Source organism: Odocoileus virginianus, chromosome 26, assembly GCF_023699985.2.
Source record: "Odocoileus virginianus isolate 20LAN1187 ecotype Illinois chromosome 26, Ovbor_1.2, whole genome shotgun sequence".
In the NCBI taxonomy this organism is placed as follows: domain Eukaryota; kingdom Metazoa; phylum Chordata; class Mammalia; order Artiodactyla; family Cervidae; genus Odocoileus; species Odocoileus virginianus.
In genome coordinates, this window is record NC_069699.1 from 13,958,957 (window position 1) to 14,497,395 (window position 538,439).

Below are 538,439 nucleotides of genomic sequence, written 5' to 3' on the forward strand. Positions count from 1 at the left end.
GGCCAGGTCCAGAGGGCTACATAAGAATACGGCAACAGAGTACAGCCCTCTCCAGATGACAGTCCCGGTCACTCTGGTGTAGAGTGAGTGACTCACTCACTTTTAAAGACCTGGAAAAATGAGCCACCTGGCGACCAGCTACTCCCAAAATGGAAGAGTCCTCACCAAGTTTTGCTGAGCACCCTTATAGCAGTTGAACTCCAGGGAATCACCAGCTGGGTTCATCTGTCCAGGATTAAACCTGTCTCCACTGATATGTTACAGGAACCTGAAGACCCACTTTCTAGCCATCTCTGTGAGTTTGCCCTCCCTTTGAGTCTGCCTGGGATCTGGAGGACACAGGACAGCCTGAAAATTCCAGGTGGGATGAGTGAACCTCGCCAAGAACTGAAGCTCTTCTTCAGAAAGAACAAAAAGACTTCTTAGACCCTAAGCTAAGTACCCATAGCCACTTGTCTTCCTTTCTGCCTCCCAGTACTTCAATCCACTTACAGAATAACTGATATGCTCTGGTAAATTTAGATAACTATTGTCTTCTTTGCTCTCACCTTTGCTCTCAGAATTTACGAAACTTCTCTGCCCATGCTGAGTGATTCAAATATGACCCTACTGTGAAGTTACTAATTGCCTAGCTTTTCTACACTTCTTTCCCTTATCCACAGTCTGGATAGATAACTCCCTGGTTCACATTGCCCGAACTCCTGTGTCCTCCACTCAGAATGCTGAATCCATCATAGACCATAGTGACCCACTTGTCCATTCTGTAAGGAATTTTAGCCAAGTTCCTGAGGGAAAATGGTCTTCTACCAGAGACTCAAGATTCAGAATGGTATTGTACGGAGTCAGAATTTTTTATTTTCCTATTGAAGAAAATTCTAATGTCTCTTGCCTAACCCTCCCCTTAGCAACAGAAGAATATTAAGTCAAACTGGGAGGATGAAGAACTGGCATTAACATACCCCAGCACTTTATAATGGCACCTCCCCTCTCCTGCAAACCAGAACTTCAGTTACCTATTTGTGCTCAAACTCAAGCTCACTACCTGATGGAAGAAGGATCCACATAGGAGAAGCAGATACCGAGACGGAAGCGAATGGAAGGACTTGAGCTTGTAGCTGGAGAATATTTCCATAACAACAGAATTGGTTGGCTAGGCTTTAAGCCAACAAGTTAGTCAACTGTGTCAAGTCAACTGGGCAAGTTAGTCAATTGTGCCCCATCAGGTTATATTGGTGTGTGTCAGGTAGATAAAAAACCATGAGCCACTAATTGCCTACCCAAAAACTCCATGCCCACACAGTGCATGCTGGGAACCCTGATTTCTCCTTTCTCAATCCACTCCTTAAATGAATCCAAGCACTGAGCAAGTTCATTAAAACTGTCCACTCAATTAACTCAAGATTTACCTGGTGGCATCCCAGACAGAGATTTCTTTGGGTACGCCCTGTTACCATGGTGGGGAGTAGCTACCCACCAACATGTCTATGAAACTTGTCTGGGATGCCACCAGTACTGCTAACTCTCTTACTAATTTACCGAAGTCTCTAGATTCACTGGCCAAGTTGGGTATGTGACAACCAACTGGCCCTGGATTATCTGTTGGTAAAACAAAGAGGGGTATGTGCAGTTACCAATACGTTTTTTTATTTGGCTGCACTGGGTCTTAGTTGCAGCATTAAAGATCTTTGTTGACTGCTCTGGGTCTTAGTTGTGGCACATGGTATCCTTAGTTGCAACATGTAGGGTCTAGTTCCCTGACCAGGGATCAAGCCCAGGCCCCATGCATTGGGAGCACAGAGTCTTCACCACCGGACCACCAGGGAAGTCCCACCTTGTTGCATGTACATTACCACCTCTTGCCAGGTAGACAGTGAGAAAACTTGACAACAAGCCACCTTGCATTCAGACAATTAACCACCAATCCTTGATATTCAGTATGGGCAGGGAAATTGAAAACAGGTTCTCTAACTTGTTCTCCTGGATCCCACAAGGTATTAAAAACTTTCTGACAGGAGGTTTCCATTTTCTTACAACCATCTTCATTTCAGCCATACTGATTTATGTTATATTTCACCTAATGCTTTGTTGTCTTCCATATTGTTGCAAATCTAAGACCTTTCAGTCCAAGGAGGAGGCCTGGGACCAACAGATTCAAACTCCATTTTAGGAAAAGAGAAATATACTTAATTTTAAGCCTGAGATTAACAAAAATGTACTGACCTTGTATAACCAGATTTCCACCCTTGTTTAAGTCTCTGATTATAATCGTCTTTTACTAGTCTCTAGTCCCCACTTCTCTAATCTAATTATTTAGTTTGTTTTCTCCAGGGCAATGGTGACACAGGAACTCCTGCCACTCTCCACAGCAGATCCTGCAGAATAACGAGAGAAGTTACCCAGGGGCCCCTTAATGAGACAGGACAAGAGCTCTGTGACCCCAACAAGACAGAATCTACGAGCCCCTTGCTAACCTGGAGAAGCTGCCAAAGACATACCATCGCACTTCATCTTCCCAATAAAGATTTCTAGGGTCTACATGTCTCAGAAGGAATTTGAGGCAGGAGATAGATGGGCAACCCCTCCCCTCCCCAGGGTAAGCAATTTGAGCTCGTTACCTGCACACAGAAATTCCAAAATATCAACATCAGGACAATTGACAGAGGAGACTGGGCCCTGCCCAGATAAAAGACCATATTTTCCTCATTTATTGATATCAAAGAGACCTTCCAGACTAGAAAGCTCCTCAGAGGTCAAAAGGGGAGTGATGCTAAGCCACCCATAGTTCTCTTTGGTGGAATGCATCTTGGCTAAGAGGGTGTGTACACACTTTGGAGGATCTTGAGATATATTAAATACAGACTCAGAATGAGGCAAATCAAAATGAAAACCCAGAAGAAATGCATCATATAAGTGATTTAAACTATCACCAGGGCATAAGTCTCACTGAGTCTGCCCATGTGTCTGTACACACGTACTACACACTTCCCCCTAATAAACACTTCATTTGTATCACTACTTTTATCTTTGTGAGAATTTTTTCTCTGCAAAGTCAAAGGGCCAGGGCCTTGTCACTGGCCACTGGTCTAGTAACTAGGATTCAGCACTCTTGCTGCCATGACCTGACTTCAATCTCTGGCTGAGAACTGAAACACTGCTTCAAGCTGCTGCAGGCCGAGGCCACTTAAGATCAGTTGGGAGTGATGGGTTGCATGCTTAGTCCATCTTACTCAGAAACTAAAAACCAGGTTTAGGAAATTATCCTAGGGAAATAATAAAAGATAAATGCTAAGAATGTATACTCAAGGATTTTTATCACAGCAGTGCTTACAATAGTTATATACTCTTTGTTGATCTTTGCATGCAACAGAATCTGATTGTTTTAACTTAAATCTGACTGATTTAATCAGAAAACACATTTTTAAAGGGATATTTAGTGACTTTAAAAAATGCCAAGGAGGACAAGAAACTAGTCTGAGAAGGTATGGAGACCAGAACAATAACCAAATTCAAGCCAGTGATGACTGACTCCTAGCACTATTGTACACTGATCCTAATCACTACCAATCATATTGCTTCCATCAATAGTCCCAGAAACCTGATCTTTCTGCCTCTGCCACAATCACCAAGGGCAATTTGATAGGGACAGAATGAAGGGAAAAAATAGGTGATTAAATAATCTCACTAGGGCGTTGTAAGTAAAAAAAAAAATATGGGAGACCCTCTGTAAGTTAATGATTACTCAAGAAAGCAGGTTTGCTTAACCACAAAAACATGTAACAGAAGCACAAGACATGCCCCAAAACAACAAAACAATGGTAGTGTGAGACTCACATCCCGCCCAGTGAGCTTAGTAAGTTAGTGATCCCTAGGACATACTCTCTGCACACATAAAAAACAGTAATTTGTGGACCTTGCTTGACCATGCAGGGACAAGAAAACTCCCCTGCTCAACCTAGAGGAAAACATGACATCTACTCAAGAAAGACAAAGAAGGTCCTCTCCCCCTCCCCACTTTTCCTTTGATTGAAAAACTGTAGCCCGCTAAGTTCCAGGGCACAGTATTTCCCACCTACCTTCCTGTAGCCTCACAAGCATCCTATTCTAATGAATCACTTCTTATCTCCCACTTTGCTGTCATTGAATTCTTACTTGTACTGAGACATAAAGAACTATAGTCCTGGAACTCTTCAGAGGCCCCCCGAAATGATACCAGTTGGTTTCAAATTCTCTGCTATGGCTGCTTGTTTGCATCCCTCTGACCCATTCATAGTGTCCCTTCACTATAAAATTCCCACAAGGCCACTGAGGCTTTGTGCTTTTCAGTTTCTTTTTACTAATACAAGATAGTTGGGCACTAAAGTATGTAACAAAGGTGATAGAAGCAGTAGGAAGTTAGAGGAGAGGACACTCCAGAGAACATGAGTTGTAGGAGAGAGGCTTTTTATAGAAGGTATGGGCAGAGCTGGGTCTTCAAGTAAGACCTCAGAAAGAGGGCTATATCAGTCAACTACTGCTATGCAACTCAACTGAGCATCAACAAAGCATCCTTGAATAATATTTCTCTCTCATAGACTTATAGGGCTTCCCAGGTGTCTCGGTGGTAAACAATCTGCCTGCCAATGTAGGAGCCACAGGAGACAGGGTTCAATCCCTGGGTCAGAAAGATTCCCTAGAGGAGGAAGTGGCAACTCACTCCCATGCTCCTGCCAGCATAATCCTATGGACAGAGGAGCCTGGCGGGCTACAGACCACTGGGTCACAAAGAGTCGGACACCACGGAGCAAGTGAGTGCACAAAGTCATGGACCTATAGCCAAGTGGGGGAGCTCTGCTTCTGATTTTAATTTCACCCTCTCCACAATTTCTTTAAATTCCTGTGGTTTACATCCTCACCTTTCTGAAAGTTTTCAACCTGGCAGCATACATTGCTCCAAGTTTGCAATTACATCAACCTGGCTTCACTGGTTCACAAAATAAATCTACTCATGTCAAGTATTTGGGGATTAAGCTGCACTTCACCAAGGATTTGAAAGACAGTGTGACAGGGTCACATCTTGGAATACATGGCCTTCAGCCACCCTGCTAGCTATTCCCTCTTTCTCACTCTCTACCATTCATCTCCACTTCTTCCAAACCCAAATCAACTCACAAATCCTTTCTCTTTCATAGACTGTTCTATTCTCACCCAGGCCCTGCAGGGTCTCACCTGCTTCCCAATGACTTTAAAAAACAATTCTTTCAAACACATCCAGGGCTTTCTGCAGAAGAACATCTGGCAAATCATGGGTCCTTTCAAAGCAACCATAAATTATGGTTCATCTTATCCTTCCAATCAATTATTCTTTTCCAGTTGTTCTTACTTGAGAATAACTAGACATGCAACAAGCAAATGATCTGTGGAAAATTTAACCTACTTAAAAGGGGAAGAAATAAGAAGTGGCTACCTATGTGTTATCCCTTGAAGAAGCCTATAAAAGTATAGCCCCAGTAGCCAGGATGCTCTGAGGAGAACCCCATTGGGGAGAACAATGGCTAAAAATAGTACCTGACCTTGGGTATCTGAAAGGAAAAGGATAAAAAATGTTGACCAAAGAGTTTAAAGTGTCTTTGAAGAAAAAAGAAAAGCACACCCACTTTTTAAAACTGCACGGAAGTCACCTTCTGCACTTTCTGGACAGGAAAAGCTATTCAACCAGTGTACACTGACAGATAGGCACGACCTTCAAAATAGGCGAGGGGCAGGACTCCATATACCAAGTTGATGGCAGAGGTAACAGGGCAGCAAGAGAGAATCTCAGATAGCCCAAACACTGGAGAGATCACAAAGTCAATGAACAGATCAGGAGGCAGAGATATCATCATGGGATCAAGTCTAAAATGGTCAGCATTAACCATCAGCAAAGAAAGAGATGTCAGATGGGCTGCAGGTTCTGGAGTGGAGGACATCTGTGGGAACTAAATGTTCCCAGAAGGGAATGATGGAGGAAGAACCCCATTACAACACCTTAGTACAGTGTGTTCACCCATACCAGCACTCGAGCCACCTTGTGATGAAGAGTCTTCTTTAGTGAGAGGAAACGGAAGACTCTGAGGGAGGTTCCTCCTTGGCTGTCACACTCCCCAACTGCTGTCTTCCTCTGATCATTACCTTGGGCTTCTCCCCTTGCTCTGAATGAGTTAAGGGTTCTCCAAATGCTAGGAACTGTGAAGAGCTCAGAAAGGAATGAGACCATAACTATCCAAGAAATCCAGAACCTAGTCAGGAAACGGGCTAATAAAACATACGTTGGGAGGAACAAGATGGCGGAGGAGTAGGTGGACGTGGAGTATATCTCTCTCCATGGATACATCAGGAATACACCTTCAGACACAGAAGTGCACACAGAACACCAGCTGAAAGGGCGAACAGGAGTACCTGACCAGTGGAAAAGAATATACAGAACCATGGGAAATTCAGTAGGACAAAGGAACTAGGGGGTAAAACAAGAGTATTAGCAGGACTGGACCTGCCCTCGGCGGGTGGGGGAATGGAAGCAGGGGTCTGATCCCGATACCAGGGCAATTGTCTGAGTCAGAGGAGAAACATTGAAGGCTGAGAGTGAAACAGCTGATCTGTGGCAGCCTAAATGGAATGAGAATGAGACATTCCTTGCCACAGCCATACAGACCCCGGACAGGGTCACAGGTCCCCTGGAAGGCACAGCACTGGGAGCTGGACTTGAGAGATTGTGGAGCAATCCCAGGGCGAGGGCTGCGGTTGACTGCAGAGAGACAGACCGAGGGGATGTGATGAAGGAGACTGTGGTGGGAAATGCCTGTGGGGGAAAGCCAGGCAGCCAAGGAAGCAAGGCGATACTGCTGAGTCATGTGTAGGGGGTAAAGCCCTCACCACAGCCTATTTCTCCCCACACACCAGCATCGGCAGCTGGACAATAGAGAGGCTGGCCCATCAAATGCCCGACTCACTGAACTACAGAGTGGGACGCCACCCAGGGTGCCCCTTTAAGTGCCTGATACAGAGTAGTACCCCAGCCAGGGGGGGGCCCTCTATGTGCCTGAACCACCAAACAACAGAGAAGGACCCCAGGCAAGGGAACCCTCTAAGTGCCTGAACGGGCAGAGCTAGAGAGGAAAAGTGGCCAAAGAGGCCCTCTGATTGCCAGCGACAAGAGGCTCAAAAAAAAGACTCTGATAGGGCCATAACTCCTGCAGCGGAGGCAGTCCATGTCCCTACACACTTCACGCCGCCAAGGGTCCCACAAGCCAAGCAGCTGCGCTACCTTCACGCTCAACGGTCACTGGGTCACAGCTGCCACAACCTTCCCACTAGCTATACAAGCTGCAGATTAAATCCACACAATCAACTATGCAGATTCTGTGTCTGTGGAATATATTAAAGGACATTGAGAGCTCCCGCAAAAGAAAATGCACCAGCTCTGATAGCTGTGGACGTTGGAGGCAAGAACACACAGGAGTAGAACCAGATTAGAATCTGAGCTGCCCACACAGCAGGTCCAGAGATCAGCAGTTTGGAGGGCATCCTAGCAAGGTGAAGTGGATTGCGACTCCTAGAGAGGGAAAGGACTCTGACAGCCGTGACTCAAGAGAAACACTTATTATTCTTATGGTTTGACTTGTTCTAGATTCTTTTGGATTTTTTTTTCTTTTTTCTCCCCCCACCCCCGCTTGTAGCTGCCAATTTTATTGGCACTATGAAATCTAATTAAGCTTTTGAGCTTTTTTTCCCCCACAGTCACATTTTTATTGTTGTTATAAACCTCTGTCTCTACGTTCAGCTTTTGCAATTCTGTGGAGTTTTCCTTTTTTTTTTTTAATTCTTTTTTTAATTCTAATTTTCAATTTTTAAACCTATAATTTTTTATACATTTATTCCTTTGTTTGCTTTTCCTACTGCTCTTTTCCCCTTGCAGTTAATCTTCAATGTACATAAATCTTTATATACCTCTATTTAACTTTGCATATCTATTCATTCTTTTTTTTTTCTCCTCCAAACACATGTGTTAGTTTTGTTTTCATTGCTCTATTCCCCAGTTGGCACCTTGCTTTAGTTTTGTTTTCCAGTTGGTGCTTTAGTTAGTTTTGCTCTTAACTGGTAGATATAATTTTGGTTTCCTTTGATTGCTGGGTCAATCTGTTGTACTTTATTTTTGTTGGACTGTTTTGATTTTGCTTAACAGTGTATATGTATATGTGTATATTCAGTCACACTTTTTATTTTTGTTATAAACCTCTGCCTCTATGTTGGGCTTTTGCAGTTCTATGGAGTTTTCCTTTTTTCTTTCTTCTTCCTTTTTTCCCCCCTCTTTTTTAATAATTTTAATTTTTAATTTTTTAAACCTATTATTTTTTTTCCTACATTTATTCCTTTGTTTGCCTTTCCTACTGCTCTTTTCCCCTTTCAGTTAATCTCTAATGTATATAAATCTTCTTCATCTACCTCTGTTTAACCTTGCATGTCTATTCTTTTTTCCTTTTCTTTCTTTCCTTTCCTCTCAACATAAGTGTTAGTTTTGTTTTCATTGCTTTATTCACCACTTGACACCTTGTTTTAGTTTTGTCTTCCAGTTTGTGCTTTAGTTTTGTTAACTGGTAAATATAATTTTTTATTTCCTTTGTTCACTGGGTCAATCTATTGTACTTCATTTTTGTTGGACTATTTTGACTTTGCTCACGTGTGTACATGTATATGTGTATATTCCATTATTGTAATTACCGTTTGCCTGCTTTTGTAACTTCCATTTGTCTGGGATTCCTCTTTGGTTTATTATTTTTGAGTATTTGTTTTAATCTCACTTAATGCCATAACAAACCGCTTGTGGGCTCTTTGTTCCTGACCAGGGATTAAGCCCTGAGCCTTGAGAGTGGGAGCACTGACTCTACACCCCCAGACTATCAAAGAACTAACCCCAGGGAGGATCAGATAGTGAGAACTTACACAAAGGAAGGGACTGGGGGCAGGAGGAGAAGGGGGCGACAGAGGATGAGATGGCTGGATGGCATTACCGACTTGATGGATATGAGTTTGAGTAAACTCCGGGAGTTGGTGATGGACAGGGAGGCCTGGAGTGCTGCAATTCATGGGGTCGCAAAGAGTCAGACACGACTGAGTGACTGAAATGAACTGAACACAAAGGAAACCACTTGAATCCAAGATCCAGCATCACCCAACCACCAGTAGCACCCTGTGCAGGACACCTCATCTAAACAACAAACAAAACAAAAATACAAACCCAACCATCAGCAGACAGGATTACCACCTCACTCAGCCTTGCCCATCAAAGGAAAAGCAAACAAACAACAACAACAACACAAAAAACTTAGCACAAATCTCACCCTATACGAAGCTTACACAAACCACTTGACCAGCCTTAGGAGGGCAGAAACCAAAGGGAAGAAATAATTCAACCCTGAAGCCTGGGAAAAGGAGGCCTCAAACACATAAGTTTAAAAAAAAAAAATGAAAAGGCAGAGAAATACTACACAAGTGAAGGAATAAACTAGAAACACAGAAGTCCAAATAAATGAAGAGGAAATAGGCAAATTACCTGAAAAAGGATTCAGAATAATGATAGTAAAGATGATCAAAAACCTTGAAAACAAAATGGAGAAAATACAAGAATCGATTAACAAAGACCTAGAAGAATTAAAGAATAAACACACAAACAACACAATTACTGAAATTAAAAATACTCTAGAATGAATCATAGCAAAATATCTGAAGCAGAAGAACAAATCAGTGAGCTGGAAGACACAATAGTGGAAATAACTTCTGAAGAGCAGAATAAAGTAAAAAGAATGAAAAGAACTAAGGATAGTCTCAGAGACCTCTGGGACAATATCAAACACACCAATATTTGAATTATAGGGGCCCCAGAAGAAGAAGAGAAAAAGAAAGGGTATAAGAAAATTTTTGAAGAGATTATACTTGAAAATTTCCCCAACATGGAAAAGGAAATAGTCATTCAAGTCCAAGAGGCACAAAGAGTCCCATACAGGATAAACCCAAGGAGAAACATGCCAAAACACATGCTAATCAAACAAAGACTAAACACAAGGAAAGAATATTAAAAGCCACAAGGGAGAAGCAAGTAACATACAAGGGAAACCCCATACGCTTAACAGCTGTTTTTTAACAGAAATTCTGCAGGCCAGAAGGGAATGGCAGGATATATTTAAAGTACTGAAAGGGAAACATCTACAATCAAGATTACTGTTCCCGGCAAGGAGCTCATTCAAAATTGATGGAGAATAAAAAAGTTTATCAAACAAGCAAAAGTTAAGAGAATTCAGCACCACCAAACCAGCTTTACAGCAAATGTTAAAGGGACTTACACAGTCAAGAAATACAAGAGAAGAAAAAAGATCTACAAAATCAACCCCAAATAATTAAGAAAATGGCAACAGTAACATACATATGAATAATTACTTTAAATGTAAATGGACTAAATGCTCCAACTAAAAGACACAAACTGGCTGAATTGATACAAAAACAAGACCCATATATATGCTGTCTTCAAGAAACCCACTTCAGATCTAAAGACACATATAGACTGAAAGTGAGAGGATGGGAAAATATTTTCCACGCAAATGGGAAGCAAAAGAAAGCTGGAGTAGCGATCCTCATATAAGACAAAATAGACCTTAAAATAAGAAGATTACAAGAGATAAGGAAGGACACTACATAATGATCAAGGGATCAATTCAAGAGGAAGACACAACAATTGTAAATAACTATGCATGCAACATAGGAGCACCTCAATGCATAAACCACTAACAGACATAAAAGGAGAAATTGACAGTAACACAATAATAGTAGGAGACTTTAACACCTCACTCATACCAATGGACAGATCATCAAATCAGAAAATTAAAAAGAAAACACAAGTCATTAGGTGAGATGGATCTCATTGATATCTTCAGGGCATTCCATACAAATGCAGAAGAATACACCTTCTTCTCAAGTGCACACGGAACATTCTCCAGGAAAGACCACATCTTGGGTCACAAATCAAAGCTCGGTAAATTTAAGAAAATTGAAATCATATCAAGCATCTTCTCTGACCACAAATGCTATGAGACTAGATATCAATTACAAGAAAAAAAAAAACATAAGAAACACAAACATGTGGAGATTAAACAACACACTTGTACATAACCCACAGATTACTGAAGAAATCAAAAGGGAAATCAAAAAATTTCTAGAAACAAATGACAATGAGAACATGACAACTCAAAACCTATGGGATGCAGCAAAAGCAGTTCTAAGAGGGAAGTTTATAGGAATACAATCCTACTTCAATAAACAAGAAAAACATCGAATAGACAACCTAACTTTACACCTAAAACAACTGGAAAAAGAAGAACAAAAAACCCCAAAGTTAATAGAAGGAAAGAAGTCATAATATCTGAGCAGAGATAAATGAAAAAGAAATGAAAGAAACAACAGTAAAGATTAATAAAACTGAAAGCTGGTTCTTTGAGAAGATAAACAAAATTGACAATCCTTTAGCCAGACTCATCAAGGGAAAAAGAGAGAAGACTCAAATCAACAAAATTAGAAATGAAAAAGGAGAGGTTACGACAGACAACGCAGAAACACAAAGGGTTATAAGAGACTGTTATGAACAACTATATGGCAATAAAATGATAAGCTGGGAGAAATGGACAGATTCTTAGAAAAGTTCAATCTTCCAAGATTGAACCAGGAAGAAATAGAAATTATGAACAACCCAATTACAGGCACTGAAATTGAAGCTGTGGTCAAAAATCTCCCAAAAGACAAAAGCCCAGGACCAGGTGGCTTTACAGGAGAATTCTATCAAACATTTAGAGAAGAGCTAATGCTTATCCTTCTAAAACTCTTTCAAAAAATTGCAGAGGAAGGAACACTTCCAAACTCATTCTATGAGGCCACCATCACCCTGATACCAAAACCAGACAAAGACAACACAGAAAAAGAAAACTACAGGCAAATATCACTGATAAACATAGGTGCAAAACTCCTCAGCAAAATTTTAGCAAACAGAATTCAGCAACACATAAAAAAAGCTTATCCATCATGATCAAGTTGGTTTTATTCCAGGGATGCAAGGATTCTACAATATTCACAAATCAATCAATGTGATACACCATATTAAGAAATTGAAAGATAAAAACCATATGATAATCTCAATAGATGCAGAAAAAGCCTTTGACAAAATTCAGCACCCATTTATGATTAAAACTCTTCCAAAAAATGGGCATAGAAGAAACCTATCTCAACATAGTAAAGGCTATATATGATAAGCCTACAGCAAGCATTATTCTCAAGACAATGGTGAAAAACTGAAAGCATTCCCCCTAAGATCAGGAACAAGACAAGTGTGTCTACTTTTACCACTACTACTGAACATAGTTCTGGAAGTCCTAGCTACAGCAGTCAGAGAAGAAAAAGAAATAAAAGGAATCCAGATTGAAAAAGAAGAAGTAAAGCTCTCACTGTTTGCAGATGACATGATACTGTACATAGAAAACCCTAAAGATAGTATCAGAAAATTGCTAGAGCTAATCAGTGAATTTAGCAAAGTTGCAGGATACAAAATCAATACACAGAAATCACTTGCATTTCTATATACTAACAATGAAAATTCAGAAAGAGCAATCCCATTCACCATCGCAACAAAAAGAATTAAATATCTAGGAATAAACTTACCTAAGGAGACAAAAGAACTGTACACAGAAAATTATAAGACACTAATGAAAGAAATCAAAGATAACATAAACAGATGGAGAGAGATTCCATGTTCCTGGGTAGGAAGAATCAATATTGTGAAAATGACTATACTTCCAAATGCAATCTATAGATTCAATGTGATCCCTATCAAATTACCAATGGCATTTTTCACAGAACTGGAACAAAAAATTTCACAATTCATATGGAAACATAAGACCCAGAATAGCCAAAGCAGTCTTGAGAAAGAAGAGTGGAGCTGGAGGAATCACCCTTCCTGACTCCAGATTACACTACAAAGCTACAGTCATCAGGACAGTATGGCACTGGCACAAAAACAGACACATAGACCAATGGAACAAGATAGAAAGCCCAGAAATAAACCCATGCACCTGTGGGTACCTTATTTTTGACAAAGGAGGCAAGAATATACAATGGGGCAAAGACAGCCTCTTCAATAAATGGTGCTGGGAAAACTGGACAGCTACCTGTAAAAGAATGAAATTAGAACACTTCCTAACACCATACACAAAGGAAAAACTCAAAATGGGTTAAAGACATAAACGTAAGATCAAAAACTATAAAACTGTTAGAGGAAAACATAGGCAGAACACTCAATGACATAAATCAAAGCAAGATCCTCTATGACCCACCTCCTAGAGTAACAGAAATAAAAACAAAAGTAATCAAGTGGGACCTGATTAAACTTAAAAGCTTTTGCACAGCAAAGGAAACTATAAGCAAGGTGAAAAGAAAACCCTCAGAATGGGAGAAAATAATAGAAAATGAAACAACTGACAAAGGATAAATTTCCAAAATATACAAGCAACTCACACAACTCAATACCAGAAAAACAACCAACCCAATCAAAAAGCGGGGAAAAGACCTAAACAGACATTTCTCCAAAGAAGACATATACATGACTAACAAACACATGAAAAGATGCTCAACATTGCTCATTATTAGAGAAATGCAAACCAAAACTACAATGAGATATCACTTCACATGGGTCAGAATGGCCATCATCAAAAAACCTAAAAGCAATAAATGCTGGAGAGGGTGTGGAGAAAAGGGAACGCTCTTGCACGGTTGGTGGGAATGTGAATTGATACAGCCACTATGGAAGACGATATGATTCCTTAAAAAAAACTAGAAATAAAACCACTATATGACCCAGCAATCCCACTCCTAGACATATACCCTGAGGAAACCAAAATTGAAAACCACACATGTATCCCATTGTTCATTTCAGCACTATTTACAATAGCTAGGACATGGAAGCAACCTAGATGTCCATCAACAGATGAGTGGGTAAAGAAGTTGTGGTACATATACACAATGGAATATTACTCAGCCATAAAAAGGAATGCATTTGAGTCAGTTCTAATGAGGTGTGGATGAACCTAGAGCCTATTATACAGAGTGAAGTAAGTCAGAAAGAGAAAGATAAATATTGTATTCTAATGCATATATATGGAATCTAGAAAAATGGTACCAGAAGAATTTAAATACAGGGCAGCAATGGAGAAACAGACATAGAGAATAGACTTACTGACATGAGGAGAGGGGAGGAGAGGGTGAGATACATGGAGAGAGTAACATGGAAACTTACATTACCACATGTAAAATAGAGAGCCAATGGGAATTTGCTGTATGGCTCAGGAAACTCAAACAGGGGCTCTGTATCAACCTAGAGGGGTAGGAAGGGGAGGGAGATGGGAGGGAGGTTCAGAAGGGAGGGGATATATGCATACCTAAAGCTGATTCCTTGGAAACGAACAGAGATCATTCTGTCATTTTTGAGATTGCATCCAAGTATTGCATTTTGGACTCTTTTGTTGACCATGATGGCTACTCCATTTCTTCTAAGGGATTCCTGCCCACAGTAGTAGATATAATGGTCATCTGAGTTAAATTCACCCATTCCAGTCCATTTTAGTTCGCTGATTCCTAGAATGTTGACATTCACTCCTGCCATCTCCTGTTTGACCACTTCCAATTTGCCTCGATTCATGGACCTAACATTCCAGGTTCCTATGCAATATTGCTCTTTACAGCATCAGACCTTGCTTCTATCACCAGTCACATCCACAACTGGGTATTGTTTTTGCTTTGGCTCCATCCCTTCATTCTTCCTGGAGTTATTTCTCCACTGATCTCTAGTAGCATACTGGGCACCTACCGACCTGGGGAGTTCCTCTTTCAGTATCCTATCATTTTGCCTTTTCATACTGTTCATGGGGTTCCCAAGGCAAGAATACTGAAGTGGTTTGCCATTCCCTTCTCCAGTGGACCACGTTCTGTCAGTTACTTCACCAGTAACACTGAAGAAGCTGAAGTTGAACAGTTCTATGAAGAACTACAAGACCTTTTAGAACTAACACCCAAAAAAGATGTCCTTTTCATTATAGGGGACTGGAATGCAAAAGCAGGAAGTCAAGAAACACCTGCAGTAACAGGCAAATTTGGCCTTGGAGTACAGAATGAAGCAGGGCAAAGGCTAATAGAGTTTTGCCAAGAGAACGCACTGGTTATAGCAAACACCCTCTTCCAATAATACAAGAGAAGACTCTACACATGGACATCACCAGATGGTCAACACCGAAATCAGATTGATTATATTCTCTGCAGCCAAAGACGGAGAAGCTCTACACAGTCAGCAAAAACAAGACCTGGAGCTGACTGTGGCTCAGATCATGAACTCCTTATTGCCAGATTTAGACTTAAACTGAAGAGAGTAGGGAAAACCACTAGACCATTCAGGTATGACCTAAATCAAATCCCTTATAACTATACAGTGGAAGTGAGAAATAGATTTAAGGGACTATATCTGATAGAGTGCCTGATGAACTATGGACAGAGATTTGTGATATTGTACAGGAGACAAGGATCAAGACCATCCCCAAGGAAAAGAAATGCAAAAAGGCAAGATGGTTGTCTGAGGAGGTCTTACAAATAGCTGTGAAAAGAAGAGAAGCAAAGAGCAAAGGAGAAAAGGAAACAAATTCCCCTTTGAATGCAGAGTTCCAAAGAATAGCAAGGAGAGATTAGAAAGCCTTCCTCGGTGATCAGTGCAAAGAAATAGAGGAAAACAACAGAATGGGAAAGACTAGAGATCTCTTCAAGAAAATCAGAGATACCAAGGGAACATTTCATGCAAAGATGGGCTCAATAAAGGACAGAAATGGTATGGACCTAACCAAAGCAGAAGATATTAAGAGATGGCAAGAATACACAGAACTGTACAAAAAAGATCTTCACGACTCAGATAATCACGATGGTGTGATCACTCACCTAGAGCCAGACATCCTGGAATGTGAAGTCAGGTGGGCCTTAGAAAGCATCACTATGAACAAAACTAGTAGAGGTGATGGAATTTAATTTCAGTTGAGCTATTTCAAATCCTGAAAGATGATGCTGTGAAAGTGCTACACTCAATATACCAGCAAATTTGGAAAACTCAGCAGTGGCCACAGGACTGGAAAAGGTCAGTTTTCATTCCAATCCCAAAGAAAGGCAATCCCAAAGAATGCTCAAACTACTGCACAATTGCACTCATCTCACATGCTAGTAGGATAATGCTCAAAATTCTCCAAGCCAGGCTTCAGCAATATATATGAACCACAAACTTCCAGATGTTCGAGCTGGTTTTAGAAAAGGCAGAGGAACCAGAGATCAAATTGCCAACATCTGCTAGATCATCGAAAAAGTAAGAGAGTTCCAGAAGAACATCTATTTTTGCTTTATTGACTATGCCAGAGCCTTTGACTGTGTGTATCACAATAAACTGTGGAAAATTCTGGAAAAGATGGGAATACCAGACCACCTCACCTGCCTCTTGAGAAACCTGTATGCAGATCAAGAAGCAACACTTAGAACTGGACATGGAACAACAGACTGGTTCCAAATAGGAAAAGGAGTACATCAAAACTGTATATTGTCACCCTGCTTATTTAACTTATATGCAGAGTATATCATGAGAAACCCTGGGCTGGAAGAAGCACAAGCGGGAATCAAGATTGCCGGGAGAAATATCAATAACCTCACATATGCAGATGACACCACCCTTATGGCAGAAAGTGAAGAGGAACTAAAGAGCCTCTTGATGAAAGTGAAAGAGGAGAGTGAACAAGTTGGCTTAAAGCTCAACATTCAGAAAACTAAGATCATGGCATCTGGTCCCATCACTTCATGGCAAATAGATGCGAAAACAGGGAAACAGTGTCAGACATTATTTTGGGGGGCTCCAAAATCACTGCAGATGGTGATTGCAGCCATGAAATTAAAAGACGCTTACTCCTTGGAAGGAAAGTTATGACCAACCTATATAGCATATTAAAAAGCAGAGACAATACTTTGCCAACAAAGGTCCATCTGGTCAAGGCTATGGTTTTTTCAGTGGTCATGTATGGGTGTGAGAGTTGGACTGTGAAGAAAGCTGAGTGCCAAAAAATTGATGTTTTTGAACTGTGGTGTTGGAGAAGACTCTTGAGAGTCTCTGGGACTGCAAAGAGATCAGTCCTGGGTGTTCATTGGAAGGACTGATGCTGAAGCTGAAACTCTAGTACTTTGGCCACCTCATGTGAAGAGTTGACTCATTGGAAAAGACCCTGATGCTAGGAGGGACTGGGGGCAGGAGGAGAAGGGGATGACAGAGGATGAGATGGCTGGATGGCATCACCGACTCAATGGGCATAAATTTGAGTAATCTCCAGGAGTTGGTGATGGACAGGGAGGCCTGGAGTGTTGTGATTTACGGGGTCACAAAGAATCAGACAACTGAGAGACTGAACTGACTAAAGCCGATTCATGTTGAGATTTGACAGAGAACAATAAAATGCTGTAAAGCAATTATCCTTCAACAAAAAAATTAATTAATTATGAAAAAACATTATGTCGACCCATAATTCTGCCCACAGAATGAGGAAGACTTTGCTTCACACTTAGTGGAAGCTTCATGTTAAGAAGTGACTTTGTGCAAAACCTTGAAGAATGTACCAACTTAGTTGGGTGGAGTTGAGCTGGGAAGAAACGCCTTTAATAGGTAAGAGTGTCTGCCTCATGCTAGATACTGATGCTGCCTTTGGGCTATTTTAGTTAAGTGTGTTTCAACAATTCATTGAGTGATACCAGACACCAGACCCTGGAGATCCAACTATGAACAGAGGAGTCACTTTCTTTATGGAAGTTGAAGTCTTGAGGTTTGATAGAAATAATAGCCTTCCCCTGTGTCTACATCCTCATCCACAGAACCTGTGAATATGTTATGTGGCAAAGAGGAATTAAGGGAGCAGAAGGATGACCTTAAAATAGGGAATGTATCCTGGACCAATGTAATCACAAGGCTCCCTAAATGTGGAAGAGCGAGGCAAAAGAATGAGTATCCATGTGATTGAGGTGAGAAAGACTTGACCAGTCATTGCTGACTTGGAGGATACCAGGAGCCATGAGTAAGTAATGCAGGCAGCCTCTAGAAGCTGAAAAAGATGATAACATGGATTCTCCCCTAGAGCCTTGAGGAAGGAACACAGCCATGCTGATACCTTGGTTTTAGCCCAGTGACATTCACTTGGGATTGCTGACCTCAACAACCATGAAATAATAAATTTGTGTTGTTTTAAGTCACTAAGTTTACAGGAATTGCTGCCGATGTTTCTAACTGGGGAAGAGTCAGGTAGAGGGGACTACAGAAGATGTGTAGTAGTAAGAGATAGCAGACCAGCATGTTTGTGCCAACTCTGCAATTAATTCATGGATCTACTTATTCATTCAGCTGGAACTATGTGGGGGGCAGACTGTCACATACTGACATGTAACAGAGAATAAGACAAAGAAGTTTCCAGGTCTTGGGGAACTTGCAGTCTAATTAGAAAGCCAATAAAAAGTCAATAAAAAATAGATAATCCAAATTCTTTGGAATGAAATTAACATGGTGTGGTAAGAAACATAATGGTCAGGGAAGGGGTCTCTGAGAAGATAATATTTAAGTTGCAACCTACAAAAAGAGAAAACCATGTGAAGGATATACGCAAAGTGGACAGAAAAAACAAGGTCATGTACCTGGAAAAAGTGGTTGGCATGGTCTAGGATTTGACAAATGATTTGCATGACGAGATAGGGGGGTAAGCAACAGGGAGGGGGTAGTCCTGGGCTAGATTATAAAGGCATTACAAGTCACAGGTGAGAAATTTTTCTTGGGGGTAATGTATAAACACTAGGAGTTATAAACAAAAGTATGTCATGGCCATCTGTAGTATTTCACATTACTGTTTACCTTTTTATTTTGAAACAGAGATTCCTAGAAAATTGCAGAAAAACATATCAGAAGTCCCATGTACCCTTCATCCAGTTTCTTCCAATAGAAAAATAGAACATAACCATAGCGCAATTTGAAAACTAGGATGTTGATATTAGTACAAGCTACAGAATTTATTCAGATATCACCAGCTTACATGTATTTATTTGTGTGTGTGTGTACCATTTTATAAGTTTTTGCCACATGGATAAATTCTTGTAACCACAACCACAATCAACAGACAAAACTCCTCCGTTGCCACAGGGCTCCATTATACTCTCCTTATAACTACATATAACTATATCTTCCTTTCCCACCTAACCTCTGGCAACCTATAATCAATCTCTTTTCCATCTTTATATTAGTATTATTTCAAAAATATTCTATATACAATGAGGTACCACCTCCCACTGGTCAGAATAGCCATCATTTAAAAAAATCTACAATTAACAAATGCTGGAGAGGGTATCTAAAAAAGGGAACACTCCTACAAAGTTGGTGGGAATATGCAGCTACTATGGAGAACAGTATGGAGGTTCCACAAAAAACTAAAAATAGTGTTGCCATATGATCTAGCAGTCCCACTCCTGGGTATATATCCAGTCAAAACTATAATTCAAAAAGACACATGCACCCCTATGTTCCTTGCAGCACTATGTACAATAGCCAAGAAATGGAAACAGCCTAAATGTCCATCGATAGATGAATGGATAAAGAGGTGGTACATATATACAATGGAATACTACTCAGCCATAAAACAGAATGACAGTGCCATCTGCTGCAACATGGATGGACCTAGAGATTATCATACTCAGTGAAGTAAGTCAGAAAGAGGACAAATAGCATATGATATCATTTCTATGTGGAACCTAAAATATGACACAAATGAACCTATCTGTGAAACAGAAAGACTCACAGACATAGGGAACAGACTTTTGTAGTTGCCAAGAGGGAAGTGTAGGGAAGGATGGATTGGGAGTTTGAGATTACCAGATGCAAAATGCAAACTAGTATATATAGAATGGATAAGTAACAAGTCCTATTGTTTAGCACAGGGAACTATATTCAGTTTCCTAAGATAAACCATTATGGGAAAGAATATGAAAAAGAATTCATATACATGTATTACTGAATTATGCTGTAGAGCAGAAATTAACACATTGTAAATCAATTATACTTCAATAAAATTAAATTTTTAAAAAGAACATTATATAAATGGAAACATACAGTAAGCAACTTTTGAGACTGACTTTTTTCACTTAGTATAACACCATTAAAAGCCATCCAAGTTGTTGCTGGTATCAATAGTATGTTCCCTTTTATTGCCAAATAGTATCCCATGGTACAATTTTATTAACCACTCACTTATTTAATGACATCTAGGTCATTTCTAGTTTTTAGCTCTTACAAATAAAGCTACTATGAACATATGCAAACAAGTTAGTATATGAATCAGTCAGTTCAGTTCAGTCGCTCAGCTGTGTCCGACTCTTTGCGACCCCATGAATTGCAGCACGCCAGACCTCCCTGTCCATCACCAACTCCCGGAGTTTACTCAAACTCATGCCCATCGAGTCAGTAATGCCATCCAGCCATCTCATCCTCTGTCGTCCCCTCCTCCTCCTGCCCCCAATCCCTCCCAGCATCAGGGTCTTTTCAAATGAGTCAACTCTTCGCATAAGGTGGCCAAAGTACTGGAGTTTCAGCTTCAGCGTCCTTCCAATGAACACCCAGGACTGATCTCCTTTAGGATGGACTGGTTGGATCTCCTTGCAGTCCAAGGGACTCCCAAGAGTCTTCTCCAACACCACAGTTCAAAAGCATCAATTTTTCGGTGCTCAGCTTTCTTCACAGTCCAACTATCACATCCATACATGACCACTGGAAAAACCATAGCTTTGGCTAGACGGACCTTTGTTGGCAAAGTAATGTCTCTGCTTTTTAGTATATGAATATAAGTCTTCATTTCTCTGGGATAAACAATCAAAAGTCCAACTGCTGGGCTGTAGTGTAGCCGTTTGTTTCATTTTAAAGTGGTAGTTTTATAACAAACTGTTTCCAGAGTGGCTGTACCATTTTATATTCCCACCAGCAATGTATAAATGGATCCAGTGTCTCCATATCTTTGCCAGCATTTAGTATTATGACAATTTTTATTTTAGTTATTCTGATAGGTGGATCATTGTGGATTTAATTTGCATTTCCCTGAAGGGCTACCTAGACAGCAGGTACATTACTTTGCCAACAAGGTCTGTCTAGTCAAGGATATGGTTTTTCCAGTAGTCAGGTATGGATATGAGTTGGACCATAAAGAAAACTGAGCACTGAAGAATTGATGCTTTTGAACTGTGGTGTTGGAGAAGACTCTTGTGAGTTCTTTGGACAGCAAGGAGATCCAACCAGTCCATCCTAAAGGAAATCAGTCCTCATCATTGGAAGGACTGACGCTGAAGCTGAAGCTCCAATATTTGGCCACCTGTTGTAAAGAACTGACTCATGGAAAAGACCCTGATGCTAGGAAAGATTTAAGGAAGGAAGAGAAGAGGACAACAGAGGATGAGATGGTTGGATGGCATCACCAACTCAAGGGACATGAGTTTGAGCAAGCTCTGGGAGTCAGCAACGTACAGGGAAGCCTGGCGTGCTGCAGTCCATGGGGTCACAAAGAGTCAGACACGACTGAGTGACTGAACCGAACTGAAGGGCTAATGATGAACAACTCTCATGGGTTTATCGGCCACTCACTTACCCTCTTTGGTGAAATGTCTGTTCCTGTCATTAAAGTCCATTCTCTAATTGGATTATTTCCTTTAAGATTTTTTTTAATGTGGACCATTTTTAAAGTCTTAATTTGTTACAATATTGTTTGTTTCTTCAGTTTTGGTTTTTTAGCCACAAGAGGTGGCATCTTACCTCCTTGACCAGAGATCTAACCCACACCCCCTGCATTGGAAAGCAATTGGAAAGTGAAATCTTAACACCACGGAAGTCCCTGGATTGTTTTCTTATGCAACTTTTGAAAGTGCTTTACATAGTCCATCAACAAACCTTTCATTAACTTTATGCTTTGAAAATGTTTTCTTCTACTCTGTGGTTTGTATTTTCACCCTCTTAAAATCTTTCACAAAGCAAAAGTTTTTAATTTTTATGAAGTCTGATTTATCAGTGTTTTATAAGTTGAGTTTCTGGTGTGAAATCAACTCTTTAGCCCTTGGTGGTCTATTTTTTCTAAAAGATATTCTATTTTTTCTAAAAGTTTTCTAATTTTATGTTTTACATTTATGTTTGTGATACATTTTGAATAATTTTTCAAGTAAGCTGACAGATCAAGGTTGATTTAGGGTTTGAGGATTTTTTTTTTCTTTTTGCTTTAAGAGGTTCACTTGTTTCAGCACCATCTGTTGGTGCTCACTCCACCCCTGCACTAAATTGCTCTTGCACCTTTGTCAAAAATCAGTTACGCATAATTTTGTGGTTCTCTGTGTTCAATATTCTGTTTCATTGACCCGTCTGTCCTTCACTCTGCAATACAATGGATTATATAATTACTATAGCTATATAATGTCTTTAAGTCTTTATGATTCTTCCCCCTTTACTCTTCTTTTTCATAACTGTTCTAGCTATCTTAGTTCCTTTGTCTTTCCATGTAAATTTTTAAAATAAGCTAATGCATACATGACTACAGTGGAACTGACAAATAGATTCAAGGGATTATATCTGTCAGACAGAGTATATGAAGAACTATGGACGGAGGTTTGTATGTTGCACAGGAGGTGGTGATCAAAACCATCCTCCAGAAAAATAAAAGAAACGCAAAAAGGCAAAATGGTTGTCTGAGGAGGCCTTACAAATAGCTGAGGAAAGAAGAGAAGTGAAAGGCAAAGGAAAAAATGAAAGATATGCCCAACTGAATGCAGAGTTCTAAAGAATAGCAAGGAGAAATAAGGAAGCCTTCTTAAGTGAATAATGCAAAGAAATAGAAGAAAACAATAGAATGGGAAAGACTAGAGATCCCTTCAAGAAAATTAGACATACCAAGGGAATATTTCATGCAAAGAAGGGCACAATAAAGGACAGAAAAGGTAAGGACCTAACAGAAGCAGAAGATATTAAGAAGAGGTGGCAAGAATACAAGGAAGAATTATACAAAAAAGTCCAACTGACCCAGATTTCCATGATGGTGTGATCACTCATCTAGAGCCAGACATCCTAGAGTGTGAAGTCAAGTGGGCCTTTGGAAGCATCACTACAAACAAAGCTAGTGGAGGTGATGGAATTCCAGTCGAGCTATTTCAAATCCTGAAAGATGATGCTGTGAAAGGGCTCTGCTCAGTATGCCAGCAAATTTGGAAAACACTGCAGTGGCCACAGGAATGGGAAAGTTTATTCCAGATCCAAAGAAAGGCAATGCCAAAGAATTTTCAAGCTACCACACAATTGCACTCATTTCACATGCTAGAAAAGTAATGCTCAAAATTCTCCAAGTGAGGCTTCAACAGTATGTGAACCAAAAACTTCCAGATGTTCAAGCTCGATTTAGAAAAGGCAGAGGAACCAGAGATCAAATTGCCAACATCCACTGGATCATAGAAAAAGCAGGAGAATTCCAGAAAAACCTATACTTCTGCTTCATTGACTAAGCCAAAGCCTTTGACTGTGTGGATCACAACAAACTGTGGAAAATTCTTCAAGACGTGGGAATGCCAGACCACCTCACCTGACCCCTGTGAAACTTGTATGCAGGTCAAGAAGAAACAGTTAGAACAGGAGATGGAACAGCAAACTGGATGTCAAGGCTGTATATTGTCACCCTACTTATTTAACTTATATGCAGAGTACATCACGAGAAACTCTGGGCTGGAAGAAGCACAAGGTGGGATCAAGATTGCCAGGAGAAATATCAATAACCTCAGATATGCAGATGACACCACTCTTAAGGCAGAAAGCAAAGAGGAACTAAAGAGCCTCTTGATGAAAAGGAGAGTGAAAAAGCTGGCTTAAAACTCAACATTCAAAAAGCTAAGATCATGGTATCTGGTTCCATCACTTCATGGCAAACAGATGAGGAAACAATGGAAACAGTGACAGACTTAATTTTCTTAGGCTCCAAAATCACTGCAGATGGTGACTGCAGCCATGAAATTAAAAGATTCCTGCTCCTTGGAAGAAAAACTATGACAAATTTAGACAGCATATTAAAAAGTTAGAGACATTACTTTGCTGACAATGGTCCATACAGTCAAAGCTATGGTTTTTCCAGTAGTCATGTACAGATGAGAGAGTTGGATCATAAAGAAGAATGAGTGCCAAAGAATTGATGCTTTTGAACTGTGGTGTTGGAGAAGACTCTTGAGAGCCCCTTGGACTGCAAAGAAGTCAAACCAGTCAATCCTGAAGAAAATCAATCCTGACTATTCATTGGAAGGACTGAAGCTCCAATACTTTGGTCACCTAATGCGAAGAGGTGACTTATTAGAAAAGACCCTGATGCTGGGAAAGATTGAAGGCAGGAGGAGAAGAGGATAATAGAGGATTAGATGGTTGGATGGCATCACCAACTCAATGGACATGAGTTTGAGCAGGCTCCAGGAGATGGTGAAGGACAGGGAGGCCTGGTGTGCTGCAGTCCATGCATTCACAGTCAGACATGACTGAGCAACTGAGCAACAAATGCGTGACTACAGGCTTCCCTGATGCCTCACTGGGCAAGAATCCACCTGCAATGTAGGAGACAAAGGGGATGTGGGTTCGATCCCCGTGTTGGCAAGGTCCCCTGGAGGAGGAAATGGCAATCCACACCAATATTCTTGCCTGAAAAATCCCATAGACAGAGGAGCCTCAGGCTACAGTGCAAAGGGTCACAGAGAGTCAAACATGACTGAGCACACACGCTACCACTACTACACTATGTATGACTGCAAGTATTAACAAGAAAACCTTGCTGGGATTTTGATTGGAATTGCATTAAACCTGTAGATCAATTTGGGCAGAACTGATATCTTTATGTTGAGTCCTTTAATCCAAAAACACAGTGTCTCTCCATTTATTTACATCTACTGATTCCTTGCTTTAGCATTTTATAATTTTCAGCATACAGATGCTGTGCTGTGTGTTTTGTCAGACTAATACCAAAGTATTTCATTTTCTTTGGAGTGATTATAAATGGTATTGTTTTAAATTTTAGTTGGCACATATTTGTGGTCAGCAAATAAAATTGTAATTGATTTTTGTATGTTTCTCTTGTACCATGAAGCTTTGCTGAAATAACCTATATCTTGAGATTATTTTTAAAACATAGTAAAGCATTTCATCTGCAAACAGGGACAGTTTTATTTCTTCATTTTCAATCTGTGTGCCTTTTAAATCTTTTTTAAAATTTTCCACTTCTTAATAATTGGATTATATGGGACAACGGATTTTTGGATATAGGAAGTGGGTGGAGAGTGGAGCCATTTGTTGAAATTGGAAAGACTACAGGAGAAGACTAAGGCAGGAGGGGCTCTGCCTGCTGCTGAGTGGGTGATTAGAGATTTCAGGACACAGCTTGAGGAGAAGTCAAAGGTAGAGGTACTGGGAACAGCCTGCAATTAGACTGCATTGAAATCCAGGGAAGAGAGCAGACGGAGGCCAGAAGAGGACCCATCCTAAGGGCTGAGCCCTTGAGACTGCAGTTATTGATAGACTGTGTGTAGAAGGAAGAACCCCCCAAAGAAGACCAGGAAGGGTATCCAGCGACTTCAGACAAGTCATTGCATTTCTTCATACTTTAGTTAACTCACTGGAAAAAAAAGGTGGGGGGGTGGTTTTGATGAGAGCGCTAGTATACCTCTTCTTTAGCAAAGTGCTAGATGGGAGAAGGTCAGAGAATGAAGCCATTTCCTCATTTACTCACATGGTGAGATTTGGTGTGTTGGGAGTGATGAAGCATAGTATTTCCTGGGACAGGCAGCACTAATCCCAGCTAAGGAGACACGAAGAAAGCTGAGAACCAAAAAAGTGATGCTTTTGAACTGTAGTGTTGGAGAAGACTCTTGAGAGTCCCTTGGACTGCAAGGAGATTCAACCAGTCCATCCTAAAGGAGATCAGTCCTGGGTGTTCATTGGAAGGACTGATGCTGAAGCTGAAACTCCGATCCTTTGGCCACCTCATGCAAAGAGTTGACTCATTTGAAAAGACCCTGATGCTGGGAGGGATTGGGGGCAGGAGGAGAAGGGGATGACAGAGGATGAGATGGCTGGATGGCATCACTGACTCGATGGACATGAGTTTGAGTAAACTCCGGGAGTTGGTGATGGACAGGGAGGCTTGGCATGTTGCGATTCATGGGGTCACAAAGAGTCGCACATGACTGAGTGACTGAACTGAAGGAGATATCATTTGAGTATCTCCTGCCAGACTCTGACCAACCACTACGATAAGTTAATCCTCATAAGTCAATGGCTTCATCAGTCATAAAGAAAAGCATTTTGCTGATAGGAAAGACTAAGTAGGTTCTCAATGGTCTGTAAAGCCAGAGACTCATGACCACACCACTGCTTAGACTCTGGCAATTTTGATCTCACCTGCCCTGTGCAAGGTTTTTCTTTTTCCTCTTGCCTATTACCATACCTTTTAATGTAATAAACATGATAATAGGTAAATATTAAGATATTTATTTTTTGTCTCCCACTATAAAGTCAACTCCTATCCAACCCCAAAGCCTAGACAGGTGGCCAGATCACAATAAGTGTTCCAACATTTGTTGATGTCTTCGGAAATAATGTAAATGACCTTCAGATTTTAAGTGCTTCAGGAATCATGGTCCAAAGCTAAATGTCAGTGGTGTTTGTTATTAATACATGGAGAAACTGCTTGAGTATTCCTATTTATGAAAAAGAGTCCTGAATTATGCAGAGTCTAAATTATGTAAGACTGTCATGAATGCATCCTTCATGTAAAGTATAACCAGTTTATAATTTATTACATATTCATGCAATAAATTAATGTGTACTCATTAAGCAAGGTCTAAAATACATTTAATGATGTATGAAAAATAACCTCATGAACAGTTTTGAGTTGGGATGTAAAACTATATACATAATATAATGAGCACATTTTTGAAAGGGGGAAAAAATGAATCAAAAACACACACACATACCCAACATATAGGTCAAATAGTTAAATACTAAGATTACAAGTGATTTTTGTTTGCATCCTTTTTGTTGTTTTCTACCATTAACACCTAAAACTTGTGCAATCAGAAAACACAAACTACCAATAAATGGAGAGTGCTTGGAAGATAGTGTTCTCTCAGAATTGAAAGCACTTTTAGAAACAAAAAAGATAGCACAACTGAGCTGATCTGAGAGGTCCCAAGGCCTCTTGGAAATCAGTTGTGAAATAAAGGAGGAGCCACCAGCTATGGAAATGCGTCAGTTTTGTCCAGGAGTGTTTCTCAATTAGACTAGGCATTTTAAACCTATGAGGTTGCCCAAAAGCCCTTCTAAAAGACCAGAGATTCACTTTCAGCCATACTCCCAAGTAGAATATCTAAGCTATTGGTAACAGAAAACCAGCTCTGGCTGCAACTACAAGAAAATTATTTCACATAAAAAAATTTAAAATGGGCAGGGGAGCTCCTGGATAGGTTCAAAATGATGGGATCATAGTCTACCCTTTTGATGACTCCAGCTCATTCAATTTAACTCTAATTCTCATCCTGCAGTTGCTATCACCATTCCAGAGATCACAAGCTGGTAAACAGCCAGAGTCAGAAGAGGTTTTGTCTCTTTCCTGTAACTGAAGAATGAGCCTTTCGCTACGCACAATAGCCAAGACAAGGAAACAATCTAAATGTCCTTCAAGTGATGAATGGATAAAGAAGATGTGGTCCAGATATATAACATTACTCAGTCATAAAAAAAAAAAATGAAATAATACCATTTGAAGCAATCTGGATACAACTAGAGATGATCATAGTAAGTGAAATAAGTCAGAAAGAGATAGATAAATACCATATAATCACTTCTATGTGGAATTTAAAATATGACAAATGAACCAATCTATGAAATAGAGTTGTTGCAGTGAAAAGGAAAAAAGAGGAATAAGTTTCTCTTTTTTCCCCCCTTTCCTGAGAATAAAAAAAAAAAATAAAGAGAACAGTGAATAGGCCAGAGAAGAAACACGAATGGGTCTTAAAGAGCTAATCATTCTTAGTTTTACTTTAACTGTTCTTAATCTATAGTCTCTAAATTTTCTTTCCCCAAAACTAACCTGACACTACGTCATTTACATCCTGTACCTATCACTCCCTTACTCTGTGTGAGCTCTATCCTGCTATTACACTTTAACTCTATGCTAATTACACCCTGTACATGGTGCTTACCTTCACCACACACCCTTTCCAGACCACTCCTGTAGCTTTTCCCATTTCAGGAAGAAGGCCATGGTACAATAAACCAGAAAGAAACAGACCCAATTACTGGACTATCAGACTGTAAAACCCAATCACCGAATCACCTGACCCCAGATATGGATGTTTTGAAACATTGCAAGAAATAGAAGAATGTAAGGTTCTTTTTTCTTATTACATACCCCAGACTGTGAACCCCACCTATCAAATCTCTCGGTTCCCCACGCAAGAGGAGGGCACAGTTCTTGGGGCACTAGTCTGCAGCGTTCTCCTCTCAGCTGTCTGAGGATTAAAGTTATCTTTCTATCTCCTCCAAACTCTATCTCCATATTTTTTTATTTGGCTTCAGTGTGCAAAGAAAGCCAAGATTTTGGTGGTAAGAGAACCATGGATATAGACTGGTTGCCAAGGGGAAGGGTGTTGGGGATGGGAAGATAGGAGGTTGGGTTAGCATAGGTAAGCTATATAAAGAAAGAAAGAATGGATAAACAACAAGGTCCTACTGTATAGCACAGAGAACTATACTCAATATTCTATGATAAATCATAATGTAAAAGAACATAAAAAAGAATGTGTGTATATATATTGTATAACTGAGTCACTTTGTTGTACAGCAGAAATTAACACAACATTGTAAGTCAACTGTACTTCTATACAAAAGAAAGAAAGAAGGAACTTTTAAGAAAGACTCCAGCCTCCAATTTCTCACCTTCACTGTGTCGCTCTACCTTTGCCTAATCCTATTACCTTCAAGGAAAAAGAAGTTTTCTGATTATACCAATCAAACCCATCCCTGGGGACAAGTGGGCTAGCCTCCTCTGAAATCCAGAATGTATGAACATTAGGAGGTACATATTTGGGAACACCAGAAGAGTGTGTGGGAGATGCTGGGGGTGGATGTCAGGCTGGCAGCCGACAGCATCTGCTGTAGCTACTGGATTCTCCCTACCAGTCAACAGGCTGTGTTATTCCAAACCGAAGGAAGCAATGTGCAGTTCTCTTTGGAACAGCCTTGCCTCAAACACGAGACCTTCCCAGGAATTGATATGGAGCAGGACCTTGCAGGGCTAATGGGCACAAAAGCTTTTCTGTGTCCCCCACTTCTTGGCATCATTCAGCCTTCATGACTTTCCCTGAGTTCAAATGAGTAGGCTGAAACAATTGCTAATCAGGGAAGAGAGGGGATGGGGAGACAATGGAGGAACAGTCCAAAGAAACAATAGTGCAACTTTAGGGCAAGGTCTTGTTTTCCCCTCAAGTGATACAAACAACCATCTTTGAGCTGTTTTGAAGATACTGAAACCCTCACCAGGCTGAAGGTAACAGTATAGTGCCCTCAAGTAGATCACAGATGGGATCTGATGCTGACTCCCACTTGCCTCATCACCAACCAATCAGAAGAATGTCCATACACTGAACACACCCTCTTTGAACCATTTCTATAAAACTCCTCACAATCCCCTCCAGGTAGAGACACACAGTTTTGAGGGCATAAGCCCACTGTGGCCCCCTTTGCCTGGCAAAACAATAAAGCTATTCTTCTCTACTTCACCCAGAAGTGTCTTGAAAAATTAATTTGGTGTCAGACTACAGAAGCTAGTCAGTCAGTTTAGTCACTCAGTCGTGTCCGACTCTTTGTAACCCCATAGACTGCAGCACGCCAGGCTTCCCTGACCATCACCAATTCCCGGAACTTACTCAAACTCATGTCCATTGAGTCACTGATGCCATCCAACAATCTAACCCTCTGTTGTCCCCTTCTCCTCCTGCCTTAAATCTTTCCCAGCAACAGGGTCTTTTCCAGTGACTCAATTCTTCACAACAGGTGGCCAGAGTATTGGAGTTTCAGCTTCAGCATCAGTCCTTCCAATGAACACCCAGGACTGATCTCCTTTAGGATGGACTGGTTGGATCTCTTTGCCATCGAAGGGACTTTCAAAAGTGTTGGAGAAGAACACAGTTCAAAAGCATCAATTCTTTGGCACTCAGCTTTATGATCCAACTGTCACATCCATACGTGACTACTGGAAAAACCATAGCCTTGACTAGACAGACCTTTGTTGGCAAAGTAATGTCTCTGCTTTTTAATATGCTGTCTAGGTTGGTCATAGTTTTTCTTCCAAGGAGCAAGCATCTTTTAATTTCATGGCTGCAGTCACCATCTGCAGTGATTTTGGAGCCCAAAAAAGTCTCTTACTGGTTCCCCATCTATTTCCCATGAAGTGATGGGACCAGATGCCATGATCTTAGTTTTCTGAATATTGAGCTTTAAGCCAACTTGTTCACTCTCCTCTTTCACTTTCATCAAGAGGCTCTTTAGTTCCTCTTTGCTTTCTGCCATAGGGTGGTGTAATCTGCATATCTGAGGTTATTGATATTTCTCCCAGCAATCTTGATTCCAGCTTGTGCTTCATCCAGCCCAGCATTTCACATGATATATTCTGCATATAAGTTAAATAAGCAGGGTGACAATATACACTCTTGACGTACTCCTTTCCCGACTTGGAACCAGTCTGTTGTTCCATGTCCAGTTCTAACTGTTGCTTCTTGACCTGCATGCAGATTTCTCAGGAAGCAGGTAAAGTGGTCTGGTATTCCCATCTCTTTAAGAATTTTTCACAGTTTGTTGTGATCCACACAGGCCAAGGCTTTGGCATAGTCAATGAAGCAGAAATAGATGTTTTTCTGGAATTCTCTTGTTTTCTCGATGATCCAACAGATGTTGGCAATTTGATCTCTGGTTCCTCTGCCTTTTCTAAATCCAGCTTGAATATCTTGAAGTTCATGGTTCATGTATTGTTGAAGCCTCATTTGGAGAATTTCGAGCATTACTTTGCTGCATGTGAGATGAGTGCAATTGTGCAGTAGTTTGAGTATTCTTTGGCATTGCCTTTCTTTAGGATTGGAATGAAAAATGACCTTTTCCAGTCCTGTGGCCACTGCTGTTTTCCAGATTTGCTGGCATATTGAGTGCAGCACTTTCACAGCATCATCTTTTAGGATTTGAAATAGCTCAGCTGGAATTCCATCACCTCCATTAGCTTTGTTCATAGTGATGTTTCCTAAGGCCCACTTGACTTTGCGTTCCAGGATGTATGGCTCTAGGTGAGTGATCACACCATTGTGATTATGTGGGTCCTGAAGATCTTTCTGTACAGTTCTTCTGTATATTCTTGCCACCTCTTCTTAATACCTTCTGCTTCTGTTGGGTCCATACCATTTCTGTCCTTTATTGAGCCCATCTCTGCATGAAATGTTCCCTTGCTATCTCTGATTTTCTCGAAGAGATCTCTAGTCTTTCCCATTGTATTGTTTTCCTCTATTTCTTTACATTGATCACTGAGGAAGGCTTTCTAATCTCTCCTTGCTATTCTTTGGAACTCTACATTCAAATGGGTTTATCTTTCCTTTTCTCCTTTGCCTTTCATGTCTTCTTTTCTCAGCTATTTGTAAGGCCTCCTCAGACAACCATTTTGCCTTTTTGCATTTCTTTTCCTTCTTCAATCCAGATCAATTTACAGGAGCCACCTCTGAGTCATCCCAAAGTGTGCCTTCCACGTTGCAGGGAATCTCAAAAGGTGAGTCACTCAGCTGGTTCTGAGAGCCTCTTTTCAGAACCTCTTTCCTGCCCTAGCTGCCAGGTACATTTTCAACAGGGTTTGTGCCCAGGCTTGTGCCAAGTTGCACAGTTTATGCCACTCTCTGTCACATAGCAGGGATCACCATTCACTGTCAGATGCGATTGTTAGGACAGTTGGACATTTGTGCTAATAGCCACATAGTGCTTCAGCTGCACTCAGAGAGTTCACTGGGGTGGTTGGAACGCCTTCTGAGGTTGGTGAACTCTCAGGACGTCCGTTCTATGGCCCTTTGCCTAAGAATGGGTTTGGGTCCATCTCAAGACACTCCCTCAGACTCAACTCTAGGCTATATTCTCAGGAACTGGAAAAAAATTTGACCCTGAAAATCTTAAAAAGAAGAGACTGAGATTCTTTTACAACAAAACGTGGAGCTGGTACAAGTTAGGGAACCAAGAAAAATGGCCTCTTAACGGCACACTAAATTATAACACAATCCTCCAACTTGATCTATTTTGCAGTTTCTTCTGCTCAAACCTTTATGGCAGTCAGTCAGAATCTGGATCTAAGGTACTCATACCACATATATCTTTCTGTTTCCACTATCCCCCCCATCCCCCTTGTCTCCCTCTCCATCAAATCTCCTAGCCCAGGACTTTCTCCTATAATCAAAATCCTTGGGGGGGGTGGGCAGGGGAAGTAAACAACTCTCCTAACATTCTAAAGAATCCCCTTCTAATTCCTCCTTCTCTCAGTATGGGGGGCTGGAAGGGGTAGAGGGATGGAGGGAAGAAAATGAAGCTTCTCCAACTCCTGCGAAGTTTCTTACTCCTTCAAGTTCTTCCGATCAAACTAAGACCCTATGTCTCCAGAAGAACAATCCTCGCTGGGACAACCTTATCAGCCCCTGTCATCAGAGCCAATTTGGGCACTATTTGGTCTATATTTTAGCTATGAAACTATGAACACATAAAAGAGAGAGGACTTTTTGACACAGGATGGCCATGATATTCTTTAGACTCCAGAGAAAGCTGATTAAAACGAAATCTTTTTGAAATTATGAAACTAGTTCTTTTTGCATGTACCATTAGAAAAAGCTGGCTTCTTAAACTACTTTTTTTTTTTTTTTTTTGGAGCACCAACCCTGAGAAAACAGAAACATGCCTAGGAAAACAGCCTGAAGTTAACTCTTATCATGTCCTTGAAATCTCCCACACTGCCTAAGACTTCAGCCTTGGGCAAATTAACAGAACTTCAAGCCAAGGAAAAAAGGGGGACAAAGAGACATTTTAAATCTCAAGTGGAAAACTATAAGATCTTTGTCTGTCTGGCTTTATGTGTGTCCTAATGTGTGTCTTTGTATTTGGATAATATTGCTGGAGTTACTTTGTAAATAAGCTCTTATTTAATTGGCCTAAATAAAAGTAAGAGCTTAGAAACCAAACAATTCTAAATACAAGAGAAATTAAATGAATTTCAGGTTCACATGAATTGGGAAATATTCAATATTAAATTAATGCCTTGTATTAATGTTTATTTGTTAATCTAACTAATATAGATATATCTTAAGGTTCATCAACATTAAGTGTAATACTTTTACTGTGCCTAGGTTTAATAAGATATTATTATATCTATTGCAAATCTATCAGCAATGTGAAGAAACTTCTAAGGAAAGAAAATGCAAATGAAGTAAGAGTTTTGTGTGATGTATGTTTACCAGTCTAGAGAGCGCTGATATAAAGGACAGTTCATGATTGCTTAAGGAAAGTAGGATGTATGTTTTTAATAAAAAGGTATGAGGAATGGAATTACATTTTATTAAGGGGAAAGGAAATAAATATGACTTACAGTTGGCTATTCTCTGAATGGACAAACAGAGTGATGAATACAGAAAGTTTGGGGGGGAAAAAAGAGGTTTGTGGAAAACAAACTCCGAGAAAAGAGTTTTATATATAAGACAAGCTTTCTTAAGATATTGAGCTGCCTTTGAAGTCTTTTACTTTTACTTTGGCTAAATGATTAGTGTTTCACAACAAATATAAAAAGGTACCACATTGGAATTTGATTTCCTCTCTCGATTAACAGAATAAAATTTTCTTGAAATGTTGCTTTTGATAATACACTGTATGAATTTCTTTGCCTTTAAGTGATTTAAGTTTTAAAATCATCTGTTACTTTGATAAGATGACTAAGCATTATTTCACAATGATCTATGAAATTTATGGCACACACAGATAAAGCTCTTTCTGCTTCTACAAAAATTAACCCCTTATCTACTTCTAAATCCGGGAATTTAAAATAGATAAGCAGTGACTGTAAATCATACAGTCAGGGCTATGGGAAATCCAAGACTGTCACTTGACTTTTCCCGGCTCCCTGAAAAAAACCTCATTTTTATTTGATGGAATAAAGCCTTCTCTAGTTGCAGGGTTAATGTCCTCACAGTGGGGAAAAAAAGGGTTAAAAATGTATACCCCACCTGGGGTATACTTTCTACAATCTCCAGTGATCAAGGTACCCACTTCACTTGACAAATCATACCAGCCTTAACCACAACTTATCAAACATCTTAAAACTAACACTGTCACTATCATCCTCAATTATTAGACAAGGTCAAACAAAGAACAAAGATTAATTACACTGGATTAAATAAACTGTTAAACATGATTATAATTTTCATGACTTTTTATCTGACATATTACTGGTTTCTAATCTTTGTTCTGAGATATAAAGAAACTTTTCTCAAACTACTTATGGTTTAAAGCAATTTGGTAACTTAAACAAGTAGATAAAATTAAAACATTTTTCTTTTCTCTCTGCCTTGTCCCTCCAGAAATTTGAGACATTTTGGTTCTGAACAGCCTTCACAGGTAAATAAAAGACTGTCTCCTGACATATACAAGAATCTCAAAATATTTTGAGGACCTCTAGAAGAAAAATCCATCTAGGCAAAATCAGATGGCAGGCCTTTGGCGTGGCTTTCTTGGCCTTGAGAGGCCTTTGGGAATTCAGACCAAGACTACTTCTAAGGAAATACACCAGTCAATGTAAAAGCTTACATAGATAATGGGCTAAACTTATTCTCAAAACAAATTAGTCTTGGCTGTTTTTTTTTTTTTTAAGTGGAGGTAACTTTAGAAAAAAATTATGTTTCACTAAATATTAAATTCTAATTTTGTCAATTAATGTCTGTGTCTACTAAGACTCACTTGCCAGATAATTCCTTGTTATTATGCCATAGTGTTACAAAATTTAAAGTATTAAAAGGATATCCTAAGTTTGTTTCTGAAGCCTAACTTCATAATCAATCTTTGGATAAATATCAGATGCTTCATGATCTACAACCAGGAGATTAACACCAGGCTACAGTCATTTAATGGACTAAGTCAGATGACATGGGATATACTGGGCTATACCTCAAGAAAGTTCTTAAATTCTTACTTATGACTTTGCTAATCAGTCAGTTCAGTCACTCAGTCCTGTCTGACTCTGCGACCCCATGGACTGCAGCACTTCCTGGTCCATCACCAAATCTGGAGCTTGCTCAAACTCATCTTCATCGAGTCAGTGATGCCATCCAACCATCTCATCCACTGCAAACAGTGACAGTTTACTTCTTTTCAATGTGGATTCTTTTTCTTCTCTGATTGCCATGGCTAGGACTTCCAAAACTACGTAGAATAAACGTGGCAGGAGTGGACATCCTTGTCTTGTTCTTGATCTCAGAGGAAATACTTTCAGTTTTGCACCCTTGAGAATGATGATTACTGTGGGTTTGTCATATATGACCTTTATTATGTTGAAGTAGGCTCCCTCTGTGCCAACTTTCTGGAGAGATTTTATCATAAAATGCTGTTCAATTTTGTCAAAAGCTTACTCTGCATCCATTGAAATTATCATGATTTTTATTCTTCAGTTTGTTAATATGGTGTATCAGTTCAGTCGCTCAGTTGTGTCCGACTCTTTGCGACCCCATGAACTGCAGCACGCCAGGCCTTCCTGTCCATCACCAACACCCAGAGATTCCTCAAACTCATGTCCATTGAGTTGGTGATGCCATCCAACCATCTCATCCTCTGTCACTCCCTTCTTCTGCCCTCAATCTTTCTCAGCATCATGTGAGTTGACTCTTTTCCAGTGAGTCAGTTCTTCCCATCAGGTGGCAAAGGTATTGGAATTTCAGCTTCAGAATCAGTCCTTCCAATGAACATTCAGGGTTGATTTCATTTAGGATTGACTGATTTGATCTCCTTGCAGTCCAAGGGACTCTCAAGAGTCTTCTCCAACACCACAGTTCAAAAGCATCAATTCTTCACTGCTCAGCTCTCTTTATGGTCCAACTTTCACATCCATACATGACTACTGACTACTACATAGCTTTGACTAGATGGACCTTTGTCAGCAAAGTTAACGTCTCTGCTTTTTAATATGATGTCTAGGTTGGTCATATGGTAATATGGTCTAGGTTGGTAATATGCTCCTTTTCTTCCAAGGAGCAGGTGTCTTTTAATTTCATGGCTGCAGACACCATCTTCAGTGATTTTGGAGGCCAAGAAAATTAAGTCTGTCACTGTTTCCATTGTTCCAACTATTTACCATGAAGTTATGGGACTGGATGCCATGATCTTCATTTTTTGAATGTTGAGTTTTAAGCCAGCTTTTTCACTATCCTCTTTCACTTTCATCAAGAGGCTCTTTAGTTCCTCTTTGCTTTCTGCCATAAGGGTGGTATCATCTGCATATCTGAGGTTATTGATATTTCTCCTGGCAATCTTAATTCTAGCTTGTGCCTCATCCAGCCCAGCATTTTGCATGATGTACCCTGCATATAAATTAAATAAGGAGGGTGACAATATACAGCCTTGACATACTCGTTTCCCAATTTGGAACCAGTCCATTGTTCCATGTCCGATTCAAACTGTTGCTTCTTGACCTGCAAACATGTTTTCATGATGCAGGTCATGTGGTCTGATATTCCCATCTCTTTAAGAATTTTCCAGTTTGTTGTGATCCACACAGTCCAAGGCTTTAGCATAGTCAATGAAGCAGAAGTAGACTTTTTCGGGAATTCCCTTGCTTTTTCTGTGATCCAGTGGATGTTGGCAATTTGATCTCTGGTTCCTCTGCCTTTTCTAAATCCAGCTTGTACATCTGGAAGTTCTTGTTTCACATACTTCTGAAGCCTAGCTTGGACGATTTTGAGCATTACCTTTCTAGCATGTGAAATGAGAAAAAATGTGCAGTAGTCTGTACATTCTTTGGCATTGCCCTTCATTGGGATTGGAATGAAAACTGATCTTTTCCAGTTCTGTGACCACTGCTGAGTTTTCCAAATTTGCTGGAATACTGAGTGCAGCACTTTAGCAGCATATTGTTTTAGGATTTGAAGTAGCTAAGCTGGAATTCCATCACCTTCACTAGCTTTATTCATAGTGATGCTGCCTAAGGCCCACTTAACTTCGCATTCCAGGATGTCTGGCTTTAGGTGAATGATCACACCATCGTGATTGTCTGGGTCATTAACATCTTTTTTGTATAGTTCTTCTGTGTATTCTTGCTACCTCTTCTTGATATCTTCTGCTTCTGTTAGATCCATACTATTTCTGTCCTTTATTGTGCCCATCTTTGCATGAAATATTCCCTCGGTATCTCTAATTTCCCGAGGAGATCTCTAGTCTTTCCCATTCTATTATTTTCCTCTATTTCTTTGCATTGACCACTTAGGAAGGCTTTGTTATCTCTCCTTGCTATTCTTTGGAACTCTGCATTCAGATGGATATATCTACTAATACTGCTAGCTATATTATTTTTTTATTGCCTATTTTACAAAACTGTTGTCTCTTACATTACCAAACATGTGATTGGGCCTCTAATAAAATGATCATATGTAGTTCCATATGAAATCAATGATTGTAATAATATAACTCTAGATACAGGAAGATGCAACAATAGGAAATATTTTCCTGGACTACTAGTAAGGCAGATACAGTCCAGAACATTTGCTACTATCATAGCCTAGTTCAAGAATAGCATATTGAGTGGTCTATCAGAAAAAAAAAAAAAAAAAATCTTTGCCAAGCCTGAGAATGAGCATTCCTAGCACTGTGGGGCAAAATGGTCATGAAATGCCCCCCTAAACCTGGTCAAAATATAGCCATGAAGGTGCTGTGCCACTGGAGCTGCTGACCCTCAACAGCCCTAAAAGCAGTTCAGGGTGGAAGCCAGAAAAAAGGCACTCCCTGCTCTGGGAAAACTGGCAGAACAGGCCTTCAGATAATGAGATGTTTTCAGGTAAAGATTTTCATGAGCCCCAATTCTTACACCTTCTCATACCTAAATAAACACTAACATCACAGACCAGTGCCTGCTCCTGGTTCTCCTGGGTAGCCCCTCTTCTAGGCCCCTTGGCAGACTTTCTACTTCTATTCATCTTTGGGCCATGTCTCTTTAACCTTCTTGTTAAGTTTGCTTCTTCTAGAACACAACAAATAAATCTCCAGATAGTACTATAACAAGGATACCAGCCAGGCAACACCCAGACAATGCTGGAACAAGCCACCTTGTCATTCTGTGGACTCTCATCTCCCTTTATAAATGCACCCTGACAGAGAGCAGGCATTAGGACCCAGGACCTCATGACATCCCTATCCAGCCTGAAGAAGCCAGAGAGGTCTTCACCCCCTTCCCCAAGAAATGAGCAGAGTGTTAAGGGACCAAAGATTTGACCCATAGAGAAAAAGAAAGAGGAATATGGGGTCCTGCCCCAAGGCCACAAGTGCAAGGCCTTGCACCAAGGCCACAGAAATGGAACCTAGAAACAAGGTCACCTCCAAAGCTGACTGAGCCCCTTTGTAGCCAAAACCTCCCACTGATCAGCATCACAAGCAGCCTTCCTGACCTCAAATTAGGCAAAAATGCTCACCCCAGTAATCATCCTATAGTGACCTAACCAATCACCTAATGCCAACCTTCCAGCAGACATTTTCTTTGTTTTGAGGGTATAAAAATTGGCTTCTAACCCATGAAAAGCATCAATTCTCCCTGGTTTGTCAGGAGGCTGACCTGCGGCATTTGCAATGCCTGCATTATCTCTGCTCCCTGCTTTTAATAAACACTCCCTTCTGAAATGCTCTGTGTCAAAATTCTTTTCCAACCCGCGCTCAGACTGCCTCAACACTTTTTAGTTCACTGAATGAGGGTATAGATTGCCAAGTTTGTCATTTCCTCAGTTAAACCACAGCAATATCTCCCAGGAAATAAAAACCTACATCCTGGCTTTGAAGAGCAGAAGAGTTCATACAACTGGACTTGGATTACAGTGAGACAGCACAGGGGTGGGATGAAAAAATCATGGATTTTTGTCTGAAATACCTAGGTTTGATTCCTGACTTTGTTAGTTAATTGCTGAGTGGTTCTAGGCAAGATAGCGAACCTGTCAGAAACTACTTTCCCATAATAAAATAAAAATACTGCTACCCACCCAGAGGCCTGTTGGCCTGATTAAATGACTACTGATATTTTCTCTCTTCATTTTCCTAGGGAAGTTTGCACAAGGAGTATTTAGACCACACAAGTGGTTAACCAATACACAGGCTGATCTTCTCCTTTGTAATTTTCAACACTTGGCTTAAATGCCCTTTGAATTGAACCAGAATAACACAAAATAAGTTGATTGGCTTTTAGAAATTATACTGTAGAGAGTGGGGCTTCATTGCACACATGGCTAGAGTCAGAAGACAATCCGTAATTCAGGGAAGCAATGAAATGCTTGCCTGGCATTTTGATTTTCCTGTAGATGAGGAGTCATGACATTTTCCAATATATCTGGAGGCATTTACAAAATGCAAAGTAGTATGAGCAGCAACACTGAGCACCATCAAGACTGAACATTGTCAATGGTGTGGATAATTTGTGTTATTGCTACTTAAATTATTGCAGCCAAACACAGGGTATGATGCAAACTAAGCTATCTAAAGATATGTAGGAGGAGAATAAATGTTTCCATCAATATTCCAAGAGCATTAATTTCCAGCCAACTTGTCTTTGTCTACATTGAAATCCCAATTGGGAGTTTCTGTCCATAATATATTAAAATAAATCTCTCCATCAAAAATAAATAAATAAATAAATAAAAACACTGTTTTCAAAAGCTTTTCAAATTGGTTGTATATTTGATTTTATTTTACAATTCTTATTTGACATCAGCTATGCTATCCTGCCTGTGGAATCTAGTGGTTTGCATTATCGGTGGTACTGAGGATTTTTCTGACCTTCATTGTGCACAAACCCTAATTGTGTCCAGGAAAAAAAGTGAAATTCCCTCAAGTTGTCCTCCTTCATCGTGCCTGTTAGCAAATATCCATCCAGAGCCAAGCAAGTCACTGCTCTATTGGTCTCACCCCGTGGATCTTGGCTCACTTGCTGCGAGGATGAATCAGGTCAATTCCATAGGGAGGAAAACTTAATACAGCTATGAAATAACTCATAGCTGAGAATATGGGGAAGAATGAAATCACAGCTTCCAATTTCTTAAATAAACACTGTTTTAGAAACAGACTCACAGGCTTAGAAAATTTATGGTTACCAAAGGGGAAGTGGGGGGTGGCAGGGATAAATTAGGAGTTTGGGATTAACATATACACATTAATACACATAAAATAGGTAATCAACAAGGACCTACTATATAGTACAGGGATCACTACTCAATGTTTTGTAATAACCTATATTGGAAAAGAATCTGAAAAAGAACAAATATATGTATAACTGAATCACTTTGCTATATACCTGAAACTAACACATTGTAAATCAACTACCCCCTAATATAAAATAAAAATTAAATCTAAAAAATCACCCCACAATGAAATAAATGCTGTTTTCTCTTCTTCAAGAGGCAGTGTCAAAACATCTTTTAAAATCTGAAATTCACCTACTGAAATGATTTCAGACCGCGACCATTCATTATGTTGTGGCGCAGAGATGTTCATCTCTCTGGGAGGTAAACACGGATAGCCCTTCCTGTGCCTGAGGAAGGTGGCCCTATACTCTTCTGCCTGCCAGTTTCACACGGATACAAGCAGGCATGGAAGCATCCAGGTAGGTAAACCTGATGTAAATGCTGGTCACGTCACTCTCCCCAGGGTATTTTCATTTTCCGGGTCCATTTCTTTTCACTGATCACATGGCCTCTATTTTCAACAAAGGCTCTATGACCTTTCACATATATTTATCAGTCATGGAAATGGCAGGGCAGAAAGCAGTTGGAAAGGACTGAATCTGATGGGAAACCCTTTAACTGACAGAAGAACTGCCCAGATTCAAGGGCAGGGTTTCTCAGAGGTCGTATCGGTACCATGTCCCGTTTGCCATGTGTACAGGCAGGAATGACAAGGAATGGAGAGCAGAGCGTACCTAGAGTCCCAACATCTGCTCTGGAGATCTCACTCTAAAAAAGAATTTAGAAGTTCCAAGAGCTGATTTATGTAGTGTGCTCTATACACTATTATTATTAGTTAATAGCAATTAATTATTAATATGTATTATGCATGTATGCACATATATATTTGGTATGTATTATATCATTGTGAACTATTTCACCAAACAGTCTTATGAGCTTGTTCTGTTTTAGAAGTGGGAAAGCTGTTGAGTATCTTGCTCAATGTTTCAAACTCAGGTCATAGAAATCTATCATGGCATCCCATGAGGCAATGAAGAAGTGTGTTGTGAAAAGCTTTCCACTCAATGAACAGGCTTGTAGCAGGAGCTATCGGTGCCTCACCTAGTCTCTGTGGGCAGCTTTCCAAGCTCATGGGCCAGATTTCTCACTGCCAGTACCTGCTTCGCTTAAGGGCTTTCTTTGGCCACCAGAGCCCCTCTGTCCATGTGTGTACAAGCCTGGAAGTGCTGAGAAATTAGTGTCCAGTGACTGACCAGGGCACCTCTGACATGTTTGTAATAGTCAGGGTCCCTCAGAGAAATAGAACTCATGAGGTGTATGTATGCATACACACACATACATATATATATCATATATATATACTGAGAGAGAGAGAGAGAGATTTTTTAAAAGTCGAGGCTGAAAGTTCCACCATCTGTGGAAAAGTCTGGTAGGCTGAAGACCCAGAGAGATGTTGATGCTATAGTCCAAGTCCAAAGGCAGACTGCTGGCAAAATCCCTGAGGGAAGGTCACTCTTTCTAGTCAGGCCCTCACCATTAAGGAGAGGAATCTGCCTGATGCAAAATCTGCTGACATACATGTTAGTCTCATCTACTGATGAGAAACATCAGAATAATACTGACAGAAACATCTTGAATAATACTTGATCCAGGATCTAGGTACGGTGGCCTAGCCGAGCTGACACATACTCAGCCATCACAGTGTTCTGCACTGTTCCCCAGGCTCCCAGGTACCCACAGTGACCACTGGCTTGATGACACGCCCTGCACTGACTCCCTCCCCTACTCTCTCACTTCCCGAGGTCCCCTCCCTAGTGCATTCTCGACCCCGTTCTTTGTATCAGGGGCTGCTCTGGGGGAATCTAAACTGAAATGATATGCTTTGTGCGTGGCCCATTTTGCTCCTAGAAGACCAGACCAGACTAGATGTGAATCCTGCTGCAAGGAATTGAGTGACATCAAGGAGCCCGCGCGGACTGAACATCTACAACCTGGACGCCAAAGCGCCATGATTAAGAACCAGCCCTGGGACTTGCCTGATGGCAGCCCAGTGGTTAAGACTCAGTGCGCCCAACACAGGGATGCAAGTTCAATCCCTGGTCAGAGAACTAGCATCCCACATGCTGCACAGTGCTGCCAAAAAGATAAAGCTTTAAAAAAAAAAAAAAAAAAAAACCAGAAAGAAGAACCATCCCTGATGAAAGTAGACAGCTCTGCTGGTGGAGCTAGCCGCAGAGGAGGAGGTGGGGCTAGTACCCAACCAAAGGAAACAGGCCCAGGCAGAGATCCAGAAGCAGGAAAGAATTTGATGTGTTCCAGAAACTTCTAAGAATGGGCAACTCTCCTGGCTCTGCAGAGGAGGGTTGAAAGGGAGCAAACAAGTTTGGGTGCGGGAGGCTGAATAGGAAACTTTTATTCTAGTCTAGGGGAGCAAGGTGAGGTCCTGACCTGAGGTGGGAAACACACAGGAAGCAAGTCTGCACAGGCTGAAGTGGAGATGTGCTTGTGGAAAGCCTGTGATTCCTACAGTCATGACATAAATAGAGATGTGTATGTTTCTTTTTTTTTTTTTGGCTGAGCCACATGGCATACAGGATCTTAATTCCCATTAGGGATCGAACCTGCACCCCATACAGTGGAAATGTGGAGTCTTAACCAAAGGACCACCAGGGAAGTCCCAAATTTGTATGTTTCCATGCTTCCCATCCAGGCTGGGGAGGCACAACATGTGCCCCTCAGTATATCTTAGGAGAGCCATGCCATCTGTGAGAGAAGGGGCCGCTAACTCAGACCACACCCTGAGGATAACCAGCCGCTCCCTAGAGAAGTCTGAGCTGAAATCTACCTGCCTTGGTCCAGGTTCAGAGAGCAGGGACATGTCTCTTCTAGGAAATAACCCAGATAAAGCCTATCTGGACTTCCCTGGTGGTCCAGAGGTTAAGAATCCGCCTGTCAACACAGGAGACAAAGGTTCGATCCCTGGTCCAGGAAGATGCCACAGGTCACAGAGCAACTTAGGCTGTGTGCCCCAACTACTGAGTCCTCGAGCGCTAGAGCCTGTCCTCTGCAATAAGAGGAGACACTGAAATGAGAAGCCTGAGCCCAACAACTAGAGAAAGCCCACGCACAGCAACAAAAACCCAGCCCAACCAAAAATACATACATACATAAAACATAAGAGAGGCTTCCCTGGTGACTCAGATGTTAAAGTGTCTGCCTGCAATGCGGGAGACCTTGGTTTGATCCCTGAGTTGGGAAGATCCCCTGGAGAAGGAAATGGCAACCCACTCCAGTACTCTTGCCTGGAAAATTTCATGCATGGAGGAGCCTGGTAGGCTACAGTCCACGGGATCACAAAGAATCGGACACGACTGGGCAACTTCATTTAAAATGTTAATACCAAAATAGCCTATTTGGGCTATTCAAATAGCTGGAGATAACAATGCTCTCTGTTTTCAGCAGATGCTCCCCTATGTCACACTCAATTTGGTTACTCATTTGCTGTCTTCCTTTGGGGAAGCTCTGTGAGGACGCACATCTTGTCCACCATGGTCACTGCTGTACACGGAGCCCCAGATCTATATTCGGCACCTAGGACACACTCACTTGTTGTTGTTCCATCATTAAGTCATGCTCAACTCTGCGACCCCATGGACTGCAGCACACCAGTCTTCCCTGTCCTTCACTATCTCTCAGAGTATGCTCAAACTCAAGTCCATTGAGTCAGTGACCCTATCTAACCATCTCATCCTGTCTTCCTCTTCTCCTGCCCTCGCTCTTTCCCAGCATCAGGTTCTTTTCCAAGGAGTCAGGTCTTTGCATCAGGTGACCAAAATATAGGAGCTTCAGCTTCAGCACCAGTCCTTCCAATGAATATTCAGGATTGATTTCCTTTAGGATATACTGGTTTGATCTCCTTCCTATCCAATGGACTTTCAAGAGTTTTCTCAAAACCCACAGTTCAAAAGCATCCGTTCTTCGGTGCTCAGCCTGCTTTATGAGGACACATTTATACGTGATAAATAAAGGGATGCTAGACCCTTAGAGCAGTAACCCCTGGCTCCCACGAGTCTATGAAGGAACTTGTCACCCACCCTTTTCTGAACATGTCCCTCTACACCACTTCACCTCTGCTACAGTGAGGCTGGGTGGAGGGACTCTGACGTCCTGTGGTTAGATGACTGGATGCCCAGAGGCATTGGCAATGGCAAATTCCACTGAGGAGTCTTCCAGCCCAGTCCAAGGCAAAAGGAATAGGACTGGAGGATATTTTGTCATCTTGGATGCTGAGGAAACAGCATCTACTTACACCACTTTTAACTGGGAAAAAAATCAGGCACTTCTGCACTCCTTGATTTAGAGATGAGAAGACACACACCACCAGGAATAAAGCAATGAGCTGACGGCTTCTCCTCCAGCCCGTGAATAGTTTAGATTTATCTCAGCACCACAGTGTCAGTGCCAAGTGGGTCCTCAACAAGTCTAGGTTGAATGCAGCATGAGGGATGGCCATCGGACACAGAAGACTCCACGTGCTGCACAGTCCATGTGTGGTGTGAGAGTGAGGACATGCACACTGGAAATGGAGTCTCAGAGGGGGAAGAGCTGGGTCCTATTCCCCTTGCTCCCAAGAGATCTTTGTCTCTTTAAAAATGGACACACCCTCCCCCTAATACCCAACTCAAGAATCCAAAAAGAACGTATATATATATATATATATATGTGTGTGTGTGTGTGTGTGTGTGTGTGCATGTGTAACAGAATAACTGTTGTACACCTGAAACTAACACAACATTGTAAACAACTACACTCCAATAAAATCTTAAAAAACAAATACACGTATAATAGCAGCAACAATAATAACACCTGACTCAGATACCAAGAGAGGCAACCAATAATCAAGAGGCAAATTTCCAGGTTTTGCCTGACCATATGCGTACATAGCACAGAGCTGCCCTGCAGGCCACAGTTAGTTGGGTTGCCTCCGCAATGTCTCAGCATGATGATTGTGATGTGTGTGTAAGCAAGTTCATCCTCATATGTATCAATACTAGGATATTAGCATTGGAAGAGGTTTGAATCAGGAGCATTAATGATGCTTAAAGCTGGATGGATTAGGAGGCATCCAAGAGAAGCTTTCACCTTCTATGAAAATAGCACATGAAGAATTGGAAAGCCCAGCGGCCTGTGCCACCAGCACCCCCACAGTGTAGAGAAGCCTTTCCTCTTGGGGTTGGTCTGTTTTAAGAAGGTCTTGCTATCTCCCTCCCAACTTAAGATGTCCCATCTGCTTGGGAGGGTTCCTTCCAAGCAAGTGCTTGGAGAACTGCCAGATGAGAACTAGAGTGACAGTGACCTCTTCCTGCTCCAGACAGGCTGGGAGACCTCTGTTAGCAGAGCCTGTACACTTGGTCTAACTTGGTCTGAGACTGAAGCAGCAGTGAGGCTGCCAGCAGTGACACTGTCTCACACACACATTCCACACCCTTGACCTTCAGCAATCAACCAGACTGGTTCAGGCTGGTAGGTTGGTGAATGACACCCACTTACTCGTTTCAACTCCTTTTCTCCCCACTCCTTATGGCTTTGCCATGGGCTTGTCATAGTCCCTGTTCAGTGTGACAGCATTCTCTCACCTCTTTCTTCTACTGTCCACCTTGGCCTCTGCTAACTCCACATTCCCCAAAGGGGAATCTGATTGGTTCTACTGATGCTTTTAAATCAGGCCACTTGGGTCATTGAATAGTGTAATGTTGGACTTTCCTTGGATCACTTCACTCAATGTCCAGGCAGCCATCGCCAGAGAGGTGGGGCCAGATGGAAAAAATATGGCAAATGCCCAATTGCCCCTCAGTGGGTTATGGTCAGAGCTTCCCATCAATAGAAAGAGGGGCAGGAACACCCAAATTCAAAGTGGACACAAGTCTGTATAAATACTTGGTGAAGTGAAAGTGCTCAGTCATGTCCGACTCTTTGCAACCCCATGGACTGCAGCCTACCAGGCTCCTCCCTCCATGGGATTCTCCAGGCAAGAATACTGGAGTGGGTTGCCATTTCCTTCTCCAAATACTTGGTAGACTTCCTTAAAAAAGAGTTGCTTGGCTAGGATTCATTTTCATGGTTAGGTTATAAACTCTCAGCTGGGGTGATGAAAAATAGTCTATAATGTTTTCATCTAAAATGCTGTTTTACATTTTCCTTTTTGAAGGGATGCTGACTTGATATGAAAGGTATCAAAAACTGATACAGCTTTCAGCATCCAGGAGTGATTAAGTCACCTTTGCAAAGTCTCAGTAATTAAATCAGAGACCAAGTCAGGACTGCGCCTACACACAGCTAAATTCATATTTAAAGGCAGAAATCCAACTATACCAAATGTATACATTTTATACCTTAAACTAAATATGTTACTTGTCAATAATCACTCAAAGCTGGAAAAATAAATAAAGAGCAATGCAGTTAAAAAAAAAGTATACATATATATATATCACAGGTTGGTCAAGCATAGCTCTAATCAAACTCAAAAACTCACCAGCTTTGCCTCTTCACTGACTATGCTGCAGATTTTGCTTTTAAGCATTTTGCAATTAATTGTGAGGATGCCTGTATCTCAAGGAGCATGAAACAAAAGATAGGAAGTACACTGCAGCATTTCCAAAGATGATAAAGATAATTAATTCCGTTGCACCAACACTGAATGCATAATTAAAATGGCAGCCTGGTTTTCCCTCTGCTCAAGGTCATTCCCCGTACCTTGCTCATGGGAAGTTCTTTCTAATTTAGCATGTTTCACCAGGGTTTTTAGTGGGTGAACACTTCCCAAAAGTGACCATGACCATCCCGTGCTTTGGGAAGTCAGGCCTGGGTGCATGAAATTCACTGTGGCATCATCAATGCCCATCAATACTTGATAGATGAATTAGAAAAATAGGCAAGATTATAAAAACTCTCTGAAATATGCAGGGAAACTTACCACACCTGACAGCCAGAGAGCTCAAGGAGGGACGCTGGCAATCTAGTGGCTGAGACTGTGCTCTCAATGCTGGGGCCTGGGTTCCATCCCTGATCCAGGAACTAGATTCTGCATATGCCACAACTAAAGACCAAGATCCCACTTGCCACAACTAAGACCCAGCGTAACCAAGTAAGTAACTTCTTTTTCAAAAGAGAGAGAGTGCTCATGGAGAAATGAACCATTCTGTTACTATTTTGTGTCTTTCAATTTCTCTAGGTACTTCTACCATTTAGCTATCATCCCCACTTCATCCTCATTGTTCCCTACCATGAAACCTCTCATCTACTTTCTGTATCTACAGATTTGTCTCTTCTGAACATTTTATTCAAATGGAATCACGTAATATGTGGTCCTTGATGACTGCCTTCTTTCACTTACCACAATGCTTTCAAGGCTCATCCATGATATAGCATGTACAAGCACCATTCATTTCTGTGGCTGAATAGTATTCCACTATACGGATTTGGTTTATTCATTCATCTGATGATGGACATTTGTTTCCACTGTTTGACTGTTACAAATAATACTGCTACAGCCTTTTGTGCACAACTTGGTGGGGACATATGTTTTCATTTCTCAAGTGAACAGCCAGGAGTAGAACTGCTGGGTCAAATGGTAACTCCATATTTAACAGATTCCTGCTACCTAATTTCTTTTTCTTTTTTTTAAAGCTCTTTCTTCCATCAGTACTACCTACCACCCACACAACTTTTTCTTGTCTTTGGTTGAATTAAGTCTCTTTAGTTCCAATTTCTTTCTTTCACTAGTTGGAAAGTTATATATTCTATAGTTATTCCTTTAGTGATTTAGCTTTACACTTCAAACCTTTAATTTTAAGCTGTAAATGTTTAATTCACATACTTTTCTAATGAGGTCCCTCTTTATATCTTCCCCCCAAGACAAAGCAAGAAGCAGAATGTTGGACAAACAACCAGGCCCTACTGTATAGCACAGGGAACTATATTCAACATCCTGTCATAAACCATAATGGAAAGAATATGAAAAAGAATGTATATATGCATAACTATTGCTGTATAGTAGAAACTAATGCAACATTGTAAATCAACTATACTTAAATTAAAAAAGAGGCATAACGGGTTTTTATACTGCGCTACCCTTCTCCACCACCTGCTGCCCTACTTCAGATGCTGAAATCATCTAGAATTCTAATTCCAGATCACTCTCCTAAAACATTTCCTCAATTAGCACTTATTGAGAGAGCTCTAGATTTTACTCACCACTGCATCTCTCCACTTCCTCCCAAACTAATTTTTCTTTTTTCTGAAATACAGCCTCTAGTAGTTTCAGAAACAGTCCTGGGGGTTGGAGGGGCCAGTAGGATTTAAAATCCACATGCTTAGTGAAAAGTGTTAGTCACTCAGTTGTGTCCAACTCTTTGCAACCCCATGGACTATAGCCCACCAGGTTGTTCCTCTGTCTGTGGAACTCTCCAAGCAAGAATACTGGAGTGATTTGCCATTCCTTTTCCAGGGGATCTTCTTGACCCAGGGATCGAACCCAGGTCTCCTGCATTGCAGGCAGATTCTTTACCATCTGAGCATTCAGAATGTCCCAGCTGAGCCACTGGGACATTTGAGTGGCTGATGAAAGCCATGCAATGGCTTCTGGTTTTACTCACAGTAAAAGTCACACTTCCTAAGTGCCCACATCACCTGGCTCCCATTCCTCTCAGCCACATCTTTGGTCCCTGACACTGAATTTGTCCTGTGCTAGCCACCTTCCTCACAGTTTCTCCAGTAGAACTAGAAAGCTGACATCTCACCTGTGCCTTGGTTCTAACTCTTTCCTCACTGTAATACTGCCTTCTTCCCCCAAACAATCATTCAGCCAACTCCCTCATCTCAATTCTTTGCTTCAAGGTCACCCTCTTGGTGCAGTCTTCTTTATCACTGCCTCCCTTCCACTTTAAAATCCCTGGTTCCCTTTATTTTGCTCTATAATTTCCCCCCCCCCAAATTAAAACCCCTTAAATTTACCACCTTCTAAACACACTATGCTGGGGACTTCCTCTGGTGATCCAGTGGTTAAGACTCTGTGTTTCCAATGCAGAGGGCATGGATTCAATTCCTAATCAAGGAGCTAAGATCCCACATGCTGCATGGTGTGGTCAAAAGTTAAAAAAAATTTAAATACATTAAAATGAATAAGTAAATAAAATAAACACACCCCGCTGTTCAATGGCAGTTAGTTCTCAGCCCAGCCCCTGCCATTCTCCTGGCCTTTTCTGTTTCAGAGGGATCTCAGTTCCCCAGTTTCAGTTGTCCCCTGGCTTCTGGGAGATTCAGCCAAAGGGAGGTACTGGCAAGATATTGAAGGATTGGAAAGAAGAAAAAGATGAAGGCCTTCTCCTGTTCTCTGTTCCCAGGGCACCTCCGACAGCATCTCTGCCCTATCCATGCTTCCATCTCCTTCCATCTGACGCCTGCCTTCCTCTGTGATCCAGTGCCATCCAGCCTCCAGCCCCCACCGATAACCTCAACTCCTAGGTTCCGGTAAAAGTGCCCCTTCCTTCTGGCCCCAGGGCTACAGCAGATCCCATTTGGCTTGCCCATTATTACACTTATATTAATCCTCTGTATAATCCTTTCATATGAAAATCACAGAGTGGTCTGGTTTTCTTGACTGGACACTGATAGATAGCCAACTATATAACCTCCCTGTTTCTAACTTTTATAATTTGCCTGCTCATAAACTCCACGAGGGTGGGGATATTCTTTCTTTTTCTTACCGATATAGAAAAAGTACCTAGAATGGTGCCTGTTACATAGTAGGTGCTGAATAAACATGTGTTGAATAAACGTTCATCTCTGTGCTTGACACTTGGATGTGACCCCCAGATCCCTCCCTCAAACAGAAGAACTTATCCCTCCTCCAGCAGCTAACAGTGCTTTTCTGTTGGCAGACATATTTTAGCTTTTAGCCTTCTCCAGAAATGACTCTTAGCTAGCAAGAGCTGCTTCATCCAATGTTACACCCCGTTCCTGGGAGCACCCTGAACCCAGTATTGGTCCATAGTGTGCTAGTGGCTTAGTGGTGTCCGACTCTATGTGAATCTATGGACTGTAGCCCACCGGGTTCCTCTGTCCATGGAATTCTCCAGGCAAGAATACTGGAATGGGTTACCATTCCCTTCTCCAGGGGATCTTCCCAATCCAGGGATCAACTCTAAGTCTCCTGCATTACAGGCAGATTCTTAACCATCTGAGCCAACAGGAATTGGTCCATATGGGAGTAGAAAGACCCCATGCAATACTGGACAACTCTGAAGGCCTTCCCATCTCAGAGTTCCCCTGTGGGTCTGCTGTAGTCTCTGCCAGGGCTCTTTTGCAGTCCACCTTTCCTTTTTGCTCGACCTTGCCTCCCTCCCTACCAGTACAAGTGTTAATTCCTTATACAACTCCCCTGTGCTAATCTCCATCTCAGCCTCTGCTTCCTTTTGAGCCCAACCTGGAGCAGTTTCACTGGATATAAAGCTCTAGTTCAAAGTTCTTTTCCTTCACCACTTTAAAGCAGTAGTCCTACTGTCTTTCTAGAGCTACTGACTTGAATTTTAATTTCTGTTGCCCCCTGCTTTTCCTTCTCATGGAGGCAGAGTGTTGTTCAGGTTGCTGACAGCCAGTGTGCATGATCGTCTGTCTAGCCCTGGGGGTAAAGGTCAATTACTCTTAACCCGTTGCTTCCCATCCTTTTAGATATCAAGGCCCACACAGAATATGCTTTTTATGTGACATCATTTAAGTGCTTCCATTTATCCTGGGAAAAGACTAGGCTGGGAGGCTCTGGGTACACCAGGTGTCACCCAGGCAACCCTAAGAAATTCAAAGATCAAAGTCTCAGCACTGTCACCCACTTTCAGCACTGCCTACCAGCCAAGCAGTCCATCATGCCATTCCCCCCTGCCATGATTGTATTTTGTATGGAAGACAGAGTAGTCTTTTCTAGCCTTTGGTCATTGTGGTATGGATAAGTGATCCAAGTGTTAACAGCTGTACCATCTTGTAACCATCAGGTAACAGCCTAGGAGCAAAAAGCAAATAGTCTAGGGGAGGCAAAGTCCCAAAATGGAAAAAATCTGGGTATCTGGTAACACTGAGCCACTGAAGCAATGCTGGAATTTCCTGCCTCAGAACTTGTATGTAGAGAATTTTCCTCATTTAAAGATTTTTTCCTTTTCAATGGGGTTTTCTGTTGATTGCACCAAAAAGCATCCCATCTGATACAGTAAGTAACTTTGTTTCTAGTAGATTTTTGGATAGGGTAAAGAGAGAAGTCATTAGCTAGAGCCAATGACAAAATGCTTTTGGCCCTTTTCCTGCCATCTTTTTCCTGAGACAAGGAATATGTGTACCTTGTCTGAAGTTCTGGAAGTCATTTACTATGAGAGAATGGTCAAGTAAATGAACGCACTTCAGCCCTGAACCAGGACCAGTCATCTTCTCCCTCTGGACCTATTACAAAAATAAACAAATTCTCCAGTCTTGAAGCCACTACAGGAGGGTCTCTGTCACAAGCAATCAAAGAAAAGTCCTTAAGTGATGCAATATCCTTTGCATATTTGTCTAGCAGGCTGTCTATTTCTTGTCAACTTTATGAATTCTTTATATATTGGAGAGGTTTACTCTTATCTGCACTACACTTTCTCAAGCTGTCTCTTGTCTATTCACTTTTACACTATTTTTCCATGCAAATGTTCCATATTTTCATATAATCAGATTTTTTTGGTCACTTATTTTCCTCTTGGTTACTGTGCTGGTGTCAGAGATGTGCCCACAAATTCAGTGATACTCCTCTCATCAAGAGGTAGAGTTTCATTGCCTTTCCGTTGAGTGTTGGCTGAACTTCATGATCTATTTCTAGTGCATAGAATATGGCAGAATTGATGAGAAGTCACTTCTAAAATTAGGTTAGAAAAAGACTGAGGCTTCCACCTTAGGTGCATTCATTCTGATTCTCATTCTATCTTGGATCTCTCACTCTGGGGGAAGCAAGCTGCCAAGATGTGAGCAGTCCTATGGAGAGGTTCACATAGGGGAGAAACAGAGACCTCCTGCCAACGACCAGTGAGGAACCAAAACCTGCCAAGAACCACATGAGGGCGCTTGGAAGCTGATTCTCCAGCCCCAGTTGAGCCTTCAGATGACTGAAGCCCTTGCTGACTGACTGCAACCTTATAGGAGACCCTGAGCCAGAACCATCCAGCCAAGCCTCTCTGATATTCCCGATCCTTAGAAAGTCTGTGAGATAATAAATGCTTGCTGTTTTAAGCTTTCAAGTGTTGGGGCATTTCATTACACAGAAACAGATAAGTAATACAATGGCAAACCATATCCAAGATCCTAAATTATTTCTGAACTCTCCTATAATTTCTTCCGCAAAGGGTTTTCATTCTTAACTTAGAGTATAATTGCTTTACAATGTTTTACTAGTTTCTGTTGTAGAGCAATGTGAATCAGCCTTATGTATACGAATATCCCTGCCCACTTGTACCCGCCCCCCATCTCCTATCCCACCCCACTAGGTCATCACACCGAGCTGAGCTCCCTATGCTAGGTAGCAGCTTGCCACTAGCTATTTAAAAGAGATCAAACCAGTCAATCCTAAAGGAAATTAGCCCTGAATATTCATTGGGAGGACTTGTGCTAAAGCTGAAGCTCCAATACTTTGGCCATCTGATGTGAAAAGCTGACTCACTGGAAAAGACCATGATGCTGGGAAAGATTGAGGTCAAGAGAAGAAGGGGACGACAGAGAATGAGATGATTGGATGACATCACTGACTCAATAGACACGAGTTTGAACAGACTCAGGAAGATAGTGAAGGATAGGAAAGCCTGGCATGCTGCAATTCATGAAGTCACATAGAGTTGGACACAACTTAGTGACTGTACAACAACAACAACAAAGTGTATATATGTCAATCCTAATCTCTCAATTCATCCCATCCTCTCCTTCCCCCACTGTGTCCACAAGTCCATTCTCTATGCCTGCATCTCTATTCCTGCCCTGCAAGTAGGTTCATTGGTACCTCTCTTCTAGATTACATATATACACATTAATATATGATCTTTTTCTCTTTCTGACTTAACTTCACCCTGCATGACAGACTCTAGGTTCATCCACATCACTACAAATGACTCAATTTCAATCCTTTACATGGTTGAGCAATATTCCATTGTATATGTGTACTCCATCATCTTTATCTGTTCATCTGTCAATCTTGCAAGGTATTAGTACATTTTAAGTCTTGAATCTACTGGATTTATTTTTTTAATGTGGGGTAAAGTAAGTCCACACACTTTTTCCAATATAGCATTTTTATGTAATCTATTAAAAGTCTATTAGCTCCTTGAAATATTAAATTTTTAGAAATTAAAAACTCTTAAATTTTCTCCATAACTAGTATTTTTCCATCCCTAAACCAATAGTAATTGTTTGCTTGAAGTAGTAATTGAATGGGGTTAGAGGTTCAGTGAGAGCAGCCAAGAGGGGACTGGACCGCAGCAGGAAGAGATATATTATATGGAGGGAGATGGAGACATGAAAACACAAACAAATGTTGCTGGAGGTATCACAGGAAGCAGAAGTATGAAGGAGAAAGACCCTTGCCCTCTCCTTCCTCCAATTCTCCCAATTTTTTTCAATGTTTCCTATTGCTGGAATTCCCAGAAGGAAAGAAAAAGGAAGGAGAACTGGGGAGAAAGAGTCTACGACTGCAGTGTACTTTCAAGAAAGTTTCAACCCAGCCAATAGGAAGTCTTCAAGCAAAAGCTTAGAGGACTCCTCAGTAAGAGGATTCCTATACACACAAAAACAAGAGGAGTCCCACACGCAACTAGGATGCCTACCATTCTTGGTCAATGGCTGGGAGTAGGCTAGGGGAAGCATGATTTTAGTGCAAACACAAAGTTAAATCCAGAGGAGCAGCATCTGGAGCTGCCAGTCAACCACATTCCCCAACCCCTTGGCAAGAGATGAGCAACATGTTTCCACAGTCACCACCTTTGGTTTTAAAACTCAATTTATATTAAAATCACTAGAATGGCATCACTGGTGGTCTCTAACTGCAAAGTATGGTATATATTCTCTGACTAGGTAAGTACTTGGCATCATGCATTTGTCAAGTTACTATGTTACAGGAAAAATGCACACCATACTCCATTTATGTGAACTGTTTTAAAATAATTACATTTTATACCTGAAATCAAAATATACTTGATATGTTCAAACTGAACATTTATCATGTTCCAGGCAATGTTCTTAGGCATTGGGAGGACACAGTGATAAAATAAGACAGATTGTTTCCACCTGAGTTTACATTCTAGAGGGGAAAGTGGCAGGGTATGAAATAGGGTGCTAAGATGAAGAACCGTGATTTGTCACATGAAAAGTAGCCAAATGGAAGGAGCCAGGGAAAGATGTTAGGTCAGTGGTCCTTTTTCGGTGCCTCTTTGGCACCATGGACAGGTTTCATGGACGATCAATTTTCCACAGTGTGGGATGGGGGAATGGTTTGGGGATGATCCAATTATGTTACATTATTGTACACTTGATTTCTATTATTATTACATCAGCCCCACCTCAGATCATCAGGCATTAGATCCTGGAGACTGGGAACCTCCGTATTAGGTAGAACAGTTCAGGCAGGCCCATGAAGAGGTGACAGTTGAGCTGGGACTTGGATGAAATTACTTCAGCTGTCTCAAAATGTTTCATACCTTATCCTCAATCCTTCAAGTGCTTTTGGATAGTCTTGCTTAGTGACAAACAGAAGTCAATATATTAGAGGTATAGACTTCTTTTGAGAGAAAAATCAACTAGCTTCTTTTCATAACCATCATGATTTTTAAAAATGACTCATTTAGAAAGAAAGTTTGAGGCTGCTATTTGCAAGCGCTGCTCTACAAATAACACATTACAGATGTCAGTAGTATTTATTCCCAATAAATAGAAAGTTAAATTGGAGTAATTTTCACCATATTTTCCCTTTAGCACTGGTTTCTTGAGTAAGAGAGATGTATTGCTCTGCTATGTAAAGACCTTTATGAGATAAATATGCAACTTACAGATCTGGGAAGACCATATTAAGACAAATCTGAGGAACTATCATTTATCTGCTTAAACATGTATTTCTTCTTTTTTGCATTTATTTTTTATTTTTAATTGGAGGATAATTGCTTTATAATAGTGTCAGTTTCTGTCATATATCAACATGACTTCACCATAGGTATATAAACATGTATTTCAACATCAGTGTTTCTCAAGTTTCCTGCCTTCCATTAAGTGTTTATCATGGTTGTGAAATAAACATTATGGAGGAGGAGTCAAGATGGCAGAATTCGCTATCTCCTCACGACTAGGGCACCTACAAGGAGCTGATGGGGCACCTCAGACACCTAAATGGACAGTACAAATCCCTGCAAGAACAAGCAGGATGTGGAGGGAAGGTGGGGAGGAAAAGTGGAGGTGGGACAGGACCACCCCCCATGAGACATGGCTGAGGGAGGGGAAGGGTTCCCATGATCAGAGGGGGCCACTCACAGCGTGGGAGTCAGTGGGGACAGGAAGAGACTTTCAGAGAATCAGATGGGAATGTGGCTAGCATCTCTCCCACATACGTGGGCCCTAGTGAGCCTGCTGGAGTCCGAAGCCTGACCACAGTCCTCTGGGGGGCCCCCTCTGGCCGCAGGGACCATGGGAGTGAGGGAACGGGGGAGGAAACGTGGACACGAGATGGGACTGGCACCCCTGAGGGGTGTTGGGGGAAGGAGAGGGGTTCCCATGTTCAGAGGGGCCCATTCATGGAGCAGGGCTTAGCAGGGATGGGGAGAAACCTTTGAGGGATTGGAAAGGAACAGAGCTAGTGACTCCCCCGCCTGCTCAGGCCCCAGCGAGCCTGCTTGCTACATCATTTTCATTTTTTCTTGTATATTTTATTTTTCTAACTTTATTTTTTTATTCTTCATTATTGTTCTCTTTCTTCTTTGTTGCCTTTTTTTCTTTGTTGGTAACACGGCTTGCAGGGTCTTAGATCCCAGGCAGGGGGTTGGACCTGAGCTCCTGTGGTAGGAGCGCCAAGTCCAAACTACTGGACTAACAGAAAACCTCAGACCACAGGGGTCATCAGTGTGAGCGCTCCCAGAGGTCCTCATCTCTGCACGAAGACCCATTTCCACCCAACTTCTTACTAATTCCTGTGCTTGATGCCTCAGGCCAAACAACCAGCAAGAAAGTAATGCAATTCCACCCATCAAAAAAAAAAAAAAAGTGAAGGAGATAACCAAAAAATATGGTACAAAGGAACAAGGTAAAAACCTTTAAGACTAAAGAAATGAAGAGGAAATAGGCAACCTATCTGAAAAAGAATTCAGAGTAGTGATAATAAAGTGAAGTGAAATGTTAGTCACTGAGTCGTATCCAACTCTTTGTGACCCCATGAATGGCAGCCCACCAGGCTCCTCTGTCCATAGGATTTTTCAGGCAAGAATATTGAAGTGGGTTGCCATTCCCTTCTCCAGGGGATCTTCGCAATCCAGGGATCAAAGCTGGGTTTCCTACATTGCAGACAGATTCTTTACCATCTGAGCCACCAGGAAAGCCTGATAGTAAATGATAGTAAAGACGATCCTAAATCTTGTAAAGGGAATGGAGGTAAAGATCAAGAAAATATAAGAAATTTTAACAAGAATCTAGAGGAACTAAAGAACAAGCAGTGATAAGCAGCACAATAACTGAAAATCAAAAATACACTAAAAGGAATCAACAGCAGAAAAACTGGAGCAGAAGAATAAGTAAGTGAGCTGGAAGATAGATGGTGGAACTAACTGCAGAGGAGCCGAATAACGAAAAGAAACGAGGACAGTCTCAGAGACTTCTTGGACAAATTAAATGCACCAACATTCTAATATAATATAATGTAATATAATTTGACCCCTATAAGGGATCAAAAGACTCTGATTCCAGGAAAGATTAAACGCAGGAGGAGAAGGGGGAGACAGAGAATGAGATGGTTGGATGGCATCACCAACTCAATGGACGTGAGTTTGAGCAAGCTCCGGGAGATAGTGAAAGACAAGGAGGCCTGGCGTGCTGTAGTCCATGGGTTGCAAAGAGCTGGATGTGACTTAGTGACTGAACAACAACAACAGAAGAAGAAGAAGAGAAACAGAAAGGGTCTGAGAAAATATTTGAAGAGATTACAGTTGAAAACTTCCCAAACAACGGAAAGGAAATAACCACCCAAGTCCAGGAAGCACAAGGCGTCCTATACAGGATAAAGCCAAGGAGAAACATGTTGAGGTATATGCTAATCAAACTAATGAAAATTAAAATCAAAGATAATTACTAAAAGCAGCAAGGGAAAAGCAACAAATAATATATAAGGGAATCCCCATAAGGTTATCCCCATAAGTTGAGTTTTCAGCAGAAACTCTACATCCCAGAAGGGAGTGGCAGGATTTATTTCAAGTGATGAAAGGGGAAAACCTACAACCAAGATTACTCTATGCAGCCAATAATATAATTCAGATTCAACGGAGAAATCAAAAGCTTTACAGATAAGCAAAAGCTAAAATAATTGAGCACCTCCCAACCAGCTTTAGGGCTTCCCAGGTGGCACTAGTGGTAAAGAACTTGCCTACCAATGCAGGAGATTTAAGAGATGCTGGCTCAGTCCTTGGGTTGGGACAATCCCCTGGAGGAGGGCATGGCAACCCACACCAGTATTCTTACCTGGAGAATCCCATGGACAGAGAACCCTGGAGGGCTGTGATCCATAGGGTTGCAAAGAGTAGGATATGACTGAAGCAACTTAGCACACATGCATGCAAACCAGCTTTACAACAAATGCTAAAGGAACTTCTCTATTTGGAAAACACAAGGAAGAAAAAGACCCAAAACAATTTAAAAAATTGTAATAGGAACATACATATTGATAATTACCTTGAATATAAATGGATTAAATGCTCCAACCGAAAGACACAGACCGGATGAATGGATACAAAAATAAGACTTGTATATATGCTGTCCACAGGAGAGCCACTACAGACCCAGGGACACAAGCAGACTGAAAGTGAGGGGACAGACAAAGATATTTCACACAAATGGAAATCCAAAGAAAACTAGAGTAGCAATACTCATATCAGATAAAATAGACTTTAAAATAAAAACTGTTACAAGAGACAAGGAAGGTCAATACATAATGATTAAGAGATCAATCTAAAAAGAAAATATAACAATTACAAATATCTATGCACCCAATATAAGAGTGCCTCAATACATAAGGCAAATGATAAGAGTCAGAAAAGGAGAAATATAACAGTAGGGATTTTAACACCCCACTTACACCAATGAACAGATAATCCAGAGAGGAAATAAATAAGGAAACACAAGCTTTAAATGATACAATTGACCAGACAGGCTTAATTGATACTTATAGGACATTCCACCCAAAAGCAGCAGAATACACTTTCTTCTCAAGTGCACACAGAACATTCTCCAGGATAGATCACATCCTGGGTCACAAATCAAGTTTCAGTAAATTTAAGAAAAGTGAAATCACATTGAGTATCTTTTCTGACCACAATGCTGTTAGATTAGAAATCAGAGAGAAAAAAATATAAAAAACACAAACCCATGGAGGCTAAACAATATGCTACTAAATAATCAAGAGATTACTAAAGAAAATCAAAGAGGAAACCAGAAAATACATAGAAACAAATGACAACAAAAACATACTGACCCAAAACCTATAGGATGCAGAAGAAGCAGTTCTAAGAGTGAAGTTTTTAGCAATTCAATCTCACCTTAAGAAACAAGAAAAGTCTCAAATAAACAATCTAACTTTACACCTTAAGCAACTAGAGAAAGAAGAAGAAAAAAAACAAACTTAGTGGAAGGAAAAAATCATAAACATCAGAGCAGAAATAGATGAAGAAAAAATAGCAAAGATGAATTAAACTAAAAGCTGGTTGTTTGAGAAGATAAATAAAATTGATAAACCTTTAGCCAGACTCATCAAGGAAAAACGGGGGAGAAGATTCAAATCAATAAAATTAGAAATGAAAAAAGAGAAATTACAACTGACACCACTGAAATACAAAGGATCGTAAGAGATTACGGCAAGCAACTACATATGCCAATAAAATGGACCACCTGGGAGAAATGTTCAAATTCTTAGAAAAGTACCATCTTCCAAGACTGAACCAGGAAGAAATAGAAAATATGAACAGATCGGTCACAAGTAATTAACAATTTTCCAACAGGGATGTGACTGGGGGTCCAATGGTTAAGAGTCTGCCTTGCCATGCAGGAGATGTGGGTTCAATCCCTGGCTGGGGAACTAAGATCCCACATGCTGCAGAGCAGCTAAGCCCACGTTGCAGAGCAACATGTGCCACAACTACTGAGCTTGTGCACGCCAGGGCTCACGCGCCACAATTAGAGAGCTTCCATGCAACAACTACTGAAGCCCACAAGCTCTGGAGCCCAGGTACCGCAACTACTGAGGCCACGCACCACAACTAGAGAATACATGTGCTGCAATAAAAAGATCCCACATGATGCAACACAGACCCCACATGCTGCAACGAAGACCTGATGCAGCCAAATAAAGAAATAAATGCTTTTTAAAAATCTTGAAACGAAAGTCCAAGACAATATGGCATCACAGGTGAATTCTGTTAAACATTTGGAGATGCAGAAAAAGCTTTCAACAAAATTCAACATACATTCTTGATAAAAAACTCTCCAGAAAGTGGTAATTGAGGGAACCTACCTCAAAATAAGAAAGGCCACACATGACAAACGCACAGCAAATATTATTCTCAATGGTGAAAAACTGAAAGTATTTCCCTTTAAGATTAGGAAAAAAAAAAAAATATGTCCATTCTCACCACTATTATTCAACATAGTTTTGAAAGTCCTAGCCACAGCAATCAGAAAAGAAATAAAGTGAATTCAAATTGGAAAAGAAGGAGTAAAACCGTCACTGTTTGCAAATAACATGATACCATACAGAGAAAAACCTACAGAAAACTACTATAAAACTACTACAAAAAACCTACAGATGCCACCAGAAAACTACTGATGCTAATTAATGAATTTACTAAAGTTGTAGGAAGCAAAATTAATGCACAGAAATCTCTTGCATTCCTATACACTAGCAACAAAAGATCAATAAGAGAAATCAAGGAAATACCATTTGCCATTGCAGCAAAAAGAATAAAACACCTAGAAATAAATCTTCCTAAAGAAACAAAAGACGTGTTCTCAGAAAACTATAAAACACTGATGAAAGAAATAAAAAATGACACAAACAGATGGAGAGGTATACCATTTATTTGACTGGAAGAATCCATATTGTGAAAATTGATCCAAAGCAGTCTACAGACTCAATGCAATCCCTATCAAACTACCAATGGCATTTTTCACAGAATGAGAACAAAAAAATTACAATTTGTATGGAAACATAAAAGACCCTAAATACTCAAAGCAATCTTGAAAGAAAAACAGAGTTGAAAGAATCAGGATTCTGACTTCAGACTTTATTACAAAGCTACAGTCATCAAGACAGTATGATACTGGCACAAAGACAGAAATACAGGTCAATGGTACAGGATAGAAAGTCCAGAGATATACCCATGCACCTATGGTCACTTATTCTATAACAAAGGAGGCAAGAATATACAATGGAGAAAAGAGAATTTCTTCAATACATGATGCTGGGAAAATTGGACAGCTACATGTAAAAGAATGAAACTAGAACACTCCCTAACATCACACACAAAAATAAAGTCAAAATGGATTAAAGACCTAAATGTAAGTCCAGACAATATAAGACTCTTACAGGAAAATATAGGCAGCACACTCTTCAGCATAAATCACAGCAAGATCTTTTTTGACCCACCTCCTAGAGTGATGAATTAAAAACAAAGATAAACAAATGGGACATAACTAAACTTAAAAGTTTTTGCACAGCAAGGGAAACCATAACCAAGACAAAAAGAAAACCTTCACAATTGAAGAAAATACTTGAAAAGAAGCAATTGACAACATATTAAACTCTAAAGTATACAAACAGCTCACGTAACTCAATATCAAAAACACAATCCAATCAAAAAATGGGCAGAAGACCTAAACAGACATTTCTCCAAAAAAGACATACAGATGGTCAAGAGGCACAAGAAAAGATGCTCAACATCACTAATTATTAGAAAATGCAAGTCAAAACTACAATGAGGTTTCACCTTCACACTGGTCCGAATGGCCATCACCAAAAATATTACAAACTATAAGTGCTGGAGAGGGTGTGTTGAAAAGGAACCCCTTTTGCAACCCTGGTCAGGTTATAAATTGATACAGCCACTATAGAGAACAATACACGGAGGTTCCTAAAAACTACTAAAAACAGAACTACTATATGACTCAGCAATCCCACTCCTAGGCATAAACCCTGAGAAAGTTCAGTTCAGTCACTCAGTCATGTCTGACTCTTTGTGACCCCATGGACGGCAGCACGCCAGGCCTCCCTGTCCATCACCAACTCCTGGAGTTTACTCAAACTCAAGTCCATTGAGTCACTGATGCCATTCAACCATCTCATCCTCTGTCATCCCCTTCTCCTCCTGCCTTCAATCTTTCCCAGCATCAGGGTCTTTTCCAATGAGTCAGTTCTTTGCATCAGGTGGCCAAAGTGTTGGAGTTTGAGCTTCAACATCAGCCCTACCAATGAACACTCAGGACTGATCTCCTTTAGGATGAACTGGTTGGATCTCCTTGCAGTCCAAGGGACTATCAAGAGTCTTCTCCAACATCACAGTTCAAAAGCATGAATTCTTCAGTGCTCAGCTTTCTTTATAGTCCAACTCTCACATCCATATATGACTACTGGAAAAACCATAGCCTCGACTAGACGGACCTTTGTTGGCAAAGTAATGTCTCTGCTTTTGAATATGCCATCTAGGTTGGTCAAAACCCTGAGAAAACCATACTGCAAAGACACATGTACCCCAGTGTTCATTTCAATACTATTTACTCTAGCCAGGACATGCAAGCAACCTAAATATGTCCATCAACAGAGGAATAGATAAAGATGTGGTACATATAGGAAATGGAGTATTACTTGGTCATAAAAAAGGAACAAAATTTTAGAAACGTGGATGGATCTAGAGTCTGTCATATACAGTGAGGTAGTCAGAGAAAAACAAATATTGTATATTAACACATATGTGTAGAATGTAGGAAAATGGTACAGATGAACCCATTTGCAGGGCAGCAATAGAGATGCAGATGTAGAGAACTCATGTGGACACAGTGGGGGAAAGGAAAGGTAGGATGAATTGAGAAAGAAGCACTGACATATATACACTACCATGTGCAAAATAGATAGCTAGTGGGAATCTGCTGTATAACACAACTCTATGCTCTGTGATGATGTAGATGGGTAGGATGAGGGGGTGAGGGTGATACAAAAAGGAGGGGGCATATGTATACATATAGCTGATTCACCTCCTTGTATAGCAGAAACTAACATAACACTGTAAAACAATTATACTCCAAAAAAATTAAATAAAACACAAAATGGTTAAGGTAACTGCATCATCCACTCTGCTCTACCAGCCACAATGGACTTGGGTTCAGACAGACAAATTCACAAGACCCAACAGACCTCACACACCACCAAGTTTACTTAGCTTTACTAAAGGATACAGGCCATGCTATATTGTGGTATGCACAGCAACAACACAGCAGATGTCCCGTGGCTCCCAGGCACAGTCATTCTGAGCCTGGGACACGTGTTCCCACAAGAGACAAGACAGTGCACGTGATCTCAGTTCAGAGAAGCCATCAGTTTTGAGCCCCTCTCAGCTTTATGCCAGCTGGTTGTGTAGCCCCTCAGGCATGTGACCGTCCCTTGCCCATTCTTCAAGGCAGCTGCATCTCATCACTGTCAATTACTCATTACTCAATAACCAGTTTTGACAATGTGCATGTACAGAGTATAATTCTTAACCAGACTATTTAATCAGTAGCCTACCATCCCAACAATTCCTTGAGTTGATATTCCAAAGAGAAAATTCCTAGAGTCAAATCCTCAGATACCCCAAGGCTAGAGAAAAGATCACAGAAGCAGCTGTTAGCCCCTTTTTCTAGTTCACCTGAACTCTGTGAAAACCTCCTTGATCCTTGATACATATTTGAGGCATTTTCTTATTCTTTGCATTCAACTTCTACAGTATTTGGTATACACACAAAAAATAAATCTACTAAAATATAGACAACCACCAAGACCTGTATCCTCCACGGAGGAGATGGAATTCACTCCTTGAAAGAGGTTTACAAGACTCTGTTCTAGTTTCACTTACCAGTTTTCTGATACACAATATGCCTTTCCCAGATTCTTCCTCCCTCCATCTCCCATTCCCCTCTCCCCTCCACTGTTTGCCCTTTTTAATAGATGTTTATAGAAACATTCATTCAACTCCATAATGTCCTCTAGCAAGTTTCCATGGAAACTACATTAACTGGGTGTCTTAAGTCAAGGTTCCCAAAACATCTCTTCATCCTGGAGATCATCTTCTCCATTGACTTGATTTTCCTTTAGTTCTTTATGTAAAGCTAAAAATCTTTTATTATGCCCTGCAATGATGGCAGAGATTAAAGTCATGCTTAACTTCATTATACACCAGTTAATACTATGGTGATATTTTTCTAACTTTCCAAGCAAAAACACCCTTTTTCTCATATACCACTCATTTCTCCTAGAGGCCACTGCTCAGTGAACTCTGGGTCCCATCTGGTCTGGGACACGATCATATCCCAGCCCCAAGGAAACAAGTTTTCACTAACCCAAATTTCTAGATTTCACTGTGCAGCCCCACCCACCTGCCTTTCCAAAGTTCCAGGCCATTTGATGGGGTGTGTATGCCATACCACACAGATATTCATCCTCTTGGACACTATTCTGATTCCATGAAGGCTTTCCATAGTTTTTATCCACATTCACAATTATGTAGTCAAAAGGCAAAGCAGATTCCAAGATACTACATAAAAAGCAAGATGTGGCTCTTCTTATACCCTTAACATGATGTCATTCTGGCTCACAGCAATACAGGGTGTCAGCTGCCAGGCATGATGAGACAATGTGTCCATCCCAGTGCAAAGACAGGATTTCTCTCAAGGCCTAAAAAGCACCTATATCACAAATGTAACCAAAACAAAACAAAAACCACTCCAAGCTAGCTCATTGTTATTCAGGGGATACTGAGTGATGTCATGTCTCTAAATCAACCAAGTAGAATTCTAAAGTATATCTTGTATTCTGACTTCAGTCCAAATCTCCTTCTCAAGGGAAAGAAAATCCAGAGGTGTCTCCCAGAATCTGCCATGGTTTGGTACCACAAACATATACTCTTTCTATCAAATGCAATCTTGGCAAAATATGACATTATCCTTTTCAAGTATCATTATCCATTTGTGGTCTCTATTTCCATCTGCCACAATTTTCCCTTTGTCCATTCATTATCTATCTCAAATCAGATCATGAACCTACTCTGATTTAGCCATACTGTCCAACCAGAGGACAGAAAGCAGGACTGAACTCACCATAACTTCCCCTTTTATTCATTCCAAGGAAGGAGGGGGAATAGGGTTAGAAAAGCAAAGGATGATGGGACTTCCCTAGTGGTCCAGTGGTTAAGATTCTGTGCTTCCAATGCAGGGGGCGCAGGTTTGATGCCTGGCCAGGGAACTAACATCCCACAAGCCTTGAGGTGCAGCCCCCGCCACCTCCCCCCAAAAAAGAAAGAAAAGTAAAGGATAATGGAACTGTACTAACAGGCAGCTGGGCAGTATTTAGAGTCATCCTAGTTTAGACATATGAGATGTCATCAGCTGGCCCTGTTGCCTTTGGGAGAAAAAAAAAATTCCAAGAAATTGAAACTTAGTGTCCTAAAGCAGCACTGTTTTTCATCTCTTTGGTCTTGATCCAAGTTATTCCAAAGATTTGAACTGATAGGCCCCAATGTTTTATCCAAGTGAATTAACCATCTTTTAGCAAGCTATTGGTACTATCCAAATTCTCCAATATTCCCTCACTGCTTCTTCTGAAAGGAGAACATCACAACATCACCAGTGTGAAAAACAACTTACTTTTGATGGCAATCAAATCTAAATCTCGGGACTACCATGGCAGGCCAAAGGTTAAAATTTGTTCTTCCACTGCAGAGGGCATGGGTCCCATCCCTGGTCAGAGGGCCAAGATCCCACATGCCGTGCAGTCAAAAAAATTTTTTTTTTTTTCATTAAAAAACCTAAAATCTAAATCTGAATATTCACTGGGAGGACTGATGCTAAAGCTCCAATACTTTGGCCACCTGATGCAAGAGCCAACTCATTGCAAAAGACCTTGATGCTGGGAAAGATTGAGGGTAGGAGGAGAAGGGGACAACAGAGGATGAGATGGTTGGATGGCATCACTGACTCAATTGACATGAGTTTGAGCAAACTCTGGGAGAGAGTGAAGGACAAGGAAGCCTGGCATGCTACAGTCCATGGGGATGCAAAGAGTCGGACATGACTTGGTGACTGAACAACAACATCAAATCTCTTCTTAGCAAGTTGTGACCACATACTGGAGACGTCAGACACCCTTGCAGGAAGACAGTGAATGGATCCTGCATTCCTTCCATAAGAAAATGAGTTGTGCCTGGCTTCCTTCCAAAATCCATATAGAAAAACAAGCATTAGTTAAATCTGTCTAATTTTAGCCTGCTGGACTTTCTAACAGTTTTCACTGTGTCTAATTTGGTGAAAAGCCATGATAGCCAATATTTAGTCTTCCAGAGCCACTTGCTTTACTCTTAAGCCAAACAGGACTATTACAAGGATGGATAGATGATCACTCCTGCTTCTTCCACTTATTAAAGCTGAAATTTGGGGAGACTTCCCTGGTGGTCCAATGGTGAAGACTCTGCACTTCTAAAGCAAGAGATGCCAGTTCAATCTCTGGTCAGGGAATCAGGATCCCACCTTCCTCCCCTCCAAAAGATTTTTTTAAAAAGCTGAAATTTATTTTTTTAAATTTATTTTAATTGGAGGCTAATTACTTTACAATATTGTGGTGGTTTTTGCCACACATTGACATGAATCAGCCACAGGTGGTATTATTTAATATTCAGTCACTACACTTAAAGTGTGTGTGATGGGAAGGGGAAGAAGAAACTATAGTATATGGGAAGTGAACTGCATACATATGATCTCCCCCAGGGTAGGTTTTCTTCCCAAGGATGCTGGAATGGTAAGTATTAATACATGAAGGGCCTGAGAGTTTACCCTACTTGCAAGCTAACAAATTAGTCTACTATAGTTTCATGGTAAAAGATAGGAGACTCTTAGATCACAGGACTTTATTTCTCATTAAACAAAAGCATAAGCTGCATGTCTATATAGTTCTTCTCAACACCAGGTGGATGCTGCGCTGCAGGTATAAAAGTCTCAAGAAGGGTAAGGCATTAGCACATTTAAGAAGAGAAATAATGCAAGTGTGCCTGGAGCCTGGTCATCAGGTGAAGAAGTAGAAGGAAAAGATTAGCAAGGTCAATAAGAGCCATTTTTGCAGGTTCTGTGGATCATGGTAACAAATCCTGAATTTGATTATGGAAGATAGGGAGCCATGTAACTCATCAAGGTAGGAAATGCCATCATCTGATTCATGCTGAAGGGAGATCATTTTGGCTGCCATGTGGAGAAAAGATAGGAGAGGATCAAGAGTCAAAAGTTCAGTCCAAATGAATGGTGAAGATGGTTTGATTAGGAGGTGCTAGTGAGATGGAAAAGTAGAGGTCGATTCAAAACAACATGGAGGGACTTCCCTGGTGGTCCAGTGGCTAAGACTCCATGCTTCCAATGCAGGAGGCCCAGGTTCCATCCTGGGTCAGGGAACTAGATCCCACATGCCACAACTAAGAGTTCACATGCTTCAACTGAGGATTCTGCATGTCACAGCTTAAAAAAAAAAAAAAAAAAGATTCAGCATGCTGCAACTAAAAAATCCATATGCCACAAAGATTGAAGATCTCGCATGCTGGAATTAATACCTGGCACAGCCAAATAGATAAATACTTTTTTTTAAAGACAAGACAATATGGAGCTTGAATTAACACTACTTGTGTGTGGATTAGTGGGGAGAGGTTGTGTGCTGGGAGTACAGGAAGAACTGAGGGTGATGTCTAGGTCTTTGACTTAAAGAAAGAACGTACTAGGGGTAAGTATATAGGAAACAAGATTTGGGGAACTCGAGGGGCATCATTAGAGCTTCTTCTGAACAAAAATGACTTGAAATCCACATAATTTTTTAATGTTCATACCAGCTTTTATTTACAAAAACACAAATTTTGGAGTGTTAGTGTCTAGGGTATAATTAAAAGCATGAGACTAGACACAACAACCCAGTGAATGAAAATAGAGAAAAATCAGACTGATACCATGGATGAGGGCAAAGATTTGCCTACAAGAGTGGCCATCATGGTGTTTATCATAAGAGAAAACAGTAGCCTCAAACCCTTTATGAGGAGACTAGTTAAATAATAGCATGCCATCAACAGAAAGTGTGTTCTAGAATGTATTAGCTTACATGATAAGAGGTTCATGATATTAAGAGAAAAGAGTTATGAGGCTATAAGTAGTGTAACACGGCTTTTATTCAGGAAATTATCTGTACTTGTGCATAAAACTACTAGTAAAAAAATATCTACCAAAATACATAAAATACATACATTTATGGTGGTACTAAATATTTTTTTCTCTCTATTTTCTAAATCCTCTTCAATGAACATGTATCATTTGTATAACAAGAGAACTGCTATGAAAACTTAATCTAATTCTTCGCAGCTATCTCTGGGACTAAATCCTGCTTCTAGAAACTCCAGTGTGGGCCTTAAGCTAGCCTGAGTGGATCAGGATAATCAAATCTGTCTTATTTCTTAGCATCATTACCGTGGCCAGCAATTCTGATTCTTGGCTGTATGCTAGAATCAGCTGAGGAATTTCCACGTCTATGCCAGGGTCCCACACTGAGAGAGATTCTGATATCAGTGGTTTGGAAAAGTGACCCAAGTTTAACTATTGGGCTATAAAAAGTTAGCTTGTGTTTTTCCAAAACATCATATGGAAAAACCGCCAAATGAATTTTTTTGGTCAACCCAATATTTGGGGTCCCAGGTGATCCTGATGTGAAGGTGGGGCTGGAAATGAGCAGTAAACCCTGGCTCGGTCTCCCATGCAGAGGTTGCGAACGTTTAGAGAGAAGAGCACAGTAGAAGCTGGGTAAAAAAGGAGGAAATGTGGAAGAAAGGAGACTCGGAAATAAAGGATTTGAGAGAAATTAATCAGGACACAAAATGCATTGAGGAAAAGGTTGAGAACTCCTCCCACCTCAAAATAGCTTTTATTTCACACCAGGCACTAGTGAGCTGCAAAAATCTGATCCCTGCACAGAAGCTGATAATCAGAGGCCATTTCCAAAGCTGCTGGAGCAGGTGTTTCCTCCCGAAAGAGGGCGGGCCAGAGCTATAAATCTCATTTTGGAAGTTTTAAGCCCAGGGATACTATTCTGTGTCACCACCACTCTTGCTGCCATCTGTACTGCATCTCAGCTCCCGTTTCTGGGGCAGCCCTCCAGCCCACTTGCAGCCCCACGGTTCACATTCTTGCACAGCGTGTGAATGGAGTGGGAGAGCCTTTGGCAAGGCAACCCTGGGGCCTCCTCCCCTCAAAAGATTTGCCAGTGCTCCTTGCCCTGCTGGCTTCCTCTTTAATTGGCCCACGCTGTGGGGAGCGATTGAGATTAAATGGCCACTTGCTGGGTGGCTGTGTGACACTGGGCGTGCATGGCCCGATTTGGAGCATTTGTTGTCTCCCAGGGTTGAATGAGGCAACCGCTGCGGCGGAAACTCACGGTGTGTTCCTTAAAGCCATGTCAAAGCAGCCTCTTAATTTTGCAAAACAGCCTCTAAACTCAAACCGCTTCTTCACTGGAGCCATTTGAGTCAGAAAGATGTCACAAGCAGAAGCCAGAAGGCTCAGAAAGAACCAGGCAGAAGGAATAAAAAAAATGGGTTATTGTATAATTGCTAGCTCGCTGGCAATTACACAATGAGAGGTAAAGAATCCGCCTGCAATGCAGGAGCCAAAGGAAATGCAAACTCAATCCCTGGATCAGGAAATGGCTACCCACTCCAGCATTCTTGTCTGGAGAATTCCATGGACTGAGGAACCTGGCAGGCTACAGTCCACAGGGTCACAATGAGTCAGACACAACTGAAGAGACTTTGCACGTATGACAGCTCGCTTCCAAAAGCCAGCAAAGGAAAGGGAAGAACCACCTTTACTCCCAGAGGTCTCATATTTCTCTAACAACGCTCTGGGGCAAATTGCGGGGCAAAGATCATCCCAAGAGAGTCCAAAAGTTCTGCATCTTTTAAGAAGAATTTATTTGGCTTATGAAAAGAAAGGTCCTATCCTAGAATGTGTGCAAAAAGGGCCTTTTGCATTTATTATTATTATTATTATTATTTTTGCCATGACACACAGCACGCTGGATCTTAGTTCCCCCACTGGACAACCAGGGAAGTCCCAGAAGTTCTGCATTTTAGATGCTAAGGGTCAGAGTGGGCCCTGGCTGGCTATGACCTTGGGCAAGGTGCTGAGCTTCCCGAAGCCTTAGATCCCAGGCTCTGCACAAGGGTGACAGGAAATCAAAGATTGTTTTTCATCTCCTGGGAGTGTTCTCAAAGGTGAGCTTTGAGCCTTGTTCAGCCCCAACATGGAGGATGGATTGGGGACTTCATTGAAATGGAATCAAATGCAAACACCAGTTCTTTGGCAAACCCAGAACCTGACCATCTGCTGCCACCTGTGGCCACACACCCTCCTTGTATTAAATTTGTGGCCTCTTCTCCTACTACTCCCCTCCTTCGCTTACTTCGCTCCACTCCCACACTCTTGCCCTAGGTAGGGCCTTTGCACTGACTTCCCAAAATTAAATCCAGAGTAAACTGAACTTCTGGTAGAAAGAATAAACATTTCCATCTACTAAAGATCTCTTCAGATCTACTGCAAACAAATTACAAAATGTATATATCAACACAAGGAGATATATCAATAAGGGAATTGCCGCCTGGGATTATTAGTTATAAATCAATTATAAATTTGGAATTGTTTACCACCCAGAACACTTTGCTTATTCAGCAACCCTTGGATTCTGGGTGAAATTAGCTGACAGTGCCTATTCCACAGCAAAATGCAAGTGTTGGTCACTCAGTTGTGTCCAATTCTTTGCAACCCCACAGACTGCAGCCTGCCAAGCTCCTTTGCCCATGGAGTTCTCCAGACAAGAATAACTGGAATGGGTAGCCATTCCCTTCTCCAGGGATTCTTCCTGACCGAGGGATCGAACCCAGGTCTCCTGCATTGCAGGCGGATCCTTTACCATCTGAGCCACCAGGAAAACCCATTCCATAGCAAGGCTCTTCCAAATTTTCAGTTCATAGATGACATGGTTTGAACTTTCTTCCACTGATACTCAGCTCAGCCCGATGTGCTGGGCAATCATTAAATGCAAAAAAGGAGCATCCAGAACAATCAGCCTGTGAGAGGTGAGGTAACTACATCAGAAACCTAAGCAGGAATCACAAACAGAGGTCTAGCAGGTGATGAGCAAAAGGGAAGAGGGCAGAAGCCGACAGGAGGAAGTTGTCCCACCTAAATGGACAGCTGATACACAGCACCAATTATTAACCCATGGGAAAGTGAGTCGGGGGCTAACCTATGGGAAAGTCGATGTGACTTTTCAATGTAAGACAGAAGTCAAATTTCTGTGAAATCCTTTCTCTTTTTTTTAGGCCATGCTGTGTGGCATGCGGGATCCTAGTTCTCCAACCAGGGATTGAACCCATGCCCGCTGCACTGGGAGCATGCAGTCTTAACCATGGACCACCAGGGAAATCCCCTCCATTTTTAAATAGTGGTAACTCATTCAAATTAAAAACAAAATGTGACATGGGTCAAACTACATCTTTAGGACAGAATCAGCCAAAAGACTGCCCATGTGTGGTCTCTGAATTGACACAGAGAAGGTTACAATGAATAATGAAAGAGATGAAGGCAGCTCTACAAATGCAAAATGAAGAGGGATGACTCCCAAGCCTGAGATCAGGAAAGGTATGAGAAAGGAGACAAGTCTTAGACTGGAGAACATGGTGCAGGAGGAGTGGCAGGCAGGTGTGCATTATATAATAAATCTGCCAAACTTCAGCACAGCAAGCAAAATTAATGTTGCTGGCTGGAGGTGAGATGGACAATGCAGTCTGGCCAACTAAAAGCCCAGAGAGGGTGCTGGGGCACCAGGGTATTCCATCTTTCCTTTTCCTTCCTGTGTTTCCACCTTTCAAAAATACAGGCAGCCCAGACCTCCCTGGTGGTCAAGTGGTTGGGACTCTGCATTTCCACTTCAGGGGGCCCTGTTTTGATTCCTGGTTGGGGAACTGGGATCCTGCATGCTGAGTGGTGCAGCCAAAAATATTTTTAAAAGTATAGGCAGCCCTGAATTCCTTGTCTCAAGGCAGAAGTTACAAGCAACTTGAGACTCCAAGAGTCCCATTTCCAAAGTTTGAACATCTCGGATATAGGATATAGTTCCCAAGAAAGGTATTTGGACCAAAAGAGAATAACCTAGAATGAGCTCTCCCTGGGCTGTGGGGTGATAAAAGGCAGAGGTGTCCAGGGGTTCCCTGGCAGAGGCTACTTGCAATACAGTTGGAAGGACCATTTGGGAAGCAGCAGACTCTAGAAAGGAAAGGAATGTAGTATATCAGGGGCTTCCCAGGTGGCGCTAGTGGTAAAGAACCCACCTGCCAGTGCAGGAGATGTAAGAGACACAGGTTCAATCCCTGAGTCAGGAAGATCCCCTGGAGGAGGGCATGGCACCCCATTCCAGTATTCTTGCCTGGACAACTCCATGGACAGAGGAGCCTGGCGGGCTATAGTTCCCAGGGTCGCAAAGACTCAGACAGGACGAAGCGATTTAGCGTGCACACATGCAGTACATCAGAGCACATGAGACTCTACGTGCCTGCCAAGGAGTCTCTGCCACAGTATGGCAGCAGCAGAGAGCTCCAGGAAGACGCTTCATAACCAGGGAGAACTCCTTCCAACACTTTGACTCTACTGAGAAAATGTGAGGCTAACGTTTCCTAAAACTCAGTAAAATGGAGGCTCAAAATAAAAGTTTATTTTCACGCACCTGGATTTGTGGATAGAGTCATACCAATCTCCTTACAGAGGGGCTAAAGGTAAAGGTGGAGAGGTCTGAAGCAGTTTCTGAACTTGAGTCCAAGCTCCTCTGCCGATGTTCATGGGTAGGCAGTCTCTTAGGATGGCTCCTAATGATCCTCACCCTGCCCGCCACCCCCCTCCACCTGTGGTATTCACAGCCAGAGTGGTCCCCTCACGACTCTACCAGCACGGGTCTCCATGAGACCAAGAGCATACGGCAGGGGAGATGATGTACCACTGCTGGGATCAGGTTATAAAAAGACTGTGGCTCTGTCTTGGAATCCCTCCCTCCTCTCTCTCTCTCCCCCCTCCCCCTGGGATCACTCTGCATGGGAGAAGGAAGCTGCCACATTGTGAACAGTTCTAGGAGAGGCCCAAATTGTAAAGAGTAGAAGCCCCTGGACAATAGTGAGTAAAGAACTGAGGCCCTCAATCCAAAAGACTGCAAGTAACTGGGGCTGCCCCTGACCATGTGAGAGAACTTGGAGGCAGATTCTCCAGCCTTGGTCAATCCCCAAGATGACTGCAGCCCCAGGGGCATCTTGACAGCAAAGAAAAAGACTCTGAACCAGAATCCCCTAGCTAAGCTGCTCCCAGATTACTGACCCTTAAAAACTGTGAGATAGGGACTTCCCTGGTGGTCCAGAGGTTAAGAATTCACCTTTCAATGCAGGCGACATGGGTTCAATCTCTGGTCAGGGAACTAAGATCCCACATGCCTCAGGGCAACTAAGCCACAACTAGAGAGCCTGTACCACAAGTAGGAGAGAAGCCCAGGAAGCCTGTGCAGCGACAAACAGTGAAAGACTCCAAGTGTCGCAAAGGAGTTCCCGTGTGCCCCAACTAACATCCGACACATATAAATAAATATATATATATATTTTTGACAACTGTGAGATAATAAATGTTTGCAATTTTAACTTGTTAAGTCTGGGGGTGATTTGTAACATGAGAGTAGATAACAGATTTAGCCCAACCTCAGTCAATAAACTGGGTGCTGAACCTAGTGAATTAGATGATTGGCCCACAACAAGGCACAGAAGTGTTGCTTTTTTTCTGCCCAGAAGGTGCCATAGACCCTCTGCCGGAGAAGCTGATTCAGCAGAGAGAAGTGGATGCGGCAGATAGGCAGAGTGGGATGCTGAGCCACGCTCTGGGCTGGGTGCTCCAGGGTGTACAGTCTCTGACGGGATTTGGTCATTGTGTCAGAAGAAGGAAGTGTGCCCTCGTGGCTTACACCAGTTGAGGAACCAAGAGTTCACAGGCTTTCAGCCAAAGAAAGCCCCACAAGCTGGGCAGCACAGGAACTCACACCACACTGGGTGATTTAAGGTAAAGACTGATTTCCAAGAGCAGCATATCTTTGCTAGTCACTTCTTTCCTCCCACTCTTTTTTTTTTTTTTTTAACACAGAAGGGGAACATTTGCTGTTTTTTTCCCCCAATTGCCTAGAGCCTTAGCATCTGCCCTCATGTCATTGGCAATTGAGAATTATGGCACTCGATGATTTTTAAAGTAGCCATTAATCCCTTAGCTCTATACTTACTTCAATGACACATCAGAAATGATCATCAGCTGTGATCACTGAAGGGTTAACTCAATACTTCATCTCCTGACAAGCCTAACATTTTTTCTCCACAGTCTACGAAGCTCCTAGGACCTAAAAGAGAGGTTGAGGTGGGAAACCTGGAACCCAACCCTCTCTGGAGAGATCTCCCATGCCTCCCTTCCAGTACCTTCCAGTGCCCAGGGATACCCTTCTGTCTTGGGAGACTTCTCACAGGCGGGTACTTCCAGAACACTGCCAGTGACCTCCCTAAATCAAGGGATGTGGGCAACACCACCACAGCTGTTTCCACTAGAAAAGCATACAAACCTCAACAAACTCACTTTGGACCCCGAAACTTAAAGGGACTCCTCCAAATTAACACAGGGCTTCCTCTCCCCTTCATCTTCACTCTGATGGTTCTTTGTAACCTTGTGATGAGGCATCCACTCACAAAGGACTGAGTATTAAGCCCTTATCTGGAAGCTGGCAAGCTGAGAAATACCGAAGATGAGCTTGTGGAATCAGTGCAAAGGCAATTCATGATGAGTTATCTTTGTCAAGTGTTAAGAAAGATCAAAGTCAATGACCTTTTATCACTGGGTGTTTACATGGGCTGAGTTGAGCTGACAGCCAACGCAAACTTCTTTATTAGCATCAATCTGTTTGTGTCCACTGGCATGTCGGAGCTTTTGCTTCTCGACTATAGGAAGCGGAAGACGTTTGGGTGGGCCAAGGAGGGTATGAGAGAAAGCCAACCAACATACACACCAAGGAAACCAGATCTGAAAGAGCCACATGCACCCCAATGTTCATCGCAGCACTGTTTATAATAGCCAGGACATGGAAGCAACCCAGATGCCCATCAGCAGACGAATGGATGAGGAAGCTGTGGTACATATACACCATGGAATATTACTCAGCCATTAAAAAGAATTCATTTGAATCACTTCTAATGAGATGGATGAAACTGGAGCCCATTATACAGAGTGAAGTAAGCCAGAAAGATAAAGACCACTACAGTATACTAACACATATATATGGACTTTAGAAAGATGGTAACGATAACCCTATATGCAAAACAGAAAAAGAGACTCAGATGTATGGAACAGACTTGTGGACTCTGGGAGAAGGCAAGGGTGGGATGTTTCAGGAGAACAGCATTGAAACATGTGTATTATCTAGGGTGAAACGGATAACCAGCTCAGGTTGGGTACATGAGACAAGTGCTCGGGCCTGGTGCACTGGGAAGACCCAGAGGGATCGGGTGGAGAGGGAGGTGGGAGGGGGGACTGGGATGGGGAATACATGTAAATCCATGGCTAATTCATATCAATGTATAACAAAAACTACTGTAATGATGTAAAGTAATCAGCCTCCAACTAATAAAAATTTAAAAAAAAAAAAAAAAAAGAGAGAAAGCCAACCAAGACAGGAACCAGGGGTGGTGTGAAGACAGGTCTTCTCCTGGCCCCCAATGGATCTGAACACCTGTGGGTAGGGACACGGGGCCATCATCTTCCCATTGCATCTGATCTGTGACATATACACTGGCCTTGTCAGAACCTTATTCCACTTTTTCCCCTAAAGTCTGCAAAAAAATTAATTTCTGGCTTGTGCTTGAGAACAAATAGATTTCATGTCCCTAGAGTAAGCCTAAGGTTGGGAGGCTTTGGAATTTTGATTCTCTGTAACAGCTCATCTATTTCCTTCAGTCCCCTAATGTGGTGCCTGTAGCCTATTCAAAGTTGCAAGCACTTCAGAGAGTGGGAGCGGGCACTTGGTTGGCACAAGGCTTAGTCATGCTGCCACAGCCTCATTTTCAGTAATAATATATCAGGAGCTTTTTCCAGAGGTTCCTCTCCCTCCCTTCATGGTCAGAATACACACCTTGCAAGACAATTTTAGGAGCCTCTTGTAGGTTATCAACCCAAGGCCTCTTGACATTGAAGATGCATATTCCCACAGGATAGTGGTTTCTAAGCTGATTCTCAAGCCATAATTATAACAATCCCAATGTATAAGAATAGCTGCAAGTAGAAATTTTGATTAAATGAGGGGCCATGGCATCCAGAGTCCCACCAAACCGAGTTAGAAACCACCCAGTGACATTGGATGGTATCTTTAAATGTGGCCAAATGGGTCCCCTTTGTTCTGTTGCCCACGCTGATGTCTATTTTGTTTTTTTAGAATAATATTCACTTACAGGGAGTGCTATAGCTCTAAGACAAGTACAGTCTCCAGGTCCAGTGAAAGCACCATGGGAGATGACCAGGGGGACCCAGTCAAATATGCTCTGGAGCCTGTGATGGCAACAGGGCAGTGGTTTAAGCAGCTGCAAGTTTCAGGGCTGGTGCAGTACTGCCTACGCTGCCACTTGTGAGTCCTTCAGTTCTGTGATGCTATTTGGGGGTATTGCTTCTGGCTGTGAAGCCTCCAAATTTGACTTTTCCTCTTTCCTGCAAATTACTTTATTTTCTGCTGAGGTTAGCCAGAATCAGTACGTGCAACCCGAAGAACCCAAACCCTGCCTTTCAACAACCTCCAAGAGAAAGACAAAGGAAGAGAAGTTACTACAGAAGAAAAAGACTCCAATGTCTCCCCAGACAGAAATTTGCTTGAGGCACCCTTTCCCCCTGAAGGGAACCCTCCATTTCCAGTGGCTTGGGGTCCCTGCATGGTGCATGGTTCTTTCAGCTTGAGCCGTGACCACTGTCTCAAGGGCGGGGCACATGCCTAGAGGGGGTGCTCTGGCAGAGAGAGAAGAGCCATGGTCCTGAGGGGCTAGCTGAAAGGTGGAGGGAGAGGCCCTACCGCTAATTAATAAAAGATAAAGAATGGCCCACAAGAGCCATTTTCCCACCACGTGAAGCACTTTCTGCTTCAGGTGCCTCGGCTGCTCCCCCGCCTGAGTGCGGCTCCCTGAAGCAGAGCGGAGATGGAGCTTGCCTGCTGGTTGTGCAACTGACAGGCCTCCTAGGGACGGGTAGTGAGGGGAAGGGAGGCGGAAAAGCCATCCCCAGATGTGCCCTCATCAGTGACTGGACCCAGCCCCTACACAGTGGATTGCACATACGGCCACCGGAGGTGGGCTCCCACAGGCCCCCCAGGCTGCAGGAGCAGCCCCAGTGTAGGCACAGCCCCAGTAGAAGGCGCTGATTCCTGGGATCTGAAAACACCAGCACTGGCTGGAATCAGAGGCCGGGCCAGCGGGATGTGAGGTGAGTAAGATATCCAGTCTCCCTCCACCGCTTCTCTCATGGCACTCCACGCATTTCAGAAGGTTATACCATGTGCATGTCCGTTAAGAAGGATAGCTGCCTGGCACTTCCCTGGAAGTCCAGTAGCTGAGACTCCATGCTAATATTCCACTGATAACTTGAAGCTCTGTGTTATGTTTCAAATTTTCCCAATTATCAGAACTGTTTGCCTAAAGATTTTTCCGGCTAGATTTGAAAGTTGTCTCATCTTCTCCTAGGGAAAGCCCTTTATCAAAATTGCCAGCATGAAAGTAATAATAAAACAAAGTCTGGGGGGCAAGGTCGGGGGGGCAATTGTAACCTTGGACCATACTTACATAATAACATCTCTGAATTTATTACCCTTAGCAAAGTATAGAAGTAAATTATGAAAGAAAGAAAGAGCTTGAGGCTTGTACATTTCTTCTCTTATAAACAAGTATATATTAATTCCATTCTTCATTCCTAGTGATATTATAATACTGACACAGTCACTAAACACTTTTTTTGTGTCAGCAAAAAACCTCTCTGTACATCTAAAACAAGCCTCACTCAGTTAACCAGTTTTGCTCATGTCCATTAAGTGAAGGTGAGCTGTTACAATTTTCTTCCTACAAGGAGAGTGATTAAAATAGCACACACAGATCTGGACATTAAATATGGTAGCTAGTAGACTATCGCGTCTGTGTCATAGACCTACCCCCCCACCAAAGAAGTTACAAGGTGGTCTCAATACAGGCTGAACTGTCACTCACAAGTAGTGGTGCTGACTCAGGGAAGAAGCAGCCTAATCTAGTGCCTGGCTTGCTGCAGTCCGTGGGGTCACAGAGTCGGACACAACTGAGTGACTGAACTGACTGAATCTAGCGCTTAAGTCAGAAACTGCCCATAGTGGTTACCCTGAACTCACCTGACCATTCTCTGCCCTTCCAATTATTCTTTTGTCCAGAGACAGCTCTCCATGAAGTCACACTAAACACATCAAAGAATCTTGCATCGGACTTCAGCATTGATGTGTTAACAAAGCTCCAAGTTCACACTTGTGCCAGTATATACTGGTGTCTAAACACTTATAACTTTGTTTTCTCAGAGTGGCCGAAGAATTGATGCTTTTGAATCATGGTAGTGGAGAAGACTCTTCAGAGTCCCTTGGGCAACAAGGAGATCAAACCAGTCCATCCAAAAGGAAATCAACCCTGAATATTCATTGGAAGGACTGATGTTGAAGCTCAAGCTCCAATACTTTGGCCACCTGATGTGAAGAACTAACTCATTAGAAAAGACCCTGATGCTGGGAAAGATTGAAGGCAGGAGGAGAAGGGGACAACAGAGGATGAGATGGTTGGATAGCATCACTGACTCAATGAACATGAGTTTGAGCAAGCTCCAGGAGTTGGTGATGAGCAGGGAAGCCTGGTGTGCTGCAGCCCATGGGGTCACAAAGAGTCAGACATGACTGAACAACTGAACAACAATAATAATTTGGGAGAAATAAGGTTATCCCATGTCTGACTTTAAAGAACATGAGCATGCTGTGTGTAACAGACCAACATATGATAGATATAAAAGAGTGCTATGTGGAATCTAGAAAAATGGTACAGATGAACCAATTTGCAGGGCAGCACAGAAACACAGATGAGGAGAACAGACATATATGGACACAGGGTTTGGAAGAAAAGGGGGTGGAATGAATTGGGAGATTGGGGTTGACATGTATACACCACTGTGTGTAGAACCGATAGCTAGTGGGAAGCTGCAGGGAGCTCAGATTGGTACTCTGTGGTGACCTAGATGGGTAGGATGGGGAGGGCAGGGGAAGGATATGTGTACATATAGCTGATTCACTTTGCTATATAGTAGAAACAATATAACACTGTAAAGCAACTATACCCCCTCCCCCTAAAAAAAAAAAAAAAAAAAGAGTGCTATGGGAAACAGGTCAGTGGGCATAGCAGTTGCCAGGGAAGGAACAATGAATGTGTACTGATGTTTTGTCATGGAGAGTAACACCTCTCTCCTCTCCTTTTAGAAGATTGCTTCCCCACACCCCTCCAGACACATGATTCAGTCGGCCTGCCAATCCTAGACTGAGCTGATCAGTGATTTGTCGCATGTCCCTGCCCTGTCTCAATTCAGGCCAATCTGAGTCCATTCCTGGGATTCTACTTACTAAATCTGTCAAGGAAACGCTCTTTTTCCTCTCTGATCAGATGGCTATGAAAAATCTGTTTGGAGCTGCCTAAAGCTTTGGTTCCATTTTCCTAAGCACAGGAAGCCTGGGAGAAAAAAATCAGCATGCAAAAAGAGGTGGATACAAAAGCAGGGGAATACCAATGACATCCAAGTCTCTCAGTCTAGTTACCCTTAGATCAGCATCACCTGCACCCCACCTCTTCTTGGGAAAAGGCTGGAACTTGGAACTGACAGAGTCCTAGTACAGAATGCTTCATAAATGGATATATTAATACAAGTTGGGTGTGGAGGGCAGGTTAAGGCCCTGGATGCATATTAAGAAAAAGGAGCATGAGGGGACATGAAGAGGAACAATGATAAGACCAAAGAGGTAGGTGTGTAAAGCAACTATGCTCTATTAAAAATTATTTTTAAAATAAATAAATGAATAAATAAAAAGAGGCAGGTGTGCTATCCAGGAATGGGAGAAATAATTGATCACAAACTGTATACCAGATGGTATATTTTATGGTATTATTGGAATAAATACATTCTAAATTAATTCAAATTTTTACAGTAAAGCCTGAAAAGTTCCCCTCTCACACCTGTTTCACAACCACTCAGTTCCCATTCCTAGAGGAAATCATAATTATCAGTCTCATATCACAGAGCGATTTTTTGCATACATAAGCAATATACAAAACTATTCTAGAAAGCTTTGAATGCTAAGACAACATACTTCGTCCGCATTTAGTTGGCAATAGGGAAACAGTGTAGTACTACTTTCATGAGGTATAATTTACATATAAAATGCATAGTGTAGTTTTTAAAAGACTGACACAGCAAAAATCATGTTTGCAGATGATCTGGCTATCAGAAGGATTTAGAATTTTACTGGGTGGGCTTAATAGCATATTTGAAATGACCCAGAAAAAAAGAATATGGCCTGTGGTAAAAATCAAAATGTCTCAGTTCAGTTTAGTTCAGTCCCTCAGTCGTGTCCAACTCTTTGCAACCCCATGGACTGCAGCACACCAGGCCTCCCTGTCCATCACTAACTCAAAATGTCTAACATGGGTGTAATTAGAGTCCCGGAAAGATAGAAGACAGAGGACACAAAATATTTGAAGAAATAAAAGTCCAAATTTCCAACTTGATAAGAAATGTGAATTTACAGATTGAATAAGTTTAGTTAGTTCTAAGTGGGATAAGTACAAACAAACCACACTACACACATAGCACTAGGCACTGCTAAAAACCAAAGAATAAGCAAATTTTGAAATAAGCCTGACAAAAAGGATATTTTACACACAGAAAAGCAAAATTAAAAACTATGGTTTATGTCTCATCAAAAATAATGGAGGCCAAAAGTCAAAGAAAATGGTCAAACCCAGAATTCTATATCCAGTCAAAATAAATCCTTCAAGAATAAAGGCAAAATAAAGACATTTTTAAATAAAGAAAACCAAAAAATTTTCAAATTCATCACCAGCAGACCTGTTCCACAGGAAATATTAAATAATGTTCTTCATACTGAAGAAAAATAATACCAGATGGAAACACGGATCTTCAAGAAGAAATAAAGAACACCAAAAATAGAAAATATATGGGCAAACATGAAACAGTATTTTGTCTTACTTTTAAAAAATACATACGACAATATGTATAAAGCAGCAGTGTTACACTCAAATAGGGCTTATAAAACATGTGGATGTGACATATGTACATGTATGTGTGTACATACATACACACATAAGTATACACACATATATAGGCATACATACATGTGTATGTATACACACACAACTATCATATAAAAGATAAGGTAGGTAAATGGAAATAAATGACTACAAGGCACAGTTTAGGTGAGATGGTATGATATTAACTCAAATTAGATTGTGAAAGGGCTTCCCTGTGTAGCTCAGCTGGTAAAGAATCTGCCCGCAATGCAAGAGACCCCAGTTCAATTCCTGGGTCAGAAAGATCTGCTGGAGAAGGGATAGGCTACCCACTCCAATATTCTTGGGCTTCCTTGGTGGCTCAGCTGGTAAAGAATCCACCTATAGTTAAGAATATCTATTAATATGCAATCCCTAGAGCAACCACTAAAAAATAAAGACCAGTGTATAAAAATAGAATTCAAAAAATTATTTAAACACAGATGATAAGAAGGGAAGGACATAGGAATAAAATACAACTAAGACAAGCAGAATACAAATAGCAAAATGGCAAACCTCAATCTAACCCTATCAATAATTGGACTAAACACTAAGTAAGTGGACTAAACACTCTAATTAAAAGGCAGAAATTGTCTGAGAAAAGTAAGATATATCTAACATACTATCTGTAGGAGACATTTCATATATATATACATACACACACACACACACACACACACATGCATGCAGGTTTAAAGTCAACCTATAGAAGAGCATATACCCTGGAAACAGTGAGGGTAACAAAATTAGAATGATTACACATCAGATAAGGTACTCTTTATGAAACAGAGAAATGCCTTTAATATGAGGAGAAATGCCATCAGTAAAGAAGAATATTTCAAATTATAAACAGGTCAACTTGGGGGAAAAAATGTCATAACCATGCATAAACCAAGAATTTGAAAATACAGCATATCTCACTTTATTGCACTTTGCAGAGACCATGGTTTATTTTGTTTTTACACAAATTGAAGGTTTGTGCCAACCCTGCGTTGAGCAAGTCTATCAGTACCATTTTTCCAACACCATTATTTTTTTCTACCTGGTAGAAAAAAAATTTATTAGAGCTTTTTTTTTTTTTTAGAAAAGTTTTAGGTTCACAGCAAAAGAAAAGAAAAAAGAAGAAGATATTTCCCATACATCTCCCACCAAAGTATATTTTCCCCCATTATCAACTTCTCCCAACACAGTGGTACATGTGAGCCTGAGCTTGTGTTGACACATTATCAACCCAAAGTCCATAACTAACATTAGTGTTCACTCTTGGAGTTGTATATTCTATGCTTTTGAATTTTTTAATTAAAGTGTGTACATTTTTTAGCTATAATACTATTGTATTCTAATAGTATTGTATTATATTCTTTGGCAATGCCAAAGAATGGTCAAACTACCTCACAATTGCACTCATTTCACATGCTAGCAAAGGAATGCTCAAAATTCTCCAAGCCAGGCTTCAACAGTACATGAACTTACAGATGTTCAAGCTGGATTTAGAAAAGGCAGAGGAACCAAAGATCAGATTGCCAACATCTGTTGGATCATCAAAAAAGCAAGGGAGTTCCAGAAAAACATCTACTTCTGCTTTATTGACTACAACAAAGCCTTGGCCTGTGTGGATCACAACAAACTGTGGGAAATTCTTAAAGAGATGGGAATACCAGACCACCTGACCTGCCTCCTGAGAAATCTGCATGCAGGTCAAGAAGCAACAGTTAGAACTGGACATAGAACAACAAACTGGTTCCAAATCGGGAAAGGTTTACATCAAGGCTGTATACTGTCACCCTGCTTATTTAACTTATATGCAGAGTACATCATGAGAAATGCCAGGCTGAATGAAGCACAATCTGGAATCAAGATTGCAGAAATATCAATAACTTCAGATATGCAGATGACACCACACTTATGGCAGAAGCGAAGAACAAAAGAGCCTCTTGATGAAAGTGAAAGGAGAGTGAAAAGGTTGGCTTAAAACTCAACATTCAGAAAACGAAAATCATGGCATCTGGTCCCATCACTTCATGGGAAATAGATGGGGAAACAGTGACAGACTTTATTTTGGGGGGCTCCAAAATCACACTTCATGGTAACTGCAGCCATGAAATTAAAAGACTCTTGCTCCTTGGAAGAAAAGTTATGACCAACCTAGACAGCATATTAAAAACCAAAGACATAAAAAAAAAAAAGCAAAGACATTACTTTGCCAACAAAGGTCTGTCTAGTCAAAGCTATGGTTTTTCCAGTAGTCATGTATGGATGTGAGAGCTGGACTATAAAAAAAGCTGAGTGCCAAAGAATTGATGCTTTTGAACTGTGGTGTTGGAGAAGACTCTTGAGAGTCCTTTGGACAGCAAGGAGATCCAACCAGTCCATCCTAAAGGAAATCGGTCCTGAATATTCATTGGAGGGACTGATGATGAAGTTGAAGCTCCAATACTTTGGCCACCTGATGCAAAGAACTGACTCATTTGAAAAGACCCTGTTGCTGGGAAAGATTGAAAATGGGAGGAGAAGGGGATGACAGAGGATGAGATGGTTGAATGGCATCAGCGACTCAACGGACATGAGTTTGAGTAAACTCTGGGAGTTGGTAATGGACAGGAAGGCCTGGTGTGCTGCAGTCCATGGGGTCACAAAGAGTCGGACATACTGAGTGACTGAACTATTGTATACTTAACAGACTACAATATAGTACAAACATAACTTTTATATCCACTGGGAAACCAAAATATTCATGTGACTCACTTTATTGCAGTGTTCTGGACCAAACCTGCAGTATCTCCAAGGTATGCCTGTACATGAAGCTAGAGTAGATAAAACTATAACAGAGAAAAATAATTCCATAATCAGAGTTGGTTTTTATTTCTTCCAATACTCCATCAGTTAGTGATAGGAAAACTAGACAAAAGACAAAAGTGTGTAATGACAGAGATTTGAAAAATTCTATTGGCTAATTTGACCAAAGTGACATGTGTGGAACAGTTCACCAACAATTGCAGAACACATGAGATACAGTGATCAACATTCATCATGTGCTGGACCATAAACTGAGCCTCAGTAAATTCAAAAGATGAAAATCATACATATATCCTATGTCTCTGCCCACATGGAATTAAAAATACCTAGAAGGAAAAAAATCTGACGCTCAATAGCATACGTCTAAAAGAGTCAAAGAAGAAATCAAGGAAATTATGAAGTATTTTGAAGTGAATAAAATAAAGCAGATTAGGTGTCAAGGCCCCCCATTTTCTGAATAAAACTCACTCGAGGCTGGGTTTTTACTCAAAATATCAATATTGAATCTTTTAGTTAATGACTTTTGAGAGTGTGAAACACTTATGTGATTCTTAAATCTCTGAAGGAGGTTATGAGAAGACATGAACTCTGACCCCTGAGCTGGACCCAGGCACACAGCAGCCTTCAACCCACTCCCTGTCCTTGGACTTTACACTCCACTTGCATTCCCCAAGCTAGAAGCTGCCCAAGCAAGACACAGCCTTGAGGAAGTAATGTGTTGTTTGGATCATCTGAACAGTCCACATGACTGAACCGAGTTAAATCTTCTATGTAAACTTTTAAGACTCTGTAAGGCAGATGTGAAGGTCTATGCATTTTGCAGCTGCCCAAGGTAAGACTCATAAGTAAGTCCCCTTGCTTATGAAACCTGCTACCAGTCAATAAATTTTCTTGTTGGTATTTAGTCACTAAGTCATGTCCAGCTCCTTGAGACCCATGGACTGTAGCCCACCAGGCTCGCCTGCCCCTGGGATTTTCCACACAAGAATACTGGAGTGGGTTGCCATTTCCTTCTCCAGGGAATCCTTCTGACCCAGGGATCAAACCTACATCCTTGCATTGCAGGTGAATTCTTTACCACTGAACTACCAGGGAGGCCAATTAATCAATCAAGCATATTAAAACATGTATGATGCACCTAAAACAGGGTTTAGCAGCTCAAAGGCAAATTATAGCTATAAATGTTTATCTTAAAAAGGAGGAAAACTCTTAAATCAATACTGTAAAGTTCCACTTAAATAGCTATTAAAGAACAAAGTCAACCCACTCCAGTATTCTTGCCTGGAAAATCCCATGGACAGAGGAGCCTACAGTCCACGGGGCCACAAAGAGTCGGACACGACTGAATGACTTCACTAGATCCTGCATGCAGCCAAATAAATGAACACTTTAAATAAAAAAAAAAAAGAACAAAGTCAACCCAAAGCAAGTAGACTATAAGAGAATAATTCTATGAAATTGAGGAAATCAATAAATACTAATAGAGAAAATATAAAAACAGAAAATGAAGATGAAAACTTGGTTCTAATAAAGGATTTAAAAATTGATAAACTCCTAGTTATACTAATCAAGAAAATAAAAACACAAATTACCAATATCAGGAATGAAAAACACTAAAAGGATAAGCAAATACTATGAACTTTATGATAAATTAAATAATTTAGATATAATGAATCAAGTCTATAAATAACATAAACTTTATGATAAATTAAACAATTTAGATATAATGAACCAAGTCTATAAATAATATAACTTATTAAAGCTGATATAAGAAGAAAGATGAAATGTGAATGCCAAAGCTATAAAAGAAATTAACTATCAAAGTTTCTCAAAAACAAGTCTCCAGGTCCAGATTGTTTTATTAGCATATTCTATCAAACATTTAAGGAAAAAAAAAAACAGCAGTCTTACACAATCTCTTTCAGAAAATGGAGTAGAAATATTTCAACTTATTTTATGGAGCCAACATTTCTCCAATACCAACACTAAACAAAGATAATACAGGGAAAGGGTACTATAGACCAGTAACTTTAATGAACATACATGCAAATATCCTTAGCAAAATATTAAGAAATCAATATATTGTGAATAAATGGAGTTTGTGCCCAGAATGCAAAGCTGGTTTAAGACTGAAAACCATTCAATAAAATATACCATATTTACATAATGAAGGGAAAATCACATTATTTAAATATACATTAAAAAATTTAATAAAATCCTACATCAACTCATGAAGAAGCAAACACTCAGCATACTAGGAGTAGAAGGGAATTTCCTCTGTCTGAAAATGCATCAATGTAACACCTATAGCCAACATCACACTCAGGAATGAAATGCTGAATGTTTCCTCCCTATAGTCAGTGACAGAGCAAGGATATCCACTCTCACCATTTCTATTCAACATTGTACTCAAAACACAAAGAAAAGCCATCATGATCATAAGAAAAAGATAAAATATTTTCTTTTCAAAGAAGACTATGTAGAAAATTTTCAATGGTCTACAATCAGTTACTAGAACAAGTAAATTTAGTTAGGTCACAAAATATAAAGTCAACATTGAAACAGATTAATTGTATATCTCCATATCAAATGAAGAACTAAAATGTAAACAATGGTACCATTTACAACAGCTTTCCAGCCTCCTTGGCATTAGGTGTGGTCTTTGACCAAGCTTGGCCAATAAGACTTAACAGAGGTGACTGCACTGCTCTAGGCATGACCCAGGTAATCCTCCCAGCGGAATCCTTAGTCCTCTCTCCCCCTCCTCATTACCAGAAACCTTGGCAGCCTTGGTAACCTTGTTCTGAAGATAACAGAGCTACAAAGATCATTGCCTGGATCCTCAGAGCCCTGCCTCAGGAGAGAGGTGCCTGCTCTCAGGAGTAACTGTTTCGTTACTAATAATAAACCATCGTGTTTGGTCCGTTAACTCATATTACCTTAACTGATATAGTGAGAATCACTTGGGGATCGGATAAGAAAATGCCCTAGAACAGCAGGCTGCAGTTATATGCCGGGAATAAGATATATCCACGCAGCTGCGCATACATCTTAAACAAGCCCTGAGTGGAGAGACTGAGATCCACAATGTGGCACCACTTACATAATTTGGAATACATTCCACTGTATGTTGAAAGAGTCACGCATATATAGAAACATATTATTAAATGCACTAGAAAGGCTAGGGTGGAATGGGGGTGGATTTTAGGAATGAGGGGGAGAACAAGTAACCATGAAACGATACTCAACTCAGCCACTGCAGGAGACAACACAAAAAGACAACAGGTTGGAGATGGGGAGTGTGAAAGAACATGCTTATATTAAGAGGCGATGTGAACAGGGAACTACATTCAATACCTAACAATAACCTGTAATGGAAAAGGATCTGAAAACAAACACTAACACACATACATATAACTCAATTGCTTTGCTGTATATCAAACATTGTAAATCAAGTATACTTCAATACAAAAATTAATAAAATAAAAATTTTAAAAAGAGGTTGTATATGGTGAGCATACAAAGTCATGGATTGTTTAAAAATGTTAAGGATTGTTTAACAGCGGTCTGTTTAATAGTGTTTATATTATTAAACAATAATAGTGATTGTTTAATAATGGCACAGTCTGTTTTTGCGGAAACAACAAATAAAATATACTGAGTTAAGGAAAGCACTTTGATATTCATTGTCACATTTACAAAACGTGTGTATTTTCTGGTAGATGCAAAAACTCATACGTCATAATAGTGCTTGTCTATGTTTTTCCAAAAAAAGTTTGCTAGCAACAGTAATATGATAACCCAGGTTCCATTAAGGGGCGCCTCAAAACAGTTTTGTTAAGATTGAGACCATCTTCCACTTAACCAAAACCTCTGCTCTGGATCTGTAAAGGAACTGCAGAGAACCCTGAACACACATCACATGCAGTGCTTCACAGCTGGCCTTTAATCCTCTTCTGGAAACAAACCGCTCAAGACTGAGGACATTTTCAAGTGGCGTATGTGAGAAGATCTAACCCCTTAATAATCCTCCTGTTTTAAGTTCCCATGTAAGAGAAAAGAGGCACAGGACCAGTTTGGCCATTTAGTCCATGAATTATATATGATTTTAGATGAGGCTTTTAGACTAGAGACTCATCTCCGTGTCTAACTGCTGGAAAGGGTGCTGTAAAATACACTTAAGACCCCATGGAAAAAGCAACAGCCATTAAAGTTGTACGACTACTTAAAGGAAAACTGCTAACTGAATGAGACTGCAGTGCTCACACCAGGATTTCATGTAAGAGGACAAAATGAATGATCCAGGAAAAGATAGTCATAATGTTTTTGGATCATTACCGACTTTGGCAATAAAATGTTTCAACACACACTTGCTGGCTCTGCACTACAGTGAATCTCAGGACTTCAATGCACCAGCATCTGTGCACCATGGGAACTCTGTAAAGATGTGAAGATAAAATGCCTTACCTGTGAAACCCTTGCGACTTGCTGAGGACACAGTGGTTGATCAACACCCATGGCAAGTGCTCTGCAGATGAAAACCCAGAATTAGGCCACGGGGCAGAGGCAGGCAGGGAGCACTATTTAAGCCGAACTGTGAAATCTTCCCTTTGAATCGTTCTGGGACAAAGTGGGTGGGGAGGGGGAACAGGTTAGGAAAGATTCCTAGCTCCCTCCTAAAACTCTTTTTTCAAACTGTTGGACTTGTGAACGTCAGAGCAAAACTGGTGCCTAGCATCCTGGTAGGAAATAGCCTTTGGCACAGCACCATCTAGTGGTGTCCAGAAGAACTCAAAGCTCTTTATTTCTTATTTCTTCAAGCTCGTTGGAGGGAGGAAGGCACGTTTATGCATCCCGGGAACCTATTTTCTTTGCATTTTAGCCCCTTCCTGAAGGGGGGGACCCTCCACTGGACTCCCATGATGGCAGTGCAGACTGCCCTCATTTGAATGAACCTTCCCACTTTTCATCATCTCAGGTGAGGATAATAGCATTTATCCCCGTTTGTTGTGAAGCTAAAAGGGCCTATGCATGCAGTGCTCATGTCCATGTCTGGTGTAGAACAAGCACTCAGATGTCTCTGCCGGCAACCAGTGTTAGAGCCAACGATGTTCCTACAGTGAGAAACGCAACTCGCCATGCATTAGAGCTCAACCAAGCAATCTAGGCTTGTCAGGTGGCCCTCCCACAACTATCCGCAAATGCAGGTGGCTAAGAACACTGTTGGAGGCAGCAGTACTTCCACGGAGCAAGAGCAAAAAGTAGATGAAAAAAGCTTACACTCTTTCCTTGATTTTCAGGATCATTACAGGTTTCTTTTGTTTTTGGCTGTGCCAGGTCTTAGTTGCAGCATGCAGGATCTTTTTAGTTACAGTATGTGGGATCTTGTTCCCTGACTAGGCATCGAACCCAGACCCCCTGCATTAGGAGCATGGAGCCTCAGCCACTGGACCACCAGGGGAATCCCAGGACTGTTACTCTTTCCAGCATCCCCAAACAAAGGATGATTTTAGCCATTTTTGGTTTTAAAAACACCTCTGGGAATCCAGTGTTTCTGGCTCACCAAAAAAAAAAAAAAAAAAATGCACACAACATCTTACAGTTGACTTTGTGGATTAGTGGGTAGTTCACGGACCCCCAAAGCTTATTTCTGTGAACCCCAAGTTTAACACTGCCTCATTATAGAGACTGTAGGGTCATCTGGAAATAGATGAGGGGGCATTTTCCCCCCTCCAGCTCCCTTTTGAGCTCATTGCTGGAAGCAAGGGGGTCACAAAGGGATTGGAGGGGGAAAATGTCCCCTCTCCTTCCTCCCAACCAGGAAAATGTGCTTCAAGACTGCCCTTGGGCAGCATGATAGCTCTAAGCAGAGGATGAAATGTTTATGAAATACACTGACGTTAAGACCCCAGTCATCTGTCAGGTAATTTAGAATTTCAAACAATAAAATGAACAGCTGCCCAGGCTTGCCAGCAGGCCTGGCCACCCATATCTGCCTGAAAAACCACACCTTCTACTAAACAACTGAGTAAGATGACCAGAGCTGTAGCCCATTGGCAACCACAGGGCTTTCCCCACTCATCTCCAATCACTCCTGGGCCATGGTTGCTTGTTGGACCATACAGTACTTTGTCCAAATTCAAAAGTTGTGCATGGCTCACTGTGATTTTAGGGATGTCACTTAATGTAGTTTACAAAGTTCAGTAATTTTGGAGATATATGAGCTGGTCTGTTTTGTAAGTTCCTAGATACTCTTCTTTCTTAGTCCTCTAGGGTGGATTTATCTTGAAAGCCCAACTGCCCTCTTGGTTTACATTTGGATTTCACAGGAATCATCTACTTATTCTTGTTTTTAAAATATTTATGTATGCATGCATGTATTTGTCTATGCTGGGACTTAGTTGTGGCATGTTGGATCTAGCACCCTGACAAGGGATCAAACTGGGCCCCCTGCACTAGGAGTGTGGAGTCCTAGCCAGAGGATCAAGAAGTGATCCTGTGCTCCACTTACCTGTTCTGAGGGCAAGTCTCCTTCCCACATTTGTCATGTGTTTAACTCTTATAGACTTTGCTCTAGATGACTAAGCAGTACCTTGAATAAAAGGTTTTAGCAAGAACTGAGGAAAAATAAGCACCACTGTTTCCTAAAGGTAGTGAAAATATGATTTTTACTCTAGAGAAATGGTATCTTCACCATCCCACCATGACCCCAGGGTTCTTCTCCTAGAATTTTAAATAGAATTAAACAGAGAAAGGTGATAAGATACAAGCAAGGCTATTGTAATAGCCTTAGGTTAGTCTCTATATTTTTGGAGAAGCTAAAGGCCTACATGGTCAGAATGCAGGAAATAAGTATCTACACACATCCTATTTGCTGAAGAAGTGACTTGCATTTTAAGAACATTAAGATGATCCCCAAATCCCAAGTACATAGGAACAATCTGATGAAGTGTAAAATTTCAGTCACTGATATATTCCCAAATATCTTTTGGATTCTCCAAAAATGGAGTTTCATTTTCTAAAACATCTGATAAGATTTAAGGAAGTCATAGGCAAACTGCTGAAAAGGTGACGGGATGGCTGGCTAGCTGTAACTCTCAGCCTGTCCACTGCCTGGGTAGAAGAAATGTGACTTCCTGTGTCCTGGCAACAGCTTTCTGATTCCACTGACTGTTTCCTCCAAGATGCAGTGACTGCCAGTATGTGACTACTTCCACACAGCAAGTTTCTTTATGCTGGGCATTTGCCAGGGTACCAAATAAATGGTGTGGATGCTATTGGCAGAAGACGAAGAAACAGTAAGGAGGGAGGATGCAGAACAAAGGAAGGGAAGAGGTGAACATAAAAACTGGTGCGCTTGGTTACAAATGCATCTCCCATCAGGCTTTGAGAGCCTCAGGGCCAAGACACTCTCCATTTTAAGCTCCAAACTCTCCTGCAAAATATATGTTCAGTATGTGCTTGAATATAGGAGCCAACCAGTGCCTCATGAATTACATCAGCAGCTCAATAGTTGGCTACAAATCCTAGCTAACTGCCTAGACAGAGGATTCTAGTCTTCACCAGTTGAGAAGACTCAAAGTTTACTCCATTTACAATCTGATCTTCATCAAACAGAGATCCTGAAACTCCATTTCAAGATGAACATAAGCTATAACAAAATGTTCCAAGTCCAGCTCTTAGTGGACTGGTCTCTAGTAAATACAACTTTAAAACCAGCAACCCTAACAGCATACTTCTTGAATAAAGAGAAAGGAAATAAATGATTTGGTTTCTACTTTATGTGGTATTATAATAATATGACACTTTCCCATAACCAGTTCTAGAAATGTAATAACTGCGTGTAGACTATATATACATGTGTGTGTATATATAAATATATAAACATACATACATACATATATATATATATATATAAAGCCATTTCCAAAACACTGTTCCCAGAGGGATGCATGAAAAGACTCAGGATGATTTCAACCTTCATTAGCCTTAAGTGAGAAGACATTTCAGGCAGAGTTGTAATAGGTTTAAAAAAACATATCTAGTCTAGCAGTTCTGAAAGAGAACAAAACAAGGACCTCCCTTCCACACTGCATCAGTCTTCTTATCCTGCTATTCAGAATGGCCTTCAAATGTCTAGAAAAAAATACCAGGAAATTAAACCAATAATAAAATGAAGAGTAATGACCCTGCCATTAGCTATTCTGTTACAGAGAACTCAGTGGAGAAAACCTGTACATCTCACACATAGCATTTGCAATCTCCATGGATGCATTATTCATAAGATTATAATTAAAAGGTGATGGAGGTGGGTTGAAGCTCCCCACAGAGGTGCCACTCAAAGCTCTGGCTGTAAGTGTGCCCACTGGCCCTTAGGGACCAGTGCCAAGAATGCAGTCAAATGCTTTCTGTCAAAAGCAATGATAATTCAATCAACAGGGAAGAGCAAACCAAGCTGGACTCCTCAACCAACTCAGCCTTTAGGATCACGAAGGATTCTTTTAGGGTTTTCTGAACCTGTGCCAGGTAGAGACGAGCGAGAGATGGAGCCACAGCTGAAGGGCGGCCAAGGAAAGGACTCTCTCTGGAAGGGAAGCTGACCATGTGGAAAATAAGTCAATCAGCTGTGCCCCCTACCAGCTCTCTGTGACTGTTAATGAGCCGAGGAGCACACACACTAACTGGAAATAAAATCCAAAAAGAAATGTTCCTCCAGTGCAAGCTGGCAACCTTCTTCAGAAGGAAGGCATCACATAAATAAGCCCAACAATGTGATGAACTCACCGTCTCTCTCTGCCAAAGGAAAGTGGATGAGAAGGGTTGGACAATAATGGTCAGTATCAGGCCAGATCCCCAGTACTACCCTACCACTGACTACTTATGGAAAAGTCTGACATCTGGGTTTCAACGGTTGAGTCTGGAAGGGGAAAAGGTGTTCTTGTCATTTTGTGAAAGCTTAAGAGTGGCAGATAGACTAGATCATCACCAAACCCCTTTCAGCTCAATTTCCCCCAAGCACCTGGTCCCTTAGGTCTATCTTTAGCTACCTTTCAGCCAGTATCATGCATGGTGGTGCTGCAGTACTCATCAGTAATTAGGGTCCTCTCACAAGCCTACCTGGAATTTTCTGAAGACCTTCAAGTGCCAGAGAACCTGTACCTCATGTTAACCAACACTTTAAGTAGCTGTTTCACTCTAAGCACAGAGTTATTTCAGTGCAAGTCATGGAAATGTATGACCTGTTCCCTACCGTCAATGTGCTTGGCCATCTGAAGGCAAGGAATTAGCTGTGGCTTAAACACTAGAAAAAAAGAATTTCCTTTATCAAAAATCAAACAGCATTGAACACTTTTGATCCATATCCCAAACAGACATTAGAAAAGCCAAGTTCCCTGGCTTCAATCCCCACCCCCCACCCACCCCCACATGCCTCCACTTTTTTCTAATTTGGGTATAGCCTCCTAAGCCAACCCAAAGCTGGGGAAGAAAGACGAGAATATCTTTGGGTTCCAAGTCTCACTGAACATTTCCTTCAGAGCAGCAGTGGCCTACCACGGAAAGGAACGAGAAACGACACATGAGGTCTTGACAAGCAGACAGAGCTGTGAGGCAGGGCTTTCGCAAGGCACGGTGTGATTCTGGTTTGGGTGCTGGGGCAGGCTGCGTTGCTGACCCAGGCTGGGTGGCCAAGGAGAGAGGTATTCTAGGTTAATAGGTGACTTGAATAAGGGCTAACGAACCAGTGCAGATACCCAAGGAATCATTATCTTTTACTTAATAGCGCTCAGTCTTGACAGGATTCAACCCTGGCTTATCTCCAGATACATTACAGCCGTGAAATAGAATCAAGACCCAACACCTGAACTGAGTTGAAAACAAACTCAGGGATTTACTATCAACCAAAATAGCATCCATCTGGCCTCTTCATAGCCACAACCAAAATTAAAGCAACTGGGTGGTGTTTCCATGGTGATTCAGTTGCCACCAGCGCAGACTGGCCTGTCCCTTGGGTAGACCAACTAGGTCTCCATGAGCCCCACATGGTCCTGCACTTGACTTCTTTTTTTTTGACCACTGCAATTCAACTTCAAACTTCTGTTTCTAACCAAAACCTTGAAAGCCCATAATAGCACAGCCTCCCTTCAGGTGCCATTATTCTGGGCGGAGGCTGCACGGCTTAAATAACTTCAAGTCCTACACCCTTCTAGGGAAGACCCTAATGTTGGATGCAGGCTTTCCCTCTACTTAGGACTTAAAAAGAAAGCTACAATTCAACCTCTTAGTAATTTTAGAAAAGCCCTGAATCTAAAATAGAAAAAAAAAAAAAACAGCTTGAAATCAAAACTTACTCTCCTGAAGCAATTGTAAATTACCAGTCCCTCAGGTGGGGCTCTTCAGACACCCCCAAAAAACAACAATAACTGGCTTAGGACCCTGCTGTTCCCCTTTCCAACTGCATGAAAAAAAAAAAAATGTTGCTTCAGAGCAAGTTTAGATAGATGGGGCTGTGGTTGGAGGCCATACTCCAGGGAGCAGAGACACAGCTTTTGCTACAAACCCATTTGTTCATCCCATACTTACCTTCTGAAGGCCATAAAGCTCGCATCAACAGCAATTTTCAAAATGGACTGTAGGCCGCAGGCTGGATTCCCCCACCACCCGTGAAGGCAGAGGCTGCAGCTGCCCAGAGAGAAGCTTATATAACCCATGGCTGGATTTGCTGCTCGGGAAAACCTTAGAGGGAGGGGCACCCATAGTTCCACTCCCCTGCCCCTCACCACACGAGGGAGGCTTCATTTGAGCAACGATGCACTGTTTTACTTCTTTGACTGCAAAAAATATGCTAGGTGGGTTCTTAAGAAAACTTGGGGTGGCTATGCTTTTCATGAAATACAAGGCCATTACCTAGAGTCTTACATATCATGGGGAGAAACTACTGCTCAATAGCACTTGCAAGCAGGGGTTAAGTAGGCGGTTCTCAGGCCACGTCCTTCATGGGTCACACCTGGAGCTTATTACACAAGGTTATCTTTGCGGAGCCTGTGACTCTAGAATCCAGAGTGAGATTCTAAGCTAATTGAGGACAATGACTGTGTGCTACTTCTCTTAGTTGCCCCGGGAGAGCCTTCCATGCACTAGGTGCTCAATAACTAGTTGGTTAAATTAATGGCTGTACCTTCACATATCCCATAAATCTTGCCCTGATGCCTAGAGCCAAGTGCAGTGCCTTGAACATTAGAAAGCACACCCCAAATATTTACAGATCTGATTTAATACTTCAGTTCAGTTCAGTTGCTCAGTTCTGTCTGACTCTGCAATCCCATGGACCGCAGCATGGCCAGGCCTCCCTGTCCATCACCAACTCTCAGAGTTTACCCAAACTCATGTCCATTGAGTCAGTGATGCCATCCAACCATCTTCTCCTCTGTCACCCCTTTCTCCTGCCTTCAATCTTTCCCAGCATCAGGGTCTTTTCAAATGAGTCAGCTCTTTGCATCAGGGGGCCAAAGTATTGGAGTTTCAGCTTCAACATCAGTCCTTCCAATGAATACCCAGGACTGATCTCCTCTAGGATGGACTGGTTGGATCTCCTTGCAGTCCAAGGGACTATCAAGAGTCTTCTCCAACACCACAGTTCAAAAGTGTCAATTCTTCGGTGCTCAGCTTTCTTTGTAGTCCAACTCTCATATCCATACCTGACTACTGGAAAAACCATAGCCTTGACTAGACAGACCTTTGTTGGCAAAGTAGTGTCTCTGCTTTTTAATACACTGTCTAGGTTGGTCATAACTTGCCTTCCAAGAAGCAAGCCTCTTAATTTCATGGCTTCTGTCACCATCTGCAGTGATTTGGGAGCCCAAAAAAATAAAGTCAACCACTGTTTCCACTGTTTCCTCATCTATTTGCCATTAAGTGATGGCACTGGATACCATGCTGCTGCTGCTACTAAGTCACTTCAGTCGTGTCCAACTCTGTGCGACCCCATAGAAGGCAGCCCACCAGGCTCCACCATCCCTGGGATTCTCCAGGCAAGAGCACTGGAGTGGGTTGCCATTTCCTTCTCCGGATGCCATGCTAGGTCCCCCTAAGTCAGAGCTGCCACACAAGGGTGTGCACAGCAAAGAGATACCACACGTAAGAGGCTCCCATTTACACTGAAGCCATTAAAGTACTAGGCTGGCTAAAACGTTCGTTCAGTTTTTTCTGTAAGATGTTATGGAAAACCTGAACATTTTGGTCAAACCAATATCTGAACAGAAAAGGGAAAAGTATCTGACAGACAGACATTTATCCAAAGAAGATATGCAGGGACTTCCCCGGGTGGTTGCCTTCCAATGCAGGGGGTATGGGTTTGATCCCTGGTTGGAGAGCTAAGATCCCATATGCCTCACAGCACCCCCCACCCCAAAAAATATATATAAAACAAAAACAATATTGTAACAAATTCAATAAAGACTTTTAAATGGTCCACATCAAAAAAAATCCTTTAAAAATATGCAAATGGACAATAGTCACATGAATAAATGTTCAGCGTGATCAGTCATTAGGGAAAGGAAATCAAAATCACAATGAGATATTACTTCACACCCTCAGTATGATTAGAATCAAAAAGGCAGAGAAACGATGGCAAGGGTGTGGAAAAACTGGAGCCCCCACACACTGCTGGTGGAAATGCAAAATGGTTTAGCTGCCTTGTAAAACAGTCTGGCAGTTCCTCAAAAGGTTAAATATAAGGTTGCCATATAACCCATCAACCCCACTCCTAGCTATATACCCTGGTGACATGAAAACATATGTCTACACAGAAACTTGTGCACAAATGTTCAAAGCAGCATTATGGATCATAGCCGAGAAGTGGACCCAACCCAAATGTCTATCAACAAACAAAATGTGGTCTAGTCATACAATAGAGTACTATTCAGCAATAAAAAGGAATAAAGTACTAATATACTGTATGACATGGATGAATCTTGAAGACATGCTAAATGAAAGAAGCCAGACACAAAAGATCACATATTGTACAATTCTGTTTTTATGAAAGTCCAAAATAGGCATATCTGTAGAGACAGAAAGTAGATTGGTGGTTGCCAAGGGCTGCGGTGGTTGGAAGAAATGAGGAATAACTCCTAATGACATTGGGGCTTCTTTGGGGCATAATGAAATGTTCTAAAATCAATTGTGGTGATGGTGCAGAAGTCTGAATATATTAAAAAACAACTCTGTATTTTTAATGGGTTAATTGTGTGGTGTGAGAATTAACATCATTAACATTAAAATACAGCGGTTATTTTTTAAAACCCATTACAATAAAACTAAAAAGCCTAAGGGAACAAAGTTGTTCTATATTTCAAAAATCTTTTTGGGTGAATTTGTTGACCATTAGATCTATACAATAAGATATTCTTCCAAGTGCATTTCATACAAACAGGGCCACTAGGAATGGTTGGCCAGGTTGTACACTTAACAAAGTATTAATATTAATACTTAGCAGTATGTAACAATCATGCCCAAGGGGAACTCCATCTCAGACTGTGTGCTTTCTAGCATAGGAGAGTACAGTTGACCTGTGCCTTTGACCCTTCTTCATGTCAACAATCAAATAGTAATTATTCTTCATTTTCACTCATTATTCCTTATTTCACATGGCCCAACTCACCTAAATCCTCCAAACAATTCCCTTGAAATGCATGGCACACAAAAGAAGGCCAGAGCCAGGAACAGAATGGGTGCGAAAACTCAGGCTTCCGGCTGGTTGGATTTGAAACTTTTCTATCTACTTCCTGAGTCTGTAGTGACCATCTGAGGGCTCCATCTGTCTCCTCCTAGACCCTGCAACCCTGGATTATGATTCTTGCTAACAACTAATTGGAAAAGACCCTGATGCTGGGAGGGATTGGGGGCAGGAGGAGAAGGGACGACAGAGGATGAGATGGCTGGATGGCATCACTGACTCGATGGACATGAGTTTGAGTAAACTCCGGGAGTTGGTGATAGACAGGGAGGCCTGGCGTGCTGCGATTCATGGGGTCGCAAAGAGTTGGACACAACTGAGCGACTGAACCGAACTGAACTGAACAATTGATTGCCATGATTCCATTTCAACAACAATGATCTGGAGTTTTACTTTGAGTGTTTAAGAATCCTTCATTATCTACTAATGACATAACAGAAAACACACTTTAACCACTAAAGAAAAGTGAATGGCTTGGTATTATTTTGAGAATAAAATGAGTTGACACATTTGAAAAAATCTTGAAGGCTTATAGAGAACCAATGATTTGATAGAAATAATTAGGAAGTCTATAGTAAAACAGTTGAAGTTATGTGTCATCAGGTAATTATTTTACTTCCCTGGGCCTCAGTTTATCCATTTGTAAAGTTGGCAAAATGGTAGTAACCTTCCCATAAAGTTGTTGTGAGTACCAAATGAATTAATACATATAAAGAACTTTAGAAAAATATGTAGTCCCTACTTTGCTCTTATATAGTGTTTGCTGTTTCATTGTACATTCCCAATTTCCCTTTGAACAAATTTTGATGGGATTTGCTCCAATGTATTGACCACCAATTTATGGGTTTCTTCTTATCCTGGCTCTAATTTTTCTACATAAATAAGTTAAGCAACATAATTCAGTGGTTAAGAAGTTGATTCTGGAGCTGATCATCTGCATTTTAAACCTGGTTCTGTCATTTCCCTATAATTTCTCTGACCCTCAGTCTCACCATCTGCTAAATGGAGATAACAGTAGTATCAACTCGATAGAGTTGTGAGGATTAAATGAACAGAGACTGGTAAATAATAAGCACTGTGTAAATGTTTGCTATTATTATTATTATTAGGTTCAAAATATAAAAATATTACTGATGGTCTTATGATCAGTATTCCTCACTCCTCCAGGCTGCTGATAAAGTGAAAAAAAAAAAAAAAAAGATCTCCAATAATAATCAGGAACAAACTAGACCCACCCTCTCAGGCCAAGGTAAGACAGACCTCACTACTGGAGAAGAATCCCAGGATATCCCTCCTGAGTTTAAAGCCCAGAATTTACATCAATTTAAACAATTAATCGAGTTAAACACAAAGGAAAACAACTAGTAGGAACCATTCAAGGTGATTATTTCTTCATCCAAATTCAGATTTCAGAAACACACAAATGCTGCATGCCTTCAAAGGAGAGCAAATACAATTTGTACCCATCACAATAGGGCAGTAAGTTTGTTAGCAATATGGAAGGAGTGCTACAGTTGTGACAAAACAATTCATCACACTTTAGAATTGCTCAATGACTGTCATTTTTCCCATTTGCACTTTCCAAGGTCCCAATCTCACAGTGGTTAAGATGAACATCACCTTGATGCAAGGCCGTAAGATCTAGAACTGTAAGAGCAAGTACCACTGGACTGGTTCTGACCTGGTGTACCACCAGGGAGAAAGCTGAAAACATATACTTGAAAGCAATACTATTTTTTTTAATCTTCATGATATTATTCTGATTTTGTTTGCTCTGTTGCTAAGTCATGTCCCACTCTGCAACCCCATGAACTGCAGCATGCCAGGCTTCCCTGTCCTTCTCTATTTCCTGGACTTTGCTCAAGCTCATATTCTTTGAGTCGGTGATGCCATCCAACCATCTCATCCTCTGTCGTCCCCTTCTCCTCCTGCCCTCAATCTTTCTCACCACCAGAGTCTTTCCCAATGAGTCCTGGGAATAATGACTTCTGACTGTTCTAAAAAAAAAAAAAAAGTAACAATAGTCCATACTAAAGCCCAAGTCAGTGTTGGACCCCAGTCCTACCAGAGTATGGTCATGAATCCTGGACTTTAGATCCTAAAAACAGACAATATTTTCCTGTAAATACTGATTAGCTTTGGTTAGATTAGAAGTCAAAGGATCAGAGGGAATTCGACACAATAGGTACGCTCAAGGGGTTGCTTTTGAAGAATTTCTTACTGATTCACACAGAAATTATTTAACCATTTAAAACATTCAGTGAATCAAAAAACCAAGTGATGAATACTAATGTCAGCTAATGATGAAGAAAATGAAGGAAATATAAAAAATATTAATCCTGACATACTATTATGTGTCTATAGCATGCATATGAGAATTTGGACCCCCAAAATTGAATATATGGGAAGATTCATCACCATCCTACTTAAAAATCTCTTCATTAGCCATAAAATAAATATTCCTCAGAAAGGGGGCCTCTACCTCCACATTTCTCTTCTTATTAAAACCAGTTGCAGAAAGGAAAACATTATAGATTGAAACATAAAAAATCCAAACACTTTGTTTAACAAAATATATTGCAGACAGAATTAAAAGACAAGCCACCCATGAGAGAAAAATACTGGTAATATACATAACCAGGAAAGTAATCATATCTATAATTCAGAGACTCCATAAATCCATAGCAAAAAAAAATAATAAAACTCCCAAACTGGCAAAGGATAGGAACACAAATTCACAGGAGAAACAATAGTAATAAATGCATGAAATATGTTGAACCTCAGTAATACTCAACAAAGTTCAAGTTAGAAATTGAATATGCCTTTTTTGCTAATCACAAGGTAAAAAATATTGACAATAATACTATGAATAGAATTTTCTATTGTAATTTCCATCTTCATTAAAATAAAGAGACTTTTAAAATCTGTTTATGACTAACTTCATTTATTCTATCAGTATTGACTGGATGCTTCTAAAGCCGGTGACAGTGCTAGATGATGCAGTAGTTACTAAAACAAATGAAAAGAAACCTACAAGGAAACTACAGTGTAGGGAGGGAGAGAGAGATCAACATCCAAGCAACCAACAAAATATAAGACAGAGTGAAGGAGCTACCTACATGAGAGATTTGGAAGGTCAGAAAATTCCCAGTGGGAGATGTCCTCAAGAAAGGTTGGTATTTGAGCAGAACCTGTAATGTTGAGCTGAAATAATATAGGCAGAAGGAGGAGGGAGAATACTCAGCCAACGTTTTTTAAAAAAAGAATAAGAAAGAGAAAAGTGAAATCACAGGAGGAAGGTCACCTGGAAGTCTGTGAACATTGAGACTGGTGCGAACATGGCAGCAAAGTGACTTAACAGTGAGACTGTCAGGGAGAAGATGGCCTATTCAGATAAAGCTGAAAAAGAGCCAAAATTTTACTAGCATCATTTAAGAACAGAGGCTTAGGTGAAAACATGGAATAGACCTGAGGTTGCCAAGGTGGCAGGGAGAGAAAGGGATAGTCTGGGAGTTTGAGGTTGGTGGATGCAAACTATCACATTTAGAATGGATGAACAAGGTCTTGCTGTCTAGCACAGGGAACTACACCCAGTATCCTGTGATAAACCATGGAGGAAAAAAATGTTTTTTAAAAAACAATGTACATATGTACATAACTGAGTCACTTCTGTTCAGCCGAGATCGGCACAACATTGTAAATCAACTAAGCGTCAATAAAATAAAGTTTTTTATAAAGTAAATTTTTAAAAAACAATTTTTGAAAAAGACTATGTCTTAATCTCTGAAATCATAAATCAACTATACTTTTTTAAAAAAAGAACAGGTACGTAGGGATTAAAACTATAACAGAAACAAGAAATGGTTACCACAAGAGGCATGAAAGAATTAGAGCAGAGGTAGCTTCCCATAATTGGGAAATGTTCCCTTTGTTGGCCCCAAATGGTGATCACACGGGTGTGTGCTTTACAATTATGAGTTAAAATATTCATTGATGAATGCTATAGTTCACAATTAAAAGCATAATTTTAACACTCTTTTAAAATACAGATTTGGATCTCCTTTCTGTCCTGAACTATTTGGTAAGATTTGTTTTTAAGTATTTACACAAAATAGTTTGTAACAAGTAGAAATCAGTCCTACTACCTTTATGAGAATTTCAGTATTAAACTACTGAACACAATTCAATTTTATGGGTCTCAACACTAAAGGAAGGAGAAAGCGGAAGAATGAGCTCAGAATTCACACAGCACCAGATCAGGAACAGGCTGCAAGCAGCCACACACTCAGAAGTGATACAGAATGAGGTCGGGAAGGAGTTATGGGAACTCTAAAGCCTCATCAAACTTTTGGAGGCAAGACTTGCCACATTTATAAAAAACCATAGCATCTGATACTGAAAACTAGATTTATTTCCAGAAAGTTGTCCTTCATAAATTCCTGCTCAAAAAGAATCAGAGGCCAGAGCTCTTTTTATCCCTCCTTTTTCTGAGAGAGAAAAGGAGATTCTTAAGAGATGCCTATCTTGGTTTGGGATTTCCACAAGGAAGGAAACAAAGGACTGTCTGAAATATCCAACTGTCTGAGCCATGCTGAATTGGAGGTTAACTTAAGAATCTAGCTGTTTGGGACCTGGGGTGGCAGGGTGGAATAGTAGGGAGGGGAGGAGTCAATTGCCAGGTGGAGACAGTAAACTAAGACTCCTCCCTTGAGCCAGCTGTTCCCTGTTAACTCTAAGTCTGCTAGGCAGCAAAATCCATCCAGAAAAGACACACCTCTCAGGCTTTCTAAGGTGAAGGGGAGATACAAACAATTGAGCATCTCAAAGTTATTCCAGTTTGTACCCCAACTCCTCACTCCTTTAAAGGTTCTAATAAAGAACTGAGTGGCTAGGAGAAGGCAGAACTCTGAGCAAAGGACAAAGAGCAGGGATAGGCAGGAAGGTTGGGACATAGAAGCTGATGTTGACTCAGGAACATGTGCTTAAAGCCTGGTATGTTCATGTCACTACTTCCCAACTGCCTGTGTCTCTGCCTCTCCCAAATTCCTACCATTCTCTCATTAGGAAGATACACAGGACTACAAAAGTAACTTCAGGGGATAACCACATAGGAATTGCTGGAGACAGGAAGGATGCATTTTACGACAGCCCTTTGGAGTTGCTTTCCTGTTGGCTCTGCTTCCCACTTAAAGGGACCCAAAAGAAAAACTGGTCAGGAAGAAGGCAGCCCTGGCGAGCTCATGGGCAGTAGTATCTAATGCAGCTTACTGAATGGGGCTTGAAGAGCATTAAAGCCTAGTGCCCCTTTTTTCCTGCTCCACTGGCCTCTCGCAATAATTGAGGCAGCCAAGATTCCCCCCCAAATTGAGTTCAAGGTAAATCAAAGGGCAAGTAGGCAGCAGTAACTGGGTGACCAAACCAAGCTCAGGGAAAAACCCATAAAATGTGAACGTGGCTTACCACAGTGACAGGCAGAATTTTTAACGTCTGAATTCTACTTGGGGGGAAAAAAACACTTCTGGAACATATTTAAGCCAACCATCCTATAGAATCTTACCTCATGTAGTCTCATAAGGCATGTAGGAAGTGACTTCTCACCCAAATCTTAGATGGCAGTTCTCATACGTGCACGTGCAGGAGAACCCCCTGTAGGGTTTGTTAAAGCACACATTGCAGGGTCCCAGGCTAGAGTTTCTGACTCAGGCAGTCCAGGGGAGGTCCCAGGAACCTGTATTTCTAGCAAGTCCCCAGGTGAAGCTGTTGGTTGAGGATATTTCTCACTGACGGAAATATTGTGCATAGGAATGGGCAGTAGTTTAAATAGTGACTTAAGTAGAACAGCAAGCAAACAGTGTCTTCCTAAATTTTAGTACATACAAAGGTGGTTACACTGGCTGACGCCACTGATTTCATGAAGAGCAAAGGATTTCAGTTTCAACAAAGACCTGGCTCTCTGAGATAAACTGTGTGTCTTGCATTGTGAATACACTAAATGAAAGTTGGGGTTGTATCTTCCTGAAGTCAGAAGTTTGCTATTAACTTTCAACCGGAAGTGCCAACCTTTTGGGTAAATGGTTTTTGAGAAAGTCACAGCAGGTATCAAAGGCTCTGGAAAGTGTGTACAAATGGGAATCACTGAGCTGCTGTTTACTTTGTCTGATGGGATAATGATAGGAGTGAAGTGCACATGTCAGCACCACAGAGCTAAAAACAACTTAGATAAAATAGGGGAGTTATGCGTGATTAATTGATTTCATTTCCTGAAACTGATTGCCTGTTTTCCCGTCACTTACACCTGCATCACTAAGTATATTGTTGCAGGTATTAAATTGCTACTTTGCTTTTCTACAGGTAGAGCTTGCACTTGATGACCACATTGTCCAACTTACAATACACCAGTAATATCCCGACAGCTTCCACTTATGGAACTGTACTACTATCTTTATCAAGACATCTGAGTTGCATTTTCATGATTCCAAGTATAGCTTGTTTGTTTCTTCTCTTTATCTGAAGTGACTTTGAGAATGTTGGAAGTTCTGGTGGAAGTTATGAGAAAAAGTAACAGAATCCGAACTGAAGTTTTAATTGACAATATGGAATTCCAACTTTAGGAGTCCCTCTGGGTGATGTGAGTTTGAATAATTTTCTAAAAATATATTTCTATATTGTTGGAATGCTTAACAAAAGGCATGTGGGGTTTTTTTTTCCCCCAAAGGAGACACAGATACAAACTTTGATAATAAAACTTTGAGTACTTCCTCTAAGAATTGCCCTTCCTTTTGTAATCCTCCAAACTCTAAAAGTTTTCTGTTATTTCTTTGCTTAAGAACCTGGAAGTAGCCATGACTGTGACCTTACTTTTACATCCTTTATGCTAACACACCATCTGGTGAGATTATTAGAATTGCATAACCCAAGATGTCAGGTGAAGGGAGGGAAGAGTGTACATGTTCACAAAGATGAAAATACCTCTGTAAACATAAGACTTTGGTCAAGTGCACCTCCTTTTTCTTTGAAATCTGCTCTTTTAAATACATAAAGTTATTGTACATAGGAGATGCTGAAGCGTCAGTTTTAGCCTAAATATTCCTGGGTAAGCTCCTGCTTATGGGGAATTAGGGTTATAAGGGAGAGAATATAAAATGTAATACCTATTTGCTCTGGGAGTATAGATGGAGCAAACCATTAAAAGCAGAGAGAATGGAGAAATCACAAGGAAAATTTAGCCGTCTTCAGCATTCACTTTGATGGTGGTAGCAGCATTGGTTTTGTAGCTCTGAGAGTTATAACATGTGCAGTCTAGGAGAGAAAATGTGTACTTCTGAAATATTCTAATCTATCATCTTCTGTGCCTTTGAGAACCAGGATTCTCTATGTGGAAGAAAGGAGATGACAGAGATAATATGAAGGAAGTTAAGAAAAAATCCCATAGTCACACATTTCTCCAAAGAAGACATACAGATGGCCAATAGGCACATGAAAAGATGTTCGACATCGCTAATTACTAGACAAATGCAAATCAAATCTACAATGAAATATCACCTCACACCAGTCAAAATGGCTATCATCAAAAATCCACAAACAATGAATGCTGGAAAGGGTGTGAAGAGAAGGGAACCCTTTCTACACTTTGGTGAGACTGTAAATTGGTATAGCCACTATGGAGAACAGCATGGAGGTTCCTTTAAAAGCTAAAACCAGAGCTATCATATGATCAACAGCCAAGACATGGAAGCAACCTTTTAAACATCAACCAGGAATGGATGAAGAAGATGTGGTACACAAATATACTGGAATATTACTCAACCATTAAAAAGAATAAAAGAATGCTGTTACAGCGACATGCATGGACCTAGAGATTGTAATACTGAGTGAAGTCAGAGAAAGAGAATATCATGATATCACTTATATGCATAATCTAAAAAGAAATGATACTTATTTATAAAACAGAAACAGATTCACAGACTTTGAGAAGGAGCTTACGGTTACCAGGGGGTAAGGGTGGGAAGAAGGGATAGTTAGGAAGTTTGGGATCGACACGTATACACTGCTATATTAAAAATGGATAACTAAGAAGGACCTTCTGTATAGCACAGAGAAAGCTGCTGAAAATTCTGTAACAAAGTAAATGAGAAAAGAATTTGAAAAAGAATAGGTACATGTATATGTATAACTGAATCACTTTGCTGTCCATCTGAAACTATCACAACATTGTTAATCAATAACAAATATAAATATAAAATAATATAAAATTAAAAGTTTTTTTTAATCCCATAGTCATGCATTTGAAATAAAAGTATTAGCATGAACTCAGGGTATTTTGATTTAGCTTCTTAATTCTGCTGAGGAGATCTAGAAATCATGACCAACCTGATAGCAAGGAACACCCCTAACACTTAGACTAAGGCCTGAAACACACCATTTTCTGTTCAAAGAAACCAGGGCTTCTTAAAGAAATGGATGATTCCAGGGACAGTATAGAAAATGCACTAGACGAACCTGGAAGATCTTGCCATGAGGAAGCTATCAAAGCTATCAAAATTTAACAGAACTGTGTTTCTAAGGATGAGGCAAAAGCCAGACACGAGAGAATTTACATGGTAATAAAAAATAGAATGGTAATAAAAATATTCAAATATGTAAGTTATCAGTAAATCCACTATGAAATTTTACTAAAGGGAAAAAAGTCACCTCTGGAGCATGATAGAGAACAAACTCTTTTTAAAAAGTAATCAATTGAACCAAATACTTTCCTGCTTTTTCTATATAGACAGAATCACTACGTAACCAACAAACTGATGAGAAGAATTTTCTCTCTATAGAAGTAGCTACCCAGATAATACATAAAAGAATAATATATTTAGAACGTTACCATTTTACACTCTCCAGTAAATTAATGCAAGTAGCACTGAAGGCTAATAATGCCATAGAAGGAGAAATGACCAGATATTATGTGCTTCCCAGTGCAAAAACACACTGCCACCTATGAAATTATCTTGGAAAAAAAGAAATCTGAATAGGATCAAGTCTCAAAATTCAAAGGACAGAAGAAAGTGACAAGTTACATTACAAGGATGCAACCACCAAAATCCAGTCTATGGGTAAGTTTAGAAGACAAATAATTCAATTTCTTCAAACTATTATTCAAAAGGAAAAAGGGAGGTGAGGGAAACCTGTAGATTAAAATATTTCAAAGACATTTACTTTTTTAGAAACAAAGCTAAATTATTGCATATAAGGATGCACATTTGGGGGTTAAAACTATAAAGAAGGGACTTCCTTGGGGGGTCCAATGTTTGGGACACTGTGCTCCCAGAGCAGGAGACACGGGTACAATCTCTAGTCAGGGAACTAAGATTCTGCATGCTGCTCTGTGTGGCCAAAGAAAATTTTAAAATTTTTTTTTAAAAAAATGTAAAGAAAAGCAAGGAAGAGCTATGATTGCACAGGCTACAAAGGTACTGTCAAAATAGATGGCAAAGTTCTATTTCTTGACCTGGGTAATGATTGCAAGGTTATTTGTTTTATAATTTACGAAGTTGTATTTTATGTGGGTTTTCTGCTTCTGTTTTACAAAAAAAAAAAAAAAAAAAAAACGAGTGGGAGAAAGAGATACATGTTACCAATGGGGTTCATATCACTTGTTGGAGAAAAAGTCTTCTAGTAAGAAAAAGGCAGTCAACATAATAGAAAAATCAGTAGAAGACTTGAAGAAGCACTTCACAGAAGGAGAAAATCCAAACAGCCAATGAGCAAAAGTGCTAAAATGAAATACAAATTACAACAATTAGATACCACTGCATGCCCACCAGAATATATTTTAAGTGCTGGCAGAGATGTACAGGGACTCTGAAATTGCTGATGGGAGTATAAATTGGTACAACTACTTTGAAAATAATTTGGAATTATTTGATAAGTTTGAGGACATACATCCAGTGAGGGCTGCTAAATGTTTAACAGTTAGCTCTTTGGAATGAAAACACTGATTTGTAATGTCTGCTGATTTCCATGTGTGTAAAAACTAGCAATGAGTCTTTTTGAGAAATATCATTAATTGCAAGTTTATATAATTTAAATTTTCTTTAAATTTTGGCCACACCCCATGGCATGTAGGACCTTAGTTTCTCAATTAGGAATCAAATCTATGTCCCCTGCTTTGAAAGGCAGAGTCTTAACCACTGGACCATCAAGACAGTTTCATATGTTGCATTTCTAAATATTTTTCTGTATGTGTGCTGCATTTCCTAATTTTAAAAAAAAAAATCAAGTGAATATAAAATTGTCTTGAAGCCTAACTTTGAAGGTACAGCAAAGTTAGTCTCTGAGAGTTATACTTGAGAGAGGCAGAAGGCCTAGCAGAGAGCAAGAATCCACAACCTGGCCATGGAGCAAGACTGATTCTCTCCAAATTATTTCCCTACTGTGAAACTGGACCTGTCACTACCTACTGACCCACCTCATGGCATGACCATAAAGATAAAATGCTGCTGTTGGTTTAAGCCCCAGGAAGCACTAGAGAAATACATTCAAGGGAGGCTTTATGGTTCAATGATAAATTTACTGGGCAATGCAGGTGTGAAGCTCTGCCTTGCTCCTACCCACTGAGAGGACACACCTCTGAGCCTCCATGCCTGATCAAGGATCCTGCAGTGGCAACCAGCCCTTCCTTGAGGGTTGGTTAGGGGGCTCTTAAATGCCATGTCCCACATAGTTCAGTTCAATTCGTCACTCAGTTCTGTCTGACTCTCTGTGACTCCAAGGACTGCAGCACACCAGGCTTCCCTGTCCATCATCAGCTCCCAGAGTTTGCTCAAACTCATGTCCATCAGGTCAGTGATGCCATTGAACCATTTATCCTCTGTCATCCCCTTCTCCTCCTGCCTTCAATCTTTCCCAGCATCATGGTCTTTTCTAATGAGTCAGTTCTTGCATCAGGTGGCCAAAGTATTGGGGTTTCAGCTTCAGCATCAGTCTTTGCAAAGAATATTCAGGACTAATTCCCCTTAGGATTGACTGGTTGGATCTCCTTGCAGTCCAAGGGACTCTCAAGAGTCTTCTCCAACACCACAGTTCAAAAGCATCAATTCTTCGGTGTTCAGCTTTCTTTATAGTCCAACTCTCACGTCCATACAAGACTACTGGAAAAACCATAGCTTTGATTAGATGGACCTTTGTTGGCAAAGTAGTGTCTCTGCTTTTTAATATGCTGTCTAGATTAGTCATAACTTTCCTTCTAAGGAGAAAGTGTCTTTTAATTTCACGGCTGCAGTCATCATCTGCAGTGATTTTGGAGCCCAAGAAAATACAGTCTGTCACTGTTTCATTTCCCCATCTATCTGCCATGAAGTGATGGGACTAGATGCCATGATTTTCGTTTTTTAAACGTTGAGTTTTAAGCCAACTTTTCCACTCTCCTCTTTCACTATCATCAAGAGGCTCTTTAGTTCTTCTTTGCTTTCTGCCATAAGGGTGGTGTCATCTGCATAAATGAGGTTATTGATATTTCCCCCAGCAATCTTGATTCCAGCTTGTGCTTAATCCAGCCTGGCATTTTGCATGATGTACTCTGCATATAAGTTAAATAAGCAGAGTGGCAATGATGTACTCTCCTTTCCCAATTTGAAATCAGTCCATTATTTCATGTCCAGTTCTAACTGTTGCTTCTTGACCTATGTACAGATTTCTCAGGAGGCAGGTAAGGTGGTCTGGTAATTCCCATCTCTTGAAGAATTTTCCACAGTTTGTTGTGATCCACACAGTCAAAGGCTTTGGTGTAGTCAATAAAGCAGAAGTAGATGTTTTTCTGGAACTCTCTTGCACCGTTAGCAAATTCTCACACTGTTAAGAAAGTTCTAGGACCCACAACAGATTTCCCAACCTGGGGATCTGGCAAACGGACATAGAACTCCCAGGGAATTTGACTTTGGAAGCCAGTGGGATTTGATTGCAGAACTTACACAGGTCTGGGGAAACAGACTCTGGGAAGGCACAAGACTTGTGCGCATCAGGAGCCAGGAGAAAGGAGCAGTGTCCCCACAAGACACTGAGCCAGACTTGCCTGTGAGTGTCCAGGAGTCTCCGGCAGAGGTGTGGGTCGACCGTGGCCTGCTGCAGGGTCAGGGGCACTGAATACAACAGTGCGAGCATAAGGCCTTTTGAAGGAGCTCACCATTACCAGCATTATCCCTACAATAAGTCTGGCCTCAGGGAATACAGCCCTGCCCATCAACAGAAAATTGGACTAAAGATTTAATGAGCATGCCCTGCCCATCAGGACAAGACCCAGATTCTGGCACAGTCAGTCTCTCCCAATAGGAAGCTTCCACAAGCCTCTTATCCTTATCTATCAGAGGGCAGACAGAAGGAAAACCACAGTCACAGAAAACTAACCAAACTGATCACATGGATCACATTCTTGTCTAACTCAATGAAACTAAGAGTCATGCCAGGTAGGGCTGTCCAAGACAGATGGATCATGGTGGAGATTTCTGACAAAACGTGGTCCACTGGAAAAGGGAATGGCATATCACTTCAGTATTTTTGCTTTGAGAACTCCATGAACTTCAAATCATGATTCTTTATTCTCTTCAGTCTGTGCTTAGTTGCAGCACACAGGATCTAGTTCCCCAACTAGGGATCGAATCTCAGCCCCTGCATTGAGGACATGGCATCTCAGCCACTGGATCACCAGGAAAGTCCCCAAACTGTGCTTCCCTGGTGGCTCAGCTGGTAAAGAATCCACTTGCAATGAGGGAGACCTGGGTTCGATCCCTGGGTTGGGAAGATCCCCTGGAAAAGGGAATGGCTACCCACTCCAGTATTCTGGCCTGGAGAATTCCATGAACTGCATAGTCCATGGGGTCAAAAAGAGTTGGACATGATTGAGTGACTTTCACTTTCACTTTTTTTTTTTTTTCAACAAACCTATGACCTGTACATTGAACAAGCATTTAGTTGTGAAATCACAACTAAACTTTTGTCTTCCTCTATCCCTTCACTTTCTACAGTGAGTAATAAATAATATTCTCCTGAGCCTGGATGACATGGGCAGGATGAGAATTTTCTGATCACCCACAGAGAGTCCTCCATTGCCTTTAGCCACAGATAGTCTCAGTAACAGAAATTCAAGTGTCTAGCCCCATGCAGTGGTCTTGGTTGACAACTGTGATTATCGGTTGGCTTGGCAATGTCTCCCCTTTCAGCTGACTCCTGCTCCCACAGGGAAGCCCCCAATGGGAATAGGGGTCTCTTTTCTTCTTGCCCCTCTTTCCAGCTCACTGCTTTTCCTGTCCCTTACTTTGTTGTCCTCCCTTACTCAGAGAGAAACAGTAGTCAAAGTTTTCTCTCATGGGCTCACAGAGACTCCTCTCATCCCTTAACCTGAGCAGGTGCATCCATTTTCCAGGTGGTCCTTCAAACTCTTAGCCTCTGGGCACCCAGCCTCCTCCTTCTAATGACATCCCACCCCACGAGCCTGCCCTACTGGACGTGACCAAGCCTCCTTCAGGTCAGTTCTCCCCTGTATGGTCTACCTTTGGTGCATGGTGGATGCTGTCCAATCTCCTGCCCAGATGAGTCCAGGAGTGCAGCCCCATCCCCAACTGGCCAGCCTGCTGGTTCCACTAACAAGGCAGAGTCAGCTCTTGCACATTCTGCATTTTCTGGGGTAGCAGGGCATCAGGCTCCATTTGTAGTTCACTTTAGGTTTGTGAGACTTGGGTCAGGTCGCAGTTCTGGGGTTCACAACTAGATGGAATCCAGATCAAACTCTCCAAGTGGTTTCCTGGAAGCCACCCTTGCTAGGCTTTTGTCAGAAAACATCTGCTTCTCACAAAGGGAAAGGATTGAGCAGGGTGGCAGCTCTCTCCCTTGGATATCCAAGGATCTACCATGAATGTTAACTGTTACTTCTAAGGATTGACCCATGATCAGGCATAATACTGGGTGCCAGGAGAAGAGAGATGAATAAGATACTGTCTTGGTTCTCAAAGGGGAATTATTCCTTGGAGTCTCTTAAACTTGCCAACTGCTTTTCTAGTGTTTCACTCTGACAAAAGGCCATGGAGAGGATCCTCCAGTTGGCTGCCTTCTTCCTTCATGCTCAGTCCTTCCCAATCAGCCTTCCTGAGCCTCGACTCTGACAGTCCCAAGATTCTATCAACTGCTCAAAAAGATTTCAGGCTCCACGCACCCAACAGATGTGTACGCTGGGTCAGGCACTGTTCTCAGAAGGAGGGATACATCAAGGCATAGAGAAAGACTCTGCTCCAGCTGGTGGTTGAGGCAGACTCACAGGGAACAAGCACACCATATGGCACATGGTGGAAGCACCAGGAGGAAAATGAGACTGTTGCAGAAAGAGGGACCCCTTCCAGGGCCCAAAAGTGGGCTGTTGTCTAACACTCGGAAATGAATTGTCTGAGGAGACACATGTGCTGACAAAGCAAGAGATTTTATTGGGAAAGGGCACCCGGGTGGAGAGCAGGAGGGTAAGGGAACCCAGAACTGCTCTGCCATGTGGCTCGCAGTCTCGGGGTTTTATGGTGATGGGATTCATTTCCAGATTGTCTTTAGCCAATCGTTTTGACTCAGAGTCCTTCCTGGTGGTGCACGCCTTGTTCAGCCAAGATGAATGCCAGCGAGAAGGATTCTGGGAGGTGGTTGGACATGTGGTGTATCCTTTTGACCTTTCCCGAATTCTTCAGATTGGTGGTGGCTTATTAGTTCCCTGTTCCTTACCAGGACCTCCTGTCGTAAAACAACTCATGCAAATGGTTACTATGGTGCCTGGCCAAGGTGGGTGGTTTCAGTCAGTGTGCTTCCCGTAACAAGACCAGGAAAGTGCAGTAGAGGATTATCCCATCTTCCAGTGGTGTCCATGTTAAAGCTACCTGGGCCCAGCAATCCTGCAAAACAGGGAAGGTTAAGGAATGCCCCACCCCCTACCCGTCCCCCACCCGCTATCCTTTGTGCTCTAGACAACTGCTACTGCAAAGAGCTACCTTATCTCCCATAACTCAGATAAGACTCTTATCTACCCTCAAAATTCCCTTTCTTTGCCTTGTAAATGATTAGCTGAAGCTTGTTCCCACGGATCAAATGGAAAAAAATGCTTGTTTATCAGACTTCGGTTAAGCTTCTCTCCTCCCTCCAGGTTCCTGAACTTTGGCCTACCTTCAAATCACCCTGAGCTAGCATACCACACTCCCACCTCCAGAAAACAGACTGGCCTCAGGGTCACACATCCTTTGATCTACTATCTGATCATGCCACCCTGTCAATTCCAATACTCAAAACCTAGTTCCTTCTAGCTTTATTTACTCTTCTCTATAAATAAACTCTCTGAATCAACCCTTTGACACCAACTAGATGTGTATAGGTGAAAAGATGTACTTTCCCAGTTTGTGAACTACACTCCTACTTTATTCTACACAAAGGTTAAAGTGAGATGGTGTCCTACAAAGACAGTTTCCAGTTTTAAAATTTAAATTATATTAATGAAGATAATATGAAACTAAAAGTTCAAAATAGACCCATAGATATAGGTTTATATAGATATATAGACCTATAGATATATAGGCAACATAAGGCTGCCAAAGGGGAAAGAGAGGAGGGGTAAGTTAGGAGTTTGGGATAAACATATACACACTAATATATATAAACTAGATAATCAACAATGTCATAATACATGGCACAGGGAACTATACTCAATATTTTGTAATAATCTATAATGGAAAAAGAACCTGAAAAATAATATAGATATAGATAAATATATAACTGAATCACTTAGCTGTTTACCTAAAACTGACACAACACTGTAAACCAACTATACTTCAATTAAAAAAATAGTACACTATAATTAAATAAAATTAAAAGTTCATTTTTCTCAGTTGTACACCTTACCTTTCAACTGTTCAAGAGTTACATGTGGCCAGAAGTATATTTTTAAGTCACGAGCATTTTTTAGAAAAACTGAACTTTATTCCTTTAAATATTGAATGAGAGTTCATTTAGATTGAAATATTTAAATATACTGCATAGCATCTGCCCATATTAAGCATTTTTGGTGATTCAGATAATTCATCTTTGAACTGTGTATATAAACCATGGTACTGTGCCTATACATTGTACACACTATGGTCTCCTCTCCCTTTGATATTCACTGTGTTCTGGCATTCATCTGCTTTTATTTATTTATTTTTTTAAGGGCATATATGTATATATTTTTTTTTTCTTTTTTTTTTTCCATTTATTTTTATTAGTTGGAGGCTAATTACTTTACATCATTGCAGTGGTTTTTGTCATACATTGAAATGAATTAGCCATGGATTTACATGTATTCCCCATCCTGGTCCCCCCTCCCACATTCATCTGCTTTTAGTATTATTTTCTCATCTGTGAAAAGGAGACATCAACTAAAAAAGATGCACAACTTGAGAGCTGCGAGTTAAGTTTTATTTGGGGCAAGATGAGGACTGCAGCTCGGAAGGCAGCATCTCAGATAGCTCTGATAGACTGATCCAAAGTGGCAGTGGGGGACATCAATATAGAAGGTTTTGGTGAAGGGGGAGTTCAATACCATTAAACACTCATTTTACAAAAGCTTTTTTGTTAGCCATGAGGACCTGAGGTCACCATGAAGGGATTTACTGCTTCTCTAGATATGAGGAGATACAAGGATTGAGATCATAAAATCTGTTCCTAAAAACATCCAACTATGTAAAGACCTGTCCCACCAAGAATCCCGGGAGCATAGAGTGCTCATTCCACCCTGAACTCCCTCAGGAGCTGCTGAAGGTCAACAGTTACAGCAGCACAAGGTTCAGTCTCTGTAGCGGCAGATGGCAAATGCCTTTGTTGTTCACTCATTGGCATTGCTCTTCATAAGTGCCAATTTGTAGTTGACAGAAATAACAGTACTATTAACTATCTCACAGAGTTAAATGATGTAGAGAATATAAACCACTGAGGACAGTACTTGACATAAAGAAAACACTCAATAAATATTATATATGTTCAAATTACGGTATCAACTATTCAGTTCAGTTCCGTTCAGTTGCTCAGTCCTGTCTGACTCTTTGTGACCCCATGGACTGCAGTACATGAGGCCACCCTGTCCATCAGCAACTCCCGGTGTTTACCAAAACGCATGTCCATTGAGTCGGTGATGCCATCCAACCATCTCATCCTCTGTCATCCCCTTCTCCTCCTGCCTTCAATCTTTCCCAGCATCAGGGTCTTTTCAAATGAGTCAGTTCTTTGCATCAGGTAGCCAAAGTATTGGAGCTTCAACTTCAGCATCAGTCCTTCCAATGAACACCCAGGACTGATCTCCTTTAGGATGGACTGGTTGGATCTCCTTGCAGTCCAAGGGACTTTCAGGAGTCTTCTCCAATACCAAGTTCAAAAGCATCAATTCTTAAGTGTTCAGCTTTCTTTGTAGTCCAACTCTCACATTAATACATGACTACTGGGAAAACCATAGCCTTGACTAGACGGACCGTTGTTGGCAAAGTAATGTCTCTGCTTTTTAATATGCTGTCTAGGTTGGTCATAACTTTCCTTCCAAGGAGTAAGTGTCTTTTAATTTCATAGCTGCAGTCACCATCTGCAATGATATTGGAGCCAAAAAAAATAAAGTCAGACACTGTTTCCACTGTTTCCCCATTTATTTCCCATGAAGTGATGAGACCAGATGCCATGATCTTAGTTTTCTGAATGTTGAGCTTTAAGCCAACTTGTTCACTCTCCTCTTTCACTTTCATCAAGAGGCTTTTTAGTTCCTCTTCACTTTCTTCCATAAGGGTGGTGTCATCTGCATATGTGAGGTTATTGATATTTCTCCCGGCAATCGTGATTCCAGCTTGTGCTTCTTCCAGCCTAGCGTTTCTCATGATGTACTCTGCCTATAAGTTAAATAAGCAGGGTGACAGTATACAGGCTTGACGTACTCCTTTTCCTATTTGGAACCAGTCTGTTGTTCCATGTCAAGTTCTAACTGCTGCTTCCTGACCTGCATACAGGTTTCTCAAGAGGCAGGTCAGATGGTCTAGTATTCCCGTCTCTTTCAGAATTTTCCACAGTTTATTGTGATCCACACAGTCAAAGGCTTTGGTATAGTCAATAAAGTAGAAATAGATGTTTTTCTGGAACTCTCTTGCTTTTTCAATGATCCAGCGGATGTTGACAATTTGATCTCTGGTTTTTCTAAATCCAGCTTGAACATCTGGAAGTCTACAGTTCATGTACTGTTGAAGCCAGGCTTTGAGAATTTTGAACATTACTTTACTCGCATGTGAGATGAGTGCAATTGTGCAGTAGTCTGAGCATTCTTTGGCATTGCCTTTCTTTGGGATTGGAATAAAAACTGACCTTTTCCAGTCCTGTGGCCACTGCTGAGTTTTCCAAATTTGCTGGCATATTAAGTGTAGCACTTCCACTGCATCATCTTTTAGGATTTGAAATAGCTCAACTGGAATTCCATCACCTCCACTAGCTTTGTTCATAGTGATGCTTCCTAAAGCCCACTTGACTTCACATTCCAGGATGTCTGGCTCTAGGTGAGTGATCACACCATCATGATTATCTGGGTTGTGAAGATCTCTTTTGTACAGTTCTTCTGTGTATTCTTGCCACTTCCTCTTAATATCTTCTGCTTCTGTTAGGTCCATACCATTTCTGTCCTTTACTGAGCCCATCTTTGCATGAAATGTTCCCTTGGTATTGCTAATTTTCTTGGAGATCTCTAGTCTTTCCCATTCTGTTGTTTTCCTCTATTTCTTTGCGCTGATCACTGAGGCAGGCTTTCTTATCTCTCCTTGCTATTCTGGAACTCTACATTCAAATGGGTTTATCTTTCCTTTTCTCCTTTGCTTTTGGCTTCTCTTCTTTTCACAGCTATCTGTAAGGCCTCCTCAGACAGCCATTTTGCTTTTCTGCATTTCTTTTTCTTGTCTCCTGTACAATGTCACAAACCTCCGTCCATAGTTCATCAGGCTCTCTGTCTATCAGATCTAGTCCCTGAATCTATTTCCCACTTCCACTGTATAATCTTAAGGGATTTGATTTAAGTCATGCCTGAATGGTCAGTGGTTTTCCCTACTTTCTTCAGTTAAAGTCTGATTTTGGCAATAAGGAGTTTATGATCTGAGCCACAGTCATGGCTCCCTGTCTTATTTTTGCTGACTGTACAGAGCTTCTCCATCTTTGGCTGCAGAGAATATAATCAATCTGATTTTGGTACTGACCATCTGGTGATGTCCATGTGTAGAGTCTTCTCTCATGTTGTTGGAAGAGGGTGTTTGCTGTGATCAGTGTGTTCTCTTGGCAAAACTCTATAAGCCTTTGCCGTGCTATACTTCAATCTTAAAAAATAAACTTAAAAAAAAACTTTTTGCCTAAATCTAGAGGCACTTGTAGATCTTATGGTCAATATTTTCTCCCCTGCAGTTGTCTTTTTCCCCCCTTGCAATAATCCTTTTGAACAGAAGTCTCCCCTTGCTAAGTCCAGACTTGTTTTTTCTTTGGCTTGATCAGGGAGAGTCTTTTTCTACAGGAACATTTCAGTTAAGACCTTAAGGAAGTCAGGACACGAGCATATATTAACAGATTCTGATGAGAAGAGACATTCTAGACAGGGGAGGAGCAAAGGCAAAAGCCCCAAGAAGAGAACACATTTAGCATATTCAAGTGATAATGAGAAGACTACTGGGTTAAAGCATCACAAGCAAGAAGAAGGTGACCAAATCAGGGCAAAGGGTTGCCAGAGACATCATTATGTAGAGCCCGTGAAACATCAGAAGGCCTTGGGATTTTATTTTAAATAGGGTGGGTACCCACTGGAGGGTTCAGAGATAGAGACAACTTGGATTTTACTGAACCAACTTGACTATCAGGTGAAGAATAGTGGGACAAAATTAGAAATAGAGGAATGAGTAGTTTGATAAGAAAGATTGTAGCCTGACTAGTGGACATAAGTGGTGGAGATAATAAGAAATTAGGAGACTTGGGATGTTTATAAGGAAAGCAAGCCTAGTTCACTGATGATTGGATGGGGTCAGAGATGTGGGCTAGTGAGAGAGAGGATTCTAGAATGAATCTAAGTAACTAGAATTATAGAGTTATGTTTACTGAGCTGAGCTGATGAAGCTATGGGAGAAATGGGGGAATCAACAGTCATATTTGGGGCATGGGAATTTAAAATGTCAAATAGATACTATCTCAGCTGGGACAGAGCCCAAGGCAAGCACCAATGTGTAAATCACTTAGAGGGGCCAGTGGTAAGGATGGGGCCAGTGAGACCAGTGAAAAGGTATGCTATCCACTACTATACATAAAATAGATAACAGATAAGAATCTACTGTAGAGCACAAGAACACTGCTCAATACCCTGTAATGACCTATATGGGAAAAGAATCTGAAACAGAGTGGATACATGTATATGTATAATTGATTCACTTTGCTATACATCAGACACTAACACAACATTGTAAGTCAACTACACGCCAACAAAAATTAATCTAAAAAAAAAAAAACCCGTGATATTAAGGTTGCTGCCATGAGCAATGAGGGCTCAAATCTTCAGAGACGCCTAAGAAAATATACCAAAGGCCTTCAGCATTGTCTATCTGAAAGGCAGGAGGCAGGAGGATTTATCCACTAGCTCCCTACCCCTGCTGGTTGAGGGTTTCTCCAGGCATGCTAACAACACTATACTATCTAGCTGCCCACTCCCTGGATGAAGCCAGATTTCTTCTTGGGGCACTGGAGGAATCCCTGAAGCAGGAAAGCAAAACTCTTGGTGACTGCTCTCTGCTAAATGAGTCAAAGTCTTCAAGGAACTGTTTATCCCAGCCATTTGGATCAAAGGCATGGACAAGGGACTACAAAGCAGGACACGGGGCTGGAGATACAAAGTCATCAGTGTATATACAAACATAACATGTTCTCGTGAGTGGGTAAAAAGATTAAACAGGAGGAAATTTTCCCTCTCACACTTCAAATCAAACCATTGAGACAACCACCCACTCTATTCATTGGTAAACTTGATCTTGACACCATAGCATGGGCATAGCCCCCTCCTCTCTGAGGTTTTCCCACATTGGAAAGTGAAAAGGGAACTCCCTCCTCCACCAAGGATATAATAGACTACAATGCTCGTGCTAATTCAACTGGAAAATTTGAGAGGCATAAATACAAGATCCTATACAGAGATGCTAGAACATGGGTATATGCACCACAGACATCCTTAGACAGGTGTGCAGCCACATGCAGAAGCAGGAGAATAAATCTGTGCTTGCTTCACTCTCTCTCTCAGACCAGAGGTGACTGTCTCCTGAAGAATGTCTACTTGGAAGTGTGGGCAACTCAGCAAACGGAGGAAACACTTAGGAAATGACTTATTCACAGCACTTATAAATTACTTAGCTTCTTGTGCCTCACAGTAGTAAAATGAAGAGGTTAAACTGGATGATTTCTGAGGTCCTGTTCTACTGACAAATTCCCATTGTGCTTCATTTTGAACTTATTACATTGAGTAATAGACTTCATCTGATTCAATGACACAATCAAAGACTCTTAGGTTAAAAGAGCAGAGTTCCTGAAGCCAGATAAAAGAATGGTGCCTCATCCTTGGCTGCTCTGGATCTGGGGCCCCCTAGTGGATAAAAAGTTAATCGAGTTTCGAATTGAAAGAGACACATGTACCCCAATGTTCATTACAGCACTGTTTACAATAGCTAGGACATGGAAGCAACCTAGATGTCCATAAGCAGACGAATGGATAAGAAAGTTATGGTACATATACACAATGGAACAATACTCAGCTATTAAAAAGAATGCATTTGAATCAGTTCTAATGAGGGGGATGAAACTAAAGCCTATTATACGGAGCGAAGTAAGTCAGAAAGAAAAATATCAATAAGTATATTAACACATATATATGGAATTTAGAAAGATGGTAATGATGACCCTATATGTGAGACAGCAAAAGAGACACAGATGTAAAGAACAGACTTTTGGACTCTGTGGGAGAAGGTGACGGTACGATGATTTGAGAGAATAGCATTAAAACATGTATATTACCATATGTGAAACAGATCGCCAGTCCAGGTTCAATGCATGAGACAGGGCACTCAGGGCCGGTGCACTGGGATGACCCTCAGGGATGGGATGGGGAGGGAGGTGGGAGGGGGGTTCAGGATGGGGGCACATGTACACCCATGGCTGATTGATGTCAATGTATGGCAAAAACCACTACAATATGTAAAGTAATTAGCCTCCAATTAAAATAAATTAATTAATTTAAAATTTTTTTTAAACTTAATTGAGTTTCCAAGTCTGGACTTTAATATTGGAAGCAGAATATTTGGGACCACAGGCCAATTTTGAAATCTTTGATTTTTTTTTCTCCCTAGAGATATAATAGGTTCATTGACTTTTTTTTTTTAAAACATTTAAAGGATTAGACCATGTTTCTATAGGGCCAGCTTCATGGGCACACAATCTGTGTAGTTACACAGGGCTCCACACTTGTCTTAATGCTCTGCTGTGTCTCAAAATCCATAATCTTCATCAAAAGGTCTCCAAAAAGTACATTTTCATTTTGTACTGAGCCCCACAAATTGTGTAGCCAGTCCTGTGCATAAGTCATCTACAACTTTAGTTGGAGAATACAGAGAATGTGACTCTGCTGTCATCTTTCCAGCGTAAACCTAGGACTTGCCATGCACATAGGACATGTGTGAAGCAGTGACCCCAAAGTTGACTTCAGGGCTAAGCAGTAGTGTCTATCAGGATTCAGAGACAAGGGGGAAAGTGTAGAAAATAAAAAGTGGGGAGGAGAACTGTTGAGGCCAGTGTGAGGAAAGCAGGAGAGACTCCATCTTGAAGCCTGTCATCCATCTTAAAGATAGAATGTGAACTGGGCCTGAACCCTGCTCAAGAGTGAGGAAACCGTTGCTAGTGAAAACCAGGTCTCCTGGAGACTTCCCTCCCTACAGATGACAAACGGAGATTGTAGTTGAGGTCAGGCTGCCCCTGTTAGATTAACCATGGAGACATCCCCCCTTGATGTATAATCATTGTTCCCCACCTTTAACCTTATTTGTTTATTCTCCTAGCACCTACTTGTTGTAAAACTCAATCATATACAACAAAGAGGTTGCTGACATGTAACCAGTCACGTTCAGTTCAGTTGCTCAGTGGTGTCCGACTCTTTGCGACCCCATGAAATGCAGCACGCCAGGCCTCCCTGTCCATCACCAACTCCTGGAGTTTACTCAAACTCAGGTCCATCGAGATGCCATCCAGCCCTCTCATCCTCTGTCGACCCTTTCTCCTCCTGCCCCCAATCCCTCCCAGCATTAGGGTCTTTTCCAATGAGTCACGTAGTGGGGGGTATAAAACTGGGCCTCTCAGAAACATCAGGGTTCCTGTTAGGAACTGATTCCCCTTGGACCCGCTGGCATAATAAACTGTACTCCACTGTCTTAAGGGTCCTCCAAGGTATGTTTTGCAACTCCGGATTCCACAAAAAAACTAGAGGAGAAGAGCCCCCTAGGTACGAGTCTATGGACCGAGATATGGCTCAATAGGTAAGGGTAAATATTGGGTAAACATTCTGCTCAATCTTCTGAACTATCAAATATGTGAGATCTGCCACCAGGAAAATTGAGTTCTCTGGGAAACAACTGTGCCTGCCCTTTCCAGATACTGCAAAGCACAATAGTAGGATTATGATAATCATTTCACAGCAGAGAACAGAAGAAAAGTATAAACACACCTCATCTCCTCAAGTTTTCCATAAAAGCAGTTTGGTATGAGGAATTTAAAACCTGTAATAAAGATTATAATTTTTTTTAATGTAGAACATTCAGTGAGCTTGATTTTTGCAATTTCCTATGCTACTAAGCTCTTCCCATTTCTCTTTCATGCATTTCAACAGTTATGAGCATACGTCTTTAAATTCCTGGGCCTATAGCTGAGTTTAAGACCATCTGTTTTTATTCAGACCAAGGAAGCTGGATTCTTGAATTTTTATCTTTATTTTACTAAGAACGTGGTAGCAATGTTTATTTTGAAGGTAGTAAATACTAGAATTATATAGGATTTATCTTTCAATATAGAGGTTTTTATTTAACAAACCTTTGTGTTCACAATCTGCTAGGCATTGTTCTAAATGCTTTACAAATATGAGCAAATTTCATTCTCACAAGAACTTTAGAAGTCACTTTCTCTAGCATCTTCAACAAGGAACAACAAACCCACATAGAAATTACAGGACAAGGGAAAGTATCTTTAGGTTTCTAAGAGTGGCAAACTGCAGGAAGGTAAATATATGGGAAGACACGAATCGAGGAAATTTTGTTTGCAGATTCCTCTAGTACCATTTCTAGACTGCAGAGAGTTGAGAGTCATCTCCAGTAAAGGAGAATTTATATCTTGCCTCCAGGCAGAAATGGGGTAGGGTAGAGAGTTTTTCCTGCATTTCCTGCTGTTTAATTGCCTTCAGCTCAAACAAATGTTTATGTCAAAGAGACATATTTTGGGATGACAGATTCTGGTTTCCTTCAGGATGGTCTCTTATTTCATTTCACAGATAAGGAAACTGGTGCACAAAGTGAACTTGGAATAAGCATGTAGCCTGAAATCCCTAAAATTACTTTTTCTAAATTCTGCTATTCTTCAACTTGGTTTTCCTTTTACTGAGGATATTTCCAAGCAGGGGGCGGGGGGGGGGGGGGGGAATTTTCTAGGTCCTTTACACCTCCTTTACCTAAATTCTATTTTCTAGAAGCTCTTAAGGATATTTCACTCATCCAAACTGCCACAGTACTCTAAACCAAACCTACTATTTTTTAATGCGTAATATACATTGTGTTCAAAATCATCAATCTCCTCTTTTAAAATACAAAGATTAAGCAAACATGCAAACATTAAAAGAAGGTACCTGGAAAAGAATCTAAACAAGAGTGGATACATGCCAATGTATAGCTGATTCACTTTGTTGTACAGCATAAACACAACATTGAAAATCAACTATACTCCAATAAAAATTAATATTAAAAAAAGAAAGTACCTGCCCTGAGGGGAACATACAGTAAGTCCCCTATATATAAATGAGTTCCATTCTGAGAGCATATTCATAAGCCCAGTTTGTTTATAAGTCCAACAAAGTTAGCCTAGGTACCCAACTAACACAATCAGCTACATAATATGTAGCTGATTAGTACATAGCTCTATATAGGTTTATAATACTTTTCACACAAATAATACATAAAGTACAAACACAAAAAATAGTGCTGTATGCAAAGTACACAAAAGCACAACCACCTGTAGAGGATGCACACACGTGACAATGTACACCAGACATGTGAACTAACTTATGAAAATGGACAGGCAAACACATAGTCTTATCTTTGAAAGTTCACAACTTGAAGGTTTGTATGTAGGGTACTTACTGTACAAGTAAACAGTTGAAAATGATGTGTGAACAGGCAGGAACATCTCACTCCTCCAAGTATAAGGAGAAAGGTAGCTGGGAAGCATCCTTGAGGGGTGATCTTTACTGAATCTTGAAGGGAAATTTGTACTTCATCAACCAAACAAGCAAAAGAATTTCCAGGACCAGTATATATTGAACCAGCATAGGTATTGAACAACTCTTCTCAGGAATTAATGAAGCTCAGGTTCTTTTTGTCTCAGCACAGAAGTAATTAACTGAAGGACAAAGTGTAAGTAAAAAGTGGGTTTATTAGTATAGCATGCTTGTGAAGGTTATAAGAGGGCAGGCAAGGTAGCTCTTCCCTGAGAACTAAGAGGGCTTCATTTTTGTAGAGAATGGAAAAGTGGGGGGGAGAAGACCACCTTCCTCCTCATTTTTTGAGTGGAGAGTAGGCTTATATCATTAGCTCCTCCTTCATGGCAGGTTATTGACCCCATATGGTTAAACCAGGAATGTCATAGTGCTATTCAAATCAGCAGAGAAGTGGTAACATACACTATGTTAAATCATCTCAGATTTCAGTTTGAGGACCTTCTACTTTGAAATGTCATCTTTGCCCTATATCCTGTCCTTGGCATGCAGAGATCCTTGTCCTAAGGACCATTATCTTGCTGACCTCAACCAGCATGAGGCATGCAGGTCTCATTTTTTCACCTAATGACCCGGAGCATATCTTGTGCTTTTATTGCATGGGTACCTTGTTAAGCAGGCCTGTTTTGTTTCATGATGTTCTAATTCCTTTCTTGAGCAATCATTAATGTACAATGGTCTCCCAAAGTTAATTCTCTATACATAATCCCCTAGTGGGATTTCTAAAATCATCTGTGTTAACTGCCCTACTCTATTTCTATCAGCATTCTGGATCATATGGAATCTAGGGAACTTCAGTAGTAGTCCAACGTGAGGTAAATGCAGGCAAGGGTATGTGTGGTGTTAACAAACAGCCACCCTCCACCACGCAAAAAAGATAAAATTCTTACCCAACTGAACTTGAGTCCTTTTGCCTGCAGCACAAGAAAGCCAATTTACTATCATGAGTTGTGAAGGAAGGCACAGTAATTATCTGCAGGGCACCAAGCAAGGAGTATTGGCAGTTCATGCTCAAAAGACCCAAACTCTCTGAGTACTGCTCAGTTTCAAAATTATGACTGTCATATAGATATAAAAATGAACATGTTAAAGATTTTGTTTCTCATATCAGGCAGATTTTATAACCATCTGCTCAAAGGACAAGACCAAAGAATAGACACATTTATAGACCAGAAATATTGAAATAAATGGAGTCAGAACCATCTTCTTTCACAGGGAGTGCAAATGTTTCACAGGGAGTGCAAATCTTCACAGGGAGTGCAAATGATTGAACTTCAGTAGGAGAGAATTTGCATTTCCATAGACCATCATTTTCCACTGCTACCACTCATTTACAACTTACACAATTGTAAAATAGCTTCCATAGAATTAGAATCAGGTAATGCAGAAAGGTCAGTTTTCATCTCAATCCCAAAGAAAGGCAATCCTAAAGAATGCTCAGTTCAGTTCAGTCGCTCAGTCATGTCCGACTCTTTGCGACCCCATGAATTGCAGCACGCCAGACCTTCCTGTCCATCACCAACTCCCGGAGTTTACTCAAACCCATGTCCATCGAGTCGGTGATGCCATCCAACCATCTCATCCTCTGTCGTCCCCTTCTCCTCCTACCCCCAATCCCTCCCAGCATCAGGGTTTTCTCCAATGAGTCAAAGAATGCTCAAACTACTGTACAGTTGCACTCATCTCACACGCTCGTAAAGTAATGCTCAAAATTCTCCAAGCCAGGCTTCAGCAACACATGAACCGTGAACTACCAGATGTTCAAGCTGGTTTTAGAAAAGGCAGAGGAACCAGAGATCAAATTGCCAACATCCACTGGATCATCAAAAAAGCAAGAGAGTTCCAGAAAAACATCTATTTCTGCTTTATTGACTATGCCAAAGCCTTTGACTGTGTGAATCACAATAAACTGTGAAGAGATGGGAATACCAGAACACCTGACCTGCCTCTTGAGAAACCTGTATGCAGGTCAGGAAGCAACAGTTAGAACTGGACATGGAACAACAGACTGGTTCCAAATAGGAAAAGGAGTACGTCAAGCCTGTATACTGTCACCCTGCTTATTTAACTTATAGGTAGAGTACATCATGAGAAATGCTGGGCTGGAAGAAGCACAAGCTGGAATCACAATTGCTGGGAGAAATATCAATAACCTCAGATATGCAGATGACACCACCCTTATGGCAGAAAGTGAAGAGGAACTAAAAAGCCTCTTGATGAAAGTTAAAGAGGAGAGTGAAAAAGTTGGCTTAAAGCTCAACATTCAGAAAACTAAGATCATGGCATCTGGTCCCATCACTTCATGGAAAATAGATGGGGAAACAGTGGAAACAGTGGCTGACCTTATTTTTGGGGGCTCCAATATCACTGCAGATGGTGACTGCAGCCATGAAATTAAAAGACGCTTACTCCTTGGAAGGAAAGTTATGACCAACCTAGACAGCATATTAAAAAGCAGAGACATTACTTTGCCAACAAAGGTCCGTCTAGTCAAGGCTATGGTTTTTCCAGTGGTCATGTATGGATGTGAGAGTTGGACTGTGAAGAAAGCTGAGCGCTGAAGAATTGATGTTTTTGAACTGTGGTGTTGGAAAAGACTCTTGAGAGTCCCTTGGATTGCAAAGAGACCCAACCAGTCCATCCTAAAGGAGATAACTCCTGGATGTTCATTGGAAGGACTGATGTTGAAGCTGAAACTCCAATACTTTGGCCACCTCATGCGAGCAGCTGACACATTGGAAAAGACCCTGACGCTGGAAGGGACTGGGGGCAGGAGAAGAAGGGGACGACAGAGGATGAGATGGCTGGATGGCATCACCAACTCGATGGACATGAGTTTGAGTAAACTCCAGGAGTTGGTGATGGACAGGGAGGCCTGGGTGCTGCGATTCATGGGGTCACAAAGAGTCGGACACGACTGAGCGACTGAACTGAACTGAATGCAGAAAGGTAACTCCTGTGCATAGATTTCCAATGAAGCACACCTTCTCCCCCACAGTGGCAGTTAGAGATAAAAATAAAATATTCAGGGGCCATACCTGAAACAGCAAATAACACACTTTCTGTTAGTTTCAGTCTCTGAGCAAAGGAGGTTCAAGAAAGGCCAAGGTGGGAAATGCCAAGATACCCTTTCACTGGAAGGGCATGGCCTGGTGGCAGGTGGAAGCCAACTGAAAAAGCACAAGGATGGAAGCACGAGTAACATCCAGTTGGCTGATGCAGTAGGTCAGTCAGAGTCTGCAAGCTGGAGCCAAGGTGAGTGGCTGACAAACACAGAAAGTCGAATCCAGCAGATGTCCTGAATGCGGATGTGAGGGATCAAGTTGAAAGGATATATCTGACAGCTTCCAGGTTTCTTACTCAGACAGCTGGGTAGACAGTGGCGCATCCACCAGGACAAAAGGAGCAACTCTTGTGAGGAAAAATAAGTTCAGTTTTGCATAACCGGAGGCTGAGGTGCCTACACAACGTCGGGAAGGCAGATGGAACGGGACCCCAAGAGGCCAGGGGTAGAGTTAGAAGCCACTCGGTCTTTCAAAGCAACCAGGCATGAGAGGAGGCAGGTTTGAGAGGGGCCCCGAATGGTCCCAGGAGAGTCCAGCCTAGTGGAAGGTTCGACCCGGCAGACGTGGAGGCTTCACGGTCGCGCAGCGAACTCCAGAGGCAAAAGCCACAGAGCCTCGCGGTCCTTCCGCCCGTTGAGCCTCGTCGCATTTCCCACAGCTAGGCCGCACGGGCCCCACTTCCGCTTCCGGTCCGGGGTCTTGGCGGCGAGCGGCGTGGGGCGGGGCCTCGGGTACTTGGCGGAAGGAGCAACCTTCCCTCGGCTGGTGGGCTCCTGCGAGCCGGCGTGGCCTGCCTCGGTGGAGAGAGTGGCAGCCCCGGGCGGATGCGGCGGCTTCCACCCTCGGGCCCCACTACGGCCCCAGGGCGTGAAGGCGACTCTCGAGGACTGAGGAAGAGAAGCCGGCGGCCAGGGCCAGGCGAGTCAGGAGGCTGCGGCCCTGAGGCGGCGGGGCGCGAGGAGAGCAGGCAAAAGAGGAGGATGGTGGCCCGGGTGTCTGGGAGAGAAGAGGTGGAAAGTGACAAGTCAGGTGAGACGTCCGGGACTGGGAAGGCCTTAGCGAGGCGGCGAGTGGAGGGGCTGGGGTGGGGACATGGGGGCTTTTCAGACCCATCTGACAGGGCCAGCTTAGAAGCAGCGAAGGAGGCGGAGCTCCCATTGCAAGTGGGAGGACGCCGTAAGATAGCACTTAGGGGTCACTCCCTTTCTAGCGTTTGCATCCATTCTCCTTCACCCGTGTTTTATCAGTAGCTTTTCACTTGAATCTGCATGGGCTTTACTGATGCGCTCAGTTGACCAGGAAGGGGGAAACACAGGAATTCACTTAAAAGATATTTGTCCCGTTAGGGTGCCTTGGTCAGAAGTACTATAAGAGGAGGACTTCCCTGGTAGCTCCCCTGGTAAAGAATGCTCCTGCAATACACGAGACCCGGGTTCCATTTCTGGGTGGGGAAGATCCCCTGGAGAAGGGATAGGCTACCCACTCCAGTGTTGTTGGGTTTCCCTGGTGCCTCAGACAGTAAAGAATCCGCCTGCAATACAGGAGACCTGGGTTTGATCCCTGGATTGGGAGGATCCACTGGAGAAGGGCATGGCAACCCACTCCAATATTCTTGCCTGGAGAATCCCCATGGACAGAGGAGCCTGGCGGGCTACAGTCCATAGGGTCACAAAGAGTCGGATACAGCTGAGCAACTAAACACAGCACAGCACTATAAAAGGGACTCCTACTAGTGAGCCACTTTGGCTAGTGCAGAATAATGACACTAGAGGCTATTCAGCTGCCTTAGAATTCATACAGGTTTGTATGTAGTTCCTTAATAGAAATTAGGTCTTTGATTTTAAAAACAAACCTATGTTTTCCTACAGCTATTCAGGGAAATAAAAATGGATGACTTCACTTTTTTTTAAATTTGTATTGCTTTTCCTCCCTCAATATAAAATCTTCTCTGATATGTTTTGTTGTTTTCATCAGCCAAGGAAAAAAGAAAAGTTACTGAAGCCTCAAGTGATGATCCACAGCCAGGGATTGACCTGGTAAGAAAGGAATCATTAACCAGTTCGGAATCTTTCCCAACAGTGGAATGCAGTGAATTTCAAAGTATGGCTTTCTTGCAGTCTTTGGGTAAGGAAAGGTTGATAGAAGGTATTAAAAGAAGAATTCGAATTAAAAAAGTTAAAAGCTTAGAAAGCCCACCTCTCAAAATGACTGAAAATAAGGCTACACAAAATAGTAAGGTTGAATTCCAAGATGAACTGTACAAGAATACTCAGAAATATTCTTGTAACAGCTTGTCACCTGGAGTAGAAAATAATTCCATTTTAAAATTACATGATTGCGGTTGTCTCTCCCATTCCAAGGATTGTAATGATGAAAATAATCTTGCATATAAACCTGATGGAGGATGTTTGCATGTACGAGAAAATTCCTCAAAGAAAGAAAACCCTAGGAGTCTTATAGATAAAACTAATCCAAGCAATATTCCTCAGCTTTTACAAACTGAAGAAAACTTAATGCAAGTAAGTCAGTTATTGCTTGAAGAAGATGATTCAAACCTAAGTAAAAATAATGGCATGTTTTCCTGCCTTCAAAGTGAAAACAATAAACATTCAGTAGAGGAGAGCAGTATTGGGAGAAAATACAGAAAAAAGATGAAAGTGTCTGAAAAAGGAAATGGAATGGTTATTGAGATGAAGTTTTCTAATATGTGTAACAAATCTGAGCTGATGTTACAAGGAAACCAAACAGGTGCTGAAGGTAAAGAAACAGAGACTTTAGAAGCTAAAAAAAGTTCTTTGAAAGTTTTGAGAAAAGTAAATAATAATACGCTGTCACCGATGGATCCCTTATTAAGTCTTCCAGAAACAGGGAAAAAAACAAGTCCTAAACATTATGTAAATGCTGTGTTTCAGAAAGCCCTTGAGCAACTTTCAGAAGAAGAAACAAAGAATGTTTCACAGCCTTTAGGATGTACCAGCATGGATCCACCAGGAGATTATTTTAAGTCAATGAAAAACTCATTAGTGAAGTCACTTAGTGATTGCTTTCCTGTTGAAAAGAGATCTTCTAGGGAAGGCTTGAAGAATGAAGCTGAAGAATCTAAATATAGCTGTCGCAGAACAATACCAATGACTGGCAAGAGAACTTGGCCTTGTTATTCATGTGCTAGAATATCTGCCCAGTGTTGGAAAAAAGCTTCCTTGCCACAAAGTTCTAGGCAAGATGATTTTCTTAAACATCAAACGAATCAAACTTACTTAACGGACTCCAAATTAATGCTACAAAGTTCTGTAACAGAAACAAACAGTGCATCTTCAAGTATAGAAAAATTGGGTTCTAATTTAAATTGTTTACCTTCAGTCTCTACAGTGGAACCTACTTCAGTGGTTATAAAGGAACCTATAGTCAATGATGACGAAAAAATGAAGTCAGAGAAACTAAGTAGAAGTGCATCAGAGGTAGTTTCTAATACTACTGAAGATACTCCATTGACTAATGTGACCCACAACTTAACAGGAAGTAAAAAAAAAGGTAGAGGGAATTTAACAAAACTGAATTTGATGGTGGCTTCCCAGGATGGCCAGGAAGCAAGTAACTCTACAGGCAAAACTATTCATCAAAAAGCATGCATTACTAAGCAAGCATTGGTTGTTCCAGACCTAGTTAAGATACTGAACACAGGACGGCTGACTAATTTTAAAATTCCTTTACTTAAGAACAAAACAGAAAAAAGAAAAGAAATTAATGCCAAGTCATCAGAGAGAGAAGTATATAGTCCCCTAGAACTTCTTGACAATTTATCTGGAGCAGAGGTAAGGCAGAGTAGGACTAAAGAAAATGCTGTCACAGTAACTTCAGGACCTCAATCTCTGAGTATACAACATAGTGTAATTCCACTGCAAGCTAGTTCTGACTCATTCTGCAGTAAGAATTCCTGTATTATTGCTCCGAGCTTTTTAAAGCAAGGTAATAATAATAAACCATCTAACCACATCTCTGCATCAGGCCATATCATTTCTAATAAGGCAGCTGGTTCTCTCACAGTTGAAAATAATACATTTTCTTGTGATCCTGGATGTATAGAGAAAAATCCCACCTTCTATTCCAATGAGCAAGAACCATTCAAAGCAGGTTCCTCTGAAGTTAGTGGTAGAAAAATGACTAAGAACTTTTCAGAAGTCAAAGTGGGGTTTCCAGATATTCTGAAAGCATATGAAGATGATGTCCTCTTAATTGATGTAATTCAAGATGACCCAGACCTGTTTGGAGTCTCCAATGAAGGGGAACTCTCATTTCCTTCAGCGGTTCCCATGATAAGCCAGGAGCCCAATGTTGCTGAAGAGCATCAATCGACAGACTCCAAGCACATGGAACTTCCAGAAAAAAAAGAACCAAGCGATGACTTGAGGTATGCATGTTCAAGTATGCCTTTTGGTGCAGATCATTGTTGCAGGTTTCAAAAGCACTTTCTGGTCTTAGGTGTCACTATTCGGTGATCATATTGATGCTCCATTATTTTTTCAACCCAGTTATTTATTAAATGTAATATAGTGTATTATTGCTGAGACCTGGAAGTGTCATTATCCTGAAACTTAGAATTGAAATAAAATTATTATATTTGAAATTATAATGGAGCAGATCAGCTGTTTGGAATTTTAAATGGTGGTTTATAAAGTGGCTTTTTAAATTAATGAGATTGCTTCTTTCAGAAGTCACTTAAATTGATCTCCATGTTTTTTAATCATTGTAAATATACAGATATACTTTCATTTCAATCAAGTTACTTATTAAGAAAAGTGCTGTATATGTATTTTAACCCATTTTCTGTGGCTTCCTTGTTAGATAAAAAATTTATTTTTCAGTTGTCACAGAAGCCTTGAAAAAGTTTATTTGAATTAAAACTTAAAAGTAAATCAAAAGTTAAACTAAATTTCAGAGGGAAAAAGCTTACAATTTTTTTTCATGGTTTTATTTTTAGGGAGATGGTTTTAAATGATATCTTAGTCCCCAAAGAGGGTGAGTTTGCCTGAACCAATTTTAAACAGAGCCAAGTAATAACCTTCATGTTCAGGAATTTGCTATATCTGATGAGCCCAAATTTTATTTAATATTATGTTATATTTTACTAAGTTTCATAACTTTGAAACTCTAATTTGTTTTTGTATGTTACAATACTTGAATATTGGAATGTTTTGTGAACAGAGTCAAAATAAGAAAACACATTCCACTAAGATTCAATGGTACATGACTTCAATTTATCTGGTATTTATAAATTTAGTGATACTACATTCTTCTTGATGTTCTTAGTGTTATAAGAACTTGTAACCTATCACCCAACAGAGTACTTTCTATATCCCAAAGGAAGAACCAAGAGTTCTCTTATCTATAGATAATAATAATTATCTATTATTTTTAAAGCCATGTAATGAGGATGGTAATCTGCCCATTTTGAAGTGGAAAAAATGAGGGTGACAAGTTGTCACTTGTCCAGGTTGATACTACTAGTAACAGAATCTGAACTTGAACTATCTTACTTTAAAATTAATGGTCAAGGACTTAACCTTTGTAGCCTAACCTAGGTTTCTGAGTCTTCTTGCCTTAATAGCTCCGTGACCTTTTAGGCAAATTATTTTACTTTATCTGTTAGAAGGGGAGGTACTTGCCTCAGGGTTGTAAGAATTAAATCAGTGAATGGATGGAACAGGTTTTGATTTGACACTGTGTGAATAGTGAGAGCTCAATAAAGGGTAATTGTTAAAGGTGTTTTTAACTCTTCCTCTACCACGCTTCCTTTGAGGAATGCCAAGAGAAATCAGTGCAAATCTGGCATTCAAAAACAAACATCTGTTAGTTAACAGGATGTTGACAATGAACTGCAATTGAAGGGAGAAAGAAAAAAGTGTTATGAAGTGGGCATAAAGTTTGTTTTTTATACTTTTTTTTTTTCCTTTCTTAGAATAATGGCTGATTGCATTAAAATGACACATGTTCATTACAATAGAAGTGTAAAAGGGAGGGAATCCCACCACCCAAAATAACAAATTAATTACTCAAAATTTGTGTGCATCATTCCAGACTTATGTCTAGGCATGTATGTGGATATAATTTCAGAAAAATTGGTTCATGCCACTTTTTAGTAAAAACATTTAATTTTACTTACACTTAACTTGGGGAAGGAGAGACTGAAGTGAAACTAAAGGAATTGCTGAATCAAAAACCTCTTTACCACAAGAAATTAGTTCCCAAAAGTCTCTCCCAAGCTAATAAGAAAGATTATTTTAAAGCTTGAGTTTTGTTATCATGACTTTTAAAAATTGTGTTCTAACTTCAGACAGTACCATTTGCTTTCCTGATAAAAGACAGACATATCAGTACATATTCGCTTTTTCTCCCAATCTTGCCTCTTACATTTTTCTTAAAATTTTTTGTTTTTTCTTGTTAAGGCTTGTGCCGTTTACATTCTCATCAATAATCTGAATTTCCAAAGACTCTTCGTTCTTTATTTAAGTTGATTCAGTCTTTACCATCAATTCTTTTTACTCTCCTTTAATCTTGACTATTTTGATTCATTTCTTAGTTGACTAGATTGCAGAGCAATTTTTTTTCAATGGTTCTTGATTGCTGTGTTTCCTGAGACCTTGGGCACATAAGAATGCCTATTGTCTGCAAACAAATTGGGTATAAAATTCTTAGTACATATTTTTTCTTCTCACAACTATATAGTTATTTGTCCCAGCTTTCTGGCTTTGAGTGTTATAGTGGAAAAGTCTGAGGCCAAACTAATTCACCATTGCCAGTCTCTAAGCTGCCTTCTTTTTTTTTTTTTTTTCACTTCTTGCTTTCTGTTTTAGGATTATGTACTGTATCAAATTATGTATCAGATTTTCCTGGCCAAGCTGAACCATTTTGGTTTGCAGTATCAAATTTACTTCAGATAGTTATTCTATTATTTTAACTTCATTTTCCTTCATGGCAGAAGCACCAATGATACTTGTATTAGCTCTTCTTTTTCTTTCATTTTTGCTTCTGAAGTTTGGGTTTTTAAATAAGCTTGAAAATTTCCTTAGTAGTTATTTTAGTATTTTCCTTTTCCTACATTGGAAATACCAGTTTTAGTTATCCACAGTGCTAGAATAAACCTTAACAGGAAAAAACGGAGGCCTGATCACCAGAGGGTCTGCTAACAGCTGTACAGAAAATTGTTAATGAATGGTTCTAGAACTAGATGAAGCTTAAAATGTAATTTCTAATGTCAGCTCTCTCCCTTTTACCAACTAGTTGCTAACTAATACATTCTTTTTTCATCACTCTGTGACACTAAGAGTTTGAAACCTTTAGAATGAGTTTCTGTTTTGTCGTCGTTCAGTTTCCCAGTCCTGTCTGATTCTTTGTGACCCCATGTGCTAAAGCATGTCAGGCCTCATTGTCCCTCACCATCTCCTGAAGTTTGTCCAAGTTCATGTCCATTGCATCAGTGATGCCATCCAGCCATCTTATTCTCTGTCTCTCCCCACTCCTCCTGCCTTCAGTCTTTCCCAGCATCAGGGTCTTTTCTAATGAGTCAGCTCTTCGCATCAGGTGGCCAAAGCGTTGGAGCTTCAGCTTCAGCATCAGTCCTTCCAACAAGTATTCAGGGTTGATTTCCCTTAAGATTGACTGGTTGGATCTCCTTGCTGTCCACAGGACTCTCAGGAGTCTTCTCCAGCACCATAGTTTGAAGGCATCAATTCTTCCGCACTCTGTCTTTTTTACGGTCCAGATCTCACAGCCATATATGACCACTGGGAGGACCATAGCTTTGACTATACAAACCTTTGTCGGCAGAGTAATGTCTCTGCTTTTCAGCACATTGTCTAGGTTTGTCATAGCTTTCCTGCCAAGAAGCAAATGTCTTTGGATTTCATGGCTTCAGTCACCATCTGCAGTGATTTTAGAGCCCAAGAAGAGGAACTCTGTCACTACTTCCACCTTTTCCCCCTCTATTTGCCATGAAGTAATGAGGCACTGACTCAATGGACATGTGTTTGAGTAAACTCCTGGAGCTGGTGATGGACAGGGAGGCCTGGGGTGCTGCAGTCCACGGGGTCACAAAAAGTCAGACATGACTGAGCGACTGAACTGAATGGGGCCAGATGCCATGATCTTAGTCTTTTTAATATTTTAGTTTTAAACAGCTCTTTCACTCTCCTCCTTTACCCTCATCAAAAGGCTCTTTTAATTCCTCTTCACTTTCTGCCATTAGAGTGGTGGGACAAACATCAACAACTTCAGATATGTGGATGATACCACTCTAATGGCAGAAAGTGAAGAGTTCCTGCTTTACAGAAATAGAAATTGAAAATGGCTAAGCCCGGAAATTTTCAGAAGCTCTACACTATCTCTTCTTGGTAAAATAGGTAGACAAACCTGAGTTAATTTAATGGTTGGGGGAAGTAGTCTCAGACCTTGTTAAGGAGAATTTGTAAGGTATTTCAGTTATGTTAGACATATTCATTGTCAGTCTCCACAGTGTTGGAAGTCCGTATTAAATTTTAAAGCATTAGCATGTTAGAACTAATTCCTGAAGACTTGAACTGATGAACTTAGAAATGGATAATGAGTAAAATTGGTAAAACTTCTGAGTTAGCCTGTGACTATAGTTAGAGATCTGAAAATGTCTGTAATAGTCAATGCTATTAATCTGTATTAGGACACAGCATTATCTTCAGTCACAATTTAATTATATACTAAAATTTCAGTTGAGTGATATTATACAGGGGATCATTGAGATTTAAAAAAACTGCCAAATATTCAAGGGAATTACTATTAATATATAGCTGGGGCTTCCCTGGTGGCTCAGTAATGAAGAATCCGCCTGTCAATGCAGGAGACACAAGTTCGATCCCAGGGTCAGGAAGATCCACTGGAGAAGGAAATGGCAAGTTACTCCAGTATTCTTACCTGGGCAATCCCATGAAGAGAGGATCCTGGCGGGCTGCAGTCCATCAGATCACAAGGGGTCAGATGTGAATTAGTGACTACACAACAACTATATAACTAGGGAATTGGGAACTAATGTGTTTGAAATGAAAATATGTAAACTGAGGTACAAGAACACACAGTTCAGTTCAGTCGCTCAGTCGTGTCCGACTCTTTGTGACCCCATGAGCTGCAGCGCACCAGGCCTCCCTGTCCAACACCAGCTCCCGGAGCCTACCCAAACTCATGTCCATTGAGTCGGTGATGCCATCCAGCCATCTCATCCTCTGTCATCCCTTTCTCCTCCTGCCCTCAATCTTTCCCAGCATCAGGGTCTTTTCAAATGAGTCAGCTCTTCGCATCAGGTGGCCAAAGTATTGAAGTTTGAGCTTCAACATCAGTCCTTCCAATGAATATTCAGGACTTATTTCCTTCAGAACTGACTGGTTGGATCTCCTTACAGTCCAAGAGACTCTCAAGAGTCTTCTCCAACACCACAGTTCAAAAGCATCAATTCTTCGGCACTCAGCTTTCTTTATAGTTCAACTCTCATATCCATACATGACTACTGGAAAAACCATAGCTTTGACTAGGTGGACCTTTGTCAGCATAGTAATGTCTCTGCTTTTTAATATGCTGTCTAGGTTGGTCATAACTTACCTTCCAAGGAGTAAGCATCTTTTAATTAGTTTAGAAAAGAGTGTTGTATGTACTCTTGTATGTTTGATGCTCAGTTGAACCCACATCTCTTACATCTCCTGCATTGGCAGGTGGATTCTTTACCACCTGGGAAGCCCAGATAAGAGGGTTGAGAAAAACCAAAATTTGTACTGCTCCTTAGTGATTGGATCGATTTAGATTAACAAAGGGAAAAAAGTTTGAGTTTGAGTCCCATTAGACGCATGCCTAGCATGAGTGTACCCTGGGTAAACTATATCATCTCAAGAAACCCACCCCAGTTACTTCCCCAGAATCTTAGAAAATTAGTTTTTTTCCCCCCAAGAGATTTGCCTTCTGTCACCAGGTTTACCATGCCAAATTCCCAAAAAAACAACCAAAAGAAAAACCAGTTTCCAGCAGAAGTAAAGGTCATTCTCTTTCTTTCCCTCATGTATTGTATTTAGACTCCTTGGCCTGTCTTTCAAGAAGTTCACCTTGGTCCATTCTCCCTTTTCACTGAGTGTCTAAGACGCTCTAATTCTAATACACAATTTTATACTTAATTGTAAGAACTGACATTTCATGTCTGTCCTGTGCTAGCTACATTTATTATTTCAGCAAGTGGAACCATTCAGAGATTGAAACTGGCCCTATCTTTAAAACTGAGTCAAAGTCACTAACTTTCCAAAGAACACTCAGCTCAGTCAGTATCAGAGCTGAGATCTGGACCCAGGCCCACCTGCTCCAAAATCTGTCTCCCCTCCCCAAAACAGCGTGCTGGAAGAGTGGCATTTTGGCTCTCTCTGTGGCTTCAAATCCATTATTCTATAGACTGCCAGCAAACATTGTTTTCTTTTGGTCCCTTTCCTCTCTCATCTCATCTTCCTCTTTAAAGTATCAGGTATAAAGAAGCATCATTCTGATTTTTACTTTTTTGTCTATTGGACCACATAAACCATTGTTTGTTTTTGCTAAAATAAATAGTATTGTACTTGATGGAGTTATTATTTATAATGTCAGGAAACCGAGCACTGCGCATCATGGCATCAGGCTTGGGAACTTTTGGCCCAGTGAATTGGATACTGTAATATTTATCTGCTTTTGGCCACTACTCTCTACAGAATAATTGCCCCAGTAAGTTTAGGGTAGTCTTTTCCACAATCAGTCTGTGAATATATAAATAAGTGAACATCGATTCTATTCAGCTAGTTAGCATCTCAAAAGGAAGCAGTAACATTATGAATTTTTCTTGGGCAATAGTTTTTAAGTTTTTTTCTGTTAATAATTATTCTAGAGCTGTCATCTTCAAACCTTTTTGTCAGTTACCCATACTAAAGATACATTTTACATTACAATCTGGTACATACTTATGAATATGTAAGACACTAGATTTATAAAAATAATATTTTCCTTACTACAACTGGTGTAGTATCATATTTTTATTTTACTTTGTTTTACTTAAAAATCCTGGTTGGAACCCATTAAATTTCATCACCCCCTTGAAAAATGCTCTGTTAGAGGATAAGCTTCATGTAATCTGTGTTGTTCTTCAGAAGCTTCCCTAAGTCTCCTCTCCTTTTTACTCAGATCTTCTCTTTTGCTTCCCTGTATTCTGTAGCCTCAACCAAGTCTGCTTCTCTCCTTTCCTCCTCCTGCCTTTCATTTCTCTCCCTTTCTGCTCCACTGACATAAAGTTGTAATATATTTATGGGAGTTACAGTTTTATTTTTTCTACTCTAGGTAAATTTAAAAATTTTATGTCTCTTTGTGTCTCACAAATTTGAAACAAAATTACTTCTAACAAGACTGGCATGTGCAATTTTACCTTCCTTGTAAGTTAGTTATGCACCGTGAAAAGTTTCTCACCCTTATGAACTATACCAGCAGTGTTAAAAGTACTCTTGTAATACTTTGATATTAAAGCAGTACACTTGCTATACCTATTTACTTTTTTTTGGTTTGGATTTTTTTTAAGGAGTAATCTCTTATGTGTCTGGATCCATACCTCTTTGTGAATATAACTTTCAGGATAATTTGAAACATCCCTCAATTCTCTTATTTATTGAGTCAGTTCATCTTTTTCATGCTATTACCTTAAGTATCTCTCATAGTTTTTCCTTTCTCTCAATTCTCACTGCTATTATCTTATTCATATTTTTTCTATATTATTACAATGAGCTTCTAGTAAATCTTCCTGAGCTCTTGGTATATCCTCCTCTTCGGTAATTTTCGGGAATAGAAATTGGTCTCCCAGTGACTGCTGGCAATGCTGCAGTGGCTTTCAGCCACCTGAGGTCAGAGTCTAAATTGCTTGGCACGGCTTTTTATGGCCCTTTGGTGGATCTGCATGTGTTCTCCCTTTGGCAGCTATGGGGCTGAGGGGGAAAGTGCAAGGAGAGTCTAGTAAAAGATGAGCAGAGCAGGCAGCTCACTGTTTCCACAATGTCAGATACTTGAATCCTTTTACACGTGTTTCTTTATCTGCCAATTCCTTTCTTTTCATTCAGTTGTCCTTTAAATCACATCTGAGATGTTCTAGGGATTTGTTCCAGTAGTTCTCTTGGCCTGTATCTCAGGATATTGTGTATGTGTGCCTCCTCCTATATGGGAAGTTCCTAAAAAGGAATCTTCATTTGAGTCTCCCTCATGTCTGGCCAGGAAGATGTTAAGGACTGAGTGTACAGAGAGCAACTAGATGCCTATGGACCTTATTCTCACAGAGCGTTTAGTCTATCAAGGGCTGCAAATGATTAAACAAACACAATAAAATACGATAGGAAAAATACAAGATGTTGAAGGCTTCCTGGTCCTCATGACATTTAAGATGAACACTAATGAATAAGTAGGAACTAGGCAATAGGAAAAGAAAAGTGAGTAGAAAAGTGAGAGAAAAGGAAGAGTCTATATACAGGCCTGCAGGGAAGAGCATGTTACAACTGAGAGGCAGAAATAACATGCCATGGCTTAGTGTTCAGGTGGTAGGAAATGAAGCTACAGAATATGCAGAAAGCTCAGCTGTGTGGGGCTTTACAAATAGGAGGACAGTAGAACTGACCTTTTGAATTGCAAAAGTTTTGAGAGGGACATGGGGAGGTATTAATAATTAATACGCCAGGTTAAGAGGCATACACAAATCATCCTCGGTAAACTAGAATCCATGGTGAGCTTGAACTTTATCCTGAGAACATACCAGGATTCACTGAAGGACTTTTTAAGTAGAAAATTTACAGTTTAAAAATCATGATAACTTTGCTGTGGAGAATAAATTGGCAAGGAGCTGTTGTAATAACTAGATCAAAGCACATGGTGACTTCAGCCAGAAGTGGATTTCAGAGAGGTTTTAGGAAGTGCAGATCTATTCATCAGATGGTGGCAAGGTCCGAGGTAGGAGTTAAGGATGATAACCTGGTTTCTCTTGTTTAAAGAAGGGCATTACAATTCCCTGATCAGAACAGTCAGGACTGCGGAACAATGCTGGTTATGAGCTCAAATTTAGACATGTTGAGTTGAAGAGACCTTTGGAATACTGAAATGGAGATACTCTAGTAGATAGACATGAGTCCATATGGGGTGGGGGAGATTTGTCTATGTTTCTGTCTTGTTTGTAATTTTATTTTTCCTTTCTTTAAACTGTATACTTATAATTTTCAGCCTCATGAGTTTTCTAGGTGTAATCTGAAACTGTCCCCACAAACACACACACACACACACACAGCAGAGAGAAACAGAGAAAGAAGCAAATCACTCCAGATTGGTAGGGGTTTAATAAGCAAAGGAACTTAGCTTCAAGGCTTGTCTTGGGCAGCTGCATGACGAGCAGATCTCCACTCCAGTCCACCAGAACCTTTTTGCTTTGGACTGTGCTGGGGTTTGTTGCTGTGCGGGCTTTTCTCTAGTTGCAGTGAGCAAGGGCTACTCACTAGCCGTGGTGCGTGGGCTTCTTGTAGCAGTGGCTTCTCTTGTTGCAGAGCACAGGCTCTAAAGCACACCGGCTTCAGTAGCTGTGGCTCGTGGGCTCATTCGTTGCAGTTCTCGGGCTCTAGAGCGCAGACTCAATAGTTTTGGTTCATGGGCTTAATTGCTCCTCGACATGTGGGATCTTCCTGGATCGGGGATCAAACCCCTGTCTCCTGCATTGGCAGGAGGTTCTTTACCACTGAGCCACCAGGGAAGACCCTCCAGAATATTTTAAGATTACATAGAAACCTTAACTGAGTTCAGTCACATATAGCATCCAGATGGTCTCAACACCACCTCCCATCTCAAGGCAGTGTCCTTGGGCACCTTCCAGTGTGGGGAAGGCAAGCAGAACACACATTCCAAGGACACATGAAGAAACGAGGAGTACCAGATTGCCTGGGTCCAGCTCACAGGTCAGCCAGCAGTTAGCTCCTCTTAGTTAACCTCCTCTGACAACTTCTTACTGTTTTCCGGTATTTACGTTGGGGGAAAATTACTTCATGTTTTCCAATGCCTTCAAAGAATGGTGTATATAAAATGTTGTGTTTTCTTCTTTCTTGGTTAGGAAGTATCCCTGAACCAGTGGGCAGTCATAGAACTGTAGGATAAGTTTAATAAAACTCATTTATTAAAGGAATAAATAGTGAGGTCATGGGTGTTTATTATATTGTATTTGGTGTACTTTTATTTATTTTTTGTCTTAAGTTTTTTAAAGTGGAATAATATTAAGCCATTTTTTTTAGTGGCTCCTGTAGATGTAGTTTTCATTTGTTGAGCCTGTGCCATTGGCTTTAAGAACATTTTATCTCATTTGATCCTCACAGTAACCTCATGGGTGGGTAGTATTCTCATTTTACAGATGTGGTTAGACTCAAAGTAGTTTAATAATTTAATTTTACCACAATTGACATAGTAAGTGGCAGAACAATATTTGAACCTAGGTTGCCTTAATTCTCATGTCCATAGCTGTTACTATTAGTCCATAGGTTATCTTCAGAGACTACTAAAAAAAAAGACTCAAACCGCTCTCAAACTCATCCTTTTACATTGACAGTAAGACATATATATATGCATGCTTGAGAGTAGGAGTTAATCATTATCTTGCATTGGTGTAATACTTAAAAAAATGTTTCAAATGCTTGGTGTATGTTCTCAGTTCTCTCTGAGTAACAAAGTTTGAATGGCAGCACTTCCTAACTATTGTGGCGAATGTGATTAAAAAATCAAATTCAAAAAAAAAAAAAAATCAAATTCGGAATTGACTTAGGTGTGTGTCCCCGTATAGTGCTCTGACTTTGGAGGACTTGAGCTGATGTTCACCAGCTGCTAAAGCTAGTGTTATTTAATGTTTAGAGAAGTGGATAGTTCTGCAAGAATATGTGATAATGTTTAAGCTCTGTTTGCTTTGTATTAGAGAACTGCCTGTACCGGATCCTGGATCAGTGAAGTCAGAGATCTGTGCTTCCTTGTCAGCAGGTAAAACTTGACATTTTCATAATGTATAACATTGAAGTGTTTTTGTATCTCTGTTTAGGCACAGTCAGAATGAATTCATTTAAAAAGGAAGCTTTCCATTTCAGAGTCTGTCAACCCTGTTGTACACACTTTGTCAGTTTTTCTCAGTTTTAACTGCCTTGTTAGCAGATCAGATTTTGAGAAATCTTCCATTTGATTTTTTAATAAATAACTTTGTTAGGCTTTATCTACAAAAGATAATTGACTTCAGCAATTTTTGTAGTCTTATTTTGAAACCAAAATATGTATTAAAGCTTAACCATATTTTAAATGAGTCCTTTTTAATATTTTTTATAATTAGCAGTTAATCATAAGTTTAAATAACCAAATCTTTGCAGGAAATAATTTAATTGGAAAGTTAATTTCAGAAACCTTCAAGTTTTAAAAATACATTGAAAATAACTGGACATGATCAAGAAAGATTCTAAAATTTATCTTTATGTCTTAATTTTGTATTACTGCCATATCTTTTTATACCATGTAATGGAGTTATTTTGATAGAGAGGGAGGAATAAATGTATAATTTGCTGAAAATGCTACTTCATATTTGTCACATTGGACTTTAAAAGAGTCTCTGAATTCTAACTCACTTTTAGAACAATCTCTAAATGACTTGGTTATTTTGCCATTTAAAGTTTCTACAGTTGAATATTATTTCTTTTCAGCAAGTGAGATAAAACATGATTCCAAAGATGCAAACATTTCCTTAGGAGAAGTTACTCATGAAACTTCTTCAAATGAAAAACCAGGAGACCTAAGTGAACAGACAAAAAGTTCAGACTTGGACGAAAAGGTACTAGAGAATCTTTTGCATTTCCTTATTTCTTGGTCCAGATGGTGGTAAATATAGAAGTTCATCTTAGCTGTGCACTCACGCAACAAGGATAATGCCTTTTTGTTGAATAAAAGTCACATCATTCTGGCCATGGAATATATAGTTTGGTACTTGGCATAAGCACAGTATTAACAGAGTCTCACTTGCCTGAAAAAATGGGGTGTACTGTTTAATTACATATTTAGCTTTTAAGGTTCTTCTCAAACCTATATGAACCTTTCAAAATTGTTACATATCTTCCTGCCTCATTAAACACAAAGTACTGAATGTCATTTGATATTCTTTGAAATTTTATTTTATTTTTTTCCCATTTATTTTTATTAGTTGGAGGCTAATTACTTTACAATATTGGTGGTTTTTGCCATACAATGACATGAATCGGCCATGGATTTACATGTATTCCCCATCCCGATCCCCCCTCCCGCCTCCCTCTCCACCTGATCCCTCTGGGTCTTCCCAGTGCACCAGCCCTGAGCACTTGTCTCATACATCCAACCTGGGCTGGTGATCTGTTTCACCCTTGATAGTATACTTGTTTCAATGCTATTCTCTCAGAACATCCCACCCTTGCCTTCTTCTTTGAAATTTTAGAATATCACAGTGCCTGAGTGCTATGAATGCAAGCATCAGTTATTCAACCCCAGATGCAGAAGCCCTAGGAACTGAATATAAACCTAATTTGATGTTGAAACACACCACTGGTTTATGATATGGGGAAAACAGGGTATGCGTTATCTGCCAGATGAAGTGTATGATTGTCTTAACCTGTTGAATAATTTAATTGACACCTCAACAACTATTTCATGGTTTCTTCTTTCTCCTTATTCCTCCTGATTTGTCCTCAATAGCTAGCAACTTTGTTTCCTGCTTCACTAACAAAATTGAAATAATTGGAAAGGAACTTAAGTTCCCACCAATGCGTTAGCCCACCTACCTGCGTCTGTTCCCAAAATTACGGTTTTTCCTGTTACAGTGGATGAACAGGCCAAGGCTATCCCTTCCACCTGTGTGCTAAAGTCCACCTCTTCTCTCTCTTAAAATACAACTGCAGCAATTCTCCTTTCATTACTGGATCAATTCTGTTCTACATAAGCATTCTTTTCTCCCATCTTCAAACAAAACCACAAAAAAAGCACTTTCATGGTTCCATTTTCCTTTTCAGCAGTCATCCTGTTTCTCCAAAGGCTTGTCTAGACCCACCATCTCCAGTCTTTTTCCTCCAGCTCCAAAGATACTCGCCTTTACCTCCACCGAAACTACCCTTCTTAACACTCCCCAGCCATCTCCTTGTTGCTAAATCTAATGGACATAGTTCAGTCTTAATCTTACTGAAACTGTCACTAGTATTTAGCAGTTAATTACACTTTTGTTGAAACCTTTTTTTTACATGACTTTCAGGATAAATATAACCTTCCTGGTGTCATTTCTGTCTGCAACTTCCCAGTTGGTTTTGCTGGTTTCTCCTGATCTCCCTGACCTCTGTGTTGGAGCAACCCAGCACCTAGACCAGGAATCTGTTCTTTTTTTCTGTCTAGATTTGCTCCTTAGATGATCTCATGCAGCCTCATTGCCCTGAATGCCACCTGTGTACTAAGACTCTCAAATTCACATCTCCAGCTTGAACTTCTCTGAGCTGCAGAACTTTGTATCTAGTTGCCTGCTTGACTTTTCCTCTGGGATGTCCAATTGGGCTTCTCAAACTTAACACGTTCCAAACTGAACTCCTGTTATATGTCCCCTCCCCTGCCACACACCAGCCTTTCCTGTCATTTTCCCCTTTTCTGTTAGTGGCATTCCCATCCTTGATAAATCACTTAGGCTCGAAACCTTGGATTTCCTTCCTTTCTTTTTCTCTCACTCCAAATGCAGACTGTAAGGAAATCCTGCTGGCCTCAGTTTCAGATGATGTCTGGAAATTGTCCTCTTTTCTTCACTCCCACCCACACCACATCACACACAATACATGCCCAGCCATGTATCATCTCCTGCCTGAATTACTGTAGGGGCCTCTTAACATTTCTCCAGCTTCTAATATTGTTATCTTATAGTTTATTGTCAACACAGCATAGGTTAGATCATGCTATTCTTCCACTTCAAATTCTCCAGTGGCTTTTAGTAGTCAGACTCGAAGCCACAGTCCTTACTATCACCTACTTGACTGTGTATCTGTACCCCGTCCTCCTAGCCAACCTTGGTACCTCTCTGACCTGACTACTCTCCTTAGCTCTTGCACTCTAACCACCTTAGCCTCCTGCTGTTCTTGGAACAAACCAGGCTTTCTTCCACTTTAGGGCCTTTGATTTTGGCATTTTATTTCCTTAAAAAAATAAAAATTATATAGCTGACTTTCTTATTTCCTTCACATCTTTACTCAGATTTCATGTTCTCAGAGAGACCTCCCTGGCCATCCAATCTAAAATTCCAATATTCTCCTTGCTGTCAACATTTCATATCCCACTTTCTTGTACTTTACATTTACTTATGTTTATCTCTGTCTGCTCCTGCTAGAATGAAACTCCATGAAGGCAAAGATTTTTGTCCATTTTGCTCACAAATGAATCTTTTACACCTAGAGCAGTGGCTGATAGAGAATAATAATACAAATGATTGTTGGGTTTTGTTTTTCATATGTGTTTTTGTTTGTTTTAGCCACCTTGCATGGCAGGTCATGGGCCAAGCCTTTAACAGATAACATATGGACAACCCAGATTTACTGAGTTAATACCTTACTGTACCTGACATGTGTACTGTTATTTCCCTTCACAGATGAAAACACTGAGACTTATTATCTTATCCAGGGTCACACAGTAGAGTCCCTTGACTCTATAGCAGGGGTCAGCGAACCTTTACTTTAAAAGACTAGATAGTAACACTTCTCTGTCTTTGTGATCCCTGTGGATGCTGTCACAGCTGCTTAACTCTGTCGCTATAACATAACGAGAAAGAAACCATAGACAGTATGAAAACAAATGTCAATTGCTGCATTCAAATAAACCTTTATTTACAAAAACAGGCAGCCTGCAGGCCATTGCTTGCCAACCTTTGCTCTAAAACATTAAAAAATAAACAGTTTGTATCCTGTTCTACTTAAAGCAGAGAGAAGACTTAATGCATTCTCTTCTGCAAGGATAGATTTTAAGAGATGTTTGCCAGAAATCACTGAGTTCTTAACGCTAAATATTTTAAGGATGTAGACTGTTTTCAATATTAGCTCTTTTAAAAATAATCCACAAAATCATTTAGCTGCTTCCTAAAGTGATGCTATTTTTTGGATTTGTTTAAGAGAAGAGAAATGATGCTTTTATCCTTGTACTACCATGGTAAGCTTCAAAGAATCAACTCTTTAGAAAATACATGACCCTGTTAATAATATTTGTCTTTAAGATATCTGGCCCCCAGATTTGGGAATTAACAAACTTTAACTATCTCTCACCTTACATTTTAGGAATTTTAGAGGGTAAATAAGTTGATTTATAGGACATAGGTCTAGACTGCCATTTTTTCTGCTTTCATGTATGGTTTTCTGTGAATTTTTAGAAATGTTTCCTTATTGATCTTATATATGATCAATATATATATATTTCTGTCTTTTCCGCCCATAGGCCTTGTTTTTTCTTACTTTTACGTATCAGTTATACTCAGAATCCATATACAACAATTTTTAGCTTTACCATGGTGGTAATTGCTTAGTGATTCTAGGTTTGAGGCCCAGATAGTCAAAATGCTAGTGTCCTTAATTTTTCTTTGGAAACAATTGTAAATTCACAAGTTGCAGAAGTAGTTTTTCCCCCATGATTTCATCTCAACGCCCAGTATTAGAAGCAGAAATTTGGTATTAGTATAATGAGGGTATACAGTTCTGTGTATTTTATCAAGTGTGCAGATTTTTGTAGCCTCTAGTGCAATTAAGATGATAATTACATCATTACAAAGACCCTCCTTATACTACTTCCTTGTCACACCTCCCTCCCTACCCCTAACATCTATAACCTTAGCAACCATTAATATGTTTTCCATCTCTATAATTTGGTATTTTGAAAGACGTGCCCAGGTTTGCGGTTGCTGGGCTATCTGGTAATGGCATGCTTAGGCTTCCTCAATAACTTGGGTGGACTCATCCTCCAGGTTATTCTCCGGTGGTAGTAGGCAGTTGAAATGTTTGTTCAAAAAAAAAAAAGAAATGTTTGTTCAGTTCTTTTAGTGTCACATGGGTTGTTTGGAGTCTGCCTTACAAAGGTATAGCTCAAGGGTCAGCTGGAGATTTGGACCAAATTGAAAGCACATTTAGGGACTTCCTCTCTTAGGCTCTCTCGTTTCCAGGGTCCCCAACCTCACATCCCAATTTCTGACTTTGCCCTCAACTCTGTCTTCTGGTTCTTTGTTTCATTCAGTAGGGCAAATTTTTAGCCTTCCCAAGTGGTTACAACTGACTTAAGTTCTCCCTTTAAAAATAAATTCATAAAAACAAGACTGTTTCCCAGTGTCATAAAAACAGGACTGTTACCTGGTATCATTCCCTCTCTCCCTCCAGACTGCCTGCTTTTCGTATCTCTCCTGTGTCTTCAGGCAGTTTGTTTGTTTGTTTTTGTATTTTGTCTAGGGTTCATAGTTGTTACTTAAAGAAGGATTAGCCCAATAAGAGATACTTACTTGCCATTTCTTAAACTGGACCTATTGTGTATTCTTTTTATTTTTTGTGTCAAACTTTAAACTTTTTATTTTATTTTGGGGTATACCCCATTAACAATGTTGTGGTAGTTTCAGGTGAACAGCTAAGGGACTCAGCCATACATATACATATATCCATTCTCCCCCAATCCCATCCAGGCTGCACCCAGTTATTTTTAATATCTTGTCTAGGGTTTATAGTTGTTACCTGAAGAAGGATTAGCCCAGTAACAGATACTTGCCATTTCTCAAACTGGACCTGTTGTCTATTCTTTTTAATTTTGTACAAATGATAACATACCATTCTTTATCTTTTTAAAACTTACTATATAATAGGGAGTGTTTCCTTTCCATATATGTAAGGATGCTTTCTTTTACAATTATATAATTATCCACTATATGGATGTACTCTGTTCAACAAGCTCCACTATTGATGGGCACTTGGTTTGTTCCCATTTTTTTGCTATTTTAACATTGTTGCATTATGCATCCTTGAGCATAAGGCATTTTGCATATGTGCAAGCATTTTTGGATTGATTCTTAGAAGTAGAATTTTCAGATTGCCCTACATAAAGATTGCTTTGATTTATGCTTCCATCAACATTGTATGGGAATGACAGTTTTCTCCTCCATACACTCACCAACTCAGTATTAAAATTTTTTTTATTTTTGTCCATCTGTGTATTTTTACAAATGACTTTTCTTTTGCTTTCCTCTTATGAGTCTAGTTAAGCATCTTTTAGTATGTGTAAAAGCCATTTACATTTTCTTCTGTGAACTTCTTTTTTATGTCCTTTGCCCATTTTTCTTTTGGGATTTTGATCTTTTTTTATTTGTAAGAACTTTTCATATATTAAACATATTGGTTCTCTGTCATATGTTGCCCTACTTTTTCCTATTTTTCATTTGTATTCGACTTGGTGTAGGAACTTTTTACCTTGAAAGAGCTTTTTATTTTTATTTTGTCCAATGTATCAGTTTTATTTTATGATATTTGAGTTATGAGTTGTATTTAGAGAAAGACTTGCCCATTTTGGAGTTAAAAATTTTCAGCTGTATCTTTTTCTAGTATTTTTTGGTGTTACTTATTATATTTAAATATATCAATATAAATCTAAATTTTATCTTGGAAGAAAGAATGTAGAAACAATGTAACCTTTCTATTCTTATTTTGACAGTTGATTTTTGTCATCTTAGCATATGAAAATACTTTAAATGTTTGTATTCACACCTATTGATCCATAATTCATGGTTTCTGCCTTTGGTGTTATCTTAGGCTTTCTCTACCCTCCAAATTACATAACTACTCATATTTTATTTTTGATACTTCAGTATTTTTTATATTTAAATATTTATTGAATGTATTTTGGAATATAGTGAATTAGAGCCAAGCTTATTTTCCATCCAACTAACTACCTGTTAGTTGCTCCATTACTATTTATTGAATCATTTCCTCCCAAATTTCAAGTGCCATCTTTAATATTTTCAGCTTTTATGTATAGAATGATTCCTTCTCTTTTAATTAATGAAAATTAATTGCTCAGATCCTATACCAATTCCATACTGTCAATTACTTGAAAAATAAAAATAGTAAGGAAGGCTTGCTTTACAAGATACCAAAATGTTTTATAAATCTAAAATATTTTTGGTTGTTCTTATATTCTTTTTTTCTAAGAAAGAAATATATATTTTTTTCTTTTAAACTCCTGTTATAATTTTTTAAATGTATAAATTAATTTGGAGGGAATTAGCATTTTTATGTTTAACATTCTCATCCAGGAACATGTTATATCCTAATATTTCATGTTTCTCAGTTGATTTTTATAGTGTTCTTTCTAAAGGTTATAATAGTATATATAATGTTCACTGTTATTATAAAATATTCTTGTATAATTTTAGAAAGACTAGAAAGATATAAAGTAAGATATTAAATGGTTAACTCTGGCTACCCAAATGATGGGTGATTCGGGGGGTTTATTTTGGTGCCTGTTTTTCAAAAGCCTAGTATTTGAGCATGTATAACTTTCTTGTAATCAGAGAATCACAATTCCCGAAACAGTTATTGTAAAGAGCTTTAAGTATAGCAACATTTTAAATAGATACAACTATTTCTAATGAAAAATACGTTTATGTTCATAAATACCACCTATAAATAAAAATCACTCAAAGCTGTTCTTTCTGAATAAAAGTAAACATGTTCAAAATAATGTTCAAAATTGTTCAAAATAATTTGACATGGTAGTTTGCATAATTAAAGGTGATATCAGAAGCTAGGGAAAATGTGTTGATTTATATTTTTCTGAACACTGGAGATTTTGAAGTCAGTGTTCAGTGTTTTAAATAATATAGAGTAGAATTGCTTCCTGGCTTGGCCATAAGCTAGTTGTTTAGTTAATATCTAATACATTCTGATCTGGTAAGCCTCATAGCCTAATATGGGATGTAGAGATACTCACTTGCATTTTTTAACCATAATCTCTCCACAGTGTAGATTTTCAGACAAAGTAGCTACTCAAGAAGAACAAGAAACTATTTCTGAAGTTTGCAGAAGGTCTGTAACATAATTTTTAATTACCTAATGTTAAAATAGTCATTCATGTAATTTGTGTCTTGAGCATGTTTTTCAGTCTCTCCTGTATGCAGTTGGGCTCCTATGTCATAAACAGTATGCGGGTATTATTTAATGTCACATATATACAGAGTCAAGGATATTATAAGTTACTTTAAAACTGTCACTAACTGTTCTCAGCCATAAATTATTTTTTGAGAAAGGAATGAGTAATGGTAATATAATAAAAGAAAAAAAAAAGATGTGGATGTGATTGTTACGAAAGTAAGAATAGCTGAAATCAGATGAGTATTGCAGTTTGCGGGTATCTTCCATGTCAGCAATGATAAGTACTGAGAGGTGCAGTACATTCACTGGGACATGTTACAATTAGCAAATTTAGGTTTGAAGGGTACCTGGGAGATCATTTGATTCACCTTCCACACCCACTTTGCTGTGAGTCAAGGCACAGTCAGGTCAGGTGACAAATCTGTTCAAGTTCTTTTATGTTAACACAGTGTTTTTCCAAATGTGAGCCTTAGAGTAGCAGCATTGTGTGGGAACTTGTCAGAATTGTAAATTATTTGTTCCCATCCCTGACCTACTGAATCAGAAACTCCAGAAATAGGGCCCATCAATCTGTGTTTCAACAAGATCACCAGCTAATCCTGATACATGGTCAATTTGAGAACCTTTATGTTAAAGAAAAGCCTAGTTAAGAATTAGATTGACACAGTATGATTCATTACCGCTTGAAGATCTTAAAAAGAAAATGTGACAAGGTTAACTTTTTTTTCCTATTAAAAAATTGTTTTCAAGCTAAATAGTTGTAACCTGCAGAGTTTTGTCATCACCTTGGCTCTGCCATAATGACCAAGAGCGTGATATTGGGGAAGTCACCCCCTTACCCTGGATTTCATCATCTAATCAAAATAAAAGAAGTTTACTGGAAAATCTTTTCCATCTATAAAATTCCATAATTCATATTTCTTTGTTTTACGTTACCTGGTTTACTTTGTTTTATTTGGAGGAGAGTTATGATGATGGCTGGATGGCATCACCAACTCTATGGACATGAGTTTGAATAAACTCCGGGAGTTGGTGATGGACAGGGAGGCCTGGTGTGCTGCGATTCATGGGGTCACAAAGAGTCGGACACGACTGAGCGACTGAACTGAACTGAACTGAACTATGATGATGGCACATATCAGGGATATCCCTAGTTGGGGAGAGAAACAGAAATTTTTATTTTGTGTGAAATGATTAAACTCCATCAGTGCTACTAGGTTTCAACTGTTATAAGCATTGTCCCCTCTTCTTACTATTTTTACTCTCCTCTGGCTTATTAGAATTGTATTTAAGGTAAAATGTTTTAGTATCTGAATAAGGACATGAATCTCTCTCTGAGAAAGTAAATTCATTTATATCTGTTAGCTCTGAGGTAGTTCTCACCCTTCCACCTGCTTAAGTTACTTATTTTTCTAGGTAAGTGACCTCAAGATTAAAGTGTTTTTTTTAATTGGCTATATAGGATCTCACTAATTAGAATATAATCAAAGCTATTTAAATCAGAAGCCTCAAACTATACATTTCTTATACCTTCTTCTCAAAGGAAGATCTCAAGTACATGTATAAATTTATTATATATACTTGTCCTAAAGAATAACTTTTAAGTCATTTGTTTCATTGCACTATCAGTAGAATTGTTGAATGGTCTTTTCTGGATCTGGACATTGATCTAGTTCCTCCTCTAACCTTTTGGCTGGCATGATCAAAAGTATTTTGCTCTAGTTTCAACCCCACCACCCCGCTTCTTCCCACACCCTAGCCATTTAACAAGTATTGGTTTTCTAGTTAAGGCAAGAACAACCTATTGAAAATACTGAAGAATCATACTATATAATAGTAGTATATAGCATAGTATGTAGAACATATATATCATTAGGATGTGTTTCTACTTATTTGATTCTCATTACTTTAATGTTTTTAGAATAAATTTAAATTCTGATTTTGGTTTTTCTGCTCACACAACAGCGATTCTAAAAATACAGAGATTGTGGTTGGTGAATGTCACTTAGCAGCACTGGTCTCCAAACCTCTGTGCTTACCAGTGCCATTGCCGCCTTTGAATCTAAGTGCTCATCAGGAAGACACATTACTGAATCCCTGGATAAATGGTACAATTTTCTTAATAAAGTTCTATTGACTTTTGACAGTATAGAAATGATACAGGTGATTTTTCCACCCAAAACAGAAAAGTTAAGGAAAATAATTGAGGGAACTCCCTAATGGTCCAATGGTTAGGACTTTATGCTTCCACTGCAGGGGGCACAGGTTCGATCCCTGATCAGGAAAGTAAGATCCTGCAAGCCGCAAGGTGGGGCCAAAAAAAGGAAGAAAAAGAAAATGGAAACAAGCATAGGATATGTTAAGATTAGAAGGTTTGTGTACCTTTAGTTACTGTTTTTGATTAAATAACTTCTGGGATATCTGTATTTACACAATAGTGACAGTACAGGAAGATTACAGTTTATACCTACAATATTCATAATTTAATTGAGTGTTTTAGAAATTTAGAATGTACTTTATAATTTGTGTCATTTTAAATAATTTATAGTGATGTGTGTGAACAAAATAAGCTAGATTGAATAATTAATTTAGAAATAATAAAATCCTTTTGTGTATGTAGCTCACACCTAACTCTTCCATACCTCCCATCTCTGCCCTCATGCTGCCCGCTTTTGTGTGCGATAGCAGCAATCCCATGATTATCACGTGTTTATAAAAGCTTTACAGGTGTCACAGTAAAACATACTGCAAAGCTATGCAGCAAAAACTTCAACTTGTCCCAAATTATATCTGGATGCAGCCAAAGTAAAAACTGAAATGACTTAAGATAAAAAACATTTCTATGTTATCTTTAGAAAAAATAATTTCTAAATGTCATAATTCTCATTTTAAAAGACTAAGGAATAATGATGCCTGGTATAGTAGTCAGCCTGGGCTGCCGTAACAAAATTCCTCAGACTGGGTGGCTTAAGCAACAGATACTCATTTCACACACTTCTGGAGGCTAGAAGTCCAAGATCAAGTTTCTGGTAGGGTTCAGTTTCTGGCTGTCTTCCTGGCTTACAGACGGCAGCCTTTTCACTGAGTCCTCACATGGCCTTTCCTTGGTGCATGTGCTTGGAAAGAGAGAGGGAAAGCTCACTCTTGATGTGTCTGTAAGGACACTGATTCTGTCAGATCACAGCCTCATTTTTATAACCCCATTTAATTTTAATTACTTCCACAAAGGCACACTGGGGGTTAAGGCGTCAACATATGAATTGGAAGAGATAGAATTTAGTCCATAACACCTAGGTTTGTCAGTAGTTTTTATCCCTACAAAAAGTTTATTGTGTGTAATTTGTTTAACTTATCGATCTTTTGAATATAGTACTCAATGCTGCTATGTGAGACTTTTAAGAAAGTATCTTTAGCTTATAATGAATTTAAAATGTTAAATTCAGATCTAGACACCCTTAAGGAACACCTAAGGTGTTAATTACTGTGCATTTCACAGAACTGTACCACTGGCAAACAGCCTGTGAACTGAACACAAGAAGTCCAAAGTGAAATATTAAAACAGATGGCAGTAGTCTATTCCATTGTTATGAAAGGCATAAGTTATAACATATTGGAATGCAATGTCATTCTTAATCATTTCTAGATTTCAGATTTCCAGGGAAACATTCTCTCCTAAAGCTACAGAATCCTGAAATTTGTGAAATATTTAAGAGGGAAAAAAATGTAGGGGTAAGTGCGTTATTTAAAAGATAATGATAATCTTATAAGCATATACTTTGGGGCTTTCTGGTTTTATTTCCTTATTATCATTTAAGCATTTCTGGACATTTTATTGATTTTAAATGGGATTGGTGAAAGGGACAGAAAATGTGTAGCAATTCGAAGGATTTTCATAAACAATATAAGATGTTTAAGGCTGGGGGAGCGGGGGAGGGATGGGCTATCCAAAACAGAAAATAATAGGATGAATAGTTTTCTATGGTGGAGGAGAAAGCTAGTAATAAAAAGCAGTTGATAGGAAAAGCTTGTTGTAAATAGCTTCCACTCATACCTTTTTCCTGTTAATTAGAAAAGCTGAGGAAATTTTCAGTTCTAACAAATGCATCTGAAATAAGCATTTATAAAAGTAGAAGTAACTTTTTATAAAACTAAAAAGGGCAGTCACATGACGAGGAGGGAAAGTATAAACATTTAAAGCCATGTGCAGTGAAACAGTAGTAACTGGTGGACTGTAAGTTTTATACTAAATGAAATTGCATAAATTCAGACAAATAACTTTAATTGTATCATAATTTTTTAAAATATAAATTGTTTGGAGTTTTTTTTTTTAAGATACTTTTTTGGACATATTTCTGATTGTTTCAGATGCTTTCTCACTTGATTGCTATAAGTGTTTTACAGTTAACACAGAAAGGGAATTTGCCTAATTTTCTATGTGTTCCAGAAGCCACTAGGGTTGATGATACCCCACAGATACTGCAGATTTCATTTTAATACGTTACATGGCTGTGAGCGACCACAATGCAAGTTTGCCCATGTGCCTGAGCAAGGGGATGAAAAGGTAAAATATGTTAAGGCTTTGAAGTAGAGATTATTTTAATAACAATTTCAGTCATATGGTTTTAATTCAGATTTGCATCAAATCCTGATATAAGAGCTTTGCCTGATTTTGAGCTTTATATAAATGGAATCATACACTGTGTGCTTTTGTTTCTAGCTTCTTTTGCTCAACATGTTTGAGATTCATCTCTATCTTTTTACTTAATTGTAAATGTTTCTTTCTCATTGCTATATAATGTTGACTATTCCATTGTAGAGTATAGAAAAATTTATTTTGTTGATAAATACTACTTTTGATGGATGACTTCTAAATTTGGTAAATACAGTGGTAATGCCATCAGTGTTGTGCATGTCTTTTGGTGAACATATATAGCCATTCTTATGGGTTATACTTGAAACTGGAATTATTGTGTCAAAGGGTTTGCATATGTTCAACTTTAGTTAGATACTGCCAGATAAATTTCTAAAGTGGTTTACCAAATTACGTGTTTAATTTGGTCTGAGAGTTCTGGTTGCTTTACATTTTCACCAGCTCTTGGTGTTATCAACCATTTTAAGCCATTCTAGTGGGTGGCCAGTGATGCTTTCCCTCATAGTTGATGAAGTTGAGCATTTTTCAGAATGTTTGTTGGGTATTTGAATGTCCACTTCCTGTAAATATCTAAATATTTCATCTGTATTCTAGAGGATGTCTTTTTCTTATCCATCTCAAGAATTCTTTATATACTCTGGATACACACTCTTTGTTGAATATGTGTATTGCAAAAAATTTTTTCTACTTTGCAAGTTGCCTTTTCACACTTTTACTTTTTAGTTTTAAAATTTTTATTGGAATATAGCTGATTTGCAATGTTGTGTTAGTTTCAGGTGTATAGCAAAGTAAATCAGTAATATATATTTATAACCACTCTTTTTTAGATTCTACTCACCTATAGGTCATTACAGAGTACTGAGTAGAGTTCCCTGTGCTGTACAGGACGTCCTTGTTAGTTAGTGAATACATGTCAGTCCCAATCTCCTCCCCTTCCTGTTTCTCCTCTTATAACCACAAATTTGTATTCTACATCTGGGAGCCTCTTTCTGTTTTGTAAATAAATTCACTGGTACCATTTTTTCAGATCCCACATATAAGCGCTATAATATTTGTCATTCTGTGTCTGAATTTCTTCACTTAGTATGATCACCATCTCTAGTACATCCATCCTGCTGCAGATGGCATTATTTCATTCTTTTTATGGCTGCGTAATATTCCATTGTATGTATGTACCACATCTTCTTTATCCAGTCCTCTGGCAGGACATGTAGGTTGTTTCCATGTCTTAGCTATTGTAAATAAAGCTGCAGTGAATGCTGGGATTCACGCATCTTTTACAATGATAGTTTTCTCTAGATATATGCCCAGGAGTGGGTTGCTGGAGCATATGGTAGTTCTGGGTTTAGTTTTTTAAGGAACCTCCATATTCTCCATAATGATTGTACCAATTTACACTCCCACCAACAAGCCTTTTTACCCTTTTAAAAATGTCTTTTGGTAAATAAAATTATTAATCTTTATATAGTCCAATCTTATCCATTTTTTTTTCTTTTATGTTGTTGACGTTTTACATCAGTTCAGTCCAGTCACTCAGCCATGTCGTGACTCTTTGTGACCCCATGTACTACAGCACACCAGACTTCCCCATCCATCACCAACTCCCAGAGCTTGCTCAAACTCAAGACTTTTTACACACTATTGAAGAAAATTTTTCTAAGATCATGAAGGGGCTTCCCTGGTGGCTCAGTAGTGAAGAATCTGCGTGCAATGCAGGATACACAGGTTCTGTCCCTGGGTTGGGAAGATCCCCTGGAAAAGGAAATGGTAACCCACTCCATTATTTTTGCTTGGGAAATCCAGTGGACACAAGCGTGGCAGGCTACAGTTCATGGGGTCACAAAAGAGTCAGACACAACAAATAAACAACAACATGAACATGAAGATGATCTTTTATGTTTTTCCTTTAAAAATTTTGCTGTCTTATCTTTCGCATTTAGAAATCTAAGCTATCTAGGACTAATTTTTGTTTAGGATGTGAGAAGAGGGTCTAGATACATATTTTTTCCCATATGGATCTCCAGCTGACCCAACACCATCCTTTCCCCCACTGTGTTACAGTATCACTGTGTCATAAATCTGCTAATTGTGTATAAGTGAGACTCTTTATAGGATCTATTGTCTAATCCTTGGTCAATGTGTTTTTCCTTATACCAGTGAAAGAATCCCTCCCTTCTCCAATTGATTGCTGACCTTGACTTTGTTTCCTTGACTCTTTCTCTGAACAGCTTCTCTGAATAAGGGTTTTATAATAAATTCAGTATGCATTTCCTATCTTAGTTAACCTAACATCAGCTTCTTTATTCCATTGCCTTAAATTGACTTTAAAAAAAAATAGAATAAGCAAAAAGATAGGACTGAAATTTGTATAGTTTTTGTGAAATATGAAAAGGTGATTTTACATTTTTCATGACTTTTACAGGTTTGTATGGATGTGTTTAAGAAATATATAAGTATCAATGAGCTGTGTTTGCTACAACGTGCAGGTATGAGATAGTAGAATGATTACTATAAAATCATTAATGCAGGTGTTTCAAACAATGCTTTTGTCCTCATGGTTTAAATGTAAATTCAATACTTTTGAGTATGAAAACTGAGTGTCTTAGATTAGTTGTGTTGGTCTTAGAAAGGATTAACAATAAGTGTGGCATTTTGGTTAATAAATTTTAATCCATGTAACATTGTAATTCACTTACGTACTAATATTTTCATGATGTAGAAATTTTATTTACAGGTATAAGAGAGAAAAGGATGTCGTTAATTAGCTTAAAATCTTTCTGAAGGGATCTGTCAGAAACTGAATCTTCCCTGCATCTTCATCCTTTTACACATGTCCCTTGTAGCTGAGGAGAAGGAAATGGCAACCCACTCCAGTTTTCTGGCCTAGAGAATCCTGTAGACAGAAGAACCTGGTGGGCTGCTGTCCGTAGGGTCTTACAGAGTCGGACATGACTGAAGCAACTCAGAAGCAGCAGCAGCTTGTAGCTGATACATATCAATCATTCTGTGCAGTTCCCTAAACAGGCCAAAGTGAAAGTCGCTCAGTCGTGTCTGACTCTTTGTGATCCCATGGACTATGCAGTCCATGGAATTCTCCAGGCCAGAATACTGGAGTGGGTAGCCTTTCCCTTCTCTAGGGGATCTTCCCAACCCAGGGATCGAACCCAGGTCTCCTGCATTGCAGGCAGATCCTTTACCAACTGAGCTATCAGGGAAGCTTCCCTGGTGGCTCAGATGGTAAACAGGCCAAGCTCTGCTATAATAAAGGCACTGCTCTTCTACCCAGGATGCCTTTCTTTTATCCCACTTCCCCATAGCAAAGACCTGTTCATCTTTCAAAGCCTAGTCATAGAAAATAGGATTATCTCCATTACACCCTTATCTGACTCCACAGCCTCATCCCATTCTCTGCTCCCATCTCCCCCTACTACATTGTGAGTCCCAAAAAGAAGGGACCAAGCTTTAATATTTGTCAAGTTGACGAGTTCACAAGGGGGAAGTACTGAGAAGGTGGGACTCCCCATTACCCTATTTAACCATAGGTTCATTTTTATCTGTTTGATATTTGAATTTCCACATAAAATCCTTTTTCCAAAAGTTGTCTGATTAAAACCATTATGTAAAACTACTGCTGCTTGGCATATACCAGAAGGAAATCTGCACTGTTGAGTTGTACCAAACATTTAAAGAACTACTATCAATTCTCAGACTTTTCCCAGCAATTGAAGAGGAGGGAACACATTGATATAAAATTCCTCAACAAAAATTAGCAACCTGAATTGGAAGGATCATAGACCATGACCAAGTGGAATTTGTTCTTAGAATACAGTGTAGTTCAGCATACAAAAATCAATCCAAGTAACCACATTAACATAATTAATGGAAAAAAACACATGATCATCTCAGTTGATGCAGAAAAGGCATTTGACAAAATTCAATACCCTTTCATTGATTAAAAAAAAAAGAAACACTCAAAAGACAAGAATAAAAGGAAACTACCTCAACATTTAAAAGCCATATCTGAAAACCTCACAGTAAACACCATATTTGGTGGCAAAAAAAGTGAAAACTTTTTTTTCCTCCTTGCCTGCTTTCACCACTTCAGTTCAACAGAGATGGAAGTTCTTGCCAGAGCAATTAGACAAGGCATCCATTTCAGAAAGGAAGAAGTCAGTGGCCTGTGTGCAGATGATATGACCTTATATGTAGAAAATAATTAAGATTCTGAGGGGAAAAAAGCTGTTAGGGTTAATAAGTGACCAAGTCAACATGCAAAAATCATTTGCATTTCTATACACTGAAATTGAGCACCCTGAAAAGGGAATTACAAAAACAAGTCCATTTACAGTAACTCGAAAGAATAAAATACTTAAAAACTAATTTAACCAAAAAAGTGAAAGACTTGTACAATGAAATCTACACAACATTGCTGAAAGAGAAATTAAAGACACATCCCATGTTCACAGATTGGAAGACTCTGTAGTATTAAAGTGTTATTACTAAGATCATGGCATCCAGTCCCATCACTTTATGGTATATAGATGGGGAAACTGGAAACACTGACAGGCTGTATTTTCTTGGATTCCCAAATCACTGCAGATGGTGACTGCAGCCATGAAATTAAAAGACACTTGCTCCTTGGAAGAAAAACTATGACAAAACCTAGGTGGAGTATTAAAAAGCAGAAGCATTACTTTGCCAGCAAAGGTCTGTATAGTCAAAACTATGGTTGTTTTTTTTTTTTAAACTATGGTGTTTCCAGTAGTTATGTATGGATGTGAGAGTTGGACCATAAAGAAGGCTGAATGTCAAAGAATTGATGCTTTTGAACTGTGGTGTTGGGAGAAGACTCTTGAGAGTCCCTTGGACTGCAAGGAGATCAAACCAGTCAATCCTAAAGGAAATCAACCCGGAATATTCATTGAAAGGACTGATGCTGAAGCTGAAAGGCCAGTACTTTGGCCACCTGATGCGAAGAGCCAGCTCATTGGAAAAGACCCTGATGCTGGCAAAAATAGAAGGCAGGAGGAGAAGGGGATGACACAGGATGAGATTGTTGAATGGCATCACCAATCAGTGGACATGAGTTTGAGCAAACTCCAGGAAGAAGTGAAGGACAGGGAAGCCTGGCGTGCTGCATCCATGGGCTCACAAAGAGTCAGACATGACTGAGCAACTGAACAACCACCACCCATGTTAATAGATTGGGAGACTCAATATTATTAGAATGTCATTACTTCCCAAGAGATCTGCAGATTCAATGCAATCTCTATCAAAATGCCAGTAACTCAGTAGAAATAGAAAAACCCATCCTAAAACTCATATGGTATCTCAAGAAGTCCTGAAGTAATCTTGAAAAAGAAAAAACTGGAGGACTCATACTTCCTAACTTGAGAACTTACTCCAGAGCTATAGTAATCAGAAGTGTGGTGCTAGCATAAAGGGAGACATATAAATCAATGGAATAGAATAGAGAGCCTAGACATAAACCCTCATATATATGGTTTTTGAAAAGGATGCTAGACCATTCACCAGCAATAGTTAGTTTTTTTCAGCAAATAATGCTGGAAAACTAAATATCCAAATGCAAAACAGTAAAATTGAACCCTTATCTAACACTGGATACAAAAGTTAGTTCAAAATGGATTGAAAACCTTAATGTAAGGTAATACAACAATAAAACTCTGAAAAGAAAGCATGAGGAGAAAAACATCACAATGTTGGATTTGGCAATGATTTCTTGGATATGAAACCAAAGTCAGAGGCAACAAAGAAAAAAAATAGATAAATTGAACTTCATGAAAATTTGAAAATTTTGTGCGTTATGAGACAATATCAACAAGATGAAACAGCAGCCCACAGAATGGGAGAAAATATTTGTAAATCATATATCTGATAAGGGATTAGTATCTAGAAATATAGAGAACCCTTAAAACTCAACAACAACAAAACCTGATTCAAAAATAGGCAAAGTATTTGAAGATATGTTTCTCCAAAGAAGATACACAAATGGCCAATAAGCATGTACAGTGATGCTCAACATCACCAGACCTAAGGGAAATGCATATCAAAACTACATTGAGATACCACCTCATATCCATTAGAATGACTGCTATCAAAAAAAAAGTGTTAGGATGTGGAGAAATTGAAACCCTCATGCACTATGGGAAGGAATGTAAAATTGTACAGCACTGTGGAAAAGTATGACAGTTGCCAAAAAAATTAAAAATAGAGTTACCATATGATCCAGCAATTCTTCTCCTGATATATACATGAAAGAATTGACAGCAGGGTCTTGAAAGATACTTGCACACCCATATTTATAGCAGCATTATTCACAGTAGCTAAAATGTGAGGCAATGCAAGAGTCCATTAAGAAATGACTTGTCAGAGCTTCCCTGGTGACCCAGTTATAAAGAATCCACTTGCCAATGCAGGAGACACAGGTTGGATCCGTGGTCTGGGAAGATCCCACACGCTGCAGAGTAGCTAAGCGCATGAGCCGAACTATTGAGTCTGTGTTCTCAAGCCCAGGACAACTTCTGAGCCCATGTGCCACAACTACTAAAACCTCCGTGTGTAGAGCCTGTGCTCCACAATAAGAGAAGGCACTGCAGTGAGAAACACACATACCACAACTAGACAGTAACCTCCACTTGCCATAACTAGAGAAAAGCCCATGCAGCAACAGACACCCAGCCCCAATAAATAATTTCTTAAAAATAAATTTTAAAGAAACACTTTTTCAGTGGAAACTAATCAGTGTTGTAATTTTTAGGAGAAGGCTCATGTCATAAACTAGAATAAAAATATCCCTAGGGTCAACATGTTGATCAGGTTAAAACAGAAGGAAGGGGTATATGTCAAAATAGACTGCTTCCACTCTTAAACAGGCCACTGCCTAAAGTCCCCCTGAGAGTGTCGCTCCCTCAGAGTTCATGTTGAAACCATGATGTTTTAGGTAATTTGGTCCTATTTTTTGTGGCTAGCACGTGAGTTAGATCCTAATCTAATACTTAACATCCTGGTTGACATGTTGTTGCCATTTAATTTTTGCTTTAATGTATTTTCATCAAATATTTCTGATACTGGAAGTGTATCTTTTAAGAAATTGAGTTAATGCTGCCGCTGCTAAGTCACATCAGTCGTGCCCAACTCTGTGCAACCCCATAGACGGCAGCCCACCAGGCTCCCGTCCCTGGGATTCTCCAGGCAAGAATACTGGAGTGGGCTGCCATTTCCTTCTCCAGTGCATGAAAGTGAAAAGTGAAAGTGAAGTCGCTCAGTCGTGTCCGACTCTTCGCGACCCCGTGGACTGTAGCCTACCAGGCTCCTCCGTCCATGGGATTTTCCAGGCAAGAGTACTGGAGTGGGGTGGAGTTAATACTACTTGATCTTTAAATATAGAAAAATTGTCTAATTTAGAAAAGGTGACTATCTTAAAAGCAGCAAATGACTTTACTGTGTATTTCATCATTTTCAGCAAACATGTTTATGGAGTACTACAGAAAGTTTCTTCCAGGTATACACTTTGATTTACAAGTATTAAATGACCTTCTAAATTCTTTACTCAAACACTGTTTATTGAAAGAAGTATTACAGGTCATGAACCTCTGCACAATGATTAAGATGCTGGTAAGTAACCTGAAAATACATTTTTCTAATATTTTAAGTTAATTTCTCTGATACATTTCTTATATGTATAATTTAGCAGTTAAATTTCTGTTTGTTAAATACTTCCTAGAGAACACTTATGTTTTTCAGCATAAACAAATTTGAGAAACTTAAAGTATACTGAAATAAGACATGAAAATGAGTGTAATTTTTTTGTTTTATCCAGCCTGCTCTGAGAATATTACTAAAAATATTTGAGTATGTGGCAACTATGAAATTAAGGAATGCTGTACCTGCTTTAATTGGTATCTTTTGCAAGGTATGATTTTTTGTTTATCTATTTTATTCTTTAATAGTGAATAACCAAGAAGATAGTGATTTCTGCTTACTCTTAAATTGTCTTTTACTCACATTTTTTATACCAAAGAATTATATTTTGAGAAATGTTCTTTTTCTCCTGAAGTAGGGTTTATAAACAGACTCCAGTGACTAACAGGCCTTGTCCTTAATTAAATAGTTCTAAGGATGCCAGGTGACTTCTTACAAATTCATGAACCATCCTCATCTCTACTTCTTAAGAATGATTGAAGAAAATTTTCTTTTTCAAAAAGATTTGAGGTCATATATAACAAAAATAAATACACAAATCAATGTATAAATAAGACATTGTTACCAAACAAGGTAGATAGATAATATGGTGGTGGTGGTGGTTTAGTCACTAAGTCGTGTCCAACTCTTTGTGACCCCATGGACTGTAGCCCACCAGGCTCCTCTGTCCTTGGAATTCTCAAGGCAAGAATACTGGAGAGGGTGGCCATTTCCTGCTTCAGGGGATCTGCCCAACCCAGGGATCAAACCCACATCTCCTGCGTTGCAGGAGGATTTTTTAACCACTGAGCCACCAGGGAAGCCAAAGAATATGGTGGCAAGGAGTTAACTTTATATTTGGCATATAGCAAAAAGAAAAAGATTTTTACATTTTTAAAAGTATATTAAAATTTTTACTGTTGTTGAATATTTCTTAGTATTTGGTGCTACTCACCATTTCATTTCAGAGTAGGCCTATAGCAGGAAAACACCCCACTTCCCGCCCATTCTCTTTAGGAAGCAGCATTTGAACCAGTTTAGCAGATGAACAAATATTTCGGTGAATACCTCTAGTTTCACATTACAAAACTTGACAAAATTACTTGCCTGGAAACTTTTTTAATCAGGAATTACTCAAACTTCCAGTTACATAAGAGTTGAGTAACAGGGATGAAGTGTATGGCATGGTATAGTTAGTAATAATGTAATATGTTTGTATGGTGACAGAAGGTAACTAAACTTATCATGGTTATCATTTTGTAATGTATAGAAATGTCAGATCACCATGTTGTGCACGAGTAACTAACATAGTGTTATAGGTTAATTATACTTCAAAAAACAAACTTGCAAAAAAGGAAATAAGATTTCTGGTTACCAGAAGCAGAGGGTAAGGGAATTGGAAATTGGATGAAGGTGGTAAAAGGTACAAACTTCCGGTTACAAGAGAAATAAGAACTGTGTGTGTGTCACTCAGTCGTGTCTGACCCTTTGTGACCCCATGGACTTTAACCCACTTGGTTCCTCTGTCTATGGAATTCTCAAGGCACAAATTTTGGAGAGGGTTCCCATTCCCTTCTCCAGGGGATCTTCCCAACCCAGGGATCAAATCGGGGTCTCCTGCATGACGAGCAGATTCTTTACTGACTGAGCCACCAGGGAATCCCTATGTATTATACAACGTGATGAATATAATTAACACTGCTATATGTTATATATGAAAGTTGATAAGAGAGTAAATCCTGAGAGTTTTTAACACAAGGAAAAATTTTTTCCTTTTTCTTTTATTTTGTGTTTATATTAGGTGATAGATGTTCACTCAAATTATTGTAATCTTTTCATGATATATGTAAGTCAAATCATTATGCTGTATACCTTAAACTTATACAGTTGCTGCATGTCAGTTATTCATATAGCTCAATAAAATTGAAGATAGATAAATTAAAAAAAAAAGAAATTATTGATCACTTAGAGTCATTGTAGAAAACCTCAACTTGATATATCTCAGGGATTTTATCATCTGGCATACAGTATAACCACAGTGCTATACTTACTAAAAGACAGAATTAGTACCAAGCAAGAGGTTCAATTGATAAAGTAGTAGACATAACTTGGAGAAAAGGACTAATGTTCAAGTTTAAATTCAAAAGTATTATTTTCATTTTTGCTTTAAATTCTTGATGTAAGGTGTCCTATGGTAGTTCTCAAATATTTGAAGAAAAATATGCTTCAGATTTTTTAATGAATTTTAATTCTGTCTCCATGTTTCACTTCTTCCATCAGTCTCTTAGTTTTTCCCACACACATTGGTTTCACATTTTTAAAAGAATGACTATTCTTTACCCTCTTCCACAGCTCGTTGAAGCTGGGATGGTACTTGACCCAGAACACTTTAACTATATCGTTAAGCTTTTATACCAAATACAGGCTTCCAAACCAGAAATAACTGCAGTTCTGGAAATGAAATCCAGGTAAGAAAATCATTATAATTAGGACTAAAATATATGTATTTTGGTGGGGACTTAAAAAGGATGAAGACAAAGCACTTCTCATTCTTCATATGCCCACCATAGCCCTTGTCCCCCTCTTGTCTATGGCCTGGTCACATTGTCATCAGCTGCCTCTAGCTAGCGCTCCTGGCCAGCCTCACCACATCTTTTTCATCACCTGATTTCATCTCACTACCTGGCAGATCAATGTAAAGACTCTTTTGCTCTGTTTCACAACCTACTTAATTCTACTTAATGCACTCTCTTGTGTGTATTCAAATTACTTTAATCCTTCTTTCTCTTTCACTCACTTCTTGTCATGTTAACTAGATAAAATATTTTAAGATCTCTCCTTCATTCTTTCTCTGACTTGTTTGCTTTCTCTGTTTAGCTTATGAGCCTCAAAAGGCCTTAAAAAAAAAAAACAGATCTATAATAATTACAAGAGTAGTACCATAAATACCTGTATTGAGAAAAAGGAAAGCCATGACTTTGAGAAAAATTTTATTAAACTGTCACATACATAGAGAAAAGTATACAAATTTTAGGTGTTTAAATGAACCATAACTTTTTAACAAAGTCAGATTTGATAAAGTGCAAATGATGCCAACCAGAAAAGTCCTTGAGAAAGCCCAGTAAGCTCCTTCAGAGGCACTTCCACACTTATTTCATGTCTCATGATCCTCTGATACAGAGATGTCCACACTAGTATCCCGAGGCCAAAAGAAATACATTAACAGTAGCATTTATTAAGAGGTTAGATCCAAACAAATTAATAGTAGTTTGATAGTGTCTGACAGATGTCGTGAAAATATTAAAATTACCTGAGGAGCCCCTGTGAATTTGCTCTAGTGCCTTTTTATTAGTTCCCTTTTTTTCCCATACCCATTTGGTGTGATTATTCATTTATAGATCATTTAAATTTATTTGTTACTGTTTGTATTATATTTTCAGTTATCCCACATCATAGTCTGTTTGATTTGGGAAAGTATGTGAAATACTACTGTTGGTTGTAACCATCAGTATAAACAGATGCAATGAGAAATGTTGCTCCCCCTTACCCCTACTCTGCCATTTCTGTTTCCTCCTCCTTTTCACCCCTTTTCCACCTACATACTAGAGGTAACCAATCTTTCAGTTTCTGAGGTTATCCTCTTATAATGAGCAGATGTTTATATATTTTCCTATACCAACTTCTTTGTTACACACAGTGTAGCATATAATGAATTTCAAATTTGCTTTTTTCACTCAAACCGTGTATCCTGGAGACCAGTCTAAATCAGTTTAGAGGGAAATCTGTCAGTTTTTAATAAAGGCAAAGTACTCCATTGTTTGAATGTACTTCAGGTTATTCAATCAATGTGTGGGTTTTTAAGTTGTCCCCAATATTTTGCAGTTTAAAACAATGCTACTAATATTGGACTGGAAAAATTAATATTGTTAAAATAGCCATACTACCCAAAAGCAATCTAGATTTAATGCATTCCCAATCAAATTAACCATGACGTTTTTCACAGAACTAGAACAAATAATCCTAAAATTTATATAGAATCACAAAGTCAAGAATATTCAATGGAGAAAAGACAGTCTCTTCAGCAAGTGGTGTTGGGAAAGTTGAACAGCTTCATGTAAATCAGTGAAGTTAGAACATTACCTCACAAAATGTACAAAAATAAAATGATTCAAAAACCTAAATATAAGACATGACACTGTAAAAATCCTAGAGAACATAGGCAAAATATTTTCTGATGTAAAATGCGGCAATATTTTCTTAGACCAGTCTCCCAAGGCCAAAGAAATAAAAGCAAAAATAAGCAAATGAGACCTAATCAAACTTAAAAACTTTTGTACAACAAAGGAAACCATGAACAAAATGAAACAACTTACAGACTGGGGGAAAATATTTGTAGAATGAGGCATCCAACAAGGGTTTAATTTCCAAAATACATAAACAGGTCATACAACTCAGTATCCAAAAAACACCAAAAAAAAGAAAAACCCCACCCAGTCAATAAATGACAGAAGACCTAATTAGCCATTTCTCCAAAGAAGATATGTAGATGGCCCACATGAAAAGATGTCCGACGTTGCTGATTATTAGAGAAATGCAAATCTACGGTGAGGTACCACCTCACACCAGTCACAATGGCCATCAAAAAGTCTACAAACAGTAAATGCTGGAGAGGGTGTGAAGAAGAGGGTGCCCTCCTACACTGTTGGAGAGAATGGAAATTGTCGCAGCCACTGTGGAGTACAGTATAGAGATTCCTTAAGAAGCCAAAAATAGAGTTGCCATATGATCCCAGCAGTCCCATCCCTGGGAGTTAGTCCAGAAAAGATGAAGCCTCTAATTTGAAAAGATACGTGCACCACAGTATTCATAGCAACACCATTGATAATAGCCAAGACAGCGAAAACAACCTAAGTGACCATCCACAGATGAATGGATAAAAATTAGGAACTTATCCTTCCTTTTTAATGCTCTGGAATAATTTATAAAACATTGGGACTAATTACCAAAATTGACCCCATAGTTGGCTCTTCTACAGTATTAACACTTTATTGGCTCCTTCCTCTCTGCATGCACCTTTTCTTTTCCTCTTCCCAGTTGCCAAAGCATACTTCTCCTTTCATTTTTGTTTTTTGGTTTTTTTTCCTGTCCCTGAAGCTATCCATGCATTTCACATTTGCTTTGTTCAAATCATACAAACTTCTAAATTCCTTCTGTGTGGTTTATGTTCTCATCTACCCATTTGTTTTCCTTAGCATTTTCAAACTTTGTGTGGACTTTGTAATGGTAATTTTTAGTCACTGTTAGGTCCTTCTGCTAATTTCCTTGTATGGTTCTCCCCTTACAGATACTTTTTGTTTGCTTGATTTGGTTTGTTGTGGTTAGTGTTTGCTTGCCTCATGTCCTTATGGAGCAATAAGGGTGGCATGAGAGCAGCAGAGGGCAAGTGCTAGGATTTCTTTTGTGTGTGTGTTTTTTTCTCTTTGTATTCACAATTATTTTGAACCTTTGACATTCTCTGTCTTCAAGTTGGGATGAAAATATGGTTTCACATGGAATTGTTTTTCTTCCTCATTGCCTGTGGTTCAGGAGGAAATAGTTTAAGTAAGGTAACTGTGCAATTACCATTTTATTCAGCACTAAAGAATTTTTATAGCATATTACTCTTTCTCTAGTCTTTTAGGTAAAAGTTAACAAATGAATTAGAAGCAATATTGACTTTGGAGGGAGTGAACGTAATTAACCCTTTTCTGTTGTTAAAGGTTACACATGAGGCAATTTAAAAAGAACTGGAAATGTGACTTAGAGGCAGCCTTGAATGAAATAGAGGTATGATGCTTATCTTTTAAATATGTATCTGGGAACTCTGAAAACCAGTAACAACAAAGAAGCTGAATAGTAACCCAATTTTAGAAAAAGGTTTACAAATGCAGCTGTTACATAGAGAAAAGAAGGAAAAGAAGTTTAATTTTTTACAAGTTAATGCCTTCAAATGGAAACATAATTTCTAGAGTTTGAACTATTCTAAAAATCATTCTAGACATAGTTGTTCAGTTTAAAATTAAGGTATGTTAAGCTATAGTAATCTATAGCTTGGCTTTTACTTCTTGTAACTAGGTGGACTCCTTCAGTGCATGAGTGAGTTGGCTTTCTTGTCATGATCCATGGGTGATCATATTGAATGGACAGGATGTCACCTGACAGGGTAAAGCCGTGGTCACTGTGTGCTCTCCAAGCACTTAGAGTCTGAATAAGAAATAGAGGACTTTCAGGATGACTTGACTTTTTAATTTAAGATCATTTTTATACTCATTATAATAATTGTTGATCTAGTCTAAATTAATATGTATATCCTTGAAACAGTATATTTTGTTGGTATAGAAAACTTTTACTTTAGAATAGAAAATAATAGAAAGAGAGTAAGTTTAGTGAAATTTACTTTTTAGGTCCTTTTGTAGAAGAAATGTAATGCCCAAAGTTGTGTGTGGGCCCCACATCACAGATGGCCAAATAATTGTAAAATGCAACCTCTAACAGTAATAAAATAATGTATTACTGTGAAGGCAGCTCAAGTCATGCTGCCAGTCATCTCTTCTCCGAAAATCTATCTCCACTGTGTATTCTAGGTTTGGGGATGAAGTCATTAAGGACATTAGGAACTAAATAATTAAGACAGGTGTACGTTGACATCTGGACCTTATATAGGCTTTGCCATGGTCAGAAAAGCAAATTATACAGTAACTTGTTACTGCTGTTATAACACTTGCCAGGAAGCTTATATAAGATTTGCAGAGATCACGTCTTATTAATTTCTGTAATGCCGACATGTGCCTACCCCATAATATGTTTGCATAAATGACAGCTTACATTTTTTGTTTTGTTTTTAATAATTCTCATAGCATTGTAAAGAAAAAGGTGACTGGACCAAATTGGGAAATGTATACATTAACATAAAAATGAGCTGCGAAAAACTTGCAGATTTCCAGAGATTTTGTGCTTGTATTGCTGAAACACTAACAAAAGACAATAAAGAAGAGCGACCAGGTGTTCCATTTTGTGAATTTGCTGAAACAGGTAAATGTTTTGGTCAGAGTACTGCATGTTAGGGTGATACGGTGTTCTTTCTTACTGATTGATTGACTGGCACGGTGTTCATAACATAAAGCTCCTAATAGTCTCCAAGTTGAAGATAAATTAATAATGCAGGTTTTAGATACGATTTCTTCTCTTTATAAATTTTTTCTATCTATTTATTATTAACTTAAATTATAATGATAAAAAAGTGATAAAAGGTCAGTATATCAGATGTTTCATGTTCTTATTTTTCTTTTCATTCAGATTGGTAAAACTGTTGCTAGCAAATTATAGTGAAGAATCTGAATTTTGGGATCACTGTTACTATCTTCACTGTTGCAAGTCAATAAAATTCATGTGTTTTTGAGACCTTTCTGTGTGTGTGTGTGTGTGTGTGTGTGTGTGTGTGTGTGTGTGTGAGCCCTTCACTGCTATATTCTCTATCAGGGTTGACGAACCCTGTAAAGGAGCAGATAGTAAATATTTTAGGTGTTGCACACACAGCATATGATCTGTGTCACATAGTTTTCTTTTCAAACAACTCTTTAAAAATAAAAACCATTCTTAGAAGCTCACAGGCTATACAGAAACAGGCCACAGGCCAGATGCAGTCCATGGGCTGTAGTTGGCCGACACCTGGTCTCTGTGGTAGTATCACTAATTCCACATTAAATTTGCCTTTTCCGTCATTCAAAGTGACTGTTTCATTTTCTTCCGTGTATCTACTTTGTGTTTCAGTTAGCAAAGATCCGCAGAATAGTGAAGTAGATAAAACTTTGCTGGGAAGAATCGGAATCAGTGCTATGTACTTCTATCACAAGCTGTTGCAGTGGTCCAAGGTACTTCACTAAATTTTTGTTTTGGCTTGATCTGTAGAGTGTTTGTTCATTTTACATTTTTGTATAGAATATAAGTTAACCCTGAAAGTTAAAATTTTGCTGATTATCGCTACAGGGGCAAATTGAGCCTCAGACAGTAAGTGAATTATTAGGTGGTATATTTGGGCTTTCCTGATAGCTTAGTTGGTAGAGTCCACCATCAATACAGGAGACCCCAGTTCGACTCCTGGGTCAGGAAGATCCCCTGGAACAGGGATAGGCTACCCACTCCAGTATTCTTGGGCTTCCCTTGTGGCTCAGCTGGTAAAGAATCCGCCTGCAATGCAGGAGACCTGGGTTCGATCCCTGGGTTGGGAAGATCCCCTGGAGAAGGGAAAGGCTACCCACTCCAGTATTCTGGCCTGGAGAATTCCATGGACTGTATAGTCCATGGGGTCGCAAAGAGTCGGACACGACTAAGCGACTTACACTTCACTTCACTTAGGTGGTGTTATTAGGAACATGTGGACAGGAGGAGGCATGAGACTGACTACCATGAAGAATCTCAGTGTGGGGAATACTTGGGAAGCTGGGCTAAATGTCATTTTTACTTGAAGCACCTGTCAATTCAGTATATTTTGCCAACTCCTGAGTGTTGGCAGTATTACAGTTTTGGAAGACCTCTCAAGATGAGCCCAAGATACAATTAATAGAACTTTGAAATGACTTCTTAGGATTCCCTGGAACACTGTTACTATCTTCATGTCTACCTTTGAGATTTAGCTCATCGTAGAAGCAGTGTAGCAACTCTAGACCATATTTTACTACCTGAGGTTTACTTCCCTGAGGTGCAGGTAGAGTGATAGATTCAATAAAGTTAAGTAAAGGGCAGGAAAATCCAAAATAGGGAGAGAAGTGCTGAGATATGGAGGTAGAATAGTTGAGAGTGAGGTTGCTATTGAATCAGCTATTAAAATATAACTTTTATTCCTTCCTCCTCCTTTTTTCTAAAAGTTCGTGTACTGGTTTATTTCTATGCAGTCAAATGCAGGTGTTTCCTCCCTCTCAGTTCTCTAGTTTTTACATTTCTTTTTTTTTTTAATTTGTTTTTTTTTTCTTGAAGGATGATTGCTTTACAGAATTTTGTTATTTTCTGTCAAATCTCAACATGAATCAGCCATAGGTATGCATATGTCCCCTCCCTTTTGAACCTCCCTCCTATCTCCCTCCCCACTTCCTTCTTTTTTATAAAGAGGTTGTTTTACAATTGAAATAATATTTAAGGACATTAAATGTGTACATGGTCACTCATGTACACATACAAAATTCAAAATTTTTTTTAAAGAAAAACATTTTCAAATAATCATTGTACAGAAGATCTCCAGTTTCCAAGCTCTTCAAGAGCACTTATTATCTGATAGACCTGGACTGGACAAAATGTACTTTGTCCCCCTTCTCACAATCTAGCTTAAGGTCTATCATAGCATTAACTTCTTGGGTATTTAATGCTTGAGAATTTGAGGACTACCTAGTAGGAAAGTTCTTTTTAAAACTCAGACTGATATTTCAGAGTATATTTTAATTGTTTTTGGCTGTTTTTATTTAAGATATAAGTGGTTGGTGAATTTGTGCCTATATTTTAATTTTAAATGTTCACTATATTATTCAGAATGAGTATTTTATTTGTTATCTTACTTAGCTGAATTTTTAATGAAATGTAAATGAAAATTTTTAATAAAACTTCCTTTTTGAACATAAAAGTAAAACCGTTGGGATTAAACTTAAGGTATCCCTTGAAAAATGCACTCATTTAATACAGTCAGATTGAAAGTACTTTGACGACATAATATGCATCTGACTCAAAATAGCGTATAATATAATATGAAACAAGAGTCTGTAAACTAAAAGCCGGATCTGGCCCACAGCCTATTTTTATACTACTCATGAGCTAAGAATGTTTCTTACATTTTTAAAGACTTATAAATTTAAAAACAACCAAAAAGAATATGCAGCTGACCAAATGTAACTTGCAAAGCCCAAAGCATCTACTATCTGACTTTTTATAGAAAAGTTTTGCTGACCCTAATAGAAATAATAACACAGGTCCAGTTTCTAATGTCTACCCTAGAGACAGTCCTTATGTAGATTATGTGAAACTATTAGCCTATTGACTCAGAAAAACAATTTTTAGCCAACAATTTCATCCCTTTTCCCCCACTATCATTCTTTATCTCAATTTTATATTAAATTATCTTCTTTTCATTGGCTCTCTCTCTTGGGTCTCAGGGTGATCAACATAAGAAGAGCAAGAACATATAATGGGTAGTTTTCCACTTTAAGGCATGAAATCTTTTTGCCAAATGAGGCCTTTAGAAAGGAAGCTCACTGACTAAAACAGATGAAGGGAGATCCACTGAGAGGAGGCCCAGTGGTTAATGAGGCAAAGCCCTGCTTGCTCCCCTTCCCTTTCTGTTTTCATGGCTGCGCTGGAAAGGGCTTAAGAAGAGCATCTTGAAGCAGTTTGATAGCCATCAGTCTCGAATGATGATTCAGATTGCATAATTGCCTTCTATATAATCTTCAGTGACTTTGTATCTCTATAATATTCTAAATGATTAACAATCTGTTTTCCTTTTTTTTTTTTTTAACTCTAGGGAAGGAAGGTCTTAGATAAACTATATGAATTGAAAATACATTTTACAAGTTTAAAAGGACTTATAGGGCCTGAGAAGTTAGCACCAAGATGTCAAATTGTGAATATTGCAGCAGAAATTTTTCTAAAAAGTGGAAGCCTAGATGGTGCCATTTGGGTGTTAAGGGGTAAGTTCTGATACATACCAGCATGAAATATTTTGTAAGCTTATTATAAATTCTTGGATTTGTAATTACCTCAAGTTGATATTAAATGGTGGGTGATAATTTGGCTTAAGCCTCTAGTGTTCATGTGGGTAGGAAAGGTTGTTGTGTAAAATGAAAGGAGAATGTTAACCTAGCTTTAAAGAGAAACTGTATGAACCTTTGTTGAAAAGTTAGTTGTTACTTTGGCCTCAGCAGCATAGAAATGCTTTACCTGATTATCTCACTTAATCTTCATGGAAACCCTATTGAGTTTGAAATTATTACAATCCCCATGTTACTGATAAGAAAATCTTGTTAGAGACAATAAGCAGCTTGCCCAAAATGACATAACAAGTAAGATGTGGAGGCCAGATTTAATCCCAGACAGCCCAGCTTCAGAGCCCAAGCTTAAGCTGCTAAGACAGGGAAATCCTGATTGCAATCTGTATAAACCCTTTCTTTGCATGTGCCGACAAGCTGGCTCCAAACCAAAACAATAAAGCTTGTTTTCCCTAGTAAGTCAATTCATCTAACAGAAATTACAATGCAGTTAAGCCAACAGAAGCAACTAAGGTCAGTTGGGCATGAGGTAAATATAATTTAGAGAGCAAAGTAGCAGCGCAGCATCTAATGTAGCCTTGGCTACTTAGACCATCAAGCAGATTTTATTTGATAAAATGGAATAAATAAGAATGAAGATGGAGAAGGAAATGACAACCCGCTGCAGTATTCGTGCCTGGAAAATTCCATGGACAGAGGAGCCTGGTGGGCTTACACAGTCCATGGGGTCGCAAAGAGTCAGACACGACTGAGCGAGCGACCACCTGAAGGAAAGTGAGAGCGGCTGGTGTGCGATTCAGTGACAACATGGGACCAGTGAGTGATGACGTCCAGCCTGACGATGACAAGGACCCATGACTGCCACGCACGGCTACTCTTGGCCCAGGAACGTGGAAGCCACCATTCACAAGTCTATAACAAGATGACTGACAGCTGGAGGTAATTTCCAATTCTTCGCAGCCCACTGGCTCCCAGAGTGATATCCCTGGCTCTTGTTCATAGGACTTTCCATGTATTATAGATATTAACCCTGCATCTATGATGTATTTTCCCCAGTGTTAGGGGTTGCTGTATATGTAAATGGGGCCAGTAAGGCTCTGAATAGTTAAGAAAAGGAAAGAAGCCCATTTGGTGACCAGGAACAGCAACATCGAATGGAAACACTTACTACAAAGAAGCTGGTGCTTCGGAAGGAAGAGCAGCTGGGATGAGTGTCACAAGCAAGCGTGTTTACAAGGCTCTAATGAGATGAAGCAGATGAAGTCCTTGATGAACCACTCAGTGCTGTGCACACCAGAGGTGATGCCAGCTTTTGGACTTCTTATACACGAGAGAGAAACAAACCCTCTTGTTTTAAAAAAAAAAAAAAAGAAGAAACCTCAAGAGTCTCAGAGTTTAGATGGAAGACAGGATCAACACATAAGTAAATAAAATTGGATGCTTTTGCATTAACACACAAAACTGGCATACGTACATATTTATCTATATATAAAACACGTGCATTTATCCAGTGCTGAGAGTTTATGGAATATAGAGGTTGTGATTAGACTTCATGATCAAAAGCTTGTTGGAAAAGGTTTTCTTCTAACAAATGTAGCCAGTGAAGTTTCCTGGGAGAAAGATTAACCGAAATAGAAAGGTACAACACAAAATAAAAATATACAAATACAAAATAGAATGTTTATAAAAAGAGGAAGTAGCAAAATGCAAGCCAGAGTTCACAAGCTCCATGAGAAAGAAAAAATGTGGCAAGAAACGGAAAGGTAAAATAGTTGGAAAAGAAGCGTATAGGTGATCATCTGCCTAAAAGTTTCTGTCAAAACCAGTCTTTCTCTAACTGGAGATTCTGGGGGAGTTTGCAGGAGGGGTATGCAGTGGGTTATGGAGATTTACAATTTTTACAAATTTGATGTTTCAGTTTTGAGATTATCTTTTTAAATTCTGTCAATTATCAACACAAGATTTTCTTTTGCAGTGACCTTTTCAGTTGAAAGTCATTTTCATAAGTAAGATTTTATTTCTTTTAAAAAAGGATAATTTTGTGTTAAGTTGTCACCAGAACTTTTTTGTTCTTCAGAGGGTTCTGCAGTGAACAGGCCATTGTCAAGAAAGGAAATACAAGTGGCTTGATCTCACTTGTAATAACTGAGAAATAAACATTAAAATCCTAAGCACTTGTCAGACCAGCAAACATTCAAGTTCAGTGATATGCTTTTTGTGAGGGTATAGAGGAATGAACCTCCACATGGATTGTCTTTAGGGGCTTTCTGACAAAAATATCTGTCAAAATTTAGTAATGCGTATTTCCTTTAATCTGTTAACTCCATTTCTAGGAATTTGTCCTACAAATACATTTATTTCTATATTCGAAGGTATGCACTGTAAGTTATATGAAATCTTTTTTTTTTACCATCAACAATGATAAAGAATTCCAGATAACTTGTGTCCATTGAGGATGTAATAGTTAGTGAAGCTGTGTAACAGCCGTATGATGGAGTAGAATGAGTTAGAGCCACAGATACTCATTGGAATGATCTCCAGGATTCACTACCGAATCAAAAAAGCAATATCCTGAATGGTGTACACAGTATGCTACCATTTGTGTAAAAAGAAATTTTTAATGGGTACATACATATTTGCTTTATACCCTTAAAATAGTTGCAGAAGGATACATAAGAAACAATTGATGATGGTTGCTTCTGGGAAGAGGAATTGAGTGTTTGCAGGACAGGGGTGAGAGGCAGATTAGCTTACATATTTTTCCTATATTTTTTCCTTTTAAAAACATGTGCGATTATTACCTATTAAACTTTTTAAAGAAGGGGTTTACATACACTTATGTTTGAGAACTGTAGAATATTTTACACATTTTTATTTAATGTGCAGCAGACATTTTGGTGAGAAGTACTCCATTGTTTTGACTTTTCATGTGTTCACTCTCCCATTTTAAACTCTTGCTCAGCACCTTGTTTTCTGGCAAATGATCAACAAACTCCTACCTTGCTTTATACCCTTACCAGCATTTTATAAAGGGGGAAAAAGCCTTAAAACCACAATTTGATAATCAAGGTTTGAAGCCTGAAAAATAAGTATCTTAACATTCTAGAGTACAAATTTTTGTTTTGAAAAAAGTTATGCTATTTGTTGAGAAACTGCTCTTAAATTTTAAAGTAACTTTTATTGTCTTTATGTAAGTAATACTTAGTCGTTTAGAGAAATAATAAGGGATGGATAAGCAAAACTGATGATCAAATAAATTCTTATTCAGCCACCCATCTGATGTTATAAATAACACCATAGTGTTGCTATACAGACTCTTTTATACCTTGCATTTTGTTTAAGGCAGCAGTCTTTCCTTGGACATTTTTCTGTGAAAGGAAATGTTCCTCTTCAGCATGACTTAATGGACTGTGTAGTTTTCCATCTTATGAACAAATATAGATAAACACAGATACATAGATGGGTCCACACATCCACTTTTCTTGAACTAGCTGGTTTTTAAATTGCCATGATAAAGAATCATAGGGCAGATACACTGAAACCATAATCACAGAAAACTAACCAATCTGATCACACGGACCACAGTCTTGTGCTGTGTGGGGCCACCCAAGACAGACGGGTCATGGAGGAGAGGTCTGACAGAATGTGGTCCACTGGAGAAGGGAATGGCAAACCACTTCAGTATTCTTGCCTTGAGAACCCCATGAACAGTATGAAAAGGCAAAATGATAGGATACTGAAAGAGGAACGCCCCAGGTCGGTAGGTGCCCAATGTGCTACTGGAGATCAGTGGAGAGATAACTCCAGAAAGAAGGAAGGGATGGAGACAAAGCAAAAACAATACCCAGTTGTTGATGGGACTGGTGATAGAAGCAAGGTCCAATGCTGTAAAGAGCAATATTGCATAGAAACCTGGAATGTTAGGTCCATGAATCACGGCAAATTAGAAGTGGTCAAACAGGAGATGGCAAGAGTGAATGTTGACATTCTAGTAATCAGCTAACTAAAATAGACAGGAATAGGTGAATTTAACTCAGATGACCATTATATCTACTACTGTGGGCAGAAATCCCTTAGAAGAAATAGAGTAGCCATCATGGTCAACAAAAGAGTCCAAAATGCAGTATTTGGATGCAATCTCAAAAATGACAGTATGATCTCTGTTTGTTTCCAAGGCAAACCATTCAATATCACGGTAATCCAAGCCTATGCCCCAAACAGTAACACTGAAGAAGCTGAAGTTGAATGGTTCTATGAAGACTTACAAGACCTTTTAGAACTAACACCCAAAAAAGATGTCCTTTTCATTATAGGGGACTGGAATGCAAAAGCAGGAAGTCAAGAAACACCTAGAGTAACAGGTAAATTTGGCCTCGGAGTACAGAATGAAGCAGGGCAAAGGCTAATAAGAGTTTTGCCAAGAGAACGCACTGGTCATAGCAAACACCCTCTTCCAACAACACAAGAGAAGACTCTACACATGGACATCACCAGATGGTCAACACCAAAATCAGATTGATTATACTCTTTGCAGCCAAAGATGGAGAAGCTCTATACAGTCAGCAAAAACAAGACCAGGAGCTGACTGTGGCTCAGATCATGAACTCCTTATTGCCAAATTCAGACTTAAATTGAAGAGAGTAGGGAAAACCACTAGACCATTCAGGTATGACCTAACAAATCCCTTATGACTATACAGTGGAAGTGAGAAATAGATTTAAGGGACTGGATCTGATAGACAGAGAGCCTGATGAACTATGGATGGAGGTTCATGACATTGTACAGGAGACGGGGGTCAAGACCATCCCTATGGAAAAGAAATGCAAAAAGGCAAAATGGTTGTCTGAGGAGGCCTTACAAATAGCTGTGAAAAGAAGAGAAGAGAAAAACAAAGGAGAAAAGGAAAGATATTGCCATCTGAATGCAGAGTTCCAAAGAATAGCAAGGAGATAAGAAAGCCTTCCTCAGCGATCAGTGCAAAGAAATAGAGGAAAACAACAGAATGGGAAAGACTAGAGATCTCTTCAAGAAAATTAAGATACCAAGGGAACATTTCATGCAAAGATGGGTTCAATAAAGGACAGAAATGGTATGGACCTAACAGAAGCAGAAGATATTAAGAAGAGGTAGCAAGAATACACAGAAGAACTGTACAGAAAAGATCTTCACGACCCAGATAATCACACTGGTATGATCACTCACTTAGAGCCAGACCTCCTGGAATGTGAAGTCAAGTGGGCCTTAGAAAGCATCACTATGAACAAAGCTAATGGAGGTGATGGAATTCCAGTTGAGCTATTTTAGATCTTGAAAGATGATGCTGTGAAAGTGCTGCAATCAATATGCCAGTAAATTTGGAAAACTCAACAATGGCCACAAGACTGGAAAAGGTCAGTTTTCATTCCACTCCCAAAGAATGCTCAAACTACTGCACAATTGCACTCATCTCACACACTAATAAAGTAATGCTCAAAATTCTCCAAGCCAGGCTTCAGCAATACGTGAACCATAAACTTCCAGATGTTCAAGTTGGTTTTAGAAAAGGCAGAGGAACCAGAGATCAAATTGCCAACATCCACTGGATCATCAAAAAAGCAAGAGAGTTCCAGAAAAACATCTATTTCTGCTTTATTGACTGTACCAAAGCCTTCGACTGTGTGGATCATGATAAACTGTGGAAAATTCTGAAAGAGATGGGAATACCAGACCACCTGACCTGCCTCTTGAGAAACCTGTATGCAGGTCAGGAAGCAACAGTTAGAACTGGACATGGAACAACATACTGGTTCCAAATAGGAAAAGGAATACATCAAGGCTGTATATTGTCACACTGCTTATTTAACTTATATGCAGAGTACATCATGAGAAAGGCTGGGCTGGAAAAAGCACAAACTGGAATCAAGATTGCCGGGAGAAATATCAGTAACCTCAGGTATGCAGATGACAGCACCTTTATGGCAGAAAGTGATGAGGAACTAAAAAGCCTCTTGATGAAAGTGAAAGAGGAGAGTGAAAAAGTTAGCTTAAAGCTCAACATTCAGAAAACTAAGATCATGGCATCCAGTCCCATCACTTCATGGAAAATAGATGGGGAAACAGTGTCGGACTTTATTTTGGGGGGCTCCAAAATCACTGCATATGGTGATTGCAGCCATGAAATTAAAAGACGCTTACTCCTTGGAAGGAAAGTTATGACCAACCTAGATAGCATATTGAAAAGCAGAGACATTACTTTGCCAACAAAGGTCAGTCTAGTCAAGGCTGTGGTTTTTCCAGTGGTCATGTATGGATGTGAGAGTTGGACTGTGAAGAAAGCTGATCGCTGAAAAATTGATGCTTTTGAACTGTGGTGTTGGAAAAGACTCTTGAGAGTTCCTTGGTCTGCAAGGAGATCCAGCTAGTCCATCCTAAAGGAGATCAGTCCTGGGTATTCATTGGAAGGACTGATGCTGAAGCTGAAACTCCAGTACTTTGGCCACCTCATGCAAAGAGTTGACTCATTGGAAAAGACCCTGATGCTGGGAGGGACTGGGGACAGGAGGAGAAGGGGACGACAGAGGATGAGATGGCTGGATGGCATCACCAACTCGATGGACATGAGTTTGAGTAGACTCTGGGAGATGGTGATGGACAGGGAGGCCTGGCATGCTGCGATTCATGGGGTTGCAAAGAGTAGGACACAACTGAACTGATGATAAACAATAATCCCTTCTAAACATCCCTGCTAAATCTTTATTATGCCCTTAGGATAAATTCTGATGGAATTGCTGGGCAAAGGTAAGGGTAGTTTAAAGCTTTTTGGTAAATGTTGGCATATTTGCCCTTGGTGCCATCAGATTTGCAATAAATTATTTTGAGTTTATTAGAAAGCTTCCCCTTGTAGAAAATCCCTGGAGAACTATTGCGTAGGTACCATCTATACAGCCTGTCCTGTCAGGGCCATGGGTATATATTAACAATACAGATGTTACTGCCCAATTCCATGGTTTTTAGTTATTAGACAAACTGGTGCACTTTAGTTTAGGTAAACCCTAATCTGGAAATTCCAGTCTAGGTTTTAAATCTGTGAGTAGAATTCAGAAGCACTCTAGACCTTTACAAATGTGCTAATTATAGTCATCTTACCAGCATTTGAAGTTGTTTATTATGAAACAACCTTGCCACCTTTGAATATTATTATTTTTCCTATCTCTTTGCTAGTTTGATAGAATAAGAGTGATATTCACTGCTTTGTTTTGCATTTAATTGCTTATTACAGAATTTAACTATTTTTCTTTTTGTTTCCATTTGTACTTACTCTTTTGTGAATTACTAGTTCATGTTCTTAGTCCCTCAGTATTTCTCTTCATTATTGATTTAATCACTTTAGGAGTAGGTTAATGAAGATATCTGTGTAAATGAGTTAGTAATTGAGAGCACTGATATTTGTAAAATGTTGCCTCATAGGTAGTATAAATCAAGTCTGCCAGTCAAGTGGGCTCTAGTAATTTTAAAACAAGCACCTGTTTTAAAGTTTTCTTCTCCATACTTAAGGCTTTATTTCGGCATTGTATACTTGAATTACCAAATCTTTCTGTAATACTTTCTGTATTTACCGTGCTGGCCACAAAAGCATAACTCCTGCTGTTAGTCCAGTTGAAAAAGAAAGCAGAAATGTGATTTGAATGTTACATAACAGCATTTCATTATGTGTCCCATCGTGTGTATAGTGATTGAGGGAAATAGGTAAATAGTAAAATTCTGACATTTCTACCGTGTTAGCACCTTGGTGTTCTGTACTACAGTCTGCTATTGTTTTTCTCAATGTGAAAATTGGCAGAAATTAATTAACTTCAGTGTAGGTAATACTCTTTCTTTTTTTTTAAGCTATGTGTTGGGTACCTAAGTGTTCTTTTTATTATTATGCTTTTATTATCTATATATGTTAGATGTTAACTTGTACATAGCAAATATTTTATTTAAAAAATTTTAAATAGGCAGATATTGTGGGGAAAAGCTGTTCCTCAGGAATACCAAAACTAATTATGTATTCTTTACTGTAAAATTGTTCAATTTGTCCACACAAATAATATTTTACAGTATAACATATATACATTATAATCTGAAACATCATATAAAAATAATCATTAACTTCAGAATCAATAACTGATTAGTACATTTAGAAAAATGAAGAATTAGTAAGTTTTGCCACTTTCTCCAAAAGATATTTAAAAACATTAGTTGTGATTATACTGTTAAGTAGTTTTCATGGTGTAAAGTACTTATACTTTTCCTTCTTGTAAGAGTCCGAGTGGATCATCAGTACACCAGTATGGCCTTGTGATCGACTGGATGTGCTCAATCGGCATAATCTGCTCTGCACGATTGCACATGAAATCTTAGCAAAGAGTCTTTACAGACAGACATTTGAAGTTTTGCAAAATCTACCAGGTTTTCAAAATTCTCAAGGTATGTTTTTTCAAAGTCTAGCTTAATTATCTCTGGCCCATCTGGTATTTAATAAGAAACAGTTCTCCACCTGTCTTGGTTGAATTTTATATTCCAGCATGTATTTTTAATGATGTTGGTTTTTGTAAAATGTGTTCTCTGCAAATTGAATATGCTTTCCTGATGGTTTTAAAAAAAAAAAAAACAGAAATGCTTATCTTTGGGTTGTCTGTCAGCAGTTCCTGAAAGCAGCATTTCATCATTCCCCTTTTTCTTCCTCTGTCAAGTCATCAGCAAACAAGTAAATTAATCACGTAACAAAGATGGAACTTAGTCTGCATTGGAACATAGAAAAACATGGAATAAATGGAGGAAGTTAAGCAGATGACAAGTTCAAAGAGAGAGATGCCCATGTGGGCAGTGGCAGGTAGTGCTGAATGCTTGCAGGTCATAGGTCAGTAGCAGGAGAGAGTCTATGTGAAGGGAAACTGCAGAAGCTTTGGGTCAGGAATGAGCAGAGCAGTGGGTTCAGGGCATAGTTCATGTTTAATGAAAACATTGACTTGAAGGCCTCCCCTCAGTGCTTTGTCAGTCTCCATTTTCCCATGTATTCCACTGAGATTCTATATTGTCATTAACATTCTTATCCTTTTCTCCCTGTAGATAGTAAACTTCTTAAAGTCAATGAGGTTTTCTTTATTTTAGTATCTCTGGTACAATGGTTGCTGTAGAACTAGCTTTTGATATACAATTATCTTAATAATGAGACAAAGTAATAATAGTGAGATTGATCAGATAGTTGTGCCAGATTTTGGAAGACCCTGAATGGCAGGCTAAAAGAATTTACTTTTCTATATGTAGTTGGGGATCACCTGCGTTTTGGGGTCAGGGAGTGACATAATGAAGTTGGTATTTTAGGAAAGTTCCTCTGCTGTAAGGTAAGAAGATAAATTTCCTGATAAGTCCTGGACCACTGAAAAATCCTGAAGTGATAAAGACCTAGAAAGTGAAAGTCGCTCAGTCATGTCCAACTCTTTGTGACCCAATGCACTATACAGTCCATGGAATTCTCTAGGCCAAAATACTGGAGTGGGTAGCCTTACCCTTCTCCAGGGGTCTTCCAACCCAAGGACTGAACCCAGGTCTCCTGCATTGCAGGGGGATTCTTTACCAGCTAAGCCACAAGAGAAGCCCATTAAAGACCTAGAGTCTAGGTCATAGACCCACCTAATTGAATATAGCAAATAAAAGAGTTGGAAGTCTCCAAGGTGACTTCACTTTTCTTCTGAATGAAAGGCAGAAAGGAGTAGGCATACCCAAGAAAGAAGGGTTTTGGTTTTTTTAATTTGAGAGTGAATATTTGTGAGTGGTTTTATTTTTAGTAACAGGAGATATAAGTCTGAGGTCCACTCTTTAGATAGAATGCAGACAGAACCGTGCAGATGCAGTCACATGGGAAACCATGGACAGGGTTGTTAATGTAGCCTCTACGGTCACATTTCTTTCACATTCTCCATTACAAAGTGGACACACCATTTTGCTTTTGTTGAATGCTTTTTTTTGGTTAATTTAGTGTATAAGATGATTGCATTTTGGTGACTGTGTCTCCTACAGTGGGTAGAAATGGGCCAAAGAGAATAGAGGGGAAATGGAAGGAGTAAAACAGAAGTTTGAGAGATGAAACTAGATCAGTTTCATTTTATCAACTATTTTTTCTTTTCAGAAACTGTGGAGGTCTCACAGTATAGCCTACTTTTTAATAAACTTCTAGATGCCTGTATAGAAAGCAACAGCCTTGGTATGTCATCCTCTGTAGCAGAATTCATGATTTCAAAGAGAATCCCTGTTGATTTTTCCTTTCTTAGAAGATTAATTACTTCTTTAGGAAGGAGTTGTTTATGGCTCAAAGCCAGAACCCACTACAAAAGTAAGTTACATTTTAAACTTTAATTTTGATATATTGGTTTTGAATTTGATTTTCTAACCTGACATCTATGTATAATATTCACAATGTGACATTAAATATATAAAAAGATCAGTTTATACATGTTTAAAAACAGTGGTCTACACAGATTTGTGCTTTTTTGAAACCTGTTATGTCTCTTATTTCTAATTACTATATTTTTATTTCTTTGCATATTGGCATGTCCACTGGAGGATATGAAAAGGAAATAAATGATAGAATTTGAACCAGTTTGGCATATTTTATAAATATATAGGAGTAAAACACTTCATAAAATGAAGTTTCAGAAATGTGTGCTTATCTCTGACATTTTTGGTTAGAATATTTTATAACAGGCACACAGGAAGTACAGAGGCAATCATTACTGTGCAATATGATATGTAATGGGTTTTCACATGGCTCTCAGTAATAGAACTTTGTTCATCTGTTACCAGTTGTTCTTTTTTAACAAGTAAGCCTAGAAAAGGAATACTTCCTCTAGTCCCAACCTCCTCACAGGTATTTTAATTAGAAAACAGTTGTGTGATCTACAAAAGAATTCTTTTCTGCCTTCATGCAGTGATTTGTCATAAATTTTAATTCTACCACTACCATCTGGATAACAATCAGTTGAGTACCTACTCTGTCACCATTGTGCCATATGTGGCAAACATCCCAGCCACCCCATCAGTGCCAACAGAAACCTCTCAGAACCGGAGGTGTTTCTCAAGTTGCCAGCTGGGATCAGCTTAGCAAGTGGTAACTTTTATTTCCCCAGTGAGATGTGCAAGAAAATATTAGTATGCATTGCAGATAGTAAGATTATGTATTATTTAATATTCTTATATGTGTGGTAGGTCATTATGTAAGATGTATTTCTTATTGCCAGTTACAATAAAAAGTTTTCAAAACTGAATTTTTTTAAAAGGATGATCAGAAATCTAGAGGCAAGGTGGAACTGTTTGTTCATAACACCTCATTTCAGTTTTGTGGTTGTTTCAACTCCTCATACTCTCTGCAGACTGCTAGAAATCACACCACAAAGTATATAAGTAACTATTTGCTATAACTGCTTGATTTTAGTTTTTAGAATTGATGTTAATGAGATTACTTGTTTTCCAAATAACTGTTTGATTTGGGGAAAATGCCATCAGAAGGCATTTATATATGCCACAGAAACAAATTATTAACTTGGAAATATTTAACTGAGATTTCTATGATCTTTATGTTTTTTAGCTGAAGATGAAATTTTGTATTATAACAGATAAACTTAACCATTAAAAAATTTTAATTTATAGCTTTATTAAGATAAAATTCAAATATCACACAGTTCACTCATTTAAACATGTACAATTCAGTGATTTTAGTGTATTTACAGATTTGTGCAACCATCACCACAATTTTAGAACATTTTTATCAAGCCAAAAAGAAGCCCCATATGCATTGATTCACCCCCCACCCCCCCAGATTCTTTCAACCCTGGTAATAATTTATTTTTAAAGACATTTTTTTAAGCAATGTGTTAAAGCAATTAATGCCTGAGTACAATTCAGTACCTTTCTTATTAGTACTTTTCCTCTTATGTAAACACATCTGTGCCTGATTTTCATATGCAGTGAAGCTTTAGGGATTTATACAAGTGAGGTTATAAAGAGTGTTTTTGTTGTTTTTTTTTCTAATGTACCTGAGTTAGAAAATGAAATTAGTAATTTATAGTCACTGATCAATCTTCAGAGCATCAAATTTCCCAACACTGTTGACATTTAAAATATCAATGGAACTGTCTTTGAATTTATCTTCACACACAGGTTAGCAAACACTTGAAAAGACTTTCAGTGCCTTATAATCACATCTAGTGGAAATATTTTATGTTGTATTGACTATGGCTTAAAGTAAGTGGGCAGTTTTGAAAATTTCTCTCTTCATACTTAATGTTTCAAAAACATTTTACAAAGAATGATCTCAAATGTACTAGGCTAAGCTCACTACCATATAATTTAATGCAATAAATCTGCCTCTAATGTGAAGAATTATTCTGAAATAAAAATAATTATCACCTATAGATATTTTGGAAGCCTATGTTTTCATCTGTTGGAGTTTTAGTAAGTTTGATCTATTACTTTTCAGGTGCTCTTTCACTGGGTTGCTACCCACCATTGGAGGGAAATTTGTACCGAAAACTTCTACTGATTCCATCCTATTTGTCTGAAATTGAAATGCTTTTAGCTATTGAAATCTTCCTGGTATCTAATGCTAGTAGTATTCAGAGTCCTGGAACTTCTACACAAATACTGCAGATAGTTTTAAAAAGGTTGGTTGAAATATTTCTAGTTGCATCCTGACAGTAAGTCATGACTCCCTACACCTGCCCTAGAATGTAAATGTTTTATCTATTTGTGTAGTATATATGTAAAGCATTTGCATAGATATATATATTTATATACTTGTGCTTGTGTGTATTGGCAAACTTTGGTAACACGTTGAGAAAGGATTTGACCTATTTGAGATTTAAAACTAAACAAGTTAGTACCTTTCAATAAACACTTTGACAGTTTCAAAGATCTTATTAGATATCCAAAGAGATGGGTCTTCTTTAGATACGGACCTTTCTCATTTACTGGTGGTTTTCAGGTAGGTACCTGAAAGTTTTATTTATTTTTTTTTTTTTGGTCAACACAAAAGATGTAACAACCAGGTCTAAAAGGGAAATACATGATCATTTATTAGATTCAGTGAAGAATCCTGTTGAAAATAAAGCCATCAGCCTAGTTTCGATATTTTAAAATGTGGTAAGAAGTGCATGTTGTTACTGTGTGGCTGTTGGGCCAGTGTGGCATCCTTTCCGATCATTTTGTTCAAAGTCCCAGCATGTAGTTGTGTACCATTCCAATTTCTTGTCAGCTTTATCCAGGAAACTTGTAAGATAAGGGTCTCACAGGGCTCCTGTTTGAGAGTATCTTAACAAGAATTTTACTTCAGTTTACTGGTATTAGAAACCAGATCTTCAGACTGAATGTTCTGTTAGCTATCTCTTAACAGTGCATGTTATCCCAAAACTTAGTGGCTTAAAACGGCAAAAATTATCTTAGTTCCTGTGGGTCAGGAATGTTGGGGGACCTTAGCCAGATGTTTCTGGCTCAGAGTCTCTCACATCCTGGAGTCGGGATGTGGTCAGGACCTGCAGTCTCCCACCTGACGGCTTCACTGGGGCAGGAGGATCCTTCTCCAAGCTGGCTAACTCATGCCTGTCAGCAGGAAGCCTCAGCTCCTCACCACACGGCCCCGCCATAAGTTCCTCAAGTGTCTTCATGGCCCGACAGCCAACTTCTCTCAGAGTGAGTGGTCCAGAAGAAAACAAGGAGGAAGCTATAGTGCCCCTTTTGACCTTTGTGACCGGATCTGTGAAGGCTCTGACATTTCACCTATTTGCAGGCCATCAGTGAGCCTGCCGCAGTTCACGGGTCCTGGCATAAGACTCAAGACTTGTGGGTTGGAGACAGGACTTGGTCACTCATGGCACAGCAAGCAGCAGGATTATCTGCATATTTGCATCTCTTCCTCTTGCTCCCAAGTCCCACACTCAAATCCTGGTGGATACCTGTACATGAAGTGAGTTCCATTACAGGAGAGGAATTCTGAACTTAGGATCCCAGGTCTTTTATAATGGATTATCAGCATGCCTGCCTCTTTGCTCTTCAGGTAGAAAGGCTGTCTCCACCTTGTAAGGCTGTAAGCAAACCTGTCTTTGGCTCTCGAAAGAGAAGCTATCTTTGTCTTTCAAAGTTGTTCACTGTAGTAAACATCTTTAAAATCTGGAACAAGGGAATAATCAGTCTCTGCTGTCAAAATGTCCGGAAATGCAGGAGGCCTGAAACATTTTAAATTCACTAAACTTAGTTTTTTTGCTAGAGCTTTTTTCTGAGGGCCTTGTATTTATGACTGTGCACTACAGTAGCATGAGTTATTTGCATTCCCCATTATCCTAATGAGGGTTTGGTTTTCTCATAACTTTCCATTCCCCACACATATGCAGTCTCTATTCATTATTGAATGTAGGGGAAGCAGTATTTGTGACACCAGTTCATAACTCGTTACATGCCTAGAGCCTCTATTTTGTCCAAACCAATATTGTTTTCTCTATTATTATTATCATACTGAGCCCTGCTTTGTTACATTAACCTCTAAGAGAGAATTTAATTCATTTTCAGACTGTCAAAAACTGCATGTAGTTGGCATGTGCCCATATTTGAGACACTAATCCTAAGCTAGAATGTACTAGAGGCGGCCTGACCAATCTTTGCTCCCTGTGATCACTGATTCCTGTTCCAAGTGGAAGTGCTCACTCCCCCCACTCTGTGAATCACACTTGGTGCTAATGCAGGTACACTTACGCTTGGGCTTTGCTGCTGGACCTTCTTTGTGCCCAGGGCAGGATTCAGTGAACACAGAGGAAAAAGTGATGCCTAATAACAGCTACATCTCTATTCTGTATACTGCTTACTCCCTATCCCACAGGACAAATAGCTATAATGTATGAGTTTTTTGAAATTTGGAGACTGGTAGAAAAGTTAGTTTAAAAGTAAATTCAAAAAAAAAAAGTAAATTATAGCACTTTAGTGAAATACCTTAAATCAGGATTGAAGAAAATAACTGGAAATTGAGTAAAGGCATACAGCAACTGTTTCTGTTACCAGATGTGAGCTTCATATTAAGTATATACTTACAATTAAAAATAGTTGTATCAAGGTAAAACATGGAATGTTAGTATCTCCAAACTTGATTAAATTTAATATTACTTTATGCATTATAATAGTTAATTATACAGTTATTAATGACAGAGAGGTAATAAGTTGTGTTTTAGATCATTGTTTCCAGACTGCGGGTTGTAGCCTGTTTGGGTAGTGAAATCAATTTAGGGGGTTGCAACTATTTTATTTTGAAAAATAAACCAGAATAGAATATAATGTCATAAGGGTAAGTCTCGTTCTGTGAAACTTTTACTTCAGTTTTTATGTAGCAGGTATATACTGGGTCACAATATAAAGTGTCTTAATTACCGTGCCTCATAGTCAAACAAGTATGAAAGCCACTGATAGAATATAGTAAAAGACTGCCATAGCTTAGAATTAATACATGTAAATTACTATCTTTTAAAGAAACTATATAGCTTCCTTTTAGAGTTTCTGACTTTGTGAGGTGTTCACTTTGTAGATGTGAAGAAAACAAATCTCGGAGCAAGGATGATTATCAAGCTGCAGTGGAAAGATTAATTATGGCTGCTCGTATATCAGATCCAAAGCTTTTCATTAAGCACATGACCGTCAATGTTAATAAGGAACAGGTTTATAGTTTGGAACACTGTTCTGCCCTGAAATGGTTGAAAGAGAATATGAAGTGGGCCGGAAAGGTTTGGCTTTTCAATAACCGTTAGTTATAAAGGCTTTTTTTTATAAGTTCAAGTAATCATTGTTGAAAATAAAAGGCAATAAAAATATATAGTTTTCACTATATTCAGCTTTTGCTCTTTATTGACGTATAGTATGTCAGTAGTTTTCAAACATTAAAAATTTTGATTGATGTATGCAATTTAGAAGTTTTCCCATAATGCAAATGATTTTTGAAATTACTTCTTGACTCTTTAGGTAAACTCAAGAATGGTGAATCTCAATTTGTTCTAAAATCTAAGAAATGAAAAATTACAAAATGAGTATTGTGCAGCATTTAATAAGAGGGAGACATAAAGGAGAAAGTATGCAAGCAGGTTTCTGGAGCTTTCAGAACAACCATTAGGGGTCTGAAGTAAATTTGATGAACGCTCAGTCCAGTGTCTAAAGCCTGTTCTACACTCTAGAGTAGTAAAATAATGCTGGAAAATGACTCAAACACGAAAATTCAGGAATACCTTCTGAGTTATACCAAAAATGTTATTCTCTTAAATTTTCCTTCAGTGTATCTTAAAATACTGTTTCTTGAAGATTTGTAATTCATGTACATTAGGTATGACTAAAGACAACAGTATTTTAAACAAATATGCCAGAACTTAAATATCCAAACAAGAACTGAAACTTTCAAACTACCTTAGGAAGTTTAAACTCCTTTTCTGAAGCCATCTGCAGAATCTGCAGCAGTCCTTCTCCAAGGTAGTCATCCTCAGTCCTTGGTTTGATACTTCAGACCATAATTTAAATCATTTAGAGAAATGTCTGAGTAAGGGGACTGATTTAAAAAGAATAAGTGGTGACTAGGGGGACTGAATGTATTTCTTAAAGGAGTTCCCAGAATACGTAATGGCAACATTACTGGAATAAGCCTATAACCTCACAAGACTAAAAAAGCTAAAACCTAGCACTTAGCAAAATGCCTTACTATGATAAAATGTAGAAGGAATACCCTCCTGAATGGTATATGGGAAGTGAGGCAGAAGATGTCCAGAAAGAGGCCCAGTTTTCCAATATGAACAAACTGGGTGACTGATTGTCATCACTGAAATTCAGCACCTAGGAAATAAATTGGGTTTGGAGATTACTACCATCAGTTTGAAGTGCTTTTGAGGACAAGTGAAGAACAGTAAATGGACAGTTAGAAACTTGTTTTTTCTATAGCTGGTAACTAAAACCCAAAGAAAAGAAAGAAATATAAAGCCATTTCGATGCTGGTGGCAGGGTTGGATTTGAAAGGATGAAGATGCAGAAGATGGTAAATTAAGCTTTTAGGGAAAATGGGATTGGATGGAATGGACCACAAGTTGACCAGATTGTTTCTAACGAATGAGTAGTCAGGAACCCTTAGGGCTGAAACAAAGGGAGGTCTTGGGTTTTTGTTTTTTCCCCCACGTCGGTCAACAGTACCAAAGATAGGAGAAAGAGGAGAACGGTTATAGTATTTGCTTTATTTCATCTGTGGCAGTTTATGGGAATAACCAAAGCCATAGAAGCGAAATACAGCTAACAGTAAAAACCCCAAACTGATGGTGGAGAATGCTCAAGGTTTCAAAACATCTAGATACCGAAGGGGCCAAAGTCAAAATGCAAATCGGAGACAATAAATCGTTTTCATTGGTATTTGTGTAAAGGAAGTCAAAGGACACTCAGTAAGACCTTTAAATCCGGAGCTGTCAAGTGAGAGCCGTCCTAAGGCGACAGACCCGCGCACTCTGCAGGCTGATCCGCTAAGCCAGCCTCCTCCCCCCGAAGGTGGAGGGGACCCGGGCCGGGGCGGAGAGCAGAGCCGGCGCATGCGCGCGCTCGGTCGCCCGTCCCTCCTTGCCCTCTCCGGCGACCCTCGGGCCAAGCCTGGCTACCTGCCGCCCAGTCACCTTCCAGCTCCCTACCACCTAGTCCTTCATATCCGTTAGCGCTCATTCGCGCCTCCTAAAGCTTTCCGTTGAGTGCGCAGGGCCCCCTCCAGGCCAGGAGGTAAGAAAACGGAGGAACGGGGGGCTTCTACGCTGCGGGCAGGCAAGCGATCACCGGGTCGCCGACGTCACCACGGGGCTGAGAACCGCTAGGGTTTTAACCCGCGTCCCGGGCTGCGCGCAGGCGCCCCAGAGAGGAAGGCCTGGCGCGCTTCAGCCAATGAGAGCGCGACCAGCGGCCTGTCCCGGAGCCCCGGCTCCTCTCGAGCGAGCCTCGGCGCCGGGGCTGACGGACTGGCAGAGCAGTACGCGCCCAGATGAGATTTTAGGGCTGGGGGTTCACAGAGCCCCGGGGGTAGGATCCTGTCAGCGCCAGTCGTCAGGTGCGGCGAGAGCAGGCGGGAGCGGCGCGAGCTCGTTGGCCGGGCTAGCGCGCATGCGCCCCCGCGTGGCCCAGCGCGTCCCACACAGTCCTGCGGGAGCAGCGCCCGTCCTTGCACCGGGTACCTCGTGGGAAGTGGAGCAGGTCAGAGCAAGCCCCCGCGGAGGAGACTTGGCGGAGCTGTAAGCTGCAGGACCGAAGGGACTCCGTGTGTACCTTCGGGCTGCTCCGGGCAGAAGCGGGGCGGGGGGTGCGGCGGAGGGGGAGTGCGGGCAGAGCAGCAGTCACAGTCACCTTAGCCCGGCGTGCTAAAACTCGGGCGGTGCCAGCGGCCCGCGTACTCGCGTCGCGTCTCTTTTAACTTGTTTGAAATGAGAAACTTGAGACGATTTAGATGTTGTTTCCGCTATCGTATTTCCCCGGTCTTTGACTTATCATAGAAAAATGTTATGATTCAAATCTCAGAACATAAGATATACGAAAGGAAAGCTTTAAAAACCTAGATATTTTGCTACAATTTATTAATTTATCTAAAAGGCTTCCTGCTTTTGCCTTTTCTTTGCTTTTTCCCTTCCCTAAGAAGTATTAAACTGAAGAGCAATGAAAAATTGCCTGCTTTTATCTCTCCTTGATAGAACATACTACTTTTTAAAACTGTAGAAGATAGTTACTAAGGAAAGCCACAGTTTAAATGAGAGTAAACCTAAGGATATTAACCCTGTTAAAGTAAATGACTTTCAAAAAAAATTATGCCACCTGACTAAAGATCGGTACTAGGACCTCTGTGTGGCAAACATTGTTTCTGTCAAAAGTAATTTAAACAAAAGTTTTAAGCTACCCGTAATTTGGCTTTTCCACCTATTTAGATATCTATTTCTACCCAATTTGATTTGAAACTGCCCAGATTTAGTGCCTCACTTTATTTATTTATTTATTTTTAGTGCGTCACTTTAAAGAGCACAGAATTTGGGTTAAAGTCAAAACTTTTCGTTTTATAAAATAGAAGCTAATGTTGTCACTATTAAGTGTATTAGGGCAGCCATTTACTATGGTTTGTGATTGAACTGCATCTTTCCTGGTCTTCCTCCCGCCATGCAGAGGAAACAGGCTCCGTGGAAAAGCCTTCCGAGTCCCGCCATTCTAAGTGTAGCCCCTGGTAGCTGCCCATGGTACTTTGCGCATTGCTAAGTTATTTCATTTACCGCAGTGTTTTATAATCATCTGCTTGTGTCCAATTCCTCCCTCTCTCCTAGACTAAATTTTTGGAATGGTGGAATTATCTTGGTATTTTTCTATTCCCAGTGTTTAGATAGAGCCTGGTACATAAGTGTTTGGGTAAATACCTGTTGATGAGCTAGGTAATTAAGGCCCTGAGTTTCTCCTAAGTATGGTAAGACAGAGGAATGTTTTAGTCATTTTGTAGCATGCCTGAGGCCTTTTCCAAATGGAGGACTAGTGGGCCAGGCGAAATGCGGACAAGATCGGCCCAGGTATGAATTTGAAGACCAGAATCCTGCCGCTGACCTGGGTGCCTCCGCCTTTTGGACTTATTTCTCACTTGGAAACGGGAGCACCTAGCTCTGCCCTTCAGTCAGCTGATAGTGATTTGATTTTCTGTGTAGCTGGTCCTGTAGATCTGAATCTTCTAGTCTTCTTAGCAATTATATTTCTCATAATAAATTTAAAAGTTGTCATAGGAGTTGTCAGCCCCTTATGTTTCATTTTCCCAGGGCCTCTTTATTTCTGGCTGAAGTGATAAAATTGGGTGCTTGGTCTTGAAAAGATGAGAACTGACCCAAGATCTATGCCACCGTGAAAAGGCAAGCAGCGTGTGTACCAACCTGCTGGCCTATAACCTTATTTCCACTTAGTTGTTTGTTTTTTTTATCTCAAGAAGTAGGTTAACCATACAGGAAACAAAGAACAGGTCAAGCGAAACTTAGAATCTCCATTTGAATTTTAGCATACAATTGACTATGTAAAAATCTTTCCCTCAAATTGTACTGAACAGGTATATTTAAAGAATTATTTCTTAATTTCTCTCTGTTTTCTCATTGTTAGTGTATAGGAAAGCTTAAAAGTTTCCTAACAGACCCCTCAATCCTGTAAGATGATAGAATGCCTGAAGGCAGTGATTCTCGAACCTGAATTTGGAGAACCACTGCCCTAAAGGATATTCCCTGTTTTTTTTTTTTTTCCTTCTCTTTCTTGCCTTGTGTGTGTTAGCCACTCAGTCGCGTCCGATTATTTGAGACCCCATGAACTTCTCTATCCATGGGATTTTCCAAGCAAGAGTGCTGGAGTGGGTTGCCGTTTTCTTCTCCAGGGGATCTTCCTGACCCACGGATAGAACAAGGTCTCCTGCATGGCGGGCAGATGCTTTGCCATCTGAGCCACCAGGAAAGCCTCTTCTTCCCTTCTTATCCCTCCTGTTTTTTCAAAAAATGGGTCCTGGTCTGATCACGCCTTCCCTATCACTTAGCTGTCAGAGCCTGCTCTTAAAGGAGGGCTAATGGGAAATAAATTTTTCCAGCAATTTAAATACGAAATGAACATCTTAGAATTGTAGTTTGGTTGAGTGTCTATCAGAATTATTAAGTAAAAATCTTTCTTATGTGCATGGGCATTTTCTCGTAGAAATATGAATGGCCACCTTTGGGGAAGGGAAGGATTGTTGGCAAAAGGAAAAGTAGTCACGTTCTCTCTCATAATGCCTCTCCACCTCCCAGTTGTGAAACACTGTCTTTAAAAAGCCATGTTCATGGCTAATTCATATCAATGTATAACAAAAACTACTGTAATGATGTAAAGTAATTAGCCTCCAACTAATAAAAATTAAAAAAAAAAAAAAAAGCCATGTTCATTTATTGAAAAGGCAGTTGCCACAGCACAATACACTTGATTTTACCCATTTTGGTTCCTTTGCATTTTGAAGAGAGAAATGCTACTAACATGAAAACTTACATTTTTATACTAAGCATGTGCTTACCAGCATTTTAAATGTCTTTCAACATTTTTTCTGAAATTCACAGCACAGATAACTTCGCCTGCTGAGCATCAGATAAAGCTCAGTAGTGTTACATATATTTGTCGTTGTTTCATTTGTGTTAAACTTGTTATTATTGGTAGTATTAGAATTGTAATTTATTACAATTATTTTTTTATTTATTAGTATTAGAATTGTAATTTTCCTCTTTATTTTATAAAAGGGAGACATTTCAGTAAAATATTTAGTCGTTGATAGACTTTTTTTAATTGAGCTATAGTTGATTTATAGTGTTGTGTTTCAGATGTACAGAAAAGTGATTATTTTTCAGATTCTCTTCATTTATAAGTTGTTAAAAAATACTAAGTATGGTTCCCTGTGCCATACAGTAGGTCCTTGTTGTTTATCTGTTTTATTTATGGTAGTGTGTATATGTTAATACCAAACTCCTAATTTATCTCTACCCCCCTTATCCCTTGTTAACTGTAAGTTTGTTTTCTATGTCTGTGGGTATGTTTCTGTTTTGTAAGTAAGTTCATTTGTCTTTTTTTTTAGATTCTACATATAAGTGATACTATATGGTATTTGTCTTTCTCTGTGAATTGACATTTTCTACAATGAAGATAAAGTTTCTGACTTAACTACTCCTGCCTAGCAGACTATAGTATTGTGTTGGCTTACAGTATTCTCTCAGTTAATAAAACATTTTTCTATTTCAGTTTGACATGACAGTGTATTTTATGCAGGTGTTTTTGCTATGACATATACGCATTCCTGGAAACCTAGACATTCTGTAAGATAATATACTAATCAAGGTTCATCTAAAAAAATATACACCTCTCAAAACAAGACATGTGGGAATCTCTAGCTGTTTCATTTGTGCTATTGCAGCTCCCCAGGTTGCTTGATGAAGTGGAAAATGCAAAGATACTTGAAGCGACTAACCATCTGCTGCTTAAACCAAAGGAACTACTGGAGGATTTTCAGGGTTGTTTTTTTTTTTTTCAGGATTTTGTTTATAGCTAAAACTTCCTTTGTAATAGTAGAAAGCCCACCACTGATGATCTCAAATCATTAACATGGTGGGGGAAATGCATGTGATATAATATCTCTCCCCTGCTGACCAGATGCACATAAGCTATGTTAATTCACATTAAAGAAACATTTTTCTTTGGTAGCAGAACAGACTGCTCTTGGATCATCTCTGTCATTTATTAAATGAGGAGCAGACTCAGGGGAAGTGAAACAACTTGTCCGTTCTCACACAGCTAGTCAGTGATGCAGTCAGGATTTGAATGTGGATTTCAGAGACTCCGGGCTTCCCAGGTGGCACTAGTGGTTAAGAATCCACTGCCAGTGCAGGAATTGCAAGAGACACAGGTTCGATCCCTAGGTCGGCACCCCACTCCAGTATTCTTGCCTGGAAAATTCCATGGACAGAACCTGGCAGGCTGCAGTCCATGGGGCTGAAAAGAGAGAGACACGACTGAGCATGCGTGCTCGGAAACTCCAGCCTACCTAACCATCGGGCAGACTGCCTTCCCCAGCAGCATCATGTTCACTTAAATTTTCCTTGAGTTGGCCTAAATCCGCGCCATCCAATAAAAATACAGTATGAGCCCCAGATGTAATTTAAATTTTTCCAGTGATAAATCAAAACACAGTTAAAACCAGATTGTGTTTTGCTTTTAAAATAGAAACAAGTGAAATCAATAAATTATCGTTTCAACAGCTCATCAGAATCTAAAATGTGATACTTGGCATTTTCTCTCTGTGCCCCCTGCCTTCCCCCAGAAGTCATATTCATAACCACTGGACCCCAGGGAAGTCCCTGTTGTGTTTGATTTGATGTCTTGCTTTGGAAAGTGGGCTGCGGAACATAACTTGGATCTCCTATGTTGCACATCAGATGGAGGCATTGTGATTTCTTAAACTTCTAAGATACTGCTGCCACAGACCGTTAAAACAGGCACGTTGTTGTTGCAATGGGAGGCCTATATGCTTTCCATTGTTCAGTACGTAGGACTTTTCAAGGCTTCTTTTAGAAGCCTGAGAGAAAAACCATAGTGGTTAGAGCATGGCTGCTTATTATTTTCATCTGTTTTCCATTCGTGTTCTTGGGTAACCATATGCCTCTAGAGTATTATTCCTCATTTCTTATCCAGTTTTAGCTCATTTTATCATCTTTGCAGTTAAGTGGCATAAATGTTCTTAATATGAAAACTGAAATATCATCATGTGTGAATGTGAAGGACTCTTTTCTTCTTGAACTCCACTGGGACCACAGTCCAGGGCTGTCACTGGACAGGTTTCCCAGGGCCGGGGGCCTGTCTTAAATACTCAGTGAACAACATGCATGTCATTTTTGTTGAATTTTGTATGCCAGCAGCACTGTTTTTTTGTTTTTAATTTTAAGAACATATTTTGCATGTTCATGGTAAATAAACTAGGAAATATAAAAAGTAAAGGACTTCCTAGCTGACACTTAGAGAGAGCCAGTTTTGGGTTGGATATGTATATTCTTCTGGTCTCTTCTTTGCAAACTTTAAGCCTTGTACCTGTTCTCTCTTAACTAAGTCGAGATTGTTCAGTTACTTTGATTGATTGATTGAGTTTTGGTTGCACTGGGTCGTCATTGCTGCGCTCGGGCTCTTTCTAGTTGCGGTGAGCGGGAGCTCCTCGCCTGTGCACAGGCTTCTGATTGCAGCGGCTTCTCTCGTCGTGGAGTATGAACTGTAGCTGTGTGGACTTCCGTAGTTACAGCACAGGCTCAGTAGTTGTGGCACACAGGCTTAGTTGCTCCAAGGCTTGTAGCATCTTCCCAGGCCAGGCATTGAGCCTATGTCCCCTGCATTGGCAGGCAGATTCTTATCCACTGTACCACCAGGAAAGTCCTGTTCGGTTAATTTTGTGACGACGTTTGGTAAGAATTCAGTCCATCATGGACAGCACCAAAATTTTAGTAAAAATGTTCTTCTTCCCTCATTATGTCTCCATTTAATCTCAGAAATCTTGCAAATGGTAGGAATATTTCTAGTATCTGAATTTATTACAAACAAAATAGCAAGGTGAATGGTTAATAAAACCTTTTTAAACATTTAAATGAATGCCTATAAACACATTCTGTATCCAAGAGGGTCTTGCCACACCAGTCGACCAGAAAATAAATGGAAGCATCCACTGTTGTTTGCAAATGCACTTTTTAAGTGGGTAATTCTTGACTTTTCTTTAAAATACATCTTCTGTTAGTGGCAGTTATGCTTCATTACATTGCCTTGGTTCAGATATATTAACTGCATTACGAAAGCATTTTTTATTTTAAATTAATTTATTATTTTTTAATTGAAGGATAATTGCTTTACAGAATTGTGTTGGTTTCTACCAAACATCAACTGAAAATTTTTAAACCATTTTTAGTGCTTAAGATTTTGACAGAATAGGACTTGAGCCATGTGGTGGTTTGTTTTGAGGGAATATGTTGCTCCACATGGCTATTAAGAGTGGAATAGTGTAGAAAGCTCCAAGCTTCGTAAGCCAGGGGAAGAAAGGAGAAAGGATTTTTTTAAACCTGGTGATTATCGTGTAAATAATAAGTCACTTCAAGACTTTAATAAGAGATTGCTCAGAGTTTTTAAAGTCACTCGATCAGTTGACATGGGTTGCTGAAGCTCTGAATTATTGGAAAAGTTCATGTGATTAAAATCATGTTTCCCCTTTATCTGCTTAAACTTTTAAAACATAAAAAACCTTTGTTTTTTAGAGCAATATTAGGTTCACAACAAAAGTGAGCAAAGTATAGATTCCCACTTCCTCCCTACACACACATAGCCTCCCATACCTGAGTTGTACATTTGTTACAATCGATGAACCTATATTGACACGTGATTATCACCCAAAGTCCATAGTTTACATTAGGGTTCACTCTTAGTGTTGTACATTTCATAGGTTTGGGCAAATGTATAATGATATCTATCTACCATTATAGTAGTATTATATGGAGTACTTCCACTGCCCAAAAATCCTGTGTGGTCCACCAATTCATCCCTCCCTCCCTGCCAACCACTGATCTCTTTACTATCAGCATAGTTTTGCCTTTTCCAAAATGCCATATAGTTGGAATCATACAGTATATAATCTTCCCAGGTTGCTTTTTTCACTTAGTTATATGCATTTAAATTTCTTCATGTCTCCTCATAGCTTGAGAGCTCATTTGTTTTAGTACTGAGTAATATTTAATTAGCTGGATGTACTACAGTTTATCAGCTCACCTACTGAAGGAAATCTTGGTTGCTTCTAGGATCTGGCAATTACAAATAAAACCACAATAAACGTTAGTGTGCAGGTTTGTGTGTAGACATGTTTTCAGTTCATTTGAATAAATACTAAGGAGTGTGGTTACTAGATCATATGGTAAGAGTCTGTTTAGTTTTGTAAGAAGTTTCCAAACTGCCTTCCAAAGTGGCTGTATCATTTTGCATTCCTGCTAGCAATGAATGAGAGTTTCTGTTGCTCCACATCCTCACCAGCATTTGTTGTCAGCGTTTTGGATTTGGCCATTCTAATAGGTGTGCTGTAGTATATCATTGTTTTAATTTGCATTTCCCTGAAGACCTATGATGTGAAACATATTTTTATATGCTTATTTGCCATCTGTATATCTTCTTCCATGAGGTATCTGTTCAAATCTTTGGCCCATGTTTTAATTAGGTTGTCCATTTTCCTGTTGTTGAGTTTTAAAGATATTTTTGGTGTATGTTGGATAGCAATCCTTTGTCAGATATGTATATCCTTTGCAAATATTTTCTCCCAGTCTGTGGTTTGTTCTTTCTTTCACTCTACATTGTCTTTCACAGAGCAAATTTTTTTTTAATTTTTAATTTTAATGAAATTCAGCATATCAGTTCTTTCCTTCACAGACTGAACCTTTGGTGTTGTATCTGAAAAGTCACTAACATACCTAAGGTCATCTAGGTTTTCTCCTAGGTACCTGTCTATGAATTCTGTAGTCTTGTGTTTTATATTTAGGTCTTTGATCCAGTTTGAGTTAATTTTTGTGAAGTGTGTAAATTGTATGACTGGATTAATATTTTTGCATGTAGATGTCCAGTTGTTCCAGTACCATTTGTTGAAAAGATTATCATTGCTCCATAGTAGCACCTTTGTCAAAGATCAGTTGGCTATATTTTTGATATCTCTTCCTGGATGCTCTTACTGTCCCATTAATCTATTTGTGTATTCTTTTACCAGTTACTGTAACTTTACAGTAAGTCTTGAAGTCCACTAGTGTCAGTCTTCCAACTTTATTCTTCTTCAGTGTTGAGTTGGCTGTTCTATTTATTCTTCATATAAACTATTATATGTTGTTTCCAAATAATAATTTGCTGAGATTTTGGTTGGGATTGCATTGAATCTGTAAATCAAATTGGAAAGAACTGACATCTTGACAAAATTGAGTCTTGCTATCCATGAACATGGAATATCTCTCCATTTCATTCTTCTTTGATTTTTTTTAATCCAAGTCTTAGTTTTCCTCATAGATCTTCAACATATTTTGTTAGATTTATAATTTAAGTATTTCATTTTGGGGGTTGCTAATGTAAATTGTAATGTGCTTTTAATTTCAAATTCTATTTGTTCATTACTGGTATCTGCTTAACTTTTTAAGTGATTAATGGATGCCTGGAACTTGACCTACATATATATTCAGAAATGTTTTGCCACCTGAGACCTGTGAGGAGGTAAGCTTTGTGCTTCAATCTGTTATTAGTATTTGGGAGGTGGAGGGAGGATGTGGAAGCTGTTAGGTATTTAATTTCAATTTATTATAATTTATCAAATTCCAACTATTTTGTCTGTATTATGGTGGAGGGCAGGAGTAAGAAAAAGAAAATTTATGTAAACATCCGTGTCTTTCTCCCAAGTATCTATTCAGAGTAAAAGGTGAAAAGAATAAATACCATCTTTCAAAATAGTTCGGTGTGAAGAGTTTAAGAGGAAAAGAAAATAGTTTGTCCTTAGCACAGATCTTACCATGTTGCCGTCAGGTCTGTTGCTGTCATATAGAAAACCACTTTGCATTGAAATTGTATAATAAGATCAGTCAAATGTTATATTTGCTATTTATATATATATTATATAGTCTAAATGCTTCCTAGTTCAGGAAAGGATTTGAGAAGCTCAATAAAATTTAATTGGCATAGTAATAGGCACATATGCAGTTAATCAAAATGAAAACCAGATGCCCTCTAGAGAAAAAAGATCATTTGTTTAAAAAGTAGAACTGATTATAGACAATCATTCAAATATCAGGTTTCTGGCTTCTTGGTAGCCAAGTCAAAAAAGGTAAATTTATTTGGCTCAAAGTATATAACCAAAATAAAATTTGATCTGTTCCATAAAAATAATGTCTCCGTTATGTCTCCATAATGACTCCACACTTCAAATGCAGGAGACACGGGTTCAATCCCTGGTCAGGGAACTAAGATCCCACATGCCTCAGGGCACAATCTCACCCCAAAAAATGACATGTCAAGTTTTAGATTACTAAAACACATTTGACACTGATTAGTACTTTTAAATAATTATGCGTTGATACGTGACTCTCTCAGTAAATGGTCACTGTTAAAAGGAGTGTCTTTAGGGGGTACAGGCTGTTTCCACCAATTCAGTTTATGATGAGGATTATCCAATAAAGGGAGACTTTCTCTCACTGAATTTATGACATAAATTGTTTAAAAGAAGAAGAAAAGTGAAACAAAAGAGGCTGTGAGATACTGGATAGCATCCCAAAAAGTTGTTGGGCAGATGTTGAGACATTCTATATGTTGTGGTATCTGATGATAGTGTTCAGCTGTAGGAAACCAGGCTAAAGTGTTGTGTCCTCTTGCTCTGATGCAAAGAGAGGCTGTAGGAGCTTGGAAGGATGGGATTTATAACACTTCCTGGGCTGTTTCCTTCAGTGATACCTGCTCCTTCACCCCCATGCCACTGATGGCAGTAAGTACTAGTTGTTGTGGATAGAGACACCGTTTTCTAGCTTTTTTGATCTCAGTCTTTAGAAAACTATATTTTAACTCTAACCTATAAAAATAAAAGTTTCATAACAGTAGTTAACCTTGCCACACATAATATCCTAGAATATCTTCTTTTCTGAGATATATTTTCTGGGTTGGTTTTTTTTTTTTTGGTGTGTTTTTTATGTTGGTCATGGATTGCTAAACTGATTTCACAACTAAGTTGACTGCACAGTCTGTGTGTGTAAATGAAGCTTCATTCGCCCCCAGCCACCTCCTTCCTTTATCTCTTGCCTGTGGCTCCTTTCCCACTACAGCAGTGGAGTTGCACAGTTGCATCACAAACCAGATGGCCCTGAAAGCCTAAAATATTTCCTCTCTGGCCCTTTACAAAAGAAGTTTCATGTGCCAGTTTTGCTCAATCTAAAGCAACACACACACACAAAATAAAGCAACACAATATTGATTTCAGTTCAGTTCAGTCACTCAGTTGTGTCCCACTCTTTGCAACCCCATGAATCGTGGCACGCCAGGCCTCCCTGTCCACCACCAACTCCTGGAGTCCACCCAAACTCATGTCCATTGAATCGGTGATGCCATCCAACCATCTCATCCTCTGTCATCCCCTTCTCCTCCTGCCCTCAATCTTTCCCAGCATCAGGGTCTTTTCAAATGAGTCAGCTCTTCACATCAGGTGGCCAAAGTATTGGAGTTTCAGCTTCAACATCAGTCCTTCCAATGAACATTCAGGACTGATTGCCTTTAGGATGGACTGGCTGGATCTCCTTGCAGACCAAGGAACTCTCAAGAGTCTTTTCCAACACCACAGTTCAAAAGCATCAATTCTTCAGCACTCAGCTTTCTTTATAGTTCAACTCTCACACACATACATGACTACTGGAAAAACCATACTAAACAGACCTTTGTTGGTAAAGTAAGGTCTCTGGTTTTTAATATGCTGTCTAGATTGGTCATAACTTTCCTTCCAAGGAGTAAGTGTCTTTTAATTTCATGGCTGCAGTCACCATCTGCAGTGATTTGGGAGCCCAGAAAAATAAAGTCAGGCACTGTTTCCACTGTTTCCCCACCTATTTGACATGAAGTGATGGGACCAGATGCCATGATCTTAGTTTTCTGAATGTTGAGCTTTAAGCCAACTTTTTCACTCTACTCTTTCACTTTCATCAAGAGGCTCTTTAGTTCTTCTTCACTTTCTGCCATAAGGGTGGTGTCATCTGCATATCTGAGGTTATTGATATTTCTCCCGGCAGTCTTGATTCCAGCTTGTGCTTCAGCCAGCCCAGCGTTTCTCTGGTTTTTCTTACTCTTATTTCCTTGCATTAAATATCTGCTGCACAGTCATTTACTATACGTTAGCCAGACCCTGTGGTGGGAGCCTCTGAGCTCTCCTGCCCCTCTGGGTCTACCTCAGGGTTTGCCCTGAGGCCATCAGTGGCCGAGGGGAAGAGGAATACCAAGTCAGGCTCACTCCAGCAGGACACAGGTTGCCCCCAATGGGTGACTAGCTGGAAGACTTCCCGCTGGCAGGACCGAACCCTTCTTGGGACCAGACAGCAGCCCCAGACATCCTCCCCAAGGCTCCTCCCTTCCCTTTCGCCTTCTGTAGGTGTCTGGCCTGAACCGTGGTCTGAAAAGTCTCCCTACTTCCTCTCTTTCCCAGTCATTCTGTCTTGCACAGAATGCACATCTACTTCTGTCTTGACTTCTGCTTTTCAGCAGACCCAAACTAGCATAATGAACAACAGTAAATACCTGTGAAATGTTTTTCCTGCCCTCAAGGATGCCATGGTAGTTGAGGAGGATGAATACTTATCATTTCTACATTATGGTATTCTGTTCCACGTACGTGGGGCACACAGGTTGTTTTATTAAAGCTTAGAAAAGGGAAAGACTGTTTATAATGAGGATACAAGAGGGAAGGTTCTGGGGGACTGGGCACATTGCCTCCTGGCACATCGCTAGGACTGCGGTAATTAGTGAATGAGTAAGTACAATTTGAACAGACGGAAGTGGGGAACAGAAAGGATGTCTGAGAGCTTAGAAATCATGAGAAGAAATGGAAGGACAAGGCAGATGGCCAGCAGGGCTGAAGCTGAGGGTTTCTGTCAGGAGTGCTTGAAGATCAAGTTGGAAAGATAGATTGGAAGTCATAAATACCAGACTAAGAAATGGATTTTACTCTGCAAGAGTTGAAACACCATCAAAGGTGTTTCAGTAAGGAATCCAAGGATAGTGGGATTTTAGGAAAATTAACCTGTATACAGCATGGTTAAGGAAAAGAAACAGGAGAATACTGATTAGGAGGCAGTTCAGTCCAATTTTGTGGTGGTCATTGCTGGGAAGAAGGAATAATTTCAAAGGATGCGGTAAAGTGACAAGAAGTAAGACTTCAGGACTGACAATGAGGTGGGGCTGGTAAGCTAATTGAGGCAACAGTGGGTTTAAGGGGTTCTGCACTGGCAACAGGCAGAAAAGAGGTACCTCAGTAACAGAAATAAAGAATGTAATCCTGGACGGCACTGTCCAACTGCTTCCTTGCCTTTTGTACCCAAGCTGAGTTTAGAAGAAAAGTAATAACCTCGGCTCCTTTTTTTTAAGACATTTAAAATTTGAGAGGCTAGCAGGATAGCTAAAGTGTCCATCACGCATTTGGAAATGGGGACTTAAACTCAGATAGAGAGGAAATGGAGCTGTCACTAACATTTACTTATCCTGCCTCCTACTGAGGACTTTCGGCATCTCCTTTACTGTCCAAACTCCTGTTATATAATCCTTAATACACAGCCTGTATGTTGATTTTATAGAAGGTTCAAGTATAGGTTGAAAAAAAGAAAAGTAATCTGAAAATATGATGGTGGTGCTCAGATTGTTTTGTTTTGTTTTTTAATCTCCAGAAATGATTCTATAATACCGTTTTATTTTTGAAAATACATATTTATTTGGCTGTGCCAGGTCTTCCTTGCTGCACACGGAATCTTTTAGTTGTGCATGTGGGATCTACTTCCCTGATCAGGGAACAAAACCAGACCCCTTGCATTGGGGTCTGCACTAAGTCCTAGCCACTGGACCACCAGGGAAGCCCCTCAATCACTGTAAAAGTAGAAAACTTCCCCAAAGATTCAGTGCACCTAATGTAGGAGACCAAAGTGGACACAGTATTTAGAGACTTCCTCACAGCCCAGTGGGACTTCCCTAGTGACTCAGATGGTAAAGAATCCGTCTGCAATGTGGGAGACCTGAGTTCAATCCCTGGGTTGGGAAGATCCCCTGGAGAAGAGCATGGCCACCCACTCCAGTGTTCTTGCCTGGAGAATCCTGTGGACAGAGGAGGCCGGCAGGCTACAGTCCCTGGGGTCACAAAGAGTCGGACACAACTGGACGACTTTCAGTTCACTTCACTTCACAGCCCATCATACAGTGAAAAAGGTAAATTATTACATTCAAAAATAGAAGTCATGAAAGTGCTTCCCAGAAACTGCAAATAATTTCATTTGGATTTAAAACTACTTTTAAAAAAAACACTCCCCAGTGATTTATGTCAAAATTTGAGAATGAGATGTCAGGGTATCTAACTGGAAAATTTAGCATGCTGGTAATGATGAAATGAACTAGAAGACATTTTATATCTCTTATGAAGCATTACAATTCTCAAACAATTTTTCACTTTAAAGATTATTCTTTTGGATATCAGGGTTTTTTTTTTAAATCTGGAAAAGAAAAATGATATACAAAATTGTCATCATTTGCAGTGAAGCCAGTTTACATTTCAAGGTAGGCTTTTGAGAGGAAGTTTTATTATTATTATTAAATATTATCTTATGATGTTACATCAGAGGAATTTATAACCACTGTTTATAGAAATCATATAGCTGTCACTGAAATCTACTCTTCTGTAGATTTCAGAAAACCACAAAGTTTTACACTCTGGTTTATACATTGTTTCTGTGATGTTTCCCACAGTAATCTTAATGTTACTGTTACTTTATTCATGGGGGGATTTGTGTCTGTGTCAGTGATCCAGTGAGTAATAAATCCATATCTTTTAAAAAGGTTATGTCCAGGAAAGATATTTCCATACTGCTTTCTGTTATCAAGAGCTTTGTCAGGAGCTGAAGCCGTCAATGCCTTGAGGCCGTTTTACTTTGCTGTACATCCAGATTTCTTTGGACAGCACCCCAGGGAAAGGGTAAATATTTATTTTTCTTTATATTTAACGTTCAGTCTATGTTTGTTTATTTACCTTTGCTACAGTGTAATACAGAGAGTTCTATAAATTGTGTTTGTTTTGTCCTAGCAGTATAATCAATGCTTTGAACTAAAGACACTGGAAATTGAAACTAACTATTGTTTTTTTATGAAAGCGGTCATATTTCTGGCAGGCAATAAAGATACCAGTTTAGGAACTTCCCTGGTGGTCCAGTGGTTAAGACTTCACCTTCCAGTGCAGAGGGTGTGGGTTTGATCCCTGATGGGGGAATCTTAGATCCCACATGCCTCACAGCCAAGAAACCAAAACATAAAATAGAAACAATACTGTAACAGATTGAATAAAGACTTTAAAAATGGTCCATATTAAAAAAAATCTAAAAAAAAAAGATACCGTGTAAACTCTGTATGTGAGTAATCATGTTTTCTGTACCAAAATTGAGGCTCAGAAAGACCACTTCTGGCCTCTGTTAGTATAATTAGTTCCTTTTTAAAGATTGATATAAGGAAGGTTTTTCAGTGCCTGAATAGTTACCTGCTGTTTGTCCATTTCCCCACACCATCAGTTCATGTGTGTTCAAGGAATACAAACTGATGTGAAAAATAACTCATGATAAACTTTTTTTTTATGATAAACTTAATTAGGAACACCAGTATTTTTTAACATTAGATAATATATTACAAAACCAAATGCTTTGAAATTATCTCATTGGTTCCTTTTATCTTCCTTGATACTGATAACCTGTTTAACATGAAAAGGAATTTAAAACTCTTGAAAATTAGAACATTACTGTATTGCCTTTTTCTACTTACCATGGAAAATAAATCAGTTTTACTTCTTTGCTTTAGGAAAATACTCTGCTTATGATGGTGGTTATATTGGTTGTTAGAAATTAGATCCTTTTTAACTAATTAGTAAATTGAATCAACAGCAAAATATCCACTACCTTGGAGATGTAATAAATTAATACAAATTATTGGGAATGTCAAACATGAATACAGTTTAATGTTTCACAATTTACAGTTTTTAAATCCAACATGTATGGAAAAATTAAGCTTAGTGCTAGGTGATGATTTCCCTCCTCTACCAATATACCTTTTTTTTTCTTTTAACTAAAACTTTTATGTGCCGTAAAATGTGAACTCAGCAGGCTTGGGTTGCTTTGTTAGAAAGAAATGCCTGGCTTCAATCCTGGCTCTTCACTGCCTCCTGGGAGATGAGCTCTGAGCCTGCCTGATAAGAATGTTTCTGTGTGCCCAAAGCCTTGGGCCACACCAGACAGTTTACCCTAACAATGTGAGTTATGGTAAAATGCCTAATTTCTCATGTCTGAGACCCTCTGGGGAGGCTGGAGACAAATACCTAAGGTCAGTCACGTGGGCACATAGTGCCCCAGTAAAAGCCCCGGCTCCCAAGGCTTGAATGAGCTTTTGTGGTTGGCAGCGCTTCTGATGTTGTCACATGTCCTTGCTGGGATCTTAGGCACTGCCTGTAGAACGTCCCTGGGAGAGGACAGCTGGAATCTTGCACTTGGCCCCTCCTGGACTGCACCCCACACACATTTTCCCTTTGCTGATTTTAATCTGTATGCTTTTGCTGTAATAAAGTATAACCATGAGTGTAATAGCTTTTCTGAGTTCTGTAAATCCTTCTAGGTAGTAAATCATCAAACCCCCAACACAATATAGCTGAGAGTCAGTTTTTGTCTAAAGAATGTGTGTGTGTGTGTGTGTGTGTGTGGTTTTTTATGCGTTGTTTCTTTAAGCTTGTTTTAAAATTGAAGTATAGTTGATTTACAGTGTGTTGATTTCTGCTATATAGCACAATGATTCAGTTATACATATGTATGTATTTTATATTCTTTTTCATTATGGTTTATCACAAGATACTGAATATAGTTCCTTGTACTATACTGTTTTTATTATATAACTAGATTTATCAATCATTTATTACTTGAGATATTTAGTCATAGTTAGGCTTTTTCTACATCTCATTTATAAAGGAACTCAGCCATGTTTTCTTCTAATACTTTCGTAGCTACATTTTTTTTTTAATATCTCTTCTCTGTGGAGTTACATGTTGTGAGGTATGGATTCAATTTTATCCTGTACCGAGGACCTATGAAATCCCAACTTTTTTTAGTACTAAATTCTTTAATACACTCAATAGTGTGTTTAAAAGGTTGGGATATAATTTCTGATGTTTCCTTGTTCTATTTTGTACATAAATGTCTTAATATTTTTTTCCAGGAAGTCAATGAAAATTCCCTTAAGAGATTAAGTGCCTACTTAGAAAACCTTCAGAAACCAGGCTTCAAGTCTTTGAAACCAACCCAGCTTGTGTTTTATGTAAGAGAAACAGATCAGCATCCCTCTGATGGCCAGGAACACTTCAGCACTTCTGGTACATGTCTTATTTCTCATATGTCCCTTGCACTCTTGCAGGCTTCGTTTGGTATGAGTTCAATCTGCCTAAAAATTGCTAGAAGACCTCTGGAGTGAAGCCTTGTCATAGAAAGTAATATCATTTAATCAAGAGTTTTCCTGGAGTTAGATTTTATTCCTGGCTACTTCTGTTCGATGAGCCTCCTTTTTTTTTTTTTTTCCTTAAGGATAGTTGCTTTACAATGCTGTGTCAGTTTCTGCTGTATGACAGAGTGAATAAGTTATATGTACACATACATCCCCTCCCCCTGAGCACCCCCGTCCCAGCCCTCTAGGTCATCACGGAGAACAGAGCTGAGCACCCCATGTGGTACGCACCTTCCCAGTAGCTGTTTTATGTATGGCAGTGTGTATATGGATGAGCCACTTTTTATGTTTAAACTTTTTTGACTAGAATACTAAAATGTTTCTGTTTGTCCCCTTCCTGTTTCAGTACTGTTTTATTAAATGTGTATATGACAATTTTTTTTTTAATATAGCTTACCTTTTCTTATCTAGTCCTCAAAGTACCCTGTGAGGTACCTAGTATTTGCCCAATTGTAACTTAATAATTTTCCAGGACCATGGAGACAGAATAAGGGTCTCTGAACTCTCTAACCCCAGCCTCATACTATTTCTAAAATCTGATCAGTCTAAATATACAGCTTTCTGTTTGGTCCTTTGTCACCGCTTTGCATGTCCAACTCTTTGGGACCCCATGGACTGTAGCCCACCAGGCTCCTCTGTCCATGGAATTCTCCAGGAAAGAATACTGGAGTGGTTTGCCATTTCCTGCTCCAGGGGATCTTCCCTACCCAGGGATTGAACCCGGGTCTCCTGCACTACAATGTAGGCAGAATCTTTACCTTCTGAACCACCAGGGAAGTCCCAGTAATACTTAAAACTAAGGGTAAATGTAGGTCCGTTATTCTCTAAACATCCATCCTTTTTGTCATTCTTGAGGAAATAACTCTTTTAGAATAAACTTTAAAACAATTTAAAGATTTACTAAGAGTTTTCTGTGAATTAATGCTAAAACAAAGAGCTGTAGTCAGCTTTGGCTGAGTAAAGAGAAAAATCCTCTACTTTCAGTTAATGGTTAACTTTGAACCATTTGCTAAATAAAAGTAGATTGTGAAAAATAATTAAGAGATGAGAGAAGACGTAGCATAAGTGAGAAAAAGATAATGTTAGTATATAAGGAGTTTTTAGGTGTCAGAAAAAAAAAGAGCAGCTCAGTTACAAAGACAGGCAAACAGTGTCCCAGCACTTCAAGAAATAATACCCATACATAGCCACTGGATCTCCCCAGGTGGCTCAGGGGCAAAGAATCCACCTGCCAAGCAGGAGATGAGGGCTCCATCCCTGGGTGGGGAAGATCCCCTGGAGAAGGAAATGGCAACCCACGCCAGTATGCTTGCCTGGGAAATCCCATGGACAGAGGAGCCTGGTGGGCTACAGTCAATGGGGTTGCAAAGAGTCGGACACAACTAAGTGACTAAACAACAAGTAGCCAATACGCACATAAAAATGTTTAGCTTTAGTAATCAATGCAAACTAAGTTAATTAGATAATATTCCCAATAAAGGAGGCGTGCAATCTGGCACAGGCATTCCAAACTATGTAGCAGCTCTTACATTGAATTAAGTGATTAATGGAGTTGGTAAATTAAGAGAGAAATTGAGATTTACTCCTTGACTCATCTCTTCTGAGGATAAACTATTTCTTCCGAACCTCAACTGCAGGAACTTGGATTTTCCTTTCCTCTTTCACTGCCTAGAATAATTCTACAAAAATTTTTCTCACATTACATCAGTGATTTGACTAAAAACTCTTTCTTAGTTTGCATGTTCTAGACTCTGTAAATCTGTGTGGCAGGCAGAATAGGTATCTCTGAGAACAATCTAGACTGTGATGACTGTCATCAGTGGCAAAGACACGAAAAAAAACACATTTCAGCCTTGAATGGAACGGTGAAAAATTAAGAACAATTTTTATGCCCATCAGTTTCAGAAGTGTAAAATAAATTATGCTCCATTCATTATGTGGATTAGCATAGCACTACTGAAACAAAAGAGGTTGACATACACATACAGATATGGAGGAGTCCCCCAGGTTAAATAACAAGAGCAAATTCGAAGTAATACCTGCAGAATGGTGTAGTTGATATGGGGCTTCCCTGGTAGATTAGACAGTAAAGAATCTGCCTGCAATTCAGGAGACCTGGGTTCAATCCCTGGGTCAGGAAGATCTCCTGGAGAAGGGAATGGCAACGCACTGCAGTATTCTTGCCTAGAGAATTCCATGGACAGAGGAACCTCCAAGCTACCATCTATGGAGTCACAAAGAGTCAGACACAGCTGAGTTTATATGTTTAAATGGAGCGGTTCACACCATAGGGGTGTGTGTGTGCAAAGACATAAGTGTGTATGTCATGCGTAACATGCATACGAAGCACATAGGAAAGGTCGAGAGCAGCGCTATTTCAGAGAACCTTCTGCAGTGATGTCACACGTATGTGTGTATGCATGTCTGGTACAGCCGGCACTGGCCCAATATGGCTCCTGAGCACTTGAAGTGGAGCTAGTATGACCAGGAACTGAATTTTAAATTTAACTTAATTTTAATCAATTTAATTTTAAATAGCCACATATGCCTAGTAGCTACCATATAAGGTAGTGTGTACTTGAATGTTAATAAGATTGTATCTAGTGAAATTGTGTGCCTGTCAACAGACTTTTACTTTATACGTATCATTTTACAATAAGGATGTACTTATATAATACTTATGTAATTTTTAAAACCAATTTTTAAAAAATTTTGAAGAAAAAGGGGTCAGCATGTTATTTATAGTGGGGAAAATGCTTGGCGTGGTGTCAGCTCAGATGTAAACCCTCACTCACTATTCTTAACCCCTTGAGCCTATGCTTCTTCACATTTCAAAGGAGATAATAATGGCACCCGATGTGAACGTTGATTGAAAAGTGATACACATTCAACTACTGCCAAGTTTAATAACCAATAAGTGGTGAGGGAACCCAGTAGATTTCCTGTTGTTGACTTAACAAGTTAGATTACTAGTCTGAGCACAGTGACTACCTGTATTAAAATCAGATTGTGAAGTGCTGACTTTTAAAAAACTAGGGAATTTTGAGTCACTTCTGAAAATACTGAGTCACAAGATGGGGATAGGGGAGTATAAGCACAGTCACTTTTAATCATAGAGAAAATTTGAGGTGAGTTTCTGTGACCCCCTCCACGAACCACTGTCCCCGTCAGCCTCCCCTGCCTCTACCCTTCCCCTGGGCCTTAAGCCCTGGAGACTCTTTTTGGTGGACACTTGCTTATAGGAGAACTTTCCCATTCCTTAGACTGTAGAGATACAATTTATGAACAGCATTGAAAAATATTCTCAATCCTCTTTTTGGGCCGGGATCACTGGTGCCAAACTAGAAAATGGAGCTGACAGAGAACTTCATAAATCAAGAGAGTATGGTACAGTTCTGGAGAGGGGACATCATTTTCCATTTACAGATGATTTTTCAATAGGATGAATTTTAATTGGTAATGGAGTGTTTTAAAAGATTTTGATTCTATAAATGTTGTATGAAAAAAATGTTTTTAAAGTAAAGCAAATAATCATCTGTATTAACTGTTTGGGGGAATTATATTCTCTAGGATTTCGAGCAGTCAAATTTACTTTGCACACCAGAGATCTGCTAAGCACAGTATTATATATTCTCAACTCCTGCAGTTTATCTATTGAACATGTCCAAAGCTTGAATACTAATGTGCATTCCCAGCCTCTCAAAGAGGCCAAAAGGACATCTGACAGGCCCATCAAATGGGACAAGTCTTACTACTCCTTTACTGGATTCAAGGACCCTGATGAAGACCTCGAGCAAGTCTGGAGAACGGAAACAACCCTAACGTATGTAAAAGTTTTTACTTACCTGATGTTTATGTTTAAAATTATAGTCTAAGATCCTGGTGATCCAGTAGTTAAGGCTCTGAGCTTTCACTGCAGGGGGCAGAGATTCAATCCCTGGTTGGGGAACTAAGATCCTGCATGCTGTGCGGTACATGCAAAAGAAAATAATTTTAATTGAAAAAATAAAACTAAAAGTTTAATTTTCCAGGAAAAGTAATGCTATCAATGTAGTTAACCCAGTAATCATTACAAAAAGAGATATTTCATGCTTCCTACTCAAAGTGACCAGAATACCTCTAATGGTATTTGATTTTTTTTTTTTTTTTTGCCTTTTCATACCAAATGCAGAAAATTGTTTTGTTTTGAGTATGAGCTAGAAGAGAGTGTCTCAGCCTTACATGCACTGGATTCCAGCCCATGAGGCTTCTGCTTACACCTTTAGGAGGGTATTGCTCTGCTTACACCCTTAAGAGGATATTCCTCACAGTATGCCCAGATAAACCAAAGCTTGGGAATGTGTTACCTATACCTTTTCAGTGTAGAAAAAAGTGGGATTGGATAAGTCAGAGCAAAAGAACAAGAATAAGATTTGTTGCACCATTAAGTCAACAGGCTTAAGAATAACCTATTAAAAAAATTCAGAGAAGCAATTAGCCTGCAGTTCAGTTGAGTGTTTCATGGGGTACAGTTTTGGTCTGGTGCTAAATGTGTAACCATTTTGAAAAGACTGTTCCAGAGACCTTGAACTTGGAGTTCGTCAGCTGGCGAACTAATGAAAAAAGATTGGAACTGGGAAAAGCCAGTTCCCCGAGATAACTGCTATTTCACTGGTTTCTTGTACAAGCCAAGTATAATTTCCTTACTTGAATGTAGTTCATCTAGTAAAATTCTTGAGTCTTTAATAAAAGACTTTCTTACATTATATTATATTATACTATTAATAGATAATGAGTTTTTAAGAGTAGGGACTGTGTTTTAATCATCTCTCTTTCTAATACTAATCTGCTTCACAGATTCATAAAACCTTTCCAGCATTTTTATTAACACTGAATTAAAGAACCGTTAAATAAGTGTGACTGTGAAGTGCTGTAGGCTCAGTATGGGGAACTCAAGGTTTAATATGGAAATGTAAAGTAGCTTAATACAGATGATAGCAGTGGAGTGACTCAGCAATGGATGCAGAGGGCCCATTTGGGGGGGTGGGGGGTGGAACAGTGCCTCTGTTAATTTCACTAGTGTTGACTTAGTAAAAGTATCTGCTGTTTTAGTAAGAGATACATTATCTTAAGGAAAATTCCTGAGTGTAAATGAGTTGTGTTACTATGAATTCTTGTTACTATGAATTTTCTCCATAGGTGTTTTTAATTGATGCTCTCATGGATTCTTTGCCATTTGAACCACCAGGAAAGCCCAATAATAACCAGCGCTAGCTCAAATCATGTCATTTTGACTTGTCTCCTCTCAAAGAAGATAACATAAATTGAGTAAACCATTGTTTCAGAAATTGAAGTCAGTGGAAATTTAACATTCTAATTTATTGACAAAATGCAATATCCATTGGTATGTATCTTGTCAATGAAGTAAACCCCATTATTAGCTATATAGCTTTTCTTAGTTTTGGCAAGTGAAATTAATGATACAGCATTACATGTTTTAACATGTTTTAGCCTTGTTTATAACAGATCTTGCAGTCCCCTTGAAACTGATTTAATGGGGAAGAATGAGTATGGCTGAGTCCCTTCACTGCTCACCTGAAACTATCACATAGATAGATCTAATATCTACATAGATAGATAGATAAATGCCAACTGTAGAACCTTCATTTTTTGTCTCAGGGTTTAGAAGCAAAACACAAAAATTGTTAAACTAGGCCACTTAAATTTTATACATTAAATGTAAGAATTCAAATAATCAGGTCATGAATATATAGTCATAAGATTCTATTTCAGTCCACATTTTAAGACATTTGGTCCCAGAAGGAAACATGGTATTTGCTTGATAATTCATTTGTCTACAAATCATCCTTTTTCTTGCCTAATTTAAGTTAAATTAATATGTATTATTTAATAAATGAGGGAAAATGGAAAAATTGTAATAGCAAATATTCATGACATAAAGTAAGATATTTTACTTTTCTTATTTCTCACACACCATGCAGAAGTGACAAAGTCTTTACCAATATTCTTAAAGGGAGAGTAGGAAGAATTATTAACAGCTGCACACAATTAGTGAATCAAAAAAATGTGGAATGTAGGGACTCCCCTGGCGGTCCAGTGATGAGGACTCTGCACTTCCACTGCAGGGGGCCGAGTTCACCTCTGTCCAGGAGCTAAGATGACTGCAACGGCCAAAAAAAAGACGTAGGACACCTTTACTTAAGAGTGCAAGGTCCCAGTTCCTCATCACAATGTGCAAGACATTTTATGATCTCCCTCTTTGTCACACACATGCGCGCGTGCGCGCGCACACACACACACACACACCTCTCCAGTCTCATCTCACACCCCACCCCACCCCCAGGCATTGTGTGATCTGGTTCATCTCACAGTTCCCTATGTAGTAGCCTCGTGGGCATGCCCTTTGCTCTCACTAATCCGCTTGGGAACACCTGATCCATCTCTCAGGTTCCAGGTCACTTATCACCTGCTCTGTAGAACTTTCCAGGCAGAAGTAATTCATTCTTCCTTTGTTCTCATAGAAGCTCATATATTCTCTTCCAGTTGCTTATCTCTCTACTCCTTGCTAGATGTGTCTTCCTTATACTGTTAGGCCTTCAGGATAAATATTTGAGTGGTTCTGAGAGTTTCAACTTGATTTTCTTTTTTTGGCCACACCACATGTCTTTCAGGATCTTAGTTCCCCAACTAGGAATCAAACCCATGCCCTGTGTGGAGTCCTAACCACTGGACCACCAGGGAATTCCCTCAACTTGATTAGTGTTTAAATATTGTAGATTACAACATCTAAAACCTTTAAAGTGACTATTAAAAAGAACCCTAAGAAGGTTTACTTGACAGGCATTTTTGAGATGGACAAATGAGCCTTTCTGCACCATTATCATAACACCTGACTGTCACTGACAGGTGTCCAGTGGGGTGTCAGATGTCCTGGGGGGGCGCTTTAGACCATCTTCCCCCAGCCTCCCTGGAGCTTTCTCTTCCTCAGCTGTACCCAGGGCCCACTCCACCTCCACCCAGAATGTTCCTCTGGTCCTGGAGTCTGCTTGCTATTCTACCACGGCCACTCCGGCAGCAGCCTTTCGGCCTCCCAGGCACGACCCAGGCCTCGTCTGTGCAGACTCCCCTCGGGAAAGAGAGGCCGGGCGCCAGAGCCAGCATGCCCGTGCCGTGCCCGCGATGACGCCGAGGTAGAGGCCGCCTCGGAGGGGGAGCGGGAGGAGCGCGCTGTTGTACAAGGCCGCCTCGGCTGCCTTCAGCTCTGCTCAGAGAGCTGCCCCTCCTAACCCCTAGGCAGACTCTGACGTTCGTTTTCTCTTTTAAGACTTCACTAAGGTAAACAGTCTCAGAAATGCAGATTTAAGAGAACATCTTTCTGCTGAGCCCGTGATGTAGTTGTAGGAGAACGATAAAGGTGGGGAGAGGTGAGACTGGAGCGGCCTCTCAGTTGGGTGGAAAGAAACCAAGGGGCAAACAGACCCACTTGGGAGGAGGAGGTGGGCTGACTGGTCAGGTCTGAGCAGTGGGAGCCTTTGGACGGAGAGGTGGGGCGGGAGGCAGGGTTTGCAGTGAGCTGAGAACTCAGGGTGCGAATAGACAAGGTGAAGACCAAGGAAGAAACTGGATCTACCCAGTTAGAATCCATAGTTACCTTCGCAAGTTCCTTCATCAGGAAATAGTGCCTCTTAAATGACACCAGTACCATTTGGTACGTCTTCTGACTTGACTTTTTCACCACCTGGCTACACAACCATATCATTTGCTCTAGTTGAGGAAGGGGTAGCCCTGCCCTCGCATGGAGATGACTGATGTAAGTGAAGGCCTAGTAGAACCTTCTGAAAAGGCAATAAACATAATGGAGGTTTAATTTTTTTTAACTTATTTATTTTTTAATGCTTTTATTTTTTTTTTTACTATTCTTCATTTTTTGGCCACACTGCAGGGCATGCAGTATCCTAATCCCCAAACCCAGGGTCAAACCTATGATCCCTGCAGCAAAAGCACAGAGTCCTAACCACTGGATCACCAGGAAATTCCTAAATATTCAGCCTTTTGGGGGCAAGGAGGCTGGGACATGCAGAATCTTGATTCCCCAGCAAGGGGTCAAACCTGCACCCCCTGCTTTGGAAGCATGGAGTCTTAACCCCTGGACCACCAGAGATGTCCTTGAAGCATCTTTGATTTTTAAAAAATCACTCCATCTCTGGAAGTCTAGTAAAAAGCTTGGTGTAATGCAAGTTTAATTTTTTTGATAGGCTAAGGAAGTTCTCATAACTAAAATATGATTAACAGGTACTGGCAGTTCTCCAAGAAGCCTGTTTTAGAAGTAGGAGTTTACTCTAAAAGTAGACTTGGCAGGACTACTTATAACTTGGTAAAGGTTTGATAGGAAACTCGGTTTAACATTGGGGCTGCTTTAAGGTAATGAATACGTGTTTCAATAGTAGAAATGTTTGCATTATAGTTAGTATTGCAAAGTGTACATCTGTGTTTTTTTTTCTTTCTAGTTCCTGGTTAGATAACAATGGGAAAAGTGCTATTAAAAAGCTGAAGAATAGTTTGCCACTTAGAAAAGAACTAGATCGTTTAAAAGATGAACTGTCTCATCAGTTGCAGCTGTCAGATATCAGGTAATGAAGAAGAGAAAACCTGATTTATAGATTAAAATAAGTGTGTGTTACCTATTGGTAAAGGTTTCTAACAGTTAAATATTTGCATCTTTAATTATTCTTTTCACTAAATACTCAATTATCTTTATGAAACTCATCAAATGTTTATCTAAGAAAACCATTATGAATTTCTAATTGAAAAAGTGGAGTAAGGTTTAGATACTGACATTTTTAGCATAATAACATACTGGATTTATAAGAAAAATACACTTTTCCATATGCATATAATAAATAAAAATCAGTATTTCTCCCTCATATAAGATTGGTATTTGAGTTTAAAAAGAGAAAAGGAGGACTTCCTTGATGGCTCAGTAGGTAAGGAATCCACCTGCAATGCAGGAGACACAGGAGATGCAGGTTCGATCCCTGGGGAGGGGAGATCCCCTGGAGAAGGAAATGGCAACCCACTTCAGTATTTTCGCCTGGAGAATTCCATGGACAGAGGGGCCTGGCGGGCTACAGTGTATAGGGTCACAAAGAGTTGGACACACCTGACTAAACAACTAAAGAAAAAAGAGAAAGGGAAAGAAAAAAAAAGTTGTATTCTTTGGTTCTATGTTATATAGCATGACTTTTAAAAATTTTTTTAATTGAGATATAGTTGATATATAGCGTTATACTAGTTCCATGTGTTTTACCTAATAATTCATTACTCATATTCGTTATTGACATCTGTCATCATACATAGCTAGGAAAATTTTTTTCTTGTGATGAGAACTTTTAAGATCTACTCTTTAAGCAACTTTCAAAATACAATACAGTATTATTATTAACTGTAATCACCATATGACTTTTTTAAAAGTTTTCATAAACTTAGAAATCATTTGCTGAAGTTTATGATAAAATAGATTTAACAGCTGCAGCCCTAAGGAGTGGGTGATGTGATTCATTCATGGGCCTCCCTGAGGTATTGTCATCTGGCCTGGTGCTTAAACTTCTGTGACCGTTTTGCTGCAGCCTGTTTTGCTTTCAACTGTCATCATGAGGACTGTTTTCTTATACTGAACCACATGACTATTTGGATACAGTGAAAGTGAAGTCGCTCAGTCATGTCCAACTCTTTGCGACCCCGTGGACTGTAGCCTACCAGGCTCCTCCGTCCGTGGGATTCTCCAGGCAAGGATACTGGAGTGGGTTGCCATAGCACCTTTATGCTGTGCTTGCAGAATCACATAGTACTTATACATTCTGTATTTGAATCATAATTGTTGAAGATAATTCAGATTTATAAGGAAAGTGTTTACACTTGGAGCTTTCCAGGAGTCAGGCAGGTGGGGGTGAGTATGCGCCTCCCTCTGGGGGGACACGGGTGGTAACGGGCCTGTGTGCTCTGTTGGACCAGGTGGCAGAGGAGCTGGGGTGTCGCCCACCGCTGCAGCCAGCTACACAGTTTAGGCCGCTTAGCCCAGCAGAACTTGGAAACCCTTAAAAATGCAAAAGGTAAACACTTTCCATTCACTTCTGAAATCCATATCCCTTAACAGCTATACAAATCTGTAAATTCTAGAGGAAAACTGTTGAAAGTCTTTGTAGATGTGACTTGATCTCAGCTGAATTGTTAAGTCTGTTCCTTTGAATGAAACAATAACTTCTACCAAGTTTACTCCTGAATTGATACATGAAATGTAAGTAATTATTTGCACAGTGCTAAAAAAATGAAGCCTCTCTGGACAGTGACCAAAGGGTTTGTGTTTTATCATCAGGATGTACAATAATATTTACAGACCGGTCCGGGATGAGTGCAGTGGGCCATGTGATGCTAGGAACAATGGATGTCCATCACCACTGGACAAAAGTAAGAAAAAGCTTAAAAGCAAAACAAAAAAAAAAGATTTGTCTTCCACATACTTTTGTTTCAGAAAACTGCTAATATCAGCAAACTAAAAAAAACTTTAAATCATAGTTTCAGCTGTTTGCAGAGCAGATGCTTTATATTTAGTAGTTTAAATTCTTAGATGACTGATTTTTAAGTCCATTTTTATTTGGAAAATTTTACAGTCTTTTCTAAAGCACAGCCTAAAGGCCTGCATTCTATTGGGTTTTTTGGTTTTCTTTTTAATGGATGTACTGTGTGTAATTGACACAATAGACTGTGCATATTTGGTGGGTATAGTTTGATGAGATATGACATATGTAAATACCTGTGAAACCGTTACTATAATCAAGAGAGTGAACACATCCATTACCCACAAAATTATGTGCATGTCCCTGTGTAAACCCTCTTGTCCATCCCACCACCCCCTCCCAAAGCAGCCACTGGTCTGCTTTCTGTCACTGTAGATTAGTTTATATTTCTAGCCTTGTATCTGAGTAGAATCACAGTATGTTGGGAAGGATCTGATTTCTTTCAGTCGGCATAATTATTTTGAAATTCATTCATGCTATTGCATGTATCAAGAATTATTTATTTTATTTCCCCGAAGTATTCTGTCCTGTGGATATATACCAATTTTTTTTTCCATTCACTTATTGATGGATATTGGGTTATGTCAGCTTTTGATCACTTAAAAATAAAGCTGCTATAAACATTTACCTACAAAGTTTAAATGAACATATACTTCCTTCTGGGTAAATACCTGAAAGTGGAATGGCCAGATGTGTTAGGGTATTTTAACTTTTCAAGTAACTGCCAATACTTCCTTTGGTGACCGTTTTATTTATTTATTTAAATCTCACTGCGTGACATGTAGGATCTTAGTTCTCTGACCAGGGATCGAACCCATGCCCCCTACATTAGAAGCATGGAGTCCCAGTAACTGGACCACCAGGGAAGTCCCTGCTATGGTCATCTTTTTATTTTTAGCCATTCTAAGAGGTGTGTGGTTTTATTTCATTGTGGGTTTTTACATTTCTCTAATGATGAATGGCAGTGAGCACCTTTTCATGTATGTATTTGCCATCCATATGTCTTCTGTGAAATATCTGTTCATATCAAATATCTGATAGAAGATATTTACAAACCACCTATCTGACAAAGTCTAACCCTAACCCTTTGTATCTAAATATATAAAGAACTCTCAAAACTCAATAGATTAAAAAAAAAAATAGTTCAGTTAGAAAATGGGCTGAAGACATGAACACACATGTCACAGAAGAGGACATACAGATGACAAATAAGCTCATAAAAAACCATAGAGAAAAGCAAATTAAAACTACAATGAGATACCACTGCACACCTGTCAGAATGGCCAAAATGAAAAATAATGACCACCACATGCTGGCAAGGATGCAGAGAAACCGGACCCCTCGTCCATTCCTGTTGAGCATGTGAAATGGCACGGGCACTCTGGAAACGAGTCTGGCAGTTTCTTAAAATACTAATAAACACATGCTTACCATGTGGTTTGGCAGCTGCCCTCTTCCTCTTAGGCATTTATACTAGAGAAATGAAAAGGTATATTCACACAAAAACTGTACATAAATGTTTATGATAGCAAACACAAACTGCAGCACATCCATGCAACAGAATGTCATTCAGCAATAAGGAATGAACTGCTGATACAGTCAAGATCTTGGGTGGATCTCAGGGGCATTGTGCGATATGAAAAAAGTCCATCTCACAAGATTACATGCTATATGATACCATTTATATAACATTGTTCAAATAGTAAAATTAAAGAACAGATCAGTGGTGGCCAGGGATCAGGAGTTGGGGGGCACAGAGGTGTTGGTGGCTATGGAAGTGTAGCAGAGGGGATCCTTGTGATGCTTCTGAGTTTGCACGTGCCTTTTTCTCCTGAAAGTGTCTCACATGCAACTGACCTTCTCTGCTCTTTTTTTTTTTAATTGAAATACAGTTGATTTACAACATTGTGTTAGTTTCTGGCTTACAGGAAAGTGGTTCAGTTATATATACATATATGTATTCTTTTTCATATTCTTTCTCATTGTGGTTTATTACAGGATACTGAATATAGTTCCCTGTGCCAAACAGGACTTTGTTGATATTTTACGTAGCAGTTTATCATACTAACGCCAAACTGCTAATGTATCCTCCCGTACCTCCTTTTCCTTAGACAAACTCTTGTTTGTCTTCTATGTCTGAGTCTGTTTCTACTTCATAAATAAGTTTATTTCCATCATATTATTGATCCCACATATAAGTGATACCATATGGTATTTGTCCGACTTACTTCACTTAGCATAATCATCTCTAGCTCCATCCCTGTTGCTGCCAATGGCATTATTTCATTCTTTACTGTGGCCAAATAATATCCCAGTGTGTGTGTGTGTGTGTGTGTGTGTGTGTGTGTGTGTGTATACACCACATCTTCTTCATTCATTCATCTGTCAGTATAGACATTTAGGTTGTTTCTATATCTCGTCTGTCATAAGTAGTGCTGCTATGAACACTGGGGTACATGTATCTTTTTTATAGTTTTTGAAGGAATTTCCATAATGTTTTCCATAGTGGCTGCACCAAGTTACATTCCCACCAACAGTGTAGGAGGGTTCCCTTTTCTGCACACCCTCTCCAGCACTTGTTATTTGTAGACTTTCTGATGGCGGCCATTCTGGCCGGTGTGAGGTGGTGTCTCATTCTAATAGTGAGGATTTGCATTTCTCCAGTAATTAGCAACACATCTAACCTTCTCTAAATCCTCTTTATCTTTTATTGGTCACATCAGATGTCCTTAGGAACCTTTTCTTGACTCTCCCTGTCCCTTCACCCTAATGTGGCATTTGTTATGCTGAATTCTGGTTCCTGTTTTGTTTCCCTGCACCCTGACCATGAGCCCCTGGCAAACAGGGGCACAAACTCTTAATCTGTACACTCCAAGGGCCCATTTTGGTGCTTTAGTTCACTTACAGATGCTTCATAAGTGAATTTAGTTGAACTAAAGTAAATTCTGAAGAAACAGACTTGGAGTTGAAATACATAGAATTTATTTCATTATACATTCATTATACCATTTAATTTGTCTAAACTAAGATTTCTACTTGAATATTTGCATATTAGTACTTAGGATTTATTTTTATTTGAAACATATTTCTTTTCTTTTGCAGTCCCTTCAGTTCCTATCTAAAAGTCTCTAAGATTTACAGTGGTTTGTTTTGAATATTAATATTTCCAGCATTCCATAGTCTTTTTCTTATCACTTACTTGAACTTTCCCTAGAGGAAAAAGATTTTCTTGTTAGAATTTCTCATACCATTGATTGGAGTCCTAAATTTGGACTCTTAAAGTAACAAAACTAAATATTCCTTCCTTTTCCTTTTTTAAATACTGTAGCTTTTTGAAAGATTACCAAGTTATTTTGACCTGCAGAGGAGGCTGACACATTTGGAGGACCAAATAAGCTATCTTCTCGGTGGCATCCAAGTTGTTTATATTGAAGAATTACAGCCAGTGTTGACACTTGAAGAATATTACTCTCTTCTTGACGTGTTCTATAATAGACTCTTGAAAAGTCGAATACCTTTTCACCCTCGAAGTCTGCGTGGGTTACAAATGATCCTTAACAGGTTTGTATCTAAAACAATTACTTTGATTCATTTACTCACACCAGTTGTATATGTATTGCATGAAATTGTTTTGTATTTCCCTGTGTGATTCTTAGAAGTTAAAGAAAGGAATGTTACTGCCTCCATTGGCAACACTTTTTACACATGAGAGAAGTCAACATGAGAGGATTAGAAAGATTGAGTTTCTCAAACATTCTGGAAATTCATTGCCACTTACAGGGCAAATCAGTCCTGTGGAAAACTCTATAGGATTAAACTAATGTGAAATCAACAGTGTGCATTTCAGGCACTGTGCTTGGAACTTAAATGCATTCTCTCTAGCTCTCAGAACCTCACCATAGAGTAGGTTTCTGCCCCCATCTTACAGATGAGGAAGGTCACAGGAAGGATATGGTCATCCTGATAAAATGTGTCTCTTTGGGGTGCTGTACCTTTAAAGTGGATTTTCTTAATGAATTCCTTTTCCATTAATCAGACTAATAAAACCATTCCTTCAGGGATGGAACAGGGAATGGAGAGATGGCTGATTTTTCCTTTTATGTATACTTTATTACAGTGACAGATATGCCCCAAGCTTGCATGAACTCGGGCATTTTAACATCCCAATCCTTTGTGATCCAGCAAACCTCCAGTGGTTTATTCTCACCAAAGCCCAACAGGCAAGAGAGAACACAAAGAGAAAAGAAGAGTGAGTACTCTTAGCCCTCTTCCTGTCTTACCATTCTAATCTAGTCAAATATTTAAAAATATTCAGGTATTCAGAAAGGTGGGGTGGAGGGATAAGTTAGGAGGCTGGAGTTAACGTATACATTAGTATACATATAAAACAGATCATTAACACACACCTACTGTGCAGCCCTGGGAACTCTGCTCAACACTCAGTAACAACCTGTATGGGAAAAGAACCCAAAAAAGAATAAGGTGTATGTGTGTGTAAAACCTTGTGTGACAGAAAAGAAACACATAGTGTATAGTGTAAATAAACTATACCCCAGTAGAAAATATGAATTCCATGATAAGAGAAAACACAAATGCCTATTCTCAACCCCTCTATCCTGATGGGCTATGCTGGTGTCACATCTGAGGGGCCTGAGCAGGCACGGGTCCCAAGGGTGGACTGTCTCCTGGCTGAGGGAGGTGGGAGGATGTGTAAGTAAATAAGCCCTTCCCAGGATCTGGAGGGCCTAGTCTTCTGTGCGTGGGACCTCAATCTTCAGATCCAGGCTGGCCCTCCTCCACCCACACGAAGCCTCCTGTCACCCACAAATGCTGGACGGCTCTGTGCTGGAGGAGCTTTGCAAAGTCACCCTGTCTCCATGTCGCCTGGTGCTGGGGTTTCCACTTCCAAGCTCCTTCCTTAGAGTTGCTCCACCTACATGACAGCAGCCTCAGCATCAGCGATTTGCTGGGGTTAAGATTTGTTTGGAGGGTGATAGGTAAGGGGAAAAATGTAATGGGACACAAGCCCTTCCGTGTTGGTTCAGGCACTTTCCACTCCAATTTAGAACCTAGGAACACAACTTCTAGGGCTCTGGTTGCCCAGGGAAGCAGAATTGGGCATGAAAAAATGCTGCTTCCTTGTATGGCCACTTCTCGTAACAACAGCTCCCAACCAGAGCTGATGGGCACTTAATATTCACAAGGCCTGCAGGGCTGTAAATGACACCTGCCTTCAAGAAATGTCCTTGCACTAGGTAGTTGAAAGAGATGTCAAAACAGGGCAGACTTTCAAGAAGCCAATCTCAAACTGTTTAAGAAAAAAAGTACATGAAAAGATGCTGAACATCATGAAATACTAGAGAAAAGCAACTCAAAACTACAATAAGGTATCTCCTTGCACCTGTCAGAATGGCCATCATCAAAAAATCTACAAACCATAAATGCTGGAGAGAATGTGGAGTAAAAGGAAACCTCCACCATGGGTGGGAATGGAAATTGTTAACAACTGCTGTGGAGAACAGTATGGAGGTTCTTTGAAAAGTAAAACTAGAGCTAGCATATGATCCAGCAATGCCACTCCTGGAATCACCCAGAAGAAACCTATGTATCCAGAGAAAACCGTCCTTCGAAAAGGAAGGAATGCACCCCAGCGTTCATTGCAGCACTGTCTACAATAGCCAAAACATGGGAAGCCACCAAAATGTCCCATCAATAGAGGAATGGGTAAAGATGCAGTACATGTAGCAGTGGAATATTACTCAGGCATAAAAGACAATGAAATAATGCCATCTGCAGCAACATGGATGACCTAGAGATGATCAGAGAAAGTGAAGTAAGTCAGACAAAGACAAGTATCATAGGCTGTCACTTACAGGTGGAATCTAAAAATTGATAATAAAAACTAATTTACAAAACAGACTCATAGACCTAGAATATTAAGTTATGGTAAAAGGGGAAAGGTAAGGGAGAGGATAAATTAGGTGGTTAGGATTAAGATATACACACTAATTTATATAATCAACAAGGACCTAATGTGGAGCAAAATACTCAACACTCTTTGTCATAAGCTATATGGGGAAATAATCCAAAAAAGAGTAGATACAAGTGTATGTACAACTCAGTTTAGTTGCCCTATAGCTACTGCAAACACAACGTTGTAAATCAAGTATACTCCAAAAATTTTTTCTAAGAAATGGGAATTTCCTGGTGGCCCACTGGCTGAGACTGTGTGCCCTCAATGCAGGGGGCCCAGGTTCGATCCCTGGGTTGGGGAACAAGATCCCACATGCTACAGCTGAGACCCAGTGCAGTCAAATAAGTAAATATTTAAAAAAACAAAAGTGGGAGGACCATTTTCAGTGTTGAGAGTAGAAACTAACAGCCCAATATACAAAAAATGGTTTTTACATTTTATTGTTGTTTTATTTGGTTATAGCTTGTAGCAATCATATGTTTTGTTTTTGACATAACAGGTTGAAGGTCATTGAAAACAATTTGATGCAGGCTTCCACGAAGAAATTCTCTCTGGGAAAGTTTTACAAGGAGCCCAGCGTTTCCAGTATACAGATGGTGGGCTGCTGTAAGAGACTTCTGGAGCAATCGCTGCCTTACCTACAAGGGATGCACCTCTGTGTCTCACATTTCTACTCTGTCATGCAGGATGGAGACCTTTGTATTCCTTGGAACTGGAAGAATGGGGAAGCCATTAAGTAACACAGAAATCTATATTATTTTTTAAAGAGGAAAGAAACTGTTATACTTATTTAAAATCCACAACTTGATATAACAGTATTATTTACATGTTACAGGAACAGAGTTTCTAATTGCTGCTTTGGAAGTAGACTTTTTAAATTAATTTCTATTAGGAAACTTGTTTTTAAAAGGTTTTACCTGCCAATGCTTTCTTATTCGCCCCCCGCCCCCCCCCCCCCCCCCGCCAGATAGTGTTTATCTGATTGGCAGGACTGGCAGAAAAGATGATAGAAAGAACATATTTGTAGTGGTATTAAAATGGAGGATTCTACTGGGTGAAAGAGATATATTTTTTCTTTTTTTTTTTTTTATGTGAGTGAAAACTGGTAAGTATAAACCGGCCTCATTCAGTATAGCTCTGAAGTCTGGGAACTCATTTCCACATGCAGCAATTCAACATGCAACTTTATGGTTATATCACATGGTATCAGTACACATACCTGTACTTTGCAGCCAATTATGCACCGTCTGAGTCCAAAACAGGTGACATGGGTAGCACAAATTCATGAACCAAATTTTGCCTAAAGACAGAGTAGATGGGAAAAAGCCATTGAATGAATATATGATATTGACGTTATCACAAGCCATCTGCAGCCATTTGTGAAAGCACATCCAATGACAGAGGATTTAAAGTTTTCAATAGGTACATGTATATGTATGACTGAGTCCCTTCACCGTTCACCTGAAACTATCACAACATTGTTTGTTAATCAGCTATACCCCAATACAAAATACAAAGTTTGTTAAAAGTTTTCCTACCCGTTAAGATACTCTGTCAGTGGCCTGTAACTAAGAGACAGTGAAATTTTTTGAATTATTGAATGAGGTGATAGATTTGTTTTCATGGACAAACACTATCCAGAAAAATCCTTGTTTCTCAAAGAGTACCACCAAGTAGGGTCCAGTTTAAAATGATTCAGACCACTCAGGATCTGTCACCCCTCTCAACCCCGGTCTTCCAGTGATTAGAACACGGATTAAAACACCGAGTCACCTCCTGTCCACAGTTGTGTGGACTTCGCTGAACCCATAACCCAGCCCCGAGCTCTGTAGACACAGGGCTCCTCTGCAGATATTTCCCTCAGGATAATATTTTTTTACCAGATCCCAAACCTCTTCCACTTATTTCTCAAAAGGACAAGGTGAATCCAGGTCTGTAACACCCATTTTTGAGGCTCTTACTGCTGAAGAAATAAAGGAAATTTTCCATAGAGTATTAGAAAGGCAAAGAGATGTTAAAATTGATTCTAGAAGCATGTTTTAAATTTATCTAAAATTGATTATTTGAACGGTTAAAGTACAAATGTGTGTTTGAATAAGTATTGATTTGTATTTAGTATAGTTCGTGCATACCACCCCTTTTAACCTGTGCCTAACAACTGTACTTTTTTTTTTCTAATGTAAAAATGTTGCTGCCTGTGTAAGGTTTCCAGAACCAAATAATGGGAGTGAAACATTCTTCAGAGGTTACGCAAGATTTACTGGAGGGACTTCAGTGGTGGTACAGTGGTTCGGACTGCTTTCACCACTGAGGGTGCAGGTTTGATCCCTGGTTGGGGAGCCAAAATCTAGCAAACTGCATGGCCAAAAAAAAAAAAATTGGAAAAATAAGTTTGGATTATGCCATTTCTAAGATCAACTAATACAGAATCCTCAGTAATATGTTTTGAATTGCACTTTGTCTCAGAACTGTTACATAATAAATAATACATTAACCAGACCATCACTTTCTCATTATTCATTAATGGTTTACAACTATTTCAACATAAATGAACTTACCAAAAAATTGTTGCCTGTTTATGCCTGTTTGACTTCTTCTCCCAATCTAACAAAGTTCTGGAAAATTCAATCCCACCACAGAAAGCTAGGACAGGATCAGACCCCTCTAACCTTGAATCCTCAGCTCTCCAGAGGGACCTGAGCCCTGAGCTCGCCCAGGGGTGCACCCTTTTCCCGGGCCGCCCATCAGGGAAGTGTTCATTCAGAGGCATGACTGTCCACAGGACAGGTCTCCCGAGGCCCTAGTTCTTCCTCTCCTCAAATCCTCCTCCTCCAGGCAGCCTCCCTGAGTCACGAGGGGGCTGTGGGCCTTGAGGCGTGGACAGTTGGGCAAGAGGAACCATGTCTGCCTCAGGAGCCAGCTCACCTTTGGAAACTGCTAACCCTTGGCATCAGGCTCCCCATCTGTGAAAGGAGGCCCGGGGCATGTTCTTGGAGCTCCTCCTCACCCTGAGTGATCCTGACCCTGGAAAAGAGCCCGCCCTTGGATGGTTCTTGGCCACCAGCCCAGGTGCCTCTTGCTCCTTAGCAGTTGGAAGAGGAGGAGGAAGTGGGGCTGCCAGTGGCCAGACAGAGCAGACCTGAGTTGACACCAGGGGACCCTCTTCCCCCCTCCATCCCAGCTACTGCAACCTGGTTCTACTGGTCACTCCAAACCCTTCCCCGTTACAGAGCACTTTAAGGACTTTTTTCTCTAAGCTGACATGTTTCATACGGGAAAACTACAAGGTGAAGACATGGCGCCAGGCCCTTCGGTCTACAGCAGGCAGGAGAGGTGGAATTAGAACCCAGGCACCCCAAGGGCTGTGAGGCGTCCGCGCGGGCGGGAGCACCCCCAGCTCTGGAAGCGTCCACCCCCAGGTCAGCACCAGGCGTTGGCAGGACCCCCACACGTCCAGCAATACGCTGCTCCTGTGAGGGTGGACAGCCTTGGCGTCAGTCGTGTCTTGCCTGGCCACAACGGTGCACACAGGTCAGCGGGGGCCAGGGCTGACTTTACCCGGCCCTGGTCCCCACCAGTGGGTACAAGTGTCGTTCTGGAAGCAACATCTGTTTATACACCTCTGCCCCAAAGTCCCGCACGGCGGCCCATGCCGGGAAACCGGCTCAGCACAGGGCGTGGCCACGCAGGAGGCCGCCATTGGATTTCACCCTCAGGTTTCAGGAGGAGGTCAGTTTTTCTTTCTGTCACTACCTCAGGCACTGGCCTAGACCAAGTGTCAGCTGGCACAAGGCAGGGTTTCCGGGTGAGCAGGACAAACAGCAGGAAGGCGTCAGAAGGTGTGACAGAGGGGCGCGATACCATCCATGTAGACGGCGACCCTGGGAACTCACTTTATCTGCACCTCAAAGGGCAAGTAGGATGAACGAAGGGGAAGCAAGGACAGGACTTGCACCCCTGGGAGCAAGTGTGGGAGAGGAAAGGTTCCCTCACTCTGGGAAGCCCCTTCACTGGCAGGGAGATCAGCTGGGACTGCGAAGGAGTCTCAGAGGAGGGCAGAACAGCCGGCTTGTGGCAGGCAGGACAGAGAGACCCATCAGCAGGCGGTCCTGGCCACCGCGCTGCACTCCCCAACCCAAGCCACGCATCTACTGGTGCACATGGGGGTTGAAGTGCAGGAACTCTGGCATCAGCAGACAGATGGGGTTTGCTGCCTGCTGACACTAGAATGTGGTCTGGGTCACAGTTCGGGGTGCACAGGACAGAGCCCGAGTCTGCCACAGAAGCCTCACTGTTAACACACGAGCGAAGAGAGGGGCGCCTCACGCTGTGTGCGCACAGTGGACTCCGCTGTGCTGCCAGCAGCACTCGAGCCGGCAGGCTGCCCACAGGTGCAGGCGGGCCTGAAACCTGAGCCAGTTCCCAGGGGCTGTTTGTCAGCGCGGCGGCTGTGGGACATCTGAGTGCATTCCTGGTGCTCCCATGCTGGGGCGCGTCCCACACTAGCAACAGCGGGCTTTTCATGGGGGGGAAACCAAGGGGCGGGCAGGGTCTGGGCTTGTTCCATTGCTCCCACAGCAGGTCCGGTACCAGACTTGAGCGGTTCTGCACCTGCAGCTTGGCGAGCTCAGTGCCTGAGAAACACCTGGGCCGACTGTCAGCGTTGCCATGAGTGAGAACAGGCAGTCCCACGAATGAGGCAGGGCTGAGGGCAGTGCCAACAACAGTGTAGTTTGTGAGCGCGCACAACGCGTGATGGGCGACACTGTGGAGACCCTTCCCAGGGGACACATCCCGCAGAGGAATATTCCGAAGCTCCTCTCTCAGTAGGCTCAGATGGTTTAAGAGTCTGCCTGCACTGCAGGAGACAGGGGTTCAATCCCTGGGTCAGGAAGACAGATCCTTGGAGAAGGGAATGGCAACCCACTCCAGTATTCTTGCCTGGGAAATTCCATGGTCAGAGGAGCCTGGTGGGCTATAGTCCATGGGGTTGCAAAGAGTCTGACTCACTCACTGACTCCCAGCCCCACCTCCCTCACACCACAGCTTAGAACCAGACCTGGAGGCTTCTATCCTAACAAGTGAGAGGCAGATCCTGCTCCCAAACAGGGCCATGACAACCACAGAGCAAAAAGGAGGCTCCACTCTACACCCAGGGCAGGCTCCGGTCATTGTACCACCAACCACAACTACACCTCCTATCCGGGGGATAAAGGCTAGCACACACTGAGGAAAGATGCGACCCGCAGACATGCTAAAAAAAGCACTCACACCAAAAATATTAGACTCATGCAGGCTACGCACGGACAGGCCCACATAAAAACAGCCCTTCAAGACCAGAGTAGATAATTGTTGCTCCTAAATTAAGAGAGACAAGAAGTAAGGAAAAGGAAGAAATTAAGAACCAAACTGATTAAAAGAACAAGAGAATTTCCCTGAAAGAACAAATGATGAAAGAGACCTCTCTGATCTCAGAGACCCTGAGATGAAAAAGGAGGTCATAGAGGTCCTCCTCTATGGAATTAAGGAATTAAGAAAAGCCATCAGTAGAAATGCAGATCACTGTAACAAGGAAATAGAAACTAGAAGCCCCTGCCTTCACAGCTGTGTGATTGTCACTCCACTCTGACTTGAGAACCACCCACAGATCTTTTTTTTTTTTTTAATCATGTTGCTGAATCTCAGTTTCCTGACCAGAGATCGAACATGTACCCCCTGCTGTGGAAGTGTGGAGTCCTAACCACTGGACCACCAGTGAACTGCTCCACCCACAGATCTCTATTTCTCCTTCCCCCATTTCATGTCCCCTAACGAACGTGTGTGTGCATGTGCCGCACACACACTAGCCTATAGTGCAGACCTTGGGTGAAGTATGTGGTCTTGTTAACTGCAGGGCCCTTGCAGTTAGCCACTTGCTTGGAGAGGTGTGGGGATAAGTGTTACACTCACTGCTGGCTAACTTTCCAGATTGGAGACCCTATGGACAGTCAGGCCAACCTGGACAGGAAATTTCTGTCAAGCTTTTGTCACATGAACACGGTCAGCAGAAGAGGCCCTGCCAGGTCATGAGGCAAAAGACCAAGCCATGCTATGCTCCAAGGGCTGTGGGTGGTTTGTCCACAGGATGTGTAACAGTTACTGTTCCCCTGGGGACTCTGCTGGTGTAGATGGAGCCCTGGTCCCTGCCCCAGGCTGAGCTTGAACTTCTCTGGGCTCCCTGGGACACTTGCTGGGACTCTTGGGGGCTAGATAGAGCGAGGCTAAGGAGCTCCTGCAAAGTCAGGACTAGGGGCCTGGCCACAACTCTGCCTGAGAGGCCAGCACCCCTAACCATGACAACGAGGTCTTTGTCAGGGCCATCCATCAGGGACCCTGGAGAGTGTACACTGGTCATCCCCCCTGCAACCCTGTGGAGCTCATGGCCCCTGCCCTCTGCCACGCTCGGCCATGCCCTTGGCACCAGCTGACCCCACCTGAGGCCTGACCTCCAGGCCCTCCGTGCCCTGGGGGCTTCACCCAGTCCTGGCTTCTGGGGACACAGTCACAGACTGTGCAGTTGAGCAGACCTGCAGACGTCACGCAAGGAGGGAAACTGAGGGCAAGAGAGGTGGGGTTCTGGCAGTGTCAGAGGGACATTGGCCAAAGGATCAAGGCTGGGTTCCAGGCCTTTATTCTCCAGCCCAGAGAACTGGGGTTTCCTGGAGTCCTCAGGCTGGGATAAGGTGTTTCAGAGCCTCCACTTGCCACCTCCTGCCCAGCATGATCACATCAGGAGGCAGGAGTCACTCCACTCCTGGGAGGGCCAAGAGGCTGCCCAGTGTCCCACCAGAGCATTGTCCAGCCCCTATTCCAACTAGGGAGGCTCTCTGCCCAAAGTATCCCTGGCCCCAGGCTGCCCCCCACCTCCACCTAGATCCAGTTCTAACCCCTTCCTGATCAGAGCCCAGACTGGTCCTCAATGCAGCCCTGAAGCTGGGGTGGCCCTAGATTGTGCCCAAAGACACCAGGCCTTCGAGTCCCACTCAGCCCGGCCTGCTCCTATCTCAGCCAAGGCCAGGATCCTTCAGGCTCTGGCTGGGAACTAGGCATATTACCCTGCTGCTGACAGCAGAACCAAATTCTTGAATCCCAAAGAGTTAAAAATACCAAGATGTCTTGAGAGGTAAAGGGAGTTCTTAAAAAAAAAAAAAATTAAGTGTCAAAATCTAAGTTAAATTTATATGGGGTCTGAAAGCACCGGGCATATTCTTGTAAGAACTCTGCCAAGGGTCCTGAGTGCTTCTAGGGGAGGCAGGCCGGTCTGGGCGTACTGGTGCCAGGCGACAATGGTTCAGCAAGGTGCTTAGAGGGCGTGGGCAGGCGTATTTGCTCAGGCTCAAAAGGAAAATCGGTTATTTCCAGAAAGGATGTTTTTCAGCTTGCAGGTGAAGCCCCAGGGGGCAGAAGGGCTGGGAGGGAAGGCAGAGGCCTGAGGCAGAAGGGCTGGCCCAAGGGGGCTGAATGGTGGCAGAGCGCCTCCTGGCGGTGAGATGGTGACAGGAACTGCAGAGAACGGCAAAGGGCTCGGGGCTCCATCTTTGGCCGGGAGATAGGGCGGCGGAGCTGGGAAGGAGTTTCGGGAGCCAACGTCTTTCAGGGCAGCTTTAGGAGCGGGTGGAGGGGAGGCGTTCTGCGCCAGTGTGCTGGCCACGTCCTGGGTGCTGGGAGGAGCACCCTGCAGGGCCCCGCGCTGAGATCTGGGTCCCTCTTCCGGCTTCTGGAGAGGAGCTGGCGACGTTAAGCGTGCGTCTGTCTTCTGGGGGTAGGTGATTTCTCCAGTTACCTCGTTTATCCAGAAAAATGTATCAAGGGTTTTCTTCCCGTGTCCAAATCGACTCTTTGACATAGCTACAAGGGAGAAAATGGAGACAACACAGGAGCGTCCTCAGTGTTCCACACTGAGGACGGAGGATTCCACCTACTGCATCAAAGGGAACCATCGGCCACTGCGCTTCTATGAACAACCTGTGCTAGCCCTCTGTCATCCAAGATGCTCCAGAAATCTTCCCAGGACCAAGAAGAGACCTACCCGGCGGCTCCAATGAATTCTAGAAACTTTTTTTTTTTTCTTGGTAGTACCCGTGGGTCTTATGGGATCTTAATCCCCAGACCAAGGATTGAACTCCTGCCTAGCAATGAAAGCACAGAGCCCTAACCACTGGACCACAGGGGCTTTCCTAGGTTCTTTTGTTTCTTAATTATCTTTTCAAATTTTAACATTTTAACGGAGTATACTAGAAAGTATACTTTAGGGGCTTTCCTGGTCCAGTGGTTAAGAATCCACCTGCCAATTCAGGGGACACAGTTTGAATCCTTGGTCCTGGAAGATCCCATATGCTGCGGGGCAACTAAACCTGCAAGTCACAACTACCGAGCTTGTGCTCTGCACCAAGAGAAGTCACAGCAATGAGACATGCACTGCAATGAAGAGTAGCCCCCAGTCACCACAACTAGAGAAAGCCCACAGCAACGAAGACCCAGTGCAGTCAAAAATAAATAAGTAAAAATAAATCTTTTTTTTTAAGTATACTTTACATCTTAATCTAGTTCAGATACACTTGTGTGTGTGTGTGTGTGTGAATGCATGTGCTTGTGTGTGAATGAATACTAACAGTTTCCTGAAATGTCAGTGGTTGTGTGCCATGGTCTCTGATATTTTCTATGCAACTGAGTTCCCCCATAATCTTTAAGAAAATGCTCGTTGCCATTCCTGAAACTCATTTTATAAAGGAAGCAACAATGATTAAAGAATGACAGCTTCAAAAACGCTCTTAGATTAACAGGAAAATGGAGAATGCTGGACCTTCTACAAAGACGCCAAAAAATATCACACTTACAAATTTTACAAACACATGACCATGTGTAGTCAATGGAAAGGCCCCCTAAAGATGTCCTTGCCCTAATCTTCGGAACCTCTGAATATGTTTTATTATCTGGCCAAGGGAACTTTGCAGATGTAATTAAAATTATGGACCTAACTCTAGGGCATACTATCCTGTATCACCTGGGTGCCCCAACCAAATCACTTGGGCTCTGAAACATAGAGAACTTTTTCTCACTGGGGTCAGAGAGATAGAACAGAAGAAGTAGAAGACTAAGTGTGAGAAGGATTCTACTGCCATCGCTGGCTTGATGACGGCAGGACCGAGTGAAGACCATGAGAAGGAAATCAACTCTGTCAACAAAATGAATGAGCCTAGAAGTGGATTTTCCTCAGAGTCTCCAGGTAAGAGCCAAGGATAGACAAAAACCTTGATGGCAGTCTTGTGAGACCTTAAGCAGAGAAACAAGCAACACTTGCCAGTCTCAGGCTCTGTGAGATAGTAAATGGCTCTTGTTCGAAGCAGCTAAATTTGTGGTCATTTGTTACTGCGACAACAAACACACACCATGGGAACACTTTTCCGGGAACACTGCAAGAGGGAGGCTTCAAAGCTGATTCTTTCTGAGCTCAGGGTAAGCCTGCCTTGGTGTGGGCCTCTTGGCCAGTCTGGGGATTCCTCTTTCCTTCTCTCAAGATTGATAATTGCTTCACTTTCATTAGAATGGACAGGGACTGTCACCCCTGAGAAACATCAAGTTACACTACCTAGAACGTCTTGAACGAGCTTTCAAGATTCTGACACCTACATCCTATGTGAAGCTTTGATTTGCCCTCAGGCAGAGAGGGTTTCTCCACCTTCCCCAGTGGTCCACAAGGCCATGGAGAAGTCAGCACACTCGGCAGGATTCCCAGAATCAGGGTTGTTTGTATCAAGGGCACAATGGTTTGAACCGGTAGGGGCTGGCCAGGGGCTAGAGGACTAAAAAGGTGTGAAGGATTTGAAGCTCACCTGTCAGAAGGTGCTGGAGGATGGGGTCTATGAAGGGAGCTTCAGAGAGAATGGGCTGTAGAAGACTGAGGGCTCCTAGCAACCTTATTATTGTGTAAAGTGCTTCCCACCCTATCCCAGCCCAGATTCTACCTAGTAACCTCAACTCTTTCCAGCAAAGCCATGCACACAACCTCAGCCCTCCTCCGGTCCCCTCTGTCACAGCACCTGAGATCCCAACCTAGAGGTGTCCCTGACACCCACCCTTCCCTTTCCCCGAGTTGCCAACTTGCGCCAGCTCCTCTGCATGGCTCCACAAAGCAGCATCTGGTTTCTCCAGGATACAAGCCTACAGACAAGGGGGCGTGTCCTCCCCTGGCAGGGTTAGTTCATGTTGAGCATAGTGGATGCCAGGCTCGAAATTTCTCACAGATCTACTCCCTACTCAGCTTGGCGTGGCTCGCCCTTGGACCCAAACTCTCTCTGCGGCCTCAGCTCCCTGAGAACTAGACCTGACCCCCATGGTGGCTTGTTTGCCGGAGCAACACATCATTTTGTTTCAAGCAGGACGCATCGCTTCCTTCCTTTCCATACATCAGGAATTAATAAGTGCCGGCTTCAGATATCTTTGGGCTAATTTAATTTTCAAGGACCAGGGACTTCCTGGCAGTCCAGTGGTTAAGATGCTGCGTTCCCAATATCTGGGGCATGGGTTTGATCCCTGGTCAGGAAATGAAGATCCCACATGCCCTATGAAGGAGGGAAAAAAATTTCAAGGACCAAATTATGTCAGAAGCAGACTTTTTTGTGTATGTGCATGTCTAAATTTTTCCTCTTTCCTTACAGAGAAGAATAATTAGCTATCTGTCTAAAGTCAATTCCCTCTTATTTCTTCCTGTCACACTTTATCTCTTTTCCCTCTCCTGAATACGTGAAGGATTTACTTATAAAAAAATGCATTCGGATGTTATATATATACTCTATGAACATTTAGGTTGGATGAAGCCAAAATTGTCTAAATAAGAAAAAGGAAAGAAATGTTACTAAAGTATTTCTATTTATGGACATTGGAAAGTATACTTGAGAGTTTCCGGGCTGGGGGACACATGGAAATGCTGGCACGTTGGTCACTCAGACGGGGCATGGATGCTACCCCATGAGTCTCTTCCATCTGGCTGTTTCTGGGTTATATCCTATAATAAACCAGTAATCTAGGGAGAAAAAAAAAGTATATTTTACCTAATAGCCTTTGTAACTATTATGAGATAATCAGAAATCAATTTAAAAGAAAATCTGCTATGATTCAGTCTTCATTAATTTATCATTTAAAAACATGTTAACACAATATTTTGGTTTGTCTAAGACCAAAATTAAATTTCTCATGATTCAAACTTCCTATATTTCTTATACTGGTTTCATTAGTTAAATATGTTTCCATTATAGTCCATTCTATAACTTGGTGGAAAGTAGGCCTCATCCAATCCATTGAAGGCCTGAAGGGAAAAAAAAAGCTCTCACCACTGTCTTCAGCCTGTAACATCAGTCTTCTTGTGCGTTTGGCCTGCAACTTAGGCTGGAACTACAGTAGCAGCTCTCCTGGGTCTGGACTCCTCAGCTTTCATAATAATGTAAGCCAGTTCCTTATAATAACACACACTCTCTACACACACACACACACACACACACACACACACACACACACACACGTCGGCTCCGTTTCTCTGCACAACCCTAATACAGTCTTTTTAAATGACTACATTAGTAGAGGTTCCTTTTTTGTCACCAAAGTATTCTGCTAATTCTCAGTCCTTTCAGCATACACTTAAATCCTGTTGTTAACAATTTCCTTGCATAGATCTAGTTTTCTTTTTTTTTCTCTTTTTTTTTTCAAAAAGACATATTTACAAAATGTTCATATTTTTAAAGATTGCAGAAATAAATTAACCCTTACAAATAAAGACCGCTCCTCAAAATTAAATTTCCCAGAAATTATAAGTTCACAGGACTAAAACAATTGCCCTTGCCCAGGCACATTAACCAGCAAAAGCAGAGAGGTACATTTACACTGGTAGCAAAGGGGCTTTCCTCCACAAACTGCCTTGGCGGGTCCACGAGACAGCACAGGGTGAGCCCTATGACTGACTGAAGACCTTGATGTCATAAACGCCAGGTGCTGTGCCAGAGAATAAAAGGAGATGGCCGTGGGGCAGGGAGGGGATGACCAGACTTCAGCAACTCTTCCTCCTGGTTCTCTCCTTTCAAGTCCTCCTCCCCTCAAGCCCACTGAACATGGCCTTGGAACTCACGTAGCATTCTAGTCCCAGGCCCAAAGTCTTCTCATTGCCCCTCAATTGGACCCACCTTTTTCACCCAGCGTCTAACAGCTGAATAGCTGCTCAGATCTTGAAACCTACTCCAACCTAGAAGGTAAGGGCTTTCAGTGACCAGGGAGGATGGTCACTTCATACCTCCTAAAAGAAATAGAACTCACAAATGCATAGGAAACAGCCTTTGGCAAACAAGGGTGTCACTTATTTAGACCAGGAGTGGACTTGGATACATTGGACTGAAGGTCTGATCAAACCTAAAAATGAACTTTGGACAGTTTAGGAGACCTTTCTTGTTCCTGGAAAAGCTTCTTAAAAGTTGTACTCCCACAGGGTATGGGGTTAGTTCATTGAAGCCCAGGGATCATGGGGTTCCTTGCCGAGTGAGGGGTGGATCCCTCCATTGCCCACTGATGGAGAACTCACCGAGGTTTTCTCTCCCCTCCTGTAGATGTCTAGAAGTCATGTGGGGTCAAAGAACAGGCCTCTACCCACATTTATGTGGGTAAATGAAGTCACAGCACAAGTCACCTACCCCACGTGGAAGACAGACCCTCCGGCACTGTCTCCTGCTTGTCTGCTGAAACTGACATGTGAACCCCCATCCGGATGTGGGGCTGGGGATGTGGTTGCCCCCTGTCCCAGAGGCCCACCTATTGTCCCTACACAGACATGGGGTCCAGCGTCAGCCCCTGCTGCTGCCTCCCCAAGAAAAAGTGGCCCAAAGAGCCCTGGCTACTCTCCAGGTGCTGACCAGGGGCCTGTTGCTCTCAACAGACCTCCATCGCTGCCAGATACAGGGCCTCCTCCGCTCTGCAAGCCATCCACACCACCTCCTCAGCCACTGCCCGCTACGTTCCCCTCCCCACAAGGCACTCTCCCAGAGCAGGGGCTTTCCTACCTCCATGATTTGTCCCTGAAGCTGACATCCTTCAGCCCCGAGAAAGTCATCTTCCAGGTTGTTAGCCTTACTCACAGGATGCTACACAGGATCCTCAGAGGCCTCCAGCCTGACACAAATCATGACCTGGTTTGATCTTTAAAATTTTCTCAAAATCTAATTTTGGAGGCTTTCTTCAATTCTTTTAATCGTTATATATACATGTAATTATTTTAGGTAATTAAAAAAATAACACCCAGTGTGTCAGTCTTTGTGCTCCTATGTATTTTCTGTCTCAAAAAAAAAAAAGATATGATTAGGAAAATGATGAAGATATACACTGAAAAAAAAAAGGCTGGGACCTAGAGTCTTTCATTTCAGTGGTCCTATAAAGAGCAAAGCCTTCTACTATTGAAAAGGAAAGGAATCCAAAACACAGGGAACATTTAGTGGTCTCTGCCACACCAATGGCATATGGAATCTTTGAGAGAGTTGGAAACAGAAACACAAGGGAGAAGAAACAACAGAAATATAAAGCAACCAAAAAACAAAAGATAAAATGGCAGTCATCAGTCTTCATATATCAGTAATTATCCTAAATTTTAGGTGAATTAAATTCACCAACCAAAAGACAGGGTGGCTAGACGGATTGAAAAACAAGATCCCATTATATGGTGCTCCCAAGAAACTCAGCTCTAGAGATAAATGTAGGCTCAATGTGAAAGGATTGCATACTCCAAGCAAATGGCAGCCGAAGTTAAAAGTGTGGCCGTACTCACATCAGAGAAAATAGACTTCAAACCATACAAGGTTAAGGAGAAGCAAATATAATGATCAAAGGCATGATTCATCAAAAAGGCACAACATGTATTAATATATAGGCACATAACATGGAAACACCAAAAATTATGAAACAATAGTATAATTGTTTTAAGGCAGGAAAGGAGAAATTGACAGCAATACAGTAATTGTAAGGGACTTATACACCTCACTTACATCAATGGATAGATACTTCAGACAGAAAATCAACAAGGAAACATTGGCCTTAAGTGAAACATGGAACCAAATAGACCTAAAACTATATATAAAACATTCCATCTAATAGCTGCAGAATACATTCTTCTCAAGTGCACATGGAACATTCTCAAGAATAGACCATGTGTTAGGACACAAAAAGTTAGGACACAAAAAGTTATTCAGTAAACTTAAGAAAACTAAAATCACATCAAATATCAAATATCATATTCAATGGTGAAAAACTGAGAATTATCCCTCTAAGATCAGGAATAAGACAAGGACCTACTCTCACCATGATTTTGTATATAGAAAACGCTAAAGACTCCATTACACATGAAAAAAACACTAAAAAAAATAAACAAATACAAGGCCTTCCCTGGTAGTCCAGTGGTTAAGAATCCACCTGCCAATGCAAGAGACACGGGTTCAATCCCTGGTCTGGGAAGACTCCACATGCCGAGGGGCAACGAAGCCCACGCGCCACAACTACTGAAGCCTGCTAGCTCTAGAGACCCTGATCTGCAACAAGGGAAGCCACCACACTGCAAAGCCCACATACCACAATAGAACCCCCACTCGCCACAACTAGACAAAGGCTATGTGCAGCAATAGAGACCCAGTGCAGCCATAAGTAAATAAATAAAGCAGTTTTTAAAAATACAGTAAAGTTGCAAGGTACAAATTAATATGTAAAAACCTGCTGCATTTTTGTACAGTAACAATGAGCCAGCAAAAAGACACATTAAGAAAGCAATTTCATTTACAATCACAAAAAAAAACAATAAAATATCCCTAGAAATAAATTTAACCAAGGAGTAAAAAACTGAAAACTATAAGATACTGTTGAAAGAAATTGAAGACACAAAGAAATGGGAAAATATGCATGCTTATTGCTTGGAAGAAGTAACATTGTTAAAATGTCCATATTACCTAAGGAAATCTACAGATTCAGTGCAATCCCTATCAAAATCCCAATATTTTTCACAGAGGTAGAATTTAAAAAATTCTAAAATCTGTATGAAACCACAGAAGATCCAGATAGCCAAAGCAGTCCTGAGAAAAGAGAACAAAGATGCAGGTGTCACAGTTGCTGATGTCAGATTTTACTAGAAGGCTAGTAATCAAAACAGCATGGTATTGGCAGAAAAATAGATGCTTAAAACTCTTTGCTTCTATTGCAAGGAGTGCAGGTTTGATCTCTGGTCAGGAAGTTCTGCACACTGTGAGGTGCAGTCAAAAAGAAAAAGAAATGTGTTGGAGAGAATGTAGGAAAGAAACAATCATATATTGTTCATGGGAAAGTAAGTTGGTGCAGCCACTATGGAAAACAATATGGCAATTCCTCAGTATATTATTAGAATTACCATATGATCCAGTTCTTCTGCTTCTGAGCAGAAAAGTATGGAAAAGAATATGGAAATATAATTTTGAAAAGATAAAATGCACCCTATGTTCATTGCCACAGCATATACAATAAGCAAGATGCGGAAACAACTGAAGTACCCATCACCACAAGGATGTGCTATATATATATATATATAAAGATATGGATAAAGGATAAAGATGTGGTATATATATACAATGGAAATATTATTCAGTCATAAAAAGATGAAATCTTGTCATCTGTGACAGAATGGACTTTAAGGGTATTACACTAAGTGAAATAAGTCAGATGGAGAAAAACAAAATACAATTTTATTCATACACAAAATATAAAAAACAAGAGTAAAAACAGATACAAAGAACAAGCTGGTGGTTATCAGAGGGTAAGGGTGAAAAGGGTAAAAGGGATCAACTGTATGGTGGATCAAAACTAGACTTTTGGTGGTGAGCACGCTGCAGTGTATATAAAAGTAGAATTACAGTGCTGAACACATGACATGCTATAAACCAATGTTGACTCCATTTTTAAAAAATGTTCCCATGAATGAATGAATGAACAAATGAATGATTACTCCAACTACTGTGACCAACGATAAGTGAAAAGTCATCCCAGGACTGAAGCTTCGTAGTGTGTGAACAAGACATCTGAAGACAGGAAAACACCAATTGTTATTGGACACTGGATTACTATAGCACTGGCGACCAAGGCTTACCACTTGGAACATTCGTCTACAATCCAACTCATACAGGTAAAGTCATAGTAATAAGACTTTCTACTTACCTGAGATAGCTCCTTCTGATGATATTGCAGCCACCGAGCTTGCTCTCAGGACTCCAATTAGACTTTCTTCTTTTTTTTTTGAAGAAAATTAAGTCTTATTTATTTTTAAAGCCAAACCACTAGGAAAATATATCACAGTCTTGAAACAGCAAACAGACAATATTATTAAGTAATAAGTCAGTAAAAAGATAAGGCCCTTATCAAAATAAGGTGCCAGAACTGGGGCAAGAATGACGCATGTAGCAAAGGCCCTGGCAGAAGTGGTATTTGGTAATGGAGGGCAGTTCCTTTGCTCTAAAAGAGCTAAAGCTCACCCTTAAATTGCTTACTTTTCCTCCCTTGACTTGCCAGGGAAGTGTCTCAGTAAAGCTCTGTTATTTCAGAGGGCAAAGTAAGCAACACTGGGTTTTGGCTTTCGTTCTGTTTCATGAAAACCAGATTTTTTTCCAAAGCCTGTACTTCACAACCCTCTTAATTAAGCAGCCAACAGTTCCTGTTTCACTGTTCATTCCTGAATATGAGCATATGACACTGTCAAAATCCGGTTTCCCTTCAAGGGTGAGTGTCACTGTAGGTTTGTCTTGTCGCTTGGCTGACTTTGCTGCAGGCTGCCCCAGGGCTCACCATGGCTGCCAATGAAAGGGAACACTTGCTTCCCTTACCAGTATGATAACACTTCTTATATTTTTGCAGGGTCTCCAGGCTGAAAGATGCAGTGTGAAAATTTTAAGAAATACACAACCACATCTTGGTCAGAAATGAGTATCTGCAGGCTCTTTCAAAGTTTTTATCCAAACTTCCCCTCCCAACTTTACATCTTAAATTAACATCATGCCCTTGTCTATAAAACAAAACCAAGCAAAACAAAATCCCTAGAAGCCCCTTGTCCCTTTCTAAATTAGTGACTGCATGGGTTTTATTTATTTGTGGGAAAAGGTGTAGTGATCCTTCTGGTAAACAGCAGGTGGACAACAAATAGAAACACCTCTTCTTATACTCCACTAGACCATAAGCAGGTTAGATGAACCTGCCAGCCTCTTGGTATCTGTGCAGTAAGAGAATCTGGTACCTTGAAGGGCCCTGATTTGGTACAAGGGAGCCTCCCTGTTGCCAAGAGAAGCACTTGCCACATGAAATTCAGGCTCACAAAAAACCTCCTGAGCTATCAGTGACCCAAATTTTAGCACCGTTTTTTTCCATTTCACTTTGTAGGATTGAAACACAAAGGAACCAGCGTTCAGAGTAAAGAAACACAGGCCTTAGACTTGCTGCCATCCTTAATTTCCTCATTCATCAACTTTCCTTAAAAGACCCAAATCCCCATTCCTCTTTTTAAATCGATTCCTGCCCTTACCCCTGGATGGCCACTAGCAGACAGCTATTTCCCAATGGATGAGAGAGACTCCTTCATCTTCCTGGTCAAGGTTGGGATGAGGTTCACGTGGTCATCCACACACTTGGTCACGCAGGTCTCCAGCCGCCGCTCCACCTGAAGCTCCTTACTCCCCACATCTATTGAATCTTTGGCTTCGTCACTGCAATACATCGAGTGCACAGGGCCAGGCGATCCTGGAACTTCTCCAACTCGCTGGTCACCAGGGCCTGGGCTTGAGCCAGAGATGCATGGAAGTGCTCAATGAACTGGTACACTTGCTACATGGACGCCTGGCTGTCTTTGCAACAGCCGGCGCTGCACCGGAACATGAGGCCCTGCATCTTTTGGGTATTTTCCCTCTCTAGACACTTCACCATGGAATCCACTGCCTCCTGCACCCAGCGCCGCTGCAGCTCCACCCTGGCAGCCCGCGTGGTTCCTGGCTGCACCGGCGCCCACATGGACTCCCGCGCACAGGCTAGACCTTCTTATATGTAACTTCTATTTCTTTTTTTTTCCTCACATGACTTTTTTTAAAACATTTAATTGGAGGCTAATTACTTTACAATATTGTGGTGGTTTTTGCCATACATTCACATGAATCAGCCTTAAGACATAAAAGTTCCTGCTTATGTTCACATTAAACTGCACCTTGACAGAACAAGCTTCTCAGCTGTGGATCTGATGATAGAAAATTTAAACGTATACACATAATTAATTGTAAATGGACCAAGAAGAAGGAAAACCTGTGGATTTTCCCAACAACTTTATACTTCTATATGAATAAGATTCATGTGTCCAACTATTACATGGAAATGTCCGCATGAATCTAAAAGCATATTTCTCTTGGGTTGCTGAGGTCAGTATTCAGTATTGTTCTATATACATAATGACTCCTTGGACTGACTCTCACCAAGGGAGAATCTTCCATAGCCATTTCAAATAAGCCACAATGATGTATCTGAAGGCAGTCTGTTTTCTGCTCTCATTCAAATCTTAAGTTGAAAAGGGAAACATCTTAGACCAATTTTTTCTACCTCTATTCAATATATTTATCAGATTCTTTAATTCACACCAATAGGAACCGCCTATTGAAACCACATTAATATCCTATGAATCTTAACCAGTACACCTAGATGCACACATTCTCCTTAACTTAGCTATCTTATACAGATTTAATGGTGAAGGGCATGAACTGATGTGCTCCCAGGTCATTTGGGCAACAAAGATAGCTCAACCATGAATGTAAATGGAGGCATCCTTGCCTCTTTAATTGGCTCTAGGACTCCACTGCCTGGTTTCCCCTGTGCTCTGTTGGGGTCTTATCCAGGTCACTGCTCCATTTGAGGCAAATCTGGATTCTGTGCTGTTTTGTTAGTCACTGCTGCTGCCGCTGCTGCTAAGTCGCTTCAATCGTGTCCAACTCTGTGCGACCCCATAGACGGCAGCCCACCAGGCTCCCCCATCCCTGGGATTCTCCAGGCAGGAACACTGGAGTGGGTTGCCATTTCCTTCTCCAATGCATGGAAGTGAAAAGTGAAAGGGAAGTCCCTCTGTCATGTCCAACTCTTAGCAACCCCATGGACTGCAGCCCACCAGGCTCCGCCGTCCATGGGATTTTCCAGGCAAGAGGGCTGGAGTGGGGGTGCCATTGCTTTCTCCAGTTAAAGTCACAGATTTGCCTTATTAAATTTATTAATTTATTGAACCTTGTAAAGTAAATGTTCATGAAGAATACTCTTAACTATATTCTTAATTTTGAGAAACTCTTCTTGAGACTTTTACTGAGTTCATTACAACAAGATAAGGTCAGTCAACAGCTATTACAAGGTCAATGGGTAAAACCAACTGATGACATAATTCACTCCTTTAAGTGACCAATTGTCTACAATTTAACACAAAATTTCCTCAACAAGTATTATCCATCTCAAAATTTTAAGTCAAATATCCTAGGAACTTAAAAAATAATTCAGGAAAGTTGCGCCATTTATTAGATTATCTTTCTGCTTCAAACCTGACCTTCTAGAGATACTTTGTGATGATGGGATTGGAATTCTGCAATCCACATCTCTGCTTTGCCTGCTGGTTTCATTAGGTTCTGCAATCAATGAGTATGAGAGAGAAGCTGCAATACTGGACGATGTGATGATTAATTTTGTGTGCCAGCTTGTCTGGGCCACAAACATTTGGTCAGATGTTATTACGTTAGGGTGTTTTTGGGATGCAATTAACATTTAAATCAGTGGGCTATGTGAGTAAAGCAGATTACTCTCCATAATGTGGACAGGCCTGTTCTTAATCAGTTGAATGCTGGAATAAAATAGACTGGCCTTCCCAGGCAACAGAGAATACTCTAGCAGTCTGTCTACCAACTTCACCCGCAACATCAGCTCTTTCAGGTTCTACCGCAAACAGCCTTTGGGCGGAACTGGAATATGCGCTCTCCTGGATCTCCAACCTGCTGGCACACTCAGCGAATTTTGGACCACGTGAGCCAATTTTATTCTACTTACACACACACACACACACACACACACACACACACACATCCTATTGATTCTGATTCTCTGGAGAATCCTAACATAGGAGGAAGAGGAGACTTGTTCCTTCTTGCCTTTTGTGGGCACTGCTTTCTGTTCCCAATGCTTCTTCCTTCTGGGGCAGTTCCTTCTGGTAGCAGCAGTAGAGTCCGGCTGTGCTCTCCTTCTCATAGGTCTGAACTCAGTTCCACAGGGGTCCACTTGCAATGTCTACCTAATGTTTTAACAATTCAAACCACTCCTCTTGGTTCCTGCTTTGTAGCTTGCCCTGTGGAGGTAGAATCAATATGATACCACCATCTCAACCTGGTTCAATGTTGAAACTAATGACATCACAGTATATCAAAAGGTTATGAAAAAGTTTATTATTCACATAATGAGGGTCTGTGGGGACAACAGGACAGGTACCAAAGCCAGCTGGTTTGCCTTGGTAAAAGGAGGGGTGAGTGGCTCTGGTTTTTATTGTGGTTAGGGCTAAGGATTCCAGTACAACTAAAAAGGTCAGGGTTTGCATAAACGTCATCTTGAAAGCTGAGAGGGTGTGCTTGGGATTTCTTTTCAGCTTGTCCAGATGTGAGGCAAAATGTGGGCAGGGCTTGAAATCCGTCAGTGGTCAAACATCCACAATGAGGCCAGATTCCATCTCAGCTCCTCCAGTCGTGGGTGGTAGCTCCTCCTCACAGTTACTACCTCCATGATACCTTAGCTCTCTCTTTTTGCCTTTTTACTTAGATAGATCTAGCGAAAAATTCTCTGCAAATTTTTTGTTAAAGTAACTGACATGGTTTCTGGCTCCTGACTAGAACCTGGCTGATATAAAACCTCTTTGCTCTTCTTAGCTGGCTTAGCATTAACTTAAAAAGAAGGCTGGTTGGTGTATAAACCTACTCACTACCCTAAAACAGAGCAATGGTTGACGAACCATCTTCCATCCACCGGATCCCAGGCTACAGCTTCTGACATCATTTGTTGTTTTTAGCAAGGAGGAATTAAAGGAGAAATAGCTTATAATATCCTTTTAAACTGCAGGTCTTGAAGATTACATGTCAATACATGGAGAACATCCCCATTCTTTCCAGCGGCTGCCTGGTTTACCACTGTGGATGTTTCAGACCTGCTGAACCACTCCTGGACTAACAGCCATTTGTGCTGCTCTCCATTTCTGCAGGCAAGGAACCTGAAGCCTTGAGAGAAGGAAGGGCCTGCTCTAGGAAACACCACATAAATGGCAGAGCCAGGATTTCTGAAAAATCATGAAATAGCAGAGCCCATGCTTAAAAATACTTTTATTTTGAGATATTTTAAACACACAGTTAGAAAAGAACCCATCACATATCCCATTAAATCAACATGCTGACCCAACTACATCAACATTTTAAAAGAAATAAAACACAACTGAAACCTCCATGTACCCTCCCTGATTCCATCAGCAACTCCTGCTCTGGAAAGGCAGAGCATGGCTTTCACACATCATTCTAACACAGGATTTGACACTCTTCATTTCATATAACTTGAATCACAAGAAATATATTATTGTGTGAAACAGTAACACTGGTTACCTTATGCCAACAATGCTTACATGCCTGCCACTATTCTAAGCAGTTTACATGCATTAATTCATTAACTGTCCCCCTCCCCCATCACCCTGTGAGGTTGGCACTACTATCTCATTTTACAGAAAAAGTGAAACATGAGTAAGTTTAAATAATGTGCCCACAGATAACACAGTATGTTTAACTTTACATAAATGGTATATGTAGCTTCTGCAACTTTCTCTGCTTCATTTTTGATTCATCTATGTTGAAAGATGTAACTCTAGTTCTTTCACATTCACTTATCAAAAAAACCTGTTCTGCTGATGGAAATTTAGGCTTCTCCTAATCTTGCTATCTACACAGTACTGCAATGAATAGTCATAGACACATTTCCTTCTTCAAATGGAGTTACTTTAGGGTTTATCCAGGAGTAGAATTCTGGGTGGCAGAATATACACAATTTTACCAGATTTTACATATTGCTTGGCACAGAAGTTGTCACAATTTTCATTTCCACGGCAGTGAGTTCCCATGGACCACACACTTACCCACACCAGGGCTTCTAAAGTTTAGCCAACTTCATGAGTATAAGATGATCCACATCCATTTACATTTCCTGCATGTTCTTCTCTACACTCACCTCTGTCTGGACTGACAGGTTCTTTCAGCAAGGGTGAGACCAACCACACTGAACACTTGCCTGAAACATCTCCTGATATCCACCCCTCTGTGGAGTCCCAGCCCATCTGGCTCCCACAAGCCCTAATTTCAGTTCCTCCAAGGGAGTGGGAGAATACGTGGCAGGTTTGGAAGAAGGGGTATGTTCTCCAGACCAGGACAGGGTGTGAGGTGAGCACAGTTGGCCACGGCAGTCAACTGGGTCCCCTCTGGCTCGGAGACACCAGCGGCTGGGCTCCCAAGTAGCAGGCGCACTTGTGGGCAGTCTCCAGTCAACATTTCACTCTCAAACACCTTCAAAAAGATCCAATCCTGACTTAGCTAAAACAATGAATTCAGTTCTACATTCCTTAAAAGAGGCAACTTTGTGCAAAATCTACTCTGCCCAGAAAAAAACACCCAAACCTGGCTTCTGGAGTACTCAATCTGGCTGCAATAATGGGAATAACTTGGAAACCCAGACAACACCCAACAAAGCAACATGCAGGCACGAGGAGACGTGGGACCAGGGTCAGGGAAGGCTGGGACTGAAAGAGTGAAGACCTGGGCCAGATCAGACAGGAGCGTGGCACTCCACATGAAAGGAAACAGCACGAGTCAGGTCAGCCCAGGGGCGTTCAGAGAAGAGTAATGAAGTTAAATCCAACACTGACTACGCCAAAATGTTTAGTAGTTAGCTCCAAGTAGTCAGACTTTTCCTTTTAGTGAATCTGTACATACTAATATTTCTATCATAATCATATACTACTTACATAATTATTTTAAAACTCAGGTTACCAAACAGACTGCATCAGTACAATCCCAAAATATTAAAGGTTTACCTCAGTACAGAGGGATTTCTGTTCGCTTTTACTTCACTCTTTACATTTTTAAAAATCTGACTTGAATGTTTAAAAATAAATATTTATCATTTTATAAAAATGGCAGTAGAAACACCCCTACTGGGGCAGGAATTCTATGAGGTACCAGGCGGCACAAGGAGTAGGGAGATGAAAAGATGGACAGAAAAGGGGTATTTCTGTGTTTGTAGAGTCAACTGACATGGGATCTGCAGCTCAGAGAAGCTCTGGTCTAGAGATCAGACTCCTAACCCAGAATCTTAGTAAGTCAAGCCTCCTTTTCACCAATCTCAAGAGTTGAGTAGCAGAGTTGGCCACTCTAATTTTAGATGCCAATGTTCAGTGATTCACCCAAGATCATCCTGCCAAGAAAAGGTACAGCAAGCCAGGAACACATACCTGATGACTTTGAGGTCCTTCCCATGACCTTGGGCCCTCAACACGTGAGACTCTGAATCTGAACTACATTCTGTAATGGTTCAGATTCAGACCATAATCCTCAACTCAAAACTGTCCAAAAGTTCCCTCTGAGGAAGCCAAGGCCCAGCAAGGATCCATGATGCTCACATGGCTTGGCCATCTACCTTTCTGGGCTTCTCACTTCCAGATGGCTCACTTCACTTTGGTTCAGGGGCCTATGGGCCATTCCCTAAGGAGACTACCTCCTGTGAAGGCTCCTGAGTAGGAACAAGGGACCTACGTGGCTTCCTCCATAATCTCTTTCGGGTCCTTGTTCAAATCTGACCTTCTCAGTTGACACCCTCCCTGACCAGCCTATTTAAAATCCCAATCCACCTTCCAACCCAGCATTCCCTCTCACTCTGCTGATTCATTCTGTCCACAACATGTATCATCACCCAAAACATTACATATATCTCATTTGCTTATTGTCTGTAAAGATCCAGTCCCCTGCTGGTCTATGGCCCACACAACAGGGCCTGATATGGAAGATGCCTGACGCATTTGTTTAGCAGATGGACTGCTGCTGTCCATTCAAACGTGGGGGATGGAGCTGGCGATGAGAGAGCTTCATTCTCCAGATGATCAAGCCCAGGACCCTGTTCTCTTCCACTTGCAGCTGAGACAACTGTTATGCCCACAGCAAATACCCAAAGTCAGCTGTGAAGATTGAAGGCACAGCCGGAACTCCCCTGGAGGTATCTGGAGACACTAGTTCTTGCTGCTGCTGGTGCTTTTCAGGTCAAATAGACTAGACACCATTATAAGTCACACTCAAAGGCAAACTAAGGATCCAACTGGACCGTTCCCAGCAGCCACAGCCTACCATGCCACAGACATCCTGTTGAACCACCACAAAGTGCAATGGTCTCTCCCTTCAGAGTTACAGAAGAAAATCTGGCTGGGGGGAAATTCCAGGCCACAGTGCGAAGACCACTTCGAGGGGCCCAAACCTCCTTCTGAAACCCACTGAGGCTCTTCCCCAGCATCTCATTTTCCAGCAGGATGGAGGTGCCCTACATTTTTTAATCCTCAGGATTCTCTGCCACAAGCTTCTAAAAAAGGATTGGGCCCTCTGTGAGGTCTGCCCCACATCCCCTACCATCAGGGGTTCTCCAGTAGGGAAACCAGGACCTCCTCTCCCCAACTGTTAGACCCCAAGTTAATCTCTAATATGATTTTTCATATGCCGAGCCAAGTTTGAAGACCACCTAAAGGTCTTCCCACACTCTCTGCATTTGAAGGGCCTCTCCCGAGTATGAAATCTCTTGTGGCTGATGAGTTGTGAGCTCTTGCTAAAAGTTTTCCCACATGTGCTACATTTGTGGCACTTTCCCCGAGTGGGTATGTCCTGGAGTCCAGGGAGTTCAGATCTCTGATCACAAGTTTTCTCACCATCTCCAAGAGGATTCTCCTCACCTGATTTTAATTCATGTAACTTCACCCCTGTCTCCTGGCGAGAAGACAGCCCAGCCACACCACTTTCACACTGGGCCGCTCTGATGTGTTTTCTCTGATGAATGGAGAGGGTATGTTTTCCAATGAAATCTTTCCCACAGCACTGACATTTAAACGGTCTCTCTTTAGTGTGGATTCTCTGATGATTAACGAGGCGATAATTTCTGTCATAAGATTTCCCACACAGGTTGCATTTATAGCGCTTCTCTCCACTGTGTATTCCCTCATGATCTAAAAGACTTCTTTTACGTGTAAAGTTTTTCCCACATTCTTGGCACCGAAAAGGTTTTGCACCAGTGAGGACTTGTGACTGAAGATTTAGAGCGTCTTCACTTTCACAGTACTCATCCAGTTTTCCCAAAGAGTGAGTCCTCTGATGTCGGGAGAGGTTAGAACTCCATCTGAAAGATTTCCCACACTCTTTGCACTTATAAGGCTTCTCTCTGGTGTGAACTCTCTGATGGATGAGGAGGAACGAATGATTGCGGAAGACTTTGCCACACTGGCTGCATTTGTAGGGTTCCTCTGTGGTGGGATTGGTCTGAGGAACTTGGACTGCTCTGTCATGACTAAACGAGGGTGTGTCCTCAGGTTTTCTTTCAGCGGCATGCTGCCTCTTATGAACAATGTAGGCTGACCTGTGAGGAAACTCTTCTGCGCATTCATGGCATCGGTATGGCTTCTCGCCTGTGTGAATTCTCTGATGATTGATGAGAGTCTTCTTTCGAATGAAAGTTTTCCCACACTGCTGACACACAAGAGCTTTTTCCATGGTGGGGGCACTCTGGGGCTGGCTGGAGTTGGAGGTCTGCCTCAACTCTTCTCTACATTTGTCCAGGTCATAGAACTTCTCTTCCTGGTGCAGTCTCATGTGACGAGTGAAGTTGGACCTCCACCTGAATGTTTTCCTGCATTTGGGACACTTGTACGGTTTCTCCTGGGTGTGAATCCTTTGATGTTCAAGAATGTACGATTTACAGTGGAAGGATTTCCTACATTGGCTGCAGTCAAAGAGTCTCTCCCCACTTTGGTCTCTCAAATGATGATCAAAATCTGAGTCACAGGTCAGAGCTTCTTCATCCTGAGTAGATTCAAGATATTTCTGCTTAGCATGGGTTTCTTGGTGCAGGCGGTAGACAGACATACGACGGAAGGCTTTGTCACATAAACTGCACTTATACGGTTTCAGTCTGGTGTGAATTTTTTCATGTCGCACCCGGTTCGAGCTCCACCTGAAGGCTTTCCCACATGCCCTGCATTTAAACGGCTTCTCTTGAGTGTGCAGTCTCTGATGACATACAAGGTGGGAGCTACGACTGAAGGTCCTCCCACAGTCGCTGCACTTATACAGTGTCCCCACCACGTGAAGATTCTGCCCGTGTTGGTGATGGGAACTAAGGCTGAAGTCCTTCCCATGTGCATCCTTGGCCTTGCCTTTCAGTCCAGCATGAATTCTCTGATGTAGGCTGAACCCACCCATCATGCGTCTGAGCCCTTTCCCGTACTCCTTATAGTCATAGTGGTAGGAACTTCCCCTGAAGTGTTTGCCATAGCTGTGTTTAAGGGACTGCTTTCTTCTGGGTCCTCTCAAATACGTAATATGTCTTAGATGAAGACTATTACTTCTTCCCAAATCTTCGCAGTCTTTCCCTGCCCCGTGGCTGGAATCAGTCTCTTCCTTCTTAACTCTCACTTGTGTGGGGTTTCCACATCGTTCCTTTAACCTGCTCTTCTGTACAACGGATTCTCTGAGCCCTGGTCCCTCATAAACAGTTGCTGCACCATGACATCCTGATGGCATGGCTAAGGTTACTGCTTCTTCCAAAGGTTCAGGCTTTAAGATGAACTTGTCTGTTTTCACAAGGAGCTCATCTCCTGACACAAATAAAACATAAGAGAATGTACTACTCTTGGGAGCGCCCTGGTTGCCTAGTGGTTAGAATTCCAGGCTTTCACTGCCATGGCCCACGTTCAATCCCTGGTAAGGAGACTGAGATCCCATAAGCCACTAGGTGTGGTTTAAAAAAAGGGGGGAGGGGGGAGGTGGGAGTAAAGAATGTTCTCTCTTCCCATACTTGGAAATACCGAAAGGATCAACGGACCAAAAAATGTCATGAACTTAGGTGGTGAGGCTTTTGCCTGACTGCCAATAGCTGTACAAAAACAGTCAGAGATAAGGAAAAATATGGAGGGGTATTCCAGATGACATAAAGGGGAAAGCAGAAAGAAGCAAGATGGGTATACCAGCTGGCCACATGCAGGGATCAAATCCAGGGGAAAACCCAAAGGGTTCAGAAGGGAATGTTAAACAGCAAGAGAGGGGAGAGGAAGCACAACACGCACACATGACATGAAGGTCTTCAAGAGCTGAGAGGAAGGGCTTGAGGAGGGCTGGCTGCAAGGGCTGCAAGCTGACCACAGGGGAAGGACCAAGCAAAGAACAGCAGCAGAAGTGGGATGAGGGTTGCCAGGATCAGGAAGGGCAGAGCAGTACAGGGCTGAGGAGGAGCATCAGTGAATGGACAAGAGGACAGTGGTGCTGTCCCGTGGGCAAGAGCTGCTCCTGAGAGGGCTGCTGCACGAGGGGTAAGGCCGAAAACCAACATCTAAGAGGCCACTCTAGAAGGGAGAAGCCCAAGCACTCAACATTTATTAGCAACACTGCTAAGGCTCTTCCTTCTAGCAACCAACAGAGTTTCCCATAATTTTTATAGTGTAAAAGACCTTAAGAAACAGAAGAGCAGATGTGAAAGGAGCAAGAGCTGGTCATTTCTCTGTAACTCACCTGCAGGGGCAGCACCTGGATTCCCCTTAAACTGAACTCCCTGGACATTCAGGCCCCATGGCTCCCTTGCCTCCAACCAGGAGATGAGAGCAGGTTTGGTGAATGGCCCCACTGCAGAAGAGAAAAGAAGGTGATGTGACTGGACAGTAGATGAATCAGGCAGAACTACTCTCCAGGACCCTCTCAGGCCTGAGCTCCTGATGGGGAGAGGAAGCCCAGGAGGCCAGTGGAGGAAGTCAGGGCAGGATGCCCAGACAGGGATTTCTTTCTGACAGTTCTGAACAGAGACAAGAGAGTTCAGTTCAGTTAACTCAGTCGTGTCTGACTCTTTGCGAACCCATGAATGGCAGCACGCCAGGCCTCCCTGTCCATCACCAATTCCTGGAGTTTATCCAAACTCATGTCTATTGAGTCAGTGATGCCATCCAACCATCTCATCCTCTGTCATCCCCTTCCCTTCCCACCTTCAATCTTTCCCAGCATCAGGGTGTTTTCAAATGAGTCAGCTCTTCACATCAGGTGGCCAAAGTACTGGAGTTTTAGCTTCAACATCGGTCCTTCCAATGAACACCCAGGACTGATCTCCTTTAGGATGGACTGGCTGGATCTCCTTGCAGTTCAAGGGACTCTCAAGAGTCTTCTCCAACACCACAGTTCAAAAGCATCAATTCTTCGGCACTCAGCTTTCTTATAGTCCAACTCTCACATCCATACATGATTACCAGAAAAACCAAAGCCTTGACTAGATGGACCTTTGTTGACAAAGTAATGTCTCTGCTTTTTAATATGTTGTCTAGGTTGGTCATAACTTTCCTTCCAAGGAGCAAGCATCTTTTAATTTCATGGCTGCAATCACCATCCACAGTGACTTTGGAGCCCAAGAAAATAAGTCAGCCACTGTTTCCACTGTTTACCCATCTATTTGCCATGAAGTGATGGGACTGGATGCCATGATGTTAGTTTTCTGAATGCTGAGCTTTAAGCCAACTTTTTCACTCTCCTCTTTCACTTTCATCAAGAGGCTCTTTAGTTCTTATTCACTTTCTGCCATAAGGGTGATGTCATCTGCATATCTGAGGTTATTGATATTTCTCCCAGCAATCTTGATTCCAGCTTGTGCTTCCTCCAGTCCAGCATTTCTCATGATGTACCCTGCATGTAAGTTAAATAAGCAGGGTGACAATGTACAGTCTTGACATATTCCTTTTCCTATTTGGAACCAGTCTGTTGTTCCATGTCCACTTCTAACTGTTGCTTCTTGACCTGCATATAGGTTTCTCTAGAGGCAGGTCAGGTGGTCTGGTATTCCCACCTCTTCCAGAATTTTCCACAGTTTATTGTGATCCACACAGTCAGAGGCTTTGGCATAGTCAAGAAAGCAAAAATAGATGTTTTTCTGGAACTCTCTTGTTTTTTCACTGATCCAGCAGATGTTGGCAATTTGATCTGTGGTTCCTCTGCCTTTTCCAAAACCAGCTTGAGACGAGTTAAGCCACAGACAAAAGGACTGCTAGGATTCTCCAGAACCAAGTGACAACTCAATCAGTTAATTCAGCTAACTTTTTTTTGATGCCTGAATAAACCGGGAACTTGACATATATGACTCTTAATTTTTATAGTATCTCAGCAGGACAAGCATTATATCCCCATTGTTAAGAAAGAAGACTGAAGTAATGGATTAAGTGATCTGGTTAGTAGTGAGACAGACAGGACACAGACCCAGGTCAGGACCCCCTCCTGGCACCACAATAAGAACTAAGGAGGCAGAAGTAAAGGCAGGTGGAAGATGGCGACAGTGACACCTTACCCACAGAAGCCATGTTTCCATAATTCTCTAGCATCACATCCCTGTACAGGTTCCTCTGAGAAGCGTCCAGCAATCCCCACTCATCCTGGGAGAAGGTCACCTCCACATCCTTGAAAGTCATAGTCCCCTGGAAAAAACACAGTCCGATGCCTGAGAATCACTCCACAGCTCCCAGCTTTTAGGGTGGGGAAGTGGGGCTGACTCTGAGTACAGGATGGATCTGGTCAAGGTGAAAGGGAAGGTAATCACCCAGCACAAGAGCTCTGGGCTCCAGGGGGACAATTTGGTCTCTGGGATGTGGGGTCACTGGACAGAAAGAGCCAGGACAAGGAAGAGCTGCAGCTACCCCATTAGGTAGCAACGGTGGGATAGCAGGAAGGCTCAAAGGTCCTGTGGCTCACCTGAGGCTGGGCTGTCACCTGGTTGCCTGGGCATCCCTCCTTCAGGCAAAGGGCAGGCACCTGTGCAGCAGGAGGATCTGAAGAAGAAAGAGCTGTGAGAAAGGACAGCCTGGTTCCAGCATCCCAGTGAGAAGCCCACTCTTCCCCCCACATAGAGGACTCCTGGGCCCCGCAAGCAGGTATGGGCTGTTTTAAACACCCATTTCAAATTTCCCCCATGTCTGCTGGGGTCAGGGAAGCAGGGGGTGCAATGGGAGGAGAAGTCAGGGACACGTGGGTCACAGAAGGATAAAAAGGACATGGAGCTCAAGGCCAGGACAGAAGGGATTCTAGTGAGAGGACAGAGGGTGGAAAGACGATATCATAGGAGGTTCGGGAAGTGTGGCACAGGCTGGGATCTCAGAGCCGGGCAGCAAGTACCGGGTTGCCCAGCCAGGAAGTCACGCACTCCTATTTCATAGGGAGGCTGCAGGTGGTCCCCCAGAGCCGAGCCGCTCCTGAGAGGTGAAGCAGGGGGCCATATCTGTGCGGCTCGCAGGGCTCCTGTGCCCATCCAATGCACATCTGGGCTCTGGGCAGGGGCTGGGTCCTGGCAAGAAGAAAATGTTGTGAGAGGATCCCTGTAGGAATCAGAAAGCACCCACAGAGAACAGGCCACCCGGCTGATCTCTAAAAGGCAGAGGCCCAGGAAACGGTGAGCCGGGCCCTTTATAACCTACAGGCAGAACAGAAAGGAGGACCAGAAAACCCAGGGAGGATCCCCCTCACCCCTCCACCTCCCTGGGCTCTAATAAGGGCCATGCAGACATAGGTAGAGCCAGATTCTCGCTCGACATAGGAAAGCGCCTGGCCAGTCAGTGACAATACTGCTGTTCCAGCCTCAGGTGCTAGTGATACCTGCCCCCTAGCCCTCAGCCCCCACCCCCGGCCTGGAACTTGGAAATGAGAGAAGAGATTTCTCCCTGAGAGGTAAACTGATAATGGTTCACAGCAGAGATGCAGCCGGATAATATCTACCAAGTGTCAGACACTGGTCTAGGTAACACTATGCCAAGTGACCTCAAAAAGGCAGCAAGACTCCCAGACTGTAAACCTAACTGAAGGAATAATACCACTGGAGCAGCAATGCTAACTGTGAGTGCCAGCTACAGAAGCACAGAAGAGAAGGTCTCAGGAGCAAAAAAAAAAGGGCAGTGCCCAAGCAAGCTGAGACCTGGAGACAGAGCCTTTGTGCTGGGACTTCAAAAGTCCTGGTCTCTGGAGGTAAGGCTACTCCTGACACTAAAGTGCGCACAGGAAGCTGCAGTCAGTGAACTTCAGGTTTTTCTGGTCTCTGTACTGATTTGGATGGATCTTAGCCTGAGGCTATTAAATATCTAAGACACAGCTACAGACTGAAGATGATACAGCCACCACAGCAGCTTATCTCCTGTTCCTCCCAAACCCCACCAAAGGGAGAATAAAGCAACAACAGGGAAGCACAGAAAAACGACTTTAAGGACAAACTTTCTCAGGCACCAGTTTCTCACATTTTGGTAAGTCTGATAAACTACAGGGGGGTTCTGTAATTTTATATGCATCTTGAGTATCTCTGCTCATTTTTTAGAATTTGGTAGGCTTTTTACCAGCCTGTTTTCTGTTTTCTAATTCCTAACTAACTTTCAACCAGATAGCCCCTTTCTGCTCATTTGGCTATGTTTTCATGTATTTTTAAACCACATACCTTGTCGTAACTGATTTGAATATACTCAAGCCACAATTTTGTACCTACTGTGTACCTTATTTGCTTTAAAAGATATCTTTAGGTCATTTTGAACATCTCATTGTTTTTGGTAAAAATTATAAATGTTCTTTTAGATTTTAAAAAATAGTACCCAATATTGAGCAAAGAGGTTTTTCTCTTTTAACATGTTACCATTTACTGCTGGTAGACCATGTTCAGAGACCACGTTCAGATGATTTATTGATCTAACTTTTATTTTACATTTAGGGGAAAAGTGTCTTAAACTTTTGTTTCAGAAATCTTAAACATAACTTTCATTTATGCATGAATCATATATGAAGAATTACACACTTTATATAAAAATTTTTAAAAGCCTACAAAAATGGTAAAATACTCTTTTAAAACACAAAAACCTCAAAGGTAGGAGAAGCACCGAGAGGCCGGCCTGAGTGGAGCAGAGGAGCACTCGGGGTGCACTTGATCCGACCTGCTGCTCCACCGCCGGCCCCGGGACTGTCAGCTCTGGCTCCCAGCACCAAGCCCAGGACCGGCCCAGGGCAGGCCCTCAAGGATGTTCCCAGCCCCAGGCTGCCCCTCACCACTCATCTAGCCCATCTCCCCCGCACAGAACAAGTCTTCAAAAGTTTACCGAGAAACAGATAACATGACACGTGTAGACGGCTCTTCTAGGTCTCATCAATATGTATTTAGAAACCAAGGATCCTGATGCTAATTTTCCTACTTCTGAGCAAGAGATAACCTCCACTTTACACATGGGTAGTCAGGTTAGGTATGTGGAGATACACTTTGTGTAGTCAATGTGTCCAAAACCTCATTACTGCTATTTTTGGATATTTGCAGACCCTCTTCTTCCTGGAGCTTACATTCCCCTGCAAAGAAAGGAAGAACTGCCTGCTAAATGGTCCTTGGCTTAGGGTCTAGTTCTTTTCTGTTCATGTGCCATGGAATGAGAAGGGAAGGCTTCCTGTGAACTCCTCCATCGTGAGGGTTCAGAGGTCCACCCCCTTCCCCCACAAGTGGACTCACTGGCAGACAAAATTCACTGGGCACCGCACACTGTCTCACACTCACCCTCCATGGTGTCTCATCAAAGTCCCTGTGAAGTTCTTCCAGCAAGGCCACAGCCTCCCCACCACTCTCAGGGTGATGCAGCTGCACCCAGGTCCGGAGCTCCTCTGGCAGGATGCTCAGGAACTGCTCCAGCACCAGCAGCTCTAGGATCTGGGCCTTTGAGAGAACATCTGGCCTCAGCCACCAGCGGCACAGCTCCCGGAGCCGGCTCAGGGTCTCCAGAGGCCCAGAAGACTCGTGGTAGCGAAGCTGCCTGAAGAGCTGACGGAACAGCTCCTGGCCAGGACGGTTGAGTGTCTGTGGTCTGGCAGCCGGCACTGAAGTGTAGCTTTCATCCTCTTCTTCCTTCTTTACCATCTGAAGGCGTCCCCGCTCCCTGGAAGCCTTGGCCTGAGCTGGATGGACAGCGTACCACCTGCCTGGAGGCATCACTCCTGTTCAAGGTCTTCCCAGCAGAGTGCTACCAAGTCTGCGTTAGTTGTGGCTATCACTGCTGGGCCCTTGGGAGTATCTTTCCAGCACCACTGGAGATAATGCCATTTGCTGGGACATCAGAAGTCACTGGCGAGAGACTGAAATAATCGATGTTACCATTCAGGAAGGATGTGAGAAGGAAGGCTCAAGCAGATGCTGTTAGATCATCTTTGGATTTATGAGAAAAGGGCCTATGAACATTTGCATAGTGGAGCCTGTCAAGATCACGCACACCAGGAAAAGGGATATTTATGGTTACCAGCGGCAGGGGTGGGGACAACGGGATGAAGGCAATCAAAGGTACAAACTTTCACTTATGAGATAAATAAGTACTAGGGGTATAATGTACAACATGATAAATATAATTAACCCTGTTGTACATTATATATAAAAATTGCTAGGAAGATGAAAATCCTAAGAATTTTTATCACAAGAAAAAAACTTTTCTATTTCTTTAATTTTGTATCTAAATGAGATTATGAATGTGCACTAAACTTATTGTAATAATCATTTCATGATGTACCTCTATCAAATCATTATGTTGCCCACATTAAACTTATACAGTGCTGTATGTCAATTATGTTCCAATAAAACTGGAAGAAAAAAAAATTTTACGTAATAGAAATGAACAAACCAAATACAAAATTAAGAAAACAATTCCATTTACAATCACATGAAAAAGAATAAAATACTTAGGAATAAATTTAATAAGAGAATAAAACTTATACTCTGAAAACAATGAAACATTGTTAGAAGAAATTAAAGGTTGAAATAAATGGAAAGACATTCTGTGTTCATGGATCAGAACACAAAACACTATTAAGATGACAGGATCACCGACTCAATGGACTCGAGTTTGCGTAAGCTCCGTGAGTTGGTGATGGACAAGCAAGCCTGCAGTCCATGGGGTCTCAAAGAGTCGGACACGGCTGGGCGACTGAACTGAACTGTCCAAATTAATCTATAGATTCCAAAACATCCCTATCAAAATCCCAGCTGGCTTCTTTATAGAAACTGAAAAGCTGATCCTAACATATGGAAACTCAAGAGAGCCACACAATACACAACACAGTCTTGAAAAAGATTAAGTTGGGAACTTCCTTGGCAGTCCAGTGGTTAAGAACTGCCCTGCCGATGCAGAGGAGACGGATTCCATCTCTGGTCTGGGAAGATCCCAAATGCCTCAGGGCAACTAAGCCCATGTACCACAACTACCGAGCCCATGTATTATAACTACTGAAGCCAGCACAGCCTAGAGCCCACGTTCTGCAACAACAGAAGCCACTGCAAATGAGAAATCTGAGCACTGCAACCAGAAAGCAGACCCCACTCACCACAACTAGAGAAAGCCTGTGTGTAGCAATGAAGACCCAACGCAGCCATAAATAAATAAAAATTTAAAAAGAAAACAAAAACACTAATGTTAAAAGATAAATACACGCCAATCCTCATAACAGCATTATAAAAATAGCCAAGGCATGGAAGCAATCTAAGTGTCTATTAACAGATGAATGGATAAAGAAGATGTAGACTATTATTCAACCATAAAAAATAATGAAATTTTGCTGTTTGCAACATGGTTGGACCTGGAGGGCATTATGCTTAGAGAAATAAATTAGAAAAAAAATTCTGTATGTTATCACTTAAATATGGAATCTAAAAAATGTGGGCTCTAGAAAATGACAATATAATATAGAATCTAAAAAATGAAATAAATGAATGTAACAAAACAGAAACAGAACAAACTAGTGGTTATCAACTGGGAGAGGGAGGGGTGGAGGGCCAAGATAAAGGTAGAGGATTAAGAGATATATAAAATAAGCTACAAGGATATATTGCCCAGCACAGGGACTACAGCAATATTTTATAATAACTTTGAGTGAGAATAATCTATTTAAAAAATCAAATCACTAAAAATAAAGAGAGTAAGTTGGAAGATTCACATGACAAATTTCATTACCTTCTTTATAAAAAAAGGCTTCCCAAGTGGTTCAGTGGTGAAGAATCCGCCTGACAAAGCAAGAGACGTAGGAGACATGGGTTTGATCCCCGGGTTGGGAAGATCCCCTGCAGGAGGAAATAGCAACTTACTCCAGTATTCTTGCCTCGAAAACCCCATGAACAGTGGAACTTGGCAGGCTACAGTCCATGAGGGTCACAGAGATGGACACAACTTAGCAACTGAGCACGTACTTTATAAAAAAGCATCAAGACACTGTGGTACTGGCATAATGACAGACATATAGATCAATGAAAAAGAATTAAGAGTCCAAAACTAACCCATACATCTATGGTCTCTTTACTTTTAACAAGTGTACCAAGACCACTCAAATGGGGTAAGAACAGTCTTCTCAATAAATGGTACTTGGACAACTATATATCTACATGAATGGAATAAAGTTGGATAAGATGGTATACCAAAGTTAACTCAAAATAGATCAAAGACCTAAACATCAGATGCTAAAACTATAATATTCTTATCATAAACTCTAAGTGCAATATTCTGTGACAACGGATTAGTCAATAGATTCTACCAAATGCATACCACATGCAAAAAAAGAAAAAATAGATAAATTGGACTTCATCTAAATTTAAAATTCTTGTGCTTCAAAGGGCACATGAAGAAAGTGAAAGGCCAATCCACAGAGAGGGAAAAAAATCTGCAAACCATTATCTCATAAGGGACTTGTCACTAGAAAATATAAATAACTTACAACCCAATTAATAAAAAGACAACACAATTAAAACTGGACAAAGCATCTTAGCAGACATTTCCCCAAAGAAAATATAAAGATGGCTGAAAAACACAAAGGATACTCAACAACAATAGTCATCAGAGAAAAACAAATCAACACCACAATAAAACACCACCTCACATCCACTAGGCTGGCTAGAATCAAAAAGTCAGAAAACAATATATGCTGGTAAGGATATGAAGACAGATACTGAAACACTCATACACTGCCGGTGGGAATATAAACTGTGCAACGTGTAGGTACACTGGAAAAGTCTCATCATTAAGCTAAACATCCAGTTACTATTAATACTTGCAACTCCATTCCTAAATAGATAGATACAGCTGTCCTTCAGTATTCACAGGGGATTCACACAAAAAGACAAAATTATAACTAAAGACTTAACTTCAAAAACAAATTTAAAAAAGTAATAAGAATCCTAGGGTAACCAAGGACTTCTTGAGAAAATCAAAGGAAATAGGTGACATATGACTAGGTATCTGTATTTTAACTCCTCTTGCTCAAAAAAAAGAAAAAAGAACAAAAGCACAAACCGATGCACAGACGTGTAAAGGTAAACTGCCACCAGGAACGGTAGTTTGAAAGTCTGCAGTAGACCTAAAATGTCATGTTACTTATGCCCCTGAAACTTCACTTCTAGGAAGCTAACTGGAAAAGCACCTGTACAGGTATTCAGGCATTTACACATGTGTTTACTAAAGTACTCTTTGTAATAAATAATATTGGAAATGACCTGTTTGTCCATCAATACAACTAAATAAAAGTGTAGCAATTTATGGACTGAAACACCATACAACAACTTAAAAGACTGTGAAAGTGAAAGTGAAGTCGCTCAGTTGTGTCCGACTCTTTGCGACCCAGTGGACTGTAGCCTATCAGGCTCCAATGGGATTCTCCAGGCAAGAATACTGGAGTGGGTTGCCATTTCCTTCTCACTAGACCCTTAAGCAACAATATAATTGTTTCACTGTTGACTGTCAGGCTGTGCAGCAGAGGTAAAAAAGCAGATAAGTGCCAAACACAGGAGAGACCAGAACATAACTTCAAGTTGCTGAGAACAGACAAAACACACAGTAGGCTCCAGTGACACAGTTTACTCACACCAAGAGAAGAAAATATGGGCTTCCCTGAAAGCTCAGTTGGTAAAGAATCCGCCTGCAATGCAGGCGACCCCAGTTCAATTCCTGGATCAGGAAGATCCCCTAGAGAAACGATAGGCTACCCACTCAAGTACTCTTGGGTTTCCTGTGTGGCTCACCTGGTAAAAACTCCGCCTGCAATATGGGACACCTGGGTTTGATCCCTGGGTTGGGAAGATCCCCTGGAGAAGGGAAAGGCTACCCACTCCAGTATTCTGGCCTGGAGAATTCCATGACAGTCCATGGGGTCGCAAAGAGTTGGCCACGACTGAGCGACTTCACTTTCACTTTTCACTTTCATGCACTGGAGAAGGAAATGGCAACCCACTCCAGTGTTCTTGCTTGGAGAATTCCAGGGACGGTGGAGCCTGGTGGGCTGCTGTCTATGGGGTCGCACAGAGTCAGACACGACTGAAGCGACTCAGCAGCAGCAGCAACAGAGTGACTTTCACTTCACTTCACTTCATAATAGAGTAGGACCTCGGCCCCCTTTCTGAAATACAGAAAGTGGGATGGGCATGGGGGGCCACTGACACATGCACTTAAGAAGAAAAAAGGGGTATAAACACTGAACCAGGAAAGATAGTCCCTCAAAAGGCTGGAAGTACAGTGCAGGCAGTGGGGATTCAATTTCTTTGCAAGAAAATATCCTCAACCAGAGGCTAGTATTACAGTGCTATGCAAGAAAGAAGTTGCACCTAAATTTGCTGTTTTTCCCAACAAACATAGAAAACATAAGCTAAGTTAAAAAGAACACCCTAGATATAGCTGGAGGAAAAAACTTAAAATTCTATTTACATGTAAGTATGTCTAGGTATGATGTACATAAAAGCACTCAAAAGATTTTTAAACAGCCAAAAAAGGATTTACAAAAACTCTTACTGACAGTGGAGGTGGAGAGGTTGGGAATAACAGTTAAAGGAGACTTTATTTGCAGTGATTTGACTTTTTAAATTTATGTACAAGGTCTCTAAGACTGTACATCAAAAATGATGAATGCAAATATCCCAAAATGTAAGAAGAGATTTACTCCTGTGTACTGCATGTCAGTTATTTTCTTCTTTATACTTTTTAACTTTTCCAAATTTTCCCAAATAAATTAAGTTTTAGAAATTATAGTTATGAACTCTTTTATGTCTTAAAAATAAAATACAACTTGCTTACACACACAAAAAGTTCCCAAGCCTTGGCCACCAAAGTGTTTTCCACAGTTATCCCCTCTGGCAAGTAATGACTAGAGGGTTTTCCCTTCCTATTTTTCTATATTTCCTAAACTATTCAACATTATTTCTATAATCAGCAAGGTGATCAATAATTCTGTTTAAAAAACAAAGCAACTGGAATCCCCTGGCAGTCCAGTGGTTAGGATGCAGTGCTTTCACTGCTAGGCCCAGGTTCAATCCCTGGTCAGCAAACTAAGATCTCACAAGGAGTGCAGCCAAAACAAAAAGAAAGAAAGCAACCGAATATTAGCACCCTGGACTGAAAGGTGGCCACTGAGCAGAAGAGGCTGCACATCCTTGAAGGGGACGTGTAAGCAGATCTCAAGTAACTGTAAAAGGAAAAAGAAACCTAGTTGACCCTAGTTTATTTAAGCCACTCAGCCAACAACCAAACCAAAGAAGGCAAGCTGAACTGAGAACACATCGGACAAAAATTGACAACTGAGGCACAGAACAGAAGAGAGTAAAATGCTGCCCAAAACCACAACATGCAAAAGAAAACAAGAGCGAGCGTGTTAAAACTAAACAAAGCCAAAAAAAGTCTATAAAGAGGTATTCATGATGTACCCCATGTCCAAAGCAGCACTGCTCATAACAGCCAAAACATGCAAACAACCTAAATGTCCATTGACAGATGAATGGATAAAGAAGATGTGGTACATACTACTCGGCCATTAAAAAAACAATGAATTAATGCCATTTGCAGCAACATGGATACAACCAGACATGATCATACTAACTAAGTCAGACAGACAAAAGCAAATACCACATGGAATCACTTATATGTGGAATCTATAGTATGACCCAACGGACTTCCCAGGTGGCTCAGTGGTAAAGAATCCACCTGCCAATGCAGGGAACAGGCTTGATTCCTTGTCCGGGAAGATTCCGCATGCCGCAGAGCAACTAAGCTTGAACCCCACAACTGCGGAGCCTGTGCTCTGGAGCCTGGGAGCCACAACCACTGAAGATCTCGATCCTCAGAACCCACTACATGCGAAGCCCAAACACCACAGCTGGAGAGTAGCCCCTGCTCTCCACAACTAGAGGAAAGCCCGTGCTGCCACAAAGACCCGGAACAGTCCCAAATAAACAATAAAATAACACAGACACAAATGAGTCTACCCACACAACAGAAACTGACCCACACAGAGAAAAGACCACTTGGGGCTGCCAAGGGGGAAGGAGGGAGGGAGAGGGATGGACCAGGAGTCTGGGGTTGGCAGACGCAAACCATTACATTTAGAAGGGATAAACAAGGTCCTAGTATACAGCACAAAGAACGATATTCAATATCCTTAATAAACCATTAATGAAAAGGAATATAAAAATAAGAAGAAAAGAAGTATGCATGGCTACTAGCATAACTGACACTATCACAGGCCCATTCAATCCCTCCTGTCCTTCCACTGACCCTACCTATGACTGTTCTGTCATCAAGGGCTTTGAAGTTAACAGAAACTTTTTTTTGGATCATTAGTTCCAGTTGGCCGCAATGCTCTGCTGGTCTCCAAACAATGATGAAGACCTTCACTGACATACTTCCATTGCCTTCGAGACTAGTTGGCCATTCATAAAACCTAATTCAGCCATGCACTTCCTGTTTCCAAGCACACGCTCCCACACCCTCGGTTAACTGTGAAACTGTCCCAGCGGCCCCTCATCAGCACAAAGTGCAGCTGCCACTGCTTCCAGTCCATCCACCTGATCTCACCATGTGAGCTAACAACCCTCTAATAAACTGATCCATGATTACATGGAGTTACCTGACTAGGTTTTCAGTCTCAAGATACGTTCTCAGTTCAATGGGCATTTTTCATTCCCTCCATCCTCCAGTGGAAGTCAGAGGCAGTCAGCAGGCCTTAGTGCCTGTTGTAAAGTGGCCCCATTACTCAGGGCACAAGTCACAAATGATGGTCATCTTCCCCAGAAAGGGTGGCACCCTCCACTTCTCACCAAGCTAAGAAAATTTAAAGAAATCATTACTTCAACCAAAGGCCAAACACAGCCTCAGCATGTATTTCTAGGACTGTCAAAAAAGAAGACCAGTGACAGAGACTGGACAAAGAAAGCATGCCATCTATGTGGCTGGACCACACTGACTTCATTTTGTCAGCTCCATCTTAGACCCGCGGCAGCTCCCTTTCTGAGCTTCAACCCAACTCATAAGAAATGCACCCAAGCCAGATAACTTCCTATCAGCTCTTACTCTTGCCTTCATCTGATATGAAAACTGGAAGAATGTATTGTGCTGTGCCAGACAGTTAACGTCCATGAGGAATAATGTTCGTGAGACCTCAGAGGGGAAGAGAAACCCAATTTCCACTTGCGCAAATGTGCTTCTCATTTAGTAGTCAGATTCTATCTTTACCCTGGTCCCTTTAAATTCCCCCGTGCCTCTTCTGGCCACAATGAGTTCAGCTTCCAATGCCTCTTGATGGTTGTGCACCCACAGCTACTGCCTGATGTAAGTACCTAGAGTAAACATCATAATTACATTTCAAGGAGTTGCCAGCTTCATTTTTCAGTCTCAAAATTCCTTCTCAGTGTGAGACTGTCAAGACTAGCACTATGACAGGTGCCCTGAACTAAGAGTAGGCCTAAGTTTCAGTTTCTCCCGAGGGTAGGGTAATTATCTGCCTTCAACAGGCCACCAGAGACCAGCTAATCGAGAAGGTCCCCTGGAAACTCCCGCGCGCGCGAAAGTTTGTACCAATAAAATTGCCTTGCAAACATGTAACCAATCCGCTTGCGCCTACTGCCCACTGCTTATGTTTGAAATCGAGCACCCTATAAATGTGCGTGGAAACTGGGGCTCGGGGCTCTCTGACTTTGCACCACTGCGTTGGTTGCAGCAGGGGCCCTGGCTCGAGTCAGCAATAAATTTCCCTTCCTTTGCGTGTTGCATTGTCATGGAGGTCTTCTCTTTTCCTGCTGGGGGATTCAGACAGCAGGCATAACATTTGGGGGCTCGTCCAGGATCCCTTGACCGGGGAAAGATAACACTTCCAGGACAGAGGGGAAGGATAGATACAGAACCGGTGCTCAGGCAGGACAGGAAAGTCCAGTGTAAATCCGGGACCCTGCTGAGAAGCAGGAATGTATCTGACGCAGGAGAAAGCTTTCTATAAAGGGGGAACGGACTGGACGTTCCAGCCGGCACAGGACCGAGGCCAGCGAGTGCACAGGAAGGCAGCTGGCTCTGCGGGAAGGAGAGTTCCTCTCCTGATCCCGAGTCTGGTGAGCAGTGGACGCCATCCGGTAAGGTGAACCTTGTACCAGGAGGCAAGAGGACTCAGGGGGCCCAAAAACCCAGCGCTGTGTTGTCGGCCGACATATGTCTGTCCGTGTGTTTGTCTACGCCCCTCCGTGTTTGTGTGTGTGCCGGCACTGTCTCTGGTCTCGTTGTCTTCTGGTGTATCATTCTCTACTCTCTCTTCTGACTTATTCTCCTTCTCCCTTTCTTCTCTGATCTGCCTTCGACTCCTACTCTCTTCAAGAGTTTCAGTGAACAAGGGAACAGTTGTGGGAGCAACTGATGAGTCCCGGCCAGGGCTACACTCTGGTGGACTCTGAAGGCCTTACAATAAGTGAGCCTCAGTAATGGGAGCCCGATCGGGTGAAACTCTTTTTCAACATCCCTAACTGAAGACGTGGCCTAAAATTCCTTGTGTGGGCACGGGACAGGCACTTAAAGGCCATTAGGGCACCTGCCACTTGAAGACTCCTGTGAGAGGATAAGGGGGTCACGGAATGGGCTAGAAACCTCTAGGGTGCCCGCCCCCAGCAAGAAAACTTCTGTGCAACGACGCAGGCACATAAACAGTACCAAAAGCATACCATAAGCCCAACCTCTTGGCCGCCACCACTCCCAGTAGGATTTTTGGTGGCTATTCTCAGTGACATCTTCTCTCTCTCTTCCCTACCATTTACACTCTAGCCATGGGTCAGGGGGAATCTATCGCACTCTCTCTCATGACTGACCATTTCTCAGATGTCAGGGCCAGGGCACATAACTTGTCTTTGCTAGTCAAGAAAAGTAAATTAATAACCTTTTGCTCTGCAGAGTGGCCTGCCTTCCAAGTTGGATGGCCTCCGGAAGGGATCTTTCAACCGTCCACTATACAGGCTGTAAAAAAAGGATTATTGCTCCTGATCCCTGGGGCCATCCGGATCAGGTTCCTTATGTCATGGTCTGGCAGGATCTGGTGGAAAATCCGCCCAAATGGTTAAAACCTTTCGTTCACAAACTTCCTAGTTCTTCTAATTCACAGGTCCTGGTGATGGAGACCCCCCCCAGAAGAAACTAAAAAGAAAGAGGACCCAAAACCAGTCCTTCAGGAATCATCTTATCCGAACCTGATAGATTTAGAAACAGAGATAAGGCCTCCGCCGTATGATCCCATTGCAATTCCCTCCGAGGGGAGGAACTCACCCGGGCGAATCAAGAGGGTTGGGAGGGCCCGCGGGAATTGACCATGAGGGGGGACCCGCATTGGGGACCCGGAGGAGAATTAGGGGTAATAGGGTGATAGGGGTGGACAAGACCCTGGGGACCCAGAGTTACCTTCATCCACTGTTCAGGCGCTCCCTGTCCAAGTGGGACCAGCTAACCCGGGCGGAGAGCGAACCTATCAGTACTGGCCCTTTTCCACGAGTGACCTGTACAACTGGAAAACCCAAAACCCTCCTTTCTCAGAGAAGCCCCAAGGCCTCATTGACCTCTTAGATTCCATTTTGTTCACTCACAACCCCACCTGGGACGATTGTCAGCAGCTGTTGCAGGTGCTCTTCACCACAGAAGAACGGAAGCGAATTCTGGCAGAGGCGCGGAAACGGGTCCCGGGGGCTGACGGGAGGCCAACCGCCCAGCCTCATCTCGTGGATGAGGGGTTTCCTCTGTTGCGGCCTAACTGGGATTTTGAGCGAACGGAAGGTAGGGAGCGTCTCCGAGTGTACCGCCAGACTCTGATGGCAGGCCTGCGGGCTGCAGCTAGGAAGCCAACAAATCTGGCGAAGGTAAATTTAGTAAGGCAAGAGCCCACTGAGAGCCCGGCAGCCTTCCTAGAGAGGCTGATGGAAGCTTTCAGGCAATGTACACCTATGGACCCCCAGGCTGAGGAGTCACGTGCTGCAGCTCTGTTAGCGTTTGTGAATCAGGCAGCCCCAGATATTAGGAGGAAATTACAAAAGATAGAAGAGTTGGGAGAACAGACAATACAAGACTTACTGAAAGCAGCTGAAAAGGTATTTAATAATAGAGAGACCCCAGAAAAAAGGGAAGAGCGAATTCGACAGGAGGAAGGGGAATTAGCTGAGAAGATCAAGAAGGAAGATAGGGAACATAGGGCTAAGGAAAACAGGAAGAACCAGAGGGAGCTACCCCAGATTCTTTTTTGCGGGGTTGAAGGCCGGAACAGAATTGAGGGAGCCTCAAGACCCCCAGACGGGAGAAAAAGAGAGACCAAAAAGGCAGGCCCTAAAGAAGGATCAGTGCACTTACTGCAAAGAACGGGGGCACTGGAAAAACGAGTGCCCTAAGAGGGACCCGAGGAGAGGAATGACCCAGAGAGAGAAAACCCCCCCTGGAACTCGAGTTCTATATGCGGGGGGAGACAGTGACTAGGGGAGTCAAGGCTCGGCACCCCTCCCCGAGTCCTGGGTAACCATACATGTGGAGGGGAAACCCGTTGGCTTCATGGTAGATACTGGCGCCCAACACTCTGTTTTAAATAAAAAGCTGGGACCAATGTCTAAGAAAACCAGCATAGTGCAAGGAGCCACGGGGACAAAAAGATATTGTTGGACCACAGACGGAAAGTAAATCTGGGGACCCATCAGGTGTTCCATTCGTTTTTGGTGATACCAGAATGCCCAGCCCCTCTACTCGGAAGAGACTTGTTGACTAAAGTTAATGCTCAGATCCATTTTGACCCTGGGGGAATGTCCGTCACGGACGGACTTGGACAGCCGATACATGTCTTATCCCTAGCCTTAAGAGATGAATACAGACTTTTTGCGCCTAAGCCCTCAGAGGTTATAGCACCAGATGTACAACCGTGGGTCCACAAATACCCACTGGCCTGGGCAGAAACGGCAGGAATGGGACTGGCCAAACAGAGACATCCGGTCGTCATCGAGCTAAAGGCCGAGGCAATTCCTGTGAGGGTGAGACAGTACCCTATGAGCCAGGAGGCTCGGCGGGGGATCACTCCCCACATTCGACGGCTCATGGATGCCAGAATTCTCAAGCGGTGGCAATCCCCTTGGAACACCCCCTTACTGCCGGTGAAGAAGACGGGGGGACAGATTACAGACCTGTCCAAGACCTACGAGAAGTCAACAAACGGGTGAGTGACATACACCCCACTGTCCCTAACCCGTATACCCTCCTGAGCAGCTTACTGCCTGAGTACACTTGGTACTCTGTGCTGGACTTGAAAGATGCCTTTTTCAGCCTACCCCGGGCGGCCCAGAGCCAGGAGATATTTGCCTTTGAGTGGACCAAGGGGGAGGGCCAACCGGTAGTACAATTAACTTGGACCCACCTCCCACAGGGGTTTAAGAACTCCCCTACCTTGTTTAATGAGGCTCTGAGTGAGGACCTCTACGAATATCGGACTCGCCACCCAGAGGTCATCCTGCTGCAATATGTAGATGACCTTGTGTTGGCTGGAACTACAGAGAAGGCATGCAGCCGTGCCACCGGTGACCTCTTACAGACTCTAGGCACCTTGGGGTATTGCGCTAGCGCAAAGAAGGCGCAAATAGCCCGGCAAGAGGTCACCTATTTGGGGTATAAGACCAGGCAGGGAAAAAGGTGGCTAACTCAGGCCATGAAGGAAACGATATTGCAGATACCAGAGCCCAAGACCCCCCGCCAGGTGAGAGAGTTTCTGGGGACTGTTGGATATTGCAGACTGTGGATCATGGGGTTTGCTGAGAAGGCCTGGCCCTTGTATGAGGGAAGTAAAGAGACCCCAAACTGGACTTGGACTGAGCCAATGAGACAGGCTTTCCAGACACTCAGACGGGCCCTACTAGAAGCCCCAGCCCTTGCTCTGCCTAACCCAAATAAGCCATTCCAGCTGTTTGCAGATGAAAAGCAAGGAATAGGAAAGGGGGTCATGATGCAACAATGGGGACCGTGGAAGCGGCAGGTGGCGTACCTTTCGAAGTGATTAGACCCGGTGGCCTCTGGGTGGCCCCCTTGCCTTCGCATCATCGCAGCCACTGCCCTCCTCGTCCGCGATGCTGACAAGTTTTATAGACAGCAACTTTTGGTTTACGCCCCCCACGCCATTGAGGGGGTTTTAAAGCAGCCGCCGGGTAAGTGGATCTCCAATGCCCGCTTGACACATTACCAGGCCTTGCTGCTTGATGCCCCACTGGTGCGTTTTCAGACCCCTTGCTTCCTGAATCCAGCCACGCTCCTACCTAACCCAGAGAAAGACCGCCCTCTCCATAACTGCAGTGAGATACTGGCTGAGGCCCTGGCGGCACGAAAAGACTTTGATGTACCCCTAAACAACAGTGAGCTAGTATGGTTCACCGATGGGAGCAGTTATGTAAAAGATGGGCAAAGGAAGGCGGGAGCTGCCCTAGTTGATGATTCAGGACAGACGATATGGGCTAAGACACTTCCCCCAAACACTTCTGTGCAAAAAGCAGAATTGGTTGCCCTAATACAGGGCTCTGGAGCAAGCCAAAGGGAAGAGAGTCACCGTTTTCACTGACAGCCGATGTGCTTTCAGCACTGCCCATATTCAAGGTCCAATATACCAAGAAAGGGGATTTCGGACAGCTGAGGGAAAAGAAGTAAAAAATCTGCCTGAGATTCGCAGGCTCCTGGAAGCTGTCCAACTGCCCCGGGCAGTAGCAATAGTACATGTCCCCGGTCACCAAAAAGGAGAAGACCCTAAGGCGCGGGGCAATCGTGCCGCTGATGCGGCTGCTCGAGAAGCGGCTAGCCGGGACTATGCCGCCCCCATGTTAGCCGTGGGACTTCCACCTCCTGGTATGGGGGCCTTGCCACCAGTTCCCAAATATTCCCTCCCTGATCTCGCCTGGATCAACAAGGATACCACCCTCCAGAAGGATGACAAAGATGGATGGTACCGAGATCAAAACAACAACCTGATATTGCCTGCCATCCTGGGTCGTCACCTGTGTGAACACCTGCACACAACTACACACCTGGGAGAGAAAAAGACCTTAACACTTCCCCAGACAGCCTGCCTGAGGTTCCCTCGACAAAATGCAACTGTACGAGAGATAATCCAGGCTGCAAAGCGTGCCAGCTGATGAGGACAGAAAAAAAGCAGCACACGGGAACGAGGTACCAAGGGGAAGAGCCAGGGCAACACTGGGAGATAGATTTCACTGAGGTAAGGCCAGGCAAGTATGGGTATCGCTATATGTTGGTTCTGGCAGATACCTTCTCGGGGTGGGTAGAAGCTTTCCCCACTAAGGGAGAGACAGCAATAGTGGTTGCTAAAAAGATCTTAGAAGAGATAGTGCCTAGGTATGGGCTGCCAGTGACTATGGGCTCTGATAATGGACCTGCTTTTGTGAGCCAGATTGTACAAGGGCTGGCCCAAGCTCTAGGGACAAAATGGAAGTTACATTGCGAATATAATCCCCAGAGCTCAGGACAGGTTGAGAGAATGAATCGGACCCTAAAAGAAACTTTGACAAAGTTGGCAATAGAGACTGGCGGGGACTGGGTGACCCTCCTTCCCTTGGCACTCTTTCGGGCGCGAAACACCCCTTATAAGCTGAATCTTACCCCTTTTGAAATTCTGTATGGAAGACCCCCTCCTGTGTGTCCTATTTTCGAGGGAAAGTGCCTGCCACCCCCTACTCTGGGACAATTCCAGCAAACTCTGATGGCATTAAGTAAGGTGCATAACCATGTTTGGAAACTGACTCGAGAGATACACGAGGGTCACAGCAAGGGGGCCCTCCCCGCAGGTAACATTGGCCCAGGTGACTGGGTGTGGGTAAAACGGCACTGATCTAAAGTATTAGAACCCAGATGGAAAGGCCCTTGTGTTGTTCTCCTTACCACCCCTACCGCCCTTAAGGCTGATGGGATCGGACCCTGGGTTCACTGCAATCACGTGCGGCAAGCTACTCCGGAGGAACAGGAAAGAGCGCGAGCAGAATGGAAGGCAAGTCCTCACCCGTCAAATCCTTTGAAACTGAAACTCGTCTGACGAGAGGCCTCCTGAGTCTCCTACTGGTGGCAATTCTCATCAACCCAGAAATATCCAATCCACACCAACCATTCAAGATCACCTGGAAGCTCAGCGACGGACAGACCCACGAGGTGATCAATGAAACCTCAGGAATCCACCCTCTCAACACCTGGTGGCCAGACCTGTACTTTAACCTCAGGAGACTCTTTGTACGCCGGGTCGGGCTACACACTCCGCTATATGGAAGCCTGGGTGGACATATGGGGGACGCATACGCCCACACTTACGGAGTGGGGGACCTTCCTGGGTTTTTCGCTTGCCCAGGCAACATTAGAGGTAATTGGAAAACTTGTGGGGGTATGGAAAGCTATCACTGTGCAAGCTGGAGCTGTGTAACCTCGTGTGATGGGCCCCGGAGGTGGGATGTCGGGAACAGAGATCTAGTTAGATTCATCTTTAATGATTCCAAACACCAAGGGCCTTTTGTACAGGTACAGTTCAACCAGGACCGAGGAAAAAAGGAAAGCCGCTGGACCGCAGGGCTAACTTGGGGCTTACAGCTTCATGTGGCTTCTTACCCAGGAGAGTTCTTGACCATTAAACAGGTGATTGAGCCGGTACAGGTACATAGTCTGGGTCCCAACCTGGTCAAAACGGCACCGGGGCACAAGACGACCCTTAAGACGACCACCTCCGGGCCAGACTCGCCGAGGTCAAACAGCACCTCCTCTACCCCAGGCACCGGAGGTAATCTGACAAACACCCCGGGCCATCTAACTGTAACTGCTAGCTCAGTGACTCAAGACCCCCTATGGGCCATAGTAAATGCCGCTTTTATGGCTCTAAACCATACTGACCCAAATGTGACCCAATCCTGCTGGCTTTGTTATAACCTCCGCCCCCCCTTCTATGAGGCCATAGGCCTCAATGTCTCCTACAGCTTGTCTTCAGACCCCAATCCCCCTCAATGCCGGTGGGAAGAGCGTGAGATAGGCCTCACGATGGAAGAGGTATGGGGACAGGGGGTCTGTTTGGGCACAGTACCAAGGGATAAGACCTCTCTTTGTGCTCAGACTATTGGTAATATCAGCTTACCTGGCAAAAATTGGCTAGTGCCGGAAGTTGGGGGATGGTGGGTTTGTTCACACACGGGGCTAACACCATGTTTAAATATGAAGGTTTTTAACCCGAGCCAAGAATTCTGTGTTCTCATCACTGTGATGCCAAAGAGCCTATACCATTCTGAAGAGGTAATGTACTCACATTGGGACCAGGAAGTACTAAGACAGAAACGAGAGCCCATTAGTGCAATCACTGTGGCAGCCCTGTTCAGCCTTGGACTGGCAGGAGCAGGGACAGGAATAGCTTCATTATCTGCAGGGCCAAGGGCTCTCCTCCCTGCGGGCCGCCATAGATGAAGACATAGTCCGCATAGAAGAATCAATTAGTCACCTAGGAAAGTCTTTGACATCCTCATCTGAAGTGGTTTTGCAAAATAGGAGACGGTTAGACTTAATCTTTCTCCAACAGGGTGGGGTCTGCGTGGCTCTGGGAGAAGAATGTCATTTCTATGCGGACCACACAGGAGTGGTGAGAGAATCTAGGGCGAAAAAGAGAGGGACTTGCACAGCGAAAGAGGGAACGAGAGCCCCAACAGGGCTGGTTTGAATCTTGGTTTCAACACTCCCCCTGGCTGACCACCTTGGTCTCCACCCTCCCGGGCCCACTCATAGTGTTGATATTGATACTGACATTTGGCCCTTGTATCTTAAACCGGCTAGTGTCATTTATTAAAGAACGTACAAACACCATTCAGATTATGGTGTTGAGACAGCAATATCAGCCAGTGGCCCAAGACGGTAAAGAGAAAGATTCTTCTACAGGAACAACAAGACGGGGGGGAATGTGAGACTGTCAAGACTAGCACCATGACAGGCGCCCTGAACTAAGAGTAGGCCTAAGTTTCAGTTTCTCCCGAGGGCAGGGTAATTATCTGCCCTCAACCGGCCACCAGAGACCAGCTAATCAGTACGTGCCCAGTAAACCTCCGAGAAGGTCCCCTGGAAAGTCCCACGCGCGCGAAAGTTTGTACCAATAAAATTGCCTTGCAGACATGTAACCAATCCGCTTGCGCCCACTGCTTATGTTTGAAATCGAGCACCCTATAAATGTGCGTGGAAACTGGGGCTCGGGGCTCTCTGACTTTGCACCACTGCGTTGGTTGCAGCAGGGGCCCTGGCTCGAGTCAGCAATAAATTTCCCTTCCTTTGCGTGTTGCATTGTCATGGAGGTCTTCTCTTTTCCTGCTGGGGGATTCGGACAGCGGGCACAGCACTCAGTCCAGAGACTATTATTTAATATTCCCTCTGTCCAACACCATCATCCAGATAAAAGAAACGCAGTGCTGCTACAAAGACATGGACAGTCAAATGAAGAACTACCTTGGGATCACGCATGATGAGGAAGCTGACTAAAGCGCTAGCAGAGAGACGAAGCTTTGCAGTGAAAGGAGGGGGCAAGATAAGGAAAATAAATATACAGAGGAAACAAAAGCAAAGGCAAACTGAGAAGTGATAAGGTACAGAACTACAGGCCTACAAAAAGGGACCTGAAGACACAACAAGAGGAGGCTGAAGAGGAAAGGTGCTTCCGGAGAGGCAGGGGCAGGGGCAGGCTCCAGGCTTGCAGAGCCCCAGCAGCACCAACAAGAATAGAAACAACTGCTCAGGAGGAAGCTGAGAGAGAAAGAGGCAGAGACTTTCCCAGGCAAATGTGCAGAACAGACTGGAGAAGAGAATGACGCTCAGATGAAGAGAAATCCAGCAGTGAGACTCAAGAGAATGAACTGGAGGCTAGACAGAAAGATTCTGAAGAAATGCACCCAGTGGGAAATATAAAGAATTGACCTATCTCTGGAAACTGGGGCCTACAGTCAAATTAGCACCAAGCATAAGCCTCCAAGCTGACTTGTCACGAAGCAGCTGCTGCAGAAATGTCCAAAGAGGTCAGTGAAGTATTTGTAAAGAGACGATGAGAAGGGCCAGCAGAAAAATGAGGACAACTGGCTGTGAATATGGCAAAAGAAGACAGTCCTTTGAGCCCAGCCTCTGCAATCATGAAGGTGGATAAAAGCTAATGACGTCCTGGGCCTTTCAAAGTCTGAATGAAAGACCCACACACAGTAAGTAAAGATGGAGGCCAGTGAGCTGAAACTGCCCAATTAAATCCAGGTATTCTAATGCCTCAGGGTTCCTCGCAGGTCCCAAGCAGCTTTTGAGGACAGAAGAAAAGCTTCATTCATTGACTTAAGATGACACCACAAATGTGAGCCCCCAGGCTGGGGAGGAGCCTGAGATGGATGAGGCCTCTTCTCCCGGAGAGCTTCACCCCTTCATTCAGTTTCACTCCCAAGAGAAAATGGCCTGGAAAAGAACCCGGGAAACCCCAAGCAATCACACGGGCATTTTTCAGGGACATTTTCTTCTGTCATTTTGTTTTAATACAAAGTAATTTTTATTTCCTCTTAAAATCCCCATTGCGTGGTCTCTTATTCTCATATTTTTCCTGCCAGTGAGAGGGTACAGAACGCTTATTTTACACACTGGTAAGCAAGTTTCTAAGACAATCAAAAACTAAAGAAAGACTGCTTCTGGTACACATTTAAAACGCTAAAACAAGGACTGCCCTGGTGATCCAGTGGTTAAGAAACCACGCTTCCAATGTAAGGGGCAGATGTTTGATCCTTGATCAGGGAACCCCACATACAACACAGCCTGGTGTGGCCAGAAAAGAAAATAATAAAAGTATTTTTTAAAAAAACATTTCAGTGTTAAAATGATATTTACACCAATTTGCTAGTTAAGAAATGAGCTCAACCTAGTGCCCAAAATTTGATTTCTCAATACCATTCAATAATGAATGAAACCAGGAATCCTTGCAGAAATGGTTGATTCCAGGGTTGGGGGAAATGAAAATACAAGATGTATCTTGTGATGCCTTAAAAAATCAGAGAAAGGCACAAAAAAGGATGGGAACGTCTAAGGGGAAACAGGTGCTTTGACTTGAAAGAGCTCCCAATAGACAAAGCTAGAATAATTTAAGCCACAAAATAAATAATATACTTCAATAAACCCCCAAAATAAATACCCAACATCACACACTGATGTAACTGATACAATTAAGTAAATAAACAAATGGGAGAGAAGGCACAACTCTTCTTCACAAAGAATTCCAGTTCATAGGTGTAGAAGGAACAGAAATGAAAGGCACCTAGAAGAACATCACAATAGTAACTGCCTCAGGCAAGATCCACCAAGAAATGCTAATTAGTAGGTGAAAGTTGAGAAGAAAGAATATTTCTATGCAGTCTCAAGGTGTCTTATCTCAAAATAATTGCCAATTACAAAGGAAAGACAGTAACTTTACAGGGTTGATGCTTGGCGAAAATACTGGATCAAGAGTAATATCAGTGAATGGACATGTGGAAACAGCAGAGGAAGGGGACGGACAGGATGACTTGAGTAGCATTGACATAGACACACTCCATGGGTAAAACAGCTAGTGGGAAGCGACTGTATACCACAAGGGTGGGAGGGAGGCTCAAGAGGAAGGGGAAGTATGTATACATAGACCTGATCCACTTTGCTGCACGGTAGAAACTAGAACATTGTAAAGCAATTATACTTCAATAATATTTTTTAAGAGTAATATCACCAGTTAAAAGACATATCGACATCATCCTCAATCTAAGGAGAGCAGCGGACAAAACCAAACTGAGAGGATCATTCTAAAATTACAAATACAAAATACTTCAAAACGGTCAAGATTGTGAAAAACAAAACTGAGGAGCTGTCACAGACTGAATGGGAGCTAGAAGACATGACAATTAAATGGAATGAGAGATTCTAGACTGGATCCTAGAACAGAAAAAGAACATCAGCAAGACAGTGAGGAGCTCTTGAGAAATCAGAACTGTAATTACTAGTACTGGACCACTGTAAATGTCTCAAGTTTGGTGACTGCACTATGTTTATGCAAGATTCTACCTTTAGGCAAACCAGGTAAAGATATAAGGGAACTCTATAGAGTTCTGACACCCTCTGTGAGTCTACAATTACTCAAAATGAAAAGGTTTTTTAAATTGAAGATGAGTTGTTTCTCTTTTTCTTACTTTTTTTCTATCTTAGATACTAAGGATTAACTTGGTGATCAGGGATACTGAATACTGTCAATTGTTATCTAAAATTTGAACTCACTCTTTCATTAATTCAACAAACATTTACTAAGCACCTATTACGTCCCAGACACTATGGTCTCTGTAGTGAATAAAGCAGACAAAACATACTGCTTTGAGCAGCTTATAAGATAGACAATGAGACAGAAACAGTACCAGGTGCTATGTAGTAAAATAAAATAAGGAAGGACGGTAAGAAAGCTAAGATCAGGGAAAGAAAAGTATAAGCTCAAAAATTCAATCTTGGGAAGCACAGGATGACTCACCAGAGGAACCTCCTTTCAGGTGTTAAAAATACTGAAGACTACAAAGTAACAGAGTTACATTTTACCACATTTCCAGTGTTTCTGCTTCAGAGCATGACATCAGACTGCCCATGCATTAATAATTCCAGATACCAGAAGCCACAGAAAAAGTAACAGTGGCACAGCTACTATTTTTCATGATTTTATCAGTTTCCCTTCCTTGTAAGTATACACAGGAGTTTATCATTCCCATCTTTTTGGCTTTTCTCATCAAAAATTGTCAGTCTTTCCTCAATCTTAAGAACATGTAAAGCAGCCTCATTCATCGGCCCCTGAAAACACACACAACTACACACACATGTATAATAGATGGAAAGATCCCTGAAATCAAATTACAGCTTAAACTGCTCTCTGACACTTCGGTGCATAATAACCCACCTAATATTAATGAGTTTTCAGTTCTGAAATGCAATTAGTTTGAAACAGAATGGGGGTCTTTTCTGGCACTACTTTTACTTAGGAAGGTGAACATTCTCTGATTTTTTAGGCCAAGACAAGTGAGAAGACAGAAAAGTGGCTTTAGGTTACAGCTGTACCTTGTGTTTAAAAACTGTATTTTATATCTTACTCTTTCATTTGGAAACCAGAAACAATCGACCTAATACATATCACTTGTTAAGCATTTACAGCATCATGTAACACATACTATGGAAAATAAACTGCAAACGAAAATGTTTTAATTATACTTGCAAAATTATGTCTCAGTGGTGTCATAATGCTGGCTTCAATTTTAACCAATTTATGAACAAATGCATTCCACAAGTTGAAGACATCAGTTTTCAAAAATGTACTTAATGATGATGTACTTAATGCCACTGAATTACACACTTTAAAATGACTTAAATGATCAATGATTACATACAGTAAATGTCATCTGTATTTTATCACAATAATGCTAAAAAAACCTTTTTAGAAGTAGCATTATAAAAATAAGGAAACATATTGTACCCCTAAAACCAACATGATGTTCTCTGTGGATTACACGTCAAATTTTTTAAATTAATTAAAAATAAAATATGTGGACTATATATTTCTAAAAAGCAGTAAAACAACCCCACCTTTAAAAATATATATTTGTACATGTATAAGCGTCTGCATAATTATGCACACATTTAAAAGGTCAAGAAGCCTCCAGACGAAAACATGAACGAATTGCGGGTACTTCTACTTTTCTTAACAATCACCCAAGTCATCTAATTACATGTAATCAGTACGCTTTGTTTGCAAAAATGGGAGAAGTGATAGAACACCGAAACCACTGCTCCAAATTCGCGCCCCAGGCGACGAAGAGCAGGCAGATACTCACTCACCGCGGCGGGTCAGGCTCCCAGGCCAGACCCCCTCGGGTCGCGCCTCCAGGCCGAGCCTCACTCGCTGGCCCCAACCCGGGCACCCCGCTCCCGCACCGCAGCGCCCAACGCCCGCGCAGTCACCCGACTCACCGACTCGCGCGGCCGCGAAACGCTCAGTCCCCTGACCGCACGCCCCGGCCCGCACCAGTCGCCCCCACGCCGACTTCCTCGCTGGCCCGTATCGCGCACGCGCGTCACCGCCCCAGGCCTCTCGGCCTCTCTAGGAAGCTGGGAGGGCCAGCGTCTCGCTTTCTCCCGGGCCCCAGTGCCTTGTTGGGAGGCCCCTGAGCGCCCAAGGGGCTTGGCCCCACACACCCCCACCTAAAGCACTGGACGCCTGTCTTCTGTTCATGCCACAGAGCTCCATCAGTTTGTCCCGTTTTCCTACCCCCACTCCCAATGTGTGTGCAGGGCTTCCCTCCAGGGCTCCCTCCCCCCAGGAAAGAACGGGATCAAAACCGGGGGTCCAATCAGGGACCAGCAAGATTTAGTTGACCAGGCTGGCCAGGAGGATCTGTAAAGGAGCCCCTCATTACTCTCTGGTGCCCCAGTCAAGGTGAGGAATCAAAACCTAAGGGAGTTCACAGCAGTCCCTTTCCTCATCACCACCAGAGCCAGTTGCTCATTCCCAGTCCACAGGCACACAAACTTCCTGACCACAGCTTCCAGTTTTTCCTCCTGTTAACGAAATTTAAGTAAATTTTAAAGATCTTTGGGCTTTAATCAGTAATTCATAAGTCAAACTGCATTCCATTTAGCAGATAGAGAACAGTTCTGAAGGGTATGAAAAGCAAGAGGATTTATCCTGAGAAGGCAGTAGAAATGAGGGACCATAAGGACAATTTTTTAATATATATTTATCACTTATTTATTTATTGGCCATCCTGCACTGACTGCAGGATCCCAGTTTCCTGAACAGGGATTGAACCTTGGCCCTCAGCAGTGAGAACCCAAAGTCCCAACCACTGGACTGCCAGGGACTTCCTGGGACAATTTATTATAGTTAACCTACAATATGAAGGTAGATGCATTCATAGGTTAAGATTTATGGATGTGTAACTAGTCTTGTGAGACTGGGACTACACCAGGGAATGCTTTCATCATTGTTTGGGGACTAATAGAGCATAGAACCTGGACCTGATGATTATTAAAGGAAAGGAAAGTGAAGTTGCTCAGTCATGTCCGACTCTTTGTGACCCCATGAACCACAGCACGCCAGGCCTCCCTGTCCATCACCAACTCCCGGAGTTTACCCAAAGTCATGTTCATTGAGTTGGTGATGCCATCCAACCATCTCATCCTCTGTCATCCCCTTCTCCTCCTGCCCTCAGTCTTTCCCAGCATCAGGGTCTTTTCAAATGAGTCAGCTCTTCACATCAGGTGGCCAAAGTACTGGAGTTTCAGCTTCAACATCAGTCCTTCCAATGAACACCTAGGACTGACCTCTTTTAGGATGAACTGGTTGGATCTCCTTGCAATCCAAGGGACTCTCAAGAGTCTTCTCCAACACCACAGTTCAAAAGCATCTATTCTTCTGTGCTCAGCTTTCTTTATAGTCCAACTCTCACATCCATACATGACTATTGGAAAAACCATAGCCTTGACTAGATGGACCTTTGTTGACAAAGTAATGTCTCTGCTTTTTAATATGCTGTCTAGGTTGGTCATAACTTTCCTTCCAAGGAGTAAGAGTCTTTTAATTTCATGGCTGCAATCACCATCTGCAGTGACTTTGGAGCCCAAAAAATAAAGTCAGCCACTGTTTCCACTGTTTCCCCATCTATTTGCCATGAAGTGATAGGAGAAGGAAATGGCAACCCACTCCAGTACTCTTGCCTGGAAAATCCCATGGACGGAGGAACCTGGTAGGCTGAAGTCCTTGGGGTTGCTAAGAGTCAGACACGACTGAGCGACTTCAGTTTCACTTTTTACTTTCATGCATTGGAGAAGGAAATGGCAACCCACTCCAGTATTCTTGCCTGGAGAATCCCGGGGATGGAGGAGCCTGGTGGGCTGCCGTCTATGGGGTTGCACAGAGTTGGACACGACTGAAGCGACTTAGCAGCAGCAGCAGCAGCAGATGGGACCAAATGCCATGATCTTAGTTTTCTGAATGTTGAGCTTTAAGCCAACTTTTTTACTCTCCTCTTTCACTTTCATAAAGAGGCTCTTTAGTTCTTCTCACTTTCTCCCATAAGGGTGGTGTCATCTGCATATCCGAGGTTATTGATATTTCTCCCGGCAATCTTGATTCCAGCTTGCGCTTCTTCCAGCCCAGCATTTCTCATGATGCATATAAGTTAAATAAGCAGGGTGACAATATACAGCCTTGACGTATTCCTTTTCCTATTTGGAACCAGTCTGTTGTTCCATGTCCAGTTCTAACTGTTGCTTCCTGACCTGCATACAGATTTCTCAAGAGGCAGGTCAGGTGGTCTGGTATGCCCATCTCTTTCAGAATTTTTCACAGTTTATTGTGATCCACACAGTCAAAGGCTTTGGCATAGTCAATAAAGCAGAAATAGATGTTTTTTTCTGGAACTCTCTTGCTTTTTTGATGATCCAGCGGATGTTGGCAATTTGATCTCTGGTTCCTCTGCCTTTTCTAAATCAGCTTGAACATCTGGAAGTTCACGGTTCATGTATTGCTGAAGCCTGGCTTGGAGAATTTTGAGCATTACTTTACTAGCGTTTGTGTAATTGTGTGGTAGTTTGAGCATTCTTTGGCATTGCCTTTCTTTGGGATTGGAATGAAAACTGACCTTTTTCAGTCCTGCGGCCACTGCTGAGTTTTCGAACTTTGCTAACATTGAGTGCAGCACTTTCACAGCATCATCTTTTAGGATTTGAAATAGCTCAACTGGAATTCCATCACCTCCACTAGCTTCGTTCGTAATGATGCTTCCTAAAACCCACTTGACTTCACATTCCAGGATGTCTGGCTCTAGGTGAGTGATCACACCATCGTGATTATCTGGGTCATGAAGATCTTTTTTGTACAGTTCTTCTGTGTATTCTTTTGACATTTTACTTAAAAAAAAAATAAGACTTAACTTAGAGAAAAGAAAGTCAGTCATTATCATTACAACCCTAAAGAGGTGGACAGAGTGTATCAGCTTCTTCCTATAGTACCCTCATATGGTTTGATTCTTGTATGTTGGTGTTTCGTGTTCTTTCTGTACCTATAGGTAAAATCTCCAGGGACAAAATGTTAAGTGTCACCATTGGGGCTCCTGAAACCCTTCACCCTACTCAGAGGAACAGTGTGAAAAAGATCTGTTAATGAGATTTAGGATATCTCCTTTTTTGCTTATTTTAGAGCACAGACTTACTTTGAAATTCTGTTAAAGGAAATCAACAAAAATAAAATTTACTATAAATAAAAAATAAAATAAAAAGTAATTGTTTAATAGTCTCTTCAGAGTGGAAAGGTGATTCCACTCATCCATAGAGGATTAGTAGACTGTGAGTACTCAAGTAAAGGAAGATAGATGGGAGTGGTAGGAGTCATGTCAGTTTTATAGTCTTTGGTTTTGGGTATCTCTTGTGCCTTTAACTTTTCATTAGCTTTTTGCAATGAATCTTTCTGTGAAGCTATTTTGGAATCTTCAAGCCTTTTGGAGGCTTCTGCATATCAACTAAAGTAATAAGTATCTCATTTGGTTGATTTGATTTGGAAACCCTTGACTTCAGCTGTACTTTTAAAAAAAATAATTTTAATTGAATTCTTACTCCCTTTTTATTTTAATGTTTTCTTTTTTGACCTCACTATGTGGCGTGTGAGATCTTAGTTCCCCAACCAGGGATCAAACCCACAGCCCTTATATTGGAAGTGTAGAGTTTTAACCATTGGATTGCCAGGAAGTCCCTCAATTGTACTTCTTGAATGAATGACCTTGTCTAACTATGGAATGTTCTCCATAATGGCCATTGTAAATCGAGTTGTCTTTAGTAAGATTTTGACATTTTTGTATGTATCTATAGCTTCTAGGACCACGGTTTAGACATAAAATAAGCAGGTGTGTCAGAAGGTAGAACACTCAGTTCTTTTGAACTTGAGGAGTCTATTTCCACCTAACAGAAATGTACCACTGGGCTGGAGATTTTGTAGTGTTTTATGTTTTACTGGGCGTCTCACTGCACAAAAATTTTCTGTAGGTCGGAGGGTAACCTAGTATTGATCTAACCCACTCCTTAACCAATCTATCCTAGCATGGGGGTCTTTGGCTAGATGGCAAACTCTGACAGCTTTTAGGTGCTCAGTGTAAACCCATATTTTGCATCTTGGCCTTCCAAGATTCCCATTAACGATAAATCTATTTTTCTTTTAACTTATGTGTATGTATATCAGAAGAAACCAACAATAACTAAAGAAGAAACAGACCTGTGGATGCCAGCAGTAACCAAAGAAATGGTACTGTGGACTGACCAAGAGCTAAGGACTGGTGCTCTGTTAGAGACTCCTGTTAGCCCAGGCTGCCCTGTTAAGCCTGGCCTGGAAAATCGATGAGTGCAGCAAGCTCAGATGCTAAGGGAGAACTCAGATTCAAGAGAAGCTTACCCATGGACTTCAGAAGCAGCAAGAGGGAATTCCCTGGTAGTCCAGTGACTGGAATTTTGACTTGCGCTGCAGGGGGCACAGGTTCAATCCCTGGTCCAGGAAATAAGACCCTGCATGCAGTTTCAGTGGTGCCAGTGCCTGTTTTTTTCGTTGTCCTTGAGGATGTTAGTAGACTCCCTTGGATCCTGTTCTCATCACTAAAACTGTTAAAGAACAAATTCAATGAAGAAAATTTTAAAGATCTTATTGGCCTTAAATGGGCAACTCATGAGTCAGACAGCATACAATCTAGGAGACAGAAATGAGCTCCAAACAGTTATGCAAGGCAAGAGAGTTTATAGACCGAAGGGAGAAGGAACAAGGAAATTATACTAGGCAAAAAGATATGGGTTGTTGCAAGGTTGATTTCCTTATGAAGGATGACAGGGGGTTATCAGGTAGATTACTGAACTAGTGCTGATCAGGAAATTCCTAATAGACTGGGACTGTTTTAAAATTCCACTTCTGGCACAACCAAAACTTTAAGTTTTATTTTGGAGCTTAGCATGAGTTACTCATTTTGGGCCTGCTGTCTGGTCTTTAAAAACCCCATCGGTGAGCTTTAACAAGGCTCACCTAGTGGTTGAGCAAGTGATGTTATTTGCCAATCTGTGGAATCCTGGAGGAGTAGGTTTGGGGGTACAGAGGCTGCTTGAAGAAGGACTGAAGCCACATCAGGAGACTGCCCAGAGCCTGGAGGGCCCAGAGGGCTCTGTAGGAGCTCCTCTCATAGAAGAGCAAATGTCCTCTATCAACAGCACCAGAGAACCTGGAGGGGGTGGAGCCAATACTACAAAGACTGCCTGCTCCCATTGGAGCATACGTGCAAGCTGCTGTGCCAAGGGGCCAGGGAGCTGTCCTGGTTGTCTTCTGGTAGATGCATCCTAGTGCCAGGCCTCAGCATGTTCCCAACTGATTTTTCAGTAGGAGGGATGTTCCATCTGTGAGCTGAGGCTCTGCTCCACCTGTCTGAACCACCCTAGGTTCTTTTTCAATGTCCCAGCCACCAAGGATGGAAATAGAGAGTGGATCCTGGCACCAGAGAGCTATTGATGAAATGGAAGAGAAATCAAGGGCACAGTATAACTAAGGAGGATTCAAGGGGTGATATATAAAACGTGTAACTGTTAAGGACATGATAAAAAAAACCTCAAGGCTAGCGATATTTGAAATGGTAAAAACAAAGCAACAGGCCCCAAACGGAGTAGCTCATGCTAAGTGCCAAGCCATCAAAATAAAACTTAACTAAAAGTTTTGACTCTGCCACAATTGAGATGTTAAAACTAGTCCCAGTCCATCTGGAATTTCCTGATCAGCATTAGTTAGGTAATCTGCCTGACGGACCCCTGCCATTCCCTTATAAAGGAAAGTAACCTTATAATCAACCCACTTTTTTTGCCTTCTATAACTTCCTCATTCCTGCTCCCTTCTGCCTATAAAAGTCTTTTGTTTTGTAAAGCTCCTCAGGGCTCTTTTCTATCTGCTAGGCTGGCTGATTCATGAATTGTTGAAGAAAGCCAACAAGCTCTTTAAAATGTACTCCATTGAATTTTGTTTTTAACAGGAAGCTATTACCACCTCTAGAAGCAGACTCCCTGACAGAAGCTGTAGCCTTCAGCTTAGGGACATTCATAGTCCAGCATACAGTGATCTGGGGGAGCAAGTTCCTAAACTTGAGCTTCCTTCTGATCTGTCAGGGCCTGCCACTGGCATAACCCAACTGGAAGCTGGAGGGCAGTCCAAGAAGGTCAGCTTCCCAAGTCTTAAGGCAGGGTTGAGAAGAACCAAGAGTGAATATGGTGGTTGTGGGCAGCAGTGGGGGACAGGATGCAACTGGAAATATCCAACACACCCAAAAGGAAGATAGGAACTGTTTGTCTCTGCCTAATATGTCCATTAATTTCCTTTTGAAATATGTGAAAGAAAAATAAAAATGAAGTCAGTATTGCTAAGAGCACTCACTCACATGGAGATAAGAGGGCATTGAGGAAGAAAGACTTATACACAGCTCAGCCAGAATGGAATCTGAACTTTTGACTGCTTTTTGACTTAAAGCAGGCACATAGAACGTCTACACAATATTCCAGAAACCCAAGATACTTATCAGAAACTTTCCCTAAATAACTTATGACAATCTATCCCTTAAGGGCAAATATTCTCTTTTTACATTAGACCCAATCATAATTCTTACAAGACAACTTTAACAATCTCGTGGTTTCTGCCTTTATAAGCCCCTGATTCTGTCTCTTCCTTGGAACATTCTTTTGGTTTTACCCAAGACTGTGTCTCCCAAATTGCAATTCCCCAGATCCCAAATAAAGCTCTTTGTTCTGTGGACACAGAAAAATGAGGATCGCTAAGCCAAAGAGCATTGCTCACCACCCAATTCTGCAAGGGTTAATTGTAACCCACTGCAGTTGCTGACCTGACAGTTAAAAACAGGCAGACCCCATAGATAGCGAAAGTCGCTCAGTCGTGTCCGACTCTTTGCGACCCCATGGACCATGCAGTCCATGGAATTCTCCAGGCCAGAATACTGGAATGGATAGCCTTTCCCTTCTCCAGGGGATCTTCCCAACCCACGGATCGAACCCAGGTCTCCTGCATTGCAGGCAGATTCTTTACCAGCTGAGCCACAAGGGAAGCCTGACCCTATAGATAGTTAGATGTATATCTCAGGAAGAATTTTAATGGCCCTGGATTTTTTTTTAAAAATCTTCCCATACATAGAAATGCACTAAAACCATTAACTTGAGATATCTGTTCTGTATGACCTGCAATATTTTCTTCTTTTGATGTATGCGTTTGAAATTATGTAGCAAGACATATGGGCTTCCCAGGTGGCTCAGATAGGAAAGAATCCTCCGCAATGCAGGAGACCCAGGTTCAACCCCTAGGTCAGGAAGATCTGCTGGACAAGGGAATGGCTACCCACTCCAGTATTCTTGCCTGGAGAGTTCCATGGACAGAAGTGGGCTACAGTTCACAGGGTTGCAAAGAGTCACAGGGTTGCAAAGGTTGAGAGACTAAGACACACCCACCGAGACATATGCTTGACTACATGTATTTCCTTGCCAAAATCATACATAAACTGGTTTCTCCCCTCTTTCTTCAGAGCAGTTCCTCAGAGCCAACTGAGAAACTCTTTCCTGGGCTTTAGTCTTCAGAAAGACCCCCAAATAAAACTCCAACTCACAACTCTTTCATCGTGTGTCTTTCTATCAGTCAACAGTTCTTTGCAAACTTGGTACTGATTACTGTGGGACAAATAATGTTCCTGATAACTGGTCTCTCAGGGGTGGAACTGAAGGTGGCTGGGACAGCTGGAGTAGGGCTGGGAGTGCTGAACATTCATAACCATCCACAGAAAAGAGCTTTTTATTTTGTCCGAGAACAAAATGTTCCCATGAAAGAGGAGCTTGAGCAGGTCCTATGTTTGGGGTGGACTTCCCAGGTGGTGCTAGTGGTAAAGAACCAATGCTGGAGATTCAGGTTCAATTCCTGGGTTGGGAAGATCCCCTGGAGCAGGAAACAGCAACCCACTCCAGTATTCTTGCCTGGAGAAATCCCATGGATGGAGGAGCCTGGTGGGCTACAGTCCATAGGGTTGCAAAGAGTTGGACATGACTGAAGCGACTTAGCACTACTCAGCAGGACAGCAGCTAACATGGACAGCACCCAGATTGCTGTGGTCCACCAGGTCCGGGAGATCAGCCCTCCAGCGTTTGCAGAGCTCCGGAACAGTCTCCTCCTTCTGCTCTGTTCAGACAGCAGCTCTGTTCTGAAGTCCTGCCCGGCTTCCTGAAGCTCAGCCCACCCCTGCTGCTACCTGACTTCTCTGAGAGTCCCAGCACAGAGCCTGCAGCAAGGCCATCTCTCCCCTCCTCTGCTGGGAGCCTGTCCTTGGAACTCTGGTTCCTGAGAGCTTTAGTTCCCTTCATATTGGGCCGCTTGACTTGGCAGGGGCCAGGGCAGAGCTTCTCCAACTTGAATGTGCATATGAATACAAATCACTTGGGGTTACCCTGGTTTAACCAGTTGTTAAAGTGCAGATTCTACTTTGGGAGCTCTCTGGAAGCTGGTAAAGACTGAAGAGGGAAATTTAAAACTTACACTCAGCTAGAAATAACTTTATGCTCATTCTGCTTCTGTAAGATGCTTGCTGCACAGAGATAGGAACAAGATGACCTAGTGTCTTATAGTTATAAGATGTTCTGATAAGTATGGAATGTTCTGTTTCTGCTTCTAAGAGTTTCTGTTTGGAAATTCCCTGCACATAACCCATAATATCTCCCACACTCTGTAACTGCCCATATCCCATAGCAACCAGGTAACCAATCAACAAGTTGCCAACTGTAATTGTGTGTACTGACACTATACCAATAAAGCTCACCCTGAACTTGGAAGCCCCCAGAACTAGAAGGTGTTAGCTCATCTGGGACCGCCAGCTTAATAAACCTGAGTTCTCCAACCCTCCGAGTGTGGTGCTTAGTTTCTCGACGGTCCGACTTCTGCAATAAGACTATTTCTTGAGAAACTCACAAGTGTGCCCATGTTGTGTTCCTAAACCAGGCTTTGAGTAGGAAAGAACTGTTACTGTAAATCACTGATGTTTAATTTTTGCTGCTCAGTATAATCTTCTGGCTTGGAAAAGGTCAGTTTGCATTCCAATCCCAAAGAAAGGCAAAGCCAAAGAATGTTTAAACTACCATATAATTGCACTCATTTCACACACTAGCAAAGTAATGCTCAAAGTTCTCCAAGCCAGGCTTCAAGAGTATGTGAACCAAGAACTTCCAGATGTTCAAGCTGGATTTAGAAAAGGCAGAGGAACCAGAGATCAAATTGCCAACATCCATTGGATCATAGAAAAAGCAAGAGAATTTCAGAAAAACATTCTACTTCTGCTTCATTGACTATGCCAAAGCCTTTGACTATGTGGATCACAACAAATTGTGGCAAATTCTTGAAGAGACGGTAATACCAGACCACCTTATCTGCCTCCTGAGAAATCTGTGTACAGGTCAAGAAGCAAAGTTAGAACTGGACATGGAACAATGGACTGTTTCCAAATTGGGAAAGGAGTTCAAGGCTGTATACTGTCACCTTGCTTATTTAACTCCTATGCAGAGTACATCATGCGAAATGCTAGGCCAGATGAAGTATAAGCTGAAATCAAGACTGCCAGGAGAAATATTAATAACCTCAGATACACAGATGACACCACCCTTATGGCAAAAAGCGAGAACTAAAGAGCCTCTTGATGAAAGTGAAAGAAGAGAGTGAAAAAACTGGCTTAAAACTCAACTTCAAAAAACAAAGGTCATGGAATCCAGTCCCATCACTTCATGGCAAATAGATGGGGAAATAATGGAAACAGTGAGAGACTTTATCTTCTTGGGCTCCAGAATCACTGCAGATGGTGACTGCAGCCATGAAATTAAAAGACGCTTGCTCCTTAGAAGAAAAGCTATGACCAACCTAGACAGCATATTAAAAAGTAGAGACATTACTTTGCCAACAAAGGTCCTTCTAGTCAAAGCTATGGCTTTTCCAGTAGTTGTGTATGGATGTGAGAGTTGGACTATAAAGAAACCTGAGCACTGAAGAATTGATATTTTTTTAACTGTGGTGTTGGAGAAGACTCTTGAGAGTCCCTTGGGTTGCAAGGAGATCCAACCAATCCTAAAGGATATCAGTCCTGAATATTCATTGGAAGGACTGATGTTGAAGCTGAAACTCCAATACTTTGGCCACCTGCTGTGAAGAGCTGACTAATTTGAAAAGATCCTGATGCTGGGAAAGATTAAAGGCAGGAGGAGAAGAGGACGACAGAGGATGAGATGGCTGGATGGCATCGCCGACTTGATGGACATGAGTTTGATCAAGCTCTGGGAGTTGGTGATGGATAGGGAAGCCTGGTGTGCTGCAGTCCATGGGGTGGCAAAGAGTCAAATAGGACTGAGCTACTGAATTGAACTGATAATCCCCTGTGGTGGCTTCCCAGATGGTAAAGAATCCATCTGCTAATGCAGGAGACTCAGGAGACATAGGTTTGATCCCTGGATCAGGAAGATCCCCTGGAGGAGAAAATGGCAACCCACTGCAGTATTCTGTGAAGGACAGGGAAGCCAGGCAGGCTACAGTCAATGGGGCCGCCAAGAGTTGGACACGGCTGAGTGACAGTGCATGCATGCATAATCCCCTGGGGGAGTTTCTCAATTAAGTGCAAAACTGTGGGTGGGACCTAGGTGTTCCTACTTCTTTAACTACCCAGATGGTCACAAAGTGTAGCCAGGGTTGATAACCTGAGGATGAAGGATCCTTCCTTTTACACAGATTCCCTGCAGTGTTGCTGAAAGGTTTTAATCATTTGCTTGTTTTCAAATTTAGAACACTTTAGCTTTTGACTTTGAAAAAGGAGGAAAGTTTTACCTTCCCTGTTTTTTACCTCCTATTTTGTTTGATTTTGGCCTTGCCACAGGGCTTTTGGAACTCTTAGTTCTCTGACCAGGGACAGAACCCAGGCCCCAGCAGTGGAAGTGTGGAGTCCTAACCACTGGACCACCAGGGAATTTCTTTTACCTCCTATTTTGAAACGTGAAGAGATAAGTCTTGGTAAATTGAGGCGGGGGTGGGAGTTGCAGGGGCGCTCTGGACTGCGGCCAAAGAAAGATCAGAGTGTACAACTGAGAATCAGCTGTGGCCAAGTGACAGAAAGAAAACTGTCCTCACCAGTGAAGGAAAGTTACAGAGCTCAAAATAGCTTGAAGTTAATACTCCCCTCCAGGTCCTCCCCACCATTCTATGCAAAACAAAGGACTCTCTCGCCCGAGGAAAAAAAAAAAAAAGGACATTAAGGCTGATTACGCCCAGCTCCCAGCCAGTCCAGCCTCTGGCTGATCTCCAAAATTCCTTGCCCCAGCTGTTTAAGAGATAACTACACCGAACAACCTTGGAGAACAGGCCCCCTTAATACAGTAGCTTTCCACATATATGCCTATATATGCTTACTCTTTTCTTGGGTTAGTGTAGCAGCTCACTCATCTGACTGCTGCCCATTCTCGCCTCATTAAAGTGTTCTGTTCCTTTAAAGTGCCGGTTGTTTTTTTGAACCTGGCCTTCTCTAACTCCCTTACCCTAGAATGGGATTTTCCACTCCTGGTCACAAACTCAGCCCCGCTTCATGGGGGAAAACAAGGAATCAAAAAATGTGTTCTCTTTTACAAAGATGATGTTTGAAATTTTAAAGTACTTTCTAACATAGCAAAGAAATACTGATACTTTAAGTAATACTTAAAAAGATTTTAAAGTGGAATTCAGTTTCTCCTCCCTTGCCAGGAATTCATACACATCCTTCCTCCGTCCCTAGCCCTCTAAAAGCCCTCCTCTGTCTTCCTCCAAAAAGATGGAATCCAGGGATAAAGACAGGACCAGGAAGGCTCTCCGGGAGAGCTGAATCTCTATTGGTAATGGGTAGCGGATCCATCTTTGGGTCAGGTCATAGGAATGGGAAAGAGATTATGGAATATTTATTGCTGTATCCCAAGTGTTGTTGGATGGCAGGGATACTGAATGATAACTGTCGATGGGGTGTGGTGATGGGCCAGCAACTCGGTGGTAAAAGGATTTACTGAGTCAGAAGTGAGGGTACCGAATGAGATTTATTGAGTACACTGCAAGGGAGCAGCAGGAGAGACCCATAAGTGTCTGCCTCCGGTGGGGGAGAGAAACTGGGCTTCTTTTATGGTCCATTCTGGTCACCCTTGGGTTAATGTTCCACCCATATGGTGGTTAGGCCTGGGTGTGTCATTGCTCAATCTTCCTGGACCACTAACTACTCGTGACTGCTGGTGACTTTTCCTTGGGGGAGGGTATGACTGTCTTATCTTGAAATGACTTCCCGAGCCTAAGATGACTGTTTTATTGTTAAATTCCACAATAACCTCTGGACTGAGAAGGAAGTTTGAGACCCAAAAAATGAAGCAGGCAACTCCATAGAGAGCAATTATGAAATGTGTTGTGGGTAATTTGCCTACAGGAAGGATCAGGCAGGCGACCACCAGAGGCATTAGCAGCAATACTCAGCGTTGCTGAAAGAGGTAAGGAGGGTTCACACTGAATTGGTTGATTGAACCCAGGACACTTTGTCTCAAAAGGTGTAAATACCAAAGAAAAGGTGCAAACACAAACCATACCACCAACTGGAACATCTCTTAAGCTGTGCGCTGCACTTCACTAAGGGAGTGGTGAGAGCGCTCTCTGCAGGCTGTTCAGCCCTTTCTGGCAGGGCAGCTGCTTCACGGAGTTGGCCCACCCCTGGAATCCCACTGAGGCTTGATATTGGATGTAATATTAATGATAGCACTTTGTTAAGCCTGTCCTATTTTATTAGTAAGATAAGTGAGTACTCATGTGAGGATGGGCAGCTCGGGTCTTAAGGTCACACACAGGGCTTTGGTAGTCAGGAGCTGTTTTCCTTAAGGCCAATAGCCAGCTAGGAGTTGCCATTTGAAGGTAGTGTTTCTGGCAGCTACCTTTGGTATTCATATGTCCCAAACTCAAGGGGCCTATATATCCAAATAGCAGTCTCTTGTTGCTGTAGGCTCCAATTATCACAGTAAGTCTCTACGATACATAGCTCCAGAGTTGGCAAGCATCATTGGTCCCAATGGCGGCCCATGCCAACGCATCTAGCACAACCTCCAGAGTCTGCACAACCTTTAGGAGCCCCATTCATAGATGGCTGTCTTACAGGTAACCTTGCTATAAAGGACACTTGATACCTGTTGCCTCCGATAGCCAAACAGGCCTAACAGTTAGCTTCTTTCTTGTTGGTGGAAGCTGCCAAGGACAGTGGCTTTTTGTTGACTTTATCAGGGATACTCCTCTGATGACTTGCCCAGGTGGCTCATAGAAGCTGCACTTTTGAGCAGGTCCCGCATCTCATCAGGGTTGTCAACCCTCCTGGCATGTCGTAAGATTTGTGACATCATGTAGAGACTGGTAAAGGCCAGCTTGTTGGTCAGGTCAGTAATGAGGATGTCAACACAGTGGATGAAAAGTAATTCTTGAGAGGGACTTCCCTGCTGGTCCAGTGGTTGGGAGTCCTCCTTACAATGCAGGGGATGCAAGTTCAAGCCCCGGTCGGAGAACTAGGATCCCACATGCTGAGGGGCAACTAAGCTCACACGCTGCATCTACTAAGCCTGCACGACAGAACTATTGAGCTCTCAAAATATTTGTTTAAAACAAGCAATTTTGAGGATAACTGGGTTGTTGCAGATTGAGACCTACCACTGGTGGCATATTGCAGAATGGAGATATTGCTGGACTGAATTGTGTCCCCCCTAAATTAACAGGTTGAACTCCTAACTTCCAATATGACTGCATCTGAAGTTGTAAAATGAGAAATGAAGACAGTGTGAAAGTATCCTTCTTCTTCAAGACAAAGGAAGAATAACCCTAAAAATGACTGAGATCATCAGGGTTACTACTTGTTTCAGATAGACCAGACAACTCCCACAGAATCCACGGGGGCAGAGCCACTCTTAGGTTTGGGAGGAAGACTCCCCTAGAGCTCTATATGAGCCAGTGGATCCAGAAGGTGGACTGTCACCCCTAATCCTGGAGAGCAGAGAACTGAACCAAAAAGAATTATTCTCGAGCCTTAAGATCTCTTAACCAAGTTTTGAACTTGCTCAGGACCGAGCACACTTTTTCCCTTCGGATTTCTCCTTTTTGGAATTAAAATGTGAGATAATATACATTGGTCTCTGCCCCTAGTTCCTAGCACAGAGCCCCTTAAATCCTTGTAATTTTCTAAGTGGTAAGAGCACCAGGAGCACCTTTTGTTCTAATATTTGGCCTTTGACCCTGGTTCCTGACTCAGGGTTCCTGAAATCTTTGTAATTTACTAAGTGATAGTAACATTGCTTTACTTTTTTTGGTCACACTGTGTGGCTTGTAGGATCTTAGTTCCCCAGTCGAGGATTGAACCTGACCCATGCCTCCTGCACTTGGGAGCACAGTCTTAACCGCTGGACCACCAAGGAAGTCTCATCTTTCATTCTAATAAAGCAACTCTGCATAGGTTCCTGGATGAGGGCTGGTCACAGGAAAGAAAACCATGATTCAACCTTGACATTTTCAGCTCCCCCTGCCCCCACCCAGTTCTCTTGATAATGGAGATGCCTGCATGATGAAGCCTCCATAAAAAACCAATAATACCAGGTTCAGAGAGCTCCTCAGAGGGTGACACATCCTAACTCCAGAGACAGCAGCTTTTGTGCTCAGGACCCTCTCAGATCTTACTCTATGTATCCATCCTCATACCCTTTTATAAAAAAACAGTAAATATAAGTAAACTGTTTACCCGAGTTCTGTGAACCACTCTAGCAAATTAAACCCAAAAGGGGGTTGTTGGAACCTCTGATCTACAGCTGGTTGGTCAATAGAGCAGGTGATAACCTGGGCTTGGAAATACTGTCTAACGTTTGTATGTGTGTGTATCTTGTGAGACCAATCCCTTAACCTGTGCAGTTTGACACTGTCTCCACAGTGTCAGAACTGGGGTAAATTGTGGGACATCCAGCTGGTGTTGCACAGAATTAGTGTGGGGGAAATTACTCACATTTGGTGACCCCAAATGTCAGAAGGGAAATGTTCTGTGAAAATGTTCTGTGTTGCTAGAGTGGTTCACAGAACTCGGGTAAACAGAAACGCAGGAGGGAAGGACTGTGGGTTTTTATCGACATCCAATGTCTACCCTATGAACACCCAGAATTGTATTTGAGAAGCATATAACCTGTCTGGTTTTACAGGTTCACAGCTGGAGGAATTGCCTCAGCTTGAGTTTGACCCATATCTGACTTAGACAATGTTTAGATGAGACTTTGGACTTCAGACTTTAAAGCTAATGCTGAATTAAGACTTTGGGGCTGCTCAGGATGGAATTAATTTATTTTGCAGATGAAAAGGACCTGAATTTCGGGAAGCCAGAGGCAGAATGTATGGACTGAATGTCTGTGTTTTTGAAATTCATGTGTCAAAGCCCTAATCACCATAATCCACCTAAAGGTGATTCTATGTAGAGTTGGGCTTTGGGGAACCCAAAGTTTATGTGGGTAGAGCACTCATGATGGAGTTAATGTTCTTATTGGAAGAGGAAAGGACTTCACTGATGGTCCAGTGGCTAAGACTCTATGCTCCCAATGCACAGGGCCCAGGTTCGTTCCATCCTGGGTCAGGGAACTGTATCTTACATGCTGCAACTAAAGATCCTGAACACTACAACAAAGATCAAAGATCCCATATGCTGCAACTAAGACCCACGAAAGCCAAATAAATAAAAACAAATACGGCAAAGAAAAAAAAGAAGAGGAAGAGACAGCTGCTCTCTTTCTCTGCAACATGAGGATATAGCAAGAAAGCAGCTGGCTGCAGCCAGGACTCAAAAGGATTTGTACCAGAACCCGACTGTGCTGGCAACTTGATCTTGGATTTCCCAGCCTCTGAGGAATGTTTGTTAAGCCACCACTCTATGGCATTGTATTAAGTAATTCCAACTAAGACAGCTGCTAAAGGTATGTCCCTCCCAATACCCTTCCTCCCAAAAAGGGATCAGGCCCAGTTATCTTTACTCTTCAAAGAGTATCTCCCTTATTATGCCAACTCTTCCAGGTAATAAAAGAGAAACAAAACTCCCAAATTAATTCAAGCAAATTGAATCTAGTTCTGTACTTCAAAAATAAGATACAATCACCAGGAGAAAACAGATTTTATTCCAGGAACGCAAGACAATTTCAATTATTTGGAAACCCGCCAACAAAATCGATACAAAAAGAGTAAAGGATAAGACCTATGAAATTTTACCAACAGATTTTTAAAGTTTTTGATAGAACTTAGCATCCATTCCTAATAACTTAAGTATGATAACTGCCTACAGTATGTGTACTCTACATGTCAAGTACTGTTTCAAGTGCCTTACACTTATAAATGAATTTTATCCTCAAGGACCTATGAGGTAGCTCCATTTGACACATGGAAGACAAAAGGAAGAGCACTCATGGTGGAGTTTATGTTCTTAGTAGAAGGGACTTCCCTGGTGGTCCAGTGGCTTGCCCAAGATTACAGACCTAAGGAAAGTGATGTAGACAGGATTTCAACCTAGGTTTCCAGGCAAAAAATCTGTGCTCTTTACCACTGTAACATATTGCTGCGTCTAAAAATAGGAATAGAACAAAACTTCCTTAACACAGTATTTATCAGAAACAATGAGGGTGAGCCACATATACAACTGTGACATGCTGGAAAAAAAAAAAAAAAAACCTTTCTGAAAATTAGGAACAAGACATGGAATATTATGCCTTTTATTCACTGTTCAATTTTTTTTTTTTTTAATATTTGTGCTGATGTTCAACATAAGTGGCATACAGATTAGAAATTAAGAGAACACTAATCATTACTGTTTTATTGTATACCTACAAAAGCTAGGAAATGAAACTAAAAAATTCTTCAAGCCAAAATTAATTAAACGAGGTAACTGGATCCAAGTAAAAATTTTTTTTTAATCAGTTAACTTTTAAAATACTAGCAATAGCCAATAGAAATTGAGATGTAGCTTTCAAATGTAGCTCCTATTCCTCCAACCAAGAGCCTGAGTGCTTTCCTAGGAAGTGAGGACATTCATTTCTATTGAGAACCTACTGGTGCTGCTGGTGATCAGCTCACAGAGTTAGGAGCAGTGCTGAATCTGTCCTCACAGAGACCCAGTGTGGTAGGGTATGAGCAGAACCAGAAGATAATAAATTAAAACATTCAACAGACAAAGAGTTTCTACTTAAGATATGACCAGCCACATTCAAATTAGAGTTGAGGGCTGGACCTGTGTGCTCATATGAGGTCTCCCCTGGAACCTGGGAGTTTCCAAAGTAAAACACTTAAAAAAAAGAAAGTTCTGGATCTTAAAGGTTCAAGGGACACAGACTAGCAAACAGGAAGAAAAGCTTTTCTTAGTAGAGAACACAAGTGGTGAGGGTCTAGATTAAAGCAAGCTTTAAAAGGGGCACACTCAAGAGGTAGGAAGAATGACTCAGTCTTAGAGGATCACTTATATAAATGGTAAAATGGAGGAGGTGGAATAGAATAAGGAAATATCTCTATCCTTGAGAATGTGATTGTGGCATGCATAACTGAGTCAGATGTTAATTATTTTAAGAAGTGAAAGGGAATTCCCTGGCGGTCCAGTGGTTCAAGCAGTCCAGGACTTCATGCCTTCATTTCTGAGGGCACAGGTTCTATCCCTGGTTGGGGAACCAAGATCCTGCAAGCTGCCTGATGAGGCCAAAAAAAGAAAAAGAAAAAGGAAACCTATAAGCACATGAAACATGTAGTCCTTATTTCCCCAAGAGGAGGTGGAGGATTGCACTGTAACTCTAACTCTCCCACCTTTGTGACCAGCAGCGAGCATTTGGAGATGGTCCATACTTTTTTTCTAATTTTTTTTCTTTATGGTAGCCACGCTGTGTGGCAAGTGGAATCTTCATTCCCAAACCAGGAATCAAAATTCATACTCCCCATTTTGGGAGCTCAGAGCATTAACCACTGGACCACCAGGGAAGTCCTGGGATGGTACACATGGAACAGGTGGTTCCAAGCAGAGATCAGGATGAACATATTTATATAGAAACCTTAACCTAAAGTTTCTTGCTGTCTTAGAGAATCATGTCTTAAGAAACAGACCGAGCCAGACCTGAGTGCTTCTTTCCAGTGTGAGTTCGCTGGTGGTGATTGAAAGTAGAACGCTGACTAAAGGCTTTCCCACACTCGATACATTCATAGGGTTTCTCTCCAGTGTGAACTCTTTGGTGCACGGTGAGTTGTGAGCTATCACGAAAGGCTTTCTCACAATCTTTGCATTTATAGGGCTTCTCCCCAGTATGGGTTCTCTGATGTACCATAAGGCTAGAATTATGAGTGAAGACCTTTCCACATTCATTACACTCATAAGGTTTCTCACCAGTGTGAATTCGCTGATGAATAATGAGGTACGAGTTTTGATTGAAGGATTTTCCACAATCATTGCATTTATAGGGCTTTTCACCAGTGTGAAGTCGCTGATGTCGAGTTAGACATTTACTCAGACTGAATGCCTTACCACACACATTACATTCAAAAGGTTTTTCTCCAGTATGAATTCGCTCATGGTCAGCAAGTTGAGAGATCTGATTGAAGGCTTTCACACATTTGCTACACTTGTATGGTTTTTTCCCAGTGTGGAGACTCTGATGTCGAGTAAGACATTTACTCCGACTGAAGGCCTTGCCACATTCATTACACTCATAAGGCTTCTCCCCAGTGTGGATTCTCTGATGGTCAATAAGATTTCTGTTAGAACAGAAAGCTTTCCCACACTCATCACACTTGTAAGGTTTCTTACCAGTGTGAAGTACCTGATGGCGGATAAGGCTTTTACTCCGACTAAAGAGTGCTCCACACTCATTGCATCCATATGGTTTCTCCCCAGTATGAGTTCTCTGGTGGTCAAAGAGTTTGGAACTTTCATTGAAAGCTTTTCCGCATTCATTGCATTTATATGGTTTCTCCCCAGTATGAAGTCTCTGGTGTTGAATGAGATGGGAGCTGTGGCGATAGGTCTTTCCACAATCACTGCATTCATAAGGTTTTTCCCCTGTATGGATTCTGAGGTGGACAATGAGTTGAGAGGTCTGCCTAAAGGCCTTGCCACACTCAGTACACTCATATGGTTTCTCTCCAGTGTGGATTCTCTGATGCCCAATGAGGTGTGAACTCCAATTAAAAACTTTGCCACATTCATCACATCGATATAATTTCTGTCCCTTCAGAACTCCCTGATGTTCTGAGAGACTGGAGGACAGATCTAGATGTTCCCCAAGTTCCTTATACTCATCACATTGGTCCTTTGTAGATTTCTTTTTATCCTCCTGTGTTATCTCTAAGAAATCACTTTCCAGTCTGGTTCCTTCTTCATCTGAGGGTTGAACTTTTAGTTTCTCTAAAGCTTCTTCACAGGCAGCCCCAGCTTCTGGTCCTCCAAGAATAAGTCCACAAAGTATGCCTGAGGTCCTGTCAGCTGACTTCGACTCTTCAGAAATGTCCTGCTTCTGAGACAACTGTGAACTTGCCATCCTGTTTTCACCTGCTGCCAAAAGACAGAAGAAAATAACTGTCACTCACTTCTTGTCCTATTGAGGAAATGAACTGTCAGAAGTCTATGTAGCTTAAAAAAAAAAAATTCACATTGAGGGTAAGGAATAAGGAGACATATTGAGAACAGGAGGGAAAAAGCAGAGCTATCAGGACAGAAGGATGTGGAGCCAGCACAGCCAGGTGAGCAGGCCAGTTGAAAGGCAAGAGACCAGACTGTAAAGCACAGTGTGATCTCCCAGAAGTCACTTAGATGTGGCGTCTCCTTAGTAAAATGATGAACTCTCAGGTCCACTCCAACCATGACACTGTATGGCTCCACAGTTCACAGCAAAGATGTCGAGGAGAGTGATGCCAAATACTTTAAATACAAGAAACATGTAGGCAAACATGAGAGTTGAAGGGAAATGTGTATTACGAGGGCATGATCAAGAAAAAGTGCACAAAAAGGAGTGATTCTGGTATGAAAGAATAGCAATGATATTTGGAGAAGCCATGGGTTCAAAAAGGCTGGGAAAAAGTACTGAAGGAGAGAGTAGAGCTCTAAAATTGGTGACATCCTAGTCTCTGGAGCACTGGACTAGGAGGTGCCAGTAGGCACTCCTATGAAAATTAACAAAGGCAATAATTTGAAATACAAACCAAAGTACATGTTTTGTAGCTTGATAACCTGGAATCATAATGAGACTGAACAGCTGAGTATTTGCTTTTGAATTCTGGAATTTAATAAAGAAGCTGGGAAAGGCAGAGCATCCATGGTCATAGGTAAATACAAAAATATTGGTCCCTTTCAATCACATCTTACCCAGGCCACAAGCTATCATACCATCTCAGCATATGGAAAATGAAAAGTATCTGGTCCTTTAATTCTAAGCCTACCCTCTCCGGAGTAGGCTACTGTCCTAGACCAGTTAACCCCAGAACCTCCTCTGACAACAGCCCCTTTCAGGAAGCAGCCCTGCCCGAGTCTTTCTGAAGGGGAAGCTGAGAAAACCATGTTTTGTGCAAAGCAACCCAGATCATCCCAGGATGGACGAGGACCAGGACTAGGTGACCGGACCAGGGCCAAGCACCAGACCCAAGTGCAGCTTATAGAGTAGTCATCAGTTCTGGGTGACCTGGAACAAAGTTCTGCCCAAAGAAATATGATATTTAATAGCTGAACCACCAATGGGGTCCCTTTCTACATAAATTCTGAACTGAAAGTAGGACAAAATGAAGGAAATTACACGTAGTAGCTCAAGTTGATACGATGCATGGAGAGAAGAAATCCATCAGGAACCAGAGCAAACAGAACATATGAGGAAATAGGAGGTCTAATTAAGAAAGAGCTTGGAGGGGGACAAAAGATTCAGAGTAAAGAGAACGGCCATCAGTGGGAACAGAAAAACAGATACACAGGACACAGCTGTCTTACAACACTGCTGTAAAAATCCTTTCACTTCTGCTGCTGGGTTGGAAAGATCGCTTGGAGCAGGGAAAGGCTACCCACTCCAGTATTCTGGCCTAGAGAAATCCATGGACTGTATAGTCCATGGGGTCACAAAGAATTGGACACTGAGCGACTTTCACTGTCACTTTTCTGCTGCTGAGGCTCCCAGGTCCCCACAAAGCTTTGTTTCCCAAAGCCTGGTCTAGCTGGTGAGTCTGTGCAGGGTTTCCAATCCTTCAGCCTTATTCTAAGTAACTTAGCTCATGACTTAGAGTAACTGAATGGCTCTCTATTCCTTCCAACTACAAACTCTTAACTAAACCAGCTCAGTTCAATTAATAAGGAAGTACAGAGATTGTTAATAACTATCAAAGTGAGTGATGATGTAGAGAGATTCATTATACTATTCTTTCCATTCTCTTTATATTTTCATAATTAAAATAATAAGAACATAGCAAAGAAAATGTAAAGAAGGCAGACTCTAAGTTACTAGGGAGCAGAGTCTTACCCAATGGGGCCAGGCTGCAGCAGTTTTCCAGCATGATGTTCCAGTACAGGCTCTCTAGCTGAGTGCTGTACCTTTCCACTTCTTCAGAGTATAGTTCACAGACAGAAACTCCAACTCTGCAGCCTCCTGTAATGACAAGCTTCTACCGCTCAGGGACATTTGCAGCCTGAGGAGCAGAGTCAACAGCGTACCAAGACAGGGTTGAGACCCTGGTGGCCAAAGGGGTGGGGGGACAGAAAGAAGCTGGGAGGACACATTAATAAAAGGACAAGTTCAGGGTAAGATAACAGTCCGTGAACTCAGTGGATGGGACCAAGTCCAGGGGAGGCAGTTAGGAAGAGAAGTCACAGGTGCAGACTCTGAATGGGCCAGAGCCCTGGAGATGAGGTCGTGCTATTCCTGGGCCACAGACTTGGAACCCAGGAAGCTCACCTGGAGCCTGACCATCTGGAAAATTCACTGGAAATTCAAGGATTTCAGCACAATGAAGAAAAAAAAAAACCTTGAAAAAGAAAATTAAGTTGAAGAACTCACACTTCACAATTTCAAAACTTACTTGACAAAACAGCACTGATCAATACTGTGTGATACACACTTAGATCAGTGAAATAGGTAAAGAGTCCAGAAGTAAACATCTACAGTTAACTTTTTTTTTGCTGGCTGCACTGCGTAGCATATGGTATCTTAGTTCCCAAACAGGGATTGAACCTGTGTCCTCTGCATTGGAAGGACAGAGTCTTAACCACTAGACCACTAGTGAAGTCTCCTAAGGTCAACTTACTTTTTAAATATATTTTAAATTTATGTATGTATTTTATTTGGCTGCACTGGGTCTTAGTTGCGGCATGTAGGATCCAGTTCTCTGACTAGGGATCAAACCCGGGCCCCCTGTATTGGGGGCATGGAGTCCCAGACACTGAACCACCAGCAAAATCCCTGTCAACTTATTTTTTATGGAAGTCCCAAGACCACTCAAAGGGGAAAGAAGACACTTTTCAACAAATGATGCTGGAACAACTGGATATATACATACAAAAAAATGAGGTTACATCTCTACCTCAGTCCATATATGAAAATTATATGGACAGTAGGCTTTGGCACGTGTTGCAAATTGGCCCCACTGCTTTGGGTACCAAATCATACATGATAGCTAGATTCCCCTGAGAGCATGGAACCCTCCAACTCCCATCACTTTTATTTTTTTTTTTCTTCTCCCATCACTTTTAAGCAAATTTTAAAAAAATCGCTATCCTCATCCATGATTAAAACAGAGACCATCACCTACATTTGCTACAAACAAACACCTAGTCCATGTCTCCTGGACTCAGTGCGCGCTGGGAGGACTGACAAGACATGACCGCCAACTGAAATGGGAAGAAGGCTCACACCAGAATGCTTGTCACCACCCAGATAAAAGAAACTGCAGTACTGTTACAGGGTCATGGACAGTCAAGTGAAGAACTACTTTAGGATCGCGCATGATGAGTAAGTTGAAGTTTGGGCAGAGAAATGAAGCTTTGCTGTGAAAGAAAAAGGCAGGGCCTTTGCCAGATAAATTTGCAGAACAGACGGGGGAAGAGAAAGATGCTCAGGTGAAGAGAAATACAGGAGTAAGACTCAAGAGGATGAACTGGAGACCAGAGAGAAGTATTTTGAAGAAACGTACCCAGGAGGAAATATAAAGCACTGACACATCTTAATGAAATAAGCGCCAAACGTAAGCTTCCAAGCTGACCTGTTGTGTAGCAGTTGCTGCATAAATGTCCAAAGAGGTCAGTGAGATATTTGTAAAGAAATGATGCGAAGGATCAGTAGAAAAATGACGGCAACTGCCTGTGAATATGGCAAAACACAGTCCTTTGAGCCCAGCCTCTGCAATCATGAACATGTATAATGACCGCTAGTGACTGCTTCTGCCATGAGAGGACAAAGCAAGAAGGCCATCTATGAACCAGGAAGCAGGTTCTCACCAGACACCTAATCTGCCAGCACCCTGACAGTGGACTTTCCAGTCTCTAGAACTATGAGAAATAAATTTCTGTTGTTCATAAGACATCCAGCCTATGGCATTCTGTTACAGCAGCCCAACCAGATTAAGACTTTGAGAAAGAGCTTTCTTTAAATTTCTATTTATCAAAGTCCCAGAGTTAAGCCTGGCCTGGCTAACACATCTCTTTATGAACCAATCACTGTGACGAGGTGATAAAATGCTCTGATGGGGCACATCTGAGTCACTATCTGCCACTGGAATATCCTGGAAGGGGAATTGAATGCATCAAAACCTCAGGAGCACATGGACTGAGAGTGGGGACAGTAGTTCTCCCCAAGTTGAGATGATATAATCAACAGAAAGGGGCCTGTGTGCCAGACAGACAGAGAGAAAACAGACACTGCTACCAAACCAACTTGGGTCCACTCGCTCTGATGCAGTAAAGCCAACGTACTGACACTAGGTTGTGGTGAAGGAAAGAGCAGCATTAAAAAAAAAAAGCTAATGACCTCCTGGGCCTTTCAAAGTCTGAATGAAAGCCACACAGCACAGTATACAAAGATGGAGGCCAGTGAGCTGAAACTGCCCAATTAAATTCAGGTATCCTAATGCCTCTGGGTTCCTCCCAGGTCCCAACCAGCTTTTGAGGACAGAAGAAAACATCAACTTTTTAAGATGACACCATAAATATGAGCCCCCAGGCTGGGGAGCAACCTGAGATAGATCAGGCCTCTTCTTCCCAGCTTCATCCCTTCACTCAGTTTCATTCCCAAATGAAAATGGCCTGGAAAAGAACCAAGGAAATCCCCGGGCAGTTTTCAGGAATATTTTCTTCTTTCTGTCACTTGCTTTAATACAAAGTAATTCTGACTTCCTTTTAAAAGCCTCTTAAATAAGTAGTCTCTCATTCTTGTGTTTTTCCTGCTAGTGAGAGGGTGTGTGCTGTGCTTAGTCGCTCAGTCGTGTCCAACTCTTTGCGATCCCATGGACTGCAGGCTGCCAGATTCCTCTGTCCCTGGGCATTCTCCAGGCAAGAACAGTGGAGTGGGTTGCCATTCCCTTCTCCAGGGGCTCTTCCCAACCCAAGGAGCAAACTCAGGTCTCCTGCATTGTAGGCATATTCTTTACCAACTGAGCCACCAGGGAAGCCCCCAGTGACAGGGTACATAAGGTTTATTTTATACAGTGATAATACGCAAACTAGTTTCTAAGATAATTAGAAACTAAAGCAAGACTGCTTCTGCTGCTGCTGCTGCTAAGTCACGTCAGTTGTGTCCAACTCTGTGTGACCCCAAAGACGGCAGCCCAAGAGGCTCCTCTGTCCCTGGGATTCTCCAAGCAAGAATACTGGAGTGGGTTGCCATTTCCTTCTCCAATGCATGAAAGTGAAAAGTGAAAGTGAAGTCGCTCAGTCGTGTCTGACTCTTCGCGACCCCGTGGACTGCAGCCCACCAGGCTCCTCCGTCCATGGGATTCTCCAGGCAAGAGGACTGGAGTGGGTTGCCGTTGCCTACTCCGAAGACTGCTTCTAGTACACATTTAAATGTTATAATTTTATTTATACCAATTTGAAAATGAACTCAATCTAGTGCCCAAAATTTGATTTCTCAATACCACTTCTACAAAAAACAAAACCAAGAATCCTTGCAGAAATGATTGATTCCAGGGCTGGGGAGGTGAAAACATGACTTGTAACTTGTGGTGCCTGAAAATCAGAGAAAGACACAAAAAAGGATGGGAACATGTAAGGGGAAAAAGGAGCCAACCTGAAAGATGCCAACAGCTAAAGCTAGAATAATTTATGCCACAAAATAAATAATAACACACCTCAATATACTCCCCAAATAATCACCCAACATCACACACTGATATAACTGATATAATTAAGTAAATAAACAAGTTGGAGAGAAGGCACAACGCTTCCTCACAAAGGATTCCAGTTAATAAATGTAGAAGAAAAACAAAAAATGAAAAGCTCCTAGAACATCACAATATCAACTGCTGTAGGAAAGATCCACCAAGAATGCTAATTAGTAGGAAAAGCATATTTCTATGTAAAGTCTCAAAGTGTCTACCTCAAAATAATTGCTAATTACAAAGGAAAGACAGTAACTTTACAATCATCAATCCTTGGCAGAAATACTGGATCAAGAGTAGTATCACCAGTAAGAAGATATGTGGATGTCAACCTCAATCTAAGCAGGAGAACATCTGACAAAACCAAATCAAGGGTCAGTCTAAAATTACAAATATAAAATACTTCAAAAGTATCAAGATTGTGAAAAACAAGTAAAACTGAGGCATTGTCACAGACTGAAAGGAAGACATGATAATTAAATGGAATGAGGGATTCTAGATTGGATTCTGAAACAGGAAAAGAACATTAACTAGCCAGTTAGGAGCTCTAGTAAATCAGTAGTTTAATTACTAGTTCTGGACCACTGAAAATGTCTCGAGTTTGATGACTGTTCTATGGTTATGCATGACATTGCCTTTAGGTATACCAGGAAAAGATACAAGGGAACTCTACAAAATTTTGAAAGTCTCTGTGAGTCTACAATTATTCAAAATAAAAAAGTTTTAAGTTTGAGTTGTTACTGTGTTTATTTCTATCTAGAAATAGTAATGTCTATATACTAAGGATTAACTTGGCAATAAGGGTATTGAATAGGGCTACCCAGGTGGCCCAGGGATAAAGAATCCACCTACCAATGCAGTAGATGTGGGTGATTCCTGGGTTGGGGAAGATCCCCTGGAGGAGGAAATGGCAACCTTACTCCAGTATTCTTGCCTGGAAAATTCCACTGACAGAGGAGCCTGGCAGGCTAGAGTAGGACATGACTGAGCATGTGGCCACACACACACACACCACACAAATATTTACTGAGCACCTACTACCTTCTTAGACACCATGGTCTCTGCAGTGAATAAAGCAGACAAAATGCACTAACTTAAGTAGCTTATAAGAAGACAGACAATAAGATAAAGACAGTGGCAGGTGCTGTGTAGCAAAATAAAACAAGGAAGGAGGCTAAGAGGCTTAAAATCAGGCAAGGAAAAGTATAAGCTCAAAAATTCCATCTAGGGAACTCCTTGGTGGTTCAGTGGTTAGGATTTGGCACTTTCACTCCGGAGGGCAGTTTCGATCCCTGGTTGGGGAGCTAAGATCCTGCTAGCTGCACACAGTTACCAAAAAAAAAAAAAAAAAAAATTCAACCTAGAGCACATAATGACTCACTTGAGGGACCTTTTTCAGACTGTTTCTAATATTAAAAACACTGAAGACTATAAAGTAGTGAGTTATATTTTATTACCTCTTCTGTATTTTTGCTCTGGAGCATGGCATCACAGAATGCTCACATGCTAACATTCCTGGATACCAGGAATCACAGAACTGTGGCACAGTTACCATTTTTCAGTTTTTGTCAGTTTCCCTTCCTTGTAAGTACACAAAGAGATTTATCTTCAAAACAGTCCCACAGTCTTTTTGGCTTACTGTTTGAACCAAAAGCTGTCTGCCTTTCTTCAGCATTACGAACCACATGTCAAAGCAGTCTCATTTGTCAGTTCCTGAATATGCACACAGATGTTTACGTGTGTAACAAAGGGAAATTCCCTGAAATCCTTGAGCAAATTACTTACTTGCAAAATAAGAGACCTAACATTAAGTAGTTTTTAGTTTGGAACTGAGGCAGGCCGAGACTTGGGACCCTTTGTTGCGTGCTTGCACCTGAACAAACGTTTCCTCCAGCAACGAAATACAAAGAAACTATAAGGGTCTAAAAATAACTGCACACATCTGCAGTTGGGGTATATTATGAACGATAAGTTGCAAAAAGACCAAAAACCCAACTGTCACTTCTGAGGAGCTGGGAGCAAAAGCAAAGTGTTGCCCAAGCACCCTGCACACAGCATCACCAAGAAAGTGGGTAGACCACCTAAAACCACCCCTCCAGCCAGATTCCTGGAAGCACTTCTACCCTCATTCTGCGTTAGGAACCCCCCTTACCCCCTAGGAAACAAAGGAACCTGTTAACTTGTTTTCACTCCCTCCTGCTGCATAAACTCCAGTAAAGCCTTGACTTAATTTCAACTTTTATTAAGGAGACCAAGAACTCCAGTCATAACAAAAGTCCAAACAATTTGAAAAAGAACAGTGTTCTTTTCCTTGCCACTACTCTTAGTAAGGAGAACATTTCCTTATTTCTTAGGTCTACGTAAGCCAGAAGACATTAGAGTGGTTTTAGGATAGTGCTGTTACTTATGTTTAAAAACTGCATTTTATACATACTATTCTCTTTAATTTGAAAACAGAGATAATCACCCTAATGAAGCTTTTGGTATTTTTCTGCACAAATGTCACTTGCTCAATTTACAGCTTCATGAAATATCTACTATAGGAAACTGCAAACAAAATGTTTAATTATAGCTGCGAATATATGACTCAGTGGCGTCCTAATGCTGGCAACAATTTTAAGCATTAAATGCATTCCAGAAATTGAAGACATCATTTTCAGAAAGCAATAGTATGAATGTACTTAATACCACTGAATTATACACTTCAAATGGTTAAAATGGCAACATTTACCATGATACATGAAAATTCATTACAACAGTCTTGCTATAACACCAAAAAAACTAAAGCAATAGTAGGTGCCTGTTTTCTAATAAAAAAAAATATATTCGTATAAGAGTTTGAGAAATCATGCACAAATTTTAAACAGTCAAAAGACTCATTAATTAACGGATTGTGGTTACTCTTCCTTTTCTTACGGTCACCCGACTCACCTAATTATCTGTGATGAATATGCTTTGTTTGCATAACTGGCAGAGGAGATAAAATTCAGAAACCATTACTTCAAATTCGCGCCCCGGGCGCCCGGAGCAGCGAAGGACCCGGGCTGGCTGATATCCAAAGCCAGATCCTTGCCAGGGCGCAGCCTTCAGGCCGATCCTCACCCGCCACTCCCCGGGGAACTCCGCACCCGCACAGCAGCCCCCACCGCCTCCACCGTCGCCCCGCTCACCAACTCCAGAGGCGGCAAAACTCTCAGTGCCCTGACTGCCCGACCCACCCCACTCCACACTCTTCCAGCCCGGCTCGCCGCTGCTCCGTATTGCGCATGCGCATCGCCCCTCTGGGCCTCTCTAGGAAGTTGGGAGGGACAACTTCTCGGCTTCTCTAGGGCCCCAGTGCCCTGTTGGGAGGCCTCTTTAGCCTAGCCCAGAGGCTTGTCCCCACGCCCCCCACCTAACCCACTGGACGCCTGCCTTCAGTTCCTCCCACAGTGAAACGCCTTCCCACCACAACTAGGGAAAGCCCTTGCGCATCAACGAAGACCCATAACGTCGCCCACTTATGAGGACTGGGGATACTTAAATTCCTTACTGCTAGCAGGACAATAGGGGAGAGCCAAAAAGGAGCTGAGCCCTGATACTCCAAGGAGCTTGTACATTCTCTTCACATATGAGGCCTCTACGATGTCTCCATCTGTTACTGGAGGTTTGCCACGGTTAAGCCTAGTCTTTCCTGAGACGATCTGTGTGAGACGATCTGTGTGAGAGATCACTCTGTGCTCCAATAACACCAGTGTTCCATACACTGATGTATCTACAGAGTAAGCGTGCAGAACTTCATTAGTGAGTGGATGTTTCCTAATTCCTCAGAAGGGCCTTCCTGGAGGGCCAGGCTGGCACTCCTGGGAGGCGGGAGGAATATTGTTTTCTCTATCTTTTCTATTAGTGCCTGGACCAAGGTTGTCCCCAGGCTGCTCACCCGAAATGTGTTGAGCCTGATCCCCTGTCGTCCTAATTCCCTGTCATTTGTGGCTTCCTTCTATTATCCGGAAACTGATGGAGTCTGGGAAGAGTATAAGTGAAAGTGAAGTCGCTCAGTTGTGTCGACTCTTTGGACCCCACACACTGTAGCCTACCAGGCTCCTCCCCCACACACTGTAGCCTACCAGGCTCCTCCATCCATGGAATTTTCCAGGCAAGTATACTGGAGTGGTTTGCCATTTCCTTCTCCAGGGGATCTTCCCGACCCAGGGATAGAACCTGGGTCTCCCACACTGCAGGCAGACGCTTTACCATCTGAGCCACAAGTGATAACAAGAAGAAAAGTCTGATACTTCTCTAACTACCTTTTAGAGTGACAAAAGGCTTGTTTTACAGTCATTGTTATTAAATTTACTGATAGGGATACACAATAAAGTTTGGAGAGCAAAGCTATAGTGAAAATGTCTCAATGTGAAATCATCAGTTGTGTAATACCTTGTGTTTGCACTTTGCTTCTTGGACTATGATCAGTTCAGTTCAGTTGCTCTGTCATGTCCAACTCTTTGTGACTCCATGGACTGCAGCATGGTAGGATTCCCTGTCCATCACCAACTCCCAGAGCTTGCTCAAACTCATGTCCATTGAGTCGGTGATGCCAGGCAACCATTTCATACTCTGTCTTCTCCTCCCTCTCCTGCCTTCAAGCCTTCCCAACATCGGGGTCTTTTCCAATGAGCCAGTTCTTCACATCAGGTGGCCAAAGTATTCAAGCTTCAGCTTCAGGATCAGTCCTTACAATGAGTATTCAGGGCTGATATGATAAGTGCTACAATTCTTCTTTAGAAGAAACACCACCTCCAAAAGCTTTAATATGTCACTGTATCCCTGAGTCCAGAAGACGAGGAGAACCCCTGTCTTCCCAGAACCTACCCTGAGGCCGTTTTGTGACCATTAATGGCCCTAGTCAGAACAGGGCCTGATACCACTAGCAGGAAGAAATCTGAGTAATTAAAGAATGAGGAATGAATGAGGGTGAGAGAGGATCTTAAAACAGAAAATAGGAGAAAGGGGGGTCAATGGACCTGAATTCAAAGTTTTCCGTGCCCTTTTCAGCCAGTAATATGTAACCCAGGTAGCAGAACATTTGCCGAGGCTCAGAATTCTGATCTGCAAACTGACCTTTTCCTACAGAGCAGATATGAATATGTAATTGATGTCCAAATCTCCTCCAAATTCCTCAGTATAAATGACAAAGTCCAGACTGAGTATATTCTTTCCCTGCTTAAAAACCTTCCCGGAGCAGTCTGGATGAAGGACACATTTCTTAGAAGTTAGCCCAGGTTCTGTGCTGGACAAAGGGGCAAATCTGGTGTGCGTCAGGGTCGCCCAGACTCAAAACACGTGAGCCTACTAACGCCTCAGTTGAGACCCCGGCCTCACCCCCGCCCCCGTCGCTGTGGGTGGTTCCTGCACCAAGGTGCAACCAGCTCTCTGGCTGAGGGGGCGCGCGTGCCCACCTTCTATGGAGACTTCCGGGATCCTGCAGGGCTGGGGGGGGGGACCGGAAGTGGCGCGTCTCTTGCTTCCGGCTCGGCCATTGTTGTCGCTTCTGCTGGCCACTGCGGTGTCAGGCGCTCTGGGGTCGCCGCCGCGGTGCCCCGGTGAGCGGGCCTGGGACGGGGAGGGAAGTGTTACCAGGGCCAGGGCCGCTGGGCTGGGGCTGCTCGGCCGGAACTGCGGCCGCCCACTTCCCAGTTTGGCGACGGCGGCCCGACCCTCTTCTCCCCCGTGGTCGGCAGCACGGTCCCGATGACGCTCAGAAGGCGCCAGATGTAGAGCAGCCTCTTTGTCCCAGTGCCCCGACCAGCTGTGCCTGGCACAGAGCCCGGCACCTGCGGGCACAGCGATGAGCAGGGCAGACGTGGCCAGGTGAGCGGCGCAGCATAAGCCTGGTTGAACGCGCATGTAGTTAGACGTTTTCCCAGCCTTGCGCCGGGAAACAACAGTACGAAGCATCAGAAGTGGGTCAGACCTAGTCGGAATTTTAAACGTGAAGTATGACTTTTATGAAGGAGACGTAAAAGTCCTGATAAGAGGTTGAACGTTCGGAGCTGTAAGGGAAGTAGGAAAGTGGCCTTAACTTTCTTTGTGTGTGGGATCTCAGAGCAGAGTCACAGGTTTTTACGTCTGTCTTATTTTTAAAGAAGTCGAGGCCTGGAGAGAGTTAGTTTACTCAGGTTACCAAGATGCATGGTGACTTTGAAAGTGTAGCACAGATGCCCTAATTAACACCACGGTGCTGATTTTCTGAACTTTATAATATGTAAACTGATAAAAGTCTCCCCACCCCCAACTTCAGTATCATTCATTCGTTTCCCGGATGTGTGCCTCAGTATCCCAAGTACACGCACATGTACAAAGATGACAGGGAATCAGCTCTGCCCTTTGAATCCTCCCAGAAAGTGGAGGAGGCAGCGGTGTAAGTCATAAACACAGTGTAAAAAGTGTTCTAGCAGAGGTGTGAATGAAAAAGGTACTGTGGGTTCACTGAGGCAGTCGTCACACTTAACGCCTGGAGAGATCAGTGAAGCTTGCTAGGGGAGGTGGGATGAGTGGAAAAGGGTCTGATATTTCTGACTCCATTGTGTTCCTTTCCTTTTGTGGCCATCCAGCAGTTTGGGGAGTGTGAGTGGTGAGTTATAGATAAAATAGTTAAAATACAGTGTGTTAGAAATACAGAAAGGGAGGCTCCGAGATCTCCTTCCTGGATGAGGCAATCAGGAATGCCTTTAGGAGAAAATGTCATTTGATATGGATCATGCCAGAGGAATAGGTGTTTGTCAAAAGTTTCAGAAGAAGAAAAATCCAAAGAGACAGTATGTGTTATAGCTGTGTTTCTAGAGCTTTAGTCCCTACATTTCTTTGTGGTTATCTCTATCACAAAAGAGAAGAGTAGAAATCTTTTGAGCAAGCATTTCCAACATAGATTTATTTGTAAATAAAAAAAATGTACTGTTCTACAAGGCACATTGTAACACAGCTACTAAATAGTTAAATAACAGCTTACTATTTTTTAAATACACCTTTTGGGTTATCCTGCACATCTCACATTTGGAGATCATTGCAGTATTTCAGTTTGGGTACCTGGGGAAAGTGGTAGGTTGGGTGGCCGGAACAGAGGCCTGAGACTAGGTTGTGAATGCTGGGCATAGAATTTAGGTTTTACCCTGTAGTTCAGTTCAGTTCAGTCGCTCAGTCATGTCCAACTCTTTGCAACCCCATGAACCACTGGGCCTCCCTGTCCATCACCAACTCCTGGAGTCCACCCAATCCCATGTCCATTGAGTCGGTGATGCCATCCAACCATCTCATCCTCTGTAGTCCCCTTCTCCTCCTGCCCTCAATCTTGCCTGTAGTTAGGTGATGGAAACCACTGAAACTTTAAAAAAGGAAGTCACTTGGAGAGATGCTTAGAGAGTTTGCCTTGGTTGTGCTCTTTTTTCCCCCCATGAAGGTTTGCCTTTTAACTAGAGGGTCTGTCACCAGCCTAAGGCTGAACGCTCTAAGGAATCTGATTTCTTTCTTGATGTTTCTGTAGGTGACATGCCCATCACCCTATATCCTCAAATCTAACAATAGCTTCTGAGACCTGAATTACAGACCATCATTTTAATTGGACATAAACCACAGCTGCAACAAGCTTCTCTTTGGTGTCACAATGGCTACCCAAGGCAGGGGAACTTCAGGCCTCTTTCCCAGGGGTGCTGTTCTCCCGAGACAGGACGGCTGCCTGACCGTGAAACAGGAGCCAGGGAGCCAGACCTGGGGGCACGGCTGCAGTCTCCAGAAGAATCACCTTCCCGTCTGTGAAATTTTCCGGCTCCACTTTAGGCAGTTATGTTATCACGAGATGTCTGGGCCACAGGAGGCACTGAGCCGGCTCCGGGAGCTATGCCGCTGGTGGTTGATGCCAGAGGTGCACACCAAGGAGCAGATCCTGGAGCTGCTGGTGCTAGAGCAATTCCTGAGCATCCTGCCTGGGGAACTCCGGACCTGGGTGCAGATGCATCACCCGGAGAGTGGTGAGGAGGCTGTGGCTGTGGTGGAGGACTTCCAGAGACACGTCAGTGGACCAGGAGAGGTGAGCAACTGAATCTAGGTTGGCATCTGAAACTGTTCTCTACTGCTTGGGGTAGCCTAGGAATAGGTGTTCTCCATTCCATAGTCTCTAAACTGGTTTCCTGTTAGGATTCCTGAGCCCGTGCCCCCCCCCCCCCCCCGCCTTTTTTTTTTTTAACAGAGAGTTTTGTGCTCCCAGCCTTAAATTGCAGGGCCCAGCCAAGTTCTGTGAATTGCTTTGTGAAATACTGTGTTGTAAACCTAGCTTAAGCCTGGATCACCACACAGTGCTCCTGACACACAGGATCTGCACACTGGTTAGAATAGGGAAGCATGTCAGGGAGAAGTAGCCCTGAAGATGTGCTGATAACATGATCCCTCATTTGAGAAGTTTCTCATTACTTCCTTGGACTTCTCAGAGTTAATGGGCTCTTTTCCTGCCTCTCAGGTTCCTTATGAGATGTGACAGGTCTGGGTTTCAGCATCATTTTTTTTTCCTTTGTAGCTTTCCAAACCCAACCGGCATCTTTCTGCTTCTTTAATTCTAATTTTGATTTTCCCTATTTCCTAGAATTCTTTCAAGTTTTAAGTCAAGGTAATGCAAATGAAAGGAAAACTTGGAGAAGTCACCAGTGTCATAACAGTGTGAGCGCTGACTCCTAGGATCATAGAGCTAACTAGCTCAGTGACCATGTGTATCAGTCAGAATTCAGCCAGAGAAACGAAGCCAGTAGGAAATTATATACTGGGTTGGCCAAAAAAGTTTGCTTGGGTTTTACCATAAGATGTTATGGAAAAACCCAGATGAACTTTTTAGTCAACCCAGTGCATGTGTAGACAGTCACACTGTGGATAATCAGTTCTTCCTGATGAGTCTTCAGTTGCTTCTCTTGTAATTGAGCAGGATGGATTAGGGTCCCTCTACATTTCCTCCTTTGTGCTTTATCAGGGAAAACCAGTATGTGAAATTTCCCAGGTACCCAGTGCAGCATTCTATTCAGTGCTTTTTCAAAGACGATTATTTGTCTGGGCCTAGAAAATCAATTCCAGTTGATTAGAGTCCTAGGGTTAGATCTTTTTCCAAAAGTCTAAATGCTTTGACAGTATCAAATCCATTGTTCAATCATTATTTCCTTGGGTATACAAGTACGTGAAAGTCGCTCGGTTGTGTTAATCTCTTTGCGTCCCCATGGACTGTAGCCCACCAGACTTCTCTGTCCTTGAAATTATCCAGGCAAGAATACCGAAGTGGGTTTCCGTTCTCTTCTCCAGGGGATCTTCCCGACCCAGGGATCGAACTCAGGTCTCCTGCATTGCAGGTGGATTCTTTACCATCTGAGCCACCAGGGAAGCCCATAAACAAGTAAACACAAGAATAAGTTAATTATCAGCGGAGTCTAGAGGGCAACTTGGCCCAGCCATAGTCAAGGACAAGTGGTTGTGGAAGTGTTTAGAGTGCCATTTAGTGAGGAGTGTAGAAAGAAGATTTCCCTATCTTCTGGCTTTTGCTTAAGCATAAGAGAATGTCCCCTCCATTAAAACTGTCACTTGGGACTTCCCTGGTCATCTAGAGGTTTAGATACCATGCTTCCAATGCAGGGGGCCCAGGTTCAGGTTCCCTGAACAGGGAAATAGATCCCACATGCCGTAACTAAGAATTTACATGTCACGACTAAAAGATGCCTCATGCAGCCAGATAAATAATAATTTTTTAATTTAAAAAAATACTGTCTTTTATCCAGGGAACCTCAGAAAAAGGGTGACTGAGTCACAAACCCAAGGAATGACTAACAGTTGACAGGGCCACTGAACACTAATGGGGCTCTAACCTAGAAGTGAGATCTTTGGACTCCATTTCTTACTCTGCCGCTGTTGTCAGTTTATGTTCTTTCGACATGAAAACATGAGAACAGGGCTATCTCACTTAGCCTTAACTCAGAAAGTGTTTTTTTGACTAAATGGAAAAAAAAAAACCACAGAGGCTTTTTCATGCAAGTTTTCCAGGAGGAGATGACAGGATGTCATTTTGATGAGCAGGGGTGAGTGAGCATGTGCATGTGTGCACACTGGGGCCAGAGAGGGTTGTAGGGACATCCCTGCTGGATTGCAGAATCATGCAGTTTACAAAATGCCTTATATCTGTTTTAATTTGTGTTCCTAGCAGGCTTCCAAATAGTAGCACAAATAGTGATCATCTCCATTTGACAAGCGATGCAAGTACAGGGAGGTTAATTGGCTTATCTAAGATGACAGAGCTAGTGTGTGTAAGGTGACAGAGATATTGTGTGTGTTTGTGTTAATTGCTCAGTGGTGTCTGACTCTTTAAACATTCCCTTTGTCCATGTGTTTGGGACCAGGATTTTCCAGTTCCTATATTCTAAGCCACTGCCTTTCCCTTAATGTGTTGCTGTGGAATGCTATCGGGATGAAAATTGGAATGGGGTTTTCATGGCCTGCGAGAAAAGGACCCCTCTGAGTCCTAGGGAATGAATAGGAACTTTATCAGGATTTAATTATCAGTGAGTTACAAGGTTGTGTTATCACAGTGCAGTTAAGTTCTGTTTTCTGCCAGTACCCACAGCTGCTGTGTTTAAGAGTGCTAAGTCCCATTGATAAGAACCATCCAGTGGAGAGATGGGGAACCACAGGCCCCAAGGAACCTCTTGGACCTACCATTTCATTGGAGAGATACACACTGAAGGAGAGAGCCCCCTCACTTCTCAGCAGATGTAACCCAAGAGGGCAAATCCAGTGTACTTTGTTGAAGAAGTTATTCTCAGCTTATGCTGTACTATGTACCTGCCAGAATGAGTGAGCTTATAAATATGATTTAAGATAACCAACAAAGACCTACTATATAGCACAAGGAGCTCTACTCAGTATTCTGTAATAACCTAAATGAGAAAAGAATTTGAGAGTGAATGTGTGTAATATGTATAACTGAATTACTTTGCTGTACACCTGAAACTAACATGGCATTGCGAATCAACTATATTTCAGGTTTTTAAAAATGTGATTTATTTAGATATTTTACGTTTTCTGCGCCAAATGCTGGTAAAAGTAGTAACCATGAGATTATGAGGAACTGGTTTGATGACAACAAGCAAGGCTTAGAAATGAAAGGTCTGTACTGAGATAGTCTCAAGGTCTCTAAAGACTGGTGTTAACTGATCCTATTTGACTTTTTTTTTTAATTATTATTTTTTTTCCTGTTTGACTTCTTACATAAGTTTTTGGAGAGAGGTAGTACATACTGAAAACCAAGTTTTTGTTTTGTTTTTTTTTTAATTTTGGCTGCGCTGGATCTTTGTTGCTGCTTGCAGGCTTTCTCTAGTTGTGGTGAGCAGAGGCCACTCTACTTGCAGTGCATGGGCTTTTCATTGCAGTGACTTGTTTTGTTGCAGAGCATGAGCTCTAGGCATGCAGGCTCAATAGTTGTGGCACACGGGCTTATTTACTCCAAGACATGTGGAATCTTCTCAGAGAGCAGGGATCAAACCCGTGTTCCCTGCATTGCAAGGCAGATTCTTGACCGTCACAGAAGTTCCTAAAAACCAAGTTTACAGGTCAGTCAGTCAGTTCAGTCGCTCAGTTGTGTCCGACTCTTTGCAACCCCATGGATTGTAGCACACCAGGTTTCCCTGTCCATCACCAATTCCCAGAGCTTGCTCAAACTCATGTTCATTGAGTCAGTGATGCCTTCCAACCATCTCATCTCATCCTCTGTCATCCCCTTCTCCTCCCACCTTCCTTCTTTCCCAGCATCAGGGTTTTTTCTAGTGAGTCAGTTCTTCGAATCAGGTGGCCAAAGTATTGGAGTTTCAGCTTCAACATCAATCCTTCCAATGAATATTCAGGACTGATTTCCTTTAGGATGGACTGGTTGGATCTCCTTGCAGTCCAAGGGACTCTCAAGACTCTTCTCCAACACCACAGTTCAAAAGCATGAATTCTTTGGCTTAGCTTTCTTTATAGTGCAGCTCTCACTTCCATACTTGACTACTGGAAAAACCAAAGCTTTGATTAGACAGACCTTTGTTGTCAAAGTAATGCCTCCGCTTTTTATTTATTTTTATTTTATTTTATTTTATTTTGCCTCTACTTTTTAATATGCTGCCTAGGTTGATCATAACTTTCCTTCCAAGGTGCAAGCGTCTTTTAATTTCATGGCTGCAGTCACCATCTGCAGTGATTTTGGAGCCCAAAAAAATAAAGTCTCTCACTGTTTCCATTGTTTCCCCATCTATTTGCCATGAAGTGATGGGACTGGATACCATGATTGTAGTTTTCTGAATGTTGAGTTTTCCCTAGACAGCATATTAAAAAGCAGAGATATTACTCTGCCAGCTAAGGTCCGTCTAGTCAAAGCTATGGTTTTTCCAGTAGTTATGTATGGATGTGAGAGTTGCACTATAAAGAAAGCTGAGTACTGAAGAATTGATGCTTTTGAATTGTGGTGTTGAAGAAGACTCTTGAGTCTCCCAAGGATAGCAAGGAGATCCAATCAGTCCATCATAAAGGAAATCAGCCCTGAATATTCACTGGAAGGACTGATGCTGAAGCTGAAATTCCCAATACTTTGGCCACCTGATGCGAAGAACTGACTCACTAGAAAAAACCCTGATGCTGGGAAAGAAGGAAGGTGGGAGGAGAAGGGGACGACGGCAAAATATTGAGAGAAAGTTTCAGCATAATGTCACCATTGGGCTAAGCATTGTTCTAGGAACGCCTGATCAAGACAGAGTTCCTCCCCCAGAAAGCTTATATTTCACTGGCAGAGAAATAGACAATAAAGTAATAAATAGGCAATTAAAAATTAATATGTACCATAGAAAATATTATCAGGTTATTTGAGAGAGAGAATGACTATCCTTGCTTTGTCAGCATGGTCTGGGATGGTCTCTCTGAAGACGAGATACTTTTGCTGAGAGAAGTTGGAAAAGCTAAGATTTGCCAGCTGCTGTATTGGGATACTGCTCCAGGTGTCAACCTTGGTAGCATAATTCGTGCACATACAGGTACACACACCTATCAGTTTTTACTTCCTTGGTACTTCTGATTGATCTGTTCTGTAGGTTAAGGCCCTTGGGAGCATACAGGGTTACTGTCCTGACTCCTTTTTCTAGGTGATTCTTCATGAGCACATGTGTGTCTGAAGCACTGGCCCAGAGTGGAGATAGTTCTATAATCTGATCCTGAAGCTCCTGCCAAGAGGGGCAACAGAGGGATGGCAAGTAGGACTGCAAGCTGTAGATCCAGCTTGGACAGTATTCTCCCACTTGGCTAACCTGGTAGGGCTAGAAGGACCCTCTGGCTCTTCTTTTCCTGGCTTCCTCTCTTGGGGATGCTTCCTAGAGGTCTTGGATTCTGTACCTTCATGAATGCTGTTTTGGACCCAATTTTATTTCCTTGTCTCTAGGTTTCAGCTCCAGGGCGGGAACAGGAGATGCATTCTGAAGAGAAGACAGCCTTGGGTGCAACACAGGAATCTCCTACCTCACCCCACAGTGAAGGTTCAGCCCCTGGAGCTCACCTGGAGCCTCTTCGTGATCCTGGGGCCCACCACCACCTCTCTAGTGGGCACTCTGGTACTCACCTCCCTGGCTCTGGCCTTCAGTCATTCTTCCTTTCTCTCCTTTGGAGTCTTCCTTTCCTTCATCTCCCATCTCCCACCCCATTGGCCCCTTATCACCCTGCCCTGTGTCTTTCTTCCTTGGTGACTTCATTCCTTTTGCTTATTCTCCAATCATTTATGTATTTAGTGCATTTTTATCAAGCACCTCTCATGCAAAGACACTGTTGAGGACCAGAGAGATGTACTACACCATCGATACTTATAAAGAGCTTGTTGTCTAGTTGCCAGAGGGGCAAGTGCAAGAAGGGGCAACCTCATAAGATACTACTGAGTAAGTGATATCAGTCCCTAGGCATTTGAGGGTGTCACAGATGAGCCATGGGGGCATTGTAAACAGTAAGCGAAATCATTGTGGGTTGAAGGGGCTGGAGGATGTTTCGTGGCAGAGGGACTGAACAGTGAAAAGCGGGGAAGGGATTAGAAGGGGGGAGAAAGGTGGTCAGTGCCAGAGCAGAGTGTAAAGCAAAGGCTCGCTAAGTTGGGAGTTCCTTGGACTGCATTGAGGTATGGTCAGGAGGGACTTATCTGGGATCCTGGGTTCTGCTTGTGTAGGGCCTTTGGGTGGAGCCTGGGAAGATTTGTGGGGTAGGTGAAGTGTTAGAAAACAATATTCCAGAAGGATCATGTGGCACATGAGCACTGTGAGTGAGGAGCCCAGTGTCTGGGAGCCTTAGGAGGAGGCTAGTATCACAGAACAGAAGTAATTGCCTGAGCTGGTTTGGGTGGAATGAAAAGTGATACATGTGACACACATTTGAAGGAAAAATCCATGAGACCATGGAAAGGAGGGGGATTAGTGGGTTTTAGATGATGTTTGGAATCACTGAGCAAACTTGGGAAGTCAGTAAAGGAAGAAGGAAGCATGCATTTTAAACAGTGAACTTGAGGTCTTGTGGGACACCCAAATGAAATGTCCAGATAGGCAGCTGGAGGCTTGTGGTAGGGGTCTCAGAGAACAGAGAACTTCAGAGCAGCATTAGAAAATGGGAGCCGTAAGATCTCTGACAGAGGGAAGAGGGGCACTCTGAGGCCTCAGTGCCTGCAGCATCCTTGAGGAATGGGCAAATGAAGAAAGAGGCCCCACAGTGTAAGGAGCAGATAGGTAGGGGGAGGGCAAGCAGGCTGCTGCTGGGGAAGCCATGGAGGAGAGAAGGTGGTCAGAAGTGTAGCTTCCTACCTAGCATGGCAGAGAGAGGGCTGGAAGGAGCTGGCAGCTCTGACCAGGGACCTTCTGCATCTCCAGGGAAAGTTCACAGCTTACATGGATAACACCTTTATGGAGCAGGTGTGAGGGTCCGTGTATGTGGAGCTGCCTGGGTTCTCTTGAATCCATTTACTGGGATACAGACCTCCTTACTGAGACAAGAGCAGGGCTGGTCCCACTCAGAGATTTCTTTCCTCCCTCAGCTCAGGGTGCTTCCCTGGTGCCTGCCTTTCCCCAAGTGGGGAACTTAGGAGACCAAGCAGTGGCAACTGTGCTTCGGATGGTCAGGCCCCAGGTGAGCTTCCTGAGTTCCAAGTCTGTGACCTAGGAGTAGCACGACCTCATCTCCGGGGCTCTGGCCCATTCTGAGCCTGCTCCTGTGGCTTCCCCACCTAACTGCTTCCCCTGGGGCTGGTCCTGTCCACTGAGTTCATGGACTGTATCTTACCTTGAACTTGTCCTTTTATTAATGTGTCCTCCTAGCTTCCCTCTGTCTCCCCACCCCTTTGGCCACCTGTGCTCTTGGTAACCCTGATGACTTGGCCCTTTAGGCTGGGAATGTCCCTGAGCAGTAAAAGCTTGTCATTCCAGGAGGCTGCAGAGTTGGAGTTCCTGTCTGTGAACTATACTCAGAAGTGGAAAGGTGCAGCACTCAGCCAGAGAGCCCTGTACCAGAGCATCATGCTGGAAAACTGCCACAGCTTGGGCCCATTGGGTAATGACTCTGCTCCCCAGTAATTTAGAGTCGGCCCTCTTTGCTATGTTCTTATTCTTTTAAATTATGAAAATATAAAGAGACAAAGTGGGGAGAATAATAAAATGAATTTCTCTACATCAACACCCACTATAATTATTATTAACATTCTCTTTACTTCCTTATTAATTAAGCTGGGCTGGTTTAATTAGAATTTGTATTTGGATGGGATAGAGAGCCACTCAATTACTGTCAGTCATGAGCTAAGTTACTTACAATAAGGCTGAAGGAATGGAAACTCTGAGCAGACTGGCCAACTAGACCAGACTTTGGGAAAGAAAGCCTTGTGGGAGCCTAGGAGCCTCGCAGCAGAAGTGAAAGGGTTTTCATGCCATTATCTTCAGATAGCAGCACCCCATGTATCTGATGACAGTTGTCACTGATACCCATTCTCTTCACTCTGAATGTTTTTCCTTTCTCTGAGCTCCTTAATTAGCCTTTCTGTTTCCTCATATGTTCTGGTTGCTGTGGCTCCTGATGGATTTTTTTCTCCATAGATCATTTCAGCTTGAGCTCCTACTTCTAATTTCCTTCGTTTCCTACTCTCAGTTCATAATTAAATATCATCTTTGTTTGAGCAGAACTTTGTTCCAGACTACCTGGAGCTGGTGACTACTCTACAGATAAGCTATACTTGGGTCTGGTGTTTGGTTGTGGTCCAGTCACCTGTTGTCCGTCCTGGGATGAGCTGAGTTGCTTGGCATAAAGCATGTTTGCCTCGGGTTCCCCTTCAGAAATAATGGGGCACAGCTGCTTCCAGGAAGTAGCTGTTGTCAGGGGAGGTTCTGGGGTGGACAGGTCTGAGATAGTAGCCTACTCTGAAGAGAGTGGACTTAGAAGTCAGGGATTCAGACATCTGTAACTTGTATACACTAAAGAACTTAAAGATTTATAGCCCTGATGTCAATGTGAGTGAAAGGAACCAACATTTTTTGTATTAAACTATAACCATGATTGCTCTGCCTTCTTCCAGCTATTATATTAAAAAATCCTAAAATTTAAAAGCAAATATTTATTGTTTATTTTCCCATGATCCCTGATTATCAAGATACCAAAGACATGTTTGATTTATATTTCAAGTTATTGATGCCATTATTAATTTTATGTGTAGTACTGCACCTACCAGTCCAGTGTCCCAGGGACTCAGAGGTCCCCAGTTTTAGAGCTCTGCTCTCCTCTTAACACTTTTCCTCAGTGTTTCTCTACGTGTGGCTTCTCCACACCTTGTCCCTGACCTGTTACTCCAGAATCACTCCTTTTTTGTACACTTTTTTCCTGATCATACCCTTGTAATATACATTTCCCTTCAACTGTCATGTTTGCCCACATCATTTCTTATATTTGGTTTAATGTATTTGCCACCACTCTCCTCAACATCTTTACTGTGAACTGTGGAGCCATAAGTATCATGGTTGAAGTGGACCCGAGAGTTCATCGTTTTACTAAGGAAATACCACATCTAAGTGGCTTCTGGGAGATCACACTGTGCTTTACAGTCTGATTTCTTGCCTTTCAATTGGCCTACCCCCCTGGCTGTGCTGGCTCCACATGCCTCTATTCCGATAGCTCTGCTTCCTCCCTCCTCTATGGTCCGACTTCCCCTCTTTGTTTTTCTGTCCTTGAAGAAAAATTTGAGCCATTTCCTGTTTTTTTCCTGTTCTCAATGTGTGTCCTCATTCCTTACCCTCAGTGTGAATTTTTTGTTAGCTGCGTAGGCTCCTAATAGTTCCGTTTCCCCAATAGGACAAGAAGTGAATGACAGTTGTTTTCTTCTGACTTGGCAGCAAATGAGAACAGAATGGTGCATTCACAGTTGCCTCCAAAGCAGGACATCTCTGAAGAGTTGAAGTCCTCCGACAGGACCTTGGGGGTGTGCTGTGGGGTGATTCCTGCAGGACCAGAAGCTGGAACTGCCAGTGAAGAGGCTTGGGAGAGTCTAGAGGTTCAACCTTCAGATGAAGAGGGAACCAGACTGGAAAGGGATTTCTTAGAGATAACACAGGAGGATAAAAAGAAAGCCACAGAGGATCAGTATGATGAGTATAAAGAACTTGGGGGACATCCAGATCTGTCCTCTAGTCTCTCAGAACATCAGGGAGTTCTGAAGGGACAGAAATTGTATCACTGTGATGAATGTGGTAAAGCTTTTAATCGGAGTTCACACCTCATTGGGCATCAGAGAATCCATACTGGAGAGAAACCATATGAGTGTACTGAGTGTGGCAAGACCTTCAGGCAGACCTCTCAACTCATTGTCCACCTCAGAATCCATACAGGGGAAAAACCTTATGAATGCAGTGATTGTGGAAAGACCTATCGCCACAGCTCCCATCTCATTCAACACCAGAGACTCCATTATGGGGAGAAACCATATAAATGTAATGAATGTGCAAAAGCTTTCACCCAGAGTTCCCAACTCATTGACCACCAGAGAACTCATAGTGGGGAGAAGCCATATGAATGCAACGAGTGTGGGGAGACCTTCATTCGGAATAAAAGCCTTATCCGCCATCAGGTACTTCACACTGGTAAGAAACCTTACAAGTGTGATGAATGCGGGAAAGCTTTCTGTTCTAACAGAAATCTTATTGACCATCAGAGAATCCACACTGGGGAGAAGCCTTATGAGTGTAATGAATGTGGTAAGGCCTTCAGTCGGAGTAAATGTCTTATTCGACATCAGAGCCTCCACACTGGGGAAAAACCATACAAATGCAGTGAGTGTGGGAAAGCCTTCAATCAGAACTCTCAACTTGTTGACCATGAGCGAATTCATACTGGAGAAAAACCTTTTGAATGTAATGAGTGTGGTAAGGCATTCAGTCTGAGTAAATGTCTCATTCGACATCAGCGACTTCACACCGGTGAAAAGCCATATAAATGCAAAGAGTGTGGAAAATCCTTTAATCAAAATTCACACCTTATTATTCATCAGAGAATACATACTGGTGAAAAACCTTATGAATGTAATGAATGTGGAAAGGTCTTCAGTTATAGCTCCAGTCTTATGGTACATCAGAGAACCCATACTGGGGAAAAACCCTATAAATGCAAAGATTGTGAGAAAGCTTTTAGTGACAGTTCACAGCTCATTGTACACCAGAGAGTTCATACTGGAGAGAAACCCTATGAATGTATTGAGTGTGGGAAAGCCTTCAGTCAACGTTCTACTTTCAATCACCACCAGCGAACTCATACTGGAGAGAAGCACTCAGGTCTGGCTCGATCTGTTTCTTAAGACATAATTCTCTAAGACGGCAAGGAACTTTGGTTAAGGTTTCTATATAATGAGTATGTTCACTCTGTTCTCTGCTTTCAACCACTAATCAAAGTGGACCATCCCTAAGGTTGTCTGCCAATCACGGAGGTAGGAGAGGGAATAATGGTGCAGTCCTTCCCAACTACTGTTTAAAAATCTATCTCATTTCTTAGTTATTCATCCCAAAATCAGAATGTTTGTTTCTCTAGGACAGAGATATTTCCTTTTTCCGTTTCATTTCCTCCCTTTTACGATTTACATAAAGTCATTCTCCAAGATACTGATTCACTCTTTCTCTTAGCTATGGCCCTCTTTATGTACTATTTTTTTCACCTCTTTATCTACTTTTTAAACTCCTACTCTAATATGGTCCCTCACCACTTATGTTCCCTGTCTAGAAAGTCTTTTTTTCATTTCCTTTGCTAATCTGTGTCCCTCAGAACCTGCCAGATCCAACTCATCTTGAAAGACTCTCTTCAAATACTTCTCCATTCATGTTAAACTTCTATTCATTGGACTTCAGTACGTTGAGTTAGCTGGTGGTGTGTGTACAACTGTTGTTAAATGACCTTGTAAATTATTCTCAACCTGCTGTATATGTGTGTATGTTGATGACAACATATAGACTCTTTGAGGTTGGATATAGTATTTAAGTACATAGATAATGATTTTCTTATGGTAGTAATTTAATAAATACCTTTTTAAAACTCAGCTTTCTAACTGAACCATTCTTAAATTGGGCACAATCTTCTCTCCCTCCGGCCTCCCACCAGACTAGAAGCTTCTAAATATAGATTGTATATCTTCATAGAATATCATGTAAAAAGCCCTCATCAATTTCTGCATATACCTCTGGAAGTCTCATTACTGCTACTTCGTTGTTGGTTTCTGATAAATTTTCTATTGGGTTTAGGAAGTTTCCTTCTATTCTTATTTTTAGAAGCAGTGATATAATGTAGTAGTTAAGTGCATAGATTTTTTTTTGGCCACAGCACAAGATGTAGAACCTTAGTTCTGCAGCCAGGTATCGAATGTGTGTCCCCTGCATTTGAAGCACTGAGTCTTAACCAGTGGACCACCAGGTAAGTCCCATGAGCATAGATTTTTGTGCCTGGTATTGTAGGTTCAAATCCTGACTCTTCCACTTTCTTAGATAGGTGATCCTCAGTAAGTCATTTAGTTTCCTTGTGTCTAGCTCTCCCTTGTATGAAATGGAGCTACCCCAGAACTGTGAGGGTAAAATTAGTTCATAAGGGTAGGGCACTTAAAACAGTGTTGGCACTTAAAACAGTGCTTGGCACATACTGTACCCTAGAACATTATATTATTATTTTATATTTTGAGTTTTCATTATGATGGCTTTTAAGTTCTACATGATTTTTTTAAAAAAATCTACTTGTATAATTTTATAGATAATGTCCTTTATTTTTGTAATTTTGGGGAGAGTTAAGTTTCTAAATAATTGCAGTTTCCTTGTACTCCTGGGATAAAATCCATTTGTTGCTGATGATTTTTTCAAGTACAGAACTAAATTGAATTTACTATTGTTTTTGCCTGCTTTGCAAAATGTTTTTCTTTAATTACTATGGAAGAATTTGAATAATATGGGAATGATTCTTTGAACAACGAAAATAACTCTGCCCAATCTGTTTTGGGGGATAGGGGAATTGAGAGGGACAAAATTTTTTTTGTCCCTCCCCACCCTGAGACGCATAAATCTATAGAAGCATTTTAATTTTTTCAGTTGTTGCCCTCTTTAAGTTTCTACTTCTGTGTAAATTTTGGTGATACATATCTGGAAGTCATCTTTTTTACTGGACTGACAGTGGCATAAAGTTGCACTTCGTATTCTATAAAGTTCTTTTACTCTTTTGTACATGTAGTTAGAGCTCTGTTTCATCCATAATGTTTTACATTTTGGTTTCCTTTCAGTTTTTCTTTTGTGATTGCCATGTTGATTTTGTTTTTCTTTTGAACTCTACTTTTTCTTGAGTATATATTTTCATATGTCCTTTCACTGCCTCAAGTTGGAGAGACTTTTCATTAGCCTCATTTCTCTCTTTTTTTTAATTACTGAGTGATTTTGAGTCCTGATACTTGTCCCAAGATAGGGAAAGTGACTTTTCCTTTAATTGTTCTATAAGCTATTTGCATGCTATTAAATTATCTGTTTAGATCTGGAACTAGAAGATGAGTTCTAAATTTTCATTGCTAGTATGCTATGCAGGAGTAAAGTAAAGGAGCAGCTCAGCATTTTACTAATCTGGTTGAAAACTTTCCACCCAGAGCCCCCTTTTTTCTTTTTTGTTCGGCTTTTATATGAGTCCAGTGAAGGCTCTTTCCACATGCACTACCTATTGCAAATAGCTTTATTGTAAAAGAACTGAGTATGGAAAACCCTTCAGTCCCCAAGACTTTATTTTACCTTGGCAACTCCAAATTGAGAAAAGAACGTATCCTGAGATGTTTGAGAAAACATTCAGTTATATGAAACATCCACCAGAGACTTTTTATGCTTCCAGGAAACCTGCTTATTTGTGTGTGGGAAAACGTTGGCTATAGTTTATTTCTTGTTTGACATCACAAAGTCCACCTGTGCTGTTTTTTAAAGGGCAAGAAACCATTCATTCAGAGCTTCTATTATTTGCTACACATTTTTGAAAGATAGTATTCCTGGAATAAGTGTTGAAAGCTTTTAGTTATTCCACATGGGTTCTGCTTCATTCCTGAGTCCACAGTGCAGGTAAAGAATAACAGCAGTGTGATAGAGCTTGTAATTTATTCTTAAAAATCAGACAAAATTTATGCCCAGGAGATAGTTCAGATGATCAGATGTGGTGGTGAACATACTAGGAGCTGGACATTTACCCTCTTATCTCTTACACAAAAATTATTCTACAGGTATATTCTGCATCTCAAACCCTGGTAATTTTCCTTCTAAGTAGGAAAGGTCAGGAGATGTTGGGTGCTGACAAGTTGTTGAGTATTCCATGTTGGAAGACATTTCTCTTAAGTTGACCTCTTGGAGTGCTACAAAGGATACTCTAGGTGTTTAAGGACAAGTTGTGAACACCCACAGGGCAGCTCTTTCTGTATAGAAAATTAAAAACAACCCCCCTACCCCTAACATTAGGATGTGTTCTAGCCTGATGTGGCTTTATGTAACACTTGTCCAAGGGGGATAATGGGAAGGTATTATGACATCAGCTTTTTCCAAGTACCTAATGGTACAAGTATCTGACCCAGATAGTGTAGACTGATTTACTCCTTGCTGCACCAGAACAGTCTTCCCACTAATATATGCATAAGGCCAATGGGTTGTACTTTGCCCAGTTGGATGCCCTGTAGGATGGATTCATTTTCCCTTTTAAGACATAGGAACACCTTACATGAAAACGGTAAGAAATATTTGGCGTCCCTAATGCTTTTCAGATCAGTGACTCTTGGTTAGGAATTTCTAGCTGACTGAAAATGTAATGTTTTTCAGGTCACTGAATTCAGTGACTTAAATATTTCTCAAGATGTACATACAGTTGGCATTTTATGATATCAGGCTTCTCCCCCAAGTTTCAGTTGCATTGTCTTGTAAATAGATGATGTATTTAAAAGATATTCAGTTTTCCAACTTTGTGCCATATAGATTGTGGATGGAGAGGCACAGAGCCAACAGTCGCACAAGTTTCAGTACAATGAGATGAATGGATACAGTAACCACAGAACAACATGCATTCTCCTAAGACTAAATAAGGAGTGGCTGCATGTTCAGGGCTACAGGGTGCATAGGTAAATACTCATCCACCAGCATGTGTGCATTATACTTTGATTCCCAGTTGGGTAAGATTGAAAAATGCTATATCCCATCTTTGAGACTGTGTGGCTGCCCACGCAAGGAGGAAACAGAACAATGCAATTACACTACCTGTAGTGACCCTGGCAAGTCAGTATGATTTCACAAAAAGGATATTAGTGAAACCTCTAGTTAGTATTCAGGCTGTGTTTGCGATGAGCAAAAATTGATGACACCCAAGCTCTCAATGGGGAACCATGTTGCTGGTGCCCCTAGGAGTCCAGGGGTGTGCACCCTAGTCCAGGGGCCATTCACAAAGAAGGTGATGGTGGCAGCTGCTGTAGTGCTAGAGTTAAAGCCACGGACGTGTGTTCTCTAAGCTGTGCGTGCTAGCCATGGTCAACATTGGTCCCAGCAAGGAGCACTGAAATAATGAGAGAGAAGGAGTCATTTAAAGACTTTCAAAAGAGAACTGTTAGAGGAACGCTAAATTCACCTCTTCTTGGGGTTCCCTGAGGTTTCCATTGAGAGTGTATATATGGGATATTTGAACTGTAGAATCAGCAACAGCTGGACAATTTCCCCAAAATCTACAAGAATAAGAGAAGTTGCACATCTTGTTGGGGGCCTCTGAGCAATACTCTGCATAAAGTAAGAGTTAGAAATATCTTATATTGGGGCAGAGCTAAAGATATGCTCCACCTTCCTACTCCATACAAGAAGTTATCATGTCCTGGCCTGTGATTAATACCAAGGGCAAAGCAGTCTTCGACAAGCCACCTGGTCTGAATCTCCAGATTCTGGAACACCCTTTTCTCTCTTGAGTCATGAGTGGGTCATCACTAAGTATGTTGCTTCTGAAGGAAGTCAGGAAGTTTGCTTGGACTGCCATAGCGAAGTACCACAGACTGGGTAGCTTAATCAACAGAAACGTGATTTTTCAGTTAAGGAGTAGAAAGTTTGAGATCAAGGTGTCAGCAGAGTTGATTTCTTCTCAAGCCTCTCTCCTGGCCTTATAGATGGGCATCTCCTATCTTTACATTCAGTTCATGTCCTAATTTCCTGTTCTTACACAGTGGCATTGAAGTAGGATGTGCCCCCAGTGACCTCTTTTATCCTTTATTATCAGTTTAAAGGCTCTGTCTCTAAATAAAATCTCATTGTGAAGTCCTGGGATTTAGAAGGACCTCAGCACAGAGATTTGCAGGGAACACAGTTTAGGCCATACTATAATTTTATCCCTCTCCCTGAACCTGTTCCTCTTACAATCTATTTCTAGAAAACAATCTTATTTTAGTTGCTCAGATCAATAACCATGGAGTCATCCTTAACCAACATCCAATTCATTAGCAAATCATGTTGGACATGTCTTCAAAATACGTGTATCTTCTCATCACCTCCATCCACCGTCATTTCGTATCTGGAATACTTCAGTAGCTTCTTCAGCTTTCTACTTCTACTCTTGTCCACCCTTAGACTGTTCTCAACAGAGCAAACTTTTAAAGTATTATGTTACGGAGTGAAACATAGACCTTACAGAAACAGGTTTCTTGGTTGCTTTTATAGCTGATAGCTTATAAACCTTTGAACATGTGGCAAGAGGGAAGAAAAGGTAAGATCATGTCACTTTTCAGTCCCCATACCCTCCTGTGTTATTTGTGATATCCACAGCCCTTATGGCCCAAAGTGTGCACCCCCTCTTCTTTTAAGGCCTTTGATTCCTGATGTTTCATCTATCAGGGTAGCCACTGCCTTAACTGATCACTTCCTGTCTCTGCCTTCCCTTTCATAGTCCCATTGCCACCTATCCCCTTCTCTCTCTCTCTCCTTTTCTTTCTCCTGACTCACTACTATGTTCTATGTATTGTCTCCTCTGACTTGAAGTTAAGCTTCATGGGGCAGCTTCATTTTCTTCACTACAGTATCTGCGAGACTAGAACAATGACATAATAGGCACTCAACACTTACATACTGCGGGTACACGGTAGCTTTGAGGCTGAAAAGAGGAATGTGTGGAAAAGATGACTTTTCTGCTCAGCAGCCAGAGCTCGGGCTTTGACTTCAGGGAGACTCACTTCAAGGAAGGCTAGGCTCACTTCAAGGAAGGATTGGTCCCTCTTCCCGCCGTAAGTCCCTTCCTCAGGCCCCACCTCTTCTAGGGCTCTCCGCACATTGGCGGATCTCTGCGCCCTTTCGCCCTGCCAACCAATGATAGGACAAAACTGGGCGAGAGGCGGGGCCAGGGCTCCCACAGATCAGTGGGCTGGCGAGGGGTCTGGAGGACTCCAACCTCTCGAGCACAGAGGTGCAGAAACCTCCCGATGCCTAGAAAGACCGGACGTTTAGGGTGGGAGTTAATGGGGCATCAGTGACGTAGTTCCTTCTCCGCTTTGTTCCGAGACGTGGGTCGGGAGCTTTTGGTGAGGGGTATGTGGCAGCCGGTGTGGGGTTTGGGCCGGTTCTGGGAGCGGGAGGGGCACACAACCCCGGGGCCAGGCCTGCTTCACCGCTGCCAGCTGCGGAGACGGAGGCGCGGCAGTTCAAGGGGTCGTTGTGGGGCCCCCCTCCCCTCGTTCGGCGCTGGCCCTTTGTCTTGAGTCTTCTCCCACGCTGCTCACTTCGGACTGGGCTGACAGGAGAGACTAAACGGTATCATCCCCGCTGCTAGCCATGGGACCAACCTGGTAATAGCGGTCCGAGTCCCGCCCAGGCTCCAGAGGCCTCCCCAACACTACGTATTTGATTCAGATCACCAGTATAATCCCTGATGTGTTCCTTGGGAGAAAACGGACCCAGAGAGGAGGGCAGAGTCTTGCCCAAGGTTACTTATTCATTCATTCATTCAACAAATACTTAGCATCAACTAGTAGTGTATTAGATCTGGGGATTACAGTTGTGTACAAGGCAGAACTATATTTTTGGTATGGAAGAAATGGAACAAGCTTTAAGAGTTAGACGCACGGTCTGGGAATCTGAAGGCAAAAAGACAAAACCATTTTTGAGTCCTATCGATCCTGAGAGATAGGTAATCATAAGAAATTCTCCTTCTAGCATTCCATCTAGCTTTAGCCTTATTTCTTCCTGTCTTTAAAGACACTTAACTGAGCAAAGTTTCCCTCATCTCTTTTCTGCAAACTTTTGTTGGAAAGTTGGATTTCAGAGAATTTCTCAGTTCGAATTTATTTTTCAGTTAGAGAAGAATATGGAGACTTATGATATCAACAGAACAGTTGAAAAGGAGTGACTGTGGTATGATGGAATGAGGATTTCCTTCGGACACAGAAAACTTATCTCTTACTATACATACAGCCTTCAAAAAGTCATTCAATCTCTGGGAACTTCATTTCCTCATCTTTAAAATGGGAATGATCATCCTTACTGCTCGCAGTTCAGTAGGAAGGGAAGTGACCCAGGGATGGGACATTGCCCTGAGTGTCTGCTTGCAATTGAGGTCTTAGAATACTCAGTCATTTCTATGTGTTTACAGTGATCCAAGACCCCACTAGGAACTTTTTCACCAAACCCAAAGAAGAGATGAGGCAAGATCTGTGCTGGGCAGAGATCCTTTGGAGTGAGGCAACTGTACACAGACATGAAAGTGAACCATTTTCTTCTCTTCAGCAGGTGAGATCTTTATTGTGATATTAATTAGTTTGGGGAATGGGAATCCTACCTGCCAGAGAATGTGGGGACCAGGGCTGAAAGGGAGCGTTTCTGAAGAAAAACAGTAGTGAGAGGAGGCCCTCTAGATCCTGAGTAGTAGAATTTTGGAATGGAGGAAGGGTGATGTAGTGGAACTCCAATTTGGGTGTCAGGAGACTTTAACTTGAGTCTTAGCTCTCCTCTAAGTTCCAGTTTCCCCATCTCAAAATTTTTATGAGACTAGGTGGTCTGCAAGTTTCCTCCCAAATCTGACATTCTGAGAATCTCTGAACAGTCAGACGAAGTCAGTCTCTTAGGGAATTTAAGCCCTTGGATGGCTCTGTTGAGACAGAACTACCAAGAATGTCAGTATTGTCAGTATAGACAATATGAAGTACCAAAGGGATGAACTAGTGGAGGGATGGAGGTGGTCATGTGTAGAGGGTGCACTTCTCACCATCGTACACCCAGATAAAATTGGCTAGCATCCTGAACTTATTGAGTATTTTGAATCAAACTTTTATTGAGCCCTCTGTGCCAGGCACTGTGTGGGATACACATATGAATATCATGGGCCCTTTTCTCTGTAGGCTTAGAGCTTAAAGTGTACATGTGAAGAGGAGGGATGCAGACATACACACAAGGAATTACAGTATAAGGCAACTCAATATTACAGATTTATTATGGCATTTTTTTAAGTGCAGAAATTTTTATATGGTCAAATCTATTAGCTTTTTTTCAGCCTTTGTTTTATGCGTAAGGCCTAGACCTTTCTCTCTCTGAGATCAAGGTATTTCCTTCTAGTTCTTTTTTTTTTTTTCTTACAATTTTTACATTTCACTCATCTGTTTCTCTTGAATTTATTTATTTTCAGGTATTGCCTCTTATTCATCACTCCACTGTAGCTAATCAGTAACCAAAGACATGTGACTCAAAAGGACCTGAAAGTCTGAGGATCCTGGTGAATTAGAGGAATGCAATCTCACTAGGTAAAATCTCTGTCTCTATTGGAATAGAACTTGCTCTTTGTGGGTTCCTCACAGCCTAAAATGAATGGTACTCCTGAGATTAAGACACTCACCCATCAGACTCAGGCATTGTGGGTCAGAGACCTGTGGAGCCTCTTTGGTCCTGTTCCACTTGCTGGTTGCCTAAGGTTGTAGTTTTCTGCTCAGTTGCCTGGATACCCCTAGTAATGTGCTGTCCTTATCATCTTATCTGTCCCTTGTACTCCTTTAGCCAACACCCCATCTCTACTGTCAGGGAATTCTTCCAGAATTTCTGAGCAAATTTCCCATCTATTTGGGCAGAGGAAAAATAGTTAGGTTTTCTTTTGATCAAACTCTCCTTGAACTAGTGCTCCCTACTGTAGTGATAAGTCTTGCCTTTTCCTCAGGTCCTCCAGAACCACCCTGAGCTTCCTTACTGCACAACCTTGCACATTTCTCTTTCTCCCTCCCTGCCCTTTAACCAAAACCTCTATTTTAGTAAGCTTATATTCTCATGACTTCCTCTGTCTTCTGTATCTTATTCTCAAGTTTGTATTCCTGACATACTCTTTTTCTTCCTCTTATCTAAAGTGTTTCCCCACATTCTCATCTTTCTTTTTTTTTTTCTTTTTTTGACTTGAACCATTTTTAAAGTCTTTATTGAATTTGTTACAATATTGTTTCTATTGTTTATGTTCTGGTTTTTAGTCCCAAAGCATTTGGGACCTTAGCTCCCCAACCAGAGTTAGAATCCGCACCCCCTACATTGAAAGGCGAAATCTTCACTTCTGGACTGCCAGGAAAGTCCTTCTCATCTTTCTTAGTGATATTATCATTCTCAATATTCAGATCTGGATCTGATGATCCAGAGTTCTTTCCTTTAGTCATCCTCTGTATCCAGTCATATATATGCATATGGTTTCCTGGAAATAGCTGGACTTATTTTCTCTCCTGTCATTATTCTGGACCAGGGTCTTGCTCTCTCAGACATCTGTGTATTCATTTAGCAAACATTCATTCAGCACCAAGAAAGTGGCAGGCCCTCTGATGGTCACCCATGCTGCATCCCTAAATTCCCAACTCATTTTCCTTCCTCCATTATTTGTTTCTACTCTAATCCATCTGGGCTAATCTTCCTAAAGCATTTCTTTCCTAATTTCACTTTTGGATAGGGTGATATAAAATTTATTGTCTAAATTGGGATACTTTTGTAAATGAATGGTGGTGGTGGTGGTTTAGTCGCTAAGTAGTGTCCGACTCTTGCGACCCCATGGACTGTAGCCTGCCAGGCTCCTCTGTTCATGGGATTTTCCCATGGACAAGAATACTGGAATGGATTGCCATTTCCTTCTCCAGGAAATCTTCTCGACCCAGGGATTGAACCCAGGTCTCCTGCATTGCAGGCAGATTCTTTACTGACTCAGCTATGAGGGAAGCCCAAATGAATGGGGGCACTATTAATAATGATGCTATAAAAAAAAAAAAGTAAAGAATAATGGTGCTGGAATACAAGGTATAAACCAGGACTGTTCTGGGAAAACCAGGGTGTATGATTACCTACTTCTAGGTGGCAAGTTTTAGATACTTTGTTTTTAATTTTCTCAATTTACTTCTCATGGAATACGCCATTGCCTCTTATGTTTTCCACTTCATGAAACAGAAACATGAATGTGCTGGGGGTGGAGGGAGGTCTGGTACTAGAAGAAATGAATGGCATTGCTTGAAAAACTATACTCTTGGTAAGTGAGAATGAGAAGGAAAGTAACGAGAGAGGAGAGTAGCAAGGTAGAAAAATTAACATAGAAAATGGAAAGGGAGCTAAGGGTAGATTTCACTCTTGTGTTTAGAACTTTTTTCCCATTGATTGTCAGATCGTAACCATATATTTTGCCCTGTAATTTCAGTGTTCTGGCTGGTATCACTTCAGGTAACTTGATTGTTTCATTCCTTCATTTGTTCATTCAGGAACAACAGAAATTTTGAGTGCTTGATATGTGCCTGGGACTGTGCTAGGAATACGATAATGAACAAAATGTATAAAAATCCCTGCCTTCATGAAGTTATGGGATAGTGTAACCACCCAATTGTTTTCAGTACATCAACCCTGTGCCAGATTCCTTTTGAGAAAACAGTTCTTGCTTATCCTCAGGTTCAGCCAAAGTTCTGCCTTTCTTTTTAAACTTTATTTTTATTTATTTATTTGTTTATTTTGGCTGTACTGTGTGGCATATGGGATCTTAGTTCACTGACCAAGGGATCAAACCCATACCCTCTGCAGTGGAAGTGCAGATTCTTAATCACTGGACCACCAGGGACATCCCATTTCTGCCTTTTTAAAGCACCCTTCCCCAAGCATCCCAAGCCCTAGTATTCACTGCATCTCCTAGACCCCTTCATCTCCTGATTGGGTGCACTATAAATTTGTGATTGGTTCTAATAGTGTATTACCATTATGCCAGTGTAAGTTCCTTAAATGTAGGTATGATATTGCATGCTTATATTAGTCTTCTTGGGCAGCCATAACAAAATTTCACAGACTGGGTGGCTTAAGCGGTAGACATTTATCTTCTCACAGTTCTGGAGGATGGAGGTCCAAGAGCAAGGTGACTGACTATTTTTGGTTTTTGATGAGGACTCTTTTCCTGGCTTGTAGATGGCTCCCTTCATGCTGTGTGCTCACATGGCTTCCCTCGGTTTGTGCCTGTGGTAGGGAGGGGGCAGGAGTGCAAGTGCAAGTGGTAGGTCTTCTTGTATGGACACATTAATCCTGTTGGATCAGGGCCCCACCCTTATAACCTGCTTTAGTCTTAATTACCCCCTTAGAAGTCACATCTCCAAATATAGACACATTGGGGGCTTGGGATTATACATATGAATTATTTTGGGATACAGTCAATGTGTAACAGTCTTTTTTTTTTTTTTTTTGGCATTCAATATGGAGTTGTGTAAATACCTGGCTACTAATGTTTTTCCTGAGCACACCTTTCTGGAAGGCTGCAAGACATATTTCCATAATAGCCTTTAAGGGTAAAATAGATACTGCACTAGCTAACTGGGAAGTATTGGATCAGCCATGCCTAGAAGTGGGGTCTCCAGGGGCTGGCTTCAAGGCACTGTCTTATTCTGAATTTCTAAATTACTTTATTCTAGTAATTACGAAAATCTGTTCCTCTAAGTGAAAGTTGCTTAGTTGTGTCCGACTCTTTGCAACCCCATGTACTATTCAGCCCATGGAATTATCCAGGCCAGAATACTGGAGTGGGTAGCCTTTTCCTTCTCCAGGGGATCTTCACAACCCAGGAATTGAACCCAGGTCTCTCACAATGCAGATGGGCTCTTTACCAGCTGAGCCACAAGAGAAGCCCAAGAATAGTGGAGTGGGTAGCCTATCCCTTCTTCAGTGGATCTTCTTGACCCAGGAATCGAACCAGGATTTCTTGCATTACAGGCCGGTTCTTTACCAACTGAGCTATCAGGGAAGCCCCATTCCTCTAAAGTCATTTCCTTACTTTTCATAAATAATATTGTAGAAAGGAAAATAATTTAACAGTAGTACAGTTTAGCAGAGGACAATTTGCCAGCAAAATGGGAGGCCTTCATAACAGCAAATACATAAACTTATCCACCTGGTCATCCATCCATTCATTCATACAAACAGTTTCACTTTTATGCAACGGTGCTTTTTAAAAAGCTCTGTGTGAGATCCAGAACAGAGATATGTACATGGTAGAGTGTTCAATAATTGCTAGTTTAAGAAATGTATGAAGAAAAGAGAAAGTTTCAGAGAAGATTAAAAGTGGAAAAGAAGCTGAGAAAAAGCCATCAACTTTCTCAGAACTCTGGAGGTAGCTTCACTAGCTGTCCTGTTCTGCTCTGCAGTCCCCTGACTACTTCTAACTGGCTTCCTCCACCTGCTGACTCCTGTTTGATTAGGAGGGTGTAAGCAGCTGGTGTGAGTGTGCTCAGGATCCTGCCAAGTATCCTTGTCTCCTACCATTTTCTGTGCCTGCCCTTCTTGTCTTGCACACAAGTCTGTGTACATGTGCCTGTGTATCATATCAGTGGCACCAATACACTTCTGAGATGTGAACTCCAGCCTTCACAGTTCTTTTCTTGCTGGCCTTGAGCACTCACCATTGGATACGTCCCTCCTGCAGAGAGCCTGACTCTGTTTATCACAAAGCTATGAGATAATGAAAATTAGTCAAACTTTTAAGTCTTTATTGAATTTGTTACAATATTGCTTCTGTTTTATGTTTTGGTTTTTTGTCTGCAAGGCATGTGGGATCTTAACTCCCTGACAAAGGATTGAACCTGCAGCCCCTTCAGTGGAAGCCAAAGTTTTAAGCACTGAACTGCCAGGGAAGCCCCCCATCAAATTTTTTGAAAATCAGTAGGCAGTACTGCAAAACTGTCATTCCTTCTGACCCAGTAACTCACTTATATCCTAGGAATATATTTCAGTAAGAAGAAAACTTTTATGTGTCTAGAGTGATCATGATAGCATTATTGATTGTAGTTAAACCTCAGGGAACAACAGAAACATCTGACACTAGCAAAATTATGGGTAAATTGTAATGAGTTTAATTGGTGGTGCATTATGTAGTCAAAAAATAATAATGAAGTGGAAGTGAAAGTGTTAGTCACTCAGTCGTGTCCAATCTTTGTGACCCCATGGATTGTAGCCTGCTAGACTCCTCTGTCCATGGAATTCTCCAAGCAAGAATGCTGAAGTGGGTAGCCATTCCTTTCTCCAGGGGATCTTCCTGACCCAAGGATCAAACCTGGGTCCTGCATTGCAGGCAGATTCTTTACCGTTTGAGCCACCAGGGAGTTAATTGCAATATGAAAAATACTTTTTTTTTTTTTCCCTTTTTTTTTTTTTTTGTTTTTTTTTTTTTAAGTGAAAGTCACTCAGTTGAGTCCGACTCTTTGCGACCCCATGGACTGTATAGTCCCTGGAATTCTCCAGGCCAGAAATATTGGAGTGGGTAGCCTTTCCCTTCTCCAGGGGATCTTCCCAACCCAGGGATCGAACCCAGGTCTCCCGCATTGCAGGTGGATGCTTTACTAGCTGAGCCACAAGGGAAGCCTTGAAAAATACTTATAAAAAACTAAGAATGCAAAATTGTATGTATTGTATATTTACAACTACCATTATGAGTATGGACAAGTCTGAGAAGGAATATAGTAAAAGGAGAATTAGTGATGTGTTAGTATCGTGGAGTCAGCTTTCAGTTTTCTTTTATGACTCAACCTTCTCTAGATTTGAGGTCTGTTAGAGCTATCTATATATTGGTTTCCCTAGTAACTCAGATGGTAAAGCATCTGCCTGCAATGCCAGAGACCTGGGTTCAATCCCTGGCCTGGGAAGATCCCCTGGAGAAGGAAATGGCAACCCACTCCAGTATTCTTGCCGGGAGAATTCCATGAACAGAGGAGCCTGGCAGGTTACAGTCCATGGGGTTGCAAAGAGTCGGACACGACTGAGCGACTAACACACACACAAACACACACACACAAACACAGTAACCTATATGTTCAGAATTTGACGTTAAACCAGTTGGGAAATTCCTGCTCCTCCTGACATTGGTTTCATGATATAAGTCTCTTTCAGTTGTGCTGCCCTCTGCTCTCACCCTCTTGCTATCTTTTTTTTTTTTTTTTTTTTTGTTGGATGGGGAGGAAGGCTTGTGGCATGTGGAAACTTAGTTCCCTGACTAGGGATCAAACCCATGCCCCCTGTGTTGGAATTGTGGAGTCTTTACCATTGAATTGCCAGAGAAGTCCCTCTCTTGCCATCTTTAGATAGCTTACCATTATGCCATGCAAAGTCCTCTCAGAGTTTTCCCCACTATGCTTTAATTAACCCTGTTCCCCAGTTCAGCCTCTCAGGTTCACCCCATAGACTCTGATTGGTAAAAAGAAGACAGACTGAACTTGCACAGTGTACCTGGATCCAGTTATAGACCAGCCCCTGCACAGTAGGCTATGATGTGACTAGACTTCAATATTGGAAGAAAAGTGTTACCCCTGAAAGGTTGCTGCTGAACGATAAGATGCGGGATTCTTGGCCTCTGGAGGAGACAATTCAATCCGGGGCCAGAGACGAGGCTGGATTGCTCAGAGCTTTTGTATAATAAAGTTTTATTAAAGTATAAAGGAGATAGAGAAAGCTTCTGACATAGGCATCAGAAGGGGGCAAAAGAGTACCCCCCCCTCCTAGTCTTTAGCTGTATGTTATATAGTCACTCACAGTCTGTTAATGAAAAGAAAGGAATGTCATAAAATTTAGAGTGGCACCAGATAATTCATCCCTGGCCATTAAACGATTGACTTGAATCTTGTAGAAGGGCAGAATACCAACAAATAGTTCCATTTAGATTAGGGGAACAATACCTGAGTAAGTAAGTTAGGCCGTTTGGCGGAACCAACTTGAAGATAGAGTCAGGGGTTCATTAACATATCTTAAGACAACATTTCCATACGAAAAATAAATGTATTGGTTAACTCAAGGTTTGAGAGTAGTTAGCTTTAGGTGGGACCAGGTGTCATGGCAACACAGCATGTTGAGAGAAACCTCCTTTTAAATTTGTATAGAGAAGGAAAGACATATGCTGGTTTGTTTCTTCCTGCCGCTTAAGAGAGATAAAAATGTCTGGCACTTGCAGCCTCTTTCCTCCATTTGGAGACCCCCTTGCCTTCCTGTCTGTTACCTTCTCACCCCTATCACAGCAGAGCTTAAGAAGAGGGATGTAGACAGGGACCTAGTACCTATACTAGAGCAAAAAATCTTAGTCACACTCTAAGATGGAATCCTCGTTACTATTTTATAAAACAATTTTTGAGCACCTGTTTTGTTCTAGCCACTATATCACTGGTGCTAGGGGAATAGGTCAGCATGAACTAAATGCCAAACTGACCTGAAGATTAGACATTTGAGCTACTGAACTTTTCTAGGGACCATATTATGAGTTAGATGGCTCCAATTCTGGGGGCAGAGCATAAGATAGGAAGAAACCAAGGGTGGTTTTTATACTACTCATTACTCATTCTGATACTGCACCTGTCGGGCTCCTGTCAGCTTCTCGCTTTCCATAAGCTTCCTCGCCTTTACCTTAGCCTGTATGTCTAACCTCATTTTTCTCATCTTTATGATCAGTCCTCCCTGCCTTACTTTTCCATGTGAGATCCTGTGGCCCAGCACATCTTGTTATCCTTGGATAATTCTCCTTCCTTGAGTATAGAGAGCAGGTGACATGCATAACTTCTGTTTCTTCTGTCAGATGGTGAAACGAGGACTGAGGAAGTATTGATTCCAAAATATCATTCCTGAAAAATCAGAGTCTCAACTTTCAAGAGAGCACCACAGAGAAGTATTACCAAGGAAGTCAAAATTTCGAAAGCACCTTTGAAGGGAAAGAAGATACTCGAGGGGCCACTGGGATGCTCCAAGCAAGAGAAAATGAGGAGAAAGACAAGAAACTTCAAACAAAAGACAGTTCAAGACAATAAAACACTCACAGAAGTGAGTGACCCAGAATCTGAAAAAGATGGCCCTACAATAAATGAGAGAATTCAGGCTGTAAAGAGACAGTATGTATGTACTGAGTGTGGGAAAGCCTTTAGTCAGAGTGCAAACCTCACAGTACATGAACGAATCCACACAGGAGAGAAACCCTATAAGTGTAAGGAATGTGGAAAAGCCTTCAGTCATAGCTCCAACCTGGTTGTTCATCGGAGAATCCACACAGGATTGAAGCCTTACACATGCAGCGAATGTGGGAAATCTTTCAGTGGTAAGTCCCACCTTATTCGGCACCAGGGAATCCACAGTGGGGAGAAAACCTATGAATGTAAGGAGTGTGGGAAAGCCTTTAGTCGGAGTTCTGGCCTGATTTCACACCACCGAGTTCACACTGGTGAGAAGCCCTACACATGTATTGAATGTGGGAAAGCCTTTAGTCGTAGTTCAAACCTTACTCAACATCAGAGAATGCACAAAGGAAAAAAAGTTTACAAGTGTAAGGAGTGTGGGAAAACATGTGTTTCTAATACAAAGATTATGGACCATCAGAGAATTCACACTGGGGAGAAGCCTTATGAATGTGACGAGTGTGGGAAAGCTTTCATCTTAAAGAAGACCCTTAATGAACATCAGCGACTGCATCGTAGAGAGAAACCTTACAAATGTAGTGAGTGTGGGAAAGCTTTTACTTCCAATCGTAATCTTATTGATCATCAGAGAGTTCACACTGGAGAGAAACCCTATAAATGTAATGAATGTGGGAAAACCTTCAGGCAAACTTCTCAAGTGATTCTACATTTGAGAACCCACACAAAGGAGAAACCCTATAAGTGCAGTGAGTGTGGGAAGGCCTATCGTTACAGCTCACAGCTTATTCAACATCAGAGAAAGCATAATGAGGAGAAAGAAATGTCATAAATAACATTGTTACAAAGTGGAGTGAATTGCTGCTTTTAGGAAAAGCAGTTTTTCAGTATCATCAACCTTAATTCTTTAAGTATCCACACAGGGAAAGTAATCAGAAGTAGACAAAGATTAACAGAAGCAGGTATTCATGCCAGCATCATGTATAACTGGAGGAAGAAAACTAGAGTTTCGACAGAACTGGGTTTAAGTGAATGATGGTCTATGCATATGATGGCTTTGCATCCATTGTAAACATTTAAAAAAATATTTAGTGCCATGGAAGAAATGATTTGAATAAAATGGAAGATAAATCAAAGAGAAAAACAATGAAATATCCAAATTAAAAAAAAATTTATGCAAAGGAAAAAATGGAAATTAAATAATACCAAACCAAAATATGAACAGTGATTATCTCTGGGTAATAGGATTATAGGTAATTTCTATTTTATTCTTTATACTTTTCTATGCTTTTCAGATTTTCTACAGTGAGAATGTACCACTTTTATAGTCAGGAAAAAAGTAGAGTATTTTTAAAATGCAATGAGCACATATTCATTTTCATTTAACAGTGTTTATGAAAGTTACAGACTCTAAAGTCCTAGGATTGCACCCTAATACTGACCTTAGTTCTGATACTAATACTGATCTGAGTTCAAATTCTGGCTTAAACCACTTATTAGCCAGTCACCTAACCCTTAGCAGGGGAACCCTCAGCAAGTCACTTCCTTTTAGAGCCTGTTTCCTGCATATTACATCATAAATACCAGTTGTTGGCCTTTGCAGTTTTAAGATAAACTGACTTTATAGTCATCAACAAAATATCTAATCCACTTTCTTAATCACTTTTAGGTTAAAAGAAAACAGTAAAAATTTACTATATTCTCTCCCACTGCTGTAGAAGGATCCAGAGAGAATAAAGAACCACCTAGGCTCCATCTTTTTGATATATATCTACAGAACCAGAAAAAAATTCCCCCGTATGAAGTTGGAACAATTGCAGTTTCATAACCTTTAAAGAGTCAGCATAATCTAAAACAAGGGGAAGACTGCCGTCACATGTTTTATAGACTTTAGTAGCTAAAATTGCAGACTTTTGGGTCAGATATATATATATGTTCTAATTCCAGATCTGCTATGCACTAGCTTGCCATTTTGGACAAGTCCCTTAACTGCCCTGAGCTGTAAGTTTATCTGTAAAATGGGAGTAACTACCTACCTCACCAGGTTGTTGTGAGGATTAAATGAGATAATGCCTATAAATGTGTGACCAGCCTTTATGTCCAGCCCTCTGAGAAGGCCTTAATCTGTTTTCAATAAGTATTTCAAACTTTTAAGACAGCTCAGAATCTGGGAACCCTTAGAACTGCCCCATTCTTAACTCAGTCATTCCTCCTCCTTTGTATACAATGAATGCATAAGCCTGACAACATTTGTCTTCTGCATGTGTACTGATACATCGTTTTAGGAACTACTGAGGATTTGATAGCCCATTTGTACAAGAAAATGGAGTCTCAAGTGAGGTTAGGTAACTGGCTAATAAGTGGTTTAAGCTAGAATTTGAACTCAGATCAGATTTTCAAGTCCATGCTTTCTGTGTTTTACCAAAGTGCCTCTGCCCATCATGATGGTTCTGTGAGTGGGAGACCAAGAAGTTGGAGTTCTCCTGAGTAACCACTTCTGTGAAAGGTGGTTGATGATATGTGGACAATTATAGGTTGATCATGGTTTCATAAGGAAGATGCTAAAAAGAAGTGGATGGTATGAAGTGTATATTTGGGTGGAAAGAGATTGTTTAGTTTTTGTCCTATTTTGTTTGATAGGATAATGGCTTATATATAATTTTGTGGTATAATAGTCCCTCTTTGCATAGTTATTCAAAGCACGGTTTCTAGGCTCTGTTGCTGTGTTCAGAGGGTAGCACTGTTCTATCATTGGTCACCCCTGGGCAGGCACTTCCCCAAGAGTCTGGGTGGACACAAGGGAAGGTCACCCACCTGTGACTGTGGCTAGACAGAATTGCAGCAGGAAGGGACTTGTATCATTTCCCTGGTCATGTGTCCTTTTCAAAATTCCACAGGAAGGTTGTGATTAATATTTCATGCCTTTTGTCATGCCAGCCATTCTCAGCTGCTGATTACTTATATGGAAACTCCCATGACTTATGTGGCTCTCCTAAAACTGCTTTATAAGAAAACAGGCAACTAACTTCCTGTGTGCCTGTTGGGGGTATTTTTTAAGCATTTATTATTGCTGAGCAGAGTTTTTGATGCTTCTGATACTGCTGAGCAAAACATTTTTCCACCACTGTGACACAGTGTCTGAAATTCTTTCTTCAAGTAGCCTTTCTTTTTCATATTAGAGGACTCTGTGGTCTCCAAGAGTAAGTATCTTCTAGGAAGGAAGCCAGAGATCTGAATAAATTGACATTTTTTTACCCAGGCAAGCCAAGATAGTGGACCCTGGAGGAAGCCCTCAGTAGCTTCTAATCTTCTAGGCTGATACCTGTGTTAGACTGCAAAAGTAAATGTTAATAAGTGCACTCTATACCCTTTCATTGGAGAAGGCAATGGCAACCCACTCCAGTACTCTCGCCTGGAAAATCCCACGGACAGAGGAGCCTGGTAGGCTGCAGTCCACGGGGTCTCTAAGAGTTGGACACGGCTGAGCAACTTCATTTTCACTTTCACTTTCATGCATTGGAGAAGGAAATGGCACCCCACTCCAGTGTTCTTGCCTGGAGAATCCCAGGGACGAGGGAGCCTGGTGGGCTGTTGTCTACAGGGGTCGCACAGAGTTGGATGTGACTGAAGTGACTTAGCAGCAGCATACCCTTTCATATACCCATTCTGCAATGTAATTTGAACTGACCACTCACCTTCCTGCAGAAGTTTTTTAAGACTACCAGCTACCTGTTTCAGTCAACATTTAATTTTGCAGTTCTTACCATTCTTTCAAGCCCTTTCATGATACACTCTGAAATTCAGGGTCTGTTTGAATGTGGTTTTTTTTCTTTTCCCAACTTCCTGTTCTAATGGAAGCCTAGTTGTTCCCTGACAGCAGTGGTTCCTCTGCAGTCCCTCTGCTAGTTTTTGTCTACCCCAACCCATTTACCTCTCTGTACGCCATTTCTTCTCTATTCTGTCAAAACCCCAGCTCTCTTGAAATGTGCATCACTAAACTACTGTGTATTGTCCATTCCTGTTTCTGTCATCTGCTGGTTTCCTGTGCACCCACATTTATTCACTTGTTTTTAGTACCATGAATATTCCCAAGGAATATGAAAAGTCAGTATTTTTTGACCACAGATACCCTGTATGTAGAATTGCTTTGGTGTGGACTAGAAATATATACATCTCTTTTAAGTTGTGAGAAAAAGTGTGAAATTAAAATGTTATGTAGCCTTGATTAAAGGGAAATCTGAAAGATAAAGAATATTGCATAGAGAGGTGAATGTCTCCCTAGACTTAGAGATATTTTTCATTGATGGTGTGTACTATATTAGATCTTATCAGGAACTCAGAAGAAAATTTAAACCAAAAAGAGCTTTAAATAGTAACTGAGCATTTTCATTGACCATGAATCCCATAAGACTATATTTCATTTCCAGCTCCATATCTAAGTGACAGAATTGCTTTCTAAATTTTTTTCCATTCAATATAAATAAAATAGTATGTTCATATTGTTAGGTTGTTTTTATTTTTATTTTTTTTCCCATTTATTTTTATTAGTTGGATGCTAATTACTTTACAACATTGCAATGTTAGGTTGTTTTTAGAAACTAGACTGTCTGACTTCACCTCTGATGTTATAAGACTGGAGTCATAAAACTTTTGCCAAAAATGGTTATAATTCCTCCAATAAATATCTGTTGTTATTTCCTTGTTATAAATATCACTAAATTTTTTTTTTCTTTTGCTTCCTTCCTTTATTCAGATTGGGAAGAAAACAGTTCAATTTGCTTTTCTTTAAGCAGATGCTTTTGGAATGAAAATGTGATTCTGGCTTGTTTCAGATTCAAACACAAGATGAAGCTTGTTATTTTCATACTCTTAATAGAGTTGTTCCTCAGTAACTGCAGGGGATTGGGTCCAGGACCCCCACCACCATACCAAAGTCAAAGGATGCTCAAGTCCCTTATATAAAATGGCAAACTATTACATGTAACCTATGCACATCCTCCAGTATACTTTAAATCATCTTTAGGGTACTTATAAAACCTAATACAATGTAAATGCTTTGTATATAGTTGTAAATGCAATGAAAATAATACATATAAATAGTTGCCAGTATGACAAATTGAGGATTTGCTTTTTGGAACTTTTTGAAGTTTTTTCATTTTTAATATTTTTTATCTGTATTGGGTTAAATACATGATGCAGAACCCACAAATATGGAGGGCCAACTCTACAAAAGTAGTGCTCTAGCCGTTAGAAATTGTCCTTCTGGGATTTCCCTGGCGGTCCAATGGTTAAGACTCCACACTTCCAATGCAAGAGATGCAGGTTCAAACGCTGGCGGGGGAATGAAAATTCCACATGCTGTGTGGCCAAAAAAAAAAAAAATGTTCTGTTATTTTGCTGGAGAACTTGTATAGCTAGTTATTGTCCCATCCCCTCTCTGGTCTCATCTCTGTTCAAACCTATGCTATTATATAGACCTTTGGCTGTATGAAACCAGCATGTTCCCTGAGGTCCATTTCTACTCCAGAAGGCAGATTTGTGAGGGGGTCCAAAGGAGATGGCTAATTCCTTTCTGGGCGATATGGATACAGGACTTCACTAGTTCTCACTCCTTCCACTGACCATTTTAAGTCCACACAGCACAATCTGATGTATAAGGACTGTAGCCATGACAAAGCTGTAACCATTCTTTTAAGTTCAGCGGTTCCCAAATCTAGGAATCACAAGAAGTAATTTCACATATACAGGTATATTTCCCAAGCCCACAAAATTAGCATATTTGGGTCAGGGTGTAAGAATCTATTGGAGAAGGAAATGGTAACCCACTCTAGTAATCGTGCATGAGAAATCCCATAGACAGAGGAGCCTACAGGCTACAGTCCAGAGGGTCCCCAGGAATTGGACCCAACCGAGCGACTAAACACACATACAGTAGGAATCCATATAGAACAAAACTTTTGAAGTGGGGATTTAAGGAAGATCTCCATGAGGAGCCTTGACTCTTTACATGGCCATTTTTGTGATAATTATCCATTGTCCCTTAGAAAAATCTACAAATCACAGAATTACTGAGACATATACCAGAGTTTGTGTAGTCATAACAAATTAGCAACCCAGTTTACTGAGTGAAAGAAAATGCTGTCACATTGGCAATGTTGGTTTAACCACAGAGTTAAGCAGATTCATGTTTTAAAAAATTATAGGACTTACATGGTGGCCTAGTGGTTAAGAATCTGCCTGCCAATTCAGGAAACATGGGTTTGATCTCCTTGTCCAGTAAGATCCAACATGCCATGGAGCAACTAAGTCCTTGCGCCACAACTAGTGAGCCCATGCACCACAACTCTTGAAGCCTGTTAGGCCCTAGAGCCTGTGATTCACGTGGGGAAACCACTGCAATGAGAAGCCCATGTACCACAACAGCTAGAGACTAGTTGCAGCTGCATCTAGAGAAAAGTCTGCACACTGCAGTGAAGACCCAGCACAGCCAAAAATTAAGATTTTTAAAAATAAAAATGAATAAAACATTGTAGTAGAACAAAATGGTGAACAAGATAAAAATAAAGTCCTTTGGCTATGACACAGCATAGAAATGTTGGATAAAACTTAAACATCCTTTTAAAGGTCTTTCAGAGAGTAAATCCTCAGAGCCTAGGATAAAGAAGTGGAAGTCAGATAAGTGGATGCTTGTGTGGCATGTGGCAGTTTGCTGACCCTGGTCATCAAGGGACTTAGATTTTATCAAGCACAAGGGCAGGATTTAAGTCCCTGCACCTCACAGCATGTGGGATCTTAGCTTCCTGACCAGGATTGAACCTGTGCCCCCTGCAGTGGAAGCGTGGCGTCTTAAGCCCTGGACCACCAGGGAGGTCCTCCTATTCATGCTTTGAGACCTATAAAGTACTATCTCCTGGTTCTCCTCCTACTTGGTTGGGTGTTGGGTCCTTCCCTCTTTCTGCTTAGTATTTAATCACTCTCTGGTACATTTTGTATTTGTTTTCTGTCTATCCTCCCTATAAATATAAGTTTCTAGGGACTTCACCTCTTTATGTCCCTGGTGCCTAGAACAGTGTCTAGCACATGATTAGTACTCAGTGAATGTTGTTGAATGAACAAAGGAGTAGAGACAGATGTTTAAGCAAATGTTCAGTGAAAGCTCGAAGAAAACATATCAATAGAATAACACCTTGCTCATTCAATAAGCATTCATGTAGCACCTACTGTGGCTTTGTGCTAGGTGCTAAGTGTATGTGGTATCCATATAGTCATGGCCCTTGCCCTTGAGACAGGAGAGAAAGAGGCAGGAGACACATGCTTGATAAATGAAGATGGGGTGCAGTTGCTGGGATTTGATAAAGACTGACTGGAACCAGCTGTAACCTAGGTGGTTTTGAGAAGTCTGGTCACGGACCTTTAGTTCATTATATCTTCTTTGTAATACGAAAAATCACTCCTTGGCCATGACAGTTCTGAGACGGACCATCAAAGGCCAGCAAGTGGACAGTGGCCCAACTCCTGGGAAATACCCCCTGTTCCTGAAATAGCAATATTCCTGGAAATAGTAATATTCCTCCTATATGTTAGCATATTAAATTACTTAGCCCATGAAAACTACAACCTCATGCCCTGGTGCTGCTCTCACTTTCTGAGGTAGTTTACATTTGGGCCTGTGGAGTGTGAATTCCTCTAAAAACACTTTCACTTTTCTTTGACTTGCTATTGAATTCTTTCCTGCACAAAGGTAAGGACCCTCACTTGGTGATCCATCCTAAAGACTCCTGTGGGTCCAAGGATGTGACATTTCCCTCTTTTGCAATACCCTTTTGAAGCCTCTTTCTGTCATCTTATATAGAGGGTGATAATTCCAGGAGTCCAAACTTAAAAGATTTAAGTATCAAAGAAGCAGAGTTCCAGTACCCTTTACACTGACCTAACTTTACTCAGGGTGGTGGACAACTGCAAAGACCTCCTCATTCCAGGGAGGCAGTGTCCCTCCATCCTCATTTCAGCTTGATTTATATTTAACACCAGAGCTCCATTATCTCATCATTTGGGCAAGAGCTCCAATATTTTGGCTACCCGATGTGAAGAGCCAACTCATTGGAAAAGACTCTAATGCTGGGAAAGACTGATGGCATGAGGAGAAGGGGACAACAAAGGATGAGATACTTGGATGGCATCACTGACTCAATGGACATGAATTTGAACAATCTCCTGGAGATGGTTAAGGACAGTCACAAAGAGTCGGATTCGACTTAGCGACTGAACAACAGCAAGCCAATTCACAAGGAAGTCATTTGTAATATATGTTATTTATGGTGAGAACTGCTGTGGTTCACAAATAGATTGGATATGTCACTCACGAAGACATTCAGACGTTCGAGAAATTATTAAACTCAGTTGCAATTCAAATTAAAACAGAAAGGTCCAATTCTTTCAGGAGGCAACACGAGTCCTGGGGGCCTGGGCCATGTGATTCACCTCTGCATCCTTGGGTTCTGGAATACAGCTACACCTGTTCTTTGGTTGAGAGGAATGAAGACCTAAGAGCCCCGGAGCTCCGCCTTTCCTGCCACCACTGGGAAAGCTAGGAACCATAGAGATGTGGCTTCCTAGAGAGCCGAAACTGGGAGGTGGGGTGAGGCACCGGATGTCGCTATACCCGCGGGTCAGCCATTATTCTGGGCTTCAGGTGCCGTCGCGTCCAGTTTTCGTGTCATCTCCTGGCGTCCCGGCGCCAAGGTGGTGGTCCCCAAGCCCGGAGCCGCCGCTGGAGACCCCGGTGAGCGGGGTGGGCTCGGGTCGGGTTGGCAAGCGCGGAGGGCGGCCGGGGTTGCGGCTTGAGCTCTCCAGGGCAGCTCAGCCCTCGCTGGCCCCTCTCTGCTCCTCACCCCCAGGGCGGTCCCTCCTCCGCTTGGTTGAGATGGACGCCTAGGCTGCGGCTTGGGGAATACATTGAAGACGGCCCCTCTGTGTGTCTGTGTGTCTGTGGATTGGCTGTCGAGTCAATAGAATGTGCTGCCCCTTTGAGAAGAGCGACCTCAGTAGCCAGGTTCTCAGCTCAAGTCTTTCTGCTTTTTTCTTAGTCTTTTCTGAGGCTAATGCTGAGAAACAGCTTGAGACTTCCCTGGGGCAGGGACTCCCAGAATCTTTTTTTTTTTTTTTCCTTGAAGGATGGATTGAGTCCCATTTTTCTTTGTAATTTTATTGGCGTATACTTGGTTTTCAATTTTATGTTAGTTTTAGGTAGGTGTACAGCCAAGTGAGTCTGTTATACATATATCCACTCTTGATTCTTTTCCAGTATAGGCCGTTACAGAGTATTGACTAGAGTTACCTTTGCCATACAGTATGTCTTTAGTAGTTATCTTTTTTATATATAGTAATGTGTATGTATTATTCCCAGTTTTCCCATTTATCCCCCCCACACCAAGTTCCATTTTAAATTTTGTAATGTAATGGTATTTAAGAAGCAAACTTAGACCACGCATATCACCATTGCCTCAGAGAATGTATTTTCACATTAAGTACAAATTTAGTAAATGCTGTCTTTTGCAAGAAAGGTCATTATCAACCTGTGAGTGACTGTGTATGGTTATTGTTTTAATGAACTGTTGTTTGGAAACCATTGCTTTGGAATAATTGTTTGTGTTTCAGAAGTCTTTTCTTAGATGCAGTTATTTTGTACTTTTGGGGTTAGAATCTCTGAGATCAGAATTTGCTCCCATAACTGAACTAGTTGAGTGGCCTTGAGTGAATCGCTTAGCTCCTCGGAGACTTCTTTTGTTCTTTTTAACCTGTGCTTACAAATCTTTTGTGAAAAACAAGCATAATGTATGCTTAAGGATTTCTTATTTGTATCTCTGCAAAGTAAGAGTAAATAAAATTCTGATAATTTACTGTAGAAAATTATTTAGAAGTCTCTTTTCCCCCCAAGTTTTATTTGTAGACCCTATTTTTTAGAACAGTTTTAGGTTCATAGGAAAATTAAGCAGAAAATACAGAAATTTCTCATTTGTTCCCTGCCCCCACATTTGCATAGCCTCCTCCAGTATCAACATCCCCCACCACTAGAGGGATAGAGTGGGAGTTTGGGGTTAGCAGATACAAACTAGTATTTATAGAATGCATAAACAACAAGGTTCTACTGTATAACTCAGGGAACTGTATTTAATATCCTGTGATAAACCTTAATGGAAAAGAATATAAAAAAGAATGTATGTGTATAATTGAATTACTTTGCTGTACAGCAGAAATTAACACTGTATACCAACTGTAGGTCAATTAAAAAAAAAAAATCCCCCATAGTTTTACCTTTTCCAGAAGCCATGTAGTTGGAATTGTAAAGTATATTGGACTTTGAAATTAGCTTCTTTCACTGAGTAACATACATTTACGTTTCCTTTGTATCTTTTCGTGTCATGATAGCTTCTTTTTAACACTGAATAATATTCTGTTTTCTGGATGTACCACAGTTTATCTGTTTACCCATTGAAGTATATCTTGGTTGATTCTTGGTGTTGACAGTTATGAATAAAGCTGCTAAAACATCCATGTGCAGGTTTTTGTGTGGATGTATGTCTCAGTTCGTTTGGATGAATACTGAAGAGCACGATTGCTAGAATTTATGGTAAGAGTATGTTTAGTTTTGTAAGAAAGGGCCAAGCTGTCTTCCATAGTGGCTGTACTATTTTGCATTCCTACCAATGAATGACAATTTCTGTTGTCCCACATCTTCACCAGCGTTTGGTGTTGCTAGTGTTCTAGATTTTGGCCATTCTAATAGGTATGTAATGGTATTTCATTGTTTTAACTTGCATTTCCCTGATGAAATATATCATGCAGAGCATATTTTCATGCAGTTATTTGAAATCTGTATATCTTCTTTGGCGATGTGTTTGTTTAGGTCTTTGGGCCATATTTTATCTTCTTATTTTGGCCACGATGGGGCTTATGGCTCTTTGTTCCCTGGCCAGGGATTAAACCTGGGCCCCCAGCAGTAGAAGCTCCAAGTCTTCATCACTGGACTGCCAGGGAATTCTCCTTTGGGTCATTGAAAAGAAAGATTTATTTATTTTTGACTGTGCTGGGTCTTTGTTGCTGTGCTCAGGCTTTCTCTAGTTGAGGCAAGTCAGAGCTACTCTTCATTGTGGTCTGCAGACTTCTCATTTCGGTTGCTTCTCTTGTGGAGGAGGGGCTCTGTGTGCGTGGCCTCTGTAGTTGCGCTGCAAGGGCTTAGTTGCTCCTCACCATGTGGTGTCTTCCTGGACCAGGAATCAAACCTGTGTCCCTGCATTGGCAGGTGGATTCTTAACCACTAAATCACCAGAGAAGCCCCCATGGGCATATTTTAATTGAGTTGTTTGTTTTCTTAATTGTTGAGTTTTAAGAGTTCTTTGTTTGAAATATACAAAGGAAGGATATTAGGCTTTTATCAAGTATGTGTGTCTTTTGCAAGTATTTTCTTTCAGTCTATGGGGTGTCTTCTCATTCTTGACACTGCTTTTTCCACAGCAGAATTTTTGAATTTTAATGAAGTCTGCCTTTTACTTCATTCAAGGATCGTGCCTTTGAATATCTAAAAAGCTGTCACCATACCCAAGGTCATCTAGGTTTTCTTCTAGGTTATCTTCCAGGACTTTTATAGTTCTGTATTTAGGTCTCTGATCCATTTTGGGTTAATTTTTGTGAAATATGTAAAGTTTGTGTCTAGATTGATTGTTTTTGCATGTGAATATCTGGTTGTACCAGCACCATTTGCATAGCCTCTATCTGGTTGTACCAGCACCATTTGCTGAAAAGACTGTCTTTGTTCCATCATATCACCTTAATTCTATCAAAGATCAGTTGACTCTATTCATGTGGGTCTATTTCTGGACTTTCTATTCTATTTTATTGATTTGTCTGCACTTTGCCAATACTGCACTGTCTTCATAACTGTAACTTTTTAGAATGTTTTGATGTTAGGTAGTGTCAGTCCCTCAACTCTGGGTAGTATTGAGTAATGTCAGTCCCTCAACTTCATGATACTGAGGGAGAAGTCCTTCAGTATTGTGTTAGTTATTCTGGGTCTGTAGCCTCTCTTTGTGAACTTTAGAATCAGTTTGTTGATACCTACGAAATAGCTTGGTGAGTTATTGGAGTTGCATTGACTCTATAGATAAAGTTGAGAAGAACTGGAATTTTGACAGTACTCTTTCTACCTGTGAGCATGGGATAGAAATAGTTTTTTAAAATTCCTTTCCATCACCCCCAGGTCAGTGACCAAAGAACTGCTCAGTTTCTTTTTTCAAGTGTTCTATCCCTACTAATACTTTAGAACTTTATTTGCTTAGACTACAGGTTTCCCCTAATATCTGAAAATAGTGTTCTTATGAAACCTTCATAAGCTCAAATGGTGTAAAGCAAAGGAGCAGTTCCCTTGGAACACATCTTACTAACAGATACACAAAGTAAAACTGGATAAAGCACAGATGCTCACAGACACAGGTTAAGTCCATGGTGGCTTAATGCTGAGATACTGAGTGTAGTTCCTATGGAATGGGCTTGGCAATGCCACTCTGGCTACTTGGGGTACCTTTGGCTACCTCTTAGTTGCCTTTAGCATTTGCTTCTGTTTACTTACCTCTTCACTCTAGTTCTACAACCTTATCTCAAAGTTTTCTTCCTTTCTCTGATTTGCACAGAACATTTCTAACAGAGCTATATGTGGTGTCACTCCCTTGCTTTAGAAATTACAGTTTCTTCCTGGAATGGCTTTCTTAACATTCCAGTGATCTTTTTATTTTTTCTTTAAAGCCCAACCCTAAATTACCTCCATGAATTCTTACTGTGCTTGTTTGTCCTCCTGTTAATTGTACTTGGACTTTGTATTGAGATTATATTTTATTTTGCTCTCCTCTGCTCTAAGCATGAACTTTAAGGGTCCACTTGTTAAATAAAATTAATGGGGCATCCAGATATGTCACTGATAGAGATGTAACTGTTACAGCCTTAAAAGTGTAAACTATTCCTACCTTTCTGCTAAACAATTTCTTTTCTGGAGATTTTTCCTGAAGAAATAAGCAGAAATATAACCAAAAATTCTTTAGCAAAGATGGTCATTGTAGCTTAATTTGTAATAGGAGAAAATTATAAATAATTAAACATCCAACGGCAGTGGATTACTTAAGTATGAGTGGACTGATACACTCTTAAAAATAATGATTAAGGGGTATTTGATATTGGACTTTCATGGTGGTCCAGTTGTTAAGACTCTGGGCTTCCAATTCAGGGGGTGCAAGTTCAGTCCCTTGTTGCAGAACTCAGATCCCACATGCGTCATGGCAAGGAAAAAAAAGGAATTTCATGTTTTTTATATCAGCAATGGTCTGGATAACATGAATATTAATGTCCCTAGAGCCTTGGGCTGGGGCCTCCGTCAAAGGAGAAACTGCCCAGAATCTAGAACTCTGCATTTGGCAAGGTTTCTTCATTACCGGGGGCTAATCGGGGTGCGGAAGATCTGACTGTGTCTCTGGGCTAACTTTAACAATGATTTTTTTAGGTCTTATAGATGATGTTCTTCAAGCTTTAAGGAAGAAGTCAAGCAAGAATTGAGGGACCCCGGAGAGGCGTCTGTCTTAAATGGCAACAATGACAAGAGAAAATTGGGCCCACAGTGCTCTGCGACAAGAGGGCCTCGTTAAAGGGAAGGATGATACCTGGAAGTGGGGAACCAGCTTCCAAGGGAGTAGCTCCACTGTTTGGGAGACCTCCCACCTGCACTTTAGACAGTTACGTTATCATGAGACATCTGGACCCCAGGAGGCACTGAGTCGGCTCCGGGAGCTCTGTCGCCGGTGGCTGAGGCCAGAAGCACGCACCAAGGCCCAGATCCTGGAGCTGCTGGTGCTGGAGCAATTCCTCAGCATCCTGCCTGGGGAGATACGGACCTGGGTGCAGATCCATCGCCCCGGGAGTGGTGAGGAGGCCGTGGCCCTGGTAGAAGAGCTGCAGAAAGACCTTGATGGACCAGCATTTAAAGTGAGAAAGGGGAAGTGGGGAGTAGGCCCAGGACAGGCTGGGGTAGAAGATGATCCTGTGATTTTCATTAACAGTAACACAGCAGCAACCCTTATGCTGATTAAAACAGGTTCATGAACTCTTCAGACCATAGAATATCTGTCTGGAGAAATGGATTTATGGTTGGGATCTTTGGACCAATTCAGAATCAACACAGAGCATTGACTCTGCTTTGTCTCCCTGGGTGATGCTTTCTAATTCTGAGTTTGATTCAAGAATCTGAAGAACATAATGTTCATAAGAGCTCCTCTAAACGGAAGCAAGTATGTTGTTTGTAAAGTCTGTTTGGATTGGTGTTGTAAACCTGGAGTATGGAAAGTTGTGGGAGAGCAAGAATGAAGCTTTCTAGATCTGGAAAGACCACTCCATGTGTTGCCCTACTGGGGACTGTGTGAGACAAGAGATTGGGTTGAGATATTTGCCTCTGATAAGATTTTATATCCTTGGCTATTAAATTGGGATCTTAACATGGTTTCTAATATGTGTCAGATATCTTTCTGTTGATCTAGAGCCCACTAGAAACATTTCTATATGAAAAGTCTGAAATGTAATTTGGGAGGGATATCAAGGATGGGCTTGTTTGTTTTAATCGTGAAAATGAAGAATTTCAGAGCTGTGTTTTTCATTGCTAATCACTAAGCCGTTGTTCTCATTCAAGAGGTTAAAAATGGAGGCAGGAAAAGGTTCACTGCATTGCTTTTGTGAGACATCTAGTTAGCAGCAAAACCAGATGTCTAGACTTCTAGCGTTCCTTCTGTTGGAGCAGGTGGGAATGAGAAAAGGTGTGAATAAGTAGAACCCAGTGTTTTAGATTAAACCTGAAGCTGAAGACTTTTAGATTAAGTCTGAAGCTCTTAATTGCTTGTTACTTCCCATTCCCTCCTTAACCCACACCCAGGTCTGGCTTCTGTTTCTACTGTTCTGTTCAGTCTCCTCTGGGAAAGGTCACCAGTGCCATGAGTGGGTCTAGAGGGCAGCTCCATTGTTCTCAAGGCAAAGCTTTCCTGCTGTTTTGATGCTCCATGCTTGAGGTGGGTCACTCTCATCTCACCATTCTAGACTATATGGGCAGAAAGAGGTCCATGGTGGTTAGGTGAGTTCATTTGCTGGAGGTACAGGGAGAGTCAGTTTATTGCGTTCTGCTTGTTCCCAGGTTCCAGCCTTTGTCCAGGACCAGGACACTCTCCAGGAGGGTCTGAGTACTCCAGGAATAGCACTTCCTCATGCACCCACTGGCAGCCACATATCAGCTGAAATTCGCTCAAGTTCTCTTACTGACCCAGTGGTGTTCGGCTTGCTCCAGGATCCTCAACATGGTAACTTACTCTGTGGGTCTGGCTTTGGACATCCTCAGGACTCATGCTGGGTCTCACCTCCTTACTCCCAGATAACTACTTCCTCTTCTGCCGTTCTATGAGTCCCTTTATACCAAACTCTTTTCTTTTCTCCCTCGTGTCATTTCTTGGGTCCCTCTGACCCTTTATCCATTCTTATTACTAATTTTTGCACTTTTCCAGCCATGCACATGGGGGTCAGAAAAGATCTGTGTGTCATTTTCTAGCCATTATTGCCTAGTTCTGGTACTTATATGTCTTTCTGAACTCCTTTTTTATAGAAGATAAACTTAACTGGATTTGGACAGGAATGACAGTTACCTTATATGCAGCTTTTTCTCCTTCAGATTCTCCTTCCCCTGAAGCTTCTGCCCTTTCCCAGGAAGAGAACCCCAGAAATCAATTAATGGCTCTCATGCTCTTGACAGCCCAGCCCCAGGTAAGATTTGCGACCTCTTTTCTTCCTAAGGCCCTGTCTGCACTACCTAATTGTGGCTCAAACGTACACTCACTCATCCTAGTGCTTGGGCGTCCAGTCAGCTCCCATCTTTGAATCAAGGCCCCTTCTTTGGAGGGCAGAGTTCATGTGGGGTCTCCTGTGTCTCTCTAATAGCCCACCTCATGCCCTCATAACATGTCTCTTCCCCAAAAGTGAAAGGAACCCTTCAGCAGGGGAGCTTCCTGGGCATGGATAATCTCACACATACCTGTCATTTCAGGAATTGGTGATGTTTGAGGAGGTATCAGTATGCTTCACTTCAGAAGAATGGGCATGTTTGAGCCCAGTTCAGAGGGCCTTGTACTGGGATGTGATGCTGGAGAATTACGGAAATGTGACTTCCTTAGGTAAGGACCCTTTCTTCCCATAATTTGTACCTTTTCTTCATCAGCATTTGTTTAGTTTTCTTTTTTTTTTTCTTTTTACATCCCCATGACTCCCTGCAGTGTAAGTGCAGATTCTTAACCACTGGACCACCAGGGAAGTCCCAGCTTTTGTGTGACTTTTTGCTACGCTAATTATGAACATAGTGTAGCATACTTATTTTGAAAAATACTCAAAGGAGAAAATTTTTTAAACTGACTCTTTACAAACAAAATTTTACCCTCAAAATTTTGATATTTTACGTTTCTGGCTTTTTCTGTGTATTTGAGAGGATTTTTTTTTACATTGTTTTGTGTGTGTGTGTGTCTGTGAATATGTACAGTTTTATAGCTTGCTTTCTTTGTATTTACCTCACTCGTGTTATCACACATTCTTAGCAAACATTATCTGTATTGGCTGCATAATTTGTGTCATAATTTAGTTAGCCATTTCTGTATTTTAGATGATTACTGTAATAATAATCTTTATGCTTAATGTTTCTTTTTATTTTTAATTTCTCATTATTTTTTAGAAATAGAATCACTAGGCCTAAATTAATTATTTTAAGGCTCTTGCTTCCTACTGCCAAATTGCTTTCCATATTGATGTCAGTCCTCTATGCTCTTACCAGCTATACACGAGAACCACTTCTTTGGCTCTACCTTCATTGATGCTGAGTAGTCCCACTCTTTTAAATTGTTGTTAATATAATTTTTTAAGTTATAATGTCTATTCTGAAGTGCATTTCTTTGATTAATAACAAGAGTATTTTTTAAAAACCTGTTAGCCATTTATGTTTCTGACAAACATTAAACACCTGCCATGTAATGGCAACTATGGGAATGATGTGATTCTTCCCTTAAGTAGCATGGTTTGGGAGATGAAAAAGAATAAGCAAGGCAGAGTGAAATAATTGGAATTAGAGTGGCATAAGTCTCTTGAGATGGAAGTGAAGAGGACAAAGCAGCCTGTACCTTTCCTGGGAGTTGGAAAAGGCCGTGAAGGAGGTAGCTTTGCATTTCGTTGTCTGAGTATCATTCTTTACAGTGTCGGCTTTATGATACTGAATTTTATTTAAGAACATTGTATATCATTACATTTGTTCATGCTGCCTTTGTCTGATTCAGGCCTGTTTTAAAAGTGCCTTCAGGTAGATCTTACATAACTCTGGTTACATTGGCTCTTTGGAATAGGAATCTTTTCTGGTATTTTCTAATCAGTTTGCATAATTTTTGTACATTAATTTTGTACTTAGCAACCTTAGTAAATTTTTTTTATTGTTCATAGTAATTTATACTGTATATTTTTACATTTATGAGGATATGTCTTTTAGTATCTCAGCTGTGGTATGATGGTCAAATATTTTGTAGATTTGATATTTTGATATATATTCCTAAACTGCTTTCTGTCAATATCTTACCAATTTATACATCCACACAAAGAGCCTCAGAGGGCCTATTTCCCCTCTATGTGCTTGTGATTTGGTCACTTTCAAATCTTGGCTAGCTAGATGAAGGATCCTATCCTTTGGTTTTTCTTTTTCCATTTCTTTGATTATTAGTGTTATTATGCTTATTGTTATTTTATGTTTATTCATATTCTTTCTTCATATTTCTTTTGTTTATTAGAACTGGCAACCCTTTGTCACATGTTGTACATTTTCCCATTTGTTTGCCTTTCTGTGCTGGTTATGAGTTTAAGTCTTAGAAAATCTTTCAAACAGCAATATTTTCCTTTATGGTGTATTTCTCCATAAAAATACTATTTTTTAAATCATACGTATTTTATTCAGACATTTTCATTGTTTCATTGTTATATTTATGCAGAATGACCTAGGAATCCAATTTGTTTGCTCACTTTTTTGTTTAATCCACATGATTTTCAGTAGTTCTAATGTGATTTACTATATAACCCATCTTTCTTTTTACAAATTTTAAAACGTGTTTTATGGGTTAATTAATTTTATGAAGAACACTTATCATGGATCCATAGCTTATGCTGTAAGTCAGAATAAATTCCAGATGGGTCTAAATAAAGGTTAAACTTAAAAAATGAGAAAATAGAATTCCATATTTATTCTAGCTCTTTGAGGAAAAAGAAGTTTGAATCAATTTGAAGAAGTAAGATATGCTCTAACTGCAGTGTTGTTGGGGCTTTGGGCAAGCAGATACCAAGGTACTTATGTTCTTTGACCTAGTAGTACTGATTTGAGGAGGATACCTTAAGGAAATGGTTCAGAAAGAGGGAAAATAAGCAATATGTCTAAAGGCAGTCCCAGCAAAGAATTGACAATGATTAAAATTTGGGAACAACCAAATTTCCTCAGATAAAGTACTACGTAGCCCATGGTGTTCTGACCTGGGAGTAGACTGTGGCATTATCAAATTTGACAGTTTTATGTACTCAGTTTCTGTGCATTGATAAGCTGGTAGAAAAGCAGACTTCAGGGCTTTCCTGTTGGCTCTGTGCTAAAGGATCCATCTGCCAATGCAGGAGACATGGGTTCGATCCCTGGTCTGGGAAGATCTTATATGCTGCAACTAAGGCAGTGCGCCGTCACTATTGAGCCTGTGCTCTGGAGCCTGGGAGCCACAGCTACTGAAGCTCACACACCCTAGAGCTTGTGCTGTGCAGCAAGAGAAGCCACCACATTGAGAAGCCCACACTCTGCAACTAGAGAGTAGCCCCTGCTCGCTACAACTGGAGAAAAGCCCAAGCAGCAGTGAAGACCCAACAAAGCCAAAAAATAACTTTTTAAAAAAAGAGCAAACTCCCAAATAGCTTGCACATACTTCTTCAATATGTAAAAGAATTGTAAATGTTCATTTAAGAGATTGGAATAGAATTTAAAGGCAGTTATTCAAGAAATAGTAAGTATCTCATCCATCAAGCTTAATCTCTGCCTTAAAGTACATTCAAGTTGAATTGACAGACATTTACAAAAATAAGTACAATACAGTGTAACAAATGCTATATAATAAGAGTATGCATAAGTGTGGGAGCACATAGGAGCTTAGTATGATGAAAGTACTGGGAGAGTAGGAGGAGAGGTGGGTGGTTTAGAGAAAGATTTACAGAGGGAAGTGACTTTTTTGTGGGGAAGGGGCCATACTGCTTGTAGGAATCTTAGTTCCCCAACCAGAGACTGAACCTGAGTCCCAGCAGTGAAAACACCAAATCCTAACCACTGGACTGCCAAAGAAATCCCAGATGCTATTAACATGATTTCTTTTTTTTTTTTTTTTTTTTTTTTTGATTGTTCAGTGCTATGGTACAGAAGCACACTAATTTTTTGTATATTAATATTTATCCTACAGCCTTGCTGAACCTACTTGGTTCGGGTAGTTTTTTGGTTGCTTCTTTCAGTTCAATTCAGTCGCTCAGTCATGTCTGACTCATTGTGACCCCATAGACTGCGACACTCCAGGCCTCCCTGTCCATCACCAACTCCTGAAGTTTACCCAGACTCATGTCCATTGAGTCGGTGATGCCATCCAACCATCTCATCCTCTGTCATCCCCTCCTCTCACCTTCAATCTTTCCCAGCATCAGGGATCAGGGTCTGTCATCCCCTCCTCTCCCCTTCAATCTTTCCCAGCATCAGGGTCTTTTCAAATGAGTCAGTTCTTCACATCAGGTGGCCAAAATATTGGAGTTTTAGCTTTAGCATCAGCCCTTCGAATGAACACTCAGGACTGGTCTCCTTTAGGATGGACTGGTTGGATCTCTTTGCAGTCCAAGGGACTCTCAAAAGTCTTCTCCAACATCACAGTTCAAAAGCATCAATTCTTCAGCGCTAAGCACAGTGATGTATTACATTAATTGATTATCTGATGTTATACCAATATTTGCCTTCCTGTGATAAATCCCACTTGGTCATGGTGTAGAATTCTTTTTATGTGTTGCTGAAGTCAGCTAATATTTTGTTGAGATACTTTTCTTTTTTTTTTGCTTTTATTTTACTTATTTGGCTGTGCTGGTTCCTTATTGCTGCGTGGGCTCTTTTCTAGTTGTGGCTAGCAGGAACTGCTCTCTAGTTACAGTGCATGGGGTTCTCATGGTGGTGGCTTCTCTTGCAAAGCACAGGTTCTAGGGTGTGCAGGCTTCAGTTGTTGCGGCTCCTGAACTCTAGAACACAGGCTCAGTAGATATGGCTTAGTTTTTCTGCAGCATGTGATATCTTCCCAGACCAGGGATTGAACCCATGTCTGTTGTATTGGCAGGCAGATTCTTTACTACTGAACCACCAGGAAACCCCGATTGAGGATTCTTATGTCTCTATTCATAAAGATATGGCTGTTTGTAGTTTTATCTGTTTTTGTAATATCTTTATCTGCTTTTAGTATGTAGGCAATACTGGCCTCATAGAATTAATTGGGATGTGTTCCCACCTTTTTTGTTTATTAGAAGAGTGTGTGAAGAATTGGTATTCATTCTTTTAATGTTTGGTAGAATTCATCAATGAAACAGTTTGGGTCTGGGCTTTTCTTTGTGTGTAGTTTTTTGTCTACTGATTCTATTTCATTGCTTATTATGGAACTATTCAGATTTTCTTTGTCATCCTGAGTTGATTTTAAGTGCATTGTGTCTTTTTAGAAATTTGGCCATTTCTTTTTCTTTTTTTTTGGCCATTTCATCTTAAGTTGTTTAGTTGGCACAGACTCATTCATGGTATTCCCTTAAACTTTTTTTTTTCCCTGTAAGATCAGTGGTAATTCCAATGAGGGTGGCTTTTGTACTTAGTTTTTAAGCCTGTAAGTTTGGGCAGGTAGCAAATTGGGAAGAGGAAGAGCAAATTCAGGAAGCGAAAGAGGCATGGGCAGTGATAGAGAAGCAAGCAAAAACATGACATGTTTGGGCATCTGTACATAGTTTTCCATGCCTAGAGTCTATAGGCATAAAGGGTACTAATAAGAAGTAAAGCCAGAAAAATAGCAGATAGTGGAGGATAGCATCTCTTGGGCTGTTCTTGTCATTTGTACATTATCCTTTGGGCAATGAAGCATTGTTTGTTTTGAGCAGGTGAGTGATATGATCAAATATACATATTGGAAAGATAATTAGCAATGGAGTGGACATGGATTAGAGGACTGGGGAGGATTGGAGCTAGGGAATCCTGTCTTTTTCTTGCCTGCTTAACCAAAGATTGCAGAAAATAATCAGCTCAAGTCCCTTAAAGCTCATTAGGCCCACAATCTGATTACTATACTAAAATTTCATTTATCCAGCTAATTAGCTAGTGTATATATGAGTCCTTCATTTCTTAACCATTTTCCATTTCTGTTTAACCACTTGCAACACTTCTGTTTCTTAAAATGCTTCTACTTCCTTAAAGAAAGAAAACTTTCCTTTCAACCAGCATTCTGCTTAAATTGTAAAACCAGTCTGTTTTTTTTTTTTTTAATTAATTGGAGGCTAATTACTTTACAACATTGCAGTGGTTTCTGTCATACATTGAAATGTAAAACCAGTCTGTTAACGCTCCTTTCCTATGTATTTTCTCTCTGTTTAGGTAGAAGAATACTGTTTTTATACTCAAATAGAAGATAGTGTTACTATTATTTATATAATTTTATTGATTAGATAATTTGGGGAACTAGTTCATAATTTTTCTCACATTTGGATGGTGAAAATAAGTTTCTGAAACATTTAAAATATATATCATTTCATATTTTAAAGTATTTGAGAATATTAGAGTCATAAAGAGGTTAACTAGTTCAGCCTCATTATTTTATAAATGTTTTCATAGTTTTTAATGTCTCTATATTTTTTCCTTTCATTCAGTATTTTTTATATATAACTACATGATGGAGTCTAATGTAGACCTGATATTTTTGTGATATTAATTTTAAAATTTCCATTTCTCAATTCTAAAAGAAGAATTCGAGGTGTTAAGTTGCTTTTTAATAGATTTTTTCCTGTAGATTAATTACTCTCAAGTAATTAAAAAATGTTAATGCACTTGACTCTTCAAAAGTTAAAGATGGCCTTCAGAGTTTTTAGGTATATTTTCTTTCTTTGAGAGTTCCCATCTTCTTAGCATGAAGAAGAAAAAAAAGATAGTTCTTTATAAGCCCCATCCAGCTTCATGAACCACCTGTATTAAGATCCTTCTCTAGTTCTTCTTGCATCTGTTTATTCAACATCCTTTCTATGTTTCCATCTGCTCCCAGAAGGCAAAGAGCTTAGAAGTTCTCAGAATGAATTCTCTGTTAATCCATTTACAACATTCTGTCAGTGTAGCATTCTGCTTTGTACTCGCATTTAATGAAAAGCTTTTCATTTTTGTATGCGTGTAAAAGTATCCTTCTAGTTGTTTCAAAGTCTTTTGAAGATCTTGTTGTTGCTGACACAGGGATATGGTAATATTTGCATTTTTAATTTCTTTTACCAGAATGGGAGACCATGACTGAGAATGAGGAGGTGACATCCAAGTTGAGCATATCTCAAAGAGCAGATTCTCAGAGAGGAATATCAAATAGATTTCAAGGAGGTGTTCCCCAGCTTCTTGACTTTGAGGAAGAGTGTGAATGGCAAGTTTTTTCAAGTCAGTGGGGAAATGAAGCAAGGGGAAGAGATATACTGAAGAAAGGTTCCCTGTGTGAACGAGACAAGAAAAAAAGGACTCCACCAGAAAAACGAGGCCAAAAGTGGAAGGAATTTGAAGAAAGCTTGGCTTCAGATTCAGCTTTTTCTGAAAGTTTAATAGGTGCTGAAGGAAAGAAGCTTTATAAATGTGATATATGTTGTAAACATTTCAATAAAATCTCCCATCTTATAAATCATCGGAGGATCCACACTGGGGAGAAACCTCATAAATGTAAGGAGTGTGGAAAAGGCTTTATTCAGCGCTCAAGCCTTCTAATGCACTTACGAAACCATTCTGGTGAGAAACCTTATAAATGTAATGAATGTGGGAAAGCCTTCTCTCAAAGTGCTTACCTTCTAAACCATCAGAGAATCCACACTGGGGAGAAACCTTATAAATGTAAGGAGTGTGGAAAGGGCTTCTATAGGCACTCAGGCCTTATTATACATCTAAGACGCCATTCTGGGGAGAGACCCTATAAATGTAATGAGTGTGGCAAAGTTTTTTCTCAGAATGCTTACCTCATTGACCACCAGAGACTCCACAAAGGAGAAGAACCTTATAAATGTAACAAATGTCAGAAAGCTTTCATTCTGAAGAAGAGCCTCATTCTGCACCAGAGAATCCACTCTGGGGAAAAACCCTATAAATGTGATGAATGTGGAAAAACTTTTGCCCAGACCACTTACCTGGTTGACCATCAGCGGCTCCACAGTACAGAGAACCCATATAAATGTAAAGAATGTGGAAAAGTTTTCATTCGAAGCAAAAGCCTCCTCCTACACCAGAGAGTTCACACAGAAAAGAAGACTTTTGGTTGTAAAAAATGTGGGAAGATTTTCACTTCTAAGTCAAGTCTCATTGATCATAAGAGGATGCATAGCAGAGAGAAGCCTTATAAATGTACTGAATGTGGGAAAGCCTTCACTCAGAGTGCTTACCTTTTTGATCATCAGAGACTCCACAATGGGGAGAAGCCCTACGAATGTAATGAATGTGGGAAAGTTTTCATTCTGAAAAAGAGCCTCATTTTACATCAGAGGTTCCACACTGGAGAGAATCTCTATGAATGTAAAGACTGTGGCAAAGTCTTTGGTTCTAATAGAAACCTCATTGACCACGAGAGACTCCACAATGGGGAGAAGCCTTATGAATGTCGAGAGTGTGGGAAAACCTTCATTATGAGCAAAAGTTTCATGGTCCATCAGAAGCTCCATACACAAGAGAAGGCCTACAAATGTGAGGATTGTGGGAAGGCTTTCAGTTACAATTCAAGCCTGCTCGTACATCGGAGAATCCACACCGGGGAAAAGCCCTTCGAATGCAGTGAATGTGGAAGAGCTTTCAGTTCTAACAGAAACCTCATTGAACATAAGAGAATCCACAGTGGTGAGAAACCATATGAGTGTAATGAGTGTGGCAAATGCTTCATTCTGAAGAAAAGCCTCATTGGACATCAGAGGATTCACACAAGGGAAAAATCTTACAAATGTAATGACTGTGGGAAAGTCTTCAGTTACCGCTCCAACCTTATAGCCCATCAGAGAATCCACACTGGTGAGAAGCCCTATGCATGTAATGAGTGTGGGAAGGGCTTTACTTATAATAGAAATCTTATTGAGCATCAAAGAATTCACAGTGGAGAAAAAACCTATGAATGTCATATATGTAGGAAAGTGCTTACCTCTAGTAGAAATCTTATGGTGCATCAAAGAATCCATACTGGAGAAAAACCTTATAAATGTAGTGAGTGTGGAAAAGACTTTAGTCAGAACAAAAACCTTGTTGTACATCAGAGAATGCACACTGGGGAAAAACCATATGAATGTGAAAAGTGTAGAAAATCTTTTACTTCTAAGAGGAATTTAGTTGGTCACCAGAGAATCCACACAGGAGAGAAACCATATGGGTGTAATGACTGTAGTAAAGTTTTTAGGCAAAGAAAAAACCTGACTGTACATCAGAAAATTCATACAGATGAAAAAAACTGTGAATGTGATGAGTCTGAAAAAGAATTCTCTCAGACTTCAAACCTTCATCTTCAACAAAAAATCCATTCTTTGGAGGATTTTAGGTCCTATTCTCTCGGGTCCAAATTCTCTTGGGTCCAAAATGCCAGTGAGTCCAAGATCAAGATTCAAAAAATCTAGTATTGTGTAAAATGGAATAGCATCCCTGCCTCTGTAAGTGACTGTTGGATAAATGGCAGCATATGGTTTTTATAAGGGAAAAAAGTCATGATTGACCCTTTTGTAGACAAATATGTTGCATGAGGCAGAAAGTTCATCTAGACTTCCAAGACTGTGAAAACATAAGCCAAATTCTAGTTAAAGGATACTCAGTTCCAAATCATTTCTTATGAACCTAGAAAAGGACCTTGAAGCACTTAAAGATTCTGAAGAAACTGAATTATGATTTATAAGATATAATGATGATGTTGTAAATGAAAACAAAAATATCTTTGGATTAAAAAGTGTATGTTTTGAAGATACGTATATATGGTACATCTTAAAGATAGTATCACTCTAGAGAATGTCTGTGCAGACAGTGTGATTAAGACATACAAAACATGAAGTTGGGTGGGCAGGACTGCTCTTTGAGGACAATTTAAGTACACTGGATTTGGAATCTGAAAACCTAGGTTTGGATCCTGGCTCTTTCACTTACGAGCTCTGTGATGTTATTAAGTCAGTCTCTAAGTCTCAGTTTCTCTGTCAGTCAAATACTGGCATAACCCCTACTTCAGAGAATTGTTTTGAGCATTTCGTAAAAGGATCACATGAAAGTACTTTATGAAATAATTTAATCGTCAATAAAGTTGGATAAAAGAGATGTGGTCAAAATCTGGAAAATGGCATAATGTAGTGTTTGTTCATCAAGTTAATATTAGGACTTCATGAACCTCAAAAGTTTAATTTTTATTGTAAGAGGAGGTATGGTGGATGGTTAACTTTGGAATTTAGTACTCTAAAAAAACTTTAAAAACAGCTTTTTAAATGTTTAATGGAGATAATACATAACATACCTAGTTTGTTTTTATGGAAAAAAATATTGGCTTACTAAATAATGTCTGACCATTAATTTGATGCCAAGAAAAAAGTTTATTTTTAAACCTTTGAATTTTAAACCTAGCAGATGTAGAGTGTCAAAATAGGACAGTCCTGTCTCACTTTCCTTGCTGATAGGGAAAAATCCTTAACCTCAACCCCAGGGCTGATTATCTCTGCAAGTGTCATTCTCACTTCTAATCAATATTTTGTTGGTGACATACAAATGGCTTGCTACTCAAGAAACAACATCCTATCCCAGCACTCAACTTACCACATAAGTTTTTTTACATAGCCAAGCTCTTCAAATCTCTGATTATACCAATACAGAATCCATCTCTGAGTGGTCAGGCCCATTTACTCCCAGTGAACCAATCATTCATTCATTTTGTACCCTTTTGTACATTTGTAAACTTAATTCTTCATGTATTCTTGGTTTGGTAATTTTATGTTGTAATTCTCAGAACACCAGTTCTGTCACTGAAGTATAAATACCTTAATATTGGGATTTTGTTTCCTGATATTTAGCAGCATTGCAGTGGTATGTTAATTATAGTAAGTGTTATGAATTCAACCCCGAAGTTCTTTAAGGGCTGGTTCCTTTTTAGACTGAAAGGACCAAGAGTGAAAACTGGAAGGGGCCTGGGTTAAAAGTCTGAAGGCCGTAGAGTCAGATTCTACCACTTTTCCTTGGACGAATGGTTTCATTTCTTGGAGCCTTGGTTTCTTCATCTGTTAAATGGAAGACTATCTACCTCCCTAAGTTGTTATGGGGTAATGAATATGAAGATGCTTTATGTCCATACTGAAGAAAAATTACCCCAATTATGTAATAATCACATGTACTTTAACAATGGAGAGATCTGGCATTTACCTCTTAATCAGTTTAACAAAATGTAGCATTGCTGAGACAAGTCACATCATGTGCCTCCCACCACATGTAATGCAATAAGCCAAAAGTATAACCTGAATTTATCAAGCTTCTTAGGCCTGATTGCTAGTTTACAGGAAATATAGGAGGCAAAGGAACAAGATAAAAGACATCATAAGAAACAAGTTCAGAATGTGGCATATTGTCTAGGAAAACCCCTGCGGGAATCCCCTGGCAGCCCTGTGGTGAGGCCTCTGCTTTCACTGCAGAGAGCGAACATTCAATCCTTAATTCAGTTGAGGAACTAAGATCCTACAAACTGGGCAGTGCATCCAAATAAAAAACCACTGCACTGGATTCTTCAAAGATGATGAAAAAGAGAAGGGGGTGATAATAATTGTTGATGCTGGGTGAGTATTGAGAGTTTACTGTACTACTTTTGTATATGTATGAAATTTTCCATAATGAAAGATACAAGTTGGGGGTGGGGTGGTTTAAAAGATACTAAAGAGCCGTAAGATACTGAGCCAGGAATAGACTCACAAATGCCCAAGTGATTTTTGACAGGTGCAAAAGCACTTCAGGAGAGGATGAATAGCCTTTCAACAAATGCTGCTGCGACAATTGCATAGCCATATTCAAAAAGAAAAAATCAGTAAGACTAAGCAAAGAAATCTTAAACATATCAAAAGCATGCTGCAAAAAAGGAAAAAAGTGATAAATTGAACCTCATAAAAAAAATAATTTTCTCTGCAAAAGGCTCTAAAGAGGATGAAAAGGCATTACACACTGGGAGAAAGTGTTTGCAAATCATATATCCAACACAGAATTTGTATCTAGGCTAGATAATTCTCAAAACTCAGCAATAATAAATAGATCCAATTAGTATATGGGCAAAGGACATGAACAGGTTATTTTACCAAAGTATAGATTGGCAAGTGAAAAGATACTCAACATCATTAGCCACTAGGGAGTTGCAAGATAATCTGTACAGCTATCAGAAGAGCTTTTAAATATTTTAACACCAAGTGCTGGCAAGGATGCAAAGGAACTGAATCTATTACATTGCCAGGAATGAGAAATAGTACAGCCACTGTGCTGGAATAATTTGGCAGTTTCTTATAAAACCAAACATTCATTTAACCATATCACCTAGTATTTGCACTCTGAGCATTCATCTCAAAAAAAATGAAAGCCCCTGTTACACACACAAGCCTGTATGTGATTGTTAAAATCAGTTTTATTAATAGTAATTTGTAATAACTCATCAAATATCCTTCAACAGGTATTTAAAAGAAACTGCAATATATCTATACCATGGAATACTTATTACTCTGCAGTCAAAATTGAATGACCTATTGATATCTGCAGTGACTCAAATGTATTCCAAGAGAATTATGCTGAGTGAAAAAATCCAATCTCGAGAGGTCATATACTGTATGGTCACATTTATATAATACTCTAAAATAACAAAAGTACAGGGATGAAAAACCAGATTAGTGGTTGCCAGAGGTTGGGGATGGAGGGATGGAGCAGCAGAAGAGGGAGGGGTTACACTTGGGGAGGTCTTGGTGTTGGAAGCATTGTGTATGTGAATTGTGATGGTGGTTCCACAGATCTACACGTGATAAAATGACAAGTACACACACATTGTACCAGTGTCAGTTTCCTGATTTTTATCTTAAATTATAATTATGTAAGATGTACCCATTGGTGGAAACTAGTTGAAAGTTATTATCTCTGCAACTCCTGTGAATCTGTAAATTCATACTAAAAAGCAAATCAAAACTAAACAGCCATACCAAATACAATGTGTGAAACTGACTTGGAAAAACAATGAAGTCTATATTTTAGGACAATTGGAAATTTGAAAATGACTGATGATAGATGATATTAGGGAATTTTTGTTAATTTTCCTACCTGTAATGGTGGTATTGTTAGTGTTGAGATTATTATTATTAAAAGATACATATAGAAATATTTGGAATGAGTATTTTGATGATTACAACTTTAAAAATGTTTCTCAGTATGTATATAGAGAGAAGGCAAACGTTGTTTAGTTGCTCAGTAATGTCTGACTCTTGTGACTTCATGGGCTACAGAAGCCTACCTGGATCCTTTGTCCGTGGAATTCTGCAGGCAAGAATACTAGAGCGGATTGCCATTTCCTTCTCCAGGGGATTTTGGATTTAGGGATCTAATCCTGTGCCCTGAAATGGCAGGCAGATTCTTTACCACTAAGCCACCAGGAAAGCCCAACGCAGAGAGTGAAGTGTTAGTTGTTGAGTACAGGCGTTCATTGTACCATTCTCTCTACGTTTGATATTTCCAAAATAAAACATTCAGGTCAAAATGATCAGGGCCTTCTACAGATGGATACTCTGTACCTTCAGGCTGCCGGCTGCGCGCCTCACTTCAGTGCTCTTGCCAGGCATAGGAATGCCCCTTGCCCTGAGGTTCAGGGTCCCCAGGCCACCTGCACTCTTCCTCTAAGCTTGTTCTTCCATCCCAGATCGGTAGCGAAATTGGACACCCAACGAGAAGACAGTACCTCCAAGATTCCTAGAGAGGCTGGTCTGGCGACTTGGGGAGCCGGAAGCCCATCCCCAGGCACTTCCTGTCCGGTCATTGTTCTCGTGCCGGTAGGCGCCGGGGTCCAGGCCAGCCGCTTTCTGCTCCAGAGCTCGCAATCTCCGGCCGTGCTTCTGCTCCGCGCACGGTGAGCGGGGGTGGCGTGGCCTGGGCGCGAACGTCGGGGGCGAGGGAGGGTCCATTCCAAGGGTATGCCCGCCTCGTCCTCCCTTCAGGGATCCCAGCACTGTGGCTGTCCCGGGGCGGCTCCGCGCCCCGCCACTTCGGAAACCCGCTGTTGCCTACCTACCGGGGGCCTAGCTCCGTTGTAGGTTGGACACCAACCGCCCCAGGGGCCCGGCTTATCCCAGGAACTGGGCTGTGTGGCTGCTGGAGGTGGAGGAGATGGGTTGCCACGGTTGGAAATAGGGAAAGGACGTTGAAAGGAAGCCCATGATAGGAGACTGTGCTGTCTAGGGCTGGAGGCCAGTTAGAGTATCAGCAGTCTGATGACAATATCCAAAGTAGGCAATCTTGTGTATACGCGGGTGAAACGAGTATTAAGGACCTTCCTCCCTGATAAAATTCAACTAGTCACGGAAAGAAGAATTCTTTAGAATTAAGTTTCGTTGCAGGACTGAAATATTGCACTGCTCAAGAGATTCAGTGTATGGAGTAAGTTGCCAGTAAGTTAATGCAGAATAAAGTATATGATCACTTCAATAGTAGCAAAAGAGAACTTAATGAAATTTAGCACTTTCCCCCTAACACGTCTAAAGGGAAATAGGAAGATTTCAGTTTTTCCATAATCAGCTATAATGGTAGATTATTTTACTCACAGATTAAGAACAAAAAAATCTGTTGGCTTGGCTGTGATACTGGGGAACTGTTAGTTCATGGTGATATGATTTGTTTCAGTCCTTTTAGAAAGCAGTTTGACAATATATGTCACCTATAAAATCCTTTGGTTAGTAATCCCTCTTCTAAAGGAATAATTCAACAGCAGAAAAAACTATTTGCGTGAAAAGAATCAAGAATTATTTTAAGAAAATAAACTGGAAACAAGGTTCTTTACTAAAGCAATGATTAATAAATAGGGGCTGGTTTAGTAAATTATAGGTATTATATAATACATAATACTGTATTTAAATTATGTATGTTATAATATTTAGAGTACCGTGCCAGAAGGAGGTGACATTGTATGTACTTAACATTGAAACATCTACCATCTTAAGAGTGCTGCTTCGTCTCACAGAAAAGTTGAAAGAAATAGAAAAATATAAAAATCAAAGGAAGAGGACCTTAAAACCACCTGTGATTACATCACCCAGAGATAATCTCTCCTAGCATGTTGGTGTCTAGTGCTAAGTTGCTTCAGTTATGTCCAACTCTTTACGACACCATGGACTGTAGCCCACCAGGCTCCTCTGTCCATGGGATTCTCCAGGCAAGAATACTAGAGTGGATTGTCATCCCCTCCTCCAGGGCATCTTCCTGACCCAGGGATTGAACCTGCATCTTTTATGTCTCCTGCATTGCCAGGCGGGTTCTTTACCACTAGTGCTACCTAGGAAGCACAGTTGGTGTCTAGACTGCCAGTCTTTTTCTTGAGAGTCTTTTGTTCATACTATTGTTCTTGCTTAAAACAAACAAACAAAACAAAAAACTTTGCATTGTAATGACCCTTCTTAAAAAAAACCATGTTGATAATTGTGAAAATATGCATCCCCTAAATTAGAAAGTTCAAGTCATAATTGTCAGTATCGTTGGAGGTTTTCCCTTAAAGTAAGTACCTTAAATTCTTCAGTATACAGTGATTATCTCTCTGGAGATGAGCTAGGGGTAATTGTTTTAAATCATTTTCTGAATTTTTAAAGTTTTTATAATTATGTTAACTGTATAATCAGGGGAAATCAATAAACATTACATAAGTGTTTGTAATGTGATCATTGTAGGGATAAATTGCTTATTTACAGTCCAACTCCTTCCATCCTGTTGAGGAACAGAGCAGACCCTGTGCTGTATTGGCTGCTGCCTGCACACTGGTTACCTGTGGTCTTAGTGGCATTCAGGCAAACCTCTGCTCTACTAACAGTGTTTTCTGATTTCCCAGTAGATGCTACTCATCATGTCCCTGGGAGGAAACTCAGGAAGAAGCTTTTGAAACTTAAAGATTAGATGGGGCTTGACTTCTGCTGGGCAGCCCCCAGCCGTAGGAATTCTGCTGAGCAGAGACGATGACTGCAGAGTTGAGAGAGGCTGTGGCCCTGGCCCACTGGGGCCCAGTGACAGTGAAAAAAGAGGAAGAGGAGGAAGGCTTTGCGGGCCAGGCATCCAGCCAACAAGTGCACTCTGAAAACATCAAAGTCTGGGCTCCTGGGGAGGCGCCTCAGACATGCCTCCCTGTGTCAGAACAGGAGGAAAAGGTAAGCAGTGGCCAGGGAGAAGGGAGGGAGGATGGTCCTAAAGGTTGCACATGATTTCAGGAGGGACCCTGTCCCTCCGCTTCCACACCTAGAGTCTTGTTTCCTGGCGAGGGCTCTGGCCTTTAGTCTTTTGCAATTTAATTGAAACATACTATTCAGTTGACATTCAGTACTTTCTATAAACCAGTGCTTCTCAAACTGTGCTATAGTTTGCAATTACCTGGGGAGCTTTTTATAAAATCATGATACCTATGTCATATCTCATGTAAGTTAAATCAGATTCTCTGGGGAGGTGGGCCCCAGATCTCTGTATTTAAAAAACAAACAAAACCACTCTTCCGGTGAGTCCAGGCATGATTTGATAACTCTTACTTGTACTTTTCAAATTAATATGCCTAAGAATCACCAGGGGTTGGGGTCAGGGGATATGGGGTCTTGTCAAAATGCAGATTCTGATTCAGGAGATCTGGGGTATTGATCAGAGACTGCAGTTTTCACACGCTCCCAGTGATGGTGATTCTGCTTGTCCACAGACCACGATTTGAGTCGTGAGGCTGTATGTTTTCAAACCTACACCTCACCATGACTAGCCCTATGAGGGCAGAGGTACCCCAAAGCCCCTCTGTAATAATATGACCAGAACCTTGCTTCTTTGATCTTTAGATCTAGAAAGATCTACTGTGAAAAATCTCCCCATGTGCTTTCTTGTCTTGTCATGCACTCACTGACAAGTTAGGTTTGGGCAGTGAGATGAAATCAAAGTGATAGGGGAAGAGATAGCAGGCTTGCTTCTCTGCCTAACTCACCTTGGGGATTATGGAAGACTCTCTGGCTTCCTTTCCCCCTTTTTTTTTTAATAGTTGGTGTTTTTCTTTTTTTCTTTTTTATGGCCTCCAAGAATAGGTGCTTATGTTCTCATCCTCAAAGTTATGATCATATCACCTTCCACCAACATCTCCTTATAAACCCACCTGTGCCTGCTTGTTTCTAGGGGCAGAATGTGTTCTGGGACATGGCTGTAGTCCTGAAACCAACACAAGAGGCACCTGCTGCTTCAACCCCAGGCAGCTCTTCATTACCAGAGACTCTGGCCAAGAGCGAGCTACTGGACACTCATGGGAACATGGGATGTCTAGGTGAGGTCAATTCTCTGATTCAGAATCTTGACTATTGAGGTTTCTCAAAATCTTTTCAGAGGCTGCTGGTCTGGTCTCCTAGCCTGAGCAACAGAGTACTGAGGTGTTGAAGGTGTCAGGGAGAGCTGGGCAGAGGAATACGGAAAGATGCCTGTGCATTTGTCACAGGAAATGGCTTGTTTTGCACACAGTTTCAAGACATCAGGCAAACACAGGTAAACTCCAACTTTAGCTTTTTTTAAAGAAATAATTTTACCTATTTATTTATTTTTGGCTGTGCTGGGTCTTCATTGCTGCAAAGGCAGTGGCTTCTCTATTGCAGGTCACAGACTTTAGGGAGCGTGGGCTTCAATAGTTGTGGTTCCTGGGCTCTAGAGTACTGACTCAGTAGTTGTGGCACATAGGCTTAGTTGGTCCTCGGCAAATGGGATCTTCCCGGATCAGGGGATCAAACATGTGTCTCCTACTTGGCCGGCAGATTCTTTACCACTGAGCCACCAGGGAAGTTCTCCAAATTTAACTTTTGATCGCATTCATTGTTCAGCAAGTTTCATATCTATGCACACATGTAGACACATGTCCTCTCCCTATGCTTTGTTCTTGTTGTGGCTTGGTGAGCCTACAAGAGAAGCTAACTAAGATAAGAAGGGTCACCTTTTGTGGTGATTTTTTGAGGTGTTCTGTTTTCATAGGTCTTTGTGGACTTTCTAGAGAATTTTGAACATTTGTGTCAGCCATGATGATGTCCAAAGTCAGTCATGATGGCTGACTTACCACCTGGTTCTCCAAGCTGGGACTCAGGATATGCCTGGCTAGCAGTGGTGGAAACTTGTGAAGTAGGGACATGTAACTGGGTCAAGTGTGTGGTCACCATAAGTCCTGTGTTGTGGAAGCAGTCACTGCATGCCTGCCAAGGCCCCTCTGGCACTGACATGCCATGAGTCTTCCTGGCCAGGGCTGTGCCTGAATACTCTGAACCCTCTCTCCTCCCTAGCCAGTTCCTCAAGCATTTGCAAACCAAGTCCCTTTCTTAAACCAGTGTTGTAGGGAAGTTTAGGATGGCCACCTTTCATATTCCTGTGTCCTCTTTAATTCTGCATACTCTCAGTAACTTCTGTTTCCCATATTTTGCTTTCTGTCCCAGTCCTTCTGGCACATTCCCCTGTATATCACTTCTTTTCTGTTTCCCTGCTTTATCAGACATTCATGGTCTGAACTCCCAACAGCTGCACCCTTCTACTAGGAATGGCCAATGTTTTCTAGTTTTCTTTTTTTGGCTGTGCTGGGTCTTTGTTGTAGCAAGTGGGCTGTGGGCTTTCACTAGTCGTGGTGCACCAGCTTCTCATTGTGGTGCAGGGGCTTTTCTTGTTGCAGAGCATGGGTTTAGTGGTTGCCTCGAGGGCTTCTCTAGTTGCAGCATTTGGGCTCTCTAGTTGTGGTGCACAGTCTTAATTGCCCTGTGGCATGTGGGATCTTAGTTCCCCAACCAGGGATTGAACTTGTATCCTTTGCATTGGAAGACTGTTTCTTAACCACTGGACTACCAGGGAAGACTAGACCACTGTTTTCTTTCCCTGCTTTCCCCAGCCGGTACTCACCTTTCTGCCAGCCATTTCTGTCATTATAGGTAATGGCGAGAACACTGACCTCTAGCAGTTGAGAGGGGAACCCCAGTGTAGTTGCTTCCCTATCTCTGAGAACTCTCTGACCTTGAGCAAGTCCATTCTTTTTCTGAACCTCCATTTCCTGTTCTGTCAGCTGGGGTCTGTTCATTCTGTAAATACAAGATTTGTTGAGGACCTGCTTCCTGTGTGCCCAGCTCACGTATAGCAGTGAGTGAGAACAGCCCTGCACTTTTTTAGCGCCCATACACGTAAAGGGAGATACCTTCATCTTGATAATAAAATCGTATACTATACATGAAAGTACTTTGGAAATTTTAATGCTAATGTCTGAGAGTTTTATTTACAGTTTGGTGTGTATTCATTAATATTGAATTTATTAAGGTTTATACATTAAAATGTAAAAAAAAATTTTTGTAAATTTTTTTAACCATAGCACACAGCATGTGGAATCTTAGTTCCCTGACCAGGGATCAAACACTCACCCCCTGCATTGGAAGTGCAGAGTCTTAACCCCTGGACTGCCAGGGAAGTACTTAAAGTTTATATATTTAAAACAAGTTTTTAAACTTTTCAGTATAACTTGTTTTTATTTCCTTTGTATATCTGGAAAAATGCAGAAGATGGGGCTTCTATGGTGGCTCACTGGCAAAGAATCTGCCTGCCAATGCAGGAGACACAGGTTCGACCTCTGATCCAGAAAGATCTCAGATGCCACGGAGCAGCTAAGTCCACATGCACTGTAACTATTGAGCCTGTGCTCTAGATCTTGGGAGCCGCAGCTACTGAGCCTGGGCACCCTAGAGCCCATGCTCCGAAACAAGACAAGCTATGGCACTGAGAAACCTGAGCATCACAACTGGAGCGTAGCCCCCGCTTGTCACAACTAGAGAAAAGCCCAAATAGGAACAAAGACCTAGCATAGCCAAAAATAAATTAAAAAAAATTTTTTTTAAAAAGAAAACAAAAGGGGGGGGGGTGCGGAATTCTCTGGTGGTCCAGTGGCTAGAACTCCCCACTTCCACTGCTGAAAGCCCAGGTTTGATCACTGGTCAAGGAACTAAGATCCCAAAAGCCATGTGATGTGGCCAAAAAACAAAAAACCAGGAAAGGAAGAGTGAAGAGGCAGTAGGGGAAAAAGGTAACAAGGAGAGAGTAAGATAAGAAAGAAGAAAAGAAGATGTAAGAGCAGTTTTAAGCTACAGGGAGAAAAATGGAGTAGAGTTAAAAAAAAAAAAATGAGAACAGTAGAAATAGATAAAACCAAAAAAAGATTAGCTTTTCAGGGTTTTCTGTTGTCAAAGTCAGGGCTTGTTGTATCCAGGGCTCAGCCATTCTCTTTCTCTGACATCGCCCTTCCTGAGTGACTGTGCTGGAGTTTCATTACTCTGGTTGCATTGCCATGGTCTTAGCCAGAAACAAAACTGGACTGTCCTCCTTGCCCGGTATTGCTCTGTGCCTTAAAAATCCCAATGCCACCCACTCCGTTCTTAGTTGAAGAGTTGCCCTGGTCTGTGCCAGTAGGGTGTCTGGATGCTGGATTCCCCTGTGCAGTTGCTCATGATCTGCAGCTCACAGCTGAACTCAACATACTTTCCCATCTTTATGAATTGACCATCCTATTCTTTTTCTAGGTCATAAAAATCTGGAACTTCCATTTTCTGTTTTTGTTTGTTTGTTTGATTCAGGTGCTGAAACCAAAAATCCACAGTTATTGGTTCCAAAAACTGAAATTTGTGATGAAGCAGAAAAACCCTTCATCGTTTCAGGAAGAATCCAGAAAGTTGACCCTCAAGGACCCAAGTTAGGAGAAGCCTGTGAAAACAGGAACATGTTAAAGAGGCAAAGAATAAAGAGGGAGCAGAAAGATTTTGGACAGGTGACAAGGAAGGACTGTCACCTCCCTGAAAACCTCAAAGAAGAGGAAGACCAGAAGTGTCCCAAATCTGAGGAGCGATACACCCTCAGTTCTGGCTCTGTTAAAAATCAGAAAAGCCAGCCTGGGCAGAAACCTTTTACATGCGGCGTGTGTGGGAAAGGCTTTAGCCAGAGTGCAAACCTCGTGGTGCATCAGCGAATCCACACTGGGGAGAAACCCTTCGAATGTCACCAGTGCGGGAAGGCCTTCATTCAGAGTGCAAACCTTGTTGTGCATCAGCGAATCCACACTGGACAGAAACCCTATGTTTGTTCAAAGTGTGGGAAAGCCTTCACCCAGAGTTCAAACCTGACTGTACATCAAAAAATCCACTCCTTAGAGAAAACCTTTAAGTGCAACGAATGTGAGAAAGCCTTCAGTTACAGCTCACAGCTTGCCCGGCATCAGAAGGTCCACATCACAGAAAAATGCTATGAATGTAACGAGTGTGGGAAAACGTTTACTCGGAGCTCCAACCTCATCGTTCACCAGAGAATCCACACCGGGGAGAAGCCGTTCGCCTGTAATGACTGTGGCAAAGCCTTCACCCAGAGCGCCAATCTTATCGTGCATCAGCGAAGCCATACTGGGGAGAAGCCATATGAGTGCAAAGAGTGTGGAAAAGCCTTCAGTTGTTTTTCACACCTCATCGTGCACCAGAGAATTCACACCGCAGAGAAACCTTATGACTGCAGCGAGTGTGGGAAGGCCTTCAGTCAGCTCTCTTGCCTTATCGTGCACCAGAGGATTCACAGCGGGGACCTTCCGTACGTGTGCAATGAGTGTGGGAAGGCCTTCACGTGCAGCTCGTACCTGCTTATTCATCAGAGGATCCATAACGGGGAGAAGCCATACACATGCAATGAGTGTGGCAAGTCCTTCCGGCAGAGGTCGAGCCTCACGGTGCACCAGAGAACCCACACGGGGGAGAAGCCCTACGAGTGTGCCAAGTGTGGTGCAGCCTTCATCTCCAACTCACACCTCATGCGCCACCACAGAACCCACCTCGTGGAGAGCACATAGAGGACAAGGGAGACCTCCAGGTGCCGATCGAAACCTCCCGCTCCCCAAGTCAGATGACACCTCTTGGCTGTTTCCTCCTCTGCGAAAATGAACCCTGCTCTGTCCTACAAAGTTACGGTTTTGGTCTTTCCTGGTGGTCCAGTGGTTAAGACTCAGCTTCCAGTTTAGGGAGCATGGGTTTGATCCCTGGTCAGGGAAGTTCCATATGCTCTGTGGCCAAAAAAAAGCAAAAAAGCAACAGTTTTCAGGAGTGCAGCACAAAACACAAGGCAGACATTTCAGAGGCTAGTTTAAAGAAAATGAAAACAAAGGCCTCAAGGCAAGGATTTTGTTTTTAACGGTACTCCAAGTGATCATATTGTCTGAAGTGGGATGTGGCCTTCTTAGAAATGGGTCATACAGAGCTCCGTGATAAAGATCCTTCTGGGGAAAAGGATTTTTCACTTAATTTTGTTTTTGAAAACTCTTAATTTTCCTGGGCAACATGCAGGTTATTGGTGTGTCTGACTGATGGAATTCGAGAGCTTTAAACCTTGTGTTCTAGTATTTTGGGTTTAAGCAGTGACTCATGAAGGAAACCACTTGGGGTAGCAATTCACCAACAACTCTCACCTATGAACATGATAAGTTTTCCATTCCGTGGGTAAAATTTTTTTTTGAAAATTAAAAAAAAAAAAATCCAACTGTCTGCCACTCCTTAAATGGGTGGAAGTAGGAACTGGTTGTTTCCCTCATGGTCTGCACCTCATGACAGTTGGATTGGTAAAGTTCTGGGGACTGCTAATCCCCAGTCTCTTCTGGGGATTAGACTCTTCTCTAATCAGAGTCTCTTCTGATCATTTCCCAGCCTGCATGGCCAGTTACTTGAGGACGGATGGAGACTGCACAGCAGAGCCACCGACACTGCTGGGCTATGTTCCTTTGAAAAGATCAACAAGTCTTCTAATAACAACGCTGGTTACCACTGCATTCCATTTGAGTGAGACACTGCTAACAGACCCCTTCCCAGATACAGGAGTCACAGAATAAAGCTGGAGGCATGCCCACTTTGCTCTCTTCCACCCAGGCCAGCCAGAGGGCTCAGCTTGGGCATCGTCACTTTCCAAATGATCTGGTCATTAGAAGAAATAATGGAGCCCTTGTACTTCTGAGAGGACCCAAGAGGAAAATGAACAGAGAGGGAGGGGGCAGAGTGGGATTCCTAAGGTCTTAATTTGGTTTTCTTTGGAAATTCAGAAATATTGGCATATGAGAACTTTTAGGAGGAGGAAGAAACTGGCTAAGGTAAGATACCTTTGTTAGCATTTGAGCCTTTATTCCTGGGAAAACAGTTTCTACAACTATGCAATAGGTAGAGTCATGTAATAATACTGCCTTGTATTTATATAGAACCTGATTCCTTGTGTACCCTCTTGTGTAGAGTCATAATTCCTGGCACTTATATCGTGTTTTCACAGAGATCATTACCTTAATCCCTGTTAAACTGAAAGAGCTGTTTGTCCCCTTTATCTGAGAGAGGTCATTTAACCAAGACTAAGTAACAAGCCTGTGTTCAGACCCAAGTCCTAAATCCAGGTTCCCTTTGTTCTGCCATGTTCATTCCATGTCTTACACATGTAACCCCACCCAAATCTATGGGAGAGTCTGAGAAAGGGGTAGATAGTCTCATTTTTAGGTGAAGAAGCAGAGCTGACAGATTTGGGGGTGTGCCTTAGAGTGACCAGCAAACAGCAAATTTAAGATAGGGTTTGAGTCTCTTCTCTTGATTTCTGGGTCTATCTCCATCCTACTCTCAGCATGCAAGTATTTATTGTAAATGCTGTACCTGGTGAAAGCACTTAAGGGCAGCTCTTGTGCGTAAGTCCTTGCATTTATTGTCTCATTTCTACAGGATTGAATATTAGTTACATAACGTTTTGTAGTTTACAGAGTACTTTGCCATACAAAAGGCATACACAAAAAGCTTATTAACTTCTTAACTTGTTTTCCCCTTTAACCACAGTCTTTCATCAAAGCATGCTTGACTTCTCTTCCCAGTTTCACTCTGAATCATACAGACACAAAAAATCAATACAAGTCACAAGTAAGAACCAAAAGTGCTCATGCCCTCATAGACCCTGATGGTGACTCTTTCTGTTTCCAGTCTGGAAGGGGAAAGACCCAAAAATACCACGTCTCTGCTGAGATTAGGAACAAGTTAGGTATCTTCCTCCCCAAGTGATCAGGAGGCTCAGAGAGGGCGAGCAGGTCTGAAGATTCAGGGTAAATTGGTGACACTAATACACTAAGAGGCCAAAAGTGTGCTTTCCTGAAAGATAGCCAAGATTTGTGACCATTAAGATGGTTAAACAGAGCCTCACGTCATGTTTTTTTTCTTTTTTCTCACATTGTGTTTTTATCCTTGTAACTAACTGAACACTTAAGTCATAGCTGATTGTGATCTCCTCTATTCGTAGGGAGTTCAGAAGAGCTATCCAGATGATTATCATGTAAAGCTAGGTTTGGGAATCACTGACCCAGTGTTTTACAACATTGGTTTTTTAACCTCATTTGCATGTTAGAATTATCTGAGACACTTGAAAATTTTTCTGTTTTAGGCCTCAGTATTTTTTAAAACTTTGGAAGGGAGTGAACCACTGCTGACAAGTAAAACCTGCAGGTCACAGATGTGTGTGATCAGAGGTGGAGGGGACCTCTTGTATAAGACAGTGTTCTGCTTCAGCAGGAAAGGACACTGAGTGCATCGGCTTCTCTGCTTCTGACAACCCTTGGCTACTGAGACTCTGTGACCTGACTCCTCTGTGTTTCACGTGAATATACCAAACATTTTATTTATATGAGCAAAACAAGTTCTGTATAAGATGCTTTTCTGTTCCCCCATTCTACAAAATGACTTTTTACATTTTTGTTTGTATTTCATCTCCAGATCTGGGTTTCCGCAAATCACACTCAGGTTCAGGACCCCGATCCTACACTAATCATATGAGCCTAATAGGTTGCTAAACAGATCAGATCCTTCCCCACCTCATAACAACTTTCCCTCCCAATTCAATTCCAACCCTCAAAATAAATTACCAGCTACTTTTTCCAGTAGGGTTTCTGGTAGGAGAGAAGTGACTACACTTTGTAATCAAACGTGACTTAGGTTTTCCTTTTCCTTGGGGTCATCGCCCTTCTTTTTTTTTTTTTTTTTTCATGCAAACTTAGATCCCCCAGGAGGAATCGAATCCTCCCTTCAGTGGAGGCTCACAGTCTTAACCACTGCACCGCCAGGGAAGTCCCTTCATCTCCCTTCTTCCTAGGCTGGTCTTGCCAGAAGTAGATGGAAACTCTGAAGCCTCATTTTCTTAAGTTGCTGAGAACTATCAGTCTTTCAGCTCTCAGACAGAGCTAGGCCTAATGATGAGCATTAAGGGTTGAATGCAGAAGTCTGTTTTTACCTTTAAGTGAGACCAACAGATGTATGTTACGTGGAGCAAAGGGATACAAAAGTAAAATCATGTACGGGTGCTTTGGGGGCCTGGGGGAGAGATTCCTCATCAGCATACTGGCACATAAGCACACACCCCTGCCTCTCAAACACAGTTAGCTGTGAATCCTCCAGGCTCAAGAAGCTAGTCCTTCCACCATGCTGTGGGTCCACTCTCTCCTCTAGGTGGCTGTCCTCCCACTTTTGTCACTTCCCCACCTGTGTGCCTAACCTTTCTAGGGTCACGGTCCCTTTGAGAATCTGGTGGAGGTTGTGGATCCTCTTTAGGAGAAACTCAGATTGCACGCTCAGTTTTGTGTTCATTTGTGGAGACATAGAAACTCCCTGAGGCTAATCCGAGGATCCTTTGGGGTCTCAAATCACACCTGGGGATGTACTATGAAATCACCCACACCTGCAGCAGAATGGTAACTTTATTTTTTGACTGTGTGTGACTTATAGGGTCTTAGTTCCCTGACCAGGGAGTGAACACCAGCCCCTGCAGTGAAAGTGCTGAATCCTAACCACTGTGCTGCCAGAGAATTCCCAGTGACATTTTTCAAAATCAACATCAGACCACAGAATCTCTAGGGGTGTTGCCCAGACACATAACCTTTTCAATTTTGCTCCTCCTGGATTTCCGCCCGCCCCCCTCAGTAAATGGTGTCATCATCCAGCACCCAGACTGGAAACCCAGGAGCCATTTCTGGCTTCCAGTGTATCAGGCATTGATGACAAAAATAGTTATTATGCACTCTCATTGTGGCAGACATGGTGCTAGGTCCTGAGGTGCCAAACCAAGCAAGGCCTGCATTTCCCCTTTTTCATGTCTCTCACTGGAAAGCTGGATCCCTTAACATGATTTATATGCCAAGCTCTTCATCATCTCTTTCCAGCCTATTGGTTTCGTTTCTCATGCACCTTTACTGCGGCCTGGAGGCAACTTGCTCTTGTGGTGCCTGTGATCTCTCGCCACCACGCCCCACAGCCTCCTTCTGCTTTGCCTAATATTTGGTTTCTTTTAATATTTGGCTCAGGCCCATCTCTGGGAAACCTCTGACCTCCCCATGGCCAAGAAGTATATATACAAGTATAGAAGAGCATGATACTTGTATCCAGAGTTTTACTTGGGGCTTTAAAGTTAAAAACATGTGGATTCAAAATTGTGTATATAGTGCAGTTCTCGTAAAATGTTGTTACATACACTGTATACTCTTTAAAATATATAGATAAAATACATGAAGGAAATATTAAAAAAAGTTATAAATGTTTAAGTGACTTTCGGAGCCATACAAATGATAAATTGCAGAGCTTGGGCTCACACCCAGGTCCTAGGGATAATGGAATTATAGGCGATTAAAATTTTTTTAAGTAATTTTCATATTTTTTATAAGGAACAAAAATTTTATAATCAGGAAAAATATTTATTATAATCACAAACTTAGTTTTATTTTATTAACTATAAACAGTATCTCTAATTCTCCATTTGGTAGAATGTGGGATGTAGAATTTTGGTAGAATGTGGGATGCTCCGTCTCCTCCCCTTGTCCACCTTTCTGCCTCTGAAAGTGTCAAGTCTGACAATTCTTAAATTCTGTTCTGTAACCATAGTCTTTTATGCTTTGTTTATTGATTTGTTCTGAAAGTTGAAATAAACAGCATGAATGTTATTATGACTGTATACATGTTCACTGCAGATGTAAGTAATTTATTGTGATTCTGTTTCCTTTTTGGAGCAGCATTTTGTTTTTATTGAAGTTTCTAGTTGTCTTTCTTTTTCCCCTGTGCTGGTTGCTTTTAACACATCCTCAGTTATTTCCAAATTCTCCATCCAATTAGACGCTCTTTGAGTCCCCTTTTCCCCTGTATATATCCCTTCCAGAGACCTCCAGCCTCCTGCTTTAGTCTGTCCATGATGTTTGTTTGTTTTTAATTAAATATTTTTTTTTGACCACACTACACAGCTCGTGGGATCTTAGCTCCCCGATCGGGGATCAAACCCATCTTCCATGCAGTGGAAATGCAGAGTCTTAACCACTGGACCACCAGGGAAGGCCCAGTCCTTGGTATTCTTTATGCCTACTGTCCAGTTGTTAAACTGGTACATAGCATCCTAAATTCCACATCTACCTTTTGTTTCCTCTCTCGTTTCACCTCAGAGCATCAAGTCACTTACCAAAGAGAGTATGTGGAAGGCAAAATTGTTGGGTGCCTATGTATGGGAAACAGCTTTCTCTGCCCTCACACTTGTTTGGTAGTTTGACTGGCTGTGGAATTCTAGGTTGAAAATTTACCCCCAGAGCTTGTAGGCATTGCTTCACTGACGTATAGCATCTGACATTGCTAATTAGATGCCTGATTACAGTCTGTTTTTTACTTCTTTGACAATAAATAGAACTCACATTTTTGTGATCTCTTTCCCCATCCCTTTCAAGCTCTTAAAGTCCCCTGTTTATCCTTGATATACTGAATTCCCTAATGGACTCAGTGAAATTTTTCAATCTAGCAATTCAAGTACTTCTAGGAAATTTTCTTGTTATTTATCTGACAGTTTTCCCATTCTATATTTTTTTTTTCTCTGTTTTCACTGTTTTTGCAATTCCTGTCAATCAAATGTAACTTCTGGATTGATCCTCAACTACTTACTATACTACTTTCATTTCCTTGACTTATACCATTTTCTGGGAGAGCACCTTGATTATTTTTCAACCTTTCTAGTGAGTATTTTGGCAGTAATTAATTTCTAAGAGCCTTGTCTTGTTTCAGTTTGTTCCTTTTGTGTAGCATACTATTCTTATTTTACAGATGCCTCTTAAATCTGAGTATTCTAATTAGAAGGATTTTCCTTAAAGTCTTTTCTGTCACTGAATTGCCTCACCACCTTCATTCCCCTGGTCTGGGTCCTTTTTTCTTTTTGTTTATCTTGTTGACTCTCTTTGGAGGATTTCCTCAAATACGTTGTGATTCTTACACCCTCAGATATAAACATGCGTATATTTGTGTGGTGTGGAGGCAGGTACTGGGCTTGACTCAGCAAAAGGCTTCCCTCCAGAGTGGTTGGTAGTGAACAAGTTATTTCCCTGAAGACTCTAAATGCCAGGATGCAGAGATCTTTTGGCAAAAAAAATCATCTCATGTTTTTGTCTGGGGTTTGGATGATGTAAGTGACTCTCTAGAGTGAGAGAGAAGGGGATCAAGTGTTACTACAGGTTTTCAGTTGATGCTTTTTTTTTAAACTAAATTAAAAAATTTTGGTGGTGCTGTACCACATGCATGGATCTTAGTTCCCCAACCAGGTAGTGAACCCACCCCCCTGCAGTGGATGCTCGGATTCTTAGCCACTGGACCACCAGAGAAGACCCCTGATGCACTTACTGTTAGCCCTGTTCCATCTTACCCTTCATTGCACCAGCGATTTCCAAGTCCCAAGTCATCTGGAGTTTGGCAAGTAGACAGCTGCCTCCTTTCACTGCATTGCCCTCAACAAGTATTTCAAGCTATCACTCCCTCCATCTAATTTTATTGTGGATGAACCACTATGTCATCCATTTTCTATCCTCTAGAAATTTGTTTCCCTGTCCCATCATTGTTGTTCATATATTTTAAACCATTTTAACCCATTATTTTATTGGAAGCCAAATGATTTAAAAAAGAATGTTGATAATCCTTTGATACAGTAGTACCACTTTTAGAAAACTAAAACATTATTTTGACAATGGTTTATATTCTTGTCAGTGTTAATATTTTACAAAAAATGAAAACAATCCAAGTGACTAACAATAGTAGAATGATTATATGTGGTGGAATGTTCTGCAACCACTAAATATCATAATTTAAGGAATCTTTAGTGATATGATCAAATATTCATTTGCAATAATATTAAATGAAACATGCAAAGTATAAAATTCAGTGGTGTGTATAGGCACTTCACTTTTCTTAAATGTATTAATATATGCCTAGGAAAGACTGGAAGGAAATAAATACCTGAAGTATTAACAGTGGTTAAATTTTCCTGCATTGTCTACATTTTCTACAGTGAGCCTAAATTACTCTCATGATCAGAATGGAAAAATTAAGAAAAAGATCATGGCTTGTTTGGAGTGGTAAGATGTTCTTGTGGGGTGTGGAATGGGTAGTGGGGAGCAGCAGAATAAGAGGGGAAATACAGTGGTCAGTTGCCAAGGACCTAATGCCAGGTGAAGGGATTCAGCTGGAGAATATATGTAACCCCAGTGTTTGTGACATGCAGTTATAGCTGTGGAGAGTGGAGGCTGGGCTGGTGAGGGGAGAAAAGACTCTGGAGACCATACAGACCACTTCTGTCAGAGTCTAGGAGAGACCCTGGATTCTGACCCAGGCAGCAGCAAGGGCCAGAGGAGAAGAAACAGATGGAATGAGCCGGCCTTCGGGGCACAGAGGATCGGGTCCAGTACCCCCCGCTGTGACACATGATCTCTGACCAATGGGGCCTAGCCCAGACCCGAGACATCCTGGTTTCTTTGCGCCTCTCTGGGGCTGCCCTGTGTCAGCCTGCGTGTGAGGAGGCAACCCAAGTCCTAGCGGGCTATTTGGCTACCCAGGGCCTCATGCTGGGCCAATAGCAAGGTTATAACTGCTCTGTTAGCTGGAGGGGGTTCCTGTGGGCTAGGCACTCTGCTAAATGCCATTTAGACTTCACCTGAGGAGGGTAGTTCTCTTATTATCTACATTCTCTTTATTCTTTTTTTTTGAAATAAGTTTTTATTGAAGCATGGCTGCTTTACACTGTTGTGTTAGCTTCTACTGTACAGCAAAATGAATCAGGTATAGGTATACATATGCCCCCACTTTTTTGGATTACTAATTTTTTTACATTTTCATAGTCAGTAGTCACAGTCAGGATTAAGATAACTGAGACTAAAGACCATTATCCCCTCACCCAAGCTGTCTTCTCACTGTGCCCCCAAGAACCCCTCTCCTTATCTAAAAGTGCTTTGTTTAATGGGAACAGCAGTGCTTGCCTGTGGTAAGAAGTTTGGTGGTACAAGAGCAGACAGCAAAGAAGTTGTGTCCCTCCCAGCCCAGAGTACCCCAATATGTGCATCACAGATAACTTGTCAATTTCTTGGGGATCCTCCCAGACATGCATTTATAGTCTTATATTTCCCCCCACACACATGCGCACACATGAGCTTAGGATACTAAACTGTGTCTTTTTAAACTGTGTCTTGGAGATGGTTTGTTTGCCTGTAAGATCTATCTCATTCTTTTTCACTGCTGTGTGATATTCTGTTGTGTGGATGTCCCATGATTCATGGAGCAAGTGCCCTACTGGTGGTCATGTAGGTTCTTTTCTCTTTTGCTTTTACAAACAATGCCATGATGAATATCCCAGCATACTGTCCTTTATCAATTTATCCTGCAGACAAAGTTGTATGCATACAATTTTGTCTGCAGGATAAATTGATAAAGGGTATGTGCATTTGATATTTAGATAGAAATTGCAAAAGCAGTTTCCAGTGTGTGTGAAAATGCCCACTTCGCTGAATCCTCTATAATACTATTGTTTGTCTTTTCTGCTCTGATAAATTAAAAATGCTCTCATATTTTAGTTTGCATTCAGTTATGAGTGAACCTTTTTTTTTTTTTTTTTTTTCTGTTGGGTTGTTGATCCTCTTAAGAATTTATTTCTAAAGTGAAAAGTGAAAGCGAAAGTCGCTCAGTCGAGTCCAGACTCTTTGCAACCCCATAGACTATACAGTCCATGAATTCTCCAGGCCAGAATGCTGGAGTGGGTAGTCTTTCCCTTCTCCAGGGGATCTTCCCAACCCAGGGATCAAACCCAGGTCTCCTGCACTGCAGGCAGATTCTTTACCAGCTGAGCCAGAGGAAAGCCCTAAGAATTTATTTCTACCAATTCTGTAATAAAGACGTGACTCTTCTCATCTGCCATATGTGCTGCAAGTATTTCCCCCAGTTTACAGTCAGTCCCTTTACTGTGATCTTTGCTGTTCAGATATTTACCATTTACTGTCAGATCAAAGGCTTGCCCTCTTCAAGATGATTCATTCTCCCATGATTTCACCTAGTCCTTTGAGACAGGTTCATTGGAAATTCATTTTATAGTAGGGACCGAGTTGGGTCCTGGCCCCACAGCCGGCCTCTTTTCCCGGGGTTCCAACAGGAGGAACCGAGCGGGAGAACCGCAAAGATGGAGACCCCTCCTCGCTTCGTGGAGCTGCGGGCAAGAGCCTGCAGGCTGGCGCTCTCTCCCCGGCTGGTTCACTGAGCCGCGCTCGCGCGCTGACTGAAGGTCCCGGATCTGGGTTGGCCTCGCTGGCACCTAGGAGACCCCCGGGTGAGCCAGGAGTGCAGAGGATGGAGGGGAAGGAGGGATCGGCAGTTTGGCCAAGGGAGGATCTGGCTTTAGTCAGGCGCTGGGAGGGGGTGTGTTGGGAAGGAAAGCGGAGAAGAGGCTGCAGCCTGAGGTTAGCTACGGAGAGGAGGAGGCTGCCACCGGGGAGTGGGCGCTGTGCTGGGAGCTGGGGATGAGGCCAGGGCAGGCAGGGAAAGAATAGGTATGAGGGTGGGGAAGAGCGAGGCGAGGGGCGGGGAGGCGGAAGGAATCGACTGGGTGGGAGGGTGAGGGGAATGGGTTGGAGAAGGAGGGGCTCATACCAGCGCCAGGACAGCTTCCTCCAGACCCTGGGACTCCTGCCGAGCTGACTTCTCTCGCCTTGGGCCACTGGACACAAGTCAGACGTGCCGCTGTGGAAAAGATTATTTTCCCAAAGTTCTTGAGAGTATTCTACTCTGGCCCTGCTGCTCACTTAGCTCCAACCCAGAACAAATCCCTAACAGCTCTGAACGTAAATGCTCTCTTCCACTCAGGGTTAGGCGGTTGGGATGAAATGAGGCGATTAAAAGGGATTTGTAACCCTTTATTTAAAGGCTGCCTGGTTGCAGAAGCCTGCCATAGTCCTGTGGGTGGTGGTGTTTAGTCGCTAAGTTGTGTCCAACTCTTGCAACCCCTGGGCTGTAGCCTTCCAGGCTCCTCTATCCATGGGATTTCCCAAGCAAGAATACTGGAGTGGATTGCCATTTCCTTCTCCAGGGGATCTTCCGGACCCAGGAATCAAACTGGAGTCTTCTGTTTCCTGCCTTGGCAGGCGGGTTCTTTACCACTGAACCACCAGGGAAACGCGTTCCTGTGGATAGGTGTGGATGAGATAAACCAACCCTAATTTGACTCAGGGGAAAACATTTTTACTTTCACAGTTCAACATGGAGTACAGTGCCAGCTGACTGCCTCAGGCGTAGACGTCAACGGCAGGAGCTCCTGAGCCACTGTTCTGTTCTGTCCCCTGGTGGTGGTGAGCCCTCAACTGGGCAGACTGGGGCCAGCAAAGCCCTTAGGCTCAGTCCTGCCCCTGGAGCTGGTCTGGATTTCCCATCACCGCTGCTGGGAGTTACACCAAATCTACTTGAAGCTTGACAGTAAGAAGCAAAGAGGTCTTGGCTGTTGAGAGGAAACAGGTCAGAGAGGGGAGATGTAAAGTTATAACTCAGTTCCCAAAAGGTAGGATCTGTTTAGATGAGAGTCCAAGGAACCATTATGCTGAGGAAGGAGCCAGCATTTATGGGCTGTCCCCACTGCCTATAAGTCAAGGGAAGGGGAGAAGGTAGGGCCAGCACTTTTTAAAAAAGTATTTACTTATCTGGCTGCCACAGGTCTTAGTTGAGCACACAGGATCACTTGCAGCATGTGGGATCTGGTTCCCTGACCAGGGATGGAACTTGGGCCTCCTGCAATGGGAGGACGGAGTCTTGGCCACTGGATCAGTAGGGAAGTGCCAGGAGCTATTCTGTAGATGGAACGTGTTGCTCCCTTGCTGAGATGGCCCGTTCTGACACCCACCTAGTATTTTTTCCAACCCTAACGCCCCCATCTACAGTTTTCCCGAGGCATGAGGTGTTCACTGTATTCCGGGCAAGGCAGTCTTTCATGGGACATCAGGCATGCCACTGGGCTTGGAGGGACACCGACGGGGATCGCCTTCTATGAGGCAGCTATCGAGAGGCTCCTCTCAATTCCTAGACAGCCGAGGGCTGCGCCGGACAAGAGCCGCCGGGCCTCTGATGACGCACTACCGGCCGCGCCGCTGTTCTTCCGGCCTCGGCAGGTGACTCTAACCCCTGGGTCTCCGTGTACCTCACGGACGGTGGTCGCTGCCCTGTGGGGAGCCCCCGGACATCACGGTGAGCGGGCGGGACCCAGGGGAAGGGAAAGACAGACACCGCACGCCTCCCGGCAGTGGCGGCGGCCCTGGTTTATGTGGGAAACCCGCCCGGGCCTCGTTCTCCCCGAATTACTGCGTACCGGGGCGGGGCCCCCGAGCTCCTGGCGGCCCATCCCCGCTTGCAGCTTCAGCACTGCTCACCAGGGCCTGGCACACAGAACACGCCTAAGAAGATGAGGGCGTGAATGAGTGAATGATGATTGAGTAACAGATAAATTACCGAGACCTAGGACCCGAGTTCGGAAACGAAATCCTGGGGGCCAGAGTTCTTCGTTTGGGTACAAGCTGTTTCCCCCAACAGTCCTGCAGCTCAAACTTTAAAAATTTGAAGGGACTTAAAAGGAGAAAGCAAATAGTGTGAAACGCACTAGCGAGAGAGTTTGGAGACCTGAGCTGTAATTCCCTGGGATACCGAGCCGGTTTCTTGATCTCTCATGTTGAACGGTCACTGTCTTCTTTTCTCTACAAAGCTCAGTGGACAGTATGTACGCGATAGCACATATGGAAACGTTTATGTCTAACAACAAAAGTTTACTATCCATTACTTGCCAAATATTACCTAGAATTTAGAGGCGGGACTACAAGAGTGAGTGACCTCGGAGCCTTGCCAAGTGGGAAGTCGCTTCCCAGTGTAGTACGGGAAAATATATATATGAGCAGATCTGTGATAATATTTTAAACCGCGTTTATTTGGCACTTAACGGGTACCAGGCACTGGTTGAAACAGTTGTGCATTTATTTAGCCTTCACAAGATCTAATTTTTAATGAGGAAATCGAGGCCTGTAAGAGAATAGATGACTGCTGTCGATCCAACGCTGCAGAAAATGTAGGTCCAGTGGGCTGCTGCAGCCTGGAGGAATACTTTACTTGGGGCCAACAAGCAAATTAAGAAGGGCTTCACAAAACAGTACATTTAGTTGTGGCCTTATGTAAGGAATTGTGGTTTCAGTTCTTGAAAAACACCTTCCCAGAATCCTTCAGCCGTTTCTAGAGGAGTAGCCAAGTGGCAGCAGAGAGAAACCTTACAAGACATGAGGAGGATGCTAGGTCCCTGTAAATTGTAGCAAGATGAAGTTGGATATATGTATATGTATATATATTTGTTTCCCCAAAATCTGGATTAAGTTTGATCCTTTTAGCATCTTAAAATCACGAACAGATATTTCACATTATCTTATTTGTGTAAGCGTTCCATTCTGGCTGACTTAGAAGCCAGATGTCAGCAAACTGACCCATGGGCTAAAATTTGGTCTACCACCTGTTTTTGTTAAAAAAAAAAAAAAAATTGTTGAAACAAACAAGCTCACTTGTTTACATATTGTCTAGTTCTGTTTTCAGACTGCAAAGGCAATGCTTGCTAACTTTTGATGTAGACAAACAGCTTGGATGATCCACAACTAGAGAGTAGATATGACAGACTTGTCCTCCTCAAACGTGATATTTCCGGACTCCTGCTGAGTGCTTGCTGTGTGGCATGTATCTGTATAAGTGTTTTATGTGAATTAACTCATTTAGTCAAGGGTTTCACAGAGTGTTGGAACTGGAAGGACTTGGAATATTACCTGATTTGTCACCTTTTTCAGATAAATAGCCTGTTCACATGGGCTATGGCAGAGTAAAGTTTCTTGAGTTTCAGTACAGCTCACTTTGCCACTTTGATCTTATTCTGAATGGGAAACCTATACCATATCCATTAGATGTGGCATTTTAAAAAAAAGGTTTTTTTTTGGGGGGAGGGAGGTAGTTTTTAAAACTCTGAGCCAGATCTTTCACTTTAAGATGTTTTTCTGATTATAAAAGTAATTCATGTTTATTGCAGGAAAAATGAAATATGTAGAAGAATATAAAGGACAAAATAAAGTAACCCATTAAATGACCTAGAGATCAGTTGTTGACACTTTGGAGGGTCTTCCACTGCCCTTTTTTATGTGTGTGTTTTGTGTATATATGTGTAGTTGATAATAGGTTCTGTTTACTGAATGCTTACTTTAGTACTGGTATATATGTGCATATTTTTTGTTTTTAGTGTTTTGTAGTCTCCTATTTTAACATATTGTATTCTCATGCATATTCTTTGAAAACATGAGTCTTAACAATTTCATAATCTGTCATATTGATACACTATCAATTTTTACTTGCCTATATTTTCTTAAAATTATAGTAACAATGTGATCCTTGCACATAAGTCTCTGTGCTCATCTCTGATTATACTTTTTCACTTTTTTCTGTGATTATAGAGTTATTTATTTCTACAGGAAGACTTTCAAGCATTACAAAAGGAAAGGCCTTATGACAACAAAAGTTTCAGACTTTTCTGGTGGTCAAGTGGTTAAGACTCTGTGCTCCCAATCCAGGGGCCAAAGGTTCAATCCCTTGTTGGAGAAGATCCTACATGCCACATGGCGCAGCAAGAAAAAAGAAAAAAGTGTACCATAATCTTATTCCTCAGAGATGATAGTGGCTAACAAATTGATAGATATTCTGAGAGATTTAAGTTATTTATTTATTTAGGCCATGCTGTGCAGCTTGTGCGACCCTAGTTCCCCAGCTAAGGATTGAGCCAGGCCCTCAGCGGTGAAAGTGCAGAGTCCTAACGACTGGACCACCAGAGAATTCCTAACGTTAGTTTTTTTAAAATAAGGCAGAATATAAATAATTGAGGAAATATGGGAAATAGAGGGGGAAAATCATTCATAATTCATATCCCCATGGTGATGATTAATTTTCCTTTTTGGTCTTATTTATATGCATATTTTAACATACATATATGATGCTACATTTGTATCTGAAATTATGACATACTGATAAATTTGAGGATCTTCTAAGATACATTGCAGGTGACTGAGAATTTTGTTCTAAGTTCCTGTACCTACAAAATGGTGATCCTGGTGTCCCAATTGCCACTCAGCATACAACTTTAAGACCTAATATATGTAACTAGATTATCTCTAGAAAGATGGTACCAGTTTATATTCCCACCAGTTGTGTGTGAGAGGCTCTTTCCCTGACCTTTGCCAGTTTTTGAGTTTTAGCATTAAAGAGAAAATTTTCAATTTGATATAAAAATCAATTCTTCATTCTTTCAGTTCTCATTTGTTTGATTACCATGGAGGTGAAGCTTTGTTTTGATATGTTTATTGGCTTTTTGTTAATTCTTGGAGTATTTGTTATACTGCCCATTTTTCTGTCAGTTCATCTTTTTTCTTTACTCATTAATAAGAAGCTTTTTATTTATCAGGTCCATCTACTTTTTTGATGTATAAATTAAAAAAATACATTTTTTAACCCTTTACTCAGTTTAGATTTATTTTGGTATGTGGTATGAAATAGGAGTCTCACTAAGTGTTTTTTCCAGATAGTTAAACAATCTCAGCACAATTTGGGAGAAATCAATTGTTTATGATTAGAAATGCCAATTTTTTATCATATATTAAATTATTTTGCATATTTCTCTTAGGGGATTAAGAGCCTATAAAGTCAAAAGCCAGAGTTTAACTTCCTTGTAAATATGTAAACTCACTGTTAAGGTTTCCTAGTTACACTCTCTTTTCTTTTTTTTAGCTGTGCCACACGGTATGCAGAATCTTAGTTCCCCCACCAGGGATCGAACCCCCACTCCCTGCATTGGAAGGACAGAGTCTTTACCACTGAACTGCTGGGGAGATCCCCTAGCTATATACTCTTTTGGTGATTTTATCTGTTACCCTCAGAATTTCAATTACTCTCTTTATGACAAAAATTCTAAATGCAAGTTTTCAGCCCATACGTCTCTCTATTCCATATATGTATGCCTGATATTTCAAACTGAATGTATCTTTTTCCTCCCAAACCAATGTTCCCACTCTCATTAAAGGTTACTGTCATCACTCAAGCTTCAAACCAGCAAATTATCATTAACTTTTTCTCCTTACATCTCCCTCTAATATTCATCTTGTCCTGTTGTTTTTTCTCTTAGCCAGCCCAGTCCCCTTACTGGATTGCTGAAACAACCTCTCAGGGGTCCTCCAGCCTTCATCTTGCCTCCTACCTTTCACCCCTGTACACACTTCTTCTCTTGTACTATGGACAAAAGGATGTGTGTGTGTGATAGCAGATCTAATCATGTCACATCTTTTTTTCAAACCGTTTCCAGTCCTTTTTGTGGCTTTCTGCTCAGTTTAGGGTTAATTCCTTAAAATGACTTGCAGGATTGTATTTGCTTGCCTCAGGCTTCATGGCTTATTTCTAGTGTTTTGTACTTTGGCCTTGTTAGATCTCGTTCATTCTTCTGAAGCATGGGGCTTGATTCCTTTTATATATTCCATTTCATTTCTCTTGATATCTTCTTTTACCTCTTTGCCCATCTAATCCTTACTTATCTCTCCTTCAGTGAGGCTTTCTTTCCCAGGTTAGATTAGGTCCCCTCTGCTCTACATTTCCACAGTGTCCAATATTTCTGCTTTTTTAATTCCCTTATTTGTAATTATTGGTGTAATTTCTTTATTGAGCTGTGGTGTAAGCTCTGGGTGGGCAGGGTCATGTCTGACTTTTTCTCCACTGTCTAGCTCTGATTATACCCAGACCCCACTCTACCTCATGAATATCTGTAGGATTCTGTAGTGGGTCCACTTTATGTCCCTTTATGGAAGAGGATTGGGAAATCCCACCTAGAATCCTCCTAAACCTCTAAATCTCAACACTGAGGCACAGACCTTGATGAGAAGGCCATAGAGCTGGTCTTATTAATTAATTCACCAGACATCCTATTCTTTCATGTTTTCTGAGGTCTTGATTATGATAAACCATCTCTCTGCCTTCTGTCTTTCTTGAGATGTTTCAAGTTTTACTTCTCACTTCAGGCTTATATGGAGAGACATTTTTTGATGAACAGTTACAATTTTGACTTTCCAAAAACCAGAAACTCTCTACTATTTTTACAACTCTTTATGAGTCAAAAATTATTTCACAGAGTGTTTTTTTTTTTTAACTGCAGCCTGCAGTATTATATTGAGCTGTGCCCGAAGCAAAAATTTTTCACTGATAAGATACCTTGAAGAAAGGACAATCAGTGTATCTCTGATGCTGCTACTGCTGTCACTTCAGTCGTGTCCGACTCTGTGCGACCCCATCCCTGGAATTCTCCAGGCAAGAACACTGGAGTGGGTTGCCATTTCCTTCTCCAATTCATAAAAGTGAAAGTGAAGTCGCTCAGTCATGTCTGACTCTTCGCAACCCCATGGACTGCAGCCTACCAGGCTCCTCCATCCATGGGATTTTCCAGGCAAGAGTACTGGAGTGGGGTGCCGTTGCCTTCTCCGCAGTGTATCTCTAGGTTGTATCAAATAGAGAGAAATCCCTAAGTACTATCCAACTCCTTGACATATAGGGGAGGTGGGTGGATCAGACATAATACATTAGCCTTGCTATGAGGCCATTTCCCCCCATGTAACTTTTGATTATATTAATTGCCTTTTCTTAAGATTATTGTATAATGGAAAGAGTGGATTCATTGACATGGATATTCCCATTCTTAGTTATTTTTATCTTTATAAATAACATTCTGATGTGTTTATCAAGTGCTTGAGTATTTCCTAATATGTTAGTCTGTCTGGCTGTCACTTGAACAGCTGACAGATGGAGTTTGTGAATCCAGAAAGCTGGAAGCCATCCCAAACGCTTGGTGAGGTAGGCGCATTGCTATCCTGACAGGTTTTGTATGAGTTATCATATAGTATCCTCAGATAACAGCTCTTTCTCATATTTCTGTTTACTGGGAAAGTGATATCCCCTCCCCCACCTTTTTTTCCTCTATGAGCAGGGCTCCACTTTTCCAGCCTTGAAGTGTTTTACAATCAAAGCAAAGAGAAGATTTGTGGATGTTGAATATGCAAGGAGCTGAAGACAGAGAGATTGGAAGAGAGATGTGTCCAGGTGAGTGAGCAAGTGTTCACCAGTGGAAGAAATAGGAGGGCTCTGGACATTTTACAACAGAAACTGAATGAAGCTCAGAAGAGAAAATTGCCCTCTCTTTTGGGATGTTGGGATGAATGTGAGTGAGCATCTTTTGGGGCTCACTTTTCCCTGGTACTCATTTGATCTCATTTCCACTATTTGGCTCGTTTACATTCTCTCACCGTTTTGCCCTAATCTTAGTCTGTTGTTTGTTTGTCTTTTTCCTTTTGTCTCCCTTGTCTCTGATTGCCTCACTTCCTTGGTTTCTGCAGCTGCCCATTTCTCATTATGATGATCACCTTACCCTGGTGCGGATCTCTTCCACCGCTTATAACTCTGAATTACATGCTCACTTGCTCTTATTGACCCTTACTCATAGGCCAGTATTGAGACCTGTCAAAATGAAGTCCCTCTAAGTTAAGGGACTTCCAGACTCTGCCCTACACAAGAGACATTCACTGTGGTGGTTTTTTTCAGGTTGGATGAACAAGCCTGCTCCAGAGCAGGATGGCACTGATATTGAGTTGCCAGGGATAGCATCAAAGAGATCCCGAGAGGATGAATACCAGGATTCTACATTTGAAGAAAAACATATATGTGAGAACATGAAGAAAAACCTTCCCAGAGAGGCTCCTGGACCACGCTTTTTCCGAGAAGGTTTTGGAGCAATAACTTTTATCCATAAGGAAGCACCTCCAGAAATGATTAGCCAAGAATATCATTTTGAGAGAAGCTTGCTTTTGACCTCAAGTCTTGTTACACATCTCAGGGTTTCTACAGAAGAGAGCCTACATAAATGGGAGACAAGTAGCATACACACCAATGAGGTTTCAGGCCAAAGTAAATATTTGACCCTCTCTACACAGAAAAAATCTTGGAAATGTGAATGTGGAAAGACCTTTACTCAGCGCTCATCCTTTACCCAGCATCAGAGAACTCATACAAGACCCTACACATGTGAGGAATGTGGGAAAACTTTTAGTCGTAGCTCATTCCTTATTCGACATCAAAGAATTCACACTGGAGTGAAGCCATATGAGTGTGAGCAGTGTGGGAAAACATTTCAATGTCGATCATTTCTTACTCAGCATCAGAGAATCCACACTGGAGAGAAACCATATAAATGTAATGAATGTGGGAATTCCTTCCGCAATCATTCACATCTCACTGAACACCAGAGAACTCATACTGGAGAGAAACCTTACAAATGTAATAGGTGTGGAAAGGCCTTCAGTCAGAACACACACCTCATTCATCATCAGAGAATTCACACTGGTGAGAAACCTTATTTATGCAACGAATGTGGCTCTTCTTTTCGCAAACACTCAAATCTTACACAGCATCAGAGAATTCACACTGGGGAAAAACCGTATAAATGTGATGAGTGTGGGAAAACTTTCCATACAAAGGCAAACCTCTCTCAGCATCAGAGAATTCATACTGGAGAGAAACCCTATAAATGTAAGGAATGTGGGAAAGCCTTTTGTCAGAGCCCATCCCTTATTAAACACCAGCGAATTCATACTGGAGAAAAACCATATAAATGTAAGGAATGTGGTAAAGCTTTTGCTCAGAGCACCCCACTCACTAAACATCAGAGAATTCATACAGGAGAAAGACCCTACAAATGCAGCGAATGTGGTAAAGCTTTCATTCAGAGCATTTGCCTTATTCGGCATCAGAGAAGTCACACTGGAGAAAAACCCTATAAATGCAATGAATGTGGAAAGGGCTTTAACCAGAATACCTGCCTCACTCAGCATATGAGAATTCATACTGGAGAGAAGCCCTATAAATGTCAAGAATGTGGGAAAGCCTTTGCTCACAACACATCTCTTACTGAACATCACAGAACTCACACCGGTGAGAAGCTCTATAAATGTAGTGAGTGTGAGAAAACCTTCCGCAAGTATGCACACCTTAGTGAACATTACAGGATTCACACTGGTGAGAAGCCTTATGAGTGTGTTGAATGTGGAAAATTCTTCAGACATAGTTCAGTCCTTTTCAGACATCAGAAACTTCACAGTGCTGAATAAATCTGGCATTCATGTGATGGTTTCTTTAGGGAGAGTGCTAGGAATCTGGCCCAGGGGAGAGACACAGGAAGAGTTCCTGGAGGGAAGGATAAAGGAGCCTTGTACACCACAGTCAAGAATATTTTCAGAAATGTAGGTGGGGGTTTGGAGAATGCAGAGCCTACTCCAGGTGGGCATCTGGGAATACAGGATAAGAAGGAAGTTCCTACTTTTCAGAGAAAGCTTGGCTCCTTGCCATTCCTTTCCCTAGGGTGCTCTAATATCTGGAGGTGCCATTTATTAAGATAACACTGTGTTTCCCTTATTACACTCCTGCCTTACCTTCTCAACTTGTCACCTGTGTTCACTGCTCACTAGGCTGGGTTGCTTTTCCAAACTGATGCTCAGTGTGAAAGTGGCAGCTGTTGTGAGGTGGTACTGAGTAGCCTCCAAATGACTGAGGTGGCTACTGTGGGAAGGCTGCCCATCTGTGGACCTGGTCCCGTGAAGGGGAGACAGAAACAAATGAAAACAATCCTTCTTCATTTATTTATTCAACAAATATCAGGATATATGACAAGAACTGGGCTGATTTCTGCAGGAATGGTGAAGAAGGCTTTTTATTAGGGTTAGGGAGATCTTTCCCAATCCTTTAAAACTAGAAGGTCACTTGGGGCTAGGAAGGAAATAAGTCAAAACATTTCTCAAATGCTGTCAGTTTGTGGGAAGGAAGTCAGATCTGCTTATAGAGGGTCACAGAGGAAGACCTACCTTCTATCCCTGTGGAATTATTGGCTTACCCAGAGAGGAAATGGTTTTTGCTGGGTTACCAGTGGTAAGAGGCCTCAGAGCAGGAAGTCTGCCTGTGACTGAGCAAGCCACCCACATATTCCTGACCGGGACTAGGGCATATTCCTGTCCCTTATTAGTTTGGCTGGTCGACTAGTACACAGGGACCAGGGGGTAGGAGCCCGCTAGGATCAGCTTGGGACTTGGTTTGTTAGCCCTTAGGGTGAGAAAGCATTTGTGATAAAGGAAGGCAGCCCCTTTCAGGTTGGCTGCACTTGGGCATTGGTGGACCAGTCCTTAAGAGAGAGAGCTTCAGGGATGAAGTCACTGTATTGGAGAAGGCTAGGTTTTGTGTAATCACGGCATTGGAGGTTTGTTTTCTGCTTTGTTTTGACTGTGCCACTTGGCACAAGGAATCTGAGTTTCCTGACCAAGATTGAGCCCGTGCCCATTGCAGCAGAAGCGTGGAGTCTTAACCACTGGACCACCAGGGAAGTCCCGGCACTGGAGATTATAACCATAGATTCATGAGAGTCGGATGTTTGTTTTTATTGGGACTTTCTTAATCCAGGATGTTTATTATTCTTTGCGAACTAGAGCTATCTAGGGAACCACTTCTCATGGGATGCATTTGGAAAGAATTCTAAAGAGAATTACCTGTTTTTCACCTCTGAAAATCAAGATAGCATGGTTTGCCATGACTGATGGCATTTTATTTTTTGAGTGAAAAGAAGGGCATGTTTCCCCTTTACGTCTCCATTCTCTTTCTTGTTCTTAACTGCTACCTAGAGAATCAGCTGTGGAAGATTATATGAGGATAGCCTTTGACTGGTATTTGAAATAGTTTTCTATGCTCTGAAGTTGATATAGTTTTTAAAAATATGACCATTAAACACAACTGAAGTAAGTTAATTCTGGATTGGTTATTTGGAACTCAGCTTTGATTTTTTTTCCAGAGCAACTGTCTTACAAGCATTAGTTTGAGCTATTAACTACCAATAATGGGAATGTGACAGAAATAACGTACTTTTCCCTCTCCAGCTATAAAGATGATGTTCACAAACCTGCCATAGGGCAGTTCATAATTGAGTAAATTAATGTCTTATGGGAAAAAATAACCCTATGAAAACTGTATTTTATGCTCATGGGAAAAAAATGTCTACAGAAAGCAAATGTCTGTATTTTTTCAAACACTGAAGAATTCATTGCTGGCACATAGTAAATGTTCAGTAAATGTTTATTTGTTGAGTTAATATATTTTAATCAAACTCTGCCTACAAAAAACTTTAGGAACTTCTTGACATTTAGAGTGATATTTATACGCTACTGTCTTTGGAGTCTTGACTGGAGGTTAGAGAGGAAAGGGAGAGTTTTCTTGAGGAAGAAATCAGAAAACCTTAAGGGTGAAAGATGCCTCAGTTGTTAGGAAGATTTTCTAAAGTGGAACGGACAAACTGAGATTTTAATCCTCAGGCTAAGAGAGTCTGGTACCATTTTTACTTCCTGGGGAAGCAGAAAGAAAAAGAACTCATCAGCTTTACCCTCATCCCATATTCTCACACATGCAGATATTTACTCCTGACTTTGTGTCAGTTGCTGGCCCACTATGTGTCAAGTCACTCCAGCTTGGCCTCAAGTCTGGCTTCTTCCTCAGCCTTCCTTCATCATGTCCAATCAAGCACTATATCCAGTTGACTTAGAACTCTTAAACTAGGAAGCCACCCCCACTAAAAGTGCTTTATCCAAGCTTCCTGATTTCCTAGGCTTTTCCTCATTTTCCCAACCAGTCTTGCAGTTTCTTGTATCACTGAGCCATCTTTCACATGTCTTCTGGATGGTCTTTGCAAGACACAACTGTGGCAGCTCTGTGGTTCTCTCTCTGAATCAAGTGTTAGCCTCCAGGGGTACCCGAGTCTCCTCATCTGGCCCATGCCTGCTTTGCCTTTTCAGAGGGCATTCCTTGCACGTTCTATTCCATAGTGCAAATTTCTGTGACATCATTGGACTCCAGTTTGGCACCTTTGCACATTCTCTTCGTATCTCCTGCTTTCCTTCCCTGCTTCTGCTTGCTTGGGAGGCTCTCATTTGTCACTTGTGAATGTGCTCAGGCAACAACTCTTCCAAGCTGTCTCTGATGTCACATGGTCTGTATTTCTGTATTTTTTGACTTCATCATTTTATGTATCAGGTTATAATGGCTTCCCTGATACCTCAGTTGGTGAGGAATACGCCTGCAGTACAGGAGACCCCCAGTTCAATTCCTGGGTCAGGAAGACCTGCTGGAGAAGGGATAGGCCACCCACTTCAGTATTCTTGGGCTTCCCTTTTGGCTTAGCTGCTGAAGAATCCGCCTGCAATGCAGGAGACCTAGGTTCGATCCCTGGGTTGGGAAGATCCCCTGGAGAAGGGAATGGCTACCCACTTCAGTATTCTGACCTGGAGAATTCCATGGACTGTATAGTTGCAGAGGTTGCAAAGAGTCAGGCATGACTGAGCGACCTTCACTTCACTTCGTAATGGCTAGTTTACAAATTTTTCTCTTCCCACTGTCAGCTCCATCAGGGCAGGAGCCATGTGAAATTTATTCACTTTTGTATCCACATCTCTGGCCTTTAGTAGGTGCTCAGTAAATACCTGTTGAGCTCAACTAAAATTGAGTCAGACGATTCTCCATGCCCAAATGCAGGTTGTGACTTAAGTCCACAGTTATTAGCAGAAAGGTACAGTGAATACAAGAGTATGTCATGGAGTGTTTGCCAGAAGTAAGAATTCTGAACCTTCCCCCAAGGTGCAGAGTGTGTGGTCCACTCTGATAAAGAGAGGATCTCATAAGGAAAAGTAATATGTAGCAAAAAAAAAGTTGGGGGGGGGGTGTTCTGTTACAGATTAGACATTTAAATGTCCCATCATAGTTTAACAAATTGTCTTCAGATATATTGATGTCATGGTCAACAGGAAGAGGAAAATGCATGCAGGTGTAGAAGCGCAGCTATGTCAACTGGAACATCCTTGCAGCAAGAGAGAAGCTGAGCAGTGATGCTGGCTTGTCAGGAGAGTAGCTGAGCTTGAAAACCCGAATGTGCAAGCCCTTCCTGAACTCATGGCTTTCCTTGGGGCTCTGGAATGGTGAAGAATTAGAATGTGTTACTTATATTCAGCGCGTCGAAATGTAATTTGTGACTTTAGAGGAACACGAGATGAGGCCACATGAGAGCCACAAAATGAGAGAAGGGAAGACAGAAGGATGGTTGAACTTGACTGAGGTCACACAGCTATTCTCAGGTGAAGTTGAAGTTCCAGTGTCCTTGCTTTTCCCTCTGATTTCTCTTTACTGGTTGTACCTCTGCTCCATGATGCCTCTTTCCTTGTGTGTTATGCCCTAATTCTGAGAATGGGAGAAGCTCACTTTAGATCAAGAAGCTTTTTGGCCTGTAGAATAAGACCTTATTGCATGTAAGTGAGGGGGAGAAAGAACTTGATTCTGCATCTTAACCCCATCTTTTTCCCTACATAATGCAGAAATCTAGTCTTGACCCCTTGTAGCTCTAGTTTCACTTTCTTGAAGCTGCTGGCTAGAGCAGGGCTAAGGTCGTCTTAGTTCAGTGGGATTTCTTGGTGTCCATTTCTCCGATCCATTTCCCACCTCTCACTGAAGAAGCTCCTCACAAATCGCAGTTAAGCCCCAGATTCCTGTTTCTAGTAACCTACTCTGCCCGGGGCACCCTACTGCAGGGTTAGTTTCCACCCGGCAGAGCCTCCTGATAGCGATTCTTTGAAGTCTAAAAAGGAAAAAATGTATAGGCTTAGGATCTGTGGGATGCGGAATGTTAGGGCTATCGAGGAAGAAGATGCTATCTGATTCAAAAGAATTAATGAGGCTGAGACACTGGGTAAAAAGAAGGGCAAGCCCAACATTGTTCTCTGACCTGTCAGCTAACAGTTCTACAAAGGGTTCCCTTTTAAAAAGCTGAAGAGAGCGATGGTTTTCAGTCTGGCATTTCCACTTCTGTTTTCAGCATCATAAATGGACTCCCATTTTGTGAAAAGGTCCATCTGAAAATTTTTTTTAATTTATTTTAATTGGAGGCTAATTACTTTACAAATTGTCTATCTGGAAATTTGAGCAGATAACTTTGTTGCATCTCATTAACTTAAGTGCTTCCTGAAAGCCTACTACTGCACACGAGGGATATGATGTTAAGAAGTGTTAGTCACTCAGTCCTGTCGGACTCTTTGTGACCCCATGAACTGTAGCCTGCTAGCCTCCTCTGTCAATGGTATTCTCCAAGCAAGAATACTGGAGTGGGTTGCCATTCCTGACCCAGGAATCTTCCTGACCCAGGAATTGAACCTGGGTGACAGCCCTGTTTTCCTGAGCTTGCAGATGATTGGAAATGCCTGGAAGTGGGTCAGGTGCCCTGCTGCCATGGCTTCATTTTGAATATGCAAATACTGCCTGAATGAAGATCAGCAAGATCTAAAGTTTCTCAGAATGGGGCCAGGGGTACTACCTTTAAGGCAGGAAAGTCCTGGAAGTCATTGCAGTCAACGGGGCTTGGAACTGGGATTTGGGGAGCGTGGTAATGTTCCGCAAACATTATTGACCATTTTTAAGTACCAGAAATTCTTGGTAAATTACACGGATTAACTTCATTTAATCCTGACAGCAACACTATGAAATTTGGTATCTTTGAAATTAGTATCTTTAAAAATGAGGGAAGTGGCACAGAGGGGTAACTTGCCCAGGTTCACACACTGAGAACCTGGGACTTCAACGCAAAGCAGAGCTCCTGTCTTTTGGCCAATTGTTGGTCAAACAGCGGGAAGTGTTTTTGGGTTCCTGTGAGGAGATTGATTATCTGACAGTTGAGAACGTGTAGCAGGAAGGTAGAAGCCAGGTTTAGGGAAACTTTCAGAAAACCTTCAAAGGATGGTGACCTGGAACAGAATTTTGGGGAAGATAAATGGTCCGATTGCCGGATGAATTAACCTGGGGTAAGAGTTCCCTGGGAAGACCCCGACTCTCACTTGACTTCAGCATCCTTATTCGAGGAAGAGGTATACTGAGGTGCGTTTGCGACTGTTTTCGGGCGGGGGAGGAAGCCCGGCGGCTTGCCAGGGAGGAGACGGCTGCATTTGCTGGTGCGGCACGTATTGTTGGCGTCAAGCTGGGCCGGAGCGTCCGGGAGGAGCTGCGGGCTGCCTGGGAACCCGCAGACGCGAGAGGACGGAAAAGTACGGCGGGCGGTGCCTCGCGGTTCGCTTGGTGAGCAGACGTGGCCGTCCCTGGCTGCGGCTGGTCCCAGGAGTTGAGCTGGCCTCAACGCCTCTTCGGAGAAGGAAATGGCAATCCATTCCAGTAGTTCTTGCCTGGAGAATCCCAGGGACAGAGAGCCTGGCGGGCTGCCGTCTATGGGGTAGCACAGAATCGGACACGACTGACGCGACTTAGCAGCAGCAACTCCTCTTCTTTCCAGGTGAGCCAGGCCTTTGGAGCCAGGCCGGGAAGTTGGGACCGGCTCCCTTGGAGAGGGAGGGAGGAAGGCTGTACCAGAGCCCTGGTCTGGGAGGCCGGGTTTCATTTATTTGTACTTGAGTGAGCGAACTCGTGGGTTACTTCCGTTTTCTGTGTCCTAGAAACGAATACTATCCCTCGTTTTGCCACTTCACAAAGTTGTGCAAGTTGAATAAGTAAATGTGCAAGTTACCTCTTTCCTTTCGTTAAGTTTTTATTCCTAATAGCAACAGGGTAGGTGCTGTGTGAAGACATCCAGACTCAACAGTTTAACAGCAGGTACTATGTATTGTATGCTTATCAGCCGGTACTATTCTAAATACGTTCCATGCATTAATTCATTTATACATCATCACAACCCTATGAAGGTAATTATCAGCTCCATTTAACATTTTTTAAGAATGGAACACAGAAAAGGTAAAGTAACTTACCCAGTACCCCTTATTGGCTAATAACTGATGGAACGTGGATTCAAACCCGAGACTGCCAGCTTCAAGCTCATGTCATATACTTGTCTTCAAAGTTTAGTGAAGGAAGATGGAATGTAATCAGTGTTAAACACAGAATGGAAAGTACTACAGTAGATATGTGTGACATTCTTTTAGAATATTGAGAAAGTGCCTTGGAAAGGTGAAGAAAACTTTTCTAGAGGAAGAAATGTGGTTCATACTTGACCTGAATATTAAAATTGTTCAGAGGTGTGAATTAATCTAATTAGAAATTTGAAGGTAATTAATTTGTTCGGTGTCAAGAGGTGCTAGTGGATTGGGACAGATTAGATTGGAAACCCTGTCACTGTCTTTTGATACAGTATTCTTTCCTTTTTATTCATAGGGGTTCCTAAAACCTTTCCTCTTAGGAGAGGTCCCTAACATCTTTCAATAGGCTCCCACTGTCTTTTGTTGAAGATTCTGCTTCACACTGAGACTGTCTTATTTTCCTGAAATTCATCAGCCTCTGATTGTGAGAGACTTAAGTGCTGGGGTGTTGTCCTGTTGTTGACTTTGTAAGGCAAGTGCAAAGAAAAAGAAGTGAGCCGGGCAGTCAGGCAAGAAAAGGAGATTTATTAGAGGGAAGAGAGGATGACTGGCTCTTAAAGAGAACCAGCATTCTCCCTTTCTGATGGAGTCCTTCTTATACCCCACCAATGAAAAATTCTCTGAAGGGATGATCATGTAGCTGGAGGTCTGGAATCTGGTGGTCTCGAAGCTTTGAGAAGATAGGTGCCAGTGAGATAACAGGATGCCATTTAGGCAGTTTGATCAGTCTCACAGATCACCTGATTTATTATCTGTTTTCAAGGTTGACATAACGAGCCATCTTATCAATGAGACCCCATGTGGGCCCTATCACACTTAGCTTATTTGTTTATTTATTTTGGCCATGCCAGGCAGCATGCAGGATCTTAGTTCCCTGAGCAGGGATCAGACCCATGCTCCCTGCTGTGGAAGCCCAGAGTCTTAACCACTGGACTTCCAGGGAAGTCCCATAGCTTGTTCTTAACAAGAGGCCATCTCACTGCTTGACAAATAGTGGCACCTCACTTAGTACTTTTCATATAAATGAATAACCAGCTTCAATCAAAGAGGGACTTGAAAGGGCTTGATCTGAGATTTTTGCTTTTTCCCCATCTATCTTTGGAGTCAAAGGATCACAAAATGTTGGTACTAGAGGAAGCTTTAAATATTTTTTTTTCACAGATTAAAAAAATATAATTTTTCATTTCACAGATTAAAAAAAAATGAAATCACAATTGGAGTTGAGTGACTTGCTTCAGGTTACTATCTCCACTGAGTTAGTGGAAGAGCAGAGACTAGAACCCAGACATTTTGATTCAGTCTAGTGCTTGTCTTATTGCCTTTCACTGTTGCCCCACAGTCTTTGATTTTTGAAATCAGTGGCTTCTCCATTAGGTTTGGAGTGTATGTATGGGGTGGAGGGGTTAGTAGGCACAAATCTTATTCCTGGTGGAGAAATTTTACCTGAGGATGCTTGGTCCTTAAGAGCACCAGCCCTCTTTTTTTGTGCATTGTCACCTCTCCCTGACTTTCGTCATTAGTGATACTCTCCCAGGAGAATGACATGCTTTCATTTATACTTAAAATAGTCATTTGGGTATGGATGGGCTATTCCTGGATTCCCATGAATCTAGAGTATGAAGGAAGTAAAGTAAGCTAACAATTTATGGGTGGTCTTTCTCCTCCCTCTGCACCTCAGATTCCTGCTCTTCCTCATGGGAAGTGTGTCCAGGAGGGAAACCAGTGTTGCTTGTGTTCCTAACAACTTGTCTCTGGGTAAGTGAAATCTAACTAGAGCCCAGGATGGGTTGTTGTGGGAGTACTCATTAGGCAGACTTAAGGTGGCAACCACTAGTGACCACTAAACGTAGACCTTGCAGACTGAAAACACAGAACTCTCCAGAAATGGGACGATCTTACTCAAATCAGAGTGAGAGTGGCTTGTTGTGAAAGAAGGCTCTGGAGTAACTGGTCACAGGATAGATCAGAGTGTGCAGTAATTTCTTATCATGTATACTTAAACTGAAGTCAGGTGGAACACCCTGAAACCACTCACTGAATTGCTAAGTATGATGGTCTAATCGTGTAGTGGTCAGAAACTAATAGTAAGGACATCCCTGGTTAGCCCAGTGGCTAAGGTGCTTCATTCCCAATGCAGGGGGCCCACGTTCCATCCCTGGTCAAGGAAATAGATCCCACATAGTGCAACTAAGAGTTTCCATGCCACAGCTCAAGATCCCACATGTCAAAGCTAAGATCTGGCGCAGCCAAATAAGTAAATAAAAAGAAACTGATAGTAAATTACTGGAAGACCCATTGTAAAGGTGAATTAAATGTTTCCCCAGAGGGTATGCAATGGGTTCCTGGCCTCATTTGGAACAATAATCATGACCACTGTTATTGGCCATCAGAAGGCACTGTGGAGCCTGGGTATTTGTTAAACTCAGTAAGAATAGTACTAGGTGAACTGGATTTTTAGGTAATGGGAACTCTGTGAATAGATGTGACTATTTATTTCTATTTATTAGACTAGAATGAATTCTAGTCTAATATGTTCACATAGTACATGTATACATATGTGTCTATGTGTGCACTGAGAGATCCTAGAAGAAAAATACCAACAGTTTCTTCTGGATGGTAGGATTTCAAGTAATTTCATTTTTGGTCTAATCATTTTTTATGATATGTTTCATTCTATATAACTAAGAAAACAAAATGATTTTTATTTGGGGACAATAAAATTAAAGGAAATAAAGATGTGCTTAGAGTTTTGGTTTTCTATTTAGCTGTGTAAACCACTTAGAGTTTATTTTTGTGTATAGTATGTCCATAATGGAAGTTTATACAGCAGATAAAGATAAATTCACACAAAGTAGTCACTTTATTAACAACCATTGTTGGTTCAAGACTGCCCAATCAGATCAATCTCTGACCATAAACCATTAAAAAATTTATTGTATTATAGTTGACTTACAATGTTATGTTAATTTCAGGTGTACAGCAAAGTGATTCAGTTATACATATACATATATTCAGTCTTTTTCAGATTCTTTTCTCATATAGGTTATCAAAGAATACTGAATAGAGTTCCCTGTGCTGTAGAGTAGGTCTTCGTTGGTTATCAATCTTATAAATAGTAGTGTGTGTATGTTAATTCCAAGCTCATGATTTATCCCTTCTGCCCACGTTTCCCTTTTGGTAACCATACATTTGTTTTCAAAATCTGTAAGTCTGTTTCTGTTTTGTAAATCAGTTCCTTTATGTCATTTTTTAAAATTAGAGTCCACATATGAGTGATATCGTATGGTATTTGTCTTTCTCTGTCTACTTTACTTCACTTAGTTCATCTTTAAGTCCAAACATCTTACTGCAAAAGGAATTATTTTGTTCTCTGTTAGGACTGAGCAATATTCCATTGTATATGTGTATCATATCTTCTTTATCCATTGCTCTGTTGATGGACATTTAGGTTGCTTCCATGTCTTGGCTATTGTAAATTGTGCTGCAGTGAACATTGGAGTATATGTATCTTTTCCGATTATGGCTTTCTCTGGATATACCCAAGAGTGAGATTGCTGGATCATATGATAGTTCTACTTTTAGTTTTTTAAGAAACTTCCCTACTGTTCTTCATAGTGGCTGTTACCAATTTCCATTCTCACCAACAGTATAGGAGGGCACACTTTTCTCCACACCCTCTCCAACATTAATTGTATTTCAGTGATGACTATTCTGACCAATGTGAGGCTATACCTCATTGTAGTTTTGATTTGCGTTTCTCTAATTAGTGATGTTGAGATCTTTTCATGTACTTTTTGTCCATCTGTAATTCTTCTTTAAAGAAATGTCTATTTTGATCTTCTGCCTATTTTTTTATTTTTTTGACATAGAACTGCATGATCTGTTTGAATATATTGGAGATTATTACTGTAAACTATTTGTGCAGATATACCGGTGTATACCAGTTGACTCTCAGCCCCAGTAGATCTGTATGTAACAACATGAAATGATCTCAAAGACATATTTCTTAGTGAAAAAAGCATCAAATTGCATAGCAGCATCTATAGAACAATTTTATTTATGTAAAAAAACCAAATGCTACATATATGTAAAAAATATGTAGAAAAAAGACTGAAAGTATATACTCCAAATTATCTCTGGGAAGGAGATGGGTTTGTTCTGGTAGAGTGGGGTGGTGATGGTTATACAAATTACAGTTTTATCCTATATACCTTCATGTTATTATATTTTAAAGTGAGGATACATTCATGTGTAACTTGTATAATTAAAATAGAAGGTGGCCTCAGGAAATAAGAATGTGTTTGTGTCTCCAGACCATCTAGAGGGGAGATTGCTCTGATGGCGGGGTGCCTGAATATTTGTTCTCTGAGTCTGTGCAGCTTTATGAGTGCATCAGATTCAAAGTTTGATGCTGTTAAGACTGTCTAAGTCCACTGTTTCTCCACTTCTGTGCTTCCTGAGGTGTGTCCTGATGACAACAATTTGGTTGTCATACAGTTTTTCTATAGTGGGGAGAATGTATTAACCAGCTGGATGTTAAGCATAAAAAATTTTCACTGTAAACTAGTAAAGTGACTCTTTTTTTTTTTTGACTTTGTGTTTGCTACATCATTCTCTTTGTGGATTTGATTAGTACATGTTAGATAATGAAGAATTTTTTTGGCTTCAAAGGTGAGGGCCAGATCCTGGCTGTGGTGAAGTTACTGTCCACTCGGGTCTTCTTCCTGAAGGACCACCTCGATCTTGTTTTCTGTAAACGAAACAGTGGTAGTTTCTTTCACTGAGCAGAGCTCTAATTTCCAAACTTGGAGATTCCCCAGCTGTATGTAGGGGGAGAACAATGGATGCTGAATGTTTTGGAGAGAGAGAGATCCAAAGAGACAGTATCAAGGTGAGTGAATAGGGAAGGATTGGTGAGATGGACCTAGCAAAGGTTACAGCCTGGATCACCTTTGAAGTCTTGACAGAGAAGTTCTTCAGTTATCACTAGTCTGTGAAGATACTACTTATAGGCAACCGAAGGAAACATCATTATTTTTCACCCTTTTTTTTGAGGACTAGAGATTAGGTGAATAGTAATTTTCCCCAACACTTAAGTTACCCAAGATTAGTATCTTGTTATTCTCCTATTTATCAGTCTGGATAATCCTAAATTACTGGATCAGGTTTTAGTATTTGTGTGTTTCAGAATAAATCACTGTAGGGAAGTTTATAGATTTCCCAAGACCTGTCATTACTTAATCTCTTTCAGCCAATCACCTATTCTAATCTTTTTCCCCCATCATTGTAACCTTCCTCTGTTATTGACAAGAGGATAAAAATCAGGGCTCTACAATGCAGGTCCTCTGTTCTGCATGTAGGATATTTTCCTTTGTGGATTTTTTTCAGGTGAGAAAACCAAGCCTGATGGCACAGTGTTAAATGACTTGAAAAGATGTGGAAGATCAGAGAGCCTGGTCATCAGAGGTTTGCATTAGGAGAAGCTGAAGAGGCATGCTGAACAAGGACTAGGAGGGGAAATTGTGAGGAATGACTGGGAGGACACCACATGCACACAGACCTTTTACAGGAGAGCAGTGTTACTCTAAAGACAATCATCTTTGAGAAAGTTCCTTGTAAATATTATGAATTTGACAGAAAATTTCTTGTAAACTAGAGCCTATCAGACAGATGTCCTTTTATTGTTACAGACAGCATGAGTTCCAGCCAGATTTCACTGCACATGAAACATCAGAGATTTAACAGATTTAACCTTCAGAATGTAGCGAATGTGGAAAGTGTTTTACTCAGAGATCATCTCTTACCCAGCATTAGAGGATTCACACAGGAGAGAAGCCCTATGTATGTACTGAATGTGGAACTTGTTTCCGTAAACAGTCAAATCTTACTCAACATCTTAAGATTCATACAGGAGAGAAACCTTATAAATGTAATGAATGTGGGAAAGCTTTTCCAACAAAAGCAGTCCTCATCCAGCATCTGAGAATTCATACTGGGGAAAAACCATATAAATGCAGTGAATGTGGCAAAGCCTTTTGTCAGAGTCCATCCCTTATTAAACACCTTCGAGTTCACACTGGAGAGAAACCCTATAAATGTAGTGAGTGTGGCAAAGCCTTCAGTCAGAGTATATGCCTTACTCGTCATCAGAGAAGTCATTCTGGAGATAGACCTTATAAGTGTAATGACTGTGGGAAAGCCTTTAATCAGAGTGCATGCCTCATGCAGCATTGGAGGATCCATTCAGGAGAGAAGCCCTATACATGTACCAAATGTGGTAAAGCTTTCACTCAGAACTCTTCCCTTGTTGAACACGAGAGGACTCACACTGGAGAGAAACTTTATAAGTGTAGTGAGTGTGAAAAAACCTTCTGCAAGCAAGCACACCTTAGTGAACATTACAGAATTCACACTGGAGAGAAACCTTATGAGTGTGCTGACTGTGGGAAATCCTTCAGGCACAGCTCAGCACTTGTGCGACATCAGAGGCTTCATGCTGGAGAATAAACTCGAGATACAACCAGGGTGAAATATGAAAACAAATTTTTTTTTCAAAATTCTTAGGAGATTAAGAATCAGTCTTTGGCTGGGATGAATATTTTGTGTGTTGCACTAGAGGCAATTGTGTCTTAAAAGTTAAGAAAATAGAACTAGACAGTCTTGAGTGTGATGGCTTCTCTGCCACTTAATGGATGTCTGACCTTACCTGTCTGAGCCTCAGTTTTTCCCATCCCCCCTAAAAAATAACGATGATACTTACTACGGTTGCATTGAGAATAAAATGAATTCTATATAATAACTAACTGCTATTAGTTGATTTTGAGTGATAGATGTTCCAGAAGTTAATAAATCTTTTTATTGAAAACAAAATTCAACATTTTTTTTTCTTTTGGTTCTCCTAGTTTATTTTTTCTAAAGAATATTCTTGTAATTGAACTGTGATTTTATACTTAATCTACAGAAGGCTATTTAAGCTATGATGTGAAGATTTAAATAGGAGAACACATTTAAGACCAGTTTCTCCTTGGAAAAAAATCAAATTTAATCAGAGAAGGAAGAAATTACTGGGATTTGAGTGAACATTTTGGGTATTCTAAAGAGCTTTATGTAGATTTTTAGATCCACTGTATATTGTACTAAGTTGCTTCAGTCATGTCCGACTTCACAAACCTGTGGACTGTAGCCTGCCAGTCTCCTCTATCTGTGGGATTCTCCAGGCAAGAATACTGGAGATTCAGAGATGTGTGGATGGGGGTGCCTCACAACAATGAATGGCTTCTAAAAGCTCAAAAGAAGCAAAGAAATCAAAGGATACTTTTGATTGTGCTTCATGCAATGCTAATAAGCTGCTCAATGTAAACAAGCATATCTGACACTAAAATGTACCCTTGTCAGAAAAGTAGGATCTGTTTTCCAAATTCCAGAGTCAAGAAAAAACAGAAAGGAACTTGATTTCCTCGAAGTCAAATAGGTGATGTCAGAGTTGAATTTCAGTCTAGATCCCGGTTTTTATAGTACCAATCTCGCAGGTAATTTTCCATCACTGACCCTTCCGATTGTGAGATGCCAAAATTGTGAAAACCATTAAAGAAAAAAAGAAAACAAAAGAGTTTTTTTTCTTCAACTTACAGTAGTATATACTCATTGAAACACAATTACAAGAGTGGAAAATTAAAATTACATGCTTTTCTGGTTTTTTGAAAAAATAAAATTGACAAAGCATTAGCAAGACTCATTAAGAAACAAAGGGAGAAGAACCAAATTAACAAAATTAGAAGTGAAAATGGAGAGATCACAACAGACAACACTGAAATACAAAGGATCATAAGAGACTACTACCAGCAGCTCTATGCCAATAAAATGGACAACTTGGAAGAAATGGACAAATTCTTAGAAAAGTATAACTTTCCAAAACTGAACCAGGAAGAAATAGAAGATCATAACAGACCCATCACAAGCAAGGAGATCGAAACTGTAATCAGAAATCTTCCAGCAAACAAAAGCCCAGGACCAGACGGCTTCACAGCTGAATTCTACCAAAAATTTAGAGAAGAGCTAACACCTATCTTACTCAAAATCATCCAGAAAATTGCAGAAGAAGGTAAACTTCCAAACTCATTCTATGAGGCCACCATCATCCTAATTCCAAAACCAGACAAAGATGCCACACACACAAAAAAAACTACAGGCCAATATCACTGATGAACATAGATGCAAAAACCCTTAACAAAATTCTAGCAAACAGAATCCAACAACATATTAAAAAAAACCATACACCATGACCAAGTGGGCTTTATCCCAGGAATGCAAGGATTCTTTAATATTCGCAAATCAATCAATGTAATACACCACATTAACAAATTGAAAGATAAAAACCATATGATTATCTCAATAGATGCAGAGAAAGCCTTTGACAAAATTCAACACCCATTTATGATTAAAACTCTCCATTAAGCAGGAATAGAAGGAACATACCTCAACATAATAAAAGCTATATATGACAAACCCACAGCAAGCATTACCCTCAATGGTGAAAAATTGAAAGCATTTCCCCTGAAATCAGGAACAAGACAAGGGTGCCCACTCTCACCACTACTATTCAACATAGTTTTGGAAGTTTTGGCCACAGCAATCAGAGCAGAAAAAGAAGTAAAAGGAATCCAGATAGGAAAAGAAGAAGTGAAACTCTCACTGTTTGCAGATGACATGATCCTCTACATAGAAAACCCTAAAGACTCTACCAGAAAATTACTAGAGCTAATCAACGAATATAGTAAAGTTGCAGGATATAAAATTAACACACAGAAATTCCTTGCATTCCTATACACTAACAATGAGAAAATAGAAAGAGAAATTAAGGAAACAATACCATTCACCGTTGCAACAAAAAGAATAAAATACTTAGGAGTATATCTACCTAAAGAAACAAAAGACCTATACATAGAAAACTATAAAACACTGATGAAAGAAATCAAAGAGGACACAAACAGATGGAGAAACATACCGTGTTCATGGATTGGAAGAATCAATATTGTCAAAATGGCTATTCTACCCAAAGCAATCTATAGATTCAATGCAATCCCTATTAAGCTACCAACAGTATTTTTCACAGAACTAGAACAAATAATTTCTCAATTTGTATGGAAATACAAAAAACCTCAAATAGCCAAAGTAATCTTGAGAAAGAAGAATGGAACTGGAGGAATCAACCTGCCTGACTTCAGGCTCTACTACAAAGCCACAGTCATCAAGACAGTATGGTACTGGCACAAAGACAGACATATAGATCAATGGATCAGAATAGAAAGCCCAGAGATAAATCCACGAACCTATGGACACCTTATCTTCGACAAAGGAGGCAAGGATATATAATGGAAAAAAGACAACGTCTTTAACAAGTGGTGCTGGGAAAACTGGTCAACCACTTGTAAAAGAATGAAACTAGAACACTTTCTAACACCATACACAAAAATAAACTCAAAATGGATTAAAGATCTAAATGTAAGACCAGAAACTATAAAACTCCTAGAGGAGAACATAGGCAAAAACCCTCTCCAACATAAATCACAGCAGGATCCTCCATGACCCACCTCCCAGAATATTGGAAATAAAAGCAAAAATAAACCTAATGTGACCTAATGAAACTTAAAAGCTTTTGCACAACAAAGGAAACTATAAGCAAGGTGAAAAGACAGCCCTCAGATTGGGAGAAAATAATAGCAAACGAAGCAACAGACAAAGGACTAATCTCAAAAATATACAAGCAACTCCTCCAGCTCAACTCCAGAGAAATAAATGACCCAATCAAAAAATGGGCCAAAGAACTAAACAGACATTTCTCCAAAGAAGACGTACAGATGGCTAACAAACACATGAAAAGATGCTCAACATCACTCATCATCAGAGAAATGCAAATCAAAACCACAATGAGGTACCATTACACGCCAGTCAGGATGGCTGCTATCCAAAAGTCTACAAGCAAGAAATGCTGGAGAGGGTGTGGAGAAAAGGGAACCCTCTTACACTGTTGGTGGGAATGCAAACTAGTACAGCCGCTATGGAGAACAGTGTGGAGATTTCTTAAAAAACTGAAAATAGAACTGCCATATGACCCAGCAATCCCACTTCTGGGCATACACACCGAGGAAACCAGATCTGAAAGAGACACGTACACCCCAATGTTCATCGAAGCACTGTTTATAATAGCCAGGACATGGAAGCAACCTAGATGCCCATCAGCAGATGAATGGATAAGGAAGCTGTGGTACATATACACCATGAAATATTACTTTAAAAGAATTCATTTGAATCAGTTCTAATGAGATGAATGAAACTGAAGCCTATTATACAGAGTGAAGTAAGCCAGAAAGATAAAGAACATTACAGCATACTAACACATATATATGGAATTTAGAAAGATGGTAATGATAACCCTATATGTAAAACAGAAAAAGAGACACAGATGTACAGAACAGACTTTTGGACTCTGTGGGAGAAGGCGAGGGTGGGATGTTTCGAGAGAATAGCATCGAAACATGTATATTATCTATAGTGAAATAGATCACCAGCCCAGGTTGGATGCATGAGACAAGTGCTCGGGCCTGGTGCACTGGGAAGACTCAGAGGGATTGGGTAGAGAGGGAGGTGGGAGGGGGGATCGGGATGGGGAATACATGTAAATCCATGGCTGATTCATGTCAATGTATGACAAAACCCACTACAATATTGTAAAGTAATTAGCCACCAACTAATAAAAATATGAAAAAAATTACATGCTTTTATCAGATAAATATACTAAAATAGTTACTTTAGTATATTTATTCTAGCCTTTCTTCTCTGCTCATTTTCGTCCACTGCTGTGGGCTCAGGTTCAATCCCTGGCCAGGGAACTAGGATCCCACAAGTTGCATGGCAAGGAAAAAAAGTAACTATGATCATTGTGTTATATCTTGCTATTGATTTAACATAAGCATTTAACTATACTATTAAAGACTTCCTATAAACCTTGTTTCAATGGCTGCCTAACATTTTATTGAACTATTCATAATTTACTGACTTGTTTCCCTTCTGTTTGATATTTAAATTAATGCCATTTTTTTCTTATAAATCCACTAGTCCACTTAGTGCATTGCCTGACACATGGTATGTTCTCTTGTTAGTAATATTATCAATTCACCAGTGAAACATGTTTGTATATAAAGCTTTTTCATCATTTAAAATTATTGTCTTAGGATTTTCAGACAGTATGACCTTTAATTTTATTTTAAAATTTTCATTAATTTTTTTGACTGGACAATACAAGCTTATGGTTTAAAGTTCTAAAAGTACAAAAGTAAATAGTGAAAAACCTTTTTGCCAGCCACTCCAGATACCAATATTATCAGTTTCTTGTTTTCTTTCCAGAGATAGATTATTATAATTAAGGAAAGATGTTTTCTTCCTTTTTTGGAAACAGACCTTTCTTTTTTCTTTTGGCTGTACCATGCTGCATGCAAATTCTTATTTCCCCAAACAAGGATCAAACCCATGCCCCCTGCAGTGGAGGCATGGGTTCCCAACCACAGAGTCTTACCCATTAGACTATCAGGGAACTCCTTGAAAATAGACTTTAAAAGAACAGTTTTGGGTTCACAGCAAGACTGAATAGAAAATACATGGAGTTCCCACACATGTAAAATCTCCCCACTCTCAGTGTCCTGCATCTGGGTGATACAGTTGTTACAGTCATGAACCTACATACCATGAACTAAAAGTTCATAGTTTAAGTTAGGGTTGACTCTTTAAAAAAAAGATTGAAGTATAGTTGATTTACAATGTTGTGTTAGTTTCTGGTGTACAGCAAAATAATTCAGATACATATGTACATATGTGCTCAGTCACTCAGTCATGTCCGACTCTCTGGTGTCCCCTGGACTGTATTCCACCAGGCTCCTCTGTCCATGTGATTTCCCAGGCAAGAATATTGGAGTGGGTTACCATTTCCAACTGGGAAGCCCACATATGTGTGTGTGTAAATGTATATACACATATGTATCGGTTTCCCAGGATATGTGTGTGTGTGTGTGTGTAATCACATCTATACACAAATACACTTCCCAGGTGGCTCAGTGATAATCCACCTGCCAATGCAGGAGACTTGGGTTCGATCCCTGGGTTGGGAAGATCCCCTGGAGAGGGAAATGGTAACCCACTCCAATATTCTTGCCTGGGAAATCACATGGACAGAGGAGTCTGGTGGGTTACAGTCCAGGGTACACAGAAGAGTCAGACATGACTGTGAACAAATAACAAAAACAACACATATGTATATACATATTCTTTTCCATTAATTTCCCATTGTGCAGTAGGATCTTGTTGTTTATCCATTCTATATATAATAATTTGATAGCCCCAAACTCCCAATTGAACCCTCCCCTTCCCCCCACCCCCCACCACTGCAACCACAAATCTGTTCTCTATTTGTTTCTGTTTTGTAAATAAGTTCATTTGTATCATTTTTTATTGGATACCACATATAGGTGATATCATATGATATTTGTCTCTGCCTTACTTCACTCGGTATGACAATCTCTGGGTTAATCCGTGTTGCTGCAAATGGCATTACTTTGTTCTCTTTTATGACTGAGTAAAATTACATTGTATATATGTACCACATCTTCTTTATCCGTTCATCTCTTTTTGGACATTTATGTCATTTCCATGTCTTGACTATTACAGTTTTTCTATGAACAGGGATGTGTGTATCTTTCCAAATTATAGTTTTGTCTGGAGTGGAATTGCTGGATCATATGGCAACTATTTTTAGTTTTGAGAAACCTCCATACTGTTCTCCATAGTGGCCGTACCAACTTACGTTCCCACCAACAGTATAGGAGGGCTCTATTTTCTTTGCAGATAAGGGTTCTTAAGAGTCATGCATCCTAAGGGTTTGGATAAATATATAAGGACATGTATGCACCATTATTTTTTCATACAGAATAGTTTCACTGCCCTAGAAGTCCTCTGTGCACCATCTGTTTATCCCCATGTCCTCCCAACCCCTGGCAACCACTTATCTTTTTATTGTCTTTATAGTTTTGCTTTTTCCAGAATGTCATGTAGTTGGAATTGTACTGTTTTGTAATTTTTGAATTAGTTATTTTCACTTAGTAATATGCATTTAATTTTCTCCATGTCTTGTCATGGCTTGAAAGCTCATTTCTTTTTAGTGCTGAATAATGTTCCATTGTCTGGATGTACCACAGTTTATCCATTCACCTACTCAAATACATCTTGGTTGTTTTCAGAGTTTGGCGGTTACAGCTGCAATGAACATCTGTGTTCAGGTCTGTGTGTGAACATAAGTTTTCAAGTTCTTTGGGTACATACCCTGGGGTGTAATTGCTGGATCACATTTAGTTTTGTAAGAAAGGGCCAAACTGTTTTCCAAAGTGGCTATACCATTTTGCATTTCCCACCAGCGAAGAATGAGATTTCCTATTGCTTCACACTGTTGTTAGCACTGGGTGTTGTCAGTGCTCTGGATTTTAGTTATTTTAATATGTATGTAGTGGTCGCTCATTGTTTTGTGTTTCCTTGATAACATACGAGGTGGGGCAAATAGTTCGCTGTCTGTATAGCTTTGGTGAGGTATCTGTTCAGGATGTTTCCTCATTTTTAATTGGATGTCCAGCTTCTGTTGCATACAGGTTTATAGACAACTACCTCCAGGAGGTAGACAATACTGCCGCAGTTGCACCAGAGAGCTGGCTTGACTTGTTGACCCAGGGAGAGGTAGGGGCAATGGGAAAACTGACTGCGCTACCATCTCCTCAGGTCAGGGCACCGGGTAGGAGGGGAAGAGAGTAGTGGCGCACAGCTGGATTGGTGTAGGGAAGAGAAGGCTGGGAAGGACTCAGTGTCAAGGCGGTAGGACAGACAGTTTGTGTCCTCAGACCTGACACTGCAGGTTCAGAGGATCCAGGCTCTGGAGAGAATGGAGGCTGTGATGGGATGAGCAGCACGAGAAGGTCTGACTAGACGTGGAGAATTTGGGGAATCAGCTACATGGATAAAGTTCAGGGCCCCATCCTGCAGCTCACAGAGTTGCTCAGCTCTCCCGCAGCAGCTCCTGGGGCCAGGCCTGTGCTGTCACTGTTGCCAGTCTCTAAGGAAACATTCAAATCAACGATGATAACTAAGTGGTCCTTCTGTGCCAGCTTCTGGGACCTCATATGCCTTAAACTTGGGACTGCCATTAGCCTAGAATGACTGTGGGGCAGTGGAGAGTTCCTAACCTGAGACTTGGACAGATGCCTTCTGTCTAGCCTTTCTCCTGTCTGAAAGACCTCATGTATGTCTCGGGAGAAGCAGTAGGTTGGTGAGAGTAGATACAGTGAAAAGACTGTTTTCATAGCAGTGTGAGGCTCTGAGAGCAACAACCTCAGGAGAGACAGGACCCAGAACTGGGGACAGGGTCACAGAAATGGGAGCCTGCTCCCTGATTTGACTGTATAGACCTGGTTATCTTGAGCCATGTAATCAGATATGATTGCATTTTGCACTGTTTCATGTTAAGTGTAAAAACATCTCTGACCCTTACAAAATGCGAGAGACTTCCTCATGAGCTGCAGAACTCCTAATGAGTTAAAAAAATTCCTGTCTATCCCAGTAATACCTAAAATTGCACTGTCCAGTACAGTGGCCCCTAATTACGTGAATACTCTGGCTTATGGGATTTTAGTTCCCTCATCAGGGACTGAACCCCAGCCCTTGGTAGTGGAAGTGCTGAGTCCTAACCACTGGACCACCAGGGAACTTCCTATATGTGACTATTAAAACTAATTAAAATTAACAGAAGGAAAAGTTAAGTTTCTCAGTCTAGCCACATGCCAAGTCCTCAATGGGCCTGTGGCTAAGGATAGCAAAGCTATTATATAAAACATTTCCATTACTGTGGAATATTCTATCAAACAGCTGGCCTTGATGTTTGGTTTTCCTTGGCCATAAACTTCAAAATATTTTTTGGAAGCTGATACAGATTTATTGGCGTTTTAATTTGAAGAGTAAGCATATTAAATTAACCTACCATTTATTATAAACATTGTTTCATAGAAGAAACACCAGAGATAAGAAACCTATAACCTCAGACAGAATAAAGGACTTCTTCAGAAGAAAGTATGTGTGTATGTGTGTTAGTTGCTTAGTCGTGTCTGACTCTTTGCAACCCCATAGACCACAGCCCACCAGGCCCCTCCGTCCATAGCATTCTCCAGGCAAAAACACTGGAGTGGGTTGCCATTTCCTCCTCCAAAAGAAACTATAGAAAGAAAGAAAGTGAAGTTGCTCAGTCATGTCCACTCTTTGCGACCCTATGGACTGTAGCCTACCAGGCTCCTCCATCCATGGAATTTTCCAGGCAAAAGTCCTGGAGCGGGTTGCCATTTACTTCTCCAAGAAGAAAGTATAAGCTGGCATCTTTGCACTGACATTGGCAGAGAAGCTCTGGCATCTGTATTGACATTCCTGTGCTTTGTCAGCTGCTAGGATTTGGGTCTCTTAGGTATTAGACTTGAGCTCTGTCTTTGAAAAGGGCATCAGGAAGGCCCTAGGGGGATCTTCCTGGGTTTTGGAAAGTGATATGCCCTTTTCAGTTAATCATGTCAGGAGGTCATGATGTCAGTATACTGGTGATGTTACTTTGATCATTTAGATAATGTGACCTCTGCCTATTTCTCCACTGTGAGTGACTAGTTTTCCTTTTGTAATTAATCAGTCTCTGGTGGAACTGTACTTTGATACTATGCAAATATTGTTTTTCAGCATATTTCTGGCCACTAATTTCCCTTTTTTTTTTTTTTTTTAGGCTGTGACATGCGGCATGTAGGATCTTAGTTCCCTGAACAGGAATCGAACTTGAGCCCCCTGCAGTAAACCAGACCACCAGGGAAGTCCCTAATTTTGATATCTTTTGATGAATCTTGGCAACACCACGTTAGTTTCCCATGGCCACTGTAACAAACTGTCACAAACTCGGTGGCTTAGAAGAACAGAAATGTATTTTCTTAGAGTTCTAGAAGTCATAAGTCTGAAGTCAGTTTCATTAGGCTGAAGTCACAGTGTTGGCAGGTCTGCTCTCTCTGAAGACCTCAGGGGGAGTCTTCTTACAGCTGCTGGTGGCTCTGAGCATTCTCAGCCTCTCTTTGTAGTGTCTTGTCTATGTCTAAATCTGTCTGCCTCTCTCTTGTAAAGAGATGTGTGATGGTTTTTGGAGCCTACCCAGATAATCCAGGGTTCTCAATCTTGAGAGCCTTAATCATACCTGCGAAAACTTTACCACATAAGGTAACACTCCCAGGTTCCAAGGAATTAGGACCAAACTCTTTGGAGGCTGCCATTCAGCCAACTGGAACTTATTACTGTGGAATTTGCCTAATTTTTTTTTTTTTTTGGTGGCCACACCACACGGCACATATGATTTTAGTTCCCCAACCAGGGATCAAACCAGTGTCCCCTGCATTGAAACTGGAGTCTTAACCACTGGACCACCAGGAAGACCTGTGATTTTTCTATTTCCATTATTTCTCCTACACTGATTAATTAGGATTCCTTTGCAAGGAAGACCTATCCCTTCTCTTACCCTTACATCCTTTTGACATATCCCCATTATTCCCTGAGGACCTCCTTACTTTGGGGCACAAGATGTTCCAGGCTTGTCTTTGGTTCACTAACTTGGATGCACTGGGTCTTAGTTGCAGCATGCAAACTTAGTTGCAGATGTGGGATCCAGTTTCCTGACCAGGGATCGAACTTTGGTCCCTTGCATTGGGAGTGTGGAGGCTTAGCCACTGGACCACCAGGGAAGTTCCCAGGCTTGTCTTTTTATTAATACGATTCCTACCTCAGCCTTGGGATCACATTATTGGCCTAATTGTCTAACTTGTGCATATGGTTCATTCATGAGAAGCAAGGAGGCAGTCTGGGGCTGGTGGGGTGAAAGGACTAGCCTCTCCCCTCTGGCCCCACACTCACTCATCTTTCTCAGAAAACTAGATTCTGCAGTTGACAGGACCCACTGTTCTTAGAAAACAGTTTATGGAGGTGAAACAGTGTTGGGAAGGCTGCTCAACAGATCTCACCTGCCACTCTAGCTTGGTTTTGGGCTTTCATCAGACATGCTTCCTGGCTGGTACCACTTACATTGTCAGAAGTGTCACCTACAGTCAGGACTTCATCAGGATAATACATTTTAAAATTTAAGATCTTTTAAACAGTCTTCCATGTTACTTGTTTAAATTTTTGGCTTCATCTCCCTATATAGGCTTTATCAGTATTTCTCAAATTTGAGTGAGCATCAGAACCTTCTAGTGGGCTTGTTACAAAGAATGCTGGACCCTACACCTTAAATTTCTGGTTCTCAGGCAAGCATACAAATTTGCATCTTTAGGTTCCCAGAGGCGCTGATGCTGCTTGTCCAGGATCTATATTTTGAGAATCACTGGCCTATTGAAAAATTAGAGAAACAGTCATTCTCACTGTATTTATTTTGTTCTTAACATGTTGGGTACTGTTCTGGGTACTGAAGATACAGAGATAGGTAAGACAAGGTCGCTGTCCTTAGGACTCCCACCTGTAGATCCTAAGACACATTAAAACTTACAGTAATTAAAGCAGTGGGGTGTTGGTACAAGAATAGATATAGCAATGATACAGATTAGAAAAACCCTGGTTTATATAACAAGTTGGGTACACATTAAAGATAGCACTGCAGAATGGCTTTGGGACTAGTCTGCGTAACTTACAGAGCCTATTTCAGGACTCGCGAGCCCACTCACATGAATCACTTTTAAGACTCTTTACAATAGGTCTTAAAATGACCGACAGACAGATGTAGCACCAAATTATTAACATGGAAGCTCTGAAATTCCTAATTTCTGGCTGGTGAAGAATGGGATCTTGATAAGTCTCCAGTTGTGGTGGACTTGCTGTAAATGAGGAAAATTTTTAGGTAACATGAAAAACAGTTTAGCTTTCCTGGTCAAAGAAAATGATGGTTAAATATATAACTGTTAAACACCATTTTCAATACATCAAATTGACAAAAATGTAAAGGTGCCAGTCCAATGGTGGTGCACTGTTACCAGAGATGAGGTGATGTGGGTTCTTGTAGGTGGTATGAATAAAATGGTAACACCTACTTAGAAAGCAATTTGAAAGCAAGCATCAAAAGCTTTAGAAATATTCAAATACTTTGATCCAGTAATTCTGATTCTAGCAACTCATTCTAAGGAAATCGTCAGAAATACACTTGGAGGTTTCTATACACAGACATTCTACCACTGATCATCAGGCTGCACATCACAGAAACCTGACTGAAGTTCAACTATGAAGGTGTTTATCCTCATGGATCAGTCAGTCAGTCCAAGGCTGGTACAGTAGGTCCTCCAGGCATGTCATCACAATCCAAGCTCCTGGAGTCTGTCCAGTGTACCAGCTGGAACAAATGGCTGTCTTTTTCATGCCCCCAAATGGCTCTGGAACTTCTTGGTTGTGTGTTTGTGCTCCAGGCAGGATGGAGAGAGGACAACCAACTGCTTGCCAAATCTGTCCTCTTGTATCAGATACACAGAAAGCAGATTTCCACTTGTATCTTTTTTTTTTAAATCATGTAACTATAGTCATCATGTGATACATGATGACTTGTATCATGGTCCCCTGTATTAGATCCTTGTTCAAGATCTACTTGTATCTCTTTACCAGAGCTGTCACAAGGCTGTTCTTAGGAGCTGGGGAAGTATTGGTAACTAGGCCCATGATAATTTCCCTCACCCAAAGTGAGGTTCTGCTGAAGAGGAAGATCAAACATGGGACCCGTTTAATTACAAAATCCTCTGTAGCTATAAGTGTCAGGATTTTGAATTTTACTGACCTGGAAAAATGCTCATGATACAACATCAAGTGAGAAGCAGGATAGAGAACATACAGAATACAGCAAAAATTTGGTTACAAAAATATAATTTACATACACATACATCCCACATCAGGAAATAAAATGTTAGTGGTAGTTAATGTTAGAGAATTAGCAGTTCAGGTCAAAAGGGTATTGATGGATAGATACAGTTTTTATCTTGCTGAATGTTTTCTGAATTTTCTAAATTTTCTTCAATGAATTTATGTTACTTTATAATAGGAAAAAAGATGTTATTTTTTTAAAATCCCATATATTCTTAAAGGAGTCCAAAATATGTATTTATTCATTTTCATCTTCATTGTCAAAAGAAAGGAGGCTACTGTTTTTGATTTGCTTTTGTGAGTTCTTTTTAACTGAGTCCTGCTTATTTACTTCATCTTCTTCTTTTGCCTTTTTCTTTTTTGAGCTTGCTGATAAACCCGAATATTTTTCATCTGAGGAACGCTTGACTGGTTTTCGATACATAATTCTTCCATCAGCTGAAGCTGGCTCTTCATCTGCACCAAAAAACAAAGTTAAAACACTTTCTCTCATTATTTTGACTTTACTGGAGAGTCAGATGGCAAGAAAATCTCATACTGTATTTATGGATATCCTTGAGTCAATTCAGCCAGTTCTTCTCTGTTCCCTCTAGCTATGTACCCAGAAGACATGCAGTCACTTAATAAAAAACCTAATAAAAAGTCATTTACTGAAGTATACTGTAATATTGGCAGTCCCCAATTCAAAACAATCAGGAAATACACACACACACACATATTTTAAACTTTTTATTTTATATTGGAATATAGCTGATTAACAGTATTGTGATAGTTTCAGGTGGACAGCAGAATGACTCAGGTGTACGTATACATGTTTCCATTCTCCACCAAACTCCCCTCTCCTCCAGGCTGCCACATACCATTGGGCAGATACTACTGTGCTATTCAGTAGGTCCCTGTTGGTTATCCATAATCATGCTGTATTTTTAAGTATTTTGAAAAGTGATTGTTTGAAACTCCAGCATTTCCTCCTAAAGCAATGTAATAAAAACTTATAAATAATGAATAAAATGCTATATAGCATATCACACTTCAGGCACTAAATAGACCTCTGCTGACTGGTTTATAAACCTAACCATGTATTTTTTAAAAAACAGGATGTTTTTACTTAAATTTGCATTTAATCCTTATAACAACCCAGTAAGGTGGGCACAATTATTGTCCCCATTTTACTAATGAGGTAACTGAGACTGAGGTGAAATAACTTGTTCAGAGTCACAAATCTGGTAAATGAAGTCTGAACTAGGACTGTCTCCTTCAAACATACCATACCATTATATAAAATGATTTCATACCTAACGTTAAATTGGTGGGAAAACCAGCTTACTTTCAGACATACCTGCTTTGGCAGCCTTTATTTCTGCCTTAATTTTCATGACTTCTTCAGCTGACAGATGTCCCTTTTTTAAAACCACCACTTGGGGCTGTTCATCTTCTTTGTCACTGTGATCACCATCTTCTTCTGGGAGCTGAGGCTGGATTCTCTAGGAAAAAACACAAACACAACATTCAAGTTCTGACCCTGAACTAAATACAACCACTGTCTCTGTGAGAAACTGTAATCAGCAGAGTAAGAAGAGTGACCTTACTGACTAAATGTGTTTGGCAGTGAATTTTCAAGTTAACTCTTAAGAACCTAACCTCGCCAGAGTAGGGAAGAGGTCCACCTGCCAGTTATTCTGGGGTACCTATGCAGGGGAACCAGTTTCCATCCCAGCAGGACCCCAACTTGCAGTCCCTGATGTCAGGGGCCCTCTCTTCCATGTCCAGCCTACTCAGGGCAGTGCTGGGCTGTGCCAGTTCTCACCGCTCTTCATCAACCCTTTTCACTCCATCTCTTCTCAAAGCGTAACAACAACCACCCACCAGAGTACAGAAAGCAGCAAGTGAGAGGTCCTCCTTCTCTGCTCATCTTTCTTCCCTCCCAGCAGCTTGTTTGGTGGGTATCCCATCAGCTGTTCTAAGTGTATAAAAATGTGGAGGTACAGAAAACATTTTGTATACAAACAGGCCACTAAACATACTACTGTATGACTTGTTTTATTCTTTTTAAATTATTAAATTCCAAACGTAAAAAAGTACAGAGAATAATGTAACAGAAACCATGTACTCACTTTACACACGTAACACATGGTAACATTTGGCTAATTGAGATTTTTAAGAAAAATATCAGACACCATAAAAGCTCCACTTGCCCAACTTTTTTACTCAAAGAAAAACAAAACAAAACGCTTTGCACAATACCCTGAGATACATATGGCATCATCTATTTTTAAAAATTACTATTATTTAACTCTATATATGGTTATCTCATGGTTTATTTGATCAGTTCTTTGTAAGCAAAAATTTTGGTTGTTTCTAGTTTTTTCTACTATGGTAAAATTTTTGAATGTTTTTGTTTACTTTTCCAAACTTATACATGGAATTCCCTGAATGGAAATGCTAGGTTTCAAGGCTTGCACACTTACCACACAGTATTCAAACAGCTGGTCAGTCCACCTCTCACAGAGCCTTCCTTGTCCCCCAAACAGGGCAACAAAGCCCTGCAGGATCTGGCCTGAGTCAATAACCACAGCTATAAGCACAGTCTTATATTCTTGCCATGCTCATGGCCTCTGGGCTCCAGACAGGTTTGAGTCTTACAGATCCACGAACATATTCACTCCTGTGCCTCCCCTGATACTGCATGAATTTCCAGGGCCTGGAAGGCCTCACTGACCCTGGCCAACTCCTAATCAATCTGCCTTCTAGACTCAGATCCTTCAGCAGTGCTTTTGAGATCTCACCTGTTCTTTTCATATCATCTGTAGCTCATAGGTGGCATGTACCACACCGTGTCATCAATGTTTTCCTGACTCTACTAGGCAACGCAGTATGTGTTTCTTCTCTGCATCTAGAGGCTCAGAGCCTGGCAAACAGCAGGGACAAGAAACATTTGTCAATCTACTCATGAATGACCAAAAGGATGAAAAATGATGAAGTTGTGGCAAGTCACAGGCACATTCAATCATTTTGTCTATATCCCAAGTTTGCTTAATCACCTGACAAGTACATTCTTCTTTTCTTTGGTTTTTAATTAAAGAATAATTTCATTCTCTTTAATAACATCCATGTTAGTTCACTGATTATTCATTAGTTTTGTCTGTTTTTCTCTGAAAGTTTCCAATAAATGACCACAAACAAGTAGGTAATTAATGAGTATTTTTAGCCAAGGAAATGGGAAAGTGAAATAAAATTATTCCTGGTGTTTATTACATTCAGAATAATTCATTCTAACTCTCTTCTCTTTGTTCAAAATCACTCCTGAATTAACTCTTAAGAGGATAAGAATACTTAGCTCAATTAAATAGTGATTTCCTACGAAACTCCTTTCTTTTTGTTAACAGATTATTAGAATGATTATCCTGCCAAAATGATTAAGAATGAAGTTGGTTTCACAAACATAGGTACATGTTGCATCTATCTACAGAAAAGTCTCTTGATCAAAACTGTTAGCCCAAATCACTGATACTAATTGGAAAGCTTTTCCCCAAGTTCTCCTAAGACAGGATTCCAAGCTGCAATCTTCAGGGTATTAACTATGCACACACATGATCATCACTAGGACCTGAAGCAAACTATAATATTAGGTTGCATATTCTCCTCGTTGCTTCATCCATGTCCCTTTTCTCAAACCTTATCCTCTTTCCCATTGTCTCTGATTTTGGTCCTGGGGACCAGTTACTCCTTGATCATGTTATCTCTAACCATGGCTCCTTGTTGCCTAATGAATAGTTCATACAGCCTCACCTCTATCAGTCCCTCAACCACTTATACACACAGTCCATGACTCACCACCTCTACACCTTTACCCATGCTGTTCCTTCCATCTCTAGCTGCTGACCTACCCGTGGTTAAGATTCAGGCTAAATATCCCTTCCCCCATGAAGTGTTGCCTGATGATAAGCACAGTTATCTAACCACTGTAACTTCTCACACACTAGGTGAGGTCATAGACACTGTACTAGGAAAATATAGATGGATTAAGATACTTAAAGAGTTAGATTTAGTGAAGGAGATACAAGAAGAGCAAGCAGCTGCAATGCAGAATAGTAAGTACTACAGATATGTGGATAGAATGAAGAGAAGAACAGAGGAGTAACTGTTGAGGGGGAGGTTCAAAGGGCTTCGCTGAGGTGGTGACCTGTGAAGGCTGCGGTAAGGCAGGCAGGAAGGTGCTTAACGTACATGGTAGGGACTTCCCTGGTGGTCCAGTGGTTAAGAATCTGCCTTCCAACAGAAGGGATGTGGGTTCAGTCCCTAGTCTGGGAACTAAGATCCCACATGCCACGGGGGGGGCAACTAAGCCCACTAGAGAGAAGCTAGCATGCCACAACAAAGATCCTACATCCAGCAATTAAGACCCAATGCAGTGAAATAAATGTGTAAAAATTAAAGAACATAGCATTTTGGAAATCCATCTCTTAGTCCTTTCAGAGCCTGGTCCAGTGCCTGGGGTTAACACATACTGGACTAACTGCACTTAAGTCAATCTTGGGTCCTACTAGATGACATGCAAGTGGGTCTTACTGCAAATGCTAGATAAAGTGCCAAATAAATTATTTCTCCACACATGTCCTAAGCATAACGGCGTGTTCTCTTTCTATTAGAAGAGACAGGGCAGGTTTTGATGTGAATCAGTTCAGGAAGGAGCTTGGGAGGGCATAGAAATTGACTCTCATAGGCGAGGGTGGGATGTTTCAAGAGAACAGCATTGAAACATGTATATTATCTAGGGTGAAACAGATAACCAGCCCAGATTGGGTACATGAGATAAGTGCTCGGGCCTGGTGCACTGGGAAGACCCAGAGGGATCGGGTGGAGAGGGAGGTGGGAGGGGGGACTGGGATGGGGAATACATGTAAATCCATGGCTAATTCATTTCAATGTATAACAAAAACTACTGTAATGATGTAAAGTAATTAGCCTCCAACTAATAAAAATAAATGAAAAAAAAAAAGAATAAAAAAAAAAAGAAAAAAAAGAAATTGACTCTCATGATCCTATTCAGATCTAGGATATGAAAAGTATTTGCTTTCCATCTTTTTTTAGGAGGTAAGAACAAAGGACAGAAGTAGATCTAAGACATTCTTAAAGATGTTCTAGATTAGAGGCTTAGGATGTTAAAAAGAAAGAAAGAAAATGAAGTCGCTCAGTCGTGTTCGACTCTGCGAACTCATGGATTGTAGCCCACCAGGCTCCTCCATCCATGGGATTTTCCAGGCAAGAGTACTGGAGTGGGTTGCCATTTCCTTCTCCAGGGGATATTCCCAACCCAGGGATTGAACCAGAGTCTCCCCAGATTGTAAGCAGACGCTTTACCGTCTGAGCCACCAGGGAAGTAACTAGGTCATTTGATTAAGTGCTCAGTTTCTTTACCTGGAAGGTGGGACGACACTATCACCTACACTGTTAGCTACAGGTTTTGGGATGAGCAAGTGAAAATGAAGGGACAGAAAAATGATCTTTCCTAAAGTACTATCTACCAAGGATGGGGAGCTTTACCTGAGTCATTTTCAGAACACAACATCACTGTGAAAACGACAAACAGCTTTTTGGGCGCAAGAGGCTGTAAATGTTTGAAGAGGACGAGCTTGGGGTCCGATGACACTCGGACTGAGGGCCCAGCGTGGGCGCGAAGTGGGGACCCGTCAGTATGTGGCCTCCAAGGCAGAAGCAGAAAGTAGCGGAGCCGGTCGCGTTTCTGCGGTAACTCGACAAGCCCGGGCTCACCTTGGTTTCTACGGTGGGCCCTTCCTTGTAGCCGACCCGTTCCTTGAAGCGGGCCAGGAAGGCCGGCTCGGCTGGCCGCACATACGACACCTGGTTCCGCTTGCTCATAGCGACTCTGGGGGAAAACAGGCCTTCCGAGAGCCTGTACAGAGGCGACGGCGCCTACTCGTGACGCCACATAGACCCCGCCCCCTGACCCAAGGCCGGGGAACATGGCGGCCTTCACTCTGGCGTCAACGTCAGGCCTGAGCGCCAAATTTAAATTCGCGGCCATCTTGAGTGGGCGGAATCCCCGCGCGGTGCGCGGCTGGAAGTGAGTACGGTCGCTCCGTCGGTCTCGGGATCGAGGGCTGAGGGCATGATGGCGCCCGGCTGCAAAAGTAAGTGAGGAGCCCCAGCTTCGTGAACCCGTTCTCTCCCACAAGTACAAGCTTTCCTGCTGGCCGTGAAGGGTAGGAGCGCACAGAACGGCGAGGGAGGGTGATTGGCGTCTCTGTCTCTCCAGACTGTACATTAATGGAACAGCTGTCTTCCCATCTGTGTATTGGGCGCACGCTAAGAGCGTGGCGCAGTTCTAGGTACTGGGGCTGAGCAGCAAACCGAGACGGAGAGCAGACATCCGGGCGCTCCCAAGCGACGTGCTGATTCCTCCCTCCCGTTCTCGGACCTTCCATTCGTCGCTGGTCCCTTCCCGAGTCCCAGTCGGGGCTGCCTCTTTAGCATCCTCATTTGAGGGTCGGCTCACGTTCTCCCCTCTTTCTGCTTAATTCTACATTACTGACGTTTCTGAAGGGGAGAACCTACTATATTGTTCTATGCACCTCGTTCTCTTTTGGAGGGTCCACTGTGGACTCGTCTTAGATAAGAGACTTTTAAAGCACAGAATTCATTTGTGTGTTTACATTCTCACAATCCCGTTTTTTCTTCTCAGGGGAAACCATCGAAGTTCTTCCTTTTTCTCACGGAGGGGAGCCTGTCATTTTTGCTTTGGATAAATCCTTCCATTGTCCTTTGCTGTTCCTGTCTATGTGCCCCACCTTTTACATTGCCTAACCCTTTTAAGAAATCTTGGTTTTTAAAGCCAAGGGACTGGGTTTTGGACTAATTTGATGAATCTTAATGAATGGTATGAATAGTAAGGAGGCGATGCCTATGTTAGATGTTGAAAGAAACTGTGAGTTTTTGGTGTTTGAGCCTTCCAATAACGTTAATGCTTTTAGCTGTCAATTGTAATTCTTTTCTAATACGTTGTTTCATTTACTTTTTAGGTCGCTCATACCATTAAAACATCATTATGCTCTTTTTTTCCATCTAAAATGTTCGTTTTCCTCCAACATTTTCAGCATTCAGGGGATATTAGGACACAAATTGGTACATTGTTGGACCAAAATGTTCATGGTGCTTTCTGCGCGATCACAGTGTTTGTTCAATAAATCTGGACTCAAGTAAGAGAACTGATGCCTGTGCTATAATTAGAGCATCTATTTCTTTAATGGAAAGTATATTGTTGTCGAATCCACAGCCCATATCTTACATTTTTTAGATGTCCCAGCGATGTATTTTTATAGTTGTTTCCCCCCCAGAACCAGATCTGATAACCAGATTTCTCATTGCAGTTTCACTGCATTTAGCACTCATCTCTGACATCTTTTTTTTTTTTTCATCTCTGACATCTTTAAAATAATTTTTTTAGCTACTTAATTGAGATAGGTCACATTATCTCATACAGTTTCTCATATAAAATGTGAAAGTCAGTGGTTTTTAATATATTTGCAGATATGTGCAACTATCTCTGTAGTCAATTTTAGAATCTTTTCATCACCTCAAAAAGAAATCTCATATCGTTGAGCACTCACCCTCTACCTCCCGATCCCCCACCTGCCCTAAGCAACAACGAATTGGCTTGCTATCTTGTCTAGTTGTAGTCATTATTCAAAGTGGCATGTTGAATTCTCCAACTATTATTGTTGAAGTCTCCAACTATTAATAGTCTCCAACTAAAATTGTCTGTTTTCTGTTCATTTCTTGTTGGGTCTTCTTGTATTTTGGTGCTTTGTTATTAGGTAGATATGTTTTTATCTGTGTTACTTTCCTGGTAGTTTGACCCTTTTATCATTATAAAATGTTCCGTCTTTGTTTTAAAGTCTCTTTTGTCTGATACCTGTGTGGCCACTCCCACTTTCTTATGATGGCTGTTTGCATGAGATAACCTTTTTTTCATCCTTTCACTCTCAAAGTGAAAGTTTATCTTTGAATCTAAAGGGTGTTTCCTGAAGACAGTATATAGTCTGACAATCTCTGCCTTTTGATTGGGTCTGACAATCTTTGCCTTTTGATTGGGTTGTTTAATCTATTCATGTGTTGTTATTGATTTGGTTGGATTCACATCTGCCACTTTACTTTTCATTTTCTGTGTGTCTCATTTTCTGTGTGTTTCATTTTCGTGTCTTTTATGTTCCTCTGTTCTTCATTCACTGTGTTTTTGTTTAATAGTTGCTCTAGGGTTTAACATATCCATCTTAACAGCGTCAGCTTCGGATTTATACTAGCTTAATTCCAGAGATATAAACAGTACTCCTGCATAGATCTATTCCCTTTTATCCTCTTTTTTGGTGTTATTATTACTGTTATTGTTATTATCTGGCTGTAATGTCTTGTGGGATGTTAGTACCCTGACCAGGGATAGAACCCCAGCCACTGTAATGAGAGCACAGAGTCCTACCCACTGGACTGCCAGGGAATTCCTGGTTGTTTATTGTTAAACACATTAACATGTATTGTTACAAACTCAACAGTATGTTACTTTACATCTTATGCATTTTGTTAGTCTGCTACAGGTTTGTTCCTACTCACCTTCTTTGTGATATTTTGGCAAATATACATATATTATGTTTCTATGTGTTATATATCCAATGATACCTTATCAGTTCAGTCGCTCAGTCTTGTCTGATTCTTTGTGAACCCATGGACTGCAGTACACCAGGCTTCTCTGTCCATCGCCAGCTCCCAGAGCTTACTCAAATTCATGTCTGAGTTGGTGGTGCCATCCAACCATCTCATCCTCTGTCGTCCCCTTCTCCTCCCAACTTCAATCTTTCCTAGCATCAGGGTCTTTTGCAATGAGTCAGTTCTTTGCATCAGGTGGCCAAAGTGTTGAAGTTTCAGCTTTAGCATCAGTCCTTCCAATTAATATTCAGGACTCATCTCCTTTAGGATGGACTGGTTGGATCTCCTTGCTGTCCAATAGTCTCTCAAGAGTCTTCTTCAACACCATAGTTCAAAGCATCAGTTCTTCAGCGCTCAGCTTTCTTTATAGTGCAACTCTCACATCCATACATGACTACTGGAAAAACCATAACTTTGACTAGACGGACTAGCTTTGACTAGTTGGCAAAGTAATGTCTGCTTTTTAATATGCTGTCTAGGTTGGTCATAGCTTTTCTTCCAAGGAGCAAGCATCTTTTAATTTCATGGCTGCAGTCACCATCTGCAGTGATTTTGGAGCCCCAAAAATAGTCTCTCACTGTTTCCATTGTTTCCTCATCTGCTTGCCATGAAGTGATGAGACCAGATGCCATGATCTTTGTTTTCTGAATGTTGAGTTTTAAGCTAACTTTTTCACTCTCTTATTTCACTTTCATTAAGAGGCTCTTTAGTTCTTCTTCGCTTTCTGCCCTAATGGTGGTGTCATCTGCACATCTGAGGTTATTGATATTTCTCCCGGCAGTCTCAATTCCAGCTTGTGCTTCATCCAGTCCAGCATTTTTCATGATGTACTCTGCATATAAGTTAAATAAGCAGGGTGACAAATATACAATCTTGCCCTACTCCTTTCCTGATTTGGAACCAGTCTGTTGTTCCATGTCCAGTTCTAACTGTTGCTTCTTGACCTGCATACAGATTTCTCAGGAGGCAGGTCAGGTGGTCTGGTAATCCCATCTCTTTAAGAATTTTCCACAGTTTGTTGTGATCCACACAGTCAAAGGCTTATAATACTTCATATGCTATGCTAAATTGCTTCAGTAGTGTCTCCTCTGTCCATGGGATTTTCCAGGCAAGAATACTGTACTGGGGATCTTGGGGATCCCCATGGGATCCAGTGGGGATCTGGAGTGAAGTGAAGAATACTTCTCCAAGGGTTCTTCCTTATAGGGATCCAACCCACTTCTCTTACATCTCCTGCATTGGCAGTCAGGTTCTTTACCACTGATGCCACCTGGGAAGCCTGATACCTTTTGTACATATTATTTTATACATTTTTGTATACAATTTTTAAAAATAGAGGAGAAAACAGGCATTTCTACTTTTTCTTCTTTTTTTATAATTATATGATTGCTGTAACTTGATGCTCTTTGATTTTTTTCCCACGTGCATTTGAATTTTACTGTCTGTGAATACTTACCTGGTCTTAGGACTTAATGACGCTCAGGTTCTTGGTGTCTTGTCACAGAAAGAATTCAGTGAGAGACAAAGTGAAAGGTAAGAATTGAATTTATTTAAATATAAGCACACTCCACAGTATGGACCATCTCAGAAGGTGAGGGGCCTCAAAATATGGCGTGTGGTTAGTTTTTACAGGCAGGGTAATTTCATAGTCTGTTGAGTGGGAGGATTATTTCAGTTACTTCACAGAAAGGGTGGAGATTTCTAGGAACTGGGTCACTGCCCACTGTTTGTTCTTTGATTATTGCTGTTGTTCAATTAGGAAGTCTGCTAAGACTCTTTGCCATCTCATGGACTGTAGCATGCCAGGCTTCCCTGTCCTTCACTATCTCCCAAAGTTTGCTAAAATTCATGTCCATTGAGTCGGTGATGCTATTCAACCATCTCATCTTCTGCTGCCCCCTTCTCCTTTTGCCTTCAGTCTTTCCCAGCATCAGGGCGTTTTCCAGTGAGTCAGCTCTTCACATCAGGTTGATCAAGTGGCCAAAGTATTGGAGGCTCAGCTTCAGCATCAGTCTTTCTAATGAATATTCAGAGTTGATTTCCTTTATGATTGACTGGTTTGATATTCTTGTAGTCCAGGGGACTCTCAAGAGTCTTCTTCAGCACCACAGTTCAAAAGCATCAGTTCTTTGGCGCTCAGTCTTCTTTATGGTCCAACTCTCACATCCATGTATGACTATTGGAAAAACTGTAACTTTGACTATACGGACCTTTATGGGCAATGTGATGTGTCTGCTTTTTAATATGCTGTCTAGGTTTGTCATAGCTTTTCTTCCAAGGAGCAGGTGTCTTTTAATTGCATGGCTGCAGTCACCTTCTGCAGTGATTTTGGAGCTCAAGAAAGTGAAATCTGTCACTGTCTCCACTTTTTCTTCTTTTGTTTGCCATGAAGTGATGGGATCAGATGCCATGATCTTGGTATTTTGAATGTTGTGTTTCAACCCAGCTTTCTCACTGTCCTCTTTCACCCTCATTAAGAGAGTCTTTAATTCCTCTTCACTTTCTGCCATTAGAGTGGTATCATCTGCTTGTCTGAGGTTGCTGATATTTCTCCCAGCAGTCTTGATTCCAGCTTGTGCTGCATAGAACTTAAATAAGCAGGGTGACAATATGCAGCCTTGATGTACTCCTTTCCCAATTTTCAATCAGTCACTTGTTCTGTGTAAGGTTCTAATGTTGCTTCTTGACCTGCATACAAATTTCTCAGGAGATAGGTAAGGTGATCTGGTATTCCCATCTGTTTAAGAATTTTTCACAGTTGGTTGTGATCCTCACAGTCAAAGGTTTCCTTGTAGTCAATGAAGCAGTTGCTTTTTTGGAATTCTTGCTTTCTCTGTGATCTGACGAATTTTGGCAATTTGATCTCTGGTTCCTTTGCCTCTCTGAAACCTAGCTTGTACATCTGGAAGTTCTCATTTCATGTACTGCTGAAGCCTAGCTTGAAGAATTTTGAATGTAACATTGCTTGCATGTGAAATGAGCACAATTGTGTGGTAGTTTGAATATTCTTTGGCTATTGCCCTTCTTTCAGATTGGAATGAAAATGGACCTTTTCCAGTCCTGTGGCCCCTGCTAAGTTTTCCAAATTTGCTGACATACTGTGTTTAGCACTTTGACAGCATCATCTTTCAGGATTTGAAATAGCTCATATGGAATTCCGTCATCTCCCTTAAATTTGTTACTAGTAATGGCTCCTAAGGCCTACTTGACTTCAGACTCCAGGATATTAGGCTCTAGGTGAGTGATCACACCATTGTGGTTATCAGGTCATTAAGACCTTTTTTGTACTTCTGTTCTTGTGTGTATTCTTGCCATCTCTTCTTAACCTCTTCTGCTTCTATTGGGTCCATACCGTTTCTGTCCTTTATGCTACCCATCCTTGCAATGGGTGTGAAATACATTGCAAGCAATGAAATGTTCCCTTGATATGTTCAATTTTCTTGAAGAGATCTCTAATCTTTGCCGTTGTATTGTTTTCGTCTATTTCTCTGCATGGTTCATTGAAGAAGACCTTCTTATCTCTCCTTGCTGTTCCCTGGAACTCTGCATTCAGCTGAGTATTCTTTCCCTTCCTCCCTTGCCTTTTGCTTTTCTTCTTTCCTCAGCTACTTGTAAGGCCTCCTCAGACAAGCACTTTGCCCTCTTTGTTCTCTGATGATTGGCCTCAAAGATCATGGTGCTGGTTGGAATGTCACTTAGCTTATGCTAGTATATTATAGTAAGCATAGCAGGAGAGTCGAGGCCCCCTGGAAGTCAGATCTCCCACCATCTTTGACTGAGTTTGTTCTGACCAGTTTTTTTCATGTCCAGTGTCTGTCATTCTTTTAGCGGTTGTGCCGTGCCCCCTTCCCTCCTGTTTGACCTAGAAGTCAGCTGTTAATCTAAATTGGGTTCTCTCTTAAGTAATGACTTCCAACACTTTTACTGTGATGCATCAGTTGGTCTGTTTGTGTTTATCCTGTTTGGGATTTGTTTAACTTCCTGGATATGTAGATCATTTTTTAATGGATTTTGGGAAGTTTGGGCCATTATTTCTTTGACTTTTTTCTGTTCTTTCTCTCTTCTCCCCATTTATGCATGTTGGTATGCTTAATGTTGGCCTACATTTCTGCAAGGTTGACTTCACTTTTCATTCTTTTTTCTCTCTGATCTTTAGCCTTGATAATCTCTATTGATCTGTCTTAGAGCTTGGTTGTTCTTTTTTTCTTTCAGTTCAGAGTTAATGTGATTATGATTTCCTTTAGTTCTGGGCATCTTTGTAATGGCTACTTTGAAGTCCTTTTCCTGATACCAACATGTAAACACTCTCATAGGCTTTTTATTGTGGTTTATGGGTCATCCTTCCTTGTTTCTTTGAATTCCTTGCAGTTTTTTTGTTAGAAACAAAACATCTTGGCTAGTATGTTGTAGCAACTCTGGGTAGTGGTCTCTGCATCCTCTAGGGTTTATTATGTACAGGAAATAAGGAGAACACCAGACTCTTCCCCAAAGTAGTCCCTCTGAACAGCAAAATTGGGGAGGTTTTAAGCTAAAGGTATATGTATATTCATACATTCACTTGATTGAACAGATGAAACTTAGGTCAAAACGTCCAAGCTTTAATTGACTGAAGTCTGGAGGATCAACATCATCATTCCATTCTCTCCCTGGGTATGGGCCTTAGTTCCTCAAGAACTCAAATATATATATATATATATTATATTATGTGTATGCCTTGAGTAGCCAGGAGGGTGCCCCAACACTGTACTATTGTTTCTTGACTGCTCCTCCCTTGTTTCTACATTCCCTCCCTTAGGATTAATTACTGAGACCTATTGAAGGGCAAACATTGGGCCAGGCTTAGATCACAAATGGCTTAAGCCACAATGAATTCTTTTCTTGGTTCACTTTCTCCAGGGACCCCTTAACCAGTCTGCTCACAGTTAGAACAGGTAGGAAGATCGAAGCCTGTCCCCTGTCATGCCCAGGCCAGGGAGCCTGGAGACTGATGGGTGTGAGCAACTGGAGAACGGGCTAGAAGAATGGGGTTTTTATGTTACACTCTAAAAAATCTTTAATGACTTCTTGTTTTTTTTTTCTAGCTGAGTTACGCAATGTGACAGACTATCAGTCTAACCAGCCAAGGTAAGGAAAAAAATATTGTGAATGAGGCCAAAAGAACTAAGGATGTAGTATTCCAAAAACAACCATTTAGCATAGTAAGTAAGGGATCCTTGTTTCAGTTTTAACCTTTGTCCTCAGCTACTTGGAAATACAGAAAGATCATGTCTCCTCTCTAGCCCTGTCTTCTCACTTTCCAGGTTAAAAGGTGGAATCTATAACATAATTCTCCTTTGGAATGACTGAGTTTATTATTGCTTTTAAGAGGGAAACCGGAGATAAGCAGAGTTTGGAACTCCCTTTCAGTTAGTTTCAAGTAGTAAAGTCTTGAAAATGGTAATTGTGAAGAGATCAGAGGAAGTGATAGATCAGTAAAGGGTTTGGGTCATGTGTGACTCTTGAAAAGGGGCCAGTGTCAATGGGTAGATTTTGGGCTTGTTGGGGAAACTTGATTTAGGAACACTAGAGGCAATAGGAGGCTCAGATTCTTTTTCTCCTGTAAATTCAGCTGCTACGTCTTTTGTCTTTAGTAATGAAGGTGATGCTATCAAAGTTTTCATACGAATACGCCCACCTACAGAGGGTTCTGGATCAGCTGATGGAGAGCAAAACTTATGCTTATCTGTGCTGTCTTCTACGACTCTCCGGCTGCACTCCAACCCTGAGCCCAAGACCTTCATGTTTGATCATGTGGCCAACATGGACACCACTCAGGTAATGATTATTTGGGGAGCTCCACTTTTCATTTGGAACATACACGATTCTGTTACTTGGGAGAATTTCATTTCTGATTTTATCAATTTGATCTCAAATAAGTAAGGAAGCTCAAATATTCCATTAGCATTTTAGATTTAATTTCATTAAATATTTTTCTGCCTCCGTCAAAGTTTGCAACAGAATGACAAGCCTGTTTGACTTTCCCTCTCCAACCAGTGATGGAGGTTATTGAAGGTATACTTTTGAGAGCTCCTGGAAGATTGATAAGTAAAGTTGAACTGCCTAGTTTAAGAAGAATATCTTAGTTCTGGCTGCTGTTACACAGATAGGAGACTGGGTGGTTTTTATTTCTCAGAGTTCTGGAGGTTGGGAAATCCAAGAGCAAGAGCCAGAGATCCAGTGTCTGGTGATGACTCCCTAGATTGTAGACAGCTTCCTTCCGCTGTGTCCTCATGGGTGTCTCTTGTTAAAAGGGTACTCAGGCATAGCTCGCTTTGTTGCACTTTGCAGATACTGGCTTTATTTATATACAGTTGAAGGTTTGTGGCAGCTCTGCATTAAGTAGCCCCATTACCACCATTTTTCCAACAGCATTGCTCCCTTCATGTCTCTGTGTCACACTGTGGTCAGTATTTCTTGAAATAGTTCGTCCTTTTTCATTTGTAACCCCATGGACTATGTATTTGTTATGGTGATCTGTGATCAGAAATCTTTGATGTTACCGTTGTAACTCTTGGCATTTTTTAGCAATACAGTATTTTTATGTTAAGACATGTACATTGTTTTCTTAGAAATATCTGTCCTACACTTAATAGACTATAGTATAGTATAAACTTAACTTTGATATGGACTGGAAAACCAAAAAGTTCATGTGACTCGCTTTGCTGCTATATTCATTTTATTGAGCTCATCTGGAAATGAACCTACAGTATCTCCACGGTGTGTCCATACTGCCATCATGAGGGCTCCACTCTCGTGATTAATTACTACCCCCCACCAAAAAAAAATTACTTCCCAAGGGCCCCATCTCCAAATACCATCACACTGGGACTTAGTGTTTCAATGTGGGAATTTTAGGGAGAATACAGACATTCAAGGACTTCCCAGGTGGCTCAGTGGTAAAGAATCTGCCTGCCAAGCAGGAGATGTGGTTTCAGTCCCTTGGTTGGGAAGATCCCCTGGAGAAGGAAATGGCAACCCACTCCAGTATTCTTGCCTGGGAAATCTCATGGACAGAGGAGCTTGGTGGGCTACAGTTCATGGGGTTGTGAATGAGTTGGACATGACTTAGCGACTAAAACCACTTAGAGAGTGATCATTGTAAGATTACTATGGTGTTAGGACCTCCTTGATGGTCTGGTGGTTAAGACTGCACTTCCATTGCAGGGTGCATGGGTTTGATCCTTCATGGGGGAACTAAGATTCCACATGCTGCAGGGCACAGCCAAAAAATAATTACTATGCTTTGAATAACTTTTGCTAATTAAGAGCAATTTGGTTAAAATCTAGTCAGCACTGTTCACTGGAACTTTCTGTGGTGATGGAAATGTTCTGTATCCGTGCTATCCATTGCATTAGCCTCTAGCCACACAATTTAAGTTTAAACTAATTAAAATTTAAAACTCACCTTTTCAGATTATTAGCTTCTCAGATGCCCAGCCACATGTGGCTAGTCACATGTGAAATATGAATAATGTGTCTGAGGACCTGACTTAATTTTATTTAATTTTAATTAATTAAAGTAATAGCCACACATGGCTAATGTTTATCACATTGGACATCCCACATATTGATTGATTGCTCATGATACACATGATTTGCGTTTTTGGTGAGACATAGATTTTTAGATCTTTTTTCATCTAGGATATGTCTGAAAAATGGAAATAGTGAGTGAGTCACATATATATTAATAATTTAAAAATTTTTAGTAGCTACATTTTTGGCTGTTCTGTGTACCTTATAGGATCTTAGTTCCCTGACCAGTGATTGAACCTAGGCTCTCAGCAGTGAGAAAACTGACTCCTAACCACCAAGAAATTCCCTAGTAACTACATCTTAAAAAATTAAAAAGAAATGGGTAAAATTAATTTTAATTCTATATCTTATTAGACCTTGTGTTTCTAAAATACATTTCAACATGTAATGAACATAAAGCAAGTTATTAATGAGATATTTTCCATTTTTTTTTCATGTTTAACCTTTCAAAACTGATGGTTGTTTTATATTTACAACACATCTCAAATTGAACTAGACACATTTTGGGTGATCTGTAGCCCTGTGTGACTCATGGCCACTAATAGTGGACAATGCAGGTGTCTGAATTCTTGCTTTGTTAATATAAGTGCATCTATTGTTGTAGTCACTCAGTTGTGTCCAGCCCTTTGCGACCCCATGAACTTCAGCCTGCCAGGCTTCCCTGTCCTTCACCATCTCCCGGAGCTTGCTCAAACATACGTCCATTGAGTCAGTGATGCCATCCAACCATCTCGTCCTCTGTTGTCCCCTTCTCCCACCTTCAATCTTTCCCAGCATCAGGGTCTTTTCTAATGATGCATCTACTTGTATATAAAAATGAAAGTAAAAATCAGATAAAAGTTTGTGGGAAATGTACTGAAGAACATTTAGGGGAATGTATTTTATGCTAATACCAGTATAATATTGTGTGCAACATGCTAATTTCTATATAAAGTCTAGATGTGGGATTTAAATCTATAATTGCATAGCAGATTAACGGATATAATTATGTTTGCAGTTTTATTATCTTAGGTTTTTTAGCTTTTTTTTTATAGTGGATATAATTTTCACATTGCAAATGAAAATTTACACCCAAGTTTTATTATATTTTCGAATGTAGTTTAGGAAAAATGTTTTTGTTTTTGTGAAATGTTGATATATTTGGTGCTTACATTTATAGGAGTCTATGTTCTCAACTGTGGCCAAAGGCATTGTGGAGTCTTGCATGAGCGGTTACAATGGTACCATCTTTGCATAGTAAGTTGTTCTCTGTGTTCTTATTTGAGGTTACATTAGTAAGTGCTTCTATTTGTTTCCTATGGCTGCTGTAACAAATGACCACGTACTTAGTGGCTTGAAGCAACACAAATTTATTATCTTATAGTTTTGTGAGTCAGAAGTCCGACAAGGCTCTCTGAGCTAAAATAAAGGTGTGAGCAGGACTGTGTTTTGCTTCTCAGCCATCTCAGCAGACAGATCTTGGTAATATATGCACATATACTAGGTCATGTGTGGAGACGTAACTACAATTGTTTCTGTTCCTATCTGTTTCTTTTGAATATGTACAGTAAGCTAAACTTGAGTTCATGCTACTGTCTGACTAATCCAAGGGTTGAGAATCCATGTGGGTTCATTCTAACCTTCCTTTCTTTTTTATCTGTAACTTCCCAGCTGACAGAAACCTGGATTCCTACTGCTATCATCCATTTATTTATTTGTTCAGCCCCAGTATACATGTAAAGTAGTTTCCAAATTGTTAGCCTGGATCTCTGTGAGAAGCAAATGTACTGAGTACATTGTTGATGCGCAGATCCTTTTTTCCCCTCTTAAGTTCTACAATTTCTAATCGAAACCTCATTTTGTCAACTTAGGTCAGCTCCTTTTCTGCCTACCGCCTTCAGTGCAGTGTGACATGAACTTGTAATTCAGCTAGCTGCATTTCATACTGGGGCCTCTGACATCCTAGTTTGATGTGTTTTGCTTGTTTATTTAGTTTGCATACTTTAAGTTTCACCCTTTGTGATGTACGGTTGCAAAGTGTATTGACAGCTGCAGAGTCATGTTTTTGGCACGCCTACTGAAGAGAACAGTCCCTTCACCTTCAGAGTTCCTCTTATTGCATTCATAGTCAACCACTTCTTTTTCTCCCAACCCCTGGATACACTAATACAGTTTCCATTCTTGTAGTTTTGCCTTTTCCAAAGAAATCACACAATACGTAGCACTTTGCATCTGGCATTTTTGCTTAATAAGTATTCGGGATTTTTCTGTGTTGTTGCTTGCATCAATAGCTTTTTCTTTCTCTCTTTCTCTGATTGCTTCCAGTTTTTAGCAATTATGAATAGGTTAGTACAAACATTAGAATATTGGGTTTTATGTGAACGTAAGTTTTCAAATCACTTGAGTAAACACCTAGAAATACAGTTGCTGTGTCCTATAGTATAAGAAACTATCAAACTGTCTTCATGATATATATTGAAAGTACATGATGATGGGGATTCCCCGGTGGGCCTGTGATTTGGACTTGGTGCTTTCACTGCAGTGGCCTGGGAGAGGGAACTAAGATCCTGTCAGCCCCTCAGTGCGGCCAAAATAAAGTGCACAATGGTTGTGAATTGCTAAATATTGGCAGCCTTCAAATATTGCTGTAGTTTTAATATTAGAATGTAAGCTGACAGTCTTGGTGGGTATACAAGGTGAATTTTATAATTATTTTTTCCTTTTCTTCTAGCAACAGACTTCCTAATTTTATCTAGAACCAAAGTTTTTAATAGAATGTAGTGGATTTAGTGAATTATATAGTTCATTTTGAATAGCTGATTTTTGTGTGTGTATATGTACCCTTGGTTTATCCGTAATAGGCTCAAAATAAAAGAAAATAAAAACCCAGAAGTGTGAAGCTGGGGTTCATCTTGCAATCACTTTCTTCCTGGAAAATTTCCCTTTTCCTTTCATGCTTGCTTTTCAGTGTATTCAGCAGAACTAAGTGTTCTCTCTTCATCAGTGAACACTTAACCATTTTCTCATATTCTCAAGAGAAGAAAGGGTTTTTTCTCACAGAATATTTTGAGTGGTAAAGCTCAAAAATGAAATCCCCAGTCACCAGAGATTATGTAACTTCAAAGTGTTTTCCTTGAAGATCCTGTAGGCATACTAATCATAGTATTTACTTTGAAAATTACTTTTGGTAGTTGAGGTTAGAAAGGAGAAGTACATGGAGAGAAGTGAACATTGATTTATTGGTTGAATGAGCATACTTCATGGTTTACGAGCTATTTTTAAAAATATTTATTTATTTAATATATTTGGCACCAGTTGTTAGTTGCGACATGTGGGATCTTGTTTCCTGACCAGGGATTGAAAGTCAGCTCCCAGAATTGGAAGCATGGAGTCTTAGCTACTGGACTGCCAAGGAAGTTCCTAAAGTTATTGTTAATAGTGTCCCCTTCACTTTCAAGTAGGGCACTCAACAATATCCATTTCTCATTCTGAGTTAACTAAGGAACTTATTTCCAACCTGCATCCAAAAGAAATAGGTAAACATGTAGATTATGCTGTTTTCTAGTTCTTGGGGCATTGAACCAAAAAGTAAACTCAAAATTTTATGTTTGTGCTATGAATCCAAGCTAAACACATTTATCATCCTAACTGACAACTATATTCAACTTAAATTTTTTTTTTTGTATTTTTTTGTTACCGCTGTTTCTCAGGGTACCTGAGAAATTATGACACTACATGAAATAAGCCTATAGCATAAGGATGTTTTTAATTGTTTTATTTTTAGTATGATGATATCTTAGTATCTTTTAAAGGCAGAATTTAGGAGGAGAATTGCTGCATTATTTAGAACAGCAAAAATTAGGGAAAAAAATCCAGTTGGTTCTGGTTCAGTAAATTATGATACATTCATGGAGTACTATGGAGCCATTAAACATAAAGAGGTAGATTTCTATTTACCCATGTAGAAAAATGTCTGAAATAAAATTAGGGGGGAAAAAAACAGGTTGCAGAGAAGTATGAATAACATCATTCCAATTTTGTAAATAAAAATTAAATGAAAACTCTGATGACTGTGTTTGTTTACTCTGGAAGGACTTAACAGACAATTAAGAGTAGTTAGCTCTTAGTAGTAGAATAGGAGAGAAAGGAAATGGATCATTCACTTTTTACCTGGTATAAATGTTAAGAAAGAAAGAAAATTAGTTCTTTGTGGGGAAAATTTATATATTAGTAGGCCATATTAAAATTAGGTAGTCTTCTAAATTTCATATGTGAAAGTAATATATAAAACATTCTTTTTTACAGTGGACAGACTGGTTCAGGGAAAACGTTTACCATGATGGGTAAGTAAACTAGAGATTAACACTTACTGGCTTAGTCCACTCTTTTGTGATAACAGAACTTAGCATGTTTTTTGGAAAGTCGTACTTTCTGTGTATGATGTTGAACTCATGAAATTAGGGTCATTTCCCAGGTTCTTGTCAGATTGCGACTTCCATTATATAACAGTGAAATATGTGTTTTTGGCTGATTCCCGTTCAAAGCTTAGCACAGAATATCTGCTTAACTAACAACTTTTGAAGAGGGTTTAATGAACTTTTACATATTTATATACCCGTATAACCACTCTTGGAGAAGGCAGTGACACCCCACTCCAGCACTCTTGCCTGGAAAATCCCATGGACAGAGGAGCCTGGTGGGCTGCGGTCCATGGGGTCGCTGAGAGTCGGACACGACTGCAGTGACTTAGCAGCAGCAGCATAGCCACTCTTCTGATCAAGATTCTTAATCAGTAACTACTCCCTCTCCACCCCATGACGTATGTATTACTCTGACTTCTGTCATCACTAGTTTCGCTTGTTTTTGCACTTCTATGAATGACATTTTACTGTGTTTACTCTTTTATGTCTGGAGTCTTTCTGTCAGCATGAAGTTTCTGAGATTCACTCATGTTACTGCATGTAGTAATGTAATATATCGTTGTATGAATAGACCACATTTTCCATTCTGCTGTTGGTAGAGAGTTTTAGACCCCATGAATATGGTGTTATGGACATTTTTTTCTTGTATGTGTCTTTTTGAAATTCATTTCTATTGAACTTTCAACTTCTGGGAGTGTACTTACTGGGTCATAGTATGTGTACGTTCAGCTTTTGTAGATAGGGCCATGATAGAGATGTGTAAACGTGGAATTTCCCACTGCTCCGTGTACAGGTCCACACTTCATATTGTCCTTTTTAAAAATTTTAGCTATTCTGGAGTGTGTGTAATACTGTCTCATTGTGTTTTTATTTGCACTTCCTTGATTTCCATTGACCACCTTTTATACATTTATTGAACATTTAAATAGCCTCTATGTTAAATACTCATTCAAGCTTTTTTTCTTATTTAAAAATTAGCTTATCATTTTCTTACTTATTTGTGGGGATTCATAAAATAGGTTAGCTCTTTGTCTATGATATAGATGACAGATTTTTCTCTAGTTTTTTTCTGTTGGCTTACTTATTTCTTATGCCAAAAGTTTTTATTTTTATATGGTTGAATTTCAGGGTTGTTTTTTTTTAATGGTTTCTGAATTGTGAGTTTTAGTAAGAAAGGTCTTCCTTTCTCTGAAATTACAGCAACATACATATAAGTGAGTACTTAAAATATGCCAGGCACTCTTCAAGGCTCTGGTGGTCTATTCAAATAAAAGGCAATGTCAGGGCTCTCTTGGAGATTATAATTCTCATGGGGGGGGATGTACAATTGAAAGCAAATAAATATCTGGTACTTATGCCAGAGGTAATAAGTACTGTGGACTTCCCTAGTGGCTCACTGGTAAAGAATCTGCCTGCTGAGCAGAAGATGTGGGTTCAGTCCTTGGGTCGGGAAGATCTTCTGCAAGAGGAACTGGCACCCCACTGCAGTGTTCTTGTCTGGGAAATCCCAAGGACAGAGGATCCTGTGGGCTGCCGCCCATGGAGTTGCAGAGTTGGACATGACTTAGTGACTAAACAGCAGCAGTAGTAAGTGCTGTGAGGAAAAATAAGGGGGTAAAAAGGAGCAGAGGGTACTGTTTTAGGTTGGTGAGTCAGAGAGCCCTCTTGGGGTGACATTTGAAGAGACTTACTGAATGAAATGAGAAGGAACCTTGAGACTATAGGAGAACAATCTTCTGCAGGTTGCCTGTCCCTGCAAATTCACAGGCAAGCGCCGAGTTGGGAGTATGCTGAGAAGTATTCACGGAACAGCAAGAAGACACATGGGGCTAGGGTGGAATTTTCCAGAATTAGGGGCAAGTTGGAATTGTAGCCAGAGGGCAAGTCATGGATTTTGGATTTTTTAATGAGGGGATGTGAAGTCATGGGAAGGTTTATTTGTTTGTTTGTTTTAAGAAGCATTGCATGAAGTGATGTTAAAAGTACTACTCAGGCAGCTGAATGGAGTAGAGACTATAAGAAAGGGTTAGAGCAGAAGCAGGATTGCAAGTCAAGTCAGGAGACTAGGCAAGAGGTGATAAGGTAACTGCAACAAGTGTGCTGAATATCTTTGTATAGGATTTAGCAGGAAAATGTTAAAACATTATCTGCACATACTCTAATATTCTGTCCTCTGTGTTCTTTACTTTCATTTTTCTACCCTGTTTGTATATATATACATACACACACACACACACATATATACATATATTTAAGGTACAGTTTACAAGGTCCATTTAATCTATTTTAGATATAGCACATCAAGATGATGATAATATTTTAAAATTTATTTTCTGTAGCTTTCTTGCATACACCAGCATTTTCTTAGTTCCTTTGGTCTCTAAGGTATAATTAACTAATGTATATAGTAACTTTTAGGTCTTTCACAGCTATATAATTTTTTCTGGTAAATATAGATAGTTTGAATTAATATTCCAAAAACTCCTACTACTTACATATCTGCTACATTTCCCCCTTTCCCCATTGTTAACAAAATAAGGGTAGGATTCCTCTTCAGTTTTCTCTCTGTATAGAAACCTTGTGAAGTATTCCTACAGTATCTTTGTTACCATCCTGTCTTTTATTGCCCAATTAAGAAAATGCTAGCTAATACTAATTTTTATACCCTGTGAGATAGTTAACTATTTCCATTATTATCTCCATTTTATAGTGAAAAACTCAAAAATATTAAGTATTTATTAGCCTGTGGCCACACTGCCAGTATATAAAGGTATATAAAGGTCATCCTAGACAACTGAATGTCTTATGCAACAGTAAAGTATAATTGTTTGTTATTTCTGCTAATTTTGATATCTGCAGAAGGAAACATTTCAAGCTTGGGACTTAAGTGGATTTTTAAATTTATCAAACAGCAGCTGCTTTTTCAAATTGCTTAGTGCCTATCATGCACCTGTTGATAGGCAGGTTCTTTTATGCCATCTCTTACCACAAATTAACTTGTTTGGAAGCCCAGAAGAAACTGATTATACAATGTGTCTTTTCTGTTAAATTGTCTTTCACTGTTGCCATTTTGAAGGACTCCTGTTACAGAATAAAAACGAGCAGTTACATATCTGTATTTTTTATATTTTTCTCTAGGACCATCTGAATCTGATAATTTTTCTCATAATCTGAGAGGAGTAATCCCTCGAAGTTTTGAATATTTGTTTTCCTTAATTGAACGTGAAAAAGAGAAGGTAAAACTTATTGTAAAAATAAAAGGAATTGCAATATCTACTTTTGAGTAGTTAACTACTAATAGTTCATGATAAGTGGGGGGGTATAATTGGTCATCTACAGGTGGATAGGCTAGAGTGGTATAAAAAATCCTTCAGTTCTCAAGGTAAAATTAAGGATTCTGAGTTTTCTACTTCTAAAGATTTTTAGTCTATAAAACGACATCATCCTTGACCTGACATTAAAACAAAGTAGAAAGTGGTGCTTCTTAGACGCTCAGATTTTACAAAAGGGAAAGTGTAAAGAAAATCTTAACTGAGGAAAACAGATTCATGAAGCCATATCACCTATCTGCACCCAGGCTGACAGTACTAATGGGCCGTCTTTACCTCCTTTACCCACTACCATCTGACCATGATCTTGCTTCACACTTGGTGTGGCTCCGATGTCCTGGCTATGTGGGCTTCCATTTTGCATTGGCTCCCAGATTGGGCCATTCTCTTCATTGTGCGTCGTTACCTTAGTGAATTCCAGGCTTAAGAGCCATTAGTGTTCTGTGTTCTATTACCTATGTGCCAGGGAGACTGATAAATAACATTGGGTTACCACTTAACTCCTTTGCAGAAACTATCTGTTACCATTGCCTTTAGACAAGCATATTACGTGCCAGTGAAATAGATTTAGTGACATGCATTTCTGTGGTTAAAAATCCTATAGCAGGGCTTTTTGTTTATTTTTTGTAAGAGGCTTTTAAAATGCCTTATTTTCTGTCATTTGAAAAATATAACACTTGATTCAGATACACTTATAAGGAAGTCCAGTATATGACAGGTGAAAATGGAATTGCTATTTTCATCACAAGGAAAAAAAAATTATGTAACTATGGTGATGGATGTTAACTAGACTTATGATCATTTTGCAGTATATACATATATCAAATCATTATGCTGTATGCCTGAAACTAGTGTAATGCTCTATATCAATTATACCTCAGTTAAGCAAAAAATGGAATTGCTCATTTGTCATGCTCAAGTCCTACTTCCCTGTCTTGGTTCTGAGGTACTGTTGGAAACATCAGGGCTCCTGGGACCACCGTTTGATGCTGCTTAAAACTGTTATGATGTGTTGAAACTAGTAACCTATGTTTTTAAACTGACTTTTAAGTATCTTATATTGTGTAAAGGATAATATTGTAGGAAATTTATATGTTGTGTAGTGAGTGAAAGATGAGTGCTTGTGAAAGGTTGGGATGAACTCATGAAAACAATATTACTAAACCAGACTTCTCTTTTACAGGCTGGAGCTGGAAAGAGTTTTCTTTGTAAGTGTTCATTTATTGAGATCTACAATGAGCACATCTATGACTTACTGGACTCTGCATCAGCTGGACTATACATAAGGGAGCATATTAAGAAGGGGGTCTTTGTTGTTGGTGCGGTAGAACAGGTGGTGACCTCAGCAGCTGAAGCCTATCAGGTACCCTGCTTTGAATGATTTGATCTGTAGACAACATAGTATGCTATGAAGAGCGCCTTGACCTCAAAAAAAGAAAGACTTGTGTTACTAAAGATATTTTATAAAGCCATAGCCAGGATGTTCATGAGAAGGAAAGAAAAAAAGTATGATCATATTTTATAAATTTCCCCTTTGTTAAAATAGACATTTGACCCCTTGATTTTGGGTTAGTTTGGTATTGTTCATTCCATTCATTCACTATCTTCTATCTGTCTGCACCGGGTCTTAGTTGTGGCATGCAGAATCTAGTTCCCTGACCAAGGATTGAACCTGGGCCCCTTACATTGGGAGTGCAGAGTCTTAACCACTGGACCCCCAGGGAAGTCCCACACTTTTTTTAAGCTAATAGTATTTTGAAATTTGTCTCATGTTTGAGTGAGGATTGCGCTTTCTCTTTGCAACTGTGTAAATGTCATTATTTATCTAATATTTAATATACAGTATTTGGTGTTATGAAAAGGAAGCATGAATTATTAACCAAAAAACAAAAGATATAAACAATTTCATTTTTATGTCGTGACTGCTTAATAGGGTTATAACAGCTCTATTCATTGAGTATATGTGCTGAAGCCTATACTAACTTCTTTGTATACATTATTTCATTTAATTTTTTATCTGCTTTTTGAGGTAAGCTACTAATTCCTTTATTTATCCAATACATATTATGACCTTGCCACTCAAAAATGTAGTTCTCATACTATCAGTGTCACCTAGGAGCTTGTTAGAAATGCAGGATCTCAGTCCACGTCTACTGAGTCAGAATCTGAATTTTAATGGGGCCAAGTGGTTAGCGTGCGTATTACAGTTGAGACGTTCTGCACTGTGAGGGAGGTACCCGTATTCCCATTTTACACATATGGGACTGAGCCTCGGAAACGTCACTTGGCCCCACACCACACAACTGGTAGATGGTAGAGACAGCGGTTGAGCTGGTATTCATCTGATTTTAAAGCCTGCTATCTGAAGCATGTAGCCTGCCTGCCATAGGGAATAGGAAGTGAAAACAAATACTATGTAGACCAAAAGGACTGACAAAGCTTTGGGTTTGAAGGTAATTTTGAGATTTACTTTATCTGACTTCTCATAGTTTTGGTTAAGAAAAGGGTTTAGACAGATTTTATGACTTGCATTAATACAAATAGAGAAATGGCAAAACCCATTCTAGATCCTATGGCTTCTGATTTCCTGCTTGTTCGGTCTCATGACCTACAGAAGAAACAAAAAAGGAAAGGGAAAGGAAAATTAGCTTGCGTACTTGCGTATATTCCTCAGTAGACCAGTAGCCTCGCACCACCCTTTACAGATTTCCTGCTGATGTTTGTAGGTGCTGTGAAAACGTGGAAGTTGTGATCGTGTATTTTCCTTTTGCCTAGGTGTTGTCTGGAGGGTGGAGAAACAGACGTGTCGCATCGACATCAATGAATAGAGAATCCTCTAGGTCTCATGCAGTCTTTACAATTACAATAGAATCAATGGAGAAAAGCCATGAAACTGTGAATATACGGACCTCCCTTCTCAATCTGGTGGATTTGGCAGGATCTGAAAGGCAAAAGGACACCCATGCAGAAGGCATGAGATTAAAGGTAAGATTGGAATCACGGTCTTCAATTCAAATTGAGAATTAGAAGTCAACACCAAGCTCAGTATTTTGATGGCTACAAAGCATTAAGAAATTGGTTCTATCCTAAAGGTATGGAAATTTTGTTGTAGTGTAGGGACAGTAAACACACAGGGGATATGACAAGTGTCAGGAGAAAGAGTATTTGAATTCACTATCACCCGAAAGGGCCGATGGTATGAGTGGTAGCAGGGTTCAGAGGAAGGATATGACATGCCCCTTACTTGGGGGAAGCGTGGGAAAGAAGTCGTTCTTGAGTTAAGGGTTAAGGACTTCATTCTCGGCTAAGGCATTAGCAGAGGGTCTCAGTAATACGAATTACTAATGTATATACGTATTGTGGTCTTCCTGGGTGGTTCACTGGTTAAAGAATCTGCCTGCAGTGCAGATGTGGGTTCAATCCCTGGGTCAGGGAAGATCCCCTGCAGGAGGGTACAGCAACCCACTCCAGTATTCTTGCCTGGAGAATCCCATTGGATTGAGGAGCCTGGCAGGTTACGGTCCATACAGTCTCAGAGTTGGACACCACTGAAGCGACTGAGCACACATGCATGTGTATTGTAACATGTACTGTCAACAGAATGTGTGGGTTCTCCGTGTTAGGATGTGTGGGTGCAGATAGTGAAGTCTCAGAAATGGTGAGGAGAGTGTGCTGTTTACCTTGAAAGTGAGGACTTGAGCCTCGTGAGCTCTCAGACAACTTCAGGCTGTCTCACATTTGTGTTTCTGTGGTGACATAAAGCAAAGAAAAATAGCATGTGTTCATAATAGGATAAATGCTGGGTCTATTTGAAATGCTTCATATAAAACTATTTAACCTTCCTAAGAATTCTAGGATGTGATACTATTATCCTTTCCATTTTGAAGAAACAAAAGTAAATTTTCCAGGGGCAAGTGATTGAGTTGAGCTGAGATTCAAGGAATAGTCCAGCCCACAGACCGTGTTCACAACTGTGCCCCTAAACCACTTTTAAGGATGGTAACAGTGGCTCTGAACTCAGTGCATCTTGCTTAATAATTTCCATTTCTCCTCTCTTTTTTCTATACTCCCATCTCTGCAGACTCAGTTATCAAAAATACGCTGCCTAAAGTAAAAGGTTTAACCCAAACATTTTTCTCCCTAAACTACTCTTTTAAAGAAATTTTATGTTTACATATAATAAACGTAAATTCTAATTTACATTTGATAAATGTAAATTCTAATTTACAGAATTAGAATGAATGTTCTCTTATCTATAATATGTTCATTAAGAGCTTCGTGGGACATGGGAGTGGGATGTTAGTTACCATACCTTTATAATGTAACAAACATTTTAACATAAAAGGCTTGAAAAATATGCCTATAATTTACTACTTTAACGTGTTTTCCTCTGTTCTCTTCTTGATTTTATCCCTGCCTATAGGTCAGTTGAAAGCTATTACAATCATGAGTTGGTAACAGTATTTTTTTCCTTCAGTGATTTTTGTGTTTGAATTTGAATAGTATTAGAATTGCAGTGTGTGCCTCAATAGGAAAAGGTTAGGGGACAGTTGAGGACATCTTTTTGCTGAAAAGTTACTTACCCTTAACTAAGGTTGTCCCTGTTTTGCCTTTGCATTCAAACTTACCACCCTGCTAGGTATATTTTAATTCAAAATACTAAAAAGAAATCAATGCACCTCAATTTTTGTTCTTTTTCCCTAACACCGTAGGAAGCAGGTAACATAAACCGATCCTTGAGCTGCCTAGGCCAGGTGATTACTGCGCTTGTCGATGTGGGTAATGGAAAACAGAGACATATTTGCTACAGAGACTCCAAACTTACCTTCTTACTCCGGGTAAAGTAGATCACTGGGTTCCTGAGCCCCTTTTTTGGTTATGCTCACTATGACATTCTATTTTTTTATGTTCTGCTTTATGGCTTATCACAGGGTATTGAATATAGTTGCCTGTGTTATATAATAGAATCTTGTTTTTTATCCATCCTATGTATAATACTTTACATCTGCTAATGCCAAATTCCCAGTCCTTCCCTCCCCCACCTCCCTCCCCTTTGGCAACAGAACAAGTCTGTTCTCCATGTCTGTGAGTCTGTTTATGTTTCATGGGCAGGTTCGTTTATGCCATATCTTTTGGTTTCTCCCCTGAAATGTGTACCGTTTATATCATTAAACAGGATTCCCTTGGAGGTAATGCTAAAACAGTCATAATTGCAAATGTTCATCCTGGATCTAGGTGTTTTGGTGAAACCCTATCAACGCTTAATTTTGCTCAAAGAGCCAAGCTGATTAAAAATAAGGTAAAATACTGAGTATATTGAAGTAAATTTAAAAAATATTGAAGCTTGCAGTATTTCGCTTTTGTAATTGCCCTGAAATTAACATTAGCTTTTATTTATTTCTCTGTTGTGAAAGCCTAACTGTAAGCAAGGTTTCTGTTTTCATCTTTCCTAGCCTTCTGTATAGATCATGTAATTTGAGACCTAGATTAGGTCTTATGGTCATTATTGTTTGGCCTGTTTTTTTCTTAAGGGAAGGGAAAGTTTTTCCTTTGTAATTGGGCTGGAGACTAAATTTATGTTCCTAAACCATGCTAGCAGAGCTGGGTGCTGAGGGTTAGAGGATCCACTATGAAAATAATTTTGATGACCTTGACAAACTTTGTCTTTCAAGTTGTCTGTAACTCCAGGGATTCCTTGTTTTTATTTCTATACCAGAAGTTTGGGACTTCCCTGGCAGTCCAGTGGTTAAGACTCTGCTTCCACCACAGGGGATATGGGTTTGATACCTGGTCTGGGAACTAAGGTCCCACATGCTGCACAGCATGGCCAAAAAGAGAGAGAAAAAAAAAGTTTATTTGATATTCTTTTATATCAGTGGTCCAAAAAGTTTTCATGTAAAGGGTCTAAGTGATAAATAGTTCCAGCTTCTTGAACTGTGGATTGTATGGTCTCTGCCCCAACTACTCATCTCTGCTTTTTTAGTAAGAAAGCAGCTGTAGATGCTGGGTAAACACATGAGCACGGCTGTGGTCAAGCAGCACTTGGCTAACCCCTGGTGCAGACTGTCGAAAGACCAAGGAGTTCCCCACCTGTTTTGGAGAGGTTGGTTGGAGGTCTCTTTGGTTCTAAACATAAGAATCAAAATGTATATATTGGCAAATTAACTTCCTCTCTCTTTCAAAGGAGACAGTGGTCATTCTTACCCCACAAAATAGACTCCTGATGATCTCATCATGGTAAAAGTAAAGAGGTTCATGATGCCTCTTCCACTGGATAAGTCAGAAGAGTATGGGTCTGGTTATTCATTCATTTTATTGGATTATGATCTCTTTGTGGGATATCTGTAATACATGGAGGAGAAATCATTAGCATTTCCTGACCCTATCTCTTGGGACTTATTAAAAGTTTTTGGAAAATGGAAAGCTGCAGGGATAATTAGAATTATGACATCACCAATGTGAGATTGTGATGTCATAGTGTATAGGAGTGCCTTGTGATGAGGCTGTCCTTAAGAAGCAGAACCAACTGGAAATGACTTCTTAACATATGAAAGAAGAAAACTCGGAACCTTATACTAGTCACTCTCAGTGGTGAGGCCTCTGCTGCAGCTTCCCAGGGGGAAGCGACTCAGATACTGGGGGCTTAGAGTGAACGGTCCTTCCCAGTGGGCAGACGCAGCCTAAGAGAGGAACATGGGGAGCTTCGGGCTGTCAGAGATTTCCCCCTCACTCTGGAGTATTGGTATTTGATTTGGTTGGTACTCAGCTCTTGGCTTTTTTTATTATTATTACTATTAAAAAATTTTTTTTGGCTCTGCCAAGTCTTAGTTGTGGTGTGTGGGATCTAGTTCCCTCATCAGGGAGAGAACCCAGGCCCGCTGCATTGGGAGCACTGAGTCTTAGCCACTGGACCACCAGCGAAGTCCTCGTTAGCTCGAGTCTTGTTAACACCGTGTGGGTTTTGTGAGACTTTGAGCTCCTTAGAAGTCATCTAATAGAAGACATTTCTTTGAAAGAGCATTTACTGTGATAATAGAACACAAATGGAGTTGGCAGACCACCTCTGCCTTCTATGAGGGCTGTTAGGAAGACACAGGGTTGAATTTCTCTGGAGAGGGTGGAGCCAGGGGAGCTCAGGCCAGCCCTGCAGTTCCTCACCCCTCTTTAGTGAGCAAAGACAGGGGGCGGTGACACTCAGGAAGGTGTTTGCCCTTCTTCACGGGGTGGGGCTGTCAGTCACAGGAAGAAGCGGTTTTAGGTGAATATACGCTGACCCCAGGAGTGATCCGGGATTCCCTGATAGCTCAGTTGGTAAAGAATCTGCCTGCAATGCAGGAGACCATGGTTCGATCCCTGGGTTGGGAAGATCCCTGGGTTGGGAAGATCCCCTGGAGAAGGGATAGGCTCCCCACTCCAGTATTCTTGGGCTTCCCTTGTGGCTCAGCTGGTGAAGAATCTGCCTGCAGTGTGGGAGACCTGGGTTCAGTCCCTGAGTTGGGAAGATCCCCGGGAGAAGGGAAAGGCTACCCATTCCAGTATTCTGGCCTAGAGAATTCCATGGACTATATATATATATATATATATATATAGTCCATGGGGTCTCAAAGGGTCATACCCAACTGATTGACTTTCACTTTCACTTCACTTCAGGAGTGAAGCAGCCCAGCAGGGCCCAGGGCTCGTAAACAGATTAGAGACCTGTTTACTGTTTAGTGGGGCATAGGGAGGGGAGGGAAAGAGTCTCTGGTTCTAGGGTGATGGCACAGGGAAAAGAAGCCTCCCATCCCCTCCAGCACACCAATTCTGGAAGCTTTCAGACTCTTGGTGAGATGTAAGTGTCAATCTGTTTGGTCTTCATCACTCCAAACCATACAAACAAATATAAACACAAGACTATATGACTCAAAAAGCATTCTTTTAATGGTTTAAAAAAAAAAATTCTTGAACAGGCAGTGGTAAATGAAGACACACAAGGAAACGTGACCCAGCTCCAAGCTGAAGTGAAGAGACTCAAAGAGCAACTGGCCCAGCTTACCTCAGGGCAGATGTTACCAGAAAGCTTGCACACCGTAGGTAAGATGAGCTCAGTGTCCTTTAAGCTGAACCTCGGTGTGGATGTAATGTGAGAGCCCTCTGATGACAGGCACAGTACTGTTAGCTCTCCAGATTTCCCACGAGTATCAGTTCCTATTCATTTCACCTGCGTAGAAACCAGACATGGTTACCACAGGTACTGAAGTCACAGTTACCGCAGGTGCTGAGTTCTGTGAGATGTGATGGGAAGGGAGTGTAGAAGTAATTTTGAAAATGCATCCCTAATCTAATGAGTGCTAAAAAAAAGAGATACTAGTAAATCTCACTCAGATCCACGTCCTGATTCTGTCATTTGTAATCTTTCTATGTTTACTGAATTGGATATCAGAGACTTACTTTTCTTTAGAGAATAGCTAATTTGTAGACCGAGTTAATTTGAAATTCATCATGTGGTGATGAGAGTCTGATTCTTTTAGAGTAATAGAGAGCAGTCCATCAAGGCTATTCCAGCTCACTGCTTATTCTTAAAACTTGAGAGATAAAACATTTTTCCTGTTTCCTTTTCTTTTTTACTGGACCCATTACAGACAAAGATGAGACTAACTACATCAAGTATTTCCGAGAGGCAATGTTATTCTTTAAGAAATCTGAACAGGAAAAGAAGGTATGAAATTTTACTGTAAAAGGGATTCAAGATATTTTAGGCTTTCACTGTATGGAACTTTTCTGAGTGAAATAAATGGCAAAAGTCAGTAAAACAAAGGAAGACTGAAACACTTAACTTTGACTTTGCAATTAAATGTGAAGTTAGTGTTTGTTGCTTGGTTTGTGAAAATTTAGGGAAGCCCAGTTATTTTTTTATGTCTAATCAAATTTTGAACTTCTTAAGTCTCTGGTAGAAAAAGTTACGCAATTGGAAGATCTCACCCTCAAAAAAGAAAAATTCATTCAGTCGAATAAAATGATTGTGAAATTCCGAGAGGATCAAATAATGCGTCTGGAAAAGCTCCACAGGGAATCCCGGGGAAGTTTTCTGCCTGAGGAGCAGGACCGTTTGCTGTCGGAATTGAGGGATGAGATTCAAACTCTGCGAGAACAAGTGAGTACATGACATTCACAGTAACTCTAAATAAAAGAGATTCAGTAAAAAAAAATAAATTAAAAAAATTAAAAAATAAATAAATAAATAAAAGAGATTCAGGACAAGTATAAATCAGTCACCAGACTGGTCAGCACATTCTTGTAATGCAAGAGAAAGTGTTTTAAATGAATTGAACTGACAGTATCATTACAGAATTTAAACACCCCCCACCCCACTATATGCGTGGGCACACACGCACACCCCAGTTTTCTAAAATAGTAAAACCTGAAGGGAAGAGGGAGGAAGTTGTGATGTTGCTGCTATGGCGCTCAGCCCCGGCAGGCCGGGTACAGTTCCTTCCAGGGGGCGGTTGGGCTTATCAGAGTCAGTCTGCAGTTGAGCTCATCGAAGTTTTGTTGTTTTTCCTTTTCCCTGGGAGGATGAATAGTTGACACCAGGCACATCATTAAGAAACAAAGATAATCTCTTATCAGAGTATACGTTTTTCAAGAGGTTTTTATGCATTTTCAAACCAGTACAGATATTTTGGCTTTTATTCCTTTTTGTGCACAAAAGACAGCTGACCATATACACTTTTCTGTGCCTCGCCCTTTTCATTTAATATATCTTGAGAGGCATTCCACTGTAGTCAGTGGAGAATTTTCTTATTATTTTCAGCGTGTTAACTGAAGCAGTCTCCTTTGCATGAAGAGTCTGCCACAGGGTACACCCCGTATGCTTACATCGAAGGTGCCTGGGTGAGTTTCAAGAGTAGATGGAGAAGTTTCAAATTTTCAGACCCAAACGTAGACTTGAGAGTTGTAGGATATGCACATGTTCAGTCTGATCGTAAAAACTGAGGTGCTCTCTAGTGCCTGTGGTGGCCACGGTGTTTTCTGCTGGTTTTCACGAAAACTTGTTCTCTAAAATGGTCACGTTTGTAAATATATATCTCTAATTCTTCCATGTCACAGATAGAGCACCACCCCAGAGTGGCAAAATATGCTATGGAAAATCATTCCCTCAGGGAGGAGAACAGAAGACTGAGACTGTTAGAGCCTGTGAAAAGAGCCCATGAAATGGATGCCCAGACCATTGCAATCCTGGAAAAAGCCTTCTTCGAAGTATTTGAAACAGAGAAAAATGACAAAAGTAAGACATGATTGTTGTAAACATATCTTCTAGGCGCAGGAAGATTGTTTATAAGGACCTTGATGTGGTGTTGCCCTGAGGGTTTTCACTTTAGCCTCCAGACTTGGTGTGCAAATTTCCTATATACATACTTATTCTTCATGTAGGCGAATACATACCTATGAGCAAGGGATTACCCGTATATCTCTGTCTTGCAGATCTTGATACTTTACATTTTTATTAAATGGAGTTTTCCTGTGTAAGTGGAATTTTCCTGTGTTAAGTATTTGAAAAGTGCTTAACTAATGACAGTCTGAATGACTAGAGCTGAGATGTTTATCCCCCTGGTGAACAACTATTTGGTGTGAGAGATTGGTCAGAGTGGTCAGGCTCATGGTCCAGCCAGCTCAGTTTTTGGTCCTGATGTCTTATTTGCAGGTCATCTTGCCACTGTCTGTTCTGTTAATTATATAGTAGTTCTTTAAGTTTACTGTTACTCTCTGAAAAGTGGTTTAGTTAGTACTAATCTAACTTATAGGCTTGGCAGCTATTAGTGTTAATGCTATGGGATTTGGTGACTGTCCGTATTTGCTCCATTCTTTGAGTATTTTCGTGGCCTTTTATCATACTCTTGTTTCGGTCCTTGTTTCTTTTTAGGTTGAAATGAATATAGTTGAAATGAAGATACTTCTAATTTTTTTATACTGCAATGATAAAGAAATGTTTTTTAAATTTCCTTTTCCAAGCCTTTTTCCATTCTGTTATGAATTAACAAAAGAATAAAAATTCCTGGAGTATGGCTTATAGAGAGACCATGATTTTAGATGCAAAGTTAAAATCAGGTTTTTTTTGTATTATATAACCTACAGTGCTGTATATTTCATTGGCCATTTTGGCCTCAGTAGTACCTTAATTTACTATCATCCAGAAATACTAGTGGTTATTTCTGGACCTCACTATCTTCTAAACATCATTCTCTGAACAATTTTTATGTGGTATTTTCCCATACTGAAACTCAGTGGCACTCTCTTCAACAAATTCAGTCATCTAAGGAATTCCTAAAAATTAGTATTTTCTACCTGGTAGATGATACCAAGTTCTTTGAACCGGCTGCCTTTGCTGTTTATCTTCTTTGCTAAAAATTCATTGACTGTTGACACTAATTCATGCACAATTCAACTGGAGATACTTCTCTATCCAGCAGTGTGGGTGTTATACTTCAGTCATTATTTGTTCCTTTCTCTTAATGGAAAAAGTGTTGCTTTAAATATACCCCTTCATCCTGTTGCTTCACAACTTCACAAAAACAACTTTTAATACTCTTCAACACACTCTGTTGTGTCTTATGTCTCCTCTTGAGTTACAGACTCTTGTATTTTAGGATTCGTTTTCCAATGATTTCTCATTTTTCCTCCTTGTGCTTCAAAATTTATACTTGGCAGAGAACTTAGAAATTGTATTCTGTGATTTTCTGTCCTTCAAAGACCAGATTGTGTCCTTATTATCAGGTCAGCAGGGATTCTCCCCTAAAGCTCTGAAAGAGCCGTGTTCGTTAGCAAACACTGAGAAGTTAAAAGCACAACTCCTACAAGTTCACACAGAGCTGAATAATTCAAAGCAAGAGTATGAAGAATTCAAAGAACTAACCAGGTAAAGTATAAATACACATTCTACTTACTATTTCAATATCCTTTAACGTTGGTTTGTCTAGTGTTTAGCATGTTTAGGATTTTAGTTGAGCATTTACCTTAAATATTCTAATGTAGCTGCTAACTTGTTTTGACATGAAGCAAAAGGGCTTGCATCTTGCTCTTTTCTTTTTCTTCACTCATTTTTTAAAAACTGAGGTACAATTGACCTAAACTTTTAGTCTTTAATAATATATTTAGTAAACTAGATGATACAAATCTTTTGAGGGATATACCTATTGAGATGAGTATCTGTTAAACTTATTTGTGAATTTTTTATCTGATCATAAAACTTAAATCATTGCTGTTATGAATTATGTTGCTATTTTTAGAAATTACAGTTTTGTTAGTATTCTTGATATACTGTTTAAAAGAAAACATAAACCACCTTCATGTTATATGTAACTAAGATTAATCCTATTCTAAAAGATAAAGAAACATTTGTTTTAAAAATAATGTATCACATAGAATTGTTGAATTATTTGGGCTTTTGATTTGGAGCATACCATTTGCTAGTTGAATACTTTAAACAGTCATCAATCTCTGAACTGTAACCTCACCCAATTGGAAAATGAGGGTAATAATCTGCCAGAGTCTCTGATTAAAGGGATGATTATAAAGTTATGTGAGAGTATGAACTACTCTACAAATGTATGACATTACTTATTACCTGAAATACTCCATTTTATCTTATCTATTAGAAAAAGGCAGGTGGAATTAGAATCAGAGATTCAGTCCTTGCAAAAAGCGAACCTTAATCTTGAAAACCTTTTGGAAGCAACAAAAGTCTGCAAGCGGCAAGAAGTTTCTCAACTGACTAAAATTCATGCTGAAACACTGAAGGTAGGTAATCTGAAGCTTAAATTGGTGGTGTCTAATTTTTCTTTTTTAATATTTACTTATTTGCTGTGCTAGGTGTTAGCTGCAGCATTCAAACTCTTAGTTGCGGCATGTGGGATCTAGTTCCCCGAGCAGGAAATGAACCTGGGCCCCTTGCATTGAGAGGGCTGACCTTTAGCCACTGTACTACCAGGGATGTCCCTGCTATTTTATTTTTAAGTGGCATGACCTCTGGGTTTACCTTTTTTAAAAATCAACCTTACTTTTCTCGCTAATTTGAACTTTCCATATATAAATTGTTCTATTTCTGGACTTTGTATTTTCTTCCAGTGTTCTGACTGTTCACATGATAATGATGCATTGCTTTAATGACCATACCCTTTTATTTTTATATTGACCAGGGAAGTCTTCCGAAATTGTTCTTTTTAATAGTGACTTATTGCACATTTATTTTTTTGTATAAAGTTTTTGTATTGACTTATCAAGTTTTATTTTTAAAGACTTATGACAGTTTTGCCTGAGACTGCTTTGAATTGATAAATTTGTTTCCACATGGGCCTTTCTTCTGTGCTGGCTTTCAAGGATACTTTTTCTTTTCTCATGATGAATAGAATTGTAATTTTATCCTCTATTCACACACTTACTAAATAAGTTAATCTTTTCATGTGTGCCAATGTTGTTTTCCTAATCATTTTTTGCTGCAGATCATAACAACACCAACCAAGACTTATCAACTTTGGTCTCGACCACTACCGAAGTTCAGCCCTGAACCGGAGAGCTTTGGCTCTGTGCAAACCCAGAATTCTAGCAACTTGGATAATGATATCTTAAATGAGCCAGTGCCTCCTGAGATGAGTGAGCAAGCTTTTGAAGCCATTTCCGAAGAGCTGAGAATGGTACAGGTAATGCTCAGTTTTAGGAAGAAATAGACTTTCACCTCAATAAATTTTCATTATCATTTTAACTCTTGGTAATAATCTGCAGTGTTTGAACCTGTTTAGTATCAAAATCATATCTTTTTAAGGATGTAAGGTTCTTGGGTTAGAAATCAGCCTACTCTTGTTCTTTTAATCCACCTGGCAGCATTTAGCAAGTCACTTTCCGCTCTCCTTGGGGTTTGGTTCTCTTGTGTATAAAAAGACCAGTTTGCCTCTAGCTTCTAGTTCCAGGACTGATTTGTAAGACAGACTGTTATATATGCTAAAGAAGACGAAATAGTTGGAAAGAATCTTATGATAGTTCAAATTTTAGACAGCTTTCTGTATATTTGAAATAATGCATGAAGTTTGTTTACCTCAAAATTCAGTGATTTATTTTTTGTACAAGTTTTTCTACTGTCTAGTAAAACTTGAAGCTACATCACCGCAAGTTCTGAAAGTTTACCTTTCACAGACATGGAGGCCTTTCTGGTGAGGTCACTCGATATAGGCCTGAGGAAGCATCAAAGAAGTCTTAAGATGGCTCTGATTTATTTATTTTTTTTAAGATGGCTCTGATTTAGTCTTTGATTTTAGTTTAATCGCTTCTTTCCTTTGTGCTTCAAATTACCGACTTTGACAGGCCACGAGTATAATTCTGAACCATGAGAAATCATCAGTATAGTCTGTTTTTTGGCTCCATACTGGCTTTTGATACCTTTGTCCATATGAGGTTTTGCGTTGTGTATTTTTTAATGCAGGAGAAATGGTGGAATGTTTGAGATGTTCATTAAAAGAATTTTTGATCCCTGAAGTTCTTGTGTTGCAGGAACAAATGAGTGCCCTTCAAGTCAGGTTGGATGAAGAAGAGCATAAAAATGTAAAGCTTCAGCAGCAGATTGACAAACTGGAACATCATTCTACTCAGATGCAGGAGGTGAGATTGCAAGCATGACCTCAGAAAATGTCTGAACCTCAAAGTAAGAACCTGTCAGGAAGGAAGTGACTTAGGAAGCTTGGGTCACAATCTATTTGAGTTGTATTCCCTTACTTTGTTATTTCAGCGACTCCTCTGATAAGGAGACTCACACCCCTAGTCTGAATTTAAAATTGCATTTGAAAAACAGAAACAAAGTGATATTTGGTGTGTGTTTTAGCTTATCAGTATTCCTCTTCCAGTAAATTGGTCTCTTTCCCAAAGCTTTTCTCATCAGAAAGAACTGATTGGACCAAACAGCAGCTGGAGCATCTCTCTCAGTTGAACGTCCTTGAAAAGCAGCTTCAAGACACACAGACCAAGAATGACTGTGAGTCTGAACACTGGGAGCTTCCTAATCTAAATGCTGTAATTCAGTTAACTTTTTACTGATATGGCTTAGTGGTGTGTCTGTTTTCAGTTGGTTGGTCCTGTTTGTTTTAAATGGGACTAGATGAGTAATAGTAATATAAAGGGTCATTTTCTCCAAGACTGCTCTCAAAACAATGATACAACTGTTCACTTGAAGTTTTAAGACCACTTTGAAAATGCAGCGTCTTAAATGCATATGATGAATGTTTTAAGAATTTTAGTAATGACAAAAAAAGCATAAATTATAAATTTGTATATATTTGTAGATATGGGAATGTCATTTAATTCCCAGTTTTTCCAGTTTATGTCTCCTTTTATCAAAGTATTTACAGTAGTGTACTAAGACAAAAAAAGAGCCATTCTCTTTTGTTTGATCTATTAAAAAGTTGCCCAGTTTTAAAATCTCTTGCGTTTTTTCTTATATTAAGAATTTTGATGCAGATTCTACAGGAGAAATGTAGAAAAATCAAATGACCTACATGTGAGGGTCAGATACTAACTTTTTTTGGGGTAGGAATATATCAAAATTCGGGCTTTCCTGGTGGCTCAGTGGTAAAGAGTCCACCTGCCAATGCAGGTGATGCAGGTTCGCTCCCTGGGTCAGGAAGATCCCCTGAAGAAGGAAATGGCAACCCACTGCAGTATTCTTGCCTGGAGAATTCCATGGACAGAGGAGCCTGGCCGTCTACAGTCCATGGGGTCGCAAAAGAGTTGGACACAACTTAGCAACTAAAACAACAACATACCAAAGTCCATGGGTGAGGGAGAGGAAGAAAATAGAAACCTCAGTGTTCCTGGATACCTCTCCCTCAGTGGTTCAACATTTTTACACTCAAAATGGTCTCTTCAGCTTGTTTTTGCTGATTGTGTGAAGGGTACCTATCAAATTTATTTGCCTATTGTGTAAAAACGCATGTGACAAAAAGCCTGTTAAGATTTATTTTGTGTTTCTTTGTTTTAGTTTTGAAAAGTGAGGTACATGACCTGCGAGTCGTTCTTCATTCTGCAGACAAGGAGCTCTCTTCGGTGAAAGTGGAGTACAGTTTATTCAGAGAGAGTCAGGAGAAAGAACTCAGCAGCCTTTCCGAAAGACACATGCAGGTCCAGCTTCAACTGGATCATGTCAGGTAGAGTTGCTCTGTTCTGCTTTCAAGTTGCCTGATTGGCTTGTCACCTAGGGCTACTTAAAGCACAAGTGCTGTTTACCCAACTCAGGCTAGTTTAAAAGATTCAGGGGTAATTTATTGGGACTTCCCTGGCTGTCCAGTGGTTAGGACTCTGCTTTCATTGCCGAGGGCCCAGGATTGACACCTGGTCAGGGAACTAAGACTGAGCAATCTGTTGCAGGTGGGGCCCAGCATGTGGGGCCACAGGGGGGAAAAAGGGTAATTTATTGATACTGGGAAGCCCCAGAGGTGATTTTGGTTTTAGGGACAGACTAGATTGAGTCTCAAACAATACTGTCAGTATGCACTCCCTTCTCTCCCCACCACCCCTGCCAAGCTTATCTTCCTCTCTTCCTCCCTCCTTCCGTGCTCTGTTTCCCTCTGTGTATTGTCCTCATTCTCTTCTGCTGTTGAGAACCTTCCTCTTTTTGACAGGAAACAGACTGCCTCAGACAGCTCCATCTTCTGTCTTCTGGTGTAACAATCCCTGCAAAGAAATAGTGTCTCCCAATTGCCATATATCAATCCCAGAGAAAATTGCGGTTATTCTTGCTGGAGTCACCTGCTTACTTTTGGGTCAGTCATTTACCAAGGGTTGGCCCAGCCTGGGTGATGTGCCTGTTCCCTCTCGAGAGGGAAGGGTGTGCCCTTCCTGGACAGTACAAGGTAGACCAGATCAGTAGTTGTCCGCCGGAACGCCAGAGGCTGGCTGGTTAGTCAAGTGCTGGTCATCTTGAAACAAAGTAATCTTAAAGATGTAAACTGCTTGTTTCCACTGGTTTTTTTCTTACTACTTTCAGCCTTTTGTAAAATATAACTTAAAGCTATCCTATGGTTTTGATGCTACTTCCTGAGTATGCCAGTAATTTAATAGTGGACATTTTGATCATGATACTCTGAGTGTGATATGAGTGTGACTCCTCACTCTAGAAAGGCTACTAAGAGACAACCTTGAATTGAATTTTTATAGACTTTGCAAAAACTAAAATTTGTAATGCTTGAGTGGTTTCTGAATATACAATAAGGAATTAAAAATAGAGGACAGAAACTTGAGGCCTGCAGGCCAAATCATCCATAGACATGTTTTTGTTGGACCTGACCAGTGTGGTCTGTTTTTTTAATTTTTTCTTTCTTTCTTTCTTTTTTTTTTTTTTTTTAAATTTTTTGGTCACGCTGCATGGCATGTGCAACCAAGGATTGCAGCTCGGAGTCCAAACCACTGGGCCACCAGGAAAGTTCCCCAGTGTGACTTTAAAAAAATTAAAAGCGTAACATTTTAAAAATTGAGATCTTTCCTATAAATATCTAAAAATCCAACAAGTGGGTGGCTCTGGGCCCACTTTCTTGCCTGGCAGCCATCCTTTAGTGCAGGGGGACCCTGTGCTGAGTTAGCGCAGCCTCCGCTCCCCTGCACCATCCGCCAGCACCAAGGCTGGTGATCAGTGGCCATTTATCAACACTGGTGCACTGTTCCTTTTTCTTAGACCTGGCATTTGTTTTGAACATCTAAATCACAAAATCTTATCTTGGCTCTGTCGCCAGTGAATTTTGTGTGGTCTTTTTGCAGTCAATGTGTTGTGCATTGAGTACGTCACTTACTGAGCTGTGTAAACGCCATCATGGCTCTCACAGGTTGTTGAGACCTCAGAGGGAAACAGCACAACTGCACAGTATGTTGTGAAGCAGAATAAGAGGGCGAAAACCTAAAAAGCAGTAAATAATAATCGTGTGACTTAAAATAATAGTTCTCTCCTGAAGGAATTTATTCTCTTGTTCAGGACCAAGCCACATTTGCCATCTTGAAAAGTCTTCCTGGAGTTGGAGAATATGTGCTGAGTGAATAGAGTTGAGCTAGCAACAAAATTAAGTCAGTGGCCAGTCTTTGGCTTACAAAGGGGTTAGGTCTGGACCTCCCTAAATGAGTCTCATCACCCGAAATTACCAATCAATTAAGCGTATCTGGTTGACTCCATGGGAGAAAGAATGAGGAAATAGGTGGCTGCAGGCTGACACACTCACCCTGTCTTCTCCATCCTCTTCACACTAATGTTTGTACATCATGACCATTTCACACAAGTCTGTGAGAAGCTTTATTATTATGGTCAGGCTTCTGTAAGTTGGGAATGGTCTGTAAATGGGATCAGTGAACTGCGGATAAATGGCGAGCAGAACTACATTTAACGTCTCTATTTACATTTGTAAAAATGTTTTCCTGATAAAGACTAGAAAATGAAAAGCTGCTTGAGAGCAAAACCTGCCTACAGGATTCCTATGACAACTTACAAGAAGTAATGAAGTTTGAAATTGACCAACTTTCAAAAAGCCTCCAAAACTGCAAAAAAGAAAATGAAACTCTGAAATCTGATCTGAATGTAAGTTAAGAAAGGTACTGGTTATTGATGAATTTGTGCTGGATGTGTGACTATTTGACCTCTTCCTGACTTGTGTAGTGGCCCATTGTGGCTACCACCTGAAAGGTATTCGTGTGTTTGTTGACTACGCGTTAAAATCTAATATAACATTGTTTTTTAGAATTTGATGGAGCTTTTTGAGGCAGAAAAAGAACGCAATAACAAATTATTATTACAGTTTGAAGAAGATAAAGAAAACAGTTCTAAGTGAGTGCTATTTATCTTTCCCATGGTTGACTAGAATATCATTTACTACATTCTTTATCTTGTGGGGCCCTTTTTTTTTTATTGCTATAGCCTGTTAGGTTATTTTTTTTTTTTAATTTCGAAATTAATATCAGATTCTTTGGTATAAATAGCTATGTAGAGAAACTTAATTTTTCAAAACATTTAATAACTGTCTACAGTATTTTTTAAATGAACAGCAATTGGTGGTGATCAGAACTTGGGACCTTCTGTAAATAAATCATGGTATTTATTATTGGAAGATGGGAACTGGTTTATTTCTACTATAAACCAGTAGAAACGATTTCTGCTCTTTTCTACTGTTCTTTCTCTCTCTGTCCCTTTATTCTTCTGGTCCTTAATATGAATGCTGTTGTCTTTCCTCCCTCTCTCAGAGCCCTTCTCCTTGGTGATCTCTCTCAGTCTCTTCGTTTCAGCCAACAGTAGGATAATTACTCTAGTAAGAAGAATTTGTGTTTGTTTATTCAGCAGATACTTACAAAGTTCTTACTATGAGACAGATTCTCTTCTAGTTCCTGGTATACAGTAGCGACTTTATCTATTTGGGAAAGACAGTTAACATTTAGTCTTTCGTTCAGATGCTTAGTGATAGCCAGCAAGCCAGGCACTATTCTAGTAAATGCCAGGACATTTAGAGATAAGACAATGAACAAAATATCCCCACCCTTAGGAGGTTTAAATGAGAGATAGGTGATAAATAAATGCTTCATGTTATGTTAGGGAGTCCTAAGTACTCTGGAGAAAAATAAACTGTCCTGGCACAAACTGGGTCCTCGTTAAATAACTACTGAAGAAACTAGTTCAAATTTCTGATCCTAGTGCAGTGCAATTCCTAACACTGTGTAGGAAGTTCAGTTGCATTGAATGTCTTTTTCCTGAATGGACTCAGTTCCTGTTTCCATTGAATGAGTCATGACTAAAAGATAATTCTTTTCCAGAGAAATCTTGGAAGTACTTGAAGCTGTACGTCAGGAGAAACAGAAAGAGAAGGCCAAGTGTGAGCAGCAGGTGAATATCCTGTACTCTTAACTATGAAATTTGAAGTTTGTAACTTTTATTCCTGATATCTAAATAAGTTTGTTATAAAAGCTGTTCCAGGTTTCAGATATTGAATATTGGTAATAAAAAGATGGAGTTGGTTGTATTATTTTCAGCTCTTGTTTTTCTAACCCCCAGATGACTGTAATATTAATTTGTTGGTGGTTTCCTGATGAAGACCACAAAATCATTGTCTTTTGGCTCAACTTTTTGTTTTCAAATATTACACCTTAGTGTACACTGTTTAATACAAAAAGCAGATTTCAACTCCTTTTTTTGTTGTTGTTTTTTTTAATATATATGCATGGTTAACTTTGTGTAATTTAATTCTCTTTCTAAAAATATTAATTTCCCCCCATAGATGGCAAAAGTACAGAAACTAGAAGAGAGTTTGTGTGCTACTGAAAAACTAATCAGTTCTCTGGAGAAGTCTAGAGATGCTGACAAGGTAGGTAGAGGTTGAGGTTATAGCCCCCTGTGTATTCCTTATAAATGCTCCCTTCACATTGTGGCTTCCTGCTCCCAAGGGTAGCCAGCATTTCTGTATGTATTTAGGCTGTGCTCATCTTCCAAAGTTCCTGGAGAATGAGGTCTTTTAAGTTAACTTTCCTCATAACTTGAAGTGCCAACTGTTAAATCACAACTGCAGTGTTTCTAAAACACATCCCTACCCCCTTTAATTAAGATGCCATTAATGCAACCTTTCCCATTGATTGTCAGTCCCCTGATATGAATATTCAAATCCCTGGTGTTGGCTTTAACTAGAATATGTATGCCTGAACATATAATTAGATATACATTCCTTTTATGTCTAGCTCTTATTCATTCATAAAACCAATGGAAATGATGAAAATATTAGAAAAGCATTAAAATATAAATTGATAATATCATGTGATGATATTAATAATGTAATGTGATACATGATATTCTGCTAAAATAAAAATGACTTCTGTTGTCCTTTGGAAAGGTAAACTATTTATCATTAAAGAATGATCTCTTTGCTGTCACTTGATATGAAGATACCTTTCTGTCCTTGTCAGGAAGTTGTAACTGACCTCATGAGTCAGATCCAGGAGCTAAGAACCTCAGTCTCTGAGAAAACAGAAACCATAGATACGCTGAGGCAAGAACTGGAGGACATCAACGTAAGTTCTTTCGCCAACAAGATATTAAAATTGAGCACAGATGAGACAAGTGCTCGGGCCTGGTGCACTGGGAAGACCCAGAGGGATCGGGTGGAGAGGGAGGTGGGAGGGGGGACCGGGATGGGGAATACATGTAAATCCATGGCTAATTCATTTCAAGTATGACAAAAACTACTGTAATGATGTAAAGTAATTAGCCTCCAACTAATAAAAATAAATGGAAAAAAATAATAATAAAATAAAATTGAGCACAAGACACAGTTCACAGACTCAACAGGTTAACAGATGCTTCACACAAAATCAAGGTTCTGTGTTCACCCAGGTTTGGAAATATGTATTGGTGAAAGCTCAGCATGCTTGGGTATCTGCAGAACCTTTAGTATGTTGACATGCTGTGTGCTTCTCAGGAAGGCAAGATCACTTGTAGTATTTTTCAGACCTCACTGACCTGGAGAGAGTACACTCTCTGCACATTAGGGAATTGCTGATCCAGACCAGATCAGAAACAGATTGGCTGTTGTCTCTGATGGTTAAGGATATGTGGTGTTCCTTAATTGCTTAAAAAAATTAATAGCATATTTTAGTGATGTGCAGAAATGTCAGTGATTTAAAAAATGAGTTTGTTTTTCTATTATTGGACTTTATAATTTCCTAAAGTAAATACTTAATCTTCCTGCATATAAATGGTGATGCTTCCTCCATGCCTTGGGTCAAGGTAAAGTTTTTTTGTTAATGTTCCTCACTCCTCTGCTCCAAAGGGAGCTTGTTGCGCTCCATACTGATTTCTGATAAAGATGACAAAACCAGAGTATTTTTACTGATACCTGCAGGACTTTTCCACTTCTCTTTTGCAATTCATACATTTACTGTTCCATTCCTTCATTCAACAAGTAGTTATTAAACTAATTTATGTTAATCTGGTCAACATCTTAGAACTCAGACTCATTCTTCAGTTACTAGAGTATTATTACTGTAAAAATAAACTGATAATAAGGCAGACAGATCTTGTATCACAATCTTCTTTTCTGTAGGGCAAATACAACTCTGCTTTGGCTGACAAAGAAGAGAGCAAAGCCTTGATTAACAGACAGGAAGCGGACATTCTGGATCTCAAAGAAGCCCTGAGACTGAGAATACTCTCTGAAGACATAGAGGTAAATGTTAACACATCATGACTCTTTTTGCTTTTTTTAGTTGTCAGTATGTTTATGCGTATATTCATGAATAAATATAAAACTTTTTAAAAGGAGTAAGTCATAATTAGGACCGTTTTCCCTAAGGTAGTTATACAATTGGTAGATAATACTAAGCTTGTTATATTTTGTTTAGTTGATTTATCTTCTTCATTTGTGCTAACACCATGTTAAGTTCTTGTAACTGATCCTCTTCTGAAAAGGAAGCAGAGTGGAAATTACACTTACTTGGATGTAGTGGCAGCAACAGGGAGCAAAGAAAGGGCTGATTAACCCCACAATGGCTTCTTGTATTTTAGCTAAAACAGATTTTGTTTTGTTGTTGATGTAAATGTATTTTTAAAAAAATGTCATTTGGTTCAACTTTCAAAATATTTAAAGCAATATCCTTGTGTATCCTTCCAGAAATATTTTTGGCTAGTCCTATATACCTTGATGGGAGCCCACTATGTATACCGCTTTGCATTTGCTTTACAAATAGTTTTCTTGCTACCCGTGAAACAAATTCAACGAGTATTTATTGAACCCTCCTGTCATACAATCTATACTTGTTTTGTATTTGGGAATAGAAGAATGATTTAAACACAGTTATTTACCATGAAGCATGCAGTCTAGCTTAAGAGGTAGATGTGTTATGAGGTAATAAAAGACTTGGGAGTCCAGAAAAGGAAGCAGTTATGCCTGGAGAATTCCTAAGAGCTTCCAGGAGATAGTATTTGTATAGGACTTTGTGAGGGAGGGAAGCATGGCGGTTGTGAATATTTGTGGAGGATCCCCATCAAGGGGAATAGTTAGTTGTGAATGGCTAGAGATGCAAGAGCTTAGGTGGAGTAGTTTCCCAAAGGAGAACTATAGTGACCCAGGAACTGCTCTGAAGTCAGCAAAATGCAAATTGAAATAAGAATTATTTTTTGGTGTTCTAACTGGTGCATATTAAGACTTGAAGATGTGCAGAGAAAGAGGATTACTTGAACTTTTGGTGAAGTTTAAGTTCAGCCTTTTGGGAGGTGATCTGGTAATAACACGTAGCCTTAAATTTTTTAACATGTGCTTCAAATTTGCACAGCTAGAAATTTAGCATAAAGTAATAATCTAGATCTGGAGGGGGACATGGCACCCCACTCTGGTATTCTTGCCTGGAGAATCACCAGAGGAGCCTGGCGGGCTACAGTCCTTGGGGCTGAAAAGAGTCAGACTCGACTGAGCAACTAAACACAGCACACACTAATCTAGATGTGAGAAGAAGATGCATAGAACAGCCAGAGATTCAGATCAACTGAAATAATTAGTGGCGGGTTAAACGGTGCATCCATGAGATGAAATAGAGCCCACTCAATGAAAACGATATATGGTGAGTCACCTACGTATGAACAAGTTCCATTTTGAGAGTGCGTTTTTAAGTCCAGTTTGTTGGTAAGTCCAACAAAGATTTTTTGGCTGTACTGTGTCTTTATTGCTGCATGAGTTTTCTGTAGTTGTGGCGAATGGTGGCTGCTCTCTAGTTGCGATGCTTGGGCTTCTCATTGCAGTGGCTTCTCTTGTTGCAGAGCCCGAGCTCTAGGGTGTTCAGGCTTCAGTAATGGTTGTACATGAGCATCACTCCTGCTTTTACACTTGCTTCTGGACATCCTGGGCTTGAAATAGAGACACCGTACTACCACTGCTATATACAGTAGTTTACAGTTAAGTGCACACAAGCACAGCCACTCGAAGAGGAGGCACACATGTGACAATGTATGCCAGACACCCGGACTAACTTCCGTGATTGCACATGCAAATATACGTTTACACCTTTGAAAGTTTGCAACTTGAAGGTTCATATGTAGGGATCTTACTATCATAAAAATAAATTCATATGTAGGGAACTTACTGTCATAAAAATATGGGGAGATATTGTGATCTATCAAACTTATTACACACACACACACACACGTGTGCATGCGTGCAGGGCTTCCCTGGTGGCTCAGACTCTGGTAAAGAATCCACCTGCAATGTCGGAGACCCAGGTTTGATCTCTGGGTTGGGAAGATCCACTGGAGAAGGGAATGGTTAACCACTCCAGTAGTCTTGCCTGGAGAATCCCATGGACAGAGGAGTCTAGCAAACTACAGTCCATGGGGTCTCAAAGAGTCGGATACAACTGAGCAGGTACCACCTTCACTTTCATACATGCACATTTGGAAAGTTAGGTGGAACAGATTCTGCTCTAATTTGGTAGAGATTACATACACTGTGGACGTAAGAACTGTGCATGCAACCTATAGGACTTCTAATTCTCTCTTCCATTTTCTATCAAGCTGCTCCCCTGAAACTTTGATGGCCTATGACAATCTATCACAGTTAGCTGAGGGGTATTTGTCTTTATAACTGTTTACCTTCCCATGTATAGAATCTATTGGAGAGACAACAGGTAAACCAGAGACCAATGCCTGGAATCCTCCCAAGGCAAGAGAGATCAGCTTTGACTACATGGGGGTGAGGGGAGAGAGGAGCAGAGAGCAGTGAGACTTCAGTCTGGGTACTTAAATGAATTTACTGTAATATTTATCTCTAGACCTGATGACTTAAATATTAACTGCTTGGTTTGTCTTATAATGGATTAGCATATAAGCCAAAAAAAAGTTTTCACTTTAAACTTTCCTAGCACTTTAAAAGTCCTGCATAGAAATGATTTGTAAATTGATATTGGAGGAGCACAATTAAGAGCGCCTTCTTCCATGGGCCTTGTCCCCTAACAGAAAGACATGCTCTGCGAGGACCTGGCTCACGCCACTGAGCAGTTGAACATGCTCACCGAGGCCTCGAGAAAGCATTCGGGGCTTCTGCAGTCGGCCCAGGAGGAGCTGAGCAGGAAGGATGCCCTCATCCAGGAGCTTCAGCATGAGGTGCGATGCAGCGGGAACATGACTCAGGATGGGCATGGGGGTGGGGGAAGCAGCGCTGCATGGTGGTTGAGCTCATGAGGTCCCCGCCTTGGCTAATTTTCCACATTCAGAAAAGCAGGCTAGCAGGGTACGTAGGTGGGCTTTTAACAGGTTGCTTCTTTGTGTTCAGACTTGCATGGCTGTCCTCCTACCCACCCTCGACCCTTGACACATGCCAGCAAGTTCTGACTACTGTGGCCAAAGGTTATGGCCAACTTCCATCCTCTTTTTGGCTATTATGGTTTTATATTTTGTAATTTTCCTCAAATGACCCTGTGATTACTTGTGAAGCTTAAAAAGAAAGTTGCTTTTAAAGTGGAAATAAATTTGTGACAGAAATTTCAAATTATCAAACAGGTCATGAAAAAAATAACATAAGTCCATTTCCACATGCCCAGGGAAGATTGTCTACTCTAATTGGATCGTGTCCCCATGTTATTGTCTAATTTGTAACCCCCTGTTCAATTTTCCCCAGCTAAACCAAAAGAAAGAGGAAGTAGAACAGAAGAAAAACGAATATAACTTCAAAATGAGGCAACTAGAGCATGTGATGGATTCTGCTGCCAGTTATCCCCAGGTACTTTTCATAAACACGAGCGCATTTCAGGAGGAATACGCGATTTTGTGAACGATGAAAGCAGGAAATTGCTAAGACTAGCTTTGTCTTTGCAGAAAAGGATTGTCACTAACAACTCTGTTTTTTTTTGTTTTCGATGAAAAGGTACCAGTGTTTTATTTGTTTTACTTGGACAAGAATTAGGATAACAAACTATGTGTGGCCTGTGTATTTTCTTCATGGTTGGCATATACATTTACCATGAAATCTTTGTAACTACATCAGGTATTTGGATGAAGTTTGATTTTATTTTAGAGCCCTAAAACACCACCACATTTTCAAACACATTTGGCAAAACTCCTGGAAACGCAAGAACAAGAGATAGAAGATGGGAGAGCCTCTAAGATTTCTTTGCAACACCTTATAACAAAACTCAATGAAGAGAGAGAAGTCAAAAATGCTGAGATTCTCAGGATAAAGGTAACTGGGTAATTTTTTTTCAATGAATTTAATGTTGCAGAATAAGCAGTATCTTTCATGGTGACTGAGGATCCACAATTCAAAAGGAACAAAACTGAAGTGTAAGATGCAGAAAAGTTTTCCTTTCAGCCCAACTCCAAGCTACCTGGTTTGCTGTCCCTGAAAGCTCTGGGTGTAGTCAGTTTCTGAGAGCTTTTCAGTGCATCTATAGCCAGGTGTTTAAACACAGTCTCCATCCCCCCCTTTTTTTTTCTTGTGATGGTGTCATGTCATACAGGCTGCACCAGCTACTTTCATGACAGTGCTGTGAGTCTTTTAGATCTTTGCCAGTTTAATAGCTGGAACACATTATCTCATGTTTTCTAATTTGTGGTTTTATTATTAGGAGTCAGATTGAACATCTTTTGGTTTTTTGTTTCTATGAGCTATATCCTTCACCCATTTTTCTGTTGTTGAACTTTTTCTTAATGATCTATAGGCAGTCTTTATATATTAGAGAGCTTTGCTTTTGTCTGTGATAGTGAAAAAGTGCTTTTCTCTTGTTTGCCATTTCTTTAAACTTCCTTCTAAGGTTTTTCACCTCACTTGTGGAGGGTATGGTTTTTGTGTGGGGAGAGTGTGTTTAAGGCAGTGTTATGGCAGGGAGTTGTGTGAAGGAGTGCCTGGGTAAGTGTAGTGTGGGTGTAGGGAGGGTGTGATGCTCCATAGAAGATCATCTGTGAGCTCATCGCTCTGCAGTGAGTATTTGTTTTAGAACACAATTACCGTACTGTATGTATAGGATAGAGGGAATCATTTCAGGCCTTTTTATTCAGGGCAGCTCTTAGTAGGCTGTTCTCTCAGGAATGTGGCTTCTTACCCAGATTGATACAATCTTGGCACTTAGAAGAAATTGGGTCAGGTTAAAAGAAATCAAAAAATAGATAAGCAGAAGTAAATCAAGGATTTACTGCTCTAGGATTTAACCTGGTAGTCCAGTGGTTAAGAATCCCCCTGCCAGTGCAGGGGACACAAATTAGCTCCCTGGTCTGGGCAGATCCCACATGCTGTGGAGAGCAGCTAAGCCCGTGCACCACGACTGCTGAGTCATGCGGCCTCGAGCCCATGCGCTGCAACAAGAGAAACTTCCACCGTGAAAAGCCCAGGCACCACAACTAGGAAGTAGCTTCTGTTTGCTGCAACTAGAGAAAGCCCTTGCTTAGCAACGAAGACCCAGCGCAGCCAAAAATAGATAGATAAAAAAGAACACTCCTTACAGACAAGTATTTATTTCTTCTGGGTGGTTGTGCTCATGATTTTCAAGTTAGAATCCAGTTAAGTATTTTGAGGCTGTGGCACATCAATTTTTTTAAAAAAATTAGAATCTATGAAATAGAATCAAATAGAACAGTTACCAAAGTAGATAACTTTTGTTCATCTTTTCTCATAAAGGAATTTTAATGAACTATGTGATTTTTTTTTTTTTTTTGCAAGATCTTCCTTACAGCATGCACAGTCTCTTATTGTATCACTTTTGTTGTGTCATGCAGGCTCCAGAGTCCTCATGTTTAGTTGCTGTGGCTCACAGGCTTAGTTGCCCCATGGCATGTGGGATCTTTGTTCTTCAATCAGGGATCAAATCCATGTTCCCTGCAGTGGAAGCGTAGAGTCTTAACCTCTGGACCACTAGGAAAGTCTGATTTATGTGATATTGATAAAGGACTATGTTTTAAGACAGTAGGGGTATGAAAATCAATCACATTCTGAGCCCCCAAGAGCTTCTCATCATCTACTTTTTATTTATTTATTTATTTTTTTCTTTCACATCAGAAAGGTAATGTGCCGATGTCGTAACAAGGTTTGGAGGGAGGCACATATCACGCAGTAGCGGGAACACCCAATCATCATGCTCATGAACTACAAAAGGATCTCATCATCTACTTTTTAATCTAGTGATATGCAGAACAGTGTTCAGTGCATGGAGGGAGCTTAAAACAATACCTGTCTTAATATGGCCTGGGAAGCAAAATAATGTCTACTATCATGTGTTTTCTGAAAAGACATGATTTGATGTTTTTAGGAGCAGTTGTGTGAAATGGAAAACCTACGCCTGGAGGCTGAGCAGTTAAAAGAGAAAAACTGGTTCTTGCAAGGTCAGCTGGACGATATCAAAAGACAGAAGGACAGCAGGTAAGAAAGAGCCTCAAGAACTCTGTGGGCTGAATCTTGGCCTGTCTGGGTACCGTTGAGTGAAAGAAGTCGAAATAGATACCACAGTGTGTGTGATGTTTTTCGATGATCCAGGAGCTGCTTCATCAGTTGCTTCCCCATCAGGTCTAATGAGGGGGTTTTCTAGAGCTAGAGAATAAGGTCGTCATGATCTTGCCCATCCTGATGACCTTTTTATTGCTGCAGAGCTGTTGAAATGAATTTCAAATGTGTGAAATAAATACTTGAACCAAACTGTCTGCTTGTATCTGAAAGAGGGGTTGGAGCTCGGGGAGCAGTTATGTCAACAAGATAAGACTCTCTTTCTGCCTGCAGAAAGAGAATTTCCTTGGTTTTGCTTCTGGGAAGAACTTTATAGAGGGTGTTCCCTTAGGTCTGGGTAGGTGAGTGTGTGTGTGTGTGTTGGCTTTGACTCGGGCAGTTTTCTAGTTGTATCCGCTAATGGCCTAGCATCTTGTCAGGGGCAGCCACACCCAGGCTGTGTCCTCTCTGTTGCTTGAAAGTTGTGTGATCTGAGTCCTTAGCACTGAAAGCACAGAGTCCTAACTACTGGGCCACCAGGGAGTTCCTCCTAGATGGTTCTTTCAAGTTTTAGTGAGCAAAGGAGATGGTCATTTTATTAAGCATCCTCTTCTAGGGATTTACCTTCCCCTTCTGAGTGATTCTGATGCAGGTAGCTCATAGTCTGCTCACCTAGTTTCCATATGCTCCACCCCCATGTCCAGGCATATTAAAAAAAAGCACTGTACATCGTATACTGTCTTTTATTAAGAGTTAGTTTAAGCATGGAACATAGAACATTTTTAGATCATTTATAAAACCACAATTTAAAATACTTCATAGCCTTGTGTTCCTTATATGAGGAGCCATACAGAACCTTCTTCTTTAAGATTAGAAGAAAGTTATAGCCCAGGGGTCAGCCTGTTTGTTAACTGATGTTTCATTGGAGCAGTCAGATTCCTTCATTCAAATACCACACACTTTGGCATTGCTGTATGTGTAGTAGATGTGAAATTGATACTTGAATAAATTTGACAGGGTTTTCCCATCCTCCCTTCCTAATCTATGCAGCAAACAGAATCATTCAGACAGTCAACAGATGAAGAATGAACAAGAAGAAGTGATCAAAGAAAGACTTGCTAAAGTATGATTTTTTTTTTTAACATAATAGTTGTTTTCCTTGTCTGAGACATGCTTTTATAGTTAGTATTCACGGTTATATATTTTAGAAATCATTTTATTATTGAAATTTTGTCTTTTTTGTATTCCCACTGTTAAGGTTGATATTTACTATCATTATTTGGCTATAGTTGAAAGTTGAGAGTGAAGTAGTCTTCATGCCTAAATAATAAGTTCACATAGAGTTCTCCATTTAGAAGCAAGTATCCTGTTTGGAGCATTAAAGGGCACAGTATGTGTGTGTATTTGGGATTATGGAAAGGGATATCCCCCCCATTTTTTTTTTTTATTTGAAGTATAGTTGATTTACAGTATTGTGTTAGTTGCTGGTATACAGCAAAGTGATTGTTATATGTGTATTCTTTTTCATGCTCTTTTCCATTGTGTTTTATTATAAGATACTGAATATAGTTCCTGTTCTATACAGTAGAACCTTGTTGTTTATCTACTTTACACAGCGTAGTGTATATCTGCTAATCCCAAATTTCTAATTTATCCCTCTCCCTCCTTCCTTTTTGGTAACCATAAATTTATTTTCTATGTCTGTAAGTCTGTTTCTGTTCCATAAATAAGCTCATTTATATCATATTTTTAGATTTTATTTATAAGTGATACCATAAGATATTTGTCCTTTGTTTGATTGACTTCACTAAATATGATAATCTCTAGGTCCATCCATGTTGCTGCAAATGGCATTATTTCATTCTTTTTTTATGACTGACTAATATTCCATTGTCTATATGTACCATATCTTCTTTATCCATTCCTTTATTGATGAACATTTGGTTGCTTCCATGTCTTGGCTACTGTAAATAGTGCTTCTATGAACACTAAGGTATGATTGTATTAAAAAGGATGTTGTTTTTATTATTATTTTATTATTTATCAATATCTTGTATTATTATAAAATAATATTTTGTTATTATAATGGTTTTATTACCATGAGGGCTAGTGGACTGGTTACTTTCAGTGTTTTGTTTAGCGATGTCAAGAACTTAAGAACTTAAGCCATTTTCTCTTTTTCTTTCTTTAATCCTCTTACAGAATAAATTGGTGGAAGAAATGTTGAAAATGAAAGGAAAGTAAGTACACTCTTGTAATTCAAGTTGTTGTTAACCTTTTCTTTATTAATATCAAGCAGTATTCCTCTAAAGGAAGAAATAATGATTATAACCACAAGGTAAGAAAATTCTTCCCTTTCTGTAATAGTGAACATAGTATGTGAACACAGTAGATGGTTAAAAAATTTTTGCCTTAAATGCCTCTTGCTAAAGGGGTTCCTCGTGGGAAGCCATTAAAAAATATATATATATCTTAAAGAAGTTAAGTGCCAGGAAAACCTTAGTTTCCCTGGGACAGTTGATGGGTTTTCACTTCTTGGACAGTGCGAACAATGAGAACCGACCAGATTTCCTTCTCACTTCATTTAAAACCTTGAGACCCTCTCAGACCCATAGATCAATACTCTGAATTCTTCTGGTCTTGACTTTGGGTCTCTTTATATGTTCTTTATGGACATAATTTTATTTTATCCATATAGTTTCATGTTTTAACTTACGTAATCTTATAAACTGCCTCATTCTTTGCTAGACATGATAAAGGGTATTTTTTTAATCAAGTTCAAAATAAGTAAACCAGTTGGTACTTAACAAAGTGATAAAACGTTAGAAAGATACTGCGTGCTCTGAATAGAATAAATCTCATCAGGAACAGAGGTTCTCAAACATTTGAAATACCATATACCCTCTTGCACATTTTTGGAGTTGACTTTAAAATTTTTCATTGCAAGTTTAAATTATTGCAAAGGATAGAAGTTTCAGCACAGAAAATAATGATACTTAGAAATAAAACTCTTGTTGATTTCTTTTAAAAGTTATACAAATGATTTGATACTTTCTCTCCTTTTAAAAAATACATGAAGAAATTCCTGAATCTAAAATTTTACATTGTTCCTTTTTCCTTTGAAATTATTTCCATTCTGTTCCCATGAAGAATTATATGCTAATTTAATATATTGTTTGGAAAACTTTTTGTTGACGACCCAGTCATATAAATTAACAATGAAAATACATATGGAAATTATAGGTAATTTGTAAAAGTGGATCATATTCATATGGTTCTAAGTGTTACATTTTTTATGGATTGGGTTTTCATTATAATTATTAAAGTATCCTGAATTTATTGTAAATTTGTATAAGTAATTATTATACTAGTAAAATTTTGTTGGAACTTCATCACTGAATGAATTTTATCTTAATGCTTTTTCTTTGTTTAGCTCATTCTGTTACACTTAATTTTGTAATCAGACAGTATTCACTGTCAGTTCTAGTCCTACTTTTGGTATCTGTTGATATAAGTGTTGAGAAATCTTATTCACATAGTAACTAGATGGCAATGGAAGAAGTTTTGTTAGAATATTTTTATTCAATTATTTGAACTAGTTCAAGTTAATACACCAAAAATTACATAGGGATTTCTCATCAAAAATTCTTTTTAATAATCAGCTGACAAAGGCCACTTAACTTGTTAAAGATTTGTTACTCAGTTGTTGAGTCATTTGTTTCATAGAATCACATACTTAACAGAGTAAAGATTTGGAATGGAGCTTTGTTCAACACTTTTATCTACATATGAGCAGTTTGGCAACTGGTTCCCAGCCAGTCAGTTGCAGGGCCAGGACAGAAATCTGAATCACCTACTGGCTCTATGATAATCCGGGTGTATAGTTCGTAGAAGTGTAGCTATTTTAGAAATAATACCCAATTGAAACCTTCTAGCTAAAAAGAATAAAAGCATCTAAGCTGATGTGTAATGTATTTCATGATCTAGTAACCAAGAGTCTCCAGTGGTACACTGTCCCTGGAACTATGGGAGCCCAAACTGGCGAGTGATGCAGTCTTCAGCAAATGGCACAGTTTTATCAGTCCCAACTGACAGCAGTAATTTTAAATGTTGTGTTATCCGTATGTGTATGTGAGGATGTTTTTAAAAAGCAACGAAGAACTGAATACCAAGCCAACAGTGGTGTAGGTAGTGTTTCTGGAGTTGCACTGACTCAGTGATGCCATCATTGACTTTTTCTGTTCTTCTGCATTTGGTACCCTTGCTTGTGACCTCTTGGCTGCAAGATGGCTGCTGCAGCTCCAAACAATATACTCAGGAGGGTCACAGCTTTCAGTGTGGTGGGTTCAAAAGGGCTTTATCAGGAGAAAAATACTCACAGGAGTGCTCAGGATTGTGTCTCTTTAGCCAAAATTAGCATTCCTGCAGGGCAAGTTGAGAAAACCAGTATCTGGCAATGGCATAGAGATAACCACGCTCAGCTCAGACCAGTTATTATTTACTAATTTTGGGGAACTGGGTGTGCTTCTCCTCTCCCTTTCTTCTCCCGAACTGAGTTTTTATAAAAATTGAATGGGTATGAAACTGTAGTGTCTGCCATGCCACAAAGCCTTTTCATCAAACAAAAGCAAATACATAAGACAAATGCAGAACAGCTCCAAGTGAATTAGGAAAACATCAGCGCCACCCCCACACTGTCCTCCTGAGGTTCCACGGAACGTAGTCTGAAAACACTGCCCGAGGAATTGTTGGCTTTAAGTGTATATTCTGTGTATTACCTCATTTAAATTATCAGTGTTGTATTCCATATGCATTGTAAAATAAATAAAAAGTATTTGTTTCTTTGGGAAGTTTATACGATTAGGTTAGTTTTGTGAAATTCTGTATAATTTTTTGGTAATCCTTTTTTCTTTCCCTTTTGAATACTTAGTTGTTTTTGAACACTTTTTCTTCAACTTTTTTTTTATATTGGAGTATAGTGATTAACAATGTTATGTTAGTTTCAAGTGTACAGTAAAGTGATTCAGTTATACATATTTCTATTCTTTTTCAAATTCTTTTTCCATTTAGATTATTACACAATATTAAGCAGAGTTCCTGTGCTATACAGTAGGCCCTTCTTGGTTATCTATTTTAAATACAGTGGTGTATACATGTCCATTCCACACTCCCTGTCTATTTCTCTATGTCACCCTTTCCCCCTGGTAACCATAAGTTCATTCTTCAAGTCTATCAGTCTGTTTCTGTTTTATAAGTAAGTTCATTTGTATAATTTTTTTTAATATTCCACATATAAGCTGTATCATAGGTTATTGGTCTTTCTCTGTCTGGCTTATTTCACTCAGTATGACAATCTCTAGGTCTGTCCATGGGTAACCCTTCTTTTTAATGTTTATTTTCAAGTTATAGTTGCATAAAGTGCACATCCTTGAAGAAATGACTACTCTCCTATTGTCTGAGAACCAGTTTTTGAAACCAGAAATGATTACTCTAAGGGGCGCTGAATAAATCTTGCAGACTCTAATAATACTTAAGTAACAGTTTCCTCCACGGGCTACATCTAAAAATCTGCATTCTAACTTTTTGTTGTATAAAAAAATGGATTATGGAACTTTCTGAAATATAAGTTTGGGGTAAGCAAGCATTTAAAAAAAAAAGCTTATATGCAACTCTTGCTATCTTCCTGTTCTGTCAGAAGGGGAGGACTGAATATTAGTGATACTTTGAAATCAAATTCTTGGGCTTGGGTAACAAATGTCTGATTTGAGTACTGTCTTATACTTGTGGCCCTTTGGAATACTATAACTCAATAGTTACCATTACAGCCTGGAGCAGCTCCAGCGCACCCTTCAGAACAAAGAGACCGACTACCTGACGATGACTGAGGAAGTCGAACGAGTCAGAATGTTGGAGTCTAAAGCATTCCAAGAAAAGGAACAACTGAGATCAAAGTTGGAAGAACTGTATGAAGAAAAAGAGAGAACGTGCCAGGTGCATTTATGTGTTGGTTTTTATGAACAGAGCCAATCAGCAGAAGACTGCTGGCTGCGATTGGGCACCCTCAGAGCACGTGGAGATGTGTGGTCACGAAAGCTGGAACCTGGGCTCTGTCTGTCCCTCCCTCTCCTCCTGGAAGGCATGCAATAATGTTATTTTAAATGAAAAATTCAAAGCAGCTAATTTTTACCTTCCCTGGATTGATTGATTTCCCTGCAGGAGATGGAAATGTTAAGGAAACAGGTGGAGTGTCTGGCCGAGGAGAATGGAAAGTTGGTGGGTCACCAAAACCTCCATCAGAAGATCCAGTACGTAGTGAGGTTGAAGAAGGAAAACGTCAGGCTTACTGAGGTAAACTCCTGATTGTTCTGAATAAGCTCCTTCTGGTTTTTAAATGATTATTTAATTAAAATTTAATTATTGAATCACTTAACTGCTTGAAAAAAAATTGGCCATTGCTAGTCCAAGTGTAATTCAATTATCATACCCATGAGATTCTTGTTTACTGTTAAGTAGTTTATCAGTGGAAATTTAAACTTAATGAATACTGAGAATACTTCTTCCTGTAAGAATTAGAGCCTAATTTTGTTTTCTTTTCTTTTTCTTAAAAATTACCAGGAGTCAGAAAAGTTGCGTGCTGAAAATTTATCTTTAAAAGAAAGGAAAAAGAATGAGCCATAAAAATCCTGATGAACTGCCTACCTTGTTGGGAGACTTTTTTTCCCCTCTTAAAAAAGTAAGAGCTACCCATGCCTACTTAGTAGAGCTGAATTAAGAGCCACGACTATTAATGGTGTATGTGGGGGTGGTGGTGGGGGCACTGACCCTCAAGTTTCTGAACACGGCATCTGTACATACCTGTGGCAGCTGGCAGTCTGCAGTTAGAGGCTGTCATTTCAAAGCTTTTAAGTCACCTGTAAATATTGGAAAAACCTTTTCCTTTTTAAAATAAAAGCCTATAACTGAGGCTTCACAGGGAAACAGGGATGTTGGCTAGATTAATTTTTTCCTTCTATACTGCCATAATCTCCTTTGAGTTTTGCATCAGAAACTCCAACAATATACAGGGGTTTCAAAACTTCCAGTGAAGTTAGTGACTCTGCAGTGTGTATGAATAGCAAACTTGTTAATATAGATTATTTTCTTTTTACTATAGATTATTTTTATATTCCTTGAAGTGTTCTCAGGAGCCTTTTTTATGACTGTAAATATGGCCTTTGTCAAAATATAATAAAATACTTTAAAAATAATACATTTTAATAATGTAATTTATAGTGTTCATTCATCATATACTTATTGAGCAGCTGCTATGTGCCAGGCACTGGTCACCAGTGATCAAAGCCAACAGAAACCCTGCCCTCGTTACAGGGAGGAATTGACTCCATGCTGGGTCTGTTTCTTTCACTTTAACCTTTGCTTCCCGTTAGTTTTATTCACTGAAAGGATATCCCCCTCTGGCCTGAATGTTAAACCAAAATGCCTTTGTTCAGGATCCTGTCTACCTGTGGATGACTATAGAAAGGGAGGAATTAACACATCCCCTCCTGGGGCTGGCCATTCCAGGAGATATTTGCCAGAATAATGACCTTTTTACTTTACTTCTTCACCTCCCCCACTCTCTGTTCTATAAAAGAACCTGGCATCCAGACCCCAATAAGATGGTTGCTTTGAGACATTAGTCTACCATCATCTTAGTCTGCTGGCTTTCCAGATAAAGTCAGTTTCCTTGCCTCAGCACATCGTCTCTTGGTTAATTGGTCTGTCATACAGCGAGCAGAACAAGCTTGGACTCTAACCCCTTAAAGAACTTCTGTGTATCAGCACTTTTTATTTATTGGGAGTAATATTCCATTTTGTAGGCATGCCGCATTTTATTTACTTAACTCTCAGCGGACATTTTGTTACCAAACCAAACTTGGGTTAGCTCACCCACATCTCCAGGCACAGTAAAGCCCATCCACTGACACCAGGTTGTGGTGAAGGAAGGTGCAGGGTTCATAGCAGGGCACCAGGTAAGGAGTTTAGGACAGCTAGTGCTCAAAAAGGCCAACTCCCCTACAGATTTCAGCAAAGCATTTTTAAAGGTAAGGTGAGGGAGAGGTGTCCCAGGGTTTGTGGTCAGTTTGTGCCCCATTCTCTGACTGGTAACTGGTAACTGGGTGGTATCACATCACATTCTCAATCCTTAGGTGCCAGAAGGCAGGGGCTATGCGCTCATGGTCATTAACTCCTTCCATTTAGCAGGGGTTTGGCATCTATAAAACACCTCAGGAAATATGCCATCAGATCCTGTTATCTAGGTACTCAGGGAGGCGCTAAAGCAGAGGAAGTCTATCCCAGGAGGCCCTTGAGAGTCCTGCTCAGTTACAGTTTGAGCTGTTGCCTGTTGGAAGCTACTAAGAACAATGCTGCTATAAATAACTCCCATGTAAGTCTTGGTGTGAAAATATGTTTCACATCTCTCGAGATACCTAGGGGTGAAACTGCTGGGTCATCTGCTGAGTGTGTGTTTAACTTTTAAAGATACTGCCTGTTTTCTAAATATACTGTTCGACTGTGCTTTTTTATGTCTCCACCAGTACTGTGTTCCAGTTTCTCCACATCTTCACCCACACTTGTTGTCAGGTTTTTTTACTGTAGTCATCTTCTCAGTGTCAACTGGTGTATCACTTATATTTTCCTAAAGACTAACAATATTGAACACTTTCTACATATGGTAGACGATTTTAAAAAGCTGATATATATACAATATGCATGAACCTTGGGGGAAAAAAATACTAAGTGAAAGAAGAGGGACCCAAGAGACCACATACTGTACGATTCTATTTATGTGAAATGTCCAGAAAAGTGACAGAAAGCGAATAATTAGTTGCTTGGAGGTGGGAGTGGGAATTTCTGTATGGGCACAAGAGAACTTTGTGATATTATGGAAATGTTGTAAATCTGGTTTTTAGAGCTGACTGTACAACTCCATAAAATTGCTAAAAATGAAACTACCTGCACTATAGGTTAATTTTATGGTTTGTAAATTATACCTCAGTCATGCTGCAGAAAAACAATTTTAGAAAATTAACGCAGGAACTTCTCTAGTGGTCCACTGGTTAAAAATCCGCCTTCCAGTGTTGGGGACGTTAGTTCGAACCAGGGTCAGAGCACTAAGATCCCACATGCTCTCGGGCAGCTAAGCCTGTGCGCCACAACTAGTGAACCCATGAGCTCTGGAGCCCACGCACCAAAATGAAAGATCGCGTATGTCACAAGGAAGACCTTGTGTGCTGTAACTCAGTCCTGATGCAGCAGAAATAATAAATAAAAAAACAGAAAACTGATGCATGGCTGAATTCTCAACGGATAATACTAGTAAATCCCTAAGAGACAGAAATGAAAAACAAAAATTCAGTGTAAGGTAATGTACAGACACTGACTGCCCTGGAGGTGGGAGAATGTAGTGTAGTGAAGCTGACAATAAAGAAACTTAGATCTTCTTACCTCCTGAAATAAAATTCACATTTTATAGCAAGACAAGAAAAATACAATTAAAAAAATCTTTGTTCTTTGACATCTTCTCTGCCCTGATTCTGCATTGTGTATCTGCACTGTGTGTCAGCCAGACCTTCCCCATTGACAGAAATGGCTGCTCAACCATAAAAAACAATATTCTAGAATCAGGAAGAGAACTCCTTCAAATAATATTCCTTCTTGATCTCATAAGGGATCACATGGTGTTTAGTTCTGGGTTATCTAAACTGTCAATAATACATCATTTGATGTACAGCCCTCTTCAAAAAACCTATATAACTGTGCCTTGACTTTTAACAGGTAGAACAGTTCTCAGAGCTTTCTGAGATGTTTTTACCACATTGTAAATCCTCGGTTTTGGCTCGAACAAAATTTTCCATTTATTTTTTAGATTGATTTAGTTATTCCTCAACAATCTGTATGAGTTCCCCAGGGCTGCTGCAACAAGGTATCATAGACTGGATGGCTTAAAACAACAAATTTATTCTTGCGCAGTTCTGGAGGCTGGAGGTTCAGAGTCAGGGTGTTGTCAAGACTGAGGGCTCCAGAGGAGAATCTGATTCATGCCTCTCTTGTGTTGTTGCCAGCAACACTTGGCATCCCTTGGCTTTTTTTTTTTTAATTGTCACATGTCAGTTTATTGAGGAATTTGTGGTGCTAAAGGTTAATTCTACTGACTTGATTACTTTTCATGATGTCAAGTAAACTCCAAAGGCTATAAGCCATGATGTTTCACAATTACTTTTCCCATATTCAGGAAACACAAAATTCGAATACAAAGAAATGTTTGAGTGAATCTGAAAATTGCCCTCATCCTACCTTTTTTCAAAAGGTGGTAATTAAAGGTTCAGAAGTACAGTAGCAAGGAGGAAGGATGAAAGTGGGACATGAAGAAGGAAGATAATTTTGTTCAATTTCACTTTCAAAGGTTCAAATCTTTCCAACTTTTTTTAACATGTTCTGCATGTTAAAAAAGGAATCAATACTTTTCATTCCACTCTTGTCAACTTTAGCCAGGGCCTTCTGAGCTGTGGTCATTTTGCTATTTTCCTTTACAGTCTTGAAATCTTTGGAGTTAAACTTAATTCTTTTGCCTTTACAGGCTCATCTGATAACTTTGCTTTCTTTGATGGAGGGTTCAGCACTGAAGCTGGAGGTTCTGGAAGCTTTAAATATTTAGATAAGTCATCACTTAATTGTTTAGGGATGTAATCAGATATCAGACCATGGGCATAATGAACATAATCCTCATCCTTGTCACTGGAAACCTGGCCACCAGAGAAAAATGCAGTAGACTGTACCTGGGCAGTGACATTTACCTGATTGGTTTTTAATGCTGCCATAGTCTGATTAACCTTTTTTTCTAGCCATTTTAATGTCTTCTCTTTGCTGTACTTGTAGTATTTCTTATCTATTTCTTTTTCCTCTGTCACGTGTCAAAGTAACTTCTCAAGTTCAGGAAGCTTCAGCAACAAGATGCAATCTGGGAACATGTCATCCATCACAACTTGATCTAGGGGCTCAAACTTCCCCTCTTTATTGGCCTTTATAAGGTAGTGGAGAAGCAGAAATAGCAGGTCCATAGGTGTGGCAAAGTGAAGACCTCCTGATGGAATTGATTCATTTATAAACCAAGAATGTGTTTTTTTCCTTGAAAACTTTTATTTCAAACAGCTGTGGTAGACACATATTGAAAAGTAAATGGCTCCTTCCCCTGAACAGGGTTAGCCAGTTCTACAAACACAAGACCACTTTTCATATTCTTTGAAGCACCCTTTAAATATTCTCTAATCCCGGGCAACCGCTAATGCGTTCTCCATCTCGAAAATGTCATTTTGAGAATGCTGGGAACAGAAACACCTGCTGCCAGGCGCGAGCCCGTCCCTATCGTTTGCACCACCTGCCATGCACGTCTGCTCCCGGTGGCCACAGGCCTCAGCCCTCAGAGCGCAGGCTCGGCAGCAAATGGCGGGAGAAGGTCCCTTGGATTTTTGATGTATCATTCCAATCTCTGCTTCCATGGCCACGTGGCTTTCTCCCCCCTCTGTCTCCTTTTTATTTTTTAATTGAAGGGTAATTGCTTTATAGAATTTTGTTTTCTGTCCAACATCAACATGAATCAGCCACAGGTGTACATATGTCCTAAGAACACTAGTCAGAGTAGGACTCACTAAATGACTTTAATTTGACTACATTTGCCATGACTCTGAGGCAAGAGATAGATGGGCCCCAGGCTGAGCAGCTGGAATTGCTCCCTGTGGACAGATACTCCAAAGTAGCAGGATTGAGAGAAGAGTTGAGCCCTGCCCAGACAAGAGACCTGGGATTTCTCATTCTCAAGGTCAGTGAGGCCTTCCCAACTAGACATTTCCAGAAAGGTTGCTCGGAGATCAAAAGGGAGGGGGCATCACCCCATGTAAGTGATATCAACCTACCTGTAGGCCTCTTCGCTAGAACCCATCTCGGCTAAGAGATGTGTGTTCACACATGGGAGGCCCCTGAGATATACCAGGCAAAGCAAGATGACTGGCCACATAAAAGCCGGAAAAAATGCCCCATAAAAGTGATTCAAACTACCATGAAGGTTACTGCTGCAGCCTGGAACTGTGGCACTCTGGCTGGCAACTGAAATCTTGCTTCAATCTGCTGCAGGATGAGACAACTCCATTTCCAAATAAGGTCACATTCACAGGCACTGGCGATGAGGACTTCAAAATGTCTTTTTAGGGGCCACAACTCAATACATAAAGTCACTCAGGTCAAGGAAAAGAAGATAAAGCCTTAGGCCAGCTCAGAACGGAGTTAGAACTGAGGAGTTTTGCAAAAAGCCAAAACTGGAGGAACGCTGGGACCTTAAGTCATCCTGGCAACTATGCTGCCTGGAAGGGGCCTGGCCCAGAGTTTGTATTAATTATTATTAGCTAACTTGTTTAACTGAGAAATGAACAGAGTGAAGAGAGGAAGAGACTGAGGGAAGGTTGGAGAGAAGGCATAAGACACAAGACACTCCCTAGGTCATCACAGGCCACACCCATCCGTCCTGTCTCACTGTAACCTGTATGGGGAATTTTGCACATTCATATTCCCTCCCTGGCCCATGCAGCCCCTTAAATGTGTGACTTTGGCCCCTGAAGTTGAGGGAGAGTTCGAGTGGGACTCCCAGAACTCAATGCGTCATCTTTTGTCCATAAGCCATCTCTGAGGTTTGTTTTCATTGCTTTTTAAATAAATGGGGGATAAGGTATTCTTTGCCCTCCATAGTCCCAGTTCAGGGTGCTCTAGTTAACATCATGGTGTTAGTAAGTTTCTTAATTTTATCTTTTATCATCAAATCATAATCTGCTTACTCAAACATGTGTAGTAACGGTAATGAGCTGCTCACAATATTGGGCACTGGGACTATCTGGGCCTTTGAATCGTCAGAAGCCTTAACCCAAGCTCGCTTTCTTGCTGAGTTTGCGGCTCTCTGGCACTCTGTGCCCAAGCATATCTAAGGCGCATGTAGATCTCCTGGGAGTCTTGTTAAAACACACAGTCTGACTGAACAGATGTGGGGCGACACCTGGGAGGGGACGCCCGTGTTGACACCGAATGACAAGGATTCAAACTGCTAGGCCACCAAGAGTTATTCCACAACAGCAACCACAGCACCACAGTCGGCCTCGTACATCTGGCCAGGAGTGTTCCGCGCAGTTAAACGGGGAAAGCAGCATACCGCGGAGGTAAGGCTCCCGGGGCCTGCCGGCGACCGCCCCTCGAGGCCCTCGCGGAGCCTCTATTGGCCACCCAACCCACGTGAGCGTCCCGTCACGTGAGGCCGCCGTCCAATCGCTGAGCGCCCTCGATCCAGCATGGGGTCTGTCGCGGCGGGCGCACACGTGGCAGGAAGGCCGAAGGCCGCTTGGGATAAGATGTGCGCTGCCGCTTTCCGCGACGCCTCCCCCGGATTCTGCCAGCACCCCCTGCTGCCTGGAGCGATGCGGCGCTGCTTCTGGGAAGTATTCAAGTTCCTGTGCACCCGGGGCACATTCGGTTCGCTGAAGCTGGCCTTTGGAAGCGAGGTGGAGCCCGGAACGCTGCTGCGAAGGGCTGGATGGTGGGGAAGGCGGAGGAGGGGCGCTGCGGGGGGCGGGGGTGCTGGGTGGAGTGGGGTTGGGGATGCCGGAGGTCGCCTCATCTGCAGCCTTGCGCTACAGATAGCAGGAGCAGGAGAGTATACGTCGACTCAGAGTCGCCCAGTCTTCATCCATTGTAGGTGGTGAGAGATGTCGGGGACTGAGGCTTGTTCTCTTAGCAGGTACGTAAAATCTGCTTTCCGATTGGGATAGTTCGCTTTCGAGGAAGACGCACACCTACCCGCACTCTCTCTCATTTTAAGCCCTTTTGCCTCAACACTACTTTCAAGGTGACTCAAGGTGAGAAGCCTGTTGCCCATCTCTCTTTCTTGTAAAATTTTTATTCTTTGCGCCAGCTCTTAGTTGAGGCACAGGAATCTTTGATCTTCGCTGAGGCTGATGCCTCATGCAGCAGCTAAAAGGAAAAAAAAAAAAAAAAAATTGGGAATTTGACATATCCTTAGTAGAAGGGAAGACTGAGCGAAACGTTTTGGACATTCCTCTGAAGCTGAGAATTCTGAAACTGGCTCCCCACATCTGCAAAGGTGTGACTTTTTGCCTCTCCCATCAGGAGTCATAAGCCAGCTTCTACTTGTTTCATTGTAGCTGCATACCAGGGGTTAGGCTGTGACCTGGACAGTAGGCAGTCTGATTCTTTAGATTTAAAGCTTATTTGGGGCTAATCCAGTGGGAGCTGCTTGAGGTTGAGGTTAATATCCTGTTGTGGTTAGTATCCTCTTTGAAGTTAGTATCCTGTTGGGTAGAATCCTTGGACTAAGTGAGTGACCATGATGAGCCGTGAGGTTCTCTTGTCTTCTCAGTTGTGCACCAGGCCTTCATAGGCCTTTGTATGAACAGGCTGCCACTGGCACATAAAATAAGCAGGGTGCCAAAATACAGCCTGTTATACTCCTTTCCCAATTTTGAACCAGTCCTTGTTCCATGTCCAGTTTTGTTGTTTCTTGACGCACATACAGGTTTCTCAGCAAACAGGTATGGTGGTCTGGTATTCCCATCTCTTTAAGAATTTTCCATAATTTGTTGTGAACCACATAAAGGCTTTAGTGTGGTCAGTGAAGCAGAAGTAGATGTTTTCCTGGAATTCCTTTGCTTTCTCTTTGATACAACCAACGTTGGCAATTTGTTCATTTGGAAGTTCTTAGTTCATGTACTGCCAGAGCCTAGCTTGAAGGATTTTGAGCATAACCTTACTTGCATGTAAAATGAACACAATTGTATAGTAGTTTGAGCATTCTTTGGCATTGCCCTTCTTTGGGATTGGAATGAAAACTGACCTTTCCCAGTCCTGTGGCTACTGCTGAGCTTTCTACATTTGCTGACTTACTGTGTGCAGCACTTCAACAGCATCATTTTTAAGGATTTTAAATAGCTCAGCTGAAATTCCATCACTTTCCGTAACTTTGTTCATAGTAATGCTTCCTGAGGCCCATTTGACTTCACATTCCAGGATGTCTGGCTCTAGGTGAGGGATCACACCATCGTGATTATCTGGGTTGTGAAGATCTTTTTTGTACAGTTCTTCTGTGTATTCTTGCCACCTCCTCTTAATATCTTTTGCTTCTGTTAGGTCCATACCGTTTCTGTCCTTTATTGAGCCCATCTTTGCATGAAATGTTCCCTTGGTATCTCTAATTTTCTTGAAGAGATCTAATCTTATCACCACAAAAGAAGGATTCCCCAGCATACCACAGCTAAAGATCCCACATGCTACCATGAAGATCGAAAATTCTGCATGCCACAACAGCCAAATAAATAAATACTAAAAAATATAAAATGAAATAAAATATCATTGTCCACATCTTAAAATTAAATATCCAGTCCTTATTTTTGATTTAGTCATACTTGTGATAGCGCAGAATAATGGGACAGAGTAGGTGGTTAAATTGTTAACCCCACTAGGGGATATAGGAAAAAATGTATAGGAGACCCCTGTACGCTAATGATGACTCAGGAAAGCAGGTTTGCTTATCCACAAAACCAAGCAGGCTTGATCAGCAACAGAACCACCAACAGGGCCTGCCCCCAAACAAAATAACAGTGGTGGCCTGAGACCCACATCCTGCCCAGTGAGTTCACTAAGTCAATGATCCCTCGGACGTGTTCTCTGCACACATAGAAAACATCAATTTAAAGAAAAGTGATATTTCAAGTGGAAGATCCTCATTATACTGTGACCTGAAATAATTTTTTCCATAATGCCATGACAGTCCTGTTTTCCTTTCCCATACTCTGTTCTTTTCGGAAAATCACTAAGTGCATCTCATGCTCAAGGAGGGGCTGGGGTGGGGAGACTGGAATAAGCTTCTCCATTATAAAAGAGGAACAACTCCCTATTTTATTCATCATTTTTGTATAAGGATTATATTTCTTCATTTATTCCTGTAGTTATTTTTTTAGATTGATTTGGAGCCCTATTATTTATTGACTATCTTATATTATCATTTTTTGCTGTGCTCTTTGTCTTTCAGGGTGATCTCCATTTGGCCATTGGGAACTTTTTCAGGTTGGCTCTCCTTCCCCTTGATGAGCCACCAGACTTTTGATTTGAGCATTATTTATTGCCTCTATGAGATCTTTCAGTCTCCTATGTATTTCCAGTTTCCATGGTCAACTCAGTATTTCCTGCTTCCTTCACTTGAGACTCTTTCTGATTTTTACTTTTGCAATAAAGTAAAAAAAAAAAAAGTCTCTCAGAACTCTTCAGTAATCTCTTTGGAAATAACTAGTAGATTGTAGTTGTTTTTTAGTAATTAATGACTGGGATGAAGTTTTTCACAGACATCTTCCATTTTCCAAAACTGGTCTCATATTACATGTGAAAAGATATTTGTGGTTCTGAGGAAAGGTGAAGTCACACAATAACAAACCCATACCTAGATTTTTTTTTTCCTTTCTATTTTTTTGGCTGCGCCACATGTAGCATGCGTGATTTTAGTTCCACAATCGGAGTGAACCAATGCCCACAGCAGTGAAAGGGTGGTGTCCTAACCACTGGTCCACCAGGGAAGCTCCACAAACCCATACCTAGGTTTATGACTTGCCTCCCTCCAGCGTAAGTACTGGCTGTCTTGACCATCACACTGAACCCACCATCCTGGCATAGAAAGGAGTCAGGTGATAATTTTTTTCTTTCAATCTCAAAGGATACTCTCCATGAGTCTCCTTTCTCAATGGAAGAAAGGGTGTCAGGAATTTAGGTGCATGTTCATGTCAGAGAAAGTACTTCTTCAGGGTTTGATTCTGGTTTAGTGTCAGAGCCACACAGGAAGATGAAATAATCCTGAAGCTTGAGCTGAATTAGCAAAAAGAGATTGAGATTATAATTTCTATCAATTTAGTGTAATTCACAATGACCTTGATTCTTGGTGTTGAGTCCAAGTAATACTTCAGCCTGACTTTTAATATACTCTTAAGGACTGAAACCAATTTGTTGTTCATATTAAGGAGTAGAATCAGACACTAAATTTTCAGGATTATGCAGGTATGTGCCTGTAACACCACATGTTTATAACAAAAGGAGTAAGGTGAATGTACAGAAATCATTATGTCCTGGGCAGAAATGGTGTATCCAAATGGCAGTTGCTGGACTAGAACTGTGTTCTCTAACTCAGGATGTATGAAGTGCTTAATGGAGACAGTGAATTTTTCCTACTGCCGATGTCAGTGGTCTGTCATTTTGATGAGATGGCATTCCCTCTTGAAGAAAAGCAATCAATCCTTAAGGAGATATAACTGAGTTCCAGAGAATAGAAGTCAGGCTCCAATGTATCTTGTGATATTCACTCTTTTTAAAAAATAAGCTATCAATAAAAATGCCCGATTCCAATTTAATAAACTGCACAAGATTTTATACATGAGAGATTCCATGTTTGCATAACTTTTATGTTAAAATAAAAGGCCAGTCTCTTTGATTACTTTTCTTAATTCTAATCCCCTTCATTCTCTTGATTCATAACTGCAGAGTATCCAGGTTTTTGTTTGTTTTTAATTTGATTTTTATTCAGTTTCAGCAAGGAAGTACTGAAGTTTGTTTGGTCGAGTGGCAGGAGGGGTCCTGGTGCCCCCACCAGGGATGAAACCCGAGGCCCCTACAGTGGAAGCTCCGAGCTTCAACCACTGGACCACCAGGGATGTCCCCAGGGATTTTTGGGGGGCTGCACTATGCAGCTTCGGAATCTCAGTTCCCTGACCAGGGACTGAACCCAGGCCATGGCAGTGAAAATGCTGGATCCCAACCACTAGATCACCAGGGAACTCCGTTTATTTATTTTTATTTTTAAAGATTTTTTTAACATGAGCCATTTTTTTTTTAAAGTCTCTTGAATTTGTTACAATATTACTTCTGTTGCTTTTATGTTTTGGATTTTTGGCCCTGAGGCAAGTATGATCTTAGCTCCCTGACCTGGGATCGAACCTGCACCCCTTCCATTGGAAGGTGAAGTCTTAACCTTTGGACTGCTGTTTGTTTTCTTTGATAATTATTAGAGGATTTCCTAATCTTCTGAGATATATGAATATAAATTGTATTTTGCACAGTGGTCAGTTTTTAGTTTTTTCTTTCCTGTGTAATTCCTGAGTATAATTATTAAACAGACATTTATAAGAGAATGGCATATGATACAGTTTTATGCGCCAGAAGGAGCAGTAAATCCTAGTACAACTGTAAATATATGCTTGTGTGCTTATATAAGTTCATGTATAAATATAATCTTACTCATGTAGTGGAGCAGGCAGTATTAAGGAGAAGCCTCTTAAGTAATTCAGGTCAGGGACGAAAGGGAGCCCCAAGTGTGCAATTATGTATCTGAAATAATGCATTTTCTTAGAAATAAACTCAGCCTGGAAACTGGGAAAAACTGCACAAAACGAAACAGCATGTGAGATGGCTATTCAGAATACGCAGGGATTATATATACCCCTATTCAGTGTATAACTGAGTGCCTGTTGGGATCACATGACCAGTATTAAGAAGGAGCATCTGTTTCCTCCCAGAGCCTGTCTGTGGGTCCTGTGGGCGAGTCAGTGTTGCTTTAACTGGGTGCTCCAGGTGATTGCGAGGTGAGGCCAGGTTAAGCACGTGGTCTCCCGCGTACACCTGTGAGAGCCGGGGCCGGCTCCAGGGAGAGGCAACGGCCTGCTGTACGCAGGCTTGGACAGGGAAGGCCAGTGCGGCCCACGTACCCTGCCTGCAGTGTTTTGGGACATTTCTGAAGAGAGAACACGCGTAGACAACAAAGGACAAGCTCACAGCTTGGTCTCCATGCAGGACCTGTTTTTTCCTGAATCTCTCCCGAGACAAAGGAGTGGAGAGCCTGGCCTTTTCACCTTTCCAAGTTGGGCTGTGAAAGTTTGGCTTGTGGGCGTGATGGAAAGCAATGAAGGAGCTGTGCTGACGCCATTCAAGACATAATCTCAAGATGCTGATGTCATCCCTCAACATATTTATTTATTTTTTTTAACTTTCTGGCCAAACCCCACGGCATGCGGGATCCCAGTTCCCCGACCAGAACCCACACCCCCTGCATTGGAAGCGTGGAATCTTAACCACTGGACCGTCAGGGAAGCCCCCCTCAGCACAATATTGATGAGAAAACAACTCAGAGCAGGAGGAAGAGGAGAAAATGGCAGCATCTCACGTAAATATGCAGGTGACCTGGGTTCGATCCGTGGGTCGGGAAGATGCCCTGGAGGAGGAAATGGCAGCCCACTCCAGTATTCTTGCCCGGAGAATCCCACGGACAGAGGAGCCTGGTGGGCTACAGTCCGTGGGGTCGCAAGAGTCGGACACAGTGACGAGACCGTCGTCACCAGGTAAATACCTGGTCCTGGTTTAGAGGCTGTGTCCGCTTTTCCTCCTGAAATGCCATGGATTGAGAATGTACAAATCATTAATTCTACCCTGATTTCTTGCCTAGTGAGGTGGTTTTCAACCGGATTTTTTTCCCTTTTATTCTTGTGATGGTCATGGCCAGCTCTTTAAAATACTCTTTTGTCCCAGAACCTTTTCTCCTTTGTCTGAATCCAGCCTACTTATAGAGGATGAAGAATTCCCACTATGAGTTTCTAACTTTCAAATATTAAAAATATTCCCTTAGTGAGACATCAGCAAGGGAATGTACTAGTATTCCCATTGAGTTGGGTTTAGGTTTTGGATTTTAGGTAAGTGGGAGAAAATGTAGTGATTACGTCTGGATAGATTTTTTATTTCGAACAGGATTGAGAAAATGCACATATGCCGAGATCCAGCCTCGGCAGGATCCAGGGGATACCCTCAGGATGAATGGCGTTGGCGCGAGAGAGAGAGAGAGAGAAGACACGTGAGACCAGCCTTGATAGGGCCAAGTCTGCGGGGGAGAGAGAGAGAGAGAGAGAGAGAGAGAGAGTGACCAGATGGGGGGTGCAGAGTCTGGCTGTGCTTTATTTTTTACCGTGGCTTTTATATCCTAAATTAATACATTTCTAAGGGGAAGATAGTTTAACATTACATCAGCTTGTTCTTCACGAAACCAGGGTGTTTTCTGCATACTTCTTTGTTTATGAGGGTCTTGTACATTATCTTCTGGCCTTGGGGCCTATTAACATTTTATGCAAGTCAGGTGAATGTAAACCTATTTTCTGTTTCTATGATGACCTTAACTGAAAGGTAGCAGTCTCATAGGGCAACAGTACAGAGTAGAAGTATAACCTTGTTAACATAAAAATTAATCCTTCTGCAGAAGTTGTCAGTTGAGTTTATCTAAGAAGTTTATCCCACATTGACTCTGCGACTCTGGTCAGGCAGCTTTTACCTAGCACTCCTGGCTGACAATTAACAACCATCTCATTGTTACCACACTAGGGCTAAGTTCTTATTTCTCTAGATTTTTAACTATATTAACAATGGTTTCTATAACACAGCCTTAGCACATTAAAAGCAAAAACACAGCAAGCAAACGTCAACCCAATCACCACCTTTAGAATAATATTTCTTATGTTTTCTAATAGGACTCCTTCACCCCTCAAAAATGCTCTGTGTCTATTAGGGCTTTTATATAATCAGGTTCTTTATGCTATTTTATGATTAGGATATTATAAGCAATCATGCATATTAGTACCAAGGGCATAAATGCATTTGGCTAACAAACTACCAGCAAAGGAGTTTAAATTAAAACACTCCTTTCACCCTGAATAATCTCATAAAATACCACCACCTGGGAAACTTATTGATTAAAGTTCTAAATTGATTCTTATTTGGGAAGAGATTGGGGAAGGCCTTCTGCCTGTGTCACAGAAATTAGGGAGTAGTCTATTGAGGCAGACATCAGAAAGACAGATATCATCTTTAAGGTGAGCGCCGGGGGCACCTTTTCAAAATCCCTGAAAACCTGATCTGCCTTGCCTGTCAGGCTTTCTCCTCCTGAGCTTGTCATGGGTGGGATCGCGTGTGCCGGAAGCCGGCACACGTATAACTGACTTACTGTACAGCTGAAAATAATACAACATTGTTAATCAACTATATATACTCCAATACAAAATAAAAAGTTTAAAAAAAGAAAATGCACATATCAACAGGATGACCTTAGCAATCTTGAATCCCTCATAATGTTCTAAAAAAGTCGGAGAGTCTATTTTCTATCGTTAGGAAAGTCTTGCTATTTAAATAAACTGTTAGGAACACAGAATATGGGAAGTTTGTATGGGTGGAAATTTGCAAAAAAAGTGACATTTTCATGATTGTTTCAGGTTAAGATTTTTTATTTTTCCCCAAAACACCCAGGCAATGTCCTTCCTTGTGCTTTAGTTGTCTGCTATCCATTTATCCTCTGACTTCTGATCTTTACTGGTTCAGATGCTATCTTTGAGATTCCAGCACTTAAGAAGTTTATGTTTTTTCCATTTTATCTTTATTTTTTTTAAAGATAATTTATTATTAAATGAAGAAGTCATAAAGCAGAATGGAGGGGGACAGATGTCAAACATAAGTTTAAAATGTCGTTTTCATCAAATACTATTCCTAAGGTTAGAAACAGGAAACGTATCAAATGAAGAGGTACTTAATCTTTTTCAAATGTCTGTGATTTCAAAAGAAAACCTTTCTCTGAATATATAGATCCTTATTACACAAAAGATTAAATTTAAAAGTCTGAGAAAAGAGACTTTTTAACTCATAAGTAAACGGTATTTCCCAGACACCGTTTGGAATGTTTGTTTTTAATCAGTGGGTTTTAAAAATCATTGCTTCCACCTTGAGAACTAATATGAATCCACCACTGATTGACGACATTCAATCTACATCTTCACCTGCTTCCTTTTCTGCAACTTTCAGCAAAGCAGATTTGGAGAAAGAGAAAGGATTTGAGAAAATTGCAGTTGGGTCCCTGGTGGATAGCAAAATCAAAATCTGCTTTTCCATTCACATGACACATCCACAGGCACTCACTTCTTCTTACTTTACTGACGTATTTCATATCAAAAAATCTCATATGTGCCTCTCAACACAGGGCCGCGTTCAAAGACGACGTCCCCTCCCACTGGTCTTTGCAGTCGTGCTGCCCACGACATTATCCTGAGCTCGTCATGTGTCTCCACTGGGCCAGAGCAGAACCTTTGGAATTTTCTTTCTCGTTGTTTTAGTTGCTAACTCATGTCAGGTTCTTTTGCAACTGTACCCTGCCAGGCTCCTTTGTCAGTGGGATTTCCCAGGCAAGAATACTGGAGTGGGTTGCCGTTTCCTTCTCCACCATTTTATCTTTAATAAGGAGCTTAGAAATACTTTGTGAAGGATGTGCATAAACCATTTCAGTTAATGTAGAAATGTCATTTATTTTTTTTTGAGCAGACGTTTTGTTTTTATTATACATTGAAATGTTGTTTAGTTGCCAAATTGTGTCCGACTCTTGTAATGCCACGGACTGCAGCCCACCAGACTCCTCTGTCCATGGGATTTCCCAGGCAGGAATACTGGAGTGCGTTGCCATTTTCTTCTGCATCCATTTATCTTTAATATTGCTTTGCCTGTCATTGGCTCTGTGTTGAGTTAGAGGCACTGAGTCGAGTCCAGCCTTTGGCTTGAGGAAAGGTAATAGTGTGTGTGGGTGGGTCAGGCCAGTGCCACCCACAGTCCCCATTGCTGTCGCAGCTTTAGTGGCTGACTCTGAGATGGAAGGGCTTAGGAAAACGGGAAAGGAGATGGAGGAGCTCATTTTTTCCTGAATCTGTCACATGACAAAGGATGGGGAGCTGTGGCCTTTCTGCATTTCAGGGGTCACCTGCCTCAGAGCCTGGGAGCAGGTGGAAGCGCAGAGCTGATGCCGTCAAAGAGGAGCAGGTGGGATTTCTCTGCGTAATATGGCCGGAGAGAGGAGCCTAGAAATGGAGGAGGAAGAGGAAGAAATGGCAGGTTTTCAGGTAAAGTTTGTAATCCACATCAGAGGCTGTGTCCCCCTTTCTTACTGAAATCCCTTGTACTTAGAAATCATGAACATTTACTTCTGACCTTTGGCGGTGCTGACAAATTTAGCTTTTAATAAGTTTTTTTTTTGTTTCCTGGTAATACCCCTCGTTAGCTCTTTAGGGTATTCCTCTCATATCCCATCGCCTTCTCTCCATTTTCTCCATCCAAGTTCTCTTCAGAGCGTGAGGAATTCCTGCCATGAATTAGCAATGTGCAAGTGTTGAAAACGTTCCTTTTTGTCAGGTCAACTTGGGGATGTGTTGATACACAAGATTCCCACTGGTTGTGAGGGTGGGTCCTGGCATATCAGTGAAGAAGGAGAATATGTAATGTCTCGGTCCTGTCTGGATGTAGCATCAGTTTGTACAGACAAGGATGATGAAAGTGCGGCTGTAAAGCTGTCGCTGCATGTCTTAGAATAACTCAGAGTTCTGAAAAAGAGAGCTCTCAGTTGCCTCAAGGAAAGACTTCCTATTTAAAATATAGACAAGTACAGGACATGACAGTTATATATGGTTTTAAGCGTGTTTAACCTGCTCTTGTGATTAATTTTTTTGCCAGACTGCATAGCATGTAGGATCTTAATTCCCCAACTAGGGATTGAACCCACACCCGCTGCATTGGAAGGCAGAGGTTTAACCACTGGACCTCTGGGGATATCCTAGATTAATGTTTTTTTGTTTGCCCTCGTCATTGTTTTTTGTCAAAACTATCCCAGCACTGATGATGTGTGCATTGGTCAGCTGATACCAATTTGTCCCATTACAGCTAATGTTAATTTTATTTGTTTGATTCAGGGGCTGTCTGCCCAGGTTCCTTGACTGAAAAGCTCATGATTTCCCCGTCATCGCTAATAGGGTCTTGGAGGGATTTACTGAGAGATGGGTGGTAAAGCCCACCACATTTCATGTGAATACTCCCCCTGACTGCTTCATTTTCCTTTACTTGTAAATGGCTTTGAAAAGTGGAGGCTCTCTCCTTTGTTCAGGCTTTTGTAAGTAAATGTTCTGTAAATTGCAATTTTATTCCATAGTCATGTACAGGAATTCGTTTTATTACAGTTTGTATCTCCAGGAAAAGAAAACAAGTGTCCTATAGTATATATTCAGGTACCTTAAAATGCTACAATCAGCACAGGTGAGAACTGAAATCATTTTAAGGAAATAGGGGTTTGTTGATGCAAAAAAGAATCTTCAGGATGTTTCATCTTATCCTCATGTCTTGAGTTGATCTGGCTCTTTCACTCTTGATCAGTGATCATTCTAGATATTTAAAATGAAATGAGATGTTGCCCATGTCTTAAGATCAGATATCTATTCCTTTAAAAAAAAAACTTTTCTATTTTGTATTGGGGTATAGCAGGTGAACAGCAGAGGGACTCAGCCACGTGTATACATGTGTATTCCTTAGTTTTGATTGAATACTACTTGGGAGTAGAGTTAAGGAACTGCAAATTAGAAATGCTTCCTAAAGCAATCCCACTCCTGGGCATACACACCGAGGAAACCAGATCTGAAAGAGACACGTACACCCCAATGTTCATCGCAGCACTGTTTATAATAGCCAGGACATGGAAGCAACCTAGATGCCCATCAGCAGACGAATGGATAAGGAAGCTATGGTACATATACACAAGGGAATATTACTCAGCCATTAAAAAAATACATTTGAATCAGTTCTAATGAGATGGATGAAACTGGAGCCCATTATACAGAGTGAAGTAAGCCAGAAAGATAAAGACCAATACAGTATACTAATGCATATATATGGAATTTAAAAAGGTAGTAACGATAACCCTGTATGCAGGACAGAAAAAGAGACATAGATGTATAGAACAGACTTTAGGACTCTGGGAGAAGGCGAGGGTGGGATGATCTGAGAGAACAGCATTGAAACATGTGTATTATCAAGTATGAAACAGATCGCCAGCCCAGGTTGGATGCATGAGACAAGTGCTCAGGGCTGGTGCACTGGGAAGACCCAGAGGGATCGGGTGGGGAGGGAGGTGGGAGGGGGGGATCAGGATGGGGAACACATGTAAATCCATGGCTGATTCATGTCAATGTATGGCAAAAACCACTGCAATATTGTAAAGTAATTAGCCTCCAACTAATAAAAATAAATGGAAAAAAAAGAAATGCTTCCTAAGTGTTTTAAAGGGGCTGTCAGGAAATGCTATTTGATGAAATTTTCTAAAACTTACAGTGGCCTATCTTCTCTACTGAACACTGTACTAGATTGGAAATTGTAGAACCTCGGGTATGAGTCATGTTCCTTTTTTTTTTTTTTTTAGTAAACAGGTCTTGCTGTCTCTAAGCTGAAGCTGGTTACCTTTTTTGAGCAAAGAAAGTAGCCCTGGGATGTGAAGAAAAGGAGACAACAGTATTGCACCCAGGTAGGTGGGGATGAATAAAGCAGACTGCGTAGGGATGATGTCCAAAGGCGAAGGAGAAACCGAGGCTTTAAAATGTTGTTTGGGAGCCTCTGCTTCAATGGGAATTCCTTTGAGAAGTCCAGGTTTATATGTCTTGCCATCACAGAGGTACCTCTCCTGCTCCACTCCTATCCTGCTCCTCAGTCCTCTAAGGGTTTTCCTTCTGCTCCTGTGATCTTCCGTGGCGATCAGAGTGAGAACCAAAGGCTTCCCCACACCCAGCGAGGTGTGTTCTAACTCTTCTTCCATTGCTTGGGAGGCCTGAGAAAATCTGTGCATGTACAGAGTTCTTATGGAGTTTGTGTGAGTTTCTCCTCACTTGTCTCCTAGAGACACCTGCACGTCCTCTGTGACACCAGGAACGTGAGGCAGAGACTGACTGTTCCCTATTCACCTCTGTGTGGAGCAGGCATCCCCAGGGCCCAGACCCTCCACTGGGTCTCGGAAATGAACCTGGAGCCTCCCAGTGTTTACCCAGCCTCACGATAGAATAACCTGGGCCACTTCGTTAAGATATCGCTGATCCTGGACCCTGCCAAAGACTAATTGACAGAAGGTCTGCTGGTAGTTTTAAAAAATACACAGATGATCCCAGTGGGGAGTCAAAGATGAAAATGACTTTGAACATTGCTTATCAGAATTTCCCATCTATAGCAATCACTTAAGGATCTCATTAAAAAACAGATACTAGGGCCCCGTACTCGGAGGTTATGACTGTCCAAATCTGGGATGAAGGTCATTAATTTGACATTTGAATGACCACTGAAGTTGCTTACCTCATTTCCAGCAGGATTAATCTAGAGAAATGAAGAACAGCGCCTGAGTGCCTTACACACAACCACCCTATCTGAACACAAATACTGCTGTTCCCAGTGAAGACCACCACCACCTTCTGAAAAGATGACCTTCTCTGCTCACCAGCTGCCAGTTGAGCAGGACCTGGGGAAAGCAGTGCAGTCTGAGCAAGACTGTTGTGGGGGACAAGTATTCATTCACAAAAGGAACGGTTCATGAGGATCTACTGCATGCTCACAGGTATGTGTTTAAGACACTGCTAAGATCCACACATTATAAGAGTTGATTGCTGTGATCTGCTGGGGACTATGTATTCAGTGTTGGGGACTGGCTATTCTGTGTTCATCTTTACCAGGAGGATTTAGAGTTCAGACTTGCCTTCATGGGAGTAGAGATTATCTTTGTTTCTTCTCTTTCATTATCATGGATAATAAAGATAAAATCTACCCGCCAAATTCCAAGTCCTTTCCTCTCCTTCCCTTGGGCTTCCCTTGTGGCCTCCTGCAATGCGGGAGACCTGGGTTCGATCCCTGGGTTGGGAAGATCCCCTGGAGAAGGAAAAGGCTACCCACTCCAGTATTCTGGCCTGGAGAATTCCATGGACTGTATAGTCCATGGGGTCACAAAAGAGTCGGACACGACTGAGCGACTTTCACTTTCACTTTTCCTCTCTTTAATCTGAGTTTGAGCATCAAAAATTATAAATGCCAGATCCAGTCACAAAGGTGACAAAGTTTCCAGAACTTTATCAGAACTCTGGTCTCTGAGCTGCTCTGAGAAGGATGACCGAGAATGCGGGCGGAGCCATGGCAGGACATTTTTTTCCTTTCATGGTGGATTAAGTGATCATTTTAAACGGAATGTGAATTGGTGTTTCCTGTCAGGCTCTGCAAGTCTGGTTTTGGAAGAGGGACTATATTCTGGATGGAAACTGGAGCAGCAGAGCTGTGCCCGCAATGTTAAGCCTCAGTGAGAAGCAGGAATCTGGGGCATCAGATGGGCTGCTCTTGAGGTGGGGCTGATCCTGGGTGACCAGTGTCCCTGATTCCAGTCTGCTCTGGGGGCAGATGCATTGTTAGACGTACTAGATTCAAGTCGCCGTGAGTTTGACCTGCATTCCCTGTGTGTGCCTGCGTGGAGAAGAAAAGGCAGAGAAGGGAAAGGTTGTCAGCAACGCTAGGTAGGATAACACCACGAGTGAGGAGGGCCGGGAGGAGTGGAAGAGACCAGTGAGAGTCCTCAGCCCTGGTGCACCTGAGCGACGTGTTTAGGGGCTAGAAGAGGAGTGTGCGCCGTGTGAAATGCAGCCTGTGTGTTAGAATGTTAGCTTACGCCCATTTCACATTTCTAAGAGTTGGTCTGAGCCTACCTCTTTTAAGTTCCAGCAATCTCCAATCAGAGGTGGGTAAGAGCACTTTATCTGCCTGGTGAACCACTCATCCTTCAAGAACAGCTTCTTGATTCGTGTCCTACTGCTCTTCTCCCCAGCTCGGGTCATAAATAGTTGTAATCTTTCTACAGTCTCCCACCAGACTGTAAACTCCATGAGGCCTGAACAATGTCTTACACACAGTCAGTTCAGTTCAGTCACTCAATCGTGTCCAACTCTTTGCAACCCCATGGACTGCAGCACGCCAGGCTTCCTTGTCCATCACCACTTCCCGGAGCTTGCTCAAACTCATGTCCATCGAGTCGGTGATGCCATCCAACCATCTCATCCTCTGTCGTATCCTTCTTCTCCTGCCTTCAGTCTTTCCCAGAATCAGGGTTTTTTCTAATAAGTCAGCTCTTTGCATCAGGTGGCCAAATTGGTGCTTCAGCATCAGTCCCTCAGTGAATATTCAGGGTTGATTTCCTTTAGGATGGACTGTTTTGATCTCCTTGCAGTCCATGGGACTCTCAAGAGTCTTCTCCAACACCACAGTTCAAAAGCATCAATTCTTTGGTGCTCAGCCTTCTTTATGGCCCAACTCTCACATCCATACATGACTACTGGAAAAACCATAGCTTTGACTAGATGGACCTTTGTTGGCAAAGTAATGTCTCTGCTTTTTTCTTTTTCTTTTTTCCAATTCCCCAACCCCAAAATTTTATTTATTTATTTTTTTTGTCTGCTTCACAAGGCATGTGGGATCTTAGTTCCCTGATCAGTGTCTCTGCTTTTTAATACACTGTGTAGGTTTGTTATAGCTTTTCTTTCAAGGAGCAAGTGTCTTTTTATTTCATGGCTGCAGTCACCATCTGCAGTGATTTTGGAGTCCAAGAAAATAAAGTCTGACAGTTTGCATTGTTTCTCCATCTGTTTGCCATGAAGTGATGGGACTGCATGCCATGATCTTAGTTTTCTGAATGTTCAGTTTTAAGCCGGCTTTTTCACTCTCCTCTCTCTCTTTTATCAAGAAGCTCTTTAGTTCCTCTTTGCTTTCAGCCATAAGGGTGCTGTCATCTGCATATCTGAGGTTATTGTTATTTCTCCCTGCAGTCTTGATTCCAGCTGTGCTTCATCTCTCTAAGCATTTCACATGATGTACTCTGCGTATAAGTTAAATAAACAAGGTGACAATATACAGCCTTGATGTACTGCTTTCCCAATTTGTAACCAGACCCTTGTTCCATGTCTGGTTGTAACTGTTGCTTTTTGACCTGCATACAGATTTCTCAGGAGGCAGGTCAGGTGGTCTGGTATTTCCATCTCTCTAAGAATTTTCCACAGTTTATTGTGATCCACACAAAGGCTTTAGTGTAGTCAATGAAGCAGAAGTAGATGTTGTTCTGGAATTCTTTTGCTTTTTCTGTGATCCAGCGATGTTGGCAATTTGATCTCTAACTCTTCAGCCTTTTTTAAATCCAGCTGAACAGCTGAAGTTCCTGGCTCACGTACTATTGAAGACTAGCTTGGCAAGTTTGGGGCATTACTTTGCTAACATGTGAAATGAGTGCAGTTGTGAGGTAGTTTGAAGATTCTTTAGCATTGCCCTTCTTGGGACTGGAATGAACACTGAATTTTCTAGTTGTGTGGCCACTGCTGACTTTGCCAAATTTTCTGGCATATTTAGTGCAGCACTTTGACATCATATTTTAAGATTTAAAATAGCTCAACTGTAATTCCATCACCTTGACTAGCTTTGTTTATATACCTATATGATCCACTCATACATATACATGGATCCAGTCTTTCTATATCCAGCTATTTCTATACCACAGTATCTTAGATTTTATCTCTGAATCTCTGTGTAGGTGTCTATTGATAGAGATTACTATTTATATCTACCAGTGTATCTACATAAACAATTACCTGTCCCTATATTTACAGCTGTACCTATTGATCCGGAAGTCTTATCTTTCCACATCTCCACCTCCATTTTTCTCAGCATATATATCCACCTCCCTATGTCACTCAGATTTGGTTTGTTTTAATCAAACCTCTTCAATTACCTCTCCCGTCATTCCAAATGTCCCTTTGCCAAGACTCAGTTTGATGTCTCTGTCTGACAATCTGTATCTGTTGGGTGAATTGGTTTATTTGTGATGCTTTTGGATTCTGCCTGAACGCTGTACTATGTACACTATTCATCTTTCTATCTGATTTCCTTGAGTCAGTGTGATCATCTGAAAGGGCTATCAATGCGGAAAAACTGGCATGATTTTCTAGGTGCTTCTGTCTGAGTCATCATCCATTGCATGTATGTAGGCCGTCTTCCATATCCATTCGTCTGTGAAGGGACATTTTGGTGTTTTCCGATGCTTGGCTCTTCTGTGGAGAGCTGCCAGAGACATTGGGGTTCAGATGTGATGGAGAGTGGTTTTATCGCTTTAGCAGCCAGGCAGTGTGATGTAGTCATCTCCTGGTAGGTGTGTTCTTCGCCTCTGAACAAACCCGCAGGCCGTGTCTGTAGCAAGACTGTTAACAGTCTCCATTCTGTGCAGCAACACAGGGCGTTCTGTTCTCTCCACGTGGCCTCAGACGTCGGCTGTTTGTCGAGGGAGCGGAGGACCAGCGCCAGATGCACCTCGGTTGTCCTTTTGCAAGGCGGTTGTCTTTGTGGTTGAGAGGCTGCAGACTCCCCAGGCTTGCTGACGAGGTAATAGTGAGGAGAATTTTCGCCTTGAAATAGGCTCTGACATTGGGCACACTTTTGCATTCTTCTAGTACTACCAACCACGGGATGTTTCTCCAGGGCGGGGATGATCTAGGGCCCCGCCGCAGGCCTTGGGAATGTCTATAGCCTGAAGCACCAGGTTTGAAAGTGTTGTTCCAGAAATGTCCACAAGGCGGCAGCACTTCTTCACGCCCTATCTAGGATGGGGAGAGGCTAAGGCCTGAACAAAAGGTGTGCTTCTGGGTTGGACTGTACTTTGCACAGTTTGTTTGCCATGACCAACCGATGAGGGCTTGAGGGTCATTGCTGCCTCCCCTTGACCCTTCCGGCCCCCAGTCCCAGTCACATCAGAACCCCTGCAGGAATGCTCTGTTGAGGCCCATGTCTTAGGAAGCTGAATGAGTGCAAAGGAGCAGGCTGAAACTGGGAAGCAGAACCCCGGGGGGACATGGAGACAGGGTGACTTTGCAAAGCTCTTTCAGCACAGAGCCGTCCAGCGTTCGTGGGTGTAGGGTAAGGGAGTTAGAGACGCGAGATTCAGAAATAGAACGAGAGCGGCACTTTACAGGAACAGATCACCTTTAATGAGGGTGAGCTGTGCACTAACCCAAGAAAAGAGTAAGTGTATATAGGCATGTATGTGGGAAGTTACTGTATCAAGGGGGCCTGTTCTTCTCCAAGGTTATTCAGAGTAGTTATCTCTTAAACGGCTGGGGCAAAGAATTTTGGAGATTGGCGAGAGGCTGTACTGGCTGGGAGCTCAGCTTAATCAGCCTTAATGTCCATTTTTTTCGGGTTTAGAGTTCTTTGTTTTGCATAGAATGGTGGAGAGGACCTGGAGGGGAATTTTAACTCCAGGCTATTTTGAGCCATGTAACTTTCCCTCATTCCAGCCCCTAAGGAATATATACAAAGAGAGAAAGAGAGGTGGGCTTATTAAGGTTCAGGGCTTATTCGAGCTGATAAATGAGGGTCGGGGGTTGGTGGTCTGGCAGGCAGGAAGTCCAAGTCCCGTAGTGTTGATTTTCTATTCTAGCCATCAGGGTCTCAAGCAAGACAGTCTTGACTTACTTAGTCTTTAGAAATGGTTCAGATTTGGTCTTGGAGGAATCTCAGGAAAAGATTGAACAAACAAGGCCCAAAGGTGAGTAGGAGGATGATAAAAATGAATGGTCTGAGACGGGGCAAAAGTTATCAAAGGTTTTCTGTAGCCACAGGGTGGAGATGTAATCTCCAGTGTGTTCGAGCGTGGCTCCTTGAGACCCAGATATCTGCCAGAAGTTGTTCTGGGAATAATTGTAGCCGTGAAACCGAGAGGCTCATCCTTCGCCACTTGGGGCCAGTGGAAACTATGAGAACTTTAGAGTTGTAGGGCCTGTGTGAGAAACTTGTTAAGTATTAGTTTGGCAAGCATTTTCACCATTGGGCTGTATAACCTTTTTTTAACCAGGTGATGTATACCCAAGGGGTGATTTTTTTAATTTTGCAGTGGTAGGGGTCAGCAGAATTACCGTGTAGGGTCTTTGCCATTTTGGGGTTAGATCTGAGTGGGACTGAACTGTCATATAGACTTTGTCTCCTATTTGAAGGGATGGGTATGGAAGATTGGGGTGTGGTCGAGGGAGTAAGTTATCTCTATGTTGCCAAAGGGCATCACGTATCTGGGCAAGTAAAGGAAAGGGAAGGTGGGAAGGCAGTTGGGGACTGTCCTGGGAGTAGGGAAGACCCAAAGGTATTATGGGCCTCCCATACATGGCCTCAAACGGACTGATATTTAAGGGTCTTTGGTAAGGCCCCAGCCTTTAAGAGGGCTAAAGGGAGGAGCTCAGTCCAGCCTTGATGAAGCCTGATGGTTAATCTGGTCAGCTTCTTTTAGGACTAGGTTGGCTCAGCCTTACCGGAGCACTGGGGACGTTAAGGAGTGTGAAACCTCCAAGGAACGTGAAGGGCTCGTGCGCTCGTCTGGGTGATGTGGGATGTGAGTTTGGGCCCGTCGTCAGGCTGCAGGGAGGAAGGCGTTCCAAACCTTGGGAGGACTTCAGTAAGCATAAGCTGAGCCACAGTAGGGGCTCGTTTGCTAGTAGTCGGGAAAGCTTCGATCCATCCAGAAAATGTATCTACGAAGACTGGGAGAAATTTTTTTTTTTTTTTTAGAATTTTTTTTTTTTTATTAGTTGGAGGCTAATTACTTTACATCATTACAGTAGTTTTTGTTATACATTGAAATGAATTAGCCATGGATTTACATGTATTCCCCATCCCGGTCCCCCCTCCCACCTCCCTCTCCACCGAATCCCTCTGGGTCTTCCCAGTGCACCAGGCCCGAGCACTTGTCTCATGTACACAACCTGGGCTGGTTATCTGTTTCACCCTAGATAATATACATGTTTCAATGCTGTTCTCTTGAAACATCCCACCCTCACCTTCTCCCAGAGTCCACAAGTCTGTTCGATACATCTGAGTCTCTTTTTCTGTTTTGCATATAGGATTATCGTTACCCATCTTTCTAAAGTCCATATATATGTGTTAGTATACTGTGATGGTCTTAATCTTTCTGGCATACTTCGCTCTGTATAATGGGCTCCAGTTTCATCCATCTCATTAGAACTGATTCAAATGAATTCTTTTTAACGGCTGAGTAATATTCCATGGTGTATATGTACCGCAGCTTCCTCATCCATTCGTCTGCTGATGGGTATCTGGGTTGCTTCCATGTCCTGGCTATCACAAACAGTGCTGCGATGAACATTAGGGTGCACGTGTCTCTTTCAGATCTGGTTTCCTTGGTGTGTATGCCCAGAAGTGGGATTGCTGGGTCATATGGCAGTTCTATTTCCAGCTTTTTAAGAAATCTCCACACTGTTTTCCATAGTGGCTGTACTAATTTGCATTCCCACCAACAGTGTAAGAGGGTTCCCTTTTCTCCACACCCTCTCCAGCATTTATTGCTTGTAGACTTTTGGATAGCAGCCATCCTGACTGGCGTATAATGGTACCTCATTGTGGTTTTGATTTGCATTTCTCTGATAATGAGTGATGTTGAGCATCTTTTCATGTGTTTGTTAGCCATCTGTATGTCTTCCTTGGAGAAATGTCTGTTTAGTTCTTTGGCCCATTTTTGGATTGGGTCATTTATTTTTCTGGAGTTGAGCTGGAGGAGTTGCTTGTATATTTTTGAGATTAATCCTTTGTCTGTTGCTTCGTTTGCTATTATAGACTGGGAGAAATTTAACCCTTTTTACAGGCGGCATGTGGGTGAAATCTAGCTGCCAGTCTTGTGCGGGAAGATGTCTGTGAATTTGGTGGGTGGGGAAAGGAGGGGGGCGAATGTTAGGATTTGTCTGCTAACAAATGGTACAAGTTTGGGTCAGAGTATTTAAATCAGTCACATCGTCTTTAGTCAGTTTAATAGTTTTGAAGGAAAGCCTTAAGTACTTTTGTAGAGGGATGGAAGAGGGAATGTAAATATGAAAGTAATGTGTGGATGTTAGGCTCATCAGTCTAGGCTGTAGTAAGGACAGGACTGACAGAGGTGGCCGGCCGTTTTGTGTCGTGATCTGTTATGTCATTATAAAAGGAGACAGGACTATGTCGCTGATGTCTCCAGCAGTGTATTACAGCAGCTTGTTTTGGGAGCTGAGCCGCATGGAGGAGTTCAGAAATAAAAGAAGCATTGGGAATAGGTGTGTCTTTTTGAGTGAGGAATCTCTTTCTCCAGACTATAATGTTAGAATGTAACATGTTATAGATATATTTGGAGTCAGTGTAAATGTTTATCTTCTGGTCTTTGACTAGGGTCAAAGCTTGCGTAAGAGCTATCAGTTCAGCCTGCTGTGGGGATGTGTGAGCTGGGAGTGTGGCTGACTTGATGAGGTGAGGGGGGATGACTTTGTTGGGCTGTCCCTGGACTATAGTGTATCCAGCCCCAAATGGGGCTTGTTTCTGGGCACTGCCACCTATGAACCAGGATGGGACTGGGCTGATCAGTTATATGTTCACAGGGATTAAGTGTCATATCTAAGGTCTGAACACAGTCATGAAATAGGTGTTCTGTTTTTGGATCTGGTGTAGGGAGTAAGCTAGCAGGATTAAGAGGTTTACAAGGCCATAGGGTTAGTTTTTGGGCTGCCGGTATTAAGGGGGTGGTTGCAGCTAAGGCCTGGAGACAAGGTGGCCATCTGAGCATGACGAGATCGAGTTGTTTAGATAAGTAAGCCAGAGGGCCCCATATGTCCCCCCCTTTTTTGGCACAGAATCTCTAATGTCCTTGTTGAGAATGTACACAAAGGAAAAAAGGCTTGGTGTAATCAGGTAAGTAAAGAGAAGGGGCCTGTAGTAAATGTTTGATAAGAGTCTGTATTGGGGTGTCAAGAGAGGTGGGGGCCAATAAGGGATCATCTAAGTTTCTTTGAGGAGCTTAGTAGAGAGGTTTTGCATGGAGGGCAGAATGTGGGACCCATGCTTAGAAGAAGTTTAATAGACCTGATAGAGACAGATTTTCTCTTGGTCTGGGGCCTGGGGGTCTGTGTCACAGCTCGAAATCTCTGAGTTGGGATTATTGTTTGAAGTCCTTGTCGGGATTTTGTGGTCAGGGTATACTGAGTTTGGGTTATTACTTGAGAGGGGTTTTAGGAAAGACCGGCACCAGGGTGTGGTGTCTGGCTACTGATGGGCTTCGCTGTCCAGACCGGAGGGTCTGTCGGGGGGAGACGGGGGCAGGTTTTGGGAGTGAGGGATGGCCAGGGGTTCGGGTGCCATTTGGAAGCAAAGAACTGGATCTAAGAATGGGAAGTTTACAGAAGTTTGTAGCTTGGCCAGAAGATTACGTCCCATCAATGTCATCGGGCATTGAGGAACTATTATAAAAGAATGTGTTAGTGTTGTTTTGCCAAAGGAACAAAGGAGAGGAGGGGTTATTTTGGGATAGAAAGGGATGTCTGAGACCCCTTTGACAGCCGCTTTTGAAGGTTGAAGAGGTCCCTTAATTAAAGGAGGTTAAAAGTGAAAGGCCGCTCCAGTGTCTGTTAGAAACGAGACTTTGTGTCCGGCCTTGTGTCCGGCCACCGGGTCAATTACCCGAAGCCCTGAGTCCATCTGCATGGGGCGGACTTGGGGTCTGGAGCTTGGGCTCTGTCACTGGAATAACTCGGGCACAATTGGATCATCTCTCACTTCATCCAAGGAACCATGGTCTGGGGTGCCAGGGCCTCCCTGAGTCTGGTTCCTGGCCCATTGTTGTTGGGCCTGGGGCGGACCCCGAGCTTTGATGGGTAGTGCTGAGAACAATCTGTTTCCCAGTGGCCCCATTGTTTGCAGGTGGGGCAGGGTTTGGTGGGTGGCCAGGGCTTTGGGCAAGACTTAGCCCAGTGTCCCGCTGGGTTACATCTGAAGCAGGGGTCTGGAGGGTGAGGTCTCATATGGGTGGGCCGAGGTTGATGGGCCAAAGGGGTTGAAGTTTTTCCTTGGATAGCTGCAGCAAATAAAGCATATTTGGCCTTTTAATTTCTTTTCTTTTTCTTTTTTCGCTTCTTCCTCCCTATTGTTGAAAACTTTAAAGGCTAATTTTAGGAGATCTCGCTGAGGGGTTTTGGGGGCCCTTTTCTAACTGGCCTAGTTTTCGGCAAATATTGGGGGCTGACTGGCTTATGAACTGGACATGTAGGTACGAAAGTCCAGCGGGGGTGGAAATATCTAGATTAATGTATTTTTGGATTGCCTCAGTAAGCCGTAAAAGAAAAAGGGCAGGATTTTTATCTTTTTCTTGAGTCACTTCCTTAATCTTAACATAGTTAACATGAATGTGAGAGCTTTTTAGCATTTCTTCTAGTAAACAGGTGATCCTATGATGCAGGTATTGGATGTTGGCATCGCCTGCTGGATATGACAACTGTGGCTCAGTTAAAGGGACCGCAGCATCAGCCGCCGGATTAGTCCTATCTTGGTTATGGAGCTGAATAGCATGAGTCTGGGCTGCCTGTCACATCCGTTTTTTTTTTTTTCATCAGGGGTTAAAGTGGCATTTAGGATGTAATAAAGATCATTCCAGGTTAAATGATATGTTTGTGTAAGGCGAAGGAATTTTTTTCTGTATCTAGTAGGATTTTCTGAAAAGGATCTCATTTTTTCTGCATTTTGGCTCATATCAGAAATTGAGAAAGGCACATGAACCCATGTAGGGCCCTCTGGTCCCACTGCCTCTCTGAGAGGAAATGTGTTTGCTTCAGGTCCTGGCCGATGGAGGGGGTGGAAATCTCTTTTGGGGTTTTGGAGTCATCACTTTTTGTTTTGGAGGAGGAAGGGCTAGAGGTTGGGGTCTTATCTCCGGAAGCTTTTGCGGGGGGGGCTGTAGGGAGGAGGCTCATCTGTTTGGTCAAAGTTGGGGCTGAGGCTTCAGGGGGCCTTTCAGGGGCTTTAGATTTGGATTCTTTTGTAATGGAGGGGGAGAGAGAGCTGAGGAAGATTTGATAGGTAGGACAGTCTTTGCAGAGAAAAGGATGACTTTTAAGGTCTCAGAAGGCTTGAATATAGGGGACCTCCAACTGTTTGCCATTCCGTTTGAGGAAGTTACTGAGATCTGATAAAATATTGAAATCGAAAGTCCCGAACTCAGGCCAGCGGTCTTGATTGTCTAATTGGTGTTGAGTCCAGATCTGTATAGAGTTGTTCTAAGCGGTTAGCTTTGAGTTCAGTGAGTAAGACTGGTTTGAGATTCTTGAGAACACAGGCGAGAGGGGAATCTTTTGGGACAGATTGGCCAGACCCCATAATTGAAAGGCAAGCAGAGGCTCCTATTGGGAGTTGGAGTCGTCACTCATAGTCGCAATAGGAGTTATGAGAAGAGAACTCTCTGTCGAGGTGGAGCATCCCCCACCGTCGCCTACAGAGTGGCTCTAGGCCGGGGGTCCCTGGGACCTGGAGGGGTTGAGTTCTAGGGAGCCCCTAGAACACCATCCGGATCTTACCTTAATCTAGGGGCCAGCTCAAGTGGAGTGTTGCATGTAAAGCACTCCAGTGGCAAAAGGCCTCTGTCCTGGAGTTGGTCGGTCTCGTGGAAAAGAAAGTGTAGAGAAAAGAGGGAGAGAGAGAGGGGGAGGCCAGTATTCCTCAGGTTACATGGAACACCAGTAAAGCACTCACACAGGGCTTGTGCCGCTCACGAAGGCACAGGGCGTCCTCTCGGGGAGGTCTTGAAAGCCCGGGTGGGAAAGGGAGCTTGGCAGGCTTCCAGGCTCCGAAGAGCTGGCCATGGAGAACGAGAAGGAACCTCAACCTCCTGGGTTTCGGCACCAAAAATGTAGGGTAAGGGAGTTAGAGAAGGTAAGGTTCAGAAAAAGAATTAGAGCGGCACTTTACAGGAACAGGTCACTTTAATGAGGCGAGAAGGGGTAGCAGTCAGATTAGTGAGCTGCTGTACTAACCTAAGAAAAGAGTAAGTATATATAGGCGTGTATGTGGAAAGCTTATGTCTTCAGGGGACCTGTTCTTCTCTGAGGTTGTTCGGAGTAAGTTATCTCTGAAACTGCTGGGGCAAGGAGTTTTGGAGATCGGCCAGAGGCTGGACCGGCTGGGAGCTGGCGTAATCAACCTTACTGTCCAGTTTTTTTAATCAGGTGAGAGAGTTCTTTGTTTTGCATAGAATGGTGGGAAGGACCTCGAGTGGAATTTTAACTCCAGGCTATTTTGAGCCATGTAACTTTCCTTCAGTGGTGGACAGCAGGCTTCGTGTGGGTGGAGGAGGGCCAGCCTGGATCAGAAGATTGAGGTCCCACGCACAGAGGACTAGGCCCTCCAGATCCAGGGAAGGGCCCATTTGCATCTCCATGCTCTCACCTCCCTCAGCCAGGAGACAGCCCACCCTTGGGACCCACAGCTGCTCAGGCCCCTCGGATGCGACACCAGCATAGCCTATCAGGAAGGAGGGGTCGAGCAGAGGCCTGTGGGTGTAGTTTGTTCCTGTCGTGTACGTTGTATTTTCTATTGGAGCAGAGTTCCCTTGCAAGGTTAGCTTGTTGTCAGATGCATAGCCACTTGATCCATCTGTCCATACAGACGCAGGTATTCTTTTACGCATTCTTTCCACAAATAACCTAATATACTTTTGCATAGAGTTCCATGTTGTATGCAGGAGGTTGCTTTTCATTATCCTGTATGTCTCTACCTGTCTATCTTTCTAGGCCTCCACCAAACTCTCTCTATACCTCTCTATCTGTAATTGTCTCTTTCTCTTTCTGGCTATCAATAAATTTCTCTACCTGTATTTACATCTCTGTCCATTCACTATCTATACATTCATCAGTCTCACTATCTGTGTTTCTCTGTGTGTGTTCATCTTTTAAGCCCATGAATCCAGCTGCCTCTGTATCCATCTGTCCGTCTCTCTCTCTGTCCATCTAGCCAGGAATGTGTCTTTATCTCTGGTTCTCTCTCCAGGTACCAGTGTCGACAGGAATCCAGCTCTTGATCTACCTCTCTGTCTACATTCATCTTTTTCTCTGTGCAGCTGTTAGTAGACCTATTTATCTACATTTCTGTGTCCTTTCATCCTCTGTGTTTGTTTCTATTTTATCCATATGTTGATGGATCCAGTGTCCTTATATCCAGCTATATCTCTCTCACCTTATCTCTGGATTTTGTACCTCTGAATCTCTAGGCCTTTATATACGTTTTTATTTATATCTATCCATGTATCTACATAAAGATGTATTTATTGATATATTTACAGCTGTATCTAACTCTTCCCTGTCTTTCCAGCTCCTTTTGTGTCTGCATATCTATCCACTTCTCTGTGTCACTCAAGTTTGGTAAGTTTTCATCCCAAACTCCTCAGTTACCCTGCCCTCATTCCAGACATCCCTTTGCCAAGTCTCGGTTTGATGTCTGTGGCTGGAAATCTGTTTCTGTTGGGGAAACTAGTTCATTTGTGATGCTTTTGGATTCCACCTGATTGCTGTAGTATGTATACTATGCATCTTTCTGTGTCTGATTTCCTTGAGGCAGTGTGATCCTCTGAGGGACTGTCAATGCGGAAGAACTGGCATGATTTTCTTGGTGCTTCTGACTGAGTCATCATCCGTTGCCTGTATGTAGCCCATCTTCCATATCCATTCATCTGTGAATGGACATCTTGGTGGTTTCCGTGCTTGACTCTCTGGGGAGCCCTGCAGGAGACACTGGTGTATTGGAGAAGGATGGTTTTCTCTGGACAGTGGCCCCGGAGTGCGATTTGGGGATCTCCTGGTAGGTGGATTTTTTGCCTTTGAAGAAACCTGCAGGCCCTGTAGAAGACTGTTGAGAGTCTCCATTCTGTGCAGCAGCAAGGGGGTTCTGTTGTCCCCACGTGGCCTTGAGCATCGTTGCTTGTGGAGCGGGGGACTGCTGTCAGATGCAGCCTCGGTTGTCCTTTTGCTTGTCCTTGTCCGTTTGTCTTCATGGTTGAGAGGCTGAAGAACTCTCCAGGCTCGTTGACAAGTTGTAACTGTGAGGAAAACTTTTGCCTTGAAATAGACTCTGAAATCAGGCACACTTTTGCATTCTTCTAGTATTAGCAACCACAGGATGTTCCTCCAGGGTGGGGATCATTTAGGGCCCCGCAGGCCTGGTGAATATCTAGATAGATGGATACAGAGGTAGCTGGAATCATGTACTTCAGAGATGAATATAAACAGAAACATAGGTAGTGAAACTACTGGATGTGTAGATAATGAATGGATAGATATCAATATAGGTAGAGAAATTTAGAGAGAGACAGAATTATAGATAGGGATATATACAGAGAGTTTGGTGGAGGCCTAGAAAAATAGAGAGTTAGAAAGTTAATGAGCTGTGGCTTCCTGGATACAGCAGGGAGTTCTGCTCACAGGGTATTAAGTTACTCGTGTAGAGAAGGTGCAGAGGAATACTTACGTCTGTACAGACAGATGGATCAAGTGGCTGTGCTCCTGACAAGAAGCTAACTTTGCAGGTAAACTACTGCAAGAGAAGATACAAATCACACAAGAAAAGAAAATTAAACCCAAAGGCATGCATTCAACCCCTCCATCCTGATGGGCTATGCTGGTGTCACATCCATGGGGCCAGAGCAGGCATGGGTCCCAAGGCTGGGCTGTGGTGGGGCTGCAGGAACTGTGGAGGATTATGCCAGCTGTTGATGCCCCCATTGTATCTGGATTACCTTGTTCCTACTTTTGGGACCACCTTTCCCATATTCAGACTGGTCTGCTTATAGCTATGCCAAGGTTTGTGTCTCTGAAGGGTCATGAACCCCTTGTCCATGAAGAGTTTCATAAAGTCATATTGTGTCCCAGGCTTCTGTAGTTGGACTTCCAGCCTCCTTCCTTAGAGTCACCCATCTACCTACCACAGCACCCTCATCATAGCACTTTGGCAGAGTTTTGTAGCAGGTAATGAGATACAGCCCTTGGGTATTTTTTCAGACACTTTCCACTCTCATTTACCATGCAGAGACAGGACTATCTCTAGGCTATGGTTGCAAGAGTGGGTCATAGAGAAGGGCTCCTGATGCTTGCGCTTCTATCTCATACAGTTGGAACCTTGGTGCTTTGTCCTTTGTTCAGCCACTCGGTTGTGTCCAACTTTTTATCACCCCATGGACTGCAGCACACCAGGTCTCCCTGTCCCCAGCCATCTCCCAGAGTTTGCCCAAGTTCATGGCCTTTGCCTCAGTGATGCCTTCCAACCATTTCGTCCTCTGCTGCCCCCTTCTCCTTCTGCCTTCAATCTTTTGCAGCATCAGGGTCTTTTCCAGTGAGTCAGCTCTTTGCATCAGGTGGCCGAAGTACAGAGCTTCAGCTTCAGCAACAGTTCTTCCAATGAACATTCAGGGTTGATTTCCTTTAGGACTGACTAGTTTGATCTCCTTGCAGTCCAAGGGGTTCTCAAAAGTCTTCTCCAACACCACAAATTGAAAGCATCAATTCTTCTTCATTCAGCTGCCTTTATGAACGAACTCTCACATCTGTACCTGACTACTGGAAAAACCAAACTAGATAGACCTTCATTGGCATAGTGATATGTTGGCTTTTTAATATGCTGTCTAGGTTTGTCATAGCTTTTCTTTCAAGGAGCAAGTCGCTTTTAATTTCATGGCTGCAGTCTCCATCCACAGTGACTCTGGAGCCCAAGAAAATAAAATCTGTCACTTTTTCCCCTTCTATTAATATTTGCCATGAAGTGATGGGGCCAGATGCCATGATCTTAGTTTTCTGAATGTTTACTTTCAAGCCAGCTTCTTCACTGTCCTCTTTCACCCCCATTAGAGGCTCTTCAGTTACTGTTTATTTTCTGCCTTTAGAGTAGTATCTGTGTAGAGACTGTTGATATTTCTCCTGACAGTCTTCATTCCAGCTTGTGATTCATCCAGCCTGGCATTTTACATGATGTACTCTGAATAGAAGTTAAATAAGTAGGGTGACAAGATACAGCCTTTTTGTACTCTTTCCCAATTTTGAATCAGTCCTTTATTCCCTGTCTGTTTATTCTATAACTGTTGTTTCTTAACTCGAATACAGGTTTCTCAGGAGACTGGTAATGTGGTCTGGTATTCGCATCTCTTTAAGGATTTTCTACATTTTGTTGTGATCCATAGTCAAAGGCTTCAGTGTAGTCAATGAAGCAGGTGTTTTTCCTAGAACTCCTTTTCTATTTCCATGATTCAGGGAATGTTGACAGTCTCATCTCTGGTTCCTCTTTGAAACCCATCCTGTACATCTTCAAGTTCTCATTTCAAGTAGTGCTTAAGCCTAGCTTGACAGATTTTGAGCATAATCTTGCTAGCATGTGAAATGAGCACAGTTGTACAGTAGCTTGAACTTTCTTTGGCATTGCCCTTCTTTGGGATTGGGAAGAAAACTGACCTTTTCCAGTCCTGTCGCCACTGCTGAGTTTTCCACATTAGCTGGCATATTGAGTGCAGCACTTTAACAGCATCATCTCTCAGGATTTGAAACAGCCTAACTGGAATTCCATCACCTCCACTAGCTTTGTTCGTAGTGATACTTCCTAAGGCCCACTGGACCTCACATTCCAGATGTCTGGCTCTAAGTGATTGACCATACCATCACAGTTATCCAGGTCATTAAGATCTTTCTTGCATAGTTTTTCTGTGTATTCTTGTCACCTCTTCTTAATCAGTCTCTCTGGCTTCTGTTAGGTCCTTATTGTTTCTTTTCTTTATTGGGCCCACCCTTTCATGAAATATTTCCTTGATATCTCCAGTTTTCTTGGAGAGATCTCTACTCATTCTCATTCTGTTGTTTTCCTCTGTTTCTTTACATTGTTTATTTAAGAAGGCCTTGTTCTCTCTCTCCACTATTTTCTGGAACTCTGCATTCAGTTGGGTATATCTTTCCCTGTCTCCCTTACCTTTTGCTTCTTTTTTTTTCCTCCGCTACTTGTAAGGGTTCCTCAGACAACCACTTTGCCTTCTTAAATCTCTCTTTCCTTGGGATTGTCTTGGTCACTGCCTCCTGTACAATGTTACGAGCCTCCATCCATAGTTCTTCGGGCACTCTGTCTATCGGATCTAATCCTTTAAATCTGTTCGTCACTTCCACTGTATAATCGTAAGGGATTTGATTCAGGTCATACCTGAATGGTCTAGTGGTTTTCCCTACTTTCTTCAATTAAGTCTGAATTTTTCAGTAAGGAGCTCATGATCTGAGCCACAGTCAGTTCCAGGCATTGTTTTCATGGACTGTATAGAGCTTCTCCATTTTTGGCTGCAAAGAACAATCAATCTGATTTTAGTACTGACATTCTGGTGATGTCCATGTGTGGAGTCATCTCTTGGGTTGTTGGAAGAGGGTATTTGCTATGACCAATGGGTTCTCTTGGCAAACTCTTAGCCTTTGCCCTGCTTCATTTTGTAATTCACAGTCAAACTTTCCTGTTATTCTCGGTTTCTCTTGACTTCCTACTTTTTCATTCCAGTCCCCTATGAGGAAAAGGATATCTCTTTTTGGTGTTAGTTCTAGAAGGTGTTGTATGTAGGTCTTCACAGAATGGGTCAGCTTCAGCTTCTTCAGCATTAGTGGTTGGGACATAGACGTGGATTACTGTAATGTTGAATGGTTTGCCTTGGAAATGAACCGAGATCCTTCTGTTTTTGAGATTGCACTCAAGTACCGCATTTCAGACTCTTTTGTTGACTACGAGGGCTGCTCCATTTCTTCTAAGGAATTCGTGCCCACAGTAGTAAATATAATAGTCATCTGAATTAAATTCGCCTATTCCTGTCCACTTTAGTTGGCTGATTCCTAAGATGTTGATGTTCAGTCAAGCCATCTCCTGCGTGACTGTGTCCAATTTACCTTGATTTGTGGACCTAATATTTAAGGTTCCTGTGCATTATTGTTCTTTACAGCATCAGACACATCTTTTACCACCATCTTTCAACCAGACCATCTGGTTCTGTCATCACCAGACACATCCACAACTTAGTGTCACTCCCACTTTGGCCCAGTGGCTTGTTTCTTATTGGGACTATTAGTAATTGTGCTCCAATAGTATACTGGATGCATTATAATCTGGGGTGGGGGGCAGCAGGCATCTCCCGGCGTCATAACTTCTTGCCTTTTCATTCTGTCCATGAGGTTTTCTAGGCAAAAATACTCAAGTGGGTTGCCATTCCTTTCTCCAGTGGACCACATTTTGTCAGAACTCTACTATGACCTGTCCCTCTTGGGTGGCCTTCGTGGCTCACAGCTCCACTGAGTTATGCAAGCCCCTTCACCACTCCAAGGCTGTGATCCACGAAGGGAAAGCTGGTGCTTAATATTCACAAGGCCTGTGGGACTGTAAATGACCTCTTCCCTCAAGGAATGCCCTGCAGTTGGTAAACAAAATGAATTCAGTACAGGGCCAACTCTTAAGATGCCATTTTAAGAGAAAAATTTTCCTCCCATTCTTTAAAGAAAAAAAAAAATCACATGAAAATATGCTCAGTATCTTTGGGTTTTCCTTGGTGGTCCAGTGGTTAAGAATATGACTTCCCATGCAGGGCATGCAGGTTTGATCCTCTTGGGGAACTAAGATCTCACTTGCCTCAGAGCAGCTAGGCCCAAGGGGTGAACCCATGGGGTGAAACTACTGAGCCCGCGTGCTCTAGAATTCACATGCCACAACTTGAGTAGCCCGTACCCCAGTGAAGACCCTGAATGCTGCAACTAAGATGCAATGCAGTCAAAAATAAAACTCTATAATTTTTTAAATTTTTAATTAAAATAAGTACCTACCATATTCCCTTCAGGCCTTGGTGACCTGGGCTGGTATCTCATCCCGAAGGAGGCTTGGATTCCAAGGCTAGACTCTCCTTTGGCTGAGGGTGCTGGGGAGGTTGTGCCAACAAGGAGCCCCCTGGATGTGACCACAATCTTTAGATCCAGGTGGCCCCTCTTCCAGATAAACCAAGCCTAAAGGACCCCCAAAATGATAGTCCCTTCAGGCGAGAAGAGCTTTGAAAAGTCATCTGGTCTCCCATGTCCTCTGACTTACCACTTCCTTAGAGGCACCCCACTTACAAATAACCCCTGAGCATAGCAGCTTGGCAGGGGTTCCAGTCTATCTGGAGGCGAAGGGTGAGGAAGGAGCAGTAATGAGACAGACCCCTTGGGTATTTGTGCTGGTCCACTACACGCTAATGGACAAGACTTTCCCTAGGGCTCTGGTTGTCCCAGGAACCAGAGTTGCCATGAAGAAATCCTGCCGTCTTGTGGCCAGTGCTCGCAACTACAACTTGCAAATTGGTGCTTAACATTCATTCACAAGGGCTTTGGAGATGTAAATAAGTAACTCTTACCCTAATAAGATGGGCTGGATAGGCCACCTAATCCAGTATTTTTGGGCTTCCCTTGTGGCTCAGCTGGTAAAGAATCCACCTGCAATGCGGGAGGCCTGGTTCAATCCCTGGGCTGGGAAGATCCCCTGGAGAAGGGAAAGGCTACCCACTCCAGTATCCTCCTCTGAAAAAAGCCATGAATGGAGGAGCCTGGTGGGCTACAATCCATGGGGCTGCAGAGAGTCAGATATAACTGAGCAACCCAGCATGCAGACACACGGCATGGGGACCGCCGAAATGTCCATCGACAGGTGAACGGATAGAGGCACGCTCCATGTGCTGCATGGACTGGGACTCAGCCAGGAAACGAGGAAGTAATGCCATCTGCAGCAAAATGGGTGGACCAGGCGTTGTCCACACTAAGTCCAGCAAGTCAGAGAAAGACATACATGATATCACTTACAGGTAGAATACAAAAATTGACAGAATTGAACTAATTTTCAAAAGAGAAACAGACTCACAGACTTAGATGATACAGTTAGGGTTACCAAAGGGAAAGTTAGGGGGGATAAATGAGGAGGCTGGGTTTAAGCAACACCCACTAATATTTATGGGCTTTCCTGGTGGCTCAGACAGTGAAGAAGTCTGCAGTGCGGGAGACCCAGGCTCGATCTCTGGGTTGGGATCCCCTGGCGAAGGGTATGGCAACCCACTCTAGTATTCTTGCCTTGAGAATTGCGTTGACAGAGGAGCCTGGTGGGCTACAGTCCAGGGACTCACAGAGTTGGACACGACTGAGCGACTTTCAGTAACATTTATAAAATAGGTAATCAACAGGGGCCTACTATAGAGGACAGCAAACTCTACTCACCATTCTGTCATAACCTATATGCAAAAAGAAGCCGTGAGAAATATATACATACATGTCTGTTTATACCTGAATCACACTGCTGTACACTTCAAACAAACACAACAGTGCAAATCAGCAATACTCCAAGATAAAATAACCTTTAAAACAAAAAATGCCTAACAAAATTCCCTTTGGCCACAGGGACCTGGGCTATGAGCACAGGCCTGGGGCCTGAGGAAGCTGGCGCCAAAGGCTGGACTACCACAGGGCTGACCGTCTAGGGCGCAGAGCGTGGAGAACACAGTTCTGATCCTAACCAACCCTGAACCAGAGATCACGTCTCACCAGAGGCCCGGGGACCCCGACCTGAAACAGAAGTCACAGCAGCAGCTGGGATTTCCTGCGACCTGCGTGAAACAGCACAGCCGTCCTGTGCAGACACACACCCCTCGCCTCACTGATGAGCAAGCTGGCAAGAAGTTCAGAAGCTCGCACTGCCGTGTGCTAACGCCAGTGTTGGCATCACGATCCACTGTCACCAGGACTCTGAAATTAGTCCTTTCATGGGTGAATCAGAGAGGCCCCTGATGCTCAGAGGGGGCTGAGGCGGGGCAAGGATCCTCAGAGGTCGGCAAGGAGTGGAGTTCCCACCAGGCCTTTCTTGAGAGCTTGTTTGGAGGTTCTGGCAGGGGAGCGCAGCTACTTGCATACCCTTGACCGAAGACCGGTCCTCCTCTATCGGGGATGGTCGTCCTCTTCGACTGAGCGCGCAGCTTCGGGAGGGACGCACATGGAGCGGTGAGGGAGGAAGGGGACACCCGCCTAGCCAGCCAGATCAGCCGAATCAACCCTGGCGATCAATGGGGTGACAGATGTCGCAACCAGATCGCCCTCACATCCCCACCAGGCCTTTCTGTGCGCACACGGAGATGAGAGTTCAGGCCGCTCACTGCAGGAAGCTGTGGACACAGGTCCGTGTGGACCCCTCTTCTATAGGTTCCTTGTGCCTTTCTCAGCAGAACCTCTGCTATGAAATAGATCGAGTGGGAGGGAGGCGATATATATGCACTTACGACTGATTCACATTGTTGTATGGCAGAAAGCTATACAACATTGTTAATAATCCTTCAATTTTTAAAAAACAATGACAGTATTAAAAGAAAGAAATTTAGATGATAATATATAAAATGGAAAAAAAAAAAGTCAAACTACTTTGGCTGAAGTGAGGCTACAGCGGGCTGGCCCACTCAGTCTGCAAAATCCAAGCCTTTAGACCACAGGACAGTAGTTGCTTCTTTCCTCCCATTATTCAGATACGAAAAGAAAGCCCAAGAAGGCAGCTCTGCCCAGGCTTCTCAGTGGACACAGACTACACTGAATTCCAGTGAGCTCTACATTTCTGCTTTTCCTCACACTCTGTGCTCCCAAGGGCAGGCCTGCTCCTCCGTACAGTGCCTGCTGCCATCAGTGAATGAATAACGAGGGGACTGGCCCCAGTCACACAGTGGGTTTAGTGGAAGGTCACTGGGCTCCTGGCCATGAGCTGTGTTTGTACCTTACACCGCCGGGATCAACGACAATAAGCTGGAAGTAAATGAAGTTACGGCCCTCAACCATTTATGCTTAGGGGAGTAACATGTTAGCCATTCCTAAGGGAAATAGTTCAAATTGTTACAACAAAATAAGCCAATGGAATGAAATACAGGGTTGCGTCCATCTTCCAGGGCAGTTGCCAGACCCAAATGAGACGAATGGAAGGGTAATGTAAAAGGTAGAGAGTTCTGGTGAGGACAAGGTGGCAGAACAGCCACACAGGTTTTCAGTCCTTTTGCAAAAACAAAGCCACTAGGAGAGCAGAAGAAAGCCCAGGTGACACTAAGGTCGGTCGTCAAACCCTCGAACGTGAAGGAGCAGGGCCAAACCACTCACAGCCGTAACACCAGTGTGGTTTCAGCACGGGCAGGAGAAAGGCAAGCTTTTAAGGCCCTTTGAGTCAAGTAACCCGAGAATTATTTAAAATACATGTAAGGCCAAAAATCTTTGAAGAAACAGCCAAAATTTTTTTCAAATTGGATTAGAACTCTACAGATTCTAGGAAGTCAGAAAACCTCACACACACTATAATAAAACTGAAGTTAAAAAAGCAGCCAGAGAAAAAAGATATTACAGATAAAGGAATATAACAATGGCAGCCAACTTCTCATCAGAAATTTTGTAAAGCATTAGAAGATTAATGTCAGACGCACTGAAAGAAAAAAGCCTGTTAGCTTGGAATTCTACACCTAGTGAAAATATCCTTTTTTAAAGGTCGAAATAAACTCATTTTCAAGGAAAAACTGAAACAATGAATTACCAGCAGAGCTGAAATACAAGAAATGTGAAAATAATTTCTTGGTAGAAGGAAAATAATACCAGATGAAAATCTGAATCTATACAAAGGAATAAGGAACACCAGAAATAGAAAAGATCTGGGTGAATAGGAGATTTTCTTTAATATCTCTAAAAATACTGACTATCCAAAGTACATTGTGGAGGTTATAGCATATAGAAATAAAATGTGTGAAATAGCACAAATAATGGTAGTAGAGAAATCAAAGTATTCTGTTTGAAGGGTCTTATATAAAAGGAATGTCCTATCTGGTCAAGGTATGTTGTGGTGAAGCTGTGTTATAAATCCTAGGTGAACCACTAAAAGAATAAAGCAAAGAATAATAAGTCACCAGTGATTAACATAATACCACAAAAAATGGTCCAAAAATGGGCACGAGAAGAGAAAAAAAAAAGGAACAAAGAACAGATGAGTCAAATAGAAAACAGCTAGTAGGTTTATACCAAACTATACAGGTGATTACAATAAATAGGCTAAACGCTCCCAAGTAAAAGGCCCTGATCAAGAGAGATTATCAGAATAGATTAAAAAAAAAAAACCCAACTACATGCTGTTTATACAAAACCTACTTTAAACATGAATGCAGATTAAAACAATGGAAATTATTTAGAAGATATCCTATATACACACTAATCAAAAGAAAGATGAAGTATCTGTATTATAATGACATAAAACTGATTCTAGAACAAGAAATATCCAGTAAAGTAGACTTCAGGACAACAAATACTTATAAAGGATTTTTTAAAAAGGACATAATAATAAAATGATCGATTCATCAAGAAGGCAACAATCCTAAATATGCATGCACCTAAAACAGCTTCAAAATATGTGAAACAAAAACTCACAGAACTGAAGAGAAGTCATTTCCAATTCCAGCTGGAGATCTTAACACTCCTTTTTCAGCAGCAGAACAAGTAGATCCCTATAAAAAGAAAAAAAAAAGAGGTTATGGAATACATACACAAACCACAAACCTATCAGTTTGACATAACTGACCTTCATAGAATATTTCACTCAACAAAACTTAAATGCATTCAAGTACATCTGGAACACTCATTAAGATAATCTCATTTCTGGACCCTCAAACATTCTTTTAACAAATTTAAAGGAACTAAAATCATCAAGAACATATTCTTGAATTATAATGGAAATACCTAGACATCAATAATAGAATATTTGGAAAAATCTTCAAGCATTTGGAAATGTAACCAATATGTACGTATCTAAATAACTCAGGGGTTGAAGAAAAAAAAATCACAGTAAAAATAGTTACCTATAGAGGAAAGAGCAAACAGTGAAGGGGGCAGAAATGGAAGGTAATAGTCTCTGCTCCGCAGTGCAGGAGCCCCAGGAGAAGCAGGTTCAATCCCTGGGTCGGGAAGATCCCCTGGAGAAGGAAATAGCCACCCTCCCCAGTATTCTTGCCTGGAGAATCGCATGGACAGAGGAGCCTGGTGGGCTACAGTCCATGGGGTCACGGAGAGTCAGACACGGCTGAAGCGACTTAGCTCACAGGCACGCACACGTGTACCTTGTCCTATGCACTGACTTTGGAAGCATGTGATGCTTAGTAAGTAACAATTAAAGAGGGAAAAATCCCTAAAAACTGAAAGAACAAACGGATGTAATTTTACTTATATATCAAGCCCAATCCATAACCAGAGAGAGAAAATAAGTATCCAGGTGTTTTAAACTGTACATTCCTAATAGGCTGTATTTAGTAGTTCTATGGTTTGTAGTAATTGCAGTCATCTTATTTTGAAAGTATTATGTTGATACCATAAGACAGAGCAAGAGAAAAGTAATTTTGTTACTGTAATTAGAAACCAAGATTTTTAAGATAAAAGAAGGGATTTCAGTAAACAACTCAAGAACTGAAAGCACCATCCCCTTAGGTGTCCCGTCCCCGCCCCCCCCTCCCGCTTAGGTTTTACTTGGAAATAACACTAGTAACTCATGAACTATTTTTCTCCTAAAAACTATATCTTTTCTCATCTCTGCACTGAAAAGGCCTAGAAGCAATATAAATAATTAGCATCCAGACTGTGGTCTTTTGTAAAGAAAATATTTTTATTTATCTGTGGCTGCCCTGGGTCCTTGATGCTGTGAGCAGGCTTTCTCCAGTTGTGGTGCGTGGCTCTAGGGCGCAAGGGCTCAGTAGTGTGGTGCCCAGGCTTAGCTGCTCCGTGGCATGTGGAATCCTCCAGGACCAAGGATCGAACCTATGTCCCTTGCGTTATCAGGTGGATTCTTAACCACTGGACCATCAGGGAAGTCCCAGACTGTGGTCTTTAAAAACTATTTCCCACTAAAAGAAACCAACATTTCTTAAAGGTATTACAGATTAAGGTCAGAAGCTGGAAGGGCACGCACAAAATGAGCCCAGAATTTCTTGACGGGACAGAAAAAAACAAAAGTGTTAGATGCTCAGTCATAACAAGGAAGCTATCAAAAAACAATAGGGTTGTGTCAAAAGCACACAGCAATCAACTCTTCAAATATGGAAGCATCAAAAATAATGACTATAATTTATTGAAACACATATTTTAAAAACCCTTTGAGTGTGTGATAGGGGAAAAATTTTGAAGGTTGCTAGAACAATGACCTTACTTTGAAAATAAGAAGAAAATGTTCTAGTTTCATTCTTTTACAGGTGGTTGACCAGTTTTCCCGGCACCACTTGTTAAAGAGGTTGTCTTTTTTCCATTGTATATCCTTGCCTCCTTTGTCGAAGATAAGGTGACCATAGGTTCATGGATTTATCTCTGGGCTTTCTATTCTGTTCCATTGATCTATATTTCTGTCTTTGTGCCAGTACCATACTGTCTTGATGACTGTGGCTTTGTAGTATAGTCCGAAGTCAGGCAGGTTGATTCCTCCAGTTCCATTCTTCTTTCTCAAGGTTACTTTGGCTATTCAAGGTTTTTTGTATTTCCATACAAACTGTGAAATTATTTGTTCTAGTTCTGTGAAAAATACTGTTGGTAGTTTGATAGGGATTGCATTGAATCTATAGATTGCTTTGGGTAGAATAGCCATTTTGACAATATTGATTCTTCTCTAACACCATACACAAAAATAAACTCAAAATGGATTAAAGATCTAAATGTAAGACCAGAAACTATAAAACTCCTAGAGGAGAACATAGGCAAAACACTCTCCGACATAAATCACAGCAGGATCCTCTATGACCCACACCCCAGAATTTTAGAAACAAAAGCAAAAATAAACAAATGGGACCTAATGAAACTTAAAAGCTTTTGCACAACAAAGGATACTATAAGTAAGGTGAAAAGACAGCCCTCAGATTGGGAGAAAATAATAGCAAATGAAGCAACAGACAAAGGATTAATCTCAAATATATACAAGCAACTCCTCCAGCTCAACTCCAGAAAAATAAATGACCCAATCCAAAAATGGGCCAAAGAACTAAACAGACATTTCTCCAAGGAAGACATACGGATGGCAAAAAAACACATGAAAAGATGCTCAACATCACTCATTATCAGAGAAATGCAAATCAAAACCACAATGAGGTACCATTATACACCAGTCAGGATGGCTGCTATCCAAAAGTCTACAAGCAATAAATGCTGGAGAGGGTGTGGAGAAAAGGGAACCCTCTTACACTGTTGGTGGGAATGCAAATTAGTACAGCCACTATGGAAAACAGTGTGGAGATTCCTTAAAAAGCTGGAAATAGATCTGCCATATGACCCAGCAATACCACTTCTAGGCATACACACTGAGGAAACCAGATCCGAAAGAGACACATGCACCCCAATGTTCATCGCAGCACTGTTTATAATAGCCAGGTCATGGAAGCAACCTAGATGCCCATCAGCAGACGAATGGATGAGGAAGCTGTGGTACATATACACCATGGAATATTACTCAGCCATCAAAAAGAATTCATTTGAATCAGTTCTAATGAGATGGGTGAAACTGGAGCCCATTATACAGAGCGAAGTAAGCCAGAAAGATAAAGACCATTACAGTATACTAACACATATATATGGAATTTAGAAAGATGGTAACGATAACCTTATATGCAAAAAAAGAAAAAAGAGACTCAGATGTATAGAACAGACTTGTGGACTCTGTGGGAGAAGGCGAGGGTGGGATGTTTCAAGAGAACAGCATCGAAACATGTATATCTAGGGTGAAACAGATCACCAGCCCAGGTTGGATGCATGAGACAAGTGCTCAGGCCTGGTGCACTGGGAAGACCCAGAGGGATGGGGTGGAGAGGGAGGTGGGAAGGGGGACCGGGATGGGGAATACATGTAAATCCATGGCTAATTCATTTCAATGTATGACAAAAACCACTGCAATGTTGTAAAGTAATTAGCCTCCAACAAATAAAAATAAATGGAAGAAAAAAAAAATAAAATAAAAAAAAAAGAAAAGAAGAAGAAAAAAAAAATCATGTATTTTTCTTGCCTTTCCTGTACAAACTGTGTATCATGATGATAAAATAATTGCTGAAGGAAAAAATGCTAGTAAATGTAGAAAGGAACAATAAAAAAAATAATCAGGTACAGGTCCGGGGCTGTTACAGACTAACAGTGTGTTTTATCTGTTAAAGATACATACTGAAGCTTTTAAGGTCGAAATTACATGACTGCCGAGATTTGCTTTTAAAATATTCCCCTAAAAGGAAAAACAGTAAGTGGGATAAAAACATGAAGCAAGATGCTAATACATGTTGAAACTGATGATGGATGCTTGGAGACTCACTGTATTACTCTGCTTTCTATGTTAGAAATTTTCCAGAAGCAGCAGCTCAGATACATGTGGTGTTAGTTGCTCAGTTGTGTCTGACTGTGACCCCATGGACTGTAGCCGCCAGGCTCCTCTGTCTAAGGGGATTCTCCAGGCAAGAATACTGGAGTGGGTTGCCATTCCCTTCTCCAGGGAATCTTCCCTATCCAGGGATCAAACCTAGCTCTCCTGCATTGCAGGCAGATTCTTTACCATCTGAGCCACGAGGGACGCCCTCCAATATATGTGGAGAGGGAGTTTATCTTCAGTTCACTTAAGTCGCTCAGTCATGTCCAACTCTTTGTGACCCCATGAACTGCAGCACGCCAGGCTTCCCTGTCCATCACCCACTCCTGGAGCCTACTCAAACTCTTGCCCATCGCATTGGTGATGCCATCCAACCATCTCATACTCTGTCATCCCCTTCTCCTCCCACCTTCAATCTTTTCCCAGCATCAGGGTCTTTTCAAATGAGTCAGTTCTTCCCATCAGGTAGCCAAAGTATTGGAGTTTCAGCTTCAGCATCAGTTAACATTGGCTTAGGTTACACTGTTCTCCAAAGGCCTCTGGGGTCCAGATCTGAGTGGGTTCCCACCCCAGTCCCACAGCTGGGGGTATGCAATGAGGTACTTCCTGGGCACCACTTCCGCTCCCTCAGTGGCTCTGACATCCTTCACCCCTTCCTTCCTCCCCGACCCAGCCTCAACTCTTCGGGATGTGCTAGGGGTGGTTTCCAACCTGCAGGCACATTTCTGTTTTCAGAGATAACACAGCAAGAGAGTGTGGGTGTTTGCCTGTGGGGGGTGTGTTTCCCCACCCTGCCCCACCTTCAGGCCTTCTGGGCCCCCAGGCCTGAGCTCAGGTGGCCCCCAAGGACGAAAGCCTCCGGGTGACATGCTTACCCTCTGCTGGGACTGAAGGAGGGGTTCTAGTCACCACAGTGGGTGCGCTGGTGGAGAGAAGCTTCCCAGCAGAGGTATTGATTCTCAGCCCCTGCAGTGCCCTGAGGGGGCTCAGCCAGCCCCTCCCGGGCCCACACTGTCCCTAGAGTCTCCACAGGGGTCCAGTGCCCTCCGAAGTCCATCTGCGTCAGGAGGTCACCGGATGACCTCCAGTCTGCTGGCTCCCCGACCCCAACTCTGTCGCGCTCAGAGCCTGGGTGGGCAGCTGGCACTGCCGCTGAGGGCTGCGTGGCTCTGGGGAGACTGTTGTCTTCAGGGCCTTCGCTTTTTTCCTCATGAAATGAGAGGTGCAGCCTCACGGGTCTTTAAGGTCGTGTTGGGTCACTCTTCCCCTCAGGAGCCTTCATAGCCTCCCTCCTCCAGATCCAGCCTCAACACCTTGTCCCAGCGGCTCCCAAACTGTGCTTATCCTCACCCAGCATCTTCTTCGAGGCCTTTTCTTATGATCCATCCCCACGTCTGCCACCCTCTGAGCATCCCACCTTCTGACTGGGGCCCCAGACAGTCTGCACATGCGTGCTGTTCATCTCCGCTCCTGCCCGCTGCTTGCCGCAGGGCTTCCCTTCAAAGCTCTGCGGCATTGCCAGTGGGGCCCTTCCTACCCTCCCAGCCAGAGCCTGGTCAGAAGTGAGTTCCTCCTCCAAAACACTAGAAGGTCTACGCAGCCAACTCACCGAGCCCTCAGGAGTCCTGGCCCAAGCGTCCTGTGTCATGAAGGGGTCCGGGGCAGGCATGGAATCCCCCACATGGTTGACGAACTCTTCATCCGAGAACATCTGACGTAGCACAGGCTGGCCAGGGTACAAAAAATAGTTGTTATCTGCATGATACTTGACAGGTCGTAAAGGATTTCACACCCATCACCTCAGTTAATCCTGAAAGCCACTCTGAGAGGCAGCCCTGAGCGGGGGGACACTGAGGGACCCCCCAAGGCCAATGTGTGTGGCCACCTGGGCCAGCACCGGGTCCCAGCCCTCCTGCCCCAGGGCCCCTCTGCTCCCTCTCAGAGCCTGGCTGCGACTGGGGAGACCAGCCACACGTTAGGAAAGGCTGAGCCGAGCCATCAGCACCAGAAGAAAGTGGCGGAGTGCAGCCCGTGTTGGAGATGGTCCCTGCCCAGCTCTCCTGCAGTTTCTTCATCTGAAAAATGGACTTCCCTTGGAGAGGCCTAAAAATTCCACAAGCTGGAGTCCTATAGGCTTGAGACTATGAGAGCCAGAGCAGAATCCCTCATGGAGAGCAGCGAAGGCCGGGGCAGGATGTGCTCCTGAGATCAAGTGATCCTGTCCCCGCAGGAAGGGAACAGCAGACAGGCCAAGGCCAGCCCCCTCCCTCTCTCCCAAGCCAGGGCTGGGCACGCTTGGGGACAGGAGGAGCAGACGGCTGCCCCAGGCCACCCCAGCAATCTCTCAGGGCATCTGACCTCCACTGCTCATTTCTACCCAGAGGGCGTCATGAGCATTTTTAGTTCCCACGGAATGTTAATCAGCACCCAGATGCTGGGCTGCCCTGAGATGGGACTGCAGTTTCAAACAGGGACTTGCCTGGTGGCTCAGTGGTAAAGAATCCTCCCACAAATGCAGGAGACGGGTTGATCCCTGGTCTGGGGAGATGCCACATGTCGAGGAGCCATGCAGCCATGTGCCACGACTGCTGAGCCCGTGTCCTCAACATGAGAGCCCCCACTCGCCGCAACTAGAGAAAAGTCCATGCAGCAATGAAGACCCGGCACAGCCAAATAAACGAATCCCAGTCAGGCACTCTGGCGGCTCTCCTCTGTGGGGACCTGTTTTTATGGGTTTATCTTGCCCTGACAGCTGAGTGTCTGCGGGGCCATCTGAACAGAGTCTCCTGGGACATTGCTGGTTCAGCTTCCTCATCCCTCGTCGGGGCCTGGGACAGAGGACATGGGGAGTCCCACTGTCAGACATTCTGCCTCTGAATGAACATTCTTGGCAAAGAGCACCCATGTCCTTCCACCGCTCCTACTGGGGGAGGCAGGCACATAGGGCACTAAGCTGTCTACTCAGCAATCACGGCCCCAGATCTAGGTCGGAGCCCTGGGGCTGATTGCAGGGCTCGGGGCATGAGGATGGAATGCGGGGCCCAGAGGGGATGGAAGGAGGGGGGGAGGGGAGGGGAGGGGAGGCACGTGGTCCGGAATCTCTCCTCCAGGCCCGTGTGTCCCCAGCCAGCTGAGGCCATGCCTGCCCCGGGGACCGTCTGCAGCCTGCTCTCCTCAGTACACTCTGGGTGGACTTGGCCATGGTGGGCTCCAGCACCCTGCGCCTCAAACATCAGAAAGTGCAGGTGCGACGTCTCCCCACGAGCCCCGCATTCTGAATGGAACGCTCCTTCCAGCCCTTCCCTGAGCTGTGTGACCTGGGCTCACCTGTTCTGGGCTTCAGCCTTCCCCCAGAACACAAAGGAGGCCTCTGGGTCTAAACGCGGGCCCGTACCTCACTCTGCTTCTGGACGGACAGGGGGGCTTAGAGTCCTAAGGAGAACACCTCCTCTTTCCAGCAGAGAAAGGAATCCAAAAAGCCAGCAGTCACGCTGAAGCCCTGAGGCCCTGGGAGGCTGGCTTGGCCCAGAAGTCAGGCAGAAAGTGCAGAAGATGAACTGGAAATCCAGGTGGGTCTCTGCAGTTTTATGCCTCCGGCAGTGGAGGGGATAATGGACTCTGTACCACTGGGCTCTGGGAGGTCTTTGCCCATCATCAGGCAAATACCTAAGTAACTGTGCCGCAGGAGCATGAGCCCCAAGCAGAGGGGAAGGGAGGTGCCGGCAGACACCAGGCGATCGCAAAGGGGAGCTGGCAGACAGACACCAGGAAGAAAGCGCTGCTCACAGACTGGAGACGTTTCCCTAGAGAAAACATTCTGATGGACTCAGGGACCTCGCAGACCTTATCTGACTTTATCTTATGGGGGCAGCACCCTGGACAGGCGGACCAAACCCCACCTATAGATGAGAATGGAGCCCACCAGGCTTGCTTAGGCTTTGGTGAACTGTGCACGGAGGGGCAAAGAGGGCTAGGAGAAAGGGTGTGAAGGCATTTTATGAGTGCCCCACCTGTGTGGGGAAGGTGGGTGCGAGGAGGTATGCGTGCTTAGAAAACCGGCGAATGGTCCCAACAAGAGTTAATGTTGAGAAAGACACCTCCGTGCAGGGAAATCAGAATCGCCCCGGGGAGCCTGGTAACTACTGTGCTGCTGCCCACACCTCGGTCTCTCCGCTGCTTCACCCTCCTGCTTAGCATTTAACCTCTACAACCGCCCGTGAGGTCATTAAGGCTGGCCTTGGGCCCTCATTTAGAGACAGAGGACAGAGGTTCAGCTGGGAGAGCTCACTGGCTTGAGGGGCCACTGCCTGTGTGGGGCAGAGGTGGGACCCATGGTCTGGGGGGACTCCAGCCCCCAAGCCCTCTATCCCCATCACCCGTCTGGCAGAGAGAGAGCAGGTGGCCCAAGAAGTCTCCTCGGCCTCCCTCCACCGACCCCCAGCCTCTCCCCCGATCCCTGTGAGTCAGGGGTGAAATCCCCAACCCACACCCTCTGACCCTCACCAGCACCTCCTCCCACCACGTGTGAGATCCCACCTGTCACATTCCCCCTCGACACCAGTCTGCAAATCCTTAGACTAAAATGAGGGAACTTTCCCATTGCACCAGCCAGGTCCAGCAGGGCAAGGAAGAGAAGGTCAAGGTCAGGGCAAGGTCCAGAGAAGCCCTAAGCCAGCTCAGATGCAGAAGTTTCTAGTTTCCACAGAGGGAACGGTAGGCACTGCTTCAGCTAGAACTGGGAGTCTGCAAGTCTGGAGGTGGAGGGGGCCCTGACACAGGCCATGACCCTGGCTCTGCTCTCCCAACCCCTCCAGTTTGGGGTCCCATCTCGATTATCGCAGGCCCCTCCACACCCTCTGAACTTGTTTCCCAAAATGGAGTTTCAGACCTAGAAGCTTTGGAGACCAAGTCCCACCCCCAGTGCACCCAGCCCCCACTCACCAGATGACACTGAGGCCAAAGGGGTCTTTTCAAGCCACTTGGGGCCGTTTTCCCATCCAGCAGCCACTGCGCCTCTGTCAGTTGCTCCTCGTCCGGCTCCAGGGTGCAGTCCAGCCTGGCAGGTCTCCAGGTTGGCGCTCCTAGAGCTGTGCAAGGTCTGCCTGGGTCCTCCGAGCACGCGCATCAGCAGGGGGTGGGGGGAAATGAGTGTGCACTGAAGGAGGGGGACAGAGGGGCTCCAGGTCCCCCCAGATCAGTGATGTCATCACTCGCTTCATCTTCATGGAGGAGACGAGGGGGACGGAGGTATGTTTTAAATAGGGAACCAGCACATATCTGTTTTATTAACATCTCTGAGCATCTCTGCTCATCTGTGAGATGGGAGCCACAGTGGCTGCTACCCGGAGGGTAAGGGCTCGGCCTGAGCCTGACCAGGACGAGGGCTGCACGCCAGGCACGGTGGCAGCAGCACCGGGGCTCACAGGGGCTGCAGGGCTGGGGGGTCCAGTCTGCCGTCAGGCCCTTGCCACCACCTCCCTCTGCAGCCCCGGGCACGTCATACAACCGCTTAGAGCCTTAGCTGCTTCACCTGAAAATGGGGCTGACACATCCTGAGTGGAGGGCAGGGGGCAGAAGGACCATGGACTCCTTTTCAGCCCCAAGATCCCTTTGTCGACTCATCCAGAATCTCAGTGCCCAACATGGCCAGGAACCCACATGGTCACTGGGGTAACCAACAGTAACAGTCTCCACTCCCCGGGAGAGAAGTGATGACATGGCCACAAACAGCTTCTTCCTCTTTGCCCACAGCTTTGAGCTTCAAGTCACCTCATAGGCTGCTGAGAAAGTAGGGCTCGTGGGGTACCCTCCCTGTAGAGAGGAAGAGACGGGGCACAGGAAGAACAAACTTGGCTCAGAGCATCCTTCGAGGAAAACGCCAGCTTCCTGTCCGATTTTCCACCGAACAAGGAAAGGCCTGTGTAGTCGAGAGAAAGACCACCTGGGAAGGGAAGGAGGCAGGGCAGACACGGTTCCCCAGGCTCGTGCTGTGTCCTCCAGGCAGAGCCCCGTCCCCCATCATCCTGCCGGCGTCCGAAACCCTTACCACTGGCCATCCAACCTTCTGCCTTCCAGAGCTGCAAAGATGGGGGAGACTCACTCTAGGGGACCCCAGAGCTTTTACAGTAACCTCCTCAGTGGTAAGGACAGAGGGTGCAAGGTAAGCCCTTAAAGATGGTGAGGACAAGCACTGAGGCATATACACTATCGTGTGTGAAACAGGCAGCTGGTGGGGGTTTGCTGCGTAACAGGGAGCTCGGCCTGGCGCTGTGATGACCTAGAGAGGAGGGGGCGCTTCAGGGGGAGGGGGCTTCAGAGGGGGGGCTTCAGAGGGAGGGGACTTCAGAGGGAGAGGGGCTTCAGAGGGAGGGGGCTTCAGAGGGAGAGGGGCTTCGGGGGGGGGGGGGAATGGACGTGTACTTAGGGCTGATTCATGCTGTTGTACTGCGGGAACCAACACAGCATCGTAAAGCAATTATCCTTCAATGTAAAATAAAGATGGTGGGGGTAATAAGACCAGGCCCAGGAAGGAGGGTAACCTGCCTGAGGGGTGCCTGCTGGACCCCAGGCCCTTCTCTCTCCCCCTCCTGAGAGCCCAGGGCCCCCACTGGGATGGGGGTGGGAGGTGAGGGGCTGAGGTGGGAGGGTGAGACCTCTGACAATTCCTGGACCCTCCTCCTATACCAATGCCCCCTTTGACACCGGGATCAAAGCTGTCAGGGGCTCAGTCCCACCAGCATGGCTAGACCCTGGGGAAGTTTCTTCAGGATGTCCTTGGGGAAGAAGCCCGTGGTTAAGTCCTTGCCCAGGTCAGGTTAACTCCAAGTTTTCGCTGGAGTCCCAGTGTGAATCTGCCTGTGGGTAAAACAAAACAGAAGTTTTCCTCCCCACCCTTGCCTCTCAAGCTTCTGATTCCTCTGTCCCAAACACAAGTCATCCCTCAGTACCTGCAGGGGATTGGTTCCAGGACATCCTCCCCCCCCCACCCGCTTTTAGGGGATGGACCGCAGTCACACGGTCCACACTCCGAGGCCAGTGCTCCCCGTGACAACATACCACATCCGCCACCCTGTGGGGGAAAAGCCAGCTGTGCTGGCCCCAGCAGGACAGCGGACAAAGCGGGGGGCTTTTTGGTGGGCGTAGCTACACTGTGAGGCACGTGGGATGTTAGTTCCCCCACCAGGGATGGAACCCGTGCCCCTGCCATGCAAGTGCGGAGTCTTAACCCCTGGACCACCCGGGAAGCCCCAGACAACAGCACTTTGACTTGACCTCTCGCTTTTCAGAAAGCCCGATCGGCAAGTGACCGACCCTGAGACCAGCCACCTCTCCGTTCTCCCAGAAGCGCTTCACTGGATTCCAGAACACTTCTGAGACCACACCCAGTTCTGAGGGGTACTAGCCAGGGGTGAATCAATGCTCAAACTGGATGCTGAAGGTGCAAAACGTTTACTTCACCAAAGAGGAAGATTTCACATTTCACTGAAAAACAACTCCCCCAGCCAGCCAATTGGTCTGTGGTCAATGGGAAGAGAAAAAAATGAACATGTAGCAAGGTGTGCATGCTTAGAGAACCAAATTAGAGCCACACCTTCAGCAGAGAAGTTTACTGGGGGGATGTAGGAGCAGAGGAGGGGGACAGAAAGGAGGAAGGAAGGGTGAGACAGAGGAAAAGAAGACAGACAAGGGTCCTTTAAATACCAGAGCTTCTCAAGTGCAAAGAAAGGTACATGGAGAGCTTCTTAACAACCAGTGAGGCCTGTGTGAGCAGGGGAACTTTCCGGTGACACTATCAGAGCCGCTGAACTGATATTCAAGGGCAGAACAGATGCTGGGAATGTGAAAGCCTGAGTCTGAAGCTGGACACGGGGTGCGAACAACAGCTACAGCCACTGCCAGACGCGGCTGACCTGGCCCACTGAGAAGACCCGGCCGAGCGGACACCACCTCACGTGGCCAAGGCTGGCCATTGCCTGGGCTCCTTCATTGATCTGGGGCACCAGGGTGACATCCCAAAAGCCTTCCAACCCCAGCTCACAGCTGAAGTGAGCCTTGATCCTTCAGTTCCACTGCTGAATTCCAGTGAAGACCCAGTCGTCCCGGGGGGAATGTCCCTTATCAGTCACGTGGTCTTTGGTGTGAACTGACTCTGGAGCTAGTGACGAAGGATGGGCAATCACAAGGGGAGAAGCACTGCCCGCCTCATGTGTGCACCCATTAGAAACACACGGGACATCCCTCTATGGAGCTGGGGTAACGTCCACACTCTGGAGACACCCTTGTCCCAGAGGGCTCCCTGTAGGAACCAAGTATCTTCTCCAGTGAAATTCTGGCCACCAATCACTTAAGACATAGCCCTGTAGTGCAAACCATGCATCACACTTGATGGGCACCTGATAGCCCACCACCATCCCTCAGCGAGGCACCACGCAGCCCGTGGAATGTCACCATGATCAGGGAACCTCTTAGAAGTGCAGAATCTTGGGACCCATCCTTGCCCTGGAAGATCAGGATCTGCTTTTTACCAAGACCCCAGGAGCATATACAGTGGCTTAATGCCCACAGGGTCCTATTCAGGCAGCAGAGCCAGGGGGCCCCACCTGACTTAGAACAGGTGTCAACTCTCATGTGACTTAGGGAAATGCAGGGGACCCTCAATGAAAGGGAGATTGAATGAAAAGGCTATCCTGTTTCCTCTTTCACTTACCTCCCTGCACCCAACTCTCTAAGCTGCAGCTCTGCCATCAACTCCGTGCCTGTCCATTGGGCAGACCACACACACACATCCCTTCCATCTCAGGAACACACACATCTCACACACACACACACACAGAGCCCTTCCATCTCAGGAACACACACACACACACACACAGCCCTTCCATCTCAGGAACACACACACACACACACAGCCCTTCCATCTCAGGAACACACACATCTCACACACACACACACACAGAGCCCTTCCATCTCAGGAACACACACATCTCACACACACACACACACACACAGAGCCCTTCCATCTCAGGAACACACACACACACACACAGCCCTTCCATCTCAGGAACACACACATCTCACACACACACACACACACAGCCCTTCCATCTCAGGAACACACACCTCACACACACACATCCCTTCCATCTCAGGAACACACACATCTCACACACACACACACACAGCCCTTCCATCTCAGGAACACACACCTCACACACACACATCCCTTCCATCTCAGGAACACACACATCTCACACACACACACACAGCCCTTCCATCTCAGGAAAACACACATCTCTCACACACACACAGAGCCCTTCCATCTCAGGAACACACACACACACACACACAGCCCTTCCATCTCAGGAACACACACATCTCACACACACACACACACACACACAGCCTTTCCATCTCAGGAAAACACCTCACACACACACACACACACACACACACACACACACAGCCCTTCCATCTCAGGAACACACACATCTCACACACACACACACAGAGCCCTTCCATCTCAGAAACACACACATCTCACACACACACACACACAGCCCTTCCATCTCAGGAACACACACATCTCACACACACACACACACACACAGCCCTTCCATCTCAGGAACACACACATCTCACACACACACACACAGAGCCCTTCCATCTCAGAAACACACACATCTCACACACACACACACACAGCCCTTCCATCTCAGGAACACACACATCTCACACACACACAGAGCCCTTCCATCTCAGGAACACACACATCTCACACACACAGCCCTTCCATCTCAGGAACACACACATCTCACACACACACACAGCCCTTCCATCTCAGAAACACACACATCTCACACACACACACACACACACAGAGCCCTTCCATCTCAGGAACACACACATCTCACACACACACACACAGAGCCCTTTCATCTCAGAAACACACACATCTCACACACACACACAGACACACACACACAGCCCTTCC

General features: G+C 41.4%; 10 protein-coding genes, 5 long non-coding RNA genes, 1 other non-coding gene and 2 pseudogenes across 40 annotated transcripts in view; 8 read left to right on the top strand and 10 right to left on the bottom strand.

Moving 5' to 3' along the window:
- The window catches only part of LOC110152023 (uncharacterized), a 7,148-nt gene extending 4,133 nt beyond the window's left edge, over nucleotides 1–3,015 (top strand). The window contains exon 2 of the long non-coding RNA XR_002318237.2: nucleotides 2,329–3,015. This is a non-coding gene — a long non-coding RNA (uncharacterized lncRNA). The remainder of the gene's footprint in view (nucleotides 1–2,328) is intronic.
- Nucleotides 3,016–112,604: 109,589 nt separating this feature from the next.
- On the bottom strand, nucleotides 112,605–127,551 carry LOC139031216 (uncharacterized). Of its 5 annotated transcripts, none has more exons than XR_011483629.1 (4): nucleotides 126,868–127,551; nucleotides 124,720–124,887; nucleotides 123,696–123,954; nucleotides 112,605–113,141 (listed from the first exon to the last, which is right to left on the bottom strand). It is a non-coding gene; the product is annotated as an uncharacterized lncRNA (long non-coding RNA). The 5 variants fall into 5 exon arrangements; XR_011483630.1 differs by lacking the exon at nucleotides 126,868–127,551 and adding an exon at nucleotides 122,018–122,069 and having other exon boundaries at nucleotides 124,720–125,269; XR_011483631.1 differs by having other exon boundaries at nucleotides 112,607–113,141; nucleotides 124,720–124,802.
- A 167-nt stretch (nucleotides 127,552–127,718) lies between these two features.
- On the top strand, nucleotides 127,719–189,125 carry TOPAZ1 (testis and ovary specific TOPAZ 1). The gene is made up of 20 exons (XM_070455537.1): nucleotides 127,719–128,070; nucleotides 128,869–131,302; nucleotides 141,887–141,948; nucleotides 142,653–142,780; nucleotides 149,977–150,041; nucleotides 152,073–152,215; nucleotides 153,751–153,836; nucleotides 154,552–154,668; nucleotides 157,181–157,244; nucleotides 162,242–162,393; nucleotides 162,599–162,691; nucleotides 164,812–164,927; nucleotides 168,219–168,285; nucleotides 169,356–169,530; nucleotides 170,269–170,369; nucleotides 173,003–173,168; nucleotides 181,530–181,694; nucleotides 183,397–183,600; nucleotides 185,743–185,926; nucleotides 188,827–189,125. Exons 1-20 carry the CDS (start codon nucleotides 127,719–127,721, stop codon nucleotides 189,044–189,046), a joined length of 5,094 nt encoding a protein of 1,697 aa, XP_070311638.1. The 3' UTR covers nucleotides 189,047–189,125.
- Nucleotides 189,126–190,839: 1,714 nt separating this feature from the next.
- TCAIM (T cell activation inhibitor, mitochondrial) lies at nucleotides 190,840–227,156 on the top strand. Of its 4 annotated transcripts, none has more exons than XM_020915505.2 (11): nucleotides 190,840–191,030; nucleotides 200,003–200,075; nucleotides 205,422–205,557; nucleotides 207,828–207,981; nucleotides 211,680–211,932; nucleotides 216,617–216,739; nucleotides 218,121–218,218; nucleotides 218,482–218,573; nucleotides 222,012–222,244; nucleotides 222,801–222,932; nucleotides 225,157–227,156. In XM_020915505.2, the coding sequence occupies exons 2-11, from the start codon at nucleotides 200,047–200,049 to the stop codon at nucleotides 225,395–225,397; spliced, it is 1,491 nt and encodes a 496-aa protein (XP_020771164.2). In that variant the 5' UTR covers nucleotides 190,840–191,030; nucleotides 200,003–200,046; the 3' UTR covers nucleotides 225,398–227,156. The 4 variants fall into 4 exon arrangements, with proteins under 4 accessions (XP_020771164.2, XP_020771167.2, XP_020771166.2 ...); XM_020915508.2 differs by lacking the exon at nucleotides 190,840–191,030 and adding an exon at nucleotides 191,168–191,559; XM_020915507.2 differs by lacking the exon at nucleotides 190,840–191,030 and adding an exon at nucleotides 191,168–191,533.
- Nucleotides 225,877–240,967, bottom strand: LOC110152026 (uncharacterized protein C3orf86-like). 5 transcript variants are annotated; one of them, XM_070455543.1, is made up of 3 exons: nucleotides 240,897–240,967; nucleotides 235,589–235,719; nucleotides 231,856–232,544 (listed from the first exon to the last, which is right to left on the bottom strand). In XM_070455543.1, the coding sequence occupies exons 2-3, from the start codon at nucleotides 235,677–235,679 to the stop codon at nucleotides 232,033–232,035; spliced, it is 603 nt and encodes a 200-aa protein (XP_070311644.1). In that variant the 5' UTR covers nucleotides 235,680–235,719; nucleotides 240,897–240,967; the 3' UTR covers nucleotides 231,856–232,032. The 5 variants fall into 5 exon arrangements, 4 of the variants coding, with proteins under 4 accessions (XP_070311644.1, XP_070311643.1, XP_070311642.1 ...); XM_070455542.1 differs by lacking the exon at nucleotides 240,897–240,967 and adding an exon at nucleotides 237,262–237,346; XM_070455541.1 differs by lacking the exon at nucleotides 240,897–240,967 and adding an exon at nucleotides 236,027–236,723.
- LOC110152027 (uncharacterized) lies at nucleotides 236,845–237,896 on the top strand. The gene is made up of 2 exons (XR_002318239.2): nucleotides 236,845–236,935; nucleotides 237,287–237,896. It is a non-coding gene; the product is annotated as an uncharacterized lncRNA (long non-coding RNA).
- LOC139031218 (protein FAM136A pseudogene) lies at nucleotides 240,960–242,732 on the bottom strand (annotated as a pseudogene).
- A 3,350-nt stretch (nucleotides 242,733–246,082) lies between these two features.
- ZNF445 (zinc finger protein 445) lies at nucleotides 246,083–279,469 on the bottom strand. Of its 4 annotated transcripts, none has more exons than XM_070455538.1 (8): nucleotides 279,361–279,461; nucleotides 260,023–260,129; nucleotides 257,589–258,160; nucleotides 255,194–255,362; nucleotides 254,774–254,850; nucleotides 254,373–254,499; nucleotides 252,566–252,676; nucleotides 246,083–251,655 (listed from the first exon to the last, which is right to left on the bottom strand). In XM_070455538.1, exons 3-8 carry the CDS (start codon nucleotides 258,015–258,017, stop codon nucleotides 249,485–249,487), a joined length of 3,084 nt encoding a protein of 1,027 aa, XP_070311639.1. In that variant the 5' UTR covers nucleotides 258,018–258,160; nucleotides 260,023–260,129; nucleotides 279,361–279,461; the 3' UTR covers nucleotides 246,083–249,484. The 4 variants fall into 4 exon arrangements, with proteins under 4 accessions (XP_070311639.1, XP_070311640.1, XP_020771162.1 ...); XM_070455539.1 differs by lacking the exon at nucleotides 279,361–279,461 and adding an exon at nucleotides 279,229–279,274; XM_020915503.2 differs by lacking the exon at nucleotides 260,023–260,129 and having other exon boundaries at nucleotides 279,361–279,469.
- LOC139031315 (uncharacterized) lies at nucleotides 266,280–273,279 on the top strand. The gene is given in 7 exon segments (XM_070456156.1): nucleotides 266,280–266,441; nucleotides 267,708–268,645; nucleotides 268,647–268,987; nucleotides 268,990–269,481; nucleotides 269,484–270,871; nucleotides 270,873–271,461; nucleotides 271,464–273,279. Coding segments are annotated over 7 exon segments (4,845 nt in total). The 3' UTR covers nucleotides 272,399–273,279.
- Nucleotides 279,470–295,630: 16,161 nt separating the features above from the next.
- LOC110152020 (zinc finger protein with KRAB and SCAN domains 7-like) lies at nucleotides 295,631–307,767 on the bottom strand. The gene is given in 3 exon segments (XM_020915501.2): nucleotides 295,631–299,054; nucleotides 301,000–301,056; nucleotides 301,059–307,767. Coding segments are annotated over 3 exon segments (1,611 nt in total). The 5' UTR covers nucleotides 301,159–307,767; the 3' UTR covers nucleotides 295,631–297,600.
- A 2,840-nt stretch (nucleotides 307,768–310,607) lies between these two features.
- ZNF197 (zinc finger protein 197) lies at nucleotides 310,608–365,471 on the top strand. 7 transcript variants are annotated; one of them, XR_011483636.1, is made up of 8 exons: nucleotides 310,608–310,696; nucleotides 312,366–312,908; nucleotides 318,306–318,474; nucleotides 319,929–320,020; nucleotides 320,317–320,440; nucleotides 331,013–331,149; nucleotides 332,042–332,156; nucleotides 339,443–339,626. XR_011483636.1 is itself a non-coding variant. In XM_070455548.1 (8 exons), exons 2-8 carry the CDS (start codon nucleotides 312,486–312,488, stop codon nucleotides 364,767–364,769), a joined length of 4,764 nt encoding a protein of 1,587 aa, XP_070311649.1. In that variant the 5' UTR covers nucleotides 310,608–310,696; nucleotides 312,366–312,485; the 3' UTR covers nucleotides 364,770–365,471. The 7 variants fall into 7 exon arrangements, 6 of the variants coding, with proteins under 6 accessions (XP_070311649.1, XP_070311647.1, XP_020724982.2 ...); XM_070455548.1 differs by lacking the exons at nucleotides 331,013–331,149; nucleotides 332,042–332,156; nucleotides 339,443–339,626 and adding exons at nucleotides 322,264–323,694; nucleotides 339,911–340,463; nucleotides 362,798–365,471; XM_070455546.1 differs by lacking the exons at nucleotides 310,608–310,696; nucleotides 312,366–312,908; nucleotides 318,306–318,474; ... (2 more) ...; nucleotides 331,013–331,149; nucleotides 339,443–339,626 and adding exons at nucleotides 353,317–353,795; nucleotides 354,988–355,150; nucleotides 355,516–355,607; nucleotides 355,888–356,014; nucleotides 362,425–365,471 and having other exon boundaries at nucleotides 332,079–332,156.
- On the bottom strand, nucleotides 326,504–330,037 carry LOC139031221 (uncharacterized). Its single transcript, XR_011483640.1, has 3 exons — nucleotides 329,494–330,037; nucleotides 328,022–328,115; nucleotides 326,504–327,949 (listed from the first exon to the last, which is right to left on the bottom strand). It is a non-coding gene; the product is annotated as an uncharacterized lncRNA (long non-coding RNA).
- Nucleotides 365,472–368,278: 2,807 nt separating the features above from the next.
- Nucleotides 368,279–422,676, top strand: ZNF502 (zinc finger protein 502). 5 transcript variants are annotated; one of them, XM_070455552.1, is made up of 6 exons: nucleotides 368,279–369,256; nucleotides 371,225–371,534; nucleotides 372,526–372,670; nucleotides 375,981–377,142; nucleotides 395,860–396,776; nucleotides 409,602–410,644. In XM_070455552.1, exons 2-6 carry the CDS (start codon nucleotides 371,346–371,348, stop codon nucleotides 410,279–410,281), a joined length of 3,093 nt encoding a protein of 1,030 aa, XP_070311653.1. In that variant the 5' UTR covers nucleotides 368,279–369,256; nucleotides 371,225–371,345; the 3' UTR covers nucleotides 410,282–410,644. The 5 variants fall into 5 exon arrangements, with proteins under 5 accessions (XP_070311653.1, XP_070311651.1, XP_070311650.1 ...); XM_070455550.1 differs by lacking the exons at nucleotides 368,279–369,256; nucleotides 371,225–371,534; nucleotides 372,526–372,670; nucleotides 375,981–377,142; nucleotides 409,602–410,644 and adding exons at nucleotides 388,838–388,940; nucleotides 394,780–394,892; nucleotides 405,453–405,529; nucleotides 419,619–422,676 and having other exon boundaries at nucleotides 395,391–396,776; XM_070455549.1 differs by lacking the exons at nucleotides 368,279–369,256; nucleotides 371,225–371,534; nucleotides 372,526–372,670; nucleotides 375,981–377,142 and adding exons at nucleotides 388,838–388,940; nucleotides 394,780–394,892; nucleotides 405,453–405,529 and having other exon boundaries at nucleotides 395,391–396,776; nucleotides 409,163–410,644.
- LOC139031220 (uncharacterized) lies at nucleotides 381,258–388,811 on the bottom strand. Its single transcript, XR_011483639.1, has 4 exons — nucleotides 388,600–388,811; nucleotides 388,396–388,487; nucleotides 387,360–387,449; nucleotides 381,258–387,024 (listed from the first exon to the last, which is right to left on the bottom strand). It is a non-coding gene; the product is annotated as an uncharacterized lncRNA (long non-coding RNA).
- On the bottom strand, nucleotides 421,278–428,701 carry KIAA1143 (KIAA1143 ortholog). The gene is made up of 3 exons (XM_020887550.2): nucleotides 428,537–428,701; nucleotides 424,104–424,248; nucleotides 421,278–423,220 (listed from the first exon to the last, which is right to left on the bottom strand). The coding sequence occupies exons 1-3, from the start codon at nucleotides 428,642–428,644 to the stop codon at nucleotides 423,003–423,005; spliced, it is 471 nt and encodes a 156-aa protein (XP_020743209.2). The 5' UTR covers nucleotides 428,645–428,701; the 3' UTR covers nucleotides 421,278–423,002.
- A 39-nt stretch (nucleotides 428,702–428,740) lies between these two features.
- Nucleotides 428,741–482,457, top strand: KIF15 (kinesin family member 15). The gene is made up of 35 exons (XM_020887546.2): nucleotides 428,741–428,916; nucleotides 436,564–436,606; nucleotides 437,113–437,296; nucleotides 440,214–440,290; nucleotides 443,339–443,376; nucleotides 446,593–446,690; nucleotides 447,967–448,146; nucleotides 449,559–449,768; nucleotides 451,496–451,621; nucleotides 451,960–452,082; nucleotides 454,733–454,856; nucleotides 455,405–455,481; nucleotides 455,707–455,916; nucleotides 456,873–457,050; nucleotides 458,538–458,679; nucleotides 459,419–459,560; nucleotides 460,262–460,459; nucleotides 461,304–461,411; nucleotides 461,676–461,781; nucleotides 462,784–462,949; nucleotides 465,210–465,360; nucleotides 465,521–465,606; nucleotides 466,584–466,653; nucleotides 467,045–467,131; nucleotides 467,724–467,828; nucleotides 468,860–468,982; nucleotides 471,760–471,906; nucleotides 472,421–472,522; nucleotides 472,817–472,981; nucleotides 475,041–475,150; nucleotides 476,261–476,333; nucleotides 477,413–477,450; nucleotides 481,036–481,201; nucleotides 481,427–481,558; nucleotides 481,826–482,457. Exons 1-35 carry the CDS (start codon nucleotides 428,895–428,897, stop codon nucleotides 481,886–481,888), a joined length of 4,170 nt encoding a protein of 1,389 aa, XP_020743205.2. The 5' UTR covers nucleotides 428,741–428,894; the 3' UTR covers nucleotides 481,889–482,457.
- LOC139031325 (small nucleolar RNA U13) lies at nucleotides 474,785–474,889 on the bottom strand. Its single transcript, XR_011483807.1, has one exon. It is a non-coding gene; the product is annotated as a small nucleolar RNA U13 (small nucleolar RNA).
- A 3,066-nt stretch (nucleotides 482,458–485,523) lies between the features above and the next one.
- LOC110133524 (ribonuclease H2 subunit B pseudogene) lies at nucleotides 485,524–487,696 on the bottom strand (annotated as a pseudogene).
- Between the last annotated feature and the right edge of the window lie 50,743 nt (nucleotides 487,697–538,439).

Excerpts from the sequence above, each read along its gene's own strand:
- LOC110152026 (XM_070455543.1), bottom strand. The coding sequence starts at position 235,679 with ATGGAAGAGACTCATGGGGTAGCATCCATGCCCCGTCTGAGTGACCAA. Across the intron at positions 232,545-235,588 it reads CCCAGCCCGGAAACTCTCAA|CTATGTCAAAGAGTCGATTT; the intron begins GTATACTTTCCA and ends TCTCCCTTGTAG.
- KIF15 (XM_020887546.2), top strand. The coding sequence starts at position 428,895 with ATGATGGCGCCCGGCTGCAAAA. Across the intron at positions 446,691-447,966 it reads TTGAACGTGAAAAAGAGAAG|GCTGGAGCTGGAAAGAGTTT; the intron begins GTAAAACTTATT and ends TCTCTTTTACAG. Across the intron at positions 466,654-467,044 it reads AGGCCAAGTGTGAGCAGCAG|ATGGCAAAAGTACAGAAACT; the intron begins GTGAATATCCTG and ends TTCCCCCCATAG.
- KIAA1143 (XM_020887550.2), bottom strand. The coding sequence starts at position 428,644 with ATGAGCAAGCGGAACCAGGTGTCGTATGTGCGGCCAGCCGAGCCGGCC. Across the intron at positions 424,249-428,536 it reads GGCCCACCGTAGAAACCAAG|AGAATCCAGCCTCAGCTCCC; the intron begins GTGAGCCCGGGC and ends GTTTTTTCCTAG. Across the intron at positions 423,221-424,103 it reads AATAAAGGCTGCCAAAGCAG|ATGAAGAGCCAGCTTCAGCT; the intron begins GTATGTCTGAAA and ends TTTTTGGTGCAG.
- ZNF445 (XM_020915503.2), bottom strand. The coding sequence starts at position 258,017 with ATGCCTCCAGGCAGGTGGTACGCTGTCCATCCAGCTCAGGCCAAGGCT. Across the intron at positions 254,851-255,193 it reads CTTCCTGGCTGGGCAACCCG|ATCCTCCTGCTGCACAGGTG; the intron begins GTACTTGCTGCC and ends TTTCTTCTTCAG. Across the intron at positions 251,656-252,565 it reads TCCAGGTGCTGCCCCTGCAG|GAGATGAGCTCCTTGTGAAA; the intron begins GTGAGTTACAGA and ends TATTTGTGTCAG.
- ZNF197 (XM_070455548.1), top strand. The coding sequence starts at position 312,486 with ATGGCTACCCAAGGCAGGGGAACTTCAGGCCTCTTTCCCAGGGGTGCT. Across the intron at positions 312,909-318,305 it reads ACGTCAGTGGACCAGGAGAG|GTTTCAGCTCCAGGGCGGGA; the intron begins GTGAGCAACTGA and ends CCTTGTCTCTAG. Across the intron at positions 340,464-362,797 it reads GGGAAAACCTTCAGGCAAAC|CTCCCATCTTATAAATCATC; the intron begins TTCTCAAGTGAT and ends TTTCAATAAAAT.
- ZNF502 (XM_070455552.1), top strand. The coding sequence starts at position 371,346 with ATGACTGCAGAGTTGAGAGAGGCTGTGGCCCTGGCCCACTGGGGCCCA. Across the intron at positions 372,671-375,980 it reads TGGGAACATGGGATGTCTAG|GTGCTGAAACCAAAAATCCA; the intron begins GTGAGGTCAATT and ends TGTTTGATTCAG. Across the intron at positions 396,777-409,601 it reads ACATCACAGAACTCACACCG|GAGAGAAGCCCTATGTATGT; the intron begins GTGAGAAGCTCT and ends GGATTCACACAG.
- TOPAZ1 (XM_070455537.1), top strand. The coding sequence starts at position 127,719 with ATGCGGCGGCTTCCACCCTCGGGCCCCACTACGGCCCCAGGGCGTGAA. Across the intron at positions 131,303-141,886 it reads GAACCAAGCGATGACTTGAG|AGAACTGCCTGTACCGGATC; the intron begins GTATGCATGTTC and ends GCTTTGTATTAG. Across the intron at positions 152,216-153,750 it reads ACTGAATCCCTGGATAAATG|ATTTCAGATTTCCAGGGAAA; the intron begins GTACAATTTTCT and ends AATCATTTCTAG.
- TCAIM (XM_020915505.2), top strand. The coding sequence starts at position 200,047 with ATGTTTTGCCACCTGAGACCTGTGAGGAG. Across the intron at positions 216,740-218,120 it reads TTGCAGCTGTCAGATATCAG|GTGGCAGAGGAGCTGGGGTG; the intron begins GTAATGAAGAAG and ends CTGTTGGACCAG. Across the intron at positions 218,219-218,481 it reads AACCCTTAAAAATGCAAAAG|GATGTACAATAATATTTACA; the intron begins GTAAACACTTTC and ends TTTTATCATCAG.